We start from the raw sequence: 558236 nt of genomic DNA, 5'->3' as shown, positions 1-558236 counted from the left end.
TGGGGCTGGCAAGTCTGAAATCTGTAGGGCAGGTCAATAAGCTGGAAGCTCTGGCAAGAGGTCTGTTAGAGTCATGGTGCAGAATTGTTATAATCTGGGAAAACTCAGTTTTTGTTCATAAGAACATCCACTGGTTGGGTGAGGCCCACCTACCTTACGGAGAATGACCCCTGCCCCGTTACTCAGAGCTGGCTGTCTGTGCGCTCACATCACGGTCCGCTGTCTGTGCGGACCCCAATATCCGCACGGGAACATCAGCTACTGGACAGCTGGGCACCATTGCCTCTCCATACTGACACACACAATTAACCCTTGCGCTGGTTGTGGGATGGTGGAGTCCAGCGGAGGCAGGCCGGAGACCCCAGCCCGGAGGAAGCGCTGGCACCCTGGCTGCGGCCTCGGCCACCATCAGGGGGATCCCCAGCGAACCAGGCTGCCAACAGGGCAGTGGTTGTGCAACAAAGGGGTTCTCTGCACTGCTCTCCAGGATGATGCGCTCCTCCCAGTAGATGAGCTGATTATGTTTTAACGAGAATAATATTTGTTTCAAGGAAGGATGAATCCAGCCCTGTTTTCATGTCAGCCAGATGTGTTCGGCGGTCTGTCCCCTCCCAGGGCCAGGAGTCTGGCAAAACAGCGATGCAGCCGGGCCCCACAGGTCCCTCTGCCCACCCCGCCCCTCCCGTCACCCCCCATCACTGTCAAGCCCGTGGGTGTTTCCAGGGAAACGTGGGCCATGTGCAGCTGGTTCATTTACAGTTTGCTCATCAAAATACAGTTTTGTAAGAGCTAATTGGTGCCCGAGTAGCCTTTCAAATCCATTTTATAAGCCTCTTACCATCCCTGTTGTTTAAGCCAAGTGTTACCAGAACCTCAACTTCAAAAGACTGATGTTTGGTCTGAAACGCAGAAACTCTGGCTTTTGAGCGGGCACCAAACTTGGCCAAATGTTTTCTGCTGATTGAGGCTGAGCAGAGCCGGCGGTGGGGGAAGACTAGACTCTGGGTGTGGTTATTAACTGTTTTCTCCCCTTAACGTTTTTCAGGCTGATGACGTGCTCGGAGCAGGAGTCTGGGACCCACCGCAGGGACAGGTAGGAAGGACGCTGTCACTGGCTCCGTGTGGGGCTGCGTTGCCGTATGCTGCACGCGTCTTTTGTCCACAGACTATTTCCGTTTGCCAAAGAACGATGGGGAGTAGAGACGTCATTCTGTCTGTGTCTTTTCTCTAGAGCTTTGTCTCTGATGCATTCCCTTAGTCACTTTTAGTGAGCACCTGCTGGCTGACAAGCTCTGAGAAAGGGCCGGGCATCAGTGGCGACAGAGGCACTTGTGTGCGTCCTTCTGCAGAGACCAACCAGGGTGGGGGGGCATGTGGATGGGAATGGGGGGGCACGTGGATGGGATGGGAGCCCCTGGCCGGCTAGAGAGGCTCTGTGAAGTCAGAAGCTTAAGAAGGAAGTGTAGGGGGGTGCACAGTGAGCTGTCAGGCAGGAGGAGGGACAGGAGGGCAGGGAGGGTGTGCACAGTGTTGGCTCATCTGCGGCAGGAGCCAGACTTCGTCCAGGTTTGTTGCTGTTTCAGTCGGGTCGAGTGAGCTGTGATCTACTCCAGTAGAATTCACCTTCCACATGTGTACGATGGTGTGGCTGTCACAGTGAACAAGCAAAAAAACCCTCCTAATCCCCTACCCCAACAGTCCCTTCCCATTCGCCAGGCCCCAGCTAGACCCCCGCCGCACCCTCACAGACGCCCATGGGACCCTGAAGACCCTGCCAGGGCCAAGCTAGACTTCGGTGCACACTCACAGAACCACAAGACTTCAAAGACCCCACCAGACCCCAGCTAGACCCCCGCTGCACCCTCACAGACCCTGTGGGCCCCTGAAGACCCCACCAGACCCCAACTAGATCCCTGCTGCACCCTCACAGACCCCATGGGACCCCAAAGACCCAGCCAGGCCCCAGCTAGACCCCTGCTGCACCCTCACAGACCCCACGGGACCCTGAAGACCCCGCCAGGCCCCAGCTAGACCCCCACTTCACCCTTACAGACCCCATGGGACCCCAAAGACCCCACAAAGCCCCGCTGGGCCCTGTCACCCCTCACTGCCCCATGCAACCCCCAGGACCCCCTGCAGCCTCCACTGATTTCTGCCACTGGAGCTCAGCGTTGCTTTTTTCAGGACATCGCTGAGATGCAGGGACCCCCAGTGGTACTCTTTGTGTCCATGTGCTTCCTGGTGCCACCACAGGTCCGACAGTGCTTTGGGTACAGATGGTTCCCCCCTTTATTGCTAGCGGTGTCCCCTCATGCAGATGTGCCCCGCCGGCATGTCCATCCACCTGCTGAGGGCCATGCAGCCAAGTCCAGCTCTGAATGGTGGAGCACGGAGCTGCCGGGAGCCTTTGTGCCAGCCAGACATCTCCCCTCCTCCCTGTGTTGGGGGACTTGGGGGCCGCACTCAGAGCACAGTCAACTTTGTCCACAGTGGCTGCCGCGTGAGGCTTTCCCGCCTAGGACCCCCAAAGCTCTGCAGGCTCCATATCTGTGCTTCTTGGCCACCCTGGAGGGGGTTCTGGGGTTCCTACAGGGGTTTGATTGACATCTCTCTCATGACTAGTATGTTGAGCCTCTTTCCATGGGCTCTGCTGTTGGTTTCAGAAGGTATTTACTGCAGGTGTGGTAGAGAGATATCTGGGTGGGGAGCCGGGGGTCTGAGTCCGAGTCTCAGCTGCTGCCTTGCTAGGTGACTGTGGGGAGGTCCCCCTGCCTCTTTCCACCTCATTTCCTGCAGATCGCGGGGGGATGGTGATGCTCGCAGGGCTGCCGTGAAATGGGAGCCACAGTCACGGGTGGAAAAGCACTTGACAGTTGCATGGTCACCGTGTGGCCATGGTCCTAAGGCCCCAGGGACTGCAGCAGAGTCTTGCTGTCACTCTCCAGGCTCCATTTCTGCCACCGGGCACCCCCCATCCTCACTCACCGCCACAGTCACTGTAGAATCACTAATGACACAGCTGTGAGCATGCTAGCTGCAGAACTTTACAGTGAGCCTCCCATTCTCACATGCACGTCTGTTTCCAGGGGTGGGCGGAGGCCCATTCTTTCTGGAACATAGTTGAGCATCATGGTCATCGGATTCTGGGCCCCCCCAACCCCACCCACCCTTCCCATACACCGGCTGGGTCACTGCAGGCAAGCCCGCGTTTCCACTGCCCAGGCCAAGAGCTTTGGAGCCACCCTGGATGCCCCCTCTGTGTCACACCCAAAATCCACGCTCCAGCAGGTCCTGTGGTGCAGTTCTTAGGATAGATCCAAAACCTTGTCACCGCCTCCATCACGCGCACTCAGGCAGAGGCCCCTCCTCTGTCACCTGGACTACTGCCATGGCTTGTTAATGGATCTGTCTAGTACCCTCGCCCTGGCCTGCAGTCTGTTGTCCAGAGAGCGAGCAGCCAGAGAGGTCCTGTGTCCCTCATGCCCCCGCCCCTAGCCTCACCCCTCTCTCTTGCTGCCCTTCTGCCCAGCTCCCCCTACCCCCACCCACCCCCACTAGCTCTGTGCAGAGACGTCCTCCTCAGACACCTACTGGCCCCGCTACCCCCTACCTGCTTTGTTTTCATCCTGACACACATCCCCAGCTGACAGGTTGTGTACATTCTTGGAGGTTATGGTCTGTCCTGCGCTCAGGTATCAGCCCCACTATGCACGGGGTTTGCTGGTCTGGCTCCTGCTAGTCCAGGCACCCAATTCTTGACACATGTTGGAGGGGGGGCATAAATACTTGTCGAGCAAACACACTGGGAACGACCTTATGAACTGACTAGGACTTGGTCACAGCCAAGATCCATAGAACTCCAAGGATGAAGTTCAAGGTCAGGAAGAAAATGACTTTTCTGAAATCACCGAGGACTCAGGTGGTGGACCCTGGAGGCCACATTCATCCAGTCATGGCAGGGTTTACATGGGCTGTTCGTGAACAGAGGGTGTTGGAAGAAATTAAGACTGTGCATGTGAATGTCCTGGGGTGTATCAGCGGGCTTCTCAGGAAGGCAAAGACCTGGGAGCCAAATGTCAGAGCCTGCAGTCCCCTCTCTGGGGTAGACAGTTTCTCTGGAGTGAGATCCCAGCTCCAGCTGAGGGTGAGGAGTGTAAGCTGGGCCCAGCCCCCCACAGGGAGCAGGAGAAAGGTGTGCAGGTCTGGGGGTGTGAGTGGAGGCAATGGCCCTTATGCACATTGTGCTCTGGGTTCCCCAAGCAGAACAAACCCCCTGCCCACCTCTGGCTGGGGGAAGATGGTCCTGGCTGATCCCAGGCGGGGAGAAGAAGGGACTTAGTGGTCTTGTTGTCCACCCGACCCCACACTCCACATGTGGGGAGTCCTGAGCCCCCCACTTCCTATGCTACTGGAAGGTTCTCTGTCTGAACCAGTGTTTTCCCAGCAGGCCGCCCCTCTGTATGCACTGAAGTTGCAGGCTTGCTGGCATTGCTCTCGGTCCCGTGTCCCCCTGCCTTCTCTCACCTGTACTGTCACCCTTTATCTGATGGCACCTACCCCCCCACCTCTGTCATTACTGATAGCTTTGCATCTTCTGTTCCTTTGTTCTTGCTTTGGTTTTGCTAAGAGAAAAAATGACATACATTCACTTAGCCAAATTTAACCAGAAACTGTAAGATCTTCTCCAAAACTTCCAATTATATAAAAGAAAATCTCAGTTGCTGTTATTATAGCTTTAACACCGCCCAAAAATCGCTCTCTCTTTCATGAAGAAAGAAGAAGCCACAGGAAAGCAAAAGTATCTAATTGGAATTTGCTAATAGTGTATTGTTTTCACTATGCTTTATTTTCATGGATTCCCTGATTTTTTTAAGCAAATGGGATTGATTTCCCATGGCCAGTTGCTACATAAATTTCTTTTTAAGATGAATTTAGATATTTCAGAAATGAGTTGATTGTAAGGAAACATGCTCAGGGAAGAATGAGGGGGCATCATGGAGATTTGGAAAAGGTTGTGAGAGTGGCACATGAATGCTTGGTGTTTGGGAAACCCTCAGACAGTGGGAAATAGCCTGACCTGTTGCTGAGAAGACCTGGATTCCAAATGTGTCTTCACCTGTCATGGTGGTGGGCCCACCTGCCACCTGTTGGGGTGTTAGGATCATTTTGTGAACTCATAATGATATTAGTATGAAGTGCTTACCTGGGGGCATGTAGAGGTGTGTGGAGCATGTTTTGGAGATCATGGTCCGAGGAGCTCAGTGACAAGATGTGCCACCCCAGCCCCCACCCAGCCAGCTCCCACCTGGCACGCCCAACAGCCTCCAAGGCAGGAGACCTGCTATTATTTCTGTCAGGCTCACAATGTCTGCTTCAAACACACATACCTAATAGTAATACCAGTATCCTTAACCCCTGTCACTGGGCACAGTATCTCCATCCTCTCTAATTAGTATTGTCCTCAAATGTCAGCCCATGAAAAATGTCCATAGTCTGTGGTTAAATAAAGAAGCAGCAGAGAGTTTACAAATTGCTATAAGATCCACAGCTGTCCTACCTTGGGGAGGAATGCCTTTATCCTGAGATAATGTCCTTTTTGTGATTTGATGAAATGAAAATGTTAGTAGAGGGTAATGGATTTTTAGGATTTTTATTTAAAATGTGGAAATAAAAAATTATCAACTTGACATGAGACCAAAAAACACATCTGAAAATTTTACTGGCTTGGGGACATTCTGGCCAGTCTGGAGTGACTGGAACGGGTTTACCTCCCATGCAACACCCAGGATGAAATGGACAGAGCATAGTTTTCACACATTGCAAGGCAGATGGTGTAGGGAGGGGAAAATGCAAGGGTCCCATGACTGCACCAGTCCACTCAGGAGGAAAATGCAGTAGAGGTAGCAGTCTCACGAGGTGGAGAGACTGGAGTGCAGGAAGCCACATCGGCAAAAATTGAGGGCAGAGTACCAGGGAGGTGCAGAGCGGCCCCGCAGGGTTGTGCCGAGTGCTGAGTGTGCATGTACATGTGAGGGAACTTCCCAGAGGAGCAGCAGAACAGTCCGGGGGCTTGCACAGGGCTGGGCTAGTTTGTGTTTACAGCAGGCAGAGGGGGAAGACCTTGTAACCCACTGGCATTGAGTGGAATCTCAAGAGTACTCTCTGAATAATGGTAGTAAACTAGCTTTCACCTAAGTCTTCTCTGGATCCACCCTAACAAAACTTAAAAGCAAGCCTCAGGAGAATCTAATTCCAAATAACTGAACTTTACAGCAGAGTAAACTCCAACACTGTTTAAAGGAGCACAATGAGAGCCAAGAAGCAACAATGGACGGTCACAATGTCTGGCACTCACTCAAAAATAACCATGCATGGAAAAAGCAGAAAATTAAGACCCATAATCAGGGAGAAAACGCATCAACAGAAGGAGACCCAGAAGAGGCAGAGACGATGGAATTAACAGACAAGGATATTAAAACGGCCATTGGAAATGTGCTCCACATGTTCAGGAAGGAAGAGGAATATATAATCAGAGAAATTTGAAAAAATATTTAAAAAGTCACAAACAGAACGTTAAGAGATGAAATTTTAATATTCAAAGTGAAAGTTATACTGGATGGGATTGGGATTCACAGCAGATAAACACCATGGAATTAACCATCAGTGAGTTTGGCGCTATAAAAATGACCCAAATCAAACCGGAGAGAAAATAAGACTGGAAAACAAAATAGCAGAAGCCCGGTGACCTGTGGGGTGACAGCCAGTTGTCCAGCCCACGTGTAACAGGGGTTCTGAAAAGAGGAGAGAGAAAGAGGCAGGGACAGAAAATGTTTTGAAAAAATTATGACCAAAAGTGTTCTGAATTTGCCGAAAACCATAAACCCACAGATGCAATGAGCGAAATAAACCCCCTGTAGAATAAACACTGAAAACGCCACATGAAGGCACGCTGTAAATAGATTGCAACCAGACAAGAGAAGCAACCAGATAAAAACGGTGCTGTGGCCTGAGAAGGGCTGTAAAGGACGGCAGACCTCCTGCCAGGAACTGTGCCATCCGGAGAGCGTTAGGGAGGCATCTGTAAAGTGCTAAATGCACATTAACAATGATTTCATGACCCAGTATAAATGTGCTTCAAAATGGGAGACAAAATGAAAACTGTCGAGACTAACAAAACTGACCAAATTCCTTGTCAGCAAATCTGCCCTGTAGGAAATGTGAGAGGCAGTCAGTCCCTCCAGCAGCAGCCAAATGACCCTACACAGAAATTCAGATCCATGCAAAGCAGGGAAGGGTGCCACACATGGTAATTGCTCAGGTAAGTGCAAGACGTGCTTTTCTCATTTTTGTGTCTCTTGAAATGAGAATTCGCTGTTCAAAGCAAAAAATAGAACCAATGCATTTTGGGGGTTTATATTATACATGGAGGTAAGATCTCTGATGATAGTGGCGTAACATGAGACAGGTAGACATGATGAGTCACACATGTACACTGTAGCCTCTACAACACTCAGTGAAAATAAAACATTAAGGGGTAGCTAATAAGCCCAAGGTGGGGATAAAGGAGAATCATTAAAGGAAATCCCTCAATTAACCCGAAAGTAGCCATGACAATGGGAGAAGGAAAATTAGGAACAGACAGCCAAGCCCAAACCAGATAACAGGGGGATGGATTTAAACCCGCCCATACTAAGAAGTCCATTAGTGTAGACCGTGTAACCCTCAGAGCTGAGATAGGCCACAAGATGAGACAAAGTGGGGAGATGCCCGGAAGCGCTGCCTGCGAGACCTGCAGCCCCAACAGAAAGGCACACATACGTTGAAAATAGGTGGTTGGAACAGACATACCACCTAACGCTAATCAGTATGAGGCTGGAGGGGCTGTATTAGCACCAAAGTAGACTCCATGTTGAGGACTTTTTCCAGGAGTAAAGATTCAATTTTTATGACAAAGGGGTTAGTTCATCTTCAAGATACAAATGTTAAATGTGGATGTCCTTAACAACAGCTTCAACTACGTGATAGCGCAAACGCGATAGGCCTGAGGGCGGGACAGAGGTATGCACGCTTGCAGCTGGAGGCTTCAAGAGCCTGTCGGGGCTCAGCCAGAGTTGCAGAGCCAGGGCAGGTGTGGCGGCCTAGAAATATTGGCTCGTGAGGTGATGGGGCCAAAGAAGCGAGTCTGGAGACACTAATGTGGGCATGGGTGTGGCTCCTCTTTCCATGGGGAAGGTTCAGCCCCACTTTTAGGGTCCTCTGACTGAGGCAGGTGGGTCTCCCCAGGATGCTCTGCCTTACTAAAGCCAGCTGATGAGGGATCCACTCACGTCTGCAAATACCCTTCAGAGCAGCAGTTAGCTGAGTGTCAGGTTGCCTGACGGGCTGCAGCCCAGCAAAGCCGACCCAGCAGCTATAGAACAAGTGGACAGGACATCAGTGATGACACGGAAGACTCAAAACATGTCATCAATCGACTGTACCTGGTTGGCATCCACAGAACATTCCAGCCCACAGCAGAACATACATGGAACATTCATCCAGATGGACCACATTCGAGACCATAAAATAGTTCCCAATAAATTTAAGATTAAAACCATACAAAGTATGTTTTCTGACTACAGAGGGGTTAATTTCAAAGATGTCAGGAGATTTCTCCAAGACCAGGTCACTAGTAAGAAATGAGGCTAGGATTTGAACATGGGCTTCCTGCCTATTAAAGCGGCACCCACTTCCAGGACCCCCCACTGCCTACCCAACCCCGGGGAGCAAGCAGGTCCACGCCCCAGGGGCAGGGACATGTCTGGTGCTTTGTACCAGTTGCATCTTGTAAAATGCTTCAAGTTGCTGGTGACCATGTGTTTTTAATGCCAGGCTGCGGAGACATTTGTCAGACTGAGCCCGGGTATGGGATCTGCAGGACTGCCCGTGCTCCAGCGCCGGGTGTGCTTGTCTTTGGAGACACACCTGTGTGACCCGGCATTGCTGCGGGCATTTCTTGGTGGAGGACAAGAGATGCAGTGGGGATAGTGTGATGAATTGGACCTAAAGCAACAAGGGAGCCAGCTGGGGACCCTATGTCCTTCCATCGAGGTTGACAGGTGCCCCCTAGATGCCACCAGAGAACATGGGGTGGTGGAAGCTGCAGCCCCCGAGCCCGGAGGGAAGCTCCACATGTCACCCTCTCTCCCAAGGACTAACAGGTCCTGCTCCACGGTATCTTGACCTCGGAGCTCAACAGCTGAGGGATGCAATAGGGTGGGGTGTCCTTCACCATGACCACTGAGCCTGTGTCCCTCGGCGGCTCCCGAGCTGCCTGTGGTGGGTAGTTCTGGGACCTGTCAGTGCAAATGCAGCACGATCATCTATCAAAACTCAAATGACCCGTACATCATCTTGCTTACTCATCTGCTTTTGGAGCGAGTTTGGGTAAAATGTAGCTTTGAAAAAAGACAATTAAATCCAAACCAGATGTTACATGAAACACACATGTGACCCGTAGACGACCAAGTGACGGCTGCTCGAGCTCTGCCCTGAGAGCCTTGGCAGGATGGGGCATGGCTCGCCTGTGTGGGGACTGGAGGTACGGCTCCAGCTCCAGGGCCACGGGGGCTTTTCCAAGGCTGGAGAAACCACCAGCATGGGGGAGGCTTCCATGCACTTCTCTGGTGACTGACAGGTGATAATGCTTTATTGGAGCAGAAACATTTCCGGAGGAATTTATCCCTTCACTCATCTGGACGGAAGGGGGAGCACCGGGGGGGGGAGCAGGGGGAGGGGGTGAGGTCGGACTTGTTTGCCAAACTACACATACCATGTGCCCCACTTCCAGGACTAAAATGAAGCTCTGAATTAATCACCACAAATTAAAAAGCTATTTACCAAGGGACGGAGGGCTCAGTGTTTAGTAACTTGTGGGATTTCCTGCGTCCCTCCTGTTCTCTCCTCTCTCCCAGCCCCGCTCCCCCTGGCAGGCCCGCGTATTTTTCTTGCCACGTGAGTCTGTTGGAATAGGAATGTTGGTTCTGTTGGGAGCAGTGTGTTCTATGGTTACTCCGAGCAGGGACAGGGTGTCCGTTCTCCATCCGGGTGCAGGGCGCTCCCAGGGCTGCTGCTGGGACGCGCCAGAGAAGCCCACTCGCAGCTCTTCCGGGCCCTTCCTTCCTCCCCGAGGAAGGCTGTCACACGCGGTTCTCTCTGTGTGAGCTGCCGCCTAGTGCGCTTCTGACGGAAGTGGCCCTGACTTCTGAAAGCTCCCCAACTTGCAGCAGGCCCATGTAGATGCGACGGTTTATCCGCTCTCCTGCGAGCTTTGTGACCTTCCAATTCTCATGCCAGTGGCCAAACCATTGAGACCACCTGCTGCCTGCCCCTGTGCCGCCGATGCAGACCTGGAGGTTGGAGAAGTGGCCCCTCCTGCCCACGGAGGACAGAGGGGCTTGGGAGTGGTGGCTAGGAGGATGAGTGGGAATGTTCAGGGGTGTGCTGGTAGAAGGGACTCCAGGGGGCTGTGGGATGGGGGCAGCACATTACAGGATGTGGGCTGGGCATCTTGAAAGCACCCCGAGGGTTAGTACCCTGTGGACACCTGCCCAGACGCCTGGCGGCCCCTTCCCGAGGACACCGATGTGCAGCAGGAGTACCACCGTCCTGCCCTGAGGAGGACCCTCAGTCTGCCGCCGACACGTGGGACATGGGGTGAGCCTCCGTCAGCGTCCTGCCCATCGTCAGGGGACCCAGGACTAAAGATTCTAAGAGTGGGTAAGAAAATAAAATCCAGTTTATGCTATTTTTTAAAAATCAGCCCATTTTAAACATAAAAACATAGGTGGATTGAAAGAGGACTGAAAAAGCGATGCCATGAAAATACATCATATGAAGTGGACGTCGGACCTTAGCAGGCAGGAAGAGGGCGTCTTTTAGGGGAGGTGTCCTTCTGCAGGAGGATGTGACCGCTGTCCATCTGTGCGCTCCGCACAGGAAACCTGAAGTGGAGGTCCAGCTGCAGAGTGAGGGGCTGGGAGCCCGTGAGGAAGTGCCATCCAGCACGCCGCCCTCCAAGCTGACCTGATGGGCGTTCCAGGGACAGTCCTCCCCAAAGCAGCAGAATAAGCATCCACTACTGCACAGGGAATGCCCAGCAACACGGGCCATATTCTGGGCCATCAGACAAATCTCAACAAATCTAAAAGAAGTGACATTCTGTGGCACATGTCGTGTGGCCACAGCGGTCCGAGTAGAAATGAGGAGCACACCCCGCAGACTCCGCAGGCGCTGGAGTGACGTGATGGGAGGCGAGACCAACCTGGTCCCCTTGCCAGATGCGGATCAGCAAAGGCCAGAGCACAGGCCGGGTCGTGGGCCAGGGTGGGTAGGATCCAACAGGCGTGACGCACGGTGATGGGCTCACGTAGAATGGACGGTGTCTGAGCGGAGCCCTCACTGACTTGCAGGAGCAGGACAGACAGATGCGGGGGGAGGGGGTCTCATGCCAGTGGCGGTCCTCGCTGCTCGCCAGAGGGGGCGCCGCACCGTGGGGGGGGGGGAACAGCATCCTGCACGTGGCTCTGGCGAGGGGAAGCCGCTCCCGCCCATGTGGGCGCCTCTGCAGCCTGTCCCAGGCCTGGCACCGGGTCTCCCCGGGGCAGGGGGCGTGCCGCGGTCTGCCTGCCGCTGGAAAACCCTGCGGAAAGTGGGAGGAACCAGCTATTTAACGTAGTCTTTCTGCCATGTCCCCAAAGGCGCAGCCAAGGAGAAAGCTATTTTAGCAAGAGACTGGAAAGAAAAATGCCATTTTTCTTGGCCGCGTGGTCTGTTTCCTGTGCTTCTGGCCTGGGGTCTGTTTTCTCTCCCCTCGCTGCGGAGCGGCGGTGTTGCCTGTGCCTGCGGGTGGAGAGCCCCGCCTCAGGCTGCGGTCGCCTCGGAAGCTCGTGGCGGAGCTGCCCTGCTGTGTGGGGACTGCAGGGACCACATTCACGAGCTGTTCCATTTCTAGTGTGCTGGAAGGTGCCGGACTCACTTGAGACCTCAGAGGCACAGCTCCCGTACTCTGGTCATTAAGCACGAGCTGCCGATGGGTTTATTCAGGGGACACTGCCTCTCACTGGCCCGTGGCTCCTGCCTGCTTCAGGCTGGGCTTGTGCTGATACACATGTGCACACTCACGCACACACACAGATGTATGCAGGCACAGCACACACATGCACATATGCACACACAGATGCATGCATATGTAGGCACACACGTACATGCATGCACATACAGATGCATGCACACTCACGCACACACACAGATGCACACACATGTGTAAGTACAGATCCATGCACACAGAGAAATGTGCACACACGCATGTGTGCACATATGTGCATACATAGATATATGTGTAAACTCACATACAAATGTACACTCACAATCACACAAATACCATCTTGCACACACATATATACACACGTCCCAGCTTGGGTGGAACAATGGAAATATCCTAAACTTTAAGGAATCAGACCTCACCCCGCCAACAGTGGATGTCATTCTTTACCGTTACTGTATACTCATTTTTAAACTCTATGTGCCAGGGGCACCAGAAAGGGGTGCAGGGCTGGCCCAGTGACCTTCCTTCTGGGACGAGCTCCTGACCCCAGGTCTCCACACGCGAGGGTGTCTTTCTCTGGTGGGACCCTGAATTTATCAGAGGATCTAGATCAGGTCCTATGGACGGATATCCAAAGTGGTCTTTTCCCCCCTTTCCTTACAAATCAGCTAGTAATGGGAGACCATCCACTTAGCCAGAAGCCTCTGGAAGCGCAGCGCTCCTCCCCAGCTGGTCAGGGGCAGCGACACTGGAGGACCCGGCTCGGCTCCCCGCTGCAGGCTCCCGCTCCATGATGTGCTTAGGGGAAGGTAAGCCAGACTTGGAGCATATGCTGGAGGGTTGTTTTTGGCTTGGGCTCCTCACGAAACATTTAGCTGTGGGGCTTGCCGGTCGCCTTTTCTCCCAGAGACCAGCTGGGGTGAAAAGTCAGAAGACAGCTCTGAAAAATAAGTGCCAGCCACCGTTCGCCCCAGAAGGTGGCAGGGGTCCCACCTCTCCTCACAGAAGGCAGCTCAGCCCGAGTGGCACATGCTGCTCTGGGATGTGCCAGCCAGGGCCCTGAGAGCTGCCTGTGCCTGAGCCTCTTTGTGTTGGAAAAATGTATGCAAAGTAAAATAAACACAGCCCTCCCTGGGAGGGCTCTGCTCCCAGGGCTCTGGTCGGGCTGGGGGATGCGGCCGGCCAAAGGACTCAGGAAGCAGCCCGTGATTGAGTCGGGATGAGTCCCAGAGCAGCTGCCACAAGACAGACTCTGTGTCAGGGCGCTAGACTCTGGAGGTCCATTGTGACACCCAAGGGCAGGACGGAGGACGGGGTGTGAGTGTCCTGGTCAGGGGCAGGAGCCCGTGGGAGTCTGGCCTGCAGGTCCCCGCATGAGATCTCCAGAGGTCTGGCCCTCCTGACTAGTGAGCCCTGACAGATGAGGGGGTGTAGACGCCCACATGGGCTCCTGCTGAGATCCCCTTGGGTCACCGGGGTCCCCAGAAGCCCAGCAGTGCCCTCCATGCTCGTGGCCTTGGGAGGCGCTGAGCCTGCCAGGATACACCGCTGTGGTTTTGTGTCCAACCCAAGAACGCACACATTCTATTAATAGCCACATTCTCTTTGATAAAAAAAAAAAATGCAGATTGTCCTGAACGCAGGAAGGAAAATCTGCCTGTGTCCTCAACACTGCACCACCGTGATTAGAACGATGCTGGGTTATGCCCCTTACAATAATACAGGGCAGCCTGCCTCACGCTGTTGGACGGTGCTCTGTGTGGTAATGTGTTACCCATCGAGGACCCAACAACACTGTCCCTCTAGAGTTTATTTAGGGGTTTTTGGACTTGGAGAAGTCTCTGTAAATTGAATCTCAGAAATGCTGAGAGAATCCCAAATGTGGTTTATAGAAACAGTCTGAAGTAGTCAAACTTAATGCCAGATTGCCTGCATTTTCTTACATCTGTGGAATCAAAACCAGACATAATGCTTTATTAAAATGCAGTGCCTAATGCTATGCTGTTCCCATGGCTAATATAATAGGCCCCAACTTTTCCAGCTTCTCTGCATGTTTATCTTGGAGGGTCTCAAATCCTGTGATAGATCCTTCCTTCTCCTCCTCCTCCTCCTCCTCCTGTGCAACTTCCCGGACTTTCCTCCCCAGCAGGGTCTCAGGAGGGGCCTGGGAGACTGGCGGGTCAGGGGGCGCTGGGACGCCCACCTCGCTGACCCCCCCTGCAGGGGTTACGGCATCCAGCCCACGTGCCAGCTTCTCTCACACGAGGCTCTGGCTCCTAGGCTCACCATTCCTCCTTCCGTGACCCCGTCCCACTTGGGAATCTGGTCTGGCCCTGAGCTGATTCATGCTCCCTGTTTCCAAGCAAACCCTGCTGGTAACATTGCCAGGAGCACCATCCCTTCCTGACAGGGGGGCTCCCGCTCATCCTCCCGGTGTCCAGGGCCTGTTTCACCCCCTCTGTGACACCTACCCCCCCTGAGTTCCCATGTCACTTTGTGCGTCCGTCAGTGCAGCATCTGCCGAGTCATGGGCTGGGCGGGGGGGGGAGCATCTGTCATCTGTCTGGTGTAGCCTGGGATGTCTTAGCTGTCATCCTGAGTGCCAGCTCCCGGCAAGACCTGGACTGCTGTGTTGAGAAGGATTCTGAGGCTCAGTGTGACTCACTCAGCAGGATGGCACATTCTTATTTAATGATGTCCTAGCGTGCAAGGGAGACCGAAGTGGAAGTTCCTGGATCAAACATAGTCTAGACCCAGCGATGCTCAAAGGTGCTAGAGCATGGGAATCCACCGGAGAGCTCATTATGCATGGATCCACGAGCCCCCCCTCTCCCTGAACCCCTGCTTCAGGAGTTCTGGGTGGGGCCCCAGAATTTTCATGTCTCCCAAGCTCCCAGAGGTGGTCAGCGTTGCTGGTCTCCAGGATGGCAGCCTCTGCACCCCCTGGGAGCTTGCTGGAAATGCAGACCCTCACCCTGCTCAGACCTGCAGGAGACTCTGTTTTATTTTTTATTTTTTTATTTTTTTTTATTTTTTTTTTTAATTTTTTATTTATTTATGATAGTCACAGGGAGAGAGAGGCAGAGACACAGGCAGAGGGAGAAGCAGGCTCCATGCACCGGGAGCCCGACGTGGGATTCGATCCCGGGTCTCCAGGATCACGCCCTGGGCCAAAGGCAGGCGCCAAACCGCTGTGCCACCCAGGGATCCCGAGACTCTGTTTTAAAAAGACCGCCAGGGGGTTCCTGTGAGTCTCAAACGTTCAGAAGCACTGGTTTCAATGCCGAGCTCCCTGGCTCAGAGGTCATATTGTCCACCTGGTGACCTGGGGTCACCAGCAGCCTCTGCACAGGGGCGTCACCTCACACATGCTTGGAGAATGAACTCTCGGGAAGCCAAGTGTTACCCCAATTTTCCCATTTGAAAAGGAAGGCCCTCCTTCCACCAACCTCGCATGTACAGTGTCCCTACAGACGGGAAATGCTCTGCTGTAAGCAGGGGAAGGACCCAGTTATGCAGCTGCCTCGTTAGAGGCAGCTGGAGGCTCAAGGACATGGAGCTGCAGCAAATACTAGCAGACCCTCGCCAGGCCTTCCAGAGCCCAGTGCTGCCACTGTCGTTTCTGAGGACAACACGAATCTGAACTCACTTCTCAAAGCAGCACCAGAGAGATGCACTGGGAAGACAGACTTTGTCGTGCCTGGGTGTAGAGGCCTCCAGGGTCATGTGGTTTGTTTCTGCTGGGCTCCAGCCAGGGGAGGGACATGTGGCTGTGTGGCCTGCATGGCTCTGGGAACCCCTCTCTGGAAGGTATTGGGTATGCTTATCTCTTCCATGTGCATTTATTGTGCTCCTGCTGTATGCAGGGCACTGGGCTGGGTTCAAGGGACATGCTCTTGCAGAAGGGATAATTGTGCCCTGTGTCACTTGTCACTGTGCAAAAAACCTCAGAAACATGAACCAACCAGGAAGGAACTTTCAAGAGCCTCCCATGTGGTTTCCACGCCCCAGCCATGCCCTGTGGCCACCCCTACTTTTGTCTAGTCCCCTCCCTCTCATCCTCTGTGCTGTGAAAGAAGTGTTCCTGTGTGGGGCTGTGAGTGGGTGCAAATCCCTATAAATAGCGAATCTGGACATCGGGCCAGATGTTTTCTGGGCACATATTTTCTGTGTGTTCTTAAATGTTTTTAATATTGTAGACTCACTTTAGGCCAACTTCAGATCCAGCTGACATTTTATAGAGAAGAAAAGAGGAGCCCGTGGGCACCTGCCTGGCTCGTGGCCAAGTCACGGCCCCTGCACATCAGGCACCCTGCCAGGCATCACCCTCTTAGTCACACAGCAGGAGAGATGACATGTCAGTAACATTGATAGAGGCTCCTGCTCGCTGGAGGAGGAGAGGCAGGAAGAGCGGGTAGCAGAGGCTGAGTGAGAAAGGATGAAACAGGATGAGACCACACAAAACCACACAGTGCACTTCAGAGATGGGTTGTTGGGCTGAGGGCAATAGGGAGCCACGGAAGACTCTAGGCTGGGAGCAACCCAAGCAAGACTGTGTGTTAGGCACATCCATCTCTGATTTGATGGGGCGAGCGGCAGGCCGAGGCGAGGACCTGGGAGATGGATGCTGTGGGCTCCAGTGAGGAAGATGTGTGTACAGATGCACAAACGGGATTATTGCTCATGGTTGCAACGTCATACTTTCCCATTGATTTATGCAGAATGTTAGCTTCCTGTTGTCTCTGTAACAGAGGACCACACACTTGATGGCATTAAACAACAGAAATTTATCCTCTCATAGTTTAGAGGCCAGAAGCCAAAAATCAAGGTATTGGCAGGACTGTTCTGCCTCCAGAGGCTCCAGGGGAGGCTCCTTCCTGCCTCTCCCAGCTCCTGGGGCTCCCAGCATCTCCCTCCCATGACTGCCTCCATCCAAGGACACTTGTGATCACATGTAGGGCTGCCCCTCAATCAAGGTAATCTCTGTGAGTCGCTCAGCAGACATTTGTTGTGGCGGCAGCACCTGCAGGGACATGGTTGGGGAGGTTGTTCAGCTGCGCTCATGCTGCCGGGGGCCTGTGGCTGTGTGTTGCCTCTCCATCAGTGCGAAGTGCCTCCCACGGTCTCTGACCTCACCGGGACCTGCCGCTGGGAAGCACGTCAGTGCCCATGACCTCAGGTCCCCCCCAGCAGCCCGGTGAGGCAGCCGCACTTCTGCCTGGACAGAGGCGGAACAGGCCCATGGAGGGCACACAGGTTGACCCCGTTGCCCGCCCACACTGTGTGCCCTGGTGAGTGGACTGGGGGCTGAGTGGGGGCAGGGCTCGGAGGCCGGGCGGCAGGGAGATGGGGCCCCCTGAGGAGGCCATCGCAGAGAAGCCAGGCCACCCCTTGGGGAGGAGAGGCTAGCAGAGAAGGTCACCACTGAGGCCTTCGGACCTTAGGCACAAATGGAGGTGCTGCTTCCAAGCTCAGAGGGCATGTCTGACAGCATGTTTCCAGCTCTGCTTCCTTCTCAAGAGCACCCTGACCTCATGGCAGTAGCATGGCCTCTGAAAGGTTCTGGTCCAAGCCCCGGGGGCCTGAGTGCTTTCTCAGAGGTCCCCCGGCCATGCCCCAGGACCTCAACTCATGGGCCTGCCTTGGGTCCTTGCCCTCAGCCCATCCCTGAGACCAGGTGATAGACGTCCTGACGGGCTGGTCCCTGGGCTATTCTTGGAGCTGGTCCTCACCCGCCACCGCACGAGGCCCAGGAGGCCTAGGACAGCCTGTGTTCTAAACGGGTGTGCTAGCAGGGTGTGTTATCACTGAAATAGGCACAGCCCCAACCCTGTCCCTCACTCCCTCCTCTTCCCTTTCCCGCCCTTCCCTACCTCCCTTCCTCTCCCCTGCACTCCCCTGCCTGGCCCTCCCTGCTGTGAGCACTGCCTGGCACCCTCCCTGCCTTGCGTGGGGGGCACTCTGGCAGGGCACCCTCTTGCTTGTGAAATCAATTAATTTGGCATCAGCGCTTCTGTGGTTGTCCAGCTCATCCTTCATAACATCAGGGCCTGCGGGCCAAGTACAGCCCAACATGTTGCTGGCACTCTCCAGCCAAGTATGAGAGCCTCTGAGGAGGCCAAGTGGTGTGGGTCCAGGACACGGTTTGGGGGTGCCTCTCGATGCTGAGGGTGAGTGGTCAGTCTGCCATGGGTGGTACTTTGGCCTCAGGATGTGGAGACATGCTCCTTGGAGGGAACTGTGTCCACTGCCGTTGGAAAGTACATCCTGTGATGGGAGTGGTAAAGAGGTTTCCTGCCAGGTACTGAAAGGGTCATTTGCCTTGCTCTGAGCCTTTCTCTCTACCTAACTGAATGGACCTGAGAGTTCCCATCCTGATCTCCCTAAAGGCTCCCATCCTGATTACCCTGAGGACTCCTCCCCATCCTGATCTCCCTGAGGGCTCCCATCCTGATCACCCATGATGGCTCCTTCCTATCCTGATCACCCTCAGGGATCTTTCCCATCCTGATTATCCTGAGGGCTTCTTCCCATCCTGATCACCCTGAGGGCTCCTTCCCATCCTGATCACCCTGAGGGCTCCTTCCTATCCTGATCACCCTGAGGGATCTTTCCCATCCTGATTATCCTGAGGGCTTCTTCCCATCCTGATCACCCTGAGGGCTCCTATCCTGATCTCCCTGAGGGCTCCTTCCCATCTTGATCACCCATGATGGCTCCTTCCCATCCTGATCACCCATGAAGGTTCCTTCCCATCCTGATCTCCCTGAGGGCTCCCGTCATGATCACCCTGAGCTCTCCCAAAAGTCAGCATTCCTTTCCTTGCTGGTCTCCACACAGTCCCTGGAGGCAGGAGCCACTGTCATCTCAATCCTCAAAGAGATTAAATGATTTTCTCAACCACACAGGGATACTGCCCCTGAGCTCGTGTCCACAGTAGCCTCAGTACAGCTGGATTCCCAGGGCCTTGGCCTCCCTGTTGAGGTGACCAGCTGCTGATAGAAAGGGGAGGTCAGATAGCTTCAGGTGCTGGAGGTGGGTGAAGCTATGGGTGAGGTGCCATGTCCTGGGGAGGTGCATGGCCCGACTGCCTAAAGGAAGGAGGGGGACAGAGCACCCATGGACTGGCAAGGCGGCCAGCGTGGGTGGGATGGAGAAGGGAGGTGACATTTGGCAGACATCGTAAGATGTTCTGTCCTCCTGGCTCATGACATTTTGTGTCCCTTCCTCTACCATCTGGGAACTGTTGTTATCAGAAGGCGTAAAGTGGCCGCAGGTGAGGGCGTAAGGTCAGCCTGGTGCTGAAACTGAAGGAAATGCTGGGTCAGGACGGAGCTTAGGCTGTGGGCCTCCCCGCAATGTCACTTGCCGGCGACCCTTCCTGCCTGCCGTGGAAGGAGGCCAGGCCTGAGAGCCAGCTTGTGTCTGGGACGGGTGGGCAGATTCAGGACACTGCACTTGGCTGACAGGAGCTGGTGCTGTGCGCACGCAGGAGCAAACCACAGCAGGGCACTGGGATGGGAGGAAAGGATGTGGTGGGTGTCAAGGTGAAGCCAAGCCACTGAGTCCACTCATTCATTTGTTCACTCCTCGGACACCGAGACATGGTAATAGAATTCCTGCTGAGAAATCAGAAAGGAGGAGGCCACGTGCGCCGCAGATAGGAGGTGGCAGTTCACGCCGTGGACCCCGTGCTGCTCACTGGTGTGGGGTTCTTTTGCTCAGAGGGGGCCCACATGGCGGATATTTCATCCCCCTGAAATTCTGGTGTTGGAACCTAGCCCTCAAGTGGTGGCGCCTGGAGGCGGGTGAGACCTGGGCCTGGGGGAGTGGGTAGCTGGACGTGGTCCTGACAGCAGAGCCCTCATGGTGCCACTAGTGTCCCCATGAGAACAGGAAGGGAGCCCTCTCTGCCTTGTGAGGACGCAGCTAGAAGGCAGCCACCTGCAGGCCATGAAGAGAGCTCGCACCAGAGCCTGGTTCTGTTCTGTGACATGCTCCTCAGCTCCTGGTCCCTGAGGGGCTGTGATGAGCCCCAGTAAAATGGCCTAGAGGCACCTGTCACCCCAAATCCCATGGGACAGATTCTGACCCCTGGTTCTCCCCACTGACTTTCCCTTCCTGCAGCTCGACACCTTTCTCTGCAAGTGGGCCCGCCCCTGACATTTTCCCCATTTTCTAAAAGCTGCTGAGCCACAGGAGAAGAAGCGGGAGCACTCCAGAGCTCCGGCCCCACCTCCCCGCAGGGGCACGCGCCTGCAGGCCGCCACTGGGTGTCTCCTAGGGCTGTGGTCAAACACAGCACGGACGGTGCGATACCCCAGGCTTGGCAGAGGTCTGTTCCTTTGCAGGTGGTGGGCGGCAGGGCCCCGGATGAAGCCACCTGCGCTGACCCACATCCCCCCTCATTCCTCCCAGGCCTGGCGGCCTTGAGCCCAGGTGCTCAGCCGGGGTCTGGAAGCGATTAGCACGCACAGGAGAGAGAGACACCACGTGGCTCCTCCATTTGGCATGGGGCAGGGAGGAAGCCGGGGATCTCACACCCTCCTCTCCTCCTTCCTCTTACTGTTGTGATTCACTTTGGCTAAGATTTAGGCGGTTCCTTATTTTCCGATCCAGTGGTTCGTCAACATTTCGGTGGACTTGCATAAACCCACCTTTCCCATGCCTGGCTGGTGCCAGCCTAAAGGGAAATGTCAGCTGTCGTTCTGTCCTGTAAGAGGCAGTAGAGCGACGAGAGCGGGGTCAGGTTCCGTGACATAGAGGAAGCCAAACCCGCCAAGGGAAGGGCGTCCCAAGTCCTGAGTGGCAGTTCGAGGACACTCATAGAAGGCCTTGCCGCTCCCCCGGGGAATCGCTCTAACTTCGGCCCCACAGGAGCTGATTCAGGGGAGGACACGTCTGGGCTCCAAGGCCTGGCGGTCTCCGTGCACACTGTCTGATCTCAGACAGCTGGGCGGCGTAAGCACGTGGCTTGGCAGCAGGTGACGTGCACAGAGCATGCTTTTGTAGGAGTGTGAATTGTGCAGTGTGTGTACAAACAAAACCTCCCCACCTTAAAACAGCGCAAGGAAGCCAAGGGGGCGGAAGACCCTGCTTCGTGGTCCGCTCAGCACTTGGCCCCAGGCTGTGCCGCTGCAGGTAGTGGGTTTGGGGGCCATGGGCGGTGGTGGTGAACGCCCACATTTGGCTCCCACTGATGGTTTGACCGGAGGCTGGCGATGTATGAGGATTTCTAGGGAAGTGAGAGGACTCTGAGAGGCTGCTGGGTGGGTTTGGAGGCTGCTGCGGTCTGCACACTGGTGCCGACCGACCTCGCCAAAGGGGTGAGCCCAGCAGACAGCGGCACTTGGAATCCTGCTAAGAAGAGTAGCAGGAGTGACTGGCGGAGACCTTGGGCTGTCAGAGAGGCGCCAACAGGAATGGCGGTGCAACAGCCAGAGGAGGCCCTGTGGCTCTTCCGTGGGTCTCTGGACTCTGAGTTATCTGGACAGAAATCTCTTCCAGAGGAATTCATGTTCTGCGTACAAGGGTCTGCGGGTTTGGGAAGACAGGACCGACATGACCTGAGAAGCAGCCCCATGGCACTTGACCTGAGGAACTGGGGCCGTCCTGCCTGGAGGAGGCAGGACAAGGTGCCCAGACCTCTCCCCAGGTCTCAGGCTAAATCAGCAATGTTCTATTTTTGCTTGAGGCTGGTGCTCTGACTTACCCATCTGCCCTGCTGCGCCAGGAAGCCAGCATTATGCTGGAAACTGAGGCCCCCAGAGACACAGGGGCCATGTGAAGGTGTGCTTAAGGCGGTGTGTTTGTCTGGAGGGCACCCAGCCTTGCTGGCCGCTGACAGGGGGTGGCCCGGGTTGGATCTGTTGCCGGTGACCAGCAGGAGTGGGCGGGGGTCCAGAAGAGAAATAGACAGGGACAGCCTCTTTGCACCAAGTCACCCACTGGACCAGATTTCTAGTCTTTGTATTCCCAAGGGCGTGTGGGCCAGAGTTTGGGGATGACATGACCCGACTTGATTTTGGAGAAAACCCAAGCCTCTTGCGTCAGCTCTGCCCTGCTGCATAACAAACATCCTGAAAGCACAGCAGCTGAATGCAGTGAGCAAATCCCATCTCCCCCATGTCAGTTTGGCTGTGCAGGCCCGGGAGGTGCTCCTGGAGAGGGCAGGGCCGTCCCTGACAGGCACCAGCTCTGACACACATCTCTGGGGCCTTGCCCTGGCTGTGAAGCCATTGCTGCAGGCCACACTTCCTCCATCACCAGAACTTCCTGCTGTGATGGAAGCACTCTGCAGGCGCATTTGTGTCATCGCCCTCGGTCACACATGGCTGTGGCCACTCAAGGTGTGTCTCCTGCAACCAAAGAACTGAATGTTCAGTTTTATTTGATTCCAATTCATTTTGGATTAAGTAGCCATCCGTGGCTAGCAGTGACCGCCAGGGACAGTGCAGGACAGAGAGTGGTGACTGAGGCACATGTGGCGGCAGCAGAGGGGGTAAGGTATGGCTAGAACCGGCACTACCTGGAGGGCAAGGCCAGCTGGCCAGCTTGCTGATGGGTTAGTGAGAGCAGGACGGGAGGTGAGGTGCCCAGGCCTTGGGACGGTGGTGTCCAGGGCTGAATTCTGGCCTTCTTCCTTAGTGGCTCCATCTCAGCCTGCTGACAGCAGGGGTGATCACGTGCCGGCCCTCAGGCGGGTCATGAAGTGCAGACGCAATGGTCACAAGTCCACAGGGCTCAGATTCAGGGGCGGTAGCTCAGCAGTCCCAGCAAGCAGGAGGAATGAGTGTCCCCATCTCTCCTGGTGCTCCTCCCATGTACCCAGGGGCATCTCTCGTGTCCCCTTGGTGACCAGGGTTGGCCCAGCTCTGCCAGGACCCCACTAGGTACATTTGGGGGCTTACTAGGGTCCATGGTGGGCCATGGCCTGACACCCCAGCTCTGGTCTACACTCACCCTCACAATGCCTCACAGATTCCCACTCTGGTTTCCCCAGGGGAGACTTCAAAGGGCACTTGGTAAGCCTTGCTGGTTCTCTCTGAGGTGACTGTGGATGAGTTCCAAGGACACCTGTCTGCAGCTTCACCTGCCAGTCTCGTAGGCCAGGCCAGCGGGGTAGGGGGCGCCCTGCCCCTCATAGCCAGGCCCTTGGCCAAGGCCCTGGTCGCATGCCCCTGTGGGTCCACGGCTTAGAGAGGCCCTTCTCCCAGCCCCCTGTCAACCCCAGGGCACAGCAGCACCGGGGGCCCACGGCTCCTTGGCCAGTTAGCCACAGAAGAGCACCAGCCTCCAGAGGAGCCTCGCGGGATCAGGCCCGGCCTGCTGGGAAGCTCTGTTTGTGAGCGTGTCCCCAAGGCTTCCTCTGGCCTCCTGGCATCCGACAGCCCAGGGACGAAAGGGCCATGTGAGAGCAAACGGCGGACTTTGCCAGAGAAAGATGAGAACTTTTAGTTATAAAAAGAGTGTTTTCAGAGGAAAAATGAAGCCAACACCGGGCAAGCATCTGATAGAGCAGAGAGGAATCTGCCCGGCCCCCGGGTGCCCTTGTCTTTGTGGTGGGAGCGCGCCAGCAGGGAGGCATTCCGCCCAGAGCCGCAGGCCTCAGGGGTGCTGAGAGCAGGTGGGTGGGAGAGGCCATCCCCGCCTCTGTGCCAAGGGTTGTCTGGATGAAGGCTCCGTGCGCACCCGCCTCTCCCTGCGGACATTCCTTGGTGAGCGTCCCATCTTCCCCAGGAACCAGCCGGCCCAGACCACCCGCACTTTCCCAGTGGAGCAGGATCTGATTTCAGGGTTCCTGCTTTCCACAAATGCTTTTGTTTGGGGGAGTCTGGGAAGGGGGCGGTGCAGGCGGGAGGGACGAAACATGCCTGCAGGGTGTCCCCGACAGTCCTCCCGTACTCCTTACATTGCTTCACCCAGGCAGGGACTCCATGGCGTGGGTCCCCATGCTCACTCTCCCCGCCCAGTAAGCTTTCCGACTGCTCATCTCTGGAGGCGAAGCAGAAGAGATATGAGCTATGGTCCTGGCTGGACCTTCGGTTTCCAGTCCTAGGTACCCGAGAGCTTTATCCCCGGGCTGAGTCCAAGTTGGCACACGATGAGGCTAGTAGCACCCGCCTCCAATCTCCTGGTCATTCCTACAATGCTCTTCCCTGGGTGTTTCCAAGTCCCATCCTGGGCAGCAGGGAACAGTCCAGCAGGTGAGGGGAGATACCCCCCCCCATGGGGAGGATGACAGATGGATGAAAGGGGTGCATGCATACAGTCAGTGGGGGAGGAATAATCAGGGTGTGCTGGCAGCAGTGGCACCACCAAATCCTGGTAGTCTTCCTGGAGGAGGTGGCATCTGGGAAACAGACTCAGCAGCAGCCAGCAGGCAAAGCAGGAAGGAGAGACAGGCTCAGCTCTCAATGGCAGCCCAAGAAGAGGGACATGCTTTTATGTCCAGGAACTGCCTCCAGAAGAAGCCTTCCCTTGGAGGCTGGGGGAGGTGAGAAATCACTGCTCTGACTCCCACACACCAGAGGGTAACTGAGGACTTGCAGGAAGGATGAGACCTGACCTCCATCACCCAGAACCCCAAGCCTGCATGGGTAAGAGGGCATGTCCCACATACCCACAGCTATTCTGGGAGCCGCTGCTTCCTTCACGAGCCCGGTGAGGGCAGCCTAGACAGGCAACCATTAGAGCCACTGGAAGAGGAAGCAGCAGACACGTTCCCGTGTCTTCTGGGAACAACCACAGCCCCTGACCACCCACCAGTGCACATGTGTTCCTGCGCCATCCCCAGCTGCCCTAGAGGAGACCCATCGAGGCAGGGCTGCGGATGTGCACCAGGCAAGGGAACTGGGCACGTCTGTGCTGCAGGATCCCCACCCCCCCAGACCCCAGGCCCTGCCTTGTCACTGCTGAGCACTCTGTGCCTCAGTTTACCCATCTAGGGTTGTGTGTGTAAAAATATAAAACCCTTTACAGAAAAGGGTTAAAAACCAATCCTGGTTTTTGGGTGGCACACAAACAGGCCTTGGGCCAGATCTGGCTGTGGGCACTTTGCAACCCCTGGTGCAGACAATTGGGGCAAAATCAGCGCCTGCCTCAGAGGGTCCCCCAAAGATGCCTGGAGCCGTGCTCAGCACCTGGCTGGACCACAAGCTGCCTATTTTACCGACAAAGACACTAGGGCTTGCCAAGGCAGGAATTTCCCGACAGTTCCTGGCTACCGGTTGGGGGGTGCTCTATCTGCATCCCGTCCTGTTCCCCTGCATCCACACTGTTGACTCACACAGTGGTCAGGCACCACTGCTTTGCACCCTGTTGGCCTCACTCCATCTGCCAGCCCGCTCACCCTACTGCCCCTGGGCCTCAGTATCCAGGAGGAGACCACGTCCCTACCCAGACCCCCACCCCCACCCCCACCGGGAGTGGGGCCTCAGGCCTGAGGACCTATGATGTATGTTTATGACTGTGTCATTCAGTCCTGAGTGTGAAGCTCACATCACAGCTCGTATGGCCTTCAGGTGATGGCTACCCCGGAGGGTCAGGACCCATTGCCTGCGTTCAACTGGAGGAAGCCAGGCCATGAGTGGCCCAGCTTGGGGATCAGGGTGCTTTGCACAAGGCTCTAAGCCATCCTGCCCCTCAAGGTAGCACAGAGGCCCCTCTGGGTGAGTGGCCTCCACCTGTTCTGGGAGTCTGTGCAGTCAGCAGAGCATGCCAGGTGATGTGGGGGCTGCACCTGGCACAGGTGGCTTCAGGTCCACTTCATCACCCTCACCCCTGATGGAGCCAGTACGGCAGGCAGGTGTTTGCTCTGCCAATGAGGGCTGCACATCTAACCCAGGTTCCTTTCCCCTTAGAACCTGAGGTTTGAGGTGTAGGGTAGGCTTGGTGCTTCTGCAGAGGAACTTAGGAAAACATGACCAAGCTTGCACCCCTAGGGCAGGGCACAGCGTGTGTGTGTGTGTGTGTGTGTGTGTGTGTGTGTGTATGTGTGTGTGCCATTCCTCACTGTCTTTCCATGCAGGACACTCTTAGGTCACCAAACATCTCCAGAGTGTCTGTATGGGCCAGGGTCTAGGGGCATGGAGATGAGCGAGGGGCAGTGGTGTGGGGTTCCCAGGGTTCTGGGTGGGCAGAGGCCTGTGCCTGGAGGGCCTTAGCATCCCTGCGGGGCTCTGGGGGAGAGTCCTTCCTGCTTCTTGCATCTCCTGGGGGCTCCAGGTGTCCCCTGGCTCTGGCCATGTCCCTCCACCTCTGCCTCCTTCTTTGTGTGTCTCTGGGTCTTCACGTGGCCTTCTTGAGGGCACATCAGTCACCAGACACACTAACACTAAGCCACCCTCATGACCTCATCTTAACTTAATCATATCTGCAAAGACACTGTTTCCAAAAGAGGCCCCATTCACAAGTACTGGGGCTTAGGGCTTCCACATATATTTTGGAGGGGCCTAATTCAACCCATAACACGGATGACTTTTGAAATAAGAACGTTTTAGAGAAGTGCATCGGGAGTGCCAGGGAGTGGTTAAAAGTGACCAGAGCTTTGGCTCCGAGATGCCTGGAAACCTGAACAAAGTGGGGTTGTGTGCGCCTCCTGCGTGCCGGGGGTCACCCCACAGAGCCCTCTGCTGACCCAGACGCATGGGCTGCTGCCGTCTTCCTGGAAAACTGGCCAGGGTGGGGAGAGGAGAAAGGGGAGGTTTGGCCTCAAGCTTCTAAAGGGTTTTCTCTAACAGACCAGAGCAGGAGATGGTTACAAAAAAGGCTGAAAGCGGTGCTGGCCAGAACACAGGGCTACCTTTCGGGGAGGGGGGATGGTCAGGCGCATGGAGCAGGCCAAGCCGGGGCGGCCGGGCAGCCCCCGCGTCACTACGGACGCTCCTGCCCTTGCCCCCGCTCGGTGCACTTGGCCTCTGGAAGGCTGGAGGTCGGAGGGGCGTTGGCTGCATTTTTCCCTGAGAAGCTGCAGCTCTGCGCTATCATTCCAGAGACCTGGATCCAACCCCACGTGGAAAATGGAGTAGTTTGCTATGCAGCGAAGCAGGAGTTCCAAGCCGGGCACTGGCAGCCCATCTCCCGGCGTCTAGGAAGTTGGCGAGCGGCACGCCACAGGCGTCCAGTAGAAAGCTCAGCGCGCCAGCTCCGCGTCTATAATGTGAAAAGCAGTGGAGCTCCGGCAGGGGTGCCACGGAGGGGAGCGGAGACCCACATGTGTTCCTGGAACGTCCCAGGCCTTCTGTCAGGCGGCGTCCTTGCTGGCAGCACGCGACCCTCCCGGCACCCCGACTTCACCCCAGACATTACTGGAAGCTTCTCGCCACAAGAATCCAAGGGAGCTCATTATTTTAGAAAAATAAATGGTGAACGAGGGAGAATAATATCCGAATACATAACCTCAAACCACGATGGGGAGGTTTCCCGATAGAAAGTCCTGACCCCTGATGGCTTTCCTGCTCACTTGGGGAGATTTTGGCACACACCCCCAACCAGGACAGGGGTGCTGGGAGCTTTAAGGAAGGGCAGGGCAGGACAGCTCCGCACCCAGAAATGCACTTCCCGCCAGACTTTCGCACTTTGGCCGGGTATTAGACGGGCACGGTTTTCCAGGCTTTGGTGCAAATGCGAATGCCATTGACAGCCTCGCCTCAGCCTCGCCGTCGGTCTTCCCCTCAACATCCCATGTGGGGCCAGGCTCCTCTGCGGCGAGGCTGAAGGTGGCACGGAGGGTCCTGGACTCAGGCACGGATTCTCCAGGAGAGCGGCCCGAGCAGAGGGGACGCCCGGAGCTGGCCTGCAGGCCACGCAGGCGACAGCCCGGCCGCCTCCCTGCGATGAGGTGTCCGAGAAGCTCAGTCTCTGGAGACGTTCTCTTAGCCATCGTGAAGAAGAGTGATGTGTGTCAGGACACACACAGGCCAGAAAAATGATGAATTTAACATGGATCTGGAAAGAAGCCCCGAAAACCAAGGAAAGTCAGCGGGAAGGCCAAGCCTCGAGAATATTCGGAGAAGGAACAGAGGACTGTGGCCGCGGAGGGTCCCAGACGGCCGGAGGGCTGCCAGGGATGCGCGCACGGCAGGCCAGGGCGCGGTTGTTCCGCTGGCCGCGGGGCAGGTGCAGTGCAGGCTGGCAGGGTGCTTCCTCCCCTGCGGGCCCCAAGTCTCAGGAGGTCCCGGGCGGGGCACCGAGCGTGGACACGAGCCATCCCCCGCGGGGTGTGGGGTCTGTAGACTGGAGCATGGTCTTCCCTGTGTTTGAACCCTGACGGAGGGCTTCTGCTGACCTGACTCTCGTGGGGTCCCGCCCTCTGCAGTCCTGAGGCGGGGACCGGTGGGATTGCACGTCCCTCCATGTCCTGTGCCTGGCCAAGCAGACGTGGGACTCAGAGGAAGCAGCGCAGGGGCGCCAACCTCCCCTGAACTTTTCATTTATTTAATCTCACCTCCAAATTCTGCGGGTGTGAGCCTTAAGTACGAGGACACTCAGTCCCTCCGTAAGCACAGCTCAACTTTGAGACTAAAATCACGTGAAGACATGGTCACACAGCCCACAAGACCTTCATATTCTTGCACTGCTGTCGCATAGGACCGTGTGTAGCCAAACAACCGTTTCTCCTGGTTGGGGCTCCACCCCAGGAGCCTGTTGCATGTGTTTGAGCTGTGGCAGGACACCCCCCAAATACCTCCTGGAGCTGAGGTTCCTGCTGGTACCTCGAGGCATCTGTCTGGAGGGTCAGGAGCTGTGGGCCCCACCTGCTTTAGGGCACCCGCCACGTTTCTCCATGGGAAAGCAGAGGTTGTAGTAGGTCCTGCTGCCGCCTTAACCAAGGACCTCAGACTGGGCCACTTAAAACTGCAGAAATCTCCTCTCCTGCCATCCTGGAGGTCACAAGTCTGAATCCCCGTGTCGCAGGGCCTCACTCGCTCTGGAGGCTGCCCCTTCCAGCTCCCAGGGGCCCGGGCATCCCTGGCTGTGTCTGCATCCTCTGCCTTAGCATCACGGGGCCTCCCACTGTCTGAAATCTCCCTCTGCCTCCTTGAGGAGGACACAGTGAGGGCCCCATCCGGATCATTCTGGATAACCCCCTCGTCTCATGAGGATCACTCACTCCATCACGCTCGTGGACACTCTTTCCACATAGGGCCCCATCCACAGGTTCCAGGCCTTAGGGCCTGGCCATCGGTTAGTCAACCACGGCAACTAGAAGGATTTAGTGAAATGCCTTAGGAGCCTGTAAGTGTCCTTCCTTAAATTTTATTAAATTTCATGGTCACTGGGCAGCCCAGGTGGCTCAGCGTTTGACGTGATCCTGGAGACCTGGGATCAAGTTCCATGTCGGGCTCCCTGCATGGAGCCTGCTTCTCCCTCTGCCTGTGTCTCTGCGTGTGTGTGTGTGTGTGTGTGTGTGTGTGTGTGTGTGATGAATAAATAAATAAATAAATAAATAAATAAATAAATAAATAAATTCTAAAAAAAAAATTTCATGGTCACTAAATGATGATTTTTTCCAATTCTCTCGGTTTTTTCCTTCACGTATCAGTGAGTGTCCTGCTGTGAGGAAGGGATTCTTTCTCCTCCGTTTATGCATCTGTATCAGTATAGAGTCTTGGGTTTTCATTTCATTTTGTGGGTTATATTCCATTACTATTACTATGTATTTTGATGCTGAAATTGTCCAGACTCAGCCAGCGGGACCCCTTCTGACTGATTTGCGTCTCTTTGACACGAACGTCATTCTTTGAGAAATTCTTTACTTTCTGTTAAAAATTTTTAAAAAGTTATTCCCAGCTTATCTTGTGCTTCCTCTGCCACAGCCCTGCCACTCAGTATTTTTTCCAAAAACCCTCTTTTTACTGGTAAATGGTCTTCGGAAACCCAGATCTGGGTGCTGGGTGTGCTTGTTGCCACTGGAGCGCTGTTTCGAGTGCTTCTCTGTGGCTTGCGTAAGAACAGGTACGAGAGGACACACCTGCATCTATACGCCCTCCCCTGAGTGGCTTGAACATGCGCAGGAGGCCATGAGTTCACACCTAGACTGCCAGTTCCAAACCCAGACCTCCAGGTCCATCCTTGTTCCCTCCTTTCTTCCATAGGGAGAAACTTGGTGTCCGCTATCCTCACTGTACAGACTTACTTGCTTGATCCTGGAATAAACAGAAAGTAGTTTCAGGATTGCTAAGCCTGCAGCTGAGAAAACCAAATGTATTACCTGGAGTTTATTGTTTCTTACACTTCTTTTTGTCTTTAAGCAAAATGAGTTTTCCCCTCCCCAAACGTTACTCCTTTGAAATAGTTAGGTTCTTTTGTCTCTGTGGTCCTTGAGAGCCACCTCCACATCTTTCCTCTTTTGAGTGTGTAAACTGTGGACACAGCTCCCCGGATGACATACAAACACACTCCAAGAAGCACCTGCACCTCTTCCAGCTTGTTGTCACCTGCTTCCTACAGACAAACTGTCTCGTGAGTTTCTGTTTTTTTCTTCCTGTGCTTCAGTTTGCAAAATTAATCGTATTTTCCTCCCTTATTTTCCCCTTCCTTTTACCCAGAAGATGACATACTATGGGTAGTCTTCTGCATTTTTTTTCACATGAGAGCACATCCCGGAAGTCACTCCATATGGGTTCACAGAGGGCGGCCTCATTCTTTCTTGCAGCAGTGTGGAGCTCCGTGTGGATGCGCCAAGCTCGTTCAAGCACAGCTCTGCCTGTGGGCACTTAGGTTAGGGTTTTGCCATGAATGACCACATGCACATGGGCTTTCACACTATCCTAGGTGTGGCTGCAGAGCACATCCCAGCAGCGAGATTGCTGAGGCATGGTGAATGCATGCGCAGCTCCTTAGACTGTACGTGGTTCCCTCCCTAGGGATCCTGTAGGTTTGCGCTCCTACCAGCGAGCTTGGGAGTGCCCATTTCCCACAGCCTTGACAACAGGTGTCAGCAAGGATGCTTTTAAATTGCTGGAGTCCTAGACGTGAGCCTTGACTCTGCAGGGTGGTGTGATCTGTACTTCTGTTGTGAATGATGTGAACAACTTCATGTGTATAGTGGCCGTTTTTATGTGTATAGTGGCCATTTTTATGTGTTTTTGGTAAATTTTATCTTCATGTCTTCGCTCATTTTTCTTCTGGGTCTCTGGTCTGCCTCCCACCTCATTTTTTAATAGTTCCCTCTACAGAAGGATATTATCCCTGTATTTTTGATACATTATATATATTTTTTTCCCAATTTGTCATTCACCCTTTGAATCTCCTTAGAGCACATTTTTTTAGAGCACATTTTTTAAACCATGAAAATGTTGCTCTTTTAAAAGTATTATTATTTTTGCTGTGTGCTTCACTGATAGATATTTTTTATATTTTTTTAAAGATTTATTTACTTATTTATTTATGATAGACATAGAGAGAGAGAAAGAGAGAGGCAGAGACACAGGAGGAGGGAGAAGCAGGCTCCATTCAGGGAGCCCGACGTGGGACTCGATCCCGGGACCCCAGGATAGTGCCCTGGGCCAAAGGCAGGCGCTAAACTGCTGAACCACCCAGGGATCCCCCTGATAGATATTTTTTAGAGCACTTTCAGTTTCCCAGAAAACTTGCAGATGGGCAGCCCGGGTGGCTCAGTGGTTTAGCGCTGCCTTTGACCCAGGGCATGACCCTGGAGACCTGGGATCGAGTCCCACATCGGGCTCCCTGCATGGAGCCTGCTTCTCCCTCTGCCTGTGTCTCTGCCTCTCTCTCTCTCTCTCTCTCTCTATCTCTCATGAATAAATAAATAAAATCTAAAAAAAAAACTTGCAGAGAAGGTACCAAGATACATAATACCATAAATATATATAATATAAATATATTATATATAATATAAATATATTATATATATAAATATATTCCTTAGCCTCTCCCCTACAGGCACAGCCTCCCCATTATCAACATCCCAGCCAGAGTGGCACTTTTGTTACAACCATGAACCCGTGCTGACACATGCTAATCCCCCAAAGTCCATAGTTAACCTTTAGATTCATGCTAGGCGTTGTACATTCTGTGGGTTTGGACAGATGTGTCATGACATGTGTCCACCTTTATAGCATCACACAGCATATTTTCACTGCCTTGAAGGTCCTCTGTCCTCTGTCTGTTCATCCTTCTCCAACCCCTGACAACTGCTGATCTTTCTACTATGCCTCACCTGTGGACAGTGGAATGTCAGGGGTGGGATCCTACCGCACACAGCCTTTCACACTGGCTTCTCGCACTTGGTGATGCGCATTTCAGTTTCCTCCACGTCTTTCCGTGGTGTGAGAGCTCATTTCTTTTTAGCACCGAGTAATACCAACCATTGTCTGGATGGCCCACAGTTTATGTATTCATCACCTACCAAAGGACACTTTGGTTTCTTCTGAGTTCTGACTCTTAGGAATAAATTTGCTATAAACATCCATAGGCAGGTTTTTGTGGGGACGTAAGTTTTCAGTGCCTTTGGATGAAGTAACCAAGGAGTGTCGTTTCTGGATCTCATGGTAAGAGCATGTTTAGTTTTGTGAGAAGCCGCCCAGCGTCTTCCAAAGTAGCCACGTCATTTTGCATTAATGAGAGCTCCCGCTGCTCCACATCCTTGCCAGCATGCGGTGGGGTCAGTGTTGTGGATTTTGGCCATTCGGATAGGTGTGTAGTGGTGTTCCCTGACTACACGTTATGTGGGTCATCTTTACAGATGTTCCTTTGCCTTCTCTTTATCTTTAGTGCGGTGTCTGGTAGGGCCTTCGGCTCATTTTTAAAATAGGTTTGTTTTCTAATTGTTGAGTTTTGAGGGTACTTTGTGTATTTTGGATAATAGTCCTTTACTAGATTTTTCTTTGGCAAATATTCTGTTCCAGTCCATGGCTTGTCTTCTCATCCTCTTGACAGTGTCTTTCACAGAACAGACGTTTCTCATTTCTGGGATATCTTGCTGATCCGCAGTCTCTTTCCTGGATCGTGCTTTTGGTGCCACGTCTGAGAAGTCATCACTGCACCCAAAGTGGTCTGGGTTTTCCCCATGTCATCTTAGAAGAGTTTTTAGCTTTGCATTCTGCATTTAGGTGCGTGATCTATTTTGAGTTAATTGTTGGGAAGGGTGTGAAGCCTGTGTCTAGATGCATTTTTTGGTGTGGGGATGCCCAGTTGTTCAACGCCATTTGTTGAAAAGACTGGTTCTTCTGTGTCATACTCCTTGGCTCTTCTGTCATTGATAAGTCAACTTTATTTATGGGGGTCTGTTTCTGGGCTCTCTGTTTTGTCTCTGTTGACCTGTTTATCTCTTCTTGTACCAAGACTACATTGTTTTGAGTACTGTAACTCTAAACTGAGTAGTGAGCTGAGTAGTGTTGTAGAAGCCCTCGACTTTTTTCTTCTGCTTCAATATTGAGTTGGCTATTCTGAGGCTTTTGCCTCTCCATATAAACTTCAGAATCAGTTTGCCAATATCCACAAAATAACTGGCTGGGATATTGATTGGGATTCCCTGAGTCTATAGATTGTTTTGGAAAGAACTTATATCCTGACAATACTGAGTCTTCCGATCCATGAATGTGGAATATCTATTTAGTTCTTTAATTTTGTTCATCAGAGTTTTATAGCTTTTCTCATGAGGGTCCTCTGCATATTTTGTTAGAATTATACCTAAGTATTTCATTTTGGGGTGCTAATGTAAATGTTATTTTTATTTCCTTTTTTAAGGATTTATTTTCGAGAGAGAGAGAGAGAGAGCAGGAGGGGCAAGGGGAGAGGGAGAGAGAGTCCCAAGCAGACTTTGCACTGAATGCAGAGCCTAACATGGCTCTCAGTCCCACAACCTTGAGATTATGACGTGAGTTGAAACCAAGAGTCGGTCACCTAACCAACTGCACCACACAGGCATCCCTATATTTTTTTTTAATTTCAAATTCCACTTGTTCATTGCGGATATATAGGAAAGCAATTGACTTTTGTATGTTAACCTTGTATCCTGCAAGGATGCATTAATCACTTGGTTCCAGGAGTTTTCTTGTCGATTCTTTCAGACTTTCTACATAGTCATATCATCTGCAAACAGTTTTATTTCTTTCTTCCCAATCTGTATACCTCTTATTTCCTTTTCTTGTCTTACTGAATTAACTAGAACTTCCAGTTTGACTTCAAAGGAGTGCTAAGAGAGAACATCCTTACTGTGTACTTGATCTTAGTGGGAAGGCTTCTAGTGTGATGTTAGCTTGTAGCTTTTGGCAGATAGTCTTTATCAAATCCGGGAAAAAAACCATTATTTTCTTACTTTACTGAGAGTTTTATCACGAATTGGTGTTAGATTTTGGTCAACTATGTTTTCTGCATCTATTGATATGGTCATGTATTTTCCTTTGTTAGCATATTGATATGATTGATTACTTTAATTGATTCCTCACATTGAGTCGCCCTTACATATCTAGGTGGAGTAAATCCCACTTGGTCAAGGTGTATGTTTTTTTTTTATACAATGTTGGATTCAATTTGTTAATGCTTTGTTTCAACATTTTTGCTTTTGCATCTGTGTTCATGAGAGATACCAGTAATGTCTTTATCTGGCTTTGGTATCAGGGTAATGCTGCCACATAGAATGAGTTAGGAAGTATTCCCTCTGCTTCCATCCCCTGAAAAAGATTATAGATTGACTTTTCCCTTAAATGTTCAGTAGAATTCACCAATGAAACCCATCTGGGCCTGGTGCTTTCTGTTTTTAAAGGTTATTAATTACTGATTCAATTTTTTTTATTTATTTTTTTTTTGATAGTCACAGAGAGAGAGAGAGGCAGAGACACAGGCAGAGGCAGAAGCAGGCTCCATGCACCGGGAGCCTGACGTGGGACTCGATCCCGGGTCTCCAGGATCGCGCCCTGGGCCAAAGGCAGGCGCCAAACCGCTGTGCCACCCAGGGATCCCTGATTCAATTTTTTAATAGATAAGACCTATTCTGATGTTTGTTTCTTCTTGTGTTGGGTTTTGGCAGATTGCATATTTCAAGGAATCTGTTCGTTTTATCTACATCATGAAATTTGTAGTCATAGAGTTGTTTGTAGGTTTCCTTTTTTTATGCTTTTAATTCTGTGTGACCTGTAGTGATTTGTTTCTGATATTAATTTGTGTCCTCTCTTTTCTTAGCCCAAGGCTTACTGATTTTATTGTTCTTTTCAAAGAACTAGCTTTTGTTTTGTGGTTTTCTCTATTGATGTCCAGTTTTCAGTTTCACTGATTTCTGCTCTAATTAGTTTTCTTTTCCTTCTGCTTACTTAGTATTTCATTTGCTCTCATTTTTCTAGTTTCTTAAGATGTAAACATAAATGACTGGTTTTACCTTTCTTTTTTCCTAATATGTGCATTCAATGCTATAATCTTCCACCAATTTTTGCTGCATTCCACAGATTTTTGATGTTGTATTTTTATTTTCATTTCACTCAAAATATTTTTAAATTTCTCTTGAGACTTCTCCTTTGACCCATTTGTTACTTGCAAGTGGGTTATTTAATGTCCACACATTTAGGGATTTTCAAGTTATCTTTCTGTTAATGATTTTTTGTTTAGTTCCATTGTGGTTTGTATTCTTCAAAAAAATAAGTATTTCAAATGTGACTAATATGCCATGTAGCTCTAGGATTCTACAATATGCCTCTGGTGTGTATTGGGTTTTGTTTGTGTGTCTATTTTCCCCAGCGATTCATTTAGCTGAACAGATGCAGGCATAGTTCAGGTGTCCGACAGGGATTTGGGCAGAGTTTATACAAAGCATCTTGGTCTCTCTCCCTGCTTTTGTCTTTCCCTGGATTTCTCCCACTACATTCCATCTCTAAGATCTCTGTAAACGTTTCCCTTGCTTTTTACCCTAGGGAGATTGTACATCTTCTATTGCAATGTTAGCTGTCAGTGTGGTGGTAACTGGGTCCTGCCATGAGGCACAGCCCCATAAAATGGAACCGACCCCGTATCATCCCCTTCCTCCATGGCAGACTCTGTACCAGCCTCTGCCACATTCAGTCCTCCCTGTTCCTTCAAGCACTGTGTTCCGTACTTTGGTGTTGGCAGTTACTTGTGGGAGGGTGAATCTTACAGGGGCTCGTTCTCCATTACCATAAGCAGGATTTCAGTTGTCTCACTTTGAACACTGGTTGGTGCTGGTCTAATATATTTGTTTAGCCTTCATAGGTTGTTTGATATTTTTGCCCAGAGGATCTGAGATTTTTTTTCTTTATCTTTAATTCTGATAGTTTCACTCAGGTGTGTCAGAGTCCATCATTCCAAGTGAGGTCTTCCAGGTACCCAGTTGATCCAGGCATGTAGATTCAGATCTCTGTTTCTGGAAGGTTTTATCACATTTTCAGAGATCCTGGTTATACATGTTGGCTGTCCCGGCCTGCCTTTTCTCTCAACCTTTTTTTCTCTGATACTTTTTGCTCTTTGACTTTATCTCATTTCATTCCCTTCGTTGATTTTCCCCCTCTCCTTCAATGGTATCATTACATTTTCATTCAAATCTGCTCTTGTTTGGGCACCTTTAATTTAGTCTTCGTTTTATTCATGATTTTGTCTTTTTCCTTTATTTACTTCTGGAATTCTCAGTAGTTACTTCACTTCTTCCCATGTGTGTGTGTGTCCATTTGTGTCTTTAGTTTTTAATTTACAGCTCAAAGTGATTATCATAATCTCAAATGCTTGTTTGAGAATATTTAATTTAGTTTGGAATGTAATGTTACTGTTTTCTTCTGTTTTATTTTGTTTGGAGGGGGTGCTGGATTTTAATCATTTAAAATGTTTTGATCCTCTTGCTGACAGCTTTTAAATTTTTTCTTTTTGTTTGAAACAAAAGTTCATTTTTCTATCTACAGTTCTTTTTAAATTTTTGGTATTCTTGGGACGCCTGGATGGCTCAGTGGTTGAGCATCTGCCTTTGGCTCAGGGTGTGATCCTGGAGTCCAGGGATCAAGTTCCACATCAGGCCCCTGCATAGAGCCTGCTCCTCCCTCTGTGTCTCTGCCTCTCTCTATGTCTCTCATGAATAAATAAATTTTTAAAAATCTTTAAATTTTTGGTATTCTTTGTCACGTGGGTACACTGACAGCATGGACTTTGGGTGGATTTGCCCTTGTTGAGCTGTGTGGTTTTTAGAGGGTGTTTAGAAAGATTCAGATTTAGGTGGCCACTCTTATCTTGCCAGCCAGGAAGTTTCAACCCTTGCCCCACATCTTTTTAATAGGGAAATATTCATATCTTGAAATGAGTAAACTTGGGGGAAGTACTGAGGTTATTTTCAAATAAAAAGAGTAAAGAACTTGGAAGGAAATACAAGGGAATGTGTGTCCACTCAAAACTAGCCTGCTCCATAAAGAGGCTGTGTTCCCTCTGAAGAGATTACGTGATGGCCTCCTGACAAGGGCGTGCGGGGCTCCTCCATGGCTCACAGCAAAGATTTCTGTTAAGAGGACGCTCTCCGAGAAGGTTCCATTCGCTTTTTGCTTCACCTTTTTGGAAGCTACAGTCTCCATATGAGAGGAATCAGGACTGCTCCTGGTTCAAATCCATAGCCCCTGCCCCCATGACTATGGATTTCTCTGCCTCTCCTTTCACTTCTGTTGACTTTTTGTTGAATAAATACAAAGTTAGGATTCTAATACTTTTCTGCTGGATTAGCCATTTTATCACGAGGAGACTTCCCTATGTGCCTCTGGTAAGGCTTCCTTCTTTGAAGCTTCATGTGTGCAATGTTAGTTCAGCCAGCTTTCCTTGCTTACCATTTGGATGCTTTTCCATTCCACATGTTTCTCTTTCGAGCTTTCTGCCTTATAATTAAGGTATGTCTGCTGTGATCAGTGTATAGATGGATTTTGGTGTTTATAGGTTTACCTAGTCTTTAACAATCTCAGTTACTAAATTGGGCTAGTCTCTTTGCATTTAGCGAGTTACTGAGATATTTGGATTTCTGTCTACTGTATTTTTTTTCTATCTGACTCATCTGTTTTATATACTCTTTTCTCTCATGTTTTATATACTCTTTTCTCTCATGTTTCTCCCTTTTCCTTTTGTAGATCAATAAAATTTTAATTATTCCACTATTTCCCTCTTTTAGCTTTTACTAGTCCTCTAGTGGCTACTCCAGATATTAAAACAGCCACCTTTATTTATTACAGTCCAATACAAATAATCACTGCCTCCACTCCCTGTTAATGCTAGAAATGTGGAATAACTTAACTCTTTAAACCCTCTGCTTCTTGTTCGTGACCATACATTTTAATTCAACACATAGTTTAAATGTCACAATTCATCCTAAACATTGCTTTGTGCATCCAGGCTTTGGGAAATGTTCATTTGTATTTATCCATATATTTGCCTTTTCTATTGCTTCCTGTTCCTCCCTGAAATTCTGTGTTTTCCTCTGGGGTCATTTTCTTTTTGTCTGAAGAATTCTCTTTAGGATTTCTTTTGAGACAGCTTTTCTAGAAACAAAGGCTCTCAGTTCTTACTTTCCTGAGCATGTCTTCATGACACCTTCATTTCTAGAGGGTAATTTAAGGAGGAACAGAATGCTGGGCTGATGGATACAGTTTTAGCATTTCAAAGATGTTATCTTATTGTCTCTGAACTTCCATCATCTCCATAGAGAAGTTGGCTGCCAGTCTCATTACTGTTCCTTTGAAGATGATGAGTCTTTTTCTGGCTACTTCTAGGATTTTGTCTTTGTGATGTGCCTTAAGTGTGACTTTCTTAGTATTTTCATGCTTCTGATGTTGCAGGTTGAGGGGAGTTTGTTTATTTTATTATCTTTCTAAGCATTGCTTTCCTGTCATTCTTTTTTTAAGATTTTATTTATTTATTCATGAACAACACAGAGAGTGGCAGAGTCATAGGCAGAGGAAGAAGCAGGCTCCTCACAGGGAGCCTGATGTGGGACTCGATCCTGGATGCTCGGATCACACCCTGAGCCAAAGGCAGACATTAAACCACTGAGCCACCCAGGTGTCCCACTTCCTTGTCATTCTTTCTCTTCTTCCAAGACTCTCATTACTACGTGTTTACCCCTTTTAGCCACATCCTGTTTCTCTCCAGCATTTTTTGCATTAATATTTTTCTCTTGCTTCCATTTGGTTGTATTCTATTAATCTGTTTTCCAGTTTACCAATTCTGTCATCTGCTCTAACTTGTGTTCTTCCTTTGTGGATACTGCATTTTTCTTCAGTTCTAGAATGCCTTCTGCTGAGCTCCTCTTGTCTTTCCTTCCATTTTCTTAAATGTACTCAGCATGGCAATGTTTAAAGTCTTTGCCTTCTAAATCTGTTATCTGGATCACTTCTGGGCCTGTTTCTAAGATCTGTGTTTTCTCTTGGTTTTTGGACATGTGGTCCTGTCTTTTGTCATGACAAGTAGTTTTTTATGGAATGCTAAGCATTGTGAGTAAAGCACATCATAGAGGCTTTTGTTGATGCTGTTCTCTCTGAGTGGTCTTCTCTTCCCTCTACCCTGCTAGGATGACTTCAGTCCATCAGTACTCTGCTAAGTTATGTGGGACTGCAGCCCTGACAGCTCTGTCTGCCTCTGGTCCCTTAGGGTTTCCAACAGAGAGCCTGGTGTGTTCTTTCGACCCCTCCCTTTGGTAGATCCTGGAGTCTATACTTTGCTGTGACTGCTACTCCAGAGCTCCCCACATATCCCATTTCCACATAATTCCAAAATTCACCCCATGACCCAAGGGACAAACCAGCCAGTTCTTCTGACCTCCCACATCTCCACTAAGTGTTCCACTGATTCTCTGCCCTTAGCAGTAGCCATCTAGGTGCAGCACCACGGGGCTCTCAGCCTCTGGCCAATGCCTACAAGTGGCAGGTGCCCCCAGAAACAAAGTGGGTGTAGGAATTAGCTTGTCTCATTTGTCCTCCCTCTGCAAACCCCTCCTCCTGATGTCTTCCAGCAGGCAGTCCCGCATCCTGGAGAGGTCTCTCTGGTTGTTCTTAGCTGGAAGGGTGGCCTCACACTAGTTCTCATTCCCACCTGCAACCTGCTGTTGGGATTCTGAAGTGGGTAGCTCTATGGGCTCTGATGTGTGCATCCTTCAATGAGGCTAGGAAATACTATGGGCCAGAAGCTATGTGGGCTACATATCACTCCCCACTGTGCTGGAAAACCTTGAGCATTGCTTCTAAGCGGAAAAACTAATAGGTCTTATCTCTGCTGAGGTGCCTTGGAGACTCCATGAGGAGTGAGTGTAGTGAATCCCAGACTTCTCACAGCCAGAGAGAAATCCCAGCCACTCCTTTGTCCCACCCAGTGCACTGGAGGCAAGTGACAATCCGATGAGAATTCAATGATGGGGTGCATTAGGGGCCTAGGTGAATGGGGTGTTCTCATTCAGTGCTCATGAGCTCTGGAGCTCCTTGACTCATGTAATTAATCTCATTAAATTCTCGTAACAGCTGTGAAGCAATTACTGATACATCCCATTTCACAGATGGGGCAGATGGGACAGATGGAGCATGCAGGCTGCATTGCTTGCCCAGACTCAAATTGGAGTCTGGGTCTATTGGCTCTAGGGACCGAGTTCTGAACCGCTGCATGTACAGCTCTCGGGATGGCTGTGGGCCATGAACACCCTTGAACTCTCTGGGACCTGGCCTCCCAGACCAGCCCCCCATCTTCTCCACCTCCAGCGCTTGGCTGGATTGGCTCCTGCTCACTGCTTCCTCCCTTGAGCCCACAGATTTCCACACACTTTGGCCAAGATGCCTCACCGGTCCAGCCCAGCCACCACCCTGCCAATACCCAGCCTGCCAGGTACCAGTCCCTGAGTGGTCTGGGAGAAACATCAGTCAGAACACCAGTGTAGACACTGGGCTGGGATTGCCTTTGATCCACACTGCTTGGTGAGTATTTGCTCCATGCCATGGGCATGCTCAGATGCAGCAAGACATGCCCGGAGCCATGTTACACGTCATCGGTAAAGCAGAACTTGGGGTGAGGCCGGCCAGGGCTGGCTTGGCCACAGGATGCCATGTCTTCCTAGCATTGGTTTTCTTGTCCCTGAACCCACAAAACCAGCTTCCCACAGTTGCAAGGGCCTAAGGACAATGACACAGAGGAAATGTTTTGTCACTTGTAAAATGCTCTTGGTGGCATCACTGTGCTCTGGCTGCTTGGGCCTCCTCTCCAGTCCAGCAGTCTCCCCAGTCACATGCACATTATTCCCTGAGTGCTTCAGGACCAGGTACAGGGCTTCTACAAAGAGACAGGAGGTGGCCACATGCAGAGGGAAGGGAAGACTTTGCACACGTCCTCCAGACTGTGGTACTTTCAGCTCCAGCTGGGAGCCCCTGGCCAGCTGTGTGTCCAGCGCTGTGTGTCATCTGAGGCCAGCTTGAGCCCAAGCATTCACGTCCCATGGTGACCACACACTGTGGCTGAGAGCAGCACATACCTACTCCCTCCCAGTCTGGAGCTGGAGTCTGAAATCAAGTTGCCACAAGGCTTGTTCCTCCTGGTGGCTCTGAGGAAAGGCCTGACTCAGTGTTCACTGGTTTATTTTTTCTTAAAGATTTTTTATTTAGTTATTCATGATAGACACAGAGAGAGAGAGAGAGAGAGAGAGAGGCAGAGACACAGGCAGAGGGAGAAGCAGGCTCCAGGCAGGGAACCTGATGTGGGACTCGATCCCAGGACTCCAGGATCACACCCTGGGCCGAAGGCAGGCACTTAAACCGCTGAGCCACCCAGGCTGCCCTACATGTTCACTGGTTCAGATGCATCACTCCAACCTCGGCAGCTTGTCCTAGGGCTGCTTGAGTGTCTTCTCTTTCTCTTCCTTATAAGGATGGGGAGTGTAGGGCCCACCGGAATCCAGGACGACCCCATCTCAGTGTCCTTTACTTAACCTCAAAGACCATTTTTCCAGATAAGGTCACACTTACAGGCTCTGGGCATGTGCATGTCTTTGGGGGCCTCCACTCAAACCAATATTTCTCACTTTCAAGCTTTTTTGGCTGAGTAAGGAATGCCTTTCTTTATCTTGAGCCTAAAGGCACACACTCACCACCAAGGATGGAGCACAGCTTCATACGCTACTACTCCCGTCTTCTGTGACATGTGGCAGTGTTTCCTATTCTATTTCTTTTCCCCTTTTTCCATCTCATTGCAGACTTACTAAGTTGATCTCCACGACCTAGTCGTGGCCTCCAGCCTGGATCAAAGCCTCCTTTCGGGAGCGGCCAGGCCCTCTGTGTAGCCCCTGAGAAGTCGGTTCCACACCAAGGCAGCAGTATTGATTGGTGAGGGGGGGTTGAAGCCAGTTGTGTAAAACCTCACTCATGCAGGTGAGAACCTTCCACATAAAGGTGTTCACAGCAGCAATGTTTTTAGGAGGGAAGGATGGGGTGACCCGTGTGCACTAATGGAGGAGGTCTCACCAACTATCATGCAGTCCCTACCCCCATGGCCAGAAGTGGGTTGGGTGAAGAGCTTTAGAGAAGGGGTGCCCATGGTCTGGCGCTGTGGCCACAGGGCCCAGAGCAGCACCTGGTGAGTGGGAGACAGCTGATGGTGTTCACCGATACATCAGTGAGTCTGGCAAGCCCACCCCCTTCCCGCTGCCCCCTGCCCATCCGCCACGCTGGGCCAGCCTGGTGGGTGCCTCCTGGCCACGCCTCCAGGAATGCAGGGCATGCAGTCCTCAGCTGGGGCTCCCACAGACCCGCACCCTGGGGCCCCCACAGCCCCGCACCCTGGGGCCAGCACACATGGATGGCAGGATGATGGATGGTGGCAGTTCGGATGCTTTTATTGCTTTCCTTGTTTGCTGGATGCCATGTAATGTGGGTCATTTTCTTTCAAATGGAAAGTGTTTATTTTTCTATGTTTGAAACTGAACAAAATGGCATGAAGAAGCTGTGTCCCACACCCCGCGGGCCCCAACGGGGAAGCTGAGCAGAACTCCCCCATCCCCCCGCCGGGCACACCGGCCATATGGTGCACCGATGCCCAGCACCCCCGCCCTGCCATCCCTCCCCCGCGATGCGGGCCATCCTCTCCTGGTCCCGCGGCATCGAGGCCCGATGCTAGCAGGCCACACAGACCGAGCCGGGACCCTGAAGCCCCTGTGAAGAGTCATTTCTTCCTGCTGGGACGCGGCCACCCGCAAGGCTGTGTGTCAGACCTCATTTCTGTGGTACCTGCCGGATTGGAGTCTTCCCGCCCAGGTCACACCCACTTCAAACCCTGGGTCGCCACTGCAATGACACTAACGTGTCTGCACCCTGTGTCCAGGGCCTGGACACAGTACCTCCCACACACAAATCTGTGTAGCCCTGGTCTTGTCCTGGTGAGGACAATGAGGGACAATGAGTGAGGGAATGGCAGCCCCACTGTAGCAGGGAGGTGGGGTTGTGGCTCAGAGAGGTAAATGGTCTGAATGAGGCCACATAGCAAAGGGCGTGCCGAGCAGGACCTGGAACCCAGCTTTGCGGCCAGGCCCCCTTGGCACCTCGTCCGGCAGTCCTGAGCAAAGAGGTGGGCGCCCAATGCCACCAGCTAAGCCCCTGCCATTGGCCCACACCTGCATCCTCCTTTTTGTCCCTTCCCCCCTAATCCCCAGGGTGGAGAAGGGGAACCCCAAGGTGCTGGGTACCCCAAGGCTGTGTCCTGGCAGGTGTCACACCTGACAAGGCCACAGTTCTTACAATCCTTCCCACTTGCCCACAAGAGTGCCTCCCCAGGTCAGCCCTCCGTGGGGCCATCCTCACTCACTCAGCGCTGATCTGTGGTCTGACCTTGGGGCCCAGGCAGGGTCTTGAGCTGTTGTCCAAAATGCAGAGATTGGAGAGGGGTCATCATTACAGACACAAAAATGGGTCATGCTTCCCATATGCTATGGAGCAGAGGAGAGCGTGGCATTCCAGCTCCTACCAGGAGCTGACAGGGCAGGTTGGGACAGGGGAGTCCTGGGTGGAAGGTCCCAGGGCTGCCAGCCCACTCGAGACCAGCGCAGTGGAAAAAACCATCAGTCAGGGATGCACAGTTGACATTCTGAGAAAGTGTATCCAGTTACAGCACCAGCACTCGGTCTGCGACTGTGCCTAGCGTGGAAAAAAGAGGGCATTTCAGAAAAATGTGCAGTGTTTTGTGGAAAAATCATGATGATGAGAGCTGGGTGGGAGGAGGACAGAGAAGAGCACATGTGTGCATGGTGTGTGCGTGGGTACATGTGTGTGCATTCGCATGAGTGTATATGTGGGCATGCATATGTGCATTGAGTGTGATCTTGTGTGTGCCTGAATGCACAGATGCATGCGTGTGCACATGTGGATGGGTGTGCGTTGTGTATGTGGTGGTGTGCATGTGTGCATTGAGTGTACTTTTGTATGTGCATGGGTACCTGAGTGCATGGATGCATGAATGTGTGTGCATGTGTGAGGGTATTCACGTATATGTGTGTGTGCATGCGTGTGACCTTGTGTGTGGGTTCATGTGCACGTGGTGTGGGCATGACTGTGTGTGCACAGGTGTTTGTGTGTGCCCTGGGCTCTTGGTCCTTGACCCCTGTTCCGTGAAGCCTTCCACATGTCTCCTGCTCCTCTTGGCCACTTGCAGGAGCTGAGCTGGAACAGGTGTGTGCCCACTTTGGAACAGGAGGACACCTTGTCCTTGGTGGCAGGATGGACACCTAGCCTCTGCTGCACATCTGGGGCATCCCCACCTGTCCTTACCTGTCCCCTCCTGGTGCCCCAGGTGCCCCAGACTCTCCTGGCTCTGACCCTGCCCTGATCCCCACCCTCACCCGTGCTCCCTGCAGCTTCCTTGGTCTCCTCCTTCAAGTGGTCTTCAAGTTTCCTTAAATATTTTAAAAATCCCTCTGGATGGCACCCTGGTAAGACTTCGCTACTGGCTCCCGACGCCGCCCGAATCCTGGTGGAATGCCCATGTTACTCGATGCAGATTTCCCCAAGGTTTGAACTGGAGGCACATTCTTTACTCTTATCCTAAAATCTTGTTCCGTGTACAGCACTTGAAGGGAGGGTGGAGATAAAGAGCTGCTTTGGAAAGAAGAGGATGAGGTCAGGGACACGCGGGAGATTCTCCGGTGGGGGGGTGCGAGGTGGCTGCCATCTGGGGAGCAGACGAGGGCACGGGGCAGAGTGTGGCACCGGCTCCCCGCCCGGAGCACGCTTTCTCTCCAGCGCCTGGCGGGCTGCCATGTGCCCGCCCGTACGACGCTCCGTCCCCCCAGGGCGCGGACCCAAGGAACCACAGCCAGAGGCTTCCCCCAGGTGTGCGGTGAGGGTTCCAAACATCTTCCACCTCGCCGGAGCCCTGACTGTCTGGACAAGTGCTGAGGGCTGACTGGTGCCCCCCCCCCCCGTGAGACACATTCTGTTCCTAACCCCCGTGAGACACATTCTATTCCTAACCCCCACACCTGTGAAGGGACCTCTTTTGGAAATAGGGTCTTTGCAGGTGTGATCAAGGTAAGATGGGGTCATTAGGGTGGGAGCATTTCTGGGGAGAGTTCTCAGAAGCTCAGGGACACCAGGAGTGGTTCTTCCTGGGAACTCCCGATGGCAACCAGCCCCGCCGACCCCTTGGTTGTGAACTTCCAGCCTTCAGACGGGGGAATAGGTCTCTGGGTGCCGGCCACCTGGTCTGGTCCCTTTGGGGCACACCAGCCCCACTCCTCTGACGGCCCCTGGGGAGAGGATGTGGTCACTGAGACAGCTGGCCCCTCCACCCGGGCCCATGTGCCCACCGCGCCCTCCACAGAGGGACACTCCGCAGCTTGTGGCATAGACCCACCCACCTGCTTCTTTGCCTCTCCCTCCTCTGGCTCTTCTGTCATATCCGCACTTATTTCCACCCCCACTCAGTCCACCTTCGAGTCTAGGGGCGTGGATTCCAAAGCAAAGGCCATCGGGAGAATGATTACACTGCAGGGTTGCAGAGTTGAAATTCCATCCCTGGGAGGGAGTTCTCACCAGCTCCAGAACACCCTGCACCCCCTCCCCTTGGGAGCCCGCACACTTTGTGGTACGGTTCACGTGACAGTGAAGGTCCCTTTGAGGGTGATTCTGAAAGCTGCTTGCCCAAATGGGGTCTATAAAGCGGGAGTCTCCTTTGTGCCTGGGGCTGGGGCAATGCCGAGCACATGGCAGGGGATTTGCAGAAGGGGATCCGTGGTGCTCAGAGCTGTCTGGCACTAGGTTGTCTCCACACCACGTCTGTGCAGCCTTGCTCACCTGGCCCAGGTGGGGCACACAGAGCACAGCATCCCTCTCTCTTTCTTGCCCTGAGTCCATAGGAGCATCTCTGAGGGACCCTAACCCCTTCCTTACTCGATACCCACATGGCTTGAGAGTGTGTTGTGTTCTGGGGCTGCTGTAACAAGGGACCACTAGCTGGAGGCTTATAGCCACAGAAATGCCCTCTCTCAACATTCTGGAGGCAGAAGTCCAACATCAAGGTGTCGGCAGGGCTGGTTTCTTCAGGGTCTCAACTGTGGCCGCATTGTCCCATGGCCCGGTGCAGAGCATGCATGTAAGCCATCTGGGACCCCAGCCACGTGTCTTTGGGCCTCATCTTCCCATCTGGAAATGGGGGTCCCAGCACCTGTAACCTGAGATTTCAGCAGGACCCTGAGAAAGGGGCTCAGCCACCACTGGATTCTTGTTCTGCTGTGAGTTGGTTCACTTGGTAGCATATTTGGGAGGATGACCCTGAACTTTCTAAACTTGCAACTTCTGTTTTCTGTAACACATTCTCCTTCTCAAATATCTGGAAAACACAGAAAAGTAGATAAAGAGCAAGAAAGACACCCAAGGACAGCCGTTATTCATACTTGTTGACTTCCAGCATTTTTCCCTATGAAATGTTTCAGGAGTGGGGACTGACCCGGAAAACAGTCTTCACACTGCCCGCGAAAGGCATGCTGGGTCAGACACCACAAACGGGCTTTGTTTTTCACAACAACATGAAGGTGTGGCAGCAGGTCCTGGTGTGCTGGGGCCACGGGTCCACGGGTCCACATTCACATCTGAGGATAGGCTGGCACAGGCCCCACAACAGTGCCCGTCCTCGACCCAGCTGGAGCTGCACTGTCGGCGGCATGTGTGTGCAGCTATGTGGGTGTGCATGCATGTGTGCCTCTGTATGCATGTGTATGGCTGTGTGCATGGTGTGTAGTTTTGTGTGCACATGTGTGATGTGTGTGCATTGTGTGACCATGTGTGACCGTGTGCGGTCATGATGCAAAGCTATGGTCTCTTCTCCTGGCCTCACCAATGTGCTGCTCCTTGGAATAGTGGTGTCTGCATGTTTCCTCTGGCTCCTCTGTGGCACTGAAGGGGCCCAGTGGCCATCCACGTGCCATACACCCCCGACCTGCTGTCCCTGGAAGGTCCCTGGGAGGGAGGGATCACGGGCAGTTGGCCCTTCCCTGGGAACACACTGGACAGCTCTGGGCTGTGTTGGTTTAGTCTGGGATTGCAGCAACAGGCCCCCTGTGCTGGGGCCCCTCCCATCTCCCGTCCTGTTCTGCCCCTACTTGGGAGACTCCTCATGTCTGTGCCTCCGAGGTTCAGTGATGACAGAACTGAGGTTTGGGTTGCAGCCCTTCTTCCTGTCTCCTCCCTGGGACTAAGGAGGAGAGGTCAGCAGAGCTGTCCCCATACCTGCAGCTGAGACCTGGAGGCGGCCGGGCCCATCACAAGGTGCATTGGCTCCTTGCAGAGAAACCACTGTGGTGGCACGTGCTGAACCTGAGAACACTCTCCTTGGCCACTGGGTCAGGCACGTGTGGCAAAATTCCCCTGAATACAACGGATGTGTCCTTGGGAAAAGGTCACCATGCTTTTTCTTCTGGAGCCCCCAACCAGGTGTCATTTGGAGGTGCTTCTCCGGGCTCTGAGGATGTCACACCCTTGTGCCAACATCCTTCTTAGGTGGGTCACAGCCAGGAGCAGGTGCATGTGGCTCATGGTCTGGCAGCAGAGCAGGCCAGTGTGACCCCTCCCAGCCAAGGGCAGGCCGGCTGGGGTCCAGCTGCCCTGAACCTCTGCTAACCCCCGGAGTTTGCTCAGCCTCCCGCCACCCTGCCCCTGCTCACCATCCCAGGGTGGGGGGAAGCTTCCAGGCCTGGGGGACTAGAGTCCGCACAGCTAGTAAATACCATACTGGCTGCCTACACTGCCACACGACCAGTGCACCATGGTGGGGACACCCTGAGTGCCTAGTTCTGGAGGTTTCCATGAGAGGGAAGGTGTGCACACAGGTGCCCACACAGCAGGGAGACTCCCTGGTGATTTGAAAGTGTTTGGTGAAGTTTATAGAGAACTCTCCCAGCAGGGCATGAAAGGGGAGCCCAGGCCTGAGCCTGTGACTGGCCCGCCTCCTCCCCAGGGGAAGGCAGGCTTAGGAAGTGGCCCCTGGTCTGATGTCCAGGATGCTCAGGAGGCAAGACCACCTCGGAGGAATGATTCTGCACCGTCGGTGGTGGGGCCATCCCTGATGGGACACGGGGACATGGGAAGCCAGCCAGGGCCTGTGTGCTCGTCCGTGTGGCAAGGAGTGCACTGCTGTGGTCCATACCCTGCCCTCCTGTGGCCTCCCTAGTCCCAGGACCATGAGAACCCTTGGAAGTTTTGACACTCGACTTAGAGGGTTTGGCCCATTTGTGAGTGGGTTTTCCACTTGTGGTTTTTGTGAGGACTTCTGCTATTTCAGTGCTTTTCTGAAAGATGAACTGATCTTCTTTGTGACTGAGTGAGCTCACTGGTGCTGGCGGGGGGGTGGGTACACTTCTGAACCCATGTGGCCACTGAAGACTCACGAGGCAGCACCATGGGCTCCTGACTTCACTGCTTGGTGCTCAGATCAGCTTCCCCCCACGAGCACCAAGATGCTGAGAACAGGCAACTTTGCACATTCACATGGGCTTGGGTTCGGCATCCATGGAAGCCAAGAGCTGGCCTGACTTGGGCATGGAGGCTCCTGCTCTGAGGGTCAAGGCAGGGCACAGCTCAGGCCAGGGCCCAGGGTGCCAGAGGGACCAGCAGGGTCAGCCTGTGGGGACTGGGCTTCTTGTGTGGGGTCAAGTGGCCTCCAAAGCCCGAGTCTACCTGTCTGGGAAAGGTTGCTCAAAAATGCCCCGTGCACACGGGGTGTTAGTGGGAGTGTCTCAGAGCCTCGCTGTCACTGATGATTCTGTTGTGTGTCCTGAAGCCTGGACAGTCCCTGCATGGTCTGTGGAGCACATGTCAGCTCGTGGGACTCAAGGGCAGGGTATGAAACAGGAATCGGTCAGTAGCCGGGGTTGTGCTTTCCTGCTGGGCTGCCCTGCGCTGCCCTCCCTGCTCCCCGGCATGCCCACGTGTGTGTGCATGGACGATGTGTGTGCTCAGGGCTCTGTAGGACGGATGCCTCAGCCAGGATCGCAAGCCCCCTGGCACCCCCCTGATGCGCGAGCACCTGTGTGACACTCTGGGCGCCGTCCTGCAGCTCTCGGTGGCTGCTGGCCCCAGCCCATTCCTGTCCGTGTGTCTCTTCCAGCCTGTTGCCTCTGGGGCTGAGCCCCCACATCTTCTTTCCTTTCTCATAGCTCGTGTCTTTGGGTTCATCTCCTGTCAGGATTGGGCCTGGTTCCACCCAGGAGCCACCTCCTCTGCACACACCTGAGCTCGGCCTGCCCTCGGGGTCCCTGGCCCTCCCAGGGCTAAAGTCTTTCCTGCCCTGACCAGACCACGGATCTGGGTTCGAAGTCAGCCCATGGGACACACAACCCTGTCCCCAGCACCCCTTCCCCTTCTGCTGTCCTCAGGTGAGGGCTCACTAGAGGGAGATGGACCTCTGCCGCTGAACCAGAGCTTCAGATGATCTTGGTTTCTGAGGGGAGACACCAAACCACTACTCCTCGTTAGGACATACTAGGGCGCAGGCCACGGAGCAAACCGCCGTCTCTTGCCTATTTTCCCTCAATCAATAGACTTCCCTTTTCAGACTTTCAGTTTTCCAATCAGTGAGCAGAAAGTCCAGAGGGCTCCCACATACCACTTTGGTCCCCTCCGCCCTCTGTCCCCATAGTGACATCTGGTGTCAGAGCCATTGCTGAGCGGATGGTGACAGGCTGCTGTTGGTGGTTCAGACAGGTGTGTAAGGACGCGCGTCACCATGGAGGTGTCATTCCGTAGGGGGCCCCGTGCCCCGCCCTCCCTCCCACCCCCAGCCCACCCCTCCTGGCAGCCCCTGATCCCTCTCCCACCTGCAGAAGGTCCACACTGGCTCCTCCGCACTTAGTGATACGCATTTTCCTATTTTCCGTTTCCTGCTTGCTTCTCATGACTTGAAGGCTGGTTTCTCCTTAATGTAAATACTATTCTGTGGTTTATCTGGATGGACCACGGTTTATGTGTCCATTCACCTGCTGGGGACGCGTCTTGGCTGCTTCGGGGTTTTGGCAATTGTGAATAAGCCCATCTCTCTGGTTTTCCTCTGTCTGGTTCTCTGTGGCCCACCCCGGGCTGGGGGCTCCCCAGAGGGGTTTGGACACATCCGTGTCCGCATGCCCAGAGGCACCTGCTCAGAGGGAGACCTGGCAGCGGCTCCATCAATATCTGCTGGACTGGATGGTGGGGGATGGAAGAGAGGGCAGTCTGACTCGAGGAGGGACGGAGGAGAGGCCCCGATGCCCTGGCATGGGGATGTGGAACCATGGCAGTTGCAGTCACGGAGGACGGCTGGAGGATGGGGTCCCAAAGGGAGGGGCAGACCCCAAAGAGACTCCCTTTCAGGCGGCTACTGAAGCCTCTCTCAGCTCAGTGCCAGCCCCCTGATTTCCTGGGGCTGGGGGCTGGGGTTTACAAATCCCCACTTCATTCCGACTCTAAAATGTACAGATCTGAGAGTGGCCAGGGCCCAAGGCTGCAAAGTGAAGTTGGTATTGTCCTATCTCCACTGAAGACAGCCTAGCTGTCCCTGCTCTCTAGTAGTGGAGGCCAGAGCCAGGGGCATGAACATGACCGTGGGCAGAGCCCCCAGAGCCCACTGTCCTTATTGAGAAAAGCAAGCAGCTGTGTTTTGGAGCAGAAGCGCCAAGTGACGTGCGTGCTCGCTGGTCTGCAGACCTGGCCACCGCTCTGTGCCGCTGCCATGCCCTCTGGGGCGTCAGCAGACAGGTCCACCTCATCTGGGAAGTCAGCTCTTCTCTGATCTTCCTTGATTCAGGGTCAGAAGATGGAAGAGTGACAGGCTTCATCCTGCAGGTCGGCTGGGTCAATTGGCTGTGGCCGCTCAGAAGCTGCGTCCACACTCATGGTGGACCAGACACGTCTGCCCTGGCGCTGGTGGGGACGGTGGTCACGCACGAGGCTCCGCAGGCTGCTCCATGCTCGCAGAGCTCCTTCTACATGTCCTTCGGATCTTTGTTTGTTTTACGGTCCAGAGCTATAAGTGGGTTGAGCAGGCCAGGAGAAAATTGAGAAATGGTTACGTTTTGTCCTCTTCTGTGGTTAGAGAAAGCAAGGAAGATTATTCACGATGATGACTCGTGCACAAGGCGTCCAGGGAACCACAGGATGCCTTTATCTGCCCCTCTGCCTTCAGATAAGGCTCGGGATGTGATGTCTGACTGCGGCCGGGGCTGCTGCTGCATTTCCCTGCGTTCTCCGTGGCCCCTGCAGGCTCGGAGCGCTGCCACCGTCGTGTCATCTCTGCTTCTGGTTGCCCAGAGTGTGGGTGTTAGGGCCCTGGTGTGGAGCAGGGGGGTTGGTGGGCTGAACTGGGAGGGGCACTTGCTGTGGAGTACTGCCATTTGCCCCCTCCTGAGCCATCTGCTCCCCATGCCGGGTGGACGTGGAGCCGGGGGACGCTGCTGTCCTTAGAGGCCTGCGGGACTGTTCCCAGCACCCCCTCCCCACCCTGTCTTCCCCAGCTGTGCCAGTTGGCAGGGAAGGGGGGGCGGGGGGTGAGGGGATGTGCTGGAGCGAGCTGTCCCCCACCATCACCACTCCTGATGTGTGGAAATGACCCACTGGAGGGACAGTGGGACAGATTCGAGGACTTCCTCCAGTGTTTGTGCCTTGACGTGGGGGGAAATGGGTTTGGGTGGGAATGAGAGGCGGGAAGGGGAAGGGAGGTCATAGCAGGCGGCCCCAGTGCTGCGGGTGGCTGCCGGGTTTTCCAGTGTGAGTCAGCTGTCCACTAGGCCTCGACATCTGTTCTGCACCAACCGTGTGCCTGGACCAAAAGGGGAAGACAGTGGTCCACACAGCACAGACCCCAGAGTCCAAGGGGATGTAGCTGCTCTTCCAAAACATGCAGAAAAAAGCTGCATTTCTTCTGAAATTGGGACGGACGTGCACTTGAAAAACCAGGCAGCACAGAGGGGCCTGGGTGACTCCAGTGAACCCCCGCTAATGGAATCTGGCTTTGGGCACACTTGGAGATATGGTGCATCACCTGCCTGCAGCCCTGAGGCCTCCTTGTGCAGGTGTCAGGTCACTGGAGAGGGGCGCTGCTGGCATGGAGAGACCCTCACGAGCCCAGTCTTGGACCCTTCCCCATTTGCACCAGGAACCCTCTGGCGGTGGCACAGGAGTAAAACACGCCAGCGGCCTTCACCTGGCTCATTGGGGGGCTGGCGCCAGCTCTGTCCTCTCATAGACACCGCCTGCATCAGCGTTCCTGTGGCCTTGGAGCTGCTGCTCACATACACATCTGTCCATGGCTCACATGAGTCCTCCTCATGCACGTGTCATGCATCCACTCACAGGCACGTCTGCACACCATGTCAGCTCACACGCTCAACCGGGGACCTGCATCACAGGGCAGGGGCGCAGGTTAAAGCATTTCCATTGCTTCCAGAGAAGTGTGTTTGTTAGGGACCTGGGAGGCTCAGGGAAGGGACCCCAGACATCGCATGTCCCCCCCTTGTGGCTGCCTGTCTGCTGTTAAGGGGGAATTCAGGACTTCTCAAAGCTCAGGTGAGAACCAGGGACCAGAAGATGGACATGCCGTTAGGATGGTGGCTTCTCTCATGCGTGTGCCAGGCAAGTATGTGCCTGAGTCCCCCAGACAGGGAGAGGGGGTACCAAGGCACCCACATTCTCCCAGTCTCATGGCTGATGTCCCTCCCCATCCTGCCATGGCAACTCTTGGGATCTCGGCCATGCGGACCTGGAATGAGGCCAGTCCTGAGGTGGACGGGAAGTGACAGGAGCAGGGCCTGTCTGCCCACCAGCTGGCAGGCTGGGGAAGGGGCCCGAGTCCTGGGGGGCTACAGGCTGCACCCTCCTCACTGCAGGAGACTGACCCACCCAGACATGGCAGGACAAGAGGCTGGAGAAGAGGTGGAGTGTTCTAGAAATGCCTGGGTTGTGGGAGGACCTATTGGCCTATGTGCAGCCACCCTGGGGATTTTACTCAAGGAAGGCAATCCCTGGGACTCGCACACTTTGGATGGAGCAGTGTGGGCCTCCTGAAGCTGGGCTGGACATGGAGCCCGGGGGCCTCTCCCCAGAACCCCCAGTGTGCATGCAGACTCAGAACCAATCCGTCCCAAGGACCTGCTTCCAGGAATGCCTCACAGAGCAGGGCACCTCTGCACCACAGGGCCTAGAGCAGCCTGCTGGGGTCCTGGGGCTCTGCTCTCCATCCCTTCCCGCAAGGACGTGGTGCGCCCAGAGACCCGTGGTGGTATTCTGTGAGCATGCCCACGTTCCCCGTGAACATAGACCATTCACATCGCAGGCCAAGAGGGGATATCAGCCTCCCTCTTCATGCCCCCGCCCGGCTGTGGACAAGACAGGAGGCCAGGCCTGCTCCCCAGCACCTGATGGCCCACACTTCCCACTTCCTGACTACAGGGCTGCTGCAGCAAAGCCGGACGAGGTGTGTAGATGCCCTGAGGACAGGGCCACCCTTTCCAGCTTCTGGCCAGGCCTTCCCTTGGTGTCCCTGTGCCCTTGGAGGACAGGACCATCTCCTAGAAGGACCCCACAAGAGATTCGGGGGGATGTTTCCAGAGGTGTCTGAATGTGGGAGGGGCCAGCTTGGGTCAGGCTCAGGCCAAACCCCAGGAATGCCTGGTCTACTTCCAAGGGGCCCTGGAAGTGGTAGTGACAGTGGGCAGTGAGCCTGTGCCTGGAGCTGTGTGCTTTGGGGTGGGGGTCCCAGAATGCCACCCCCTGCACAGCCCCACTCTACAGCTGGGGCAGTGAAGCCATTTGGGGCCTGGCTGAGTACCTCAGAGCACCAGCAGGGGCCTCCTTGCTGGGAGCCTTCCGGGCACTCGGCAGGGCTTTGTGCAAACAGGACAAAGGCTCCTTCCCCAGGGCACAGCACCCTCACAAAGATGCTGGCTGGTGGCAGGGAAACCAGCTCCTGCCATCCGCTGGAAACGACTATTGTGATTATAAACCCTGCACCACCCCACATAGCCTCCTCGCCCACCTGCACCATGGCCCTGCCCACACAGCGGAAGATGTGATAGCGCCATTTACTGGTTCCCTGCAGCTGCCATAGCCACAGACCAGGGTACTAGGAAACAGCACAATCTATTGTTTCCTAGGCCTAGAGGCCAGAGTCTGAGACCCAGGTGGGGACGCCCCCCGTGGAGGCTCCTGGGAGGGCCCTTCCTGCCTCATCCAGCTCATCCTCTTCTCTGTGTGCATCTAGCCAACTCCCCTCTTCTGCTAAGGACCTGTCATTGGATTTAGGGCCAGGCTTGTCTGAATCACACCTGCAAAGACCCCATCTCCAAACAAAGCCACATCCATAGGTTCTCAGGGTCAGGACCTGAACAACTCTTTTGCGGGGACACAGTTCAGCCCATAATGGGCCCCAAATGTCAGCAGGGCTGAGGCTGAGAAGGCTTGCCCTCCATTGAGAAACCTCGTCTGTGCCCGTCTCTCTTATGAGGGCTGCCCATGCATGTGACCAGGAGCCGGCCCACGGCACCCACCTGAGTCCACCGGTCCCCACCGGTAGCTCAGACCCATCACGGAAGATCATGTCATCCTCGAACAGTGGCCCCAAGGGAGGGTGCCTGGAGAGGATTGGGTTGAGTGTCATCTTTTGTGTGTGACCTATTGCAGCAGTAGGTAGCATCTGGCTTGGAAGGAGGTGGACAAGGGTCCGGAGGTCCTTCTGTTCTCTTCCCACAATGCCTAGCCCTGTCATGGGTGTGCAACTCCCAGCAAGAATGGCTGATTCTCCGTGGGAAGCCAGGGCTCCACTTCTATCCATCTGTGCCTGCCCCATGCGATGCCACTGCTGAGTAAGTGTGCCAGGCACATGTCCAGGTCCATGGCAGGGAGAGCCCAGAGAACATGAGCCCTGGTGGAAGAGAGGCCAGGCTGACACAGCTCCTCTTTGTCATGTGTTCTCTGTGTAGGACTTGCCCAGCTTACTCCCTGCCTGGGCCTCTGTGAGCTGCTGTCTCCCTGGGTTGGAGCCAGGCTGGGTGAGAGACTTACCACCCATTCATGAGTGTGGTGAGAGCAGGGAAGGCCTGTGACCTTCACAAAGAGGAAGGAAGGACAATGTATTAGTCAGTACAGGCTGTGTAACAAAGCACCGCACACCGGAACTTAAGCCAGAGATAGTTGTTTTCCCCCAATCCCAGAAGCTGGAAGTCTGAGATCAAGGTGTGGGCAGAGCTGATTGCTCCTCAGGTCTGTCTCTGTGCCTTGCAGATGGCCACCTTCTCCCTAGGCCCTCACATGGTCGTTCTTCCGTGTGTGTCTGTGTCCTGATCTCTCTTAAAGGGACACTCCCAAAAAAAAAAAAAAAAGGGACACTCCCTGTTATATTAGATCAGGGGCCACCCTAATAACTTCATTTTAACTTTATTACCTCTTTAAAGAACTTATCTTCAAATATGGTCATTCTGAGGTACTGGAAATTAGCACTTCAACATACACATTTTGGGGGGACATGGCTCAGCTCATAACAGGTGGATCTCAAGCTCCTGCATGACCAGTGGCTGCTTTCCCAGGCCAAGGTCCCCAACAGTGGAGTGAGAGTCAGACTTCACCAAAACGGTCAGCCTGGCTTCCCCAACCAGGATGCCAGGCATCGCCTGAAAGCAGGAGGAGACTCCAACACACAAGTTTTGGCAGTTCATCTTTAAAAACCCAGGGTGTTTACACATTCCTGTAATGAAGGAAAAAACCCAACAAGCAAAAACCCAGAGCAATTATTCACTCTTGCTTTCTTAAGCTGCAGAAGGAGCTGGTTGGGAAATCATGAGTCAAGTGAAATCCTTTATGGAATGAACAAAAACAAAAGGAACAAAAGCCATTTGACTTGCTCACTGAGCAACCCCCCAACCCCCTGCAGGGAGACGCTGACTGGGGCTGGGAATGTTTACCATCCTTGCCGCCCCCAGCTCCCTGCCCTGTCCCGGCCCTGGCTGTCTGCATTCCCCTGTATCCTCTATCCAGATGCTTAAGTCACTGCTTATAATGGCACAAAATGTCAGGAGGTGGCTCTCGGAGTCTGGAAAAACAGTGAGTGTCCTTGGCCGGCAGCTGACTCATTGGCTCCACACGGAAGCTCCATCCCAGGGCGCCCACCTGGGGCAGTTTGTGTTGTGCCATAGAGGCTGTGCTGAGCAAGTCTGTTCACAGCCTGCAAATGTTCATCTATGATCCTATCCTGCTGAGCTGTCCTGTGCCCACACAGAGTCTGAGCCCTGTCTGCAAGTGGCTTCTGACTCCATTTGAGATGCAAGACATATATAACCCTTTCTGGAAGTTTCCTTCAGTCCTTCCAGGAAGAATGAGTGCCCTTCTGTTGTGTTCAGGTTTGGCACAGGTCCCTGACTCTGCAGCTATTTGCTGATGGACCACCCAGGGACTTCATTTCTCAAGGAGATAGAGACACATCTCATCCAACCTCTGTTCAGGAAGAGCATAGATAGGGAACAGAGTATGAGTATGTGTTCCAAGTGCAGGTGTAGAAAGTAGTGAAGAATAGCTGCCTTGTATATGTTTTGGGTTAGAGGGTAGGTAAGTGGATGGATGGGTGGATGGATGGATGGGTGAATGGGTGGATGAGTAGATGGATGGGTAGATGAGTGGATGGATACATGGTTATGGATGAGTGTGTAGATGAATGAATGTATGAGTGGGTTGATAAATGAATGGATAGATGGATGGTTGGCTGGATGGATGGGTGATGGATCATGTATGGGTGGGTAGATTGGTGGGTGGATGGATTGATGGATGGATGGGTGGATGAGAGGATGGATACATGGTTATGGATGGGTACATAGATGGATGAATAGATGAGTGGGTTGATGAATGAGTGGGTAGATGGATGGTTGGGTGGATGAACATAAAACAGTTACCTGACTGTGACAACAAGACCATATTATGTGTCCAGTGGTATGGGTCAGAAAGTCCATAATCTGGGAAAGCAGAGAAATTGGCCATTCCCAGAAGACCTGAAATTTACTGCCAGTGACAAGTAACACATCACTGCTAATAGGAAGACCATGAGCCAATCACATGACTTACCATAAGACTAGACTTTGCCCTCCATTCACACGCATTTGGTCTCTGAATGATGTCACTGGTCTTATTGAGGTTCTCACTGCATGAGGGAGCAAAGGAAGAGGGATGGGTTCTGAGGGAACTGCCACCCTTTCTGATGAGGATGTCCTTATGGGATCAGCAGAGGCTTACTGTGGCCCAGGGAGCTCAGGGCAGACACAAACATGGACTCTGGAATGTAACAATGAGTAAGTAGTGAGAAGACTGTGACTGGTCTCTAGCTGTGGAAGCAGGGCCATTTCTCATGGCCCAGAGAGTGGGTGAGAGGATGTGTCAGTGCCTGGCCTTTCCTACCCTGGATTGTGTCCTCCCACGGCCCTGCTACTGTCCTTCTGTGGGTCCTGGAGATGTGTCCTAAGGCTGGAAGGTCAGCTGCCCGGGAGGAATCAAAGGCCTCCAACAGTTCCCAGATGAGTCACCATATGGCAGTCACCTTCCTCATCCTCCACAAGCCCAAATAAGTCATCTCCAGAGAGAGGAATTCTGGACCTAAGTCTCCCTTCCCCCCATGAGTCAAGCCTCCTGGCCTATTTTTGGACCATTTCTCCAGATTGTCATGGCAGACAAGGCTTGTTTACCCTGGATCAAAACTGCTCTGGGAACCACACATCCAAGCGTGGACCAAAAAAGAGAGTGAGGAAGGACAGAAGCCATGTGCCCTGGTGACAATGGCAACCTGACCTGACCACAGAGACTAGGGCTGGAGCAGCCACATGTCACCTGGACATCCTCCAGCAGCCAGAATGGTTGCTTTGGCTCACCCAATGAAAGTAGTTAGGAAGTGCCTGTCCAGGCACTGTGCAAACATCACTGGACATGGAAGGGTCAGTGGGTGCTCCCAGAGCATCCACCCTGCAGCCATCAACCCTGGCCCTGTGACCCACAAGGGCCCCATCCATTTCTTCTCCACCTCTTGTGATGAACTGAGAGCAACCCTTTTCCCATTCATAACCCTGGTTCTCATGCCAGAAAAGGTGCAGCATGGTCCCAGTTCTCTCACTCATTCCCTCATACATTTCTTCATTCACTGCACATTTGTGCACCTGCTATGTTGGGTGTGGGTGCCTTTCTTAGGATTTACCTTGGGAGACAAGCAGAGACAGGAGTAATAAGTATCATAGTGGAGGAGGCATGAGGGGCTGGGGAGCAGGTAGTCACAGCGAGATCAGGGAGGACAGCACTGGTGAAGGTGAGCAGACAGGACATGAGAGTCTGCCAAAGGGTTCATCAAAACACAAATGGCTGGGCTTCAGCCCCCAGGCTTCTAAGTCACATTTCTGATGAGTTCCTAGTGCTGGTGCTATGGGTCCAGAGTCTAACTTTGAGAAGCTCTGTGGTAGAGAGAGAAAGCAGCGTGCCCAAAGGATAGAGGTGACAGCGTGAGTGAGTGAGTGAGTGAGTGAGTGAGTGAGTGAGTGAGTGAATGAGTGAGTGAATGAGGGTGTGGGTGAGTAAGTGAGTAAATGGATGTGTGAATGAGTGAGTGAGTATACGAGCAAATAAATGAATGAGTGAGTAAGCAAATTAGTGAATGAGTGAGTGGATGAATGAGTGAGCAAATGAATGAATGTATAAGTGAAGGAGTGAATCAGTGAATGAGTGAATGAGTGAGAATGAATGAATATGTGAATGAAGGAATGAATGAGTGAGTGAGAGAATGAATGAATGAGTGAATGAGTGAGTGTGCTAGGATTGGTTTTCCCATGGGGTAGCTGGGACTGTGTGGATCAGTCTCCTCCTCGTATTTGGTGGACAAGATTATGCACAGGGGCCTCATAAGGCGCTGGTGACCATGTGAACCACACAGTTGGAAGGTCAGCCTGGACTGGGTGTCTTATCCCCACAACTAAGGCCGGCACCCCCCAGGCAAGAGTGGGGGTGTGCACGCGTCTGTGATGTCCCCAAGGGGACACGCAGAGCCTCCTCTCTTGTTCTCCATTAGCTGAATTTCAAGCCTGCACGTTGGGCAAACAGCATCCCTGCTTGCACTTGTTGACCTGCAGGACCAGCTTCAGGGAAAATTGTCACCAAGAACGGGAAGGCTGTGCTACTTCCCAGAGAAATCAGTGGCTCCTCAAACCAAGATAGAAATGATGAAGATGGAGGGGTGCTGAGGAAGCCCAAGGTTAGGGACCCCTCTCCTGGCCCAGGCAAGTCAATTCAAAGCAACTGTGTGTGCCCTGGGAGCAGCTGGTCCACCGCTGTCCACCTTCGTGAACTGTGACCACTGCAGTGTTTGAGGTGCCTTCACCAGACATGTTCCACAAGTTCCTAATGGAACCACTCAACAAGATTGGGGAGCAAGCCATATTTCCAATGATAAAATCTGTATTGGCCTAAAATTAAAGCTCATTTGGAAACCACAAGGCAGGACAATGTAACAGAACTTTTTTTTTAATGTCCACGTTAAGGACACTACCCACTTGTCTCCCCAGAACAACAAAGTTACCAAGTGGGTAGTTGGCTGTGGTCAGTGTCAGACCCCAGAGACTCATGGGCCAGTGGGATCACAGAGGGGAAATATCACTGGCCACATTTCAAGGACAGAGAAAGTGCTTGCCTTGGAGAGTGAACTTTGCTGAGACATGGAGAGGCATTGAGAAGACACTGTGGAAATTATCAAGAAAAAATTTCATGGATGAATTGGTCCAGATAAAGGCAAACATGAGTGGGTCAAGGGCCTCTGTATCTGATAACAGCCTTGAGCAGACATTCTTGGATCTTGTGTAATCCCCAGGACAGTTCCAGTTTCTCTCTCTCAGTCACAATCCTCTTAAAATTCTCTCCAATTAATTTTATTTACATAAAATTTATAAAGCTGAATGTATGCTAGAATATGTAGGCAGGCTGATTGTGAACCGACATGATGTAGAGGGTATGGCTGGAATGTCTGGGTGAATTCAGTGCAGCAGAATGCAGGAGCTGGGAACTTTCGTGATCCTTAATCTCAGCCCCTGCATGTTATGCACAAGGAAACAGGTGCCCAGAGACACAGCTACCTGTGACGGGAAGACAGCTGGGCTGAGACTGTCCCCTTCTCTCTGCAGTATGGTACCTTGAGTTGGTTTCCTTCTCCTGCTCCCATGATCTTGCCAGGGCCCCATCCATACCCAGTCCTATTGTACTCTGTCTGTCTGTCTGTCTGTCCGTCTGTCTCTCTATATTAGGTCTTCAACACATTACAAATTAAAGTTTGTGTGCAGAGTGGGGTTGAAGTTCACTTTCTTTTATCTGGATGTCCAGTTGTCCCAGTACCATTTGTTTAAAAGACTCTTTTCTCCATTGGGTTGCCATGACATCTTTTGGAAAAATAAATTAATTATGTGTGTATGTTTTATATCTGGATTCCTTATTCTGGTTTATTCTTCATTCTGATAGAACTGCTTCCTACCCATAATCCAACACAATGATTTGTTGATTATTATGGATTTATAGCGAGACTTAAAATCAGTGTAGCAGGATGCCTGGGAGGCTTAGTGGGTGAAGCATCTGCCTTTGGCCCAGGTCATGATCTTGGGGTCCTAGGATTAAGCTATACTTCGGGTTCCTTGCTCAGTGGAGAGTCTGTACCCTCTCCCCCTGACCTTCCTCCCTCTTGTGTTCTCTCTCTCAAATAAATAAATACATACATACATATCATACATATATACATACATACATAAATACATAAAATATTAAATAAAGTCAGTGAAGCTCCTCTGAGTTGTTCTTTTTAAAGACCTGTTGGCTATTCTAGATCTTTGGCATTTCCATGTAACTGTGAGGAACAGCTTATCAATTCTACCCCCCCAAAAAAGTCATCCAGGATTTTGATCTGCCTTGAATCTATAGATAAATTTGGGGGAGACTGACATGATGGCAATGGCGTTGAGTGTTGGAATTCATGAACATGGTATATCTCTCCATTTATTTAGGTTATCTTTAGTTTTTTTCAATACTATTTTGTAGTTTCAACGCGGAATTCTGCATGGGCTCCTTGAGAAATAATCACCTAAGATATGGGCCTTGTTTTCAGGTTGTTAGGGACTGGCAAGGGAGAGAAGCCCCAAACTGAAATATCAGCCCCATGCAATCCGAGGCCTGTTGTCATTCACAGTGGAGTTGTGTGTTGTTCTTACCAACAAGTAGGCTGTACATGTTGCTTCATTCATTCTTCAAATACTTATCAAGCAGCAAGTTGCATCCAAACACTGAGAATATGGCGTTAAACTGGTCCCATGGGGAAGGAAAGGCAGTAACGATGATAATTCAATACCATCTGACACACACTGTGCGCACAGCATTGTCCGCGTGCCTCCCTCGTGTTCTCTCCATTAACATCTGCCATGCCATTTCTGTAGCAGATAAGGTTTTAAGTGATTGAATAACTTGGACAGAGTGCCCAGCCAATCCGAAAAGGAACCCCAAACCTTGCTGTTATCCCCAGGCCTAGGCTGAGCATGGCTTTTTGGAAAGTGAGCATTGTGTGGGACACTAGAGAAGGTGCCAGAGCCCCTTCCTTGAGTCCAGAATCGCAGACAGATGGCCCAGGGGCTTCCAACTCCGTGTGCACTCTCTGATCACCGTTCTCGGATGACGCAGGGACTCTGGCGCCCTCTGTGGAGCATAAGGCAACTCATGGGATAACAAGATGTGCAGTCGCCCCAACCAGAGGTTATTTCAAGAGAACCTAGTACAGACCAATACAAATAGGCCTCAATCATTTTGTGGGGAGACAAACAAGAGACAAAGATTGTGTGTGTGCGTGTGTATTCACTATGTTTTACCTGTAGGGAAACATAATCAGGTCTAATTACTGGGTCACTGAGGAAGGGGTTCAAGACCGAGACTTGGATAATGTTTAATTATTTTGTTCGAGGAAGGTTTTGTGGCAGCGGAGGGATAGCCTCTGCATGACAGCACAGCTCAGCAGGGCCGAACGCCTCACCTCGCTGCCTGGGGGCTCCATCCTTCACCACGATCATCTTTCACAGTTGGGGCCCCAGAGCCATTGGCTGGAGGACGTCCAGCCCAGAAGGGGTCCGAGTTCACTCAAGGTTCTGGGCTTGAAACTTTGGTCATGTGGGAAGGCAGACTTCCTTAGGGGTAGAGCTAGCTTTGGGGGATGCTAAGCACTGTAGCATTTGGCATGAGTCCTCTGCTTGTTTTAGAAGCTTGGAGATGGATGAGTTTGGGTTAACAGTGATGGTGGTGAGGCAGCTGCCACCAGAGAGCTTGCTTGGAAAAGGTGCCCCCACCTCCTGGAGCTCAGAGCCTCACCGAGGGAGAGGGACCCGGAAACAACGTTCCTCTCTAGTCCTGGATACCGGTATTGTTCTCACAACTATTTCACGCCCAGGAGTCAAGCCTCAGAATTACATGGCAGGTGCTGTGGCGCTGGACTTGAGGCCCCCACCCCACCCTGCCCCGACGTCCAACAGTGGGGTGAGAGCCCCTGCCCACCGTGTCCAGGTTCCAGGAACACTCAGCTATGGGATGATTGAGCAGCTTCTTCTCTGCCCGACTTAACCCTTCAAAGGACTGGAGAATGGCGCATCTGTTTCTTCTTCTTTAAGCAAAACTTACAAAAAATAAGTTAAATGAAAGTCATGCCCACAAAGCAAAAGAAAGTCTGTCTGGGTTCCGGCCTCATGGCTGCCCACTGGCTGCTACAGGGACACTGTGCCTCCCCGTGAGGCACACAGGGACCCCACCGGCATCTGAGTCTCCCCCCAACCTCCCTGCCCTGCACCAGGCCCTCTCCCACCAGGAAGCCAGCCAGGACGTGTAAACAGCCAGATTTCTCAGAGACTCCACAAAACAAAACCACCATTGTTTCTGTCCAAGCTGCTTTCAGGAAAAACAACAGGTTTTTCCACTTTGGAGTCTTTATAGATGTAGATATACTGCATGCTTTCTCCTCTAAGGCCTGAAAGTTGTGGTCTTTTGTTCATCTGGTGAGGAAATACTCTTGGAACTTGGAACCACAGGACTCTTGGAGCCGGTGGGGGGGGGGGGGGTGCCAAACTGCCCTCAGGACAGAGCATCTGGGGACCCTCCTGCCTCCGAACGGCCACTCCCCAACCCCCGGGATGACCGCAGGCTTCTTGTTCCCTGTGATCCTCAGGATCCACGTACCCCCTAGGATCCCTGTGACCCCCATGCTCCCAAGGAACCCCATGCCCCCCTGAATCCTCATGACCCCCAGGATCCTCATGACCCCCAGGGTGACAGCCACACCCTTAGCACACACTCTTGTGTCCTCCAGCAGCTTCCATTCCATCTCCTATCCCTGGCTCCTCCCAGCTTGCTGGTTTGCACCTCCTCTAACCCAAGTCTCCAGGGACACCAAGCACACTCTTCCTGCCGAAGTGCCCCAAGGCACCAGATGCCTTACCCCCGGGGGTGGGCTTCAGGGCCCTGCTGAGGGATATGGGAGGAGGACCCTGTGACGAGAAGGCCATGCAGACAGAGGCAAATTGGAGAGCCGTGCCCATAAGCAGGGGCTGCCTGTGGCCTCCAGAAGCTGGAAGAGGCTCTCTGTTGGGACTCAGCTGAAGATGGGGTCTCGAGCCAGCATATGGGGGTGTCCTGCCTGCCTGCAGGGGCTTCCTGGCCCTGTGAGTGGGGAGAGCAGAGGCTAGAGCTCGCTGCAGGGGAGCCAGTTCTGAGGCACTGTGGATGGGCCGTGGTAACTGAGGGCATGGGAATGAAGGCAGCCTCACTCCAGCCCACAGGAGCAGGAGCCCAGAGAAGCCGATGCTGCACAGGCTTCTTTCCTTCTTGAGAAAAGCCCTGGACCCTAGCCTGACCCACCATCGCCCTCTCCTTTCCTCACCCTGGCAGGTGTGGCCCCAATTCCCATCTTGGGGTATGGCTAAGCCAGGGAATGCTCCTCCCGCACAACATGGCCTTCCTCACAGCCTCCACGGTCTAGAGGCTCCAGGGCTGACCCCCTTACCTCCTGTGTGAGTTGCAGTCATTTGGGAGGACGTGTCCACCCATGGTCAACCCAAGTCTCCACCTCTTGGAGCCATGAACCTGCCCTGTAGGTGGAAGTGTGGGCATGGAGTCATACCCCCGTCCTGGCCTCAAAACTCATTTCCACAGGATGGAAAGCACAAAGAAGGCCTGAAGCTGCCCCTTCCCAGCCCTCCCTGATTCCTACTGCTGGGAAGCCCCTTGCTGTGCACAGGAGCAGGGGCTGCCAGAGGACTGTGCCATGCCCTGGGCTGCTGGGGGCAGTGGGGCCTGGACCAAGAGGAGCATAGAACGCCCTGGATCTGCCGGATGGCTACCCTTTCTTGGGGCTCCCTGTGGGCTGGAAGGGGGAACCTTCCAAGAGGCAGTTGGTGAGCTGTCTGCTCCGTGAGCTGGGGAAAGCCCTCACACCGGGAGGACCGCAGAGCAGAGGCCGGAGGCAGGCTCCTCCCGAACCAGCTTCCTGCATGGCCAGGCCTGGTCTGCAGACCCAGGGGCTCATCGACCCCCACCCCCCACCCCCGGCGGGCTGGGCCACCTCAGCACCATGCCGACATTTCCAGCCGCACACCACCGCCCACCTTCACATTCTTTTGGATCGTATAGGCTATTTCTGCCCCAAACCACACTGGGCTTTATTTAAGGAGTGGGGATCGTGAGATTGTGGGAATCCAGTAAGAAGGCCGTTACCACCCCGGTGGTAACCCAATGGAAATCTGTGCTGGAAGTAAAACAGCCTGAAATAACACGGGAACTGGGCCTTCTCCAAAGGCTTTTGGAGAAAACGTTACCCAAAGTGGGAAGGGCAGCTGGTCATCAAGAAAGCCGAGCCCTGGGACATCAGGGAGTCAGTCCCACAGGCTCAGGGCTGCGAGGGCAGGTGCCCCTAGCTCGAGCAGCTGGACTTTCACGGGGGCGGGGGGAGCAGGCTGAGCTAGCCTGTACAGTGCATCATGGGAGGAAGACAACAGGGCTGTGCTCTGGAAGGTCCCTTATGGGCCCCCCCTCCTGCCCCGGGGGCTTCTCATTTGGGGCCCTGGATCCCTGAAGACCAAGAACATGCTAGTGACCTCACTGCCCAGCTGAGGTCCCATGAGCGATTGCAATGGCAGGAGGAAGCTACTGGGGGTTTTGAATACTCATAGCAGATCAAAGAATCTCATAAACAAAGGCCTAAGTGCTTACCCGGAAACTCTCGGGGGTTTATCTTAGGAAATTATTCAAAGTGCAATAAAACGGAGGCTTCTGGTGAAAGAGATCTGCGCATGCAGTGGCATGACCGGCACAGAGCCCCCGCAGCCAGGCTCCGATGCATGTAACTGGGCTGGATTTCTCCGTCCAGGAGCATGCGTTTCCTTAGAGACAGCTGGAGACCACCATCCATGAAAATATACCTTTGGCCCCTAGGAGAACCCGGTCTTCCAACAATCAGGACCGTGTAAGGGCCCCATGTCTCCAAAGGACCCTGCCTGAGCTCCTGTGAGTGGGGGGCTGGCTGCCCTGTTCTACCCCTGAGGTCATGGAGACTTGGGGTTCTTGGCTGTCAGCCGTCCCCACTGCCCGAGGCCTCACTGGCTTGTTCAGCAGCAGCGTGCTGTGCACCTGTCACTGGCCAGGCTCTGCGAGACAGCTGCGGTGTCGTGGGGGTCCCATGGAGGAGTAGGAACAGCTGCTCCCGTGTCTTCCCAGAGGGGCCGTCCTTGGCCTGCGTCCGACTCGCTGAGAGCTGTCTGAGCCCAGGGACCTTGAGGCCACTGCCTGGTGGATGGCAGGGCAGAGGGAGAAGGTGGCCTGCTGGGCAGGCAGGCACACACCTGTTGGGGCAGAGGTCCCGCCCTCCTGGGGAGTTGGCCATCATGCTGTCTGCAGCTGGGAGTCCTTCGGAGCTCCCGGAGGGAAGTGGACAGCTTGAGAATTACCTCCCAGGGGACCCTGGCATCCGTCGTACGGCCTGGACCCCATCAGCGGGTGCAGCAGATGGATACAAATGCTGCACAGGGAGGCTGAATGGGGGGTCCCCGAGAACAGGTCCCAGGGCTGGGGCTGTAGGGAAGCCTCTTCTGCAGAGAATCTGGCGGATCTCAGACAGGCAGTCTTTCTGGCCTCTGACAGGACCCCAGTGCCCTTCCTGTCCAGGGAGCCTGAACACATAACTCACAGCATGAGATCGGGACGGGAGGTGGGGGCAGCTTGGGGAGAGTTCTGGACTCCAGTTGAATGGGAAGCCAGGCCATGTACAGCAACTTCCTCAGAAGCCCATCCTCAAGGCTTCCCCCCAGGTGCATTTGGTCAGTGGCGGAGGGGCCCCCAGATTCCCTGTCTCCCTTGATGAAGGAGCTCCCAGTCGTGTTCCTGAGGCAGGAAGAGCCTGGGGCAGGGCCCCAGGGTACAGGGTTGAACGCACGTGGGGACCTGACCTGCCGACACTCTTTCTGTCCCCAGGGAGCCGCAGGCCCCTGCAGTCGTCCTTCAGAGTGACCCCAGGGTCGCTGCTATGAGCCCCCAGAGCCCAGGCCCCAGTCCTGTCACATTGGGAGGTCTCGCCTCTCACCCTGAGGGAACTGCTTGCCATCCCTCTGCTTCCGGGGAGAGCTCGCTCCTCCTCCCCCAGGCAGGCACCAGCAGAGGGAAGGGTCGCTCCATTGTGCCCCTGCCCCAGCCCCCCATGCAAGCCCTGTCTTTCCCACCCACACCCACTTCCTCCATCCTGCGTCCTTCCCCGGCCCCTGCACAACAGAGGCCACCCAGCCTGGTCCCGCCCTTCTGGCCGCCTGGCCCTGAGGCCCTGCACGGCCCCTCCTCCCTGGGCCCTCGGCCTGGGTCTCCAGGTTCCCATCTTCTTTCTAGAACTTGGCCCAGGCCCTCATCAGTCCTGCACCCACACGGCACACAGCACTGCCTCCTGGTGCTGCTGAGCTGCGTTTCTGGCGGGATTGTGGGAGGTGGGCACACGGCCTCCCTGTCCTTCCTTCCTTCTTTGCTCATCAGACCGACCTCTTGCCTTCCTGCAAGGCTTCCATCCCACACTGGCCAGCCAGAGGCCCAGGGGTGAAGGGAGAGGAGGGGTGGGGAGAGTCCTGCGCACCCCCTCTTTTCCTGCATGGGACACCAAGGCGTTGTCTTGCCTTCCAGTGGGGCGTGAGGAGCTGGCCCCCGTGGGCCATCCCCGGCCGGGTCTGGAAGCACCCCATTCCTCTCGTGCAGCTGACTCACCATCGCTGTCCTCCAACAACCCCCACGTGTGACTTCACCGCCTTGGCTCTAAGATCCAATATCCTCCCAAGGAAGAGGATCCAAGTAGTCAGGGAGCCTGCCAGGCGCCCCTGGGACCTCTGTGACCCTGTGCACTGGGGAATCACGCCCGCTAGCCACCCGCCAGCCGAGCCCTGGCCTCAGCTCCAGGGCAGTCAGAGCACTGCCCAAGCCCAGCTCCTCTGAGCGTCAGTCTTCCCGAGTGTGCAGGGGGACCCTGAGACCCCCCAGCCCAAGTCACGGACCACCATGAGGACAGCCCACAGGGGTTGTGCATGGGTCTGTGCCCTTTGGGGTGGGCAGGGAGGTGACCTCAACCGCCCCCTCCAGCAAGGAGATGCACGGCTCCCCCACCTACCACCACTTAACTGCCTTGTCCAACCCCTGTGGCCACATGGAACAGGTGGAAGACCAGCCGGTGTCCCCATGAGAAACAACTCCACCAACTACAGCCATGGTACGCGGTTGGGTCCTTCGCCAGGGTTAGCGTCCAACCTTTAGTGTCCATTTCCATAGCTACTTAGGTCACTCCTCTCCTCTCCATCCACACAGGGAGACTGCTGAGCATTCGTAACACAGTCAGGTCCCCGGACATAGACCCTCCTGGGATCTCCCCCCATCCTGGTTGGTTTATTTCTACTTTGTACACATTCAAGCTCAGTCTTTGTAAACATGAAGTTCTCTGGGCAACAGGTACTTGGGGTCATGTGTGCAGCACCCAGTTTCCCTACGTCTCCTGAGACAGCCTCCTGCATGTCTCTGGAGTCAACTGCTGTCCCCCCACTGGCCCCCCCACCGGCCCTGGGCAATCACCAGCCTGGTGTCCATCCCTGCAGATCTGCTTTGCCACATGTTGCAAGAATGGAATCATACAATACATGGCATCTGGGTTCTGGCTTCTTCCACTTAGCAAAGCACGTTTCTGATGCATCCATGTTGGGAGTCAAGAGCTTGAGCCTATGACGGGGACACCATCCTATTGCGCGGATGCACACACTCGTCTCCGTGGACCTGAGAAGGGCATCTTGGTGGCCTCTGGTTTGGGGCCATTTCACATAAAGCTGCTATGAACTTTCACATACAAGTGTTTGTGTGAATATAAGTTTTCTGCTTATCAGGTTCAATATCTAAAAGTGCAAGTGCCTGCTTGTGGGATATGTCTGTGTGTGGCTTCATAAGGCACTGCCAGACTGCCTTCTGGGGTGGCCGTTGTGTTATACCCTCCTGCCAGCAGCGAGTGAGCAAGCGAGCAAGCGAGGGCTCCTGTTGCTACACGGTGTCACCAGCCCCAGGTGCTGCTGCTTTCTTGGGTTCCAGCCTCTCTGATAGGTGAATAGTGGTATCTTCATGTTTTAACCGCCACTCCCTACTGGGTGGCGTCGAGCATCTTTTCAGGCACCACCCCTAGCTCTCTGGTCAAGTGTCTACTTAGATCCATTGGAACTTTTTCACTGGCCTGTTTATTTTCCTGTTGTTGAGATTTAAGTGTTCTTTACATATTCTGGAAACAAAGCCCTTATCGGAAATGGGATCTTGGGCTGTGGCTTGTCTTTTCAATATGCCTTTCACAGAGAAAATCTTTAAACTTTAATAAAACGCAATGTATTGTTTTTTCTTCTTTCATAGATCATGCTTTCAGTGTCCACGTTTGCATTATCCGTGTTGTGTGTGACCACGTGGAGCTGCCTCTGCACCCCTGCAAAGCTCTGCTGACTGGATGCCATGGGGCCGGGGTGTGGACTGTCCTCACCTCCCCATCCCGCCCTGCTGGTCCCTGTGCCTGTCCTCTGCCGACACGCATCATCCCCAACCCCACGGACACATTACTGGGCAGCTCTTCCCTTAGGAGTTAGGTGAGCACCTCATTTCTGTGTGAAGCCACGTCTGTGGGACCCTGTGCATGCCCTTTACCCCCGTTACCTCTTATGGTGTTTTCCTTACAATGCTAGGTGCTTATTAATACATTCAGGGGATATCTATTACCTGCAGACTCAGGTAGGTGCAGCGGCTGTGTGCGAGCCCCGCGCCGTCCACGGTAACACCCCAGTGACTTGGCACCACTCATCTGCCTGGCCAGAAAGTGCACGATGTGGAATGAAGGGGTGAGCTGGGGGGCCTCTCACTTTCTAAAAAACACACAGGTTTTGCTGACCTGGTTTCTCTAATCAAAAGCTTCTCAGCAGCCTGTCGTTTTTGAAACAGCTGGCACAGAGCCCCAAAACAAGCTCTGCTGCCCTTGTGCCACCATGGGGGAAACAGTAGCCTTGCCAGCATCTGCCACCTCCACCCGGGGCCAGATGGCAGATGCTGGAGCACGAGGCCAAGGGGGACCGCAGGCAAGTCCCGCCACGCTGTCTGGCCAACTGCAGCACTGGGTGGAGGGGGACAGAGGGTGCCTCACTCTGGGCTTCAGCAGAGTCTGGGGGCTGTGGCCCTTGGAGGTGTCAGTTAAGTGAGGGCAGGGGGACAATGCGTTGTCCCAAAGACTCCGCAGCGCGGAGCAAGGGTCCCACGGGCACCATTCAGTCCCGCGCTGCGCCCCAGCAGCGGGGCTTCGCAGGCACAGTTCCAAGAAGCCCCGCCCACATGGCACCACCCACTTCCAGTACCTGGTCCCCTCCTTGCGGCTGCCATACCAGCTTCACAGCGCCTCAGACCCTCCAGGCTAATGAGAGGAAGCCAGGGGAGGAAGTGGCAGTGCCGAATAATTTAGACCAAATTGCCCACTGGGCTCCGAGTTGGCTCGGCCCAGGGGAGGGGACACCAAGCAGGGGGATCACAGGTCTGGAAGCGCCTTGCTCATCCAGGATGGCCCATCCTGCAGCTTCCAGGGGTTCTGAGTCCGCGCCCCACACAGAGGGGGAGGAGGCCCTGGGTCCTCCCAGGGACGGGGTGTGGGGGTGACCACGTGCTGGACTTGGGGTAGTCTGGCGGGGACAGAACGGTGATGCAGGTCCCGAGGACTCCTGGGGGTCTCGGGGGCGGCGTGTGCGCTGCTCCAGGAAAGGGAAGCCCACAGCCGGCCTCCTCCCTGGTGTGGACGCCACGCCTCGCCCCGAGGACGCTTGGTCTGGGTTTTCCGAGTCTGCGTCCTGGGTCCCCGACCTTGGCGCGCTGCCGCCCACACTCTGGCTCTAGCTGCTGCTGCTTTGTTGCCACGGCGCCCGACTGACGCCCCGCTCACCCCCCTGTGGGTCCGTGTGACTGTGCCGTGGTGGCTTCGTGACTCCAGTCTTCTGCCGAGACTTTGCGAAAGCCTGCTGTTTCGTTAGATAACCTTTGGGGCTCCCAGTACATTTAGTGGACAACCCGAGGGAGGAGGGGGAGGCGACTGTGCCGCCATCTGTCGGGTCCTCCCCCACCCCGGGTGGGTTGGCCACATGTCCCGGGGCTCCAGGGGTCCTGGGTTTTACTGGATTCCCATCTGGGATTTTGAGGAGTCTGCCCCCACCGACCTAAAGCCCACGAGGCCTCTGCTGGGGCACCAGATGGGGGCAATGGTCACGCAGAGGCAGCCACGCCCCCAGCCTCCCTGGATTTCCCCTGTGACTCGCTTTTTCTTCCCGACTGTCACCCTGTCATCCTTACATCTGCCTTTCCTCTGTGTTTACATAACCCCGAGAAGAGAACCGCCTGGTTCTCCCATCACCGCTGGGCTGTCTGTTCACAGTCCCTGTGTCCGTCTCACGTCACCCTGTCTGCCCCTCACCCCATCTCCCTGCAGCATGCGGTGTTGATGTCCTTTCTCTGACATCTGTTCCTCGGCATCCTACCGTAGGGAGGGGCCACCTGCCGGCCCCCGGGGGTAACCTGTGTGTCTCCTACCAGGATGGACACTAGGGTCACTGCATCCTGTGCACCGTGCTGCTGCCAACGCAGGTGCTGGGGCTCATCCTCCACCCTCCCTGCCCCAGCACTCAGGGAGACTGTCTTCTAGAACCCAAGACTGAGACTCTGGGAAGGCCCAGACACCGCTGTAACTAAAAAGCATACATCAGGACACTTCCCCGCCGTTTTTCCAGCATGAGAACCATCGGCCAGAGTTGGCATCCGTCACTGGTCCTTTTCCTGCTCTGGAGGCAAAGTGAACACACAGAGTGGAAATCCCATATCTTGACAGCGCTATTGGGTTAAGTTCTGCTGTGTGCACCCAGCCAGCCGCCGTGGAGAAAGCAGCCGTCAGGATGAAGCTGCCTGGGGCCCTCACCATCAGCCCCACCACCGACTGCATGCAGGAGGGACATACACCCCTGCCCCCTCCAGCCCCACCCCCCCCAAGCCCAGGAGGCTCAGCGGACATCGCCTCCCCCCGTACACTGACACCTATGTCCACAGACTCCAGCTGGGTCGGTGCCCTTGAGGGCGTGAGGACACACAAACCATGGCTGGCCCCAGAGCCCCTGACCTGGGGCAGTTCCGGGGCCAGGTCTCATTTCCAGCAAGCTCCCAGGGGACCAGTGCTGTTGGTGCTGGGACCCATTTGGGGAATCACAGCTCTAAACACAGCTCTTAGTGCGAGTGGCCAAGGGCAGTGCCCTGCTGGCGGAGGCCCTGATCCTCCTGAGATGAGAGCTGACCCTCCACCCACCACGATGGACCCCCCAGGAAAGGAAGAGCCAGCACACAGTCTCCCACCCTCAGGGGCCTCCACCCCTGGGGTCTCCTCACACTTGGGGCACCCCCCTTTAGGGTCCCCATTTTTAGGGTCCTGACTGAAGTGTTTCTCAAAGCTCAACCCTACACCACTGAGGAGGTTGAGCAAGTACAGATCCCTGGGCCAGCCCCTAGGGCACTTGCCTCACCAGGTCAAGCAGGGACTGGGAATTTGTACATTAAGGAAGCCCCTTCCCCACAGGGTTCTGGTGAGCAACCCTGCCTCCTGAGCTCACCCCATGTCCAGCCTGGGCTCTGCCCCCACCCCTGGGACTCCCCCTCATCTGGAGTCCCATGACACTGGCCCCCAATAAGCTTGGGGAGATTCTCAGCTTTTGGTAATTTGGGGGCCTCCTCCTCACCCACAACAGTGAACGAAGCAGCCCCGCACCTGGGTCCCAGGTCTATCCTTGCCCTAGTGGGACCCTGGGAGAGCAGGCTGGAGCCCCCTGCACGGTGGGCTGCTGGGGAGTGCCTGCCGACCGCAAGATGCCCCTCAACGTGCACATGTGCATTGTGCACACAGGTGTTCACACATAGGTGCATGTCACATGCACGCATGTGTGTGCTGATCTTCGAGGATCTCCCATGCACGGGCACCAGGAAGGGTCAGCAGCACTGCCTCTGAGGCCACACTCCATTGCTTGACATGCTGGGGGAGAGGCGTCAGGAGGAGCTGGTGCCAGACCCTGAAGTCCCCTGTCTCCGTGTCTGGGGCCCCCGTCCCTGCACCTGTCTGGGAGGCGCTTCCTTGGCTGGCTGTCCCTCCCTTGGCACTGCTGCCCGGGTGCCTTTGGACCGGTCAGGCATCAGGCAGAGATGGTTCTATGTGGCCTGTGATGTGCCATGGCCTTGCGACCACTTCTCTCTCGGCCTTGTCTGTGCTGTGACGTGACATAAGGATGCCTGGGTCTGGGGTCGCTCTAGAGATCACAGGACGTAACACCCCATGTCTGGCATGAGAAGTGCTTCCTGGATGCTGGCTGGAGCCGTCAGGGTGCATCCGACTCCCAGCCTGCCCCTGACAGCCAGGAAGCGCAGTGCTCGGGGGCAGCCACCCTGCTTCCCAAACTCCCTGACCCTTACTCTATGTCTGGTGCTTCATGCCCAGCTGACACACGGGACGAGGTCTTGGTTCCACCAAGGCACATCTCGACATGCCTCCCCCCCAAGGCCCTGCAGGAGAGCTCCACTCCTTCATGGGGAGCCCCAGAGCCAGGCAGTTCCCCAGGGGTCCCCTGAGAGGGCAGTACCTGCCCCTCAGCACCCGCACAGCAGAAGAGGGCAGGCACCTGCTCAGTGTCCTCACTCCTGTCGCCGCTGGCTGGGGTGGCCCACCAGGGCCTCTAGACAGAGCAGACGTCCAGGCTTGACTGTGGCCTTCCAGTCGTGTCCGAAAGCCCAGGGCGGCAGAAAGAGTGCCCGGCTGTGTCCCCTCCCCTCACCTCCTCGTCTCATTTTAGCCTCGCATGCTCTTCAGCCCAAAACTCTGTCCTCAGGCCTAGGGCACACCATAGCCGGAGTCCCCGTGCTGCCTTCTGTGGACTCTCCCTGTTGCTCTTGACACATACCTCACCTCGTCACTACAAACAGAACTGCGGCCTGTGTGCAAGACTTCCCACAGCCCCTGGGGGACACTGAGGCCCAGTGGGGCAAGGCCCAACCTGGGGCTCTCGCCCCGACATCCTGACATCCTCCCACTCTGCCCTCGGCTGCAGCCCCTTCCCCAGCACAGATGGGGACACACAGCCAGCCCACAATGCTGCCCTCGGGCTCTGGGTGAGCGCCAGCCTCCCGTGCCTGCAGAGTGAGTGGGAAGTGGGACCGGCCCAGGGTCCAGGCATGGGGCCTGTTTGTCACTGTGACTGCTCCCTGGCCTCTGTTGGCCATTACATTTTGTCCTGCAGTAGGGGAAATGGAATGTAGATGACCCGATGTGTCCCAGCTGCACCTAGACACCCAGTACCCAAAGCAGTCACACTGGTTTGAAAGAAAGTGTGCACGGCTGTGTGCCTCTGCTCAGTACACGTCTGGCTTTTGCCTCCTGCTTCTTGTCGCTCCTTTCCGGGAAGGAGAGGCGGCTGCTGGGTGGGCCGTGTCGTATTGGGAGGCCCCATGCGGAGGCTGACTTCAGAGCCCTCTGGCTTTGAGACGGGGGCTGATGCCTGAGCCCTCTCTCATTCCTTGGCTCATCTATTCTGGTTTTCGGCCCCGGGACGTAGTTTGGGCGTGGTCCCTGTCCAGGGCTGGAAGCCTGGAATCCTTGCTGTCCTTACTCACTGTGTGGTTTGGGGCGACTTGCTTTGCCTCTCTGAGCCCCAGATGAGGGGTTCTCAGGAGTCAGTGAGACAGGCCTGGAACGTCCTGCCCAAGGCCTGGCTCCCAGCAGAACTCAGCAGTGCAAGCCACCGTCATCTTGGTTGTTGTTAGTAACAGCTGACCCCATGGTAGCACTGCTGTTACAGGTTTGATGGAGCACACGGGGGCTCAGGGACAGGTGTGGCTGTCACAGGTGCGGGCAAGGGGCTTCGGTGCCTTCAGGGGTCATGGAGTATGAGCCCCAGGAAGGCAGTGCAGCCAGGACCAGCACAGGCACAGGTGCACGGCCAGATGCTCCAGTGCCTGGGGAGTGTGTGCATGCAGGGCAGGCTCCTGGCTAGCCCAGGGGAGGTTTGCACTGTGGGGAAGGGAAGCCCAAGGGAGGGGGCGAAGCAGGGGCTGTGTCAGGCTCTTTAAGCCACACAGACTTGCGATCCTGGGTGAGTAAGTGAATGAATGAAGGAAGTTGCTAGTGGAAGCCATTAGGTGCGATCGGCCTGAGCGTGTGTTAGGGAAAGAACTACCTTCAGAGAAAGACCAGGGTGGCTCTGACCCTGATAGCGCCTTCTCCACACATACTCACCCAACAGGGGCCGTTATGCACAACACTTGTTTTTTAGGAAAAGACAAACACCCCAAGAGGAAAATGGACAAAAAGGTTGAATATACATTTCACAGAGAAAAGATCCAAACCAATAGTAAACGTAGGAAAAGGTGCTCCCGTTATTAGATCTCAGGAAATGTGATGAAAACCCCCTTGAGACACACCATCCACTCACCAGGAGGCCTGGGGTGATCGGCCGTCCCCAGCATCCAGGGGACACAGAGAAGTGGAAGAGATGTGCATGCCCAGAGGGTGTGAACTGGGAAGCCACACGCCTTCCCTGCCCACTCTATCCGTGGGGGGAAACACCTCCGTTAGCCCAAGCTGGACACCACCTATACGCTCATCAATAAATGCACAGACAAACTGTGTTCACACCATAGAACTTGCATGCAGACGTGGGCAAATCTTGCACATGGAAAGATGCTCCACATCCCTCAGAGTCAAGGAGACACACATGAAAAGCACCGTGAGACCCCCGATCATGCCCATCAGGACAGCGCTGTTAGGAACACTCCAGAGTATGGGCGAGTGTGTAGAGAAGCTCATCCTCGCATCTGCTGCCGGGGTGCGAAGAGGGGCAGCCGCGTGGGAATGGTCAGCGATTACACTTCTGGTGCACCCCCAATGGAAGTGAAAGCAGGGTCTCATGTTTGCTCACCCACGTCCACAGCCTCTTAATTCACAACAGCCAACAGATGGGAACACCTGCATCCATCGATGGCTGAGCAGGTCCGCAGAGCATGCTACGCACTGGGGGGAAGAGGACTCAGCCCTAGAAGGGGAGAGGGCTTCCAGCCCGGGGGACAGCGCAGGTGCGCCCCAAGGTCATCAGGCATGCAGAGGTCAGAGCGCCACAGCCGGGCAGATCCCATGGGATTCCACGTATGCGAGGTCGCTGGATTCGTCAGATCTGTAAGCACAGGGAGCAGACAGTGGAAGCAGGGCCGGGGAGGAGTGTGCAAGCTTCTGCTTTACAAGCTGAAAAGTCGGGCTGTGGGGACCGTCAGGGGCATAGCTGCACAGTGTCAGGAATACACTCAGTGCCACCAAGTCTACTCCTAAATATGGTTAGGATGGTAAATTTTATATATGTATATTTTACCACAATTATAAATAAGAATATTGGGGTGCCGGGGGCTCAGTCAGTTAGATTTGGCTCAGGTTTTGGCTCAGGTCATGATGTCAGGGTCATGGGCTCGAACCCCATGTGAGGCTCCACACTCATCGGAGAGTCTGCTTGAGGATTGTCTCTCCTCCCTCCTCCCACCCCCAGCTTGCACTCACTTGCAATCTCTCTCTCTCTCTAAAAGAAATAAATAAAAATATGATGACTCTCACAGTGGAATGACAGGAGCCACGCTGATTCCACTAAGAACAGGGTGAGCACCCCACCCTGCATCGGTGGTGGCCTGGCTCCAGGGGGCTCTGCTTACAAGGAGCGCTCCGCGTGTGGAAACACAACATGCTGCGTGCTGCACGCTCACTTGTCTGTGCGTCTGCTACACGCGGGAACATCTCAACCACACGGAAGGGCTCTCATAGATTACAGGCTGCAGCTTCAAGGAAGACTCACCACATTGCCTTTGGTCTCTGGCCTCCACGGACTGAGAGCACGGCTTCTTGGGGCCGATGGGGCCCTCAGTCCTGCACTGTGGGAAGCTGGCTTACCGAGCACCACCAGGCCCCGGGGAAACAGTGGGCTGTTTATAGACACATCCATGCATGCACGCACGCCCTGCAATGAAGTTAAAAGGAAGGGGGTCTGAGAGCCGCTCGCCCTCCCTCAAGGTCTGGGGCCTGGAGCCACTGAGCCCAGATGTCCCCGCCCCCCAACCTTGGTGGCCAGGAGACTATGAATTAGATGGCCGATGAGTTGGGAGTCCATGCCATATTTGGGCTCTGAAAGCGGCTATATTTTTTGTTTTACTGACAGTCGAGTGACTGCAGATAAAGTAGAAGAGGGTGCAGGGAATCAGGAGCACCTGGGAGGACAGACATGCAGGCTTCATGAGGACACAGCTGAGGCCTAAAGACCAAGCCCAGAGAGTCAGAGGAGAGGACCTCTGGGGCCTCTTCAGGTCAGAGTTGGTTCGCAAGACAGGTGCCAGGAGGACACAGGAGAGGCTGCACCCCAAGAGCACCCTTGGAGCCATGGCGTCCCCAGCCACACAGGCACAGCCGGAGCTGGAGGGCTCCCAGACCGACCCAGCAGTACTTCTGGAGACCCCACAGCTCCATTCCCCCTAGTGGCCACCCTGGGAGGAGGCTGGCACAGCTCCTGTGTTGGCGTCCTCAGTGGATGCCCGGAGGCTCTAAAAGGCGGGCAAAAGACAACTCCCTGGGAGTCTACCCAGAGGCTGGATGGAACATGGGCTCCCAACTCTGAGTTCTGTGCAGGTTCAGAGTACATGTTTGTCAGGGTGTTGCTTCCCCCACCCTCCTCCAAGGCCTTCTGGAACTGTGGACAAGGACCAAGTGTCCTCTTGGCATCCAGCTTCTTGCCACTTTTGCTGTCCGGCAAGAGGATGAGCAAGCTCAGAGGACCAACCAAGAGGGTGGGGGACCCCAGGAGGTGCCCAGAGCACAGCTGCTAGCCAGGAGTTCCAGTGTTGACTCAGAATCCCGGAGCAGGGCAAGCGGGCTGGCCAAGCCTCAGAGACCCACATGGACAAGGGTCCACTTGCAGAAGCCTGCAGAAGAGCCCCTCCCTGGGCAGGGAGCCCTGCACAGGACAGTGGGTGAATGCCCATGGTGAGGGGGGCAAACAGGGACACCCCTCCTCCCAGGGACGCTGTGCATTGACCACAAGAGTACATTAGATTTCTGCCCAAGGACTTGGGTGAGAGAAAGAAGGAAAGTATGAAGAAGGCAGTGCCAGAGAAGCCTGATCAGGCTGTGCCTGCAGGCGACTTCTTATGTCTTGTGTCCACAAGTGTCTGCATGTGACGGTGGCAGCGTGAAGGGAAACACAAACACTGCTGGGTTGCAGATATGGAGTTGGGCAGGCACAGGGAGGGTGACCCTGGGGAGCGCCATCCAGTAGGGCCCTGTCCCTCTGCTCCGGGGCCTGAAGTGTGGTGGTTCTGAGGCTGGCAGGCCCTGGTGCTGCTGCGTAGGCTTTTCCATCCTAACACCCGCTTAACCTCCACAGGGTCTGCTGGTGGCTAAGAGTCAACTGCGTGGACAGTGTCCAGCGGAAGTAGCGTCTGTGACTGGGGATCACAAAGGTAAGGAGTGTCCTCTTCTCTCTGCAGTTTGATTTGGTGCCACATCCTGCCTTATTTTACAGACATTCATTATTAAGGGTTATACTATGGATGGTTATTGTTGCACCAGTGCTGGCGCCTGGTCAGCATCGAGCTGATGCTGGTATGTGGGCAGGTTTCATGTAGATGCTGGTGTGTGGTCAGTGTAGAGCTGATGCAGGTTCATGGGTTAGTTTTGTGTAGATGCTGGTGTGTGGTCAGTGTGGAGCTTATGGGGATTCATGGGTTAATTTTGTGTAGATGCTGGTGTGTGGTCAGTGTGGAGCTGATGGGGGTTCACACTGTAGGGTGGTCATGGACAAAGAGATGTGAGGCAGACATTTGAGGGGTTCTCAATGGCATGGAGGGCGTCCGTCTTCAGCTGGGTCCGCGGCGAGTGTCAGGAGTGGCGTGGAGCAGTGCTGGCTCTGTCCGCAGGAGGGCGGAAGGCGGCCCCAGGCGAGCACTGTGGACCACAGACGCCGGCTGGACATCATGACTCTTGGGTCTGCGTTTTCACCCTGAACTCCAGCTGAGCCATGGGGGTCATGTCAAAAGCTGGAGCTGAGCACCAGGTGGCAGCCACCTGCTGCTCAGTTGAGAAGCCCCCATGGTCGCCTCTGGGCCTGGACAGGAGGCCGTGCCTGTATTGCCTGCTGTACCCTGGCCCCTGGCCTCTGCTTTTCAATTTTCCTTGGGAAGGGAATAACCCTCTGATGTCCACCAGCTGACAAGCCTTTGGGGACATCTGGAGCTAGTGTGCATGGCGGGAGCATGTGTAAGACGTGGGGGGTGTTGCTGGGTCTGAGCGGAGCGCACAGCCAGCCCTCGTCCGGATGTCAGCTTCCGACCCAAGATCCTCATCTGCAAGCCGGTCTAAGTGGCCGCATGTGGTGCGTTAGGTAAAGCACCACGAGAAAGCACTCGACCGTACATATTTAAGGCTGTCCTGCCCACCGTGGGGGCTGGGGATCTCTGCTGTGAGCAGCAGCCGCATCCCGGGGTCCCCAGGGTACAACCCTATCCCCAGGAAGCGGCTGCCCAGGCTCCCTTCTGATAAGGTTCATGAGGGGGCACATGGGGTCCGGGGCTCCCCTACTTCCTGGCAGGCACACAGGATCCAAAGCATCTTGACCTTGAGCGTAAAGGGCATGAGCAGGGCACATGGGATCCCATTGGGAATGACCCAACAGTCACTTCAGGAGACTTGCCCACCCACCTTCTCATTTCTGGGGATTCAAGACATTGCTGCACAAATAGTCTGCTAGCCTTGGACATTTGTCAGAGCAACGCTGAGTGGTACGCAAGCAGCTGGCCATGTGATGGGCCTTGGCGGGTGGTGGCTGGGACACCTCTCTGGAGCCCTGGAAACCATCCCGACCCTGGCAGGGTTCGAGTCACACCAGGCGCCTCTGTCAGACCCGCTGACTGGCACACTTACAGTGCATTTCCCCTAAAAGGAAGCCTTGAGCAGATGCTGAGCTCTAGTTACGCACCACGCACGGGAGGGTTTGGGATGGTGCATGAGGCTGCTGCCCTTTCCTTTGAAATGTACCGAAAACTAAGATGGATCGATGGGCAGACAGGGGTGGCAAGGCACACAGATCTGTAGCAGGCGACGTGAGCTGTGGGGGTGAATCTGTGGCTCCGTCACACCATCCTTCCAGTGTTCCAGACTCGGAGGCCAAACGATGCCTTCGGGGTGTGGTTGTCACCTGCCCCCGAGCTTTGCTTGGGCTGCCCCGTGTTACCACCACCCAGGGCCAGGGGCGAGGGCCAGGCACCTGTCTCTGGACCAACCCGTGGTCTGCGCGGAGGCCGGGAACCTGCTCCTGCACGTGGATGGGGGCTGAGCGTGGGGTGGGGCTGCAGCCACGAGAACGGCAGGGCCACAGGTGTCTGTGCCAAAAACACCTGACCCGACAGATGCAGGGCCTCCTGGTGACTCACGGTCAGGCCACGCATCCCGTGTCATTTGCCTGGCCCACTGGAGACGCACAGTCTGAGAGGCCTGCATTTCCTTCTATCTCTGAACTATCTCCGCACGTCAACACCGGGTCGTCCTGGTCGGTGGGCCGGGGATGTGAGTCTCCTGCAATGACCATGCCTTGGTCCTTGGGGGTTTCACTCGTCCTGTCCCTACTGAGGTGGATGAACTCCTCCATGACATAGGTCCCCAGCTGGTCATCTGAGAAGCCCCATCCTTCCCCACAGAAGCCTTTACAGGTTAGGACTGAGGATCCATGATGCCTTCCCATGTGGCACAGAGGACTGGCTCCTTGAGTCCTGGGACCATGGTCCTAGTTGCCAAAATCTGAGGTTATGGGTGGTCTCAACCCCCAGGTGCTTTCTGCACCTGCCTATTCGTGGCGACCTCCCCCAGGAGCCAGCCCTCCACACTCCTGCTGGGCACACGGGGGCTCCAGACAACTATCCCCTCACACCTGGCTTGGGACCCTGCTGGCACTTTGGAGCAGATACAGGAGAGGATGCAGCGTCTGCACTGAGGATATGGTGTCTCTTGCCCGATGCCCAGGTGAGCCGCTCTGATCTCAGGAAGGAATGAAGAAATGCCCTCATGTCCCCGGTGCCACGCCCAACAGGGCCCCTTATGCCCCCAAAGCCACCTTCCATGCTCCCAATGTGGCCCACAGCACAGGCTGCTAAAAGGTCCATGGCCTGCCCTCTTTTTACCCAGCCTGTTATGGAATGTTTGCCGCATTCAGGTGGATGCACGCAAAGCCAGGAGAGCTGGGTGCCCACCCCCAAGCCAAGACACAGACACCAACCACCCCATTGCAGCTCCTTGGGATTCACCTGCCCCCAGCTTTACCTGGAGGTAACCAGACTCCTAATGCTTTTCTTTGGTTTTACCGACAGTGTCCCCACCCCTCCGCACAGTCTGCCTTACTTGTTGTGAGTTCTGTTACCACGGTGTCATCCGGAGGGCGGGGGGGTCTCATTCTGGCCTCGCTCTATTGCATTGGAGAACATTTCTAAGGTGAGTCTGGGGAGCTGTCGGTAGCATGTTCACTACTGTCTACTGTCCCGTTGGGTGAATCACCAGGCTTGTTTACCCCATCCTCCCACCTGTGGACACGGGAGCTTCCAGTGTTTCACTGCGGCCCGCAGACATGCTAGGCGCACCCCGAGCCCCTGACGTGCAATGGTGTGTCCGGGTGTAAGCGTGCTGCAGATGCCGCATGCAGAGGACGTGCGTGCACAACCATGCCAGCCATGCCCCATGCTTCCAAAGGGGCTGCACCACTGTCCACAGCCACCAGTGGGCAGCTCCGGCTCCAGGTGCCACCAGGGCACCACCTCCTCTTCTTCAACAAAATGGTGGCAAATCTCACTTTTCATTTAGTCTACCTTTTTGCTGCAATTATAAATACACGTCATTTAGGAGAGGAAAGAGTTCTGTAAGGCTTGGATGAGAAACACTGTCCTCCCCAACCCCGACACCATTTCCCATCCCCTCGTAATTACACTCAGTTCATGGCGCTGATTCTTGTGGCCTTTGCCTCTGTGTGTGATGCCCTGTGGACTGCTACCCCTTGAAGTTCCTACCTGGACACTATGTTTGACCTCCTGCACCCCCCGTGAGGCCCATAGCAGTGCTGACGTCATGATGTTCACGCAGCCAAGATTCGTGGCTGAGCTTGGTCACATCTTTCCTTGTCTTACACCTTGTGTTGTGAGTATCTTGGGTTTGTGCTGGTTGGTTGGGGTGGGCTGGCTGGCCTTCCTCCATGCTGATCACTTGCTCAAACCCAACTCCCTCCCTGTCGAGGGAGTCCCGTACCAACACTGTCACACCCGCAGATCATTTCCCATCTCATCCCCGTGAGAAAATCTCTTCTGGAGGTTTTGCTGCACCAGCCTTGACAAGACATCCTCCGTACCTGGTGCCCGAGTGACGCTCTGGGAGCCTTGTCTTCCCATGTTCCCAGAAAGTGTCCCCACCTTGCTCTCCCATCAGATCCCCTGCTTCTGAGATCCATCATTCACTTTGCACTATCCCATTGTTTTCCTGGAACCTCCCAGAGACAAGTGGCCTGTCTCCAACATGGTTATTCCACACCGTCACTCAGGCCCCTTGGTGACAGGACCTGCTTCTGACTCATTACATGCATCTTTACTCACTATACTTCTCTTGCCTAGAACATTATCTCCTCCCCCTACACACGTCCAAATCTTTGTCTTTCAGGCTAAATTCAACTGCCACCTCCTTCAGGAAGCCTTCCCAACTCCTCAGTCCTGAGCAGTTGCTTTTTTCTTATAATCCTTATACTTATTATCTGCATCATTCCTTTGGCGCACATGCTCGTATTTATTCACTAGTTCAGCATATGTTTCTTGATTACCTCTTATATGTGCAGTAGTCACCATCCATGGAACCTTAGCATACACAGGCCACAAAGACTGGTGCCATCAGGGACCGGTATTACTTAATCATTTTACCAGTGAAGAAACCGAGGCAGAAAGAAGAGCCTGGCTTATGAGAGTGGTGGACCTGGGGCCGAGCTGCAGGTGTGACACTCTGGAGAGAGGCGTGTGCGGGCCAGCACGTGCCTGGCTCTCTCTTGGTCTGTGCACCTCAGGATCCTGATAGCAGATGCTAGAAGTGCACGAGCCAGCAGACTCCACGGCAGGGTCTGCAGACCCAGTATGCAACCTTCCAAACCACACGCCGGTCTCCAGTTTTTGTGTGGTGGGGGAGGGGACCCCTCGTAACATTGCCTACCAGGAAATAGTTTTCTCTGGCCAAGAAAACACTCTGTCATTGAAGGCGATGGGCATTCCTGAGTGTCCGGAGCCTGGGGCGTCTCGGAACACGGGGTGGGGGCAGCTCCCATATGGGGACTGCATGTTCCCAAGGCACAACCGCCACACGCTCCCCTGGAGCTCCGACGGCAGCAGTGGACATGGGGTGGCCATGAGTGGGGTGACTCCATCCCAGAGAGACGGGGCATTTCCCGCAGACAGGGGGCCGTGGCCGCGGGCTCCTTCACGCCAGCAGGAACTCATATGCGCTCTGAGCCATGGCTGAGGCATCCGCTTGGCTTCGTATTTCCTCCGCAGCTGATGGATTTTCAGATGAAAGGCAAAATTTCCTGTGCTCTTGATCTCACAGTTGTCTCTTGGCTACTTCCCACTTCCTCTTGAACTGTGCCCATGAGGGCGGATAAAGATACATTTTTTTTTTTTTTTTTTACAGAAAAGGGGAGGATGTTGGAAGATCTCCCTGCACAGCAGGGAACACCCCTTCCCCAATGGACCTGTATCCCTGGACTGCACTCAGTGTCACACAGTGAGCTAGTGGGGTTTGGTTCAAAGAGCCCTGAACAGCTGCATATTCAAGAGGGACTCTATTCCTAAGGGATTCTTCAAGATTCTAGGGCTCTCTATCCTTTCATATATGATTTCACTATAGTGAGCGTTGAGAATATAAACAATCCCAGCTCCCAGTGGGACACATAAGTCATTGTTGATACAGGTTCCTGTCTGGTCACAGCCCCAGGCTCTGCTGGGTCTGAGCTCATGCAGCCCTGCAGCCTCAGGGGCCTCAGCACCCCATGGGTTTTCAGCCCCCGTCTGGGGAGTGAGTGAATGAAAGAATGAAGTAGTAGCTGGTCAGGTGGGGTGCTGAGGTGTGAACCGGCGTCCCCGTGATCATCCCAGAGCGAGAGGTGGCCTCCCTGGGCCTCTGCTCTCTGGTCGATGCAAGGGCGCTGCCAGAACTGCCACACAGGGCCGCGGTGGGAAGTCAGAGTCACATGTGTGGCGGCACCTTGCAGAAAAGCACTATGTGGCAGGCAGGCAACAGTGATGGACCAGACACGGGATGGCAACCGAGGGAAGGCAGAGATGAGATGCCAGACATGGGGATTGGTGTGGGGGAAGCGGCACCCCGTGGACCTCAGGTGCACCTCACTGAGAGGCCAGACCCGCTACTGAGGTTGCTTCTGCTGCACAGCTCCTGCTGTGTGCCCACACTGTGTCAGGGAAGTAGTGTCCAGGGCTCTCTGGTCACTACCCTACGCTATTTTTTCCATATATAAGCACCTCCAGCCTATTATAAAATATTTTCTTCTAGCTAAATTTGATTTTCATCCAAACTTACTTGATTTAATTCTCTGGTCCTGGATGGATCCTTTAACCGAAACTGGTCTACTAGACACAGTCCTTCTGAAGAGCAATCATGACCGTTCCAGCCCAGGGATGGCAATCGATGGCAGGAACCCTACAGCTGCCAGAAACATTCTGTTCTCCTGCATTGACTCACACCTGTGGATGGGTAGATGGGTAGGTGGGTTGATTGATAGATTGATCAATCAACTGATAGATCAACTAGTAGATTTGTGGGTGGGCCAATGAGTGGATATATTAAGATAGATGATAGATAGATGATAGATAGATGATAGATAGATGGTAGATAGATAGATAGATAGATAGATAGATAGATAGATAGATAGACAGTTGGATGATTGAATGTGTGGATGAATAGGTGGGTGGATGGATGGATGGATGGATGGATGGATGGATGGATAGGTATTTGAGTCAATGGATGGAACCCCATGCTGCCTCCCTGCTTTCCCTGTGGTTTAGGGATGTAAACTTGGCCTTTTGTGCCATCTTGCAAACCCACTCATTCAATGCCCATCAAAAGCCTTTGCCCAACAATCTGCTGGATCTGTGACCTTCAGAACTCCCAGTGTAGCCAAGGACTCAGGCAAGACACACAAACTTGCGACATTGGGTGGCATGCTCTTTGAAGGAAGAAGTTGCCCATTCACAAAGCCTTTCCTGGTGACATGACTCCCTTCCCAGAGCATCCTGAGGTCCAGGGGCTGAAAACAAACACCTGCTTTTTCTCAAAGGACCCTTAAACCTGGGCCTTAGCCATCTCCACTGACCAGTCCTTAACACATAATTGTCTGTTCAGTGAGAGAGCAGGGCGGAGGTAACTTAGTACACCAAAGGTCACTTAGGCAGTTCTCTCAACACTCAAAGGCCATCACAGAGAAGACTGGCAACTATGTTTTTAGGATAAACAGCTGGTCCTTGTAATCACTGAAGAAGGATTTCCCATTGAGTACAGCCCAGGTTGGTGGGGTCATCCCGGGGCACAGTGACCATGAGAGCCCCTCAGTCCCCAGGATCAGCAGGGCCGAGGCCCATGGAGGATGTCAGTGGCTTTAGATGTCCCTCTGTTAAAGAGTTGGCTGTGACAACTCTGTTGCTCGTGGGTTAGGTTTAGAGTTGCAGTCTGAGAGCGTTGGCCTGCAATGCAGCCTCTCTGCTGTGCGCACTGACACTGTGCCCCATGCACACATGAGAGATACACATGGGGAGGGGCCCAGACGAGGCCCCCGGGGTCAACCTTGTCCACCACTATGCTTTGTGGCACTGAGAGCGCTCATGCCATGAGAGTCATTTCTCCAAGACAGAAGACAGATGTGACATGACTGTCTGTGCTCCCTGCATGCCGGACCTGGCAGCAGATATGGATTCTGCTGTCGATGCACAGATTCCATCTGGCATGGGTCCTGCAACCTGCATCCAGGCAGCCTGGGCTCGCTAAGCCTCACCTCAGGCTCTGCTCTGCAAAGGATATTGCCTCTCGAGGGCAGGAAGTGGCCCCGCCTGGCGGTGCCTTCACAACCTCCCTTCTTCAAGCCGGAGGACCCTGATGTGTTGCAATAGCCCTAAGGCTCCAGAGCAGGACATCTGCTGGCTGCTCCCAGGGCCCAGGGGCGCGGGTCTGCTCCAGCTGCATGGGGGTGGGGGCACAGTGCCACTCTGATGCGGCTCCACATGCCGCTGTTTAGGCATGGGGAAATTTGGTGCCGATTAGGTCAGAAGTGAAAACACCGCTGTGGGATCAGCATATCTCGCAAGCTCCAGTTCTCTGGAGACAGCCGCCTGTCTGTCTCCCACCCACCAGCAGCCCCCCGGCCCTGGACACCCTTTCATGGGCGAGGACCAGACTCCACAGGAGCCCTGCAGCCTGCACTCAGTGTGCGTGCAGGCCCGCTGGCCCAGGAGGGGCCGGCATGAGGTAGAGCTTGAGCAGGTGCCCCGGCCAGGGTGGCTCCCCTCGTCTTAAGGACAGCCTGGAGCACACAGCATGTTTGCAAGAGGCTGCAGTGATTAGCAGGCGCCTGACAGGGCAATGGCCCCAGAGTGACAGGCCCACCCGCCATCCACTTTTCCTGCAGCTTCTCCTGAGCATGGGTTCGCAAGCATGCGTTGTCATGAGGCTTCCCCTTGCGCCTCCATGCATGGCCCGGGGGTCACAGGTCTGCCCTGGGCCCTGTGTACCTCCCCCAGCACACAGCAAGCTGGCACAGAAGCTGTCTCCCCTGATTCTATCTACACCTCTCCTTCATCCTGGCACCCAGAAAGAGGGTCCTGCTCAGAGCAGGTGGACAGAGAGGGAGAAGGATGAGCATGGGGCAGTAGGGGCACATGGGGCCTGCCACCCCAGAAAGCAGGTCCTTCTCTGTCTTTTCAGATTTGTAAAAGATCCAGATCCTTTAAAACCATACCCATAAACAGGACTTTACTGTCCTCTGACCTACCACCCACACGGCCACAGCGCCCAGGGGTGGGGACTGCAGCACTCTGCCTGGAACCTCAGGCTCCCCACACAGCCCCACCTCACTGCCCCTAAATTGAGGGAGGGACTCTGGCCCAGTCCCCAAGTGGCAGCCACCCGAGGGTGGCCTTCCTCCAGGGGTGGACTCTCCAAGCGCCCTACTCAATTACAACGCCTATGGATGTCCCCGCCCAGCTCTCAGAGCCAGGTGTCACCATGCCCTCCCCCACCCCATTCCAAGGGGAGCCCTCTGCTGCCCAAGACCACCTGGGGAGCTCCGTGTAGAGCTCCATTTGACCTGTGTTGTTTGGGGAAAAAGAACTGGACTGTCTTCACTCTGTGGCTGGAGGACTTCCCTCGGCCCATGGCCGCTTTGATTTCAACAAAGTTGATGACTTTCCTACAGAGACTGTGGGTAGCAGATGTCCGTGGATGGACCCACGTTCAGAGCAAGGTCCCCATACACACCAGCAGCCTCACTGGCTTTGGCCTCATTCTGGATACAAGGCCTTCCCTTCGGCTGAGCCAGAACCCACACAGAGCAGAGGATGCGTGTTCTTCGGTAAATCTCGACAGTGCTCGATGGCGCTGCTGGGTCTTGCACACACAGTGCTTTGGCAGTTGACCGGTTATATGTGTCCCTGGCAGGGAGGGTCGGCATCCCTTGGAACGCCTAACATGCGAGTCTTCAGTGGCTTTCCTTGTAAAGTCCCAGCCCTATGGGGGCCTCCACAGTGACCCCAGGAGTACTCATTGAGGTGGGGGACACGGGCCTTGCCTGTGTACTGGCCAGTTGTTCTTTTGGAAGGCGTCTGCATGCAGCATGTGGAGGGTCTGCAGTCAGAAATCCCCAGGCACCATAGAAGGAACCTTTTGGGGGGTTGGGCATCCCTGGCAAGGATGGCTTGGTCTCTGCACACCCTCTCAATGGTCGGTGGGAACTGGGTCTGAGCCCCGCCTCCCTGACCTCCACAGGTCCCACCCAGGGCTCAGAATCCCTGGCGGCGGATTAGTGTCAGGGCAGCAGTCCTAGCTCAGCAACTACTCCCAGGCACTTATTCTCACAGGAGCACTTTGATGATGGTACAATTGTACCCATTTTAAAGAGAGAGAAACTGAGGTTCAGACAAGCTCATGGCTCCATATGGGTGTGGCCAAGCCTAGCTCAAACATGGCCTCTCCCTGTGGAGCCCACGGAGAACAAATGCCTCTGGAGATCTTGACGTGGAGGAGACCCCGGACATCACCGACACCAGGGCATGCATCGGAAGTGGTGGGGCAGAGGTCTGGCCCCGTGCCGTCTGATCCACCTCCTTGCCACTGCCTGGGGAGGCCCCAGACCCGCACACAACAGTTAAATCTGCGCCCAGACGTATTAATGGTAAAAATATTTCATCTCTGAATCTGGCTGACAGAGTCTTTCAAGATAAAGTTCATTCCTTTTCTGTTTTTCTAAGAGCAAATGTATTTAAATGTGCTGCTTCGTGTGTCCTAAAAAATCTATTTCGGCGGTTGCTTCCCTTGGCTGAGTAAGTGTGGCCCACCCTGCCGACTTCCCAGCATCCCGGCTGCCGGCTTTCTTCCATTATGAGGAAAGCGCATCCCGCCACCTCCCTCTGCTCACAGCTGCTCGTGCTCCTGGGCTCTGCGGTTGGAAAGGCGTCATCATTCTTCTGCAGGGGGGACTTTGGAACAGGACTGTGCATACAGAAGGTGCTCACAGCTGCTCGTGCTCCTGGGCTCTGCGGTTGGGAAGGCGTCATCACCCTTCTGCAGGGGAGAAGCTGGGTCAGGGCTGTGCATACAGGGTCAGGGCTGTGCATACAGAGGTGCTCACAGCTGCTTGTGCTCCTGGGCTCTGCGGTTGGAAAGGCATCATCATTCTTCTGCAGGGGGGACTTTGGAACAGGACTGTGCATACAGAAGGTGCTCACAGATGTTTTGGCCAAGGGCGAACAGACCTGCGGAGGAGAGGAGCTGGGCACGCTTCTCTTTCCGGGCTCAGGATTTCTGTGTGGATGGTGAGGCCTGCCTTGCCTCACGGGCCCTCCATCTGCCCACTGCCCAGAGACCCCAGGCCTCTGCCTCCCAGCCCGGCTCCGTGGGGTCTGAGTCCCCTCGGATCCCTCCACCTGGAACTGGCTGCAGCAGGGCTGCCACCAAGGCGAGGCTCAGCGGCCATGGCAGAGCAGGTGTAAGAGGGTTCAGAGCCCCGTCCCCGAGCGCCCCGTCCCTAGCAAGCATGGACCGCCAGCCTCCACAGTGTCCTCGCTCCAACTGGAGGGAAATGGAGAGTCTCCTCATTCCCTTGGTCTCTGTCAAGCCAGCATTTTCACCCCCCTGAGCCTGGGGCCCCATATTAAAGCCTGAAATTCTGTCAGAGTAGTGGCCACTGGCCGCTTGTGGCTACTGACATGTAAGTGAATTACAGTGAAATAATGTTAAAATTTTGGGGGCGTCTGGGTGGCACAGTTGGTTGAGTGTCCAACTCTTGGTTTTGGCTCCAGTCGTGATCTCAGGGTTCTGGGATCAAGCCCCATGTGGGGCTCTGTCATCCCTGGGGAACCTGCTTCTGCCTCTGCCCCACCCCCTGCTCTTTCTCTAAATCAATCAATCAATTTAAAAATTTCTCTCCCTCAGAGTGCTTGGCTGGCTCTGCTGGTACAGCCCACAGCTCTTGAGCTCAGGGTCATGAGGCCGAACCCCATTGGGTGACATAGAGTTTACTTAATATAAAATTATAAAAAATGTTTAAAAGTTCACATCCCCAGTCACACTGACCACCTTCCACAAGCTTCATCACTCAAGTTCCACCAACTGAACAGACGGTTGAGGTCTTGGAGATGGGTGCTCTCCTGCTCTGCAGCTCTGTGAATGCCGTCTGTGTGGTGAGGGGCCCCGTACCCTGGTCTCTGCAGGCCCTGCTGCCCTCCTCCCCCAAGCCTCACAGCCATGGACACTGTACACCTGCTTCCCAATGCAGCTCTGAAGAAACTCTCAGCACCCCACAGTTGGAAAGGATGTCCGGGCTCCGGGCTCAGCACCCTCCTCCCGGGGGATGCCTCCAGCAAGCCCACAGCCCCCGTCCACCTTGGGCTGACCTCCCTCCCTCATGCTCGGGCCGGAGCGCACAAGCTGCCCCCCAGGCAGACATGGGCTCCCTGGCCCTGGCAGCTCTCTCCACATCCCGTACCTGCTCACGGGAGCCACATCCTCCTCCTGGGGGTGTCACACAGGTCAAACATGAGGTGTCATCCACTCTTGTCAGAGGTTGCTGACAACATCTGCAAGCTGCGCTACTCTTGGTGGCGAGATGCCTTTGTATGAGGTGCTGGCCAGCAGGGTGCCATCTAGGGTGGTGGGCTGTGCCCGCAGCTCCAGAGTTGTAACTTGGCTAGGGTGAGCTCAAGAAAGGGTCCACATGAGACTTTGAGGACCGGCACCCCACTCAGATGGTGTGGAGAGGGCCCTAGGAACAGGACACACTGGGTCTATGGCCCTACTTATCTGCAGGTCATAGCCCCATAGCCCCAGCCGCACCCCAGGGAGCAGGGGCAGCTGAGCCCACACACTCCATGCAGCAGCCTGGAGCCATTTGGGAATAGAAATTGAAGGAGAAACAGACGCCGTGTGAGCACCGGGTAGGTTGTCCAGATGCCCCCTGAGCAGCGGGATGGGCGTGAGACTTGTGTGTCCACACCCAGCCAGCTGCCCTTGTGTATGTCGCATTCTCAGCCGCTAGGGACTGAAGCCGCAGAACAGGACAAGCAAGCATCAGCCCTGCCATCCTCCTTCACCTTGGTTTTATCCCCCCAAACCACATCTGACCCTGATGTCACAAAACCAGATTTGGGCTTTGGGCTGATTCTCTAGGGGATTTGTTTTGCCTCCTCTGGCTGAAGTGGAAGTTGTAACACATGTTGTCCCTGAAGGAAGGGACCCTGGTGCTGCCCATGCCTGGAGACCGATGGACTTGTGTCTCCTACAAGGGTCTGGGCGCTGGTTCTGGCTCCTCCAGCTGCCATTCTGAATTCTGGGCTAATACAGAACATTCCATGTTCTGTCCCAGAGACACCACACAGCTGCTGCATTGTGCAGGAGCCTCCTGGGCGCCAGGGCAGCGTGGGCCAGGCCAGGAGCAGATGGGTCTCTGACACCCACCTGAGTGGCGCCCTGGAGGGTCTAACGCCCTGGCCTGGCTGTGGGCAGGACAAGTCCAGGTGCTGCTGCATGTCCAGTGTGTGTGCACAGCACACCCATGCACACAAACATGCACAAGCATGAAACATACGTGTGCATACCACACACACATGGCCATGCACACAAGCACTCACACACACCTCACTGCACAAAGATACTCCATACCCTTTAGCCGCCATGCCCCATTGCACCTCCACTCTGGCCCCAACCCCTTCTTTCCCACTTGGGGACTCTGTGGGCTCCAGCCTGTATGGAAATGCAGTATAACAGGTGCACTTTGGTGACTGGCTGCCTTCCATTTGCATGTGTTCAAGATTCTTCTATGCTGTGGCGTGTGTTAGCACCACGTGCAAGCTACACAATAGTCCCTTGTATGGATGCACTGTGACAAGGTTACCCATTTCATGTATCGATGGGTGTCTGGGGTGCTTCCACTTCTTGGCTGTTGTGATTAATGCCGCTGGGAATATGCATGTGCAAGTGTTTCTGTGGACCTGGGTCTTCGTCTCTCTTCAGCACACACTCAGGAAAAATAACATCATGAGGAGCCGCCAGGTTGTCCTCCAAGGTGGAGGTGTCCCTTTACACCCGCCCACAGGACAAGGGTTCCGACTGCCCTGCTTCTCACCTACACTTGTTCTCTGTCTCTTTGATTCTAGCCATGCTGGTGGGTGTGAGGTGGGTCTCACTGTGGGTTCCATTTGCGTTTCCCCATGACTAGTGATATTGCACATCTTTTCACGTGCTGATTGGCCATCTGCATATCTTCTTTGGGAAGATATCTATTCAGATCATTTTGCCATCTTTGCCAAGATTTTCCATTGGTTTTTTTGCATATTTTATCATTGAGTTGTAAAAGTTCTTTCTATATTCTGAATCCAAGTCCCTTCTCAGGTAGATGTTCTGTGGGATGCCTTTTTACAGACTTGGTGACATCATTTGTAGCAAGAAATTTTCAATTTGATCAAGTCCTATTTTTCTACTTTTCCTCTTGCCATTGGTACTTTTGATGTCAGAGCCAAGAAATCACCGCTTAGCCCAAGGTCATGAAGATTTCTTTCTGCTTTCCCCCAGGAGTCTCACACTTTCATCTCTTATATTTTGGCCATTGGTGCTTCTGTTAATTTCTCTGTGTGGTAAGAGGTAGGGATCCAGCTTCATTCTCCCATATGTGGACAAACTGTTGGCCCAGTACCTTTGACTGGAGAGACCGTTCTCTCCCCACTGAGTCACCTGGCCGCCTTGTCAAGACTCACTTGACTATAAATGTGAGCATTTGCCTCTGGACTCTCCACTCTACTCCACTTACCCACATAGCTCTCATCCCAGCACCACACCATCGCGGCCACCGTGATCTTTGGTTAGGCTTGAAACTGGGATGTGTGAGTCTCCCAATGTTATCCTTCTTTTCCAAGATTGTTTTGGCCATTCTGTATCCCTTATATTTCCACATGAGATTTGGGATCAACTTGGCAATTTTTGGTAAAAAAAAAAAAAAAAAAACCCACTGGATAGGGATTGCATTTAATCAGAAATGGAACTTTACAGTTGTATGATACTTTGGGAGATTTAGGGGAGGCCCGGGGAGTCTTTCTCCAATAATGAGTTAAAACTGAAAGGTTGGTGCCCAGCCCCATGGGGTGGGTGTGCTATGCCATCTCAGAAAGAGAAACCCAAGGCCCACAGGTGCACCACTGGGGGCAGCTGTCCATGGCCACAGACCCAGCAGGCTGTGGCCATTGCCGCTCCACCATCTCAGCCACATGGGTGCCTGACTCCTGGCTGGGCCCTGCAAGGCGGTGCTCACCCCAACACCAGGATCCATAAGAGTATATTTATTCCTGTGACCAAGGGAGTGACCAAGTGGCATGGAAGACAGCCAGCAGGCTCTCAGGCTTTCCTGTAGCCACAGAAAGCAGAGATGAACACCCTGGGGACCCCCAACCTGAAACACCTCATCTCTCTTTCCCGCCAGAATTTCCAGGCAGTTTTGTCTTGTTTGGTTGTAATGCTGCCATCCTGATCAGAACAGGCAGGGGTGGGTCCAGCAAGCCTTGTGAGGGGGCCAGGCCAGACACTTTGCCCCCAGTCCTCTTTGGTGGCCCTTCCATTCTCTGCCCCTGGCTTTGCTCATCCAAGAAACAGGCATAAGTCTAGTTGAGGGGCTGTTGTCCATGATGGAGAGACACAGATCACCCCCGACAGCAGGCCAGAGCACGGTCACCTCCACCAGTGAGCACAGAACACACATTTTAATGGAACACTTCATTCCCTGTCAGGCTGGGAGTCAGCTGAAAGCTGGAGCCTCTCCACAGAAAACGTATTAGCAGATAAAATTCCAATCCCTCACACATCCAAGCCCCGAACTCAGAGCTTCTGGCCTGAGCCTTCCTCTCCAGTAACGCTTAATCCAAATAAATACACCTTGGATGGCGGGGTTTGGATGGAGTCGTGGGTTAGTGGGTCGGAGAATTTAGGGGAGCGGTCTTGCTTACGGTCTGAGAGGATCAAATCAATCCCAGGGCTGAAGCCCTTTACTCACAGGCTGACCTGGCCTCTTCCCAATCAGGCAGGACGCATCCACAGAATGTCACCTCTTTTGGTCAGCAGAAGCAGAGAATTGAGGAGCCATCCATGTGCGCTCCTCCAACCTGACAAACTTCCACTCCTATGTCAGAGCCCCAGCCAGTCATCACCTTTTCTATGCAGACTTCTTCCTTCTCCCCAAGGCGGAGCACCCACAGCCCCTGGCATGTGTCTCCTTTTCTCATGTGCAAAGTGTGGCTTTAGAGGGTCCATGTGTCCACCTCACCCCCAGTCCCGCTTCCCCTTTGCACACCACAGGCAGAGGGTAAGGCCCTCAGGAGAGACTGGCTGGTGAAGTGCTGGAGATTTGCATCCCCTCAGAGCAGAGGGAGGAACACATGTGTGATCTGCAGAGAGTGCCCTGGGGTCTGCCCTGCACACCCCCTGCCCTGCTGCAGACACCACTGTCCTGTGGTTTCAGGCCTCACCCACGTCCCCTCGTGCCAGCCCTGCATGTACTGGCCCTGCCTGGCCCCTGCCCTGCTCAGGCTTATGTTTTTCCCACTGATTCCCCGCTGCACATCTTTCCAACCTCAGGAAGTCCGTGTGAATGTTTTCCCAACTTGTCCTCACTGACCATTACCCCAGTCCCCAGGAACTCACAGGAACTTTCCAGAAATCTCCCTTTATCTCCCAGAGCCCATCTGGTTCCGTTTAAGGATTCACCATATTTCCTCCTGTTTTCTGAGCCGCTGAGCCTGGCCTGTCTCCGAGCTGAGCTGCCTCTTTCCGGGGCAGTGAGGAGCCCAGATTTCATGAGCTGCCGTGGGGGGCTCCCCGTGCCTGCACAGGCAGTGGGGCCACCTCGGGGCTGGCAGGCAGGGCTCTTCCTCCCCCGCCTAATCCAGTGACCGTCCCAGCCCCAGGCCGGACGCACAGGCCCTTCATCACAAGGATTGACCACAGATTCCAGCATCAAAGGCGTGTCCCCATAGGACGAGAGGGACCTTCCCTCCCCCACCCCAGAGGCTCAACTGCGGCCCCTACGGGTCTGGATGGCCGGCTGGCAGCAGCCTCCATCTGACCAGGCCCCCTCTGCCTCCCAGAGCTGCTGGGCCAAGCCAGGGGGACGCTCCACAGAGTTACAGCTGCCCCCCTCAAGGATTAGGACGCTGCAGCCACCCCCTCTGCTTGATGCTCTTCAGTCAGCCGGGTGAGCAGGGAGGAGCCTCGCCGGCCAGCACCCTTCTCACTGGCTTTGGGACCAGAAATCGCATCATGAGATCCAGTGACCTTCCTCCCAAGCCCTTTAGGAAGTTGAGATGCCATGGTTGTGCTGACAGCTGGCAGGAGCATCCGGGAAGCAGGCCTGCTCTGTGTTCCGTTCTCATAAAGGAGATGCCTGGGCCCATCCCTCAGCTACCTGGATGCGCTGTCCCCAGCATATAGTGGACAGGGCAGGACCAGCATCTCAGAGTTAGTTGTTGTGCCACAGGGAGTGTCTCACGTGACCATCTTTGGAAAAGGAAAAGAAGCGTCCACGTAGAAGCATGCAGAGGCCACCTCTGGAGGGACCCGTGCCTGAGGGGGAGCCCTGCCGAGGCCCACCTCTACACTGGTCAGGGCGTGGAGCAGACCAGCACCCACCCGGTCATCTCACGGAGGCTGGGAGGGACCTGCAGGGACCGAGCAAAGCCCAGGGATATGCCGATCTTTGCAGGGAGTCCAGGTTTATGGGGGAAATCAGACCATTTGGTGTGTGGGTGCTGAACCAGCCCAGCGATCTGGTGTCTCCAAAGGACCTGGGGACAGAGTCATGTTATTTGCTGCCATGCTTCTGTGGGGTGGCTGGGAGCCTTGGCCTCTGGGGTTCTTTGAGGGGCGCACAGCTGTGTCCTGCCTTGGGTGCTGGGATGCTGGATTTGGGGTTCCAGCTGCTGGGAGGCACACGGGTAGAGGATCTGGGGCATCCAGATAGGGCAAGCACGTGATCCCGTACCAGGTCGTCCTGAACCTTCACAGGGCAGTGGGCAGGGGTGCCTGGGGCAGGTGGCTCAGGAAAGCTGGACTTGCCGTCCCCACCCAGCTGAGGTGTGTGGGCAGGCCCAATCCACCAGTAAGTAATCCAGACTGGGAACCCGTGTCCTGTTGGCCTCAACTCAAATGGGGGCCATGGAGACAGTAGGACTGGCCCCCAGTGTTCTCTAAATAGGGTACACATGGGATCCCATGGTGCTGAAGAAGGTTAGGGAGTCCCCTCGGGCAGAGCCGTGTCTGGGGAGGAGGGTGGCTTTCTGAGGCCTCCTGAGGGAGGTAACCCACCTGGAGGGGGGCAAATGCCCACCCACCAGCCAGTCCCAGCTACACCCTGCCCCTGGCCTTGGCCAACACCCTCCTCCAGCTCCGACAAGAGGTGGCAGGGTAACCCTGCCCAGACACGGTGGGCTTGGTCCCCCTCCTTGTCGCAGTGCCCCATCCCGTCTCCCCCTGGCACTATTTCAGCCCCTCCCTGATGAGCACTGGCCCTCATCAGCATCAGCATCTGGTTCTGTCTGGATGCCCCCTGCCTGGCATGGACCTTCCTACCAACCATTAACAGGGTGCGGGACCCTTCCCGCCTTGTGGCTGGGAGACCTGAGGTTCTGCAGCTTGGAATTTGTGCCGTGGGTCAAGGGTCAGAGGTGAAAGGCCGCTCTGAGACTGTCCCTCTCAAGGCTTTTGCTTGATAGACAAAGAAACATATAAAGTTCTTTAGAGACACAGGGTTCCGTCGTCGCTAATCTTTACCGCTGCACAGCCCTAACTGCATGGAAGAAAAGGAACATGCTAGAAGATGTCCCAGGCAGTATTGTCAACAGAGTCGGACAGGAGCCCGGGCACAGGCTGGCGGTCAGTGGGCCCCATCCAGGGCGGGTCCGGTCGGCCTGAGGTGCACAGCCCGGCGGGAGACGTCGAGGTGTCCTCTGTCAGAAGGCCAGGGGTGCGTCACGCGTGCTTACTGAGGGAGCTCGCGGAACCGCGTCACACCCCCCTTGGGATGTGAGAGTGTGAATGCCATTTTCAAAATGCCTCTGCTGCGTGGCATCGCCCTCACGGTGGAAAGCACGCACTTCTCAATACTTGGTGTTAATAGTGATGCCGTCCATGTTCATCATTTTAAAATGCGGATCCTGAGGGTCTGCACGGAGACACCGTGGTCTTGAATTCCGTGTTGGCTCGACGGCCGTGTGCATACCTGTCCGTGTTAGTGAGGGGACCTCCCCAGCCCCGGGCTGGCAGGCAGCCCCCTGATGGGACGAAGGGGATGGGGGGCAGGGGGCTGCTAGTCACACCTCTGGTAGTTTTAGAAAAACAACATAATAATAAAATAGCTAGCCAGCTGGTCGACCAGCTAGCCAACAAACACGGGCCTGGAGGTGTTGCCAGGTGACCTTGGGTGTCCCCAGAGGGCGCTGGACTGACTCATCTCTGATGTCCAGGTGGCTGTGCCTGCCTCAAGTCAACAGAGGGCTCGATCAGGCCCCGGGGCTTTGCAAATGGGCAGAGTGTATGCAGGGTCAGGTGAGCAGTTGGAGGAAATGTTGGCCGGGAGGGTCCTCCTCACTCTGTCCTGGACTGACCAGGCTGCGGAGCGGGCCCAGCCTCCCGGCTGTGGGGAGAGGGGACACGTCCCGATCTTCCAACCTCACACATATCTGACAAGCCTGATCGTGAGCAAGAAGAGGTCAGGGCAAGAGGTGGGCTGCCCCATGCAGCCCTGGGGGCAAAACTGGCCCCGTGGGAAGTCACAGGGACCAGGCTTGTGTCTGGCAAGCCCCCGATCTGTAGAGCAGGGTGGACCTTCCCACAGGGGCTGGTGCTGCAGTCTGCAGGCAGGATTTCTTCACCTGGGGGAAATCTCCATGTTTGTTCCTACGGCCTTCACCTGACTGGGCGAGGCCCACCCTCACTGTGCTGTGACATCTCTCAGGGTCAGCTGATGCTAGAGGTTACCCAAGCACCAGATACATCACGGCAGCACCCAGATGAGTGGGGGCGATAGCCTGGTCAGGCTGACACACAACCCTGACCACTGCACCCTGTGAGGCAGGATGGGGCAGCAGGCGGGCCAGCCACAACATCACAAGATGACAGGCCACAGGAGCCGCAGGCCCTCTGCCCCTCCCCAGGCCCTAGCCTCTCCCTCCTAGCGTCAGGTGCCATGTCCTCACATATGAGGCCTCAGAACTTCAGAGCTGGGTCCCCCCCACCCACATTGCCCCCAGAAAACCAAGGCCCCTCAAAGAAGAGACTTGCCCTGGCTGCCACAGCCGGTATCGGGCAGACCTGGGCCGCATCTGCGGCACCCATGCACATGTCGCAAGAGGTGCACGTGAGGCCAGCCTCGGGGAGCCATGCTCATCTGCTGACCTCTGCCTGGCCCTCTCTCACATGCTCTGGGCACATGGACCCTTGAGCCCTTGGCGGGAGCCGCCCTCAACTGCCCTTGCTAACAGGGAATACCAAGTCATGGCTTTCTCGATAGCAAGCAGTACTTCGTGGCTCTGGCCCCAGACGGCAGGGGCAGCCGCAGCCAGTCCACTTAACCCTGAGGGGCACGTTTACAGGGAGGGTTTGTGCGGGGTGGACTGAGGCCACCACTCCCAGGGACCCGGCCGCCGCCTCGCTGCTGTCCCAGCTCCGTGGCATGGAGGTGAGCTAAGCGTCTGCGGCCCCCAACCTGGGAGAGCGTATAACCGACATGGTGCAAGTACATACAGGCCCAGGAGCATGAGGCCCAGAACCAGGTGACCCCAGGCAGTGCCCAGGAGAGGGAGCTCAGCTCCCAGGACCAGTGTCCCTGTGAGGATGAGACAACAGGACAGGCCATCTGGCTGCAGCCCTACAGCTGTTAGGGCCATTGGGGCCAGGCAGGGCTTTGGTGTGCCCTGTCTGCGGAGTGGGGACAGCCACCCCTTAGCCACTTTCTTGGCTTTCACGCTGCACAAGCAGGTGCCAGGCTAAGTGACCACCTGCCACCTCTAACTCCAGGCAGCCACCCTCAGGCTCTCTGCGGGGCTCAGTGGGGATAGCCCCCGAGTTCTTCTATACTCTTAAGTCCCAGGTCTTCTGAGTCCTCTGTAAACTGTGAAGTGCCAAGCAACTGGGGGTTGAGGACAACTCCTTCTCCGCCACCGCAGTGAGCACTGCTGCCTGCACCTACCACCTGCCACCACACTAATCAGGCCAGTGTCTCAGCCTTGCAGCAGGTCAGTAGGGCCCTGTCACGACCTGAAATGGCGACTGCTTAGCCAGTGAACCTGAAAAGCCTGTGACCACTCCCTCACTACCTACTCTGCATTGCGTTTGGAGAACTTCCCGTGTTGTGCAGCAGCATGAGGCATTGGGTCAGCCACGGGAGCCTTTGTGGGCAGGAGGCTGCTGCCATCACAGCAGCCTTAAGAACACAGGAAAGAGGGGCACCCGGGTGGCTCAGTGGTTGAGCATCGCCTTTGGCCCAGGAAGTGATCCTGGAGTCCTGGGATGGAGTCCCGCATCAGGCTCCCTGCATGGAGCCTGTTTCTCCCTCTGCCTGTGTCTCTGCTTCCCTCTTTCTCTGTGTCTCTCATGAACAAATAAATAAAATCTTAAAAGAAAAAAAAAAAGAACATGGGAATGTGGTATCTACAGTGCCCAGGAAAGATCAGGAAAGCAGAGGTCTCCCCACCCCTGCCCATGGGGGTGACGGTCATGCACGAGGATGGGCGCAGTCTGTCCCAGGCACACGCCAGAGCCCCTTTCACACACCCCACCCCGACCACCTGCAAAGGCTCCTATTATTTCCATCCTATCGGTGAGGACAGTGAGCACAGAGAGGGCAGCAAATTGTCCCGGGTCACACAGCCAGCATGATGGAGCCCCGATGGGTCCCATGATCTTGGCACTGGGGCCCGTGTCCCTCGATCTTCGCCACCTGAGTGGTCACCTGACAAAACACCCTGAAACTTCACTGCTGACGACAGCAGGAGTCCTTCCCATGCTCACCATCTGCCCGGGGCAGGGCCTGCGGGGAGCAGCCCTCCTCTGCACCACAGAGCAGCTGGACAGGGCTTATAGGTCCTCCTGCAGACGGCAGGCACGTGGTGCTGGGTACTGGGGCCTCTGTAGAGTCCTTCCTGGGGGAGCTAGGACCCCAGGAGGCAGGTTTCTCAAGGCCTGGGCCTAGGTGCCTACTTGGGGCACTTCTGCTGCTCTGTTTGGTAAAGTCCAGAAGTCCCATGGAAGGGGACAGAGGCCCCCCATGCCCTTCTGTGGGGGAGTACAAGAACGGGAGCTGCGTCCATCTGGCCACAGACCTGCCCAGAGATCTGCGGGTGGCAGGTGGCCGAGGGAGGGCCTGGACCTTTGGTCCTATGGCAGCCTCATGCATCAGCCTTGTCACCTGTAAGACGGTGGAGGGGGGGCCTGGACCTGTTGCCCCGTAGACAACTCGGGGTCCCAGCTAAGCATATTGCCATGTGCAAGAGTCAGAAAGGGTGGAGAGTGTCGCCGTGACAGTGAATCTGGCTGCCACGGCCCCGCCCTGACCGCCTGCCAGGGGCTGCTGCCCACAGGTCCACCCGAGGCGGCCCACGCGCTCTGACAGAAGCCCGGGCCCTTTACCTGCTGTGTCCGGCCTCAGGCACAGTGAACTGCAGGCTCCCGCCCACACCGCAGGGAGGGGGTCCCGGAGCTCCCCAGGTGCGTGACACGGAGCCCGCTGCAAGAGACGCCACCCCCACCACCACCGAAGCCTGCCGGGGGGTGGCCACCTGCTGTGGGTGGAATCATGCAAAACCTGTTGACAAGGCTTCCCGGGGTTCATTTGGGGCAAGACCCCCAGCACCGTGTCCACTACAGGATCTCGCTGAATAGTGGCCAGAGAGGGGACACGGGCCTGGCGTTTTGTTCACTGGGGATATTTTCAGGGCTTATCTCCACCCCAGGACCAGCTGGTGGCCTCTGAGGGTCCCGGGAGGGGACGAGGCCAGGGGCCACAGAGGCACCCGTGGGGGTCATCCTCGGCTCGGACCCCAGCCCCCTGCCCAGGTGCGCTGGGCCCCTGCTGCACACCTGATGCTGCCCCTCTGCCCTGCAGGCTGGGGCCCGAAGGCAATTGCCCAGGACAAGCGTCCACTCCAGGTCCTGTTAAGTCACTTGCCACAGTGTAAACAGGAAATGGCATTAGCAGAAGGTGTGGTGCCACAGGAACCAGCCACAGGACAGCCACGGCCTCCCCGGGGCAGCTCTCGAGGCCCGGGCAGCACTGCCCACGGCCACTCAGCACCTGGCTGCCCGACCGCCGCCTGCTGCAGCCTTGTGTGTCTGTCCTGGACTCTGGGCGTTGGTGGAGGCCGGGCTGGACAGCCCCGCTGCACAGACACGAGACCGAGTGTCAGAGCCTCCCACCCGGAGCCGCCATCTACAGGCGAGTAAGAGTCCACACCGCGCGCTGGCCCTGCAAGTTCCACCTGCAGCCTCACCGCTCCCTGCTCACACTCCGACCACCGGCCACACAGGGTGCCCACGCTTCAGTTCACCAGAACTTGATAAAATTGTGGCACCGCACCGGCCATATCCCAAGCAGCCACCCATAACTGGTGCAGATCTAGAACATTCCATCCTCACAGAAAGCACTGTGTCTCGACCACGGGAGAGGCCCCCCCGCAGCTCCATGTCCTGGGGCTCCCTGGCTCAGTCCCATCCATGACCGCAGTCCTTACTAGTGGGTGTCAGGCACCACCACCACCCCTGCCCCGGGTGAGGCTGAGGCCCAGCTCACACCTCTAGGCATCCAGAGCACTGGGCTCAGACCGGGGCCATCCTGCAAGGCCACGCAGGTCAGTGCCCACCTGGAGGTGGCTGTTGGGACCACAGTGGGAGACTCAGGGCTTCTCTCAGAACATCTATTCTCCATTTGTGCCCAAACGGCAGCAAACACACTTCCCCAGTCGGACGGCAAGGCCCAGGCGCCCTGGGGTCCAGGAGGGGATGTGGCCCAATGCCAGCCACCAGGGGCACTAAGAGAGCCTGGCCAGGGGGGGCCTGGGGGTCCCTGGCCCCAGAGACAGGAGGGGCCTGCAGGGCTGCTGGTCCTGACCCAGCTGAGGCCCTAGGCCTTCCCCAAGGCCACCGCACAAATCCACAGGAAACCAGGCCACCTGGTTCCACGGGCTCCACACACACACGCTTTCCAGATGCAAACCTACCCTCACCTCTGTCCCATGCAGCCCACAGACAGAAAGGCAGAACTCTCGGCCCTCCTACACCGCGACCTCCTCTCCCCTTGGGCCTCGGTCCCTTGGCTGTGGGTCACTCAGCAGCAGTGCCTGCAGTCATGGAAGCTGTGAGCCCTCGTGTGTCGTGCAGTGGCTTTTGCTCCTGCCATCACATCCCCCTCCCACACAGAGCATCTGGGGTCACAGGGATTAAGATGAGTAACCTGTGTCTGACTGTGGCACCTACGCTAAGGGCAAGGGGTGATGACAGGGCCCAGCTGCTGCCTGGGGGTCCTGGCCTCAGGGTGCAGGTGAGCCTTCTCACACTCGAGGCTCACACTCCCATGAGGCTCTCCCAGGGCCAGCGGGGAGGCCATCCCTCGTGCCCTCCTCCCACCAGAGGGCTAATGGCTCTGGGAATACACAACACCCCTGCTTCCCTCCCTGGGGCTGATGGCACCCCCAGACGAGCCCACCGTCTCCACCCCACACGCACACCCCTGTCTGGCCAGGCTGTGACCCGTGCACCCTGGTGACCCTGGCAGGAGCAGAGGGCAGGAATGCTGATGCTGGGTGGTGACTCAGCACATGGGGTGCCTTTGTCCCATCACCTCCTGACCCTGAGGCTTCTCAGCAGCTGAGCGGAGGTGGGCCCTGGGTCTGGGTCGGCTTCTCCGCGTGGTCGGTGAGCGCATCCCTGCGTCCCTGAGCACACAGCTCGGAGCCAGTGCTGGCACGGTGCGGCTGGGACCATGTGCCATGTGCCACAGGGACAGGGTCTTTCTGCCGTGACCACCCTCCTCCTGACACACTGGACTCGTGGCTGCTCCTGAGAGGACTCAGAAGGGAACACGTTGCAGAGGGTCTGGGGTTGGGTTTCCTTTGGTAAAGTCCTCGTAACGTAAAATGAACCATCTTAGTGATTCTTCCGTGTCCAGAACAGGGGTGTTGGGTACATTCATGTCACTGTGCAACCACCGCATCGCCCATGGGCAGGGCCTCCTCATCTCTCCAAACTGGAGCTGGGTCCCCATGAAGCTCTAATCCCCACCCGCGGCTCCTCTCCCCGTCCCCACGCCCTCTGGTTTGATGCCACGGCCCCACAAGGACAACAGCGTTGGTGTCCTACCCTCCTGGCATCCTCCCGCTGGCTCTCCGGGGCCCACGCTTCATCCTGCCAGAGGGCCTGAGCAGTGGTGGGGGGGGACAGTGGGCGGCCCCGTCTCAGGTGACCTGGACCCTCAGAGAGGCTTTGTCCAGGGAACCCAGCATTCCAAGTAGACAGTTAAAGGTTCCCAGGGTTCGTTGGATGGAGACGGGATTGCTCTGATCCAGGTTCCCTCCTCGGCTGCCGATGGGGGAGCCTGACGGACCTACCCCTTCTCACACCAGGCCTGGGCTGTGCAGAGGTTTGACCCGCAAACAAACGGGGATTCAATTCCAGGAGAGAGAGCGGTAGGGTGTGGGGGTGCCCAGAAGTGCGGGAGCTGACACCGACCTGGAGACGTGTCCCCGCAGGGACCAGGCTCCCACCGGGCTGGGCTGCTTGGCCTGGGACAGCCCATCTGGGATGTGGGGGTAGAACTGGCCGTGGTTCTTGGTCACTTGAGTGGCATCATTGAGGGGCGAGATGGGGCCAGGCCTTTGTGGGAGAGAAGTGTTCACATCTGACGTCCTGGGGCCAGCTGGGGCCACACCATGTGCTGCCACCGATACGGGATGGCCAGTGTGGGAGGGGGCCACGCGGGCACAGCGAGATGCGTCCTGCGAGACTGGGGTCCCAGTCGTGGCACCAAGTCCGCTCCTCCTGTCCTCCCGTCTGTCCTCATGCTGCTCCCGCCCGCCTTATTTATGCCTTCTGAAGACCCTCAGGAGGACCCAGCACCACTGTCGGATGTGGGTTTGGGGTTTCCTTGTGGAAACAGCTGGCACACACAGCAGCAAGAGCACGGCGTGGAATAGCCGTTCAGAAGGCCAGGCGTGTGCATCGTGCTCAGCATCGAGTGTCCCTGACAATTCGTCACAGCCCCTAACCCCACCTGCCCACACAAGGGACTCCCTGTGGGGGTGTTACACAGCGACAGACACACTCTGCCACAGCAGCACCTGCACATGGTGTGACTTCACGGTCCCCATGTTGAGAGGACGTCAAGGAATCTGCAGTGTGACAAGCCACCAGGAACGTCCAGGGCAGGGAGGGGCGCCGAAAGGCAGTCCAGGCATCCTGTGGGCTCAGCACCTTCTGCTTCTCGCTTGGAACAACCAGCCGAGTGGACGCCGGAGGAGGTGTGCCCCTTTCTGTATGCATGCTATGGTCTGATTTTAAAGATTATCTAAAATGTTTTTTAAAAGAAAAAAATTCTCATCCCACCATCGACCTTGACCTTGGCTAAGCCACATAACCTCTCTGAACATCCACTTCCTGACCTGTGAAGAAGTGGGAATAATGGCAATGCCTTCTTCACAGCACCTGAGAAAACATCACAGGCACCCCCCCGTCCAGGCACCCCCTGTCCAGGCGCCCCCCGTCCAGGGCCTGGCCAGGCCAGCTAACATGAACAGATTTCAGTTGCCACTGAAACAAGCCTCTCCAGCCCCAGCATGAGAGCAGCAGTCAACTTGTTCTGCTTATCAGTCTGAGCAGATGGCACCTAGGGGCCAGCACAGCATCTCCAAGGTATCCTGAACCCTAGCGGGTCCTCCCTGATGCTCTTGTTTTTGCAATCCCTGGCTTTACCTCATGGTGCAAGATAACTGCTCAGCTCCTGCCATCACAGCTCCTCTCCACTTCCCCTAATCCAGATGCAGGCAGAGGAGGACAGCACTTGGTGTCACACACATCGCTTGCACACACTAACCAGAACCAGGCACATGCCATATCAGGTTGCTGGGGAAACCAGAAGATGGAGTCTTCCTCTGGGACAAGGCCTGTGGAAAGTTCTAGAAGGAGAGCATGGGCAGTCGTCACACCACACTCTCTCAGTGACAGCTGCAGTTACTCCTACGACAACCACCGGGTGGTGGGCACCAGAGAAGGCAAACAAGCTCTGGGGAGCCGGGCCCAGTGGGGGAGCTGGCCCGAGGCCGGGGAGGGATCCCTTCCAGCCACAGCGAGCACCGGTGTGTATTGGCTGGAACTCAGACACACGGAGGAGAGGCAAGGCTTCTAGGAGACAACTTCCCAGACGAGGTGATGGGTGCGGAGGATAAGCAGCTCCGCCGAAGGGGCTGCGGCAGCAAAGGAAGGAAGAGAGCGGGGCACAGGGGCCTCCTCACACTGCGCGCTTCCCGCTGCTGCCTGTAGCGGGGTGGGGGGTCTTCCCAGGAAGCTCAGAGACTTCCCACCTCTAGACTTCCTGTGTTTTGTTAAAATCCAAGTGTCTGGGCCCTTCTGCTGCCCGTGCCCCCAAGCCGACCCGAAACACTGGCAATGGGGCCTGGGGTCTGCTGCCTGTGCTGGGGAGCCACTGAAGACACAAGAGCTGGGCAGTGGCACGGTCACCATTGTCTGTGACCCGGCTAGGGTGGGACTGTGGCGCCCAGGCTCCCAAGGCCCAGACTGTCTGCTAGGCTCTGCTCCCTCAGCTTTGCAGAGTGTGTGGATGCACTGCTAATAGGGCAGGCCTGGTGGACGTGGGTCCCCGTGTGGACCCGGCCAGCGGATGAGAAGGCAGGATGCCTGTGATGTGATTATATCCCCCCACTGATCCCTTGTCCAGACCCAGTGGGGTCATCCTCGGGTGCCCCAGTGTGGCAGGGCTGGGCGTGTGCGGGGTGGAGGCAGGTTAGAGAAGCAGATGGGCACTCAGAGAGGGGACGCCAGGGCCTGTGCCCCTGGTCCTCAGAAGCAAGCGCTCACTGTCCCAGGATGGGGCACCCAACTGCACCTGCATCCCAGGAGCCCCTCGGTCCCAGACAAGGCAAAAGGTCGGTCACTTGGGCTGGGAGTTGGCTCTCGTTGAAAACAGCGCTCTCAGCTGTTTCATGGGCTGCAGTGGGAGAGAGCGCCCAAGGCCGGGGAGAGTTCAGAGCTTACCCAGCGTGCTTCCAAAGCGATTGTGAGCCAAACACCAGGAAGGAATGACCCAGAGGTCCGTGGACCAATGCTAAACAAAATGCAGCACATTCGTACAGTGGAATTCTATTCCATGCAAGGAAGAAAGCGTGACACAGGCCACAGCGCAGATGAGCCTCATAAATGTCACACTGTGCAACAGAAGCCAGCACAAAGGACCACGCTGTAGGGTCCCATTCCTGTGAAGTGTGGGGGAGGCAAACTCGCAGAGCCAGAAACCAGGTCAGTGGTCACCAGGGGCCAGGGGTGGACCGGGGGCCGAATGATGGAGGAGTTCTGGAATTCCATGGCATTGATGTTTGCCGTGAACTGTGCGCTTGGAAAGGGGGAGTTTGACAGTCTGCAAATGATGTCTCCATAATAAGCAAACCAAAACCAAATTAAAAGAGTTAAAACTGCATGATTGCTCATTTCTGGCAGGTCATGGGGCTATTTCCCCAGCGAGCACACCCCAGGGACCACCTGGGGCAACGACAGATGCAGACCTCCTGGCATCCTCCCTGGGCCCCTCCTGGAAGGCCCAGGGCCACCAGCACGACCCGGCCCCGCTCAGCAGGGAGGTCCCGGATACCACCTGCCTTCCTGAGATGTCCTCACGCTGCCAGCAGGCAATCAAGGTTTTGAAAATCATACAAACTGAAATAGCAATGATAAGAAGCCCTAAACTGCTCACAGCATTTCACTTGGTAGCAGAGAAGCCTCCTTTTTGTAGGTTGGACATTTCCTCCTGTGGAGTATGACTCTGGTTACCTTTAAAGTCACAGAAGAGTGAGGTCCAAGTGAAGGAATACACCCCATGGCTTTGGTGTGTGCCAGGCATCCAGCCCAGGCCTTCCAGGCCAGGTGATGCAGGAGCTCACAACCTCCTTTCCCCTCTTTGTTTTGGCAAAATAACTAGGAATTCTGCTAGAAGGAGAGAATTCAAAGAATTTAGGAATTTCTAGCCTGCATCAGCCTCTCACTTTCCTGGGTAGATGGCCTGGCACCCTGTGGCAGAGACCCAAGCACAGAAGCAGGTCCTGAGGAGCAGGTCCTCAGAGGGATCAGCTGCAGCTCCAGGTCCCGGGAGACGAGGGGCGGAGGTTGGTCTGTCCCTGTGTCCATCCTCCTGATGCCCTCAGAGGCCAGCTGCACCCAGGTCTGTGTGGCCAGGTCTTCAAGGGGTCGGTTTCAGCATCACCCTCATAACTGGGGGCATGGTACCCCATCCCAGGCCAAGGGAATAAGACCTCAGGTGCTTCTTGCAGGGGGGTTCCCTGAGGGCCACAGAAGGGACTCTGGCCCCGGTTTGTCTCCAAGGGCCTCATTCCTTGGAGACCACATCAGTTCTCATTTCTGCCCTTCAGTCAGCAAGTGTCCAGCTCCTGCTCCATGCCCGGCACTTTGCATGCTGACCAGAGAGGCTTGGGCCCTGGTTACTTGGGGCCTGGCTGCTCGGGATGCTGAGCCACCTCACCCCAGTCCCAGGCCTCTCCCCCAGTAAGCACCCTCCTGACTGGCAGCAGTTTCCAGGTGGCAGAGTGGTGGTGGGTTGTTGGAAGGCAGGCTGCCCGCGTTCCCTTCCCCTCACCCAGGGACACCGTCTCCAGGCAGCCCTCCATGGGCTTTGCTTCGGGAGAGCCCGTCCTGCTGCAAGAAAACCCAGATTCTGCTCTGCAAGTGCTGACATCTCTGAGAAGACTCCTGACTGGTGACTTCGTCCCAGGAGGGGCTGATATTTGGATGATTTGTGGTCATTTTCCTTTTAAAGGGACCATGACTGCTTCTAAACTGACAAGGACATTCCAAGAGCCGGGAGATGGGCTGGATGCCGACGGACGGGCCTCACTGCTGGCCCCCATGGCATCCCGGATGTGGAGACACATGTGCAAGATCAAAAGGAGACTGGCCCCGAGGGACACAGTGAGATTCTCCATATTCTGAGATCTCTGAGAAGTCCCCCTGCCCCCACGCAGGCAGGTGGGCAGTGAAGAAACACCCACGTGACAGCTGTCGATGCGAGGACCCTGGATTGGCAGGCCCCCCTGAGGAGCAGGCCAGAGACAAGCGCTCATCAGACCCTCAGAGATGCCGGCAGGGTCTTCCCATTGTGGCGCCCAGGGATGTGGGAGCTGAGTCACTGGGAGGGTTCCAGTGAGGCCTCCACGAGCCTCCCACGAAACCATCCCATCAGTCATCAGAGCCCTTGGAGTTTTCCTGAGAAGAGTATAGAGAACCAGATGGTATCTTGGCAGCCACCTAGTTGCAGGGGTAGCAGCCATCTAATCATGCATCCTGGGAGTGGCTGCACATGGGTTGGGGGCTGAGGGTCTTCCTCTTAGGAGCCCCTGTGGCCAGGCCATCACATCACCATCACCACCGTCATCACTATCACCAGATCATCACCATCACCACCATCACTATCACCACCATCATCACCATTACCATCATCACCATCACCACCCCTATCACCATCATCACCACCATCACCATCACCCCTCTGTGGAGACACCCAAAAGTCCTGGAACCTCAGGTCACAGGCTTTGGGGCAGTCCCCTCTTTGTTCACAGGAAGACAGAGGCCCAGAGTGGCAGCACCTTGTCCCCTGGAGCTGTGCCTAGCTCTGGCCCCTTGGCCATGGGCCCTCCCCCCAGCATAGGCCTTTGGAGTTCCAGGGTCTCTTTCAGCAGACAACTGTCCTCATGGTCTTGGGAGCAGGCACAGGGGATGGGACTCTTGCCACCCCCTCCTTGGTGTTTGACTGTCATCCACAAAGCCACTGAAAGAGTATTTCGGAAACAAACAAAACTGCATTTTCTGACAGATGAAGGATGGAAAATGAGTCATAGGGAACAGCATTCCAAATGCGCTGTCCCAGGAGGTATTATGGGGTCGGGTTTCAGAGTAGTGTCCAAGAATGCTGCGGCTCATTGCAGGAGGGTGACGCCGTCCGTGCAGGGGGCTGGCCGGAGTGCCTGGGGCCCAGAAACACCCGTGGGAACTCTTGACACAGCTGTTGGCGCACACTCTGCCCAGCCCGAAGGCTCTCATGGCTTCACAGGCACCTCCTTGCTGGGCACAGCCTTGCAGTCCTCATGAGCCTCGCCTGGGGCTGGCCTTGGGTTCCGCTCTGGGTCTGAATCTGGGTTGTCTTGCAGAGTCCATTTAGTAGGACAACACCCTTCTGTGTGCCTATGGCAGGCGGCCACCAGGTGCATGCTGTGGGGGTGGCAGCAGGAAGGCCTCCCTGCTAAACCCCGGGACACATGCATTGAGAAGGGGCAGACTGGAGGAAGGGATGGTGGGACCCTCTCCAATACCAAATGCCCAGGACCATGATGCCACAGCTTCAAAGTTCTCCTATGGAGGATCTACACAAACCACCTTCGATGTGGGTACTGCTACCCCATTCCACAGATGAGAAGACTAAGGGTTCAGGTTGTACCTACAGTCTGGGTGCCCAAGATCCACGGGTCCTGCCTCCCCACCCACAGCCCTTCCCGTGCCCTCAGAGCCCCTCAGCTACACTCCCAACAGGTGATGCCCACCCAGGCGAGCTACTGTCACCCCATCTGCCGTCGCAATTTGGCTGTGATTCTCAGGATCCTCACTGGAAGGAGCCTGGATGAGCTTATATCACGCCCCCAGCCACACTCTGGCCCTAAGCAGAACGGGCATCCTCATGTCCACCATCTACCCAGGAGCCCTCGCTGCCCCGTCCTGGGGACCAGTGGGTACAGCCAGCTCAGAGAGGGCTTTTGATTTGCTGGTCATGGAAGAGGGGTCCCCAGGTGATTCGGGGTGATGGTCAAGAACTTGGGGCACTTCCTTCCAGTCTGATGGACACAGGGTTAGAGACGTGCCAGGAAAGGGGACGCTTCTGCACGACCCTCTCGGCCACACTGCCCACCTTCGGAAGGAAGGAGCTTCTGCTCCCCCAATGCTGCAACCCGGGAGGCTCCGTGTCCTGCCGCCAGTGCTGGGGGCAGGGGCCTAGTGGGAGGGCGTGACACTTGGACACTGAGGGTCGGTGTGAGCTTGGAGGTGGTTTCAGTGCATGTGTGAAGGGGAAGCAGCCAGGACGTTTGAGCCACTTTGCTCTGTGTCACAAATGTCATCCCCTCTTCCTGGGACACTGGGGACATGAGACACGGTCAAGTACTGATCAGAGGCAGGGCTGGCTCCCCTGGACGTCCCACGGCACCCTGGCCTCACCCTCAGCACACACCCGGCGGCCATGCTCTGCCGCACACACGTCGTGGGCCATGTCCCAGCCGAGTTGTGACAGGCCTTCGAGATGTCATGGGCTGCCTGAAGAGCCCATTCTCACCCAGACGCTGAGCCTTTCAATGTGTCACATTTTGCTGTTGTGAAGGACGCTGTGGCCAGTCCCATGAGCTTGGGATCCTCTGTTCACCATCCGCTTCTCCAGGTGGGATTCAGATCAAGGTGTTTTAAAAGCTGCAGGTCTGCTGACCCAGCTCCAAAAGTCGTGTTACAACAACACGACTCCGCCTGGCCGCGGAGAGGCCTGAGCCCCGACCCTGCTAGTGCCTTTGGGGACTCACTGCAAGAAAGGAGGGTCAGAGGCCAACAGCCCAGTGGAAGCTGGACCCCGGGTGAGGCCAATGGCACAGGTTGGGCTGGCAGAGCGTGAAAGGTCACTCACATGGGACCCACTGGGAACAGTGAGGGCGTCAGCCACCTTACTTTGGACCCTCCGTACCAGGCCTCAAAATCAGTTCTGGGGGTATGACAGTAGGAAAACAGTGAGAGGGATCAACCGCCCGCTGGGGAGATGCCACCTCACCAGGGGACCAGCAATGCCACACAAGGGTGTGCATAGCCCACGAAGCTGGGAGCCATGAGCCAGACCTGCAGGGGGCCTGGGTGGAACCATGCCCTTGAATGCACGTCCAGATGGAGGCTCAGCAGGTGCCTTTGCACGGTGTGATAAAGGTAAGCATCTTGAGATGAGACAACACTGGATCAACATGGGCCCTAACTCCAATGGCAGGTGTCCTAAGAGGCAGGCAGAGGGAGCTTGAGACATAAACATGGTGGAGGCAAAGGTGAAGCTATGGGGCCACAAACCCAGCTAGGAGAGGTGGGAAGGAACCTCCCCTGGAGCCTCTGCAGCGAGCACGGCCCGGGACACCTGGATCTCAGACGTTGGCCTCTAGAACCTGGAGCAGATGAGCTTCCATGGCTCCGAGCTGCGACGTTCATGGTGCTTTCTAGCGGCAGCCTCAGGACACTCGCGGGGGTCAGCTCACTCAGCCGGCAGGAATGGCCGAGTCCAGTCCTGGGTTCTCCTTGCTGCAGAGCGACCTGGGGGCATGTCAGCCCCAAAAGGTCCTTGGTCCAGGATACTGTGGTAGGAGGGCCTGGAGCCCATAAGCCTTGGAGGCAGCCCCCCCACTGCTTGGCAACAGCCGGAATCCACACACACCTTGGGGGCTTGAGGACTTTACTGCCCTTCAGCTGCCCCTCCAACAGCCACTGCTGCTGGTCCCTCACCGGTGCCGCGGGGTGAGTCCCTTGGGTCAGGACATCAGTTCCCAACTCTCGATGACATGCATGCTTCTTGGTTTTGCTCACCCCTCTCATGAGTATCCTTCTTGGGCTGGCTGGCAGCAGGGTGTCGTTCCCATGGCAGTGGTGAAGGCCAGGGTTTTCTGAGCTGGGTCAGGCCAGCTGTAGCATCCACACACAGGGTGCTGTGTGGGAGCCGCTTCAGCAAATACCTGGCCCCACGGTCCTAGGAAACAGAAATCAGCCTTGGGCTTGCTCACGCATCACCCGTGTGGCCTTACGACCCCTAATGGGTCGCCTGTACCACTTGGGTGGTGTCTCACTCCTCAGTCAAAGGAAGCAGCCAAGAGCCCAGCCGTGTAGCCACTGGTGGTGGTGTCTCTGAGCCACCAGCACTCCTGCTTTTCTTTGTCCTGTGGTGCAGATTTTTCAGTTATGCAGTGTCCTCTCCCACCTCCGGAGTCAGAGGTGGGGTCTTTCCTTGCATCTCCTCCAGCTTTTGGAGTTGCCTTTGGTCCTTAGAGTTCTGTGGCCTATGGCCTGTCTCCCACGGCCTCCTTGCGAGGACACCATCATTGGCTCAGGGCCACCTGAGGTCCAGTGTGATGTCATCTTAACTGAAATCCATCTGTGAAGATTCATAAATGACACCATGCTCGCAGGTTCTGGGTGGACGTGAATCGTAGGGGGGACTTCACAGGTGTGTCAAGGGAGGATAACCCACCCCGAGGCCAAGGCCTGAGCTCCCCGGGCAAATCAGAGGCCCAGGCAAGACCAGGACCCAGGACTCTGGCCCCCAGCCTGTGACCTCGCCGGCCGACCAGGCGCTGTAGCTCCCAGCTCACCCAGCTCACTCAGTGACCAGGTGCAGGATACACACGTGCTTCCGCTAGCTTCTGTGCTTGCTTGCGTGAGGGCGCGGCCTGCAATAGGAGTGGAGCTTGCAGGCCAGCCTCCCCGGGCCTCCCCGTCGGTCTGCGGCTTCACTCAGCACCGTCCTGGCAAAGTCATCAGCTCGGGCTGTGCCGCCTCTGCTAACGATGATGCCTGATGTCGGCCGGTCACTTTACAAAGTATTCTCCCAGACCTGTCTGCTCAGCCCTCAGCCCCTCCCCGTGTCCCCTCCTGCCTCCCTGGCCTCACCCCAGGCCCTGCTCCTGAGGACAATCATCACGGCCCCCTCAGGGCTGGGGTGGGGCATGCAGGTGCATTCTCTTAGGCAAACCCGAAAGGACTGAGCACTAGCAGAGCCACACAACCCAGCATGCTTCTACCTGCTGGAAATGGGCACCTGGGAGCCATTTCTGGAAGCACCACAACTTTAAATGTTGCATGTGATGTGGTTGTGTTTTCAGATCAGTGCCAGGGATGGTCGGTCTACCCGCCAACCTCACATGGCACGGTCCCTGCCTCCACACGCAGGAAAGGAGGGCAAGCGATGGATTGGGTTCGCTGCTGTGTAACAGCCACCCCAAAACTTAGCCCCATGATCGCCCATGTTACAGTATCCTTTGGTCCTATAGCAGGTCAAAAGCACGGGGAGGAAGGACAGGTTCTTCAGCTGGTGTTGGTGACGGTCACTCCGTGATGGGCAGGGGGCAGATGGGCTGCTCTGGAGGGTCCATGCACACTGGACTGGCCTGTCGCCTGGGGCCTGCAGCATGGGGGCTCGGCTGTCAGACCACCTCCATGTGTCAGCCAGCGGGGAGGGCTTCCTTTGGGGTCCTAGGGATTACAATCTGGAGACTCAGAGTGGACGGAAGGGAAAGTGTGTTCCAAGTTGCAGCAGGGAGAGCAGGCTGTAAACCGATGAGGTTCCATACTTGCTTCCAAGGAGTGAGGGTGGCTGCTGACAGCCTTCAACCATCCTCTAGTCGGTTGGCTGTTCAGGTGACACATGGCTGTAGCTCTGTTTCACCCCGGGGAAGGGCCTGCTTCCCCAGCACCCTCCGGACCCTCTCTGAGCAATGCCTTCCTCACCTGTCACCCATCACTTGTCACTCGGGCATCTTCTCTCACAGCAGGTGGCTCAGACTCCCCTAGTGAGCCTCCCCAGGGGCCTACAGATGACCGGGTGCTGGTACCTCCTTCCCACACCCCACAGGTCAGACACAGAGACCAGGAGGAGGGGAGAGGGAGGGGAGACCCTCCAGAGGGACCAGGGCCTGGGGGAGGGGGAAAGAGGAGCAGGGAAAGGAGGAAAGGGGGAGAAGAATGGGGGGGACCCTCCAAAGGGACCAGGGCCTGGGTTGGGTAGGGGCTGGTGTCCAGGCTGGGGAACACAGCTGCAGGGCTGCTGGCTGCCACCCGAGGTCCTCTCCCCCGTGGCCTGACCGCCCAGTACCTTCCTTCCTCCTAGAGGTTGCAAACTTTTCCTGTAAAAGGCCAAGAAGTGATAAATCTTTAAGGCTTTGCAGAATACATATGGCCTCCGTCACTTTTTTTTCTTTTCTTTTTTTTTTACAATCCTTTAAAACTGTAAAAACCATTTCTAGCTCACAGGCCGTATGAACAACAGCCTTTGGGCTCATCCCCCTCCGAGTCTGCCGGCCAGCTTGTGGAGCAATTGCAGAGGGCTCACACCCTTCACCTCCCGCCCGGCAGTGACCGGCTCCCCTCGCTTGCTGCCGTCACAAAGGCGCTGAAGCTGCCCTCCTGGCACCTGCTCCAAGCCCCGGGCAGAGACCCCACCATTGACCCGGGGCCGGGTGGCCAGAGGCCATGTCACAGATGGTTAAAATGAGCCCTTTCCTGCCTCAAACTCAACCAGGGGAGGTGACAAAGGACCTAAGACTTTCCTTCCCTTGGAGTGAGAGCACCGCCCCCAGCCCCACATGAAGTCCATGGGCCGAGGGAGAGGGGATGTGATGGGGCATGTGGTGCCTTGCTCTGCACCCCAGTGTGGATGTGCTCTCTGGCCCAATAGCCCATCCAGGTAGCTGCTTCTCCCAGCAGATGTCCGGGGTGGGGGGCTATGCCAGGCCGTGGGGTGACAGAGGTTACATACCCACTGTGGTGTCGTGTGCAGCAGTGCGAGCCTACAGGCAGCCCCAGGCAGCCAGGGAGTGGCCCAGGAAGGCTTCCTGGAGGAAGGAGTTGAGTAGTCAATAAATGGGTGATAGGGACCCAGTTCACTGCTCCTTCTAGGCAGGCATAGAGACTGCAGCTAACCTCTGTGAGCATTTCATTTCTAGAGCGTGTCTGCAGAACATTCTAGGCATCTTCTGACCAACACAGGGCTCCTGAGGCCAAGGAAGGACTGTGACTCACCTGGGACACATGGAAAGTCATGGCAGAGCTGGGGCTGGATTCCAGGTTCCGGGCAAGGGGCTGCTGGCAACTCACCAAGGGCCCACCCTGCTCAGAACCTGGGGGCCAGTTCCAGGGACCTCGTCAGGGGGTTGGGGAGACTTGGATGTGCCTCTTGCCATCCTGGTCTCGCCTGGGGGGCACTGTCTCCAGCAGTGGGACCTGGGGAGTAATGCCCTAAGAAACCAAGTTGGCCAGAAAAGCACATTTCCTTCCTCTGGGCTTCCTGCCGCCTCACAGGAGGAAGAGCAGGAGACCCAATGCTCATGAGGTTACATGTCCATGAAGGGGATCTTATTTTTCCTGACAGACCTGGAAGGGGCAGCCCAGGGCGTGGGTGGGCTGCTTTCCCAGTGTGTTCTCGTGGGGATGAAGGGCTGCCGAGTGACAGCCAGTGGGAAGCTGGGCAAGGGACTTGGGGACCAAGGTCATGGCAGTGCCAGGGGCAAGGGGCTGCTGAGGGCAGGAGTGGAATCGGGGTGGCTCAGTGTTGACATGTGGGCCTGGAGACATTGGGGATGGCCGGCTGGAGAGACAAGATGGGAGAGGATGGAGCCAGGGAGGACACGGGGAGGGACGGCTTCAGGCCGCAGCAAGGGGTGGTCCTGATGCTGCCGGAACTGACCTCAGAGAGCCCCCATGCTGAGGCAAGACCTGGCCCAGGAGAGAGGAAGAAATGGGGGGAGGAGACCACAGGAGGTGGGGAGGATGGGCTCCCAACCAGGGCCCCTCCCTGCACAACGCTCCCCGTAGGAGGAAATGCTGGTGTGGCCAGCCCTGCCCTGGCTCCAGGCATGCACAGTTACAGGGTGACACACACTCTGGCCGGAGACCCTGGTGGGAACCAGCCCCACTTACCTGGATGGGCAGTAGGACGGGCAAGGCTGGGGCCTGAGCCCCTGGCCTCCAGTGAGCCCAGCAGGCCGCTGTCCGGAGTCCCCCTGTCCAGTGGCAGGTCAGGAGGTGCGGGAGGCGGCCGGGGCATGGGCATGCTTGCCGTGTGACACACCGCGCTGGGGCCTCCAGCTGGGTGCACTCAGGCCTGACACGGGAGGCCTGCTCCTCCCGGGGAGAGCCTCTCAGTTCCTCGGCTTCCAAAATGGGCTTTACGAGCCGGGGAGGGGCTGACCCATGAGACCGGAGAGCGGCATTTCTACCAGACAAGGGACATGCATGAGCCTCATTCTCTGGCTGGCCAAGTCATTCCCCTTGGGGCTGCACGCATCCCCGGGCTGAACAAGTGTGCGCATGGCTGGCGGGCAGGCAGCCAGGACCTCATGGCTGGGGGCAGGTGGCAGAGAAGCGCAGGCCAAGCTGGGAGGGTCCGCTGGCCCTTGATAGGACTCGCAGCATCCGCGTGATGGCGTGTGCTGCTGACTCGGTTAAGGAAGGAAGTGTGGACTGTGTGTAGACACCATCAGCACACGTGTGCATGTGTATGCGTGTGCACTCGGGGCCATGTGCACGCCCGCTGCGCTGCTGGGACAGAGGGAGGACGTGTGAGTGAGGAGGGACCTCAGTGCCCCTGTGGCAGACGCATGGCACCACCACCCAGTGGGCACAGTGAGGGAGCTGGAGGGCCAGGTGGGAGTCTCCACACCCCGCTTGCGACTTCTCAGGAAGCCAAAAAAGGTGCAGAAAGTAAATGCTTATTTAGGAGCCGGGGTTCAGGGAGTGTGTCGGGCATACGGGCCAAGGTAGGCCCTCTGCAGAAACGAAGTCCGTGAGCCGCCCAGCCTGGGGGTGGGATCCGCGTGAGGAGGGGCGCATTGCTATGGGGGGCTCAGACTGTGTGGGGGCTCTGCCTCTCACTGCTGTGTGCCTTCAGGCGGGGCCCTCACCGTCTCTGGGCCTCTGTGATCACAGTGCATGAGGAATGTGGGGACAGCTCTCCCCAGGCCATGATGGATCTGGGATACAACCAGAAAGTTCCCCCAAAGCTTCCGAGCTCTGGAGAGGAGCTCCTTGAGGCTGATGTGTGTAGATGTGTGCCCCTGTCCCAGTGGTGAGGCCAGGCTGGCCCTGCAGCTTCCCCCCAGACCATCTCCCCTTGCACCCACACCTCAGCCCCAGGACCCAGACAGCTTGATCCCCTACATACTGCCCCTCTGTCGCCCTGTCTCCATCACCCAGCTTCTGGGATTTCCCGGGGCAGTCTAGACTTTGATGTGTGGCCCCGACAACCCCAAGGGGACAGCTGTGTCTGTCAGAGCCGTTGCCAGCTGGCCCAGAGACCCTGCAAGGTTCTGGAAGAGGCTGAGAAGACCACTCATCTTCCGCATCACCCATCCTGCAGGTGACAAGCCTGAGATGGGCTGCGAGCTGACGTGGAGACCACGGTGCTCACGGTGACGGAGGCTACAGAGCTCACAGTGGCCAAGGCCGTGCTGGACCGTGGGCCCTTGGGGCAGCCAGATGGCTGGCCTGAGTCCACACCCACAGGACGGAACTCCCTGGGGTGCCAGGACTGTTGCATGTGTGTGCACTCTAGCACGCAGCCACCAGCCACAGGACGCGTGGAGCCCTTGAAGGGTGCCTGGGTGAGAGAAGAATGAAATTTGCAGTTTTATCTAATTTAATCAGTTACATTTGAATCGCCACAGGTTAGCTAGTGGCCACCATATTAGATGGTGCTGGCGCACCGGCTGAACACGTGCACTCCGGGGACACATACGTGGGCTCGGATCCCAGCTCTGCCCTTTGTGGCCACGTGGCCTTGAGCAGCTCACTTCCCCAGTCTGAGCTCACTCCTCCAGTCTCAAATGGAGGAATAGCTGCTCCACAATAAGGAAGCAGGCCTATTGGTTTAAAAAAAATGAATATATTTAAATAAATATAATTTTTAAAAAGGACATACAATCAGATGACCCCTGCAAGAGCGGGTATGCAGGAAGTGCTCTGCAGACTCTAGCTGCCCTCTCTCCCTGTGCCCACAGTCTTCACCAGCTCTCGATCGGTGTCCATCAGCTCTGGCTGTGTAACAAGTAAGACAGGAGTCTCCATGACACACGGCAATAACCGTTTCTTCTCACTCACTCATCCCTGGGTCGGCCGTGATGCATCTGACCTGGACTGTGCTCGGTGGAGTGCGGCTCTGGGCTGCCCACGTCCTTGCTGGTCTGTGGGCCTCTAGGGCTTGCTCCTGTCCCAGATGAGGTCAGGAGCTGCCCAAGGAGCCCAGACATGCAGCTTCTCCTTAGAGCCCTAGGCTTGGGGCTCACGCGTCATCCCGCCCACCCACATTTTACTGGCAAGGACAAGCATCCAGTCCTACCCCAGAGGCCAGGGAGGACGGAATGCATATTCGCTGAAAAATCTGACCTTCCCATCTGGTGTATGCTGATGAGATCAGGTCACAGGCTCCACTTTTTCATCCAAAGGATGGTGCCAATTTAGGGGGATGAAGAGTGAGGAGCCCCGAGTTGAGGTCCTCAGTGACTGCGTAGCAGTGACCAGGGCACACGGCTCCCCTGGGGACCCCAGGCCCACCTTGTAATGAGGGGCTGCTGGCACACGGTCCCAGGACCCCTCCATGTCAACATTTCGCAGCTCAAGCTCGGTCACTGCAGTCCGCTATTACCTCCCTTGGCCCCTTGGGGACCCCCCGCATGGCCTACTTCATGCAAATTCACCAAGAACCTCAGGATTACAACGCACATAGGGTCATTTTCCAAGAGGCTCAGTGGAACATTGGCTGGACTTCCTCGCATGCTGATGAAGCTCCCAGGGCCTGAGAGGAAGGCGGATTCTGCGAGAGAGGTTTCTGGCGGGAGCTACCAGTGCCTTCGCCCCCGCCCACCCCTGCCGGGGTGTCACTCACCCTCCCCCCCCACCCCCAGCAGTGCCCCTCCTGACCTTGCCTCTGTTCACCTGACCTGTCCTGCTCTTCCCTGACCACTGCAGCCTTGCTGTGCCTCCCGGTCGAGCGACACCCTATGGCCTGGCCAGGCCACCCCGGAAGGACGGGATGCAGATGGCCTCCTCCCTTCCTAGGGCTCTGGGGCACCAGGGTGTGTGAGAGGTGGGGTTCTGGAAGGAGCCATGGTGTGAGCACTCCACTCAGATTTCTGGCTAACGTGCTGAACTTAGCAGCCGAGAACATTAAAAAGGGATTTTTATTCCATTTGTACTCTTCCCTTGCTGGTGCCCAGCTCATGTCTCCGGGGACAGAGATTCTTGGCTCCAACCCAGGCGCGCGTCTCCAGATGATGTCCCCACCCTGGGCCCCGCCCCGAGGCACCGGGCAGGGAGCGAGGGTCTGCTACCCGGTCTGCTGGCTTCCAGATCACAGGCTTCCGGCACTGGCAGGGCGCTCTGGGAAACCGCGCCAGCATGCCAGGACCTCCCCAGCCTGACCCGACCTGGGCCCTCCACAGTATCACCTCCCAGCCAAGGCGAACCCCCAAGGCAGGGACCAGGGACTGCATTTCCAAGAAGAAGTGAGGGCTGCCTCGCCCACCCTGTCTGGCCCTGGGGCTCTGCACACCCTGTTCCTCCTGCTTCTTGACTCCTGGTCTCCGTTCACATCTCCTCCACCCCAGGGGCCCTCGGCAGAAGCCCAGGGCACAGCCACTGCCCCTGGGCTCTGGGGACCTGTGGAATTGTTCCAGTCCCCCTGAAGAGGCTGGGAGGGAGCAGCAGGCCCTCTCATGCTTCCCAGAGATAGGCCAGCATCACCGCTGACCCCAGGGGCCTGAACGGACCTGCCACACTCCCCACCGCTGGGGGCAGCCTGGCTCAGTGGATTGTAGATCTGGATTCAGTGCCCCAGAGGGCAGCAGGTGTCAGCATTTCTGCTCCCCCAGGAGGGAGGACAGCCCCCACACTGGTGGAAGTGTCCTGGGGCTGCCTAACAGAACAGCACAGGCTGAGGCTTAGACTATGGGCATCTCTTCCCTCCTAGTGTGGAGGCCGGGGTCTGAGATCCAGGTGGGGCAGGGCCACACTCCCTCGGGGGCTCCACAGGAGGGTCCTTCCCACCTCTTCCAGCTCCAGGGGGCTCCGGACGTCCCTAGACCTGGCCACATCCCTCCAGTCTCTGCCCCGTCTTCATGTGGCCTCTCCTCTGTGTCTGTGTCCTAACCTCCTCCACTTACTGGGTCACTGGTCACAGGATCAGGGCCCACCCTACCCTCATGTGACCTCATCGTAACCCGGTCACATCTGCAGAGACCCTATTTCCAGGTATAGGCACCATCCCAGGTACCAGGAGGTAGGATGGTGACACATCCATCAAGGGCACCCACACACACACTGACCTGCCAAGACTCACTATTTGCCTTACACTTGGGCCAGGCCATGGCCCCCCGGGACAGTGGGTGAGGGGCAAACCCTGTCCTGAAAGACCAGTCAGATGAGGGAGGGACAGCCCCGAGCCGAACACAGGAGCTGGTGTGCTGACCTGAGCCCGGAACCCTCTCTGGCACCTGAGCCCCTCCCAGGCAAACAGGACCCAGGGGCCTCCTGATGGTACCGTTTGGGACTCAGGACCTGGGGTGGATGTAGGGGAGCCTTATATGCTCTCCTGCCTGACCTGAGACCCCAGGTATCCAGGCAAGGACCTCTTCCTTTCTGCAGACCCCAGATCTGTGGGAAAGGTCACAGGGGACACCACAGGGCCCTCAGCATCCCAGATGGGCACGTGCACATGTATGTACCCATGGGCCTTTCTCGGGGGCCAGGGCTAGCCCCGAGGAGGCCGGGGTGTGAGCCTGCCAGTTCCTCCCTCCCAGCTGTGGGCCCCTGGCAGATGGTCAACCCAAGCCCGGTTTCCATCACTTCACTTGGAAAGACCTGAAGGCACCCAGATGCTGCAGGGCCAGCATGGCCCCAGCCAGAAGGCAGAAGAAGCTTCCAGCAATCTGGAAAAAGAAGCGGGGCAGCCACTGGCCGCCTGCTTGCCAACATCTCAATTCCAGATACACAGCCTGTCATCTGAGCACGCCCCCACTGGACAGAGGGAAACTGAGTCTGAGAGTGAAAGGTCCTGCATCTCACCCTAGGCGCTTCAAACACGGCGGCACGTGCCACATGCCACACATGCTATTTGCATGCACTCCTCTGCACGCCCCACGCTTGGGGGGGACCCCATCCCAGAAGCCAGCAGGGCCCCTGTCGGCAGGCAGCCTCTCCCTAGCAAACCCCATATTCCAGATGGTTCCTTCCCCTCACCCCCACCATAGGTGCTGACGGTGTAAACACAGAGCTGCTTTAGTTACTGCAGGAAAAATACTTTCCACATTTGAGGAGAAGACAGCCAGCCGCGGCCCCTCTGACTGCCTCCTCAGCTATCACTGCCTGCTCCCGCCCTCCGGGCCCAAGGGCGGCTTCCTCACCAGCCTCCCCCGACCCCCTCGCCGGGCAGCCCGGGTCCACACGAACCTCGGCCAAGCCACTCACAGCTGCGCTGGGCAGCTCACCTGGCCGCTCTGAGCCTGTTTCCCTTCGTGGAATGGCCACTCGGGAGCCTGTGGATGTGTGAGCGCTCACGCCAAACGGGCTGCAGTTAAGTGAAGATATTGAGACAGTCGTGTAGGACGGGTGGGTGCAATGTCCTCACACGGTCCTCACGGAAGACGCAGGAAGGTCAGTGTCGGAGGGAAGGACTCACGAGGATTGAGGCCGGGGTCGGGGTGACACAGAGCCACCAGCCAAGGATGCAGCGCCTCTGAACGCTGGACGAGGCAAAGCAGTGGCTTCTCCCCTGGACCCTCCAGAAGGAAGCAGCCCCCACCCTGCGCCCGCACCTTGGCGTCGGGCGAACCCGTGACACTGACTCTGGCCTCCTGACCCACAGACCGGCACGAGAATCCATGCGTGTTGCCTTATCCGCCTATGTGATGTATTACGGCTCCGCCAGAAACCCAGGCACCCCTGCCACGGCTGTGTGACCTCGGACACAAGGTGTCCCCACCCTGCTGGGGCCTGGTCTCCTAGTCGTCCAGGGGTGGCAGCAGGTAGGCCCTCATGGTGGGGACTCCGCGAGCCATCACCCCAGTCACCCAAAAAGCAGAGGGTGACGGGGACTGTCGCATAGCTTCTCCTTGACCTCACACCCAGGCCCTCTGGCGGGGCTGCACAGCAGAGCGCCGCAGCAACGGGGAGGCCCAAGGCCAGGTCCTCCCTCCATCCCTCCCCCCGCTGGCCCTGGCGCCCTTAGCATGGGACGGGGCTGCCCCAGCAGCCCCTGGCTCCATGGAGCTGGCGGTCTTCCCCAGACTCCTCTCTGCCCCTCAGGCTCTGTTGGCTTCCTCCCTGGGGCCTGGGGGTTTGTTGTCAAAAAACCTTACATCAAAGAACAAGGCCTCAGGAAGGCTCTGACCCTTCGGGCGCGTGCTTGCAGACGGCGACTGATGTTCTGGTTTCTCCCCTCCGTGCGGTCAGGGACACATGCTGGTGCCGGTCACCGTTTACAGAACCAGCAGCTGTCTCTGGGCTGGACGCGGCCCCTGGCGGAGTCCACCCCCATGCAGCACCGGGCTGGCGGGGGGCGCAGCGGCTGGGGTGTACCCGGGCGCCGGGGCCTGCCTCGTTCCGCCTGTGTGCATGGGGGAGGCGGTGCATGCCTGACGTCCAACTCTGACGTCCAACTCTGCCATCCACAAGTTTCAGACCCGAGTCATCCAAGGGACGATGGACAAGATGTGGCCGACCCATACAAGGAAACACTCCTGAGCCGTCAAAGGAGCGAAGCGCTGATGCTCGCTACGGCACAGATGAGCCTGAAAAACCCGATACAAAGTGCGAGACACCCGCCACCAAGTGATTCCGTGCACATGAAACATGTAGAACACGCAGGTCTGTGGTCGCCAGCCGCTGAGCCGGGAGGCGCAGAGATTAGGATCCACAGCTAAAAGGTTTGGGGTTTGCTTTCATGGTGATGAGAGAGTCCTGGAACCAGGCAAAGGTGACGGTCACCTGGCCTACAAGTGAACCTAACGCCAATGGGTCGCACAGCTCCCTTACGCTCAGCGGCAGGAGGGAAGTTTATCCGCGTGTATTTTCTGATAATAATAAAGTTCATGCAAACACAGAGAAAGAGCGAATGAAATTTCTCTCTAGCAGCATCTACAGCATCTATCCTCACCATCACCCAGAGCGCGCTGCAGAAGCAGAGACGCGTCCTCGGCATCACCGGAGGGCCAGGCACGGCTCTGCCCCATGCACCCACGGGGCTCTTCGGGCACCCAGCCTCCATCTCATCATGTGGACAACAGGGGCTGCGTCAGGGCGCCGTTGGAAGGGTTGTGTGATTGGCACATTGGTAGTAAGCGGCCCTGAGTGTAACCCACGGTGGGAACAAGCCCTTCACCTCCCCGGCTGGCAGTAGCCATGGCCTTGAGGGTCTTTGCCCCTCCTTCCTCCCTCCCCGGGCAGCCCGCGGTCACAGGAAGACGTCCCAGCCCCGAGGACTGTGCGACCCCACAGTGTGGAGTACCCAGTGCAGAGTGCTGTGCCCTCCAGCTCCTGCCCACAGTGGGTTCCTGCAGGGGCGAGGGGCTGGCCTGGCCTGGGAAGTTGGAGTCATGCTGAGGTTTAGGCCTCAGGATCCTTGGGCTGCCCAGGCAAGGGTATGGCAAGGAGCAGGCCAGAGGGAAGCCAGGCTTCGGGCCAGACCCCCTGAGCCCATGCCCTGCAGGGGGGAGTTCTGCTAAGCAGGCTACGGGGCCAGAGAGCTTTAGGAGCGGACAATGATGGCCAGGAAATGCCAGGGCACCACCTCAGCAGTCAGGTCGATGGTGTATGTGCTCAAGGTCCCAAATCCGACAGCAGAAGGGTTTTCCCAGGGCTCAGTCTTCTCATTCGGGATGCTACTCTCCCACTAGCTCCACAAGCAGCACAGGGATCCTGACCTCTTAAAACCCAAGCTGACTGGGTTCTCCTCTGGTCAGAAACCGCAGATGGCTTCTTCCCACCTCACTCAGGATACAGCCCAACATCGTTCCTCCTGTGACTGTGACCGAGGAGGCCCATGACTAAGAAGTCAGCGAGTCGGCCTCAGCCACACTGCCCTCCCCCTCAGCTCCCAGCAGCCTCCTGCTCATTTCTCAAGCCACCAGTAGGTTCCTGCCTCAGGGCCTTTGCATGGCTGTGTCCTCCACAGGACACACTCTCCTTTCACTCAGGCCTCAACAACACAGTCTCTGGCCTTCTCGGAGAGGCCTTCCCTACCCACCCAGTCTCTCCTGTGGCACTTCCCACCTGTAGGAGGCTGAACTACACCCTCTGAAAATTCATGTCCACCCAGAACCCATGGGCATCACCTTATTTGGAAATGGGGTTTTTGCAGTAGAATTACTTAAGGATTCAAAGGAAGTTGTATCAGATTAGAGTGGGCCTGACACTCAACTGTTGGTATTTTTATAAGAGGAGAGGATGCAGAGATACCCAGGAGAGACAGCCATAGAGAGACACCTGGGCCCCCAAGCCTGCCCCCACTCCAATTTCAGACTCGGGGCCTTTGCAACTGCAAGAGAATATATTTCTGCTGTCTTGAGCCATAAGGCTTGTCGTTTGTTGGGATAGCCTCAGAGAACTAACAGGCCACCGCGCCGAGGACGGGGGTGTGAGGGCGGGACATGGTCCCCCAGACGGTGGCTGTGTTCTCAGGATGGCTAACAGGTGGCCATAGCTTAGCTTTAAGGTGTCCCATGATGCTCTGGTATGCGGAGGCAAGGCAAGACCGCGATCCTGTGGATCTGTCGACATGACCCTGTCAATCGCCTCACATGTTTGCTGTTTTGGGGGTGAGAATAGGTTAAGATCCACAGGACAATGCAAGTCCACAGGACAGTGTAGTTCACTGTGGTCACCACGAGTCCCCAGAGCTTCTCCATCTTGTCTCCAGTAGTTTAGAACCTGTGCCCAACGCCTCCCCACATCTCCCTCCCCGGTCCTGGATGACCACTGTTTTTCTGTTTCTATGAGTTTGACGTTTTTAGATTTCACATATAAGTGGGATCGTGCGGTATCTGTCCTGTGTCTAGGTCGTTGCATGCAGCATAATGCCTTCCAGGTTCATCGAGGTGTGATGACAGCAAATGGCAGGGTTTCCTTCCTTTTTAGGGCTGAGTAATAGCGTCTTGTGTAAATACTGCGTCGTCTTTACCTGTCCTCCCATCGGTGGGCACTCAGGTTGGCCCCTGTCCCGGCAGCGACAGTACACAGTGCTACAAGGAGCATAGGGTGCAGACACTCCCTCACCATCCTGCGTTCATTCCTGCTGGATGTGTGACTGGAAGTGGGATTGCTGGATCATGTGGCAGTTCTGTGTTCCACGTGCGACTGTTCCCATGTGTTTTCCTATATTGCGCATGTGGAATGTCCTGTTCCCCCCACCGAGTCTCCATGCCCTCACCGACGCCTATTACCCCACGTCTCTTTGATAAAAGCTGTTCTCGCAGGTGTGAGGAGATAGCTGACCGTGGTTTTGATTCGCACTTTCCTGATGATGTGTGATGCACCTTTCCATACACCCGTTGATCATGTGTATGTCATTGGGAAAACGTCTGTTGGGTACTTTGCTCACATCTTAATCGGATTGTTCTTGGGTTTTTTTGAAGGGTTTTTTTGTTTTGTTTTGTTTGGGGGTTTTTTTGCTATTGAGTTGTCTGAGTTCATTATCGTTTTTCTATATTAACCACTTATCGGATGGATAGCTTGCAAATTTCCCCTCTTTTGCAGGTTGTCTGTTCACTTTGTTGATTCTCTCCTTTGCTGTGCAGAAGCTTCTTCATTGGATGTGGTACCAAAAGCCTATTTTTGCTTTTGTTGCCTCTGCTTTTCAAGTCAGATCCAAGAAAGTCACTGCCAAGACCAGTGTCAAGGAGCTTTTCCCCTCTGTTTCTTTCTAGCATTTTTATGATCTCATATCTTACATTTAAGTCTCTTATCCATTTTGAGTTGATTTTTGTGGATGGCATCAGATAAGGGCCCAATTTTATGTGTGTGTATATGGTGTGTGGCTGGTCCACTTCCCCGACACCATTTATTGAAGAGACTGTCTTTCCTCCAGGGTGTATCCCTGGATCCTTTGTGGATGATTAGTTGACAGTATGTGCCTGGCTTTGTTTCTGGGCTCTCTGCTCTGCTCCCTTGATCTACGTGTCTGTTTGTATGCCAGAACCACAGTGTTTTGATTACTAAAACTTTGTAATATAGTTTGAAATCAGGAAATAGGATGCCTCCCGCTTTTTTCTTCTTTCTCAGGATTGCTGTGGATTTGGAGTCTTTTGTGGTTCCATTTGAATTTTAGGATTTTTTTCCATTTCTGTGAAAAATGCTATTGGAAACTTTCTAGGGATTACATTGAAACTGTAGATTGTTTTGAGCGATAAACACATTTTAACATATTTTTTTCACATTTTAACATATTAAAATAGGCATTTTAATCCTTCCAATCCATGTGCACAAGATGTCTTCCCACTTATTTTTGTGTCTTCTTAAATTTCTTTTATCAGTGTTTTTATAGCTTTCAGTGTACAGATCTTTCACCTCCTTGTATAATTATACTCCTCACTATTTTAAATGGAATTTTTTCCCTAATATCTTTTTCAGATAGTTTATTGTCAGTGTATAGAAACACAATTGGAATTTGTATGTTGAATTTATATCCTCCAACCTTACTGAATTTATCTATTAGTTCTAAGAATTTTTTGGTGCAGTCTTTACAATTTTCCATCTATAAGATCATGTCATATGCACACAGAGGTGATTTGACATCTTCCTTTCCAATATTAATGATTTTTATTTATTTTTCTTGCCTAATTGCTCAGGCCAGGATTTCCAGTGCTCTGCTGCTTACACGTGGTAAGAGTAGGCTCCACTGTCTTGTTCCTGATCTTAGAGTTGATGTCACTCAACTGTAATGCTTGCTGTGGCCTTGTCATACATGGTCTTTACCACACTGAGGCACAATCCTTTACTAAGTTTGTTGAGTATTTTTATCATGAAAGAATGCTGAATTTTGTCAAGTGCTTTTTCTGTATTTATTGAGACAATCATGTCATTCCTATACTCCATTCAGTTAGTGTGGTGTATCACATTGGTCAATTTGCACAGAACTGTCCTTGCATCCCAGAGATAGATCCGACTTGTTCACATGACGTACGATCCTTCCAATGTGCTGTTGGATTCCATGTGCTAGTATTCATCTGGGGATTTCTGCATCTGTCTTCATCAGGGATGTTGGTCTCTAGTTTTCTTTTTTTTTTTTTTTTATTTATTTATGATAGTCACAGAGAGAGAGAGAGAGGCAGAGACACAGGCAGAGGGAGAAGCAGGCTCCATGCACCGGGAGCCCGACGTGGGATTCGATCCCGGGTCTCCAGGATCGCGCCCTGGGCCAAAGGCAGGCGCCAAACCGCTGCGCCACCCAGGGATCCCCGGTCTCTAGTTTTCTTATGGCATCTTTGTCCGAATTGGATACGAGGCTGATGGAACGCTGGCTTTGTGAAACCATTTTGGGAGTGTTCCTCCTCTTCAATTTTTTGTAAAAGTTAGAAAGGATTGGCATCAAATTTTACCTCAAATGTTTGGTGGACTCCACCAGTGGAGCTGTGTGTCTGGTGCTGGGCTCTTCTGTGTTGCACGTTTTTTGATTGCTGTTTCATCTTCACACTTGTTACTGTTCTGTTCACATTCTCTGTGTCTTCATGAGTCAGTCCCAGTAAGTTGTATATTTCAAGGAATGTATTCACTTCTCCCAGTTGTCCGCTTTGCAGGCATATAATTGTCCATCCTCTGTATGCCTGTGGAATCAGCTCATTTCTGCTTTTACTTATTTGAGTCTCCTCTCTTTTTTCTTAGTCTAGCTAAAGGAGCTTACTTATCTTCTCAACAACATGGCTGTAAGTTTACTTGGGCTCCCCTAATTTTTTTATCATTTCATTTCTTTCTTCTCTGATCTTCATCGTCCCCGTCCTTTTGAGCTCTTCTGAGCACTTCTAGGACAGTGCTTAGCACACGGTAAGCACTCCATAAATGCTCAGGGATTCAATTGTTGAACGAATGGAGGGATGACTGAGAAGCCAAGGTAGCCCCCCGTGATGCCCCCACACCAGAGACCTCTCTTTATGGATAGAAACAAGGCCCTGGGGTAGGGGCACGTGGAAATCTGGAGCCCTGTATCAGGGCAGCAGGCCCTTCTGGCATTCAAATTCTCATCCACCACTCCCCTATTAGGACATAAAGGGAGACAAGAGAGCACTACTTCACATCCTGGCTTCCCTGGCAGCTCTCTGAGGTCCCCATGAATCCAGGATGAGAGTCTGAAATGGCGAGGCTGGAATGAACACAGACGGGGGCAGAGGCAGTCTTCACAGTGGTTACTAGTGCGTCTCTGAGAGCAGATGGAGCCAGATCAAGTCCTTGCTTTGTTCCTTACGAGACACACAGCCTTGAGTGAGCTGCACAAGCCCTCCACAGCCAGCATCCCTTGTAGAATGGGATGAGGAGTCTCCTTGAGAGCAACGTTCCCAGGATTAAATATAAGGACATGCGTGAAGGGCTTGAAGCTGTGCCAGGCTCGTTGGTGTGGATGGAATAGCAGCTGCTATTAGCAGCACTAATTCATCTAAACCCCTGCGAATCTCATTTCTATTTCTAGCCTCTCACCGAAACGAGGTTCCACAAGCTTCCTCTTCTGTGTCCTAGAACCACCTCTGCCGGCTTCAAAGGGGCTCCATAGGACTACTGCTCCCGCGTCTGATGGGCAGCTGAGAGCAGAGCGAGGTGCCGCCAGGGGAGAGCTGGAGATGAGACAAGCCTGGGGACCCGAGCAAGGGCACCTGGGGGCTGGAAAGACTTTGCCATCCAAGTTCCAGCCCGGCTTATCTCCCCAGTCCCTTATCTCCCCCCGTGATATGTGGGGAATGTGGACACACAGCCCCATTTCCCACAGATCTCAGGTGTGCAAGGCCAGGGGGGGCGGGGTGCTGGCCAGAGCTGGATGCCGACTCCACCTGCATCCATCAGGTGAACTGCTAGCTGCTCGGCCCCACGGAACCTGTCTCTCAGTTGTGCAACTGGAGCATCTCAACACCTCCATGGCATCCACAGTGTGGACACTGAACAGACCCGTGGTCTGTGGCTCTCAAGAGCTGGGCCATCTGGTTTCCCCCTCCAGCTCCAGCAGCACAATCCTGAGTAACCCCCTGACCTCAGGGGCCTCCGTTTCCCCTGCTGCACCGCACAGACACTAAGATGTGCAAAGTCTTTACATCCCTTCTCACTCCAACCTCTGCAGTGCTCATCACTCCCTGTGTGCAGCCACTCTCCTGGGTATGAAGCAACTTCACATCCACTTACCCGGTTGGCTCTGTGCCAGCCTGAGACTGAGCCTATCAGGAAAAAAACAGTGTTAGTGCCTCGGGCTCCTGTATGCTCAGGGGGGCTGTCACTGAGCTCAAGAGTGCAGCCTGGCCTACCTGCACCCAGCATGCATCCAGTCTGGGCCCACCCGCACTCACCTGCTCTCAGCCTGCACCCACTTGCTCCCTGCCTGCTCCCAGACCGCACCCATCTCCTCCTAGACTGTACCCACCTGCTCCCAACCAACTCCCAGACTACACCCAGCTTGCTCCAAGCCTGTGCCCAGCCTCCACCCACCTGTACGCACCTGCTCCCAGTCTGTGCCCAGCCTGCAAGGTGGGCCAGCTGCAAAACCCTCTTGACAGAAGGGAAATCCTTAGGTTGCCACAGCTGGCAGTCCAAGCAGTGGGACAGGGAAGGCCTGCAGAGGACCAGGACAGGCCTGCCCTCCAGAAGTGTGGAGTCCTGCAGAGGAGCGAGACCCCAGGGCAACAATCTGCAGCATGATGATTGCTCTGCATGACCATGAGCAGATGCAGTAGCGACAGGTAGGAGGGAATGCCAGAGGAGGTGTTCAGGCTAGACCTGCAAGGCAGGCAGGAATTCCCGAGAGACGACAAGAACAAGGCTCTGTACTGTAGGCACCCCCTCACCAGCTGCTGCCTGCTGCCCTTACCCTGTGCCAGGTGGGCCCTTCACAAAGGCTGGCCAAACGAGGGCTCAGGAAGAGCATTTAGCCTTGTGAGGTCTCTGGTTATCATTCCGGGCATGGTCGTGTGTCCCACACCTCTCCCAGGGAGACAGCACCCTGCAAGCTGGGACCAGTGGTCTTCACGAGTTCTTTTAAGCGTCAACCAAACAACCTGGAGGCCCTCCCTGCTCTATTTATAGATCTGTGAGTTTTCATGAAAATCAGATTCATATGCTTAATTCCCTCACATACACGGCTCATGTCTGGGTTCCCCAAGTGGGGGCTTCTGCCTAAGGCTCGGGAGCCTTCCGTGCCCTGAGGACCTGTGCCCCACCCTGCCCCTCTGCAGGGGATCCAACGTGGGAGCCATGGAGCAGAGGGTGGAGTGGCATGCTTGCGGTCAGACCCCTCAGCTCTGGGTGACCTTGGGCATTTATGCTCTCTGAGCCTCGATGGGCTTCCAAGGAAAGGGAATGAGCAGAGTCCCCATTTGTAGAGCAGTGTCAGGACTCAACCAACCACGAAAGAGCTGCTCTTGATTATGTGTACGTGTATGTTGGTGTGTGCATGTGCATGTGTGCTTCTGTGTGTACCTGTGTGTGTGCTGGTGTGCGTGTGTGTGCTGGTGTGTATCTTTGTGTGTGCGTGTCTGCTGGTGTGTGTGGATATGTGCATGTGCATATGTGCCAGTGTGTACCTATGTGGATGTATAATTATCCTCATCATCCCCATCATCACTATTTTCCACCAGCTAGCAATGGGTTCAGATCAGAGTTTGGGGACAGCCAAGTCAAGGAGTGGCCAGGTGAATGAAGAAAGCGGCTTGGAGGAAGGGAGTTGCCCCCATCTCCATAGCCCTGTGTCACTGACCCCGCCTGTGTGTGGTGACAGCCAGGCAGGCTCCCCATCCCTGCGGGCAGCCCAAGACCACTCCAGGCAGGAGCCACAACCAGCTCCATGAGATGGGGAGAGGAACACCAGGCCAGGGGCCCACGGTCTTGCTAATAGCTATACAAGCTTGGGCGAGTACCAGACAGCCTTCTGGAAGCTCAGTTTGTTCCACTGTGAAATGGGGGTGGAGTTGTGCTTGTTCACACATGGTGGGCACCCAGCCTTCCCTGTAGAGCCCCTAGAGGCCTCGGGCTGGGCTGCTCCTGGGGGCTTGAGCGCTCCCCATGCTATCCTCTCCCAGCAGGTGGAGGTGAGGGGTGGGGAAAGCTGGGTGTGTCCCCAGGGAGGGCCCTGTGCTCTTCAAGAGTGTGAGACAGATGGGACTGGGGGGGTGGTCATCTTGGAGGCTGTGATGACCAGAGGTCCTAAGGAGCTTTCAAAGCCAGCAGAAGCAGGACCCACCACCAGTGCAGCTGGGCAGGTGCAAACACAGCCCCTCGCCCACCCGCAGGGGACATTCCCTAAGTCCCAGAGGTGGGAGGTCTCCATTCAGGGTCTCAGCCCACCATGTATTCAGGAGCTCCATCCTGTCCCAGGGTCTGGGGGCAGCAGCAGGGAAGTGGAGGGTGGCCAGAGGTGTGCACAGGATGGCTCTGGGCTCCGAGGCAGCAGCTGGGAAGGTAGGGAAGCAGGCATATTTGGTTTGAGTTAGCTACAACTCAGCCCAAAAGCACGCCAAGTCTATTTTGAGGCTGTGCGGAGTTATTTTATTTCCCATCCACATTTATGGGAGATCATGATTCAATTAATCCTTTTGTTGCCCGTGCAATGAAAAAAATGTGCAATGTGCTTTAAATGTTTCCCAAACTGTGTTAGTCATTAAGTGAGCAACTCAGGCCTAGTGGTGTAGACAGGGAGGCAGGAGGAAGCCGGTGGTGAAGACCGAGAGTCTGTAGCCTTCATCACCCCCGGGAGCAGCAGGCTGCCTGGAGGGGAGGAGAGCACAAGTACACACTCGGGCACCTTGGGCAGGCTCCTTGCCTGCCGGGCTCCACACAGCACCCTGCCTGCCCCGCCAGGCCTGACATCAGCCCAGGAAGAACAGAAGTGGTGTTGTGAGAAGGCCCAGCTAAGTCAACAGGCCCTGGCTGAGGGCTCACACCTCTGACCCCTGGGACCCTGCCAGCTGGAAGGTCCATGCACCAGAGCAAGGCTGGCCTTCCCATTGGCCTCCCAGGGCCTCCTCAGGCGATGCACCATGAATGGAGCACCGTGCAAATATCAAATCATTTATATATAGAAAACCACACCCCGAATGTCTCCCAAGTGAACCCACCCATCCATGTGACAATCACCAAGATCCAGACATTCCAGTGCCCCCGAACCCTGCCAACCAGGACACTCCCCAGAGTTACCCACTAGTACCCACCATCTACCCTCCATCACCAGGGGTCAGGCTCATGGTTTTGAATTTTATGTACGTGAGATCATTCAGAAGGTAGTATTTTGTGTCTGGCTTTCCTTTAACCAACACTGTGTGTCTGAGACTCAGCCACATCTCAGGGTGTATCGTAACCCATTGTGTGAAGGGACCACATTTTATCATCCATCCTGCCGTTGGCAGGGATTGGGGTAGTTTCCTGTCTTGGGCTCTTGTGACTTAACTGCCGTGAACGTTCTTGAACGTGTCTGTGGTGCTCACGGGCATGCCCACATTGGCAAGATGGTCCGGGAAGCAGAACTATGGGTCGCTGGGCAGGCTTACACTCAGCCTACCCACATGCCACCAGCACACACTCAAAGCATTTGCATCAAGCTGCACCTCCACCCACCAAGCCCATGTACTCCGGTGGCTCTGTCCCCAGCCAGCTCTTGTACCATCTGTCCTCATGCTTTGTTCTGTTGCTTTTTCTCTTTGTCATTCTGATTTATGTGTGACAACACAGTGTGTTGTCATCAACACCCCACTGTTATCTAAGGATGTTCAGGGTTCTTGCATCTTGTAGGCCATTGAGATTTCCTCTTGTGAAGTGTCTACTCGCCATTGCTTCGTCCCTTCAGATGCTGTTGTCTTTTTCTTACCAATTTTAGACATATTTAAAGATATTCCCTGAATACCAGCTCTTTGTTGGAAAAAGCATTCAAATATGTTGTCTGACTGTGTGGTTTTTGTTGTTTCTTCTTTTCTTTCCCAACATTTGTTTATAAAAATGTTCACACCTAAAGAAAGCTTCAAAGAATTTCACATGAGCGCCCATAGACCTCCAGCCACTCCTACAATTCACACTGAGCACACTGACTTGGTTATACCCTCTCTGCATCTATAAATGCATCAACCCATCTTATTTTTTTGATGCATTTTGAAATAAAATACAGAGATCGGTGTGCATTGCCTAAGACACCTCAAATGTGCGTCATTCCCTAGAGCCAATGTTTGTTTATGGCTCTTTATATTCCCTCTTCAGGCAGACTTCACACACAATGCAATGCACAGATCTTAGGGATGCCATTTAATGAGACCCAATGAACAGAAGCTGAAACCTGTCATGGTACGGAGCTCCAGGCAGTGTCCTCATGCCCGTCCCAGGGCATCCATAGGGACAGCATACTACAGGGTACCCCTTACACAAAGATCTAACAAGCAAAGCTCCTCTCCAGTGGAAAAGATCAGAGAAGTGAATCAGAGTGATTTTCATTTACCTGTTGGTGACAGATGTGGGCACCTTCCTCCGTGAAGATAGATTCCAACTCTGCTCATTTTTAAAAAATTTTGTTCTAGTTCTTTTTGTAGCCAGGACACCTGTCCCGCATCAGATACACGTTTCGCAAATATTTTCTCTCAGCCTGCAGCCTGCCTGTTCATTTTCTTAATGATAGCTTTTGTTTTTATTTCATTGGAATCTAACTTAAAAGTATTTTTCATATATTGTATTGCTTTTTATGTCCTAGGAAACTTTTGTCCATCCCCCAAGCTGTGAAGATGCTCCTGAGTTTTGTTCTAAAGGCATGACAATCTTAGCCTTTCCCTTCAGGCTTGCAATCTGTATTGGATTGGTTTGGGATGTAGACATCCAGTTGTGCAGCACCACTCTTTGTTTTTTTTTTTTTGTTTTTGTTTTTGTTTTTGTTTTTTGTTTGTTTGTTTGTTTTTTGTTTTTTTACTACCTCTCTTTATTAGTCTTGGTGAACCTAGAAAATTTTCTTTATTTTTTTAATTAATTTTTATTGGTGTTCAATTTACCAACATACAGAAAAACACCCAGTGCTCATCCCGTCAAGTGTCCACCTCAGTGCCCGTCACCCATTCCCCTCCAACACCCGCCCTCCTCCCCTTCCACCACCCCTAGTTCGTTTCCCCGAGTTAGGAGTCTTTATGTTCTGTCTCCCTTCCTGATATTTCCCAACATTTCTTTTCCCTTCCTTTATATTCCCTTTCACTATTATTCATATTCCCCAAATGAATGAGAACATACACTGTGGGTATTTGCTTCAACGTGGATGGAACTGGAGGGTATTATGCTGAGTGAAATAAGTCAATCGGAGAAGGACAAACAGTGTATGTTCGCACCACTCTTTGGAAATGAAATAACCACATCAGCATGGGTCTGTCTCTAAAGTGTGGTTCTGTTCTGTCCACCTACATAGCGATGGCTGCACCGGGACCCTGCCCCCTGGTTTCTGAAGCTTTAGGATGAGAAGTCTTGAATTTACCTAGGATTGCTTCTTGAACTGTGCTCTTATTTTTTTATTTTATTTTATTTATTTATTTTTAAAGATTTTATTTATTTGTTCATGAGAGACATAGAAAAATGCAGAGACACGGAGGGGGAAGCAGGCTCCCTGCAGGGAGCCCGATGTGGGACTCGATCCTGGACCCCAGGATCACTCCCTGAACCAAAGGCAGACACTCAACCACTGAGTCACCCAGGTGCCCTGTGCTCTTTCTTTAATGTTGCTTTGGATATTCTTGGTTCTTTGCATTCTCAAATCTGTTTTAAAATAAGTTTGTCAATCTCTAACAACAATAACAATTAACTCCCAGTTAATTGTTTACCAATGGATTACCAATGGAATTACCAATGGAATTGTGTAAATTTAAGGATTCATGTAGGATACGGAACTCTGGGCAGAGCTGTGCTCCAGTCCTCACAACAATCCACCCACATGTCCACCAGTTCTGATGCCCCCTCTTCCTTCTTTCCAGAAGATCTGAATTTCCATCCATTTTTTTTCCATCTCAAGAACTTTATTTGCATTTCTCCTAACACAGCTTAGCTGCTGATGAATTCCTTCATGAAATGTCTTTACTTCACCTTCATTCTCAAAGATTATTTTTGCTGCATGTAAAATTTGGGGTTAACAGTTTTCTATTGCCATTGTAGCACTTTAAAGATGATCTACTGTCTTCCAGATTTTAATGTGTTTAATGAGAAATTCAGTGGTCATTTGGATCATTATTCTCTAGATTTTGAGTGCCATTTACTTTTGGTTGCCTCCGAGATTTTGTCTGTATTTTTGGTTTTCAGAAGTTTGACTCTGAAGTCCCTAAGTGTTCTTTCCCTTGTATTTCTTCTGCTTGGGGTCTAGTGAGTTTCTTAAATGTATAAACCTATGTCTTTGACCAAAGTGGTGAAATTTTCAGCTGTTGTTGGTCTGAATAGTTTCTTTGCCCCATTCTCACCTCTCTCTCCTCCATGACACCAATCATACACATAATAGACCTTTCAATATTCTCTTGTAGATCCCTGGGTTCTGTTAATTTTATTTTCAATATTTACCTCTCTGCTTCCAGATTAAATAGTTTCTATTGGTTTATGTTTAAGTTCACTGACTTTCTCTCTGTCATCTCCATTCTTCTATGAATTCACGATGAAAATCTCGTGAATTTTTAAATCTCAGACATTGTATTTTTTTAGTCCTAGAATTTGCATTTGCTTCCTCTTCAAAATTTTTAGTTCTCGGTTGAGATTTTCTGTCCTTTCACTTATTGCAAACATGATGTTTAATATTCTTGAGCATAGCAAAAATAACTCTGTGGAATTCCTTGCCTTCTGATTCCAACACCTGGACCACATCAGGACATCAGGGTTGGCTTCTGTTGGTTGTCTTCTCTCTTGAGAAAGTGTCATGTGTTTCATGTGTCAAGTAATTTTGGATTGTATCCTGGACATTGTGAGTGACCTGTTTTAGAAATGCTACACTCTGTTTTATTTGTTCCTTCACGTTTCCACATAAATCTTAGAATCAGCTTGTTGACTTCAAAAAGACTGCTAGGGTTTTGATTGGAATTGCATTCAATCCATAGATCAGTTTAGGAAGAATTGACATCTTCACGCAAGTGAGTCTTCCAACCCATGGATGTGGTATATCCCAACATTTATTTGGTCCCTATTTAAGTTCTCTCCGTGGTTAAGTTCTCACAGTTTTTCTGTGTAAAGTTTTCTTGCGCATCTTTCATGAGTTTATTCCTAGATACTTGATGTTTTGTGATGTTTCAAATGGCATTGATTCTTAAATTTCATGTTCCAACTGTTTTTGGAGACATTGAAATAGCACTGTTTGGGGATCTCTGACTCAGGCCCCCACCCTTCTGAGTGTTAGCTGAGTAATCTTGGGCCGATCTCCAGACTTCCATTTTCTTATCTGCACAGTGGAAGCCATGCTTATGTGCTGGATATTTGCTGAGTTTTTAACCCTCTGCATCCAGTGTCCCTTCTTTTTTGGTTTATGTTGCTCTGCTTATCTTCTGGAGGTCAGGATGGTGTTTACCTCACCCATAATTCCAGGGGTAGGCCTACAGTTCAGCCCATGCAATCAAGCATCAGTCCCCTTGGCCACCATGATTGGCATGTGACTCACTTACAGACAGTGACTCTGTGCTCTAAGGCTGTTGGAGAGGAATCAGATACCATTTGCCACTAAACCAGAATGAGGAGGGCTTGATGCGAGGGTTGTGGTGCCTATCTCACTACCACCAGCAAGAGACTGCCACTGCGCTTTCCAATTTCATGAGCAAATATTCCCTTTCTAGCTTTGGTCCATTTGGGCTAGGTTTTGTGTTGCTTGCCACTAGAGGGTCCTGGCCATGAGCAGTCAACTCTAAGGAACTGGCTTAACTGCAGACTGAGCTTAATTGTGAATGTCCTCCACTATCCTTGTAATTCCAGACAAATAAGATCTGTGATTGGGGCAAGTGAGAAGTGAAGGTCCCATTTAACTTTCACAGCAGAGGATGTGTGCCACCATACAAACCCTCACAAGGAAAGCAGAATTGGGCTGCTGGGTTCAGATCCCATGTCCTCCATATTCATATAGTCATCATAGGCAGCTGATTTCTCCTCACTGTTAATGGACTGCTGCGGTATCAGTGAGATGGGAATAATTCTGCCTCCCTCAGAATTCTAGTAGGTAGTAGAATTCGACAATATATATAGCCTGGCAGCTTGGCACATGGTTTGCACTCAAGACAACCCAACTCATTCTTATCACTACCACCTCAACCAGTATATGAATGTCCTGTGGCTACTGTAACAAATAACCAGTTATCACAACTGGAGATCCTAGCTTGATTAAATCTGCAAAGACCCTTTTCCAAAGAAGGTCACAAGTTCCAGGTAGATATGTCTTGGTGTAGAAAGGTACACTTCACCATCATCATCATCACTACCACCACCATCATCATCACCATCATAATCACCACCATAATCACCATCATCACCATCACCATCATCACCGCCATCAACTTCTTTCACTTGAGGACAAGATCCACATCTTCCTTGTATGCTCTTGGCACCTACCATAGGGCCTGACTTACGGTGAGAACTCAGCAAATACCTATGGAGTAACTGAAAGAATTTAGCATATTAAGCTCCAGCTATATACCATGTTCTTCATTTGAATACTTGTGGCATTGTATAGTGAGTTAGATGTTGGGACCTATGTTATGTCACATCACTCCTCAGGACAGTCAGCATTTTGAATCCATGTTATAAGTGAGGAAATCAAGGCACAGGAGAAGCTAGGCCCAAGGTCCCAGAAGTAGTGGTGGAGCTGGGATTTGAACACAGTCCAAGTGGCCTGGAGGCCTGTACTTTATCTCCACCAGGAAGCCCATGCAGAATGGCTTCTGCCCCTCCTCCCCTCATGCTTAGGGCACCGGAGCACCTACCAGATAGCAAACATAGAAGGGGTTTGAGAACTTCAGAAGGAAGCATACATCCCAGCCGTTCTGATAAAACAGAACCGGCATTTAGGAATCAAAGCAGGCGACCTGTGGCCACAGAAGAGATCACTGTGTGAGCGCTCCTTGTGCTGGAATCAATCCTGAGTGTGTGCTGACCACCCACTATGCGCCAGGCACCGCCATCTCCCAGGGGTGCCTTCATGAGCCAGACTTACACTTGGTCACCAGCCAGTCCCTGGCTCTGGTCTCTGGGGCCTGGGGCTCAGGGCTCCATCCAGAATGCTGAACAATCCGATGAAGAAACCAGCTTTCCAAAATACTCACTTATTAAAGGACAAAAGCAGCCCTCTCCCAGAGTGGCCCCCACACTGGCGGACTTGGGGAACGTGGTGAGCACAAGTCCCCGGTGCCCGCACATGAAAGCACCCCTATCCAGCTCAATTCCGGACGAGCATCCTCCCTCCAAATTATGAGAGAGGAAATGCAATATTATTTTAGGACTTGCCTCCGCATAATAGCTGAGGAGGGCAGAGAGAACAATCCGGCACTTATATCAAACACAAACAAGCCTGCTCTGCTCTCCTTGCCTCTGCCCCAGGAAGGGGATTTGGCATCATGGTTCTGTGCCTTTCTGGACAGAGTCAGTCACAGCCTGATTGGAACCGAGGAGAGAAGCGTGAGGAAGAGCCCAAAACCCGTCAAAGGCAGCTGCACAGGGCTCTTCTGAAGACAGGACATGGCCCTGCCACCACCTCAGACAGGAGGCAGGGCAGCTCTGTTGTTTCTCTGGGCTGGCCTACTGATGCCCTCTGGTCGCCCCTTCTCTGAGGACAGAGCTCAGTCATCGGCTACAGGCAGCCAGGGATGTGTGGCCTGGAGAGTGTGACTATGGGCGACCATGGCCTTTGCACTCCTAGCATCTGAGGGCTAGTCATCTCCATGTTCTTCCTTGGTGGGAGCAGTGGTGGGAGGGGCCTGGCTTTAGGAAGGGCATGAACCACTGACCTCCAGCCCCAATCTAGGAGTGAGCCCTTCCCCCGAGGAAGGTCCAGCACAGACATCTCTCCTGGGGCAGGGCTACCTCCTGCTGGGTGCCCACAGACAGGTCACCTGGCCTTCTGAGCCCTGGTGGCACTCCCACCAAGAGGACCCCATCCTGGCTGGCTCCAGTCTGGCAGCAAGGATCCAGAAGCTCACACAGCCTGTGACATGCATCCCACACACATCACCTGACCTAGAGGGTCCCTATTCAGCTGAATCACGTCAAAGCCCACTTACCAGACCATCCCCAGTCCCTACCCATCAAGTGATCATGGCCTTGCCTGACATGCAAGTGAAAAGCAAATGACGTGCCAATACACCCCTCTGGCCCGAGGCCTGCTGTTTCTTCCCTGGGCTCCTCTGCATTCCTCAGCAGGTAGGCAGAACTGTGTCTGTCCTGGTCGTTCTCAGGTCGGCATGGTGCTGGCACAGGGGCTCCAGTGGGGGCTGCCCGGCAGGACGAGGATGGCAGAGGCGGCTCAGGCCATGCAGGAAGAGCACGGGAATTGAAATTGGACACAGCAGGGTTTGCTGCCAGCCCATGCCCATCCCTGTGTGACCTTGGACAATGCCTTGGCATCTCTGGGCCCTGCCCCTCGTCTGGTGGTGGAGTGCTAATGTCACAGTTCACGTAGATGTCACAGAGCACGTTCACGTAGCTCTCCCCAAGCCTGTGGATGTTCTCCCATGGGAAGATGCTGTCCCACCGCCCCATCTCAGATGAGAGCAAGCTCTCATGGACCTGGGCAGACAGGTGTCATGGGAGGCCTGGGGAGCTCAGCCCCAGCTGCTGGAGGCTTGGACACAGTCACAGCAACCTGCTCCCACCCACTGTGCCTGCAGAAACCACACCGCCCGCTCCGTCCTGTCCTGCGACCCCACCTCCCATATCCCCAGGAGCCAGCTGGTCCTGGCAGCAGAGGCTCTCAGCACCTGGGCTAAAGCCACTTCTTGTAACTGCATTGCTTCCCTGTTTCAAAAATAATGCCTGTTCTTTAGGCAAAGGGTAGAAACTACAGCAAAACCCAAACAGGGAAATTTCAAAATCACCCTTGATTTAAGGGCCCAGAGACCCTGGGGCCGACTCTCCTGCAGGCATGCTGCCCCCAGGAGTGTGCACTGATTTTTGTTACCTCCATCATAGAACAGAAGTCCCTCATCACTGGCGTTTTACCCTTAACACATTCGGAGCGATCCCCTAGGACAGTGGCAGCGTGGCTTCCACAGGGCTCTCGGCTCCAGCATATCTAGCTAAGCTGCTCCTATTGCGCATGTTCATGCAGACTGCTTCTGCCTTTGATCCCACCAAGCGCAGCAGGGATGCCGCCTCACCCCCCAGCGGGATGCCGCTGAATCTGATTGTTCCTCAGGATGAATTCACAAAATGAAAGAATGTTCCAGAAAATAGCAGGGCGTGCGTTCTCCATGTCCCACGTCCTGGCCCACCCGGAGCATCCTTGATGATTTGCTGAGGAAGGCGGTATCACATCACGTCCTCTGACATCTCATCACAATGGGTGCGGGGCTCTGGGTACACTGCTGCTGCTGTGCACCTGCTTCTCACCCCTGGGCACCTCAGTGTCCCAGGCCAGCCCGAACAAAGGAGCACAGATTGGGCCTCTCAGGAAAAATAGAAACCTATGCTCTCCCAGTCTAGAGGCCAGAAGCCCAAAATTAATGTGTCACCAAAGGCTCTGGGGAGGGTCCTTCTTCCTCCCCCAGCCTCCAGGTCACCTCATTTAACCTGATCACACCTGCAAAGACCCTATTTCCAAGTAAGGCCACATCCACAGGTGCAGGGATTAAGCTTAACTATGTCTTACAGGGGACACAACTGGACCCATGACATAGCACTTGTCTCCCGGTGAATGGAAAGAGAAGGCTTTTCAGAGACGACAGATCTGGGAGCCGCTCCATGCCAGGCTCTGTGGGATCTGGGAGGGGCTCAGAGAGGAAACACAAGACCCCAGCTCTCGGATGATCACAGGTTGAGGATCCCAGGGACCAACCCTCCAGTCTGCAAGGATGGGATGACCTCTACCCCCTCGAGTATGTCCCAGTACCAGGAACAGTGGCCCCCAGATGTCTGCAGAGCGACAGGCTCTGTGCCTGGCTCTCCCCTGCCTGTCCCACATGCCCTCAGCCCTCCTTGAGAGGCGGGAACAGTCACTCTGAGGTCACCCTGAGGAGGAAACCAGGTCCAGGAAGTTCAAAGTATGCCCTCCAGGTCACCAAGGCTGGATTGCTGGTTCCACTGGACTCCCTAGAAACCCATGTCCTCCTGTACACTGCTTATTCCTTTTTCTCTGGAGATAGAGTGGCTCACCCAGGGTCACACAGTGAAGAAGCCTCAGAGCCAAGACTCAGAGGTGCCACAGATCCAGCCCCTCCCCTGACCTCAGCCCCTGGGAGTGCACTTCCCTCCAAATCCAATGACCTGCAACCGCAGCTGGAGACACTTCCACTCTGCAGGCTGCAAGCTGGCCTGTCTGTGTGGCCTCCCGGGTGCAGGCCAACCCAGCCGAGAAGCTGCATGCTTGTCCTCTGGCTGCTGGGCCACTCCAATCACATTCGTCTGTGCACACCCAAATATCTAGTCCCCGCGAAAGAAAGGAAGAAAGAAAGAAAGAAAGAAAGAAGGAAGGAAGGAAGGAAGGAAGGAAGGAAGGAAGGAAGGAAGGAAGGAAGGAAAGAAAGAAACACCATCACTTGGGGCTGGAGCCAGGTCAGCAGAATGCCCCTGGTATCCTGCCCTGGGATGCCCTGTGACAGAGGAACACTCTGCATGTTGTCAGGCACTCAGACACTCTGCTCATGCCAGCCAACAGGCCCCTTCAGCAGGGCCAGCTGCCTGTCAGCCACAGGAAGACAGGCCGGGACAAGACAAATATCCCTTGAGGGAAGACACACCATGTTCCCCGCTCTCACCCCCAACACTAGCATGGAGAGCAAAGCTAGTAGGGGCTTCTGCCCCTGCCCCTGCTGCCTATAGAAAGTTCCAGAGCATCTGCTCCAGAGTGAACTAGAAGCTGCTTATGTCCATTTGAAGACATCACTGGCCCCTTCCTACCTTTTAAGAAAACTACGTTCTTTGCTCTGTGTAGAATAACAAAAACAATAATGAGGAAGAGGAAGGAGAATTCCTGGAGCTCTAGTTGTATGTGGGCACTGGGCAACATTATATCTCATTCAACCCTAATGTGCCCCAGGTAGAGGGTCTAGGATTAGAGACGCTAATTTGTCCTAGAATCCACGTGCAGCCACAACATGTACAATCAGCTTCACACATGGGGCTTGGCTGTTCAAAGGGCTTGGCACACATCCAGTAGTATGCCCCCCCATAATAACCTTGTGAGAGAGGCTAGGCAGGACTGACCATCTCCGCATGACAGATAGGGAAGCAAGCCTAAGCTCCAAGGGGTGGGGTGATTGGTTCAGTCTCCAGAACACAAATCCACATGTTCTCATTTTTGTGTTGGAAAGCTATGCCATGGCTGACATGCGTTCATTGTCACCCTTGGAGCAGGTTTGGCTTGAGGGATTTGATGCTCCTGGTTCCTGCTCTTCTAGGTTGTTTAACTATGAGTGAACCCAGCCAGCCACCCAGTTCCCACAGTGGAGTTGGGCTGCTTACTCTAAGTGAAGTCGATGCATTTGTTATGCTTAATTTGGGGTTCTTGGAGGTGTCAGGATACATATAATGGGGTGTCAGGAGTCTTCTGGGTGTGCATGCACATACACAGAGAAGTAACCTTGAATAGATGTGTCTCTGCACATGTCAAATGCCGATTTGTTGCTAGACGTCTGGGTGAAGGCATGACCAAGATAGGCTTTGTTGAAACACAGAAAATGCAAATGTCTGAAGGAGGGAGGACTCCTGTAAAACCACTGGATGCTATAAAAAAAAAAAAAAAAAAAAAAGGCTGTTAGTTAGAAAACCTTAACCCTAGAAGAACCCTGTAGGCATTATCCAGCTCAATCCCATGATTTCATGGATAGGGAAGCCAGACCCCAGGAGGGGAGGCAGTGGAGCCAATGTCACTCAGAACATGGGTGCCCAGTCTGTTCCTGCTGTTGAGCTCTCTGCCCTCATGCACACTCCCATACCTGCCACCCAGTCAGAACTTAGCACCCCTGTGAGGTTTTGATGTAAGCAAGGCAGGTGAGAAATAGGAGTATTCTTTGAAGGAGAAAATTTGGGAGTACTAAAAACATTATCACCATCATCACCACCAACACCACCATCACCACCATCATCACCATCACCACCACCATCACCATTACCATCATCACCATCATTACCATCATCATCACTACCATTATCACCAACATCATCACTACCATCACCGTCATCCCCATCACCACCACCATCACCATCATCATCATCACTACCATCATCATCACCACCATCACCATCATCAGCACCATAATCACTACTATCATCATCACCACCACCACCATCACCACCATCAGCACCATCACCACCACCAGCACCATCATCACCATCATCATCACTACCATCACCATCATCATCATCATCATCACCATCCACTATCATCACCACCACCATCACAACCATCATCACCACCATAACTCTTGACCACCATCATTGCCATCAAAACTCTCATCACATAATGCGTTAGCAGTCCACTGGCTCTGTGTCACTCTCTTAACCACTTTACACACATTATGTTATTGGACCATCTTGACAACCATATGAGTTAGTTTCTATATATTCCTCCAGTTTGCACGGGAATGAACCAGAGCTCAAACAAGAAATGTGGTTTGCGGGATCCCTGGGTAGCTCAGCGGTTTAGCATGGGCCTTCAGCGCAGGGCGTGGTCCTGGAGTCCCAGGATCGAGTCCTATCAGGTTCCTTGCATGGAGCCTGCTTCTCCCTCTGCCTGTGTCCCTGCCTCTTTGTGTGTGTGTATGTCTCTCATGAATAAATGAATAAAATCTTTAAAAAAAAAAAAAAAGAAATGTGGTTTGCCCAAAGTTGTACAGCTGGCAAATGCAGGGTGGTCTCCCCCACTGCCCACAGTCGCACATTGCTAGAGACGCAGCGGCTCACTGATGTACAGCATGTGGGGTGTCTCCCTGTGACAGTGGGAATATGTCCCAAAGATTGGGGGCAAGTAAAGTGAAACAAAGATGTGTAGAGAGTGAACAGAGCAAGACGGGGCGGACAGTGGTCAAACCCTTCAGCAGGACAAGATGGCAGTACTTCCCCTGGCAGGGATGGGTGGGGAGCCACACAGAGGGCCTCTTGGCTTCTTGGCATCGACGCAAGATGTGAAGCCCCCTCAGAAGAGATGGTCCAACCCTAGTTTGTTCCAAGCTGTCTCTGCCTCCCTGGACCTCAATTTCTTTATCTGCAGAATGAAAAGTCTGGACCAGGGAAGCCCGGGTGGCCCAGCGGTTTAGCGCCGCCTTTGGCCCAGGGCATGATCCTGGGGACCCGGGGTTGAGTCCCGCTTTGGGCTCCCTGCATGGAGCCTACTTCTCCCTCTACCTGTGTCTCTGCCCCTCTGTGTGTGTGCGTGTGTGTGTGTGTGTGTGTGTGTGTCTAATGAATAAATAAATAAAATCTTTTTTTAAAAAAAAAGTATGGACCAGGCTTCCTCCAAGAGTCTCCCACATGTCCCCCAAGGTGGCCCTAATATCCTCAGGTGCTGAGAACTGTCTGTGTCATGTGGTTACACCATTATGAAGCACAAATGTTCCCTGGAGGGAGCAGGCTTAAAAGAAGGGGTCTCAAGTGTCCAAGAGGAGATGTACATGTGGTGAAAGGACAGATTTAAGCCACCAGGGGTGTGTGGAGCACCACACAAGGTCAGGCATCATCTGAGGAGTGGGGCATGTAAAGATGAGTAAGACCCAGCATCCCAAGGTCCCAAGGCAGAGGAGACAGCCATGCAGACAGGAGGCAGGTGTAGGGTACAGCAGGAAGTGTGCGTGCGGTGACCATGGGGTCTACAAGAGGAGGTGGCTTCTGAGTGCGTCTTGGAGGATGAATAGGAGTTTGTTAGACTGGCAAAGTGGGCAGGGGGAAGAAACAAGTGCAGGGCAAGTGAGGGGCGCTTAGAGTGATACAGAGCAGCTCAGTGAGGCCCAAGTCGAGGTGGGGAAGGCAGAGACAGGGAAGAGGAGACACAGGCCCTGGAGCAGGAAGGTAGATTGGGGCTTGTGTGGAAAGGCCTTGAGCCTCCAGCTGGGTGTGCCAGTCATCCCGTGGGCACTGGGAGGCCATGAGGGGCTGATGAGCAGGGCATGACATGACAAAGTCCATGTTCTAGAAGGACCGCCCTGTGGTGCTCATGGACGGTTCTGCAACAGGAAGGATGCAGTTCTGTTACTGACAGTCACCCACTAGTGCAATTCCCACACAACTAGAACTGTGATCACATGTGATTGCGCCGGGGTCCGGGACTACTGGTCCTGAGCAGCTGCATCCATGGCCCGGAGGCAAGCTGCTCCTTGTGGGCCTGGCAACGGCGCGGCGCCCTACATGACGCAGAAGTATTTTGTTTGCTCGAACACCTGGCAGCAAGACACCCAGACAACGCAGGGCCCAAGAGAACTGGCTGCCCTCGCCCAGACCTCGTGGACACAAGAGCACCAGCTCTGTGGGCGTAGGCAGCAATGGGAAGCTCAGCATTCCCACGTCAGTGGGTCCAGTGCCCTGGCCAGGTGGTGACCTCAGCCCAGGTGTGACCAGGCCCCAGGTGCCCGCTCCCATCTGCAGAAAGACTGGGAGCACGATGAGGACTGGTAGGTGGGAGGGCCAAGCTCGCTGGTTGAGTGGTACTGTCTGCCCTGCGTGCTGGAATGGAGCGATCTGAGCAGCAGTTCCGTCATTCAATATTTCGTCTGACGCGGCTCCTGGAGGGGATGGGGCGTAATGGGGCACGTGCAGTCTCCTCTAGTGGGTATGGAGGTTTTGTAGAATGAAACAAGCCTCCAAGAGATTGTCCTGCCCCACATGGAAGCATGTGTCCCTCAGGCAGCCCCAGCACCTCGGTGACCGTGGGCTGGTCGAGTGGTCAACGCTGGGGTCAGTGCAGGAGAGAAAATGCTCTCCTCTGGCTACGGTGACAGGGGTTTCTGGGGGCAGTCCCAGCCAGGAGACGCCGCTGGTGCAGGTCCTACAGAAGAGGGGCCCAGAGGCTGGAGGTGGGCAGAACTTGCCAGTTTTGGGACTCTTCTGATCACATATAAGTGACGGCCCCTGTGGAGGTGTGGGGGCATGTGAAGGAGAAAACAAGTGCCCCAGGAAAGTTACTGAGAATGGTATCAACAGGTAGCACCCATTGGATTCCCAGTTCGTGGTGCAGCCGTCAGTAGCCTGCAGACCTCCAGGGCCAGGACTGGGAGACTGAGCCAAGGGGTGGGAAGTCCCCTCGCCAAGGTCTGCAGGGCTGTGAACCCAGAGCTCTGTGATACTACATCTCAGACCAGACCCCGGGGCCCATACAGCCTGGCGGGTCCCCAGGTACCTTCACCTGGGGCCATGCCACCAGAGAGACAGTGGTGACACAGCCCCACCCTCTCCATTGTCAACAGGTTGCCCTCCCGCCATCCCCAAGCTCCTGTTCATTCGTCCACTCAACAAACAGTTTACTGTGTCCAACCCTAGTGCAGGCACCGAGGTGTGAACACACACTCACATGGGCATATGCACATGCACACTCACATGTGCACGCTGACACACACGTGTGTGTGTGCACGTAATCACAGACATGCGTTCACTCTCATGCGTACTCTCACACGCATGTGGACACAGGTATATGCCCACATTGGCATGCACACATGCAACTACACACACACACTCTCACTGATAAAAACACGGGCACACACATCTTCTAATGCACACACAGAGCTGAGGTCAGCCCACCTACCTGTTGCCGTGCCCTCCTGTCCTGGTGTTGGTGTCTTCCTGGAGGAGGTATTCTTTCAGGCACCGCCCAGGGGAGGCAGCATCACCCTGTGGTGCCTGGTGGGGTGTGGGGTGGACACCAAGGACAGCCCGTGCTCGGGCCCAGGGCTGCCCGAATGTCTACCTATGTCCACAGCGGGACTGGGCTCAGCAGGCTGGTTCCAGACCCAAACCCACCAGCTCTGTAGTCAGACAGGGCCCCCACTCGCCTCTGCAGGCTGGACACCCCGAGGCCATCGGCCTATCCCTGTCCCTTCAGAGACTCACAGACATCTGACCACCAGCCTTTGTCCACCATGAAGCTGTCAGCGGGGCCAGAGCAGCAGGTGGCAGAGCCGGGGGCGCGATGTTCCTTTAATGTCACTAAATGGAAGAAGAGCTGGCCTGAGTTTGGGGCCAGAGCGGGATGGATAAGCCATTTGGAGAGAAAGTGATCCCAGGGAAACTTGCCACATTTTTTCTTGAAGAATGTTGGAAGTTTTGGTGGCCAGGTATGGAAAAAGAAACCCTCTGTACACTGAAGTCATTCACGACGAGTGGAGCGGAGGCGTTTACACAGGCCCAGGTGGTGAGGGCACGCCGCTCGCAGAGCCGCCCCTGCTACAAGGGCCGGTTGTGTCCGCACGCCTCAGCCAGTCACCCCGAGCAACACGAAAACACACATCAATGCGCCTTTTACAGCGGGGCCTTCCTCACAGGCTCCGAATACACGACCAAACTGAACAAAATGTAAATTTGTAGTTATAGGAAAAAAAACAAGGACAGTGGCGTTTGGAGCAGGACAGCTGGCTCCTTTCCTGCAGCCGGGCCCGGTGTCAGGGGGCGTCCAGGATGCGGAGTGCAAGGAGGCTGGACCCCGAGGCCCCAGGCCAGAGCTGAAGGCTGCTGTCCTGCCCGGGGCCTGCCCGGGGCACTACCACTCCTCCGGCCGTGCTTGGGTATCTCCACCGGGGCCCTCGCTCTGCAGCCACCCCATGAAAGGGCCCATTCATGCACCAGGCTGCTGGCTCGGGTTCCCGCGGCCTCTGTTTTCCTTTCATTAGAAGGATTCCCATATTGAAGGCCCGCAGCAGGCTGTGTCCAGGATGCTCTGCCGAATGCCGCGAGGCGCACAGCTGCCCAGCTGCCCGTGGGTCCCAGCATTTTCACGGACGAGTCTGGCTTACCAGGCCCGAGGGGGAGACTGAGGCCCAGGTCACATGGCTGGCAGATAGCAGAGTTGGGCATTGGATCTGGGCCACCAGTCGCCTGCCGGCCCTGCCGGGAGGGGCTCAGGAAACACTGGCGTTCTGAGCCAGAGTGGAGGGCAGGGAGGGCTTCCTGGAGGCAGAGGAGCTGATCCCGGGAAGTGACAGAGGTGGGCGGTGGGCTCTGGGAAGTCCTGCGTGCCCAGACCCTTTCCCAGCCTGTGGGCCCCGTGACCCTGCCCGGCCCCTACGTGTCAAAGTGTGTCAGTGTTGGTGGCATGTGTCTGTGCCTGGGACCCTCCTCAGGAAGGGCGCCCCTCCACGCTCCCTTTTTGCTCACAAATGGGGCCATTTAAAGACAGGAAGACAGGGGCAGAAAGCATCGGCTGGGGTCTGAGTCATGCGCCACCGTCAGTCTGGAATGTCTCCTTGGAAGGGCTCGCTGGGCTCTGGCCCCACCCGCCGCCACTCACCCGGCCTTGCTCCCTCCCTCCCGCCTCCTCCCTCCTCCCTCCCTCCCTTCCCATCTGCCACCCCCATCGCCATGACCAGAGACCCCCGAAAATGCCAGGGTCTTCCATGTGGCCACACAGGAGCCGAGCTGCAATGGACGCTGTGCCTTTGGTAGGTAAAGATTTTCATTTCCACGTGTGTGTTCCTTTCTGTGCTCTAGAGCCTGTAGGTTTTTCCTGATGCCCTAGACCCCGGGGCCAGGTGCCAGAGGGCATGGGGGGCATCAGGGCTTGGCAGCGTCTGCTGGAGGACAAACACTGGGTAAGCTCACTTGCTCCTCCTCCTTGGATGCTGTTCTTGGATCTAGCTTTCCCCGAGACCCCCAGCCACCATCAGGGGGAGCGGGGCCTGCTTCATCGTGCCTCGGGGGGCTGGCACTGCCCTCCTAGACTCTCGATTCTCCCTGAGGGGGATGATGTCACTACTGCCAACTCCTGGGCAGGCGGGCAGAGACTGAGAGAGGTTGCTGACTTACCCAAGGGCACACAGCTAGTAGGGAGTGGGGGGCAAGGCCAGGCCTCCGAGTCGTTGGGCTGCTTGGTGATTTCTGGCAATGTTGGTTGTGTTCCTACTTTCCAGTCATCGGGGCTAGGCGCACAGATAACTGGAAAGCCTCAGGTCCCATGTGCGTCCCTCTTTGCTGGTAGCTACGCTCACGTGTGACAATGTGACAAGGCATGAAAGCCTCCACATCCACACGTTTTACCCAGCAGCAAAGACACGGGGGGGGGGGGGAGCAGTGGGGGGGGCCCTCTGTAATGCTGAAGTGTGCCCCCACACACACCTCGGCCAGGGGCCCCACGGCCCCTCATAGCCCTGCCCTTGACCTGGGCTTGGCAAGGCGTCAGCAGGCATAGGGGCAGCTGCTCAAGGGCCCGGATAGGCTGTGCCAGTAACTCCTGCCTCTCCAGCCTCTGTCTCCCTGGCTGGCAAATGGAGCTAAGGAGCCTGAGGGAGCCCATGGGTCACAGGTCACCTTGCCACGGAAGCTCCAGGAGGGCATAAACATCCAGCATGCCAGGTCACGGCCCCCGGCCTGCTCCCAGGTTAGAGTCCGGTCTCCCAGGGACGAGGGCCTTGGCCTCGGGAATCCCACCAGGTCTGCGGTGGACCCTGCATACAGGGCAGGGGCCGGACATGGCTTTCAAGGTGTGAGGCCTCCCGCACGGATGGATGTCCAAGGCCAAGGCGCTGTCATTGTCAAGCTGGAGCGGCCATGTGACACTATGCCCCTGGAATTTGCCGAACGCTTCTCACTCCTCCCACCCCTGCTCTGGCTTTGAGTACGTGGTTTCATTTTGACATCAGGCAGAAGGCAAGGGGATGACTCAGGAGCACTGACCGGCTTTCCTGGCACGCGCGGGGGCCCAGGGAGCCTCTTCCCCTTGAGAGTGGCCAGTGGCGGGTGTCAGGCCCCTGGTGGCAAAGGAGGTATGGCCGGGGAAGGTGAGCTGGGCTTGAGCTCTGTGACTTCGGGCTAGTTGAGTCAGCACCTCTGCTGTGCCGACTCCTGGCGGAGAGCGAGATTCAGCACGGATGGGCATTTCCAGCCCTGTTACTTCTCAGAATAAGGGAGCAGGGACTCCCCTGGGCAAGACCTTGCCAGCCCATGCCACCCCCGCACCCCCTCCCGCTGGGCAGCTCCTCCTGGGAGGGATGGACGAAGCTTCCCTCAGCCTTTGGGAACTGGGAAGAGGGGAAGGGGCTGCCTGCACCAGGCCGGGAAGTGCTTGGGGTCCACCTCCAGGAGACTGTACCCCTGCAGTATCACTGACATTTGGGGCCACACAGATAATTCTTTGTTCTGAGGCCATGCTGTGCATCATAGGAGGTCCAGCAGCCTCTCTGGTCTCTGCCTGGCAGATGCCATCACAGCTCCATAGTTGTGACAGTCAAAAATGTCTGCAGACATTGCCAAATGTCCCCATGGGGGGCATCATCGCCCCCAGGTGAAAATTGCTGGGTTATGTGAAGCAGGTGGACCTGGAGGTTTGGAGCAGGAGCTCAGGGGCTGGCCTGGTCGCTGGCTGGAGGGCTAAGGCCCCTAGCTCTGTTGGATAGGGGCCCTGGGGCAGAAGAGGCACGTTCGAACCCTCCCTGTGCAGTGGGAAGTGTAGAAGCCCACCTCCTGGGGCCGTCAGGGCCATAGCTCAGCTCAGCACCTGGCCCAAGGGGGAGAGCCTGGCCGCTCTTCAGAATGCTGCGTGGGTGTGGCAGTAAGCCCAGCGTTTGCCGACCCTCACACCCAGAGGGGCGCTCAGGTGCACCATGGGCTGCCCACGCACACATGCACACACACACACACACACACACACACACACACATTCTGAAACCATGGACTTTCTTAGAAACAAGAAGAGGCCCAGTGGGAAGGCTCGGGAAGCAAATACCATCTGGAAACTTCGTCCGAGGCAGGGGACCCCCATGCCAGAAACATTAGGAAACCAACTTGATTGAAATACCGATTAACTGGAGGCGGGGGGTTCTTAGCCCCTTCCTGTGCTGATTTTCATGGAGAAGGAGATCCCAGGACCCGGAGGCCCAGAATGATGCCCCGGAAATGTGAGCTGAGGCTTGGGCTTTCTGAGTGCCCAGCAGGACTGGGCAGCGGGGGCCTCTGAGTCCCTTACCCCTGGTTCAGTTCAACTTGTCCAGTCCACCGGCAGAGATGTCCTTCCTCCACTGGAGCGAAGAGCCACAGGAAAATAGACCTTGATATGCGGTGTGTTTTAGCTTATCATAAATCGAATGTGGAGGGCTCAGAGCCCCAGCACATTGCCCTGGGAGCGGGGGGCTGGGGGCCAGGCCACTGGCTCCTCTCCAAGCAGCATGCAGGACTCGGGCCAAAGGCCCCGTGTGTCACCTATACCTTGCTTTACATGATAAAGGTGCTCCTGGGGGGGGGGGTGAAATTTGAACTTGAGTAAGTTAAAGCTCCCCTAGCAGGCTCTCAGGGAGACACTGTTCACAGGACGGATTCTGCAGGGATGCCGGTCCACAGAGTGAAGAAACCACCCACCCCCCGTCACCCCCCACACCTGGTGCATCTACTCCGCCGGGTTTTCTGAAGTTGAGGAGGGAAGACGGTTGTCCTCAGTGGGTGCCTCCCTGACCTGAAGGGGGCCCACGCTGGCACACCAGGGGCCAGCCAGTGTCCCATGCCCTGAGCTGTGTGGCCTTGGGAAGGTCCCTTGACTTCTCTGAAGCTTGATGTCCTCATCTGTGAAGAAAGCCATGCCACGTGTGACATTTATGGGCCGACCCGCTCTAGGGCCTGCGTGGCTCCCACTCCCCACTGTCTGTGTTCCAGAATGCAGCAGGCCACTCTGTGGCAGGCCTGAGGCTGGGCAGGGGCACCCACAGCAAAAGTGCTAAAGATTTAAGGAACTCCAGCTCCCACCTTTGAGACGTGGGCATCTCCTCCTGGAGTGCCTTCCAGGTGCTAAACTGCAGGACCTCAGAAGTTCTCCCAGCAGGTGCCAGGTGGCGGTTGTGGCATGACCCCCACCCCCATCCTCCCTACTGAAGGGTGGGGGAGGCGGGCGGGGATGCTTCAGACGCTGGTACCTCAGAAGGGCTGGGGAGGGAGGGAGGGAGGCCGGGAGGGGGTGGGGATGGAGGAGCTTTGGGAAACCACAGGGATACACACGGATACACTTAGGCCCCCGGCTCTGAAACCCCTGCTGAGTCCAGCCTGCGCGCATCGGGCCCGAGAGCGCAGCGCTGCCAGCGGAGTGGGCTGCCAAGGGGGCATGAGCGCTAATTCGGCGGCTCCATGCCTTCCCCGCCAGGGACCTCATCGCTAGAGCCCATCCCGGGAAACAAACACCTAGGAAGAGCGGGGCTGAAAGCACCGGGGCCGGGGGCTGAGGCTGGTACGAAGCCGCCGTGCCTGGGGCCGTGCCGAGGGCCTCGGGAGCACCCCGCCGCCGCCGGGAGCCTGTTGGCGAGGATTGGCCCCGCGCGCGGCCGACCTGGGAAGCGGGTGGAGGCTGCTCCCCCCTCCCCACCCCGCCCGCAGGGGCAGAGCGCGGCGCAGCGGCGGCGGGGCGGCTCGGTGCCCGGCGGGCGGGCGGCCCGTCTGCGCGGCCCGGGCGGCCTGCGGTCGGGATGAGGACTGCCCTCCGCGCGCAGAGCGCCGGGGCCGCCGCGGCCGTGCCGGGAGCTCGATCGCGTCCGCCAGCGCGGCGACCGGAGCGGGGCCCTCGGAGCGGGAGGTGAGTGTGGCCGCGGCCGGGCGCGCGCGGACAGGGCTCAGCGGCCGGGCACCTGGCTGCTGCCCGCGCCCCGCCACGTCCCGGCGCCCTCGGAGCGCCCCCGGCGGGGCCCGCGCCCCCCGCCCCCGCCCCCGACCCCGCGCCCGCCCGGGACGCGCCGCGCCGCCAACGCCGGGGCGCGCCGGGGGCTCGGCGGGGGCCGCGGCGCCTCGAGACCGGCCTCCGCCCTGCGCGGCGCGGCGGGGGCCCCGGGAGGCTCCGCGGGGCTCTCTGCAAAGTGCAGCCCGAGGTCTCGCAGCTGCGTGCCGCCGGGGCCTCCGGGACGCCGGGCCTGGGGAGCGGGGCCGGGGCGGGGGCGCGCGGCCGCGGGCCGGCTCATTCATTGCGGCCGGAGCCTCTGGGCCCCGAGGCCGGCCGGCCGCCTCCTCCGGGCTGCCCCCCGGGCGCGCCTCCCGAGCGCTCCCCCGGGCGAGGGCCGGCGGGGCGGCCGCGGGGCAGCGCGCGGGTCGGGGCGGGTCTCTCGGGAGGCCACGCGGCGCCCACCCCCGCCCGCGCCCGCGCCCCTGCCCCGGCCGGCTGGGCGCGCCTAGGGAGTGAGCCGGAGGGACCCGTGGGGACGCGGCGCCGCGCGGCGGCCGCCGGAAGGGAAGGCCCGCCCGGCCCCGGCCCCGGCTCCGGCCCGGCTCGAGGGGACTTCCCGCGGTCACCCAGACCCTGCCCCTGCGCCCGGGCACGGAGGCGGCGGTCCGAGGGACAGACTGGGCTTCGGTTGGACTGGGTCCTGCGCCCTGGCGGCGGCGGAGGCCGTTAACCCCTTCCAGGCCGGCCTTCAGCAGCCCTGCCCGCGTAGGGACTGTGCCACGTGTAACTGTGTGGGAGCCTCACTCCAAGACATAGGTGCCACCCGTCTAGTGAAGACACTGAGGCTCAGAGAGGTTAGGGGACTGGGCCAGCGCTGCACAGCCAGCGAGCAGCAGGGCCTGCTGGCCTCTCCCCACCCTGACACAGAGACTGCTGCCCAAGACCGCCTGTCGGTGTATGGAGGTGCCCAACAAACGCGCATGGAGCCCTCCCGGTGCCTCTCACTGCCCTAGGAGCCCACAACCCAGCCAAGCCCCCTGTCCTCTGATAGCAAGCAAGATAAATGGGTAGAATGGCAGGATAGTGTCACCCCGGGGCAGTGGGCTGCTGGGAAGCCGGGCAGTCACCCTGTTAGGAAGGGCCACCTCTGAGGTGTCCCCACAAGAGGGCATGCCCTCGGGTGCCATGTGCCCAGCCTGGCAGGTTCCAGAACCACCCGCAGAGCGTGCCGAGAGCCTCACCTGGGAGTGGGAAGAGGGGAGGCTGGACCCCTTAGGGGAGCCCACAGCTCCCCTGTGGCACATTAGCCCCAGGAAGCGTGGGTGAGGGTGTGCAGCCCCCCTGCCTGGGCTCCAGGCCGCTGTTGCGGGGGGCCGTGTGGAAGCCAGCGAGTGCCAGGACTTCAGGGTCAAAGACAGCTTGGAGGTTCTTCAACTCCTTCATCAGTGCGAGGTCTCCAGGTTACTGATGCTGCTTGAATACCCCCAGCAATGGGGACCTCACTCCCTATCACAGCAGCCCACCCCACGGTCTCACCCCTGCAGTATGCCAAAGGTTCCCGGAAGGTTCTGTCGCACGTTGAGGGGGAAGCCTCCTACCTGTGGTTTCTGTTGACTGGTCCTGTCATCCTGAGCAGCACACAGCACGTCACGTTAACTCTTACACTCGGTTGCCTTTGGAGAATGTTAATAGAGAGATTATGTCCCCTTTAGGCCTCATCGTGTCAGGCCCTGCGCCTTTTCTGACTTGACATTCCATGTCAGGCACCATCCTGCCTCCCTTCCCAGGAGAAAGTCAGTGGGTCTCTTCCCTGGCTGCACATTTGTGGAGAACACCAGGGTGGCCTGGAAGCAGGACCTGCTCCCACCTCCTTGCCTCTGGAACCTCTCCACCCCTGATGGTGCCAAGGATGCATGTGCTGCTTGACATCAGTTCACGCTGCGAATTCCTCCAGAGCCCAGAGACTTCCCAGCCAAGCCCCACCCCCACCGTCCTCCGGGACTTGACTGTTGCTCAGATTCAGTAACCCATCTGCTTCCTGATCCAAAATGAGGGGCTCAGACTTTGGGGCAGGTGATGTCGTGCTTAGGGGTGCAGGCTCCAGAAGCAGCTGCCCAGGGGTTGTGTGGGCAAGTCACCCACGTCTCCGAGCTTGATTTCTCCATTGGGAGAATGGGGGGACCTCACAAGTACCAGGGGTGGGCTGAGGTACAGGGCACCCATATAGCAAGGGCCTACCTACTGCAGTTATGAGCACGGCAGATGCTGGCTCCTGTGGTTCCTACACACGCAGCTGGGGACACCCCACGGGGCCTTCGGAAAGGGCTCTGCAGGTGCGAAGGGCCAGGAAGGTACACGGTGCTGGCAGCACTAGTCCAGCAGAGAAGGCCTCATAGGGCATGGTGGTGAAGCCCAGGGCCTGCCGAAAGCTGCCTTCTTGACTTCTCCATGGCCCGCCTCCACCTGGGTTCATTCTAGATGCGTGTAGGAGGATCAAACCTGGGCAGGGTATGACCAGCCCACCATTCCACCCCCTGCCTTCTAGGCTGACTGCCATCCCACTCTGCTCTCCTCCAGTGACAGCCATGGAGTCCATTCTTAGGGTGCTGCTTCCCCTGCCCACCTCCTGCCCTGGACACCCAACATCCTGTCCCCCACCTCCAGCAGCTGACCACCTTCTTGCCATAGCGGTGGTCCTCTGCCCCATCAGAACTGCCCTATCTGCTCAACCCTCAGCCCTTCTAGCACCCCACCTTTCCCTTGTGCATGGACATCCTCACCTCTCAGCCACACAGCACTGTTAGAGCCCCGTCCCCACCAAGCCAGACATAGTGGCCCTCAGCGCACACAGCTGGGGGACTGTCACTCCTTCCCTGATAGCATAGGTTCAGGATGCACTGGAGACTAGCCTCAGCCTGGGGGAGGATTCGGGATGGAGAGGGGTGAGCACTGAGATGGACAGCCTGGCCGGCACCCGGGGCCCTGCCCTCGGCCTCTCCCTTGCTAGCATCGCCTCACCATTTGCCCTGGCAGCCGTGCCTGGAGTGGAAGACACTGTCCTCAGGGACTGATCTTGTACTTTGGTCCCACAGTGAGGTCCACTAGGGAGCCACCATTTCCCTGGGCCTATACGTTGAGCAGCTGTTCGCTGCACAAAGGCACCCAGCCCATGCCCTGCTCAGCAGGCCTCAGCACACCAAGGGGCTGTATCCATCCTAGGAGCTGCCCAGAGGCCCCAGACCCAACCGGTGGCCCCACGTTAGACAAATGTTCTATGAGCCAGGGCCACGGTTCTGCTCCTGAGGACGTCACACCCCCTCATGAGTGCACATTGGAAACTGCCCCTCTAGAGGCCAGACCTGGAGACATCTGTCCTCTGTGACCTGAGATTCCTTCCCCGTCATCAGGTGCTCTCAGGCCTCCGGGACCCTCGGTGTCATTCTGGGTGGACACGGTCCCTGGGCCCAGGCGCATCAGGCCAGTCTGGGGAGGGTAGGAAGCAGGCTGGCAGGCCTGGCAGGGACGCACCCAGGGATGCTGGGGGCCGCAGTGAGCTCAGCCAGCTCCTGCCCGCGGATGTTCATCAAAGCCTGCGGCTCCGCCCCCCGCGCTGCCCTGTGGTTTCTGGTCCCGCTTCCCAACCACCAGAAAGTGAGCTCAGCAGCTACACTGGCAGGAGTTTGGGGGCTGTGACCCCAGCGTCAAACTATAGGTTTTCTGCTCATTACTCCTCCGACTCCTGTCGGGTTTAAGATGGTCTCTGAGAATTACATCCTGGTTTAAACAGAGCTGGCTTTCGGAAGGAGAGCCCCAAATATGAGTTCCTGGCATGCCTGTGAGCGGAGCCTGAAGGTGGAGGTGGGAAGGCAAGCCTTGTGCAGGGGCTCTGGGGTCCCCGTGCCCTTCCTGGGGTGCTGGGCCCTGGCCCCCTGCCCACCCGTTCTCCTCACACCCAGCGCTCCATGTAAGGCCCCCTCCCACCCCCGCCTGCCCCCAAGGGCTGGCAGCAGAGCTGTCCTTCCATCCCCCAGGGTGGCTGTCACTCCCAGTGAGGGTGGACAAGGGCCTCGGGGACAAGCAATGTGGGCTTGGGGGCGCCCCAGAGCCCTCGGTCAGGTCCCACTCTCTGGCTGCAAGGCCCGTGTCTTCCAGGCACACCCGGACCCCGAAGACCACAGCCAGCAAGGGCTGGAGGCCGCATGCATGCATGCGTGCGAGTGCGTGGACAGGTGGGCACCCACGCCAGCAGCCCCCTCCTCGTTCCTTGCCCCCTCCTGACCGGCAGGCTGGAGCCAGGGCAGGACGGGGACATTCCATCCCTGGCCGCCTGCTCACAGCCTCTGTCCCGACTCAGGGCTGCTCACAGGGCCTGTGTCCCAGCCAAACAGGCCAAACAAAATCCACATTCATGAACGGCCATTGAGGCTTTCTGGCGGCCTGGGCACAGATGCCGCCTGCAGATGTGACCGTTGCCTTTCCCACATTCCTTCGGGGCTGCTGGGCCAGGGTGGCCGTGTGTAAACAGGGCCTGCCCCTCCCGGCCCTGCGTGCGGCTGGCTGGGCGCTGCCCTCTGGGGACACTGTGGAGCAGGGCTTCCCTGGGATCCTGGCAGGAGCAGGGGTGGTCAGTGCAGAGATGCCATGACCCGGGCTGGATGGAGTGCGGGAGCCAGGACTGGGTCCCGGTACTGGAGGAAGTGCCCCCTTGGCAGGGGCCATGGTACCAGCTGCTGACAGGCATCCCGGGTTCTAGACTAGCCCACTGGGCAGGGCCTTCTCGGGTGTGAACGTAGCTCGCAGAGCATAAGCTGGTGGTTTGGACCATGTGCACGAGTTCATGCAAGCACCCCCGCCATCTCCTCCTGGAACACGTTCATCCCCCCAAAAAGAAACCCTGCACCCTCTGGCGGTCACCCCCCCCCCCCACAAGCTCCCCCAGCCCTGGAAACCACGAATCTCCCTCCTGCCTCTGTGGATTTGCCTATTCAGGACATTTCACATGAATGAAATCACACAGTATTTTTCTTTTTGTGGCCGCCTTACTTCGCTCATCATAGCGCTGTCACGGGGTGTCCACGTCGTCGTAGGCTGCCCTGGGGCCTTGTTCCTCTTTACAGCCGAGTAATATTCCACGGGGTGGGTGGGCTACACTTTGCGCATCCATCATCTGCTGTCAGACTTCCGTCTGTTGTGATGAGAATTGCTGTGAGATCTGTGAGGACATCCTGGTGGGACACGTGTTTGTTTCTCTAGGACGGAGTCTGGGCGTGGGTCGTTGGGCTCCACTTCCCGCCCGCACCAGCTTGTGAGGCTGTGAGGGCCTCTCCTCCCCCCGTCTGTGCACATGGAAGTCGGGACAGAGAGGCAAAGGCACTGGCTCAGGGTCACATGTCAGGGCAGTGGGGCCCTGGATTCAACCTCTGCCAGAGCGCCAGAGCCATGAGCACACAGATGGGGAAGTCAAGGCAGAGAAAGTGGCAGTCACAGCCTCAGAGACCTTCCTGCGGGAGGCTCTGCCCTCTGGCCCCTTCCCCCTCTTGAGGCTTCTCCTGGGCACTTAGCACCCACAACCCCACTGTCCTCACAATGCCCCTCAATCCAAGGGCCTAGACCCTCAGGGAAGGACCCTACCCCACCACCAGAAATGTCCATGGCTTGCTCTCCCAGCCTCCCCCACAGGGACCTCTGGCCCGTTCCCAGGATGACAGCACAGTGCACAAAAGGCAGAACCACATGGGTCTGGGACACTGATCCCAGGACCCTCGAACATCACTCCCTGAAGTCAGGTGGTCAGTGGCTCCGGCCTGCTCCAGAGTGGGCCCAAGGGGCCCTGAGCCTGTCCCATGGATAGTTCCACAGCTCCAGAATGCACGATCGGAATGGCATATCCACAGCTCCTACCCCAGAGAGGTGAAGTCACTTCCCGACGTGCACCCAGCTTGGAGGCCCGGGTCAGACCTCCAAACCTGACACAGGGCAAGAGCACACACACCTTCCCCAACTCCTGCGGGCTGTGGGCATGGGGACACCTGCCCTGGGTAGTCCCAGCTTGGCTCTTGCTGATAGGGGTCTCACATGTACACAACCACATCAGAGAGACAGGTGCTGGGGCTCAGTGGCCCCCCAGGGCAGGCTGACTGTTCGTTAGCCATACATAAACTCTGCTCAGAGTTGGAGAGGACAATGTCCTCCCCAGGACAGCCACAGAGCTGGGCAGTCACCTGCAGAAGCCCCTGTGGGACCTGGCCACACACCTCTACCACGGCAGGAGCTCGTGGTCTGGCTGGGTGGGGAGGGTGTCTAACTGGACCGGGGGAGCCTAGGATGAGATGCAGTAGGGGAGGAGCTGAGTGTTCTGACCCCAGAAAGAGGAAAGCAGGATGAGGGGAGGCCGGGAGGTAGCACAGGTGTGGCCTGTCCAACCCCGGGATAGTCGCCACTCCCCCACTCGGTCGTCCAGAGCTGGTCTGCACACCAGTGGGAAGCTGGGCACTTGGGCAGGTGGCAGAGTGAGCACTGTCTGTCTCCCTCACCCGGGAAGGTAGGCGGCTGTAGCCACGTTACAGGGGAGGAAACAAGTACAGAGACGGGAAGGGACTGACCACAGCCTAGGAGCAGGCCAGGCAATGGGCAGGTCCTCCAGCCCCCATCCCCGCCAGCAAGAATCCATCTAAAGGGCCGGCACTGTGCGGGGCTGACCAGGACCAAGAAAGCCAGTGACCAAAGCCTCCTCCTGTCCCACCGTCCACCCTGCAGCATGTGGCCATCAGGGCAAGGCAGTGTGTGAGCATGTGTGAGCATGCCCGCATGCACACGGGGCGGCACCTGTCCCCAGGAGCATTGCTCCCCTTGTTCACCTCCCACTGCACATGCTCCTCATGCTATCTAGAAAACTCCTAACCATCCTGCAGAACCCACCTCCAGTACTGTGCTGCCTCTCCTCTGGAAAGGCTTCCCTCCCAAGGCACCACGGTCCCTTCCCCTCCTGGTGCCTTTTAAAATCCTCCGTGTGTGTGTAGGTCCTGCGTGCCCGGTTCCTGGAGGGCCCGCCCTCTTTGAGCTCTTGGAGCCTGGCCAGGCGCAGGCATGGAGCAGCCTCGGAGCATAGATGCGGAATGGATTTGGGCCCTCGTGGGTGGAACGGGCTCTCTGCAATCTCAGTAAACATCTGGCCACAGGACCTGGCAGGAAGCTGACCTCGAGGGTACCACTCGGCTGGCAGCTGTGCCCCATTTATAAATACATGCTAAACTCGGAGCAGCCCACATGCATTCCTGCTCCCCGCCCTGGAGCACCCTCCCAGCGGAAGAGAGACAGCCGGCGGCCCTCTGCGCCTGGCCACGGCGGTCACTCCTGGTGAGTGGGAGCGTGCCCGGTCCAGGGTCAGCTCAGGGCCTGCGGAATCCGATTGTTATCTGAGTGCGCTCGCCGACCTGCCCAGCGCCGAGCCTGCATTTAGCGCTGGGAAAGGCTCCCCGAACCGGCAGCGTGCTTTTCTTGGATGTCTAGGCTGTATTTATGCCGGGCTGGTGCCTAGGGGAGTAATTAAAGTCTCCAAGCTCCCGGAGGGGCCTGCGCACCGTTGGGCAGTGGCACCTGGGTCTCCTGTGTCCCTCGGAGCCTGTTGGGTAAAAGGGCACAGCTGGACCCTACCAGGCAGCTCTTAGCTGAGCCCCACAGCAACCCAGGGACCCGGTCACAAGGAGGGGCTGGGGGCACAGGTCAGCGGGCAGGTGTGGGGCTCTGTCACAATATGTCCCCACCTGTCCTGCCTCCCAAGATGGAGACGAGGGCCTGTGTGGCTACGAGAAGCCTGGAAATGAGCCTGGTCCATGGCATTGTTCCAACAGGAGGCGAAGTGGTTGCCGTCTCCCCAGCCTATGGTGTCTTGAGCGTGTGCCCTCAGCAAGAGCGGCAGGGGCCCCAAGTGGAGGCAGCCCACCGTCTACACCAGTGCCAGCAAGAGAAATGGGATGCAGGTCACGGGGTCATTTCAGACTTCTCATGGCCACATGTGGAAAAGAGAGGGGAGCTGTGAATTTCATGATAACAGTTTCCTTAACCAACATAACCATGCACTTTCAACCCCACACATGGTCTGCACCCGTGAGAATGATCCAGGAGATGCTTCAAACCTTTTGGACTCGGTGTTGAGGCCAGGGTAGATTCACAGGCGTGGGGGCATCATGGCCTGGCAGCGGCCAGGACACCCCGCGTCTGCCCTGTGCTACTTACCCCTGGTCACATGAGTGTGTTCCCCGCTGGCCAGTCAGGCCCGCTCATTTCTTGACCCTGGAGGCCAGGATATGTGCCGTGTCCAGGGAGTGACTGAACGAGAAACTCGGTGCGCAGGGATCGTCAGCACCAACACATCCCTGCAGTCTCTGTCCTCATGGTCCCCACAGGCACCTGGCCCATCCCAGGGTGCCCAAACCTCCCGACCTATCCTGAACTCCCTCGATGCTCCCCTGGACAACCATTGTACCACACCTTGACCCCTCGGACAGCGCTGCAGCCCTCGCACCTAGGCTTCACAGCCATACCTTAGCATGGGCAGCCCCAGCGGGCTTGGGGAGCCCCCAGGCATGAGCTGACCCTGGCACCCCTCTACCTGGTAGCACACTCCATAGGCAGGGCCTCAGCAAATGGTAGCAAGGGAATTTCTCCTATGATCAGGGATAGCCAGCCTGGACAGTGGAGGTCGGTGCATTTACACATGCAGGCGTGCGTTAGTGTCCATGACGTGTGTGTAAATGCAGTGTCGTATCCATGCATGTATCACACTACACGTTACATGTGCTGCTGTGTGTGGGACTCGCTATCAACTATGTGACTGTGTGCACATGTGTGCACAGGCCGTGTAAACGGCCTTTTTGGCCTACCATGTGCCACACCTGGGTGCCAGGCGCCATGCTGGGACTGTGTCCAGGTCACTGGCGTGGCACCCATAGGACCCACCTGTGGAGACGATGCTGCGATCCGCTGCCTGGAGGCTCTGAGATGCACACGCAGCACCCAGCGTGGGTTTAAGCCCTGATGTGCAAATCTAAAGTCCCTCCTCACCTGCGTTTGGTCGGGACACAGCCCAGGGTGGCTGAAGTCTGCGCCCATGGCCCCGCGTCCTCCACGCCAGGACCTAGTTCTTATCAGTCCTGCCAAGTGGCCCTGATGGGTCAAGAGTACCTGCTGTGTTCAGATGGCCCTGCACCCCCCTCTAGACACCGGTCTCTGAGGTCACGACCCTGGGCTCTCCGTGGTGAGCTCCGCCACCCCTCCCCTGGCTGGTCAGGCCACAGCAGGCACAGGCTGCTCCTGGGGCGCTCTCAGGGGGATGGAGTCAGGCCTGCATGGGGCAGCTGCCCACAGGAATGCCTACCACCCTGCAGCACTCCCAGCTCCTACCTTTTCCTCGTTGCCCCACTGGTAGCTCGGCCTTCCGCTGTGTTTTACACGTCCTTATGCTTGGGGTGGCTTGCGAGTGAGAGACACAGTTCACACAGCATGCAAGGGATCTACTGGCTATAAAGCCCTGGAATAATAGATGGGCTTCAGGCACTGCTGGATCCAGGTTCCCAGACAGTGCCTCAGGAGACAGCCTCTCTGCATCTCGTGGCTCTGCCTTCCTCTGCGTTAGTGCCTCTCTCGGGAGACCTTCCTCAGGCCCCCAGGGCTCCAGCCTCTGTCCCACCCCAGCAAGAGGTGCCAGGGAACCTCTCATTGGTGGATCCATGCCCATTGCTCATCCGGTGAGCATGGCCCACGCAGGGCGTGGGACAGATCTGGGTCTTATGGGCTCACCCTTCTTTCCCCCTCCCTCATTCTTTGTCCCATTGTCATGTGGGTCTGCTATGGGGGAAGTTACGGTAAAGAAGGAGAGGTATTGACCTGGGAAAATCCAGGGCTTTCAGGGACTGAGAGGGCAGGACTGTGCATCTTCTTTGTCAGTGATCTTTGCCCAAGTGAATATCAATCCAGTCATCTAGATGGCTGTTACGTAAGTATATGTGAGACAGAGCAGCAGTGGCAGGGAGGAGAGAGATGATAGAGGCTCCTCCACAGAGTTTCTTTCGGTTGTTTGAACCAATGTTTCAGTTGGGAAACTAGTCCAGGATAACCTCAGGCTTCTCCTGGCCTGCTGTCTCTGGGCCCCTTCCTGTCCCCTGTCCTGTCCCTGGCTGCCTTCCCTGGGCCTGCTTACCATGCTGGGACAAGGACCCTCGGGTGCAGGTCAGTGCCACACATGGAAGCAGGTACCACACCAGTCAGCCTGGCAGTGCAAGGCCTCGTCAGCATGCTGGACAAAGCCGGGTCAGAGAAGACAAAACAAAAGCCTCAGAAAGCACTTTCTACAGGCAGCTAACGAAAATGCCAGAAGAAGCCATCCCCCTGCTTACCCAGGTGGGGCCTCTGATCCCAGCACCCCCAGCCGTGCAATCAGAAGGACCCTCTGTGACGTCTGGCCTTTCACAGTGACCGGCATGGTGATGGGTCCGGGTCCTCCCACCCCTCATATCCGCACTGGCTCTGGGCTCAGGACACAGATGCCAAGTCAGGCATGGGGGTCAGGCAGGCGAACAGCGCCCCAGGATGGAGACAGAACTTTCTCAGAGGAACTTGGATCTGGACCTCTTGCTCAGCCAGAGCGTCCAGGGTGGGCCTGTGACCAGACAGCCACATGGGACCCAGGACCCTTCCCCACTGCAAAGCAGTCATGTTCGTGGGTCATGACACCCGGGAACAAAGCAGGTGATGATGACACCGAAGCCGCAGCCGTGTGGCGGCACATACCCTGCTGATAGCCTGACCCACCCCGTCTCGTTTCCTGCCCAGCCGCCCCATGTTTACAGATGAGAATGCAGTGGAGAGCCCTTGAGAACCACAGCTCCCGATTGCCGGTTAACAAACAACCCCAGACCCAGGGCCGTCAGACAGTTCATCACCTTTTGTGACTCCACAGGCTGGTGGCGGTGCTGCTGCTGCCTTTGCCCTGGCCACTCGGGGACTGTGTCCAGTTGGCATGTGGCCCTAGGGTTCGAGCAGAGGCCAGCGGGTGTTCTGAGAGCACCTCGGCCAAGCAGCCATCTCCCCAGGCACCCCTCCGAGGAAGAGGGCCAGGCTGAGCCCATGGGCCAGCAGGAGCTCCTGGACCCCAGGACAGGGAACCCAGAAGGCAAGGGCCCCACTCCAGAAGCCCCATTGGCCCAAGAGTGACACAAACACCATGGGCCCTGACCCCCTGGGCTGTGTGACTGCAGGCAAGCCTCTGCACCTCTCTGCACCTCAATTTCCCACCGAGAAGGGGATTACATCATCACGACAGCCTTTTGAATTAGCATGAGAATCAGCCAGGGCAGTGCAAGTGGAGGGTCAGGGCAAGGTGCTCGTCATCCACACCTGCCGGCACAGCCATCAACGGGCAGCATGAGCCATGTTGGGTGCATCCAGTCCTGATGCTTCCCTAGCCCACAGAGTGACCTTTGAACCCCCACATCCTTGTGACCCCACTTTGCTGAAACAGCTGAGGGAAATCTGCTGCGTGAACTCATGCCGGCATTCCAGCTCCCTCCTGGACCTGGCAGCTCAAAGCCTCTGCTGCAAAATGAGCCACCAGGGATGGCAGTGCTATTGTCCAGGAGGGGGAACCGAGGCCCCTGTTGGCAGGCTCAGACCTTTAGGGTGACTTCTGCTGCTCACAGGGGGATTTCCAGCTGGGCAGGGCTGAGGGCTGGGGGCCAGGCCAGAAAAGAATAGGCGGTCCCTACAGGCTCCTTGGAGGGACCAGCCTCCCTAGATCAACAGCTCTGTGGGAATGGCAGCAGCGACAGGCCTCGGGCTGGCCCGTGGGTCGGCTGGTGGCTACAGCATAGGGTCTCCCCTCAAACTGAGGGGAGCTGGGGGGCCAGGCCTCTCAGTGTTCTAGGCCGGTCACTCTGCTGGTTCAGTAAGCTCTGTTCTCGGGGTAGAACGGGAGAGTCTTCCAGGGCCCCAGCATGGTAAGCAGGCCCAGGGAAGGCAGCCAGGGACAGGACAGGGGACAGGAAGGGGCCCAGAGACAGCAGGCCAGTGTCTCCTAGGGGATGGAGGAGCATCTACTCCAGGGGAAGGACAGACCAAGTTGTGTGTCAAGTGTGGCTCCCCAATCCCTAGCTTCAGCTCTGGCCTGCATGGGGCCCTCCAGAGGCTCAAGCAGAGAGGGGATCCAGACTCCAGATGGCGGCGTAAGGTCTCTCCTCCCATAGGACCCCACGCTGACTGGGAGTGAGCACAGGGCAGGGGACAGCTTGTCTCTTCTTCTAGCCATGGGACAGAAGCTGTTGGTGATAGTGCTGTGGACACCCATGCCACCCAACTCCACTCACATCAGGTCCTCTTTCCAGGTGGTGAAGGTTACATGGTGGGGCAATTGCCTACTCCAAGATTTTGCTTCTTCAGCCATACAGTGAGCCAATGGCTAAAGTATAGCCCTCAAGACCCCAAGACCTGAATTCCAGTCCTGATGATGGATAGATGGATGATGAATAGATGGATGGATGGATGGATGGATGGATGGATGGATGGATGGATGGATAGGTGGGTGGATGGATGAGTGGATGGATGGTTAGATGGGTGGGTAGATGGATGGATGATGAATAGATGGACGGATGATAAATAGATGGATAGGTGGGTGCATGGATGGGCGGATGGATGGATAGGTGGGTGGATGGATGAGTGGATGACTTTGCTCTCCAGGCAGTGTGCCAGGCAGAGACACAACTGTGCACCTGTCTGACTAGGCCCTGTCCCCCAGGAGCTTCCAATCTAACACAGGAAGCCAGTTAATCCAGGTGAACAGCTGTGTGGAGGACTCTGAGTCATGAACAGGCACTGCACATGTTGCTGGATAATGAAATCTCAGCAGTGTGATGAGGGAGGATGACAAGGAATCCATCTAGGGACACTGCAGTGGGGAGAGGCTGCTACATGACCATGTCAAGTTTGAAGGGCCACGTGGACAGACATTGTGCATCCCAGAAGAGCCTCAGTTTCCCCTGGCCAATGCCTGTGCTCCAGGCCTCCACGGTTACCCACTTCCTCTGTGGCCTCACAAAGGCTGGCTCTGCCAGGAACTGGGGGTACAGAGAGGGACCAGGCCTCATGCATGCTCTGGGTACCTTCCCTCCTATTCCTGGGACCTCTCTGTCCGAATATACCCCCATATGTCTCCCTCACCCAGTTCATCCCATGGTAGAGAAGCCAGCTGGGGAGGGTGGCTGGGGACGAAGCCCGGGTCACGCGGCTAGTCAGGCTTTCCTGGGTCTGCTGATTCTCCCATGTGACCAGCCTGCACAGAACAGAACGACCCCATAAAAAACTCTGCTCACCCTCGGAAGATAAAACTGTAAATGCCAACACCCAGCCACACATACCAGAGGTCAAATATGTGGGAGATATGTATAGATCAGGACACTTTCAACTTTTACAAGGTCCAGACCCTTGGAGGGGGAGGAGGGCGGGTGGAATGCAGGGGTCTAGGAGAGAAGCGCAGAGCCCAGGACCCCATGTGCCCAGGCTGGGACTGGGGCGCAAGTGGGTGCACCAGTCCCGTGGGGTCTGCCCAGACTGTTCCCTGCCGCCTGACACCCCATGTGGCTTAGCAGTCACCCCGGGTTTTTCTCTGACACCAGAGGGTTGATAGCCGTGCAAACCGCTCCAACTGGGTTTGGTAGCCCTGCCCTTATTCTTGCTGCATTTTTAAAAGCAACTCCCAGATGCCAGATCGTTTTGCCTGTAAAGACTTCCAGAAAAGCAGTGGGCCCTCCAGGGACAAACCAGTGGTCAGCAGTTGGGTGTTTCCAAGAGCATATTAACGAGTTACCCTTGCAAATGAGTCGTTGGCCTTTTTCATTTAAACTAGAATGAATCTGAGGCCCTCCCTGTGGCCATATCCCCTTTCAGCCCCTGTTCCGTTGGGTCCTCTTGGCAGGAGAGGAAGGGGAAGGTCAGGAAACCCGGTCGTAACAGAGCCGCTGGAAGCGACAGTCCCTGGAGCGTGGATGTCGGTGTCAGGTCTCATGGGAAGATCCGAAGCCTTAGAGAACTTTGGATGCCTCTGGTGCAGGGTGGTTGCTTCGAGGTGTGTGCGGCAGGTACAGGGGGCGCGCCAGTGCATAAAGGGCCTGTCCCTCTGAGGGGCAGGGTGGCAGAGACGGGGGCAGGGGGGCAGCAGGAAGGAGGCACCCACCACTGGGACAAGTGGCCACGTGAGGAGAAAGGTAAAAAGGCAAGTCACAGGGTGGGCCAGGCCCCTCAGGACAGCCAACTGCCCATGGACAATAAGACCAATGCCCAGCAGAGTGGCCTATGAGGCCCCGGATGACGCTGTATTGGTCAGGACATTTTTCAAGCCAGAAGAGAAGAGAACTCAACTCAAAATAGATTAAGCAAAAAGGAGACCGCTTGGCTCACAGAACTGGGCTACACAGACATGCTTCAGGCATGGCTGGATCCAGATGTAACAATAGTGGCATCAGAGTCCAGTCTAATGGGAAGAGGAGGGTCACCCTGCTGGAACTGCATGGATAGAGAGGAGAGGAGGGCGCGCCCCAAAGCAAAGCCAAGGTACCATTGCCAGAAACAGGAAGATGGGTGCTGGGCCCGCAAGAAACAGGTATCCACACAGAAGACCATCTGCAGCTGCAAGGATGGCCCAGGGGTAGAAATGGGGCCAAGCAGGAAGATGCAAGCCCTGAAGCTTAGGGTGCAGCCCTGTGCAGGATGGGGACTACAAGCTGGCAGCGTCGGGTCGGATCCACCCAGTATGTGTGTCTGCTTTGGCCACAAGCTGTTTTTAAAATCACAGAAGTCCACACGAATCCCCAGGCCTCTGTTGGAAACCCAAAGAAGGCGTCCCCGCTGGGGCCACGATGCCACCAGGACACGTGGGTGGGGCTGAGCAGCTCGGCGCCCCAGAGGGAGGCAGGAACGGGCCACCACACTCCCCGCGGCCACCCCCAGCTCCTGCCTCCCTTGTTTCCACCCAGCCGCTGGGGGCCTGCCGGGGTCTGTGGCTGAGGTGCCCGGCACGGCTGGTAGAAATAAGACTTTGCTGCACGTACGTGGGAGCAGAGCAGGGGCTTCGGGGAGTCCCGGGGGTTCTGTGTGTTCAGGGGCCCCCCGGAAATGCAGGCAAGGTCGGAGTCTCGGGCGTCCAGGCCAGCTCCCCCCTCTGCCCCGTGCTCTTGGCCCAGAAGCGGCAAAGCCCCTGCGGCTCAGCAACGCGAGCTGGCTTCTGCGGCCCCCGACGCCCGCCCCCCAAACACACACACTGGAGCGTCTTGGCAGCTGGCGGGCGCTAACGTGGCTCCGTTGCTTTGGGGGACTTTGAAGGGAACTAATTAAAACCAGCTGAGATGTGAAGAGATGGAAGGTGGCAGGAGCCAGGGACAACTTTCCACAGGGCCCGGAGCGAGCCGCCCCGCCGCCGCCGAGAGCCGCCGTGTCCGGCCGGGCCTGCGATGGGCCAGGGCCGGGCGGCTGCCCCTCTGCGCCCAGGGCGGGGGGCCGAGGAGGGCGGTGTGGCAGGAGCGTGCGCGTGCCCAGGGCTCAGGGTGGCCGCCACGGGGGCAGGTGGGCGGTGACTCGCCATGACCCCTGGAGTGGCTGCCCCCACACTGAGCTCAGCCCCTCCCAGAGGCCCCCAGCAGAGGGGATCCCTCCCGCCCACCACAGCCCAGCGGCCTCTCGGGGTCTGTGGAAGACACACTCTTCCCTGCTCTGTGCTAGAAAGCCAGACACTGACCTTTGAGTGAGAACTTACAGACCCTCCTGCCCTCGGCCTGTTAGCAACTCCGACTGCGCCGTGTGCACTGCTGCATTGATACAGGGTGGGCGTCTGCAGGCACCCACCACTCTCCCTCCCTCCATGAGGCTTCGGGGGCCAGGCTGTCAGTGCCATTTCGGGGTGCCAGGGTGCTTTGCTTTTATGTCCTACAGTCTCCTCCTTACATAAAAATCAGCGTAGATGTTTTATTTGAGGGGAAAGGACCACCAAGGTGTGCATACAGCGTGGGAGGTGGTGACATGTCCCAGTGAGCCCCCACTGACACCCAGGGCCGGTGCACCCTGACAGCGGCTGGTGCACTCCTGTCCCTGTGACCCCTACAGGACCACAACCGAGCCAGGAGCCCAGTGCTGGTTGCAGGCCGTGACTTGGCAGGTGGGAGTGGCATGGAGACCACAGAGGCTTAGCTGGCCCAGAGGTACCTGGGGCCTCGTGTCCACAGCGTGTGCTCACACCTGGTCCATGGGGCAGCCACATCTGGGAAACCCTGGGGAGCCAGGAGCAGGGTGACACAGCTGTGCATGGGGTCCCTGCCCAGAGAGAGGCCTGTATGGCCTCTGCTCCACATGAGCCTGGGAAGAGGTGTGCCCCGTCCCCAGCACTGCTGCTGCCCAGTGTTGCTGGTTTTGCACGATTCCATGTCCGAGTCGACTACCGTCTCACTGAGAGTCCACCAGGTGTCCAGGCCAGAGTAGATCCCCAACTGCGCCGTCTCTGAGACTCCCTGATGCTCACTGTCATGCTCCCCATTGTTTGCGGGGGGACATTGAGGTGTTGACAGAGGCATCATGACCCACACGGCTGGATTCCATATTTACACCAAAAATTCCACATTTGGAGAGAGTTCCCAGCCACCCCAGCCCCATCAGCAACCCCAAAGTTCAGGCAGTGGTGCCCTGGGCCCTGCAGACGCCCCTGGCTCCAAGCCGCAGAGCCCACTGTTTTGCATGTTGGGACCTTAGCAGTAGAACAGGGGAACCCCACGTGTGTACACACAGCCTGAGTGTGTGCAAATGAACACGCACACAGGCACACCCACACACAACCTGGGCGTGCACACACACAGGTTCACACACACATACACACAGAGCCTGGGCATGCACGTGGCCCCACACACTGGGCACGAATACACACATAGGCTCACACACATACACACACACACATACTGAGCATGCACACACACTCCCACACACAGGCTCACACACACACACAGTCTGGCCATACACACGGACTCGCACACAGGCTCGCACACATACACACACACAGCCTGGATGTGCACACACACTCCCACACACAGGCTCACACACACAGCCTGCATGTACACACGGACTCACACACAGGCTCACACACACACAGCGCCCTGGCTCCTGCCTTCCTCAGAGCGGCCCTGAGGCAGGAACCTTGTATTAGGCACCACCTGCTGGACGGCTAAGGGGACGGGAGGCCAAGGACCTGGTGAGACCCTGGCCCCTGGGAACTGGCCCAGCCCAAGCGCCACCCTACTGGCCAGAGTCCCAGGGCTGGGCAGGCGTGGGTGATACTTCTTCTCATGGGGAAATAGGGTCCCAGAGACATTTTATAACATCACTTTCTAAATATCTAAATTCCTACCTTACGTCTAGGTCAGTCCATGCATCCTGAGGCAGTGATTGATGGATCATTATAAAAATAATAGTAATGTGATAATAACTTTCACTGAGGCATATCACGAGCCAAATGCTTGACAAACACTGTCTGATGTGACCCAACAGATCCCATGAGCAAGGGCAGTTGTCAGACCCATTTACAGCTGGGTAAATGAGGCTCAGAGAGGCTAAGTCAGCTACCTGAGGTCACACAGCAAGGAAATGGTGGTGCCTGCACTTTGACCACAGCTCTCTGCTCCTTCAGGCCCACTCTCCCGGTGGGGGACTGACTGGCCTGTGGCCCCCAGTCCTGAGACGGCCAGGACCCCTCTCTCTGGGTCCATTGCCTTACCCGGTTCACACAGCAGTGGGGGGAGGGCAGAGTGTGGCTTTCTTGTGTATGGAGTGGGGTTCACTCCGCTGCCCTGGAAGAGGAGGGATCCTGGGGACATGATGGGGGGGCGGGGAGCAGATGTGGCCTCTGCTTCCTCTCCATCTCCTGCAGCAAGCACAGGCCCTGGCACCCTCACCCCGCAGCAGCAGGAGGTGCAGGCTAAGCTCCAGGGCAGGGTCACCCAGGCTGGGGCTGAAACACCTGGAGGGTCACCTTCCTGTAGCAAGGTGTGTGCTGCCCCATCCTTCCCTACCTGACGTGCTCCTCACTCATGAGCCTCTAATAATCTGGGCCTCTCCAGTGGTCCCTCCTAGTGGAGTGAGAAGCCCCCAGTGGCCTGGGAGAGCAGGACCTCATTGTGGCAGGTCCCCATGCCCACAGGACCCCGGGCACCCCACCTCATTCGGGGAGGGATCCAGACTGGGTGACTGGAGCCACTGTACCTCTCGGGCTCCTATGTGGGCCTCACCCTTGCAGATCCTCACTCTTGCCTCATCTCCTCAAAGGCCAGAGGGCGGGGATGCCGGTGTCAGGCACCCCACACACTACCAAAGAAAATCACAGTCACGGTGCCTGTTTCGGCCCCTGGCAGATGTCCTGCTTTCTTCCCACTTTGTCTCCAGCTGATGACAGCGAAATGCCCAGAGCGCCGGCAGGGACGGCCCTTCTGCGGGGTCTCAGCCCGCGCCCCCTCTGATGCCAGCAGAGCCAGGGCTTGTCTGGGATCAATACCAACTTCATTCCACTGTGCCCCAGCGGCCCCGTTCCCAGCAGCCCTTCTGCAGAGGCACCTGGGACTGGGCTGGGCCTGCGAGGGGCCATGGCAGGGGTTGCGCAGCCAGAGCCCCCAGAGCATGGCTGGACTTGGAGGTACCTGCCCATAGACGTCCCCCCTGGCTGCCCTAGCCTTAGGTCATTGTGCTGGGAAAAGAAATCCCCTATCTCACCATGACTCAGTTTCCTTGCCTGCAAAACAAGGGGACCCCAGAGAGCCCCCCATGAAATGGGGGTCACAGCTGTGTTCATCCCTTGGTGACACTGGCAGATGGGGTAAGGGGGTCCTGAGACTGGGGTGGCCAGTTACATGAGCAGAGACCAGCCCGTGGCTATCTGGGCACAGAGCTCCAGGTGGACAGAAGGGCTGAGGACTCCGGGGGGTAGGCTGCTGCTGTCTGGTCTGCATCTGTGAGGCTGGCTCTGGTGGCTGGTGGCCTACAGGATGGGGGGTGAGCAGGTGCAGGAGCAGGGAAGCCAGCAGGTGGAGGGGATGGAGGGGAGGGGACAGATGTGAGCCCAAGGATTTGGGCCATAGCAGGCTGGGGAAGAGTGGGCCATTTATGCAGAAGTGAGGGGTGCCACCCTCGTTGGCACCAGGGGAAGGTCCTTCCTGCCTCTTCCAGGTCCTGGGGGCTCCGGGGTCCCTCGGCTGCTGCCACGTTGTTCCATCCCTATGTCCTGTTCCTGCGCCCTGACCCAGGTCACACGCACTCACAACTCCCACTGTCCCCGTCTGCCACAGCACCCCAGCAAGGACAACTCTGGGGGTGGGAGAGCCAGCCAGCCTGACCCAGACCCTTGTATGTGAGCCACTGCAAGGAGAAGACCCGCAAGCGGAGGCTTCCAGAGCCAGAAGCAGCTGGGCTGGGAAGCTTTAGGGGAAGCATTCCAGGCAGAGGACTGGCCAGTGCAAGTGCCCTGAGGTATGTGTGGCCTTGGGCTTTCTAGAAGGCACAGGGGCAGGACCCTGAGGTGCAGGGGCTGTGGACCAGGGCAGAACTTGGTGGAAGGCAGCCTTGTCAGCACCTAGAAAGATCCCTCTGGCTGCTTTGGGGAGGATAGGAAGCCTGACACGGTGTCACTGTCATCCAGGAGGGAGATGCTGGGGGCCTGCAGCCTCTCAGCTGTCCCTCCACCTCACTTGCAGGATGCAGATGGAGCCCCCACCTGAGGGCTCTGTTCCTGCCACATGGCTGAACAGGCCACAGCATGGTCCTCGAACCCCCTCCTCCCTTTCAGTGTCCTGGGGACCCAGTGAGACCCCTTCTGCCCCAGGGAGGGACTCAGTCCTCACCAGGCGGGGCAGCAGATGGTGGGGCAGGGGAGGAGCAGGGTCCACGTGCTGGTTGTTGGCAGTCGGGGTGAGGGCGAGAGGCCACAGGCTTTAGCCCGCCGCCCTTGCAACCACAGCCCAGGGAGGAGCCAGCCCACCCCTCCCCTCCCCAGGGAACCGGCCTGGCTCCTGCCTGAGGCCCCCACCACTCGGCCCACCTCCTATCTGTGCAGCCCCTGTGGCCCAAGCCCTGAGTGCACCCTCTGGGTCTGCTGCCCACAGCTGTGTGATGTGGGTGTGGGCTTCCCGACTCCTGCGGGGGACACACCAGCTCCTTTTTGAGGAAGGATTTCCCGCTCCATGGGGCTTCCGGAAATCCTAAGAACTTTCCAGGGCACAGCCTGTCTTTTGTTAGCTGTGAGGTGAAGAGACCTGTGTTCTGAGGGCCTGACTACCCTACCTGGGGCCCCCAGGGGTGTCAGCCGGGTGGGGTGACATCTGTGTCCCCATCCGCAGTCACGTCCCAGTGCTGGACAGAGGCTCGTGGTTGAGATTCCCGGAGCGAGTGAGGGAGGAACCACGGGGCCGGCGGGTGAGGGCGTCTGTGGGTGGGCACAGCCTGGATTGGGCACCGCCCGACCGCAGAGAGGGCACGGGAGACCCGCCCAGGCCCACCCCGGCTCCCGCGGCTTCAGCCCGCCCAGTAGTTAGTTTGAGCGAGTTTGTAGTCGAAGGTTGAAAATGAGCAGATAGCGCCCTAACGGCTGGGTTTCTGGCCTTTCCTGGGGCTCCAGAGGGCCTGCGGCTGGGCCAGATCACGGGGTGCACAGCCGAGGGACTTGGGAAGCCGCGGGCCCGGGGCCAGTGCAGCCGTGACCCTGCGTGTGCAGCGGGTGCCAGCGGGGTGGCCCCAGGGCCCTCCTGGAAGAAGCACGTGATCTCAGCCCTGTCCAGGCCCCGGGGACCCTGAAGCACGTGCAGGACAGAGCAGCTCGGGCCCCAGGATGAATGGCCGAGCGGGCAGGGCCGGGGCCGAACCAGCATGCCTGGGGGTGCAGGGGGAGGCCGTGGGCAGGACCAGGTGGGCCCCCGGGCCTCTTCCGCCCCTGGCGCCACCCCCACCCAGGGCACCACTGTCCAGTGGCTTTGGCGGGGCAGGCGGCTTCTGGCCTCTGCCCCTGGCAGGCGGAGCAGAGCACATAAAGAGCTGGTAAATTAAAGCCCAGACAGGGCGGCTTTCAGGAGGCTGCGGCCACGAGACCTGGTGGCCCTCCTGTGCCGCAGAGGACATGTCTGCTGACTTTCTATGAAAGGAAAGCTCATCGGGCTGTGCGGAGGCCCCGCGCTGGCCGGGGAGGGGAGGCACCCCTGAGTACCCGTCCCCGGGGCCTAAGCTCACTGCACAGCATGCTGGGCCTCGGTGTCCCCTCTGCACAAGCTGGGGGGTGCTGTGACGGCCGGGGACCAGGAGAGCCAGAGGCGAGGTCGTGGCAGGCATGGGCTCTGTGGCCTTGGCCTCTGTTCCAGCCTCTGTGAAAGGGGGAACAGTGGCAGTGCCAACACAGCTGGGGGCAGAGGGTCGCAGGAGCCGCAGAAGACCCCACTGCTCGGGTCCACACGGAGTGCTTGCAGGATCACAGGCCCTCGAGCGGCTCTGGGGACGGTGGGGAGGGAGCCCAGTCCTGGGGGCCCCCACTCTGCCTTGTGTGCTAGGAGGGCAGGTGATGGGCACCGTCGGGGGAAGCATTGAGAGGCCAGGGTGGCTGGGGGAGGCGAGCTGCTCCCAGGGTCCTTGAAACCCCCCTGGAGGTTGTGGCTGGAGAAATTCTGGGCCCCTTGGTGTCAGGAGTCGGGGGCTCCCTGGGGGGCAGGCAGAGCTGCAGGGCCCTCAGGCTGGCCCCTGGGGTTTATCACCCCCTCGGGAGGGGGAGAGCCCGCATGTCCCCAGGAGGGCAGAAGGCTCTTGTGTCAAGGCCCAGCAGTCGCCGCCCACAGGAGCCTCTGGGTCTGTGGCCCCCAGAGCTCCCGTTACCCACAGGCTTTCCTCGGAGAAACACTGAGTGTTGCCCTTACACGTGAGCATCTGCTGCATATCAGGCAAGAGTATGGGCAAAGGGTGGACACAGCCTGGCCCAGTGGACGGCTGGCAGGGGACAGCACGAGGGAAGTCGTGGGGCCTCAGAAGTCCAGGGAGGCTGTGGGGCTATGAGAGCCGGGACTGGAAAAGCGTCCAGGTGGCAGCTTCAGGAAGAGGATGGTGACAGGGGCAAAGGCCCTGTGGCAGGTGGGAGGATCCAGAGCGAGGCCCATGGAGCAGGGCACCCCCAGGGCTCATCAGGGCCAGAGGCTCACCCAGCACACAGCTCAACACCCCCAGTGGGAGAGTCACCAGCCCACAGGAAAGGCACCTTTGGGAATACCACTCAGAGGGCAGTGGTCAGCTAGATGAGACGGGCCCGAGGACAGCGTGGCCAGGCCACCCGACTGGGGCTGCCCAGAGCCTGGCCAAGACCTCGTGGGGAGGACAGCGGGGCAGCTGGTCCTGGACCCCAGGCAGCCTCCCCAAGAACAGAAGCAAGAAGGTGGCTGCCCTGAGCTGTGACAAGGAGGCTCCCACCCCAGGTGTGGCCTTGAAAGGGTCACTTTTCCTGTCAGGGCCCATGTCTCTCATCTGAGCAACGGGGAGAATGGAGGAACCAGACCCTCCTGGGATCCCCCAGGCCTCCTGGCCTCCTCCCAGGGACCCACCTGGCCTCCTCCCCAAGACCTCCTGGCCTCCCCCCAGGAACCCTCCTGGCCTCCACCCAGGGACCCTCCCAGCCTCCCCCCAGGGACCCTTCTGGCTTCCCCCCCAGGACCCTTCTGGCCTCCCCAAGACCCTCCCAACCTCCTCCCGGGGACCCTCCTGGCCTCTTCCCCAGGGACCCTCCTGACCTCCACCCAGGGACCCTCCCAGCCTTCCCCCAGGGACCCTCCTGGCCTCCCCCCAGGAACCCTCCTGGCCTCCCCCCAGGAACCCTCCTGGCCTCTTCCCCAGGGACCCTCCTGGCCTCTTCCCCAGGGACCCTCCTGGCCTCTTCCCCAGGGACCCTCCTGGCCTCTTCCCCAGGGACCCTCCTGGCCTCCACCCAGGGACCCTCCCAGCCTTCCCCCAGGGACCCTCCTGGCCTCCCCCCAGGAACCCTCCTGGCCTCCCCCCAGGAACCCTCCTGGCCTCCACCCAGGGACCCTCCCAGCCTTCCCCCAGGGACCCTCCTGGCCTCCACCCAGGGACCCTCCCAGCCTTCCCCCAGGGACCCTCCTGGCCTCCACCCAGGGACCCTCCCAGCCTTCCCCCAGGGACCCTCCCAGCCTTCCCCCAGGGACCCTCCCAGCCTTCCCCCAGGGACCCTCCTGGCCTCTTCCCCAGGGACCCTCCTGGCCTCTTCCCCAGGGACCCTCCTGGCCTCTTCCCCAGGGACCCTCCTGGCCTCCACGCCAGCCTTCCCCCAGGGACCCTCCTGGCCTCCCCCCTAGGACCCTCTTCCAGCAGGAATTCCAACTATTCAGCACCATCTGCGAACACAGACCCAGCTTGTCCCAGCGGGCAGCAAGAGGCCACAAGATGGTGGACAGAGCTCGAAAGTGTCATAAGCCCCGGCCCCCCACATGGCCCCCATGACCTTGAGCCCACCCCCTATACTCTGAGCCTCAGTTTCAGCTCCTGTAAACTGGGGTTCAGTGCCTATTTCCCACAGCTACGGCCGAGGGGCCCAGGGTGCGACGGGCAACTCACTGGGTAGGTTGCCTGCAAATGCCTCCCCTAGCCCACAGTCTGCACCCACTTAGGTCCCGCATCCCCCCAACGGGTCCCAGCTGTGGAGGCGAGTTACCCTGACTCAGCAGGACCTGAGCACTCAGGGCCCCTCCCCAACCCAGCTGCCCACCAGCGTGCTGCTAATCCTTTCCTCTTTGGAAAGTGAAATTATAATCACTTTTAATTGAAAAAGGAGGTTGATAGGATCCTGAACCTGACAGGAGTAATTAACGCAGCCACCGGGCCTCCAGGGAAGCTCATTCATCACGTCACTCAGGAGACAGCTCATTAAACCCCGCTGTCCCCACGTCCCCAGCACCGAGGGGAGAAGGACTCCTGTGGAGGCCTCGCTCAGCACCGGATCCCTCTGTCCACAAACGTCTAAGGTCTCCCGGCCTTCCCTGGGGGTGTCAGGGTGCTGGTGGGAATCCCGCAGCCATCTGCCAGCTCACGACCCTCCCTCAGCCTCAGCTTCCTCGTCTGTGAACCTGGCCCTCGAGGGCAGCCCCACTGGCTGGAAGCAGAGAGGACGGACCCCCGGCCCGGGGTAGCAGGAGCCAGGCCCAGGCCAGCCAGCTCCCCCGCACCGGGGCCTACCCATTCCAGGGTCAGCGCCCAGCTCCGGGGTCTCTCTCTAACCGGGACCTGACTTCCGTGACCACAGGGCTTCTCCCTATGCCACAGTCAGGGTCACACAGAGCAGGTGATAGCCTGCAAGTTTCCCGAGGCCCAGAGGGTCTGGGTGACCCCCAAACTGTCCTTCCAGATCCTCTGCCCACCACTGGCCACAAACTCTGGGGACCGCTTGTGCCCTAAAGCCCCCAGGAAAGTGAGAGCTAACAATGGACTTTTATCACCAGCAGTTGCGGGCTGAGTTGTCTGCAAGAAGGGACGATGACCATCTATCTTTCCCCCATAATCAGAGCCTTGGGAAACTTTGAACACCCTGTACCCTAGAGGCCTTCCCGGGGGGCCAAGGCCAGCTGGGGGGGCAGTGAGCTTCCTACCCCACCCCATGCTGGGGCCCTGATGTGGGTCGTGGGGAAGGACAGCTACCAAGTCTCCAGGAGGGGATGTCCACTCCCACAGAGTGCAGGGGGACTTCAGGTCTGCAACCGTGGTGGGGACTGAGGGCTCCAGGTACCTCCCAGCTTCCTTCTCTGCCTTCTGGCTGCTGTTCCCTGCCTGGCTGGCAGGGACGGGGTCCATCAGGCTGGCAGCCCCCACATGGGGGGCAGGCCTAGCTGGTGCCAGTCCTTCTCCAGACCAGCGGCTCAGCACCCAGTGTGTCTTCCCTCCTCTGGGGGGCCAGGAGCAGGGACCCCACCCCAGCCCCCACTCCTGCCAACAGCAGCTTCCAGCTTCACTGGAATGTTACCCCTGCCAGGAGCCCAGGCCTGGCCGCTGTGTGGCCTCGAGCAAGCCAGCACCCTCTCTGAGCAGCAGCTCCCCGTCTATGAGGGGAGCACAGTAAACCAGGTGCCCCCACAGGTCCTCATTCTAGAATCATAGAATCACAAGGCCAAGCCACTCACTAGGCTTTAGTTTTCTTTTTCTTCTTTTTTTTTTTTTTTTAGGCTTTAGTTTTCGACTGTTAGTGCATCCTAACCACATCCTGACCCGCTGCCCTGGGGGAGCTGCCTTTCAGCTTTGGGGCAGCAGGCACTTGTTCCATACACCCCTGGCATGGCTGGTGGCTTCCTGGGGCCACTGAATCCCAGTGTGACTCCAGCGTGCCCAACCCCAGCAGGGAGGGCCCCAAAAGGTTGCCACCACCCCCACGGTCCCTTGTCCCTCTCAGCCGGTCAAGGAATAGGTCAGGGGCCAGCCAGAGTATGCCAGGTCGATCTAGGTACAGTGTTAACATGTAGGATATAGGATGCGCTCCCCAAACCAAGTGTTGGCTTTGCCACCAGACATTCCTGCCCTCGGGTGCCAGGGCAGAGGTGGAGAGCCCAGAGCACCGTCAGTGCCTCCTGCCTGCTGGCGCCTCCCAGAGGAACGGGGTCCAGGGCCTGAGAGCGTGAGGCACCCCCCACAGCCTTGTGGAGGGCCCATGGGAACCCGGGTGCATGCATATGTAGAGGTGTACACGTATGTGGGGTGGGGGTGTGCTGAGAGGGGGATCTGACCCATCTCACAGACAGCCTGAGGACTGCAAGGGCTAGGCAGACCCAGGCCCTCTGCAGCCTCTGCTGGACCCTGAGAGTGGGGCCTAGACCTCATGCTGCCTGCAGTGGAGGTTGGGCAGTATAGCAGTATGCCTCGGAGGGCCAGAGAGTGACCTCGGGCAGTGGCCGTGCTAACTCCATGGTCAGGGAGGACTTCCTGGAGGAGGTGGCGTTGGAGCTACACCAGGAGAAGAGGGAAAGGAGACACATCCTGGGAAGGAAATGACCAGTGCGGGAGGCGGGAGCTGGCCTGGTGTGCAGTGATGCGGAGGGTGGCAGAGCGCGAGCAGGTGCCAGGGAGGGGGTGGGGTGAGAGCAGAGGGCAGCAGGGCAGCAAGAGCAGGGCAGTGTGGTGTATGTACAGATCTCTCAGCCATGTGGCACCTGAACCAGGAGCTTAGACACGAAGGCACAGGATTCCCTATAGCCCCTGGCGCCTGGGTCCCCAGCAGGCTGCCCTCTAGAAGACTTTCAATTCCCCAGCCTCCCTCTGTGGCCCTTCCCTGCCCCACCTGTAGGGGATGGTGTGGTCACTCCCATCCTGCAGGTGAGGGCTCAGAGGTCCCTAGAGAGACAGCCAGGCTCCTGCCATCTGGGACTGCTGGTGCCTGGGGTTCTAGAGGGCACCCGTCAGCGCGGGCATTCATCAGGGACCACCCCAGCCAGCACAACCCCATCACAGGCTGGTCAGACCCTGCCAGTCCCTGCCTGGGACCCCAGGGCTCCCACTTCTCCGGGGGCCAGGTGTGCTGCCCTGCCCAGAGGAGGGGGCGTGCAGTCTGGGAGGGGCCAGGGCTCGTCTGACCAGCGGACACCTAAAGTCGGGGAGCTGAACAGCTGCTGCCAGGAGTATTCTTGGCGGAACAAAAGGCCAGGACCGGGGGCCTATCTGTGCCACAGGGTGGGTGACAGCTCTGTCCCACAGCAAGGGTCCCTGCCCCCTGCAAGGGTCCCCCCACCCGCCCCCTCCCTGTCATTTTCGAAGACCTCATCTTCTCCCCACGTGCTGCTCTTATCTCCCTCCTGTTAAAGGATCTCAAATATGCACCCCAATAAGGCGGACAAACACGCTTCCCGGCCCCTTGCAACGCCTGCGTCCACTTTCCCCAAAGTAATTAAGATAAATGCAGCCGATAATTTGCACTGTATTCTTAAGCGTACCCTCGGGCCGTATCATAGATATAATTCCACCTGCACGGGTTTATCTGAGTGCTCGGGTAACAGATAGTTTTTAAGCGAAGCGGCGGCGTTTGAAGGAAAAGGAAAGGAGAGTATTTGTGGAAGGAATGTCACCGGGAGCCACGCCGTAGCACCTGGAGCCCCAGCTGGTGACGGGCAGCCCCGGCATGGCTCAGACCACTGCGCTCGGTCCCCCAGCACTCGGGGCGCGCCCGGCTGCTCAGCCGCCCGGGACAGGGGCTGGGACAGGCGTGGGCACTGGTGGTGTGGCCTCTGCAGGCAGGGTCTGGGCCTGGGGGCGGGTGGGGTGGCCCTGCTGCTCGTGGAGGACCTGGAGCCACAGGCCACACCCCACAGAGCAGGCAGCAGGGTCCCTGCCTGCCTGTCCACTGCTCTGTACCCCGGGGAGTGGCCACAAGCCAGGAGCGGGGCGCACTCAGGCAGGCGGGCAGCAGGGCCAGGGGCTGGGGCAGAGACAGAGCAGGGACCGGCAGGCAGGTGCCTCCCTGCCTGTGGTGTGGGGGTGATGGGGGTGGATGAGGGGAGCCCCAGTCTCCGACGATGTGCTTGAGAGGCTCTGCACCGCCTGTCAGGCCCCGTGCCCTCACTGGACCTGCTCCCACCTTTTGCCGCATCACGGAAGCTGCTGCTACATGTTCTGTCCTGGCCCCCAGCACCCCCGCACCTGCCTGTGCCTCCCTCAGCTGCCCCACCGGGTGAGAGGCCTATTTCCCGTCTGTCATCTGTGAGGGGAGGATACAGGATAGCACAGGCCTCTCAGGGCGGCCTGGAGACCACGTGGGGAAAGGTGCACAAAGCACCAGGACAGGGTCTCGGGGGCTGAGGGCGCCGTGCAGAGGGCTGGCACAGGAACCTGTGTTGGCGGCCTTGTATGCATGTCCCGACCCGCCTGACCCCACCCCCCAGCTCATCCTACCACTGGCTGACGGTTCTGGAACTCCAGGTGAGGGCGGGCTGGGGTGCACAGAGTACCCAGGAAGGGGCTCACCCCTGGGCACAGCTACCTGGGCACAGTCTACCCCTTGTCCCTCCCAAAGTACCCCCCCTCTGAGGCCACCACACTGCACCTGACAGCCAGAACGAGGGGACAGGAGGCCAGATAGCTCTGACAGCTGAGGAGATCGCCAGTAACTGCGGGCTAACCAGTATCTCACAGGTGGATACACTTGCAACCAGGAGGGCTTCTGGGAAGAGGTGGACAGGAGAGGACCACGGAGTGCAGACCTTCTCAGGTGCCTCCTGTGTACTGGTCTGCATGGAAGATGGGATGTCCACCACCCCCTGACGTCAGGACTCTGACGGTCCGTAGTTTACAGGCAAGGGATGGTGGGCTGGCCCCACTGACCCCATCATGCATAATCTCCCTCGAAGTGGATGGGAAAGAAAGGAAGAAGGCATCCTGGAGGGCGGATGGGGGTCTCAGGAGGAATGGCCAGAGGAGGAAGGGACAGGAGAGCTCTCAGTGGACAGAGGAGCCAGGATAAAATAGGGCAAATAGAATGAGGAGGGGGAGGAGGAGCAGGAGCAGAGGCCAGATACCCTGCAAGGGCTTGAGGGGTCATGGGGGGGGTCCCGGGAGGGTAAGGATCCAGGCCTATGGCAGGACCACCTCTCACCAGGAGCCACTGCCCCACACCCTGGCCAGAGCCAGCTGGCACGACCATGGTCTTGAGTTACCCAGGCAAGGGGCCGGGTAGTGTTTCTGAGGGAAAAGGAGGTGCCCGCACTCCTGGGGGTTCCCTGGGGCAGACTGCATGTGAGAGATCGGATCTCCTGACTTCAAAGGGGCCCAAGCCCGCTGAAACCCACACCAATGCACACCGAGGGGCCTTGCCAAGAGCCCAGGGCAGGGGCAGGAAACCGAGACCCTGGGCATGCACACTGCCCCGCCCAGCCCACAGCCTAAGCCCCATGGGTGCCGTGGGCATAGAGCACCCTTGGCTCCTACAGGCAGAATGTCTGGCCCCTGTCCTGGGGCCAAGTAAAGAGGGTGCTGGGTGGCTCAGCTCTGCCCATAGGCTCAGCGCCCCCAGAGGGGAAGGGGTCGCTGGGACGGGGCCCACAGTGCAGAGCACGGTCTCCAGCGGGCCTGCTTCTCATCACCACGCTCCACCATGTGCTGTGACGGACAAACCGTGCCACCTTCTGTAGTTGTCTGACTGCCCAACAGACTCCAAGAGGCAGACACAGGAACCACCTCACATGGCATCTGGCACAAATATAAATATGTCTGAACAAATGTGTGGCCGCACGGAAAGGTGTCATGATGGCTCTGCATTGGGCCAGCCTGACAGCTCTGGGGCCAGGCACACTTCCTGCTCGGGTGCAGGACTCAGATCAGAGCCTGGGATCACAGGAGGAATTTGAGGCGTGTAGGCAGGCAGATGAGCTGCCATTGCTGTGTGACAAATGGCAGTGGGAAGCAACAACCATCTGCTCTCTCAGTTTCCAAGGTTGGAAATCCAGAAGAGGCACAGCGGGGCGGGCTGGCGCAAGGCCTCCCTGGAGGTCATGCTGGCAGGTTGGGGCAGCCGACTTATCTGGAGGCCCGAGTGGGGCTGGGGAGCCACGTCCCCCATGGCTGCTCACACAGCTGCAGGCAGGAGGCCTCACACGCTCAGTGTCCTGCAATGTGGCTGCCAGTGGATCCCCAGTGGGCAGCTGACTGCAAGCAGGATGGAAGCCCTGGGGCCTCATATGACCTGATTTCTAAAGCTGGACACCCTCGATTGCCCCCTATTCTGAACATTAGCGAGCACTGAGTCCAGACAACGTTGAATGGGAGGGAAAAGCAGAGAATTTGTGGCTGTATTTTGTAGCCTCCACGGGGCTGCTTTGCCAGGCTCTCTCCAGATCTCCCCACCTTTTGACCGCCATCTCTTCTTCAATGTTATCACCTGCAGGCTCTTTGTCACCCTGCTGTTTGTGAGGGCTGTGGGGGGCGGGGGCGCCACAGGCATTGTCCGTTCATCCTGCGGAATATCCCGTAGCTGCGTGTGGGTGGAGAGAGTAGCAGGCAGACGCATACACAGCAGGCTCCTTGGGGAGTCCCGTGCAATTGTGTCCAAAATATGTTGTCAAGGGTAAATAGGAAGGAAGGGGACGCTGAGTGTGGCAGACCATCATTGGTTGAAGAAAGGGGGGAAATGTGAACATTACTCATATTTGTTGGTATTTACATCAGGACGCTCTGGAAGGGAACACACGCACCTGCCCCCAGTGCTGACTCAGCAGGACACGAGGCAGAGGGCACCCGGGGCCCGGGCCCGGCATGAGGCTTCTCTCTGCAGACCTTTGAGCATCATCTCAGGGTTGGAAACCACATAGATGTATCCTCTCTGCACACATTTCCTAACAGAAGGAGATATAAAGTAATCATCAGAGCTGGGGAAATGCAGGCAGCTGACCCCAGCCCTGCAGGGACCCCCAGGCTCAGCCTCTCAAGCTCACCCATCTCCCCACGGCCTCCCTGGCAGCCCGGCTGGCTCTGCACACATGGGCGGGGTTGGGGGGGACCCTACTCGGAGCCACTCCCTCCAGCCAGCTCCTCTGGGGCTCTCCACCCCAGCCACACACCACATGGATTCTGACACACTTTTCGTTCTCTCAGCAGCCAAGAAATCCTCATTCCTCAGGAAACTGACCTGCGCAGCCTCCCAGCTGAGGGCCTGACTCCCCAGGTATGTAGCTGAGGACAGCTGGACGCTGTCAGGCCTGCACCTGGCCAGCTCCCTCCATCTCCCCACCCTACCTCCCCGAGAGACCTTCCCCCAAATTCTGCTGTCGGGAGTGGCCACGGGGCTCCAAACCACAGCCCTGAGCCCGGGAGGGGGTGTGGGCAGCAGGGCATCAGCAGCCAGGCCCCTCCTTCTACAACATCTCCACGGCATCTACCTGTGCCAGCGATGGAACAGTTAGGGTTTTAATCAGGAAAATATGTCGGTTCCCAAACGCTTTCTGTTAGATGTCTCAGGAGGAGGCATTGGCTTATCTCACCCCCTGCCATGACCCTCTGAAAAGGTTCTGGTATTACCAGGTCACAGAGGGAGAGACCAAGGCTAAGGGAGGCTGGATGGCATGCCATCATGGGGCGGGGGATCTGAGCAGGGGCTGCTGACCCTGTCGGCCCCTCACCACCCACTCACCCTGCCCTGTGGACACAGCTTGGGGCCTGGGTCTGCAGGGCCTTCATGCTATCGCTCCTCCAACCTCACCTGCCACCCTCTGGAAGCCACACCAGTGTCCCAGGGGCTGGCGGGCTCAGGGCTGTGAGGAAGGCCCCATGAGGTCAGAGGCGCTTACTCACCCATCCACACACCTGATCCCATGGGCCTCAAGGCCTTTCGCCCTGGAAGCCCTGGGCCTGGGGCTGGTGCTGGATCAGCCTGAGTCCTGCCCCCTTGGGCTGTCTGGGAGCTCAGGAGGGGAGGTCCCACAGCCCAGAGCCCTTCTCCACTCCTAATGGAGGCAGACACCAGCCCCTGGGGGTTCTGGACAGCCACCCTGAAAATGGGGACACGCTCTGGCTGTGAGGTGTCCCTGCCGTCGACGGCAGTTGGTGGGGGTACCTCAAGAGATGCCCTGGCCGGGGTCAGAATGTGCAGAGACGGTGCCACACACTTGCCCATTGAGTTCACTGGCTGCTCACTGTGGGCCCCACTTCACATCCTCCAGGGGCCACACTGTCACAAGTGGCCCCATTTCACATCCTACAGGGGCCGATCTAGCTCCATTGGTCGCTTCCCAGGACGCAGGACCCTTCCTAAGTGTCCCCAAGCTGCCCTGTACCTGCCTATGCCCACAGTCCCAACTCCTGGGTGCCCTCTCCATCCTGGTACCCTAAGGCTGGCCATCTGCACCAGCAGAGCCAATGCCACCTCCTCCAGGAAGCTTCCTTTGATCCCACAAGATGGCCAAGCACCCCAGCCACAGTTGGTGAGCTCAGGCCTCACAAAGGCAGCAGGAGGGAGTCTGCTCAGCAGTAGCATGAGTCACTGCTGCTCACATCTAGTGACCACATGGAGCCATGTGGCCAAGCCTGCTGGCAGAGGAACAGGCTGGGACAGGCTGGGATGGCCCTTCTACCCCCCAGCGCCCCAGAGGGAGTCTTCGGAGCAGAGCTTGGGGACACTGGTGCCCAGAGTGAGGACCATGCCCTGTGGCTGCGGAGCCCCCAAGAGCAAGTGGGGCTGTGGGACCAGAAGCTTCTGCTCCCCCTTAAACCCCACAAAGGATGCCCAGGTAACCCAGCTCCTGGGTGGTACCACAGCCTGGGTGGGGTGGGGGGCGGCCAACAGACCCAGACTCTCACTGGGCCCTAGGAAGCCTAGAAGAAGCACTTGGAAGTCCATCAACCATTGAACCTTAAGAGAGGACCCCGTGGGGGCATCACCATGAGCCATCCCTGCAAGGCTGAGGGTGTGGAAGCTGACCTTTCCCAGCCATGAGTGCCACTGTGTGTGAAATCCCAGACCCTGGCAGGGCCAAGGTGCCGACTCCCTGCCCCCGGGGGCCCGGGATCCACGTACACAGAACTAAGCAACCACTCGAGCAGCACCCCTTCTTTGAGGGGCCTGTCCTGCATCTGGGGCACAGTGACCAATGTCATCTGCAGTGGCACCAGCCGGGGGACTCCACCAAGACCCCCACGTTCCAGAGTCCAGGAAGCTGAGGGCCTTGCCCCCAGGTCACACAGCTGGGAAAGTCCAGGAGGGGGTCGGCATCACAAAGGCCTTGCCCCCTCCCCTAGACAGCGCTGCTTTAGAGCGCAGGAGGCTCTGCAAGGGGTCCTGGCCCGGAACACATGTCTGGACCATGTGCGGCATGGCCCAGCCTGGAAACGGGGCTGTGTGGGCATCCCTGGGACCTGGTGCCCTCCACCAGCCAGGAGGCCCCTGGCTCCGTTCCCCACCCAGAAACCAGGTTGGCAGGAACAGCTCTGGCCTCCCAGGCCAGCAAGAGAACAGAAGTAAATGACAGCAGGTACTCAGAAGGAGCACAGTGCTCCTCTTACTATCATGTATTCGTTTGACAAACTTCACCCAGAAGCCTTTGCCCCAAAGTCTCCCCATTCCCAGAGGGAGAAGAGAGTCGAGGACAGCCCCCCAGCCGGCTGGAGGAAGGGGCAATGGGGTGTGGGAGGCTCCTAGGATATGGGAGTGGCACCCTCTGCCAACAGCACTAGAAGCACACCTGCCCAGGAGACCGCAGGGTGCTCGTGCCCCAAATGCCCCGACACCCCTCCCCAGGGGGCACTCCCCAGCAGGCCTCCAAATGCAGGGAGGAAGCAGACCCTGGTGCCCCTAGAGACACAGATGCAGGCCCCACCCTGGGATACTGACCAGTGGGTCCCCAGAGCGTGGGGCTTGAGGCCACCCTGGGCAGGGCCAGCCACAAGGGCCAGATATGAGCCTGAGGCCAGATGCAGGCGTGTGCAGCCTCACCTCCTTTGTTCCCACAGCTCTGCCCCCCAAGTGAGGCCTCTCCTCCCCGTCCCTGGGTTTACTCCTGATCCTACCCAGGTTTATCCCACTCGGATGGCCCCCGGGTGCCCATCATCCCCACCGCAGGGCCTCCACAGATCTAGGAGCTTGTGTGCCATGCGGCGTCCTCCCACCTAGCAGGGCTGCTTTGAAGGTGGCCGGGGTCTTCCCGGATCCTCTCCCCGACAAAGGGAACCTCCTCAGTCTCTCAAGAACCCTCTCCCTCACCTGTGAAGATGCCACTGGAGCCAAGCCCCCCCACCCCCAGGCAGGGGCCTCCGAGCAACCTCCAGGGAGCCACAGAGCCCCCAGGCTCCCCCCTCACCCTGTGCTTTCCTTGCAGGCTCCATTCAGGACCATGACAGCAGGCTTCTCCAGGGGCCCCCTTGGACCACCACGTCCTCCCAGCGCCCAGACGGAGGGGCCATGCCTGGGGAGCAGCCCCGCCGAGCACCGCCCCCAACCATGACCCGAGACCTGCAGCCCTGCCAAGCAGCTGGTGGCACAGGGGGCTCCTCCCAGCCCCCTGGTGAGGACGGTGCCCCGGCCAGCAGGCCCACCAAGGCCACAGGCAGTGGAGCCCAGGCTGTGGAGCCTCCAGAAACCCAGCCGTGGCAGGCTGGGGACGTGGAGCCCAAAGCCCCACTCCTGAGAACCCAGTCCCTGAGCAGCCTCCCAGGGAAGGGAGGCGGCCCCCGGGCCCCCCCGGGGAGGGGCCATGCACAGGCCCTACCACAGCAGGCCAGCAGGGCAGACGGCAGCCCCCAGCAGCTCTACACTCTGAGCATCTCCAGTTCAAGGGCCAGACCCACGCTGGACAAGACTCCCGAGGGCCCACGGGTCGAGGACCCTGGGCCCCCAGAGGCCAAGGCCCCACCGACCCCGGAAGAGCTCAGTTTCCAAAGGTGCTTCCAGGAGACCCCCCCCAGCTTTACCTCCACCGACTATACCTCACTGAATGCCACCTCCGGGCTCCCGCCGCTCAGGGCCCCCCCGGGCAGCAGCGCCAGGCCCTGCAGGCCAGCCACCTACTCTAGATTCCAGGCCAGCAGGGCAGATGCCTGGCCTCCCACTGTTGAGAACAGCTTCCCAGGTGCTAGATTCGGGGTCCCTGCTGCCAAGCCAGAGCCTTTTCCTGAAGGGGGCAGCCCCAGGGTGGCCTCCTTCCAGTACCCCTTCCCGGCCCTGCACGGGGCCGGCCCAAAACCCTTCCCTGAGGACGCAGAGAGGGCGCTGGGGTTTGCTTTCCGCCAGCCTAGGGGAGCATGGCCAGAGGAGGCAGGGGGCACGGGCACGGTCTACCCCCTGCCTGCCCCGCCTGCTCCCCAGCCCTCACCCTGCTACCCTGGCCGGCCTACCCTAGACCCCCCTGGTGACCTCGGTTGTGCTCCCGCACATCCTGGTGCTGCTCACCCGGCCCCCAGCCCCTTCTCGGAGAGCACAGCCACCTTTCCGGACAGTTTGCACAAGAGCCTGACCAAAGCACTCCCTGAGAGACCGCCTTCGGCCCATGACGACACGCTGGGGAGCCCCAGGGGGCCCCCAAACTCTCTGCCACAAAGGCACTTTCCCGGGCAGGCCTATGGAAGCCCTGGAGCCAGCGGAGTGGGTACCAGCCCGGGGTCTCTGGACACGGAGCTGGCCACTCCAGGGCCCCTGGCCACCCGACTGCCCCAGCTGTGGGACCCTGCTGCAGCCCCTTACCCCACACCCCCCCTGGGCCCCCCAGCCACCACCAGGAGTGCGTTATTTGAAGGCCAGCCCAGCCTGGACCCACATCTTGGCCTCCCCCGGAGTCCCCCGCTGCCCTGGCCCCAGGTGCTCCCAGCCACCGGGCCCGGCCCCCACCGAATGGAGGTGCTAAGCCGGCTGCCTTTCCCCCCAGGGGCCCCAGAGTGGCAGGGGGGTGGCCAGGGAGCCCTGGGCACTGCCGGCAAGACTCCCGGGCCGGGGGAGAAGCTGGCAGTCCTGAGAAACAGCCCCGGTCAGCACGGCGGCAGCTCCCCAGGACTGTTTGCCTACAATGGGCTGAAGGACCCCGGAGCCCAGCCCCTATTCTATGGGGTGCCCCAGCCCCAGGTGTCACCCCGGGCGACCCCTGGCCTGCCCCCTCCCAGAGTGGTGGGTGCCTCTCCCTGTGAGTCCCCACTGCCCTCACCTGCCACCAACACGGCCAGCAGCAGCTCCTGCTCATCTCTGTCCCCGCTATCCAGCAGCCCAGCCAACCCCAGCTCAGAGGAGAGCCAGCTCCCTGGCCCCCTTGGGCCCTCCACCTTCTTCCACCCTGCCACTCGCCCCCAGGAGACCAGCAGCCCCTACCCATCCCCTGAGCCCCCACACGCCATCCCCATGCACTATCCACCAGAGCCTGTCAGAGCCTTTCCGTTCCCCGCAGAGGGGCTGGGGGCCGAGGGCGCCTTCAAATGCCTAGAGCAGGCCCCATTCCCAGGCTCAGGCCCCAAGGTGGACAGCGGGGGGCTGGAGGACTTCCCCCAGGAGCCGCCCCCCTACCCCACCCACCACTTCCCCCTCAGCAGTGCCAGCCTGGACCAGCTGGACGTGCTGCTCACCTGCAGGCAGTGCGACCAGAACTACAGCAGCCTGGCCGCCTTCCTGGGGCATCGGCAGTTCTGCAGCGCGCTCCTGGCCAAGACCAAGGACAGCCACCCACAGCCCCCGGGGCTCCCCGGGCCCCCCACCACCCCCAAAGCGCCAGCCAGCGGGAACCCAAGCCCACTCAGCCACACCAAGACAGTCCCCTTCCTGCTAGGTGGGGACCTCCGGGCCGAAGGCAAAGATGACCCCCTGAGGACGAGTTTCCTCCCTGGCCTGGCTGCCGCCCCCTTCCCCCTCCCGGCCACCGAGCTGGACCCGGAGGATGATGCCAAGCTGGACAGCCTCATCACCGAGGCGCTCAATGGCTTGGGGTACCAGTCAGACAACCCTGAGATTGATAGCAGCTTCATCGACGTCTTTGCTGATGAGGAGCCCTCTGGCCCCAGAGGTCCAGGTGCCGGGCAGCCCCCCAAGACCAGGGTGGGGACCATGCCAGAGAACAGAGCCCAGCCCCCACTCCCTGGCGAGGCCGCCCCGCCAGAGCCCCAGGGCCCCCGCCCAGGGAACGGGGGCTGCCTGGCCCGCAGCAGGCCCAAAACCCGCTCCCTGGGCCCAGCCCCCGCGCAGGTGGATGGAGTTGCCCTGGCCAGCCAGCAGAGGAGAGGGAAGCGGTTGACGTTGTACCAGAAAGAGCTGGACACACCCAGCACCACCAGGAGCCAGAGAGGCCCCAAAGCCCCATGCCTGAGGCCGAGGAGGAAAGGCCACGGGGCTGAGCCCACCCCGCCCCGTCCCCGGGACCTCAGAACCCAGGCCCCCAAGAGCCACGCAGATCACGCCCGACAGGCCCTCCCGGTGGAGACCAGGAGCTCTCGGCGCCTCCGCCTCTCCCCGGGGAAGGACTCCAGGAGGAGGAAGCTGCGTGGCAGCACCTGGAGCAAGGAGCTCATCCACAAAATCGTGCAGCAGAAGAACAAGCGCCACAAACGACAGGTGCGGTGCGGCCAGGGTGGACGCCTCTCCCTGGTACCCCCCAGGCCCCCGCCTGGCAGTGCAGAGGACCAGAGCCTCGGAGAGCACCCTTGTGCCTCAGAGTCTGAGGAGGAGGATGGCTCACGACCGCAGGGCTCCCGCAGCAGAGGCCGGCCCCGCCAGGGCTACGGGCGGTGGCGCCGAGGCGCCAAGCAGAAGGAGGTGGATATGACCCTGGGTCCCCAGGAAGATGGAGGGCAGCAGAGGCCCAGGGAGGTTGTGAGGCAGGAGGCCACAACGGTTAGGGGCTCCCCGGACCCAGAGGAGAACCGTCCAGCACTGGACTCCTCCCAAGAGACCCAGAACCTCAAAACTGCTGAGGAGCTCCCTCCAGATGCCACAGAACCTCCCAGAGGGGCTCCAGGCCCGTCTCCAGCCACCCATGGTGAGAGCCCCCGCCCCCCAGCCCCGGAGCAGCCAGCACTGGCCAGAGACGACCACCAGGTGTCCTGTGGGGGCTCGCCAGCTCCGGGGGTGGACAGTCTGCCGGGTGCCTCTGCGTGCACGGAGCCAGCCATCTCCCCCCACGGAGAGGACCCCCCTGCCTACCGGGCAGGAGAACTGCTGGTGCCTGTCCCTCCCACTGCTGACCCCACCTACCTTGAATCTGCTGTCCTGTTTCTGAAGAGCCCTGATCTCTGTTGTGGCCCTGCTCTCTTTAACGGAGACTCTCTGGAGGATCCAATGGCCAAAAAGGGGCCCCAGCCCTACAGCAGCCCCCACAACAAATTGTTCCTTGGACCCAAAGACGTGCCTGGCTGTTTCCAAGAAGACCTGTACTCCAAGCCCTTAGCTCTGGACACTCCGCCCACCAGCAGCATGCATCCTCTCAAAGATGGTGTGGGCGCCGATTCCCTTGAGCCAAAACCACCCAGGAATCCACCCTACACGATCCACGCAAGCCCCAGCAAAGCCGAATCACCCCTGACTCTGGAGTCCACGCCACTCTTCTCGGGGCTGACCATGGAAAGATTTGACCCACCAATCTACAGCAGCCTACCTGGAAGTGAAGGCACCCACTCATCGTTGGTGTGTGCCAACCCTCCCCCAAGGAAACCCCAGTTAGAGCCGCCATACTCCCCGTTTCTGCCCGACAAGGGTTGGTCCCTGCTGGAGGAGTCCCCAGTGCTGGCCAGCCACATGGGTCATCTTCCTGACCTCTTGGGGGAAAAGGCATTCAGTAGGAGGTGCCCTGGGGAAGGGGCAGGGGCCACCAGCCCTCCCTCTCTGCCTGGCAAGGTCGGCGAATGTGGCATCGCTTTTACAGGCAACCTGTCTGAAGACGAGTTAGAAATCAAAAGGCTGGTCGCTGAGTTAGAGAGTCAGCTGCAGAGTAAAGGTGTGCACGACACCCCAGAACTGCTGTGCGCAGCTGGGCACGCAGGCAGGACGCACACAGGCACTGACGCCCCTCTGCCCACGCATCAGGCTGCCTCGCCTCCCAGGGACTCATTCCCTGAGGCCGACCTCACTGGCCTTGGGGAGTCAACTCCACACCCAGAAGGGGCAGAAGCAGCAGCGGCCACCACGGCAAGGGCTTCGAGGAGCACCCAGGAGGAGTGGCCCTCACCCCACCCAGGGGAGACATCCCCCTCCCCCCATGCGTGTGCAGATGGGGCATCTGGGGCCCTTGTAAATCTCAGTGGGGCTGACCGCAGCTTCCAAGCAGAGTCGAGAGCCAGAGTCTCCGAGACAGGCCCCCCCAAGGCTGAAGGGGACTGCAGGGTCCACCCAGAAGTCTCTCTGCCCAGCTCTAGAGAGCTCTTTAAGTCTCCACTGGACATGAGGAGCTTAGCAAAGTGCAGCCCCAACCGAGAGCCTTTACTTCCAAAAAATAACAGAGCCTCCAAGATGCGGCAAAGCACGGTCCTGCTCCTTCCCGGCACGCGGACAGGTGGGCCCCTCCAAGAGCCCCGTGAGCTGGAAGCGTTCGGCAGCCCACTTGCCCAGCTGGCACCCGACTTGGCACTTCGAGGTGCCGGGGTTCTGCCTCCAGCTGCCACCCCCTCTTGTGGTACCAGTCATAACGATGTCCCCCAAGGATACCCTGTAAGCAGAGCAGGCCAGCCAGAAAGAGCTGGCCTCCCCCACTCTGGGGTGGGAGACATAGGCCTCAAGGGTAATGAGGAGTCTGTACCAGTGGGGGCCTCCCCAGGTCCTGCCTGTGTGCCCCACACCAGTCCTAGCAGGAAGCCCCAGGACCCAGCCACAAGCCCCCTGCGTCAGCTCCAGCTCCTGGTGGCCAGAGCAGCTGGAAGGGAAGAGGGTGCTGACACCCAGAGCCCTCGACACAATGAGTCTTCAGACCTGGAAGGGGACAGCGTGGAAGGTGGGGATCTAGCCTACAGCCCCACCCAGGATGTCCCTACAGCAGCCCAAGGTCAGTTGGAGCCTGAGGCTGATGGACACCTGGACTCTGTCGGCCAGGCTGAGATGCCCAAGGGCCAGGGCAGAGTCACGGTCAGTGTCAAGGCTGAAGCAGCACTGGCCAAGCTGGCCGGGGATGCAGACCAGCTAGGAGGGCAGCTCCAGGCAAACGGAGTGGTCTTGGGCCTTCAAAAAGAGACATGGGCCACCCCAAGCCCTGCCTCCTCTGATGCAGAATCCTTGGTACCGGCCTTGGTGGTAGCCCATGTCCAAAATGGGCCTGAAGCCCAGACTGCAGAGGGGGCAGCCAGCCCAGGCCTTGAGAAGCAGCTGCTGCTGGCCGGAGAGAGCCCTGCACCCCCCATCAGAGGCCCGACCATTGGGACCCGCTCACCCACTTTTGCAGCCTCTCCCATCCCCTGCGGCCCAGAGCACCTGCCCCAGGAAGACCCTTCAGGTGAGCTGAGAGGGCTGCTCCCACCACCTTCACCCTGCAGGGACCCCAGCAGCCTGCAGCTCCCACCAGCCCCCTCTCCTGCCTGGCAGCCTCCAGAAAGGGCTAATTGCACCCCAGCCACCACAGAGGCCAGGGCTATGCGACCTCTGGCAGCTCCCCCATCTCCAAAGATAAGCCCCGGTGGCTTCAAGGGAAGCCTGGCTCACCACCCTCTCCTGGGGGACCACAGGCCCCTGGAAGACCCTCCTTCAGGCCAGACTGGCTTCATCAGTATCTTCACTCCTGCCCATGGGGAGGACTGCCCTCAAGGCAGCACATCAGGACCTCTAGAGGGTTCCAGAAAAGAGAAGCCAAGGAGATCACCTGCATCTACCACCCACTCTCCCCCACTGAGGGCCAGCTCCCCGAGAGTGACCATGGGAGCCACTACCCTGCCCGACATGTCTGCCACCGATGACATGGGGGCAGCCAGAGGCCCCAATGTCGATCCTCCAGACCGCCGCTGCAGGGGAGCTCCACCCAATGCCAGCCCCAATAGGCTGCCCATGGGCTTTGCCTCCTCAGACCTTTCAGGCAGCAGAAAAGGCCAGGGTGTCATCGCTGTGCCCACCGACCCTTCCACATGGAGGACCCCAGGGCCAGGTTCCTATACCTGCCCAGAAGGCATGGTGGGGGCTGGCCACTCTGGTGCCATGAAGGCCACTGGAGCTGCCAGCAGGGCCCCAGCTGCCACCTGTCCATCCACGGAGCTCCGCGGGGGCAGAGCCACATCTCCTGGGAGCACAGCCAGTGTCTCCAGACCCAGCTCCCCTCAGAGCCTCAGAACTGCTCACCACGCCCCCCAAAGGGACCCCGTCAGTCCCCAGGGCACACCACAGAAGCCCATGTCCCCAGGAAATGCCCCCCAGAAGGACCAAGCCCCCAGCAGGCGGCTCGTGACTTGTGATGTGTGTGCAGCCTCCTTCCGCTCGGGGCCGGGCCTGAGCCGCCACAAAGCCCGGAAGCACGGGCCACACCAGGGTGCTACCACCCAGCCCAGCCCACCGGACCCTCGGGCTCCCCGGCCCCGGGCCAGCCACACCCCTGGGAAGAAACGCCGCAGGGCACCTGGGAAGGAGAAGCTGAGGCAGGAGCCGAGTGGCCCCAGACGAGCTCTCAGGACGCCTCCTGATCAGGCCACAGAGGCTCCTGAGGATGCATTGGGTCCTCAGAAGGCCCAAGGACTTGGTGTGGGGGACACACAAGGCTGTTACCCCAGGGGGGATCTACACCCCCCAGGCCCAGGCGAGCCAGGAGTGGACAGGAGGCCTGTGGAGCCCGGGAAGCAGGGCCGGTTGGTGAGGGACAAGCGCGGTCCCAAACAGGCAGAGAAAGGAGGGGGCCAGAGGCGGGGCAGGGCGCCCACGGACGTCCCCAGCAAGTCGGAGGGGAAATCGCAGGAAAAGGTGAGAAAGCCGAGACCAAGAAGGTTCCAGCAGGCAAGTGGTCCTCCAGTCTGTCTGGGTGAGATTTCTGACAGAAACCACTGGGATCCGTCCACTGCAATGGCCAGTCCCCCAGGGCCTCTGGGCAGCCACCTCTCTACGGGAGCTGAGCTAGACGCTGACGCCGCCAGACCCAGGGTGATGGAGAACACAGGGGGCACAGATGCAGAGGAGACGCCAGCACAGAGGTCACCCCGGGATTGGATGGCTTGTCCTGAGGGGATGGAGTGGGTGCCTCCTGGGGATGGGCCCAGGGGACAGAACACAGCCTCGGCCAGGGGGTGCTGCGGACCCAGGGAGACCAGCATGTCAGACATCTGTGAAGAGCCGTTGAGGACAGCCAGGGCTGAGCCCACAGGGGCCTGCAGAGCAGGAGAGAGCGGGTCAGGGCAAGGAGCCCAGGAGGGGCACGGGCCCCCCTTGCACCCCCCAGGCCCTTATGAGACCTGCACTTCTGGTGGCACCAGTAGCAGCTGCCCCCAGGGCCCATTACAAGACCCAGAGGCACAGGCCGGGGTCCAGGAGCAGGAGGGCACTGGTCCTGATGCCCCCAGCCCGAGTCTTGGAAACCCTCTGAGCATGTTTGATGATGAAGCCTCCTTTTCGCAGCTCTTCCCTCTGGGCGACCGCCTGACTCGGAAGAAGAACCCCCGTGTGTACGGAAAGCGCTGTAAAAAGCCAAAGGCACCACCACCACTGGAGCTCCATGGCAAGGTGGAGGGCAGCATGGTGCTGGCCTCTGCCCGCTTGCCCACAGACCTCAGCGACTCGGGCTCGCTCTGCCTCTCTCTCAAGGACCCGTGGGGTGATGAGGCCACAGGTCTGCCAGAGTCCTTTCTCCTGGAGGGCTTCCTGAGCAGCAAAGTGCCCGGCATTGACCCCTGGGCCCCCAGCCCAAGCCTGTGGGCCCTGGAGCCCAACCCAGAGACAGACTGTACAGAGGACCACCGGTCAGAGAACATTCCTGAGCTGCACATGGTCCCGGCATCATGGCGAGACCTGGAGCTACAGGCCCCTGCTGAAGAGATGGCCTCCTCTCTAGGAGACGTGAGCCCAGAGCCCCCTGACCTGGAGCAGGAGCGATATGACAGCGGGCTGCCCAGGAATGCCGTGGATCTTGAGATACTCAGTGCCAAACTGGAGATGAAAGACCTGTGCTTCTTGGGACCCTGTGACAATCCTGTGGGTGTCCCCAGCACAAGCTTATTAGACTTTGGGGCCGCGGTGACCTCCCGGGGGCCACAGAGCAAAAGGGCACAGGATGTGCCTAGGGCAAGAGAGGAGCCAGGCCGGGACCGGCACACCAAGGCCAGGAGGGCATCGTACAAGTGCAAGGTGTGCTTCCAGCGCTTCCGCGGCCTGGGTGAGCTGGACCTCCACAAGCTGGCCCACAGCCCCTCGCCCCCGCCCACCTGCTACATGTGCGTGGAGCGCAGATTCGGCTCCCGAGAGCTGCTGCGGGAGCACCTGCAGGAGAAGCACGTGCAGAGCAAGGCGGGTCGCTGGGCTTGCGGCATGTGCCTGAGGGAGGTCACCGACGTCTGGATGTACAATGAGCATCTTCGGGAGCATGCCCTGCAGTTTGCCCGCAAGGGGCAGGCACGAAGGTCCCTGGGGCACTGGGAGGGGGACAGGACCGTCACACACTTCCTGGGCAGCATCATGGGACATGCGTCCAGACCCAGTGGGGACAAACGCTCAACTGGCAAGTCAAACGGGGGCCCCGTAGAGGCATTGGGGCAACAGACAGGAGCTGGGAAGGAGTTCCAGAGGGAGAGGGTGAAGCCCAAGTCCCCTGCCAACACCTCAAACCCAGACGCTACCCTGACGCCAGGCGGGGCTTTGGCCGCCAGCAGCCCGATGGCCTGCGGGAACCCCACTCTTCCCAGCAGCTCCACCAAGATGCCCCCCAGCCTGTCCCCGGAGCCCTGCCCTGGCAGCGAGCAGCTCCTCCAATCTATCCCCATGCACGAGGGCTGCAAAGACCCCTCCCGTGATTGCCACCACTGTGGGAAGCGGTTCCCCAAGCCCTTCAAACTGCAGCGCCACCTGGCGGTGCACAGCCCTCAGCGCGTCTACCTGTGCCCCCAGTGCCCACGGGTCTACTCTGAGCACGGCGAGCTGCGAGCACACCTGGGGGAGGCGCACGGGGTGAGGGAGGAGCTGGAGCTGCCACACACCCCGCTGTATGCCTGCGAGCTCTGTGCCAACGTCACGCACATCAGCAGGCGGTCCTTCGTCTGCAGCTCCTGCAACTACACCTTCGCCAAGAAAGAGCAGTTTGACCGGCACATGGACAAGCATCTGAGGAAGGGGCAGCAGCCCTTCACGTTCCGTGGCGTTCGCAGGCCTGGCGCACCCGGGCAGAAGGCCCCGACCCGCGAGGGCACACTGCCCAGCAAACGGCGCAGGGTGGCCACACCCAGCAGCCCCCCCAGGCCTGGCGCCAATGGGCCTTTGTCCTGGGGCAGCAGCCCCACCCAGAGCGAGGGGTCACTCCCGGGCCTGCTGCAGCCCTGCCCGGAGGCGGCTCCTGGCGCCACCAAAGGGCAGCCCAGGACCCCGGAGAAGCCTGTGGATCCTGTGGGCCACCTGGTCACAGGTGGCGATGTGCCCTCTGACCTCCAGGAGCTCCTGCCCCCGGCTCTGTCTCCTTTCCCCGCAGCCTCCGCTGATGGCCAAGGTGGCCGCAAGCCGGATGGAGCCCTGGGGAGGTCTGAGAGTGAAGCTTCTCCAGGCAGCCCCGGGCCTCTTCTGCAACAGGCTCTCCCACTGGGGGGTGCTGTGCCCCGGCCAGGGGCCAGAGGCCAAGATGTAGAAGAAAAGAGGGCTACAGGCCCATTCTCAGGGAAACGCAGGACCCCAAGTGCCCCTGGCAGGTGCGCCCCTGACCGCTGCCTGGAAGTCTCCTCCTTGCTCCAGAAGGAGAAGCAGGTGTCCACATGCCACATGGTGCCTGAGGGAGGTCCAGGGGCCCCCTCCCACAAGGGCAGTGCCATCAAGCATTGGGGCTGCCGGAGTTCATCAAAGGATGGGTCAGTTCTGTCCACACCCAGCAAAGCTCCTAGGTTCCCGCTGCAACCCAAGAAGGCTGTGGCCAGTCCGACACCCAGAGAGCTAGTCCACGGCACTGAGGACAGGCCAAAGCCCATCACCCTCAAAGCCAAGCCGAGCCCCAGCTCCCAGTGTGGTGGAGGCCCACGGCACAGCACCAAGATAGGTGGCAGCCAGGCCCAGCCAGCCAGTGGGCAGCTCCAGAGTGAGACAGCCACCACCCCAGCCAAGCCCAACTGCCCAAGCCAGAGCTCCACCCCAGACAAGCACCCCCCTCGAGCCAAGGGCTCTCCCAAGGGGCCAAAGGAAGCTGGTGACCAGGAGCCCCGAGGAAACCTGGGCACGAGGGAGAATGAAGAAGTCAGTGAGAAGAAGAGGAAGGGCCGGGCCCCAGGGTCAAACAGGATCGAGAGTGTGGGGGGCTTGGGGAGAGCCCACCTGGTCCCTGACAAGCCTCACCGGGCCCCCCGAAAGCAGGCAATGCCTAGCCGTGTGCTCCCCACCAAGGCCAGGCCCGGTAGCCAGAATGGCACAATGCCACCCCAGCCCTCGGGGCCCGGACACGCCCACGGGGACTGCAGACGTGGCAAGGAGGGGCAGGGCAAGGTCTGCCCCCAGGGGAGACCCCTGCAGAGGCCCTCCAAGAGGGACAGGGCTGTCCACAGTGCTGAACCTGCCCATTCGCGTGCCTGCAGGACTGCCGCGTCCCAGAGTGACCTGCTCAGCCAGCTCTTTGGGCAGAAACTGACCAGCTTCAAGATCCCTTTAAGGAAGGACCCTCCTGAGTAATTTGTAGATGCAAGTGAGTGCCTGGGAGCAGGGCTTGGAACGACCCGGTGAGAGGGGGCTCCTGTCCATGCTGATGGGCCTCCGTCCTCTGAGAGTATTGGGTGGCAGCCACATGGTAACCCGCTTGACTTCTGCAAGTGCCAGGTGGCTGGGATTAGGGCTGAGACTGTGACACTTCAAGTAGGGCGCAGGGTGGACAACAGTCTCTCTCTAGATGGAAGCTGAGGGTGAGTCCCTTCAACTCCACGCAGCTCTTTCCTCGAGGCCAAGAACTGGAAGAGGGAGCCACCCATCCCATGTGCCCCATCGCCCCGGCGCAATACGCCACGGACGCTCCACCTGAGGGTTTGCACGGGGTCACCCTCCCCCCTCCCCGAGTCACCTAGCAGGGAAGCAAGCCCAGGCCGCCAGTCACCGCTTCCAGTCAGGTGCTGGCTGGTGGCCCTGAGTGTTGTTGCTGCTGTTGCTGGAATCCCATTGACACCGCATGTGGGGGCAGGGCTATACCCTGGAAGAGTTGATTGTGAGCCCCCCCTCCCCCCCGTGGCCCCAAAGCGCACCAGGCCTGGCGGTGGCCACTGTCTGTGCTGCTGATGGAAACGCTCATGCACCTCGACCCCTGGGGATGTAGAGAAAGCTGCTCGCCAGCCAGCTCCCTCCGGCTCTCCCTCCCCAGCCTCCTGCCTCTGCCGAAGCCCTTTCTAGAGCCTTCTTCCCACAAGGAGCTCTCCGCTGCAAGTATCAGCAATTTTACTCTGAATTTCTGGTGCTATTTCATGTTGTAATGTGAATTCAGGCTTCCTTGGTGTGTTTTACCTGGGGGATTGGGCGGGGAGACCGGCTGGGGAGGCGCCGCACCACGGGCCCACCAACGCGGGCGGCCCAACAAGTCTTTCACTGGCTCCCCGGCTGCTGGCAGGCTCCAGTCCCATGGTCTGGTCGCGGTCTCGATCCACCACGGTCGGAGCTGCCAAGTGGGACACTGCGGCCGGGGCGTGGCGCTGCCGCCCAGTCAGGGAGGCATCTCGTGCACTGACATGACCCAGGGGTCGGCGCGCATGTCCTGTTTATGGAATCGTGTCTTCAAAGGGGGCAGGAGGGTAGGAAAGGCTTCCTTCTGTTCTTAGGTATCTCTGAGGTTCGTGGTTTGTGTCGTTCTGTTGTTGTTTTATTTTCTTTTTTACTTTGGGTGCAATGTGTGTGTCAAAAGTTTTTATTTTGATATTTTGAAAGAGACCAAATTGGGCCCAAATTGCCTTTCTAGAAGGTGCTGTGTGCCACTCAGAATGCCTTTAGTGCTGATGAATAAAACACGGGGACTCTGAGGTTGTACTGTGCAAATCATAGTGAACTCAACCTGTCAAATATATCCTCACTATTTTCACAGAAAGTCTCCAGCTGTGGCGTCTGTCCTCCCACCAGCCTGTCCTGCCAACCCCACGTGAGCCCAGGGCCTAGTCGTAAAGTGCCAGCCTCAGCTGTCACCAGGGCCGCATGGTCCTGCAGTCACCACCACCCCCGCCAGCTGGGGACCCCGGGGATGTCAGGAAATCGTAAGCATGGCTCAGTCTAGGGGACCAGGGAAGGCAGCAAGGGCAGTATGAAAGGTCAAGACAGGAGACACCACCCCACTGCAGGCTCAGACCCTGAGGTCCCCATGTCCTGAAGATAACCCCCAAAGACTCCAGTGTCCAGGACAAGTGCCTGCAGAGCAAGCAGGGCTGTCCAGAGTCAAGCACCAATCCCCTGCCATGCCCCTGGCAGCCCAGGGCACAAGGAGACACTCAGAGGAGGATTGTGTGCGGGGAAGGGGGGTCCACAGGTGAAGCCGTAAGTGGGGTATCCACACTTCTGCCCCAGCCCACAGGGCCCCCACCCACTCCTGTGCCCCTTCCTCAGCCAGGAACACCCCTCCCAGGTGCTCCCGCCCCTCCCTTCCATGCACCCCCAGCCCTGGGAGCCCAGGTCATCCCTCTGGCATTTGCACCTACTGTGTGCTGGGAAATGAGGCAAATGCCATCTCTGCCCTTGGGGGCTTCCAGACAGATTCTGGGGGGTGGGGGTGTAGGGTTTGGTTTTCTTGGGAGTTCTCTGTAGCAGGGCCTCAGATGCGGGCACAATAGGGCACAGGACTGGAGTCTGGGGTTGGGGTGGAGTGAGCCTGGGCTGTGTTTGACAACAGCCATCTGGTGACTTGGGAATGCAGACCCCTGGGGCCCGGCAGGGTCCTCCTGCATGCCCCTCAGCTCGCAGACCTGGGGCAGCCGGGGACCTGCGGCAGCCCAGTCCCAGGGAACAGCCCAGATCGCCATCAGATGTGGCCGGCGCCCGCCTGGCCAGCAGGTGGCAGCATTGGCCCGGTGCGGTCACTAAGGCGGCTCAGCCGCTGTCGCCTCAGGCAGGGTGCCACCAGCAACCACACGCCAACCCCAGGTGTGCGGGCACCCCAGCCTCATCGCCAGGCTCAGAGACCCAGGCTGACTGCACAGCTTCCCCCACACCCACCTCACCCCAACTCCCTGCGAGGCAGGTGATGTGGTGCATCAGGGGTGCCTTCCAGGGGGCCTATGCACACCTCCCAGAGCGCCCCATCTGATCCTTCTGGACAAAGACAGGGGAGGGTTGGGTCAGGAGCAGCCGGGAACAGACCCCAGACAGGGACGTGGCTCCCTGAGGCTCCCAGGAGGTAGCCGCTTCTGCCCTGGGGCTCTAGAAAGCCAGCATCTGCGGGCTCACCCCTTCCCAGCAGGGTCCCTCCAGGGGCTGCCTCAGGCAGGCAGGGTGGGAAGGAGGAGACCATGTGTTAGCTGCAAGGTCACATAAATGACTGTACTGTTCAGTTGCATCTATAGCAGGCCCAAAGCTGACCCTAGGGTCCCCTTGGCCCCACCAGCCCAGAGGCAGGTTGGAGAGATGGTTCCTGGGACCAGGTGAGGGCATGCAGGTGCAGGGACTGGATGGGTGAGCACCTGGACTCGCCAGAGCCAGAAGGGGGTTGGGGCAGCTGCCTGTGGACTGGCCACCAGAGGGAGGGAAGCTGCTGGTAGAAGCAGGCTGTGGCCTCCTCCCCAGTCCCGTACAAGGGGAGGCTTCCCACACAACAACAGGCTTCCCACGGCACCCCTGGAGAACACGGCGGGCTTCCTAAACTTCGGGGCCACAGAGAATCCTGTCTCCCAGGAGAGTGTGTGGACAGCCACACTCACATGGTGGGAAGACACGGGTCTGAAAGGACCCCACAGAGACAGAGAAGCAAAGAGCCTCCAGTGAAAGATGGAACCTTGCAGTCTGGGGCACTCCCCAGGGCTGGAGCTCCTGGAAACACCCCCACAAGGGGATGGGATTGGGGGACCCCTGGGTATTGCCCCGTCCCCTGTGACTGTGCTGTGTGGGGGCCCCAGGGATCCAGCCCTGAGGCCATGTCCCTGCACCTCATTTCTCCCCATCCAGTGGGTGGGCAGCAGGCAGCTCATGTCCTGGGGAGCGGGAGGCCTGGCCCCTGGGCCCAGGGTCCCACCACCATAGGAGTGACAGGCTGAGCAGCTCCCTACCTGGGCACCTGAGGCCACAGCCCCCTTCCCACCTGGAGCTCCCTGGCATGGAGGGGGCAGGCAGGGCCTTCCCGAGGCCCAGGGTTTGCTGGACCCAGGCCTTGGTTTGCTGCTGAGAGACACCCAGCTCATCCCTGGGCCCTTGTGTAGTGCCACAGTGAGTACCAAGGGGCAGCAGGGCCGGGAGGCAGAGGGTGGACCTAAACCATCCCCTCTAGACCTCAGCGCTCTCAGCCAGCAGTGGGCACAAGAATCACCAACAGCTCTTCCAGCCCTTACATCCAGGGGCTCCCTCTGAGGACTAAGAGCCAGGGCCTGTTGGACCCTCCAGCCACAGCCATCCCAGTGTCACCTTCCCCTCCCTCAGGCCTCTGCCCAAGGTGTGGGCTCCAGAACCCCCTGTGGATCACAGTAGCCTCCCACAGTGCCCCCTCCCCCTCCCTGCTTTATTTATAGCCCATTTCCCCCTGCCAGGAGCCCCAGGGCGCCCTCCTCCTGCTGCCCTGAGCCACGCAGCACACCGTGTACGTGTTGTTCAGGGTCATCCCATGTTGCCTGGACTCTGCAGTAGGGAGAAGGGAGGAAGGGCGTAGGGCAGGAGGGGAGGCAGGAAGCAGTGCGGAGAGAAGGAGAAGGAAAGGCAGGAGGCCAGTGGGGACTTGAGCGTTTCCTATCTGGTGATGTCACATGACCCCAACTCTCAGGGATTGGGAAATATCCAGATAATATTTCCTGTCTGCGCCTAACACGGCCTTGCCTGGCGGCGTGAATGGCCACACGTGGGCAGCTGCATGAAAGGGGGCCTCTCACAAACCCCTGAGCCCCAACCGCAGCCCAGAGCCCTCGTGTCCCAGGATATCTGAGACGCTGGACTCACAGAGGACCACAGGCCCCAGGGCAGGAAAGGCCAGTCCGGTGGGGTCCCGGCCCCACTCTCCCTGTCCCTCAGACATCCTGGAGGTCAGACAGGGTCCCCAGCTGTGGGCAGACGCCTGAGCCACCCACCACCCTGCCAAGGAGGCGACGGAGGCGGCAGCACCCCCCCACACCCGCCTGCCGAGGGTGGCCCGGTTGACACCTCACTGTCACCAAAGCTGTCTGGGCTCCTCCCCTGCCCCTCCCGCAGGCGGCCTCCTGATTCCTAACTTAATTTATTTTGACATCCTCGCTGCCGTTTGACCTCCTTACAGAGTCACGTGGCGCTTAAAACTCATTATCCCCCCATTGCAACAGGAAGTTAATTAAACCCTTCACAGAGCCAGTGTTGATGAATGTCAGGACAGGCCAGCCGGCTGCCGGCTGCTCCAGGGCCTGCGGCGACCGGGGTGAGGCGGGGCGGAGCACTGCCAGCAGCGCAGGGTCCCCTCTCCACCAAGGCGCCCACCACCGCCGGCGTCGTTCTGGAACAGAGTGTGCACGATCCCTGGCCCTATGGAGGCCCAGGTTCTGCCACTCACCTGTTGTGGCCTTGGGCAAGAGACTTATTTCACTTCTTTGAGCCTCAATTTACTCTTCCAGCAAATGGGAATTCTAACAGTCCCTTCTTCAGAAGGCCATTATGCGCAGGCAACGCATTGACCTGTTAGTGCTCGTCCTATGTGTGCCAGGCGCCAAGGACACCCACACCCCGCCACTGGTATAAGGTGATGGAGCTCCAGGTGCCCCAGAAGAGACGCCAGGCCCCACAAGCTGGAGCAGAGACAAGAGCTTGATCTTGTCTGGAGCAGTTGTCGGCTTCCCAGAGGAAGGGCTTCCTGGCAGCAGGAACAGCTTGTGCAAGGGCCCCTGGCCACCGAACCCCTGGACCCATAGGTGAGGAAGTTCAGAGGAGGAGGTAGAGATGGGCAGAGCTGAGCCCAAGACCATTATAAATGGCTTCTGGGAAGATCCCACTGGCTTCAGTCTGCAGCGAGGACAGCACTGACCTCGTGGGGTCCAGCGGAGTGGGCAGCAGTGGTGGTGCTAGGAGTGGGGTGATGAGGACAGGGGCTTGGAGCAGGGTGGGGTGGTGGCACTGTATCAGGGTGCATCTCACAGCTATAAGGAGGTGAAACCCTGCTCACGGGGAGGGCAGTGTCTCAGAAAGAAGGCCCCTCATCCATCCTGGCCCCCATAAATGCTCCGCGGTCTGCTCCGGCCCCAGGCTCCCCCCAGCCTCTGCACCTGCTCTTCCCTTAGCGAGGATGCCCTTGGCACCACTCTTCCGTGAGCATCCTCTTCCTCCTTCAAGGGCCAACTTAGGCTTCTAGAACATGCTGTGGTTCCTTTGTCACAGCCTGAAAACCAGTGCAGGGCCTGGCTAGTAGGAGCCCCTTCCCCACCCCAGCAACTGCCCAACCTGGGGCAGCCCTCCCAGGGTCTGGGGCAGCACAGAGCACACCCTCAGGCAGCCAGCCCACAGGCCAGAGGACAGAGGTGGATGAGGACAAGAGCCCAGAACTGCAGAGGCATCCAGGCCAGAGGAACCCTGAGGGCCCCAGAGAGGGTCATACCCTCCAAAGCGACAGAACCGGGATTTGGACCCACTTTTTCCTGGTCCTAGGTCAGGCTTCAGCATGTGGGCTCTAGAGTTCAGCAGCCTGGGGTCACATCCCAGCGTCACCCTGCCTGAGCCTCCGCGTCTTCATCACCCCCATTGCAGCCCACTGGGTCCCAGTTCCAGCTCAGCCACTTTCTGCCGGTCCTAACCACCAGAGCACAGCAAAAGGACATCGTGAGAAGATATGAACCGGCCCGAAGGATGGGCTCACAAAGGTGGGGCACATGGGGATGATGACCATCCTGAGAGCCGGTGCCCCAGTCAAAGCCATGCCAGGAGAGGCCTGGGCCCAGACACCCTGGGCGCCTCCCCAGGTGGCCTCCGGGAAGCTTTGCAACCCCAGCCAGGAGGCAGCTGCCAAAAGCTCAGATCCAGTGAGCAGGGAACAGCCAGGGTGTGGTTGGGCAACCCAGCTCCACATCAGGCACTGCCAACCGTGCACACGGCCTGCACGCAATACTATGTTCTTCACCAGTGGCTTTGGGATGTGAACCCTAGCACTCCTTGCAGACATGCAGGAGCCAGAGGGAATGGGCTCACAGTGGGCTTAACCTGCACACTCTAAGCAACTCCACACCCTGCATCTCCTCTCCCACCTGATCAGGGGCCCCTTCAAAGCTGCACTCAGATGTCACCTTCTCCAGGCAGCCTACCTTGAATTCCTCAGGCAGAGGTGGTGGCTCCTACTCTGGGCTCACATAGCCTGTCCTTTCAGCAGTGTTTCCTGCCCCTTGTTCCTGAGTATCAACAGACCTCCCCCGATGTGTGGCAGCCTGTGCCAGCAAGGTCCTATGGCATTGCCACTAGTCCTAAACAGGCTGCAGTTTCTTCTTCTGGGCCATGGGGTAATAATATCCCCCCACGGGGTGGACAGAAGGGGCAAAGTACAGAGGAAACTGCTCCAGAAACAGCTCTGTCCTGGGTCAGGACCTTTTGGCGCCTCAGGGAGGTGTGACCCGTGCAGGCATGTGGGGTCCTGCGCTTGGTTTAACGCTCTAATTTGGCTGCCCTGAAATTCTTAGTTTTTAAGCAAGAAGCCCCATGTTTTCCTTCTGTACTAAGACCCCAAAATAGTAGTGGGTCCTAGTCAGCAGTTTCTGCTTCTGCGGCACTGGGAGAGGTGGATGTGTCCTTGGGAATCAAGTAGCCAAAATGACACCCATCTTTCCCTGTGGCCTAGACAGGCACCACTGAGAAAGCATGGCTGTCTCTCTTTTGCGCACCCTCTGCATCCTACTCAGCGCAGATCCCCAGCCTTTGCAGCAGCGCCAGCCTGAGTGCCACATACTGTGCATAGAGCCTCACGCCCAGCCCTGGTGCCAGCCCATAGCCCCTCCTCTGGGACTCCTTCCATCTCTCAGGTCCTCGTTCTGTAGTAAGGCCCTACTTTGGGAATGACAGCAAGGCTGTCTTCCTTACAAAAGTCTTCTGCTTAGCCCCTAGGCCTGGCTCACCCCCTATTTCTTCTGAATATGAGGCAGAGGGAGCAGGTACCAAATGTAAGTCAAGAATATGAAAATAAAAGAACACTATTCAACCTGGGGGCACAGTGCCTAATGCAGTGTGACGTGAGCTTCAATAGAAAATGGGGGCCTCTGGGAGACCGTGAATATGTCCCCAAAGACAGGAGGGTCAGTGTCCACTTCCAGGGCTGGAACAGACGATACTGAGCCTGTTTCAGGCTGGGAGGGGACGCAGGTGTTGGCTCAGCCCCGTGGCGGGGCCTCCTCCTCGGGCTCCAGCAGGGACTCCCTGGGAAGTCACAGCCTGCTGAGGACAGTGCGGGGCTGGGTGGGGGAGGAGTGTTGCAGGGGCAGCAGGGAAAGGCTTCTGGCTTCTGCAGGCTAACCGACTTCCAGCCAGACCAGAGCCCAAGGGAGGAAGGCCCGAGGTCCCCATTCTCCATGTGGGTATCGCACCCGGGGATGCTGCTTCCACCTGTCTCGGACAGATCCCCACTCGGCCACAGACAACTGCACACCTGAAATCTGGCCCAAGGCACTGTGGGGAGTCGAGGCCTCGGGCTTCCTGACCCGGCCCCACCGCGCTCGTCCTGCATCTGGACAGGGCTGTCTGGAGCGCAGGGGTCCTGGGCGGGGCCGACGGCCTGGGGCGGAGCCACGGAGGTCAGGGGCGGGGCGCAGGGGTGAGCAGAGCCAGGCGGGGTCAGACTTCGGGGCGGAGCCAGCGCCGAGGGGCGGAGCCAGGGCGGCCCGAAGCGCGGCCGGACGCGGTGCCGCGGGCGGCGGGACAGAGTAGGTGGTTGAATCAGAGCTGGGCCTGAAGACAAAGCTGCGGGACCCAAGGAGGAGCCGAGGAAGCCCGAGGTCTAGCCAGGGCCGGGGGAGGGGCCCAGAGGGGCGGGGCCAGCGCCGAGCGGCCCGGGGGGCGGGGCCAGCGCGGGGGCGGGGCCAGCGCGGGGGCGGGGCCGTACTGTAGGGAACCAGGATCCTCCGGGGACGGGGCCAGCGCGGGGGCGGGGCCAGCGCGGGGGCGGGGCCAGCGCGGGGGCGGGGCCAGCGCGGGGGCGGGGCCGTACTGTAGGGAACCAGGATCCTCCGGGGACGGGGCCAGCGCGGGGGCGGGGCCAGCGCGGGGGCGGGGCCAGCGCGGGGGGCGGGCCGGAGGCGCGGCGCCGGGGACGCGCAGGCCCCGCCCCCTCCGCGCCGGCCCGCCCGCCCGCCCGCCCGCCGGGAGCGCCCCGGCCGAGGCAGCCCGGTTCTCCGCGCGCTGCCCGCAGGTTCCATTGAGAAAAGCCGAGCGGGTGCGGCGGCGGCGTCTGCGCGGGAGCCGAGGAGCCGGCAGCAGCCCGCCGCCCCCGGCGGTCGGCGCGCCCGCAGCGCAGGGCCTGGCCTCCGGCCTCCGCAGCGGCTCCGGGCCGGGCGCGGCGGGCTGGGGCGCGGGCCGGGGCGGCCGCGGAGCCCGGGGGCCGGGGGCATGAGCCGCCCCGCGGCCCCGCCGCGCCCCCGCCGCCCGCCGCCGCCCGCCAGGGGCTAGAGGCGGCCGCCGGGAGGGCGCGCGGCGCCGGAGACATGTCCAGGAGGAAACAGAGCAACCCCCGGCAGATCAAGCGTGAGTCAAACTTTGCCCGCCGGCCGCGACCCCCGGTGCCCCCGCCGGCCCGCCCCCGCACGCTCACCCGCTGGGCTCCCGGCGCCCGCGACCTTCACCCCGCGCCGCGCGCCCCCCGCGCCTTGCGCCGAGCGCGCGGTCGTCCAACCTCCGCCGGCCCGGCCCCGCGGCTCGGCGCTCGCAACGGGGGTCCGGCCCGCAGGGGGGCCCGCCCGGGGCGGGGGGGCCGGAGCGGGGCGGCTGGGGGTGCGGCCACCTCGCGTCCTGCCCCTCCCCCGCATCCCCGAGATGGTGCGGCGATAAGGCGGCCCCGATCTGGGCTCAGATAAAGTTTAAAATATTCCATTCTGCAAGTCCCATCCTGATAAGATCGCTCTGTCGGGACGGGCTGAAATTGTGATCTTATCTCGCAGCGCGGTTGACTCTCCCAGGCTTTGTATCTAGAGGGAGAAACAGAGACCGGGAGGGAGCGGGGGCACCCGGGCCGCGTGGAAATGCGTGCCCAAGTGGCGGAGCCGGCCGGTGCCCACCGCCTCTCCGGCTGGCCCCAGAACCCGCGTGGCTGGGGTGGGGGGGGCGGCCCCCGCAGCCGGTGCGCTCGGCTCCGACCCCGCGCCCGGCCGCCCGGGTCTCACTCGAGACTTGCCTGCCTAGGGACAGCCCCTGGAGGTCCGACCTTCCTCCCTGCCCCGGCCAAGGCCGCACGTGCTGCAGGCAGGTAGCCCCCACCCCCCTAATCCCAGGGGCTTCTCCAAACCAGGAAAAGGGGGCTTCTGGGGACCCAGCCCCAGGTCATGATGGCCTCTGTGCTTTTCCCAAGTTTCTCGCCTATTCCGGCCTGCGGGTCACTCCCCAGGGGACTGCGCAGCAGCGGAGTTCAAGCTGCCAGCGCCCCATGATAAAAGCGCGGCTCACTTTGGGCCACTCGGCTGCGCGACGAGCGAGAGAGCCAGCACACAGGAAGCGCCGCTCCCCACCCCACACCAGTAACTTCGCGCCTCTGGGCCACGGCCCAAGGTCGAGGTTTCCTCCTACGGGGGTCGCATCTCCCAGGCCCGCTGGGAAGTGAGAGGGTGCCTCCAGCCCTCTGACCAGCCCCAGGCACCGGGCACTGCCTCATCTGTCCACACCAATCAAGGCCACCGGGATACCATGTGCGCGCACCTGGGGGGAGTGTCTACCCCCAGGTCCTAGCTCGGGGATGCAGCATGAATCTGAATTTCCGTAACCCACTCCCCCAATGTGCATGCAGGACCTGTTTTCCGAAAGTCGCCTTCTATCAAGTCAACTTAAGTATTCGAACCACCCACAGGTCCCAATCCGCGCCGGGTCTCTGGTTTCTCTTTCCCCTCCTCCCCTGTGCGCCTCTGCTCGGTCTGTTCTCTGTGCGTGTGTATGTGTTTCAGCGTGATGAGAGATACAGATAGCGCGGGCAGGGAGATCTCAGGCTGGGAACCGATCGACAGCGCCGATAAGGCCTCGAGCAGGGCGAGCGCCGGCCGGGCCGGGTCGGTGGAGCGCTGCGCCTTGGGGACATGGACCGCATGGGGCCCGCGGGCCAGCCCTCGCTGCTGACCCTCTGCGCGGCCAGGATCCAGCCAGGGGCAGGGACGCGGCAGGCGGGCCGGGCACCCTCCCTGCGCCCCCCCCCCCCCCGGCGCCTCCTCCCTCTGGCAGATCTCGGCGCGTTAAGATGCGAGCGCTGATTGTCACCAAGCGGCGGCGGCACCCGCCCGCCCGCCCTCTGCCCGCGGCGGTGCGTGCGGCCCTGGCAGCTGCGCGCCCGCCGCGCCGGCCTCACCTGCGACCAGGCCGCGCGGGTGTGGAAGGGAGGGGGCCGGGCGTTTGGGGCCACCGCCCCCCGCGCCCTCACCGAAGCCAGGGCGCAGCTGCCCGCGCCTCCGTGCGCCTTTTGTTCCGCGCGGAGATAGATGTGCCGTGCGATAAGGCGCGCAACCGATGGCGGAGGCGATAGGCGCTTCCATTTATTAACTTCAAACGTGGGAGCGGGGGAGGGCGAGGCAGGAGCGCGGCCTTGGCCGGCCAGATGGCCGAGACGATAGGCCCGGCGGGCTGGCGGGGAGCGCGGGGCAGAGCCCTGCCCGGGGACCCCCGGCCCGCCGAGCTTGCCTCCCTCCCGGGTCGATGGGAGCTCAGATAAGCGCGGGGCCGGTCGGCCGGATGGCGATCGCCAGGAGCGATAAGAGGCCTTATCGGTGGCCACCAGGCCCGGCCGGGTTCGAGGCAACAACAGCACGGGGGAGTCTGGGCGGGGAGAGTGGGGCTCGGACCTGGGCCAGGGCGGGGTGGGGGGGGCGGGTCTGCGCCGGGTCGTCTCCACGAGTTTTCTTCCCAAACACACTTAATTGCCAAGAAGTTGATCCTCCCCTGCGGGTGGTACAGTCCGTCAAAATGAAAGGAAAGTGGCTCTGCTGGCCCCGAGCTCATGGCCAGGGGAGGGGACACCCTCCGGATTCCTAGTTGATGGTGTGAGATAGCCAGAGGTGGGGCTTGTCACCTCCAGGAGGGAGCGTGTTTCCCCTTGAATGGCGTTGGGGGTGGTGTGTGTTCTGGCAAGTGGGAGGTGTCCCTGCTTGGAGTTCAGCTGAAAAAAAATCAAGGTGGTTTCCGTTTCCCAGGCTGGGGGGGGGGGGGGCGGTTGCAGGGGGGAGCCAGGGTGCTGATGGTCTTTCCAAGCAGGTCCCCCAGATCAGGGTGGGAGACCTGCCTCGGTTCGCTCAGCGGGTCTTTATTGAACACTTGCTGTATGCATGCCCTGGGTCCCAGCCCTGGCTTAGGTGGAAGACCCTAAGTAGAAGTCCAGTTGGGGGCATGTCCCATGTACCTCCAGTGAGCTCAGTAGTAGGCCTGCCATGGAGGTGCCTCCAGGGTCAATGGGCTGGCCTCAAGCTCCCCCTCTGAAAAATAGGATGATGATTCCCAGCTGTTGTCAGGGGTGTGAAGGGCTCAGAGGCACCGGACGCTAGGGAAGAGACAGATGCCTGTGTGAGGAGGTGAGGAGGGTGGTCCAGGCCTCAGGTTCCCCCTCTGAAACATGCTGACAGGAGTCAGCCATCAGGTCAAACTAGTGATGCCGTGGGGCCCACTTGGCAGGGGTCCTTCAGGGACATGGGCCTGGATGCCAAGTGGAAACCCAGGCCCGCCAGGTAGGAGGGGGCTTCTCTGCATGCCCCACCCATCCCCCTCCAGCAGCCACCCCATCTCCTGGGAAGGCGTTGTTCACACATTCTCAGAGTTTGATTAAACGAATTATTGGTGGGCACAGGATGACTAATTCACTCCATGCTTCAGACTCAGCCTGCACTGTCAAGCCGCTCAGCACCTGCCTGTGGGGCTGGCGGTACCTTCTGGTGGTGAGGCCAGTTCCAGAGAGCGGGTGAGGCCCAGGAGGGAGAAGGGGTGGTCCGTCCTTGAGTTTTTGGGAACTCTGCACAGAGCCAAGCACATTCTCCTCCCAAGTACAGAAGCCCCCGGGCCACTTGGCAGTGCCTGCATCTCACCAGGATGGCAGAGGAGTGAGGAAAGAGGGAAATTGGCCACCTGGCCGGTCCTGATGCAGAGCCACCATGGGCAATTAATTCACTTGCCTTCCACGGCCTCAGTTTACCCTCTGTGAAAGATAGGTGTGACCACCTGCCATCCAGGGGTCAGCAGGGACATGAGTCCTCCGCTGACCTTGGCCCCCTCTTCAGAGTCGTGGGAGCATGGGGACCCTCCTCTAGTGAGCCAAGGGGACAAAGGGCTGAGAGTCTAGGAGGACCTTGCTCACAGGGCTGCAGCCTGCCCCCGGGCCTACGTGGGCAAGGTGGACACCAGAGCCCAGATGCGCCCCCTGAGGCTGGCTTCCACCCTGGCTCTAGATAGTCCTTGGTTTTCATGCACTCCTGGGCCTCAGGAAAGATGAGCAGTTCACTGATGCACCGGACAGTAATAATATTAACAATAGCTAACATAGACATTACTCTGGGCCTTCACATATCAATTTAAAATAGGTCCTGTTCTTATCACCTTTACATCTGGGGAAACTGAGCACAGGTTGCTTCGGTTTCTCCCCCAGAGAAGTGGGAAAGCAGAGTAGGACCACAGGTAGCCCATCCCCGAGCTCCGAAGCAGCCTGCCTGTGGGCATCATCTACCTTCCTCTTGTCCATCTGCCCCCAGGCTTCTCTGGCTTCAGTCTCCACATCTGTGAAATGGGTCTCTGGGAGCGGAGCCACTCTGGGGTCCAGTGCAGCCCTGGCCAGGTTTCCCAAGGGCCTCCTTCCTGAGAGGCTGCTGCACAGGGGTGCTCCTTGGGGAGCCTCCTGCCAGCCCTGCCCAGGGGCCTGAGCCCTGACCGAGCCCTGCCTGCCCAGCCAGCCCCTCCCTGGAGGTCACTGGGAGCCCAGCATGGCACCAGCCCCGCCAGGGATTTAAATGGGTCACTTGGGGAAGAAAGGAGGAGGGAATGTGATGCCATTAATTGTACCCCTTATCTCCTGTTTCTATGCCAACCAGACGTTCCCGGGGCTGGACGGCCCGTGAATAATACTCTCCGCGGCCTATCTGCCATCGACGGGCCTCCTCCTGGGGGCAGCTGCTGCCCGCTGATTGGTATCGCCAAACCTGGGGACCCTGGCTGGGCTCCTGCCCTCCTGGCCAACCGCACCCCTAGAGCTGCTGCAGGGTCCCTGTTCCCATTGCACAGAAGGGGAACCTGAGGCCACAGCCCATGTTTATTCCACTGCTTCCCAAGCCGCAGGAGGCCTGGGATGGAAGGGGGTTCCAGAAGTGGGCGCAGCAACACCTGCAGAGGGAGTTGGCCTCCATGTGTATTTCCTGGAACCCTCAGCTGTGGCAGGAGGAGGCAGATGGCCTGTGGGTGAGGGCTCGGCTGCTGTCCATCTATTCTTGGTGTGTTCCTATGAGAAAAGGAGCATGGGGCTAGGGGGTTAGGGGGCTAAGGGGCCAGGGAGAGACAGCTCCCATCAGGCAGGAGCCCCTCACCAGCGCCTGTGTTCCAGCTGAGAGGGGAGGATTTCTCACTGGCTTGTTTTAGTTCCTCTCACCCCAGGGCCTTTGCACAGGCAGCTTAGATCTCTGCTATCTGGGAGTGGGGACTAGGTCTGTCCTAGTCCACAAAGTGGGCTTTCCAGAACTCTGTCACATAAATAACCTAATGGACATGCAGTGTGAAATGGACGTGGGACTATGGGCAAAGTCCACCCTAGTGAGCCTTGGTTTACCCATCTGCAAAATAGGGATGGTGGCACTGCTGGCCCTTGAGCACAATCATGAGAATCAAGGGAAATTCACATCCCACCTCCCCTCCCCTCAACTTCTCAGCTGAGTGACCTTGGCGAGCATCTCTGTCCTTCCCAGTCCTGGTTTTCTCATCAGTAGAATGGGTATGACACGGCACCTGCTCCCGTGGCTGTGCCGAGTGCCCAGGCAGGGCTGGGATGCTGTGGTACTCAATAAACAGCAGTATTTGGAGCACACCCAGGGGCCCAGCTCGGGTCCAGAGCCTGGGCTGTTTGTTGCTGGAGGACATGTTGCTTCCACCCACCCCTGCTGACCGGGGGGCCAGTGGGCGGGCTGGGGACAGAGACTCTTCCCCCTGGGACCCCAGAGCTTCCATCCCCCCATGTCCCCACATAGGGAGCAGAGGCTGAGGCTGCCCTCATATCCAGAGTGTGAGGCTACCTCAGTGGGGGCCACTGCTTGGCCTTGGCCCTCGCCCCGCTACGACCCTGTGGACAAATGACTTCTCTCATCCCAGTTCTCACTTCGGAAACAAGAGCTTAATAACAGCACCTCCTTCCCAGGGTCTTTATATGAGGTCTGTGAGATCCCGAATGCGAACTATAAAGTGCTGTCCCAAGGTCATGTCCTTGGATGTGGCAGCCCTGGGAGCTGCTGGTTGCATTACTAAGATTTTGCCAGAAGCCCGGAGGGCTGGACACTTCACACAGAGTCCGGTCTCTGGCCTTCCCCCTCCTCCTGCCTTCGGGTGTTAGTTTTTGAAGGGCCTTGTGGGCGGGTGCCCTGACTGTACCACACCCCAGGTCCGACCAGGCCGGACACACACCCCCATTGGTCCTCTCCCTGCCCAAGGATCTTACCTGCCCTTAGCTCATCGGCATTACTGGCTCACCCATCTTCCAGGTAAGACATCCAAGGCCTAGGGGCTTGTGACGTGCTCGAGGCCACAGGGGAGCTGGGTCTGTGGACCCCAGTGGTGGGCAGGGCCTCTCAGCCCCCCAGGCCACCTGTCCCAGGGCCTCACCAGCCCCCTCCACCCCTCCTCCTTCTCCCTCTTCCAAGGCCCCATGTTTGGGAGAAGGCAGTGTCCCCGCTGGGTCAGGAATGTGACAGCTGACCTTGGGCCAGAGCTGGGTTAGGCAGATAAGCTAGCCCCTCCCCTCCACCCCCTGTCCCTCCTGTCTGCCTCCCCTGGACTAGAGGCTGTGGACTCCCAGGGCCTGGCTTTCCCCAGCTGCAAAAGAGGGCACAGGGTGCCGGTGTACTGCTTCCAGGAGCCCAAGCACAGTCAGAGCTCAGAGCAGCCCTGCTTTCCCTTGGCCCAGGAGCTCCAGAAACCCAGCCACCCACAGCTGATAGCTTCCCACTGCTAAGCGTTTTGCAGGCATCCACCCCTACCCCTCAACCCCCACCCTGGTGATTCTCCAGGAGGCCCTCAAAGGCTGAGCTTCTCAACCTGTTACTCACAGAGAAACGGAGGACCAAAGAGGATGGGTGACTCCACCAGGGTCACACAGCACATGAACAGAATATTAATAGGTTTGAGGAGGTGGTCAGCAGAAGGCCTGCCACAGTTTCCAGGCTGGGGGTCCTGTGTCCAAGGCCCCCCAGAACTGGCAGGCACGCTGATTCCTGGGCAGGACAGGATGGCCACAGTGTGGACTCTGCACGTGGGTGCCTCTAGGAGCTTCCCCGTGGGTGGCCACAGCCAAGGACGGGCCAGAATCCTGGGGTTCAGGGTAAAATATCACCTGCCTCCCCAAGACTCAGGCTTCACCTTTGCAAGACGGGGATGTTGTGGGGATGCCCAGCTGGGCTCTGAGGGTGCCTACGCCTCCTGTAAGTCGCTGAGCTTCAGTTTCCCCCACAAGTGGAACATTGGTGCTGATGGTGCAGAGTAGGGAGGAGGATAAGACCTGGTGTAGGAGGTGCAGCCTGGCCCCGGGGTTGGGGTGCCATCGGGGTTGCCTGGCAGGATTAAAGTGGACAGACGGTCATTTCTCTGCTCCTCAGTCCTTGGGCCTCCTTCCTGCCACTTTTCCCTGGTGTCTGACTCAAGCTGTCCAGCTGTCCCGGTCTGCCCTGCTTGCCCCTATCACAGCATCCTGCCTCAGTTTCCCTTTTCTCTTTCAAGCTCCACCCTGCGAATTAGACCCAGGGATCAGGAGGGGAGGAGGGCCAGGACCAGGGGGTCACAGCTCCATCCTGCAATGGGCCTTCCGCTGGGAACAGGGCCTCACAGGCTGTGGCAGTTCAGTCCAGGGCTCTGCTGGATCCTCAGCTCCATGGTGGGCTTTGGGGACCACTTGGGCTTCAGGTGCTTGGACGCTTGAGACCAAAGAGAAGGTGTCTGCTCAGGGCCTCAGGCGGCCACGGGACTTCATATGGCTCCGCCAATCCTGACCCAGCTTGTCTGGGGCCCTGGCTCACCCAGCTATCAACCCCAGCTATCAATCTTGGGCTTGCCAGGCACTGTCATCCGTAAGCACCACCTGAACACTTACTATGTGCCTGCTGTGTACCCGGGACCTGCAGACACTTGCTCCGGCCACTTTGAGGGATGCTCAGTGATTAGTCCAGTGCATGGGGGCGGAGACTGAAGCTTGGTTGGTTTAAAGGTCAGATGCAGGTCTATAGCCCTGGCTCCCCACTCTGGGGAGGGGAGGAGGATGGCCACAGGGCTGGTTTCCAGGGGTAGAGCTCTCCTGGCTCCCTGCTGGCCTGGTAACATCCATGCTCAAGTCCAGGAAACCGAGGCCTTCCTGTGGTTCCAGGCAGTGTCCAGCTGTGGTCAACAGGCTATTTCTCACTGGCTATATGACCTTGGGCGAGTCCGTTCCCTGCTCCGGGCTCCGGTGTCTGCTGCCCTGCCCTCCAGCTGGAAGAGAGAGACCAGAGCCCCAGCAGATGAGGTCCATACTGGGACAGTGCCTGGAGCCCTCAGAGTCTGAGGGGGGACTCACATCGGTGGGCAGCCTGTGGGGGAGACTCTTGCTCCGCACTGAGACACTTGGCCACAAAATCCTCAGGGGGCTGGAATGCGTGGATTGGGGCCCCTTTCTTTGAATGAACAGAAATGTTCTTTATAGGCCGTGGGTGCCCTCCCCCGGGGTGTCCCATGCAGGCAGCCCCAAGGTGGTGGGAAGCCCTTTAACCTTTGAGGGGTGCATTGAGTGTACCCCAGGCTGCCAAGGGGCTATGAAGCCAGCCTCAGGTCAGGGCCTGCAGGGCAGAGCCCACCAGGATGTCCCCACCCTACTCTCTTTGTTACTGACATTTCCTGCTCCTGGGCTTAGGGCCTGGAAGAGGCCTCAGGACAGAGCCACAGGTAGGAGTCATGGTGTTCTCATCCCATCCCCACCTGTCGTTCCCTCATACCACACTCTTCAATTCATGGGCCTGGCACAGCTTGGGAGGGCCTGGGACCCCTGGGACCCTGAGCTGACTTCCTGCCTCAGTTTCCCCTCCTGTGCAACACGCCCATGTCCAGCTCTGCCAAATCCAAATATGTTCCCGGGAAAGAGGGATTCTCGATGTTCACTGTGGTAGTCTTGCTGGTCAGGGGGCACCCAGGCCCTCAAGGGCCCCACCCAGGCCAGCTGTCCCCCTCCCTCGGCTTTGCCAGCTGAAGCCCAGTCCTCCCGGAACTGTCTGCCGGCCGGGCCTCTGGCGGGCGCAGGTTTCAGCTCCTGTGATAACTCGGAAAGTTGAACTGGCCCCATTACTGCGCTGAGATGGTTGGCGAGATACGGCCTTGATAATGGGGGAGATACGGTGTCTCCGTGGCCAATAGCCCAGCCTCTCCACCCATTAACATTCCCTACCAGCGATCCGTTCCTGCGGCCTATCTCCTCCGTTTCCACTCCTCCCGCAGATAAGAATGGAAATTCTGACTTCATAGCTCACTGATTAAAGTGTCTGGATTTCTTGATAATACACAGATAAATTATGTTTTTGAAAAAGAAGGTAGGGAGGAGGGTGGGGATGGTGGGGGCCCTGGAGGGGAGCCCTTGGCCGTCTCTGCCAGCCTGTCCTGGCCCCCGGGGCCAGCCATGAACCTCTGCGTGCCCTGCCTGCACCTCCCAGGCCTCCGCACCGAGGCAGCAACTGGGGGCCCAAGGAGGGGACAGCTCGGGCCTCCCCTAGAAATGCAGCACCAGGAGGAGGATGCGTGTTGGGGGGAACAGTGCCTCTGGCCTAAGGGGTGAGGCTCTGGGTGGAAGGGAGGATTCAAGGCACCGCGCTACAGCTGGGCGTGCGTACCAGCCGCCCGGCCTCTGACCCTGGGCCGTCTGCCGCACTTCCAGCCCTCAGATTGGCCCCAGCTGTCCAGAAGATGCGGCACCCCAAGGCCAGGGTCCCCACTGTCTGCTGGCACCTAGAGCAGTACCTGGGCACACAGTACGTGCCTGGAAATGTTGAGCAGTGGGGTGGGCTCCCGCTCCCTGCCTTCCCCGGCCCGCCAGCCTGGCTGCCACTTGTGACGGTCGACGCCCAGATGGGACTACGGTGCCATCTCCGCGTCTGTCTGGATAAAGCCGCCTCCTTCAGCTGATCCGAGATCCTGCGGTGATGGTGGTGCGATTAGCAGCGATTAGGGCCATGCGTGTGGCTAATCCTCCTGCTGAGGGACAGGTACAGTGGCCTGTGGGCGCCAGGCTCCCACAGGGCTACGCCCACCCCCAGCAGTGCCAGAGGGGACACCGGGGCCTCAGGGGTCATCACACCCCCTGGGCAGTGCCTGGGGCCCCTCGGAGGGACTGCCTGGGGCTCCCAGCAGGCACAGCACCCATGGCCATTGTTCCCCCTTTCTGTGTTAAATTTTTTAAATGACTCTCAAGAAAGGAGATTTCTCTGTGATCCCCGGAGACAGGAGGCCTGAGTGGGCAGTCAGCAACATTTCTGAGATGTTCTAGGACTGCACAGTCCTAACAATCCTACTGGTGGCCATTGTTAGCTGGTAGCTCCCCTCCCTGAGCACTTTCTGTATGCCAGGCTTGGGCTTAACCTGTGTGACCCTGTAGAGTCTCAGCAGCGCTAGAAAGACCACCTCTGACTTCATTTCTTCTCAGAAGAGGACTCGAGGCTCAGAGAGGTTGAGCAACTCATCCAAGGTCACACAGCACAGAAGGGAGCAGTAAGAGTGACCTAAAGGCCTAGTCAAGGTCTAGGTCTCCATCAGAGCTGGTGGTTCTGGGGTGTTTGTAGCCATTGCCCCTCCCCTCCCCTAAGAGGTCTGCTCCCTCCATTTAGGGGAGAAAGGCCCAAGCACAGAGAGGGTGAGTAAGTACCTGGGAGCACACAGCCCTGTCTAGGATCAGGAGATGATGGGGTGCCTCTACTTCTGCTTCTCTCTGGGGGTCATTTCATCTGTCCCCAGAAAATAGGTCCCTTTGGTGATAAAACTGGTTTCTTTCTGTCTTTTGGGTTTTGTTTTGTTTCAATATTCTAAAGGAAGTCAGCTATTTCCAGTAAAATGGGTGCATGTGTGGGGGAGGAGGACAAGCATAGTATGGGGTGACCAGGGTTCAAAGCCTGCCCCTTGGGGTGGGTAGCCTGGGTTAGAGACTTAATGTCTCCGGACCCCAGCTCCTTCACCTGTGCTCTGGGCACAATCATAATTCTGACCAGAGACAAAGGCAGGAGAAAAGGGGGAAAGCGTCCTGGGCTTGTGTGTTTTAGGGACTGTGTTCTCCAGGGACTTGGCAGGGGTTGGGGTCTCCAGGGCTGGGACTGCCTCCCCAAGCCCTCCCTGCCGGCTGCACTCCCTCTGTGAACCCCACCGGCAGCCTTCTTCCTGGCCTGATTTTGGAAATAGCTCTAGGGTACAGAGGTGTGGGGCCCGTGTCACACAGTGCTGTGGGTGGTTCTGGAACACGTGTCCTGTGGCCTTGGTAGCCAGAGGAATACAGAGGGAATGTGGGGGTCCAGCCTGCCCCTGCACCTCTGGCTCACAGCCATATTCCTGTTTTGCAGCTCAGTTTCTACATCTGTAAAATGGGGCTGAAGATGCCCAGTCCTGCCCTAGAGGCCTGGAGCTGTGGCGGGGGGGGGTCTCTCTGTCCTGCCCCACTGGTCCCAAGAGGGCTCACAGGGCTTCCCAGAGAGAGGGGCCCAGCCTCCCAGTCTCTCAGCCACTAGCCCCCAGGCACACCCCTCCCTTGCCCATCACCTCTCTGGGCCTCCCTGCCCTCATCATTCCCCCTAGGGCCCTCCGTGAAGCCATGAGGGCAGAAGCACCATGCTGCTGCCTTCCCCGCTGTGACCACAGCCCTTGGGACCCCCACCCTTCCGGTTGGGAGCTCTGGGCCAGGGCTGTGGGTGTGCTGGACACAGCAGCAGGGATGTGAGCAAGGGAGGCCCCCACCCCAGTTCTCCGGCTTGGGGGCTGGGGGTGGGATGTGTTCCACCCTACCCACCCACCCCCCAACAAGAAAGAAAGAAAAGGGAACTCTGATAAAAGGCGATAGGCCTGTGTGGTGGAGGAACCCTATCGCCTTATCTATCTGCCTGCTCTCTCTGAGCCGGTCTGTTGTTCCCCTTATCTCACCCCACCAAAATGCCAGGAACAAAAGCCCGTGCACACTCACACTCACACTCGCGAGCCCACCACCCTGCAGTTCCCGGAGCCCCAAGAAAATGATGCCACTAGATCTGCTGGGGGAGAGGAGGGGGGGGAGGTGCTGGTCCTCTTAAAATCCTCGTGATCCTCATCATTATTTTTCAAAGGAAACTAAAAAATAGCCCTCCCTGAGAAGAGGCAGCTGTAAATGAGAAGTTGCCCTGATGGGCCTTCCCTGGAGGGAAGGAGCCCAGTCTTGGGATGAGGGGCGAGGTCCCAGCTGCGCCGCCACCACGTCCTGGCTCTGTGACCTTGGGTCAGTATCTTTCCCCCTCTGAGTCATTCACAATGGGCGGGGTTGGGGGGAGTTTGAGGATTTAACCGAGCTTTAGAGGAAAAGGAAGAGCCTGTACTATAACCAAAGTCCTCCCCGTGCGCAGGTGGCCATTTTGTGTCCCAGACCTGGGTCCGGGGCAGGTCATCCAGAGCTTGGTACTCCCAGAATCTGCTGCCTCAGAGGCCAGAGCCCGGCTCCCCAGCGCCCAGCCCAGCCCCCTCCAGCACCCCTCGACCAGCTACCCCAGAGCCCAGCGCGCAGCTCAGCCCTCTCCAGAGCCCCTAGCCCCGGCCCCCCAGAGCCCAGCGTACCCCCAGCCCCCACCAGCGCCCCTCGTCCGGCCCCCCCTCAGTGCCCAGCTCAGACCTCTCCAGAACCCCTAGCCTGGCCCCCCCAGAGCCCAGAGCACCCCCCAGCCCACATGCCCCCCAGCGCCCAGCCCGGCTCCCCCAGTCCACACTCCCCCGCCCCTGGCGCCCAGCCCAGCACCCCTCGACCAGCTCCCCCGGAGCCCAGCCCCACAACTCTCCCCAGGCCCCGCCCCCGCGGCCTGGGAATGTCCTAATCGCTATGCCTGCAGCCAATGGAAATAGACATGCAAATGAGTGGGAGTGAGGCCTGCGGATTGGCTGAGCTCCATGTGTGAGGCGGGGCGTCTCTGGAGGGGGCGGGGCTCCCCTAGGAGCAGCCCTTAATTTATGGAGGCGGGCGGGGGGGGGGGGGTGGCAGTGTCTTGCCCAGACCTTGATCTCCTGATGGAAATCCCCCCCCAGCTCTGGAAGGGCCAGCCTTTCCGTGGCCTTGCTGCTGAGGCCATCTGTTTGCCCAGGCGCATGGGGATGGACAGTTGGGCCTTTGGATGACCTCCTGCTGACCCTCAGCCCAGACCCCACAGCCTGAATTGGGGGGCCAGGACTTGGTCGTTCCAAGATCAGCCCTGCCAACTCTGACTCCCAGATGAGAACACTGAGTTCAAAAATGGGGCGGGGCAGCTCAAGGCCAGCCAGCTCCCCCTCCCCCAGTCTGAGGCACCTCCAGACTGTGCATGTTGACCACCATCTCTGCCCACCCCCACCCCACCCCCACTGTGATCTTTATCCAGGACCTCACACTACCAGGCTCACTGTGGCTCCAGGCTGGGATGGCCCCCATCCATTTGCCAAACCTACCTTCCTCCCAGTGCAATGGGTGGATCTGCTCTGGCTGCCTCCCAAGGCAGGGTCTGCACTCTCCGACAAGCACCAGCTGCTCCCTGGGCCTCAGTTTCCCCGACCACACAATGAGGATGGAAACAGGAATATCTCAGGGGGTTCCTTAGTCTATCCGTGGCTGTGGTGTATTCTAGAAACCTGGGGTCTTTCGGATTTTCCATTTTCAGAAATTTACATGACCAGAGACCATGTCTGCAGGAAGTGCTCAAGAAACTTTGGGGGATTCTCATGTGTTCAAGGTCACTTTGCACCCCACAGATTGATCAGTGAGATGGGGTATAGGTAGGCCCAACTGCCCCAGGGCCTGGCTAGAGGCTCCCCCAGTTCCACAGCACCTGCCAGGCTCTGTGACCTGAAAACCAGCCACAGGCGTGGGCGTTTCACAAAAATGCAGAAGTGGAAAATAGTAGAGGGGCAAGGAGGGGACATGTTGGCTGAGATCTAAGGGGAGGAAACAGGGTGGGGGCTATTGGACCAGAACCAGACTGCTGCTGTGTGACCTCAGCTAAGTGCCTTCACCCCCGGCACGATGGGGTGATCTGTGTCCCAGGGCACAGAGCAAGAGGGGCCCAGCACTCAGGAGTGGAAGGACAGCACCTGGGGAGGGGTCCCTCCAGCACCTGCCTCAGAGTCTCTCCATGAGGGCCCCCATTCTAGAGCAGCTCTGTCTCTCCCAGGACAGTGCAGAGCATACAGTTAGGTGCTCAATAAATATTCCCTTAGTTGATTTCAAAATCTCCCCACCCCAGCCTCTGTGCCAGGATAGCAAAGCAAACCCCTGGGAAAGAGGAAAGTGGAGAAAAGTCAGTGCCTTCCAGCCAGCACTGCCATGGGCAGAGCTGTAGAGGCCAGGGAGTCCAGGTCCTCACCACCGCCAGGGAGGACCCCCGCCTTGCAGCAGGGCTGAGGCTCACTTCCTGGGGGTGCTGTGTGCCTGGAATAGGGACCGTGGGCTGACTTCTGGGTGCCTGTGCTCTGTCCTTGCTGTCACAGAGCCCCTGGCTGCTGGAGAATAGAGAAGGAGCACCCGAAATGAACTTTAAGGACAGGGACCCCCTGTAGCTGGGGTCTAGGGTAACGAAAGCCTGGCAGCCTCTGGAGCTGACTGGTGTTGTGTGTAGGAAAGAGCCATCCCAGCAGAGAGAACAGCAAAGGCAAAGGCTCTGAGAAGCGATGAGCTAGCACGGTGGGGAGAAGTAAGAGCCCCTGCCACGCTGACCAGCTCAAGCAGGGCTCGGCTCCCATCCCAGCGCTGCCCCAGGACAGGCCCTCCCTTTCTGTGTGTCCTTGGCAGCCACATCACGGGCAGGCCCAGGATGTGAGGTAGGACCCAGGAACTTCGAGGCTCCTCCTCTCCCTCCTCCTCCTCATGGACCAGACTTTTCCTCTCCACTTACTCTGTCCCAGCCAGCTGGGCTTGAGGAATCCAGATGCAAGCAGGGTTCTTGACCCACCCAGGCTCATCCTCAGGCCAGCAGCCAGATTTGGCTCAAACGCTATAATGTCCAGGCCCTGAGATGACCACCATCACCATGGCTCTCATTCCGCCTAAAGGGGTCAAGGCCATGGGCTGTGGAGCCACACAGCGGGCTGCAAATCCCAGCCCCACTGCTCAGCGGGTCCCCTGGGACAGGTCACTAGGACCCCCAAGCCTCAGCCCCCTTCATGAGAGACCAACAGGGCCAGGCCCTGACTAGCAGCAGAGGCTTGCCCAGGACCATCCATAGCATAAGCCAGTGCTTTAGCCTCCCTCCTAGCCTTGATACAGCCCCTGGCGTCCCCCAGCCCACCAGCAGTGCAGGGCCAGGCCCCTGCAAGCCCTGGCCTCAGTCTCCATGGCCAGCAAGTGTCCTGAGGCAGAGAGCTGGTGGGGAAGGCCATGTCACTGTGGAGGGCTGTGCACACGGATAGGGATGTGTGTCTCTGCATCCCCTAGGACAGGACCAGGCACTTAGGGAGTGCCTGCTGTGTACTCCTGGGCACTGGGCTAAAGACCTTTTTTTTGGTTTTCGGGTTTTTTCGCTGTGGTCAAAGATCCCAACAGAAACTGTCCCCAACGAGCACTAAATCCCCCATGCTGTCTGTCTCTCCTTCCTTCCTTGGCCCCTGGCAGCCTCTGTTCTACTCTTTCCAGAAACGTGAGGCTGATTTTCAACCCTTAGTTTTCATTTGAGGCAAGGGGCCTGCCTGGTAGGGTTTGAGCCCAGGTGGACCAGATCCTGTGGCTGTCCTGGCCCCCGTGGGTGCCTCGGTTTCCCTATCTGTGCAGTGGGAACAGGGTAGAGTCGCTGCTTGGGACCTGTCCACACCGCAGAAAGGGCTAGCCCAGAGGACCCCACTTCTGCCTCCCTGCATGGCATCCTGAGGGGCTGGAGACACAGCTCGGGATAATGGTCACCAGTCTGGACACTGGTCTGCCCGGCCTAGGTGTGCATCCCGCCCCTGACCCCCGGGGCATCGGGCCGGCCTGGAAGAGGGGCTGCGGTGCCCCGGCGGGAACGCAGTCCTGGACGTGGGGCAGCAGGGCCCAGAGTCCGCTCCACCGTGCAGCAGCTGAGGAGGTGCCTAGGAGGCCCCGTCCCAACCCCCACCCCCGCATCCCCCGCCCCCCCATGGCAGGGTCCCGTCACCCTGGAGCCCTGGCCCCTTCCGGGAAGCCATCTGCCAACATCCAGCTGACGCGTGGGCCGCGCCGACGGCTCCATTAGCCCGGCCCGCTCACATCCATCAGCCTTATCCGGCCATCTGCAGAATCAGTGCGCAGCCCGCGGCGCCCTCGCGGGCGCTACTTCCCTGTCTCCGCCCCAGGGCGGCCGCGCCCGCCTCCTCCCCGGCCTCCCGGGCGCGCCGTGGTCTCTGCCCGGCCACGTGGTCCGCGCCCCGCCCAGGAGTGTCCGCGATCGGCTGGGGCTGCGGCAATCTCGGGTAATCTATCAGCGGCTATCGGGCCCATCGGAGGGCCGGGAGCGGCCGGGCCCAGAGATGGCGCCAACCCCTAGCGGTGATAAAGTCTCCGAGTTCAGCGGTGATGAATGCCGAGTGAGTGCAGGCCGCGGATAGGATGTGGACTTGGCAGCCCGCAGCTCCGGCTGAAACCAATCTCTCCCTATCAGGCAGGCCGGGCTTTCCCAGGCCCGCTCCCCTTCTCTCTGCGTCGCCTGGCCCAGCCCCTGTCCCTGGGGAGGGGGCGGGGGCTGGCCCACTGGCCCTGGCCAGAGAGAGGATCCATCCTGAGCCTGAGCCTGGCCGAGGACTGCCTGGGGGCGGTGGCTGGCCTGGGTCTCCCAAAGCCCAGCGCTCACCTTGCTTCCCACAGGGGAAGGATCCCAAGCAAGGCCATGGAGGTGGCACCCAGCTGGGGGCTGCCTGGAGGTGGTGGCTGGCCTTGCTTCCCTGGATGTGAGAATAAAACCCTGGGGAATGAGATCCCCCTGCCTCTTCCCCACCCATCCTTAGCCACCACGCAGGACCCCCTGGCACTCTCAGTTCTGGAGCTTGGTCCTGGCAGTTCCCTCTGCCCCGGGGCATTAATGATCGCAGCATAAGCAGCACCTCCCCTGAGAAGCCCTGTTCTGCATCTTGCACCTGTCCTTGCACATCATGGTATCTGGGATGGGTGTCCCGCCCTGGTGGGCCCCATGTGCTCACCGCTGACCCAACACAGCACAGAGGAGCCCTGGTGGAAGAAATCCCAGTGTGCCTTTGGGGGAGCAGTGGTGGGAGGCATCTTTACCTCCCACAAAGCCCTCTCCCTCCCTCCCACCAGCACCTCTGCAAGGTTGGTGGGTCAGTCCCTGTGTGTCACATGTGTAAACCAAGGCCTGGGTGGGTCCCCTAGGCTGGCAGCCCGAGGGGCCTCCATTGCGCCCTGCCCTGCAATGGCCGCAGACCACTGATGGGGCAGGTGGGGTCTGCGGTGGCTGTTCTCTGCCTGTTTCCTCTGCTCAGTGGAGCCTGTTTCCCTACAGGCTGGTGCTGCTGAGAGTCCTGGTGGAGCTTTGTAAACTGTCGAGGGCTGTGCACACGAGTCCATAGCTCCTGCCAGGAGAGGGCCCCAGGTGCTGCCCCTGCATTATGCCCCTCCCCCACAGCAGAGAGGCGGATGGCTGTGCCCAAGTGGCAGGGAGGGGTGCGCTGGCCTGGGTCATGCAGTGCATAGCTGGTAGAGCCTGGGTCCTCCTCAGGGAACAGACGTCAGAGGGAGGCCAGGCAGTGGTCACGCAGCAACCCGGCAGGGAGTTGAGAATGAGGAAGGCAGGGAGGGCTCTGTGAGCCATAGTGTTGCAGAGCCAGGAAAGGAAACTGAGTCCCAGTGAGGGGAGCCACGAGAGATCTGGGTCCTGACCCCCTCCCCCAGCAGAGGAGGATGGGTGAGGCCCAGGCAGGAAACACCACGTGTAGGGGAGGGCTCAGGACGAGGAGCAGACAGGCCACTTGTCCGCTGCCCAACTGGGAGACCTTGGGCACGTCCCCATCTGTGTGGCTGTGTCCCCAGAAGCAGGCCTGTTTCTCCTGCCCAGCTGCCCGTAGGCCTTCCTGCCCTGAGAGGCCTCCAGGGGCAATGTCTGCAGGGAGTGCCGGGCTCACCCTGGGCCCCCGTGGGGCGTGGCCATGGGGCTGGGGCAGTTGAGCCCCCCCGGGTTCCGCCTGTCGGTTACGGGGCTGGCCACAGGAGGAAGTGGTGGTGGCTGGGGCTGGGATATGGATGAGGACCCCCCCGGGTGTCAGCACCCTATCTCCCTTTGTCTCATGTCCCCAGCCTGGAGTCCCCACACCTACCCAGGCCCTAGAGACCCCAGGGAGGGCCATCCTGGCTTGTGTGCTGCTCCTGGGGACCGGTGGCAGGCTTCTGCCCCTCCCCCCAAGCCTATAGGCAGCAGTGCTCCCCGGGCACCTACTGTGTGCCACGCGCCACCCAGAGTGGGGTGAAGCAAACACTCTGTGGACACGGTGGGGGCAGTGGCGTCGGCAGAGCCAGGCAGGGGTGGAAGCTCAGGCCAGGATAAGATGGGTGCTGGTGTGGGCTGCAGTGGGCCACGGCCCGGTAAGAGTTTGGCTTTCACTCCAGGAGAGACCTGGAGCTGGGGAGGTGAATGAGCAAAGGTGGGCAGGTGGAGGCGTGGCTTGGCAAATGTGAGTCAGGAGGTGGGTGTGGTGTTAGAATCCATGCTGACGGCCCCAGGAAGGGGTTGGGGAAGCTGACTGGTGCGTGCGGGGAGGGGTGGCCGCAGGGTGAGGGGTGCCCGAGGCCCCAGGACGTGGTCTTCCCAGCGCTCTTGGTTACAACACCCCAGGCCACACGAAGACACAGAGACATGGGACAAGACAGCCACATGAGCGCTTGTTGGCCTTCCCCTGCCTGCCGTCTGCCCAGGAAGGTTCTTTTGTGTCCTGGGCACCTTGCAGTGAGTTCTGGTCATTGCCAGCCCTCCTGTAAGGGAGGGTCAGAGAGGCTGTGGGCAGGAGCCCTGGGAGGGTGTGAGGACTGAGGTCATGGATGGTGGCAGGGGGCAGGTGCTGTGAAGGGCCCCCAGTTCTACCTGGCTCCTGGAAAGTGGGGGGCGGTGGGCGACGCCCCCACTGCTGGCAGGCCCTGGCTGCATGGGACCCCACCCGTCTTTCATCAGCGCTCCTTTGCAAGCTGAACCACCCTGCAAAGGATTCATCTCTCTGTATGTGAAGGATGTCTCAATAAAAGACTTCCAATCCACTCAACGCTGAAGTAGGTCATAGCACTCTTGCTCCTGGGTTCCCGGAGAGTGTGGGGCCGCGGCACCATTGGGAGCACCGTAAGTTCTTTCTTGATGCTGAGGGCATTTCCTCGCCCTCCAACGGCCCAGCTTGTGGGGACAGCAGCCTGCCGGCTGCCCGTGGCCCGGCTCACCTTGGACAGCACCAGCCCCCCACTCACTCCCCAGCGTGACCTGAGGGCTTGCTGGCCCAGTGGCTACGTGTTGGGGTCTGGCGCACAGACCAGGAGCAAGGCAAATGATCGTTTATGCACAGCCTCGATCAGGATGGCCTGACCTGCCCCTGCCCCCGCTCCCCCCCCCCCCCCCCCCCCCCCCCCGCAAGGTGGGGTTGGCTAGGGCGAGGCCTGAGAAGCAGAGGGTCTGGGACTCAGATGTCTGGAAGAGGAGTAGTGAGCTTCCCGTTGCAGGGCACATGTGAGCACCATCAAACTGACCCTTAGTGGGAAAGTAGAGAGCCCAGCTGCCCAGCCCTGACCGCTGCAGGCGGCCCACTCAGAGTTGGGAGCAGAACTGGTGTGGAAGGGTAACCCCCAGCACACGCGGAGGTGCAGACGCCTGGTCCCCACTCTGAGCCAAGGTGCCTGCTCGAATAAGCCAAGATTATCTCGCCAACATCCTCTTGTGGTTGCCCTGAGCTGTCAGCGGGGACTGACCCTGGGTTGAAGAAGCCGCTGGCGGGCCACTGTCAACCTCACGGCCCTGGGGCAGGCAGGGGTGGCTTCACCACCTACCCGTCCCCCCACCCTGGCCAGGAAGAGCCAAGCTCCAAGCAGGGTCTGTGCTGGGCCTCCCCAGAGCTCCAGCTCCCTCTCCTGGGTGCCTGCACCTCTCCCGGGCGGACCCTACCCCTTTGGGAACCTGCCTCTGATCTAAACCTTAGAGAAGCTTCTTAAGTTCTCCGTGAAATGGACTCCTCCCCCCTCCCCGGCCTCTGTAGCTTTCACTGGGGGCCTAGACCTGCCCCTTGTCCGCCCCTGCCACCTGTGCCCACCCATTGCCCACCATGCCCCTGCCACCCACCAGCAGCACAAGCCCGACCTCATGGGACCCAAGCTGTCTGGGGCTGCTCTGCGCTGGGCTCTGGGGCTTGGGTGTGGAGACACCTTTGCCTTCAGCGGCACCTCATATACCAGCTCCCACTGCTCCTCCTGGGCTGGCCTCACCCCCAGCCCTGCTCCAAATACCCTGCTTCCACCTTGCTTCTCTCTCTCCACCTCGGCCTGGGAATCAGCTCAGCTGCTTGTCAGGATTGTGTGTGAAGCACAAGTCCCTGGGCCCCAAGGGCCAAGGGTGCCAGGCCAGCACAGCTGCTGCCCCTGTGGTCTGTGCCTCAGTGTCCCTGTCCATCAGACACCAGCTGCATTAGAGACCCTCCTTCCTGGGAGGGAACTTAGGAGTGTCCCATCCAGCTCACCAGGCCCAGGGAAGGGAGCACTTCACCAGAGGTCACCGTGTCTCCTGCCAGCAGGTCGGGCTTTCAACCCAACCCTGTGTGCTTAGGGGTCCTGGGCCCCTGAGATGGCCAGCCATGGCCCCCAGCCACCCAGAGCTCCAGGAGCAAGGCCCTCTCAGGGGAGCAGGGTGTCCCCACCATGGCCTGAGCTGCACCCCCACCCCCAGTGGGAAAGGCTGAATCTGTTGCAATTTTCCCTGTGTTATCTGGGCCTTATCTGGCCACCATGTGCCACCCAGAGGCCAGGGTCTCTCTCCTGGCAGCACTGCGCCCCCAACCGCCCACCGACTGCCCAGGGCCAGTGAGACAGGAGGCCAAGGCCTGCCAGCACTGCCCCCTTCCAGCCCCCACCCCCAGAGGGCAGGTGTGCCCCCCCCCCCCCCCCCCCCGCCGCCGGAGAGTTGAAACAGTAACAGCAGTTGTAATAATAACCTGTCTGTGCTCAGTACCAGGGCACCACCGTGCTGAACCCTGACCCCAGCCCTGCTTTCCATGTGGAAACCAGGCCCAGGGAGGTGTGGCCTGCACAGGGCCACCTGCCTCCATGTCCTGCTCTACCTTCTGCCTGGAATGCTTTTCCCTGGCCCAGTTCCAGGCCACTCCCTATCCCCTTCTAGATCTCTATCACTTGTTGCCTCCTCCAGGAAGCCTTCCCTGACTGGCACCTACACCTCTCCTTCATGGCAGTGGCCGCACTTGCATTTTTAAATTTGCTTTCTTGGAGAGTATGTTCTGGTTACCCTGGGGTCTCCAAGACCTGGGACAGAGTCCGGCCCTCGGTGGACCCAGGAAAGGTTGGCTGGGTTAATGAATGAGGGAGTCAAGGAGGGGTGAATGAGAAAGCAGTGGTTGAGGATGAGGCCCAGGGTGAGGGCCCCAGGCACTCCAGCAAGAGGGGCAGGGCTCCATGGCCCATCAGCGTCCACCCACCCCCAGGCCAAGGGGCCTGCCTTCAAAAGCCAGCCCTGATGCAGGAGGGCCTCTGGGGCAGTTGTGTGCCCCTCTGTCTTCTCTGTAAATGGGATATAAGAAGCACCTCCCCAGAGGGGCATAAACAACCAGTGCTAGGGGGGCACAGGTCAGAGCTGCAGGTAGACTCAAGTCTGTGGTCAGGCCCCAAGTTGGGTGGGAGGCTCCAGGGGATTGCTGTGGTCATGGAGTGCACGTACAGTCACCTCCACTGGATATGGGTATAGTGTGTGGATCAGCCAGGACCAGCAGGAGGCCCGGGGCCTCTGGACTCCCCGCCCAGTGCTCGGAGACACCCTCACCAACTCCCTGCCTGACAGGTTCACCCAGGGCCCAGCATCTGAGGGGATTTTACTCCCTCCACAGAGACCAACTCCGGCTTCCTTAGAGGCGGTCATTCAAAGGGCCCCCCCACCAGCTGCCTCGCCATCAAAGCCAGGAGGGGCCATTAGCTGTGCAGCTCGGGGACTCGGAAGGGAGCGGGGATCATCCCACTGCACAGAGCCTGTCTCCGTAATTCAGTCTTAAAGCATGAAGAACGGGAGTTGATGAAATTCTGCTATCAGCGCCCAGCCAATATGCAAACTATCTCGCCCCCAATCAAATAGCTATTATGTTTTCATTTCCATTTCCACGTCCGGCTTAATGAGCAGGAGACGGATCGGCGCGGGGCGTCTGCTCGCCATGATAACTGAGGGGCTCCGGGCAGCAGGGGCAGCGCTGCAACTGCCATCATTACCGCCGATGCCCCCAGACAGGGTCCAGCCTTGGGCACTGGCCTCTCTGCCCTGCTGGGCCATGTGGTCGGTGTCACCCTCGATCCAGGTACCCAGAGGGAGAAGGGAGGCATGGGGCCACCCCTGTGCAGCAGAGGGCTTTGACTGAGCCAGTGTCTGCAAGGGGGCCGTCCGTGTTTGCAGAGGGTCCTGGCCTGCCTATCCCCACCACTGCTTCCTCAAGGGCACTGTGGACAAGTAACCTCGCTTGCTGGACCTCAGTTTACTCGTTTGCAAAGTGGGCGTGACCTCTGGGCAGTGTTGAGGGGCCTCAGAGGAGATCCGCCCATGGGGACTGGCTCAGGGCCCTGCCTGCCATCCACACACACTTTCCCCACCACCCCTACACTCTGGACCACCAGGCAGGGGTGATTAAGGGAGAACACTGTAAATGCTGAGCACAGGGCTGGTGTGTGACAGTGGTGCTTTGTAAGAGCACGTGCCACCCCAGGCCCCGACCCCATCCCCCAGGCCCTGCTGCACAGCAGGCAGTGACAGCTAATGATGTTTAGTGCTCACTATGTGCCAGGCCCTGAGCTCAGACGCTTCACCCTGTGAGGTAGGAGCTATTGTGGTTTCCGAGCACCGAGAGGTAGAGTGCCTAGCCTGAGGTCACACAGCAAGGACACTTGCCGTGTGTGGATTGGCCTAGCTCTTGAGGTCTTTGGTCAGAGAGTGCCCCCAGGGGCCAGGCAGGGGTCATTCCTGGCATAGGGCAGCCAGGGAAGCAGCAGTGTCCCCTGATGTGTGACCAGTGGAGGGACCTTCCTCCCTGAGCCGTGGGTGGAGTGGGACCCCAGGGTGTCCCGGGGGCGAGGTGGCATGCTCTCGGGTGCTGAGGCAGGCATAGCGCAGCCTTTGCCATGGCACATCCCGCTCGTGGGCTTGGAGCGATTTGCTGCTTGGCGGCTGTCTCTGGCATTATCAGAGCGGCTTTAATTGTGCTGGAACTGAATTAGCGGCATTAGAATAAATTGCAGCAGCCCGGCAGCCTCTTTCTTCACGCTCGTCGTCACGCCTTTGTGCGGAGCGGGGGCCTTTGTTCTCTCATAAACGGACCCGCCACAAGCTTGGGGCCTCCCTGGGTGGCGGAGGCCCACCTGAGCGAGGCTCCGGGAGTCGGGGCTGTGTCCCCAGGGTCAGGCCCAGGTGGGGAGGGGGTGGTGGGCTTTGCCCCGGCATCTGCCCCCGTGCCCTGGTCCCCACCGGCCCTGAGAGCAGGGGGCTTCATACTGGTCCAGCAGAGCAGGCGGCCAGGTCCTACGGCCATCAGCAGGAGGGACCGCAGCTCAGGCCCATCCACTTGCAGCTCTACACGGGCCACAGGAGGTACGGGAAGGTCTTGGAGGGTCCGGCCGGAGGGCTGACCCCAGAGGCCAGGGTGGCTGCAAGCCTGCTGGCCACTGTGACCAGCTCAGGGCCAACCCCAGCTGGAGGCCAGCCTCCACCGCAGCCTCTGCTTCCCTGCCCAGATCACGCCAAAGGAGGTCACAGCAGGTCAGGCCTCCCACCTGCCCCAGGGGCACAAGGTGGACCGGTCTGGGGTGTGCCCAGTCCTCCTCAGAGCCTCCTCGGTCCATGTGAGTGCGTTGACAAGAAAGCAGGAGACTTGACCTGGGGCTGGTGCTGGGCAGTCTCAGCCCGGCCACTGGGTGGAGAGCACCTGCCCATCTCCTGTAATTACGGCTCTGGAGTGTCCTGGGGGGTGGGACTCAGGTTGGGAGCTAGAATCCAGACGGCTGCAGCTGGGAAACACCCTGCCTGGGACTCTCTATGGCTCCCCAGTGCCTCTGGGACTAGGACCTGCTCCTCCCCCAGCCTCTCTCCAGCCTCAAAGCCTAGCTCAGTCCATCCCCAGGGCCTCGGCCCAGAGCCCTCTTCCCACTGTCTGCCCCTCTGAGCCCCTGTGCTCTCCTCCTTCATTTACTCCCATTCCTCACTCAACAGCACTTCCTGTTTGAGGCCTGTCTCTGGTTCTTGATGGTCTTCCCAGGGGGCCTGGGAGTACCCTCCAGAGTCCAGGTGTCCCGGGTACCCCTGCCCCCGGATGTCAGCGGGAGGTAGGAAGGGCGTCCACCCCGCTGTGGACACTTGGTTTTCCTTGCTGAGGCCGGTCACGTCTGCCTGGGACCAGGGATTTGAGCTGAAAGGCAAACAAAACGAGCTTGCCCACCTCCCTGCTCCATGGAAATTGCTAGACGGGGAGAGTCAGGCTGGAGCCTCATTTCTCACAATATTGCTCATTCCATCAGAGTCTCCCTGGACCACTGCCACGAGCCAGCTCCCGTGGCCCGTGGTGGATGCTGGCTGGCAGCAGCAGGCTTCACCCCTGGGTAAATGCAGCAAAGGAAGGGAGTGAGACAGGGCTCCAGGAAGAAGACTAGGGGTTTGGTGAGAAGCCTCTGAAGCTGGACGAATTCTGGTCTCTCTCGGTGTTTTCTGGGGAGGAGGCACAGGCCTTCACCAGATCCCTACACGGGTCATGATGCACAAGAGGTCACAGAGGCATGAGTCCTGTCGGATCTCCATCGACCACTGCTTGCTTGCCTCCAGGGACGTGGAGCTCAGCCTCTGAGAGGTGGCCCTTCTGTTCCATGTGTCTCGGGTGCCATCAAGAGCAAGCCCTGTTCCGTCCCTCGGGCACTCCTGACGAGTGGTTTGCAGGTGTTGTCATGGCTTCCAAATGTTTCTTCTTGCTCTTTCCTCAGAGCTGGGGGGCCTGGCTGCTATGGGGTTGGCATCCAGGCCCCAGAAGACCCTGCCCCAGGGCCACACCCAGATGACAGCATCATCTCCCAGACGACTGGGGGGCAGAGTAGGGGCAGGACAGGTGGCTAGAGGAGCAATTTGGGAAGGTAGCTAGGGCAGGAGGCAGCTCTGGGCCACAGGCCCAGGCTGAGAGTGTGGGATGAGGAAGGGTACCTGCTCACCACTGTTCCCTCTGCCCGCCCCCTGGACACACGGCTCTGACCTCAGGGATGGAGGCTGCTGTCCTGACCAGCAGTTGGGGGTGCCCTGGCGGGGCTGGCCTCTCAGCTAGCTGTAAGGCAGGCTCTGCGAGCACCCCCTGTAGGAGCCCCCCAGGGAAGGTGGGGGCTGGGATGAGGTGGCCAGGCCTGTGCCCCATCAGCCATTTCTTCCTCCTGTCAATTTTTCTGAGCACTTTCTGTGTGCTGGACATGGGGCCTACCCTCTGGAAACTCCCAGACCTCAGCACCTAAGTGCGGGGCTTCTCAGAGGACCTGTTCTGGGCCCGGGCTGGGGGGCTTACCCTCATGTCTCAGGGGCTATGGATGTGCTTTGGGGCTCTGTGCACCCCAGAAATGTGTACCTATGGGTCAGGCAAGGGCTGTGGTTCATGCAGCCCTCAGAAGCCCCCAAACCAGCGGAGGCACCATTGCTGGTCTCACAGCTTAGAACAGAGTAGAGGGGATAGCGTGCCATCCCCTGGTTCTAGTGAGACCCCAGGAGGGGCCAGGACTACCACCCTGGCAGGAGGGGGTCAGTGGGCCAGCAGAGATACAGAGCTGGTGGGGGCAGGCAGCTGGGGTGACCCCAGGCGCTGGAACCGTGGCAAATATTGGGGTTGATACACAGGTGGGGTGTGAAGACAACCTGGGGGTGCCCCCTCACAGCCTCTGGCCCTGTGGGGTGGGAAAGCCTGTGTGCCCATCTGTGCCCAGGACGGGGTCAGGAGCCCAGGTGCCATTGCCCCTCAGAGCCTCATGGATGCCCTCCGGGCTGTGTCTGCAGGTTCCCTTGGAGACGTGGAGGCTTCAGAAGAGGCCCAGGCCATGGACACCAGCCTCCCAGAGCAAGAGGCAGGAGCACCAGAGCCCGAGGCCGTGGAAGAGCCCGAGCCCCTCAGCCCTTCCAGTCCAGGTGAGTCAGTCAGTGGTGGGTACATGGCAGGCCAAGCCTGATAGCCTGCGCTGCCCCAAGCCTTCCCATGTCCTCACCTGTGCCTTCACGGGAGCTGGGTCCTTCTGGGGACGCTGTTTCCTCCTCTGTGAGGTGTGCGTGAAGCCTGCTGATGTCTGGCGCTGGCTGCTGGGCAGCGGGTGGCCAGGGGCCTGACCCTTGGGGGCCTGAGGGGCCAGGGGCAAGAGATGTGTACACCCACACCACAAGGGGCTCTGGTACAGATGGGGAGATACAGGCCCCGATGGAGAAGGTCTAGCCATGGCCACAGAGTGACCTCAAGAAAGCCACACCCCCCAAAAAAAATTTTAAAAAAAAAAGGGGGGATCCCTGGGTGGCACAGTGGTTTAGCGCCTGCCTTTGGCCCAGGGCATGATCCTGGAGACCCGGGATCGAATCCCACATCGGGCTCCCAGTGCATGGAGCCTGCTTCTCCCTCTGCCTGTGTCTCTGCCTCTCTCTCTCTCTCTCTCTCTATCATAAATAAATAAATTTTTAAAAATTAAAAAAAAAAAAAAGAAAGCCACACCCTCTGCTAGCCTCCATTTACCCACTGTGGGAGCGGGCAGTGGGCTTCAGCACACATGGTCTCAGAGCATAGCAGGTTCTCCTGCTGTTTTACAGACGAGGGAATGAGGCCCAGAGAGGTTAAGTGACTTGCCAATGGTCACACAGCCTGTAAAGCAACAGTGCAGCAATCCGGCCCCAGGTCTGGGTTTAGGTTGATTTCCCTCCATATCATGTCTGCTTCCCCCGCCCCCACCCCTGGCACCAAAACCTTTCCTTGGGCCTCCTTGGTGGCAGTTTCAGGGGTGGGGGGTGGTGCTGGGGAGACACTGGGGGTGAATCAACCTGACACCAGGAAGCCTGCTCTGGACAGGTCCCCAGCGGACCTCAAAGGGAGGGCAGCTTCTCTAGCCAACTGTATCCCAGACGCCCCTGGGAGGAAAGAGCTCCCAAGGTGAAGGTGGTGTGGGAGTGGTCAGCACCCTCACCCCTGTTTCCCTGAGGAGTAAGTTTGGCATGGGGGATCCAGTCTGCCTGCTGAGCCCAACTTCTCTCCCTGCCTGCCTGCTGTTGACCATGGCCGGGGTATCTTACCCCCACTCAGGGCTGGGATGCTCTTTGCTCACGGAGGCTGAGTGACCCCCAGGCCGTAGTGTGGCCGGGAGATGTAGCCCTGAAGTGAGCTGTCTCGGAAGGCCATGGTGGGTGGCATGACCAGGAGTGCGGGAGAGAGGGGGTAGAGGCTGGTGACACTGAGCAGAGACTGGAAAGATGCCCAGAGAAGGTGTACCAGGTGGCAGCCGACCCCTGCCAGTCCCCTCGGGACCTTTGCTCTGGCGAGTGGGTGGCAGAGCTCTGCTGGTGGGGCTGGGGTGCAGAGATCTCAGGCAGTCTGTGCTCACTCCGGGCACCCCACCCCCAGCATTTCCCTGTCTCGAAGCATCTGCCCCCCCACCCCAGGATGGCCACAGGCCAGGCGCCCAAAAAACCCCATCCTCTGAGATCTGCTGGCCCCTGTGCCCCTTTCCACAGTGGCAGGCTCATTAGGAGTGGGGACTGAGGCTCCCATCCCCCAGTGCTCCCAGGGACAGTGGCCGGGGTGTCCTTGTCATTCATGACTATGCCCTCTGCCACCTGCCTCATCATCCAGGCTGGTGGTGCAGCCCGTGTGCCCCCAGCTTTTCCCCAGGACCCGAGCCTCACTGTCTGTGTCCATGTCTGGGTGGCTGCAGGAGTGCACAAGGGGCCCCTTATCACCACTGCCATCATTGCTGCTGTGAGGTGCTGTGCACTAACGGGGGCGCCCTGATCTGCCAAAGGGCAAGTGGCTCTTACTGGTGGACTTTGACCCGGTGGCTTTCCAGGGGAGCCAGGCCCCTTATCTGATCAGCTAGCCAGGGCTGTGCAGGATGGGGGCGGGGCCCGGGAAGGAGCTGGAAAAAACAGCCGGGGTTGCACCTGGCACAGGCCGTGGTGATAACGCAGCGAGCGATGGGGGAGATAAGGCGGCGGGAGCAATATCTGCCTCTCGGGCGGGCCCTGCGCGGCTCCCGCGCGATGGCTGGAGCTCAAATACCAGCCACGTTGATTTATAGCCAAAAATAATAGGACTTTTATACTGTGTGATTGATTTATTTGATGTTAATCACAGCCCTTATCTCGGGTATTAATAATCTGCCGGGCGTGTGACGTCACCAAGGGGGGGCTTTTATGGGAGCTCATCGATTGGGGGCTGCGGGAGTTATCTGGCTCAGCAGGGAAGGCAAATATGCCCTTTGGGCTGGAATTGGGTGCAGGGCCTGGCTTGAGGGGCCCCCAGCTGCCGATGGAGGAGACCAGGGAGCCAGAACCTGCACGTGTGCCCGCTGGCCTGGGTGTGCCTTTGAGGCCACCCTGCCCTCTAATTATTAACTGCAGCCGGAATAGCAACCACAGCTGCAATTAATGAGGGGATGAGGGGTTCTAAAGGCTGAGGACAAAATTGAGGGGTCTCTCCCCCCTTTAGAGCTAACCTGGGTACGGGGTGACCTTGGGCATGCACCCACCCACTTGGGCCTCTGTGTCTCTCCTGGCCACAGGGTGAGGTGGGCAGGTTGGGAGAGTCGGCGCCCAGGGATGGCAGGGCCTGACGGTCTTCTCTGTCTGCAGACGCTAACCCCCCACCCCCACCATCGCCACCGCCCCCCACGCCCCCAGGAGGCCCTGAGGAGATGGAGGGGCAGGAGGAGCCAGAGACCACGCTGGAAGAGGAGTCCGGTGTCTCCTGGAGTGGGCCAGGTAAACCACACCTGTGGTCAGGGGTCGGGGTCTGGCAGCCCCAAGACCCAGTCTTCTGGGAGTCCTGATGGCATGGGTGGGACGGGCCTCCTTCGCCTTCTGGCTGAGGAGGTTACTGGCGACCCTCTGGGCCAGGACCTGTACTCATTCCAAAGTCCAGCCAGCCTGTGGGGCCAGTGACACCGCTGGGGGCCATACCAGTACGCCGAGCTACACCCCATGCCCACATGTCCTGAGGGTTCTGGAGAGGCATTCCCATCAGATTGGAAAAGAGGGCAGGGAAAAGCACGAATGGAACTGGGGACAGCCAACGCCAGGGAGGTGGTGTGCCTGGAGAGCCATCCCAGGGTGCGGAGGGGAGTTTGGCAGTGCAGGGTGCAGGCCTTGGCTCCACCTGCCCAAGGCTGCAGCGCAGGGAGCGTCTTGAGGGTGGTTTTGTGCCACCGTTGTCACCCTGACCACCAATTTGCAGCCAAAATTCTGACTGTGGCAGTTGTGGGAGACATGTCCTCCCTCCTCCCATTGTGAGGAGGGGGATCCTGGGCGTGCCATGTGTTTCCATTCTGCATAACTCTGGGGAATGTGGGGCTGCATGTTCCATCTTTGGGCACCCGTATGGCTGGTCCTCAAGGGCTTGGGGCAGGGTCTTTGGGGAGTGGAGGCCGTGTACTCGGGCCAGGCGTGTGCAGACGCAGGAAGCATTCATTGAGTACCTGCTGTGTACCAGACACACAGCGTGAGCAGGTGGTCCTCAGGGAGTATGCAGGCAGGTATAATAAGAGTGAGGCTCAGGGACAGTGGGGAAGAGCCCACGGTAGGGCCTTGCCTTGCTGTAGGGTCAGGGGACCCTCATTCCTCCTTTCAGGCCATGGGAGGGACAGGTTGGCCTGGCAGTCACAACCAGCATAGTGACCCCCACCTCATGCAGAAAGCACGTCTGCTCTCAGCCTCTCTCACCTGGATGGGCCTGGTGTTGCCCAGGAGCAGAGCATCCTGAGTAAGACAATCCTGGGGGGATCCCCTCTTCTGCCCCCAGCAAGGAAGCAACACTGCTGCCCCTCAAAAGAGATGTGGCTCCGTGTCCCTCGGCCCCTACACCCCCCATCTTGGGGTCCCACTGATAGCAGAGGAGGGGCCCGTGCCCTGGCAGAGAACATGGCAGCAGTGTGTCCTGTCTCCACCGAGGAGCAGCTGGCCAGGGGCAGGACATGGGACTGTGTGTCCTTAAGGCCCTCAGTGCCTAGTCAGGCACCACTAAACCTGACACCTGTGGGTGCTGGGGTCCACCCTGGGGCCTTTCTGCACAAAGGGCAGTGCTATGAGGCTGGGCAGGGACCCTGTGGTCAGGCTGCCTCAGTTTCCCCAGCTGCAGATGAGGCAATAGCAAGGGCCCCACAGAAGCTAGGTCAGCCCTGCCCCGGGTCCAGTGGCCTGTCACATTCCAGTCTTTATCAGGAAACTTTGTGCTGAGATGGGGGGGAGGTAGGTACCATCTACTGGCCTGAGAAACCCTGACTGGCCGCTGGGCAGGTGACAGGCTGAGGCCGCAGCCGTGGAGGAGAGTGGCCGTGGGGAGGAGAGCACAGGAGACCCCACACCAGCCTGAGGTGGGCATGGGGGTAACCTCTCCCAGTTTATGGAGGACACTTGAGCACAATGTGACCAAGGGGCTTATCCGTGCTCACCCAGCTGGGAAGCAGCAGAGTAAGGGACAGACCCAGCACCCGGCTCCAGAGCAGGGCCCCCCTCACCCTATGGGGTTAGAATCATCACCCCCGTTTTTATAGATGGAGCCACAGAGGCCTCTAGAGACTGGAAGCTGACCCCAGGGCAAGGTTGGCCAAGGGTGGCTATGGTTGAGGGCTGGGGTGCATCCTCTGGGGCCAGGGGGCTCCCTATCATCCTCCGCAGATAGAAATTTCTGTGCAGTGGGCAGCGATGGGCCGATAAGCTGCCGCTGGCCAACCGCCGTGGTGCCTGCCCCCTATCAGACCCCAGACAGGCCACACTTATCGTCCGCCAGGGAAGCCAGAGAGGCCCGGCGGGTCCTTATCTCAGGGGGCCGCCCGTGCCAGCGATGGGACAGTGGGGCTTTGCCAGGGCCTGGCCAGGCCGCTGTCCCCAAAGACAATGCCCACCCCAGTGACCTGCTATGGGCACGGGGAGGGCAATCGCGGCCTCTGCCCACAGTCCTGGCCTGCCCGCCCCCCTTCTCTGAGCCTGAACCGCTCCGCCCATCCTGGGAGAGCACCTCTACTCCCTGTGTCTCAGGGTCTGTGTCTTGTCCCTGGCTTGCAGCCACTGCTCTGTCCCCACCACCCATCCTGGGGACCTGGCTTATGAAGGCAGCCTGGGGGACATCAGCCAGCTTGAGCCCCAGTGCACCTTGCATTGTCTGGCTTTAGAGCAGTGACTGGGCCCCTAGCATCTCCCATTTGGCCTGCATGAGGCAGGACTCGGTCACCTCCCAGAGTCTAGGGCTCAGCACACATCTGGCACAATGTGTACTGCTTACCTACACCTCTCCTCTATGGCTGTCATCTGCTGGCCAGGGTCAGGGTTCACGGGGCTTTCGGGGACCCCGTCCTTTCCCCCTCTGTGGGACCCATCACCCAGGGAGCCCCAGGAGCAGGTGACTGCAGCCCAGCAGAGTGACTGGGCCTCAGGGCCTCTCTGCCCCAGCACAGCAGGTCCAGTGGGGCCCGCCCTGCCTGAGGTCAAGGCCCAGAGCAGATGGCCACGAGCGCCCCCAGGAGGCACCCCCAGGGCACCAGGCAGGACACACCACAAACAAAGGGGCGGTCCTAGATGTGCAAGGGCGTCACAAACACTGGAGTGTGGATGGATCTGGGACTCAAGAGGGAATTCACTGTCTCCTTGATCTGTTCCTGCCCCCACCTGATACCTGGTGATCCCAGAGCCCCAAAAACAGTCTAGGGAGGTGCTCAGGGATGTGTCTTCATTTTAAAAAGTTGTGAGCTGTATTGGCAGCTGGTGACTTAGTTCTCAGGAGTTGCTGGTCACCTGGGAACCCCTGGCTGTGCTGAGAGGCAGGGTGTGCCCTGGACCAGGTCCAGCTTTGCTGAGCAACTGTGGGCTGGTTGCTGACATCTCAGGGCCTCTAAGAAGAGCAGTAGCTTCAGGGCAGCCTGTGAAGAGGTCATCCCCACAGCACACAGAGGGCAAGCCCCAGCATCCTCCTCCTGCCCGGGTAGCCTGGGTTCCTCTGGGAGCTGAGGTATAGGCAGGAGCCCCAGGAAGGAGGCACTCAGGACAAAAGGCACTGCACCCCTCAGCCAGCGCAACCACATGGCCCCAAGGTAGGGGAAGGCCTCTGTTCGCAGCGTGGTCTCGTCCCCCTGGACACTGTCCCCTGCCCTGGACACAGGAGTCCCCCACTGCACCTGGAGCCAGCTCTCCTGCCACTCAGGAGCCTGGGGCCAGGCTAGGCTGGAGACCCAGCTCAGCACTACTGTGTAGTCTCAGGGGTGTCCCCTCTGTCTTCTGAGCAGTGGACAGTAGCTGCCACCACAGTGGGTGAGGGCCTACACCCACTGCTAGATGGATGCCCTCTGCAGTGAAACGGGTTGGTGTGCTAGGATGTCGTCCATACCGTGAGCTCAGACCAGCCAGTCAGTGAACTCGGAAGTATGCGAGGAGGGAGGCAATCCCGGTGGGAGAGAGGCACCCCCTGCACAGCCCTATAGGGCAAGGAGAACCTATGGTACAAGTGGAGAGCCTGTATAGGGCCTCAGGGGTGCGAGGGAGGCCCCGGGCCTGAGCGAGGTGCAGGGAGGGCAGGGAAGGGGTTACAGCCCAAGGTGGCAAAGGTACCCCCAAGGGCTCGGGGAGGGGGTGCTGGGCTGGGGGCTTTGAAGAGAAAAGGAATTGGAGGCAGGAAGGGGACAAGCTCAGTATTTTTATCTTTGAAATGACCTTGTGCGCTGGAGGGGCTGGCTGTTTAAAATTCTGATATGCAAATGCCTGAGAGCTGTAATCTGTAATCCCCAAAGCATGTCTGGAGGGCAGCTGGCCAGGAGCTCTCTGCCTGTGAGGGGTCGGCCCCCCTGCCACCATCCCATTCCCTGCCCCCCGTCTCCCCACCCAACATCTAGAATAGAAAGAGCAGGAAGGCAAGCAGGCAGGCAGCCCCTGTTGGACTGAGAGCCTCCAGGATCCCATCCTGAATGAGAGTCCCAGGCCCATCACCTATCTCCTGGTCCCCATCTGAGCCTCTGTCCAGTGGCAGTTAGTATGCCCTTGGCCTGCCTGGCCAGGTCCCAGGGAACTAGATGAAGGGAACAGCTGTGTGTTGTGGGGTGGGGCGTTCCAGGGGCGTCCTGGAGCCTCCTCTGCAACCAGCCTCGTGGGGTACCCCCCGGCCTGAGCAGACCCTCAGCCAGCAGAGGGAGGGGGACATTCCCTGGCTGCCTGGGGCGGGGTGGCCTCCTCTGGCCTCCCTCCCTCCCTCCGTCCCTGCCTGCTGTGCCTGGCACAGGGCAGCCAAGAACCGCTCTCCATCTGCCCCCCTGGGAGGCAAGGTCCAGATGCCCTGGATGGGGAGCAGCATCACCAGCTGCTGAGTGCAGGGCTGTCCGCTACAGGTGCCATGCCAGGCAGGGAGCCGACAGTGAACCTGTAAGACCCACAGGGGCTCCCCACCAGCTCTGGGGAAGGAAGAAGGCAGGCGGTGGTGAGGGGCACACACGGTGGCCAGCTTTGTGATCAGAGCCCCAGGAGTGGGGTTTCATTCACCCACAAGTGCCTTGGAGTCTGGAACTCTTTCCTGATGACCACTGTTTATGAAACAAAATCTGATTGGCCAGCATCAGGTGTTACTTCTTTTGTCCTCATCTCAGGCCCTGGAGGCAGAGATGGGGAGGCTGGCCATGTCCTCAGAGCCCTGCAGGTCAGCAGAAGCTTCCCCACGCTGAGGCCTAAAGGACCAACAGGAGTGGTGTGCTGGTGTCCAGGCAGTGAGCTGACATGTGCAAAGGCCCTGAGGTTTGAGCAGCGTGGGTGTGGCTGGCACATTAGACAGGATGGGTGCAGATGGGTCAAGGTTTGGGCTCGGTGCCATGGAGCATAGGGAGATGCCATTGCTGTCTTGCCTATAAAATGAGGGACTGGAAGGTTTTAAATGAGCTGTTTGGTTTGCTGCCTTGCCGGGGGCACAGTGCTGTGAGGGGCCAGAGGAGGCAGCTGCTTCCTGCTGGAGCTCTGGAGTCTGTCCCCACCAACCCCTGGGGTCCTGGGGAGCCTGCTGGAATCTCCACCCCTGGAGTGTAAGCAAGGGCGTTGGGCTGGCTATCTGGGCCGTGCTCGGCTGACTAATCTCACTACTGGAGTTTCTAGGCAAACCTCAAGGTTTGTTATCGGGCAGCGGGCGGTCGGGCTGCCGAGGCAGGACAGGCTGTCCTGATGGACAGCCCGGGAGATGGACCGATAGGGCCTGGCCGCACATCCCCTCCCACCAGCTCGGCATGTGTGGGTGGGAAAAATCATTTCAGCTATTTGGCGTTATCGTGGGGCCTGGCACTGCAGCCCGATAGGCCTATTTGTCTTAGATTAACGAGTGGGGGAGGGGTGAGGGAGAGGGCAACGGCGGATGGCAAGGGTCAGCCTGGGGTCAGCTCCATGACCAGACTCAGGGGCTGGGTCAGGAGCCAGCTCTGGGTGTCCCAGGGAAGGGCGTCCACACCATGGGGCCCCTGGGGGACGTGTGCCAGAGACCCACGCAGCAGGCCCTCCCCATATTCTGAGCCTCCCCTCTTCACAGCTGAGCAGACCGACTCCAAAAGATGGGGGGCAGTCCTGAGGGGGAGTGTTGTGCACCCCTGGGTCGGGCATGCCGCAGTTGCTGGTGACAGTGGGGGTGGTTCCCCCTTAGGGGTGTGTCGTGGGGGTGACACAGGCCATGGAACCAAAAGAGCACAGTACCTATGGCCCAACAGTAGGCAAGAGGAGGCCATTTATTCACTCCACAAACACTTGTACGTGTGTTAAACACCTGCCTGGAGCCAGCAGTCAGGTGACTGGGGAGACGGACTGCCTGGAATGGGGGCAGTGATGTCACGCGAGGGGGAGCCATGCCCCACCAAGCCCACCCTGCACCCAGACCAAGAGGCGAGAGCCACTGCTCTGGGGCTGGTGCACCAGGCAGAGGGCATGGTCAAGGCAAGAGCCCCAAGGCCAGAGCATACCCCACTAGGTCCAGGGTGAGTGCAGGGGTGAGGAGGGAGGAGGCAAGCTCAGAGCAAGGGGGCTGCATCACAGAGGTGGTTGTCTTGGAAACGGAGTTCAGCTGTCACAGGTTCCGCCAGCACAGGCCCAGGGTGGCTGACTGATCGATGGCCACCTTGGCTGCCCACCGCCCCTGGCCCTAAGCCAGAGCTTTAGTCCCTGGGCCAGGGGAGGGGCCTGAACCCTCCGCCTGTCCACCTCTCTGAGCAAAGCTCTGTGGACAGGGCCCCCAGACCAGGGCTGACGGAGGGGCCATGCATGAGCCGGGGGCCTGTAATCTGTGGCTGGCCGGGCCCACACACATGCCCGGTGGGCACTGGGGGCCGGGCGCCAGGCTACACACAGCATCCCGGGAAGGCCAGGTGCAGAGGGGGGTCTGCAGCAAGACCTTCTTGTCTCCCTCTGGTGGGGGCCCTTGAGGCATGGAGCTGGCCCCAGTTGCCCCCGGGGCTGGGGTGCTGACCCCTTGACCTGGGGCAGCTCCTCACTACGATTAGTGGCTCCTTACCACGGAGGTGCCACCCACCTGGCATCCAGATGGGCCCTTGGCTAGTTCTGTCTTCCACCCCCAGCAAAGACGCCCGGGTCCCAGGTCCCCTAGGGGACCTATGAGGGGGCAGATGGCCAGTGAGCAGCTCTTCAGCAAGACTCAGACCACCATCCTGCCAGAACTCATCCCCATTTGCTCACTTGCTTGTGCTTTGGTTCATTGAGCACCTACTACTAGACTACCTACTGTCACCTACTATCTAGCCCCTGGACTAGACAATGGGGTCACAGCATGAATAAAACAGCCTGGCCACTGCCCTCCCGGAGCCACAGCCCATGGCAGAGAGACAAGGACTAGACACTAACGCCAGGAATGTTGACCAAGGAGAGCAGAGGGAAGGGGGTGGCACCCACGGGGATGTGCGCAGACCACACACGGCGACCGCACACAACGGGGGAGCCACCCTATGGGGTTCAGCCCAGCAAATGCCCTGCATTGGGTCTGCGGGGTGGAGGGAGGGCTGGAGGCTGGGGCTGACCACTGTCAGGGCTGGACTGGATGGGTTCAAGGGTGGACTTGCGACCCCTATGAGATGCTGCACTCTGTTCTACAGATGTGGACACTGAGGCTGCCCCAGTGCTACTGCTGGACGCTAGCACTGGAGGTGCTAGACCCCCATGGGGGGACTGAGCTGCCTCCTGGGGAGTGGCCCTCTCCTAGCCCCATCACACACAGTCCTCAGGGACTCTCCCAGCCCCTCCCCTGGTGTAGACACTGCCTGATGGAGGGCAGACGGGCAGCACAGTGGCCGACAGGGAGCATGGTCAGGGCCCGAGTCCTCCGCCATCCGCAGCGCGTGGAGGCCCAGCCTGGCCGCCTGCCCTGTACTGCCCGCTGACCTCACCGGCCTTCCGGGAGTGGCTATCTGTGGCCAGGGTGGCCTATCTCGGCCGCAGGCGCTAATCGAGCCCGGCTTCCTCCTCCGCCCTCCCACCCGGCTTCCTGCCCCAGCCAGACCGCCCCCTGGCCCCAGGCTGTGTCTGTGTTGCCGCCTGGGCCCTGCCAGCGCCTCCCAGATGTCAGGGCGCTGCCAGTCTGGGTCTGCCTGGCTGCACCTGGGGGGCCCCTTCCAGAACTTTCCTTCCCTGTCCTCCTCCTAGACCCAAACCCAGACTCTCCCCAGCCAGGCCATGTGGCTGAGCTGCATCAACTCAGTGTGCTCAGCCTGTGGCCTCCACAGTGAGTGGGCCACAGACACGGGCCTGGGAGACACCCAGGGGACAACAGGGTGGCATCTGACACAGGCCCTTCCTGCCACAGCCTTGCTGTCACCTACACACCAACCAGCAGGGCTCCCACCCTGAGACCAGCACTGGTCCTACCACTTGGACTCCTCTTGTTGGTGTCACTATTGGCGACACTAACAGTGGTACTGTCCCTATCGTGTTAGCCCTGGCCAGTGGGGTCCCCACCATGAGCCTCCACCTGTCCCCCCTCACTGGGCTCCTAGGCCTACTGTGCCCGTCCGTGGGCTTGGGCTGCTTCTCGGGGACAGGGACAGGGTATCTGGGCTGCCTGGAGGCATGAGGAGGGCTGGGGCTGGGCTGGGGTTGGCGGGCAGCAGAAGGGCCACACGGGCAGGGTGCAGCAGCCCCTGGGCACGGTGTGGGCCCTCCCTGTGGCCATGCAGCCTCTGCTGGGGTGGGCCAGCATCTCCATCAGGCTGTCCCCCCTGCCCCGGGACGGAGACCAAGGCAGTGCCGCCCTGGTGCCAGCCACCGGCTGTCACAGGATCCACCCCAGCCCAAGAAGTGGGTGTCAGTCGTGCCCATCTGACACATAGGGAAACTGAGGCTGGGGGACATGCAGCGGCCCTCTCAGAGCCAGGATGGGAGCCGGGCCCTGCCTGCAGCCCTCCTGCCCACCCCTCGGGCTTTGACACGCCGTTCTCCGAGACCCCCTCCCCTACTGCCAGCCAGGGCTCGCTCTGTATTTATTTATTTATTATTCCTCTATCTTTGTACGTAACTTCTGATTTCCTCACCGTGTTTTTCCATTACGGCGGCGGTGGACGCGGCCGATAAGATCGGTCCCCGGAGATGGGACAAAGGGGCCGCCATTGGCTCGAGGGCTGGTCATATCCTGCCCGAAAGGGCCGGGCTGGGCCCGAGATGTGGCGTGATGCTATCACTGGGGCTTTTGTGTGTTGTCGTGGGGAGGGGGCCCCTCGTCCGCCCACCCCCCTGCCCCAGACCCGCCTTCACCCCCACAGACAGAAGGCAGATGCCCCTCCTCGCCGCCCGCCCCCAGAGGACCAGGCCGTGGCCAGGCAGGTGCTTGTAGGTCAGGGCCTGCACGGGGCGGGCTGCTGGGCCCTCGGCTTCCCTGAGCCTGGGTCGTACCCCTGCCACCAGCGCTCACAGACACCCGAGTGCTCTGGCTGGAGCTCCAGCTTCTAGGAGTTTATCCCAGAAGAGTCCCCTCCCCATGGACAGGCCGAGGGTGGCGAGGAGCACCCTCATGGCCATCTTGATGATAGGAAGCCATTATTTATTTTTTGCTGACCTACGAAATCTCTGTGAGAAGAGGGAGAAATGATTCTAAAAGAAGCAAATTCCCCACGAATCCCTAGACGTTTGCCCTTGTGCGCACCTCCCCGCACACGCTCGCATGGGTTGGCCATGTGCAGCCCTGAAGGCTGCAGGCAGTAACAGCGGGTTTGGGGCTGACGTCAGGTGGCCGCGCTACCGCTGCCTTGGTCCCACTCTCCCAGCCTTTACTGGTTCTGCTGAATTCCCCTTGCCCCGCCCCACGCCTGGGGCAGCCGCAGCCCCTCCCCTGATGGCCTGGGCACCTTGCCGGGTCTTCGAGGGCACGTGCTGCCGCCCTGGCACATGAGCAACAGGCAGGGGTGGAGGTGGGAGTGAGCCCCGCACTGCTGAAGCAGAGACACCCTCGGGGTGTCAGCCATGGGCTCAGCGAGAAGGTGCAGAGCCCCGATTTGGGGCCCTCTGGGGTGAAGAGGTGAGGTGGAAAGGAGCTGTATGTGCTTCATGTGGAGGGCAGGGCTTTCTGTGTCCAGGCCTCTCGCCCCCCTTTCCCAGGCCCCAGCCCAGCCCTGTGCCCTGTCTCCCCATCCACGGACCTGAGGGACAGAGCACTGGATAGGGCTGGACCCCTTGAACTCAGCCACCCACCTTTCCATGTGGCCAGGTCCTCTCTGACCCTCGGTCTCGCCTGTGAAGGGGGAGAACCACCCCCACTATGGCATGGTGGGAGGGGGAGGGGGCCCTGAAAGCAGGTGTCTGAAGCTTCCACACAGTGCGGGCCTCTCCCTGGGACCCAGCTTCTCTCCCATGTGCAGGGGCGTCCTTCGTTGGGTGGGACCAGTGAGAGATGCAGGACTTGTAAAGGATCTGCAGGTGCTCCGGGATTATTGCCTTTTCTGGGAGGATCTCCATAACCCCAAGGGGTTCACTGGGCCATAGGCAGGGGCTCTGTCCCATTCTCCATGACAGCGGCTAACCTCAGTGCTTGCTGTTACTCAGGCCCCACCCCTGGCCCCTGGCAGTGGCAGCAGGAGGAGGGCTGTCCCTTCACCCTTGCACCCATCTGCTTCTGCCCAGACCTCTCCCTGCCCACCCACCTACCCGTCCACCTACACAGGAGAGTCTGGGCCTGGACCCCTGGCCACGTCCCAGCCCAGGCAGGGAGCAGGGTGGGCTGGCCAGGCTGGAGGCCAGGAGCTGGTGAGCTGGAGGCCAGTTGGGAAGGAAGGGCCCTCAGTGGCGTTGGCCCTGGGGGCCAGGACACCGATAGGAGCCAGAGGAGCTGTTTGCACAGGAGGCATTTCTTTGCCTTATCACACATCCTGCTTCCAGCCTGCTGCCAGGACAGAACAGGGCTGGGAGGGCCGGGGACCCCCACCCTGGTTCCCAGGCCTCAGGGTCTTCCAAGGCCAGAGTAGCCAGGCCTGGGGGCTGATGGGACTCCTTCTACCCACTTCCTTGCTGGGAAGACTGAGGCCAGGAGACCCAGGGCAGTTGGCTCTTCATGAAGGCCGGAGGGACTGTGAGTTCTCAAACAGTATGGTGCCAGGAAGGTGACATCTCAGGACTCTTCAGAAACCTTGGGGTGATGCAGGGCAGCAGCCAAGGCCCAGCATGCAGACCACCCCGTCTCCTGCCCATTGAGCTGCTCCTGGCTTTGGGGGGGCGGGGTGGGGGGAAAGGCATAGTATCTGGGAGCACAGCCCTCCCCCAGAAACCCTGGGTTGGAGGTCCAGATGGGGCGACCAGAGCTTGAGGCAGCCTTGCCATAACGTCCCCCAGACCCCCCTCTGAGCTGCCTGCAGGGCCCCTTCCGAGGCTCGCCCTGTCCAAGCCCTGCAGACCCCCTTCCCTTAGGGCTGTCACCCCATGGAGCAGGATCCCCACAGGCCCCACCCTGCACTGCCCGAGGATCCCTGGAGGCCCCAGCTCCACCATTAGCTGGGGCCAGGGTTCAGCCCGATAAAGATGGGCTGTTGTTCTGTGTCAAAAAATCAATACTTTCCAGCGATGTTCCAGCGATAGGAAGAGAAGTTCCCAGGCACCAGCTGGTGGGTGGGGCGGGGGCAGAGCTGGGGGCTGCAGCGCCCCGGGCTGCCCTCCCTGCCCATCCTGCCCCCTGGTCGGGGCTGTAGACCCACAGAGGGGACCTCAGTGCCCAGCCTCCCGCCCTTGCTACCCCGGGGCCAGGCAGGGTGTTGTGGGGAGGTTCTGGGCCATGGCCCTTCTCCCAGACCTATGGCTCATCGGCTGCTCTGGGGTGTCTGGCACTGGCTCTGCTTCATGCCACCACCCTCCAGCCCAGCTGCCACTGGGTCCCAGGCTCTGCAAGGGCGTCCCAGACACAGCCGTCCATAACCCCGGCCTGAAGGTCCAACGGCCCACGGGAGAGGCTGAGTGAATGGAACAGAGCGTCCCCCCCCCCACCCCGCCCCAGCCTTAGGTCAGAGGGTGGGACTCGGGGGCGCAGCAGAGCAGGATGCCAATGACATCGCCCCCACTGCCAAACCAGGGGACGGGCATACAGAGGTCCCAGCCAGGGAGGGTGTCGATAGCCATGTCCTGTGGTGGCACTGTGCCCGGCACCCGCTGGCCCATAGCAGAGCTGACCTCTGTGTGCCCCGGCCAGCGCCCCCCACAGCTGGTGCCCAGGAATGTCGCCTGCCTGCCAGCTCCACCCCCAGGCTCAGGCCCGCCCCACGTGATACAGCCAGAGACACGCTGGGCTGGGCTGGGCTGGGCTGGGCGAGCCTCACTGGGCGGCAGAAGGAGGGTTAGGACACGTGGCACCACGCCCAGTGGGCGGGCACATGGGATATAGGGCCACATCCAGTGGAAAGTACCCCCAGGCAGGTGCAGTGGGCCAGGCAGGCCGCTGGGGGCTCCTGGCAGACAGTCCCCTGCCCCAGGAAGGAGCTCCTGATGAGGCCTCAGGGTCTGAGGGCTGGGACCCACCGGCTCCAGCCTTGCCCCGCTGCTTAGGAAGGAAGGTTCTGGGCTTGAAACCCTTTGAAAACCTCAGGCCTGGATGAGAAAGAAAGCCTCCTCCAGGGAGGCCTCAGGCTCTGCACACCCCACCCAGCCTGGACGCTTGGGGTGCCTGGGGACCAGGTGAGGCTAGACACCTACAACCAGGCCTAGAGGCCAGTGGGGGGCCTCTGAGGGCAGAGGGCACCAGGGGCCAGGGCCAAGAAGCCAGGAGGCCCTGCGCAGCGGGTCAGGATGCTCCCCGGGAATGATCTCTCTGACTCCCCATCCAGGACATGGGCACTGGCCTTGGTCTGGGTCATATCCCCAGTGTCCAGCACTCCGTACGGAAGCTAACACAAAGATGGCTCAGGACTGGCCCTGTGGCAGCACCCAGAATAGGTGCAGGGGGTGGGCCGTTGTCCCCGGGAAAGGCGTTCACTCTCTGAGCAGCCACAGCCCTGCGGGAATGTGAGCCTGGCTCTGCCACGCGTGAGCCCAGAAGTCCCAGATCATAGGGGAAACCTGATTTTTGAATGATGACAGCCAGGGTCCTTGTTTGTATATGTGTTCTCAGGTCACAGGTCCTGGCCCTCCCACCAGGGTCTGGCGCTCCCAGGCATGCTCTGTGGGGCAGCCTGGGTGGACAGCCTCACCCTGGGCCCCTGGGAGCCACTAAAACTCTGAGACTTTAGGTGACTTGAGCTGGTGATCCGGTGTGCATCTGTGGCCCCTACCTGGTCTGATCTGGCCGGCAACGGCGCACGTCAGATGCCCTGGGGCCTGGGCATCAGGATCCTCTCCCATCTGCCCCACTCCATCTCGTTGCTCCTACCTGTGAAATGGGGACAGGGCTGTGCTCCTGGTCTGGGGCGCCCCACCACTTGGTGTGCCAGGTTCACTGTGAGTGAGGACATGCTGCCTGAGTTGGGGTCACTGGGCTCTGTGGCCTCAGACAATCCCTCAACTTTTCCAAGCCTTGCTTTTCTCAGCTGGCAGAGAGCAAGGGAGATGGACCCCAGCACTTTATCCCCGTTGTTCAGGTGTGGGAGCCTGGGGCCTGAGGTGGGGTGGGGTCTTCCCAAAGGTACTATGCCCCCTATCCCCATGACAGGGAGGGCTGGAATCAGGCTCCGCCCCTTTCTTCCTGTGGCATTCAGGTGTGGCTTGATCCAGGGGACATGCTGGCTGGCTGGTGCCCGTAGCTCTGAGTCTCCTGATCCTGGGGGCCCAGACTGTGGCCTATATGCACTCCCTGTGCCCTGCATGGTGGGGTAGCACTAAAGACAGCCCCAAGCCTGTCAGCACCCTGGGGCAGGGGGTTCCCATTGCCCCAGGTCTAAAGAGGCCAGCCCAGGGGAGAGGCAGCAGCAGGACAGGCTCCTATGCAGCAGCTGGCAGCCCACCATGCACAGAAACATTGCTGATCCCCCTGAACATGCTCCACACCTTCCTTGTGCCCCCAGACAGGGGCCTCCTGCTCAGCCTGCCCCTAGCCCCCTCCTCTGGCCTCATTACCGCATCTGTAATTAGGAAGCAAAATAGCGGCCAATGGGGTAGGCCCAGCAGGTCAGGATGTTCCCAGGAACTGATGGGAACTTGCCCCCTCCAACCAGATCAGGGAAGGACTGCACACGCTGTGGCACCATCACCCCCATCCCGACTAGCAGGCTCCGTGGCCACAAGCCTGGGGCTCCTGAGCTTCAGCTGGTGCCCACCTACCTGGCTGGGCTCTCAGCTCATCTCAAGATGACCATCCAGGAGGCGGCCCTCCATGCCTGCCCATGGCCCCTGATTGGGGCATGCACGTGACCAGGCTCTGCCCGCACCCCTCATGTGCAGGTCCAGGTCTCCCCATGTGCTGAGCCAGGGGTACCCAGGTGGGCTGGTGGTGGCTCAGAGGCGGGAGTGGGGGCCGTGTGGTGCTGTACCTGAGCCCATAGGAAGCCCCCTCACCACCCAGAGCGGGCTCTGGTGTCGTCTGTTTTAAGAGTAGGTCACCCCATGGCCCAAAAGGCTGAGAGCCCTGACTGCTGGGGGGGCGTGCTCGCTGCAGCGCTCACAGAGCACTCGCTGTCCGGCCTGTCCTGGGCTCATCTCACAGCGGCAGAAACCAGGGCTGGGAGGAAGTGACCGTCCAGCAGGGAGATGGCCATGGTGGGACACAGACCCGGGTTCTAGAGCTCTTGGGGCTGGCAGAGGCTTCACCACGCCCACCTCAAAGTAGCGCCGTTCCAGTAGGATGGTCAGCCCCTGGACAGTGGCCACGTGGGGCAGGAGGAGGAGCTCCCCGGCCTCTCCCTGTCCTCCTAGGACCCCACCTGCCACCGAGCTCATGGCTGTCTCAGGAGGGTTATGCTGAGGGCCGGGAAAAGGACTTTCAGCCAGGAACCTGGGCAGGTCACCCCACGTGCAGGCCCCAAGGCTGGTGCTCCAGGTCACCAGGGTCCAGGGAGCAGCATCTGCAGCGGGAGGGGCTGAGCGAGTGAGGAAGGGGTCTTCCCGGCTCCTTGTCCTGGGACAGCGTGTGCTGGCTGACCCCGGACCGCCCTGCATCTGCCCTGTGACCTTGGAGAGCTGTTCACCCTCTCTGGGCCTGGTTTCCATGCTGGCACAGGACGTTTGGAACCACACATGGCTTCCTAGCCTGCCCTGCTCTGGGCCACACCCACAGAGAGTTCTGGAACCCCACAGGGTAGGGCCAGCTCGCTCCTGGGGCTTTCTTCCTTTCCTTCTCCCTCTTTTTCTCTCCCTTTTTGGTGACTTTTATCAAAGGCAAACAGCGTGATCCCTGAGATAGGGCCACTCCTGACAAGGCTGGGGCCAGCTGGCCCATGGGAGCCAAGGGTGGGGCCAGGCGATGGGCCGGTTAGATCAGTGAGTGCTGGCGGTGACCCGAGTCCAGTGTGAGGGCTGGGGCTGCAGGGCAGCTGGACTCTGTGCTCTGCTCTGGGGGCCACTGGCCATTAGCACGAGCGCAGCCGGCAGGGTACAGAGGCAGCCCCCGAGCTCAGACACTCCCACAGACCACTGGGCTCCCCCTGTCGAGCCACAAGCTAGCCTGGCAGCCGGGGGTGGAGGCTGAGGCCTAGCAGGCTCTGGAGCCTGGTGGTCTGGGTCGGAGCGCGTCTGACAGGGGGAGCCCGTCAGAGCTCTGACAGGGGGAGCCCGTCCATCAGCAAGGTCTGGTCAGGGCTGGGCAGGATTCTGCAGACCAGAGCATCCTCACTGGCTCACCCTGCACGTTGTGGAGGCTGGCGCCCAAGGGCTCTGCAGGCTGTGAGGTGGGGCGGGGCGGGGGCTGGGGCTCAGTGGCCACCCCGGGCTGCGCCACACCACCTGGGACAGCCCAGGGAGGAAGAGCAGTGCTGGCCTCAGATTGACATGCTCGCTTTACCCAGAGCTACCAGCCCAGCAGGTAAACTGAGGCCGGTGGGCACAGGGCAGAGGCAGGACCTGGCCCTGGCCTGCTGATTCCAGACCCTCGTTCTCTCTCATGACACCGGCTCTGTCAGGACCCCAGAGGTGGGCCTGGAGCCGGCCTGGGGTGGCCGGCAACGCTCAGCCCGGCCTCCTTTGTCCTCTCAGGACGCCGTCTGAGAGCTTTGGGACCCAAACAGACGTTAAATCGTATAAATATGCAAGGGCTGGATCTGTCATCTGCTTCCTCACAGATGCTTGGGGGGCGAAATTGAATCCCCGTGCAGCGTGTTTGTTCTGGAAATAACGTGCGTGGGGTTGTTTGCCGGCATATATTAGTCTTCGTCCTGATGCTGCATCTGTAGTGATAGCCTGACCCCTGTGGGGCCCCTGTGGGGCAACCCCCTCCCCAAGGAGGCCCCTGCAGAGGGGAACTGAGGACAGGGACAGGGCAGGTAGGGGCCCGTCGGCTGCGCTCCTGCCTCCCGCCCAGCAGTGTCCCCGCCTCCCCCCTGCAGCTGTGTCCCCACCTCCCCCCCAGCAGTGTCCCCACATCCCTCCCAGCCATGTCCCCAATTCCCCCCCCAGCCGTGTCCCCACCTCCCCCCCAGCAGTGCCCCCACGTCCCTCCCACCCAGCTGTGTCCCCACTTCCCCCCAGCCGTGTGCCCACCTCCCCCCAGCAGTGTCCCCATCTTCTCCCCCCAAGCAGTGTCCCCATCTTCTCCCCCCAAGCAGTGACCCCGCCTCCCCCCACAGCAGAGTCCCTGTCTTCTCCACCCCCAGCGATGTCTCCCAGTCACCACCTGCATCAGCACAGGGAAGGGGGTCAGGACCTGACCATGAGTGTGGCTGGGGCTCTGGTCCCCAACTCCCCTCCCTGTTGCAGGTCTTGAGCCAGCAGTGTAGCCGCACTACGCCTCAATTTCCCCCTCTGCACCTGGGGGAGAGCTTGAGTGTGACGGGGAGGACTCCTGCAGACGGTACCAGGCGCAAGGCTAAGGCTCAATAAAGGGGGGCCAGGGATCGGGTTGGGATCACGCGTTCTCAGGGCAGATGGTGTCACCCCATGTCTGACTGAGCGGGCGGAGGCCATGGGAGGACATGGGGGGATTGGGAGGCTGTGGAGAGCCAAGGGGGAATCTGGGGTCATGGAGGACATGGGGGGACCTGGAGGGACAAGGGGGTTGTGGAGGCTGTGGGAGGACATGGGGGGATGGGAAGATGTGGAGGGCCAAGGGGGGACCTGAGGGGATGAAGGGGTCGTGGAGGCCGTGGGAGGATGTGGGGGGATGTGGGAGGACCTGGGGGGACGAGGGGGTTATGGAGGCCATAGGAGGATGTGGAGGGATGTGTGAGGATCTGGGGGGATGAGGGGGTCATGGAGGCCGTGGCGGGACGTGGGGGGACGTGGGAGGACCTAGAGGGATGAGGGGGGCTGTGGAGGCTATGGGAGGACATGAGGGGATGTGGAGGCTGTGGGAGGACATGGAGGGCCATGGGAGGATGTGGAAGGATGTGGGAGGACCTGGGGGATGAGGGGGTCATGGAGGCCGTGGGGGGACATGGGATGTGGAGGCTGTGGGAGGATGTGGAGGCTGTCAGAGGATGTGGGGGGATATGGAGGCTGTCGGAGGATGTGGGGGGATGTGGAGGCCGTGGGAGGACATGGAAGACATGGGGGGATGTGGAGGTAGGATATGGAGGCCATGGGGGGACAGGGGGGCCCGTGGGAGGGCGTGAGAGGATGTGGGGGAACAAGAAGGACATGGAGGGCCGAGGGGGGGACGTGAAAGGATGTGGGGGGATGTGGAGGATGTGGGGGGATGAGGGGGGCTGTGGAGGACGTGGGGGGACGTGGGGGGCTCGGGAGGACCTGCCTGGTGCAGGAAGAGAACCTAGGGATGGAAGGAGGCTGCCTGGGAGGAGGACACCGCCACCGGGAAGCCCACCCCAACCGGCCCACCATCGCAGCTGCCGCCGCCCAGGTTTCCTGGGAGACGTGGGGCAGAGAGGCTCTGCCTCCCTCATCCCCCTGCCAGGTGCCCCCCTGGGGTTTTGTGAGTGAGCGAGCACTGAGCCAGAGTCCAGAGACGCAGCCTGCCGTGTGGCTCGGGAGCTATGGCCGCCACGGTCCTCTGGCTCTTCTCGAGGCTGTTTAAAAATAACCATGTCTCCCTGCCTGTCGGTCCCCCCACCCCCAGCCCCTGCCAGCTCCCACCCCCAGCCCCGTGTCCCCCACCCCTAAGCCCCTTGCCCTCACTCATCTACACTTTTATTCCTTCTTGCCCTTGAGCTGAATTCACCTCATGAGGTTCCCCGCCTGCCAGGATTGGGTGGCCCCAACCACCCCCACTTTTCTGATGCAATTTTGCTTCTGGTTGAGAGAGGGTCTCTGGTAGGTGCTAACTGGGCTCTAATACAGCTTGACCCTATTTGTGCTATGCAAGGGATTGGACAGGAACTGTTTGCTGGGAATAAGTTGTCTGAGTAGATGGATGTGGAGTGTCGCCAGGGCCACCACGTACAGTTGCACAGGTTGTGCACTATAACAAGGGCTCTTGGTGAGCTGGGGCTGAGATCCAGCCATGTTCCCTTCACCCAGCCTGGTATCTGCCATAGCCCTGCATGTCCCCACAGGGGGTGCCCTTCCTAATACACAGCACCTGGGTACCGGCCTCCCCGAAGCAGGAAGTGGGTTTTCACAGGGACCATTACTCTATTCCCAGCCCAAGTTCCTGGGCTCCCTGGCCTCCTCACCTGTCCCAGGCCTTAACCAGCCCCCAGCAAGCCCTGAGTGGTGGGTTCTGCCCTGAGGCCTGCAGAATGGCAGTCTTTATCGGGAGCCAGCCCTCCCTCTGGCAGTGCATGATACCCAGAAGATGGAGTGGCTGCCGTGGGAAACGCCAGCCACGCTGTTATCTGGGAGGCTCGGCCCGCCGGCCCTGGGGCTCCGATTAGGCAGCGTGGCTGTTTGCCTGTGGGTGCCCGCGTGGGCGGGGCGGGGCGGCACCCTGGCTCGCTCCTTCCCTGCATCACTAGGAGGGCCAGGCCCTGAGACAGAAAGCTCAGGACAGCACAGCCTGGGAAGCCTGGGGCTGCCCACATCCCCCTCAGCTCTTGGGGACCCCCCGGGCCAGCCCCCCACATGCTGAGGGATGGTGGGCCTCCAGCCTCAGTGGAAGGTGCCCTCTCCTGATGGGGCCTCCCTGTCCCATGAGTCCTTCCACATGTTCTGGACGCTGGCAGGGAGCTCGGTGGAAATGGAGGGGCTCCGGGTCACCATCCGTGTGGTGTCTGTGGTCCCAGCAGGAGAGATGCAGCCCAGAGAGGCGCGCGGGCTTCCCTGTTCTGATGCCCACGTGCAGGCAGACCCCCGGGTTCTTAGAGGCTTCTGGTCGCCTGCAGAGGGGCAGGCCACAGCATGAGGACACTGGACGATGCCCCCCTGACCTACCGCCATGAGCTGGGAGCCGGGAGTGTGGTGCCCAGCCAGGCTCAGTCCATCGTGGGCTCCCACGCATCAGTTGGCTTGACGGCCGGCCGGGTGGACAGACCATGCATCCCCAGCCAGCTTGCCTTTAGATAGCTTTATGCTCCTCCCTCCATCCCTCACACATGCCAGTCCCCTGAGGGCCAGCCGGGCAGGGAACCAGGGACCCACGTACACCCAGGGCCCTGGGTCAGTGCTACAGCGGGGTGGCCTGGGTTCAGATCCTGACCTCCTGCTGCGTGGCCTCTCGGGACCTCAGTGTCCTCATCTGGATCGGGGATGTGAAGAGAGGACCAACTTCGTGGGACCATTTGAGCGGGGGTGGGTGACCTTGTGGCAGCTAGACATACTCCCATCCCTGAGGATGGGCCCTGCAGGGCCAGGGAGGGGGTGGCCCATGGGCAGAGCCCTGGGCTGGGGCCCCAGTGTCCTGGCAGGCTGGCAAGGGACGTGGCCCCTCATGGGCAAGCTGCAAAGTGACAGAGCCTGCCTCTGCCCCCCTCTCTGGGGGGCTGATAAAGGGGCGCCGGTCTCCTCGGCCTCGTCCTGGTCCCCTGCCATCTTATCTGCCCCAGGGAAGACAAGGACCCAGTTAGAACGTTTTAGCTGGGCCTCCTGGCGTATTTACACGTTATCTCTGCCATTAGGCCGGCAGTTATCTGATAATCGGGCCCATTAAGGCCACAGCCTGCCCGATCGGGGCTCCAGGAAGTGGGGCCGCCGCCACAGCCTCGCTTGGGGACCAGGCCAGGCCACGTGAGGCCTCCATGGGCCCAGGCAGCCCAGATGGCACCCAATGCACGAGGTTGCCGGGCCTTCGTAGGCAGAGGGTGTGGGATCTGGAAAGGGTCCCCCAATTGAGGGCATGACCACCCTGGTCCCCTTGTCCCATGAGGATGCAGAGGCTCAGGCAGGGCAGGTAATGTGCCAGGTGTGAAGCTCCCAGGGCAGCCCTGACAAATTCGTAGGATCCTGGGGCCTTAAACTCTGAGAAATCTGGGCCAGACATCCCCGATGGAGGTGTGCCAGGACTGTGTGCCCTCTGGCAGCTCTGGGGGATGGTCCTTCCTGGCTCTCAGGGCTCCGGGGGCTCCTGAGCAGCTTCCTCCTTGCCCATCACGTAGTCCCTGCCTGTCTGCATGCAGCCTTCCCCCCATGTCTCTTCTGTGTGTTGTTTATAAGGACATGTGTCTTGGGATTTAGGGTCCCACCAGGTAATCCGGCATGGTCTCCTCTCGAGCTCCTAATGTAATTGCATCTGCAAAACCCTTTTTCCAAATAAGGGCTCGTTCACAATTTCAAGGTGGTTGTATCTTTGGGGTGCTCACATTCATGTGGGTCACATGGTGAGACTGGGCTAAACCAGGAGCCTGACTGCAGACCCTCTTGGACCCCAAGTCCCACCCTAGGGAGATTGACTGCCTCCGGGGCTCACACAGAGGCCCATCTGTCTGTTTTAATGTAACTACACTTTGGGGTGGCCCTGCAACAGGCACCATGGGAGCCGCCGCCTGGGCCACAGGTGCCGTCAGAGCCCAGAGAGTCTGCTGCCCCCACGTGGCACAGGCAGCTGCAGCCCCCCCACCCCACCCCGAGCCTCTTACACCCCTAGGAGAGGCCGGGCAGAGAGGCAGCACGACACAGGACCCCAACCTTTCCAGAAAGTGAGAGGAGGTCCTGGGATGGGCAGCCACACTGGGGTCCCTGCTGGTCCCCGACCCTGCTGATTCACAGGGAGAGAACGGAGCCTATGTCAGGGCCACCCAGGTGCGAATTCTGGCTTTGCCGAGGGCCTTGGGGTGGAGCATGGCTCTTTGACTTGGTTTCCCCTCTGTGAGCTCTGTGCTGAGCATAGTGAACAAGCCCTGTGCAGCCTGAGGAGGCAGGGAGTGCTGGGGTCCCCACCTTAGAGATGTGGAAATCAAGGTCCAGCATTTCCACGGCCACCTCACAGGCTTGCTCTATGGATCTGGGGGCTCCAGCCGATGGGGAGGGGCAGGAGGCAAGCCTCATCAACGCCGCCATCCACCATGTGCCTTCCATGACATAAGCTGCAGGGATGAGCTGGCTCTATGCGCACGTTCCGGGCGGCCTCGTGGCTGCCACCCTGTGCTACATGAGACATGTGTCCTAACAGGGCAGTATGGTCCACCTGCTCAGTCCAGCTTCAGGCACCCCATCCTGCCACCTGCTGTCCCTCCCCAACAGGGGCTTGCTGCAGGCGCTGGCTGGGCTCCCAGCATCCAGGCACTGGCCGCTGTCCCCATACCACAGGCCCAGGCCACAGGGCACCCACCACCACCCGGGCAGCTGCTCCTGGCGGGCCGGGGACTGCACAGCTGGACCACACCTGGGAAGGTGGCAGGGTGGGATGGTCCCCTCAGCTGGGCATGATTCACACCCCTGATACTTCTCCCCACAGACGAGCTGGAGCTGGTGCTGCAGGATGGGCAGAGGTGCGTGCGAGCTCGACACAGCCTCTCCGAGGGCCTGTCCTGGGGCCCCTTCCGTGGGAACATCCAGAGCAGAGCCTCGTCCCCTGGGCAGGCGGAACCGGTAAGGAGCCCTGACCCCAGCAGCCCACCCACCAGCTGCAGGACAGCAGCCAGGGCAGAGTCTGGCCCAGGGCACAGAGCCCTGCCGCCCCTGAAGCCAAGCCCCAGTTATACTCCAGCCCAGAAGTGCCTGCCCCTCCGAGTGCGTCAGGAGATGGGCGCCTAAGGCCTTGGGACGAGGGCAGTAGGAAGCAGTTGACTGGGAGTACAAGGAAGGCTTCCTGGAGGAGGTGGCACGAAGAGGGCTTCCTGGAGGAAGATTCTTTAAGTGGGCCCTTAACAGAGGAGTAGAAGTTGGCAAGACAGAGAAAGAAGCAGGTGTTTGAAGTAAGGAGGCAGCAAGGGGCCACGTGGTGGCTGGATGTGGCCTTTGTGGGCAGGGCAAGTGATGAGGTTTTCCAGGAGCTGCAGCAGAGGCTGAGGTCCGCAGAGGCTGAAGTCCATTCTGTCCCTGTGGGTCTTTCTGACGACGGTGGGGGGCGGGGGGATGTTACCTCCCCCTGTAACTACGAAGCCCGCCTGGGCAGTGACCTCCCGCTAGGCCCTGCCATCACCAAGCAGTCACTCGTGTCAGGGTTATTCCTAGGCTGCCTCTGGACAGCAGGGTGGCTCTGCATCCTCTCACAGGGGCGCAAAGGCTCCTTTTAACATACATTTCAAAAAAAAAAAAAAAAAGAAACATACGTTTCAGTGAAGAAAGGGCACCGATGCACCGGAAATGGGTCAGCACGTCAGGCAACCGAGTGGGCAGTACACGGTGAGACAAGAACCAGGAGGCCCCTCCCAGCCCTGACGCCGGCCACTCGAAAGGCTAGGAGGCACCCTAGGTGGGTCCCCTAAGTCCAGGCTCAGGCACCCAGACATGCAGGCATAGCCATGGCCCAGGCCCTCCCTGAATCCCGATGTGGCATCCAGGTGCACCCTGTGGTGCTGGCCTCTGGTCAGCAGGCAGTGGCAGGACTGCAGAGAGGGGTCTCCCCACATCTAGAGGCCAGATGCTGCCCTGACAGTGACATCCAGCTCCAGCCTGGCGCTCCGAGCCCCATGTCTCAGCCACAGAAACCAGGGCCCGGGAACCCGGCCTACAGCAGCATCCCAGGGCTGGTGGGCAGTTGCAGGCGCTCAGTCTGCCATTCACAGTGCCCACCGCATCAGAATCTGGGCTGGAGCCTGGGCCTCCGGAGATGGGGCAGTCTCCCAGGGTCTAAACGTGCAACCCAGCTGTGCACCCCCACCCCGGGCCATCCACACAGCCCATCACAGCCAAGTGCCCAGGCTCAGAGGGGTACATGCCGGCCTCAGCTGCTCAGCAAGAGGCTGGCCCAGGACCAAGGGCCCCCACCCCCATGACCAGGTCATCCCTGTGGCACAGGGTCCGGATCCCAACACTTCCCTCATGGCTGTTTCCTTCCCCGGCAGGCTCCTGAGCTACTTGAGCTTCTGCTTCCTGAGCCCATGGGGCCTCAAGGGGACACAGGGAGCCCCTGAAGGGTCCCTGGGGCCCAAGCCTGCAGACCCTCCAACGTCCCTGCAGAGGAGAGGGTAGGCGGGCAAAACTGCAGCTTAACTGCAAAGTGGGGCAGCTGGTGGCATGCCCACCTCCCAGGGCAGCTGGGCAGGTAAATGAGGTGGTGCCTGCAAGGTGGTTGCCACAGGGCAGGGCTTGCTCAGCTTGCTCTTGTCCTGTGGCCCAAGCAGAAAGAAAATAGCAGAAATCAACTGCAAGACATGATTTGGCTCCAAGGAGGGGACGGAGACTATGGTGTTCAGAGCAGTTCCTTGAGGCAATGAGCTCCCCATCACTGGAGGGATGCAAGCAGCAATTGACTTTTCAGAGGGTGGGCTGTTGAGGGGCAGTTCAGGGCTGGGAGGAGGAGTGGCTGGCTGGGCTGGAGCTCCCTGGCTCTGAATTCTCATAAGCAGTGACAAGATAAAAGTGTGCAGCTGTGTGTGGCCACACCCCTCTCGTCAGCTCCCTCCTGTGGGTCAGTCATCCCCTTCCAGGACAGACAGGTGTCACTCACTGCACACACTAAGGAGCGCCCATTCTTATGCATGGGCCCAGGTCTTCCCTGCCTGCACCCTGTGAGGCATGCTCCCCATTTTACAGATGAGGAAACTGAGTCTCCGGCAGGTTAAGTGACTTGGTATACTCACCAGGATCAAATAGCCAAGTAGAATTGCAACCCGTCTGCCCAAGCCAAGACCCCTGCAGGCTCTGTAAGGACAGGGCGGAGCTGGCCCCAGGGTCTGTGCCCAGCCCTTCTCTCTGAGGGTTTCGTCCTCCTTGGGCCCAGGGCGCAGGTCAGCCTGGGGAGACTTGGCACGAGGTTGGAGACGCTCTCCAGGCAGAGAGATAATGTCCACAGGGAGAGAGGGACCAGCGCCAGGGAAGCCAGTGGCCTTTGAGGCTCTTGCCGAGGAGCTGAGGGAGGAAGGAGCCTCGCCTGCTCTTCCCTGCAGTTTTATCTCCTACAGAATTAAATCCTTGATTAACCCTTATCTCCCCAGCAGGCGCTATCTGCGCCTTGGCGCCGAGTGTCCAGACACACCGTACACGATGATTGATTTCTTAAAGATAGCGCGCTTTTCCGATACTTCATTTATTGTCTAAATATTTTTGCTAACATTTCAGCGAGCCCCTTATCGAGCTCAGCTGATGGGTCCCAGTTCTCTCCCCCATGCACCTCCCACCCCAGATGGTCCTATCAGCTGCCAGACGGTTTCTTAGCTGTTTGGAAGGGAGAAGGGGCCCTGATGGAGTATGGCAACCCTTCCCTGCTGGTTTCCTTAGGCCAAGAGCTACTTGCAGGGGATGGGGGTGGCTCCTCCCATGAGACTTTGGGGATGGGAACCCCAGGAAGTATGCAGAGCAAGTGCACATAGCCTGGCAGGAGTCAAGAGTGGTTCCTGCACCAACTTTCAGTGTGACCTTGGGCTGGTCCCTCCCTGATCCAGCTGTGGCTTCTACTTCCCAGGGTTTGGAAACCCAGCCAACTCTAAAATTTGCAATCAGATACAAAAAAAATGTTCAGGATGGTTGGGTGGATAGATGACTGGGTGGGTGGGTAGGTGGACAATGGATGAATGGATGGATGGATAGCTGATAGATGGATGAGTGGGTGGGTGGATAGATGGATGGGTGGGTAGGTAGGTGGATGGATGAATGGATAGATAAATCAATGGCAGATGGGCAGGTGGGTAGATGGACAGATGGAGTGGATGAATGGATGGGTGTGTGGATGGATGAATGGACAGACGGATAAATGGATGGCAGATGGCCAAGTGGACGGATGGATGGATGAGTAGATGGATGAATGGATGGGTAGGTGGATGGATGAGTGGATAGACAGATGGATGGATAAATGGATGGCAGATGGGCGGGTGGACGAATGAATGAGTAGATGAGCTCATGAAGAGTGAGTGAATTCTCATGCCCAGCGTGGTCCCCAGTGGTTTGGCCCATCTATCTCTCCAGTCATCCCCCCAGGACTTACCCACTGTAACTAGAGGCCACCATGACATCAGTGAGACCAGGAAGGCAACAGGTCGGCTGGGGAGAAGCCCCTTCCAGAGCAGTTGGAATGAGACCAGCTGGGCCCCACCTTGCCTTGCATCTTCATGCAGGCATCAGCATAGAGGGACCTTAGGTGAGTCTCCTGCATCCTTTAGCTAGAGATAGGGCGGGGCTGGGGCCCTTGGGGCCCATGGGCTCTAAGCAGCCCTCGTGCAAGAAGCCCTGAGGCTGGCAAGGGGGTCATTGCCTGACAGAGCCCAGCCTCCCATCAGGGCCACCCAGCTCTGCCTCTCTGCTCTTGTAAGGACATTTGTCACTGGATTTAGGACACACCTGGATAATCTAAGAGGATGTTCTTTGGGTTGTCTTTAATCACATCTGCCAAGACCTTTTTCCAAATAAGGCCATGTCCACAGGTGGACATATATTTGGGGATCATACAGCCAGCTCCAGAAAGCTAGCAAGCTGCAGAACCAGGGTCCAGCCCGTGTTGGCCCCTGACCCTCCATGGGGCAGCCCCTGAGGGGATGGTCAGGTTGGGGCTCTGCTGGAGCACCAGATAGTGAGGAGGTAGTGCCCTGAGGTGGACATCCTCTGGGACAAGCCCCAGAAAGGAGGCCTGCCACTGGCCTTCTGGGGTCCCTGACTCCCTTCCTCCCCACGCCTCAGCCTCTCCACCGGCAGTTGTAGGAGCAGGGTCTGGGAAATGCTGTGGGTGCAAAGGGCTGACTCATACCAGCCTCCTGGAGGTCTAGGAGGAGCAACCACCTGGTCTCAGAGACCCTGGTACCCCTCCCACCACACTGGAAAGACCGGAACTCTAAGGAGTGGGAGAGGCCTCTCCTCCTGGGACCAGGAGAGCCATCTGCACCAGACCCACCCTTAGAGCTGGCTCCCTCCCTGGGCCCAAGGGCCACCCAAAGAAGAGGGCTGGGGGCCATATGGGAGCTGTCCAAGCAGCTCACTCCCACCATACCTCATGTTGTTCTCAGCTTGTCTCTCTAGCTCGTTCTGCCTCCAGCCTTCCATCGGTGGTTTCTAAACTGCCTCCCCACTCCAGCATCCACACTGGGAGACCAGGGTGGCATGTTCTGTTTATGGCACCCACATGCCAGGCACACGCCAGGCTCTGACTGTTCAACAAATGAGCAGACAGATGGGTGGAGGCAGAAAGGGAAGGACAGGTGCATGGAGGTAGATGGTAGATGAATGGGTGGGTGGGTGGGTGGATAGGTAGGTAGTGGAGGGGTGAATAGATGGTGGATGGAAGGAGGGAAGGGTGGATGGGTGGTTAGGTAGGTAGATGGGTAGATGAGTTAGATGGATGTGTGAATGGGCAGGTGGATGGAGGGGTAAATGGATGATGGAGGGAGGGAGGGAAGAGTAGATGGTTAGGTGAGTGGATGGATGTGTGAATTGGGTAGGTGGGTGGAAGGGTAAATGGATGGTAGATGGAGGAGTGGGTGGGTGGATAGGTAGGTGGTGGAGGAGTGGGTGGGTAGATAGATGGGTAGGTGAATGAAGGGGCTAATGGATGGTAGGTGGATGGAGGGAAGGAAGGAAGGAAGGATGGATGGATGGATGGATGGATGGATGGATGGTAGATGGAGGGAGGGAAGGTGGATGGATGTAAGGAAGCTGAGATCATGCAGACCCAGGTTCTAGTCCTGTGTGCACACAGCCACTTCCTGTGACCTGGGCATCACTTAGCTCTGTGAGCCTCGGTTCTCATCTGTGAAATACTTTCTTCTCAGGGTCTGGGGGAGACAAGGAGCCAAGGACAGAAAGGCGGTTGCCTCTGGGAGGGTGAGCAGGACAGGGACAGGACATCTCAGGATAAGCTGAAGGAGGGAGGTGGGTGGGGGCCCCCATCAGAGCCCAGACTGGGCCTGCCCCAGCCCTGACCTCCCGTGAACCTCCCCACAGTGGCCCCGGGGGAGGCCTGGGCAGCCCCCACTGCCCTTCTGGAGGAGTGGGTGGGTAGATAGATGGGTAGGTGAATGAAGGGGCTAATGGATGGTAGGTGGATGGAGGGAAGGAAGGAAGGAAGGAAGGAAGGAAGGAAGGAAGGAAGGAAGGAAGGAAGGAAGGAAGGAAGGAAGGATGGATGGATGGATGGATGGATGGATGGATGGATGGATGGATGGATGGATGGATGGATGGATGGATGGATGGATGGATGGATGGATGGATGGATGGATGGATGGATGGATGGATGGATGGATGGATGGATGGATGGATGGATGGATGGATGGATGGATGGATGGATGGATGGATGGATGGATGGATGGATGGATGGATGGATGGATGGATGGATGGATGGATGGATGGATGGATGGATGGATGGATGGATGGATGGATGGATGGATGGATGGATGGATGGATGGATGGATGGATGGATGGATGGATGGATGGATGGATGGATGGATGGATGGATGGATGGATGGATGGATGGATGGATGGATGGATGGATGGATGGATGGATGGATGGATGGATGGATGGATGGATGGATGGATGGATGGATGGATGGATGGATGGATGGATGGATGGATGGATGGATGGATGGATGGATGGATGGATGGATGGATGGATGGATGGATGGATGGATGGATGGATGGATGGATGGATGGATGGATGGATGGATGGATGGATGGATGGATGGATGGATGGATGGATGGATGGATGGATGGATGGATGGATGGATGGATGGATGGATGGATGGATGGATGGATGGATGGATGGATGGATGGATGGATGGATGGATGGATGGATGGATGGATGGATGGATGGATGGATGGATGGATGGATGGATGGATGGATGGATGGATGGATGGATGGATGGATGGATGGATGGATGGATGGATGGATGGATGGATGGATGGATGGATGGATGGATGGATGGATGGATGGATGGATGGATGGATGGATGGATGGATGGATGGATGGATGGATGGATGGATGGATGGATGGATGGATGGATGGATGGATGGATGGATGGATGGATGGATGGATGGATGGATGGATGGATGGATGGATGGATGGATGGATGGATGGATGGATGGATGGATGGATGGATGGATGGATGGATGGATGGATGGATGGATGGATGGATGGATGGATGGATGGATGGATGGATGGATGGATTGGATGGTAGATGGAGGAGTGGGTGGGTAGATAGATGGGTAGGTGAATGAAGGGGCTAATGGATGGTAGGTGGATGGAGGGAAGGAAGGAAGGAAGGATGGATGGATGGATGGATGGATGGATTGGATGGTAGATGGAGGAGTGGGTGGGTAGATAGATGGGTAGGTGAATGAAGGGGCTAATGGATGGTAGGTGGATGGAGGGAAGGAAGGAAGGAAGGAAGGAAGGAAGGAAGGAAGGAAGGATGGATGGATGGATGGATGGATGGATGGATGGATGGATGGATGGATGGATGGATGGATGGATGGATGGATGGATGGATGCGATGTGCTGGTTGTGTGCCAGGTGGGCACCACTGGAACGGAGGGCTTCACACAGATGGGTACTTCCCAGTGCCCTAGGAGGGGCTGAGCTGCAGAGAGAGAGAGACTGAGCCCCCCAGCCCTACCCCGAGAGCAGGTGGCAGGACGATGGCAGGTCTGGAACAAGCATGTGGGTTGGCTCACAGCTCCAAGCAGGAGGGGCATCACCCGTTTGCAGAGAGGGCCAGCATGGGTGCAGGCTGGTCTGCTCCCAGGGCCAGGGCTCTCCCTTCTGACCACTAGTCTCCACTTGCCCCTCCTATGGCCAAGCCACATAGCGGCTCCACTGGCCACGATGTGCCAACCTCGTTGGGAGCTGTCCCCAGGAGTGCTGGGCTTGTAGGCCTGATCTTGCTGGGTCCTTGGGTCAGCTGCAGGGTGGGGACAAGCAGCCAGAGTGCAGAGAGGGGCCGCCTCGGGTTGCAGGGTGCAGGAGTGCTGGGCTTGTAGGCCTGATCTTGCTGGGTCCTTGGGTCAGCTGCAGGGTGGGGACAAGCAGCCAGAGTGCAGAGAGGGGCCGCCTCGGGTTGCAGGGTGGTACTTGGCTCAAGGTCACAGCGAGGGAGGCCAAGCCCAGACTGGACCCCAGTGCCCAGCTCTGGAGCCCATGTCATCCCTGAACAGTAGGCAAAGGCCCTGGCCTTGGACCTGGCGAGGAGGTACCCAGAATCTGTCAGAGGACACGTCACACACCATCATTTGACTGGCTGTACCACCAGGGTGGTGTCCCGGCCGGCTGCTGTGTGTACCCCTGGTCTAGGTGGCAGCATTTCCAGGTGACAGCAGGTGATACTGGTTCTCCAGATCAAGGTCCTGATGCACCATTTCTGAATAAAAGGTGCTTATTTGCATAAAACAGAAGTACCCAAAGTGGATACGTACTGTGCCTTTGCACACGGTACCTGGTGGCTGAGCTTGGGCACCCCTGGTCAGAGCAGCCTGGGGCCATGGGCCTGGGTGTGGCAGCCATCACCCCAACTTCCTAGTGCAAAGCAAGGTCAGGGTTTTACCCCGCTGCCAGCCCTTCACAGCCCTGTGCCGCTCTCTCCACATCTGACCAGGGCTGGGCCACTGAGTGGGGCCGCAGGCAGCCTTGCCCTCCCCAGCACCAGGCTGTTTCCTCCCCTGCTGGGGTGGCCCTGGGTGTCAGAAATCAGACCCCCCCCCCCCACTCTGCAGGCCCACAGCAGCAGCCTCATGGGCAGAGCCCAGAGCACTCTTGCCCTGTGGGTACTATGAGGGCCCAGCTTGCAGGGAACAGGGGAGGTGGCTGGGTAAGGTGGTACTCACCCCACGTGCCCACTTCCCCCTCCCCCAGCCCACTTCCCCTCCTCGAGGCGGGGGAAGGGCTAACCCCAGTGACGGCAGCCTCAGGGAGCCCCGGGGAGGTGACCAGGTGCTGAGCTGCCTTGGCCTGGGGAACTCAGAGGATGTTCTGGTGTCTGCTGTGTGCTGGCCTTGGGCTAGAGGGGACAGAGGTGGGCCTGCCATGCCCTGCAGCAGGCAGGGACCCACCACACACACACACCTTGGGGAGGACACAGAAGCCCCTCTCTGGGGAGACACCGTCTCCCCAAGGCCAATCTCAGCCTCTGTTCACGGAGCTCGCTTTGGGGGCCTATGCAGGACAACCTGTGTGCGGGGTGGCCTATGCACCCCGTGGACCACCAGAGGAAGGAGGCAGGGAGAGAATCCCTGCTCTGCAGCCCCCTGGCTGTGTGACCCTGAGTGAGTAGTTTGACCTCTCTTGGAAGAGCACCCAGTGCCCCGTGCAAGGAAGATCAGCTCCTGCTGCCGCTGCCTGCTCCGCGGTGCTGAAGGGGGAGCAGCGGGCTGCAGCCCGGCCGCCCTGCTGGGGCCTCTCAGGCTCTTCCCTCTGCACCACGCGGGACCCCTGGCCAGGCTCTTCCTGTGATGTGTCCCTGACAAGCCCCCTTGCTTCCCCACCCCCAGGGCCCGGCCCTGACCCTGCTGCTGGGGGATGAGCCCTGCTGGCTGAGGACGCTGCCCCAGGCCCTGACCGAGGCTGAAGCCAACGCGGAGATCTACAGGAAGGGTTGGTATCATGGCGCTTCCCTCGCGGCCTTCCGGCAGGTGGGGGTCACTTAGCTGTCCCTGCGCTGGCCCTTAAAGGGAAAGCAGCCTGCTTGGGCTGAGCAGTCGGCACACTAGGGCCAGGAGGCAGCCGACGCCAAAGTCCTGATGAAAGGAGCGGCCCTGGGGTTTCAGGGCCAGGATGCTGCTGCTCCACTGCTCCCAGCGCCTCTTGGAGATCACCAGGGTCCAGAGGGAATCCCAGGATTTGGAGACCACCAGGGTCAGCAGACAGTCCCAGACCAGGTGGGCTGAGGTGCCGACTAGACCACAGCCCATTCCGGGGAAGAGCAGGAGGGCCACGTTCAGACCTAGCCACATGGGGCCTGGGCCACATCCCCTGGCCTTCTTGGACATTTGTTTCTTTAAGAGACTGAGAGCTCATCCAGACCCAGGGGCTTCTGCGCCTACCTCCCTGCACCGTCTAGAAGGAGCATCCCCCCTGCCTACACGCAGCCAGTTCAGAGGGCTCAGGAGCTTCCATTTCCAGAGCCAAGGTCCTGCCTGCCTGGGAGGTTTGACCCTGAAGTGAAGTGTGACACAGTCTTCCCAGTGTATGTCAGGGCAGTGGGGACCCCCGACCACCCCATCACAGACAGGAAGGCTCAGGCCCAAGGAGATGATGTAAGCACAAAATTGTGACAATTTCTCCAACCAGGCCAGGTCTGTCCGCCCCAGCGCAGCCATCAGGAAGGTGTATGCCCACCACCCATAGGAGATGGCCTCATTCTCCTGTGGGGGCCTGCGCTCTGCCGGAATGTTCAGGGTGGGGGGCACAGCCACATTGCCTCCCTGCAAGCAGCATGTTCAGCTGAGTAATCCCAGCAGAGGCATAGCTTTGTCTGAGGGCAGCTCTCATTTCAGGAGGAGCCAGAGGCCTTCAGGGGTAGGGCAGGGGACACGAGGTCATGGCATCCTCTCACTCCAGCCCATGCCCACCTGGGGCCTCCCCAGCATGATGGACTTACAGCACAGGTGCTGAGCCCAGCATCTAGGAACCTGGCCTGCGCTTTGTCCTCTGTACCTGCTCCCCCCGCCCTCCTCCCATCGAGGTGGTGCTCAAAGGACCCGGACAGCAGCCAGAAGGGACTGAAGGCCCCAGTGTTGGCAGTGAGTGGCCAGACATGTGTCTGTCTGCCCAGCCAGGACATGGGCCATTAGTGCTGCCTGGCCCATCCTCCCGCCCCGGTCAGCAGGGCTCCAGCCACAGTGTGCCAGGCAGGACAAGGTCCTCACGGAGCTGACGGGGTGAGGCTGGCCTGGGAGGTAGAGGGCAGGGCCGTGTTCCTGGCAGCCTGGAGGTGGACGCAAAGGTGGGCAGGCGGGTGCCTGGTGGCTGGCGGAGGCTGCCCCCTGCCGGCTACTGTGGGAACAGCCGCTCCTAGGGGAGCTGTGAAAACACCTGCTTAGCAGCTGCCTGCCCTGACCCTGCCCCTGGGCCCTGCTGTGCCTGGCCCTCAAGCCACCCCTCTCCTGGACAAAAGGGCCGGCACTGCCGTCTTTAGGGCCCTCCTACTAGGCAGGAGCAAGCAGACCTGAGAAGCCACCGGTCGGGTGAAGCAGGGTGGCTTATTATAGAGACAGGCCTGACACACCCCCTGACCAGGACCCTGGCTCTATCCCCCACGTCGGACCTCAAAACCCTGGCCTCCAGGAGGGGGCAGTACAGTGGGGCTCAGGACAGCAGGGGGTGGGCAGCACCTTAGAAGGGCAGTGGTGAGCCCCCAACGGCCAAGGCCCTCCCGTCACCCAGGATTCCGCCCCTGCAGATGAAGCCCTCTGGTGCAGAGTCACCAAGCCGGTGCCGGCAGGCGGGCTGCTGAGCGTGCTCCTCATGGTGGCCGAGCCCCGTGGCACCCCCAGCCACCCTGTGAAGAAGGAGCCAGCAGAGCCCGAGTGCCCGACCCCCGCACACGCCGACATCCAGCTCCTGCCCCAGCAGGCCGGCATGGCATCCATCCTGGCCACAGCAGTCATCAACAGTGAGTACGCTATCGTGCCACCTGGGCACGTGACAGTGACAGGACCACCCCCAGGACCTCAGGGTACACAAAGATAGGTGACCACTGGGGTCTGAGCAGGGTGGAGGGGTGTGCTGCAACAGCTGAGCATGGGGGGACGGGGCAGGTGCCAGGCTACCCCAGCAGGGTCCCCACCAGCTGGACAGGCAGCCAGGCCCAGCTGGGGAGCAGAGCAGGCTTCTTAGCTGCAGCAGCATGGACATGCCCAGGGTGGGATGCTGAGCAGCAGCCTGGTTCCCGCCCCACAGATGCTGTGGCCACATCCATACCTGCCCCTACCTCAGGACAGAACTGCCCCATGAGAATAGCTGGGGTGGAAGGACTGCCACTAGCTCCCTGCCACAATGCACATTAAGGGTTTATTCTGCACTTCTGCACCCTCCACATCCACACTCAACCCAGTGGTCCAGGACCCAAAGTCACCATGGTGGGGGTGCCAGCCTGCCCCCACGGCACCACCACCCTGAGCAGCACAAGGCAGCCTCACTAGGAGGGGGCGGTAGCCTCCAGCATGGCACATCTCCCCAGGCGCTTCCAGGCAAGGATTGCTTCTCAGAAAAACAGAACACAACAAGGGTTTAGATCCAAGTGCTTTAATATCACCCTGGCTGCTAGGTGACAACTATAAAGCTGCAAACTTGGGGAAAGTGGGCTTTTGGGGAAGTCAGACAGGAAGATGGCTTGAAGCACGTGGAAGCAGCTGAGGCCCAGGCCCAATGGGGCACCGGAGCCCACAGGGACCAGCCCTGTCCCCTTAGTATCCCCACTGTGAGCATCCTGACCCCCAGATGCCTATGGGACACTGAAGGGGAGGCTTGGAGGCGGCCAGGGGACAGGCAGCAGCAGCTGAGGGCAGTGGGGTGCCTTCATCCTGGCCACGGACAGACCAAGGGCAGCAGCATGACCACTGGGCAAACCTGACAGAGCTAAGTGAGGAGGAGGGAAGAAGTGTGCAGAGGGGACATAGCTTGCATTCCTGGAACTCAGGTGTGAGGTTGTGGGTTGGCAGAAATGACTCAGGGACACCAGAGTTCACAGGGATCAGCTGCAGCTGTGAGATTCACCCACACACACACACCCTAGCGGGAACATGGGTCCCCAGGAGGACTGGGTGCAGGCCCGAGGGGGTTCCTGAGCAAGCAGGACCCCACTCAGACACTGGGGTGGCAGGGGAGAAGGGAGATGGGAAGGGGCTCTCAGGGGCCAGGACAGCCGCCTCATCAGAACAGACACGTGTGCATCTAAAGCCCATAGTGGCACAACAGGCTCAGTCGGGTCCCCAGGGCTGAGGCGTGGGCCCCTGTCTTCTCGGTCCAGGCTGCTCCAAGGACGTCAAGGGAGTCCCAGGCAACAGGAGGGCTTTCTCCCTTTGGTCTGAGGCTTTGGTGTCCACGCCTCACTGGGAAGCAGCAAGAATGCTGCTGTCATGGGCTACACACCTTGTTCACGATCCACCCCCCACCCCTCCACCCCACCCCCACCCAAGCATGGGCCTGTCTGCCTCTGGGCCTAGAGAAGCCTTAATACAGAGTCCATCATACCTCGTTTCATTTTTGAAACGCGACCACTCTGGGCCTCTGTTTTCTCACCCATGAGATGGGGGCAGTGGTAGCACCAGGTTACCTGGCACAACCAGAACGTGGCCCAAGGTCAGCCCTGGGGCTGTGGGACCCTAACAGTCCTCACTAAACCTCAGGGCTATGGCCAGGGCCTGGATGGGCCTGAGGCCCTCACCCTTCTCCCTACCCATGGCCCAAGGTACTGTTCCCAGCCCTGGCCCCCAGGTACAGAAACAAGCCCACCAGTGGCCTTTCATCTCCTGTTCCCAGCTCAGGGCCTCAGTGAACAGGACAGAGCTAGCTTGAAGCCCCCAAATAAAAGCAAACTTTAAAGGGAGGAAGGGAACCCCCTCTACCTTAACTGTGGACCCAGAATAAACATCAGAAAGGCCAGGGTGAGAAGCACATGCTAACATGCAGTCAAGCCTGGAACAGGCCATGGAGACAAACAGCATTCCTTTAAGTTCTGCCCTAGACACTGAGGACCATCCCTTAGAGAAACCAGGGAAACCTCCACCAGCCGCAGTGCGAGCTAAGTCACAGTCACCTGTCTTCGATAGACGGGGTGAATTAAGCAATTCTGACATATCGGTAACAGACGTGAAACCACTGGGGGAGGAGGGGGGGGGGAGACAGCAAGGGCTCTTCCTCCTCTGCAGCCCCCAGCCCCATCCCCACCCTGGAGGCCACCCAGAGCAGGCTTCGAGACTCAGGCACAGGGGTTCCCTGTGCACCTGCCACTCATACCTGCTCAGGGAAACACACACGTTTCCTCTTCCACGGGGACCCAGGTCCATGCCATCCGTCACGCTCCCTCACAGCACACGTTCACCCACATGTACCTACCTGCGCACACCTACACATGTGCCCCTGCCCCCCTGCCGACTCGTATACACACCACAGGAGCCAGCCCCTCCCCATCCCCCCCCCCCCACCAACCCCCCTCCAGCGTCTGTGAGCATGACCACACCTCTTCCGCCGGGATCCCATGAGGCGACAGCATCTCTTTTTGGGGCTCACTGTTGGGAGGTGGTGTAGGGCCCAGCCTGGGGGGTTATGCCAAGACCCCATCCACGCAGTCCTGTGGCATCCTGGAGAGCTACACAGAGAGAAGCCAGGTTTCCGAGGAAACCAGTGAGAGTAAAGAGCTGTGACCAGGAGGGGAGGCCCCGATCACAAACCTCAGTCCTCAGCATGGCAGGGGCAGGTAGGGCCAAGTCCTCCATTTTCAGAGGCAGCCGCCTCCCTGCCGCCTGGGTGCGCCCCTCAGCCTGTGCCCCCCTCACCCCTGCAGAAGATGTCTTCCCCTGCAAAGACTGTGGCATCTGGTACCGGAGTGAGAGAAACCTACAAGCCCACCTCCTCTACTACTGCGCCAGCCGCCAGAGCACCGGCTCCCCAGCGACCACCGCCACAGACGAGAAGCCCAAGGAGACCTACCCCAACGAGCGGGTCTGCCCCTTTCCGCAGTGCCGCAAAAGCTGCCCCAGCGCCAGCTCCCTGGAGATCCACATGCGCAGCCACAGTGGTGAGGCCCCATGCCCCCTCCCCAGGATGCCCACTGGTGCCCACTCAAGCAGCGCATGATGCTGCATCTGCCCGGGGTGCCCACCCTGCCACAGATGCCCGTGTGGTCTTCCCGTCGCACCTCACGGTGCGTCAGAATGGTCAGCTCAGGACCAGGCCCTGGCCATAGTCCCAGGAGTCAAGGAGGCAGGGTTTAAACAGCCCCCCCACCCCCACCCGTCACAGGTCGTTGGCCAGCTGGGCTCCAGGAGCCCACCCCTCACTCAGCCCTGTGTTCCAGGAGAACGCCCCTTCGTATGTCTCATCTGCCTGTCGGCCTTTACCACCAAGGCCAACTGTGAACGGCACCTCAAGGTGCACACAGACACCCTGAGCGGTAGGTGAGGGCTGGGAAGGGGCTGGTGGAGGGGGCACCCCACCCCAGGGCCCTGATACCACAGCCTGCCTGCAGGTGTCTGCCACAGCTGTGGCTTCATCTCCACCACAAGGGACATCCTCTACAGCCACCTGGTGACCAACCACATGGTCTGCCAGCCCGGCTCCAAGGCGGAGATCTACTCACCCGGGGCTGGGCACCCCACTGCCAAGCTCCCCCCAGGTGAGGCCCTGGGCTTCCCCTGAGGACCGGGAAGGGATGGGGTTTGTCCAAAGGGCAACCAGGGGTAGATTTGAGTGTTGGCCTTCCACCACCTCTGCCCAGGCCAGCTCTCCGCCCTTCCCCCCACCCCTGCTCAGGTCTGGCCCAAGTAGGTCCTGCTCCCTCCCCCATCCTTAAGGGTGGCTCCTGGGCTCTCCCCGCAGACAGCCTGGCCAGCTTCCAGCAGCACACGGCCCTGCACGGCCCCCTGGCTTCTGCCGACCTGGGCCTAGCGCCCACCCCGTCGCCCGGACTGGACAGAAAGGCGCTGACCGAGGCCACCAACGGAGAGGCCAGGGCCACCCCCCAGAACGGGGGCAGCAGCGAGCCCTCGGCAGCACCGCGGGCCATCAAGACGGAGGCGGAGGCGTCGGCGTCCACGGAGGAGGCGGATGCGGAGCCACGACCCCCGGCCGCGGCGCGCACACCCTCGCCGCCCAGCCCCGGCCCCGGCCCCGGCCCCGCCCGGGTGAAGGCTGAGCTGTCCAGCCCCACGCCCGGCTCCAGCCCGGGCCCCGGCGCACTCTTCCTGCCGCAATTCCCCGCCGCGCCGCCGGCCTCCGAGATCCTGGCCAAGATGTCCGAGCTGGTGCACAGCCGGCTGCAGGCGGGCCCCGGGGCGCAGGCGGGGACGCAGGCCGGGCTCTTCGCGGGGGCCCCCAAGGGCGCCACCTGCTTCGAGTGCGACATCACCTTCAACAACGTCAACAACTTCTACGTGCACAAGCGCCTCTACTGCTCGGGCCGCCGGCCCCCCGACGACGTGCCCCCGCGCAGGGCCAAGGTGCCGCCCGGCCCCGCCCGTGCGCCCCCGCCCCCCGAGGCCGACGGGGGGCGCGCATCGCCGGGATGCGGGGCGCGCGAGGACGAGGCGGCGGGCGCGGCCACCCCCGAGGCCGAGGCGGAGGCGGAGGCCGAGGGGGGCGGCGGCCGGGGTCGGGAGGGCAGCCCGGGCAGCCCGAGCCCGGGCAGCGGGGCGGACGAGGACGACGACCCCCGCCGGACGCTGTGCGAGGCCTGCAACATCCGCTTCAGCCGCCACGAGACCTACACGGTGCACAAGCGCTACTACTGCGCCTCGCGCCACGACCCGCCGCCGCGCCGGCCCGCGCCCGCCGGGACCCCGGGCGCCCCCGGCACCGCCGCGCCCGCGCCCGCGCCCGCGCCCCCGCCCGCGCCGCCCGCCGCGCCGCCCGTGCGCACGCGCAGACGCCGCAAGCTGTACGAGCTGCACGCGGCCGGCCCGGCCCCGCCCCCGGCCTCGGCCCCGCCCCCCGCCGGCGGCCCCGCCCCCGCGCCCGCCTCGCCGTCGCCGTCGCCGCGGCCCGGGAGCGGGGGCGGGGCCGGGGGCCCGGACGCCGCCGACGGCCCCATCGACCTGAGCAAGAAGCCGCGGCGCCAGGCGCCCGTGGCCGCCGCCGGGCTGCCCGCGCTGGCCGACTACCACGAGTGCACGGCCTGCCGCGTCAGCTTCCACAGCCTCGAGGCCTACCTGGCGCACAAGAAGTTCTCGTGCCCCGCCGCCCCGCGCCACCTGCGCGCCGCCCCCGAGGATGCGCCGGCCGGCGCCGCGCTCTGCCCCTACTGCCCGCCCAACGGGCTGGTGCGCGGCGACCTCGTGGAGCACTTCCGCCGCGCGCACGGGCTGCTGCTCGGCCCGCCCCCCGCCGGCCCCGGCCCCGGCCCCGGCCCCGGCCCCGGCCCCGGCCCCGGCGCCCGGACGCCCTCGCCCGCCGCCCCCAGCGACGGCCTCAACGGCCGCGAGCCCCGGGAGCCCGCCCCCGGCGCGTCGGACGGCGGCAGCCCCCGGCCCGGACCCCCGCCCGCCCCGAGCCCCGAGCCCGTGCCGCCGCCCCCCTCCCACTCGGACAAGGGCGTGCAGACCCCCGCCAAGGGGCCGCCCGCGCCCGCGCCCGCGCCCGCGGCCCCCGGCAGCCACCGCTACTGCCGCCTGTGCAACATCAGGTTCAGCAGCCTGTCCACCTTCATCGCCCACAAGAAGTATTACTGCTCCTCCCACGCGGCCGAGCACGTCAAGTGAGCGGGGCCCGCGCCGCGGCGGACCGGACCGAGGCACCCGACAAGTGGAGCGGAGCGCGGGGCCGCCCCTCCCGCCGGGGGTTCGGGGGCGAGACCCGGGCCGAACCCCAGGCCAGCCTGAGCCGCGGGGCCAGGGGCGCTAGAGCTGGGCCGAGCCCCAGGTCAGCCCGAGGCTGCTGCACAGCGTGGTAAGCGCTGCCCCCCCCCCCCCCCGGCTGCCCTCCAGGATGCTACCAGCTCGACTTTGACCACCACATACCAAAGGGAAGGACTCCATACTGGCCAGCCGGCAGAGGACGACCCAGCCTCGTGCTTGCCAAAGCTAGTGGGGCCAGAGGGGACACCGTGGGCAGGGCAGGGGACACCAGGGCTCCCCGCAACCAGAGAAAGCAAGTCCTCAACTGGAGCTAGCATGACACCTGTGCTGGCTACAGCGCGTGTGAGGGATGGGGGCACCCCACCCCAGTTGGCCAAGCTGGCGCCGTGGGGGGGTGCGGACCAGGGCTGGCCCTGAGCGGTGCTGGGCAGCACCCAAGCAGAGTCCGGCCATGGTCTTGCCCCTGTGCAACTGGGTACTGTGGGCACCCTCAGCCTGGTGTCCCCACTAGAAAACACCCATCAGTCCCTTTCCAACTTTGAAGGAGCAGAGCATTTCTTCCAGTTTTATCCAGCAGCCTCTGGTGGATGACGTGAACTCTTCAACCTTCCTCTGTTTTGAAATAACGGAGGTGCTTCCTGCCATCCCCACCCCCCCAGGCCCACTTTCCTGCCCAGTCCCTGTGGAGCTTCAGAGCTTCGCAGCTGTTTGGACAGGATCAGTCACTGGCATCACGCACAGGACCCTGCCCACTGACAGACGTCCCGCGCTGGCCCTGAGGACCAGGGCCCAGTAGCCAGGGCCCCCACACCCTCCTAGGGTCTGCTCTAGGGAAGTCAGTAAGGGAGGGTCCTGGGGGAGCTAAGCCGTCTCCTTCGAGGATTCCCAGGGCTCTGCCAGGGTTGGGGGTTAGGGGCTGGGGCAGAGGAAGCCCACGGACCCTGGGCCTGGCTCTGCATTTGCATTGTTCCGCATGAATTTGCATGGACGGTTCAAGAGGCTCAGCTTCTGAGTCAGACCACCAGATGGAAGCAGACATGACCGATGTCCACACGTACTGTTATTAAAAAAAAAAATCTAATACAGAATCGATTTCACTGTGTATAAATTGTAAAATAAAAAAATTTTAAAAGGTGCTGGGAAACATCAGGGACACAGCTCCCAAGGAACAACAGATGCTGAAAAGGGGAAATTCAAAAGATGGGGTGGCTTGAGGAAGAAGGTAGGTGCAGAGTGAATGGGAGGGCCTCACCTGGAGAGGGCCTCGGGGTCGTGCCTGTAGGTGAGAGGATGGGGCTCCATCATTCGGAAGCCTCTTCTCCGGGTTCAGGAGGCAGACCCTGTGACTCCCATTGCAGGACTGGACAGGGGCAAGACTGACCTCTGTCCCCAGGGAGCTCTTGGGCCCTGCAGCCCATGCCCCCACCCGGGTCTCAGGAGCCCCCCCTCCCACCAAAGAGGCTGGGCTTGGAGCCATGAGGCAGCACCACAGCCTCCTGGAGGTCTCTGCACAGGGGTCCTGGGCCACATCACCCCCTGATGCTCCCCCAGCAGAGGACTGGGCACACCCACTCCCCTCACCCAGCTCAGTGCCCCCAGTCCCACACCCTCCCTGCCCCAGACTCCAGGTTTCCCACCCCTGCAGACACCACCAGTGACCATGCCTCCTGCTTGAGTCCCCCTCCACCTCCCTTGCCCCCACGCTGTCCCAGCTGCTGCCCAGGGCTTCAGAGAGTCCTCTCCAGGAAATGGGAGGCTTCCTGCCCCCAGACCTGCTGCTTCTCTAACTAGGAGGTTGTGAGGCTCTCTGTACCCATCCCAGCCCTTCCCTGCACACTGTCCCCGGGAGGACGCATGGATTGCGGTGCCCCTGAATCCCTCTCTAGCCCAGCCTCCTCTGAGCCCCAGACCTACCAGTCCCTCCAGAGCCCCACTACCTCCCCTCCTGCTGCCCAAACACAGCCATTGCCAGCAACCTTTGCTCCTTAAGCCAGTGATGTCACCACTCTCACCCACTCACACCTCCCTTTCAAAAGCAGCTCTAGATTTCCCCAGGCGCGCCTTCCTCTGTCCACCACCTGCATCTGGCTCCCGCATCTGCAACTTGGCCTTGATCCTCCCTCAGCTTGCAAACATATCCATGAGTCTGATAGGTTTCTACCTCCCGGGACAGCTGCCGCTTCTTCTGTGCTCCCAGCTGCATCCCGCCCAGTGGATGGGCCACTGCCCCAGCAGCTGCTGCTCTTCCCACTGTGGGGAATCCCATGGCCTCCCACCCGGCTTCAGGCTCTCAGGAGTTCCTGCCATAGAGAGGTGGTGTCCAAGCCCTGCTCACCCACTGCGCCCCTCCACATCACCTTCAACACCAGGGTCTGCTCCCCAGGAAGGGCTGCACTTCACATCACGTGACTCAGCTTAGGGACCTTCCCTGCTCCTCCGTCCTGACGGTAATAGTCAAGCTCGTTGCCCCGCCCCTCACCCCTTCCCCACTGTCCTTGCCTGCCCTGACTGGTGGCTCCTGGGCACCTGGCATCTGGCCCGGCACCAGGAGGGGCATTTGGATCACTAATGTGATGAGGGGCTGAGAGGCAATCAAGTGAGCACGTCCTTCCCCCACATCCGGAAGCCAGCCCCGCCTGTGCATACCCAGGACACCTTCCTGATCCCGATCCTGTTCTTCCACTGGCCTCCTGCCTTTGGCTGCCCCTCCTGCTGCACTGACTGCATCCCCTAGAGCCAGCTTTGACCAGACATGTCCTGCCACAGCTGCCTGGCACGCACAGCACAGAGTCCACATTCACAGTCACCACCTGACCCCATCTCTTCCTAGAGTCAGACGTGCAGCCCCGGGGCAGACACCGCCATCCACTGCCCACGCTGCCTGCTCACCTGCTCACCCCGTGGGCGGGCAACAGCCCGGCTCAATGGCTCTAGCAATTGCTGCAGGTGGACATTCCCGACACCAGGGGTCAGCAGCGACTCATTTCTACAGGCCAGCGGGCAGGGTGGCAGGAGCCTCCTGCCCTATCATGCACTCCAAGTATCCTGCCCCGTGTTCTCCCGCCATGGGGTGGGAGGCAGTGTGGTCCCAGCTGGGATGGACACAGGGGAACACAGGGGGGAGGCAGCAGCGGCCAGCACAGGAGGGTCCAAGCTGGGCTTGGGTCTTGGTCAAAGGAGCACTGGAAAGGGAAGGCCAGGCAGTCATAAATGCTTCCACAGAGTCCCTAGAGGCCAACCTCTGATGGAACGGGCGGCAGGACGAGAGTGTGGGGACAGGACTTGCCATCACATGAGTGGCCCCTGGAGCACACGCAGCCCCAGTCTTGGCACACCAGACCCTCCGCCAGCCAACCCCCCGTCTGCCACCAGGGTCTCTTCTGAACCCAGGACCCGGCCTTGCGCAGCAGGCCTGCCCCTCACATGTTCTCATTGGGTTTCCCTATACCTCCCTTCCTGTCCTGCCAGAAACAGCCTCCTCCCTCATCTGACAGCCACCCTTCCTTACTGCCTAGGGAGAGCATCCCTGATTCAGGAGAATACAGGTTCCAGCCCTTCCTGCTGGACTGCAGAAGCCAGTGCCTGGCATTGTGCACTTCATCACCTCCCAGCAGATTCCTTTCCTGCAAATTTGAGAAATGCCCACACAGCAGTTGCTCCGAGCTTGTTAGCATCGTTCTTTTTTTTTTTTTTTTAATAGAAGAGGAGGGAACACTTCCCTTTAAAAAAATTTTTATTTACTTATTTATTCATGAGAGACACACAGAGAGAGGCAGACATAGGCAGAGGGAGAGGGAGAAGCAGGCTCCATGTAGGGAGCCTGATGCGGGACTGGATCCCAGGACTCCAGGAACACGCTCTGGGCTAAAGGCAGGCGCTAAACCACTGAGCCACCCAGATGTCCCAAGTTAGCACCTTTCTAATCAGCATAACAGGAGCCTATATCAGGAGATAGGGAGGGGAGGGAAGGGGAGGGGGAGAAGGAGGGTAGGAGAAGAGGGGGAGGTGGGAGGAAGCAGAGGGGGGAGGAGAGGGAAGGGAAGGGGGCCCAGGTGTCAGCTCTTGGAAAGGGAGAGGTGGTGGGAGGGGGGATGACAAGCCCGCAAAGCCTGTGCTTGAACCCTGCCCCCTTCCAGCGCCCCATCCCACTACCACTCTGCTGTTCATCCATCCTGCAGCTGAGCCTTCAGAAGTCCAGCCTCTTCCGGGGAACAGAAGGGCTAGGGGGCAGCAGCTCCACCCACAAAGCTGGAAGGACGCCCTCCCTCAGCACCTGGCTACCACACCCCCATCCCCAAAACACAACCTCTGAAAAAAACCGGAGTCCTCCCATAGCCCTAAGCGTTGCTCATGGGAGCCCTGTAAGGTGCCAGCCTGTGTTCCCAGCCTGTTAACACCCCGTGGGTAAGACCCCCCTGCACGTATCCGACTCTGTCAGGCACCTACACGAGCTCCGCTAGTGGCAACCCCACCCAAGAGGAACCTGGGGAGAGAGGCACTCCCACGGAGAGGACAAGAAGCCCCTTCTGACAGCTTTGTTTGCGGGCAGCACCGGGACTCATTGGAGGTAGACAGGGGCAAGCTCTCTCGGGAAGGCGTGGCTCCCACAAACCCAAGAGTGGCCATGGCCCATGGTCCGTCACTGCCAGCCTTGGGTCTGTCACACTCACCCCCTGACCACACAGGGCATGGTGGGTCCCACCCCTCTACGTGGGGGCACAGAACTATTGGCCTGACAAGCCAGTGCCTGTACCACCTCACTTGCCCAGGGAGGCCTGCCAGTTCCTCACTAAGCGTGGAACATCCACAGAACGTAGATGGGGCCCAGTTTACCAGTGCACCAGAGCGCTGGCTGTGTGCTCTCAGGTCTGCAGGGGCCAGCCCCAGTGACCCCGCTGTCCCCACGCTGGAGGCCACAGACCCTGGTCCCAATGAGGCTGACCAGCACAGTCTGGAGAGGGAAGTGGCCATGTAGAGTCTGGCCATCAGGGATGGCTGCTGCACAGCTTCCCAAGGTCAGAGGTCCAATCAGTGGGGATAATAGAGAACTAGAAACAAACTCCAAACCGTATGCATATCCAGACCCAAAATATTTTACAAGCACCTGGCTGGCTGTGTGCTGCGTCTCACGCCACAGAAGTACAATAATGCACTGTATTTCCAAAGACCCCAAATGCATAACCATGTACAACCCCAGAACCTGAGGACCACAGTTTTTAAAGACACGGGTGACCTGACCGCCCCCACCCCGGGGCGGGGGGCCGCCCAGGTCCCAGGTCACTGTGTCAATCAGAATCAAAGCAGAGAGAGGCTGTATGATTAGGGAGAGCCACGCATGTCCCAGGCACCTCAAGACACAGGGCAAACCCCTTCCCCTGATTACGAGGACCTGTATGGTCAAACCTGCCCCATCTCCTCTGAGTGACTAAGGCAGGGACTCAAAGCCAATGGAAGACACGGGATGAAGCCAGCCCCTCCGTCAGATCTATGGTGGTCCCATAGATCTATCACTTCTTTGACCATAGCAACCAGGCTGCCCCAATTTCACCACAGTGCACAGGCCGCCCCAATTTCGCCCCACCAACAGCAAATCCAAAGAATTCTCAGCAGTCCCTGGTCCAACACTTAGAATTGCATCGTTAAATGCTCTCTGGTCAGACCCATGGCAAGAAAGGCATCTGACATCCCAACCTGTCCACAGATGCTCAGAACCCACCATGGCTACCACCCAGCCTGAGCACAGGCCATGCACAGAGTGTGCTCCATGGAGAGGACGCGCTCCTCAGCCCATCAGCAAGCCCGCGAGGCACCCACAGCCAGCCACCATCCCCACACTGCGCACCCCTCCAGTGGCCTGCTCTCAGCCAGCAGAAAATGCAGCATGGCAGGTAAAAGGAAGAAAAAGCCAGCCTGGCCCCCAGTCCACATGCAGGTGGTGGGGGTCTGCCCATACCCCATCCTCTGCCCATGCCCTGTCCTCTGCCTACACAAGCCACACGGTTTCTGAGCTGGTCAGCAGGGACACGGCACATATACACCCTGCCTGTGACTACGAAGGGCACAGCCAGCTGGATTACCTCCTTGAAGGAGCACTGTAACCAGAGCTCCCTGTAGCTGTGGCTGGGTCTGCACACACCTCTGTGGGTTTTCCTGGGCTTCCTGAATGTCCCCTTCCACTCCCCCAGGGGCCCTTGCAGTGACATCGCTTGCAGGCAGGTTTCCAACACTTAACAATGAGAAAGTGGAAAGATCTCGGAGGTCCTGCAGCCTCCCCAGGCTCTCTGCAGCTGACATGAGAGCCATTTATCATGTTGAGGCACGAGCCAAGCCAGACCAGCCACTTCATTAGGTCCTGTGAAAACAGAGGCAACTTTTGGCTCCAGAGACATCACATCTCTATGCTCCAGGGTGTGATGGGGCTGGCTCTGTGAGTCAGCACGGGCAATCTCAGCAGCGATGCTAAAATGGAAGTGCCTTTTAGGGGTGCAGAGTTGCCTACATAGCTAGGGATTCAAGTGCAGGCTGCCAGGCTGTGAAAAACTGCAAGGAGCAGGGTGCAATGGGTCGAACACTGTCTGCAGAGCTATCCGCATCCTACTCCCCAGAACCCACAAGTATGTTGCCTACACAGAAAACTGGAATCAAGGTTGCTAGTCAGGTGGGAGGTCAATCCCAGAGGGACAAGCATGTGCAGTAAGCAAGGCCCAGCAAGGCCCAGGCAGACTGGCCAGTGAGGCAGAGCAGTGAGCCCCTGCTGACCCAGGCTTAGCTGGGATAGGAAGAAACCAGCCACACTTGCCACCAGCCATGGGCCACCATAACATATCTGAGCCTGAATGCTCCCAGATTCAACAGTCCCTCCCACCCCAAGGGCTCCCTGAGTTTGCAGCCAGACTGAAATCCTGCAGTGGACAGATGTGTCCTAGGCCCCTGCAGAGCGCAGTGGTGTGAGCTCGCCTTCCAGATGTCTGCAGCCCCAGGCAAAGGGAGCAGGGCTACCACCCAATCCCGGTCCACTTCCGCTGCTAAGGACAAGGGCATCTCCCCTTCAGAGGTGGAGAGACATGGCCCCAGACGCTCTGCGCTTGGATCTGGAGCTCTGAGGGCCCGCAACCCACAGCCAAAGCAATTCCGCACTGCGGAGCAGACGGACGATCCAGCTGCCCAACAGAGACCACAGCGGGAAGGAAAAAGAAAACACACCCCTGCCATGTCTTTACACCAGAGCGTGCTCCAGGGACCCCGAGGGAGACCCAGAGCCCCCTTGGAGGGTCTGCGGGATCCCATCCTGACCCATTTCTGCACAAACCTAGTAGGCCTAACAAATGGACCTCTGCACAGATCGAGGCTGCCACCCAGACCGTGGAGGTGGCCGCCTCTCTCTGTCCAGTGCTCATGGTAAAACAACAAAACCCGGTTTGGGTTAAGGAGGTCTTTGATGAAGCAGTAAAAATGATGAATGATGTTAAATCTCAATGTTGAGCACACTGTATTTACTATTTGTGTGATGACCTGCAAAGTTCAGGAAAAGCCCCCGGGAGACTTGGCTGAGCATCGAGTCCCTGACATCCCTGGGGACTTGACAGAGGGACAGAAGACAGAGCCGACTCGGGGGCTGAGGGGGCAGCAAGATATTTTCGAAACCTGACCACCCACCTGTTGCTTTGAGGGAAACAGTTGGTGGTATTTGCCGCACGTTGAGATTGGAGCTTTCAGATGAAGATGAGAATTTGGAGATGCAGCCACCCATCACTGAACAGCTTCTCAATATTTAAAGACTTTCCTGATGAGGCAGGTAGAGATACCAAAGTTTTCCTTTTCTTACGTTGTGAGATGAAGGTGCTCCTCTTGGGATGTGCTGGGTGACGCAGAGCCCTCGTCTTCCCCACAACAGATGCAGGGTGTCCGAACAATGTGGGGGTGGGAGACGTACCACAAGGAGGGAATGGACCAGCCAGTCTAGGGTGATGCCGAAGACCATGGCTGGCTTGTCCTCGGATGAGGACCTGGATGAGTCCAGAAGACAAAACTGTCAGGTCTTTAAAGAAGGGAAGGAAACCGTCAGTGTCCACCCGGGATTCTAGACTCACAGAACGTCCTTCCAGAACGGGAGCCCGATGGTCATTCTGTGATATGTGAGAGCAGAAGGTGGACCCGTGAAGTTCTCCCAGTGGCAGGGACATGAGACCAGTAGGGACCGGGCTCCACAGGATGAAAGGAAGCAGACGAAAATAAAACCTTACACTTCCTAAAGGTCAAATGCTGAAATCACAAGTGACGGTGACATCTCAGGGTGCGTAGCATACACAGAGGTGAAGCTACACTTCTCCTGTGTGAAGTGCCCCAATTCTGGGAGCCAGTGAGCCCACCTCAGGACCCCGCAGTGAACATGGGGGACAGTGCTGTCCGCAGAGGCTGCCTTTCCTTCCCGTCCCTGGGGCTGCGAGCGAACATCAGTGCCCTTCCCAGGTGACTCCACCGTCGTCGTAGGCAGGCGCCTGGGGCTCGAGGAGGTGATGAGGCACACATAGGACTATGCGGCACGTGGTCCTCTGGACGCTGCAGCCCTCACCCCAGAAGAAAACACATGTCCTTCCCACCCAAAGGAAGATGAGGGTAACAGTGCCCGGGGGCAGTTCTGGGGAAGGGCCTGACCAGTAGCGGACCAGCTGCCCTCCAGAAGCAAAGGATCAGCACATTCAACACTCAGCTGGTCACTCCATGAAAGAGAAAACCAGAGTGTTGGCATGACTGCCCGAGTCACCAAATTGGGGGATCCCCAAGGTGCTGGCAGGCAGTTGAGAAAAGCACTGGATGCAGGAGGGAACATCTGGCTGGAAGGGGCGTGTGGGCAAAGGGCCTTGGGGTCTGGAGCCTCAGGAAGATTCTAGAAGGCTCCAACTCCATACCCTGCACAGCCCAGTAACCAGGCATCTGCCGGAGCCACACCCCTCTGCGGATGCCGTGGGGAGAGGACACAAGGCCAGGAGTCAGCCTGGACCACAGGGCTGTGCCTCACCTGCCTCCAAGCCCCTCCCTGTGTAGCCTCCTTCCCTGATGCGTATCCTGGGCCAAAACAAGAGACGTACTGTCTCCCAGTTTGAAGCCAGAGTCCAGCATCACAGGGCAAGCAGGGCCACCTCCTCTGGGAAGCCTCCAGGGCCAGGTCTGCTCCAGGTCTCCCCTCCCGATGCTGCCCATGGCTGTCATGTCCTGTGGCACATAGGCCTGTCCCTCTGCTCTCTGCCTCTGTGTCTTCAGGTGGTATCCCCTCTGGTCCCTCCAAGTCTCCCCTGTAGACACACTCACTGGACCTCAGCTCCATCCTTACTTACATCCAAATGAGGACACATCTGAGGTTCCAGGTGCCCATGAATTTGGGGAGCCACCGCTCACCCTGCTACTCCCTGAGACCGTGAGGGGGACAGAGGCTTCCCTGCTCCCCAAGGAGCTTCTGAACCTGCAGGAGTCCTTTGTCAGTGGACGGCCTCCAGCCTGTCCTGACCCCATGGCATATCCAGGTTGTGAGCAGGACAGCCCTCAGACACCTGCTGGAAGGTGGACAGTGCTCACCAGGCCACACAGGTGCTGACAATCCCTCACTCTCAATACTTGTGGACACAGCCACGTTATAACGGGAGGAACTTGGGAGGAGTTCCCTTGGCTTTCGACCACACTAGTGGTTTCCAGACTCTGCTCCCATGAGGTCCCTTGGGTGCTCTGGAAAGGGACAAGGAGGCAGCCCACCATCAGGGACAGGAAGAGCCCCAGTGATCCCATTGCCCACAATGGGCTGCACATGGCTTCACAGTTAATGCAGAGGAGAACCAGGCAGGACACTCGCTAGCCAACGTCAGGTGCACTGCCTTCTGTGAGGCCGTTCACAATCTGGACCTCCACCTATTGTCCCGGCAGCACTTCAGAATGGGTCCCATCGGCGCCAAGTCGCCACCAGCGAATGGCCGCAGCTGTCGTCCCTGTGAGTGTATTTGCGTGTCCTGGTGTCATAGTCAGCCATCTCTGTGCAACCTTGGCTATGCGTGAACTCTCTGCACTCCTGACAGCCATCATCCAGGGCTCTACCGCAGCCCTGTCGCCCACAGGAAAATGAACTCTGCCCCCACCGTGGGGCACAGAGGGTGGCTTCCCTCTTCCTCCAGCCTGTACCTAAGTGAGTTCTGAGTCTACTGCCAGCCAGCACCACTGCGAGGGAGGAGAGGGGAATGAGGGAGAGAAGAGGAGAGGGAGTGAGGGGAGGAGGGAGAGAAGGAATGGGAGAAGGGAGAGGTGGAAGGGGAGGAGGGAGAGGGAGGAAAGAGGGGGAGAGAAGAAGAGGGAGGAGGGATGGGAAGGAGGAGGGAGGAGGAAGCAGGGAAGAGTGAAGGGGAGAGGGAGGAGGGAGGTCTCACAGAAGAACATGGGGTCCCTCCCACCCCCACTACTAGAGGTAACAGGGTAAGGGGCACAGAAACATGGTGCCCCATGATCCTGCATGGGGCTGCAGGATCATCCTAGGGCCCTGGGGGCAGCCATCCACCCTCCAGAGCCAGGGGCTCACTTCCCTCAGCTCCCAAGGGACGGCTGAGCACCCAAGCCCTGGCTGGCTGTGCCCTGGACCCTCCGGTATCTCGGGGATCCATCATACTGACCCTCAGTTTCTCAGAATGATCCCCAGAGGCTGAGGCAACAGGTCTTTCTAGCAGCTTTACTGAGATGCCACTTACCCACCGTATCATCCACCCACTTAAGTGGACAACTGAGTGGCCATCGCCTGTGCCCTCAGCCATGGCCCCCACCAGTCCTCTCCCCTGCCCTGGGCCACCTGCCTTCTGACCCTGTGGACCTGCCTGTCGCAGGCACCTTGCACACGCAGGTTCCACAGCCCACCGCCCCTGTATCTGGCTCCCCACACCGTAGAGAGGGTCAGAGTTTCACTGGTGTGGGGCTGGACACTGCTGGACCACGTCTCGCTCATTCAGTAGGTAACAGATGCTTGGGCCTTTCACACGGTTTTGCGGTTATGAATGAGGTTGTCACATATGTCCATATGCAGGTGTTCCTGTGGACATGGCTCTGGCTTCGCCATGGGGGGACTTGCGGCCGTGGGGCTGCTGGGTCAGGTGGGGACGCAAGGGTTCACCCTTCACAGGACCCGCAGATGGTCCTAGGTGGCGGCTGCCCCAGTCCACATCGCCAGCAGCCGTGTGCGAGGGTCCCCACCCCATGCTTGTGGGTGGTGGGGTCTAGCTGCAGTTTTGAGATGTGTTTCCCTGATGGCTCAGCCACCTCTTTGCCACCCATGTAGCTTTGGAGAAATGTCTGTGCTGACCCTTTAACCATCCCTACAACTATTACATTCATTTTGGAGGTGAGAAGACAGGAGCTAAAGATCATCTGAGTCTAGAAATTATAGGAATGACCTCTGGCCACAGATTCCACTGGCTCCTTCCCACCCTGGCACCTGACTTGGACCGTTCACCTCCTGGACCCCTGGTGCCCTCACCAGTCCAACAGGTAATGAAGACGTGACCCTGTCCAGGTCTGTAAGCACCAGGCAAATGGGGCACCCAAAGCCAGCAGGTACAGATTGCTCCGTGGCAGAAACAACGCCTTTTCCCATGGGGACGGGAGCCGCGCTGGGGGCACACCTGACCTGAGCGGTCCCATCTGGGGGGGCCTGACTGCCCATTGTCCCTATGATCCAGCCGCACTGGCAGCCAGGCCCCCAGCTCCTCTGGCACCTGGTTCATCTGAATAGATCAGCACTGGCTCTTGGAGTTGGACGCTGGAAAGGACAAGCCCCTACAGCGGATCTTCAGACTTTAGAAATTCACAGGCCAGGGACTCCTGGGTGGCTCAGCATTTGAGCCTCTGCCTTTGGCTCAGGGTGTGATTCTGGGGTCCTGGGATCAAGTCCTACATCAGGCTCCCTGCATGGAGCCTGCTTCTCCCTCTGCCTATGTCTCTGCCTCTCTCTCTCTCTCAAATAAATAAAATCTTTAAAAAAAAAAAAATTCAGAGACCAGAGAACTGTCAGCAACTACTCTGGGGTTACATGGGCCTGACCTGTTCCTGTTTTTCCAGATACTGACTCTTTTTTTTTTTTTAAATTTATTTATGATAGTCACAGAGAGAGAGAGAGGCAGAGACACAGGCAGAGGGAGAAGCAGGCTCCATGCACCGGGAGCCCAATGTGGGATTCGATCCCGGGTCTCCAGGATCGTGCCGTGGGCCAAAGGCAGGCGCCAAACCGCTGCACCACCCAGGGATCCCCCGATACTGACTCTTTAAACTACAGGTTAATCGCCTTGGTATTTCCTAATAATGTATTTTAAATCACAAATGTTAGGAAGACATACTCCAAACAAAGGACAGTTTTTTAATAAGAAACTAATTCAATTTCATGAAATCCTCAACCTTTCTTTTTCTCATTTCGTGACAGATTGATATAAATGTTCACACAGAAAAAAAAATGTTCACACAGAAGCACAGGTCCACAGACCAGGTTTTGGGAACATCTGCTCCCATCCAAATGCTTTCAGCCTGCTTTGTTTCACAGAAGAGGAGACAGAGGGTCCTAGTGGTTAAAGGCACAGGCAGGAGCTCCTGTGCTGCTCTAATGCATCGCAAGTGGGCAGTCAAATCTTTCTGCTTAAGAAACCACGAAAACTCCCATGACGGAGAAGAGGCTTGGGTTTCAAAATACGCTAAAAATACCAAAACAGAATAAAGTCAGTTTCTCCGTCTAAAAATAGGTCCCATGTTAGAGTCAACTGCATAAAAGGAGTCATCATGCTGTCTCATTCTAACTGTAGCATCTAAAATGCTTCGGCTCTGATTCTAAAGTGCTCACTCGAAACAACAGAGGCAAGTGGCTCTGTGTCCACCCCACGTTAGATGGTCAGTAATGTAGTGTCTGGGGAACACTCATTTAAATAGCAGCTCACACTTCTGGGGTGGTCTGAGGTCTGGGGAGGGGTGAGCTGGTCCATCTTGGGTGTCGCGGGGCTGTGGAGACAAGATCAGGGCTGGGCACTCTGCGCTGCACTCCTGGGGCCGTCTCGGTCCTGTCCTGAGCCTGCAGTCCCCTCCGGGGCCCTGATCAGAACCCCACCATCAGGGAAGACACAGGACTCTTGTGTATTAAGCCCCTACCACGCTCTTCCCTCTCCCCAGAGACACCTGTCCATGTGCTACCTTCCTGAGAACCCCCCACCCCAGCTCACTCCCTCAAAGCCAGCTCTGCACCCCTCTGCACCCCCTCCTCAAAGGCTCAAAGGAAGGGACCTTCCTCCGTGTCTCCTGTCATGAAGTATCTCCCGCCCCCAGCACCATGCGAGCCTCAGGGGTGACGACTGTTCTATCCCCTCCCACCTGGGGCTGGTGCCCACTGAACTCCATGCTGCCACCAACGGGCGGACAGGGCCAGCTCCAACAGACCCCAGCAGGGCACAGGTCACCCAGGGACACACCCCAGCCTCCTCTTGTAACATCTACTCTCTTCAATGCATGATTCAGCGGCATTCAGCAAATCAGCAGTGACAAGCGACACCACCTTGAATTCCATCATGCCCCCAAAGAAACCCTGTTCCCACTGGCATCACTGTCTTGTCCCCACGCCCTACCCCCAGTCACAGGTCATCCACTTCCCGGCCACACAGCTTTCCCGCTCTGGACGCTCCGTGCACGTGAAATCAAGCGCCCAGGGCCCCCGCGTCTGGTTCCCTCGCTGCCACACTCCCATGTCCATCCGGCTGCAGAGCGCCAGAGCTTTGTTCCATTTTAAGACTGAGCGCTATTCCATCGTGTGGACAAGCCACATTTTGCTGGAGCCCATGCGTGGACAGGCATCTGTCCTGTTTTAAATGTGCTCGTAGGCAGTTGGCAGGGACAGCTCTGAGTCATGAGATCAGTCATGCCTAGGTGTCACCCACCCGAACCCTGGCTCTCCTGGCTCCCTGTCCTCTTCTCTAGGGACAGTGTACACAGCCAGGCTGTCTCTCCAGGAAGCAGTGAACTCGTGCAGGGCTTCTGTTGTGTGACACCCAGCTGGTCCAGCTCCTCTGTGACTCAGGACACCTGATCACAAGACCCAGCCTGCAAGCCCTCACTGCCCCCAAAAAGCCCCCCATGCCTTTCTACCTGCTGTCCCCTCTATCCAGGCACCCTTCCATATCTTCTCCACACCAAACTCCCACCCATTCCTCTGAAGCCTTGTTTGGGGGCCAAGGTGGTTGGTATGTCCACATCCTAACCCCCAGCACCCATGACTGTAACTCAATCTGCAAAGAGGATCTTTCCAGAGATGATCAGGTCAAGAGGAGGTCATGCTGGAGTAGAGGTGTCCTCAGAAAAGGACAAACACATTGCACTCCGTGGGACAACAGAGGCAGGGCCAGCGGCCTTGAGCCAAGGATGCTGAGGACAGCCCTCCCCACGGGCACCAGGAGAGGAAAGCCGCAGCCTCCCTGACAGCAGCCTGCCCACACCTGGCTCGCGGCCTTGCAGCCGCCACCACAACCCAAGAGAGGAGAAAACATGGTCCTGTGGCATCTCACTGCCTGACTGTGTGGCCCTTTCTTACGGCAGCTGCAGGAAACACTCGGGGGGCCCATCACCTCGTACCAGGAGTGACTGCTGTTTATGTGCAGATTTTACCTCCTGCAACAGACATAGGATCCTCGAAGACAAAACCTGCATTTCCAATCATTACACGGGCAACTGGCACAGTACACAGCTGCAGGGCGGTGGGGGAGGCTCACTCCACAGATCTAGCACCACACACAAGGACCGACGCTAGGAGGCTCACGGTCCCAAAAGTTATGGTTCTCCTACACCTTTCCTCAAAGCCACACTTTTTCAGCAATACTAGTGAAGAGACACTTTTGCCCTCAAAGCTGCTATAGAACGCTGGCCAAACAGGCACATGGAGGCCGCGGCCTTCGCCATCCGAGAAAGCCACATGCACAGACATTGTGCCAGCCACAGTTCGCAAGAGTCAGGAGCTTGAACGCTTCCAGCTAAAGGATAATTTACGTGGAAGGAAAGGTTGTGCAGGGTGGAGGACCCATCCCTGTGTCTGGGGGACCCAGGGAGGAAGGTCTGCTCCCCGGGCAGAGTCTGGAGCCCATCTGGATGGACACATGCCATGTGGAGCCAGAGCCACCGGGATGGGAAGCCCATCCAGAAAGGGGCAGACCTCCACTGCACTCAGAGCGCTCTCTCCCACTGATCCTCCCTGGGGTGGATGGGCTGGGAGGGCTTCTTGGGCCCATCTGAAGAGGTGACAGGCAGTTCTGCTCAATGAGAAGCTATCTCCAGGGGTCTCTGCTCAGGATGGTCTGGACACTCGCCCGCTGAGGGACAAAGTTCTCCATCCCTTGCTGGCGGCCTCAGCACAGATACAATGTTGACAACCCTCCAGCAAGGAGATGAACCAGGGTCCAAGTGGGTCACCGGGGGCCCCTGGCTAGACCAGACAGTGTCCCTGTGGGAGTTTCCTGTGGCCTCGCCCCCGCCCCACCCCATCCAGGTCAGGCCTCGGCCTGACTGACACGGTACCCAGTATCCCTCTCCTGCCACCAGACAAGCTCCACTAGGACAGGTGTGTGTGTTTCCCCTCATGGCAGGGTTCACATGTGGGAGTCAGTGAGTGAGTGAAGGACTCCCACTCTCTGCTGGGCCTCTCCCCTCTGCTCTGTCTCCAGCTCCTTCTCCTGTGCCTGTCACCTCCGTCTGTCCGTCTGTCCGTCTGTCCATCCATAGAACCTTTCCATCTTCCCAAACTCCATCCCATGAAACACTGACTCCCCAGCCCCAGATCCCCCATCTATTCCTGGCTCCGTGGGTCTGACTCCCCAGGGAACCCATGTACATGGGATCCTGCAGGGTCTGTCCCCTGTGACGGGTTGACCTCATAAAGCATGGTTCCCCCCAGGCCCACCCATGGCATGCTGTGGCAGGCATCATGGTGTCCTTCCTTCTCAAGGCTGTGTGTGGATGGGCACGCGTTGCTTTTGGGTTCATCCAAACATGGATGCTAGGGTTGCTTCCACTATGACTGTTGTAATACTGCTGTGAACAAGGGGTGCAAAGAGTTCTCCAGGACACTGCTTCCAAGCCTCATGGGCATGCACGCAGCCGCGGAACTGCCAGGTCATGTGGTAATTCTGGTTTTCCGTATTTATGTTTTTTAGGAAATGCCACACTGTTTTCCATGGCAGGGCAAGGAATTCTCAGTTTCTCCACACCCTCACCACACTGGTGTTTTGGACAGTGGCTGTGCTAACGGCTGTGATGCCCCAACGATGGGCAACATGGAACATCTTGTGTGCTCACTGGCCACTTGGACATCATCTTCAGAGAACCCTTTACTCAAGGCTTTTGCCCATATCTGTGTCGGATGTCCAGTTTTGCTGTTGGGTTTTGTCTTTATTCTGGGTGTTGATCTCCAATTAGCCCCCCATGGTTTTCTCCCTTTCTGCGGACCACATCCTGGACAGCTCCCCCTGGACCTGAGCAGACACACCTGCTGGGCCCACCAGGCATCTGAGCATAGGCAGACCAAGGGGCTCGCTCGGACAAGCAGGCCTCCTGGACATGAGGTGGCTACCAAAGTGTGCCATCAGGCCCCACCTCAAGGCCCCCAGCCCTACCAACACACGCACCATGGTTGACAAAGCACTTCCACCAAAATCTGCTCCTCTGACCTCACAAGGAGGCCAGGCCTTCATTCCCATCCCTGTTTTATGCCTAAGCTCCCCATTTTTTGGAGCTCATAGCCGCCAGGCTGCTACCAAGTGCTCTGCCTGCAGCATCTTGTTCCAGGGCACATTGGTGAGGCTCTGCTTATAGCCCTATTTACAGGAAAACCAGCAAAACTCAGGTGGCTCAGGTAACTTGTCACCTGGCTCATTAGTGGAGAGCCAGGACAGGGGGTGATTCAGATGTCGGCCCCAGCCTAAGCTAACCACGGCACTGCAGGGAGAGAAAGCAAGGCACAGACACACCCAGAGCCACATGAGCACCCACTAAGGGGCCGCTGTTCTTATTCCTCCTCCTGCTAACCTTGTGGCATCGCACATAGACCATGGGGCAGCCCCGATCAGATGCTGGTCTTGATGTTCACACATGCTGTGGTCAGTGTAGTAGTGGCCCCTAAAACAGAGCCTCATCCCCAGAACCTACAAATGTGATCTTATTTGGAAAAGGGGTCTCTGCAGATGTGACTACATCAGAGGTCTTGAGACGAGGCAATTATCCTGGACTCTGGGAGGGCTCAACTCCATTCCATGTCATAGGAGGGAGGGCAAAGGAGACTCCACACATATCGCATCAAGTCGGCAGGAAGGACGAGCAGCTCACAGGGCCAGTTTGGACTCTGGCTATGTTAACACTTAGAATTGGAGCTGCCCTGCTGTGGACGGGGCTGTAGCTGAGCCCCCGTCCCCTCCCTGCCCTGGCCTCAGAGTCCAGCTTCAGGGACACTTCAGGGCCAGGCAGCTGAGAGGCAGGCAGGGGTGGCTGCCCTTTATGGGCTCCAGCAGGACCAGGAACTCTGTCTACCATCCAGGGTTACAGAATCCACAGCAGATGCCTCCCCATTGCTGCGGACACACAACGCTGCCAGCAAGCCGAGGGGGACCCCTGGGAAGTATCCTGGACTCAGTGAGGCTTTGCTGTGACGGATGCCATCCATGAGCATCAGGATAGCCAGGCCTGGACCACGACCTGTGTACAACCTGGGCCAGTCCCTTCCTCGCCTGGGACCCCAGTTTCCCAGCTGTGAGACGAGAGCTCTGTTCTTCTTAGCCAGCGGGCAGGGACGAGGGCCCTGGGCTGCTGGCCGTGAGTCCTACTGGCGTGGTGGCCGCAGATGCAGCTGGGCTGTGTTCAAGAGACACCTGATGAGTATTTTGAGCCCAGGGCAGCTCTCCTTATGCCTCACGGACATTCTTGTTCAGCAACCATGTGGGGAGGTACTCACAGTTGACCTTTCAAAGATTCAGAATCTGAAGAGTGGAGAAGGCCAGGAAAGCTAGGATGTACGGAGGACCCAGGAGGTTGGAGAGTTCAGAGCTGCAGGCCCTGCTGGGGAAGTTGATTTGGCCATGTTGCTCTATGACCTTCTACTTCTGCCATCAGCAAAGCAGCAGCTTCCCTGCCTCCAGGTCACTGGGAGGGACACACAAGCTCATTGGCTGGACTGGGTTCATGCTGGGAGACACTAACCCCCTGATGAGGAGGTAGTGCTGTGCACACAGAGCTGAGGTCAGAAGGACCCACCAAGCTGACTTCTGCAGGGCTCGGAGCCGCAGGTGACCACACCTGGTACGGGAGGGGCTGCCACAGCAGGACTTCATGCATAATGGCCCTCTGCTCTTCCTCTTTCAGACTGAAACTCATATAAGATTGCCTATCACAAAGTGAATGGTGCCGTGCAACCGCCACCTCTAGTGAGTCCAGAACATTCTCAGCTCCCCACAAGGAGACCCTGTGCCCATTAACCCTCACTCCCGTTCCCTTTCCACAACTGCCAGCCTGCTTGGCATCTCTGGGTGTCTTTTCTGGACATTTCCTATAGATGGCATCATGTGCCACGTGGCCCTTTGTGATGGCTTCTGTGACAGTTTCTGTGGCCAGCATGTCATTCGCCCCGTGTGATCACATGTGTCCGTGCTTCGTTCCTCTTTTCAGCTCTGCAGCATTCCGCCGTGTGGCAGAGCTCGCTGCGCGTTCTGCATTCTACTGTCTGCGGACGGATGCTGGGGCTAAGTCCCATTCTGACGCCTACGGACAGTGCACATGAACACCTGGGCACAAGCACCTCTTTGTGATACTGGCTTTCGGGTCTCTGGGGGGCCAGCCAGGAGGGGAGTGGTGGGGTCACGTGGCAGTTCTGTTTCACTTTCCCAGGAAGTCTGTACTCACTTGTACTGCACGTTTCACTCAAGCAAACAAGCACACCGCTCGCAGGAAAGGAGATGAGGAAGTCACAGGGTCACTCCTGGGGCGGCCCCAGGCATGACACTCAGCACCTCGTCCTCCTGCTTTGCAACCAATGGTAAATGCTGTACACTCTGGGTGACTTTCCATTTTGTCACTACAAAAATATTTTTTTTTAAAATTCAAGGGACACCAGGGTGGAGCATCTGCCTTCAGCTCAGGTCATGATTCCGGGGTCCTGGGATCCAACCCACATCGGGCTCTCTGCTCCGTGGGGCATCTGCTTCTCCACTTCCCTCTGCCCTTCCTGTCACTCATGCTTGCTGTGCTCTCTCTCTCTCTCTCTCTCTCTCTCTCTCTCTCTCTCTCTCTCAAATGCATAGATAAAATCTTAAAAACAACAAGAACAAAAAGAACTTAAGACTGGAAACCACTTGTATTTGTCACTGCTCCGTGTAGGCCGGTCTCAGGGGAAGCCGCGTTTCCTTCCCCGTGCACTCGGAGCCCTGAACGCAGCCTGGGTTGCAGCCACTTTGCCCCCACAGGACAAAGGTCAGCTTGTGGAAAAGACAAGGCGGCTGTTCCCGATGTCACAGACCTTGAGGGTTCTGTGGGCCACACTTTGAGAACTGCTAGATTAAACACTTCCTGGCCCCCACCCCTGACCCCCAGGTCATAGGATGAGCCCTGTTCTGCCAAAAAAGGAACTGGAGGCTGAGTGATGTTAATGCGGTATGTGCAGAGCCTGAGCCTCATGTCTCACATGCCCGGGGGATCCTGGATTCCTGCCCTTCCAGTCTCTGCGGCAGGAATCTGGGAAGACTGCCCACCTTGCATAGGGCCAGGCAAGGGGCATCTCTGCAGCCCCCAGTCACACGAGTCCAGTCCTTCATCCTGATCCCCCACACCTCTATTAGGGCCTCCTTTCCAGGTCACCTCTTTAGGGCTGGGGTCCCCCACGTAGGAAGTAGCCTCCACTGGCCCAGGTCACTGAGCCAGGTCCCGATGCCCCCTCCCCACCAATGTGAGTCCTGGACTGCCTTCTCTCATCCTCAGACCGCCAAGAGGGCCATCCAAGTAGAAAATGAGGGATGGGGCTCAGATGGGTGCTCTGGCCACACAGCCACTCCTGCCCCTAGAGTGACTCAAACCCCACTTCCCCCACTTCTCCCCAGCCTCTGTCCCCCCAGGCTCTACTTTGGGGAGCCACCACTGGGAGGGATCAAAAGAGGGCTGGGGGTTCACGTCACCACAGGCACCAGTCCCTCTTGGGCTAAGAGTGGCACATCAACCCCAGGCTCCAGAGTCCCTGAGCAGCATGTGCTGCTCAACCACAGGACAGGTTGAAGTCTGGCCAAGTCCTCAGGCCCTCCTCCACAGACGACTAAGGCAACTTCCCACCCCCCAGACAATTCCTGTGGACTCACCAAATCTCTCTGTGTAAGCCAGATGGAGTCAGAGGCCTCATGGAGGCAACCTTACTCTTCTGATAAAGCGCAGGTAACTCCATGCCCAGGCTGGGTGGAGTACACCTGCCTAGAACCAACCCCTCCTCCTAGCGCTCCATCACTCATCCCTGCCCAGCTGCTCCCGCAGCCCACTGGTGTGGTCTGGACCAAGTCAGCACCTCACTTGCAGGGAGGAGGAAGAAAAGGTCACCTCCGTTCATAACAGCAGACAGTGGGTACAGGGCGACCGGAGCCTTCAGAAAATGCACTGCCTCCAATGAGCAGCGGCACGCACCAGGGCACACTGGGTAGCAGAGTATTCTGAAGCTATTTGGGCTCGGCAGGAGACAGTCAATGTGTTCCCCCGTGGGAGGTGGGGAGGGTGCTGTGGGCAGGTGCAGATGGCCTGACAATATTCCAGAACCCAGCGGGGAAGCCTGTGTCCTGCCTACTCCCAGCCTGCCCCTGCGGTGCTTACCTGGCTCCTAGGACAGCATGGGGTGATCCACAGGTGAGCAGATTTAGGAGCAAATCAGGTGCTATTTACATGTGTTTGCATGTCATTAATCAGTCTCCTGGAGGAAGGTTCTGCGCCGTGTTCTCCTCTGTGATTTAATTCGTGGAATCTCAGGCCCTCCAGGACCAGCTCTGTTCACAACACAGGGCAGTGCAAAGTCCCCAAGGCCTTGCTGAGGGCAGGGCCCCACCTCGAGGGCTCTGACCCAGGCCACTGACCCGACCCCACCTGGAGCAGTGAGCCTGTCTCCACCCCTCACCAGAGCCCCCAAGGAAAGGGGCCTCCCCGTGCTCACCCAACCACACAGACCACCCAGGGTGAGACCCAGACCCAGGGTTAGGGGACATCCATGCCACCAGCACTAGAGACAAGGATTCAAAGGCACGAGCAAACTGGTCACTACCCCCGGGCAGTTTCAGTCTCCAACGAGAGAACCTCCACAAAAGCCCACAACCGAGCACAGGTGAAAAGTCCCGGGGCCTCAGAAGGGCTGGGAAGAGATGCCACATTAGGCTGGGAGCTGCCCTAGAGGAGGCCTTCCTAGAGGAGGTTCCTGGCAAAGGCGGCATAGGCACCACCCTGCGGAGCAACCCCCCCCTCCAAGGGCTGCTTGTGAAGTTCCCCAAAGCAGAGGACGGTCACCCCCCACCACCACACAGTGCCTGCTCCCCTGGACCTCCTGCGAAAAGCGCTGAGCATCTGCACGAGGGACATGGAATTGCAGACTGGCGTCTTACCTCCACTAGGGCCCCACTGTGCTCCTCTGGGACTTCAGTCCACTCTAAACGCCAACGGCTCCGCACATCCCAGGACCACCACTGTCCTGAAAACGCCCAAGACGCGGGGGCAGGCAGACAATGGAGCTTGAGAGGAAAGGGCTGCGGTGCCTGCTGGGGGCCTGGGCTACTGAGTGGACACAGGCCCACCTGCCAGCCCCACTGACCAGGGGGAGGGGTGAGAGAAAGGGCCACATGGGTCCCCCCACACTGACCCCCAGAATGCCGCCTGCCTCCAACAGAGGCTGCGGTGCAGATGGGGTAGAGGCTGGTTGCAAAGGTGAGACAGGCCAAGAACGTCTTCAGCTAGATGATGCCAGACACAGAACCAGAAGAACCTTGATTCCACTCAGGCCATTACAATAGGGAAGGCTCCGTGGGGCTGAAGACCTCCCGTCCTGGCAGGTGGTTTTGCCTGGGGCTCATGTGGGGAGGAGCAGACAGGTAATGTGGGGGGAGAGTACAGGTGACAGGGGGTGACGTACAGGTGACAGGGGTGGTGTACAGGTAATGGGGTAGTGTACAGGTGATAGGGTGGTATGTTGGTGACAGATGGATGGTATACAGGTGACAGGGGTGATGTACAGGTGATGGGGGTGGTGTACAGGTGACAGGTGAGTGGTGTATAGTCGATGAGGGTGGTGTACAGGTGATGGGGTGGTATGCAGGTGACATATGGGTGGTGTACAGGTGACAGGTGGGTGGTGTACAGGTAATAGGGTAGTGTAAAGGTAATGGGATGGTATATTGGTGACAGATGGGTGGTGTACAGGTGATGGGGTGATGTACAGGTGACAGGTGGGTGGTATACAGGTGACAAGGGTGGTGCACAGATGACAGGGGTGTTGTACAGGTGAGGGGGTTAGTCTACAGCTGGGCTTGTCTTGCAGTCAGGGGAATCTGGGTCAGCTAACCAGGAAATGGTCTCCTCGTCTAGGGAGGGAAGCTGGAGGGTCTAGCCTGGCCTGGTGCCAGGTGACCCAGGGGTTCACCTGTGGGCCTCACAGAGCCACAAGGAAGAGCAGACTGGAGTGTCCTGTAAGTCACCAGGGGAAGAAGTTCTCTGCAGTAAACTAGCCCCTGGGGTACTTTGGAAAACGAGAGGTTGGTGAAGGCTTGACCGTCCCTGTTTTCTGGATGCTCTGGCACAGGCGAAGCTCCCCATCATCCTAGGAAGGCACAGAGGGGGCCCAGCTTGGGAAGCCCACTCCTGCCCAAGCCCTACACTGTTCCAGAGACCACACAGCCCCTCGCACACCCTCTGTTCTTAGAGCGGGGCGGGGAGGGTGCGGGAAGGAGGCCAATGCAGCCTCTGCTAGGGTCATGTGGTCATGTGGTCTGCCTGCATGCCCCGGGCCCTGTCCCCTCCCCACACAGGCCACACCCACCAGAGAGCAGGAGCACCATGCCCCAGGCCTCCCCTGGCTTCACCCCCTGCCCTGTGACTCCGCATCACGGACACTCTGGGTGCAGATTCTGGGCCTGTTCCCAACACACGCTCACCCTCTGAGGGGGGAGCTGACTGCTGCGCTCACCCTCCTCTGGCGGTCGTCACCGGGACAGTGCGCATCCGAGCTGCAGCAGAATGAATTTCATGCAGAAATCAGAACTCCATACACATCTGCGGATTTCGCAGCCAGCTGTGACCACTGGTCACGCCTTCACACACCAAAGCTTTTCCACTGTTTTAGCCACTTGGGGTGGGGAACTGACCCCGGGCATCGCACACAGTCCAGTTGCACACAGTCCAGTTGCTCGAATGGGGCCTTGCCTATTAGTGGGTGCTGGCACAGCTTCAGGGGTGGGGGGCCCAGCTGCCAGCCCACCCCATCACCCCCTCCCTGCATGCTTCTTTTTTTTTTTTTTCCCCTGCGTGCTTCTTAACGCAAAGTTGGTTGTCCCAGTTTTCTGCTTCATGGAAGCTATGGCTTATCACAGCTGCCACCAAGCAGCTCCTCATCCATCTGTCACAGACACCCAGGACTCGAAGCCCCGGCTACACTCTGCGTTTCCGACACAGTCCCCAGGAGACCCCTGGCGATTGCTGTCCTGGTCCACGCATGAGAACCAGCAAACAGAAGCCGGGATGAGTGAGGGCCTCCACTTGAGAGAAGTAGCAACAGGAACGAGGAGGGGCTGGTGCGCATGAGCTCCAGAGACCCCTGAGAGCTGTGTGCAAAATAAAGGCAGGAGCAGGGGACTCACTCCTGGGCATCACTTTTCGTTGGCAGAGGGGTGGTAGGCGGGCTGCATGAATTATTTCTTATGTCCTGGGTAAGGGACAGACACAGCCTCCCTATCAGTAAGATGTTCCCATGGAAAAAACTGACTCAGGACTGGCCTCAGAGCATTTAGGATGTTCCTCAGCCTTGACAAGCTGGAGGAGGTGCTAACATCCAGATGCCTTTGCCCTCTGAGTTGGGTCCAAGGTCACAGGCATGGGTGCCTGTTGTCTGGCAAGGCCTCACCATCCCATCCCCTCTTCCCCTTCTGACCTCTGGGTTTAGTCCAGCTAGAGACACATCTCCTCACAATCAACTCCACGGAAAAGCTGCTTTTAATGGACACCACAGAGGCCAGGAGGAAAGCAATCTAGAAAGGAGTGGGGATAGGGTCGGGGGTGCAGCGGCTCACCCACAGGAGGCCAGGGGCTGCCTGCCTGGAGGCATCCAGGCCTCATGCACACATCAGGGACAATGGGAGTCCCACTCAGGCTGTTGCTGGGGTGAGAGCAGCAGGCTGGGCCTAGTACCCAGAGCCTCCCATCATCAAGTACCACCAGAGGGAGGTGGTCCTGCCTCCTCCATGGCTTCCTGCTCACCCCGGTCTCCCCAGCTCCTGCTTAGTACATTGGCAGTGACAGTAGCATGGCAGTGGAGCAGGGAAGGGGCCACCCTGCTGACCCCTCCAGGGGAAATGTTTTTCAAGCTGGGGCACCAGGGCATCAGGGTGACCTGGGTTCAGGGCTCCCCTGCCCTATGATGTATCGCTGGGTGTCAGCAGTGGAAGCTGGGTATCCTTTCAACGTGGCCCCAGGTAGTGTCAATCTGCATTGGAATACGCCTTCCCCAGGCAGGCTCCACACACAGCTGAGGATAATGTTGACAAGGACTTGAAGCTTGGTGCTTTAATGCTCTCAGGGCTTTCCCCTGGAAAAGATGCTTAACACAGTGATGATGGGTAGGAGGTCGTAAGGTCACACCTTGAAGCCTTTGACACTCTGTGCGCCTGACTCTGCCTCTCTCTGTCTCTCTGTCTCTCTGTCTCTGTCTCTAGCTCTGTCTCTCTCTGTGTCTCTGTCTCTGCCTCTATCTCTCTCTCTCCATCTCTGTATCTCTGGCTCTCTCTGTATCTCCATCTTTGTCTCTCTTTCTCTGTCTCTTCATCTCTGTCTCTATCTCCGTCTGTTTTTTCTCTGTCTCCATCTCTGTCTCTGTCTCTGTCTCTATCTCTATATCTCTGAGTGTCACTCTCTCCTCTCATCCATCCGTGGCTCAGTCACAGGTGTCTCCTTCCCTCCATGTGTGCACCTGTCTCAGGCTCCCCACGTGTGGGGCTCCCACTTTCAGAGCCCCGTGGCTGCCCCTGCTTCCCTGAGGTCAAAGCCCCCGGCCATTCACTCTGCTTCCAGCCCAGCGCACAAGGCCTGTGTCTGTCTCCAGGCCTGGCGCTGCCCCCGCCCCCGGGCTTCCAGGCACATCCCTGGCCGCCTCCTGGCCAGCCTCAGACCTGTATTCAACTGTCACCTCCACGAGGCCTCTCTACCTCTCCCTAAGCCCTGTCCCGCATCCTCTGGTCCCCCAACCCCTCAAAGGCCATGCGTGAGCCTGCACCAGTGGCCCTCAGTCCCAACACCCAGAACCAGGTAGGGACGAGCACCTGCATCCCCTCTCTACCCTGCTCTGCCAAGCCACATCTCTGGGCCTCTCTGCCCACCAGCCCCTCCTCTCCTGCCCTCCAGCTCCCCTCCAGCCACCCCAACCTATCTCCACCCGAGACCTCACCCACCTGCTTCTTGGAAGATGTGGGGCCTCCACTGGCCCCCACAGCTGCCTCTCTGGGGTTCCTGCCTCCTACGAGGCCTCGCCACGCTGGCCCCAAGTGGGGCAAGTCGGGCAGCACAGTCTGGAACAAGATTCTCCCAATGAGCCTGTAGAGGACTGTGGCTACCAAGCTCATGGCCCCACTTGGCCTATCAGGTTCCCCATGTGGTCCTTTCATGAAAGGACTCAAGGGCCGTGAAGTTTCAGGGGGCCGGGTGGCTGTGTTGAGGGCGTGGGATGTCCTGCCACTAGGGGACCCCATCCCTGGAGGCCCCCAGGCTCAGCCATGACTGCTGCAGGGCCAGGGACCCCAGGGCCCTTTCAAAGACTTTTGGCCTCTGTGAGAACCCCAGAGGTTTTTTAATTACCCACTTCCGAAAGTCATCAACTGAGGCAGCCAGTGACATCACATGACCCTAATGGCCAGGCTCATGGCTTAGACCCATGTCCCCACACAGCCATAGCCATGGGGTCACCCAGCATGGGCAGGAGATGGCAGCCACTGGAGCCCAGAGAGCCACAGCCCACAAGAACCAGGACGGGCCAGTATTTGGATGTCAGAAGGCCTCAATTGCGTCTCAATTCTGTGTGGCCCTGGACAAGCCGCCTAGCCCATGGGCCAGCCTCCCCAAGACCATGCAGCTAGGAAGGGGCAGAGATGGCTTTGAATCCAGTCAGCAGGCTTCAGAGTCCACATGCCTAACCCTGGGCTACACTGCCTCTTGGGGCTAAGATCAGAGCACGCAGGAAACCCCAGAGAACGTCCAATCCAAATTTCCACTTCCAGGCTGGAAAATATAAGATTGCCTTGGCATCTCAAAGCAAGTTAGCAGCGGAGTTGAGAGACGAGCCCTTCTGACCCCTGCTACCTGGGCCAGGTCTTCTTCTCCCCTGCGTGCTTCTCACCCCAGCTCCCCTCTCTGGAGAGGGGGACTTCTAACCCCAGCTCCCCTCTCTGGAGAGGGGGACTAGAACCACAGCTCAGCTGAGGCTTTTTCTGAGGATCCCAGCCAGGAAGTCCTGGCTGCATTGCTTTGTGTTGAGGGAGATTCATGCAGGGCAGGGCAGGGCCAGGGAGCACCCATTTCTCCACGGTGAATGCCAGGATGGAGCAGGAGAAGACGTTGATGCCCAGGTACTGCAAGTAGGTGATGCCCAGGCAGCCGGCATGCCCATAGGCCCACTGCCCAGGCAAGCTGTCAGAGACATTGGACAGCCCCGTGGCCACCAACACAGTGAGGTCAGCCAGGGCCAGGCTGACCAGGTAGCAGTTGGTGGGGGTGTGCATTGGCCAGGATCCCCATCACGCACACCAGGAGCACCAGGGAAGCTGAGACCATCTTGTACTTGGCCAGGCCCAGGACAGCCTCTCTGCATGCCAGTGACATGTTGCGTCCAGCTTGCTCCTGCTGTCCATGCTGGCTGACCAGCTGCTGGAGGGGGCAGGAAGAAGGAGCTCCAGGAGGGGCTCACGGTGGTGGGGTCAGGGCTTTTGCACCTGCAGAGCCCTACAAGCCAAGCCCCCAGGGACTCGCAGGGACCAGGTGCTTGCCCAGCCAGGGGACAGAATGGCTCCTCTGAGGAACATCAGTTAGCCACTCTGCAAGCTGTTTCCCAGAGTGTCAATATAGGTGACAACCATACCTCACACAGAAGATGGAGGGCGGGAGTAATCCGGGGAAGTGCATGTCAGGCCCTCAGCCTCGCACACCCAGAGTGCTCAGAAGTCAGCTCCCCTGTGCTGGGAGGAAGCCGCACATCATCTCAGTCTCAACAAGCTCATCTGTGAGATGGGGAGACTAGACATCCCTGCTTTGCAGGGACTTAGTGAGTTTCTTAAGAAACACAAGACCCAGAAAGCTGTGGTCCTGGTGCCTGGTTACTATTACAGCTCCAACCTCTCTGAGCCTCAGCATCCCTGTCTGTCAGCAGAGATGACAACAGCAGCTCCCTCCTTGGGTGCTGCAGGGAGTGAGCTAGAGCAACACACCTAGGGGTCACGGAATGCCCCGTCTGGGTCTCCCAGGAGCAGAGCCAGAAGCCAGTTACTGGCTCTTGCCCAGGCCATGGCCATGGCAGACCCTTTCTGGAAACGGCCCAGGATCATCCCTCCTCTCCACTGGCAGCCCACCCTGCCTCCCCACCAGCCAGGCCCACCCACTCTAGGACCTGAAACAGGGGCAGGTGAGAAGCAGGTGAGGTTGAGGCAGACCACACCCAGAGACGGTGGCCAGGCCAGGTTCCTGGCCCACAGCCACCTGGTCTGAGAGGTTAGAAGCCCCCACTGCAGCCCCCATGGGGCAGAGGCCAGGGCACAGAATTAGGGCAGGGCTGGGAGAGAAGTGGTGGGCCCTAAGATGGTGCCCACACACCTGCACACACACAATACAGGCAGCACACACCTGTACATGCAGCCATACACACAGGCTTCACACACCTGTAAGTGCACCTGCGCACACAGGAGGCACACACCTGCCTACATACACAACATACAGACACGTTTCCAGGCATTCACACAAAGAGGCAGCCCGTGGCTCCCCCCACATACACCAAGACGCAGATATGCAGACATACAAGCACACATACACATACAAACATTCATGAACCAAACTCCCCTCCACAGCAGACCCAGCACAGGTGGCCGCACACACAGACACACAGACCTTGACACACACACACGCCACACACACTTCTTCATGGACACAAGCTTGAAGCATTCCCCCCCCCACTCTATACCTAAAACACACAGACCCAAATGCACACGTGTGTGTAAATCACAACATATGCTCACTCACATCCCCATCACACAGGTGTGCATACCTTAACTACAGCTACACCATGCACTCTCTTGCAGAAATACCTAGAATACACCCCCCACACCTGGACTCATAGACACCTGCATACCCAGACCCACATGAGGCCCCCAGGCTCCTTGCTATCCTGAAAATGAGCCTCCCTTTATGTTTAGTCAAAATGACAATCAGCCCCGGATCCCAGCACAGCAACTGTGGGTACCCCCCAAGGGCCTCACTTGCCTCCTGCTGTGGAGGACAGCAGCCCCAGGACTGAACCCACAGTCCTCACAGCAGCCCCCCTGCAGCTTGGGGCTTGCCCCATCCCTGCCTCCTCAGCATCTCAGAGGACCCCATCCTCCCAGCTCCATCACCCAGCCCCACCTGCGTGCTAGCCTTTCTGCATAAAACATTCAGGCAGGTGCGAGGCCACCAGTGCTGGCTCCCAGCCCAGCCCCCAGGAGAAACTTGGAAGTTCAGAGAACTTACTCTATGAGGAGCCTTATCGCCTTCCTCCTCCTCCAGAGACTGGCAGAGGGGGAATAAGCCCCAACACCTCAGCTTTTCCGCGGATGGAGGCTGTTCATCCAGCAGGCTGCAGTGCTGTGCGCAAACGCACGGTGTACACTCATGCACACGGCCCTGCCAATTTCTCTCTGCTCCCCCGCACCCCTCGCCCGCCCCCTGCAGGATTGACTGCCAACCCTGAGGCTGCTGCTGCGGCTTCCCCAGCAGGAGACCCCTTCTGCCACCCTTGCCTCCCCTCCTAGGCCAGGGGAAGGGGCTCCCCGGGAGTTCATCAGGCTGAGGAGGACCCCGTTAGCCAGATGAGCCATTGGCAGTCTAACAGGAGAAGGCAGAAATCCAGGGAGGAGGTGGGGAGGGCATGGACAGGCCCTCTTGCCCTGAGAGGCCAGGCTGGGAGTCACTGGGAAGCGCCCCAGTGTCTACAATCTGCAGGCGAATCTGGCAAGGAGTCCACCCACCGAGGACCCTTCGCAGTGTTGTGGGGAGGAAGGAATGATGCCCTCCCTATGCACCAGTGTGAGTCAGCGGGGACACAGGCCTGGCGGGGGTAGCACTGGCTCAGGCCAAGAGGAAGGACTACAGCCTGAGTCTGAGGGCTCTGAGAAGCAGCGGTGCCCCCAGACCCTTGCTGCCGTGTGCCCCACAAAGGGTCATGGTTGGCACACCTTCTCTTGGCTAGCCTTTAGGTAGAGACCATGAAAGAGCCCCTGAAATGGCCTGGGAAGCAGAAGTCCCAGACTGTTTCCCCCACAAGGCCAGGGCCTGGCTCTTCCAAGGCATTTCAAATGCAGATTTCAGGAGCACCTGGCTGGCTCTGTTGGTAGAGCATGCAACTCTTGATCTCAGGGGTCCAGGATCAATGAGTTCGAGGAGTCACAGGCAAGCACCTCAGAACCAAGAAAGGACCCAGTTAGTGTATGAATTCCTGACCATGAATTGAATGACCAGCAACAGTGCCCTTGCATATGTGTTTTAACACCTTCTCTCCCATAAAGTCTGATGACCCCTAGTGATTTTCTCTCTTTAAATTTTTCACTTTGAAGTATAATAAACATACAGAAAGGTACACCAAACATAAGTTAATGGTTGAATGAATAAGGTGAGCCTGGTCTCCTAGTCCCTGCCCACCCTCTGCAGATGGTCACCATTTCCCTGGCCTTTAGCATAGCCCAAATGCTAGCCTTTATCTTGCCTGCCAGGGAGCTTTCTGTAGCCAGAACCACACATCATGATTTGTGTCCTGCTTATTCTCAGCCTCACTTTGAGAGATTCATCATTGCTGAGTGTGACTGTCACTTATCCGTGCCCATAGCTGTGTGATACTCTGCTGTAGGACCCACTGCGATGTGTCCATGTACAATGGACTGTTGATGGACTTCTGGGTGGTTCCCAGTATGGGGGAATCACAGGCCACACAGTGAGAACTTCCTTGCACGCAAGCTCAGGCTGAGTGGCATTTTCACCAGCTTTTTCCCAAAACTGCAATTTCTGGCACCTGGCTGAGCTCAAGACTACAGAGATCAGGGGAGAGTGCTGATGGGTGCAGAAGACACCTGTACTCAGGCTCAGTCCCTCGTGCCCCTGAGAGTGGCACCCTAGTTCTGCACCCCTGGGAAGGCTGTGATCCTGCGAGCCACCATCATACGGCAGGGTCCCTGCTCCCAGGTGCAGGGCATGTATCTGTGTCCCACCATCCCTGCGGCAATGGCCCCACGGACCCCACGTCTTGGGGCCCACTTCCAGGGGGCACCCCCACCCGTGAATTCAGCCCATGGACAGCTCCGGGCGCTGTCCTCCCTCGCTAGTGCTGAAGCCACCTACTGCCTTATCTGCAGCCTTCCAGGAGCCTCAGGCATGGTGACCTCGGGAGAGAACCGAATCAGGTGACACAGAAGAGCCTAAAAGCCCATCACCACCAAGGCCCGTGGAAGTGAAAACAGGTACAGAGAGGGAAGTGGCTCGCCTGATTGTGCAGTTAACAACAGCAAATGCGATCAGCGGTGGCGACAAGTATGATTCTGGAAACAATCACTACCCCACATGCTGTGCTGTGTGTGCACCACACCTTGGCCCATCCTGAAGGGCAGGATGCCCTCAACAGAGAAGAAGCAGCAGAGCTCGGGCGAGAACCTACCTCAGCCTCACTTGGGGCTCCTCCCCATTCCACCCCCCTTGGCCTTAGTCTTGGGGTATCAGAAAGAGATGGCACCACTGCCTAGAACCTGGGCACAGAGTGGGTTCTCCCAGCCACTAGCTCATCAGTAGACAGACCACACTTCACAGATGAGTCTCCACTGTCTGTGCTCCAGGGGCCCTGCAGCCAACAGCCTCTCAAGAAAACCCCAGTGGATCTCCTGGGGTTATGTAGCAGTCACACAGCTTTTGTTTATAATAAGACCCCTTACTGACAACTTAAATGTCCATTCAGAGTGATAAGAGCAGTAAGATGCTCTGTCCCCACAACAGAACATCTGGCTGTGAAAACCGATGTACTGACTGTCATGGAAAGGAATTCACAACAGAGTGAGAGGAAAGGCATCCATAAGGAATAGGTGAGAATGTGTTCATCTCTACTTGCAACCACCGTCAGGAGCATGCCAGGTGCCAGGTGCGAGGCATGGCCCACGGTATTTTATGTGGCTATCTCAACCATCCCTGCATGCTGGCAACTGTTAACACCACTGTTTTTCAGAAGAGAAAGCAGAGTCTCAGGAAGGCAAGGAATGCCTCACAGGGAGACTGGCAGGCTGGGGTTGACAGGGTGGCAAAGCCCCACCCTCTGTGCAGTCAGGGGGCCTCGCTTCTCCACGTGGCCATGCCAGCAGAGAAGCTGGATGTCCTACAGCAGCCCAGGGCCCCAAGGGCACACAGTGACTTTCCCCGCCCCTGCCAGCTCAAGCCATCATGGGCCAGCACAGATCAAGGGCCTGGTCCAGAGCATGAGTCCCGGTAGCCAGGGCTCCCCGGGTCCATCTTGGAGACTGCCTACCACAGTCCCCTTGTCTCCAGAAAGGGCTTCACTGACAGCTGGGATGGGTAAGCCACTGATTGCATTGCAGTGTGGAACGAGGATGCTGTGCCCACTCTGTCACTGTGGGAAGAAGTCCTGGCCCCAGGTAAAGGTTGCAAATTGGGAACTAAACTGACATTCATTCATGCAATCATTCGTTCATTGATTCACTCATTCATCCACACCAGAGAGGAGAGAGCAGGCAGCCACTGCTCAGCTGGGGCTGAGGGTCATCCCTGGATGTATCCAGGAACGAAAAGGGAGAGGCCAGGTGGGGTCAGTGATGGGCAGCCTTTGGGAGTCTGAGACAAGGCCTAGAGGGGACAGGGGTCCCCCACGAATCAGGAGGGCCCTTCCTGCAAGCCACATCTGTAGCTGTCTCCCAGGAGTAAATTTCAAATACAGAAAAAAGCTGAAAAGAAATGTGTACTTCCATTAATTTACTCATGAAGCTGGAGAAAGAACCTCTGGTCAAAGATGAAAGAAAATGTGTGTGCATGTGCATGCCCCTGGCCAGGTGGGAATGGACAGCACGGGAACATCCAGGAGCTGAGGCCTGCCCTGCCTTCCTGGCATCATCAAGGGGCCACCTAGAGAATGAGAAGGGCTGAGGCATCCAAGCGGCTAGAGCAGCATCCGCCAGCCCCCACCCTGTCCCACATCTCGCTCCGAGGAGCAGAAAACACCTGGGTTAGCGTGCCCTCTGGTGGCTGCTTGAGAAAATAGCAGAGGTTCATGCGCAGGCATTGCCACCTTAAAGAAATGAGAACGTCTGTGACCCCCAACTTTGGCCCCTCCACCTGCTAAAATCACCTGTAAAAGCCCAACGTACTGATACAACTGCATATACGCATTTGGAGGGCAGCCAATACAGGCAGCTTGTGAGGCTGTGACCTCTAAACAAAGAGAAACAACAAAGTGAGCCCCACATCCCCCTAGGGGTGGGGGAGAGCAGTGGGGCATGGACAGCAGTAAGCGTGGCCTTGTTGAGCTGAGGAGACAGTGTCTAAACCGTCTGGAACTTTAGAGGAAAGCCTACAGGGAAGGAACCCAGAATCCTCAGGTGGTGGCAAAGTGCTGTGCTGCTCACCTAACTGGGGAAACTGTGAGAACTAGCAAAGAAGGGACCCTGGGGAGACAAACAGGTGACAGAGCAGCATGGCAGCAGGAGAAGCAGATTGCAGATCAAGCCTGAGGACGCGGAGCTGGGGCAGATGGCGCTGACCATCCTCTAAGAGCACAGGCACTCCACTCAGAGGAGTATGGAGGAAGCCTAGAAACTAGATTTAACTGGGCCCAGCAATGGGTTGACACCACCTGCCTATGCGAATAAAGTCTCACCCCCTTTGGGAGAAGATAAGGCCATCCCAGCGCCCCACAAAAAAAGTATCCACAATGTCCAATGTCAAATAAAAAGTACAAGGCATGCTATAAATGGGACCAGATCACTGAAAACCAAGAGGAAAAGCAACGGACCTCACAGGTGACTCAGATGTGGGAGCTTCAGATGAGGCTTTAAAATCACCAACATGTCCCTGTTGTCATGTCATGTCCCTGCTCCAGAGTCTACCGTGGCTCCCCATCACTCCTTGATGGAGCTGTCAATGCCCTTCTTGGAAGCAGCTTCCCGGGGTGGAAAGTAAACAGCTTTGTCTGCATCTGTATCTTTACAAATATAATATATCTACACTTGACATTCATATATTACAATGTTTAACATGTTATACAATATTGCAACCCACTATAAACATTTGAACCACTTCCATTCTTTCCCCTTTGTTCTTCTGGTTATTACTGAGAGTGATTATCCTTGTCCATGTCTCCTCGTGGCCACAGGCAAGACAGTCCCAGGCCAGTGGTTCTTGCCCTCCACAGGGCACTGGATCCCCAGGCCTGTGACAAGGCAGATGGCCGGCTCCACTGCCAGAGCTCCCGACCCCAGAACAGCTCAGGGCAGAGCCTCACAGTCCCATGGTGTTGCTCTGCCGCTTGGGGACTCCACTTCTAGGATGCCTGTCTTGGGTTGCCTTATGGGTCACAAAGCACTTCTTTCATATGCCTGGTATTTTCCAAAGGGGAATCACTCTCTGTAATAAAGTGGCTGTGGACCAGTGTAGACTGCCACCCTTGTTAAACTTAGACCCCATGCCCCACGATCCCTGTGCAAACTCCTGTCATGACTTGGTGTGTGATGGCAGCTCTCTCATGCTCTAAGTGGTGTTCACGCAGGCCCATTGGCTTTGACCAACCCAGTGGCCCTGGTCACATGGCACCACGCCTGTCAGTACTCTGAACATTTGGGGAGCCTGCCAGCTAGCGTCAGAGCGGTCACAGCCAGAGTCACCTCAGCTGGAGACACAGAACGCCTGGGGTGGGTGGTCTGGCTTCCAGGGTGAGGTCCCAGTCTGCCCTTCACAGCTTCTATTTCCTCTACTGTGAAATGGAGATCTCAGTGGGGGCCACCTCCCAAGGATGTCACGGCTGCATCCAGCATGAGGCCTGCCCTGAATGGAGAGCTCTGTGACCCAATGACCGGGTATGCCTGTCACCTCGTGGCCTCCTCCCTCCCTCCAGAGAAGGAGGCAGCATGAGTGAATAGCCCCACTCTACAAAGCAGAGAAACTGAGGCACATGGGCTTACACCAGGGGCCTGCAGCTCAAAGCACAGCAATCCAGGCCCGTGATATTTAGACCCAGAGAGACTGGGTTCTGATCCCATCCCAGGCATTTTCTGTCTTTCTGAATGCTGTCCCCCCAACACACACACGCTCCAGTTGCTGCAGATACTGTGATAGGAGCTCAGTGATTTACTAGGAGCTTGTGGCTAAGCTGTGGAGACAGGCAAGCCTCTGGGAGAAGGTCCATCCCTGGTGAAGCCTGAAGAATAATCGAAGTTCAGTGGGGAAGTGTGGGAGCAGCATCCCAGGCAGCAGGAATGGCATGTGCAATGCCATTGCAGGGGAGGGGGCACGAGAGCTGGGGAGGGGGGAGGCAGGGCAGCCTGGGGGTAGTCCAGAGAGCAGGTGCAACATGTCCAAGCGTTCAAGGGTTCAGAGTTTATGTGGGGGCAGAGGCTGGAGCGGTAAGATTATAGTCAGTGGCTCTCGGTGTCTGAGAGAGGATGGGAAGCAGGGGACAGCGACAAGCAAGGAGGCAGGCGAGGGCTGGAGCCGTGGCTGAATCCTGGCAGGTGGTGATGGTAGATGGAGAAAGGGGAGGTAGCTGGGATTCCTTTAGGAGGTGGACGGTGGACAGAGTCGGGGCCCTCCCCCTCTCCTGCAGAGCCCTCTGCCTACCTCCCCAGCCCTCGAGCCTTCCCTCCTCCCACTGCCTCTCAGCTCTCACCCTGCATCGCCCCCCACCCCGCCCTCTGCCTCAACTTCTTATCTTTCCTTTTTTTAAATAATAGCTTTGTTGGGGTATAATTCATATGCCATAAAATTCACCCTTTTCAAACACCCAATTTAGTGGTTTTTCGTACGTGCCCATCACAGCTAATTCCAGAACGTTTCCGTTACTCCAAAAAGAAACTTTGTTCCCAGGAGCGGTCACTCCCTGTTCCACATCCTGCAGCCCCTGGCGACCACTCAGTCGACTCTCTGACATTATGAATTTGCCTCTTCTGGATGTTTCATGTAAATGGAATGTATTCGTCGGCTCAGGCTGCCAAAACAAAATACCACAGACTGGGCAGCTTAACAGAAATGTATTTGTCACAGTTCTGGAGGCTGGAAGTCCAGGAACAGGATGCTGGTGTAGTCAGGTTCTGGTGAAAGCCGTCTTCCAGGGGAGCAGGCGCCACCTTCTCGTGTCCTCCCACGGTATGCGGAGGAGGAAGGGAGAGAGAACTCTGTGCGCTCTCTTCTTATGATGACTTCATTCCTTCATATGACTGAATAATATCCTATTGTATGGGTAGACCATATGTTATTTATCTCTCATCCGTTGATGAATAAGTAGGCTGCTCCCTCTGGGGCTTCTGTGACTAGAGCTGCCACCAGCACACGTTTGTGCACAGGTGTCTGCGTGCATGTTTCATTTCTCTTGGGCTGCCTACCAAAAAGTGGCAGCACTGGATCCTATGGGAGCTCTGTGCATGCCCCCATTTCCTCCCATGCTCATGTGTTCAGACATCTATGAGTGTATGCAACCTCACAGGGTGCCAGACACTGCCATTTGGCCCAGTGCTGGCAGGCTGCCCCAAGGAGGACATGTTCTTGTATGTACCGCAGGCTTCCTGGAGGAGCAAGATGGGCTGCTCTGCTCAGCGGCTTCCAAAACCCTGCATCACACCCAGAACCCACTTCGTAATTTGCAGGGTCCAGTCCAAAATGAACACGTGGGCCCCTTGTTCCCAAACCATTGAGAATTTTAAGGCCGGGACAGGGGAGCATTCAACCCGGCCCACAACTTTACTCTCTAAAATGGAAAGTGGAGCATGCCACTCTTGATCTTGGGGTTGTGAGTTCAAGCCCCACACTGGGTGCGGAGAGAGCTTAAAAATAAAATCTTGAACTAAAGAAGTGCTGTTTGATGCCCTGCAGGTGGCTCCATCCTGAGGGGCAGTGCAGCAGGGAAGCTGCCCAAACACTCCAAATGCCACATGACATCCTTGTGCTCACAGGAGCTGATCACGTCTAGCAAGATGAGCAGCTGTTTATTCCCAGGGAAATAGTGAAAATTTGCAAACTCTGGCATTGAATCTCAGTATCCACAAAATGATCAATTTTTGTGTTGGCCTGATTATTTCTAAGAAAGCGGGAATGGTTAAAGACCGTAAGCTTTGACATTCAAAATGATTTTTAGGACGCCTGGGTGGCTCAGTGGCTGAGCGTCTGCCTTTGGCTCAGGTCATTAATCCCCGTTTCCTGGGCTCTAGCTCCACATCAGACCCCCACAGGGAGCCTGCTTCTCCCTCTGCCTGTGTCTCTGCCCCCCCCCCCGGGTCTCTCATGAATAAGTAAATAAAATCTAATGCATTTGCATTTTATTGCATTGAAATTTATTGAATTTATTGAATTTATTGCATTGAAAATATGCATTTTCAATGCATTGCATTGGCCGAGTCCGACGGAAATAGCTGACAATGTCCAGGCTTTGAGGTTAAACTCAGGATGGGAAGAGGAGTAACTGCCTGGTGCACACGTCCTCTGGGGCTGGGCGTCTCTGGCGGGGGGGAGGACGAACGCACTCGCCAAGGCCCGCAGCGCGGGCACCCGGCGGGAACCCACCGCGCGAGGCGGCGCGAGGCGTCACGTGACCCTCTCGGTAGGCGTGGCCAGGGCGCCGGCGGCGGGCGGGCTCGGAGACACGCCCCAGGGCGGGGTCTCCGGCGGCGCCTGCGCTGTGGCGGGCTCGGGCGGGCGCGCGCCGCGGGGGCGGGGCCGCGCGGGGGCGGCCGCGCGGAGGCCGGAAGGAAGCGGGCGGAGGGCGGGGCGAGCGAGGGAAGCCCGCCGGCCAGCAGGACGACTGTCGCGGCCTGATGACGTCGCACAATGGCCGGCCCCCGCGGGTAGTGGAGCCCGTTTGTTCCGCCCGCGTCGCGCCTCTCGCCGGAGCCTGTGAGGAGCGGAAGGGCCGAGGGACGTCTTCCCCGCGCCGCCCCGACGCCAGCGGAGCCGTGGCCCCCTCCCCGCCCTCGCGCTGAGGTAAGTGGCGGCGGCGGCGACGGCGGCGGCGGGGAGGCCGGGCCGGCGGGGAGGAGGCCGAGGCGGCCGGGCGGGGAGCGTGGCGGCGGCGCGGAGCCGAGGCCCGGGAGCCCCGGCGCCGCCGCCTCCGGGGAGCGCTCCGGGCTGCCTCCCCGGCCGAGCGTGGCTCTCCGGTCCTGGGAAGGGGTCGCGGAAAGAGGCGCGATCCCGGTTTCGGTCCGCGGCTCGCCGGCCCGGAGGGCCCTGGAAGCTACTCGGAGCCCGCACTCCCCGCGGCTGCCTCTGCGCCCCGTGGCGGAGTCGATTCCCCCGAAGCTGTCATTTCTCTTCCGGGACATTCGCGTGGCACATGTTTGCCGCCCACGGCGGGGGCGGGGGCGGGGGGTAGGGACGCGGGTCCGCCCTCCGGGAGAGACCAGCCTGGACCCGGGATGGGTTCTGCAGGAACTTTGAGCTCTCTGGAGCTCCCGGAACTTGCTCCCTGAGCTCCAGCGTGCACAGGTTGGCTATCTTGGCCGTGCCCCAGCGCGCGCGCCGCTCTAGGCTAAACTTCCTTGCTCCTCTAGTTAGGAGCCCGAAGGATGCGGAGTTCTTTGGATAAACTGACTGTAGCTCTACTGCTGCGACAGCCTAAGACTTGATCTCCAGCCTTGCTTCTGCTAAAAGTTGTTTTCTCGGATACTTTATGACAGCATATGTGCCGTGTAGAAAGGCTGATCGTTTTAAGAGAGCTCTGTTCAGCAAGCTCTTTTGCAAGAGTAGGTCATTCCTCCAATCCGTTTGGGGAAAATGGAAGAAGGGAGTGGTTGGCGTCTGTAGTGCTGTCTCGGGGCAGAGCTCTTTGGGGGCTCCCCTCCGTCCTGTTGCTGTGGAGTGGAGTCTTCGCCCAAGAATTTTACAGCCTGACCACATGTGTGGAGCCTAACCAGCTCTGTGTCCCAAAGGCTGGACCTCCTCTCTGGCTTTGGGTGGGGAATGTCCAGATGTTGTAAGAAAGCTTTGTGGAATCATTCCAGAGAGCCAGCAGGTAAGCTGTGACCTTGCTCCTGTTTAAGAAGGTTTCTTACTTTTTCACAGCTACAGATCATCTCATGGTAAGTGCTTCTCTCCTGAGGAGATTTTGGTGGTCACTCTTAGTCACTTTGGGAGTAGTGTCTTCTGTCACCCACTTTGACGTCCTTCCTTTAAGAGGTTGTAAATCCGAGAAGGTAGGAATCACAATTTTTACACAGATGTACCAGATTTTAGGCATTCAGAAAGGAATTGTTCTATTAAAAGTTGTTATCCTGAATGGTTATGTTTGTGTTTCATTAGTGTTCCTTTGCCAAAACTGCCTTAGAACTTCTGTTTTCGTAATAAATACGTAAGTCATGTGAGAGAATTCAGTCTTGTTCAATAGTCATACCCTGTGTTTAGCCAAAAAAACAGCTAACCTGACTTGGTAGCTCAAGTCTTGGTCATGTACCAGACCAGGCCCTGACTGGTTTCCTGCGATTTCTCAGGGACGTACCTTAGGAGGAGGAATAATCTGCTGCTGCCAGAAGGCCAGGAAAGAACTTTGCAGGTTTCTAAAGGTCACTCAAAAAGAGAAGTTCCCAAAATGCTCTGCACTTTAGCGTTGCCCCTGGAATCCGTGTGCAGCCTTCCATAGTGGCTGCGGAGAGACAGGCAGCACCCACTGCATGTGTGAATTCTGGTGTAGTCTTCTAAGAACAGGGCACTTATTTCCAATTTCTTCCTGGTATGCAACAGGTAGTTTTCCAAGTAACATGATTTTTGTCACCTATTCCACAAGCGTTTATCAGGTATCATCAGCCAAATGCATCCTGCAGTGGAAACACAGTGATGAATGTTTGTCATTTATTGCTCTGGGCAAGTTCACCATCTTGTGGGTCAGAGCACTGAAGAGATAGTTGTAAACTTCACCAGGAATCCTCTTACAAGATGATTGTGTGAGAAGAGCAACTGTGTAAAAACTGTGAGTCCAGAGTTGGTGAAGATGTGATGAGCAGACCTTCCATGTCATTGTCTGCCATTTGATAGGCTGTGCTCCTGACCTGAAGTGTGCACTCAGGTGGTTGCCAGACTGAATTCATCACAGAACAGGACATAGATGCCCAGAGAGACTATGAACCTGCCCAGCCCAGGGCTTGGCACGCAAACCGTCTTCTGACCCCCAGTGACACTTCTCTTCTGTGCAGCAGGCTGTGACTCGAGTTGTTTTTAGTAGGTAGATTCTTTGGCACATATATCTCTGCAAGGTGTTTGCCTGTGTGCAGCCTCATACTATAAAATCTCAAGGGGTTCCATAGGTAAAGGAAAGATACGATTCCTGAGGAAATCGTCAGGGCCTCTAGGGGTGATTATATGTCCCAGTGTGCCTAGGACAGCTCTTTTCATGCCTTTTTTTTCTTTTTTTAAGAATTTTATTTATTCATGAGAGACAGAGAAACGCAGAGACACAGGCAGAGGGAGAAGCAGGCTCCATGAAGGGAGCCCAACGCGGGACCCGACCCCGGGTCTCCAGGATCAAGCCCTGGACTGAAGGCGGCACTAAACCACTAAGCCACCCAGGGATCCCTCATGCCTATTGCAATTGTTAAACATGCCCCCTTTTCACACTTGACCCAGTTCAGACAGTAAATTAGATGGAACATTGCCACTAAGGGCCAGCTGTGTGCTGAGCTTGGGGAACATGGAGGTGAGTCTGAACCCTTCTACTTACGTACTTCATGGAGGGGAGGGGTCTGCCAACAGACTTTGCAGACAAATAGTTGTGGACAACGTGATAAGTGTGTATATGTACTAGAATAACACATAATATACTTAGGGCAAGACTTCTCAATCTGGGGATGCTGGGTAATGGGGTTTTGAACTCCCTGAAGTGGAAAATAAATTGCCCATATTCAAGTTTTTCTAGGAAGAGGAGCCATCCCATCTCCCTCCCTCATCAGATTCTCAAAACAGTCCATGCCCCCCTCAAGACACAGCACCACTACCCTAGAACACTAGGCTGCCCTCCTGGAAGCAGGTGCACTCAGGACCTTTAGCCCTGCTACCTTCTGGTCAGCTCTGAAAACTGTCTTTGAAAGTCAGGAAGTTAGTTATCTTTGTGTCCTTGGAATGTGGAAGTGATTTCCAAAATTTAAACTGTGGGGCAGGACATGTACTCAGTAAGTACTTCTTAAAATTACTTATCCTGCCATAGTACACCAGCCTCTCAGGATTGTGATTTCAGTCAGCATTTCCTGTGGCGTCATTATAAAGGTGTGCACCTTTGGGGTTTCTTTTCTTGGATTTGTGTATAGTTTATGTGCCCGAGATTCAAATTTAAATAAATAAATTCAAATTAAAATAAATGATTGATGTGACAAATTGGATCTCCATATGTTCATCACTTTTAACTAATAGACTATATGAATCATATGTTAAGTTTCCCACATATATGAGAAGGTTTGTTTCTAGAGGGGATTAGATAGAGGTGTAGATGGATCAGCACAGAACTTAAAAATGGAGAAAAAGAAAACAGGCAGAATCTTCTGGTTCAGTAGAAGTCCCAGTATGTGTGGGTTCTGTTCCAAAAAAGAGTTTATAAAATCAGTTTGGAACTCAGGTCCCATTTTCTTGTAGAAACAATGGCAAAAAGCAGGGCTGGCTCCTCTGCAGGTAGCACCAGCCCGTTTCACGCATAGTGTGGAGCTCTGTAGTAGATAACACGCCCTAGAGGCAGCTCTGACTCGCGGTCCCAGGATATCCGCTCAGTGGCCATGTGGCCTAGGTCTCCTTATCTGTGACAGGTGCCCAACACAGAGGGGTCATCTCTTAGAAGATGGTGGTGGCTGTCAGCTTCATTGCAGACATCGTTGCAATGATAGAGTCTTGCATTGAGTAGAGAACTATTTGTTAAGTGAAACCATGAATGAATTACTCCTAAGTGCGCCCAGAGACTTGAAATGCATCTGAGAGGGGTGATAGAAGTCTGGTTCTTAGAAATTGAGGATTGCCTTTACTCATCTTTTCACTAATTCAGCTTGAATTTAAATGCGTGGAACCTGTGCCAGTCATGTTATCAGATTTATCTCATCTAATGGTTTCAACAATCTTGTCAAGTAGATACTGTTGTCCCTATATTTCAGATGAAGAGACTGCAGTGTGGCAAGTTTATACAGTTGATCTGAGATCCTGAAGCTAGGCAGCAAAGGGGCTGAAGTCCAACTCTCATGCAGAGCCCCCACTGTTGCACTGTGTGTCTCATAAAGATGGAGCACACCAAGGACCCCTGGTGGCTCAGCGGGTTGAGCAACTGCCTTTGGCTCAGGACGTGATCCCGTGATCCCTGAATCGAGTCCCACATTGGGCTCCCCGCCTGGAGCCTGCTTCTTCCTCTGCCTATGTCTCTGCCTCTCTCTCTCTCTCTCTCTGTCTCTCATGAATAAATAAATAAAATATTTTTTAAAAAAAGATGGAGCACACCAGGGGTAAATCGACCACTGTTTGCATTAGTTGAGGTACTCTCTGTCTTCCATTTCTTACTCTAGGATTTGATTTTTAAGTTCCCAAAATATAAAAGTAGTTTGGTTGGATCTAATCATAACAATGAAACCAAAGTGCAAACCAGTTTGCATCTGAACCCCAGAAAAACCTGGGTTGTTACCAGGTTGGGAGAATTTGTGGCTCTGAGCTGGAATAGTATGTTGCCAGGCCAGTAGCAGACTTGGGGGTATTTTCTGCAGCTTATCAGTTGCATGATTTTTAAACCAGTTTGAGAAATGTATAATTTTAGATAATAGTTGATTGGTTTGTTTTCAGGATCATACATTTTGTCCCTGGACTATAAATGTGAGCATCAGAATTTGTCTGGGGTGCCTGAGTGGCTCATTGGTTGAGCATCCAACTCTTGATTTTAGCCTAAATCATGATCTCAAGTGCGTGAGATTGAGCCCCACATTGGGCTCCACACTAGATGTGGAACCTGCTTAAGATTTTTTCTCTCTCACCCTCTCCTCTTTAAAGAAAAAAAGAATTTGTTAGGTTTCTTTCTTTTTTTTTTTTTTTAATTTTTATTTATTTATGATAGTCACAGAGAGAGAGAGAGGCAGAGACACAAGCAGGCTCCATGCACCAGGAGCCCGATGTGGGATTTGATCCTGGGTCTCCAGGATCGCGCCCTGGGCCAAAGGCAGGCGCCAAACCGCTGCGCCACCCAGGGATCCCAATTTGTTAGGTTTCAAGTAGGATGTCTTAAGATTCCATGTGACTGCTTGCCCACAGGATATAGGTCTAGATTCAGTGGCTGGGGAGATGCTGTCCTGTGAAGAAGGCTTCTTATATATAATGTAATAAAAATTATCTAGAGATGGGCATAGGACTCATACACAAAAATCTTAACTAACCAGTAAGGAAGGGGAAAGGACCCTGAGTGGCTGCTGTGCTCCACCCTCCATGTCTGGTCCTGTCTGGGACAGCTGAGAGTGAAAAGCCCTTAGTTTTTGGGCACCGCGTTCATCTTTACTGTAGGTGGTAATCATGCTCTGCATGGGGACAGCCTCTGCCCTGTGGGGAGTAGGGCTCTACTGCATTTTCAGCAGTCTACCCTTTGAGGACTTTTTTTTTTTTTAAGATTTATTTATTTGTTTGAGAGAGCACAAGCACGCATGAGTGTGGGGAGGGCAAAGGGAGAGAGAGCATCTCAAGCAGACTCTGCACTGAGCATGGAGCCCAACACAGGGCTTGAGATCATGACCTGAGCCGAAACCAATAGTTGGACACTTAACTGACTGCGCCCCCCAGGTTCCCCTTGAGGACTGACTTTGAAAACTCTCCCTGGGTAGTCCTTCCTCTGGATAGTGCAGTTAGGAAGACTGAAAAGTGAATCCTTTTCAAAACTGTCCTGCAAGTGAATTGATTGGTTTGCAAATGTCTATTATTGCTCACCATTTAGTTGATTTGTAAAGTGGGGAAGTTTAAGTAATTTGTCCTAATGGGTACTCAATTATAATAATTTCCATTAACTGCCCCCCAAAAAGTGTTTTTAACTACAGGTTAAGATACCACCTCTGGGCATATGTGTCTTTAAACACAGGTTTTCCTTTCAAAAGTATGAACTTGAGGGATCCCTGGGTGGCGCAGCGGTTTGGCGCCTGCCTTTGGCCCAGGGCGCGATCCTGGAGACCCGGGATCAAATCCCACGTCGGGCTCCCGGTGCATGGAGCCTGCTTCTCCCTCTGCCTGTGTCTCTGCTCCTCTCTCTCTCTCTCTCTGTGACTATCATAAATAAATAAAAATTAAAAAAAAACCAAAAGTATGAACTTGAAAGATACATGTTTAGCTTTTGGTTATATAAGTACATAAAATAATTTTATATGTTTAAAGTATGTCATTATATGTGTTTACAGATCTCGCTGAAATACCAAGCTGCATAATTATGATATACGTTATTTTAAATTAAAAATTTTAAGAATAAACCCTTAGCTTTTCACTGTTGCTGTTATTTCAAACTAATTCAGCAGTGCCGCAGGTTGCCGTGGTGAATGGTAATCGTTGGCTTATAGACTGCTTGGTGTTGGTTTCGTGCACAAACATTCCGGTCCCACTGTATGCAATCTACATTTAAAACAAGTGGAACAATGTCCTGTCTTTGGGCATGGAGGTTGGAAAATGAAAAAATGTCCACTTCATAATTAAGTTTAAATTAGTAAAAATAGAAAAAAAATCTTATAAAATGATAGTCTTTTTACACACGAAACTACTCAAATACATAAAAATTTTTGCCAGAGTTCTTTTCTATGACCTAACTATATATATTACAGTGGTGGTTTTCCACTTTTCTGTGAGATAATCGCAGCATGTACAAATGAATTCTGCATTCTGAGCTTCTGTTGGTGGCCCCAACATACAGGTCTGTGATAAGGCGCAAGGTCTGCATTTTTAAAGACCATCCGGAGTGATTCTGGTGGGCAATCAGAGCCATCCTTGGACAAGTGCATTCAGGAACAGGAGATAGCCCATGACCTGGGGACAAGGCAGGTCAGGGTTTCTGCTCTAGACTCTTGAGGATGGCTCCAGAAAGATAGCAGGGTGCCTTCAATTCTGTTGCTTCATTCTATAATGCAACTTTTCTTGGATTTTAAGAGTAATTTAAGAATCCAAAAAGCTGTCCCTTGCAATGCGTATCTTATTGTTCACTTTCTGTTTACCTACCAGGTTGTGCTTATGACAAGTACTCCAGGTCTCTGCCAGATTGATGCATGTGTGAGGCACTTAACACACAGCTTAGGGAGTACAGTGCAGCCTTGTGGAGGTCTTGTGGGTGGGTCCAGCCTGCCGGCCTCCCTGGTGGAACAGTCAGTGGCAGGAGACGGTGGAGTGGGGTCTGGGCACAGGAGCTGTGCAGGTCCTGGACCCGTCTGCAGGTCAGGAAGGAGCATGAGTCCAAAAATACCAGACCAGGATTTGTTTTCTGTTTTGCTAACTGCTGTGCATCTGTGTTGTCTTCATTTTGCAGAACTGTGGGTACCGATGGATGTGGCCGAGAGCCCTGAACGGGACCCTCGCTCTCCAGAGGACGAAGAAGAGGAGCAGCAGGGGCTCTCGGATGATGACATTCTGAGGGAGAGTGGGTCTGACCAGGATTTGGACGGAGCTGGGGAGAGAGCTTCTGATTTGGAGGATGAAGACAATGCAGCCCCAGGACTGAGCCAGGAGGAGGAGGAGAGTCACTCTGACGAGGAGGACCAGGACCAGGAGTCCGAGGCTCAGGATCTGAGCAGGGAACACACGAGCCCTCCACATGTTGAAGAGGGGGACGGTGGGGAAGAGGAGCACACAAGCGACCTGAGAGACGAGGCCTCATCGGTCACCAGGGACCTGGATGAGCATGAGTTAGACTACGATGAGGAGGTCCCCGAGGAGCCGGCCCCCGCTGGGCAGGAGGACGAGGCCGAGAAGGCTGGTGCTGAGGATGACGAGGAGAAGGGAGAAGGAGCTCCTGGGGAAGAGGGGGCTACAGGCGCTCACAGTGTGGAAGACAAGGAGCCCCTGGAGACCGCCAAGGAGAAAAACAAGGAGGATGATGACGGGGAGCTCGATGATGGGGAGCTCGACGTGAGTGCCTGGGCTGGTGGGGCAAAGAGTAGGGCACATGAGGTCTGGGAAGTCAGGACTATTCTGGGAGTGCTAAAAACCAAGGGAATAGGCTAGATTCAGACAACTGGGGTCTGCCACTTGGTGGCTGACAGAAGGTCCATGGACCCTCTGCTGGTGGAGTATATTAAAATGCCTAATCCCGATTTTGTTTTCTTGAGCTCTAGGTTTGTGCAACTTAGATCATTTCTCCCTTTCTTTTTGCTATCTTTAAATAATACTTGAGATCATATTCAACTAAAACCATTGTAGATTTTCAGTTCCTGTCGGGTTTGTGAGACCCATGAACTCCAGAAGCTTCCTTTGAGTCTTGATTGTTCTTCCAGGCTTTTTTATCTTTGTACCTGAACCCATTCTCTGGCGAGGGTCCCAGCTGGACCAAGCATCTTTGGAGGTGTCCCTGAAAAGAGCTTTTGGAATGCATCATAGGGGTTGTGCCTCCAAACATCTCAGCCTTTGATTAAGCCATCATAATTTGTTATGATTTATTTAAGTAATCTGACTTTCAGGTTACAGAGAAGGTAACAGTAACATATTTTTTTGGACATGGATTGGTTGGGTTTTATGATGCAAAAATTTAAGTTTTTTTTATTTTAGTTCCAGCATAGTATTAGTTTCAGGTGTATAGTATAGTGATTTAGCACTTCCATACATCACCAGTTGCTCCTTGAGACACGTACACTCCTTCATCTTCATCCCCATCACCTGTTTCCCCCATCTCCCCACCCACCTCCCCTCTGGTGACTATCAGGGTGGTCTCTATAGTTCCGAGTCTGTTTCCAGGTTTGCCTCTTTTTTTTTACCGACTTTGTTTCTTAAATTCTACATATGAGTGAGATCATATGGTATTTATCTTTTAATGACTGATTTATTTTGCCTAGCATTATACTCTCTAGTTTCATCCATGTTGTTGCAAATGGCAAGATTTTACAGATGAGTAATTACTCATCTTTTTTTTTTTTTTACAGATGAGTAATATTGCATTGTGTTTCTATACCATATCTTTGTTATCTGTTTATCTGTTGACGGACACTTGGGCTGTTTCCAAATTTTTTTTTTTCTTTAGATGTCGCCCCAGCCCCCCCCCCCCCCCCGTTTCCAAATTTTGACTACTGTAAATAATGCAGTATACATAGGGGTGCATGTATTCCTTTGAATTAGTATTTTTGTATTTTTTGGGTTAATGCCCAGTAGTGCAATTGGTGGACTGTAGGGTAGCTCTATTTTTAACTTTTTGAGGAACCTCTGTACTATTTTCCACAGTGACGGACCGTACCAGTTTGCATTCCCACCACCATTGTAAGGGGGTTTCCCTTTCTCCACATCTTGACAACACCTGCTGTTTCTTGCATTGTTGATTTTAGCCATTCTGACAGGTGTGAGGTGGTTTCTCATTCTGGTTTTGATTTGTATTTCCCTGATGATGAGTGGTGATGAGCATCTTTTCATTTGTCTGTTGGCCATTTGTTTGTCTTCTTTGTTTTTTGTTTTTTTGTTTTTTTTAAGATTTTATTTACTTATTTATGACAGACACAGAGAGAGAGAGAGAGAGAGAGAGAGAGGGGCAGAGACACAGGCAGAAGGAGAAGCAGACTTCACGCAGGGAGCCTGACGTGGGACTCGATCCTGGGTCTCCAGGATCACACCCCAGGCCGAAAGCAGCTCTAAATCACTGGGCCACCGGGTCTGCCCTGTTTGTCTTCTTTGGAGAAATGTCTGTTCATGTCTTCCGCTCATTTTTTAATTGAATTATTTGTTTTTTTGGTGTTGAATTTTACAAGTTCTTTACGTATTTTAGATACTAACCCTTTACTGGATATGTCATTTGCAAATATTGTTTCCCATTCTCTGGGCTGCCTTCAAGTTTTGTTGACTGTTTCCTTTGCTGTGCAAAAGCTTTTCATTTTGATGAAGTCCCGATAGTTCATTTTTGCTTCTGTTTCCCTTCCGTCTGGAGACATATCTAGAAAAATATTGCCATAGCTGCTGGCTTTAAAGATGGAAGAATGAGTCAAAAACCAAGGAATGCGGGCAGCCTCCAGAAGCTGCAAAAGGCAAGGAGATGAATTTGTATATGGTACAAGAAAGTGGTCCAGTTTCATTCTGCATGTGGCTGTCTGGTTTTCTCAACACATTTGTTGAGACTTTTCCTCATTGCATATTCTTACTTCTTTGGTAATCATGATCTTTTTTAAAAAAGATTTATTTATGTATTTGAGAGAGAGAACACATGTGCATGCATGGTAGGGGAGAGAGAGAGAAACAGTCCTAAGCAGACTCCTTACTGAGCTCAGAGCCTGACACGGGGCTCGATCTCAGAACCCTAAGATCGTGACTCGAGCTGAAACCAAGAGTTGGACATTAAACTGACTATGCCACCCAGGCGCTTCTTTTGTGATCGTTCTCTTTAAAAAGTTGAGTTTTGAGGGATGAAACCCTGAAGTCCTGCTGAGTAATGCTTATACTCAAATGAGTTGAGAGAGGGACAGAGCCCGTTGAAATAATCTAGGGCTTTTTGATTACCCCAGGGAAGGAGATGCTGCTTATCCAGGAGCCCTGGCAGTGAAAGGTGTGTGGAATAGGTCTCAAATGTTTTGGGTTGGAGGAGGGAAAAGGATGCTATTAAGTACTTAACCATAGATTCATGCTAAGCACCACACATACTTCCTTATTTGGTTGCTGGTGTGTATGTGCTCAATGCGTTTTAAACTGTGGTTGTGGGCCGTGGTTGTGCCTGGTTTTTGTTTTTGTTTTGTTTTAAATTTTGTGCCTGGTTTTATAGGGTTTTAAACATTGCATATTTAACCCTGATTCACAAGAACAGAACTTTGTTGTTGGGGGTGGTAACTTAGAATTTTGGGTCTTTTATATGCTCACAACTGAGCATTAGCTCAGTTAGCTAAAATATCTTTACTAGATATTTTATTTAGAAGGGCGTTGTCAGGACATTACTATGCAGGTGTCCTTAGGCTTTCTAGCTATACTTACCTTCCAGTTTTGGAAGATGTATCTCTACTACGGAGTTGCCAAAGGGAAGAGATGCTATGAAACTCAAGTTATCAATTTGGGTGAAATTTTAGGCAGAAAATGAAGTTGTTGGTTGAGATTGCCTATGAGTATGATGTTTCAGTGTCAGAGAGAAAAGCTGTGGCTTTGTTCTGTCCCAAGAAAACAAGGAGAGGGCTCCTAATTACCAGGATCCTGTGGCCCAGGGTTCCTTGGGCCTGTGAGATAAATGGTGGCAGTGGGTGGAAGGAAGGTTTACCCGGAGAGCCATCCACACAGAGAGGTCAGTACAAGTGCTGGGTGTAGGTGACCAGTGCCAGCCCTGAGCACATTGGGATGTGCATCAGCATGTATGGGAGCTGCTGCTGCTGGCTTTCTCCTGTTCACCATCCCCAGCCAGCCCTTCACAGCTCCCTGAATGATCCCGGCTGCACTGTTGCCCCATGTCCCTGCCAAGCACACATTCCCGGGTCTTTCCTTCCCAAGGTGCCCTGTTAGCATTCCTGCACTGCATGCTCCCTGCCACAGGCCTGTGTCTCTGATGGAGCGGGAACCACAGGTATGCACTTGGATCCCGGAGCAGCCTGCTTTCACCAGTCCTTTGGCTTGGCCCCCTTTAGTAAATCCCAAAGTGGCCTTTGGCCTCAAAGAAAATATATGTCCCAGAGGGCTCTTTCCCCTACTGCTTTCAACTCCGCGCATACCATAAGTGAACTTCCTGGATGTTGTATGAGGAGGAAATGTGCAGTTTGGCTTACACCTTAAAAATATGCATTCACTGCTGTCCCTGGAACTCCCTGTACCCAGCAGGGTCCCTGTTCCAAGGCGCCCCTGCACACCTGCTGCCTGCCTCCTCCCTGTAGCCTTCTGGCCCTGAAGTGCCGGAACAGCTGAGTGGAAGTGTCTAAAAAAGCCAAGTGCTTTTCTCTTTTGTCATGATACACTGTCTTGCCTTTTTCCCCCTTTTAGATTTTGGGTCACTGGGACAGGTGACCTGACATGAGGCGAAGTCACCCCCAGCCTCCCCTGTGGTAGGGATGGGATTTTGTACACAGGATGGGCCAACTGTTCACGGCCCCATGGCTTATTTGTGGGTGGGGGCCCAGGGTCCTGACATCCACATCCTAGGGAGCCATAGTTAATCTGTAGTCTCTCACCTGCTCTGGAAGCCATGCTTCACACCAGATGCACCTTTGGCTTTGTTTCTGCCTGTGTATCTCTCAGAAAAACGGGTGGAGCCAACTGAAATCAACTTCTGCTGGGGGCGGTCTTCCTTTCTCCTGTGCCCACTAAGTCTTGCCAGAGCCATTCCTTCCATCCAGGTTTGCAGGGTCTCACATAATGTTTGTGGGTCTTTGATTTTTCCCTTCCCAACTGAGTCCATCTTCCCCCTCCTCCTGTCTCTGGTGTGTGCATCCTTCCCTTTGCTCATGTGTTGGGTCTAGTTTTCTGTCTTCCCTGTCACTGGTCAACAGAATTTGGTGCTGTCCCTTTAGGAAAGGGTAGACCGTGTGTCTTGTTTCAAAGCTGCTTTCTTTACTGACTCTCACACTGGCAGGATAGAGTCTCGGGGACAGCAGGACAACAGCCACATCCTGAGTGGATGGTCCACGCCATTTCCTGGTCAGAAGTGATAGCTCCACGTAAAAAATACTTGGAAACATTTTCTTTGTGGGCAGTATTCTATATTCTGTTCACATTTATCTGTTACTTTTATGTCTGGATACATGATATCTTGTACAAAAGGTCTCCCTCCAGCACACCCCTTCTGGTGGCTTAGGGTGTTCACTCTGCAGGGCCCTGCTCCTTTTAGGCGGTGCGCTCTTCTCCATGTCCCATCACATAGATGCTTAGTGGCCTTGCTGAAGCCTAGGAGGCGGCTGCCTGTAACTGCATTTGAGCAAAGAGTCTGGGCCAGATCCACCACCTGAAGGACTGCCACCTTGTATGTCCTGTAGCCTGGTTGGTCAGCACAGCCACCTGAGGGAGCCAGGGGAGTCAAGGAACTCTGATGGTAGATAGCATTCCTCACTCATCTGGTGCTAGACCTGTCCCCAGGTGATGCAAGGCTGTCCCATATTTTACCCCTGTGGGGCTAGTCACATGTCTCCCCACAGAAAGGACTGTGTCCTTTACAGGATGCTGTTTCCGACCCCTGCTGTGTCACCTTTCTAAAACCAAAGTGTGTCTGAATTTCCAAAACACATCTGGGCCCAAGAATTTTGGGTAAGGGATTATAGACCTGTACTGTTAACCCATTTTACAGATGCAGAACCCCAGGTTTGCGGAGATTGTGGTTGGCCCTGGTGACAGTGCTGGGGTGGCATCTAGACCTCTTGCTCTGGTGCATGTATCCCATCTGCTCCCCACATGGCAGCTTCACATGGTAATTGCTGGTTCACCCTTAATGCAGGATCTGCTGTGCTGGAAACAACGTCTTATATAAATAATATGCAGGAATTTTTTTGTTTTTTATTTTTTTTTAATTTTTATTTTTATTATTATTTTTTTGTTCTGTTTTTTAAGAGGAAAATAACCTGCACACCAGAAAGTAAAGCCATACTACCATTGCTTAGACAGTCGTATCTTGGCACATTGCCTCCAAGGTATTTTTCCATTAAAATCACAACAACTTGTTGAGCACTCCTGCTTGGCATTGTTTTGGGTTTTTTTTTTTTCTTTAAGATTTTATTTATTTATTCATGAGAGAGAGAGGCAGAGACACAGGCAGAGGGAGAAGCAGGCTCCATGCAGGGAGCCCAACGTGGGACTTGATCCCAGGACTCCAGGATCAGGTCCTGGGCCAAAGGCAGCACTAAACTGCTGAGCCACCCGGGCTACCCTCCTGCTGGTTTTATGTGATGCACTGCACGGACACCCTGAGCACAACCACCTGTTCTACTTCAGAACTCCTGAAGGACTCCTGGTTCAGAGGCTTTTGTCCATGGTCACACTGTCAGGATTCAAGCCCAGGCCTTCCCTGCAGTTATATTTTGTAAAGCCATTAAAGTCCAGTGTGCCCTGTGTGTGTTTCCCTGAGAATGTGCTGATTGGGGCATGCCAGCAGCCTGGTTTCCCTTAGACCCTATAAGCCCCAGAGAGCCTTGCTGGTGAGTTCCAGACTTGGGCTGGGTTAGCCTGCCCTGGGTGAAGGTCGCTGAGAGCTTCAGGGGTGCTGTCCCATGCCTACACCCACCAGTTTGCTTCTGGCCAGACCACTGGGTCCTCTCCTCGTCCTCCGCTCTCTCTTGTCTCCGCTTGCAGCCACGTGATCAGGTGATCTGAAAGAATCTGCGTGCATTACACACTCAACGTGACAGCCTACAAACAACTGAGCAGTGTGAACTTGACTTTAGAGAGCCCCTTTCTTGATTTGTGTTTGCATGAAACTGCAAATTTAAGAACTCTTTTTAATTTTCCATCACTGGGGGATCCCTGGGTGGCGCAGCGGTTTGGCGCCTGCCTTTGGCCCAGGGCGCGATCCTGGAGATCCGGGATCGAGTCCCACGTCGGGCTCCCGGTGCATGGAGCCTGCTTCTCCCTCTGCCTGTGTCTGCCTCTCTCTCTCTCTCTCTGTGCGACTATCATAAATAAATAAATAAATTTTAAAAAATAATAATTTTCCATCACTCAAAAAGCCAGTGTACTAAATGGTTAGTTGAAAATGCAGGACATTATACTGCTGAGTGAGTTATTGTTCTTGTTTGTTTTTTAATTAAAGGAAAGACCATAAACCCAGCATACCACTAGGGACAGCCCTCTGTCTCCATCCTGGCAAGTGTGGCTACCTGGCAGTGGCCAGTGGGCAGATGCCCTTCAGTGTTCTCTGGGTGGACACTGTAAAACACACTGTATTATCTTGTGTTTCTAGGTATTTACTGAGCATTTTCAGCCATTGCACAGAACTCCTTTATATGGCTCACATGACTTCACTAATCTTAAGATGGGTGGGTGGTTCTCCTTTCTGCTCTGGCAAGTATTAAAAGTAACAGCTTTGCAGAAATACCTCTCTAAATTTGATCTGCACACTTCCTCTGGGTCCTGACTATTGAAAGGCCACTGTCCTGCTCTCCTCATCTCAGCTCCTGTGCCTTCATTTCCAAGTGAACCAAGGGATTTGAATGGGTTGTAACCTTTCAGAAGAGTTTTATTTTCCTAATGAGAATGAAGAATCTGCTCTCCATTTGAGCTTCTGTAAACATCGTATAGAGATATTAGTGTGGTAATCATCACTGTGAGAACAGTCATAAAAAGAAGATGCTAAGAACCAGAGGAGATGTAAGGAACTCATCCTGCGGTCAGGAAGAAGGGGGGTGCTGGTGCACAAAGGGGACAGACTGCCAGAGAATGAATACGTTCTGGGGACCTAAAAAGTCCTTGAATAAATTATTTCATCTTTTTCAAAGAAATCATTCTGTTGCTTCTTAAGGGTTATAACTTTCAGGCATTTGTTCTTTTCATTATATGGAATGCTTTTTAAAAAAAGATTGATGTATTTTTTTTTAATTTTTATTTATTTATAATAGTCACATAGAGAGAGAGAGAGAGAGGCAGAGACACAGGCAGAGGGAGAAGCAGGCTGCATGCACCGGGAGCCCGATGTGGGATTCGATCCCGGGTCTCCAGGATCGCGCCCTGGGCCAAAGGCAGGCGCCAAACCGCTGCACCACCCAGGGATCCCTGATGTATTTATTAGAGAGCATGCGCACAGATGTGCACAGTAGGGAGAGGCAGAGGGAGGGAGAAAGAGAGTCTGGTTTTCACAACCTCAGATTCCTCAGCCAACAAGCACAATGGGACTATGTCAGAGCTCACCTCCAAGACCAAGTGTTCATGACAGAGGAACACTGAGTAATAATACCCTGTGAACTAGGCAAGGCAGGTACAGAGCGGGGTTTCACTGTATTTCCCTTCATTAGCAATGCTGGGCAGAAAATGGTTGCACTTCAGGATTTTAATATTTTGTATGTTTATTTTTTTTTTAATTTTTATTTATTTATGATAGTCACAGAGAGAGAAAGAGAGAGGCAGAGACATAGGCAGAGGGAGAAGCAGGCTCCATGCACCGGGAGCCCGATGTGGGATTCGATCCCAGGTCTCCAGGATCGCGCCCTGGGCCAAAGGCAGGCGCCAAACCGCTGCGCCACCCGGGGATCCCTATTTTGTATGTTTAAACAATATTTATAGAACAAAATGTATATATTTTTAAAAGATTTATCATTGAGAGAATACACAAGAGAGTAAGTACAGGGGCGCAGAGGGAGAGGGAGTCCCAAGCAGACTCCCTACTGACGCAGAGCCCAATGTGTGGCCTCAATCCCACAACCTGAGATCATGACCTGAGCTGAAACCAAGAGTTGGGCACTTTACTGCACTGCTCAGGTGCCCCCTAAAATGCTCGTAATACGTAAATATTTTCAGAGCAGAAATGATATAAATACTTAAGTTTTAAAAATAAGTCATTATAAACCCAGGGTTTGACTTTAGGATTTTTTCATTCAGCAAATGCTGCCCATTTGCTACAAGCTATGCTTGGACCGGTGACAACAGTCCTGCCTGGTGGAGCTCCCATACGGTCGGGCAGCACCCTGGTAGCCTTGGCCAGTGCTGTGGGGACCTGTCTTGAAGGGAGCTGGCAGGGGGCGGGGTCCCTGAGGAAGGAGACTCACCTGCCATCTGAAAATGAGATGAGCTGCATGTTCACGAAGGCAGAAAATGAAGAAGACAGGCTGGGGTCAGTAAGGTGTCTGCATACCACAGAGGGCATGTGGGCAGTCAAGAGAAAGTAGAGTACCAGTTTGGAAGTGGCTCCCAGACCAGCTAGGACTGGGAAGTACTTTGGATGAGGATGATGCTGCAGGAGAGTTGGAGATGTTTCAGCGATCCCCACACCCTGCCTTTTGTGACCCCTTGGGTTGACTCTGGTAACACTGCAATAGGCTTGGACAGTGAAGAGCTCCATCTTTGACCTTCCCACTGAGATGTCAGCAGGGCAGTTGCACACTTCCTTGGGCTGCAGGTGACCCCTGGGGGTGGGGTCTCTGCAAGTCAAGGGTGATTGAGGCCCTGTGGTAATGGGCACTGGATAGGGCACAGAGCAGCAGTCTAGGTCACAGCTGCTCTTTGGAATCCCTGAGGATGAGGCCCACCCAGACTCTGGTGTTTTCAAAGGCCTTGCATTGTGTTAACACTTAACAGAGAAGGTGGTGAGCTCTGGACTGAGGAAAGAAGGGCCTGGGTCTGAGTCCGACCTCCCTCCTCCCCACCCCTAGACTTTTAAATTAGAGGATATTTGTGTTTAAAGAACATAAAATATTTTGGGGCGCCAATCAGGTAAGCATCCAACTCTTGGTTTCAGCTCAGGTCATGATCTCAGGGTTGTGGGATCGAGCCTCGTATCAAGCTCTGTGCTTAGTAAGGAGTCTGCTTGGGACTCTCTCTCCTTCTGCCCCTTCCCCCTGCACTCTTGTGCATATGTGCACGATCTCTCTCATGTGCTCTCTCAAATGAAGATAAATCTTTTTTAAAAAATATATATTTTGTTCTATAAATATTGTTTAGAGTATCAGGGCACCTGGGTAGCTTGGTTAAGGCTCTGCCTTCAGCTCAGGTCATGATCTCAGGGTCCTGGGATCAAGCCCCACATTGGGCTCACTGCTCAGTGGAGAGTCTGCTTCTCCCTCTCCCTCTACTTTACCCACGTCCCCTGCTCATGCTCACTCTCTAAGATAAAGAAAATCTTGGGATCCCTGGGTGGCGCAGAGGTTTGGCGCCTGCCTTTGGCCCGGGGCGCGATCCTGGAGACCCGGGATCGAATCCCACTTCGGGCTCCCGGTGCATGGAGCCTGCTTCTCCCTCTGCCTATGTCTCTGCTTCTCTTTCTCTCACTGTGTGCCTATCATAAATAAATAAAATTTTAAAAAAAATTAAAAAAAAATAAGATAAAATCTTAAAATAAACATACAAAGTATTAAAAAACCTGAAGTGTAACCATTTTCTGCCCAACATTGCTAATGAAGGGAAATACAGTGAAACCCCGCTCTGTACCTGCCTTACCTGGTTCACAGGGTGTTTTTACTCGGTGTTATGTGTTGTGAATCCTTGGTCTTGGAGGTGAACTCTGACATAGCCCCATTGTGTTGGCTGAGGAACCTGAGTTTCAGAAAATTGTACAGGAGTTGCTGAGCAGCTGAGACACCAGTCTTGTGGAAATATCCTTTCTGGTCTAGTGAAGCTGTGCCTGTTGGCACAGCTCTCATCTCTTCTTTCTTAAGATGATTCCCTCTTAAGTCATGTTGTCCTCTGTTTCAGGATGATGATCTGGAGGAGGGTGAAGTAAAGGATCCCAGTGACAGGAAGGTGAGGCCACGTCCCACCTGCCGATTCTTCATGAAAGGTAATTGTCTGAGGGGCCTCATGTGGCCTTGGCTTTTCCCGGGACTGTGGTGGTGGTTCAGCCCCGAAGCTACGCAGGCTGTTCTTGGGGGCCAGACTGTGACCTAAATGGTGGTGGTGGTATCGATCCTCCGCTGGTCCTTGCCTCACGGGACTGACTTGGAGGAGTCAGCCTAGCCAGTGTCACGCTAGTGGTTCTAGGCCTGCCTGTTTGTAGGAGAGCCAGAGCTTGAATGTAGGCAGTATAGTTGCCTCTGCATGAGGCCAGCTACCCCAGGCACCAGTGCAGACAGTTTCCCATCTCTGTAAGGAAAGTTGCCACTTTTTTGCTAAATATATTAAAGTAACATCCTTCATTTGGAATGGATTTCTAGAGTGGAGGGAGGGGCTCTGAGTGCAGCAAGGCCCACCCCTGCTAGAAGGTGAGTGGTGTGCACCCAGTGGCAGACGCACACAGCAGGGCCAACTTGGAAATGGCAGCAGGAACCCTGGTCTGTGAGGGTTTCTCTGCTGCATGCTTGTAGTTTGGGCACGTTCCTTGTAGTCCCACATTTTCCTTGGACAGGTAGGAAGATGTTTGTCTTTGTCCTAATCTCACTCTGGCCCTGGGTGCCCTTGCTCGCTGGCTCAGCCTGCACGTACGGTCTGAATTTCACAAGAGCTTCCTGTACTTCTTTTCCAGATGTTGTGACAGCATTATCCACTCCTCTTCCACCAATATCACATTCCATACCATTCAGAGGCCAGGTTAAAGGTACAGAGTATACGATATTCACTCTCTGCTCCGGAGGCCAGACTTCTTTCTCCTGGATCCAGAATTCTGATGTGAAGCCAGAAGGAAGGGGGAGGCTCTGAGGGGCAGAGAGAGGTCATGAACCTCAGTTCTTAGAGGCACTTGATGAGGCTCACAAGAGCTTTGCGGATGGCACGGGGAGGTGGGGAGAGTAGGCACGGTGGAGTCCCATATTCCTGAGAGGGCAGGCTCTGCCCTTGAGTGGCCCCTGAAGGACCCTGCCCCTATACCCAGGAAGACACGGTACAGAGGGTGGACAGGACCGAGGATCCAGTGCACTCAGGACCCAGGTCAGCTCCCTCCTCAGGCCGCATGCTCCTGGCCTGTGCTATTGACACACAGACTGTTGTTTCTGCCAAGTGGAAACTCCTTGGAGTTAGACATGCATGTGGTAAACTCCACTGTGCAGTCATGTGCAGTCTGCCCTCAGGAGAGCAGCTGGCAGTTCTGTCTTGGGCAGTGTGGTCACCCTGAGAATGCACATAAGTGTGTGGTATGTTTTAGAAAGTCAGTAACAGTTCTTTAAAACTTTTAGTATTTGAAGGATGCCTGGTGGCCCAGTCAATTGAGCATCTGACTCTTGATCTCGGCTCAGGTCTTGATCTCAGGGTCATAAGGTCATGAGTTCAAGCCTCACATTGGGCTCTGTGCTGGTCATGGAGCCTACTTTAAAAAAAAAAAAAGGTTTTGATATTTGAAATAATAAGTATTTCAGAAAATTTAACTTAACAGAAGGCCTCTTTTCCATGATTACATGGGAATAAATGATGTCAGTCCATGTCTGAAATTTCTTGATTAAAGAAGAGGAGACCAATATATACACGTATACATAGATGGATGTGTGCAGTGTTGTCGAACTGTGTGATTCAGAATCCTGGGCAGCCTGTCAGGACTAGCCAGGGCTCCCACAACAGGAGGCAGTACCGTGCATCTGTGCCACAAAGGTTCCTGTCTGCGTGTGCGGGCTCACAGCCCTGGAGTTATTTCCAGAATTTATTAACAGAAGCACACAGACAAGTGAATTTGTTGCTGGGACTGCAGATCAGCATCCTCGGGAGATGCCTGTGGGCAGGGACTGGGTGCCATCTCCATGGATGTCCCTAGGGCCACATCACAGTGGGAGGGAGGTCCCTCCAGAGTCCAATGAAATGCTCAGCTTGGGTTTCAGAGATAAAAGCCAAAGAGGAGGTCTTCCTGCATAGAAATCTGAAGCTAGTGGTAATCAGCCTTCTTTGAAACTTGATTGGGCATAATCAATAACTTGTTTCACACTTTGCTTTTAAGTATATATTTACCTTTTCCACCGCTACTGTTTATTCTACAGAGTATTGTAATACTCTGTACAAAAAGAAGTGGTTGATTCTTAGGGTGTTCTAGAACATATCTCTTGCTGCTTTTCTTAGTCATGAGTTTTTGGGTGAAAATGTTTTTGCTTACCTGCAGTTTATAAGCTTGGTATTAAATTGAGATGAATCTGTGTAAGTTCCCTTCATTAACAAGAAAAGTTACTTTAAAAATAAAATGGAGTTTGTTGTATTTAACAAGGATGTGGAGAAATGGAACCTTCACATCCTGCTGGTGGGAGCGCAAGAGGGTGCAGCTGCTGTAGAACAGTGTGTGGTGCCTCCAAGAACCCAAGAGGGTAGAACTCTCCTGTGACCCAGTCACTTCTGCTTCTGGTTCTCTATCTACGAGAAATGAAAACCTACATCCCCACAAAAACTTGTACATAAATGTTCATAAAAGCAGTATTTAAGATAGCCAACAAATACAAACAGCTCAAATGTCCATCAGGTCATAGATGATTACACAAACAAATACAAACAGCTCAAATGTCCATCAGGTCATAGATGATTACACAGAGTGCAGTCTGTCCATACAGTGGGATGTTACACAGCCATGAAGCAAATGAAGTGCTGATCCCACAGCATGAATGAACCTTGAGGACATTCTGCTCAGTAAAGCCAGACACGGAGGGCCCCTCTCTTGTGCATTTCTATCTAAGCGAACTATCCAGAATGGGTCCATAGAGGCAGGAACTGGGTTAGTCATTGTCTAGGCCATGGGGCCTATGGAGGGTGGGAGGGAGCAGGTGGTGGGGGTAATGGCCAAGCAGTATAGGGCTTCCTTCTAGGGCGATGGTTGTTTGTACACCTTCGTGCATGCATGCTAAAACCCACTAGATTGTATACTTAAGATTGGGGTATTTTATGATACGTGAATTACATCTTAATTTGAAAATTCTTCCTAAGAAAGTTTTTTAGATATATTCCTATTAAAAGATTTCTGCAGGTTAATCATTAATTGCCCAAATGGATACATTGATATTTGTGACCATTGATAATGAAATGTACTTAGAAATCTAAATGGAAATATTTTTAAACACCAGTATTTTATTTATGGTATATTTCTACCTCTAGTGTATTTATGTTGAATCAAGATATAAAGTTCTATCTACAAAAGCATAAACATTTTCTTTAAACTGTGTTTACTTTGGGTTTCTGATTGAGCCAGCTGTCAGTAGTGCCCACCCACTCTGTGGGCCGGACTTCCTTGTCCCTCCTCCTTTCTGTCCTCCCCCTCCCTCCCCCCCTCTCTTTCTCTCTCTCTCTCTCTCTGACACACACACACACACACACACACACACACACACACACACACACGGAGTTTAGTAAAATAAAATTTACATTAACCATCTTCCAAACCTTAACCATTTTCAAGTATGCAGTTCATGGCATTGAGTAATATTCATTTTGTTGCCATCACCACCATCCATCTCTAGAACTCAGTTCCCTCTTGTAAAACTGAAACTGTGTAGCCATTAAACAGTCACTTCCCATTCCTCCCTCCCAAAGGCCCTGGCACAACCATCATTCTATTTCCCATGAATTTGACTATCTTAGATACCCAGTGTGAGTGGAATAATACGATTCTTATTTTTTTGTGACTGCCTTATTTCACTCATCATTGTGCCCTCGAAGTTCATCTGTGTTTTAGCAGGTGTCAGAATTCTCTTTCTTTCCTAGGTTAGTATTGTATTGTGTATACACCACTTTTTGCTTATCCATCCATCCAACAACAGACACTTGTTTCCATCCCTTTGCTACTGTGTTTAATGCTGCTATGAACATAGGTGTGCAAATGTGTCAAGACACTACTTTCAAATTTTGGGGGTGTGTACTCCAAACTGGAATTACTGAATCATACAATGATTCTATTTGTAATTTGAGGAGCTTCCATACTGTTGTCGTGGCAGTGGCACCATGTTATATAGCCGCCTGCAGTGCACAAGAACCGAGGGCCTCCTCGCTTAGTATTTTCTGATCTTTTGATAGTAAAAATTCTATGAGGAGTGTCATCACATTGTAGTTTCAATTCACGTTCTCATAATTACTGATGGTGAGCATCTTCTCACGTGCCCATTGACCATTTGAACAGTTTTATCTTTATTGGAGAAATGTTCATTGCCTGTTTTTGAATGCCTGCATTCTTTTGTTTTTTAAAGATTTTATTTATTTTTTCATGAGAGACACAAAGAGAGGCAGAGACATAGGCAGAGGGAGAAGCAGACCCCCTGTGGGGAGCCAGTGCCAGGGACTCATCCCAGGACACCAGAGTCATGACTTGAGCCAGGGGTGGATGCTTAACCACTGAGTCACCCTGGCATCCCTCTCTTTTATGTTTAAAGCAGCAGATCTTCAGATGTGGTTTGCAGACTCTTAGGGTTTCTTAAGATTGTTTCAAGGGACCCTGAGGTCAAAACTACTTTTGTGGTACTGAGCCTGCTAGTAGTCAGGTATTGACCCCATGCACTCAGACTTAAATAATGGCAATTTCATTTAATGATGCCTGTAAGAAAGCAGTAAGAATAGTGAGATTTTTAGATTTGAGTACAGGCCTTTAGAAAGCAAAACAAAACAATTCTATTAAGGAATAATATCCATGCCCTAAAATTTGTATTTTAAGCATAGTTCAGTGATTTGTATTAAATTTACCAAGTTCTGTAGCCGTCCCCACAATCCAGTTGTAGAACATGTCCATTGCTCTGGGAAAAACCATTAGTACTGGTCTTTTCCATATTCAGTATGACAAGATGCAAAGGCTCCTAGAGCCCCTCTGTCAGTCTCTTTGCTTCATGAGAAGGGTGCGTGGGGCTCAAGCATGAGCAAAGACTGCCAAGGTGACACAGAACACAGTCTCCTCAGAAACAAACAGAGTGAACCTGCCGCCTCCAGGAGAACAGTGGCCAGTATGTGTTGCTAATGATGAGCTTTGGGCTCTCATGTCAAAGAATTTTGGAGGGCCTGAATCTCCACCTGCAGTGTGTAATGACTTTTCCAAATGACCGTTGCATGGTGTCACAGAATCACACCTGGATAGAAGATCCCCTTGTGGTTCGAGATGGGCCAATGGGCATCAGTGAAGCAGTCGGAAATGTTTAGTGCAAGGATGACAGGCCCTGCCTGGCAGCTAATGGCTGAGAACCCTTTGTTTGGCAAGGTCCAGGGGGCCTCAGGGACATGAGTGAGTCTCTGAGGAGGCTGCTCAGTATCCTCCCTTGCCCAACTGTGTCTCGGTGTGACACTGGGTTTTCTTCACCTACTTCGAGCTCTGTGAGCCATCACGGCAGCCTGAATACAGAAGCAGATGAAAACGTCTTCTGTGTTAATGTCCATTTTTAAGAGGTTTGCAAAAAGGAAAATAATGCTACTTGTATCACTAAGTATTTTTTTAAATTATTTTGCATGAAACATGTTAATATATTATTATTGTAAGTTACACGTGGCATATATTATGTCTTCAAGTATTTTCAGTCTTAATTTCCATACATAGCAGGTACCAATTAGGTAGAACCCATCTGTGACTCCTTGGAGTCCTAAGACCCAAACATAAAAGAACTGCTGGTTTTAAGTCTACATTATTTACAAAGAAGCAAGCCAGATGTTATTTTAATTATTTCAGCTACCACAGGGTATTCCTTAGAGAAGGTAATATATTTCAGATTCCATTAGAGGTGACTCATCTATGAAATGGGAAAGGAAAGTACACCTGAGTTCTTTATGTTCATTATAAAAACTTGCACATGATGGTTTGTGGGACTTTATGCCCATTAATATACACATAGATCCTACATTTGTCATTAATATTTTTGTCCTTAATACTTAATTATTAGATTTTACATGTTCTGTCTTCCTTTCAATGGTAATTTCTTAAAGCCATGAAGCACTTTAAACTTATTTCTACAACCCCTGTATTTTCTATTGTGAGTTATTCAGACTAATAAGAAATGGGACTAAGGAATATTTAAAATAAGACCACCTTGTCTTACTTAGTTAGAAATAACACAGTAGGAGGACACATTGTGGATACAGCAAGTGCAGCCTTTAAATGATGCCAGCGCTGCGCTATCCTTATAACCAGTCAGACTAACCATCAGAAATTTTAAAATCTGATCATGTTTCTGGACCCACCACACGTATGTGCTCATGAGCATGCCCACAGACATGCTGCTTTCTTCTGATGTTTCGTGCTGCAAGAGAAATAGATTGGGTCCTTGGATCAGTCAGGTGTGTGATTGTGACCAGCAGATTACTGCCATAAAGGATGTGGCTTTGGTGTCTTGTCTCTGCATTTAGTTTCTCTGATTTCAGCTGAAGGACCTGTGTAGGTTTTCTGTATATGTCGTGTCTGTCTCACTGATTGCGGGTGTGTTGGTAATTTAGCAAGGAGGTTCCTTTTTTGTAGATCTGTTATTGAGTGAAAAAAACAGGAGTCAACACAATGTGGTGTAATACAAGCAGGGAAAATGTGGAGGTAGATACGCTGATTCATCCATCCATCCATCCATCCATCCATCCCCAGTAAATTGATAACTGTCTCTGGTAAAGGACACTGGAAGCATGGAGACATCACTGCATGAGTATTTGGATATTTCTTTGTATGTTAGTTTTATTTCACACATATAATATCTCATATATATAAAATAACAGTGTTTGCACAAGCAAAAATAATGACAAAAAAAGAATAATTATTGTGCCCACCATTCAGTTAAGAAATAGAACATTATTGCCTTCAAAGCTGTGTGTATACCAACATGAAGAAACTTGTCCCCTGTTGCGCCGCGGTGACCACACTTTGATTTCTCCTTGTTCCCTGCTGGCTAACATCCAGGCCCCTACACAGAATCCTCACATCATTATAAGCCTGTTTATTCATCTGGACAGAGGCATAGTCCACATAAATTTTGTATTTGTGAAGTTTCATTTAGAAATAGACCATACAGTTTTAAAATAAGATTTTTGCTTCCATTTTCCTAAACAAAGTGGTTTTTTAAATTATGAAAGTAATAATAGTGACAGAGAGGATAGTAAAAGATAAAACTCTCTACCATCCCAACAGTTCAGGGTGTTTTCTTCCAGGCTTTTTTCTACACGGATAAAAATTCATTTTTCAAAAAGCTAGTAGATGATTGTCTCAGTGTGTGGTGTGGTCAAATCTTAATCTCGGGGTTGTGAGTCCAAGTCCCACATCAGGTGTAGAGATTACTTAAAAATAAAGAGGCTGGGGCGCCTGGGTGGCTTATTGGTTGAGCATCTGCCTTCAGCTCAGGGCATGATCCCAGGGTCCAGGATCAAGTCCCACATCGGGCTCCTTGCAGGGACCCTGCTTCTCCCTTGGCCTCTCTCTCTCTCTCACATTCTGTGTCTCTCATGAATAAGTAAATAATAAATAAATAAAATCTTTCAAAATACATAGATAGGCAGGCAGGCTGGCTACTGGGAATGTGTAGCTCCTGCTGCTCCCTTCTTGTCAGGCATCTGTCCCAATGGTAGGTACTTCTAGACTTCCCCTCCTTCTGCCTGGAGCAACTGTTTCCTTGTGTTTGGTGGCCAGGAATCAAGACATGTCCAGCAAGGATCTTTCCACACCCAGAGCAGAAGGTCAGGCTCCCATCACCTGCCAGTCTGGGAGGGGAACAGGCTGCTGCTCTCACCTCTCACATTCCTGACTGATTTATTCTGTTCCTCTTCTCTCCCCCTGCCTGTGGGAGTAATAAAAGATCTTTTTTGGTCACTGGGCTCATGGGTGATGTTTTTGGTTTCGTTTTGAAAATACTTTACATGGGCAGCCCCGATGGCTCAGCAGTTTAGCGCCGCCTTCAGCCCAGGGCCTGATCCTGGAGACCCAGGATCGTCCCACATCGGGCTCCCTGCATGAAGCCTGCTTCTCCCTCTGCCTGTCTCTCTGCCCCTCTCTCCCTCTCTCTCTCTCTCTCTCTAATAAGTAAAATCTTTAAAAAAAAAAAAAAAGAAAATACTTTACATATAAGGGTGCCTGGGTGGCATCTGACTCATGGTTTCATCTCATGTCATGATCTCAGGGTCGTGAGATTGAGTCCCACGCCAGGCTCCTTGCTCAGTGTGGAGTCCACTTGGGTTTCTTTCTTCATCCTCTTCCCTCTCTACTCTTCTGCCTGTACATGCTCACTCTCTTTCTAAAATAAATCTCGAAAAAATATTTCACATACAAAAATGAACAAAGATTAACAAATACCCATTTATCTACCACCCAGGTAGATAATTTAAAAAGTTATGGAAACCTGGGGCTTATGTTATTCACGCTTTCTTGTATTTGCAGATTTTCTGCAGTAAACCTCTGCAAGTTAAGTCTTTTACCTCCACAGCAGTGAGGATACCTGTGGAGTTCTGTGACAGACAGTGAAGGGCTCGACAGTGCTTGGAATCCTTTATTCAGGTGCAAGACTGCATACAGGGGCTAATTCTTTAAAGTTCTGTAAGACTCTGGGATTTGAACCCCCTATTAGTATATTTCCCAACCTCTGACTTGTGTAGTCTCTCTTAATGTTAAAAGTTCATTGTCATTTTTACTTTTCCAGAGAATTGATTTTAAGCATACTTTATTTTGCATTTAATTCAGATCAGTATGTTATTAGGTTGGTTTTAATACAAATTTAACTATTCATGGCGCCTAAAAGGTAAATTTAGCTTTTTCCTAAATACCAAATGATTCTTTTTCTTTATGTTATACAAGGAAAAATATGTGTTGTTGATAGAAATGATCAAGTGAAATATTACATTTAGAAGGGAATATATATATTTTGAAGATTTTATTTATTCATGAGACACAGAGAGAGAAGCAGAAACATAGAGGGAGAAGCAGGCTCCCTGCAGAGAGGTCCCGATGTGAGACTTGATCCCAGGACCCCAGGATTGTGACCCAAGCCAAAGGCAGACGCTCAACCACTGAGCCACCCAGGCAACCTGGGAATATGTATTTTAAAAGATGGCTTAAAATTTAACTACATGTTAACCTGTTGAAAATGTTTTAAAAACTATTTAGATATTGTATGCTATATTTATTTTTGAGCTGATGTAGATATTGTTCAAAAAATTAAATTTTTATTTTTACTTATTTATTTTTAAATTTTTTTTAAATAATCTCTGTGCCTAACATGAGGCTTGAATTCATGACCCATGAGATCAAGAGTCACATACTCTACAAACTGAACCAGCAGAGCCCCCCTAAAATTAAATTTTTAAAAAGTAATTTAATGATTAAATTAAAACTTGGACTTCTCACCTTCTGCTCTGAAAAAGTCAAGTCGTTTCCTTGAATAATCTTGGTGTTCTATTACAGAGTAATTCTAAAAGGTGACCTTTTTTTTTTTTAATTTTATTTATTTATTTGACAGAGAGTATGAGCAGAGGGTAATGGTGGAGGGAGAGGGAGAAGCAGCCTCCTCACTCGCCAGGACCTGACTCGGGGCTCGATCCCAGGACCCTGAGATCATGACCTGAGCCTGAGGCAGATGCTTCACCGACAGAGCCACCCAGGTGCCCCAAAAAAGAGGACTTTTTTTTATTGCTTTTTTGTAAAGTATGAACACCCAATGTATTATAGTCATCTGTGTCTTGTCTCTTTCACACATTTTTTAAGCACAGAAATACCCTGAAATGGTTTGTGAGACTTTTGGTGGGAGAAATGCAAATTTGCAGGGCTGGTAGAGACATCTTGAGACAGACACAGAATTCTCTCAGCCATTGCTGTTCCAGATGCAGTGTTTTGAATCAAGATAAGGATCTTACACACACACCTCTGAGCCCTTGTGGGGTTGCAGGGTCACCTGAGCAAGAGAGTGCCTCGCAGAGCAGGGGGCCACCTGTGACTGTCTGGGAAGCTCTGGGACATCTCTATTTGTAGGGCCAGATGAACTCTTCCCAGAGTGACTTAGGGATACGGGGTGCCATGTTTCCTTGACCACATGACCCCTACCCCTTTCAGGAGCCCTTAGGAAATCCCGCTCACAGGAAGTTCCTCAGTCCAGGCTCTGGCCTGAGACCTTCCAGGCCTGCCTGCCAGGAGGACCTGGTGCGTGTGTGGAGGTGGGGATCCCGGGTATGGGGGGCGGTGGTTGCTGTGCTGGCTCAGCCTTGAGGAGCGAGCCTGGATAGCTCTGACTCTGCTGCCACTGCTGGAGCCTGTCCTCAGGTTCACACCACTTATGAGGTGGTGAGGGCTGTGTTAGGAGCTGGGGGGCACACGCGGGACCCCTCCCAGGCCTGGCACTGCCCCCAAGCTGCCGCTGCAGGCAAAGCGGACAGGAAGCTGACCTCCTGCACTCTGGTTCTCTTCTACTTTTTCTGACCTGGCTTTTGTCTCCATAGGGAACTGCACATGGGGAATGAACTGTAGGTTTATACACCCTGGAGTCAACGACAAGGGCAACTATTCCTTAATCACCAAAGCCGAACCTTTCCCACCTAATGGTGCCCCGCCTCTTGGACCTCACCCACTGATGCCTGCCAACCCATGGGTGCGTGAACATCTCTTTTCTTTAGTTGCTAGCAAATGGGACATCTAAGCTCTCTGAAGCTTCGGCTTACAGCACATTAATACACCCCGTGTAAAAGGCACTTCTGTGACATCACACAGTCACTGAGTTACCTTCCAGATGCTTCCAAATCTCCATGTGGAGGTAATCTTAGATTTGGGCAGGGCTGTGGGTTAGGGACCAAATCAAGGTTTGGAGAGCACGTGGTGTACAGCTGAAAGATACTCTAGCTGGGGTTTTTGTTCCCGTTTCTTTATAGATTTTAAAGTTTTGCTGGCTTTCTCAACTTTTCCCTTCTCGTTTTTTAATAGGGTGGGCCAGTAGTTGATGAAATTTTGCCTCCACCCCCTCCAGAGCCCCCAACAGAGAGTGCCTGGGAACGAGGACTCCGGCATGCAAAGGAGGTAACCAGACGGCCTGAGAAGAAAATGCTAGCAGCAGTCCTTGAGCAAAAGTAGCATTTCTTTGATTCAGAGACAACGATTGAAAACCCAGTGAAGTCTCTGAAGTGAGGGATATATTTCTGTGATTTCTCTGAAGAGTTAAGAGTGGAAACTGATGTCTATCGATGTCTCCACGGTGCACCAGCTCACGAAACAGGCCCACTGCCTTCCTGTGGCCCGGGCGGCAGCAGATTCACTCCAGCTGCTGCTGCTCTGCTGCAGCCCCTGGCTGCCCAGAGCCACTCCTCATAGATGTAGCACAGGGAGACCCCTGCCAGTGGAGGAGCCGCCCTCTCCCTCCCCACTTGCTCTGGTCATACCATGGCCCCAGCTGTTGGGCCTGCTTTCTGAGCCCCTACTTCTCTCCAATGAGGTTTTCCTACCTCACTCAGCACATAGCCCACCACCTCTCCTTTCTTCTGAGACCGGAACCTCTGCATGTGGCTTTTCTGCCACGAGCAGATTCACCATTCTCTCTGTGTTGGGCCACCTCACAGTGACTCTCTGGCACTCCCCAGCTCAGTGTTAGGACTATTTCTAGGAGATGGCCAGCTCTGTCACCCCTTTCTGGAATGGAAGCAAGCTCCGAGGCACTGCTGAGCCAGCCTGTCCTGACTGCCAGGTGTAGAGATGGAGTGCTCCAGACCTGGAGCATAGGCGCATCTCCCCTACCATGCGCTCAAGTGGGCCACTTCTGCCACTCTGGCCCGGGCTCTGTGGGTCAGATCAGGATGGGCTTCCCTTTGCTTTTCCTAACAGTAACTGGCACTGACTTCTTCCTCCTTACGACGGTAGGTTTTAAAAAAAGCAACCATTCGAAAAGAACAGGAGCCTGATTTTGAAGAAAAAAGGTTTACGGTGACCATCGGTGAAGATGAACGGGAGTTTGATAAAGAAAATGAAGTTTTCCGAGATTGGAATTACCGGATCACCAGAGATGTCCGGGACACAGTGTAAGGAACAGTTCGGCCTCTTCCTTCCCTTTTGAGAGAGTATGAAGTTGTCCCCAGCCATGTGAGCCCTAGGCTCTGGAGAGCATCAGCACACAGGTTCCCTCAGGCATTGGGTGCCACGTGTGTCCCTGTCCTGGGCTGAGAATGGCATCTCCAAGATCCCTTCAGATACAGCATGAACTTTTCTGGGTTTTTTGCTCTGTGAAGGAGGTGTCTCAGCTCTGTCGGGGCTGCTGCCTGGGGAGGGCTCACCTTCCTATGGGTTTCTCTGAGTTCTGAGAGTTTCTCTGCCTCAGAGAAACTGAGCCCCATGGAGCTCACATGGAGCCCCGTGTGTCGGCCTCTGCCCACCCACCTCCAGGCACCCAGGAGCCAGGGAAACCGTGACATTGCCACCAGAGTCCAGGAACTGGGCAGGTGTGACCCTTCCCATTGTAAAAGTTGTCTTTGTTGATTCTTCTCCTAGATGTCTCATTACTGGTCTTCTAGAGACTCGTGACAGAGGTACATATGGTTGAAATACCTAAGTCCAAATTTAGAAATTGTGTAATGTTAAGTAAAGTTCTCATCTGCCTGTGCTTATCCCATGGGGGGAAGGCCGGCTTTGTGGTGCTCCTCTCTGAGGGGCAGAATCGGGCGGGTTTCTCCTGAGCAGCAGCAGCAGCGTGGGCCCAGGTGACAGGGATGGCATGGCATTCGGTGTGTCGTCAGAGCCGGCTTCAGCAGCATCTCAGGCTTTTAGCGACACTTCGCGCATTCACGTTTACTGCCAGGAAACCTGCTGGGGTCTGGCTGAGGATGGTGCGGAGAAGGACTTATCCGGTGCTTACATGTCAGGCTGTCTCAGGGCCCTTCTGTCACACTTCCATCCTTTATGCAAACAGGAAGGTCCACACCTATCATGGCAGGAGACATCTCAGAGGCTGAAGGGTAAAGATTTAAAGATGTAGTTTCCACTTCGTTGTTTTCTAATTCTGGATGTGGAGGTGTGTTAGACCCCGGACAGGAGCATGGGAGTCAGGACTTTGGCTGCCAGGTCATATGCTCCCTTCACACCCTGAGGCCTCACATTTTCCTTTTGTAAAAATCCAGGTGGTGATCTTGCGTTGCTGGAGGTAGGGGGGTGAGAGTCCGGAGAGTGCGCGCATGTGCATGGGGCACTGTGACTAGCACAGAGCAGAGAGTGCTCCCTGAGTATGGTCATTCTGAGCATGGAAAGAAGGGGTTTAGAACCTCAGCATTTCCCCTTGACACTTCGTTTCCCGGCCCTGGCTGCCACGGAGATCCGCGGCTATCCTCCAGGCCTGCTGGGTGCAGAAGTCCTGCAGTCAGCATGGGGAGGGGCCAGGAACCAGAGATCCCTTATCCATCCCCACCTCACAGGGAGCAGCTGGCAGAATGGGATACATCTAGCACAGAGGGTGCGAGGCAGCTGAGATGCCAGGCAGAATTATAATTTAACAACGGTTAAGGGCCATCGACTTAAAACTCAGTGACCAGCCTTGTTCTCTTTTCTTGGGACCCTACAGGGACCCTGTAACAAGTTTTGTGCCTGGGTGCTCCTCAGCTGGCTGCACAGTAGGTCTGTGACCGAGGTCCCTGTGTGTGCCAGGTGAGGGCAGGTGGGAATGGGCCTGAGGGTTGAGCTCCAGGTGTGGCTGGGGGGCCGAGGGGGTGGGCTTGTCAGAAACACCCCCATAAGAGTGTCGAGGTCAGGTGGAGCCCAGCTGGATGCTAATAAGCCTTCTGGGTGATTCTGTTGCCCACCCGCTGAGGTCTGAGAACCGTGCACACCCATTCTGAGTGGCCTGGGTTCCCTGGCCTGACGCTGAGGGTAAGAGTAGAAAACTCTGAAGCGCTGTCATGTGGTGGTCTGATCTGGCTCTGATAACGTAGAGCTGGGTGCTTTGTTATAGAACCTCCAGGGAAAGGAGCTCAGGAGCTCGTGAGGAAGTGCTCCAAGGTTACTGAAGAGACAGGAAAATGGCTGTTTTCTTTATGCTGTTATCTGGAATTAAACAATTTGTCCAGCAGGATCATTTGGTAAAAATAGTGCTTTTCTATACCCCAATTCATAACTTTAAAAATTCCTTTCCACTACCTGAGGTACTTTATTCAGATGTCAACCAACTCATGGGACCTCAGGCACATAAGACATTAAGAAATGTCACCTTGGAGCATCCAGCTGGCTCAGTTGGGGGAGCACGGGACTCTTGATTTTGGGGGTCGTGTGTGCAAGCCCCATGGTGGATGTGGAGCCTAAGAAAGAAGGGAGGGAGGAAGGAGACATTTCTGTGCTGGCTGCTGGGGTGGGATGTGAATCAGAGATGCTGCACTGAGCCCCCAGGAATGTGGGAGCTGGCAGACAAAAGGACCCCTGGGTATCGTTGGTGAGGAATGAGGTCCTTGGCAGGAGCTCTGTAAGCAGCACTGCTTCTCAGTAACCTGGGGCCTAGGGTGGAGCCCTTACCCATATCCATCATTCGAGCATGTGGGTGCCGCCCCATACTGCTGTTCTCATCACACGGCTGTGCTGTCTGTGCTTCCGTGAACCTGGGCCCTGCCCACTGTACCCTCCCGGTCTGAGCAGTCCCACGGGAGAACGGCCGCATATACATTGCTTACCCAGTTCCCCAAACACGATTGTACCTATACAGCCTTCCTTTGAGAAAACACACGGCCTCACCCCACTTGGAAAGGTGCTCCCCAGGTCCTTGGGGGCCTCATTCTCTCTTACGTTCTGGCAGAAGGCTACACTGCTGTAGGCCTCTGCAGTTCCTGACTGTTTCTTCAATACTGTCTGAGTAGTGTGGGGCTTAGGGGCTTAGGAAGATGTCTGGCAGCTTGGAATGAAAGAGAGCTGTGTCGGGCAGCCCCGGTGGTGCAGCGGTTTAGTGCCGCCTGCGGCCTGGGGTGTGATCCTGGAGACCCGGGATCGAGTCCCACATCAGGCTCCCACAGCAGGCATGGAGCCTGCTTCTCCCTCCGCCTATGTCTCTGCCTCTCTCTTCACTCTTTCTGAATGAATGAATAAATAAATCTAAAAAAAAAAAAAAGAAAGAAAGCTGTGTCATTCAGCAGAGCCAGCCAGACTTGATTAAGTCTGTCAGGGTCCTGGACGAGCTGCGGGAGAGGCCTCCGAGAAAGCCGTCCGCTGGAGGCCATCAGTTGACCCAGACACTCATCCTGGCAGAGACCTCTGTGACTACCCAGAGCAGCATGTCTGCAGGTTGTTAAGTGTCTTGGTTTCCCTCACCAGCTTACTCAAAGGGAAGAGTTGGTCTGGAGCCAAGACATCTCTGGAAAAATGCCCAGGGGTTGCTGGGTCTATATTTTCTCTTTTCTCCATTGGGGTCCAAAGCACCCCCGGGTAGGTCCTCTGGGTCCGTGGGTAAGTTGGGTCTCCTTACCTTCTTCGCAGTGGTTAGCAATGGTCCCTTCCCTGTGGATTACAAGCCTACCTTGGCCCTCCTTTATCCTACAATCTGGGGTCTGTCTCTGGACTTCTGTCACATTCCTGTGAGCCATTTGTTTCTTCCCAAGAAAGACCTCCTACAGTGTCCTGTTGTCTCAGGGCATGTCTTTCTTGGCTGGTCTCACACCTGGGTACCAGCTCGTCCAGCTACATACAAAGGTGCACTGGTGCTCGTACTGGGATTGCCCAACATTTATAAATTAATGGAGAGATAACTGACTTCTTGCCATGTGTAGTCCTCCTGGCCAAACACCGGGAACATCGTCTCATTTATTCACACGTGTTCTTGCATCTTTCCAGTGGTTTTTTTTGTTGTTGTTGTTGTTTTAATTTTACTTAGTTAACATATCGTACGGTATTGGCTTCAGGAGTAGAATTCCGAGATTCATCACTTCCATACAACACCCAGTGCTCACCCTAACAGGTGCCCTCCTTCGTGCCCATCCCCCACCCACCTCCCTCCATCAACCCCCAGGTTGTTCTTTATTAAGAGTCTCTTATGGCTTGTTTCCCTCTCTCCTTTTCTTCTTTTTCCCCTTCCCCTATGTTCATTTATTTTGTTAAATTCCACATTTGAGTGACATCTTATGGTATTGGTCTTTCTCTGACTGACCTATTTCACTCAGCATAATATCCTTTAGTTCCATCCATGTATTTGCAAATGGCAAGATTTCATTCTGATGGCTGAGTAGTAGTCCATTGTGTATATATGCCACATCTTCTTCATCCATTCATCTGTCACTGGACATCTGGGCTCTTTCCACAGTTTGACTATTGTGGAGATTGCTGCTATAAACATTGGGGTGCAGGTGCCCCTTAGGATCACTACATCTATATCTTTGGGGTAAATTCCTAGCAGTACAATTACTGGGCCGTAAAGTAGCTCTTATTTTTTAACTTTTTGAGGAACCTCCATACTGTTTTCCAGAGTGGCTACACCATCTTGCATTCTCACCAGCAGTATAAGAGGATTCCCATTTCTCTGCATCCTTACCAACCTCTCAAAAACACCAGTTTTCTGACTTGTTAATTTTAGCCATTCTGACTGGTGTGAGGTGGTATCGCATTGTGGTTTTGTGATGTAGAGCATTTTTTCATATGCTTGTTGGCTGTGTGTATGTCTTCTTTGGAGAAATGTCTGTTCATGTCTTCTGCCCATTTCTTGATTGGATTTTTTTGTTTATTGAGTATTGAGTTTGTAAGTTCTTTAAAGATTTTGGAAACTAGTCCTCTATCTGATGAGACATTTGCAAATTATTTCCCATTCTGTAGATTGTCTTTTGGTTTTATCAATTATTGGTTGTGCAGAAGCTTTTTATCTTGATGCAGTCCCATTTCTGCCTGTTTCCCTTGCCTTTGGAGACGTGTTTACCAAGAAGTTGCTGCCTGTGTTCTCCTCTAGGATTTTGATGGACTCCTGTCTCACATTTAGGTCTTTCATCCATTTTGAGTTTATTTTTGTGTATGGTGTAAGGAAATGGTCCAGTTTTCATTCTTCTGCATGTGGCTGTCCAATTTTCCCAGCACCATTTGTTGAAGAGACGATCTTTTTTCCACTAGATGTTCTTTCCCGCTTTATCAAAGATGAATTGACCACAGATTTGAAGGTCTGTTTCTGGGGTCTCTATTCTGTTCCATTGGCTATGTGTCTGTCTTTGTGCCAGTACTGTGCTGTCTTGATAATACAGCTTTGTAATACAGCTTGAAATAAAAAATTGTGATGCTTCCAGGTTTGGTTTTCTTTTTTATTTTTTAGATTTTATTTATTTATTAATGAGAGACAGAGAGAGGCAAAGACATAGGCAGAGGCAGAAGCAGGCTCCTTGCAGGGAGCCCGATGTGGGACTCGGTCCCAGGACCCCAGGATCGTGACCTGAGCCAAAGGCAAACACTCAACCACTGAGCCACCCAGGTCCCCCTAGCTTTGGTTTTCTTTTTCAACATTCCTTTGGCTATTTGGGGTCTTTTCTGCTTCCATACAATTTTTGAATTATTTGTCCCAGCTCTGTAAAAAAGGCTGGTGGTATTTTGATAGGGATTGCACTGAATGTATAGATTGCTTGGCATAGTAAAGACATTTTAACAGTGTGTGTTTTTCTAATCCATGAGCATGGAATGTTTTTCCATTTCTTTATATCTTCTCAAGAGCATCATAAAGTTTTTCTCAAATAGGTTCTGCTCATTTCCAGTTAAATGTACTTTGTTCCTCAGTAATTTTTTTTCTTGTTTGCTGTTGTAAATGTGGATTTCTCTGCTCTCTCTCCCAAGTGGTGATTATTTGGTTTCCATCTACTTCACTGGGTTCTTCTGGCTGCTTGGATTGGCTTTACTGTGTCTGTTTCCAGGCATTAGACCCTTTCCTCCTTGCCCAGTCTCCTGCCTCCTGGTCGTGACCACCAGGCCCCTGTCCCACTGGTGGGTGGTAATGAAGGTCGTGGCCTCCTCCCCTTGGCCCAGCCTTACACAAGTGCCCCTCTGTTACCATTAGATAGGAGGTTGGTTTAGTTCCAAAGCATGTACATGTGTGTAGTTGCATTACAGAAGTGCTACCGCTAGCCCCTTCAGTACTTTCACAAGGAGCTGGTCCTCTTGTCCCAGATGCTGCCCCCATCTATGGGTGCAGTTCTCTGATTTTTCGTTTTAGGTCTCATGTGTGATATAGTCAGGAATCTCTTCATACGGATTCCTTGCGCTCTTGGAATAAATCCCACTGGTCATGGTGTATACTTTCTTAACATGCTCTCAAATTCTGTTTGCTAACACTTTATGTACTGTTTTTGCATTAATATTCCTAACTGATAAGATTTACTTTTTCCTCTCTCTGTTTTCAGACTAGAGCCTTACGCAGACCCATATTATGACTATGAAATCGAGCGTTTCTGGCGTGGTGGGCAGTACGAGAACTTCCGGGTGCAGTATACAGAGACAGAGCCGTACCATAATTACCGGGTAAGTGGGATGTGGGTGTGTACATTCAACTCACTGGGCGATTCCTTAAAATTAACCCCTTTTTAACTTATGGAACTTTATATGGTCTTAATAGTGTTGGTACAGTGTATCAATTTCAAGCCCAAATTGACTGTAGAGAAACAGTTCGGATCCACAGATTAAATTGGTGGTGATGTGAGCAGAGACTTCCTTTATCTGTGTTCCTCCTATGTTTTTTTTTTTTTTTAATTAGGTTTACCAGTGGGGTTATTAATATAAGTTTGCATAGGCATGTGTGTTCCACTCTCCAGAACAAACTGAATGTATCTATTACTCTTTCAGTCATACCATTTATAATTGTGCTATACTCATCCATTTTCATAACCTGGGCCTTTCCCCAGCTGTATGTTTGTTGTTCTCCTGGAGAACTATTCTGTATTGGTATTTCCCGATGAATAGATGTGTTTCAGCCTTTGAATCCCTAGTGTTTTCAGGATGATGAGGAAAAGCTGCCACTAAGAAGAGGTCAAATGGGGCACAGTGGGATAGTTTTTGTCCTATTATGTGATGGAGTTTTGAGTTTTAGGGATCAGAGGGAGGTGACTACCCTGGGAGCCCATAGATGGTGGGATCCTGTTTGACCATCCTGGCCCATTTCCTCAATAGAACAGGTCCCCCAGTGGGGCCTGGCCACAGGGATATGGGTGCTGCATGCCCACTAGGGCAGCCTGGAAGGTCAGATCTGGGTCCTTGTTGGAGCCCCTTTTTGCCACCTTTCTCCCCAACCATGTCCAAGATGGAAGGGCAGGGGCATGCTTCATTTTCCTGCAGGCCACCTAAAGCCTGAGACCTGTCTTCATGCTGTGATTGGGGCTTTATCCTGCTTTAACCTTGAATATAAGAACAGATGAATGAATGAGTGCAGAGCGTTAGTTCAGAAAGGTGTCCACGAGTCATGTGTAGGAAAGCAAGAGCAGCCACTTCAGGGTGCCCCGTCTCTACCAGACTCCACCCAGTAGAGTGCTTTTTGTCCAAGCCCTCGGGAGGCCTTGTTGGGTCATCTCTACTCCACGCAGGAAGGGCTGAGGTAGGAGGCAGGTGGCACTGAACTGTTAGGTTGGTTCCTGAGCTGGTGTCTGGCGCACTGATGGACACTGTTTTAAGGAGAAGCTTAGAAACAGAGTGAGCACTTGAGGTCCTTGCCTGTGGCCTTGGCACCAGGCACCACCCATCATGTACGTTTGGTTTCAGGAGCGGGAGCGCGAGCGGGAGCGAGAGAATCGGCAGCGGGAACGTGAGCGCGAGCGGGAGCGGGACCGAGAACGGGAACGCAGGCAGCGGGAGCGGGAGCGAGAGCGAGAGCGGGAGCGAGACAAAGAGCGACAGCGGAGGAAAGAGGAGTGGGAGAGAGAGCGAGCCAAACGGGATGACAAGGACCGGCAGCATAGAGACCGCGACCGGGAGAAGGAGCGGGAGAAGGAAAAAGAGAAGCCGAAGCCCCGTTCCCCGCAGCCACCAAGGTAGGCCATCCACCTGCTGGGCTCTGGGCTCCAGGCCCAGAGAGGAGGGGCTCACTAGCCTAACACAGGTCCTGTCTGCTTCCTACAGCCCCATACCCACAATCCTGCCATCACTGCTGGGAAACGATGTGGTTTCCTTCGTAGGTGCCAACTATCCTGTAAACATACATTATGGTGGGAATGCTGTGTCATCATCCTAAGTCATTAAAGTTCTGAATTCCCACTCCATGTGCTTTGGCAGAGGGGCACCACCGTGTGGCGCTCTGGCAGCTAGAATACAAGATCTTGAGTCTCCTGGTAGAGGACAGGCCTCCAGTTAGCTCTGTCTCTGGATGCTGGTTCTCGTTTTGTACTGTGCCATGAGGGTTGCCTGTGTGACCGCTGGGGTAGATACTGAAGACAGGCAGTACAACAGCGACCCAAGAGGCCGGGCAGGTTCTAGGGTTTCAGACATCCCTTTTGGTCTAAAATACATACAGGGTATGCCTGGATGGCTCAGTCAATTGAGCGTCTGACTCGTCATTTCATCTCAGGTCATGATCTCAGGGTCATTGATCAAGCCCTGCATAAGGCTGCACACTCAGCATGGAGTCTGCTTGAGAGTCTCTCTCTCCCTCTTCCCTTCCCACCACTTCCTCACTCTTTTCCTTTCTTCTCTAAGATAAATAAATAAAAATTTTAAAAGGAAATAAATAATCTATTTTAAAGTAAATAAATAGGGATGCTTGTGTGACTCAGCGGTTTATCGCCTGCCTTCAGCCCAAGGCATGATCCTGGAGTTCCGGGATCGAATCCCACATCGGGCTCCGTGCATAGAGCCTGCTTCTCCCTCTGCCTGTGTCTCTGTGCCTCTCTCTCGCTCTGTCTCGAATGAATGAATGAATGAATGAATGAATGAATGAATAAAATCTTTTAAAAAAATTAAAAATGGAATTGCTAGGTCATGCAATAACTCTCTTTAACCTTTTGATAAATTTCTAGAATCTTCCTAGGTAGCTGCATCATTCCCACCAGAAATGTGAGAGAGTTCCAGTTTCCTCCAGATTATTTATTATTGTCCGTCTTTTTTTATCACAGCTGTCCTAGTGGGTATGAAATGGTAGGTTGGGCAGCCGGGGTGGCTCAGCTCAGCAGTTTAGCGCCACCGTCAGCCCAGGGTTTGATCCTGGAGACCCGGGATCGAGTCCCACGTCGGGCTCCCTGCATGGAGCCTGCTTCTCCCTCTGCCTGTGTCTCTGCCTCTCTCTCTCTCTCTCATGTCTCTCATGAATAAATAAAGTCTTTAAAAAAAAAAAAAAGAAATGGTAGATTATTGTAGCTTTAGTTTCATTTTCCTGAGCCTCTTTTCGTGTGTTTCTTGGTATATATGTTCATTAGAGAAACATCTATTCAGATTCTTTGCCTTTCTTTTATTATTCATTCGCTTTATAACTGAGTTGTAAAAGTTCTTAATGTATTCTAGGTACAAACCTTTTGTCAGATACCTGACTTGCTCACCCTGTACTTTGCATTATTGGTTCTGCTTTTTGATGATGTCCATTTTTTTCTTTCTTTCTTTCTTTCTTTCTTTCTTTCTTTCTTTCTTTCTTTCTTTCTCTCTCTCTCTCTCTCTCTCTCTTTCTTTCTCTCTTTTTCTTTCTTTCTTTCTTTATTTCTTTCTTTGGAGGGAAAGCCTCTTATTTTGTATTTTTTCCATCTTTACCAGACGCAGTCAATGTGTAACATTGTACAAACCTAAAGTATACAGTGTGGTGATTGGATATGGTTCCATGTTGCAGAATAATCTCCATAATAAGTAAACACCAGCATCACCCCACATAACTACCTTCTCTTTGTATCTCTCTGTGAGCATCACCTCACATAACCACCTTCTCTTTGTACCATCTATTCTCTCAGCAGCATTCAAGTACACAGGACAGAGTTACTCACACTGCAGCCCCCAGGCATACACTAGATCCCCAGAACTTACTCATCTTGTTGCTGGAAACGTGTGCTGTTTGACCAGCATCTCCCCATTGCCAGCAGCACCAACAAGTGGCAACCACTGTTCTACTCTCTGTGTTTGCATATAGTGCTCTTAGATTCTGCATGTAAGTGAGATCGGACAATAAGAATAGAGAGTCGTTTTTTGTCTGACTTACTTCAGTTAATGTAATTTCTCAGGGTCCATCCAGGTCCTCACAGATGGCAGGATGTCTTACTTCCTATTATGGCTGAATAATAAATACTCCATCATATGACTCTCCCACATTTTCTTTATCCATTCATCCATCCATGGACACAGGTGGTTTTCATGGTGTTCCTGTTGATAGGAATGCTGAGGTGAATGTGAGTACAGACCTCTCTTTTTGTTTTTATTTTCCTTGCATATTTACCTGGAAGTGGTTTCTGGGTCATGCAGTAGTTCTATTTTTAATGTTTGGAGGACCCTCCATGCTGTTCTCCACAGTGACTATACCAGTTTGCATTCCCACCATTGGTGCATGAGGGTTCCTTTTCCCCACCCTCACTGACACTTGTTGACAGTTGTGCTTTTGATGACAAGCATTTGGAGAAGTGGGACATGATACCTCATGGTGGGCTTGATCTACATTCCCCTGATAATTAATCTTGGTGAGCATCTTTTCACATACCTGTTGGCCATCTGGATGTCCTCTTTTGGAAAAGATCAGATTAAGAAACTGTGTTTTTAAGTCAGGTTGTTTTTGACTGAGTTGTATGAGTTTCTTATATATTTCATATGTTAGCCACTTATCAGGTAGATGGTTTGCAAATACTTATTCTTTTATTCTTTTTTTTTTTTAAGATTTTATTTATTCATGAGAGAGACAGGGAGAGAGAGAAGCAGGCTTCATGCAGGGAGCCCGATGTGGGACTTGATCCCAGGTCTCCAGGATAATGCCCTGGGCCGAAGGCAGGCGCCTAACTGCTGAGCCACCCAGTTGTCCCTTATTCTTGTAGGTTATCTCTCTTTCTTTCTTTTTCTTTCTTTCTTTCTTTCTTTCTTTCTTTCTTTCTTTCTTTCTTTCTTTCTCTTTCTTTCTTTCTTCCTTCCTTCCTTCCTTCCTTCCTTCCTTCCTTCCTTCCTCCCTTTCCTGTGCAGAAGCTTTTTAGTTGGATGTGGTCCTACTTATCTATTTTGTCAATTTCCAAACATATTTTTTAATTTAGTTTCAGAGATAGAGCTCAATGATTCCACTTACTTATTTTTGATTTTGTGTCCTGTGCTGTGTTCTGATCAGACTGTCCTTACTGAGACCCGTGTCACAGAGCTTTGTTCCTGTGTTTTCTTCTAGGAATTTCATGGTTTTGGGTCTCCAATCATTTTGAGTCTTTAATCCACTTGGAGTTATTTTTGTGCACAGTGTGACATGGGGGTCTAGTTTCATTCTTTCACATGTGGCTGTCCAGTGTTCCCAATACCATTTATTGAAGAGACTGTCTTCTCCTCATTATATCTTTTGCCCCCTTTGTTGTAAATGACCACATATATGTGTATTTATTTCAGGGCTCTCAGCCCTGTTCCATTGATCTGTGTCTGTTGGTTTTTGTTTTTAAGTAATCTCTACACCTAACATGGGGCTTGAACTCATGACCCCGAGATCAAGAATCCTGTGCTCTATTGACTGAGCCAGCCAGGTGCCCTGATCTATGTTTGCTTTTATGCCATTACTATACAGTGTTGATTAATAAAACTTTGTGATATACTTTGAAATCAGGAAGGATGGTGCCTCCAGCTTTGTTCTTGCTCAAGATTACTGTTTGGGATCTTTTGTGGTTCCACATATATTTTATGATTTTTTTTTTCCAGTGGAAAATTGGAATTTTGATAGAGATTTCACTGAATCTGTAGATAGCTTTGGGTACTATGGACATTTTTATAGTATTTCTTTCAATCTGTGAACATAGGTTGTATTTCCATTTATCTCTGGTCTTCAGCTTCTTTCATTAATTTCATATAATTTTCAGCGTCTTTCACCTTCTTGGCTAAATTTAGTTGTAAGTTGTTTTGTTTTATTTTAAGATTTTTATTTATTCGAGAGCAAGAGAGCAAGAAACTAAGAGCATGTGCTCGCTTCGGCAGCACATATACTAAAAAAAGAAACTAAGAGCATGATTAGGGATGGGGGAGGGGCAGAGGGAGAGGGACAAGCAGGCTCACCACTGAGTCAGATGCGGGATCATGCCCTGAGCTGAAGGCAGACACTTCACCCACTGAGCCACCCAAACACCCAGTATTTTATTATTTTTGATGGAGTTGTTAATGGGATTGTTTTCTTTGTTGTTTGCAGGTTGTTAGGGTATAACAATGCAACAGATTTTTTTTTTTTATGTTGACTTTGTATCCTCTGTACTGAATCCATGTACTAGTTACAGTTCTTTGGTGAATGTAGCCAGGCTTCCTGTATGATCAGACCAGCTCCTCTCTCATCTGCAGCTGTGTTTCTGACAGTAGACAGCAGGATACTTAGTCTGTGTGAGCACCAGTTTTGACTGTTCTCATCCTCCAGATTGCAGTAAATTGTCCACACTAAATTTGCTGTATTTTTTTTATACTTTCCTAACATTAGGCAAACTAATGTTTTTAAAGAATATTCAAAAAAATAAAATAAAGAATATTCAGAGTAAATGAAATGTTCTAGATGTACTGAAACGGTTCATTCTTTAAAAGACTGTTTTGATGAATCTGTTACAGCAGTCATGCTTTACTATCTTGAAATTTATAACTTTATTTGAATGGCAGGGCTTGATTTTGACCTTCCTGTTGTGTTAGTCCATTGAAGCCCCCTGTTGATAGAAACACTTTTCCCAGAGATGCACGCTGTTTCCAGTGTGGACTCCGTTCTGGGGCTGTGCCCCACTCTGGGAGCACTGTTGGAGCAGGAGGCCCAGATGTCTGCTCACATCACCCACTTTGCTTTTCATCCAGCCTGTTCCCTGGCATCCACTGCCCCTACTGGTCCTCAGTGTCCACAGGACTTTGTTCAGATCTTGCTGCTCAGAGAGGCCTTCCCGCTCACCCTGCTTCATAGTTCCTCATAGCTCTTATCACTCCCTCACGTCACATTACTGTTCACTCATGTGTTATCACCTGATGCCTTCTAAGGTGCAGTCCCCTGCAGGGCACCACAGCGTCAGGGCTCCTCAGAACCTGGCACAGTGCTGGAGCCTTGATGGTGCTGTAAATGAGTTTTGGATTTGGTAGCGGCCTGCTACCTGTTTTTACCCTGTCATAGTAAATGTAGGATTGATCAAATTGCAGGCTGAGTTCTGCAAACAGAATTTAGTCTGCTTCCCAGATTCATAAAACAGCTGTTTTCATGATATCCAAATCTCTGGTTTTAGAGGGAGAGACACAAGAAAGATGGGCAGATGATATCTAGTATGTTACTGTGCCCTGTAACTCTGTGGATTCCCGAACCACATCAGCCAGTCCACTCCGGTGGTTTGATGTTATGAGCATACTTACTCATATTTACTCTGGCTGCAGACCGCCTTCCCCTACTCCTATTCATATGTCCTGCTTGTTGCCAGGAAGCCAACTAGCTCCAAGTCAAGTGTCTGTATTTCCAGCTCAGGGACATTTTTATACACATAAGTGTGCTTTTAGAGAAAGCCTGTTGGAAGGAGGCCAGCTGCACAGGTGGTCTGTGCTTGTTGCTAACTCATGGGATAGACGCCCAACTGGCACTCACTTCTGTTCCCAGTGCTTCCTGACCCCTCCAGAGAAACGTCCATGTGAATCCAAAAAGACTGCTCTAAAGGCAGGGACACTTATTGACTTGGTCACCAAGCACCAGATCCCTGTGAAGAACAGCCTCCACACCCTACATTTGCACAACCATGGACCTTCAGGTGAGGGATGGGGTCAGTGAGAACACAGCTGAGCCAGCAGGGCGGGTTCAGGAGGCTTGACTAAGGGGACTCTTCCTAAAATGAGGTGCAGCTTTCTCACCTAACCGGGCAAGCCTGCTCTCCACTGGTGTCTGCCTGGTTTGCTTCCTTCTGGTAAGCTTATGTCCCCCCCTTTCTCTTCTTCCCCAGACCTTCAATCATGCTCCCATGGGCCTCCCCCAACAGCACCTCTGCTGTTGGCAGAGGTGAGCTCACCCTGTCACTTGGTTTGGATTCAGCCTGTCTCATTGTTGCCAGGGAGTCTTGAACCCCATCTTTGATCATCCTGGCTGGAACCCTGCCAGCCTTGCTGCCAGTGTGAAGGGCTAGGGTTTCACCAGAGCAGAATTTCCAGCAGTCCTCCTATTTCCTTTTTCTTTGACCAGCCAAAGCTGGTGTGACCACTTCAGGAGGTGGTTGAATTTCCCTGCAAGAGTTTACTTATTTAGCCTATGACAGGTTGGGAATTTTACATCAGCAGATGGATAGAAAGAACCTTTCTTGCCTAAAATAGGAGACAGATATGACTGCGTTCATAGAGTTGAGTTGAGTGGGAAGCTTTTGTCTTAGCTAGTGCATAAGGGACTCTGTGGTGGGGTCAGATGTGCTCCTGCAGATTCGGGGGAATAAATAGGAGTGGGTGGTGATAAACACCCAAAACACCCAGTGTGTTTTGTCTGCAACCAGCAAGAGTTCTTTAAACCCAGACCACCCATTACCCAGAAGAGGGTGGGACAGACACATGGCACAGTAGGGTGAGGCGCAGGTGGGGACTGATGCCATGTGCCAGCTGAGGGCTGGGCTCCCTGTTTCTTACTCTGTGCCTGTCAGCCTTCTTTCCTGTGGCTCTCCCCCTTGCCTGAGCTGGTCCATTCTAACATGGATATTTGGTGAGCTGCCTTCTGAGGAAAATCTCCCTCTGGGAGTTCTTACCAGCTTTCCTCTAGAGCTCATAGGCTGGATACAGTGTCGCTGTGTGAAGAGATGTGTCTCTCCTTTTAGGTTTACCTTCTGTAACTAGGCCTTTGGAGATCCTTTGCCCACTCCTGTATCTGAACTATTTTTAGATGTGAGCACAACCTGGTAACCAATTCTGTAGACTGCATCTGTCTATGTAAATAGAGGGAAATCCCTTTTGTGAAACCTCCTTCTGATCTTTGTAGCCAAGTCAGTGGGTGTGCTTCACTGGGTGGAGCTCAGATAGGTAATTAGGATGTTCTTTGGCATACGGAAATTAATTTCATTCTAGATAAAAATTGTAATTGGGATCTTCGTGGAGGGATTGTCCAGACTGCCTATTGTCTTGAAAGCTGTTCGCTCAACATTCAGATGTCCGTGTGACGTTGGTGCCTGTTGATGCTGAAATGGCAGGCTCCTTATTTCCCAGGAGCTTTCTCCATCATCACGAGGGAGCACTTTTCCACCCGCTGCTTCACACTCTCTGAAGCTTACGGTCTCCTTGTTGTCTCAGGGTGCCAGAGGCCTGTGTGCAGCCAATCACCATCCAGTGTGAGGCACACCAGAGGCCTCCAGGTGGGCTCGGGGTGGGCAGGCATCCATAGCCGCCTTCAGAGGAGTCCATGAGCCCCTGATAAAGGCCCCCTGCTCTGGACTCACCCTCAGAAGCTGAGAATAGCCAAGGCAAGGGAGGTTGCTTTGCAGCTGAATGAGCTCAGGCTCACCATCATTTCCACGGCTACGTGGCCTTCTGCCACCCTAAAGAGAATGGTGACACTCATTCTGGTCTGCAGTCTTCTTTGCAAAAACTGCACATTAGGTTTTCCTGTGCTTTTGGTGACTCTCCCTTCCCATTCTCTGAGCGCACCTGCTCCCCCTCTGGCCCTGCCCATTGCTGGCGCCAAACTAACCAGTGTTCTATCCTCGTCTTGGAGCAGTCGTTTTCCACCACCTCCCATATTGTATGTGGTGCCTTTGGCTGGGTCCATGAATTTGAACAAGTTGTGGTTGATCACACACTAGACCAGTGTGGTGGCATCACACAGCTTTGCTGCTCCCCCAGTTATGTTCAATGACCACACCTGGACAGCTGTCAGGAGCCTCATAGGACGTGTTTGGCCCCACAGAAGCAGGTGGGCATTGTCCTGAGGCCATGTGATGGCAGATGGCCCCAACCTCCCACTCTGCTCCCAACTTCATGACATTTTGTGCTTCCTGATGAGCTGGACATTCAGAGAGTGTTCAGAGTTGGTTCCCTGGCACTTAGGCTTTAAAACAGTAACTGATCTAGTGTTAGAGCAGATGTAATAAACCTTAGTCCACTGTTCAGACCTCTCATCTGTCCCAGGCACAGCTGCACTGCTTACCATTGAGAAAGTCACTGTTGCCTGGGCATTTTTGAGGAAAAGTGTATCCTGCTTTAGCTTCTTGACTTTTTAAGCTACTGAGTGATCCAGAAGTTGCCCAACAGATAAAGACAGGCAGCTAATAGCATTCTCTTGTGTATTCAGATCTAAGCATGGACATCTGGTGTCGACAGGAGTGGGAGACAGGTGGACACAGATGAGGTTGTGAGGTAGAAGAACTTGCTGCTTAGCCTCCTGGAGCATCAGTCCGCCCCCAGATGCAGCCTTGTTTCTTGTGGGGGCGGCAAGGGCAAGAGCTTTAAGGAGCCTTGGACAATGTCAGGGGCCTTGCAGCCATCAAGAAATGTAAGTGGATGCCACTTGCCCACCACTGGAAACAGTATAGATTGTTTTTCTTTCTCTTTACCTGGAAATTAAAGTGCAAGTGGGTGGGAACTTGTGCATCCCCTCTGCTGGCAGTCACATTTCTCAGGTTGTTTCCAATTAAATTCAAAGATGTTTTCAAAATTGGAGTATGGAAGTGATGTGTCTGTCGCTGAGTGCCCCCTCCCAAGGGAAAGCCTGTCCATCCTCCCTCCCCTGGGAGAAGCAGCCAGCCCTTGGTGTCTGGAGGTATAAGTCCTCGGGGCCATCCCGTGAGGACCGGGATTTGGCCCCTGGGATTGTCAGAGTTTCAGGTGCTGCTGTGTGTCTCATGGATTTGGCATGCTTTGGCCTGTGTTATAGGACCTCTGGGGTGCCAAGCTGAGAAATGAGAACAGGAGATGTAAGTTCTTCATATCTTATCTGCGTGTTCAGTCCCTAAGGGGGCAGACAGCCTGGTGGAGGCTGCAGGAGGGGTTGTAGCTAGCTGGAGTGGATCATAAAAACTAACAATAGCCTGAGACAGGGAATATGCAGGACTTCCAGGCAAGGTGGGCATTCTGGAAGGAAGGATGTTTTCCAGGCTCGGAGTATCTTCCCTGGCAGGTGCACCCCTCGGGCGTGGTGCTGGGCAGAAGGGATGCAGCCAGCAGGTTCTTTGGGGGGCTGGGAAGGAAGGGCCCACCCAGAAGTCCAGGGCAGGGGCATGGTGGTCCCCAGCCATGTGGGCCTCATGCGTGGTTTCCACCCAGTGTCAGGGGAGGTGATCACCATGCAGGCTTCCATGGAAGGCCCCCAGAGGCTCCCAGAACAAAGTAGTGGCAAAGATCTCCCATGGAAGTTGCTGTAACGTGAGTGTGACGTGAGTGTGAACAAGTTCGGTCATTCCTAATTCCCTTTTCCTCTACCTTCATTAGATGCCCTTTTGATTTTAGAACACTTTATGGTTTTTTATCTTGTTTTATCTTTGACCCCAAACTTGGCAGCTACTCTGCACGGAGTTTCCAGACACCTCAGGGTGGCCGCCCTACGTTACCGGCCTCTGTCTGCTGGTCTAAGATGCAAGGTGTGTCCTTAGTTGACTTGGAGCCACTTTGTTGTGTTTTGTTCTGACGCTTGTGTTCAGCAGCCTGCGTGCTGACCTTTGCTCCCTGGAGTTTCTCCCGAGGCCTTGAGCAAAAGGTCAGTGCCTGGAAGATAAGACTGTGCTGTAGCTGTGCTAGGGAAGGCCACTTCCTTGGGTAGAGGGACAGGAGGCCTGTTTCCCCTCTTTGGTCAAAAGAGTTTATGCAAATTCCAGGGCCCTCCTGCCAGCTCCTGACCAGGCCCTCCCAGGCCGACTATCTGGTTCTGGCTCATCCTCCCGTGTGTCTTCATATGGCTGACCCGCCCACAGGGGCCACAGCTAGCAGCACTGTTTGGGTGCATCGTTTGTTGGTTTGTCGGCCTGGGGCTCTCCTCTGGAGTGTCCACATTCTCCAAAAGGGGCTTCAGCCTCCAGGGCCCTATGTTCCTCTGAAAGCAGAGGTGGAGCCATTGAGGAGAGTGGGTTGGGCTCTAGCCTAACACCAGCCCTACTGCCCCCAGGTTATAGGCTCTGGGGCAGGGGTGCGACCTCCCAGGGTTTCAGAGCACAGCTGTGCTGGCCCTGCTCCCTTACCGCCTGGCACAAAACAGCTTCTCTCCCATCCCTGCCGCTGTTGGGCTGAGAAGCAGCCGAGGGTGGGCAGCAGGGGCAGTACACCACTTACGAGCTGCTCTCTGAGTGAGGGAGCTCCTTCTGTGTCGAGGTCCCATGAGGGATGACAATGTGTGGCTAACACCAGGCTTTAATAAAATTCCTGAGTGTATCCTGGTCAGCATAGCAGAAGATCTCTGCAAAAGTGGGGGAAAAAAAATTTTTTTTTTGAAAAAGATTTTTAAATGACATTTGGGGTTCTTCTGTAATGAATATGAAATGTGATGGTGTAGGAAAGTTTGGAAAACTTTGTGAAGAACAAAGAAAACAGTGAAAAAGGAAAGAGCGTGGATGTGCAGCTCCTGTCATCCCAGGCCCCATGTTTCCCCCACCTTGGGAGTCTGGAGGCACTCATTCTGCCTCCACCGGCGCTCCCCAGTGTCCTCGGCACGTTTCCCAGCAGGGTTTCCCATGAGCTCTTTATCATTCAGTCATTTTTCTCCAGAAACATCTGCCATTAAAATTGAAGGTTCTAGTGTTTTGGGTTTTTTTTTTTTTTTTTTTGAGATTTTATGTATTTATTCATGAGAGACCCACAGAGAGAGACAGAGACACAGGCAGAGGGAGAAGCAGGCTCCCTGCAGGGACCCCCATGTGGGACTGAATCCTAGACCGGGATCACACCCTGAGCCGAAGGCAGACACTCAACCGCTGAGCCACCCAGGTGTGTCCTGAGGGTTCCAGTTTTGTGTCCAAGTCTGAAACTGTTTCTCCTTGGTCAGGGTCACCAAATCTGTGCCCCAGCTCAGCAGTATTTGAATCTGGTGGTTTGCAGAAGGGTCCCCTCACTCAGCGTGCTCCTGAACTACTTCGTTCTTGTGCCACCCACATGGTTTTCTGTATCCAGTTCCCAAGCTTAAATACATTTTAAGAGGAAACTACATCATTTCCATATAACAAGCCAGATCATTTGTCTTGGTGAGTCACGGTAGAAATTAAATTTGAAAAAAAAAAAATGGGGCAGCCCCATGGCCCAGTGGTTTAGCCACTGCCTTCAGCCGGGGTGTGATCCTGGAGACCTGGGATCGAGTTCCACATCGGGCTCCCTGCATGGAGCCTGCTTCTCCCTCTGCCTATGTCTCTGCTTCTCTCTCTCTCTCTTTCTCTCTCTCTCTCTCTGTCTGTCATTAATAAATAAATAAAATCTTTAGGGGATCCCTGGGTGGCTCAGAGGTTTGGCGCCTGTCTTTGGCCCAGGGCACGATCCTGGAGTCCCAGGATCGAGTCCTGCGTTGGGCTCCCGACATGGAGCCTGGTTCTCCCTCCTCCTGTGTCTCTGCCTCTCTCTCTTCTGTGTCTCTCATGAAAAAATAAATAAAACCTTAAAATAATAAAATAAAATCTTTAAAAAATTTAAAATTAAAAACAAAAAATGGTTGCCTCTCTAAGGATTAATTAAAATCAGGGACTCCATTTGCCACACTTTGGGGAGTCTGTTCCATGGGATCATGGGGTCACTCCCAGGCCCTGGTAGCAGCCCTTCAGAGGGACAGTGGCGCTGGCTGGTGGCGTGGGGCATGGTGGCAGGGTTCAGGGCACTCATGACCCCTCCAGCCCTGTGCTGGCACTGGTGAAAGGGCAGCTCAGAGTGAAGCCCAGACTGTCACCCCTCCTTCCCTGCAGAGGAAATGTGCTGACTCTGAGCAGCCTGCTTTGGCCCCTCCTCTTGGCCCCGGTGGATTTTTCTGTGCTGTGATGGGGATGACATTTTGGCCTTTCTCCCCCTGTAGTACAGTCATGGCTGCATCAGGAGTCTGTCCATCTACTCTGTGGCCCTGTTAGAGGAACTGCAGACCAGTGGAGCTAGGCACTTCTGATGACCAATGAAAACCTGGTGGCTGAGCTCTTCTCCTGTTGCATTTTTAGGACGAGAGCAATGCAGAATCTAGGAAGGTGACAGCTCCAGGATGGCCTGGGACAGGCTGGAGTTGACAAACAGGTTTCACCTCCTCCTGGGATTATTTTTCCAGGAGGACACGCTTAGGAGCTTGAGTGGCAGTCATTCTTAGGGTTTAGGGCCAACGTAACAGGGATTTTATACTTCAAGTTACTGTGTCCTTAGGATACTTTTAAATGTTGGTTACTTCTGATGTGGGATTCTTCACAAGAAACAGACTTGGAACTCGCTAGTTCTGCAAATGTCAACAAGTGACAGTTTTTATGTATTATGATGGAATATAAGATGGCCACAGTGAAGCCTCATGGCAGCCAAGATGCTGGTGGTAGGGAATCCACAGCAACTAAAAATCTACCCTGGAAAGGCAGGGCCTCTTAGGAAGAAAATGATTTTCCTTTGCTACACCCATGAAAGAAGACATGAGTAAATAACCATTCCCACCGAAAGCCTAGTGGGCAGAGTGGGCAGGTTTTGCCACAGCTGCTTATGCTCCCTCCACACACACACAGGGGAGCAAGCACAGGACACAGCAAGAAGTTTGAGAATTCTGACTGTATTGTGAGTCCCCCTGCAGGGATGATCCTGGAAGGGGAATAACAGGTAGATCATGAGAGAGCAGCCCCCACAGAGTGAGACCCCCTGCAGGGCAGGGACAGCCCCTCAGAGAGGAGCTGGCCAGTCAGTGTTGTGGGAACTGTCCCCTCATGCTTTATGGGACATAGCACTCACTGAAACCACAAATCCCTGGCACACCAAAGAGTGGAGTTTTACAAAAAGGAAGGAAACTCTGGATCACCTAGAAGAAAAACCCAAGCGAATATGGCTGGGTGCAGAAGGACCTATGAGCCAGCAAGAGAGGGAAACAGTTGGCTCTGCCACTACCACCAGTGAAAAACATGTGGCTGGGAACAGACACAGGACAGTACAGCATTCCTCCATACGTAAAAAGCTTCCTAGAAATGTGGCCACGACTGATAGGGAGTGCCAGAGCTCAGGGCAGCCCGCCAGCCACAGCCACCACCAGAGGCCGTGAAGCCTCTTCTGTGTGTGCCATTGCCATGGTTGGGGCTTGACTTGGTGGCTTCCCTGGTGACACAAGAACCCAGGATTGTCAACAGTGAGTCAGAGTGGGCACCCTGAGGCTGCCGAGTGAGCACAGGTGGGTTTTTCTTTGGGGAGAATACTGAACAGCTTACCAAGAGCCTGCAGAAAGGGTTCGTTTCCTTGGACCTGCTGATTCCACTTCTTAAGGGTTTGCCCTTAGAAAACACTGTCCCTAAAGAGGTCTATGTAAAGGTGATTTTAATGTTGTGGTTTCCTTTAAAGTTAGAAATGGGGGATCCCTGGGTGGCGCAGCGGTTTGGCGCCTGCCTTTGGCCCGGGGCGCGATCCTGGAGACCCGGGATCGAATCCCACGTCGGGCTCCCGGTGCATGGAGCCTGCTTCTCCCTCTGCCTGTGTCTCTGCCTCTCTCTCTCTCTCTGTGACTATAATAAATAAATTTAAAAAAATTAAAAAAAAATAAAATAAAGTTAGAAATGGCTAATAGTGTAGAAATGTTGAGATGCTGTAGCATAGGGGGTAGATTATCACATGGTCTAGGAAGAGCAGATCTGTAGGGGCGGACGCCACAGAAGAGGTGCAGCCGCTGGACAGGTTGCAATTGTGTCTCCAGTGGGTGTGTGTGTGACTGTTGATCGAGACAAAGAGAATACAGGTGCAAAGGAAATGCAGTGGTGCTAAATGTTGGCTGTGTCTGCAGAACGAGATAATGGGATTTTTATTTCCTTGTTTTTATTTTCTCTGTTTTCTAAAACTTTTAAATGAACTTTTTAACTGTTTGATTTTTAAAAATACATATAGGGCAGTCCTGGTGGCCCAGCGGTTTAGTGCTGCCTTTGGTCCGGAGTGTGATCCTGGAGACCTGGGATCAAGTCCCACGTCAGGCTCCCTGCATGGAGCCTGCTTCTCCCTCTGCCTGTGTCTCTGCCTCTCTCTTTCTCTGTGTCTGTCGTGAATAAATAAATAAAATCTTTAAAAAATAAAATAAAAAATACATATCATGGGACCAGCAGATACCTCTTTATTAAACTACTGCTAGTTGTCTAGGATCCTACACTTTGGCTCCTTTTTATTTTTTTTTTTTTTTTTTTTTTTTTTTTTTTTTTTTTGGCTCCTTTTTAAGTGTGAGGTTTTAGTTTGTGAGTTGCATCTATGGGCACTGGGCGCCCTAACTGGTGCTGGGTCTCCTCCCAAGGGCTGCTGAGCTCCCTGCTCCCACGGTCTCCATCCTAAGGTCCTGGAAAAGTGGATGTGCTCTCCCTTTCAGGACTAAGCTGTCTGGCTGCCTCCCTACCCCTTTAAGGAGGGCTCCTGGGTTCTGCTGGTGGTCTGCTGGCCACCATAGAGTGTGCCTTTCCCATGTCAGCCTTGGCTCACTTCCAGGTGATCATTCTGCCCACCTGTAGTTACCACTGATGCAGCCCCATAGGGATTTGGGGGAAGTTGTTCCTCAAGCCTGGTAAGTCCCTCCCACTGGTCTACTAGCCCTCATTCCTGATGCTTGCATTAATGCCTGTCATGTAGAAGCACCTCTGACAGTCTCTGGGCCACCATCTCCTCACTCTCTGGGGCTTTGATCACAGTATTTTCTGGGTGAATTAAACCAGTCTCTTCAAACTTCAGAGAATAAAGGAACTGTTGAAGGCTTGGGTTTAATGATTCACCAGATTTCTCATGCACACAAAAACAAAAGTACTCTTAGTTTTCAATTTTTATTTAAATTCTAGTTAGTTAATATACAGTGCAATACTGGTTTCAGGAGTAGAATTCAGTGATTCATCACTTCTGTAGAACACCCAGTGCTCACCCTAACAGGTGCCCTCCTTTGTGCCCATCCCCCATCTATCCAATCCCCCACGTACCTCTCCTCCATCAAACCTCAGTTTGTTCTAAGAGTCTCTTATGGTTTGCTTCCCTCTCTCCCTCCCCCCGCCTTATGTTCATCTGTTTTATTTCTTAAATTCCACATGAGGGGTGCCTGGGTGGCTCCATCAGTTAAGCATCTGCCTTTGGCTCAGATCATCGTCCCAGGGTCCTGGGATCAAGCCCTGCATCAGGCTCCCTGCTGAGCAGGGGAGTCTGTACCTCCCTCTCTCTCTGCCTCTCCCCTGGCTTGTGCACGCATACTCTCCCTCTCTAATATAAATAAATACTTTTTTTTTTAATTCTAGATGGGTGACATCATACGGTATTTGTCTCTCTCTGACTTATTTCGCTCAGCATAATATCCTTTAGTTCTATCCACATAGTTGCAAATGGCAAGAGTTCATTCTTTCTGATGGCTGAGTAATATTCCATTGTATATATAGACCACATCTTTATCCATTCATCTGTCACAGGACATCTGGGCTATTGTGGACACTGCTGCTATAAACATTGGGATGCAGGTGCCCCTTAGGATCACTACATCTACATCTTTGGGGTAAATCCCTAGCAGTGCAATTACTGGGCTGTAAGGTAGCTCTATTTTTAACTTTCTGAGGAACCTTCATATTGGTGTCCACAGTGGCTGCACCAGCTTACATTCCTACCAGCAGTGTAAGAGGGTTCTTCTTTGTCTGCATCCTCACCAACATCTGTTGCTTTCTGACTTGTTAATTTTAGCCATTCTGACTGGTGTGAAGTGATATATCATCGTGTTTTTTTTTTTTAATTTTAAATTTTTATTTATTTATGATAGTCACAGAGAGAGAGAGAGAGAGGCAGAGACATAGGCAGAGGGAGAAGCAGGCTCCATGCACCGGGAGCCCGATGTGGGATTCGATCCCGGGTCTCCAGGATCACGCCCTGGGCCAAAGGCAGGCGCTAAACCACTGCACCACCCAGGGAACCCATCATCGTGGTTTTGATTTGTGTTTCCCTGATGCCGAGTAATATGGAGCATTTTTTCATATGCTTGTTGTCCATGTGTATGTTATCTTTGGAGAAATGTCTGTTCTTGTCTTCTGCCCATTTCTTGATTAGATTTTTTTTGTTTATTCGGTGCTGAGTTTGATAAGTTCTTCATAGACTTTGGATATTAGCCGTCTATCTGATAAGACATTTGCAAATATCATCTCCCATTCTGTAGGTTGTCTTTTGGTTTTGTCGATTATTGGTTGTGCAGAAGCTTTTTATCTTGATGAAGTCCTAGTAGTTCATTTTTGCCTTTGTTTCCCTTGCCTTCGGAGATGTGTCTAGCAAGAAGTTGCTGCCTGTGTTCTCCTGGGATTTTTTTTTTCCCACTAGGATTTTGATGGACTCCTGCTTCACATTTAGGTCTTTCATCCATTTTGAGTTTATTTTTGTGTATGGTGTAAGGAAATGGTCCGTTTCATTCTCCTACATGTGGCTGTCCAATTTTCCCAAAACCATTTGTTGAAGAGACTTTTTTTTTTCCCCATTGGATGTTCTTTCCGACTTTGTCGAAGATGAGTTGACCATAGAGCTGTTGGCAATAAAAACTTCATTACCCTTAAACTAAGTATTTGTTGTGCACTTACTGTGTGTCAGCTCTGGAAAGAGCCTGTTGGACAAGGCCACCCCATCCTTCCCAGAGTTTGCAGTATGGTGGGGAATTCAGTAAGTCATCACACCCATAAAAGTAAGTACCGGCATGTTCAGTTACCCTGAAGGAGAGAGACGGATGTCCCTCCAGGAAGGATGCGTGTGCATGGAGACCATGTGTGGAGTGAGTTCTGCTGCCTCTGTAGATGACCCTTTACTTGTCAGGCTTCCCCTGAAGAAAGCGCTTATGCCACGATCCTGCCTCTCGGTTTCCTTCACCAAACAGCACTGCTGTCATAGAAGGCGGCCCCAAAGTTGCTAATAACCTTTGTGATTTTAGCCGTCAAACTGAGCCACCAAAGAAGGAGGCCGCCGCTGCAGGGCCACAGGTGAAGCGAGCAGATGAGTGGAAGGACCCTTGGCGCCGGTCCAAGTCTCCCAAGAAGAAACTAGGGGTGTCCGTCTCTCCTAGCCGGGCACGAAGGCGTCGGAAAACATCAGCCTCTTCGGCTTCTGCCTCCAATTCCTCCAGGTAAGGAGGCCAGCTAGTCATAATGGCTGGTTCATAAACGCCACCGGAGGGATGCACTGCACCATCCTGGTGAGAGCAGTCAGGATTCAAGGGGCATCTGTTTGTCCAGCAGAGATTTATTAACTGAGGTATTAGATCATCATCAGCAAACAGAACTGATGCTTAGAACCTCAGTAAGGCTTCACACCCCCAAAATAAACCGTTGAGATCAGCCAGCATGTTGGCAATCTAGGATGGAGCACAGACCTGGCAAGGGAGCATCAAGGGAATAAGCTCTCCTATTCACTCTGGGAGAGACCGCATGAGGCAAAAGGCCAGAAGCATGGCATAAGCCTTATCATAGAGTCAGCCCTGTTCTTGATCTTGTCAGTTCAGGCTGCAGAGCATACACCAGGTCTGAACAAACAGGCAGGGAGATGGTGGGTGGCGGGAGGCTGATAGGGGCCCACTGTGCTGGGCAGGGACTGGGGAGGTCAGTGTCGATCCAGGGCTTTCATTACGTACACAGATGGGCAGGTAGAGAAATACACGTGTCTATACTGGTGGGCTCACCTGTCCTGGCTCTGTCCACCCAGGGCCTGCCTGGGAGCTGTCCCCCAGCAGTAATGAGTATAGCCATACCCACATCTTGGTTTCTAAACATTATTTCCACCAGAAGGGAGATTGGACTGCAGCCTGCCCACAAGAGGTGTCCAAAGGGCAGGTGGGGGTAGGCGGGTGGCTACAAGGCCGGTACCAGGGGAACATTGGTGGTGGGGAGTAGGCGTTGGCAGGGGGTGGGGTGATGGTGGCTTAGCAAGTGTGTAGCCCTGTCCTCTGGGTCTGCACCTGAGGATAAGCAGGTCGGCACCAGTGGGCAGGCTAGAGGTAGAAGAAGGCTGGCCCCTCTCCCACTTTTGTTCTTGGAAACTCTAGGTCATCATCACGGTCATCATCTTACTCTGGCTCGGGGTCGTCCCGCTCCCGCTCCCGCTCCTCCTCCTACAGCTCCTACTCCAGCCGGTCTTCCAGACACAGCTCATTCTCAGGCAGCCGGTCCAGGTACGCTCAGGGTTGACAGGTGCGGTGAGTGTGGGTGCCTCTGTGCAGCCCAGGTCGCCTACAGTTGGCTGCAGAACAGCATGTTTCTGCCTGACAGTGTCCTTCTAGGTACTCAGCTGTTCTCAGAACAGTCTAAGCTGTGCATTTTCATGGTCACTTCTAAGGAAGAATATATGGTGAGTTACCAGATATCAGACTGCAGGAACTGGGGGCTCGGGGTGCCCAGAGCACATGTCAGGGGGCGGCTCAGAAGCATTTACACAGGCCTGTCTGTGGGTGTGCCAAAATCAGGAATAAGGCCACTGTCCGGCCACATCCTGTGTACCTGCGCTGTCCCCTGGGCCACTAGCACATGTGGTAACTCACATTCTAATACAGTTAAAATTTTAAAATGTGCATGAGCCCTACCTTGGAGTGTTCAGATAGTAGACATTTCCCTCTTCACAGAAAGTTCTATTAGATGTTTCTAGAAAGATCAAATAATATGTGTACTTTCCCCACTGAGAATAGACAGACTCTGAAGTTTTAGAGAATTCTTTATCATTCATGTAGAACAAAGTCGTTCAATCACATAACAGGACTGTTCAGGGCCTCTGTTCCTGCTATTCCCCTGCACCCACATGTCCCACCTGCAGGAGGTGCTGAGACAGGGAGACCCCTGGCTCCCTTTCCTTTCCCTTCACCCCATTTGGGGTTGAGTTAGCAGAGCAGAGGTCCAAGGCCAGAGGAAGGTGGAGAGTGGAGGATGGCCCATGTGGGGGCCTCCTCCACTGTACCCCAAAACCATGTAGTGCACTTCTGCTCCACGCTGCACCCCTGCAGCTGCATTGTCTCCATACACACAGAGGGGGCAGTGCAGCTCCCCTGGAAGACCAGGACGAGGATTGGACCAGAGACTTCATGGTTGCAGTCCTTAAGCAGGACTGCACCCGCACACAGACATGCACACTTCTTCGGGAAGCGTGTCACCAGATGAATGTTCTTGGAATAAATCGATCCATCCCACGGTGGTGCCCCTTCCTGGCAGATTTTCTTCCTTGAGGACAGTTGTAGAGACGATTAGAACAGCATTAAGAGGTCATTGGAGCTTCTGAATCTGATGGTCAAGGTAACATTCTTAGTGGGGGGGTGTAAAACAATTGGAGTCAATTATGTGGGACCTCCTGTAATTGTTGAATCTTGTACACACCAATAGCAGTGAGAAGGAAATGCGACCCTTTTTCTCAGGGGTTCTAGAGGGTCAGCCATGGGTGCTGGAGTCTCACAACCTTGTGGCCAGGAATACAAATGAAGGCTACGAGGCATGGGGCAGTCAGGGAATGCTGCCTGTAGGAGGTAAGGTGGAAGATGGAAAGGCTCTCCATCAGAACATCGGTGGCCATAGGATCTGTGTGGCTTCGTTTAGGAAACAAGGCCAATAAGCTGTGGGGAAGAAGCCTGAGGCCACACTGAGAAATTTAGAAATTTTGGAAATGATAATGGTGCCAGGGGGACAGGGCGCTGTCTCTACTACAGGTGCCCAGACGGCACTGAGAGATGGGCGGGGACCTGGCTGCCCTTCTTGGGAGGCATCTTGGTCACCCAGTTCTGAAGAAACCACACTCAGGACCAGCCCTGTGTTCCAGAGCATTTCCCTCATAAGTTTTAAGACAGTCTCACACCACGACAGAGTCTTCTCAGCCATTTTCTCAGAGTCAGCTGAGACAGGCTCTTGGCCACTTGACCTGCCCTCTCAGGTCGCCTCTATACCCCTGCTGCCCCCTGCCCAGGACGTGCTCAAAATCTCTGCTCCCAGCAGACCTCTCCCCAGCCCACACCCCACCAGCTCCTGGGTGGGCCTGCGTGGCCGGTGATGGTGGTCTGACAGTGTGGTGGCCACACATGGGCATCAGCCACGAAGACAGCACGGAGGAGGGCACTTAGCTGAGGTGTCCCTTCCTGTCTCCTGTAGCAGGCAGCCCCACCCTGATGAAGCGCACATTTCCTCCATGCCCTACCTTATTTCTTTGGTCTGTTGCTTGGCTGAAAATGTTGAGTTGTACACGACAGTTAAACCAACAACCCAGGAGCCTTTTGGAGGCTTGCCTCCTGTGGGATGTTATGCTGGATCCTGTGATAGGTCATCAGCCTGACCGGGGTGGCCTCCATAGTTTCCTGGTCCGCATCCCTGCCTTGGAACTCTGTCTGTGCTGCTGATACCTGAAACCAGAGCCCATCACCATTTACTTGAGCACAAACACTTCCCGGGCCTGGCGGGTCCCAGATCACCACCCCCCACCTTCCTGCCACCTGGGCCTTGGTGCTGTGCTCCCTCACTTGGCCTCTGTCCTACTTGTGCCACTGTGTACTTGCTCGGCTTCACAGCAACGCAGAGCATGTGGCCTTGTGCAGGGTCCATCCGCCTGGTTACTCTTTCCCCTCAGCATCTTAGGAAGGGACCAAGAACTGCCTGGAAGCCATTTTACGTATATGAGGCAGCTAAATAGAGGTTTGCAGTACTGTGGGCTGTGTCCCTGGTGTGCTTGGGTGTGGACCCATGTACCATGGCATCCCCCTTTCATGCTCCCGTTTCCTCCCTAGGTCCCGCTCCTTCTCCTCATCCCCTTCCCCGTCTCCAACGCCTTCCCCACACAGACCTGTGAGAACAAAGGGGGAGCCTGTTCCGCCTCCCGGGAAAGCAGGGTAAGTGCCCCATGGGGCAGGCTCTCCTGTTCTGTCTCTCTCCTGTTGCATCTGTAAAGAAACCCCAGGAAGACCCCTTGGAAGATGGACAGAGGGGTCAGGGGACCAGGATCCAGGGGCCGCCTCTCACTTCATGCCATTTGGACATTGGGTCCACATGCACGTTGGTATGCCTGCACCTGGTGCCCCATGGTGATGGCCATGCTCCTTGGGGTTAGACCACTTCACCTGCCAGGAGCAAGCACCACAGTTCTTCTCCAGCAGGCAGGAGGGAGATGGTTCCTGGTGTGCTTCTAGGACTCTGTCTGGGATGTGTGGAAAGGGATGGCTCCCCTAGACTGGTCTCGTTCACATTTACTGCTCCTGGAATGGGTCACGTTGATCCTTGTCAACAGATGTGTCATGTATTAGAAACATCTGGAACTTCCCAGACAGACGTCACAACACCTGACATGCCGTATCTTGGGTTGCAGCCGTACCTTGCCCACACTACCCCAGAATGACAGTGGGCTTCCTTCCAGAGCACTGCAGAGCACAGAAAGGCAACCAGAAGTGGAGTTGACCCTTCTGCTTGCATGGCGAGGGCAGGGCACATGTGAGCAGACGGGCCCTGCTCTGTCACTTGTCCTTGCATTTATTGCTCACTTAGCAGCTGATAGCTGGGCACTCAGTGGGTGGCCAGTGCTAAAATGCTCCACATGGCAGATTTTCATCCTGAATGGAGTCTGCCAACAGGCCTCGTGAGCACATAGGGAATCCTGAGTCACTCACTCTTTAAAAGTGAACAGTATTGTGGTGTAACTCATGTCAGGGGTCCATGTTCATCTAAATTGTGCCATTTCGTGGGCTTAGCAAACATGTGAGGCCACTCCACATCTAGACTGCACAGGAGGCAAGCTTGTGCATGCGTCTCCATCTGCACAGATCTTAACTCACCCGACACTGTGCTGTGTAGCTTGCTTTTGCCCAAGACTTTGTTTCACGATAATTCCACCTGAACCATGAGTGTTCAGTGCTGCTGGAATGATCAGCAGGGTATCCTCCTCCCATTGACAACACAGAAAAGCTTTTGGGGCCATTCTGTATAATGCAGTGTGGGTCCCCAACATGAACAGCTCTGGTGCCCTGGGAGGTCCATCCTTCCCCACAGGGCCGGGTTGAAGCAGCCAGGGTCAGGAAAGCAGGTGGTTCTCAAGGGCTCTTCACATGGACCTGTCCTCCATCTGTGGGGCCAGGTGTGACCTCTCTCTATTTCCCGTCACAGAGAGAAGTCAGTGAAGAAGCCAGTCCCGCCTCCAGCCCCAGCACAGGTTCCCAAAACCACTGCTCCAGCCCCTGAGCCTGCCAAGCCAGGAGACCCTCGGGAAGCCAGGAGGAGGGAGCGACAAGCTAGGAGCCCCCCCAGGAGGTGAGAGAACAGGCATTGGGGTGGGGTGGGGGGGGACTGGCGTTTGGTCCTTGTCCCCTTATGGCTATCCAGTCATATCACGTACCTGAGCCTTAGCTTCCTCCTGAGCACATCGGGTAGCACCAGTACCTAAGGACAGTAGATGTGGTTGTGCAGAACACTGGCCCCCCTTGACGCCAGGGAGAGGGTTGGCATCTTTCTCTTGAGGAAAAATAGCCCTTACAAGCAAGCAGAGCCCTGTGTACTTGGGAGTTGGGTTCTGGGGGCACCGCAACAGCGGCACTGGCAGGGCTCCTCTGTGTTGCAGGCGGACCGTCAGTGGCAGCGGCAGCGGCAGCAGCTACAGCGGCTCTAGTTCCAGATCCAGGTCATTGTCAACACCTCCTCGGCCTTGGCCCCCCCAAACCCTGACCACCTCCCCCCTCTGCCCAGGCACCCGCCATGGGCATGGTGGGGACTGGCTCACACAGGCAGCCACAAGCATGCACAGGTGCCCCACAGGCCTCATGCTGGGGAGCCTGGCAGATGGCCATAGCAAAACGTGAGAAAAGAATAAGTAGGAAAGAATTCTGCTTTTGAGCTGTTTGAAAAGAAATCGGAAAAAAAAAAAAAAAAAAAAAAAAAGAAATCGGTGTCAGATCCATCCTTAGATTCCTGTATTCATCATTCTTGTTGATTTCTCAGCAGTAGGTGGTTTATACATTTGCCCAGATCTTCCTAAAAGAGGTTTAAAGACCCAGCCTTTACACAAAACTGGCCCTTCCTTTCTCCCCTGATCCTTTGAGTGTTTTCTGAGAGTGACAGGACTCAGTGGCCTACTGTGTGGCATGTCCTCACAGCGAGAGCTGGCTGCCGGCTCTGTGCTTTCCAGAGTCACGTGCTGGGCCTGGGCAGCCTCTGCACTGGTATCTGGTGCAATTGCAGGGCAAAACCCTCCCCATTCTCAGGCCTCATTACCTGGGCACCTAGCTCTGTTGTCACCAGCCTGATGCATCATATACACCCTGCCCAGCACACAGGGCAGCTGCTCATTTGTGCAAGGGCCCTCAACTCTGCGACAGGGGCATCCCCTCATCCTTGGGCACCTTTAAACCACCCAGAGGACCCTGTGAAATCTCCAGTTTGGTGGTACATGTTCCTCAGAACTGGAGACGGGAAGGTGGACGTGGACACCCACTCCAGCTCCTGTGAACACTGGCCCACCACCATCTCCCAGTCAGGGCCATGTGGGTGCAGATGTGCTTGTGTGTGTCCAGGTCCCTGAGCGTGAGCAGCGTCTCCTCGGTGTCCAGCGCCACGTCGAGTAGTAGCTCGGTGCACAGCGTGGACTCAGACGACATGTACGCAGACCTGGCCAGCCCCGTGTCCTCAGCAAGTTCGCGGTCCCCCACCCCAGCCCAGACCAAGAAGGAGAAAGGTACAGGGAGCTCCTCATGTCCTGGGCATTGTGGCTGCAGAGGCGGGCAGGCCCTTCGTGGAAAGAGGGTGTGCACACAGCCTCACTTGATTAAACAGAAAGCACAGGGACCTCCCAGCTCTGTCCCACGGACTCATTGCCTACTGATGGCACGTCCCTCCACCAGTGGCCCACAGGAAACCACTGTGCCAGGATGGCAACTATGACTTAGCATTTGTTGTTGGCAGGAAAGTCGAAGAAAGAAGATGGGGTTAAAGAGGACAAACGGAAAAGGGACCCGTCTGCACAGCTCCCCAAGTCCTCAAAGCCTTCCACTGGCAGCAAAGCCCAGCAGCCCACAGCCCCCCAGCAGGCGCCTCCAGGGCAACCCCAGCAGGGCACATTTGTCGCCCATAAGGAGATCAAGCTGACACTGTTGAACAAGGTGAGGCCGTGGCCACTGCTGTTGCCACTTCTAGCAGCCCAGCTCCTTGGGCCACCCTGGTCTCTGGGGCCAGTTTACTCCTGGGATTGAGGCTGGTCAGCAACCTGCTTGTGGTGCTGCCCCAATATAGGATCCATGGGTGTCAGGTGACCAAGCCCAATAGCATGTCCTACGAGATGAGAACATCCCAGGGTGGTGGGTGCTCTCCTAGGGTGCCTTTCATGTGACCTGGCTTATGTGAGCTGACGTCCCCTGGGGTCTCAAATGGGGCTGATGGCCTCAGGGAACAGTGTCTCTGCAGGCACTTTTGCTGCAGAGAATGAAGGCCCAAAAGCCCGGGACTTGCTTCCCATGGGGCTCCAAGAACACCCAGAGGAGGACAGGGAGGGGGACAGAGACTGTCACCACCTTGGCCAACAGCTCAGCCCGCCATCCTCACTGTGCTCCCACCTCGGTTCCAGGCGGCTGATAAAGGGAGCAGGAAGCGCTATGAACCATCAGACAAAGACAGGCAAAGCCCTCCTCCGGCCAAGCGAGCTAACTTGTCCCCAGACCGAGGTGAGTCTCCAGCGGTCACAGGACCAGGAGGGTGGAGGGGCTGGGACCCCACAGGCTCTGGAGAGCTCTGGGCCCTGGGGCACTTCCACTTGTGTAGTTACTGGGGTAAGGTATTAGAATTATTGATGTGAGAATAATAGTAACAAAGTTACTGTATTTTAACACAAGTAACTTTTTTATAAAAAATAACATTTCAAATGAACAAAAGTTAAGACTGTCATTGTTTTTTTAATATTTCCACTGTCTGGCTGCCAGGAGGTGGTTCATCTTCCTCTCTGTGATAGCACAGGGTGCGTGGACTTGGGGGGCGTGCAGAGGGCAGGCAAGGGGCTCAGCGTGGCTACACCAAAAGTCCAACTCCAGTCATTTGCCAGGTGGTGTCAATCGCTAGCACACAGCCATCATTCCTCCCTAAAAGGGGGCAGAGAGGCCTGACAGGAGCAGGAGGGGGCACCCCTGGCCCGTGCCAGCAAGCCTGGGTCCCTGATATGCCCACCTAGGCACTAACACCCCCATCACCCTCACACGGGCCCCCATGCTCACTGGACAGCAGTGTGAACTACCCTGACTTCCTGGTGTCACTTCTTTGTCCCGCCTATTTGTTCTCAGTTCAAAGGCATGAACGATGAGTGTCTTAGTGTTTGATAAGTGGCAGCTTGGTGGCCTGCCCTCACCTCGGCCTCTGTGGGCTCTTGGGCTTTTCACTCTCTGACGTGACCAGCACTACCCTGTCCCTTGTTTCTGACTGGCTCTGCCTTCTGCCTCTTCCTGTGAGAGCAAGCAGGTGGTACTGAACCACCGTGACACCGGGTTGGTGTCTTGGGCACCCGGCCAGGCCGCCCCAACCCTGTCCGTGCACACCAGCCCGCTGTGGGCGGGGCCCGTGGTCTTACCTCATCCTGTGTCATCCAGGTTCTCGGGACCGGAAGTCAGGTGGGAGACTTGGCTCCCCAAAACCAGAGCGGCAGAGAGGCCAGAATTCTAAGGTGCCTGTGGCCCCACCGGACCGGTGAGTGCACCACCGCCCCGCCCCCCCTCCCCCCACTGCCTTCCCCTGGGCAGACCACATGAGTGCCATTGCCTCAGGGTGGGCCAGCCATAGCTTCCCTGCCCTGGAGCAGGTCCCAGAATGAGGGGCCTGAGGCATGATGCTTTCTAGAGCTCTCAGCTTCTACTGCCTTCCCAGTCAGCCTTGGAAGCAGGAGCAGGGCAGACTTCTTTCTCACAGGAGGTCAGCTGTGAGGCCCGCCCTTGCCATCCCGCTGCTCGAGGGCATGGTCCAGATGGGTATAGCCCCCCACACGCCCCAGCCCTTAGGGCTCCTCCTGAGTCAGCAGCATGGGGTTTCTCCCCACCGCAGGGGGAGGCCACAGAGAAGTACCAGAAGCAGGAGGGGTGGGTCAGCGAGGCCCCCTTCACTCTTCACTCTCCACCACTGAGGTGGGAGGAAAGCACACCTCCCTGCGGCCAGGCCAGACCACCAAGCACCAGGGCCCTGGGTCCTCACCCAACGGGAGGCTCCAACAGACCCTCTGATGGCCCCCCTCCCCCCACCGCAGGAAGCGCCAGTTGTCACCCCAGTCCAAGAGCTCCAGTAAGGTCACAAGTGTGCCTGGCAAAGCCCCTGATGCCGGCACCACCGGCACCGTCTCCACCGGCACCAAATCAGGGAAGGCCAGCACGCTGTCTCGGCGGGAGGAGCTCCTGAAGCAGCTCAAAGCCGTGGAGGACGCCATTGCGCGCAAGCGGGCCAAGATCCCCGGGAAGGTGTAGGGGCCCCGTGGGCTCGGCCCCTGCCACAGTGAGAGACTCTTGTGTTTTTATAACTAGCGTGAGCACAGCCGTCTTGGATTTTGAAGTTAATGTCTCATTTTGGCTGTGATTCTTTTTAAAAATTAAAAAAGAAAAAAAAAGTTTCTCAGCTGGAAAAGAAGCCACATGTGATGAAGATGATGCTGAATCCTGGTCTTCTCCTGACCAGACCAGACTGAAGCAGCCCCATCCCAGAGCAGAAGTCCCGCCAGACAGACAGGCAGGCAGGCAGGCCGGCGGCAGGAGCCAGGACACGGCACCTGTTTTATGTAAATGATGGGTCCCAGGCGTCCAGTTCCACCTGCCCGTGCTCTTTCCTCCCCTCTGCCAGCCAGCCTGCCCCGAGTCCTGTCCTCCGCACGTGCTCCTTCCCAGCCGGGAGTGCCACATGCTCCTGAGCAACCTCCTCCCCACCCCTGCCCTACCCCAGGGTCAAAAAAAATAGATATATATTCTTGACTGAAGTCCGATTGGGAAATATTTCCTGTCTTTTATTTTAAGCATCAGATTGTTTTAGTTGATTTAAAAAGGAAAAAAAAATACAGAAAAGACCAAAAAAAAAAAAAAAAGGCTGAGGGTGTTGTTGGGCGTCTGTCTAATGTGGAGGGTCTTTTTTTGAGGGGTCTCCTAAAATAAAGTATTTTGATAAACAGCCGTCTTGTGCTGGTGGTGATGATTCCGTGGGCCTGGGCCCCCACCTCCACCACGATGCCCATGTGGCCCCTGGGAGGCCCCAGTGAGATACCCTTGGTGCTTCTAGCACAGGGGCTCTCCCCCCAAACCTGCCGCCCCCCCAAAGCTGTTGGGCACTCATGCTGTAGGGTCCACCATGGGGAGGGCCATGCGGGCTGCCCTGCTGCTGCAGCCCCTGCTTGGGGGATGGAGCTCGCAGAGTAGCAGCAAGGCCTCCGAGCACCCCACACTGTCTGCAGTCAGCAGACCCAGGGCCTTTCTGCCTTCAGATTGCTTTAAAACAGTCTGTAAGTGCTGGCATGCAAACCCCCCGGAGCCCATGCTGCTGCTCTCAGGCTGGGGGCTTCTCCCCTGCCTGTGTGACCTGCTGAGCTCCATCTGGCTCACGGGTGCACTTGGGCCTCTGCCCCCAGGCTGGGGGGCCAGTGTGCTGCCGGGCTTCCTGGGTAGACAGTGCTCCGTGTCACGTTCACGTCATGCCTCCATCATAGTAGTTGATCACGTGTTTCAGCAGTTTCTCCTGGCTTATCTGGTTTGCCATTGTGTCAGCCAGGTATAAAGGGAACTCCCATGCTCCCAAGTGGGTGGCCTTTGAGGACACCAAGCCAGAAGCCAGGATGTGTGGGGGGCAAATCTGTCCTTAGGTGCTCTGTGCCCAGCTGGGCAGTGATGGCCTCTCTAAAGTGGGGAGCCCACCACAGAGCTGCCTGTGCTCGGCTCTCCTTGACCCGCTGACCTGGCACTGGCCTCTGATACAGAGGCTGGAGCCACAGCCCTGGTCCCCTCAACCTCAGCCTGCTTGAGGCTAGCAGCTTTGCACTTGCCATCTGGACTCAGGGCTCCTCTGGGCCAGACTCAGGAGGTGCCTGTCCAGGAAGGGGCAAGGGCCACAGTCAGAACCAGCCCTGCCCCCACCCAGTCTGCTGAAAAGAACATTCTGGGCCAGGCATCTGGATTAAGGAAGGTCTCTGTGAGGTAATGGATCCTCGGGAACTCAATGGCTGAGATCTTGGCTGCAGGTTAACATGCAAATAGTGGGGATAATTGAGGGCCTGTCCATCCGCTAGACGGCCCTCTATTCCTGTGCCCAGGTACAGTTGCCACAGCCAGGGCAGCCCTGCCACGTGACACATGCCGACCCACCCTACCCCCACCTGCTTGCCATTGCCCCCACCCCAGAGCCTTTGCACTCCCGGTTCCTGGTTTCCTGTTCCTGGAACTCTTGACAGTCTTGGCCAGGCCTGTGTTCCCCTTGGGCCCCCAGAGCAGCATATGCCTGGGCCCTCCCACACTCCTTCCCTGACCACCCTGCCCGTGTTGATGCCCCCCAGCCTGTCCTCCCCAGGCAAAACCTCGGTGGCCACCACAGCTTCCATCCTCCTCTCTTTTGAGTGGATTAAAAAAAAGTTATATTTTTTAAATTTGTAATTTTTGTCAACTCAAATGCGAGATACAATCTCCATTATGAGTGAACGCATCAGGCTAATGCGGTGGCTCATTTGGCGAAAGTTACTTTTCTGTGGGTTTCTCTGGTCATTCATGGTAGTACCTGCACTGCCTCCCACTGCGCCTGAGCCTCCTCCGGCCCCCACAGCTCCCATGTGGCCAGCTGCCCGCCCCCCTCAGGGGCTCCCCCCAGAGGCTGCCCCAGCTTCCCCAGAGGCTCCCCAGCAGCCCCCCAGCTCCCCCCCAGCAGTTCCCTCCCAGCTCCCCCAGCAACCCCCCAGAAGTTTCCCCCAGGAGCTCCCCCCAGCAGCCCCCGCCAGATCCCCCCCGCCAAGTAGCAGTGGTCACTGGCCCTCTAGGGCCAGCCTGCAGCCTCACGCAGCAGGAGGGGCTGGGGCTTCGCCCGAAGGAGGCCTGTGGTGGTGAGAGGGGCATGGTTAGGGGGCGGGGCCCTGGGGACACCGCCTCAGGGACTCCCTCCAGCCTTCCTCTGAGGGCGCCTTTCCAGTCTTGCCCAACCCGGGACTTCTGTGCTTGCCTCAGCCACCCGCAGGAATGAGGTGCCACCAGGGCCCCCGCCCTGCATCCTTCCGGCCTCTGCGCTGGCCAGCCAGAACCCCGACCCCCGGGCCCTGCCCCTGGTCCCCTGACTCGCCCAGGGCCTGGCTCGCGCCCATGGTGCCATGAAGCAGAGTGGTGGCGCAGCCTGGTCCCAGAGTCCCTCTGCCAAGCGTGGCACCCACCCGCTGGGCTGTTCTGAAAAACCCCAGAAAATTCAGAAACCCACCCCCACCACCATGGGGAGCTGGTGTGGGCAGGGGCAAGGCTGGGGCCGCACTTGCCCTGTGTGTCCAGCCGGGCCCCCGCGGGAGGGGAACACCCCTGGCAGCCGTGGCAGGAGTGACCATTTTACAGCCTTTTCATTTCATAAATGATGCCTGTGTGTGTGTGTGTGTGTGTGTGTGTGTGTGTGTGGCCAGACACCCCGGCCTCCCGCCTGAAGGAAGGCCAGACCACACTGCACAGCTGGTGTCCCTCCCTCAGCCTCCAGACCAGGGCCCCATCTTCCTCCCTGGGCAGCCCGCTCATCCCCCTTCCCTTCGTTCCACTGTGTTCAGGGAACACTGGGCGCCAAGCCCTGCTCCGTGCTGCAACAGTGGAGTCTCCACCATACCACCACCCCAGCCCTCTGAGGGCTCACGCTGCCTCGGGGTGGACACAGGAGGGACTGAAGCTCCCCCAGGACCCAGCACCCCTGCAGGGAGGCAGCTGTCAGGCCCCAGAAGGGTCCTCTCAAGAGCTAGCCTGAGCCAGCATGCCCCACAATGCACCAGCATCCGCCCTGCATGGGGGTCCTGGGCCCAAACATGTACCCCCCAAAATACATTCAAGTCCTAGACCTGGTGCCTCTGACGAGTGAAGGGTCTTGGCAGATGTCATGAGGTAAAGAGCTTGAAATGAGATCACTTTGAATGAGGTGAGTGTCCTGAGAAGACACAGACCCATAGGAGAGGCCACGTGAAGATGAGGCAGTGTGGCCACAAGGGACTGAAAATTGCCAGCAGTCCCCAGAAGCTAGGAGAGGTGGGAACAGGAGGATCCCTCAGAGACCCCAGAAGGAATTGACCCTGCCAACTATTTGATTGGAGACTCTGGCCTCCAGAACAATGAACACATCTGCGTCCTAAGCCCTCGGTGGGTGGTGCTTTGTTAGAGCAGCCCTACCAAACTCACACATGGGGTGGTGAGCTCCCCATTGCAAGAGGTATGCAAGCAGAGGGCTGATGACCATGGACAGGGGCATCATAGGAAGGAGCAGCCCTGGGCACTCAAGCAGCTATCCACCCATCTTCCGGGAAGGAGCATTCTCCCCTAGCCCTGCCCTCCCCCCGGGAGAGGGGCACAGGACAGCCTGCCTGCAGGTGCAGACTCCTGTAAGGACCAGGAGGGCGGGTCCCTGCCCAGAGGCGCACCGGGAGAGCCCCGCTCCAGGATATCTTCATGTCCCTGGATGGTGCCTCTCCTGGCCAGTCCCCTGCCCTCAGACCCTCCTCAGCTGGGGGATACTTTAGACTCTGATAGGAGAGACCTGGACACAGGGTCTTAGGGGTGGCCGGGGGACCCAGGGAGTGGCACCCAAAGCTTCACAGGCTCGCCTCCAACTGTCCCTTTAAGGATAACCAAGGCGCCTGGCCCCGGCCCCCCATGGCCCCCACAGCTCCGAGAAGGGGCTCCTCAAATCCAGCTTCTCCTTCTCGAGATGCAGCCACTTGAAAGTTTCCAAGGTATTCTGGCCCCATCTGGCTTCTAGGAGAGGTTTTGTTGAGTAAATCTGTAGAAACCCAACCCAGATCTGAAGACGCTTGCTGGTCCTCTGCCTCCAGAGCCTCTCTGGACTCTCCCCCACCCGTGCAGCAGGAGGCAGACACAGGTGCCCCTCCTGGACCATCTTAGATAAAAACCGGGACCAACCTCATGTCCACACCTGGGGAGCCGGCCCTCGAGTCCACGCAGGGTGGGGATGGGAGCTGCCCCAGCTGCCCCAGCTCACAGCTCCACGCAGCAGAAACCTCCCAGCTCAAACAAGCTGCCAGTGTCCACGCTCCATTTGCAGGTGCTCAGCCTAGGCAAGGGTCCCTCTGGGCGGGGGAGGGCCAGGAAGAGTGGGGGTGGGCACGGTGGCCCTGAGTGGGGAGGAGGGGACAGTGGGGACCCACGGGGAGGGAAGGAGGAAGCGCAGCCGTGCACTTCCCGAGGAGGAAGCTGTCCCGGATTTTCCCCAGGTGTGGCTGGAGGTATAAAGGGCGCCAGGAGCCAGCAGCCTCCAGGTCCACAGCCTCCAGGTGCACCTGCCTCTGCCAGCCCAGCGCCGCTGCTGCGATGGTGAGCCGCTGCCTCTCCCCCTGCCCCCTCACCCCACCCCAGGTGGCCCTCCTGCCCCTCAGCAGAGGATGTTGGCACAGGGCCCAAGAAGCCCCAAATCTGGGAAGGAGTCCCAGGAGCCCTGGGGCTTTGGGGAGTGTGGGCTGAGGACCCAGTCTCCCTCTGGGCCTCAGTATCCCCAACTTTAGAGGAAGGGGCACAACCCATCTTTGCACAGTAACCAGGGCAAGCTGGGAGGGCAGGGGCTGCCCCCTTCCCCGTGTGCCCCCTGACCTGACCACCCAATGCCTGTCCACCAGCTCCTCCCCCGCCTCTTGCTTCTGTTCTGGCTGCCTGCCAGCCTGGCCCGCCATGGCCCCCAGCTCTGGAGGGGCCTCCACACCCATGGGACCCCACGCTGCTACTCGGCCGAGGAGCTTCCCCGGGGTCAAGCCCCGCCACATCTGCTGGCTCGAGCTGCCAAGTGGGAGCAGGCTTTGCCCGTGGCCCTGGTGTCCAGCCTGGAGGCAGGGGGCCGAGGCAGGCAGCAGGACGGTCCCCCCGCTGGGGCGCAGTGCCCAGTGCTGCAGCCTGAGGAGGTCCTGGAAGCTGACATTCACCAGCGCTCCATCTCCCCCTGGAGATACCGGTGAGGGCTGCGGGACCCCGTGCGTGGTACTGGGGCACCTGCTCCACAGCATTGGGCCAGTTCATCCCCTAAGCCCCACGTCTTCACCTGCTAGACGAAGGGTCACCCACAGGCGGGGAGGGGGGTCCCATCACATGAGCTCCTCCTCGCTGCTGGTATCTGCAGGATGTCAGCATGGCTCTGTTCCCAGGGTCCCTGGGGCAGGTGGGCTGGGCCGGGGGTTGGGCAGGGGCCGTTCTGGGAGGGCAGGGGGGGGCCCGATGAGCCTCACCCCTGCTGCCGGCCCCACTGCCTGACTTCCTTGGCTCACGTGGGCCAGACAGGGCTGCAGACAGGGGCCTCACGCGGTCTGTCCCCACAGTGTGGACACGGACGAGAGCCGCTACCCGCAGAAGCTGGCCTTCGCCGAGTGTCTGTGCAGGGGCTGTATCAGCGCCAGGACGGGCCGGGAGACGGCTGCCCTCAACTCGGTGCCGCTGCTGCAGAGCCTGCTGGTGCTCCGCCGCCGGCCCTGCTCCAGGGACACCACGGGGCTGCCCACGCCAGGGGCCTTCTCCTTCCACGCCGAGTTCATCCGCGTACCCATCGGTTGCACCTGTGTTCTGCCCAGGTCCACGTAGTGACTCTGGCCCCACGCTGCATTCACCTGTGTTGGGGGGCGTGGTTGCCCCCCAGACTGGACGTTGGGGGTCTTGCCAAAGAGGGCCCCTCCTATTTATGTGTATTTATTGTTTATTTATTTGCTCCCTGGGTTCCTGGGCAGGTACTGAGGCTCCTGGCCTCAGGTGTGAGGAATAATGCTGGAGGGCAGGGTCCACCTGCCCGCAAGTGACCTGTGCTGCTCAGACCCATCTGCAGTCTCCGTTTACCCTTCTGGCAAACAGCTGGGCCAGAAGGAATCTTTTTATTCTTCTAGAACTTGCAAAACAACAGAAAAGATGTTCCAATGTCCCCCCTACATCTGTGGTCCCCTGGGCTCCCCTCACACCCTCACTGGCCTCAGGCTGGTCCCGGCTCCCTGCCCCTGGGGAACAAGTACCCCTGTACTTCTAAAACAACTATTTATTTTAGAATGTGTGTGAATGTGTTGTTAAATTGACAAACGCCTCCAGAGCACAGCGTCGGACAGCAGAGGGCAGTGACTGAAGGCCCCCTCCTCCCCTCACCCCTGCCTGGTCCTTGATTGCCAGCTGGTCCTGCATGGGCAGCCACTGGCCCCAGATCCCGGGGTCCTTTCAAAAATGTCTGTGCGTGCACCCCCAGGGCAGCCAGGGTGGGAGGCATGCCCGCTGGCCCCGGTGCCTGGGGAGGGGCTGGGCTCACAGTCTGGCTGCGATGCTGGCAGGCCCTCCTTCACCAAGGGCACCCACCCCTGCCCCATGGGCAGTCTCTGAGGTAAAGCCCCGGGGGGGGGGGGTCGGCTCTGGAGTGACACGCCTGTGCAGCCCACCATCCCCTCCAAGCATCTGAATTTCCCGCAGCCCCACCACAGACCCAGGCAGATGTGAAGGCCAGGCCACCTGGGGCTTCTGCTGCCACCAGTGACCTGGCACATCAGGGGCAGCCCCTGGGCCAGGCATCCCAGTCTGCAGAGCGTCATGGATCGGACCCCAAGTGGGCACGTGTGTGTGGCCTCAGCAGCCACACAGTGGGCCTGGGCAGCTCCAGCTGGGCTCCAACCCCCTTCACAGATTGTTTCCCCAGCCCACCTAAAGGCAGCTTTCAGCACCTCCCTGCCTGACCAGCCGTGTTCACCCCTGATTAAGGCTTACTGTGTGCAAGCAAACACCCAGGAAGTGGGGACGAGTGACCTTTGTCTGGGGTCTGAAGGATGCTTTGGTCAGCATGTTACTGAGCTTCCACCATGTGGCTGGGCCGAGAGTAGAGCCCCGCAGGTGACAGATACCACAGAACCACCGGAAGGAAGGCTGGGGACGGAGAGGAGAGGGCAAGGGGGTCCAGAGGCCACCAGGATGGGGACCAGTCTTCTAGGCAGAGGCAGCAGCCCAAGCAGGGCCCAGACTGGGCAGGGCCATCCCTGTAGCTGCAGTGGCTGGTGTGGCATGGGTGGCATCTGTCCTGGGCTGCGGGAGCCTGGCGGCTTTGGCCAAGGCCTGTTGGGCCGGGCAGTGGGGGGGAGGGGGGGGCAGCAGAGGGGCAGCAGGGGGGCAGACAGGCTGAGAAGTGCTGAAGGAGGAGATGCCTGGCTTGGGAGTGGGATGCACACAGGGACTCAGGGAGTCTGCTCTCTTTGGTTTATTTTGCGGGCTCCATGAGGAACAGGTAGAGATGCTACTCATACAACCTCATCAATCACCGGGACTGGGTTTTCCTGGGGGCCACCGGAAACTCCCACAGCACCTGCCGCCTCCTCCTCTTCACTGGGCTTCTTCCGGGCCTCGGCTGGCGGCCGCGGTGGAGGGTTGCTGGGCGGCTGCTTGATGGTGCCACCCACCTGCGGACGCTCCTTGGGCTGGGGCTCAATGGGGATCCACTGCTCTCCGTGGTAAGCCGCCTGCACGATTTGAAGGAGCTGGGTCAGAGCTGGGCAGACAGTGCTCCAACTCAGCCCCCAGGAACAGGGTGGGACCCATGTCTGAGCCCACTATGTCTGGAGTGACAGCCAGGACCTCAGAGTTCAGCTGCTTCACTTTCCAGCAGGGACCCCACATGGGGGCGGGCAACCTGGAGCCCACTCCAGGTGCTCAGGCCTCCCCACAGGGTCTAGGGCATGAGGCCAGGCCTGGGAATCCATCACACACAGTCTGGCTGGCCAGGCACCTGCAGCGGGGGAGTGGGGGGGAGAGGGGACGGGGACAGCCAGGAGGGCGGGGGAATGTGTGCTCTTTTATTTGTATCCCATGGTCCTTGACACATAGAAAAAGTGTGACATCATGTCACTCATGAAGCAGAAGAATGAAATGAACATCTGCAGTCCCGCCTTCTCACCTGAAAACTAGGACACCTGCCCTGAAAAAAGGACCATGAAGCAGACCCGAGAGTGCACAGAGACATGGCACAAACCAGAACGCTAACAGATCCGCTCGCATTCTCTGCCCAGGGGAGGATCTCACACCAAGCTCACAGGCCCCTAACGGAGGCAGAGAAAGTATTCGGGGTCTGACCTTCCTTCACTCACGGAATATTCACAACTAAAACGTACATGAGGTTCCCACAAGTCAGTAATGAAAAGACAAAGGCCCCCTGGACAAACGGGTAGGGTGCAGCAGAGGGCAGCCAGTGGGAACCAGCAGCCCTGCCAGCCTAGGTGGGGAGCACGCGGCAGCCAGGTGGGGTGCCCCTGATGCACGGAGGGTGCAGGGGCTGGATATGGGCATGCACTCCCTGCACCCTGTGACCAGCCGCAGGAAGCAGCCAAACGCACAGACCAGCAACAGGGTGGGCTCCCACTGAGGGAGCACCGAGGGGCCGGCGGGCAGGTCACTAAGGTGCAGGACGGCTTAGAGCACAGACAACACACCACCCGTTCCCTCACAATATGTGCAAAGGATGAATGTGCAGCGCAGGAGGACGGCAAGCATGGGGCACAAGGCCCATGCCCCACAGAGCTTCTACCCAGGCCGTCCTCCCCAGTATCCGCCAGCCCTCCTATAAAGATTGGGTTAGGGGTGTCCTTCCAATGGGGTCTTTGCTATGTCCCAACTCCAGGCAAACCCAACGGGGCAGCCTTGGGAAACCTCCAGGTGGCATCTGTGCTGTTTACAAGCTCCCTAGGAAGTGCGCCTGACAGCACCCAAGTCAGCAAGGATAGCTTAGATGAGACAAATATGATGAGTGGGTCCCAATCCAGTTGGGCCTTGGCTAGCTGGGTGACCCTAGGCCAGCCAGGTCACCCCCCTGACTTTGTATCTCTTGGTCTGTAGAGTGGGGACCTCAGCACTCCCTTGCAGGGATGAGGCACCAATAAGGGAGCTGCCACACTTTACACACGTGGGGATAGTGGCTACAGCATCACTGGCCCTGATATGGCGTGAGCAAGGACACCGGCTGCTGGCCTTGGCTCTGCCCGCAGCGCTGGCCACAGAGGATACCACTTACCAGCAGATAGATGCTGCTCGCGATGGCCAGGCAGGCTGTCCCCAGGATGGTGGCCAGCAGGAATCCAGCAGGTACTGAGAGCCTGGGGAGGGGTGGCAGGGCAGTCAGGGGATCTGCAGGATCAAAGGCTGCAGGATCTTGGGACAAGGCAGACTAGTGTGCAGTCCCCAGGACCCTGGCTGGAGGAGATGCCCAGACCCGCCAAAGGTTAGGCTTCTAAGCTTGGGCCCTTTAGGCTGTTCTTGGGGTGCTGGCACCTGGGCCCCACCCACCACGCCAGGGGGAAGCCCAAATAGCCACAGAGGCCTGTGAGTGTTGTGGCCTCCCTGCCAGTGACCAGCAGACCCACACACAAGGCAGTGAGCAGAGCCGCCCGGGAGAGCCCGGTCTATTCCTGATTTAAGCTTCTAGGGTTGCAGTGAGCCATCAGGGAGCAGCAGGTGACAGAGCAGGTCTCAGGACCCCAGGATCTGGGCTTCTGTTTGGAAGCATATCTGGGCGGGGACGGGCCTGACTTGATCCAGATGATGGGGAGGGTTTATACCAGGGCCATCTTGGTCTCTGGGGAACAGGGGACTCACCCAAGGTGCAGGAAGGCCCGGATGTAATAGTTCCTGGAGAGAGGCCCGAACACCTTCACCACTTTGGTCATGTACTTCTGTCCACTAGGCAGAGGGGAGGGAAGACACTGTATCCCACACAGCACCCTCCTCCCTAGAGCACCTTGGCTTCTTCCCTCCTTAGGACTGAGTGGGGGGCCACGGTGGCTGGGCAGGCCCTGGAAGGAGGGTGCTCCCGTGGGGTGGCCCGGAGCAGGGCTGGGGGCTCACCATCTCTCCATGGTGGATCCCTTCCTCCTCTTCCCGCGCGGATACTCCAGCAGGCACACAAACACGCCTGCTCCGCTGCAGGTGCTGTTAAGGAGTTGCCACACAGCCCGGGGGTCTCAGTGAGCCCCCTTTGCGGATGAGAAGAGAGAGGGTTAGGTTGCTTCCCGGAGGTCACTCAGCAGAGTCTGCCACTGTGCTGCCCGCATGAGCCCTACATCCCCCCCACGCCTGCCTCAGCGGGCCTGTCACAGCTGGGCCAGAGGGGCTGAGCCTGTTCCGATGGATCCCAGGCCAACCCTGGGGGACGGCCGATAGAGGGGCATGGAGGGGATCCCAGGAATCCCCAAGGCCTCAGGGCTGCTGACACCTCTCCCCAGGCCAGTCTTCATGGGCCTGCTGCAGACCCACGCCAGGCCTCGGGCAGGTTGCTGCCCTGCTCGGTCCCACCGTGCGACCGAGCCCCATCCTGCCCTCCCCAGCGCTGTGGAGTGTCTCAAGGGCCCACAGATGGGGGCAGCACTCTGCAAACTGTTTAGTGCTGTGCCCTCAGGGACAGCAGCAGCCCCACCCTGCGCCCAGAAGCCCTGCCCCCGACCCTAGCCTGGGCTCTGCGGTGGCAGGATACATGGAGTAGGCGCCAAAGTACCACTTGGTGAACTGGCCGGCGGTGGCCACGATGCCTCCCATGATGAGGACTGTGGGCAGAGGAGAAGCAGGTTAGCAGGAGGAATGTGCCCCCATCGCAGGTGCAGGGCTGGGGGCTGTAGGGTGCTCTGGCCACTCTCCGTGGGCTCCCCTCCCTTGGCCAGGCCATCATCCACCACATGGGACATGTTATCTGTGCAGGGGACACAGGAGGAGAAACCCCTAGAAAGCGACACGCAAGTTGGGGAAGGGGTGAAAAGAGCAGTGCGTGGGGGGAGCCAGGTCTGGGTCCCAGCAGCAGCTGGGGGACACCCAGCCTTAGAGCCCCAGGAGGGCCACTGGGGCTGGTCTTCACCGCAGCCGTCCACTCTGCAGGGCTCTGCGACCCCTGGCCGTTTCGAGTGCTTGCTTTCTGCATCTCAAGATGACACTGTCCCCTTGTATGTGCTCCTGTGGATGGGCGAGGCTCCCGGCTGCACAGCGCTCCTATGTCCCACTGGTCACCTTGCCCCCAGCTGACAGACACCGATATCCCCACGCCCTTCCCGGGGCTGCTGTGGGCCACTCCAGCCCACGTGGTCCTGCCTCCTGCTGGCTGCTGGAGGTGGCATACCTCTGCATCTTTTCTCCCCAGAAATTATCTTTTTTTTTTTTAATTTATTGCGGTAAAATATACATAACATAAAATGTTCTGTTTTAGCCGTGTTAAAGTCCACCGCTCGGGGGGTCTAAGTCCACGCCCTGCTGTGCGAGCATCCCCAGAACTAACAGCGATTACTCCAGGTACAGTCAGGACATGTTGATCTTTCTCTGTGTCTCTCATGAATAAAATCTTAAAAAAAAAATCTAAAGCTTCTCTTCCTGGATCATGTGTGGACTTGACCTCACCATGATTAATTATTTACCATCGGTGCTCATTTTCAAAGCCCCTCCACCTCCCCGCAGCCTGTCCTGTTTGCGAGACTCAGGCAGAGGGAGAAGCGGGCTCCATGCAGGGAGCCCGACGTGAGACTTGATCCCAGGTCTCCAGGATCACGCCCTGGGCTGAAGGCAGCACCAAACCGCTGAGCCACCAGGGCTGCCCGTCTCTAAGATTTTTTTTAAAGCTTTTTAAATTAATTTATTCATAAGAGACAGAGAGAGAGATAGACAAACAGAGAGAGGCAGAGATACAGGCAGAGGGAGAAGCAGGCTCCATGCAGGGAGCCCGATGTGCGACTCGATCCCCGGTCTCCAGGATCACGCCCTGGGCCAAAGGCGACACCAAACCACTAAGCCACTCGGGCTGCCCTCTCTCTAAGATTTTATTTATTTGAGAGAGAGAATGAGCAGGGGAAGGAGCAGATGGAGAAGCAGGCTCTCCGATGAGCAGGGAGCCTGATGTGGGACTCCATCCCAGGACCCCGGCATCACGACCTGAGCCGAAGGCAGATACCTCACCAACGGAGCCCTCCAGGTACCCTTCAACTGCTCTTTAATGACCCCATCTCTGTCTCTGGGCTGTGTGCTGTGAGGTTCCCTGAGCCCCACCTTCCATTCCACAAATCCTCTCATCGTTATAGAGCATTCAATTCATTAACCTTTGATGACTTTTTTCTTTGACGTTCTGTGTTAGTTCACATCTTGCGCTGTCCTGTTTTTGCTATAAAACTCTCTGCTCCTCCCCCCCTCCCCGAGCAGTTTGGGACACTCGTAGGCATCAAGGCATGCTCACATTCTCAGGTCTTGAAGAGGCTGGGCAGCTCTGGCTCTGTGGCGGTGTGAGAGGGCCCTCCCCGGGGGGTGGGGGGGGTGGGGGCACGAGCTGGCAGCTGGTGGAGTCTGGTTTCCTGCGGCAGCTTGCAGACAATGTTCATGTTTGCCTCTGCTGGGGGTGCTTCGGGGTTTCTCCAGCCTGGGCCCAGCTCACAGGCCTCTCTCGGTCTGGCACAGGGTAGGAGACGGTTGGCCCTTCCCCACATGCAGCACAGGCCTGAGTTTCCACAAGGGTTTGTCTTGTTCGTGACTTCAAGTCCAGGCCTGGCTGCAGGTGGCAAGTGTCCTGGGGGGCGGGGGGGACTGCTTCCTACTGTTTCCCATGCAGGAGGCCCTCCCCGGTGTGGGCCAGCCACGCAGGCCAAACTCCCCTGTTTCCACACTAGGCCCCCACATCCCACCAGGTAAGAGCTCGAGGCCCTAGGCGTCCCTTCCTTTGACCCAGACACATCTCCTTGAAGTCTCACTCTGCTTTTCCTGCCAGCAGATTTCCTATCCCTGGTGCTGAGCTCTGCTACATATTAACTTATTTTGTTGGCCGGTCAGGGTCCGGGTGGGCTGGAAGAGGGAAGGGCGGCATTCTGCATCCAGCCAACACCCTTGTGTTTCGGCGCCTGATTTCCTGTCCTGAGCAGCAGTTCTGCTGCCTGGGGTCAGCAGGGGGGTGGGGGTGGGGGGCGGAAGAAAACCCCACTAACTCACCAGGAAGGCAGGACTGTCTGCCACCCACCAAACGCTGACAGAGCCCTACTAGGACACAGCAGGAACACGATGAGGCCCCGGCTCCTGGGGGACTCCTGGTCTCATCAGGCGGAACAGAAATCAACATTGAAACTAGAACGGGGGAATGTGGTGCAATGTCCGGGGCTATGCTCTGCCTGATGCTCTAGAAAGACTCCTCCAAGCAGGAGGCTATTTGAGCCGAGAAATCAATGGAGAAGCCAGCCAGCCACAGATGCTTCAGATAGATGTCTCCTCAGCAAAGGCCCTGTGGTCTGCTCAGGGGAACAGGGACAGAAACGAACCCTGTGGACGAGGCCCAGAGAAGGCAGGGGGCCGGAGGATCGGGGGCAGGAGAGGCCAAAATCGGTTGGGCTTTGGTTATGCGTCCTGCAAAGCCATGGGAAGGCTTTCAGTAGCAGGTGACACAATCTGGTCATATGGGGTTTCCCATAATAGGAAAACCTGTGGAGCATGACTGTGGCTAGGCTCTCATCAGGCCTGAGCCATCCCCTGGAGGCTGCAGTTTACACCCAGAAGAAAAGTCAGCAAGGGAGGAACCAGAGCAGGGCCCTGGGGGACCTTCTGACAAACTGTCTTATTTGATGACGGAGAAGGCTGAGCCCAGACCCCAAACGCACCGTACGCACAGCGGCTGTGAGGGCAGCCTGGGTGCCACAGCACCGCAAGCAGGAGCCCAGGCCAGGACGGCCAGCCTGCACACAGTGGGCCTTCTATGAATAGGGCCTGGAGTGGACAGCCTGGGGACAGAGGGGAGCACCACGTGACCCACCCACTGAGCTCTCCGCCACTCGAGATGCCCAGGGCAGGGGGTGACCTGCCTGGATACACAACACACTGCTAGATCCTGTACTCTAAATGTGATCCCGCAGCGCAGGGCCGGGGAGACTTCATCTACCTGTACGCCTTCCCTCCCCAAGTTCCCTCCCCAAGTTCCCTCCCCAGGTGGAGGGAGGCCTGGGGGAGGGGGGTCCCAAGGGAATGGTGCTGGGCTGAGAGCCCCCCTCCTCAGCACATTCATAGGCCCTTTTTGGGAGTGGGAGGTCCCTGGTCAGGAGGCAGAGCCTCCGGCCCCTCTTGGACTCAGCTCTACCGCACTCAGTGGGGAGAAGTTCCTGCTTGTGAGTACAGAGCTCGGGTGCAGACCCCATGCTCCCTAAGCAGAGCTCCTGAGCACAGGTGGCAGCGTGCTGGGGCTCTGCTATCCTTCCCCAGGAGCAGTCGCTCGGGGAGCTGAGCTGACCAGGGCGCTCTAGGGGTCTCCAGCCACCTTCCAACCCCGGGTGCCATTCTGTGGGACAGGGGGGCCTGGGCCCCAGGCGGAGAGCCCCTGCCACCCAGCCCCCCGCTCCAGGGCAGCAGGGCCACCAGGGCGCCCCCTTGCCGGGTTTACCCAACCCTGGGGGCAGTGACTCCCCGGAAGCCACCAAGGAGGAAACGCCTCTTCTCCCGACTGCAACTTCCTCTCTCGGGGTGGCGGTCCGGGCGGCGGGGCGGGGGCGGGAGCCGCCGAGGGGACGGCGGGGGCGGGGGCGGGGGCGGGGGCAGGGTCTCCGAAGCCCCTCCGCGGGCCGAGCCCTCCGGACGCCCGGCTGCCCGGCAGGCTGCAGCCCACGCCGACCCCGCCGGCCCCCCGCCCCGGCGGCAGGTCCCGCTTCCCGGCCCCGGCCCCGGCCCCGGCCCGGCCCGGCCCCAGCGCGCACTCACTCAGGCCGGACGCCAGCGCCTGCTCGTTGGCCCACATGGCCCACTCGATCTGCCCCATGGCGGCGACGACCACAGCGCGGCGGGCTCCCTGCGACACTGCCGCCCGCGGCCCCGCGGCCCGCCCCGCCCCACCCCCAGCGCCCCCGCCCCGCCCCGCCCCGCCCCGCCCCCAGCGCCCCCGCCCCGCCCCGCCCCCAGCGCGGGGCCCCGCGGCCCGCCCCGCCCCGCCCCGCCCGCCGGGCCGGTGAGGCTCCCCGGAGAGCTGGGACCCAGCCCTGGGGGCCTGTCCACGCTGGGCCTCCCTCCCCTCCCCGGCGGAGTCCCCTGCAGGCCCAGCGCCCCGACCCCCGCCCCAGCTCACTTCCTCCTCCCGCCCCCCCCCCACCCGGGCACCGGCGGCGGCGGCCACCAAGTTTCCCTGGCTGTGTGCCAGGCACCTGACCCGCCAGCTTCGCTCCCCAAGCATCACCTGGGCTGCCCAAGATCAGAGCCGTTGCCGGCGGGCTGGGCTACAGGGCGAGCACGCTGTGACCTGGAGGCACCTCAGAACGTGTGGGTTCTGCTCAGAGCTTGCAGCCTACAGGGGGGAACAGGGGCTTCTCCCAAAGGAGGCATGGGCAGGCTGGTCCCAGGTTTAAAGGCCCAGAACCTTCACTGCGGCCACGCAATGGATGTCCCACAGTGAACCAAGGCATCCTTGGACACCCGTCCTCATTGCGGGGACACTGGCAGGCCAAGCCTCCACTGCCCCATCTGGCCCTGGACTGGAGGAGGTGTGGCCCAGGTTACACTGCAGCAACCCTCTGCTCACCAGACCAACTCCGGAGGACAGGATGTGCCAAACTTCTGGGAAAATCCAGAATGTAGGAGTGCATCCCTTTGTCCTCCCCCCAACCCCGCACTGAGGGTCATAGCTGTCAGGTGCTTCAGCAGCAGTAGCCAGGGCCCCAGCCCCTGACCCTGGTGGAGGAGGGACAGACAGTTACCCCTGTGTCCACCTCCTCCTGGATGCCTGGCCTGCCCTGCCGGTTCAGAAATAGAGAGGGGTGGCACTCCTGAGGTTTCACAGTCCAGAAACTTCTGGGCTATGAGGAATCACATCTAAAACCTGCACTCCTGCCAACAAACCCAATTCCCACCTTCTTTGGTGGATAGGGACCTAAGCCAGACCCAAACCACATCCTCACACCCATCAGAGCTTTAGTGACTGTGTCAGCCACCAAATGTGGGTCACAGCCAGTTGACAACTTTTCCAGGTGCTCTGCCCAGACCCTCCCAGCCTCTCAGCACAGGGACCCCAGAGCACTGGTACAGGAACCAGGAAAATCACACCTGCCCCATCAGTGACGTTGGCTTTATTCCCGGCAGCCCACAGGGCTCCCGTGTAATGCACCCACCTCCCACTGGACACACACCAGTGTTCTCTTTATAAACAAACGTTGGCCTGAGTCTGACAGAGGAGCCACAGGGGGCTATCTCAGGCTTGAAGCTTTTGTGGAGGGTCCCGAGGTCTGCAGAGGTGACCTGTCCTCCAGCTCTGAGGATGGATGCTAACTCCCAGTCATCTCCCGCAGAGTTGCTGTTTGGGGCAGTGGGCAGGACCTTAGAGGGTGAGTCCAGAGAGCCCTTCGAAGGGGGGCCTGGCAGCTCCACACGGTCCAGCTCAGAGCCCAGTGTCATGTCCCTGGCCCTCACATCAGCTCTCCTCTTTGCAAAGCACCAGGTGCAAGCTGCGGCGAGGTGAGGCACTTGGTGGGTGGCATACCCCTGATGCCTGGGTGGTGCCAATGGTCACTCCAGTGACCCAGCTTGGCCACAGCACATGGCCTGGCCTGGAGCCCAGTGGCTATCCCTCAAGCCCCAACAAGCATGGACCAGCCAGCGCCACACCCAGCTCCCCAGTCCCAGCGAAGTGCCCTTCTCCCGGCAGCAGCGGGGGCTCCCCTGGAGGAAGGTGGTCAAGCAGCTGGCTTCGGCAGACCATCCGGGCCCAGGAGGTGAGCATGAGGGTCATCCAGGATTTGAGGCCCAGGTCCTACCTGTCGGGTCAGAGTAATGGGAGAGGCAGGTAAGTGCAGCTCAGAAGCTCACAACCCGTGGTGACACCCCAACACCCTGACCCACAATGGGCACCCTGTCACTTGGCCTCCATCACCCAGACCTGGGGTAGACATCCCAGATGGAAGGCAGACTGCCTGGGCACTCAGATGGTGGGAATGAGAATCAGATCTCAGTGAAATGCTGGCTCAGGCATTCAAGCAAGGGTTCTGACCTGCTCCAGTGGGGTGAGTCCTGAGGGTTCCCAGGATCCCCAGTACCATATGTCCCTCTAAGTCTCCCCCTCTACACGGGGAACAGCACCCCACAACACTGGGGGTCCTTAAACATCCACATGGAGGGTAAGTGAACGAATGGGACAAGCCATACTGTAACATTCTAAAAACCAGAAAAGTAGTGTCAACTGCTTCTTCTGCTCGTACTCTCAGCAAGTTGGCTCCCCAGCTGAGAGGTCGGCTAAAGGGAGCCCTTTACCTGCGAGCAGGCTGGGTCTGAGCCCACAAAGCTGGACGCACCCCCCGTGGCCAGGCTGCAGGGCCAGGGCGAGCTGGCTGCCAGGCCTCACCTGGGTGGCAATGATGTACTTGATGCTGCCCGGGATAGGATCCACATCGAGCGCAGCTTTAAGCTCGTCTGAGAGTGGGGTGGGTCTCACAGGCAGCCCCTTCAGAAACCTGGGGAAAGTCAGGCAGGAAGGTGCCAAGGCCACAGATGAGAGGTATGCAGACACCAGATGTGAGAGAGGAAGCAGACTGGCGGCTGCCGGGGCAGGGAGGCTATGGTTGGGGGGTCGGGAGGCAGGTGTCTTTTGGGGAAATGCATAATCCCCGGAACCAGATGGCAGTGCTGCTTGCACAACAGGGCGGGTAAAGCCACTGGTTGTGCGCCTGAAGTTGTTGAAATGGTAAATGGTTGGCGGTATGTATTTATCTCACACACAAAGCCAGGCTCGAGGATGAGTGAGCAAGAGCCTGGCTGGGGACACCAGAAGGGGAAGGGCTCACCCATGGCTCCCACTTGGCCTGGGGGGAGCAAAACTTAAGAAGGAAACACCTCACGGGCGCCTGAGCAACCAAATCTTGGTTTCGGCTCAGGTCATGATCCTGGGGTCTTGGGACAGAGCCCCACGTCAGGCTTCGAGCTCCGCGGAGAGTCTGCTTCTCCCTCTCCCTCTGCCCTCCCCCCACACATGAGCACATGTGTATGCACTCTCGCTCTCCCAAATAAATAAAGTCTTAAAAAAAAAAAAAGACAACAAACACCTCAATCCAAGTGCAAGTCCAGGGACATGTTCCCTGGAACACAAAAAGCCACAAACCACCCATGAGGTGACAGGAGCAATGGATTCAGAGTCGCCCACAAGGACACCAGATGCCTCGGGGGCGTCCTTGGTCATGAGGCCTGTCCACATGGTGAGGAAGTCAGTCTCTCACCCCACCCACTAGAAGCCGGTATTGCCCCAACTATGGTGACACACACCGCACCCACATCCTCCCTTGCACCCCTAGCTGGAAAGTGTCCCTGAACTGAAACCACTCAAAGGGACAAGTCCAAAGGCCCAGGCGTTACTATGAGGCCACAGGCACTGCTCCCAGCATGTACCTGCACATATGGCCACAGGGCTGTGACACGTGGTGGTCACAGAGAGGCACACATGGTGACACACCGTGGCCCCTGTAGAGACTAGAACCTGCCATGGGACGCCCCCCCCCCCCCCCCCCTCAGCACCGCGGCCTCAGCTGCCATAGTCCTGGATCTCAGCAGGAAACCTGCTCCTCCCTCCACCCCTCCCAAATGTGGGCAACCCCCAACTCACTTGTCTCCGTTTGACTCAGGAGGGAAGCAGTGCTGAACAGCAGCCACAAACTCAGGCACAGTGTCCTCCAGGGTAAAGACCACGGCATTGGGGCCTGCGTCAAACGTGTATGCCACCTGGAACCCACGTGGTCAGTGTGAGTCTCTGGAGTGGGTGGCTTGGCGCCACCTCTCATCTGCCACAGAGACCCAGAGACCCGGGACTGTGCACAGCTGGGGTGCAGCACGGCACCCTTGCCCACTGACTTGGGACCGTGTCTTCAGACACAGGCTATGCTCCCTCAGCAGGCCGCATGGTAAAGCATATGCCGAGAAGTCTTGTCATGGGCAGGCTTGTGCTGGACCCAGCCTGGCTTCACTGCAGCTCTAAGGGACACCCCGCAAGCTCAGGGAGCCGGCAAGAGCAGCATCAGCTTCCACCCGCCCCCACCGCCTTGCCTTGGTCTGCCGGTGATGGGTGTTGAAGCGGTGCACCAGGTGGACGATGCGCCTGGAGGTGTCACTCAGGTAGGAGATGGGCGGGAAGGTGTCTAGGCAGGTGGCATGGAACTGGTTGCTGTCCTTCATGGTTAGCTGGCCAAAACCCTGGAAGTCCCGCTCTTGGATACAGCGAGTCATCTCTGCCATGCGCGCTGGCACCACCGACTCAGCCCGGAACTACAAGGCATATTTTGGTGAGGTGCTGGCTGCTACCATGTTCAGAGCCCAAGATGTGCAGGGCGGCCGGCAGCCCCACCAGGGAGCTGAGCAGAGCAGACCAGCTTGGCTTTAAAGAACATGCCCCAGGCAGCCGCTCACCCGTCCTAGCACCAGCCTTACCCTGAGCAAGGGGCTGGTCTCCACACTAGTCTGCATGCCTGCCGTGCTGCCCATCAGCTTCTTCTCTGCGCTCACCTGCACGAAGAGAAATGGCCTGGACCCCGCCCTGTAGGCCCAGCCTGAAACGTGCATCCCGTCCCATCTCTCCCCTGGGCTGTGGACAGGGCAGCCCTAGGAACAGCAGCCTCTTCACTGCAGGGTGGGGAGCCACTCAATGCTGGGCCAGGCATGTCTATCACGCAGGGAGCCCCCAGACCAGGAAGAGCTGCCCCTCCCAGCCTCACTCACCACAAGTATGAGGACTCGGAGTTCAGGCCAGTGTGACTCGGGGGCCACCTGCCGGGCGATGCTGTCCTTCCCATCGGCCCGCTCCCCCATCTGCCACTCTACGAAGCCACCATACAGGCTCCGGCAGGCGCTGCCTGAGCCCCGGCGAGCCACTTCCGAGAGGTCACTGTCAACCCCGTAGACCTGGGCCAGGGTATACGCTGCAGGCACAAGGGGAAGGGCGCAGGGGCTCAGATGGGTGAGAAGAGGATGAAGACTTTGAAAAGCCATGTGGAGCAGAGATCAGGGCAGAGAGGCCTGATGAGTGTGCATAAGCGTGGCAGCTGGCCAAGAGGGGTGTGAGGGAGCAGCGCTGGCTAGGGCCAACGTCTGATGCAGGATACGGAGCTGGGGACCCAACACTGGGGGTCCCCCTGTACTTGTCAGTCATCAAGGGTAGCTTAAGCATGGGCACACAAGGTGGCTGAGCAAGGATGCATTACCGCTGGGGTTTCTACCAAGGCACAGACTGTAAGCCCACTGCCTACCCAGGTCAGGAGGGCCTACTGGACACTGAGCCAGCCAGAGGAAGCAGAGCAGGGCTTCGGAGGGAGGTAGACAGGTGTCAATGGGCCTGTCGGAGCACCTGGAGCCAGCTGCACCTGAAGCTAGCTACGTCTCAGGATTCTGGTACATAAGCCAAGAAATTGGCCCTCTTAGGCTCAAGGAAGTTCGAGATGACTTTCTGTCACATACAACCTAGAGGACCCTACACACAGTGCTCTGGGGACATTTTAATGTTCAGACGTGTGGCTGTAGGTTCCCTGAAGATGGTGAGTATGTGAAGTGCCGCCGGTCAAAGCACAGCACCCAGGGGGGCCCTCACCCACCTAGGCAGGCATACCCTGCCGCCGAAGAGGCCAGGCCTGCAGCCGTGGGGAAGTTGTTCACAGATGCGATATGAACCTTGTAGGTGAGGCTGAGGGGCAGGGGGTCCTCATCACCGGTGCTCCTCCGCTTCCGGGCCAGGCGGCGTACTGCAGGAACATGGGAGACGGCCACTGGGCAGAGTGGCCCTGACCTGCTCCTGGCATTTCACCCACTGAAACCCAGCCTCTGCCCCAGGCTTTATGCAGACCTTCCTCTGCGGAAAAGCCCTGGACCCCAGCCCCAGCCCCACGCCCAGCTCCGGCTGTGCTCACAGGCAGCCCCTGACCCAAGGGGCAGGGGTGGGGCGGGAGGTTAGAGTGGCCGAGAGGCAGCAGCACTTCTGTGCACTCAGACCCAACCCAGAGTGAAGGAGGGACAGCGGAGTCAGGAGCCTTGTGGCCAGCCTCAGCGGTGCTCACATCCCTCAGGGCCCCACTTACTCTCCCTGAGGCAGGCCTGGAGGCGGGGCTGCCCCACATCCTCCTCCCGGCCATTCAGCCAAATCCGGTCCTCAGTGAAGTCCTTGCTAATGGCTGCTGTGGTGGTGGTTTTCAACTGGGAGAAGAAACACAGGCTACCTCAGGGTCAGGTCCCCGTCCCCCAGGGAGGCCTTCATATGACAGCTTTTCCTGGCCTCCCACTCAGGGGCAGGGAAGTCCTGCCCGGATGACAGGGCCGTGGAGGCAGAGGCTGGGCAGTGAGGAAGTCTCCAACCCACATGGCCGGCTCAGTGCCAGGCCTGGTCACTAGCACTTTCACCGCCCACAATGGAGTCATGGGCGTGGGGACAGGATGAAAGGCCTCCACCCTCCAAAGAAGCCTGAGGAGCTTAGGAGTGCATGCGACATGGGGGCGGGACCCTCCGGCTGGGAAGTCACCACTACCAATCACCACACAGAAGTTCAACCATGTTTGGTAAGTATTTACTTTGGCATTTAGTACAGATCCACACTAACCTGGTCCTGGTGCAAAGTGACACTCAGAGAGGAGTTGATGGGCAGAACCAGGTCCTCATCTCGCTTCCCCCCTGGAACAGATAACCCAAGGCCAGGCCAGTCCATTTCCCAGCCCTGGCAACCAGCACGCTGCTGCCCTCACTCCTGCCCACCAGTGCTCCCCAGTCACCCTCACTCCTTCTCACCACTCCCCCATCCGCCTGGAGCCTGCTCCCTTACAGCATCACATAAGTCCTCTTCCTGCTGTGCCCTCATCTTCAGGAAGTCCTCTTGGATTGCTCCCTACTTCACTAGGCTCCCAATCCCAGAGCAGAGTTGGAGGCCAGTCCATTCCCCTGTTTCACTGATTCTGTTTTTTCCTGTTTCATTTCATTCAGCAAATTACCTTGGAGTGCTTTCCAGCCCTGAGCACCCTGATGGCAAGGTTCTTGCCTCCCAAACAGGAGGAGCCCTGGTTACTGAAAACACCTCCAAGCTCTCTGCTCTGACTCCCTGGAGACACTCAAGACCCCCTGACTCCTGGCATACCAGCAACAAAGGAAATCTTCCTGGAGGTCGGACATCGCAGAGCTCTCCATGAAGCACGCACAACGTGCAGCACATGTGTGGGGTCTTGGGATGATAGATTGTTACAGGTGATAATGAGGACTACTGCCTGGCAGGGGACCCAAGACAGTCCAGACACAGACCTGCACAAATATGCCCAACTGATTCTTTCTTTAAAAAAAAAAAAAAAAAAAAGATTTTATTTATTCATTCATGAGAGACAGAGAGAGAGAGGCAGAGACACAGGCAGAGGGAGAAGCAGGTTCCATGCAGGGAGCCTGACGTGGGACTCGATCCCGGGTCTCCAGGATCACGTCCTGGGCCGAAGGCAGGTGCTAAACTGCTGAGCCACCCAGGGGTCCCCGCAACTGATTCTTGACAAAAGTGTGGAAGCATTTCAGAAGAAAGGATGGTCTTCTCAGAAAATACTGCCAGAATAACTGGACATCCCTAGGCCAAAACACAGACCTCAACCTGGGGCTCATCCCTTATACAGAACACAATTTAAAATGGAGATTTAAATTTTAAACGTAAAACTACAGGGATCCCTGGGTGGCTCAGCAGTTTAGTGCCTGCCATTGGCTCAGGGTATGATCCTGGAGACCTGGGATCGAGTCCCACGTCGGGCTCCCTGCATGGAGCCTGCTTCTCCCTCTGCCTATGTCTCTGCCTCTCTCTCTCTCTCTCTGTGTGTGTCTCTCATGAATGAATGAATGAATTAATTAATTAATTAATAATTCAATAATTCTTTAAGAAAAAAAAACGTAAAACTATAAAACCTTTAGAAAAATACATGGGAGAAAATCTTCAGGTTGTAGGGCCAGGCAACTGAGTCTTTGACTTGACACCAAAAGCCATGACCTATAAATGAAAAAACTAACACACTGGACTTCACCTTAATTTTAAACCCTGTTAGGAGTTCCATCGGCAGAGCGTCTGCCTCAGGTTATGATCTCAGGTTCTGGGGATGGAGCCCCATGGCTGATGGGGTCAGCTCCCCACTCAGCAGGGGATCTGCTTCTCCTCTGCAGGCTGCCTCTGCTCACGCATGCTCTCTGTCTCTCTCAAATAAATAAATAAAATCTTAAAAAAACAAACAAACAAACAAAATGACCTGCCAGGAGGATGAAAAAACAAGCTATTGAGTGGTAGAAAATCTCTGCAAACCACTCATCCAACACATGATCAGAATCTAGAACACAGAGCGAAGTCTCAAAACTCCATGGTAAAAAAGTACATGACCCAATGAGAACACAGACCTAAGACCCAAAGAGGCATTTCACCAAAGAGGACACACAGAGAGCGTGTGACCAGGTGTTCAGTATCCTGTCCAGTAGAAGACTGCAAAGTAAACCCACCATCAGATGACACCCCACCGATCAGAACGGCTAAAATAAAACCTAGTGACAACATCACAGGCCAAGGAGCTGGTCACACAAGCACTGCTGGTGGGAATGTAGTGTGGGAGGTTTAACTTTCTTTAAAAAACTAAGATACAACTACCCTAGGAACCCTAGGAGCCAGCAGCGGCATGCCCAGACATTTGTCCCCCAAGGAGACAACTTGCATTCACATATGCACCCACAACAAAATTTTGCAGCGGCTTTATTCACAGTAGGCTGGACCCAGGAAGAAGGCAGCTGCTAAGCAAAGTGTGGGACGCCCCCACCAGGGCACAGGACTCAGCACTAAAAGAGCCAGTGATGACACAAGCAACCGCCTGGACTATGCACCACAGTCACAGTGACCAGAGGCATTCTCAAAGGCAACACGGGCAGTGATGCCAGTGACAGCCTCTTCAGATGAGAACATGATAGAAATGGACAGCAGGCCCAGGGGGACGGTGCTGAGAGCCTGTGGTGGACTGTGGGAGCCCAGCCCCAGGGGGGCCATCCTGGTGGGCCCTGCCCCCCACCCCCATCCCGCATGAACACTGTCCACCCGCCCTCATCCCACCCCCGGGGAGGTGGACCTCCCACCTCCCGTGTGGACGCTGCCCCCCCACCCCGGCCCGCCCCCCCAGAGGGGGACACCCCGCGTGGACGCTGCCCCCCCACCCCGTCCCGCCCCCCCAGAGGGGTCGCCCCGCGTGGACGCTGCCCCCCCACCCCGGCCCGGCCCGCGGGTGGACGTCCGCACGGATCGTGCCTGGCACCCGGGCCGCGCACTCACAGTACTTGATGACCGCGATGTTGACCGGCGCCGTGCAGGTCACGGCCACCAGCGGCTTCTCGGAGGCCATAGCCAGGAGACAGCTAACGCCGCAGGCAGCCGACCGCCGGCCGGCTCGCGCCTCTTTCGCCCGCGATTGGCTCTCAGGGACAGTCTGTCCGCACGCCGCCCAATTGGCGGTGGGCCCGGCCTCCGCTCCACAGCTCAGCCAATGGGAGGGATCGGACGATGGACTGCCGACTCTGGGCCCGCCCCCGTGGGCCGGAGGCCGCGCGCCCGCTCTGCGCAAGCGCGGGAACAAGCCCTGACGCCGAGTCTACGCAGGCGCCGGCTCTGCGCAGGCGCGGGGGTCTGCGCAGGCGCGTGGCGTCCGACTTCCTTGGAGGAAGCTTGGGCTGCCGCGGAGCGGAGGGTTTCCGCAGGCGGAGGCGGTAGGGACCCGACCCCGAGGGTCCGCCCTGCGGTGCTGGGCTCCAGGCGGCCAGGAGCTCAGACCCCCTCAGCAGCTCCGGACCACAGACAGGGTGACCGCGCCAAGGTGCCGCCGGGGTCCTCCGTCCCCGCGGTGCGCACGGTCCTCCCCTCCCCCGTCCCCGCGGTGCGCACGGTCTGCACCTCTGCCCTGACCTGTGCTGGGCAGCACCTCTGGGTTGGGGGGATGCTAAGGGATGAATTGCTTCATAGATAGACTCTATCAAGCCTCATTCCTCCTCTCGGCTTTTTTAAAGATATATTTACTTATTTTGGTGGAAGAGGGGGAGGCAGAGAGAGAATCTCCAGCTGACTCCCGCTGAGTGTGGAGCCCAACTGGGGGATCCATCCCAGCACCCTGAGATCATGACCTGAGCAGAAATCAAGAGTTGGATGCTTTTAAATTTTTTACTTATTTATTTATTCATGAGACACAGAGAGAAAAGCAGAGACAGAGGCAGAGGAGAGGCAGGCCCCATGCGGGGAGCCCAGTGTGGACTGGATCTCCGTCTGGGCATCATGCCCACAGCTGAAAGCAGACGCCCAACCTCGGAGCCACCCAGGTCTCCCAAGAGTTGGACACTTAACCAACTAAGCCACCAGGTGCCCTCATCACTCCCTTTTTTTTTAAGCTCAGTTAACCAGGGATCCTCTTTTGAGTTGCCGTATCTATATGCACATTAAGTTTTTTATTATAAAATATTTGTAACAAAAGTTAGCATTTTCATCATTTTCAGGGGTGTGGTTCTGTGGCATTAAGTACATTCTCATTTTGCAGCCATCACCAGGATGTAGCCACAGAACCTTTATCTGACACTGAAACTCCCTCGCCATTAAACCATGACTCCCAGTTTCCCCTTCCTGTTGTAAACATTTTTACCTTTAAAATGGCTCTGATTTCAGTGGAGTTGTGACATTCAGAATGAGTTCTACCACCACCCAGTTATCTTCCAGGAAGTGTTAGGAGTTAGCCGAGCTTTATGTATCTTTCTATCACCAGTTTATACTTGATAAATGGCAAGACCTTTTTTCCCCGTGTAGGTGCCTCTTGGAGATCACCCTAATTCAGAACAAAAGTGCTCCCTGGTTCTGGTGTCTCTGCCTTAGTTTTTTACAACTCGCCTCCTGTTGGAGCACAGTTATGTGGTGACCAATTTTTTAGTAGGATAAGCTGCTTTTTGTGTAGGAGAAATTTCAGGAATGGGAATCACCTGGCCAAGTAACATGTGTCAGGTAGTTTTTTGTTTGTTTTTGTTTTTTAAATTTTTAAAATCTTTTTCTCTTTTAAAGATTTTTTTACTTATTTATTCATAGGCACAGAGAGAGAGAGAGAAGAGGCAGAGACACAGGCAGAGGGAGAAGCAGGCTCCATGCAGGGAACCTGACCTGGGACTTGATCCCAGGTCTCCAGGATCACACCCCAGGCTGCAGGCGGCGCTAAACCGCTGAGCCACTGGGGCTGCCCATGTCAGGTAGTTTTGATAGCTGTTGGCAAGTTCCTGGAAGGATGTTGAATCAGTTGTTGAAGCCTGGCCACCAAAGTGTAGAAGTATGCACACCTTCAGCGCACAGCTCATCAGTCTGATGGTGAAAAATAGTATCTCGTTGTTTACATTTGCATTTCTGATGGCTATTGTTTCAGATTTTTCTTGCAGTTGTGTTTCTGTTTTGTGCAAAGCCACTAAAACATGTTCTGAAAGACTGATGATAGATTGCTGTGGGCTGCAGTCACGGTATATTCTCTGAAGACAGGTCACCTGTGAGCCTCGGTTTCTGCTGCAGTTGTGGTGCAAAGGACAGCACGGACATCTATTAAGACAACAGAGTTGGGATGCCTGGGTGGCTCAGTGGTTGAGGGTCTACCTCTGGCTCAGGGTGTGATTTCCGAGATCCAGGATCAAGTTCTGTGTCAGGCTCCCTGCAAGGACCCTGCTTCTCCCTTTGCCTATGTCTACCTCTCTCTGTGTGTCTCTCATGAATAAATAAACAAATAAAATCTTAAAAAAAAAAAAAAAGCAACAGAGTGAACCGCCTCCCCAAGTTCCTATGTTGGACCACACCCAGTGTGATGGTGTCAGGAGGAGGTGGGCGGGAGCCTCATGATGGGATTAGAGCCCTGAGGGCAGAGCCCCAAGAGGGCGCACCTATGCCCCATCTGCCCTTGTGAGGACACAGTAAGGGGACACCGTCTGTGAATCAGGAAGTGGGTCCTCTGCAGACACAGGACCTGCCAAGACCCTGGGCTTGGACTTGTAGCCCCTTGGGGCTGCAAGAGATCAGTGGTGGTTTATGAACCTCCTCCTGCCCCTGTCTGTGGTATCTTTTGTTACAGAAGCCTGAACAGACCAAGACCATATTGTATATACATGATTTTAAACTCAGTTACCAAGCCTTTTCCATACTCACCACCTCCAGGTTTTGGTTCATCAAAGGCACCCCTTCCTTCTTCCTTCCCTCCCTCCCTTCTTTTTAGATTTATTTATTATATTTTTAAATTATTTATTTGTTTATTATATTTTAGAGAGACAGTGAGTACAAGCAGGAGAGGCAGAGGGAGAAAGGATCTTAGGCAGACTCCACACAGAGCATGGAGCCAGAAATGGAGTGCTATCCCATGACCCTGAGATCAGGACCTGAGCTGAAAGCAGGAGTCAGACCCTTAACCAATGTGCACCCCCCAGGCACCCCCAAAGGCGGCCACTATTCAAATTTTTTCCTCCATATTTCTAAATTACCTGCTCATATTCTTTCTTTCTTGATTTTTTTCATGTCTTGTTTTTTTTTTTTTTAAAACATGTATTAAGCATCATGATCAGACTGTTAATATTTAGCAACCAACAGCATGGGTGCAAAAAAAAAAAAAAAAACTACATTAAAACCCTTTGTTGGAATGCTTTACACTCTCCACAGAACAGAAGCTAAAATAACCTGCTATACAATTAGTCACAAAACAGTTCTTGAGTTTTTTGCCCATACACATGAGTATTGTCTAAAACATGTCTTCTTTGAAGCAGCAGCTAGGCTGTGCTACCACTGCTTGGCTGAGTTCACAAATCTGTTGTAACCTGTAGCTTCCCTGTCACTTCTCTAGCTCTCCTGCTAAGCTTTGTTTCCTGGAAGTAATTAAAACCTGCTACTGCTATAGCTGCTGCTGCTGCTGAAACCACCATGGCCACCTTGGTTTTGTGGTTTGGCAAAGTATTGGCCTCCAACACCATCGGGGCCAGAGCTTCTGCCTCCAAAATTTCCTCCTTTCATGGATCCAAAATCTGAGGATTGATTGTTCTAATTGCTAAAATCATTATAGCTTCCGCAACCTCCAAAGTTGCTTCCGTCATTGCCAAATCCTTTATAACCATCCCCACTGCCACCGTATCCACCACCACCTTGACTGCCACCAAAGCCACCTTGACCACTGAAGTTCCCTCCACCACCAAAGTTGTCATTGTCACCAAAACCACCTCCACAACCACCATCAAAGTTTCCAGAACGACTTCAGCCTCTTTGGCTGGATGAAGCACTAACCATCTCTTGTTTAGATAGGGCTTTCCTTACTTCACAGTTGTGGCCATTCACGGTATGGTGTTTTTGAATGACAGTCTTATCTACAGAGTCATGGTCATCAAATGTTCAAAACCTCTCTTTTTGCCACTGCCTCAATCAGTCATGATCTCAGTCACTTCAGTTTTTCCCATACTGTTCAAAATAATCTCTTAGATGATGTTCTTCGGTGTCTTCTTTAATGCCACCAACAAAAATCTTTTTCACAGTTCAGTGGCACCAGGTCTTTGAGAATCTTCTCTTGAGACAGCCCTCTTTGGTTCCACAACTCTTAAAAAAAAAAAAAAAAAAAAAGATTGTATTTATTTACTCATGAGAAACAGAGAGGCAGAGACACACGCAGAGGGAGAAGCAGGCTCCATGCAGGGAGCCCGATGTGGGACTCAATCCCGGGACTCCAGGATCAGGCCCTGGGCTGAAGGCAGGCGCTAAACCGCTGAGCCACCCGGGCTGCCGGTTCCACACCTCTTTGATCCACCTTGTGTGGCCTCGCACTCATGGCTGCATCCACCTCCTCCACGGTGGCATACGTGACAAACCCAAAGCCTCTGGAGTGTTTGGTGTTTGGATCTCTCATTACCACACAGTCCGTAAGCGTCCCCCATTGCTCAAAATGGCTCCTCAGACTCTCATCGGTTGTTTCAAAGCTCAAACCTCTGGTGAAGAGCTTCCGCAGCTGCTCAGGCTCTTTGGGAAACTCTTAGACATGATGGCGGTGGTGGTGGCGCTTAGACTTCAGCGATGCTTACTCGGCAGAGTCCATGGGCAGAGAGCGGGCGATGTCCGTGTTCTTTCAGTTCTGGAGAGCATCTGTTGCTGACCGCTGAGTAGAAATAAGGGGTTCTCTTCCGTCCCAACCACATTCCTGCCTCCCCCAGCCCCCCTAGGTACTGCTCTGTTGTTACCGTGACTATGTAAATCGTGCTCTGTTCCCTGTGTGACCACGTGCTTGGGGGCAAAGCCTCCCGTGTTTAATAGGAACGTTAAATGAACCCGCCCCCTAAGAGAGGGCTGTAGGTAGATCCCCCACTAGCACCTTCACTGTAGGTCTCACCCACACGTATGAAGTAACTCCTCATAGGGCCTCTCCAGTGAATAATTATATATTTTTTCCTACTCTGAGTGGTAGGGTTAACGCCTGTTAGGTCACAGAGGGGATGATAAATCAGAAGTCACATTATTCTGATTTTCTACTTGTTCCTTTAAAGTATTTTGAAGATGGTGGAAAATAGGGAGTAAAGCTTGAAATTTCAAAGCTGAGTACCAAGAATGAAGAGCAAAGTGTACTCCTGTAAGCCTAAAGTAACTCCCATGATCCTCAGATTTTCTCTTTTTGTTTTATAGCATTAAAAAAATTGTTCTAAAATACACATCGCCTTGGGGCACATGGTGGGGAGGCTCAGCCAGTTGAGTGTCTTGAGTTTCGGTTTCAGCTCAGGTCGTGATCTCAGGGTCCTGGGACTGAACCCCAAGTGGGGCTCTGTCCTCTGTGCCAAGTCTGCCTGAGATTCTCTCTCCCTGTCCCTGCCCCTCCTGCCATATGTGTTCTCTCTCTCTCTCTCTCTCTCTCTCTCTCTCTCTCTCTCTCTCTCCCCCTTCAAACTAAATAGATAAATCTTTTTTAAAAATAATATGTATGTAGCCTAAAGTTTGCCACCTTAACCATTTTTTTTTTAATCAGCTCAGGGACATTAAGAACAATTCACACTGTAATGCAAACAGTATCACCCATCCCCAGACTTTTCCATCTTCCACAGCTGGAGCTCTGTCCCCATTAGGCTAACTCCCCATCCTGTCCCAAACCTCCAGCACCCCCATCTTCCTCTATGGATCTGACTCTCTTAGGGGCCTCATATAAATGGGATTTTACAGCGTTTGTCCTGTTGTGAGTGTCCACCAGGGCCATCCATGCTAGCAGGTGTCACGACAACTCTCCTAGCGCTGAGTGATCCTCCACCGTGTGGATGGACTGCATTCTGTTTATCCACTCATCTACTGACGGACGTTTAGTTTGCTTCCACCTTTTGGCCACTGTGAGTGATGCTGCTGTGAATACAGGTGTACCAATACCTGTTCAGGTCCCTGCTTTTAGTTCCTCTGGGCGTGTATTCACCCTGCTGCCTTTCCCTCCTGCTTGGGGACCAGAGAGGGACCAGAGCTCAGTGCTCCTGGGTCTCCCACCCCCTGATCCTGAGAACCTCCAGCTGTCCGCCCATCTCTGCCCACTATGCCCCAGCCCGCGCATTGGAGACTGAGTCGTTACATGAATTACCTTATTTATGCTTGCGATAGACTATTGTCTTAAACAACAGTTTAAGCAACTGCTAGGCAGCTCAGTGAGGCATGCTTGATATTCTCTACCTGCCCAGGCTCACCAAGCATTCCCATCTAGAAAGTGGGCAGAAAAAAAAAAGGAAAAAAAAAGTGGGCAGAGCTGGCACCTGGGGGGTCATGTCAGTGTTCCACAATGTAATGTTCCATTACATTAACATGTAATGTTAAAATAACATTACATGGTTTTGAAAGGGAGCTCTTAGGGGCTGAGTTGTCCTCTGAAAATTCACCTGTTGATGTCCTGACTTCCAGGACCTCAAGATGTGATTCTGTTTAGGGATAAGGTCTTTAAAGAGGTGATAAAGTGAGGTCAGGAGGGTGGACCCTGATCCCAGTGACTGGGGGAGCTAAGGAAATCAGACACACATGCATGGAAGGCCCCGTGAGGACATAAGGACAAGATGCAGGCCACGTAGAGAGGCCTCAGCACAGACCAGCCTGCCAACACCTCCATCTGGGACCTGCAGCTCCCAGGACTGGGAAGGAGTGATCTGAGCTCTAAGCCCCACCTGTGGGGTTAGTGATGGCGGCCCTAGTGTAGGGCAGTTAGGATACATTGTAGTCCCCAGGTACTCGGGAAGAGGGCATTCTGCAGGTGATTCAGGTAACACTTTACTGTAGACGGTGATGGGGGCCTGCATGCAGCTTTCACCACCTCCCACTCGGCCCTACATGCACTTGCTCTTAGGAGGTACCTACCAGCCTCTTGCTGCTGGTCTTTCCCTGAAAGGTTTATGGTTCCAGCAGGAATGGTTTATGGTCTCATTGTAAAGCAGAAGGACCAAAGCTGTGAGTCATGGAACGTGGAGGGTCGAGTATTTGTCAGGCACCTGCTGGGTGCCGGGTGCTGTGCTGGGCAGGCTACCTGCTACCTGTGTGGTTCTCAAGACCAGCTGTTAGTGGCAACAAGAAATCTTCCCAAATCTGCCTTTGGACTTGCTGGGTCCCAGCCATTCGCTTTGAGCTCCTCCTTCCCTGCCTTTCTGTCCTGCTTCTCAGAGCCCAGTCAGCTTGGTGAGATCCCGAGCATCCTGCTGTCCTTTTGCTACTTTCCAGCCACCTGTCCTTTCTGCTCACGGCCCCTTCTCTTCCCCTGGGCAGAGGTGAGGAGAGCCCTGCTTCTCACACTCGGGTCCCAGAACTACTGGGGAAGTGTTTTGAAGCCCTGGGGCGGCTTCCCTTCCTGCCCCAGCTGCCCTCTGACTATCTGCCGCCCTTGAAAGAATAGCCTCTGCCATCCTGATCACCCTGTTTCTGATTTCCAAGAGAAAAGAAAGCCCAGAATGTCCCAGCGAGCATGGCAACATGGTTCAGTAGCTGAGATCACGACTCTGAAGCCAGAGTGCATGGGTTTACATCCCAGCCACCATTGCCAACGGCAAGCTCTCTGGTGGAGGAGAAAGGCCTGGAAGGGCCCTGCGATGCCTGTCAGTGTCATCCTGCATCGAGTGCTGGTTATGATCGGCCCCAGAAGCGCCCAGGTAAGTGCTGCCACCTTCCAGAAGAAACTGTGTTTGTGTGGTTAAATCTATGAGTGACACAGCTTCTTCTCTGGTGCCCGCTCTCCAGAGTGAGCTCAAATGCACCATCGCCTACTGCATTCATGTGACTCAGCAGCCTTGCCAGCTAGGGCCACCAGCATTGCTGCTCCACACTCACCCCAGCGTCTCCCTGCCATGGCTGCTAACGGTGAAGAGTGAGTGTTGCCTCCATCACCCCCATTGGCTGCCCACCCGCTTGGTCACACCCACACGTGCCGTCCTCCACCACCCCCAACCTGGGGCAGCACAGTGGGCTGTTCGCCTGCCCCCCCCCACCCCCAGCCTGATACCGGTTGTCATGTCTGTGCTAAAGGTACAGGCCCTGACTGTCCCCAGAAATGGACTAAAGAAAAATAATAATAAAGGCTGGTCTAGACTAAGCCTCTGCCTTGTTCCCGTCTGTTCCTTCATTCCCTTAATTTTAAGTTGGCTTCACATCCAATGTGGGGCTTGACTTCATCACCCCAAGTTTAACAGTTGGATGCTCTACTGACTGAGCCAGCCAGGTGCCCCTTCCTTCATTCCCTTGATGTTTGCTGAGCACCTGTCGCCATCAGACATAGGCCATGCCCGTGGGTTACAGGACTGCTCCCCTGCAGTGGGGTTCAGGGTAGAAGGTGGCCTCCTACATGATTCCAAGGATCCTGGTCTTGAACTTGATTCTGCCGGGGAGCTGGAGGAGGCTGGAGCGACACTGGGTGTAGGGCGATAGGTGCAAATGGAAGAAGGGATTGGGGCCCAGGAAGAGCCTCCCACTAGTCGGGCCAAAACCACAGGACTTGAGCTGAGGCAGTGGCAGGAGAACAGAGGAAGAGCCTGGTGAGAAAATGCGCAACCCGGGCAGCGGCGGCTCCTGTGAAACGAGAGTCTCTCACTGCCCGCGTATGAAGGGTCATGTGGCCTTGGATTCATTTCCAAAGTTGGTGGGTAAAAGCAGAAAACACACTTAGAGTTACCCCCAAAGAACCCCTTCACATCACCCACAAGGCCAAGTGGTCCCCTCCTGCCATGGCGGGTGCAAGCTTCTCTGCCAGCACCTGGCGGAATGGTGTCTGTGAGCCCCCAGAGGCTCCTGCTCCCGCACTGGGGCCACACGTGGGTAAGGTACATGGTTCCCCAGCTATGTCTCCAGAAGGCTTTCACGCTCTAGACTCAGCAGCCAAGCACACTCTCCCCATATGGGGGGCATCGCCATTTACCCATATCAGGAATTAAAGGTGATGCTGTTTTAAAGGTTATCAACCACATTCATTTAAAATCATCAATCATAGGGCAGTCCAGGTGGCTCAGCAGTTTAATGCCATCTTCGGCCCAGAGCATGATCCTGGAGACCCAGAATCGAGTCCCATGTCAGGCTCCCTGCTGGAGCCTGCTTCTCCCTCAGCCTGTGTCTCTGCCTCTCTCTGTGTGTGTCTCTCATGAATAGATAAATAAAATCTTTTTAAAAATCATCAATCATAAACCCATTGTGTGCAAAGGTATTTGTGTGAAAGGTAACTATTTTCCAAAACGAAGTTTTAGGAGAGTGGCATTGTTTTGCATTTTTGCAAATCTGGGTGTCTGGTTTCCTGGGTCCAGCAGCCTGTCTGCTTCTGCTGTATGTGGCTCAGGAAAAGCCCGTCTCCACAGACGTGTAGATGGAAGCACGCTCCCAGCCTTCAGGTACCTGTGGCCCGTCTCTGGTGGTACACTGCATCTCAGCCTGTGGCATCTGACCTGTCGGTGAACAGATCCCGGGCTCTGTTTCACGGAAATCCGTCTTGTACACGGGGTCTCCAGCCCAGGCAGGATTTTGTAGCATCAGCATCAGTCATTAGGAAAATGTAAGTTCGCTGATTTATCCAGAACCTCCATATGTTGACGTTTCATTTTATAATTTTAAAAAATCATTTTCTCATCAGAAAAGTCTTTAAGGGGCAGCCCAGGTGGCTCAGCGGTTTGGCGCCACCTTCAGCCCAGGGCCTGATCCTGGAGACCCAAGATTGAGTCCCACGTTGGGCTCCCTGCCTGGAGCCTGCTTCTCCCTCTGCTTGTGTCTCTGCCCCCACCCCCCTGTGTCTCTCATGAATAAATAAATAAAATCGTTAAAAAAAAAAAAAAGAAAAAAAGAAAAGTCTTTAAGCATGGAAAGCTGCCAAAAGATAGCTTCCAGAATTGTCATTTTCGCTTAAAATCATAGATATCACGAGTAGGAAGTACTGTTTATTCTCCATAATGCAGCAGGTTCCCTTGGTTCTTTGCTGAGAATATGCCTGCAGGGGACCGGGCCCACATCTCCGTGCTCTGTGCCCTTTCGCACCTCAGCGGCAGTAGAGGGATTCTGCACACTTCCCATGTCCTCACTCAGGACACTCCAGGGACCAGGACACAACGTTGAGATTTAATACAACTCAGGACATTCTCAGGCTACACCTGCTTCTCCGTGAGTACATGGTGGTGGTGGTGCAGTGCCAGGGCCCTGGGGCAGTGTGCAGGGATGCCAGAAGGGAAACCCCTTCTGCTTCTGCACTGTCAATGTGTGCGCCTGGCAGTGAGAGGTCTCCCCTTCTGTGGAGGGAGGCTGCGACCTCTTATGGGCCCTGCTGGCAGAGCCGGAGTGGGTCCCATGGAAGGAGGAGAGAGACGGCCACCACCAAGTAATGAGCTGCAGGGACAGTGGGCTGCACCTCATCTGATGCTCACGTGGGACTGGCAGCCGAATGGGGCCTCTGACTGTCCCCGATCCCAGCCTCTTTTTGGCCAATTTAGGACACTTGCATCCCAAGGTGACCGGACAGATTTCAGGCTCCTGTGGCTCCAGGACCACCTTCCTTACCGACTCTCGTTTCTGAGGTCAGTGTATCACTTGTGTCCTGAGCCCAGACCTGCTCCCAGAGGAAGAAAAGGAGGGCTGATATCTTAAGCTAGATAAGCAAGTGATTCTGCGTCTTCCTTAAGGACTGGTGACCCCGATGACCAGTGGATCTTTACAGGGGAGCAGAAGAGTAGCCCCTAAGGGCAGAGGTGTGGGGAGACAGGGGGACAGAAGCCCTCAGGTCAGCCTGGGGCTAGGGGGCATGACAGTGAGGGAGGTCACAGGGGAAGGCAGCCCCAGAGATGTATGCCCCCAGTCATGGGGACGGACCCCAAGTCCCTGCCCCCCGACCTTCCCACCCTGGCACCGTGGTGTACTGGAGCCCTGCCCAGAACCTGGAGGGCCTTAGGACACTCCCTACAGTGCAGTGGGCTGGGCAGGCAGCCAGGAGGGGAATCATGGGCGGGAAGAGCATGCGGATCCTCAGAGGAGGCAAAGGTGGAGGGTTTCTGTGAAGTTAGCTGTTCCGTATTATCCAAGGCATCCTAATTGTCTTTTTTTTTTTTCTTAACTATTGTAGGTATTTGGTGCTCTCTTGAATTCTAAATAGAGTTTAGCATGATTCCTTTTTTACAGAAGTGGAAGCCAAGGCCTTATTGTGGGTTTGACTCCACTGGAACCAAAGCACCTCACCTGGGGACCAGACCAGGAGCCCCAATTGCCAGCGAGTGGCGCAGACACCCCCCCTCAGGGGTGGGAAGCCACTGTGGATGCCCTAGCCTGTTCCCGCCGTCCTGGAGCCCCCCTGAGCCTTGGCAGGACTGTCCCTGGAATGTCATGCCATCTGCAAGTGACAGAGGCCTGGAAACTTCTGTTCCATTGAACTCTGCCAGGGAGCTATACTTAGCCACCGAGTGCAGGCCAGGAGTGGGCTCTCTGAATATAGATAGTAACAAGTGGGCTATTTTCAAACTCCCAGAGAACCCCCTGGAATATTCCGAGCCAAAATGATATTTATGGAATCTTCCAGGCTTTTGGAAGGGAAGGCATAACCTTAGTGTGTTGGCAGCATCAGCAGTGAGGTTTCTTTGAACGGGGGGCGCGGCAAGGGACGGGACCACCAAGAGACCGGGTGGGTGTCCCTCTTGTACCTGTTTCCAGGACCTGACCTCGTGGGGGCTGGGCGCTAGCATCTGAGTCAGAGAACAGTGGTCCTCCTGGCTGAGTGTTTGGTGCTGACCCTACCTGTGGCCTTCATGCCATCACCCGGGGGCACCTCTCATTCCAAGGGTCCCTAGCCTTGGAAATCTTGTTATGCTTTCCCTCTTGTCCAGAATCCTTGCTGATCTCTTAGGCCTTTGCTTCAGCTACACGTCACCAGGCTGTTCCTAGCTCCGGAACCTCTGGTCCCTTCCTTGCTTGCTCCTGCCTTGGAATGGGGTGACCACAAGGCCTTCTTTAGAGTGAAGAGGGGAAACGTGATCAGTAAAATTTGGATAGGAAAAAGAAGGCCTATAGGTGGAGGGACCCAAGTAGCAGCCACTGGAGAAAAGATCCAGTCATGCCTGCTTCACTCAGGACAGAAATGCATGAAGCTTTGACCTCCTTCCTGATTCCTGTTCTGTAGGTGCTGGGAGAAGGTTTCAGAGAGCCAACTTGTAAATGGCTGTCCCCAGTGAATTCTGATGACAAGGCAACATAACCAGGAAAGGCGAGGGTGGTAGGGGGCAAGACTGCGCAGCCAGGGCACCGTGGCCTCCCACTGGTCTGACTACAGCCCACATGCTGCTCGTGGACCATCTCCCCCATTCATCCTCCGCCGGTTCCTGGGCAGGTGCTCGGGCCTCTCTTCACCCCCTGTGCCAAGCCAGCCTCCACCACCCTGCCCTCTGCCAGTCCAGATATAAATATAAGAGCATTTTCCATGGGCCGGCCCAGAAGGGCAAGCATTAGACTTTATTTTAGGGCCGCGAAATTCCCTCCTTCATACCCAACAGGTGCATCGCCTCATTTAGACATCGGGGCCCAGAAATAGAACACAATCTACAATATAGCTTCCTTCAGGCATCTGGATACTATTTGAAAAAAAAAAAAAAAAAAAAGCTCTCCTGTGAGATGGCCGGACATAGGCCTGATTGCTGGCTTGATCTGCTCTGCAGAGGAACCCAGCACCCGGGAGACTGCTGGGAGGGAGGATCATCTGGTAAGGGCAGGGCCCCTGCTTGGGAAGATGGACAGGAGGAGGCAACGGGCACAGGAGGGGCTTCCAGTAAATCCATCACTTAAAATCAGCTGCCCGCCCATCATTTGTGGGATGACTGAGAGGTCAGGGGTCAAGCACAGGAACCGCCCCCCCCAGGCATCTCTAGGCAAACACTGTATTCACATCAGCTGTTGGGGGTGGACAGTGTTGAAATTCCGACCCCCAGGACCTCAGGATGTGGCCTGATTGGAACAAGGGTCTTTGCAGATGGTCAAGTTGAGGTTGTCAGGGTGGGGTGCCTACCCAGGATGACTGGCATCCTCACCAGAAAGGGACATTTGGACACAGAGACAGACACACATAGGAAGAAGTCAAGTGAGGTGGAGGCAGAGATGGGCGATGGGTCTGTCAGCCAAGGAATGTCAAGGACAAAGGCAAAGCAGTAGGAGCTGGGGCTAGACCCCGGACGGAACCAGCCCCTCAGGCACCTCGGGCTCGTGCTTCTGGCCTCCAGACTGTGGCAGAGCAGGTTTCCGTGGTTCCAGCTTCCCGGCACATGGGACTTTGTTACAACAGCCTCAAGGCTGCTGGACACTGCTATATCAGCGCAGCTTCCCGCTCACACCGTCTGTCCCTGGAGGGATAGCTGATCCCTGTGGAGGGAAGGCTGCAGTGCAGGCCTGGGAACGTGAGCGTGGCTCTCCCAGAGCATCTTCGTTCCACCTGCTGACACAGTCTGGTGCGTGCTGGAGCTGCGGCCCTTCTGGGTGGCCAGTGTCATCAAGGTCACCATTGGTCCAGAGAAGCCCATGATCGCGGTCAAGTTTCCTCTCGGATGTCCCCAAGGTCCCTACAATGGCCGTCATCAAACCAGCCAGCAGAGCCCTGTAGCCGTGAGAAGCCTCTGGCGGGATCCGCAGGTGCTGTGTGGCCTGGCACGGGCCTATGAATGCCCCTCAGCAGGCCTGCATGGCCGGGGCTGAGACAGGGCCTCTGCCACTCACCCTGTGGCCTCATTCAGGGCCAGGACCAAGGTGCCTGACTGTCCCTCAGTCTGGGCCAGAAGTGGAGCTGCTGGCAGCAAGCCAACTCTCCTGCAGAGAGGAGCAGGTGTCCCCTCTGGGTGTCGAGAATTCAATCAGTCCCCGTTAGACTCAGGCTGCCCTCCAGGGGTCAGCTGGAGCCGGGAGACACGCTGGCAAGACAAGGACCAGCTCAGCAGGTGACTGGGCGGTCAGGTGGTGGGAAGAGGCCGCCTCTTGGGGGCAGGATGCTGGGGAGGGGTCTCCTGTTGGCATCTGAGTCGGTGTGGGACGCATGTGTTGGGCAGTGTCAAGGTCTGCCCATCTCTCAGCTGGGGGACACCTGTGGTCTCAGGAGAGGGCAGGCAGAGGAGAGGCGAAAGCGCCACGGGCATCTGTGGATGCAGCTCCCGGCGATGCAGCAGTCTCACAGAGACCTGTGCAGACCCAGGACAAGACGGTCCTCTGTGCCGCCCGCCGATACAGACACATGCAGCCCACAGCACCTTCCTCGGGCCTGCCCAGCTCTGCTCTCGCACCCTCACCCCAGCGTGTCCACACCCTGTGGCTGGTCTCTCTCACTGCTAATGCTGTTCCCACTTCCAGTCTCTTCCTTCCTTCTGCCTCTGCTCACCTGCTCGTCTGTCGCCGCCTGCCTCCCACCAGCCCTGCTCTCCATCCTTACACCTCATGGCTCCTCGCCCTTGCCATTGCCTCCCCTACTCTGTGGCCAGAGGCCCAGGTATCTGCTGCCTGTGGAGGATGACTCCCACCCCGCTCAGCCTCCTCTGTAGAGCCAGAGGCCTGGGCAAGACTCAGAGCTTCGGAGGACATAACAGGCAGGGGTGAGGTTTCCTCACAGCTCTGTGGTTGTGGCAGGGCCCTAGCTCCGTCCCAGCATGCCCACATCCACCAGCCACTGCCCTCTAGGACAGCCTAGTGATGTGGGGATGGGGGGTGTCTGTGTGCATCCCTGATGTGACTCGGGAGGCCTGGAGTCCAGACCAGAAGCAGGTGGAGGTGGGCCATGAGGTAGCTCCACCCACGAAGGCCAGCAGAAGAGCAGGAGTTGTCCATGCTGGCCAGCACCCCCACCAGTCTTTAACTCTTGGGAGAACAGAACCAGAAACCCGAGTAAGTCAGAAGCAGAACGGCGATTCCCGATTCCACCATAGTCCTCTGATACTCACTCTCACAGCCCACTGGGCCTCTCTGGTTCTGGACGGAAGTGAGCAGCAGCAGTGACAGAGAAGGAACCCCGTGGAGCAGCCGTGGGGCTGAGCTGCCCAGGCTCCCAGGAGTGGGGTTGGCCAGTAGCTCCCGGGGGGCAGTCCTGTCCCTCTGACCTGCACTGAGCCTGCCCTTGTCAGGGGCCAGGGCAGCAGCCAGATTCCTGGTGACGCACCAAGAGCGACATGCGGGAGAAGGTCTTGGCACAGCGCTTGCACTGGTACTTCCTGGTGTCAGAGTGTGTTTGCAGGTGGGCCCGGAGATTGGAGCGGTCGGCGAAGGCCCTGCTGCAGTGAGAGCAGGTGTACGGCTTCTCACCTGGGGGAGGAAGAGGAGAGCCGGGTGAGTGTCCATCTGGTTAGTCACCAGACCTGGCCCCAGGTTCATGGGTCCCTGTTTATAAATTAGTAAGCCCTGGGGTGCCTGGGTGGCTCTGGTAACGGTCTCAGGGTTGTGAGAGGAAGCCCTGTGTCCGGCGTCGTGCTCAGCAAGGAGTCTGCTTGTCTGTTTCCCTCTCTCTCTGCTCCTCCCCTGGCTCAAGCTAAATAAATAAATATAAATAAATAAATAAATAAATAAATAAACAAATAAAATATTTAACATAAATAAAAAATAAATGAATAAGCCCCTCTGGCTCCTCCAAATGCCCATTCCATTGCATTTATTTTCCTTTAGCCCCTTTCCTCCCCAGGAGATACCTGATGGGGCCTCAGCACCTGCTCCAGGAGGAAACCCTAGGACCAGCAGGTCCATTTGCATGGTCAGGGTCAGAGCCCCTTGGGAACAAGGTGGAAGGTCACCCCCCACAGGACTGCAGCATCTAAAGCCTTTTCTCAGAGGAAGATCTAGCATAGGTTTTTGGTGGGTCTCTCACGGTTGTTAGATCTTCCTGTTTCTGCCAGAGCCCTCCTGGGCCCTTTGCCCAGATCTGCCCCTAACAAGCCCTGGGAGCCTTTCAGCAGGTGTTCATGCCCATGGAAGGACAGTGGTGGCAGCAGCCAGGCTCCAAAGTTGGCTGTGAAGGCGGGCTGGAGGGGATGAGCCCCAGCCCTCACAGGAGAAGCAGCTCTGCTTCTTTTAGGAATGGCTTAAGATCCCTGTGGTCTGTGGGGCATCTCCAATCAGGGTGACCCGGGATTTGGACAAAGTCATTCTGTTGGGAGCTGGGCCCCCAGGATGACCCTAACAAGTGCAAGGGGGCCTCTGGGGGCTCATCTGCTCTCACTGCCCACGTAAGAGGCACTAGCCTGCAGTCCCCACAGGCCCCCAAATGTCTCATCCCTGCCACTCAACACTCCATGACCGAGAACACTGAGCTCCTGATGGTGTGAGGTGGGGTGCTCACTGACACCCTTGGGGAAGAGCCTCAGAAAACCCAATGGAATGTCAGCCCAGGGAAGGGCTCCTGAGAAACCCTCCTTTCAGCTTCCACCTGGATGTGGCTCAGAAGAGTCCTTGTTCCAGAGCCGGGACTCAGAGCCAGGGAGGATCCAGGCACAGGAGGCTGTGTTGCAGCCAAGGGCCTTGGCCTCCAATCTGGTTCCTGGGCTTCTGTCTGTGGCTGCCTGTCCCTCTCCTGCTGAGCCTGGGCTGTGGTGCAGTTCAAACCCCTGCCCTGGGTCAAGCAGTGGGCAGCTATATCTGGTATACAGACCAAGTGCTTAGGCTCCTGGGCCTCCTTCAGGTGTGAGGGCTCATCCCCCACCTTCCTCTGCTCATCTGTGTCTGTCTGTCCATCCGCCAGCAGCTGCCCTTCTGTCCCTTCCTGTGCTCTGGTACCCTCTCACCAGGGATGACTTTGCTCTGGGCCCCAGTCCCCTGCCAGCATCTGCACTCTTCAGTTGGTCTGTGGGACCCCTAAGGTTCCCACCCGCAGGCACGTCTGAGATTTGGACAAAGTCCTTCTGTTGGGAGCTGGGTCCCCAGGACAACCCTAGCAAGTATAAGAAGGCCACTGGGGGCTCATCTGCTCTCATTGCCCGTGTGCAGTGGCATCCAGTCCAGCACCCTGTAGAACCCTGAGAGGCACCAGCCTTCCTCCCTCCCTTGTTCCTGCTGCTCCAGAGTTCCAGAAGGCTGGGGAAGGTGACACAGCAGACCCACCAAAGCCCGCTGCATCCTGTCCTCTGCCGGGTGTTGTGGGCTGCAGTATGCCTCTCAGAAATGATATGTCTATGTCATAACCCCATTATCAGAGAACAGGGCATCTGCAGATGTGGTCAGGTTAACACAGGGTCATCGTGCTGGAGGTGTCCCCTGGTCCAGTAGGACTGGTGTCCTTACAGCAGAGGGAAAGGTGGACGCGCACACAGGCAGAGGCCACATAGACAGTGGCAGGGGTGAAGGGATACAGCCATAGTGGAGGGACCCACTGGGTCCCCAGGAGCAGGGAGCGGTGGGAAGAACCCTCCCCCTGGAGCCCCCTTGTGACCCACCTGTGTGGGTCCGGATGTGGCCCTGGAGCAACCAGGGCCGGGAGAAGGCTTTGCCGCAGATGGCGCAGGGGCAGGGCAGCGTGTGTGTGCGGATGTGCATCTTGAGGGCGCCCAGGCTGCTGTACTCCTTGTCGCAGTACTTGCAGGTGAAGCATCGGGGCGCCCGCAGATGGCACTGCAGCTCCCGGTGCCTGGCCAGCCCGGCCAGCGTGTGGTAGGGCTTGCGGCAGTGCAAGCACTGGAAGCCGCCTGGGCCACGGGGCGCCCGTTCAGCCCCCCGCACTCTGTCTGGAGCTGGGTCCCCGGCGGGGCCCAGGGTTGGGGGCCACCGAGCAGGCAGGACCAGCAGCGGCGGCAGGTTGAGGTGGTTCAGGCTGTCTTTGAGGGGTGCGCTGGGGGCCCGGCTGGCACAAACATGTACCCGGCCGACTTCCAGGGGGTCTGGCCCAGGGGCCTCCCGAGCTTCTTCATGACATGGAAGGGGCAGGGAGATGCGGGCGATGACAGAGGTACGGTCCCAGGGCTGGGGAGGGTCACCAGGTGTGGAAGAGGCCACCTTCTCCGGGAGGAGGAGGGGCACCACCAGCTCCCTGCACGCAGAGCAGGCACCATCAATGTCTAGAAGGGAGGGCGGAGAGAGAATGTGCGGGTGAATGTGAGCCCCAACACACTGTCCTCAACCTTGCCCTTCTGGGCCCGATCACAAGCCTGTCTTCTAGGTTGTCAGCAGTTCTGCCCGAAGGGGGGGTGCTGACAGGTGGAATGTCTGCTTCGGAAGTGACCCCAGGCTCTAGAGGAGAGGCCCCAGTGCTCTAAAAACAAAGGGGGAGAAGTGCCTTATGGGATCCCAGAATAGCCCTCATGGGGCCTCAGGAGGCTCCCCTCTGGCAGGGAAGGCCTCTCTGACCCCCATCCCACCTCGGAGCAGTGGCACTAAGCTCCTACAGCGCTAATTCAGAACAAACACCTGGCAGCAGGCCACCATGTGTAAGACACCTAATCACCCCTGATCGCCATTCACCATGGTGATGTAGGTACACACAACCTCCTGCCAATGCACCCGGGGGAACGCTGTCCTCAGTGGTGCCACCATGGCCTCCAGGGCCAGAGTGTCCCCCAGCTGTCTCTCCCATACATGTAGGCCAGCAGGCCGGTGCTTGACTGCATGAGAGTGGCAGGAGCTCCCAGAGTAAACAGGCTGGCAGGTAGTGGTTACATTCTGTATTACCCCCAAGCCCAAATCTCCAAACAGCAACCAACCCATTTCTTACTCCAGATGTGTTGACATCAACCTCTGGCCCCATTTCTACCTCCATGCCAACCAAGGATTTGGGTAGAGAAAGACAACTCTCAGATTGGGAGAAAATATTTGCAAATCACATTTCTGATAAGTAACTAGCATCCACAATATACAAAGAACTCTTGCAACTCAACAATAAAAAAACAGATAATACAATTTTAAAATGGGTAAAGGATCTGAATAAACATTTCTCCAAACAAGATGTGCAAATGGCAGGGTGCCTGGCTGGCTTGGTTTGTAGATCATGTGACTCTTAATCACAGGGGTGTGAGTTCAAGCTCCATGTTGGATATAACGATTACTTAAAGATAGAGAGAGACACACAAAGGGCTAACAACCACAGGAGAAGATGCTTGCCACCATTAGCAAAAAAGGAAATGCAAATTAAAGCCACAACGAGATACTACATCATGCCCACTAGGATGGCTAGAATTAAAAATAGCCAATTACAAATGTTGTTGAGGATGTACAGAAATGGGGACCTTTAGGGAAGATTCCCACCCTCCATTCTGTCCTGACCTCACCCCTTACTCCCCTAATTATAAAATAGCACATCAAGTTTGTGTCCTCCCAGAAAGAGGGAGTGGGCAGTGGCAAGCTAAGAGGCAAAGGCTAAGGAAGTTCTGGAGAGACAGCTGGATGCCTGGAGAGCATAGGACCCCGCAGAAGCCCCACTAGGGGGCCTTTCCACTGGGAAAAAAAAGTCACCCTTCTTAAGTCTCTGGGATGCAGCCACCACCCTGGCCCCAGGATTGCCTGAGCCAACCCCAGGGTGAGGGCAGGGGAGTGAGACAGCCTCGCTGGTGGCACCGCCCAGGCTTCTGCTAGTTCTTTAAATGCCTCCCCTCCCTCTGGATCTGCTTGATCTTGTTATTGGTCCTGGGATTCAAATTCCTGGGAGAAGAGGCTTTTCCATCTCCTCTGGTTTCAGATGCTCACTGGGGAGGCCTGAAAAAGCACTTATTCAAAATGAGAGTGAGGGGTCCCAGACCCAGCACCTTGGTCTCCCCTGAGACAACATCATGGCAAAAAGAGGCTCACAGTGGTCACCTAGCTGTCCTAGCTGTCCTCACACAGAGGGAGTGACAGCTGAGGGAGAGGGGGCTGAGTGCCACAGGGCTGCTCTCTGACACTTGTCATTGGCTGTCTCCCCTCCCCATCTGTATGTTCAAAGGGTGAAGCGGGGTGCACTGTACGACACACCTAATCAATAGGTTTGAACTGTGAACAACTATGTCCCAAACAAAACTTTCCTTTACCTGAGCCCCGCACTCTGATGGTTTCTATTGTATTTCATTTTATGAAATTGCTGGTGGTAACTCATTAAATTGATCTCAAAATGCAGAGTTCAGGAGCACAGTCCTAGGAAGCACCCCCTGATGGCAGTGCGCCTTAGGATGAATCAGTGAGGCGCCCTCCACTCCTGGGCCACCCCAGTGTCCCTCCTCCCCTCTCCCCTGAGCCACCCAGCAGTTCCATGGGGCACTTTACCGCAAGACGCTACTGAGCTGTGGGGAATGGCTCTGGTCCTGGAACCTTTCCGTGTCCCTGCACCCAGCAGGGAATGGGAACACATGGACAGTCCTGGGTCCTGGACCTGGGTCTCCCCACCGAGCCACCCTGGGGGCTGGGGGAAGGCCTGTGGCCCCTGAGCTCAGCCTGCCCTGGGGAACCCCCGCTGGGGTGAGGGGAGGTCCAGGGCAAAATGATCACAGGATGGGTGAGGAAGCTCTGAAGGGTGTGGAGAACGCTACAGGAGCTGGGCCTTGGGACCCAGAGGCGTGGGTCACCCTCTGGTCCCCTCTGGATGCTCTGGGGGAGCACCTGGACACCGGCCCCAAGCCCCCTCCATCTCTGCGCCCCCACCCAGTCCCTGGAAGGAAGATGGCTCCGGGGCTCCCTCAGCTGGAATGGGCTCCCCAGGGCGCACGGGGACAGCCCGAAACTTATCTAAGCGGGGAGAGAACCCGCGCCTGCTCAGCCCCTACGTGGACGAGGCACCCTCGGGCCACCCAGCCACCGGCTGTCGCCCCCGCTCCGGGGCAAGGTAACTGGTTTCCTCGCACCTGGGGCGGGAGCCCGAGGGGCCCGGCAGCCCCTACCTCTCTGCGTCTCCAGCCGCCGGTACTTGGGGACCTTGTGGCTGGAGTGCGTTTTCACCAGGAAGGAGCGCGGCATGGCCCCCCGGCGGGTGCGGGTCCCCCTGCGCGTCCGCCAGGCGCCCGCGGGCTGGGCGGCCGGCAGGTGGCCCGGGGGCCGGCTCATTAGCATAGCGCGCCTCCGGGGCCAACCAGCGCGAGGCGTGGGCGGGGCGGGGCCGAGGGGCGGTGCTTCGGGGCCACGCCCAGGACAGGTGCGCGGGCCGCGGGGGAGGGAGCGCGTGGCCAGCGAGGCCTCCCCACGGGACCGGTCTGGCGCGCGCCGCGAGTCACACCGACCCCTGGGGCCTGGCGCACCCACTCGTCGTGGACGAAAGGGCGGAGGTCAGGGCTGGGTGCCAGCCGAGCCGGGCTCCCGTCCACGCGGCGGTGGAGGCGTGCTGAAACCCGCCACGGTAGGATTGATGAACACGAGCCCTGAACCCACAGCTGACCCGGCTGACCCGCCCCAGCGGTGACGGTGTCAGCCGGCCCGGAGCGGGGGAGGCGGGGCTGGGGAGGGTTCCTTCCCCCTGGGGGCCTCCAGGAGGCTCATTAGGTTGGGAGGAAGGACACAAGCTGGAATTTTGAGGTTCCCAGGAGTTCTGAGCAGCAGTTATGGGAAGCTGAATCAAAGAGGGGGAAGCCACGCACTCTGCAACAGCCTACTCTGGACCCTGGGCAGCCGTGTCCCCCCTTCAGGGCCACGAAGAGCTGGACGAGCCACATCGGAGTGTCTGGTCCCTTTTGATATGGCCATTTCAGGGCTTCCGGGGTCCGTCGGGGCATGCTCTGGGCGGTGGACACAGCACCAAACCTGACCCCGACAGCCGTGGGGCCGTTCCCTGGCGGTGCAGCTGCCCTGCCTTCCTGGGCGTGCCTTTGAGGCCGGTGCCACGTGCCTGCCTGGGGCTCTCTGCCAGCCTTGGGCTTGGGTGGCGACGAGGTAGACTCGGTGGCGGTGAGCCTGTGGAAGCCCTCTGGAGAAGCAGTGGGTGGGGACGGTCATGTCAACTCAGGGTCTTATGTTCCTGCAGTGTTACAGACGGGGAAGCGGAGGCTCTGAGCAGTTAGGAAGTGGGGGATTGGGAGCCAGGCGTGTGCTCCCCTGTCTGTTGCTTGGTGGGAGCGTGGAAGGCCAGGTGGTGCGTGAACAGAAGGCACCGTGTGCTGTGCGTGTGGATTTCAGAGGACACTTTTGCTTGTTCACCTGTTCTGTGGCCTCGCAAGCTTTCTATTTATACCCTCTTCTTTCTATCCCCTCCCAGAAGTAGATGAGGCTTGCAGGCACCTAGGCCAGCCTGCCCCTGCATTGTCCCTCCCCACCCAGTCACCCACTGTGTGGCCACCAGCCGAGAGGACGTCCCTCATCCCCAGAGAGATGCTCACACCATTTAGAGAAGCTTGAGTGTTCTGATCTCGTCCTGGAAATGCCCCTGGGATCCTGAAGGTCCTTGGAGCAGCTCTGGGCTAAGGGCAGCATATTCCTTTCCTGGGGCTGCCATAACAACTGCATAACATGCAGTGAGTCTGCATGCCCTCCGTGGGGTCATGCAGACTCACTGGTTGTGACCACAGGGCTGTGTCCATGTAGGACCCACGGAGGAGAATGCTGGCATCTGCTTGTCCACACCTGTACAGTGCTGGAGAGGGGGTGTGGCTGTCCCCATCCATTCTCACTCTGTGTCCTTCTATCCTCATTATGGACACTTTACCTGGCAATTAAGCCTCACAGCTGCCCACTTCCCACCAGTTCCCTCCTGGAACTGTCCCTCTTTCAACCAGAGCAGGACTTGCAGGAACCAGAATCTGTGCTTTCCAGAAAAAGTCACAGCAGTCTTCCTTTGACACCTAAGACCCTGGGGGTGACAGCTGGCCGAGAGCCAGGCTGTGGGCCCCACCTCTGTGCTTCTAGCAGCAGCCTGAGTAGCGTTTCCAATCAGGATAGGCCAGATTGTTACAGTTCTACCTAGATATTTTCTCTTTTTATGTGTATGTCTTCTAGTCTTTCTGTATGCCTTACAAAGAATAAGATGGGGAGTGCTTGACTCTGTGTACGTAGGTCCATATACATCTGCATCCCCACTGTGTGCTCACTTTTAACTGTTTCATGACCCAGTTTGGAGGACCCTGTTCCCCGTCAGACTGCACCCCAAGAGAAGTCCAGCCCTCACCCCTGCACAGTGGGCTTTGCAGTGGTTGCTGGATGAGATGGAGAAGCGTCAAGATCCCCCAAACAGCGCAGCTGCTGGCAAGCACATCCCTGGGGGTGGAGGGGAGTGAGCCTCTGTGCTCAAAGTGTGGACATATCCATGAAGCACAGGCCCCAGGGACTGAGACTCTTGGAACAGTGCTCAGAGATGGACTTCACAGCTGGGGCTCGGCAGTCCCAGGACCCCAGACAGATGGCCCCTCACACCTGCTTCAGCGCCTGGGGGTGTTCATTGAGGTGTGGGCATGGCTGGGATACCTTGACTTGGGGCACCCTCATAGCCATCCAAGGTCATGGATTTGTGGAAACTGGGACCAGATGCTTCAGCTCCCACATCTGGTCAGATTGATGGTCATGTGTGCTTGGTCAGCCCCAGAGGCCTCTTACAGCTGATGCTGGTTCTTCAGCTGGGGTCCAGGGGAACACTGTCCTGCCCCACACAGCTTATAAGACATGCAAGAGAGTCCTAAACACCTGGGGGCATGCCAGGGAACATGGTGTTGGGTGCTGAGGGAGGTGGTCCTAGGGACTAGGGTGCAAGGAGAGAAAGCAGTGGGAGGCCAAGCAGGGGTGCATGTACATTAGGCTGTGTCCTGCTGCGTGTGCTTGTGATGCATGTGTGTGCACATGTGTGTGCAGCTGCAGGAGCTGTTCCCATGTGACACAGGTGTCAGGCATCAGCAAGGAGGCCCAGGACCTCAATGAGAGGAGTTGGTCGGGTCCACAACGGGGGTTACTCGCTGACCCCACTGCCTCTTCCTTGCACGCTGGAGCTGACTCCTCATTCCCAGCAGGTTGTTGGAGACAGGAAGGGCCACCTGCCGGGCAGCTCTCAGTCACTGGGAGGGGCTGGAGTCCCCTTCTCGCAGACCTGCCCCCACCCAGGCCTCCACACCTCTGCATGTGCTGTGCTTCTCACACCAAACTTCAGGGGTGCCAGCAAGCGCAGCCTCTCCTTGGAAGCACAAACCTCCGCTGCAGCTTCCATCAAAGGTGCCAAACTCAGCCGCCAGATACCCGCCAGGTATGAACCTTCTGGGTCCCAGGTTCAGACTTTCTGGAAGCCACTGACTGCAGGGCACAGCCTGAAGGAGTCAGCAGCCAGGGCTTTTGTGTCCAAAGTGCCTTGTGTCCTCTGCGGGGCCGGGTGGCTGGCTGCTGTGCTCTGCAGCCAGCTGGGGTCCCTGGGGCCAGGTCAGGGCAGTAGGCCAAACTCTGAAAGGTGCTTAGGACCCCCATACCAGGTGGTGGCTACAACACCTTCCAGAAATCCAGGAGGCCACCGGGGACAGCTGTGAGCAGAGGGACAGGCCCAGGAGCTCCTGCCCCTTGCAGTCGAGTGGAACCATCATCCTGCCCAGAAGAAAGGCGGCTGCCCAGCTTCTCCCATCTCGGACCCCACTGAAGACAGCCTATTGGTGCCCTGTTGCCGAATAGCACCCGGAGCTCAGACCCTCGGCTCCTGCGAGACACAAGAGCAAGAAGTGCAACCAGTTCTCAGGGACCTGGGGCTGGCAGGTCCTCTGCAATCTGCACGTCCTGCTTTCCTGCAGGTTGCCTTCCAGGGCCCTTCCTAACATAGGTTGTAGGGCCCCCAGATCCAGAGATGCTTTTAGGCCGCAGGGTGCATGTGGACTCCCCACCCATGCTGTGGTGCACTCTGGGCAGGGGCACCCCAGAGCATAGGGCTGTCTGGCTTTGTGGCCGTGGGGAAGATAAGCTCCAGTGGTCATCAGCCCTTGTGTGTATCAGGCTGGGAGGGAACCCTGACTTCCAGGAAGTCCCGGCCTAAAGCACATGGGTATGTGTGGGGATGTGTGTGCATGTGCACATGAGTATGAATGTAGGTGCACACATGCACATGGCAGGAAACCCTGGAGGCAGCCATGCTGATGTATAGAGTGGCCTGGCAGGAGGGGCCTCCTCATTCTCATTGGACACACGGGATTCACATGAAGACCCATGGAGGCTGCTTGTGCTGTGGCTTTCAGCTGGAGTGTCCCCACCCCGACACCGTGGGATTCAGAGATCCAGCTCACCTACACACCACGTGCCATGTCGGGGTCCACTGATGCCCTCCCCTGGGGAGACTGTCCTGGGCACCGAGTCACTGGGCCGGGGGTGTGTTCTGTGTGGCCCCATCGGCCTGGGCCTAGGTGGTAGGGATGAGAGGCCACGTGTGGACACTATCCTGTGGCTCTTGCCCTGTGGCTATGCGAGGGGCCAGAGCTCCACAGTATCCTCACCACACCTGCTCCCTGGAACTGGCGTCCTCAACCAGATGGGGCTGGATGCTCCTACTGAAGGACCTGAGGGGTGGCCAGCTGTCACCACCCTTCTGAGGGGCTGCTGGTGGGGACCTGTTTGCCTGGCCCTGCTGTGGTCTCGAGCTCTGGAGACCCACCTGCTTAGAGGAAGCACACAGCACACAGCCCTGCCTGGGGAAGCAGCTCTGGTGGCCCAGAGCACCACGTCTGCATCGACATCCCACATTTAAGTGACTCCTTCTGCCCTCTAGCCCTCGAGTGAGGCTGGGTGCCAAGGGCACATGCTGGGACAGTGGGAGGATGCCCAAGGAAGCTGCAGAGTGGCAAGAGCTAGCTGCGGGGCTTCGCCCTGGGGGCACCCACACTCCCTGCAGGCCACCACGGCCACATCTGGGCCCCAGAACAAGCCTGAGTCCAGCCTGCTAGCTTCCGGGGGACCCCATCTCATGATGAGGGGATGAAAACCACACCACCTGGCAAACCTTTGCCAAGATTTGTCACCAGGGATCAGATGTGGTTTGCGAGAGGATGTGTTCTTGGGGAGCCTCGGGCCAAGGAAAGCCTAGGGAGGCGGGCAGCACCATCCCCCACCATGTGGCCGAGCCAAGCTGCCTGCAGACAGAAAAACACCTGCAGGAGGTCATGGCTGTGCCTCACTCCCCACTGCTGTTCACCCTTCCAGATGAACCTAGCGGTCACGGCTGCTATAGACGCTTCGAAATGTTTTATTGGAGTTTTTTTTAAAAGAGCAATTAATTTATGCCGTGAACTGAAAGAGTAAGACGGCGTCTTCCAGCCTCACCCATCCCCCCCAGGGTGGCCTACCGACACGGTTCGTGGTCCGCAGGGAACAGACAGCAGGGCTGGGGCTGGGACCCCGGCGGGAGGAGGCCTGCACTTCTGGGGGGGCCGTGGAGCAGAGGAGCAGCCGCTGCACGCGGCCAAGGGCCCTGGGGGTTCTTCCTGGCGGTGAGGAAGGGGAACCTGACAAAGCAGCCCCAGGGGACTCAGCAGAGCAGTGGTCCCAAGCAAAGCCCTGGGGTGCACTCTGGCTCTGGCGTCTGCACCTCTCTTTCCCTCTCCCATGCTGACCCCACGACTGTTTTTGTTTTTTTTAAAAAATATAATTTTGTAAATGTTCCATAAAAATACTATTGTTCCTAGTCAAACACGGGTATTGCAATGTGAAGAGTAACTGCTCGGTCTTTGCTCTATAAAATGTGAAAAGATCATCACACTGGATAATATAGAAAAATGCCAGAATTTCTAGGTATCACAAAAGCCAGTACCGAGTGCGCAACATGGAAGCGCTGCCAGATACCGGCCAGGACTCCCCTCGCACTTCCTGCTTGGCAGCCAGGCCTGCGGGACGTGGCGGGGGCGGCACGGGTCTCTCTGCAGACATGGAGGACAGCATGGCTTTGAGACAGACAGACAGATGGCCGACTGCTCTCAGGCCCCCTGAGCCGGCCCCACGAGGGCAGCCCACTCAGCCCAAAGCACCGAGGGAACCAGCAACGCTCGGCCAGGAGCACTGATGGCCACCCTCCAACAATGAGACCCCTGACAGGCTCGGGGACAGGCTGTCCCGCAATGACAGAGGCTCCACTTGTCCCACAGGTGGGTTCCCACGCAAGCACTGGGCATCAGAGGGCCTGCATGGCCGTGTCCCTCAGGGTGGCTCCGTCCCCCGAGGTGGGAGGGCTCAGGTCCAAGGGCTGGGCGGTGCCTTCAGTTCTCAGAGAGAGACAGGGCTAGGGCAGCCTGGAAAGCAGCCTCCTCATCGATGCTGTAGTCCTGGAAGATAGGCAGTGAAGATGAGGGGATGTACTGGCTGTCTCCCAGGGCCCCCAGATGGAACAGCACATTCAGTGCCACGGGGTCGCTGCCTTGACAGCCCTAGGGGACAGGCTGCCCACACATGTGATCCACATCTGGCTTGTCCATGTTCTTCACCCCCCCAAGGGCACAACGGGGCTCCCGCGCAGCATGCTATATTGCAGACACCTGCCTGGGGACTGAGCACCCAGTGGGCGGATGGGAGGAGTGAACTCCTTCACCTTGGACTACGTGCACCGGAGTTGAGATGAACTGAGAAGACAGGTATGTCCACGGCCCCTGGTAATGAGGACCGGGGCGATGGGGCCAGGTGTGGGAGGGTCTGTAGGCTGGGGGGGTGGGGCATGGTTTCTGGGCCACGGCATGCAGAAGGAGACAGGGCCCCTGCAGCTCCTCTCCAAGCCCCAGGTAGGAAGCTGTTGCCTCTGCAGGCCCGCTCTGTCTCCAGACCACTGTGGGCCCAGTACAGGGGTGACCAAGCAGAGCAAAGGGGGGCCCTAGTGGGACTGCTCTGCGTAGCCCTAATGCCCCTGGGCCCTTGGGTGGCCGGGCAGAGTGGGCACGGCCAGAGTGTGTGTTGGCGGGGCGGCCAGGGTGGGACACCCACCACGAAAGTGTCGTAGGAGAACTTGTGCCGGTGCAGGAGGTGCTGCAGAAAGTTGGCGCTCTTATAGCTGGGGTCCCCCCAGGGCATCGCGGAGCAGATGGGGCACACCTGAAAGAGAAGGCACGGCTGAAGCAGCGCTGGGGTTGGGGCCTGCCAGCGTTCCCATCCCCCGGCCCCTGACGCCAGTGGCCACTCACCACGCGGTTGGGGTCACTGCGATGGTTGTCCACACAGTGCTTCAGCAGCTCCTGCTGGTCCAGGTTACGGGCGCCACAGTAGGGGCAGGTGAAGGTGGACCTGTTGGGGACGGCGCTGGGGCGGTGGTGGGAGATGAGTGGGGACCGCCCGCCTGTGGTATGGCCCACCCTGGCCTCCCCGCCCACCCTGGCTCCCCCCTAGACCCTGTGGCCTATCCCTTCCCCCCACCTGGCTGGGCCCTGGCCTTTCTGGGGATGCCTGCCCACCCTGTTGGGCCCTCCCTGGGGTCCCCTTCCTGCAAGGCAGTGAGGCTCTCTGCTGAGGAGACACAACAGCCTCTTTCACCTCATCTAGGACAGCAACATGGGCCAGGAGCTGCCCCTCCAAGGGACAAGGGCCCCGAGCACTCATAGCCAGCCTACCTGGGGATGGGCTGGGATGTGGGAACCACAGGGACAAACTTGGGACAGTTGGCCATTTGCTCCTGGACCTTCATGCAGGAGGAGACATGCACCCTCATCTTGGCCAGCGTCACCTAGGAAGAGGCGGGGGAGGCTCAGAGGATTTGGGGACCAGCAACAGGGCCAGGACCCCAAAGGTCATGGCCCAGCAGTGCTGTGTAAGCAGATGGGGACTTCACTCAGGGGCCTAGTGACCCTCGAGAGAGGTGGGGCTGGGTATGGTCCCCAGGTGTCCAGGGTAATGGGAGAAGGGCCTCCTGAGGGCAGCCTGGCTCCCAGCTCCGCTCATGCCTGCCCCACTGGCCTGTGAGTGTGGATAAGCCCAAACATATTGTGGCAGAGCAGGGCCACTGTGTGTGGGAGGCCAAGGAAGGGACTGGCTTGCTCCCTCCCGGGAGAAAGCCTGCCTGCCAAGGAAGGAAGCCAAGTGCCTCACTGCAGAATACGGGGTTGCCCCAGTCTGTCCAGACCCTGACCTTCAGGACAGAGCAACTAGGGGTCACCTCATATCGTGATGTCTGTATTAAGCTGAGAGACAGTAGTCAGAAGGCAAAGTCAAGATCAATTCCTGGGGCTGGGCCAGGGTGAGGGGCTCCAGTCAGGGTGCAGAGACAGGCCAGGATGGGTGGTGGTGGTCAGCACCAGAGAGGTCCCCCCCATTCTGCCTGGGGCCCTACCCACTGTTGGCAGGGCTAAGGGTGCCGTGGGGAGGATGGGGGAAGGTGCCCTGATGTGAGTGGTGCTGCGGGGGAGGGGCAGAGCACAGGCCCCTCTCTGCCGGACAGGACAGCAGGACAGTGGGATAGGACAACAGGACAATGGGACAGGAGAGTAAGACAGCGGGACAGGACAGTGGGAAAAGGCCCCCAGCTGCAGTCTCCCTGGCCCCAGGAGGGCCTGTGGGGTGGGGTACCTTCTTGTTGCAGCCCCTACAGGGCGCCTTGTACGACGAAAGCTGCTTCTCCACATGAGCGGCCTTGTCCACCTTCTTGGGGTCGAAAGGCAGGCGGCAGAGCGGGCAAAGGGGGGACGGCACCTGTAGGCACGGCTGGAGGCACTCCCCGCAGAACCTGCAGGGACAGGGATACGGGTCTAAGGGCCGCTGGCTGCTTTGAGCCTCGCAGGGCGGCTCCCCTCTGCTGGCCATGGCAACTTTCTGGAGACCGTCATTTCTGTTCTTAAATCCCACTGACTGGACAGCCGCCCCCTGGCTAAAAGATGATCCCGGTGCCCTCCCAGCTGAGGGTTTCTGGGGCTTGCTGCCATATCCAGGACGCCGGGGGAGTGGTGGCCATTGCTGTCCAGGTCCTGTTCTGGCCCTGCGGCTCCAGGCCCAACAAAAGCTCCAGCCACGGTGGGCAATCTGAGACAGCCTACCCGTCTCACAGCCATGTGGTGATGCCACCACCTCAGATGCTCTGGGGACACAAGGGCAGCCCAGGGGGCTCTGGAGAATAAGATCAATAACAGTGTCGGGAGAGAAAAGCACAGGGTTCAAGGAGCCCAAGGCTGTCCAGGTGGAGTGTCACCAGCCTTGTGACCGTGCCAGAGCCAAGGCGTGGTGACAGAAGGGGCCTTACTTGGGCTCTTGACTGCTTAGCAGTGACACTAATGGCCCCAGGCACACACTCAGGCACCTGAGGATCCCTGCAGCCTTGAGCTCTTGGTGCTGTCCCTGGAGATGCCACATCATGAGGACAGCCAGCAGATACGGATACGCTTGGGCCGCAGCAGCAAGCCCTCCTCCCCGCAAGCCCCCCAGTGCCGCAGAGGCACGAGTGGCATTCAGGCAGGACAGCCAGTCCACGGGGATGCCAGGCTGGAGAGCACCCAATGGGCAGCAAAAAGGAGCTTGGTCCCAGGACCCCCCTGGCCCAGCTTCTTAGGAAGTGGATGTTTAACTATGATCCTGATCTGGAATGTGCAGAAGCTGAAACGGAGTCCCAGAGCCCCAGACAAGAGAGCATGCAGCCCATACCCAAGACAAACTGAGCCCCTTCCGAGACTGCATGTGATCAGGGTGCTGCAACTGTATAATCATCTGCATGCACCAAGCAGGTGGGGATGTGGGGGCCACGGCATGTGAGGGTGTTCCCACACATAGGGCCGCTCAGCAAGCTAAGTGGCTGGCATTCTCTCTGCCACCAGAGAAGTTCTCTCAGAGCTTCACCTCCTTCCTGGGAGAAAGCAGCTGGAGGTGATCCAGAGTCCCTCCTGCTGCCCAAGCCTGGGCCCTCCTCCTCCATGTTGGCTTCCGGTAAAGCCCCACCTGGCTCGTCACCATGTGCACGAACATTTGCCAGGAGATGGCCTGGCTTGGCCTGAGGCCCATCAGTGGATGTAGCTTTCCCAGCAGCTTCTTTCCCCCAGGGCAAGGAGCATGGCCCGCCTGTCACTTACCTCACCTGGTGAGAACTCACCGGGCACCCTGGCACGTGTGTAAAGGAGGCACCCGCATACCCACCCCACAGCACTCTGGCAAGTGTTCCAGGGCTGCCTCTCTTGCCATTGCAAGGGTCTGATTAGCCTAACGGGGATCCCTGGGTGGCGCAGCGGTTTGGCGCCTGCCTTTGGCCCAGGGCGCGATCCTGGAGACCCGGGATCGAATCCCACATCAGGCTCCCGGTGCATGGAGCCTGCTTCTCCCTCCGCCTGTGTCTCTGCCTCTCTCTCTCTCTCTCTCTGTGACTATCATAAATAAATAAAAATTAAAAAAAAAAAAAAGATTAGCCTAACGGCTGATGGAGGCCTCTCACTTCGCCTGTCACTGAAGGAGAGCTCTGCGACTGTCACAGTGGGTGCTCATGACAGCGCCACCACAAGAGCCACGGGGTGGAAACAAGCCACGTTGCCCATGGCTAATGGACACACAGAAGTAGCCCATCCCCGGGGTTGAGTGAGCCACTGATGGATGCTGCCATGAGGGTGAGTCTTGGGAACGCCATGCTCAGGACCTGTGTTGTGTGACTGCGGACGTGGAAACCCAGACAAACCCATCGACGGACAGAAGGTGCATCAGTGGCTGCTGGGGTGGGGACTACGGGTTTGCCTGCCCACAGAGATGGTGGCTCAACACTGGAGACTCCAGGAACCACTGATGTGTGTATTTCCAACGAGGGAATTGTATTTCAACAAAGCTGTAAGACACACATGCAGAAGGAGAGGCCACAGGAGCACTCAGGGGATGAGTCCTCGGCACCTCGTCAGCAGAAGGCAGGGTCCAGGGCAGGCCCGAGGACCACATCTCTGACAACAGGTTGGGGTGAAGGGCACCCCTCTGCCAGCAGAAGGAACCCTGCCTGAACCCGGATTCGCCTGCCCACCCCCCAGCTCTGCGGACCTCTGGAAGCACCATCAGCTGGCAGCCTGGTCTCCACACGGTGACCGTGGTGCTCTGAGCAGCGCTTGCCTCTTCCAAGGAGGTTCTGCTGACGTGGGCCCAAGCTGGGGCCGAATAACTCCCCCACTGACAGAGCCAGCAGAGGGGTCTGCTCCTCCACACCAAGCCCACAGTCACAGGTGAAGCCGCTGGACAGCCACCACACAGGCTGTAGTGGCACCAGCACCGCATCTCAAGTCCTGCGCTGGCCTCTTGCACACAGCAGTGTGCCTGACGGCCTGCTGGTGCGGGGCCTCAGGGACCCAGAGTTGTCCTACGTGGCAGCGCCCAACATCCACTGCCTTTCCAGGATGATCTGAACAGTTCACATCCTGGTCCACCCACATACAGATCTAGGTGACCTGCCCGTGGGCTCAGGCCTTCCCGTGCCGAACAGAGGCCTGAGCTCCTAGTCGGCTGAGCAGGGACTAACAGAATTCCTGGGGCCTCAGAGAGGCGCACTCCTTGGTCTGGGTACAGATGGGCAGAGGGCTGTCAAGGTTCGGTGGTCCCCAGGGTCTCCAGGGTCACTGCTGCAGGAGTGCTGCGTGGGGCGGGGAGTGGCAAAGAGGCCAGTGCAGCCTGACTGCCTGAGCGCACACCCTGGCTTTGCCGCGACACTTGAGAACTTGGCCTCTTGTACAACCGAAACGACAACAGCACCTACCTCACAAGGCTATACGTGCAGAGTACGTGGAAACCATCTGTCCTCATTGCTCCCCACATTCACCCCTAAGTGTGAGCATGCCTGTTGTTCTGTGATCTCTGCTCAGTTAACTGCATGTGGGGATGCTGACATGGAAGGACCAATGGGACAGCCCTCATAAGAGAGGACAAAAGGAGAGCAGAGCCCAGAGGGAGCCCAAAGCAGAGCTTGCCTCAAACACAGGCCCTCAGGGGAGGTGACTTACTGTGCAGGATGTCCCTGAGTATGAGGAATAACTGGCTCCCTTGGGGGCGCCTGGGGAGCTCTTCCACGAGCCCCATGGACGGCGTCCTCACCCAAAACCCCCCACGGTGACCTGTCCTCTTCTGTTTGATATTGCTCACACGTGGCTGCTCTCACTACCAGAAACTCTGTTTTGTGGAGGCCACGTGTTTACAGCGAGGCCATGCAGGACGTGTGGCTGGACCGCCACCAGATAGGTGTGAGCCTGTAAGTCTTCTGTGCTGGTACCTTCATGACACCAGACAAGAAAACGAGAAGAGGAAATGACAGGGACAGAAGAGCCCAGAAAACAAGGCCGCCGAGGGAGCTAGAGGGAAAGTCTTCTAAGGAGGAAGCTGTGGAAGAGGTTTTCGAAGGACCAGTCTCAGAAACAGAAAAGACAGGAGATTCTGCCAAAAAAAAACACGAGTGTGGGAAGGACTTAGAGGACATGATGCGTTCACAACATTTTACGCAGCGCTGTGTCCTAAAGACCATGTCTTAAGAAAAGACTTACCTGGAAAAAAGAGAAAACACAGATACACGCAAACCAGGAGACTGCAAATGCTGTGACCCAAGGTTGGGTGTCTGTGCCAAGGGGACACCACCCGAAAACTGAGAAAGACTCCCTAAAATGGGGCCCAGGATAAACCCCACAGTTCTCTCAGTGATGGATTGGAAATGCAGAACACACCTGAAAGCACCCACTACGATGTGCTTACAAGAAGGGAGTCCTGTTTGGAGGCTGCCCCAGACAAGGTGTCACACCCGCACGACAAAGTGAGGCACAGTGAGTGCCCTTTGTGATCACTTGGCAGTGCCGTCCTGGTGTCCGGATGCCTGTGCTGCCTAACCCAGCAGGGAAGACGAGGGAAGGGAAGGCTTTCTGGACGCTGACACCATCCCCAGGCGATGAGCAGCTCCCCTTTCTATCAGGAGCTTCCTCGGTCAGCTGCCCCTGTTTGCAAAATGTTCTAGGGGCAGCTCCCTGCTGGGTGCACCCCGCCCAACCCCTGGGAGTGGAAGCCCCACCTCATCAGGCCAGACCCTCCTGAGATCTCTTCCTGCCCTGCTGATTTCACTCAAGAGCTGTGTTACTCCGCCAGGAGAGAGTGGAAGAGGAGACACTAGGATCTCGGCTCCCTTCCAACCAGGCTGGCAGCTCCCGGAAGACCCGAGTGCAGCTCTGGGCTGAGAGGAGAGCCACCTCCTTGGGTTTCTGTTGCTGAAACACCGGGCAGGGCCCCACCGGAGGGCACGGTGCAGCTGACACCCCAGCAGGGTGCCTGGTATCCGGTCCTCAGGGCCAGCCCGTCTCGTCTGGCTGCTCAATAATGGATGCGACCCAAGACCTTCATCAGAAAGGGCACCAGACTCCAAACAAGTCCCTCTCCTAACTTAGGGAACTCCTTGTCCCCTAAACGACAAGCAGACAGCGAGAGCGGGAGGCCGCTGACAGCCGGAGCCACGGGCATTGACTGACACGTGCCCCCCGCCCAGGCTCCAGGCCGAGCCCAAGGCGACGCGCGCAGAGGTCGCCCGCTGCCCTCCGAACAGGAGGTGGCGGGTCGGCCCACCCCGGGGGCCCCGGGACGCGTGCGGGGCTGGCTCGGGGCAGGCGGCAGGAGGCCGCGCCAAGGCGGAGGGACGCGCCCTGCCCAGTCCTCCGCGCGCCCGGCCCGGGGCTGCACCGGCGGCCGCCGACCCCCGCCGCGGCGGCGTCCCGGCCCCGCGGCCTCCCCGCGCCGGCGCACTCACGTGTGGCCGCAGCTGCCGATGGCCACAGGCCGGTGGTACACCTCCAGGCAGATCGGGCAGCTGTACTGCGCCTCCAGGCCGCTGTCGCCGCCCGCCGGCCCGCCCGCCGGCTGCCGCTGCTGAGCCGAAGCCACCAGGCTGCGGAACATCGCCATCCCCGGGCCGGGCCTGCCTCCGCCGCCGCCGCCGCCGCCGCCGCCCCTGTTCCGGCCCGGCCGGGCCAGGTCCGCGCGTCACGGCCGCGACGGCGCCGCACTGACGTCATCAGGGAGCGCCCCGCCCCCTCGTCAGGCCGCGGCGCCGCGCCGCTGACGTCATTAGCCCCCCGCCGTCTAGGCCCGGCGCGGGCTGCGTCTGGCTGACGTGATCCGGGCGCGCCTCCCCGCCGCCGCTGCTGGCTTCGCGGCGACCCAGCGCAAGCATGTGTCAGGTTGGCGAGGACTACGGGGACCCGGTGCCAGAGGGACCGCCGCCACCGCGGCCTGGGTGAGAGCTGGGCGTCCGCACCCGCCCCTGCCCTTCCCGGCGCTCTGGGCCGGCGGCACAGCTCATCCCGGGGCCCGGCCCGCGCTCCTCCGTCCGTCCCGGGCGCCGCGCCGCGGGAAGCCGGGAGACGGCCGAGGCCGGGGTCGCGGAGCGCCGGGGTGGGGGGGTGCACCCTGCCCCGCAGCACCGGGGCGCACACCCCAAGAACGGGCTGCCCTTGGCGCCCCCGCCCGCCGCTCCCGTCCGCCCTCGGCGGGCCGTCCCTCCCGCCGCGCCAGCCGTGCGGAGCCTGCGCCGAGGCCCCCGGTGCTCTCTGAGCTGGTTTAGCGCACGAGCCCCCGCCCCTCCCGCCACCCTGGTGGTTTGGGTGAGACGGAGCCCAGCTGCCCGCAGGAGCCCCGGTCCACCCCGGTCCTCCAGACAGTGTAGTGCCACCTCCCCGAAGCCCGCGGGGAGGGAGCGCTGCAACCTGTGTGTCCCCCGCCCCCCTTGTCTCCAAAGCCGCGAGCTCAGATGTGTGAAGTGCAAGGATGGCCTACCGGTTGTGGTGATCCGAGCCGGAGACGCCTTCTGCAGGTGAGGCCTGGCGGTGGGTGGGAGGCCGAGCCCTCTGGCGCAGCAGCCAGGATTGCCCTGTTTATGTGCCTTTGTCTCTTGTGTTCAGAAGCATTTACCTCTGACCTCACTCAGTGATTCTGATGCGTGGGTTCCCCGTAATCCTCCTATGGTCCCCTGTGGGCCAAGCGGCAGGAGGGTATCTGATGGCACTTATGGAGAATGTTGGTAGTGAGGGTGGGGTGAGGGACAGGCAGCACCAGCATTCGGGGCAGCTGGAACACATCTAGGGGCAGATTAGAGCATCCTGGGATCTGGGCCAGGTGCTCTGGTGATGTTCGCTTTTTTTTTTTTTTTAATTAATTAATTCATTCAAGACACAGAGAGAGGCAGAGACAGGCAGAGGGAGAAGCAGGCTCCATGCCGGGAGCCCAATGTGGGACTCGATCCCGGGACTCCAGGATCACGCCCTTGGCCTAAGGCAGATGTTCAACGGCTGAGCCACCCATCCAGGCATCCCTAAGACTTTATGTATTTAATTGAGAGAGCAAGCAGGGGGAGGAGCAGAGGGAAAGGAGGAAAGACTCTGAAGGAGATTCCTCACTGAGTGCAGAGGCCATTGCAGGGCCCTGTCCCACAACCCTGAGATCATGACCTGAGCCAAAACCAAGAGTCAGACACGGAACTGACTGAGCTCCCCAGGCACCCCTGATGTGTCTTAGTAGGGAAAAGATAGTAGACTTAGGGCCATAGCCCCAGGTGTGGGGCAGCTCTCAGGGCACATTCTTCTCTTGGTTCAGGGAGCTTTCAAATGTAGGTGCCTGGGCCTCACTCTGGCACATTCTGTCTGGTCTGTTTGGCCGGAGTGATTCTAAGCTGTGGCCAAGCCTGCGAACCAGGTAAAAGGTTACCAGGAATGCAGATTCCTAGGGTCCACCCTAGAAGTTCTGATTCAGTGGGTTTGAGGAAGAAGCCAGGACTCTGTATTTGCATGAGCTTCTCAGGCATCTCTGGAGATGGTATCAGCTCAGTTGGTCAGTGTGGCGCTCTGGGACACAGGATACCCCCTGCTGCCTGTTCAGTGTTTCCCTCCTCACCCCAAGAGGTGGTACCTCTCCCTGTGGGAGTTTGGGAAGGGGCCTTCAACTCTGCTTAGGGGAGGGTCAGGCTGGCCTTGCCCTGCACTTTCTTGTCCGTCCATTCTTCCCACTGCACCTTCCTGAGTGTTTGGAGGTGCATCTGGGCTCTGGGCCCCTCGGGCATCAGTTCACACTGGTAAGGATTGCTGGGGACCAAGGTGGGGCTCCCTGTGGAGCATGGGACTGGTCCTGGGGTGGACAAAGTTGGCAGGAACCCCACAGCCCCGGTTTCCCTTGCCAGTTTCTGGGCAGAGCCTCTGTCAAGATGCTGCTTTTAAAGATGGAAGTTGGTAAAAGAAGGAAAATATAACCCAGCAGCGTGTCAGGCTTTGTCCCCATCAGGTGTGGAGGTGGCGGCCTGGGCTATGCAGCCACAGCTTTCGGTTGTCTGTTGCAGGGACTGTTTCAGGGCCTTTTATGTCCACAAGTTCAGAGCCGTGCTTGGGAAGAATCGGTTGATCTTTCCGGGAGAGAAGGTAGTGTATGGGATGACTCTTCTGCAGAGTCCCCCCTGGGCCCTGGCTGTCAGCACCTGCCTCCCTTCTCAGGGATGCTCATGTGGGGGATGCAGTCTCTCCAGTAACCTTCCTTCTCTCTTAGGTGCTCCTGGCGTGGTCTGGGGGGCCTTCATCAAGCTCCATGGTCTGGCAGGTCCTTGAGGTACATCTCCACAGCATCTGGGGCCCTGGCTACCACCCAGCTAAGCTCCAGGGTTGGGGGCCCAGCACTGAAGGGCTCTTGCCTGCAGCTAACGAGAGCAGCCCACCCCTAGCCAGGATGCCTGGAGGGTTCTCAGATGTGTATACAAGAGATATACAAAACAGAAGCTGTGTCTGTACTACTCAGCTGTGCCCAGTTTAGTAGTGTTCGCCGACTGTGTAGAATCATAGTCCCTGGGAAAGTGTGGCGGCACGGTGGAACCTTGCTTGAGATGTTGCTGAGTTCACGGGCCTCCGCCCTGGTCCTGGGTCCAGGACAAGACTGGACCGTGAAATACAAGCAGGTGCCTTGAGGAACCCAAAAGGGGCCTGCCTGGCTGGAGTTGGGCAGCTTCCCTGAAGTTTAAGGGGAGACCCAAAAGAGCAGTGGGCTTGGCAGGTGAAGTGAAGTCAGATGGGGAGGGGGAGGGAAGAGGGTGCTCACCGGAGAGCTGTGCTCCAGGCAGTGGGCAGCCCACTCAAAGATGGCTAGAGCTTCTCCTGAGGGCCCTGGCTGCCTCGGAGGCCTTGACCCAGGGCCGGGACATACACAGACCCTCTGCACTTACAGTGAGGGGCATGGATTTAAAAGGGTGGTCTGTACCAGGGGCTCTAGGGTGGTGCTTCTGTGGTTGCTGTCCTGCTCTCATTTCGTGGCCTCCTTTTTTTTTTTTTTTTTAAATTTAATTTTATTATTTTATTTTATTTTATTTATTTTTATTTTATTTTTATTTTTATTTTATTTTATTTTTATTTATTTTTATTTTTATTTTTATTTTTATTTTTATTTTTATTTTTATTTTTATTTTTATTTTTAATTTCGTGGCCTCCTAAACCTAGCCTGGTGCACGTGTCTACTCGGCCTTTTGTCTGGCACCTGGAGCCCCTCGTTCTTTTAGTGGCAATGCCTTGATTATAGTCTGTTTTCCTCTTGCACCCTTAGGGGTCAGAGGTACTCAGGCAGGCCACGCCTCTCAGGACATTGCTAGGAGAGGTGGGAGGACAAACTGCTGTGGAGCAGGTCTCACTGGGGCAGTGAGGATGCCCCGGCAGGCCACTTGGACCAAGTTGGGCTGTGTGGCCTCCCCATGGGCCTTGATCGGCACCCTGTTTGAATGGTCTGTCTGCACTAGGTGAGGAGTCACCACCCCTTCCTGGAGGACATTAGTTCAGATGGAAAACAGTTTGTGCTGGGAAAGGCATTGGCTTCTGACTGTGGGGCTGAGGTCCTGGTCCTTTTCTCTCCAGGGCCTGAGTCGAGATTCTGCCAAAAGACTGCGTTTTGTGCCAGGGGTCGTGTACGTTGATGGTACGTGTAGCCATCCCTGGTCCATTCCCAGCTGCTCAGGACGAGCCCTACAGTGAGACAGCTGGCTCTGTGACCTTAAAGAGGTCCTGGTGGGGGTGTGTTTTGGAGACATCTCATGGGACTGGCGGCAGAGGCACCGTTGTCTTGTTTTAGCCTTAATATCACAGTCAGTCAGGAGTGTTTGTGTAGCCTCCATGGATCAGGAGGCATGGGTGGAAAGGGTCAGGTGCCAGATGCTGGCCTGCTCCGCCCCTTGTTCCCTGAGATAGGCTCCCAGATGGGTCTTGGCCACTGTGGCCGTCATGCCTCTCCCCGCTCCTCCCCTGTGCCCTACAGAGAACCCACTTCCCACTCTGCAAACACTTCCCTCTAGAACAGGTTAGCATCCTATAGTTTCCACAGAAAAGCTTGGTAGTGCCTCACACAGCATTGGCCTTGTCTCATCTCAGCTCTTCTGTAGCCATGACTCTTTTGTGCCTTAATTTTTCAGAGGGAGCAGCTTGTGGCCAGAGCTGGGAGAATAGAGCAAAAACCCTGGCTGAAGTAAAGCTGATCCTCCGGAGCTTTGGCTTCCCGTGGCACATTGTTGCCTTGGAAGAGGTGGGCGGGCCTGTCTCGGGGCGGGCCACTGGGGCGTACTCTGAGGGGCCTGTGCCGATTTGCTGTGTCTTGCTGTGTCGGCCGTGGGCCTCCCCCTTGGCCTGTTTGCTCTCGGCACTAAGTGGGCCAGGCCTTATGCACTCTCCCTGCCCTGGAAGGTGTTCACCCTGCCGCCGTCTGTGCTGCGCTGCTCTGCCCAGGAGCCAGTGGGGACTGAGGGGACCTACAAGGTAGCTGTGGATAGTTTCCTCCAGCAGCAGCATACGGTGGGGGGCAGCCCCAGCCCCACACAGCAGGAGGAGCAGCTGAGCCAGCCCTGCACCCAGGACCCCGAGGACCCGGCTGGGCCACCCCCAGCTGCCCACATAGAGGCTCTCTCCCGACTCTTTGACTCTGTGAAGACGTTGACAGCCAAAGAGGAGCTTCTGCAGACCCTGCGGTGAGCCCCTGTCCTCATGCCGGGGGCTTGGCCCTGCTTCATCTGGCCCCCTGAGACCCTGTGCCCTGCTCTACAGGGGCCACCTGCTCCTCCACGTGGCCCGGACCCACGGCTACTCCAAGGTGATGACAGGAGACAGCTGTACTCGCTTGGCCATCAAGCTCATGACCAGCTTGGCGCTGGGGAGAGGGGCCTTCCTCGCCTGGGACACGGTACATGGGTCCAAGATTTTCAGGGGCCCCTCTGGCCCCCATCACCTGAAGGTGGTGTCGTGAGTCCAATCCCAGAGTCTCCCTTGTGGGAGCCTGTGACCCCCTCAGCTGCCAGGGAAGGAGGGGCTGTGAGCCGTCTGCAGGGTGAGCTTTGGGATGTACCCCCACCGCAGGGCTTCTCTGACGAGCGGCACGGTGACGTGGTGGTGGTGCGGCCCATGCGTGAGCACACACTGAAGGAGGTCGCCTTCTACAACCGCCTCTTCGCAGTCCCTTCCATCTTCACACCGGCCATTGACACAAAGGTGAGTGAGTGGTAGCACCTGGGCGGGTGGCCCCCTTCTAGCATGGGGTCATGCCGGCACACCTCAGTGGCCCAAACTGTGTCCACAGCAGTTTTGTGGCCTGAGCGCTGACAGCAGGGTGCCCTGCCTTCTGGGAGCATGCGAATGGCGCTCCCCCTGCTACCATAGAAAGGTAGCTTGGTACCCTGGACGAAAAGGGGGCTCGCAGGGAGGTTGTCACAGCAGCTGTGGTCAGCGACGGGGACGGTTCAGAAGTGGCTGCTGTGGCTCCCTTTAGCCCTGACCCAGCACCTTTGGGGCTGATGGTGTGAAGCCTTGGCCTCCCCTCCTGATGGCTCCTTGGCCAGGCCTCGGAGTGCCGCCATTGCAGCCCTCATCTGACTATCTCTAGGCCCCTGAAAAGGCCAGCATCCACCGGTTGATGGAGGGCTTCCTGCTCCGGCTGCAGGCTCAGTTCCCCTCCACAGTCAGCACTGTGTACAGGTATGTGCAAGTGTGGGAGGGGCTGGAGCGGTGTGCTGTGCCTGCCCCCTGCTGCGCATGCTCTGGGGAGAATGAAGCTCCATCCTGACGGGTCTCCCACACCCACAGGACCAGTGAGAAGCTGGTCAAGGCTCCCAGGGACGGCTGTGCTGCTGGCCCCCGCTGCCTGCTCTGTATGTGCTCGCTGGATGTCGACACTGCTGGTCTGTGTGGACGGGGAGGGGCTATGACCAGTGGGAGCTGGGGGCGCAGCTGCAGGAGGACCCTCAGCCTATCTCTGCTTGCAGACAGTGCCACCGCTTTTGGGGCTCAGACCCAGGATTTCTCCCAGACACAGCCCCCCACCCCACTGGCTGAGGCTGGGGCAGCCCCCATGCCCTGCTGTTCTGCAGAAGTGGGCAGGGCCCAGAAGTGCTGCCAGAGTACCCTGCTGTGCAGAAGGTGAGTCCATTCCTATCCTGCCGCATAGCCAGCCCCCTGCTGCTGGCCAGGGTAGGTGGGACTCCCTAGGGCCCCAAGCAGGTGCTCAGGTGCAGCTCTGCTCCCACAGGGAGGACTCCCAGGTCATCGAGCAGCTGTGCTATGGCTGCCGTGTGAATATGAAGGATGTGGTGAGTCCTTTCCCCACCTGGGGTACTGACAGGGGAGGCCCACTCCCAGGGGCTTGGTGCCACGTGGCCCCTCGCCCACGGTGGTTCTCTGTTACAGCCATCTTTGGATTCTTTGCCACCTTACATCTTGGCTGAGGCCCAGTTCCGCAGCCAAAGGTATGAGCTAGCCCCCATGCTTGGGGAGTGCGGGTGGGTCCTGCTGGGCGTCTGCACGTGCAGGGCAGGTTCCCAGTGTGTGGCTTCCCCCCAGGCCCTCGCAGGATATCCAGGAATATCTGGTTGAGAACAGTGACGAGGAGGTACACACCACTGGGAGCTGAGCCTGGGGCCACCCCCAAGCAGGAGGGCAAGGATGGGCAAGCAGCATGTGATTGTATAAATAAAAACATTTTTAATTAGAAAATCCTACAGTACGCGTGGCGAAGGGAAGGCTGGCCCCCCTGACCCAGGGTGCCGGCTGTGCTAGGCCCAGCAGGGATGATGGAAGGGACCGGGGTCCTGTGCCGGGCCGAGGAGGGGCCCCCGCTTCCTTCTGGCAGCAGCATCAGGGCCTGATGGCCTGGGACGGGGTGTCTGCACCCAGCGCTGGGCTGGGCAGCTCCTTCATGCACATGCGCAGGAGCCCGGCTCCTACTCCTTCTCACGGGTCCACTTGATCATCGTCTCAGGCGAGCGGTACAGGAAGATAAGCTTGGCATAAAGCTCCTCTTCCAGCTCCAGCTCCCGCGTCTCCCGAACCAGGAAGATGTCCTGGCAGAGCTTGAGGATGCGGTCGACACAGGGCAGCTCCTCAAACATGATGGAGTGTGAGATCTCACTGAAGAAGCCGCGTACAAACTTGCCAATAACCAGCACAATGGACACGTAGAGCCCCATGATCCTGCCGGGCAGGGGCGGGGTGAGTCAGGGATGCTGCTGGAGCTGCGCCCCACCTGCTCACAGCTGCAGCTCACTTACCCGTAGCCAGCCAGGAAGCCAAGGCTGGGCGGGCTGACCTTGTCACTGAAGATGACCATGGGCAGCAGGTTGCACTCAGCCTGGCAATCCTGTAGCTCGATGACCCACCACTCAAGGAAGCCAGCGGCCCCTGAGCCCACGCGCTCCCTCCGCAGCTGGATGCGCACGCCTAGGTAGTCGGCCTCCTCGTCTGGGGCAGAGCCAGAGTTGGTGAGGCCACCACCCTCTCCCTGGGCTAAGGGCCACCGCCCCCCCAACCCCAACACACTCACTGGGCTGCAGCTGCTTCACTGGGTTGGCTTCAGGCCCATTGGGGGCACGGATGTACTTGGGAAAGAGGTGGGGGATGACCCTGAAGGGACAAGGCCCACTGTTTAGGCCCAGCCTTCCTCTCAGCCCCTCCCTCCCCCAGGGCCCTAACTCACACGGACTGGTCCGAGGTGCCCTCAAGCAGGCTGGCCAGCTGCCGCCGCTCAGTACTATTTGGGGCCCAGTCCAGGGTGTGCTTCTCATTGGTGTACTCCACGGTGCCGCCCTTGGCCAGGTCCCTACAGGCCAGGGCATAGCATGAGCCACTGAGGGCAATGTGCCACCCAGGTCCTACCCAAGCCAGGACGCACCTCTGGAAGTTCCAGGTGAAGCGCAGGGTGATGTCAGCCGTGCCATTGTACAGCTCCCGCTTCATCTGGGCCCGGCTGGGTGGGCTGATGCGCCATAGTGCCCCTGAACTGCCCTCGATCTGTGCCGTGACGATGTCCTCGGGGCTGTACTGGCTGATGAACTGCATGGCCAACTGGACCCAGGATGGCAGTTGAGCGAGGTGCACCTAAGCGCCCCCATCTCCCCAGCAGCTGCAGGGTGGGGCCCACTCACCGGGTTAGGGTCAAACTGTCTGGACAGCTCCTCATAGGCCTGCTGTGTGAACGGCACAATGGACGGCTGCTGGGCACTCATGGTGAAGAGGGGCTGTGGGGGATAGCAGGATGTATGACCATGATGGGACAAGGGACCTCTCAAACCCCTGGTGGCCAGTGCCCAGGTAGGACTCCAGGAAGGTGAGTGGGGTGGAGTCTGCAGCCAGCAGCCCCTCTTACCCTGCTGGAGCAAACTGGTGACTCACCTCATAGCCACCCAGCTTAAGGGTGACAGTAACATCGATGGGCTGGTTGACGACACCAACCACAGAGCGTACCAGGGACATGAAAAGCAACGGGAACCAGATGATAGCCACGAGAAACAGGATGATGAGACCGCCCATGCCGTACTTGACAATCTTCTTCTTCTTCTGCCCCTTGGGCTGGGGATATTTCTGGGGGGCAGGACAGGGGTAAAGGGCTCAGTGCTGCCTGCTTCCCCCCGCTCTGTTGCTCCTGGGGCTCACCAGGGTCCCAGGAAGCCAAACCTCAGTGCATCAGAGTTCAGTGCAGAACTATGGCACTTGAGATGGCATGGAGTAGAACCAAGAAATAAACCCACATGCTGAGTGGCGCCAGAATAATCTGTTCAACAACAGTGTAGAACAATGGGATGTCCACATGCCAAAAAAAAAGCAGCAGGACCCATATTATCTAAGACCTCAGTACAACTCTTAGGGCAAAGCTTCCTTATTGTGGATTTGACGAAGACTCTCAGATCTAACTGGAAGGCATGAGCAACGAAAGAAAAAACCCTGTACGTTATAAAAAATGAGACTTCTATGCTTCAAAAGATAGGATGCTCAAAGCAAAGAGATGGGGCACCTGGATGGCACATATAGTTAATTCTGACTTGGTTTCATTTCATGCCATGGTCTCAGGATCGTGGGATTGAGCCTGTATCAGGCTCCATGCTCAGCAAGGAGTCTGCTACTCTCTCCCTCTATCTACCCCTGCTCCCTGCTTGTGTTCTATGTTTCTATATTTTTTTTATTTTTATTTTTTTAAAGATTTTATTTATTCAAGAGACACAGGGGGGGCGGGGGAATGCAGAGACACAGGCAGAGGGAGAAGCAGGCTCCACGCAGGGAGCCCGACATGGGACTCGATCCCAGGTCTCCAGGATCACGCCCTGGGCCAAAGGCAGGCGCCAAACCGCTGAGCCATCCAGGGATCCCCTATGTTTCTCTCTCTAAATAAATGTCTTAAAAAATAACAACAAATAGCCCAGAGAATTGGGAGAAGCTACCTGAAAATCCTATTTGGTAAGCATATAGAGTCCGGAATGCAGAAAGAATTCTTGACAACAATAAGAGGACAAGCAACCCAACGACAAAAGGAGCAAAGAAAAGGCCGACAAGCACAGGGAAAAGTGTCACCATCGTTCACCACTGGAGAAACCCCATGGAGTGACCACCACAGAGTCCCAAGTGCTGGTGGTAACTGCGGGGGTGAGGGGGGGGGCAGTCACTGGTGACAGCAGAGGCCAAACCAGGAGCTGCCCCCTGACCCTTCCACCCTGCTGTGGGTGTGCACAGCAGTGGGTGTTGGAATAAACAGGATGAACCAACCTGCCATCCCTTGCTATTTGGAATAGCTGGATAAACAAAAGGTGAGGACAATCACAGGAAGGAATGCTACTCAAGCCATGAAACCCCAAATTCTGACATAGACCACACAGACAAGCCTTGAAACTACAGAAGCCAGACCTGGGCCACGTGATGTATGACTGAGTGTACAGGAACTGTCCAGAACAGGCAAAGTTATGCAGAGCTGGTGGGGCTGCTGAAGGCGATGAAGGCAGTGGCAACGGGGGTCTTTGAGGAGCATGAGCGTGCTTTAGACCTGCCTGGTGACAGCTGCCAGCTCTGTGACTCCAAGTCTCCACAATGTACATATGGACTGGGAGGGGGGATCCCACTGAAGCCGCCCCCACAGCAGAAAACTCAGCTGACATCGGTACCCCGATGTCCCAGTCCTCATGCCCATGACCCAAGTGGCCAGGCCTCCTGGGCCTGCCCTGCCAGCTGCCTGTCGTCTCCCGAGCTGACCCACATACTCAGGGGACTGCCAGCGCTGCATGGCTCTCATGTAGCCCATTTGCTCCACTCCCTGAGCCCAGGCACCTTCTCAGTCTCACGGCTGCACTTGATGATGAAGATGTTGGCGTAGATGTCCTCCACACACATCCAGCTGGACAGAGACAGCGTGGTGTCTGTCCATACCCAGTCCATCACGGCCCGCAGCTCCACCAGGAATGGCACAAGCCGGAACCTGCCCGAGGTGGAGCACCCGTCAGGAGGGCCTGGGAGAGGCAGCTTGGCTCCTTGAGCCCCATGTGAGCCCACACTCACCCCTGGAAGAGGAAGAGGTTCAGGTGATTGTACTTCTTGGTGAGGAAGTTGCCAAGGATACGGGTCGGATAGCCACAGCGGATCTGGTAGGCAGACAGGGAGAAGTAGATGCACTTCACGAAATACCACAGCTGAGCCACTGCATTCTGGTTGAACATCCTGTAGGGGACAGGAAGGTTGGGTCAGGGCACCCTGCCCAAGGCTGGAACCCCAAGGCCCCTGGGGACCCAGCCCCAGCGTGGCCAGAAACCCACCTCTCGGTGACAGCGGGCAGAATAAAGAACATCCAGAGATGGATGGCCAGCACCAGGACAACCTGGAAGGCCAGCTTGCCCAGCACGGTCTTGCGGAGGTAGAGGGCACGGTCAATGACCATGGTGCTGAACTGGATGAGCAGCATGACCAGGAAGGCCTCCGGCACCTGGTCATCCGACAGCGAGGATGTGATGTCTGTGGCTGCCGAGTGTTTCTGTGCCGGGAGAGCAGAGGTCAGGAGGCAGCAGGAGATAGGCAGCAGGGTGACCACCAGGCTCTGTGCTCACCCCAAAGGCCCAGAAGCCGAAGATGATGATGATGAAGTCGACCACATCAGCCAGAAACATGAGCGCGTAGACATCGGTGGCTGCACGGTACTTGGTGTGCAAGATGTCATCGAAGAAGCGCCGCAGGGGCCGGTACATACTCTGGGCCCTGTGGGTGAGGGCAGGGTGCAGGGGGCTCAGGGCCTGCCACAGCTCCTCCCACTTGCCCTCGCCCAGGAGCAGCTGCCAGTCACTCACACGGCCAGGCAGAAGGTCTGCAGTCGGAGCCCCATGGCTGTCATTCTTTCCCGGGGGCGACTCCACTTCTCTCTGCGGGAGGCCACCACCACACCTTCTGCAGGGATTAGCTGCTGCTGACCAGAGCCCAGGGGGTGCTGGACCAGTTCAGACTCCTGACTACCCCAAGACACCCCCAAGGGCTGGCATCGCCCCATTTCACAGACCAGCAGGCTGAGCATGGCGACCTCCCTGGGTCACTGGCAGTGAGCCAGCTGGGGCCATGTCACCTGGACACACAGGGTATGCCTGGGAACACAGCTGGGGCATCAGCTCTGCAAGGGACCCAGGGGGGCAAGGGGTGGCTATGGATGGACAGGGCTGTCATACCAGTGGCTGTGGGTTGTACAGGCTCTGTGCTCTCCCTCCGCCTCTTTCTGAAACGCAGGCTGATACGCTTTATGTCTCGGGGCTTGAGCTCCACAGGAGGCTCTGGGGGCCCATCCCCTGCTTCTGCCTGGATGTGGTCCTGGGTGAGGGCCCCGGCCACCACTGGCTCGCCCTGGGGCCCTGTGCCTTCCTCAGTCTGGGGTTCCAGTGGTGCCTGTTCCTCCTCAGTCCCTTTCTTCTCACTTCCACGGTCATGCTCCTTGGAGAGCGGGTCCTCCTCATGATCCCAGAGACCATAGCACTGCAGAAGGAGGGAGGGAGCTGAAGAGGCTGGTATGGTACACCGGGCAGTGCTCAGGCCAGGCTCACCCTGGAACCCACGACCTCCAGCCTTGCCTCTTGGAGCCAGGCAGCCAGTGGGTGAGGTGTGAACTGGGAGTTTCCTGCCTGCTGGCTGCCGACCCAGGGGACTCACCAGCAGCTGGGAGCGGTGGAAGAAGAGGGCCATGAGCTGTACCAGGTCATACTTTATGTAGCTGTCTGTCTTCTCCACACCCAGGATGCGCGGTGGGAAGTACGGCTTGTTCTCGTAGCGCCGGAGCACTGCGTGTGTGTTCCAGGGGAAGAAGCCAAACTGGAACAGGTACTTGGTGACCACAGACACCTGTGGGGGAAGAAACTCAGCATAGGGGGGGCCAGGCCCCGATCCCTCCCGCTCCAGCCGTGGCCTACCTCGGTGAAGATAATGGCCGTCATCCAGAAGCGCTTGCTGGGCCTGGGGATGGACAGCATGGCCCACAGGAAGACGAGCACAGGCAGCACCAGGGATGTGGCTGAGGCAGTGACCATGTGGTTGAGGATGATGATGAAATAGCAGAGCAGTTCTGAGTGGGCAGCCACACACTGGTATGCGGCCTGCAGCAGCCGCAGTGCCCGGCCCTGCCCTGCTTCAAACAGCTCGGCCTCCTCCAGCTCCTGGATGCGGAGGTGCCTGCGGGGAGCCATGGCCAGGCCCCTTTCACCACCAGGCCTGGCTCCAAGATGGTGCCACCCCTTCCTGCTGGGGGTGGCCTGAGGCTGGTGCCTGTGGCCCACCCACCACCTGGCCCTCACCCCTGACCTGCTGAGGAGCAGCTCGCTGGCTGTGCGCATCCGGGTAGGAGTGCCAGCAGGAAGCTCCCGAGAGCCGTGTAGGGAAGCCCCAGGCTCAGTGGCCATCTCCTCGCTGCTGCTGCTGCGGGTATGGTAGCCGGTGCTCAGGGGGCTGCCAGTGTCCTCTGTCGCAGTGCTCAGCGGCTCCTCAGCCCCCAGCCCACTAGGGGAGGCAAGGCTGGTCACAGAAGCGGCCTGTGCTCTGCTCTCCAGGCTCTTGGGCTGGAGGGGCGTCAAGATACCTGGCGGAGCAGGCCATGTACCTCCCGGCTGCCTCCTGAGCCCTGCCAGCCCACACCTACCTTGATGCTGTACTTGGTGCATCTCGGACCCCCAAGGGGACTGCGGGGGCAGCCTCGGCTTCACCAGTGTAGAGCTGGTCCAGCAAGCTCCGGTGCACCTCTCTGCCCTGAAGGGCACCAAGGGGGCTCAGGGCAGCAGGTTCCCAATTGGGGGGGGGGGGTCCCTGGGGACATGGGGGGTGGGTTGCACACTCACCTCAACCAGCGCCTGTGTGTACAGGTAGCGCTCGGCGCGTAGCACGTCACTCATGGCGCGGTGGTGCCGTGTGAAGGTGTGCAGCCAGTCTGTCAGCCCATCTACCAGCGCTTGGCCCAGCACCCACAGAAACTGCACAGTGCTCAGCACTCGCTGCATCACGTGGCTGCGGCCTGCAGGGCAGGCAGGAGGCGGGATGCTGTAGAGGCTGCCAGTGGGAGGCCCCCCCACGCCCCTAACCTCCAGGCTCGGGCACACGCACCAGCCACCACCTCATCTGGGACATCCGCTGGCTCTGCCTCCTGTCCCGGGCCGCCTCCTGGGCACAGGGGTGCTGGTCAGCCCTGCGCCCTGCACCCCGTGTGCCCCACCCCACCCCCACCCCACATGCAGCCAGACTCACCCGTGGGCAACTGCCCTGTCCGGTCCTGCCTGGCCTGCTCCTCCCGCTGCTGCCTCAGCACTGTCTGCGCATTGGTCACCCATGCCTGGTATGCCATCTGTGGACCAGGTCCTTGGATTAATGCCCTGCCTCCCTGGACAGCAGTTCCTTTTTTTTTTTTTTTTTTTTTTTTTAATTTTTTGTTAACTTTTATTTATTTATGATAGTCACAGAGAGAGAGAGAGAGGCAGAGACATAGGCAGAGGAAGAAGCAGGCTCCATGCCCTGGGAGCCCGACGTGGGATTCGATCCCGGGTCTCCAGGATCGCGCCCTGGGCCAAAGGCAGGCGCTAAACCGCTGCGCCACCCAGGGATCCCTGGACAGCAGTTCCTATTCAGCCCACCTGTGAGCTCCAAGGAGGTGCCTGGGATCAGGCCACCACTGGGGACCTTCTGCTGGTTCCCTGTTCCAGAGCAGGAAACAGGTCCCATGGGACCATGGCGGGAAGGCAGGACACACAGCCAGCCTGCGCACGGTTGTCACTGAGAACTGAGGACCCAGAGACAGCCAGGAGGCTCCCAGCCCCTTTTTGCAGCAAACATGCATGACCCTTCCCCTAGGCCACGCTGCTGGCAGCCACTCAGACCTGGATGGTCAGCATGTTGACCTTGGGAGGGACTGGACAGAGGGGCATGTAGCTGCCCATGACCTGCACCTCCTACAGCCCATCTGACTGGAGACTCTGTGGGTTTGAATGGACCTGGACGGGCTGGCCAGAGGATCTCTCCTCCCCACAGTTGGTTGTGTAGGCCCAGGTGCCCATGGACAGTGGAAGGCAGGCAAGGGACCCTCCCACCTCACCTGAAAGGCACTCTGTGCTGACGGCCTGGGGTCCTCGGGCAGGGCCTCCTCCTCCTCCTCACTATCCGACTCAAATAGGAAGTAGTCCCCAGAGTGGATGACTGCAGGCAGGGTGGGGCTGAGGGCCATCCTCCCCCAGGGGCCCCCACAACCCAGAGGCAGAGGCCCACGTGCCCCCCTCCCCCCTAGGGATAGCCACAGGGGCTGGAGGCAGAGAGCAGCCTGTGCAGGCTGGGGTCAGCCGGTAGGAGAGACCAGAGCAGTGACATGAGACCAGGCAGGACAAGAGGCACACAAGGGCCAGGCTGGGGATCAGCGCTAGACAGACTTCTGAGAGTCCAAACGGGAGGAGAGCACAGAGCCTGCTGTGGGGACCTGGTTAAGTTGAGGCTCAGCCCCTTATTACTGCAGGGCTGGGGTGAGAGCCCATCAAGCAGGGAGCACAGCCAGAGATGGGGAAAGGCCAGAGAGCACAGCCAGAGGTAGACACATGGCGGGATCCATTGCTCAGAAGGCAGACAGAAGTCAAGAAAGGAGAGGCCTGGGCACAGCAGCCCCGAGAGGGTGGTCATAGCAGGCCAGGCTGGGGTGGTACCTGTGGCGTGGTCCAGCCAGGGCCGCCACCACTGTCTCCGTGGCGGGGAGGAGCCCCCTGGACTGCCAGGCCCTGTGGAGGGGCAGGGGGGACATGAGCCAGCAGAGAGGTATGGAGAGGGTGAGGGCAGCCCCCGATGGGGACCACCTGTGTGCTGATGGAGGGGCCTCCTGGTGCTGTGGGGAGGAGAGGACAGGCCACAAGTGCAGACAGACAGTGGCAGGCTGGCCACATGGCCTGCAGGGACACAGTGACCACAAGGCACAGGACAGGTAGGTGGAAGGCCTGTGGAACAGCACGTGGCACGGACAGGAGCAGAGTCCAGCGGGCACGGACACACCAGGTCACCAGAGACCTTCCAGCCCCGCCTGCTCACCTGGCTCCTGGGTGGGGTCTGGGGTGTCCTGGGGTCGGCTGCGGCCTGCTCGGCTCTGCCTGTGCTTCTCCTGCTTGGCACGGATGCGCTCCATCCTGGGGGGTGGGGGTGAGGGGGTGGCTCTGAGCACCGAGTAATCAGGAGAGCTCGGGGTGCCCCCCGCCCCAGATGGCACCTACTGCCTTTTCAGCTGAGCCAGGGACTTCTCCTCGGCCTTACGGTGGAGATCGATGCTTTTGAAGTTGGCAGCATTGTACAGCGCGAAGCCCCTGTAGGGAGGCAGTGTCACCCTGGGGACACTTAGCTCCAGCTCCATGGCTCCCCACACCTCTGGACTCAGTCTCAAATCAATACCTGCCCTTGCCATGTGCTGGGCTCAGGAGGAGAAGACCCCTCCTGCCACCTCTGGTCTCATGGAGGGTGAAACCATGCAAATGCAGGGGTGTCCGCAGTTGGCAGCCAGTCCCCAGGGAATAGGAGCCCAAGGAGGGCGAGAGAGGGAGGCTGTCCAGCGGCCATGCACCCATAGGCCGGAGTCGGGGCAAAAGTGAGCTGAACTGCCAGCCAGCAGCAGAGCTTCAGGGCCCGATGAGGTCCCCTGAGTGACATGCAGTGATGGAACAGTGACATGTGACCCAGGGGGTGTGAGGCCCAGGGCTGACCTGGAGGCCTGCAAGGCGGTGGCCTGGAGCTCGGCGCTGACATGCAGGAAGTAGCGGCTGAGGAAGACGCGCCGCTGCAGCAGTAGGAACAGGAAGCAGATGCTGTCCCAGAGCACACCGGCCTCTTCCACGGGCAGCAGGCAATCCCGGTCCCTGCTCAGCATCTCCTTGGCTGCAGGATGGATGCCGGCACAGGTCAGGTTCAGGGGACAGGGCCCCAGAAGCAGTGAGTTCCCCGAGCCCAGCCCATAGCTCACCCCCGGCCCACTCACGGTCATAGTAGCCTTTGACGGTGCACACGAGGCTGAAAAGCTGGATAACCCAGCAGAAGTTGCTCTGCATTTGCTCCACAAAAACGCAGGACAGGAGCTGGGGCAGGAAGAAGATCAGCCTGGGCCCAGCGGGGTGGGCAGTGGGGGGCAGGGGGTGAGGCAGGGGTGCCAGGCTCACCGAGAGCATGTTCTTAGAGATGATGACGGTGACGTTGTAGAGAATGAGGCAGTCCCATAGCACGAGGCGGGTGCGTGTGTGCTTCTGCAATAGGCTGGTGCCGAAGAGCAGCAGATAGAAACAGGCCAACAGGTAGCCCAGCCCGAAGACGCTGACGCGGGTGGCTCCCGTGACAAACACCACTACCAGCACCAGCCAGAAGAGGTAGCGGAAGACAGCCACCTTCAGCATGTCGAGGTAGGACCTGCCAGACGGGGCATTACTGCAAGGGCCGGGTCACCCCACTCCCTCCGGGTGGCACCCATGGATCGAGCCCCTGCTGCCAGGGCAGCGTCCAGCCCTTATCCTGGCCACTGGCCTGTCCCCGTCTTGCCTGTCTGGCACACAGAGGAGCCGCTGATGCAGCCCTGGTGAGCCCCAGCCCTGAGCACGCTCTGCAGGCCAGCCACGCCCAGACCTACCTGCAGTAGATGAAGTTGGGCACGGCGTTGGGCTCACCCAATGGCAGCTCCAGGCGGTCAGTGTTGACGCCGGCCATGTGCTGCCATTCCTCCGTGCGCTCAGCCGAGAACACCTGCCACTGCTGGGAGGCGCAGAGCAGGAGCAGGAAGTCACCTGCAGACACAGAGGAGACCACTGGCCACACAGGGCACAACGCACAGCAAGGCAAGGTGGGAAGAGAAGCACTACTGTGTGTGGGGGCTAGCCATGTGAGTTATGTGAGGTCTACACGTGAGCAGACACTGGGGGACATGCCTGTCTTTGGGGATGTTTTACATGGACATCTGTGTGTACATGTCTCACCACACCATGTACACATCATTAGGCATACCTGCCCCCACCCCCACCCCACCCCTGCATGCATACCTGTGTCCATGCAAGGGTCCCTACAGGTGTCTACCCCTGTGCACACACTAGCAGGCAGAGGCAGGTCTGTATGGCTGTCTCAGGGGAGGCCCCTGGAGGACTGGGCACCATCATAGGACAAAGCCTCTCTGGGGAACCACAGGGTGTGCTAGCCAGCGAGGCCTAGACAACGTGCCCCTACCCGTGCGAACCCTCCATGCCCTCTGGTGAGGTTGGAAGGGGGTGCATGGGGCGCCCAGCCACAGACACTCACTGATGAGGTTGGTGGAATTGGGGGTTCTGAAGAAGTCGGGCAGGTACAGCCACTTGATGAGTGCTGAGTTCATGGGGATGGCCTGGCTCCAGCGCCACGGGTAGTCTGTGGGTGCAGAGTATGCATTAGGACTGCAGCTGTGCTGTCCCCACTTGCAGGCCTGCAGCCTCTAGGTCTATACGCCTCATTCTTGCATGAACGTGAGCGTTCACAGGGCCTCTGAAACACCGCATCTCTTGCTTGGACTCTTGGGAGCACTCAGGGCTGAGATTCTAGCACCTTCCTCAGGCATCAACGGGCCCAGGCCCCAGGGGAGGAATGGGTGGGCAGGCCTGCCGGGGGTGGACACAGCACAGAGGGCCCCAAATGAGGCTCCATTACGTGCCTACCAAAACAGCCAAGACAAGATACAGAGAAAGACAAGACAGTGGTGAGAACGCAGAAAAATCAGGTCCTACATCCATCGCCAGTAGGAATGTAAAATGGGACCATGCGCGTGAATCCTCAAAAAAGTGAGAACTACAGCCACACACAACCCCATTCCCGGATGCTCCCAACAATGTCCCTCCAGAAAGCCCCACACCTCCCAGGGCCCAGAGAGGACACTCGTCAACAGGGAAAGAGCACCAAGTGCCAAGGGACACGGCAGCCCCTGGGCACCCTGGGGACAACTGTAGTTCCGTGACGTCAGGGACAGACGACTGTGGCTGCCCGGGCCAAGGGGGCCGCAGGCTCCAAAGGGCCTGCACAACACCAAGCTGGGAAGCTCCACACGCTCATCAGAACCTGGAGAATGAATGTGTCCTGGATACTGGGGACCCAGGATGGGCCCAGACTGCAGGTTGACCTGGACGGCCCGCATGTGACAGACTTTCTCACTGTGGGGAGGGGCAGAGCCAACACAAGCAACCTCGAAAAATGGTCCTGCCTGAAGATAGGCACCCAGGGCAGCAAGCAACCCAGGCCCAGATCTTGCTTCTACCCTCTAGCATGCAGGGAAAGGGAGGATGCCCGGGCAGCACAAAGGGGGAGGCTGTAGTGAGGGTGTGCTCAGGGGCAGGGAGCGTGTGCCCAGACAGCAGCGGGCCTGGAGTGGAACATGAAGCAGAAGCACCCAGGGTCCACACAGATACAAATAAGCATGTGGACACATCAGCGGGGCAGAGGGCAGTGCTTCTGGTCAGATGGTGCCCACCAGGACACCTAAGAGAACCCAGAAACCACCAGCAGGAAACCAAGGGAATGATCCCCACACACAGGACCCTCCGGAGGTTGGAATCAGCCTGAGGGGTCCAGGAGGAACAGCATAGCCTCAGGGAGACCCCTCAGCTATCCCTGTACCCAGTGACAGAGAGCAGCCCTGCATAGGCAGAGCCGGACACTTCACGCCTGCGGCCTTCTCGCCTGAAGAGTGTCATCCCCTGGTCTAACACCAGACTACACTCCTCAAGGTCACAGCCCATGGCTCCTTGGTCGCAGCCAAGTTGCAAGGTTCTAAAAGGCCCACAGTGGAGCTGACCCAATGCGGAGGAGCAAGCCGGCAGCAAGGCCCCGGCAAGAGGCTGCATCACAGGCCAACATCAGGGGAGCTGGGCAGAGGGCATCTGGGAAGATTCTACTTTTGCAATTCTGTGAGTCTACATGAAAAGTTAAAAACAAGCAAGCCACGCAGGCATGAAGCATGGATGCAAGGACATAGTCTCGAACATGTCTGGCTCAAGATCTGGGCTCAACATTCAGGAAAAGGCAGAGCCAGAAATGGTCCTATCGGCAGTTGCTATGTAGGGCAGGGATCGGACCTGGGGTGCGAACACTCCCCTCTGACTCACCCACGGCCTCACAGGTGAAGCCTCGGTGGGCCAGACTCTCAGACATGCGGATGGAATAACACCGCGGCGGTGGAACACGCCGAGGGGGAGGGGCCCACCCATCTGACAACAGACCCGCCAACTAAGTTCACCACCGACACAGAACGTCCATCTGTCTGAGGAGTCCTGCCAGAGGCCCGCTCAGGAGTCAGTGGAGGCAGACACCACACACATGGATGGCACGCTGAGCACAACTCCTCTATGGGGGCACGGCTGGGGACACCGGAGGGCCAGACGCACCCCTGCACTCCCCAGTTGTGGGCCACGCCAAGTATTCTGTACAGCCATGTGCTGCACCTGCTGAAGTAGCAATAGCCTTGGCAGACCCACATCCAGAGCTTTCTACAAACCCACAAGCCCAAGCCAGAGGGGACAAGAGCAGAGCACAGCCAGGGGCAGAGAGCCCCCGGGGGCACCCCCAGAGGACAAGGCCAGGTCTCAGAATCGTGCAGGATGAACTGCGGCATGTGGCCCCAGCCCTAGGCACCCACCCTTGGGGGTGCTGGCCTTGGAGCCTCTCACATGGCCCCTGACAAGGGCATGGCTGCTCCTGGCACTCTACCTCAACTTTTCTGATTGTTTCAAGATTTTCGAAATAGAGTATCTTCTACAAAAATGAACGAATGCAAAGGAATGAGAGGGGAGCCAGCACCCATCCCCCTCCCACCGGTCAGGGATGCTGCAGCTACAGGGCCTATGGAGAGGAGCCCAGGACACACTCGGGTCAGGCTGGGGCTACAGAATCCTCATGTGCTTGCCCACGGCCACAGCCCGGCACGCCCCGCTCCGTCGGTGCCTGCCGCCGCTCACCGATGCACAGGGCCGGGGGGATGCCCAGGCACAGCAGGTACTGGTACAGCAAGAACAGGGACAGGAAGAGACAGTAGTTGGGCCAGAGGCGGGCGATGGCTGCACGGCGCCGCCGTGTGAGGATGGCCACCAGCCAGCAGCCGTGCAGGATGACCATGAAGTTCATGCGCTGCCCAATCACGTTCACGGCCATCAGGAAGCATATCTGGAGGCAGCAGAGGACGGGGAAGCACAGTGAGCTGCTGGCATGGACCTCTGGGCCCTGCTTCTGGGCAAGCTGGCTCAGAAAGCCACAAGCATGCGGGCAGGTTCAGAGCAGAGTGGGGGCAGCAGCCCAGGCTCACCCCAGCCCTCACTGTCCTCTCAGAGGCACGGACAGGCGGGATGGGGGTCCACCACATAGGAGAGCCATAGCTCAGAGGAGTCCCGAGTGCAGGGGAGACTCCAACCCCGTCTCTAGCCAGGGTCCCAGCCGCCCCCATTCCTGTCTCTCCCAGGGCCTGCCAACTAAGCCCAGGAGGTGCCTAGTGTCCCCCGACTGCCCTGGTTCCCCCCTTGCCCTTAGTGCCCTAGTACAGGGCCTTTGCTGCACATTGTGGATGTGCAGCCAAGGCCCCGCAGAAGGTGACATGGACCCCCAGTCCTGCCCAGGGAAGGGGCGACGGCTGACGCAGAGCCTCACCTCTAGCCCAAATTTGTAGAAAAAGAAGTTGACAAAGTACTTGAGGCAGCTGAGCAGGTCCTGGTCTAGCCGCTGGCGAGTGCCGTCGGCACAGACGGCCTGGGCAGGCAGTGGGGCCAGCTGGTGCTGCCGACGGTGGTGCTCCTGACGCCGGTAGACGATGGCCTCGAACACCAGCAGCAACAGGACCTGCAGGTGGTTCTGAGGGGGCAGGCATTGTCATGCTCTGCCAGCCTCACCCACCCCGGCCCTGCAACCCCATGGCCCTCACTCACCTGGATGTAGCCTAGGTTTGGGAAGCCCTTCCGCACCCCAAACCAGTTGGCAGGGTCAACGGGCCCACGGTATAGCAAGGACTGCTTAATTTCCATCTTCTGCAGGTTGGTGCTGTTGGGGAGGGGCTGGGGAAGGGGAGAGTCAGCACCTGTTCCCACAGGGCAGGGCGAGGGGGGCAGACACCAATCCGGGGAACCGGGGAGCTAGACATTGACCCCAGGGACCAGGGGGCCGGACACCAACCTGAGGGACTGCCCACCCCCCACCAGGGACACGTGTGGCCATCAGCCTTGGACCCAACCTTAATGGGGAGGGGACGAGGTGGCCACAGGCAGGGACTTAGGGGGCGAAGACAGGGGGGTCTCCCTGCGTCTGTCCCCAGAGCCATCACCATGGACCCAAGGTGTGGCAGGCAGGGCGAGGCCCCACATGGCCGTACCTCAGTGCAGTTGCTGGAGTACTCATGCGGGCTTACAACCTTGAGCTGGTACAGCATCTTGCACACGATGATGATGCAGGTCCACACAGTGGACAGGCAGGAGGCCATGGGCCGGAAGCGGGGGTAGGGCAGCGCGAAGGCCCACAGCACGACCAGCAGCAGGTTCATCACGGACACCTGGGGGTTGTGGGCAGGCTGGGGCAGGCGCAATAGCACCTCCCAGGGACCCCGCCACCCCAGTACCCGCCTCCGAGCAGCCCTGCAGCACACGAGGGAGGTCTATCCTGTCCTCACCTCCTTCAGGGCCACCCACACAGTGTACAGGGCCACCAGCTTGAGGACGTGCAACTCTAGGAGGCGCCGCAGCAGCACCTGCACACGAGTGAGGACGTCCGAGAAGCCAGAAGCCAGGTCCAGCAGCCGTTCCGCCACCAGGCCCCACTTGTTGGCTGTGGCCAAGGGGGGGTTTGTGAGGAAGAGGAGACCAGGACCCCCAGGGCCTGGGGTTCACAGAGGTCGGGGCAGAGGGACCCCACACCTGCCCATCTGACTCACCGTCTGTGACCTGCATGGCCTGGTGGGGGCAGGCGGTGCTCAGCCCGTCCTCCTCCTCTTGCAGCAGCGGGGTCCCGCTGACCACATCCTGCCTATGGTGGGCCCCAACGCATCACTTTCTACCCCAGCTCCTGGGGTGGGCTCCATGGCCCCCTCCCATTCTAGCCAACTCCAGGTCGGGTGTAGCCCAGCTACCGCTCTGTCCCCAAACCCCAGGAGGCTGAGCCCATGGTGTCTGATGGGGGCAGCTGAGGCCTCTGCTCTGCCCTGGTCCTTCCATCCAAACCTACTGGTCTCCGTCCCTCCCTTCTCTGCCAGGGTGCCCTGCACTGGGGCAGAGAAGGGGCACTGTGCAGGCACCCCGGCACCCTGTAGGCCTAGACTGAGTGAAGGGGCCAGCTGCAGTGGGGGGACACACCTGTGGGCCCACCGTGGGGGGCAGGCACCAGGCGGGGGCACGTGCTCCAGGTCCGTGAGCTGCATGAACGGCCGGTGGAAATAGTGCAGCTGCAGGATGCAGGCCAGCAGGAAGAAGCCCGGGATCAGGATGCTGGAGAAAAGCTCCGACACGCTGAACTGCTCCAGGCCCAGGTCCCCCAGCCTGGCATGGGGGGCAGCCGTCAGACCAGCAGGCCATGGTGTGCACCCCATACCACCCCCACACCTGCCTGCCCACCCGTGACTCACTGTTCGTCAGTGAGGCCCGTCAGGTTGCGCCAGTACATGGGGAAGTCCTGGAACTGGAAAGTGTAGACGGCGATGAGCACCAGCATGGTATAGGCCACCACCAGCCACCAGAACACCTTGAGCAGCTTCCTCCACAGGCTGTAGTAGACCTGCCGGGACAGCACACATGAGGCCCAGCCCAGGGCAGCACCAGCAGCCCCCCATCATCCCCCAGCTCCGTCACCCCCCAGCGCTGGTACCTGGAAGAGGGTGAGGCAGAGCAGGAAAAGGAGCATGTACACGATCTTGTAGACAACGAGGCGGCCGGCGAAGCTGACCACAATGAACATGCCGGCACACACGTAGATCCAGTACTTGGCGTACAGGCCTGTGACCAGCTCCCCCAGGCTCTGCAGCAGCGTCCGTGCCCGTGTTGGCTCTGTGGGTCAAGTCAGAGAGGCAGCGGAGACATGGCTTTGGGGCCAAGCAGGAGGCGTTGTCCCCTGCCTGCCCCGGCCCTTACCTGTGTCAGCCACAGTGACCTCTGTCAGGGCAGCAGGTACCTTCCCCTTCTTCAGCAGCTTCTCCTTGACGAACTGGCGCAGCAGCAGCCAGAAGGTCAGGGTGTAGAGCAACTGGGATAGGGTAGGGGTGGCATCACCAGGAGCTGGGCATCCCAGCCCTCCAAGACACGGGCCCAGTGGGCGGCCCCTGGCACCAGCCTCTGCAGAGGGCCGGGGCAACCCTGCCACACACATATAGGTGCACACACACAGCTCACGTGGTGAGATGCAGTCCTGCCATCCCCCCAACATGACAGGCAGTGGCAACGATGGCCAGATACAGTGACACTCTGGTGGACACCAGCTTCCACAGAGACACAAAGATCCACGGAGACACAGGGCCAGCCTGAGACACTAGTGGGACCCAGGTCAGGGACTCAGGGACAGTGCCCCTGGTGACACAAGGTTATCATTCACTCAACACACACACATGCAGCCACTGCTCTGGACTGGCTGGATGGTGCCCCATGGTGACAGCCAGTCATGGCCCTGCCCTCCTAGAGATCCCATTCCACTCAGGAGCTGGATAGTGAACATGTGGCACCATCATGCCCTGGCACACACACACCAGCACCCTGGGGGAGGGGAGGACACTCACCATGGCGCCAAGGTCCAGGCAAGGGTAGCGGGTATGCTCCAGCCCCAGCTGACGCAGGCTGACGGGGCCCAGGGTGGTAGGCAGCTCGGGACGCAGGTCCATGGCCCACACATAGCGCAGGCCACACAGAGCCAGCCCGTAGAGCAGGATGAAGGGTGAGCAGAGCATGGCCATCTGATGGCGGCTGCGCACCGTCCAGATGAGGCAGGCCCAGAGCAGCAGCACGAAGGTCAGCCAACTATGGTAGGTGATGCTCCATACCTGGACAGCGAGGGCTGGTGGGCAGGGCTGCACGGCACACCTGGCCCTACACCTGGCCCTGCACCCACCCTGCTCCCCCCACCTGCCCAGGGACACAGAGCAAACACGCCTCCTGGGACCTCCTGGGACTGGAATGCTGTGGCACAGGATGCATGCTCACATAGGCACCCACCCACTACATATATGCAAACACACACACACACACATACACACACACACTGTGCAGCAGTGAACCAGCCACTGCCTCACTCAGTCCAGCAAGACACAGCTCCCTTTCTGGCAATAAGCCACCAGGCTCTGCGAAACATGGGCCACCATCTGCCTCCCAGAATGTCCTGTGGGAGCTCGTAGGAAGGGCCCCCACTGAAGGGGCCTGCCCAGGCTGGCTGCTCCTTACCATCATGGCAATGAGGGCACACACGTAGCTCTGGTCCATAATGAGATGACCCAGACTGTGGAGGGGAGATGTCTCTTGAGGCTCAGCCAGCCTGGGGTGCACTGGAGGGTGGGGGACAGAGGTTACCAGGGAGCCAGACCCTAGTTGGGGTCATCAACAGTCCGGAGCTCTTCACCCACACCAAACTTTGCCCTAAAATTGGGATAGTGACCAGTGCGGTGGGTGAAGGGCATGCCAGCAGACAGCTCGCACTGGGCACTAAAGGCAGAAAATATTGTTCACCCTGGCAGGTCCTGGTACCACTCAACACCTTGGTTTCCAAGACCGTGAGGGGATAGGTGGAACAAGATGGCCCTAAACCCTTCCAGGCTCTGTGCACAGGCCAGTCCCCAGGGAGCCAGCGACATCATCTCCTGCTTCATGCAAAATGGAAATTGAGCCTTAAGGGAAAGATGAAAATGCCAAGAAAAATGCCCTGCTCTCCCTGTGGGGCCACTGTGGACCCACATCTACCCTAAAGACAGCTGGCAGCCCTGGGCCATGGGGCCAGCCCAAGGGGGAGCTGTCCAGTCTTCTGGGAACTGGGAGGCCAAGGAAGAGGGGGTGGGAGACCCAGAGCCTCCAGCCAGGTCTCAGGTGGGCAGCTTGATCCCATGGCCAGTTCCAAGACAGCACAGCTGGAGCAGTTGGCAGGGCAAGACCACGCCGTGGCCACCAGGGGGCAGCACCAGCACGCCTGCAGAAGGTGGTGTCCCTGGGCTCCAGGGCACAGGGCACTCACCTGGACGCTGCCGGACGGGGGTGTGGCCAGTCAGGTCATGCACCGTACAGCTATCGGTCTCCCAGTCAGACCCCACGGTTGTGGGCAGCATGTGCTGCAGAGGCAAGCCAAGACCTCGTGAGCCCAGCCACTGGGCAGGGACGCTCCAGCACCACAGCTCAGTCCCCATCTCACCTGGGCAGCCCCCTCCTCCTTGGTGGCTGCAGCTCTGGCCTGGTCCTGGAGCCACTGGTCCACCTGGGTCAGCTCTACCTCCTGCTCCTCGTCATTCCTGGCCACTTCCTTCCTCTGCAGAGACCAGAGCTGAGCTCAGCTCCCACCCCAACAAGGTGCCTGGAGGCGGAAGGCCAGCAGAGGGCGCTGCCCTGGATGCCCACCTGGTCCAAGGGCTGGCGAGTGCGGAGCTTCAGGAGTGAGGTCACCGTGTAGTAGAGAAGCAGCAAGATGCCGGGGCTCACGTAGATGGGCCAGTCGTGGCTGGTACTGAAGACCAGCACGTTGGGGCTGGAGCAGTTGCCGTGGGTCACCAAGGCCTTGAGACCGAACACCCTGCCCAAAGAAGGAGAGCCACTGACCACTGGCCAGGGAGGAGCCAGGACCAGGTAGCCAGGCCCAGCGAGGGGAAGGGGCAGCGCCCATGCAGGTGAGCCTCACCTGGCCCAGATGCCAGCAGGAGGGAGCATGGTCTGGGCAAAGGGCGTCTGGTAGCAGTAGATGCAGAGGAGATGGCCGGCACCGAAGCAGCCCACTGTGACGCAGAGCGTGCTGAAGCCCAGGAGGCTGATGGGAAAGTGGCACGCCCACCAGGTGCAGATGGCCAGGAAGACTAGGAAGTAGACACTGGAGAAGGCAGAGGGGTGGGCGATGCCTGTGGACCAGGCAGAGGCAGCAGGTCACACTGGGCTGGGCCAGGTGACCACGGTCTCAGTGGCCAGTGGGGAGCTCAGCAGGCTGCTGGGACCTTTCCCACGTGGTGGTCGGTGCTGGGGTCCCTGTTCCTTGCCCGAGCATACCTGCCAATGCAAGCAGCACAATAGCCAGGGTCCTTCCCGCGGCCACCAACAGCCAGTGGGCTGTGATCTGGAACCGGGTAGCCAACCGTGACCTCCGCGTGGGGGCCTGCACGGGGGCTCCCTGGAGCCCCACAGGGGAGCCGGTGTCCACTTCCCCATCATCATCGTCCTGCCAAGGTCACGAGGAGGGGCAAAGGTCAGGTCCATGGCCCTCAGGCCGCTCAGGGAGGGAGGGCAGAGTTGCTGGCTGACGTGGACCGTGCCACTCTGTGTCCCCAGAGGTCTGCCACCAACTACCCTCAAGTTCAAGTCCCACAGGCCTAACTGGAGGCCGCCTGCCCCAACCCCAAGATATGCTCCTGCCAGGCCCCGCTACCCATGACGACAAGCCCAGCAGGCTGGCCTCACACTATTCCAGAGCTCCACCAATGCCTCCTCCCTAGACCAGGGCCCAAGGACAGGCTGGGCCCCACAGATTCCTGGACACACCCTGGAAGCCCATGGCTCTGAGAGCCCAGAATACACATTTTTAGGAAAAAGCGCAGGCATACGCGGCATCCCTGCACTTGACGGTTTATGGAACACCTTTACATCCACGGTCCTTGGCCCGGGGCTAAAGTGGCACTCTCCTCTTACACAGAAGATCGGGGTGCAGGGGGGACCCTGAGTCCACCCAGGGTCACCCTGCTCCCTCTGCTGCCTGTGGGGCACCTGGATGGGGCAATGGGCAGGCGGCCTGCCCGGCCTCACGAAGTCAGAGCCTCCCTCCTTGGCCCTAATTCAAGATTTCCCAGGACAAAGTTGTTTCTCAGGCGCCCAGCACCCCCAACCTCCGTGTTCCTGCCTGTAAAACAGGCACCATGCCCGTGTCCTTCCCAGAGGGTGGCACTTGGCGTCCAGGCTAAGAGCACAGGAGCCAGATGGCCTGCTCACATCTCAGCTGTGCAGCCCTGGGCAAGTCCCCTAACCTCTCTGTTTCCCCTCTGTCACACGGGGTAGGGACCAGACAGATCCTGCCCTCACAGAGCCTGGGGGGTGGTGAGGCCACAGAAAGGAGTCCTAGAGCAGAGTGGGCAAGGAGAGAAAGAGGGGGTAGGCCAGCCAGGGCGTGGGGGAAACATTCACTGGAAGGCACAGCAGCCAGGCCTGAGCTCACCCCCGCCCACAGCTGGCCGTGGCCCTGGGAAAGCGTCTGGGCGCCTGTGGAAAGTCAGTGTCCAAGGGAAGAGCAGAGACAGCTGCTAAGTGGGAAGACAGGTGCTGGGGGCCGCCAGCGGCATCCAGCCAGCCAGTCCCAGCTCCAGCCCCAGCTCAGCGGGTCCCTTGGGTCCCCACAGGGGCCTCGGGAGGAGCTTCTTCTGTCCTTCCCCCCACTCCATGGCCTGCTAGACCCCTCAGAGCTCGCCGTGCATGTGTGTGATGTGACCAGGATGTGTGTGCCCAACAGCGCACACCCTGTCCCACTGGCTGGCATCGTGTGTCCATGCAAGAAGTTCTGGGCTTTAAAATGCGCGCCTGTGAAGTCCCGCCCACCCGCCCTGCCTCTCGCCCTGGGGTCATCCACACCAGCCACCCCTGGTCAGCACAACAGTCGCAGGCTCTCATTTGCCACTGAGGACAGTAAGACGAAGGTCATGACCTATCCGAGTCGCAGGGCAGACCAGAGCCCAGCCTCCAGTGGCTCCAGTGCCGCCCTGTGCTGTGAGGCTGATGGGCAGCATGGAGAAGCCAGCCCTCTCCTGTCCTACCCCAGATTTCAGGATCAAGTCCAGCCCCTTCCCGGCAGAGCCATTCCGGGAAGCCCTGGCTCTGCTAACAAGGAAAGCAGAGCAGCCCTGACTCCCTGGTACCCATACGCCCGAGGGCAGGCAGCAGGGTGGTCCCAGCCCTGGCTCAACTCCCCCAGGTGCCTGGAAAAGCAACTTGAGCTCAAGGCTCCCGTCTCCCCCTCTGAAAGTGGAGTGTCAGCCTTGCCCTGTGGGATGGGGATGGGGACAGGTAGAGAGCAGGCTGGAGGGTGGACCCTGGTAGCCAGCAGGTTATCCTTGTGCCCGGGCACGGCTGACTCCCTACCACCCTGTGGCCTTGAAGATCTCCTCCGGGAGCAGGTTCTGATGGCGCACGCACGTCTTGGGGCCCCCACAGGCCCCCGAGATACAGTGCTGCTAAGGACCAGGTCTTACAGGCACACATGCTACCCTGCTCGGGGTGGCTCCGCATCCACTTCTCTCACCTCTGATGTCTAATGACCAGCACCTACTGACAGGGCTGGGGCAGAGCTCAGAAACACCCCTCCCGCCAGCACACACATGCACCGCCTGCCTGTGGCCCTCACCAGCTCCTGGGCACGCTGGCTCCGTGGGGATTCCTGTGTGAGGCGCCCGCAGAGGCCGAGGCACACAGCGCAGACCACCAGGACACCAAGGTCGGGGGCCACCAGCCGGACAGCAGTGGGGATGTCCTTCAGGTCCAGCCTGTGAACGGCAGGAAGGGGCTTTGGTTGGTCCAGGGCAGGCTCCATGAGGCGCACTTACAGAACGAGGGGACCCCGGGTGCCATTAGTGGGGAGATGGGGAGTGTGCTCACCTTGTGACCCCAATGTGCCGAGAGAGGGTCTCCCAGGGGCCACCTGTGGAGAGAGGCAGAGGGATCGGGTCAGGCCGCAAGCACCCAACAACCCTACTCCCTGCCCCCAAGAGGACCTTGGGAGCCCCATGGTCACAGAACATGGCTGGTCTCGGGGATGCTTGCAGAATGCTGCCTTTACTCCCAGGGAAACCAAGGCCCAGCCAGGGTGAGTCAGGAGGACTGGCCCACACCTGGCACAAGGACTTGCGACCAGGAGCTGAGGCCAGCCACTCATCAGGGCCCGGCCCGGGGGTTGGTGGGGGCTGACTTCTTTCCATGCCTCAGTTTCTAAACTGTAGTATGGACACAACCACCACAGAACAAAAACAGGGACCCAAGCAGGCTGAGGGAATAGTGCCAGTCAGAACCTAGGCTGTGTAGGGACTGGGTGCCCAGGGCTCCCTCATCTGGACTCCTAGGGTGCTGATGTCAATCCTGTGGGCACCAGCTCACACTGTCCGTAGCACTGTCCGTAGAATGAAGGGCACCGGGCAGCGGAGTGCACAGGGCATGGAAGGCCACCGGTGTCCCAGCCACCCCAAATGCTGGATTCTGGGGTGGGGAACTAGCGCTGTGCCATGCCCGGCCTGACCCTGGGCCCGAGCATCACCTGCATGTCACCTAGGCCATGTGGGCTGAACACACACTGTGGATGGGCCCTTGGGCCCGTATTAGGCAAAGCCTAGGTGAGGCAGGGTGGCCTTCCCTAGGGCTGCAGCACCCCCACCTCCCCTGGCTAGCTCAGGAAGGCCACTAGCTCTCCCAGGCCCGTGGAAACTCACAGCTGGGCTCCAGAAGCTGGTACAGGTGGGGCACAGTGTGCAGGCATATCTGGAAGGTCAGGTGAGCTGCCAGGAAGATGAGGCTGAAAACCAGCAGGGCCCGGAGCAGGCGACCAGTGTGGCCTGTGGGCAGAGAGGGCAGGGGTGAGGCTGGCACAGGGCCCTTGTTTCACCCATCCTGGGGGACTCCCACCCAAGTCCCACCTATGCAGGGAGAAACTGAGTCAGGAGCCAGGCCCAGGGAACCCCAAGCACAGGCAGGACCCTGTGTCTTGCCCCTGGCAGGGAGGCTATGGCTGCAGGGAGGGGTCTGCATCTCACCTCTGCTCTGAGAGGGTAGGCAGCTTGCACTCCTTGCCAGCTGAGCCCCTCACCCCCCGTCTGAGCTGTGAATCCCGGCTTCCTCCCCTAGTGCCTTCCAGCAGGAGCCCCAGAGTCTTAGTGCAGCCCACAGACCTGCCACCAAGGACTCGAGGAGCAGCACAGCCTCTCCTGATGCCTGGGGCATGGGGTCAGAGGTGTCACGCTTTCTCCTGCTCGTGTGTGAGCACCCACCGGAAAAGCTGCCCCAACTGGGATGCTGGGCCCAGACGGGGCATAGGGCACTCAGGGGCAGCCCAGGCAGGACTTGGACAGCTCACGGATACTCATTGCTATGTCCGTCCCAGCCTTCGACCCTCGGAGGCAGGGGTAAGTGAAGGGAGAGCAGGGTGGGGCCAGTGGAGCACTGGAAGGACAGATGGAAAATGAACGGAACGTCTGGCCCTCAGCCTGGGCTGGGCCAATGCTGCTCAGAGCACCAGGCCAAGAGCAGGGAGTGGCCAAGGGCCTCCCATAGGGGGAGGAGCCAGGCTACCTGTGGGGACAGAGCCTCCAGGCCAGGAGCCTACAGAGCCCCCCTCAGCTAGGCAGACTCCCCTCTGCCCTGCTCACCTACGCAGCCCCGCCCCTGCAGACTCACCAGAGGCACCCCTGCCCACCCCCTCGCACTCACTCTGCTCTGGAGCCACAGACACCTGGGGTCAGCCTCAGAGTACTACTAAGTGCCAGCCACTAGGCTCCCCATACCTGTGGGTTAGGGGGAAGCGCCAGGCTCAAGACCCCTCAGCAGGGGTTGCCCCAGCTGGCTCACATCTGACTGTCTTCCTGTCCAGCACCCCTCAGGCATCACCTGGCAAAGTGTCAGACATCACGCCTTCCCCTACCAAGCTCACTTCTCGGGAGGCCTGACTACAGGCCGCCACCAAGCTAAAGGTGCTGGAGCACTGGCTTTGTGACTTTAACTCCCTGCCAGGTGGGGGCTGGATGAATACCATTTGGGAGAGGCAGGGAGGCTCAAGGGGATCTGTGCGTGAACAGCAGAGGCAGGAGGTCCGGCCTGACTCATCCTGCTGACCCCACTCACCAAAGCTGGGTGCTCTCCCCAGCACCACACCTGAGCTTAGGTGCCATCTCAGGGAGGCAGGCCAACACCCTGGAGAGTCACATGCATGGCAGGAACAGGCGGCCCAGAGGGCAGGGCTGTGGGAGGTCGGAGCGCAAGGCTGGAGCAGGCAGGGTAGGGGGCGCTGAGCGGGGGGGGCAGGTGCTGGGTGCGCCCTGCCTGTCCTCGGGACCTCGAGGCCTGTGGACACCTTGGAAGTGTGGGTGCAGGTTCGCAGGAAGATGGGAAGTGGGCTGCCAGGCTGTGGACCTCAGGGGCAGAGGACCCGGCTGGCTCTTCCCAGAGTGCGTCTGCAGGAACCACCTGACCCAGAGTGGGAATCCTGGGTTTGAGCCCCACAAAACCGCTGGCAGTGCCCTCGGCAGGGACCCCTCCTCCCAGCCTCAGCTCATGGACTGCTACACTTCCAGCTCTGGGTCTTCCCACACTGCCCCTTCCCCATCTGCCCAGCCAGCGAGCAGCCTTCCTGGAAGGCCTGTCCCCGAAGGCCTGTCTGGGGCAGCCCAGGCATGACACCCCAGCTGGCTGTTGGCAGACCCCATCTTCTTGACAGGGTCCTGGCTCCTGGGGTGCGCATGGGGTTCCGGGAAGTGCTCTGAGAAGCCTGTAGTCCCACCAAGGCAGCTAAAGGCATGGGGTAGGCAGGACAGGGCAGGGGGCACAGCACAAGCCTGAGCCACAGGCCCTCGGAAGGGGGCTCTGCCCACAGGCCTGTGATCGGAGGATGCCTATGTCTGGAGGATGACCACAGTCACACCTGGGGGGCTCACAGCCCCCCTCCAACACACCAGGTATCCTTATGGTGCCCAGACACTACGGGGAGAGCTAACCTGCTGACAGCACGGTGAGGGGTCAGGGGGGCAGAGGGGAGGAGGGTGAGGGAGGAGGGTTGTTTTAAGGCGGGGACAGGGTCTAAAGTCTCTAAGTGTTGAGCAGGTGGCTGGCACAGACCCCTGCAGATGTGCCTGCAGCCTCTGCTGCACCCCTGCCCCGCCCTGCCCCTCCCCTGCCCTGCCCCCAGGGGCTCTGCAGATGACAGGGCTGGAGTCGCCCAGAGGGGACCCACACCTCCTCCTTGGGCTCAGGCAGCTGCATTCCCAGCTGACGCCCACATGGAGACCGGGCCAGGGGTCACCACCCTCAGGGCCCAGGCGGCATCAGACCTTCCACCAGAAGCCTCCGCAAGCATCCTACACTGAGGCTGGGCTCCAGGCACCGGCAGGCCTCCCATTTTCCCCTTTCCCACCCAGAAAAACCAGGCAGCTGCCCCCATTCCCGAAGGGCCTCTGAGGGTAGGCAGATGGACAGAGGTCAGGCAGGGAAGTCCTCCCAGGGCCCCGTAAGTTCTCCCCACCTGGCCCCTCCCACTCTGGCTAACTGGCCCCCTACTGTCCATGAAGGCTCTGGGGAGAGGTGGGAGGGGAGGGCCCTGTGCCAGGCGAGCCTGTGGCCTGAGCTGGCCTGGCGCCCCCAGCAGCTCCCAGCTCTCCCCCTACACTGCCCCCCACCCCAGAAGCCCTCACTGCCCTTTGCTCCCAGAATTCCACCTGCACTGCAAGCCCAGTGCCCCAGCAAGGAGGGAGCCCAATGGGGGCCAGAGCCAGAGGGATCAAGTGACACTGGACTGGCCAGTGCCATCAAGGATAATGTGGGGTGGGACGGGGCGTGGGTGCCTCTAGAAGCCAGGAAAGATGGGGAAACAGATCTTCCCCTGGAGACTCCAGGAGGAAGCAGCCCTGGGACGCTGGGAGTCTAGCCCACAACCGTGCTAGTCTTGTGGCCTCCAGACCAAGTGGGTGATGGGGTGAGCTGCAGATGCCCCCAAGGGCCCCAAACCAGCCAGCTGCACCCAGAACCTCGGAAAGCAGTGCCTACGGGCTGGTCCCCCTTAATGGGCCCTCCGCTGTCACGGCCAGCCTGGTCCTTGGCCCAGCTGGGCAACTGTTTCACTCATCTCTGCCAAACACTGGGGCATATGCTGCTGACAGCTGCCTTCTTCCAGGGACCCCTGTTTGAGCTTCAGAACCCCTCTTCCCCTTTGACACTGAGGGGACCTTCCCACCTATGGCAGGCAGAGCAGCCTTGGGGACAGGTTTCCTGAAAAGCTGGGAAAATGGATGCTGAAGCATAGGGTGAGTGGGCAGCAGGAGCCCAGGGGGAGGGGGTCCTTTCAGAAACTCTGGACCCCATCTGCCCCCCTAGCACCTGGCTGCAGGTCTGCACTGTTCACAGCGGGCCTGCCTGAGCCACAAGGCAGGGAGCAGGGCGTCCGTCACAGCCCTGTTCCCAACTGCATGGGCTCCTGAGATGCGCCTCTCTGCTCTCAGCCCCCCCCCTTGGTGGCTCCATGCCCTGAGCCCACATCTAGAGCCCCCAAGGTGCAGCCACTCATGGGCTGCCCCACACGTGCATCTGGCATGCATGGGAGAACGAGACAGTGCCCACCCTCCAGGAGCTCAGGATCCACGTGGAGACCTGGCGCTCCCAGCTACCCCAACTACAAGGTGAAGCCCCACAGAGCACAGGCAAACACGGAGGAGCCTCACCAGGCAGGGGGTGGGAACGGGAGAGGGAGCCCGCAGGAAGAGGGGCGTGCCCGGGAAGCCCAGGGGCGGATCCATCCGATGCCCCCATGACGCAGTCAGACAGGAAGTGCTGAAGTCAGCCCGTGTCGGCAAGGGAAAATGAAACTTGGGACCACCCATCCTTCACCCCAGCTGCTAAACTCCCCGGGGCTCCTGCGGAGTGTGCATGTGGACCAGGAGCTCCGAGGCCCCCAGCACCCTTCCAGGCAGGAGCCAGTGCCCAAGCCCTTACCTGGGAAGCCGCGCCGACAGGGGCCTGGGAACCAGGGCAGCAGCAGCAGGAAGAGCAGATAGACCAGAGAGAGCGCGTTATAGCGGAACAGGCAGGCTGCAGGGGAGGAGAGGGCAGTTAGCATGGCCACCCCCATGGGGTGGGGGGGCTGGGGCTGTGCCCAGACACTGCCTCCGGCTCACCCCCAACACCGCCCCCAAAACCACCCCGACATCACCCCAAAATACCACCCCATCACCCCAAAATACCACCCCAACATCACCCCCAAAACCACCCCAACATCACCCCCAAAACCACCCCACATCACCCCCAAACATCACCCCCAAATACCACCCTAACATCACCTCCAAATACCACCCCTGGACATTACTTCCCAACACCACCCCCAAACACCATCCCCAACACCGCCCCCAAAACCACCCGAACATCACCCCCAAATACCACCCCAGCATTACCCCCAATACCACCCCCATCACCCCCAAACACCACCCTGACATCACCCCGAAATACCATCTCAACATCACCACCAAATACCACCCCCAAACATTGCCCCCCAAATACCACCCCAATACCACCAACACTGCCCCCCAAACACCACCCCTATAATTACCCCCAAACACCACCCTCAATCTCACCTCCAACACCACCCCATCAACCCCCAAACACCACCCCCAGATATCAATCCTCAAATGTCACACCACCCCCAAATATTACCCCAGACATCACCCCCAACATTGCCCCAAAAAGACCCCCAGACATCACCCAACACTGCCCCCCAAACACCACCCCAACATCACCCCAAATAGCACACCCAAACCACCCCAGACATCACCCAACACTGCCCCCCAAACACCACCCCAACATCACACCCAAATACCACCCCCAGACATCACCCCTCAACACTGCCCCACAATACCACACCTAATATCACCCCTAAATATCACCACCAAATGTCCCCTGGTACTGTCCCCCAAATCACCTTGGCCACTGCCCCAGACGTGTCCTGCCTAGATGCTGTGCTTGTTACCACGCAAGGCTCCCTGCCTCCCTGCACGTGTGAGCAAGCCCTCTAAACATGAGACCTGTCACCTACCACTCGGGACTCACACACTGTTGTACTCTGTGTAGACAAGGCCCCTGTCACCTGTCACTCAGAGCACGTACACAGTCACATCACGTCCTTCTGCAACTCGTCCCACTGGCCAACATCACGTAATGCGACTTCTCCACGCGCACAAGCACACACGCACACACACGCACACACGCACAGGGCCTCGTCCCATCCGCCCGTGTCTCGGGCACACACCACGTGGGGTCCGCCCTGCGGAGCCCCCATGGCCAGTGACCACGTGTTCCTTTCTTACGATGTATGGTTTCAGGGGCGCCTGGGCGGCTCAGGTCGTGACCTCGGGGTCCGGGGATGGAGCCCCCTGCACTAGGCTCGGCGCTCAGCGGGGAGTCGCTTGGCTGCTGAGCAGAGCAGGGGAGGGGGACGCCCGCGACCGTTCCTGCCTGCCTCGCTCTCACCGGGGCCATGGCTTCCCCCAGCACGGCGGGCACCCCGTGGACCGGGTGCAGCAGGGAGGCTGGGGGCCTGGGGCTCATGGGGGAATCGGGGGTGGTCGGGGGGTGCCGGGGGAGATGTCCTGATGGGGGGGCCCTCTCAGCCTTTCCTGGGGTACCAGAGAGGGGGCTGGGCCAGAGAGACAGTGTGTGCTGCCCTGAGCGGCCGCCCGCCAGGGCCTCCTCTGCCCCCTGCTCCTCTGTCACCCCCAGGAGCAAGCAGGCCCAGGCTGACCCAAGAGGACAGAACAGACGGCTAAGGGCACCGGTGCCTCCCACAGATCTGTCCCCCTCCTGGACGTCCCCCTAAGCAGAGGGACCCCGCTGTCCTCACTGCTGCCCAGGACCGCCTCCCCGCCTTAGACTCCCAAGCGTGAACTGTGACCCAGCAAGGCCGCAGACGTTCAGGTGGTGGCCGTGCTGACAGAACCCAAACCAACCAACCTGGGCCAGGGATGGGGGCAGGGGGTGATGCCAAAAACAAGCCAGCGGCCGGACTGCCATCCCAGGGCTAGGAGCGAGCTAGGAGAACAGTGCCTCCAGGGAGCCCGGGGATGCCACTGCCCTGGCCTTCCAAGCACGGGGTCCCCTTGTGGGGTCACCAGGCCCGCATTGTCCCAGCGGCCACTAGATGCCCCTCGCTGGCCAGTGGGGAGATGGGAGGGGGGTAACCTTCCTCCCTCCGCAGGGCATCCCTTCTGTGCCAGGAGGAAAGCCCAGTTCTCCCAGCCCCGTGCTGTTTTTTTTTTTTTTTAAGATTTTATTTATTCATGAGAGACACACACAGAGAGAGAGAGAGAGAGAAAGAGAGGGAGGCAGAGACACAGGCAGAGGGAGAAGCAGGCTCCCTGCAGGGAGCCCGATGTGTGACTCGATCCTGGAACCTTGGGATCACGCCCAGAGCCAAAGGCAGGTGCTCAACCACTAAGCCACCCAGGCGTTCCCCCTCCCCCTTGCTGTTTAGACAGGCCTCTGCTGGACTCTTATCCTCCCACCCCGGAGGCCAGGACAATGGAGGGGCTTCTGCTCCCACAGAACCTAGGCCACTGAGACCCCTGAACCCCACCAATACCCCAGCCCACACCACAGGTCACCAGCAGGGCCAGGGGGCCGTGCCGACCTCGGCCTGTCCTCCATCCTGGCTTTGTCCTGGGGCCCGAGGCCCTCACCCAGATCAGGAGCTTGGGTGTGGCAGGGAGGCTAAGAGGAGGGGACAACAGAAGGACCTGTGTGGGCAGCATGCCCCAGGCCTCGGTGTCCGCATCTGTACATTGGGGTTCACACAACCACCTGTCCAGAGGGTGAGCCTGACTCTCAGACCAGATGGGCAGCCAGGGCGGGGACAGGAGGCTCCAGGGCCTTCCCACCAACCCTGACTGGGCCCCTCCTATCATTCCCACGAGGAGGCCCAGGCTGGCACTCCAGCTCACCCTGCAGCCTTCCCTCCCAGCCCGGGCGCCGCCCCTGACGCAAGGGTGCCTCCTCCTTCCATTACACACACTGGCCACAGCAACCGGCTCAACCAGAAATATGAAGTTTCGCAGCAATTGCGCATTTTCACTTAAAAAAAAAAAACGTTCATCTGATCTGGCCCAAGAGGCGGGAGGGAAAACCATTTACGGCAAAGATTCTCAAGCTCCTGTGTCCCAGGGCCGCGCTTCCCAGCCCCTGGGATCTGCCTCGCCCCGCCACAGCGCCAGCCCCAGAGAGGGGGGCACCCCCCTTCCTACCAGCCAGGTCCGTCCACCCATCCTCCACTCACCTACACAGGCAACCTTCTCCTGAGGCCCTGTTCACAGGCCCTGCCCCAAGGCATTCACTCTCCGAACTGCCAGGGCTGCCTGATACTCAGGGAGCACCTGGGGGCCAGGAGGGAGCAACCCCGCTGGCCAGGAGGGCATCTGCTGTGCAGCCCCAGGGAGGCTCCTGGAGGCAGAAGCACAGCTTGGAGGGCAGAACAGGATGGTGCCTTCACAATCCCTGGGCCTGGCTAATGAGCAGACCCCGAGGCTGGGATGGGGAAGCCTGACGGGAGTGCTTCGGTTTGGGAAGACGGAAAGTTCTGGGATTGGTTGCACAATACTGAAAACACATTTAATGCCACTGAACTGCATGCTTGAAAGTTATTAAGATGGGGCACCTGGGGGTCTCCGTCAGTGAAGCATCTGCCTGTGGCTCAGGTCATGATCTCAGGGTCCTGGGCTCGAGCCCCATGTTGGGCTCTGCTCCATGTGGAGCCTGCTTCTCCCTCATGCACGCTCACTCTCTCTCAAATAAGTAAAATCTTTTTATGGTCAAAATGATCAATTTTATGTTGTGTGCCTTTTTCTTGTTTTTTGTTTTCATTTTTAAGTGATCTCTACACCCAACATGGGGCCTGAACTCACAACCCTGAGATCAAGAGTCATGTGCTTGGGGTGATCAGCTGGCTCAATGGGAAGCATGTGAGACTCTTGATCTCAAGGTCATGAGTTCAGGTGCCACACTGGGTATAGAGATGACTTTAAAATAAAATTTAAAAATAAACAAATTGCATGGCCTACTGACTGAGCCAATCAGGAGTCCCATGTTCTGTATCTTTTACCAAAATAAAAGCATAAACAAACATCTCCTGCATTCAGTAAGGGATGTCAGGAACCAGAGCCCACGGAGCAGGGGCCAGAGCACGGTCTGCTGCTGCCTATGGAGCCGAACAGTCCCCGGCCTCTCCCCACACCCAGGCTGAGCAGGAAGGAAAGAATCTCTGAGAGGCTTATCTGCCCAAAGCAGGAAATTGGAGATGAAGAATCAGGAAGAGCAGGGTCAGAGGGCCAGCTGGGCAGGTGGGGGGGAGCGCCAGGTGACCCCCCCGCCCCCCACCCCTTCACTTCTCTGTTGTTCACTTGGGCTCCCAACACATGTGACTGGCCCGGTGGAAGGCATGGTCTGGGCTTGGTGGATGGGGACACAGCAAGAAGGGGAGGGAGAGGCCGTGTGTGCCCTAGGAGGTGGCGTCTCCACCTTTCGGAGGTACCCTGGGATGTCTCGGGGGGCAGGCCACCAGTGCCACTGGAGCACACCAGCTCGTGTGGAGACGGTCCATGTGAAGCGCCAGCCCGGCTGCCACCCCTCACTCCTCTTCTGCCATCAGGCTGGCACCAGGCAGATGGGTGGCACTCGGACAGCACTGGACACCGGCCCCAGGGACGTGAGTGAGGGATGGTGGCCCGCTGGCTCCCAGCTCCAGCAGGGCAGCTAGGGTAACAGAAGAAGCTCAGGTCCCATTCCCAGCCAGCCGCCCTCCCCAATGTCAGGGACCGGGGACAGGGCAGGAGGCTGGCCAGCAAGGGAGCAGAGGCAAACAGGCCGCAGGAGCGGAACCAGGCCACTGCTCACAATCCCCCTCAGTTCAGATGAGGATGGGGAGGGTCCCAGAGAGGAAAGGCCTCTGCAGGGTACAGCCGGACTCAGGTCCACAGGCAGGGCTCCGGGGGTGCTCCACCCAGCCACCGAGGCTGCCGGGCTCAGTGCGCCTCTGGCTGCAGAGGTGGCCCAGGGTATCAGAGCACGCTGCCTGGAAGAGGCGGCATGTCCTTGGGCCTTGCAGACAACTCAGACTGGGGCAAGGCCAGAGAAAGTCTTGGTGAGCCCCAGGCTAATGCAGAGAAGGAAGAAACTCAGCTGGAGGGGACCTGGCCTGCCCTGCCCAGTCAGCCCCCACCTCCCCACCCAGGCTGCCCAGGCTGGCCTGTGACCTCATGGGGGAAATATGCCTCTTCCCGAGCCAGGAACAATAGGTTGGGGGTGGGGGGGGAGCGAGCCTGGCTGGGCAGGAAAGGGCTCCCTCCTGCCTGGCCCCTCACGCGCCCCCCCCCCCCCCCCCCGCCAGCACATGCTTAACCCTTTACAGACCCTCCCACAGCAGGCCAGAGCCCACACGGCCACCTCCAGCAAGCAGTCCCTGGATCCCCCCTCACCCCCCCATCCCTCAGGTGACAGAACTGGGGGCTCAGCTGCAGCCAGGTCAGGAAGGGAAGGCGGGGACACCACAGTGCTCAGCTGGGACATTCCATGCACAGGGCAGGACCCCACGGCCCCCCCCAACGGGGGGACCCGAGGGACCCCCGCATCAGCACACGGTTCCTGGGACGGGTCCCCTGCAGCCGGCCTGGGTGTCAGGTGGGTCTCGACCTTTGCCACCACCTCCCTCCTGCAGAAGTGCAGCTGAGCCTGTTTCCCAGTCTGTAAAGCAGGATGAACAAAGCACCCGCAGCATGAAAGGTCATAGGGGTGAGGTGTGACCACTTCACATGCCAACAGGGGCTTCGATGACCCCGAGGTGGGCATCTCAGTACCACCTGCAGGGGGGCTCCAGGAAACAAACACTGCTGGCAGGACCCACAGGCCGGCGCTGCACGCCGAGCAGAAGCAGTGTGGAAAGGCAGAGGTCAGCGTGGACTTAGTGACCTCAGGGGCTCACGGGGCCTCCGGCTGCCGGGGGACAGAAGCTCTGATGTCATGCCAGGGCCCATGTCAGCACGAGAAGCTGAAAGGACAGTGTCTCTAGGAGAGGCCAGGAGGCCTGGATGAGGGCCATCACCCATGGCCTACAGGAGAGCCTACAGGAGGGACATGGGGCAGAGAGGGTTGTTCCAGGGCTAGCAGGTCTGTGGGGGCAGCTACGGGTGGGCGGGGCCACACCAGGGCCTGGGCAGAGCTGCCCATCCTTCCAGCAGGTCCCTCTCAGGGGTGCCAGGACCTCAGAGAGCGAGGCACTTCCCCTTCTTCCCGCCACCCTCTTGCAGGGGTGAGGCCCTGAGGATCAGGGTGAGGCCCTGAGGACGGGGCCTGGGCCACTCGGTCACAGCAAGATGGGCCGAGGCTGCAGGCTGGGTGGTCTGGAAGCAGGTGTACAACATAGCAGCAAACGTCTTCACCCTCCTCTGGGCTTCGGGCTCCCAACCTGTGAAACTGGGGAGCCAAGGGGCCGGAGTCTGAAATCTGGTGGCTCTGCAGGTGACTCTGTGTGCCTGTTTCCTCCACTGGTGGGGGGACCCCAACTGTGCACCCTCCGGGTCCCCTGCCAGAGAACAGCGCCCAGCTCAAGGCAGGAGAGGATGAACGCAGGCCTACCCTCAGGCACCCCAACACCACACCCACATCGCCCCCACCACCTGTGCACAGGATTCCTCTTGTGTAAACCAAAACAGAAACAGGATTCATGCATGTCAATGCACATACAATCCCGGATGGGACTTTACCCAGTGGCAGTTGGTGTTCCCCTGAGTAGAGGGTCCTTTTCTCATCATGTGTCCTGGGTGGTTAACAAGTGAACAGGCCTTAGAGATGAAAGACTGGGAGGGACACAGCACAGAAGGCGTCAGACGTGTGGCTCGGGCATTCCTGCTACACAGCGGCCACGGGCTGGTGGGGGCACGACTCATCCGAGTCCCCAAGGCACCGTGGCAGCGGCAAGAGTAGACTTACCCTCTCCTGCCCCGGGCAGGTACCTCTCAGGCCTGCCTTCTGCCACCAGCCTGGCAAAGCCCTGGGGAGGCCAGGTGGGGCCCAGGGACTGTGGGTCAGGGCCACAGGTGACCACTGCCTAGCCAGGGGCTGCAGCAGTGGGGAGCAGTCTCGATCCGAGCCCCAAGGCTCCCACCCCCGCCCACCGTGGGTCCGGGGAGCTGCTCACTCGGCCTTACTTGGCTTGCAGGAGAAACCCGTAAACACTTCCCTACTAGTTTCTGCCAGAGGGCGGGGGGTGGGGGCAGACGTGGCACAGGGGCTGGGCTGTCCCTTGCCCTATCCTAGTGCTGCCCTCGAGACAGGGCCTCCTGGTCCCTACAGCACTTGGGTGGCCACACCTGCCCTGCTTCCCTATAAACCCTGAAGCCAGGCCCTGACCCAGAAGGACCAGAGGTTTGGATCTATCCCACCTTTCTGAAAGAGGAAGATGGGGAGGTCGGCCTGGGAGGGAGCTGGCCTGACCAGAGTCCCCCTTCCCCTCTGGGGACAGGACCGTGGTCATGGAAGGCAAGTATAGGCTGGCACCCATGGAGCACGAGCCAAAGGCAGCGGGGGGAAAGGGAGCCCAAGGGGCTCCCCCACCTCACTGGCCGCCCAAGCAAGGCCCACAGGCCCTGCAGGAACCCCCGGCACCTGCACCTGCATGCTCCACTCACACATTCCCACCGCCTGCGCCTCTCCCCCATGAAACACTCCCTGCACCCCAGGGCGCCATGCCCCTGCCACCCTCCACCCAGGAAGCCAACCTCAGTGAGGGGCCCACTCTGCTGTCCCTGGGTGGCTCCAGTATGGTGCCACTCAGGCCCAGAAAAGGGGGTGCCTGCAGGCTGGCCTCAGGGATACAGAGCACCAGCTGCGACCAGTTTACAAAGCTCTAAGACCCAGGAGGCCTTCCGAGGGTCCTTCCCTGTCCCGGGATGGGAACTGGCCTGAAGTCAGCAGAGGATAGGGCGATGCACCGCGAGGGCCCCATGGGGTGGCCCAGGACACCGCGAGGGCCCCCGCAGCCGATGCCAAGGACACTGCGTTACCTACTCGGAACCCGGCCAAGAGCCCAGGGCCCTGCTGCAGCCGAGGGTTTAATTAGCACGGGCCGGGACACTGGGTTTTATGGCTCTCCCGACTTCAGAGGGCAGGGCCCCTCCCCGGGCCAGCTCCATGAAGCTATGGTGACTCCCAGGCCTGAGGGGGGACCCAGTGGCCACTGTGGGCTGGGGACAGCAACGGGGTACCCAGAGACACCCAGCACAGGCCTCCCACCCAGTCCTCATGGGTCGGGGAGCCCAGGCGCCCTTCCAGCCTCACCAGACTGCCCTTCCAAGCGGCTTCAGAGGTGAGGAGGGCAGCTGCAGAGCAACAGTGCAGGACGGCACGGGTGAGGGCAGGACCCACGGGTGTCCAGGCATCCGGAGACCTGACTGATGCCACGAGGCCCCTGCTATGCAGATCAGGCACCCTGAAGCAGGCTGGTCGGCGGTGTGGGAAGCCCAGCTGCGTGACCATCTGCAGACCCTCTGACCCCGAAGTGTCGTAAGTGGAGCCACCACACGGTCCACACGGTGGGCACCCCTGCTCTGTGGGTCACGTTGGGGCCGGGAGCACTGACAGGGCTCTGCATTCCTCATGCTTCTCCCCTGGCAGCCACTCACACCCCCACTCAAGTGCTAGGAAGTGGAGACCCCTGGCACTGCACAAAGGCCCCCACCCTGCCAGCAGAACCGCCCCTCACATCAGACTCTGGTGGCTCCCTCCCGGGACCAGGACCTGCGGAGCTTCCCTGGAAAACACGGGGACCAGGGCCTGTTGCTTGTTGTGGGCTGTGCCCCAGCAGGGTCAGCACCCGGCCACTAGCCCATATGACCTGCCAGCAGAGGCGCTCAGGCATAGAGGCTGAGGCTTCAGGCTCGGGTGGGGCCTGCATTCCACGGGGGACGGCCCTCCCAGGCAGGCCATCCTGCTGTGGCCACAGGTAAACATGCGGGGGCAGAGCCCCCAGGGAGGGATTGGATGGCCCAAGCCCCACATGGCACCCCCACCCACGTCTACATCCCCCACCTCAGGCCACCCAGAGCTTGGGGCCACAACTCACAGCAACAAAGGAACCCCCCTACCATGTTGCGGGGGGCAGTAGGGGGGGGCGGCGCCTGAAGCTGTCTGGCCTGGAGCTGCCTGGGCCAGGCCTGTCCAGGGCCCCCTTCAGCTCCTCAGGTCCCTGCTCTCCTGAGTCCCTGTCACTGAGACTTCCAGGGTCAGGCAGGACCTCCTCCAGCCACAAGGAAAGGGGTTCTCTGCAGAGCTGCACCCCAGACTGTGACAAGCAGACCCGGGCATCGGTGTGGAGACCCGGCCCTGACAGCTGTGCCTGCCTCATCCCTGGATGGCCACCTCACATCCCACAGGTCAGGTCATAGGACAGAGTCTGCTCCAGACAGGCATACCCCACCCTGCCCCCTGCAGAGCCCTGGGCAGTGTCAGGACATGCCCCCCAAAACGGGGGACACCTGGAGCTCCAGCCTGGGATACAGGTCTGCCCAGTGCCCCATGGCCAACAGGCGCCAACATCCTCCTAGGATGAGGGCCCCACGTCTGTGGAAGAGGGCAGTTGAAGGTGGGAGGTGCCAGGCTGGCTAGAAGCCACCACTCCTCTGTGAGCCTCTGTCCCCCGTCTAGACAGTGGGGGTAGCAGGTGTGACCCTGTCCTCCCAGGTGACCGAGGATCTAGGAGATGGACTGTATAGCAGTCAGCTCGGCTTGGGGCAGCAGGGGGCTTCAGGAACCAGAGTCCACTTTAAAACAGAAGAAGGACACCTGGGTGGCTCAGTGGTTGAGCGTCTGCCTTCGGCTCAGGGCATGATCCCGGGGTTCTGGGATCAAGTCCCACATCAGGCTCCCCAAAGGGAGCATGCTTCTCCCTCTGCCTATGTTTCTGCCTCTGTATGTCTCTCTCGTGAATAAATAAATAAAGTCTTTAAAAAGTAAAATAAAATGGAAAAAGAGGGCGTCTGGGCAGCTGAGTCGGTCAAGCATCTGACTTAATTTCAGCTCAGACAGTGACCTCAGGACTGCGGGATGGAGCCCTGCATTAGGGCTCAAGATCCTTACCCTCTGCCCCTCCCCTTACTCACACTCCCTCCCTTTCTCTCAAAAATTAAAATTAAGTGAATAAATAAAACCAAAGAAGAAGGTGTGAAGCCTGCCCCCTCGTGACCTAGCACATGCACCTGATGCCCTGGTCTCAGACCAGCCCTCAGGCCCTCATCCAGAGACCTCATGGGCCGAGCCGATTGGAGCAGATCGAGACAGCAATAGGCTCTGGGTAAACCAAGCTGCTGTTGCCGCCTTACCCCTAGACCAAAATTCCAGGCTAATTGATAAGACAGCTAGGTCCCCCAAGAGGCACCCCAACAGTATCTGAAATGATGGCTGTCACAAGGCCACAGCACACGGGGACTCTCCTGAGCCAAGACACAGGCCTCTCCACCTCAGCTGTGCACCTTGCCCCTGCAGGTGTGAGCGCAGGCCACCCACCCCTCACACAGCGACAGAACCCACCATATAGCACAGGGGCCACTCCCCTGCCCTGGACAACAGCCGCACCTGGAGCTGTCCCAGGACAAGATCGGCTACCTCAGGCCAGAGGGTGACCAACAAGGTGACCAGACAGCTCTGGGGTGAGCGCAAACAGCCAGGGCAGCGAGCTGGCACGAGAGTCCACACCTGCCGCAGACCCCAGATGATAAACACATGTGACCTGCCCATGTTAGGCTCAGGCCTAAGCCCAGGAGTGTTGAAGACCGGCATGAGAGCCGGAGATCTGCCTCGGTGCACAGTCTCCTGGGGGCAACGGTGGACGACTAAATAGTGCACAAAGAAGCAGGATGAGAACAAGCCTTTCCCCTGGGGGTAGATGGGACCTGGGCCTGGAGATCCTGCAGAGGATGGTCCAGTGCAAAGGCCCTGGGGTGGAAATGCTCTCAGGAAACCCAGGGGAAGGCAGTATGCCACTCTGCGTCTCCACCACAGAATGGATCCGCTATGACCCCTCTATCCAGCAGTGCCAAATTGTAGCAGAACCCACTCTATTAAAAAAAAAAAAAAAAAAAAAAAGAACCCACTCTGTTCAGCTGTGGTCCTTAAAGTGGGTTCCCAGGCCAGGCCACCAGCATCACCTGAGCATTCAGTGGCAGCTCAAGCTCTCCAGGAACAGGGATGTGCCCTAGACTCAGAATCCACTCTCCAGAAGGTTGTCTAGAGACCTAAAGGACCTGATGTGCTTTTTCCAAGTCAGAAGGAGCAGGTGACATGACCATTCATCACAACCTACTGGCTGTGTCTGCCTTTTGTATTTTGGTTTTTTAAAAAGACGTATTTATTTATTTTAGAGAGAAGGTGTGAGTGTGAATGGGGGGGGGCAGACTCCCCACTGAGCACAGAGCCCCATGCAGGGCTCGATCCCTGCAACCCCAAGATCATGACCTGAGCTGACATCAAGAGTCACACATCTAACCGAGTCACTCAGACCCCTCACACCTGTGTCTTGATGCTGCATCCAACCTGACAGTGTGACCTGGGGCCTCCTCTTCAAGAACAACAGCTTTCTGTTCCTGCCATGTGGAGCCCCCACTCCTTTGGCCTCGGGCAGCCGTCCTGAAGTCCCGGCAGTGAGGAACTGGCTGGCTCGTGTCCACCGCCCTACCTCCAGGACGAAGACATTGTCCACTCTACTGCAGCAGGCGGGGCTTTGGAGGAGCTTCTGGGCCACTGTTAAGTGGTGAATCTGGTGGCCACCCTCAGGGCCAGGGCTGCCCTTCCAAACATGGGGGTCTGCCCCAGGCAGGCCAAGTGCTCAATCTCCCCAGCCATAAGTCCAAGACTCGGGGTTGGGGTGCTGACTCAGAACCTCACCCTTGTGACTCAGCCAGCCCACAGCACCCTGAGTCTCAGCCTCTCCAGTCTGGCTTGTGCAAACGGGCAGCCGCAGAGCAGAGCCCAGTTGGCCCTGCTCTCTGGGGGCCCTTCCCGGCAAGAGGGAGGAATGCCACCCGGGCACCTCCCACTGGCAGGCCAGGCGGAGTCACTGGCCAGGTGGGGGAAGGGGACAAAGGCCCTTTGCAGGGCTGAGGGAATGTGGGGGCTGGGGGCTCTGGGTGGTGGCGGTCCTCACCTGTGTCTTTATATGGGAGCCCCTAACCCTGGTTCCGCCTTCCCACTGTCTGCCTTTTTCTCCCTCTTAGAGAAATGGGTCGTTGGGCATTGGCCCCTTTGACCCTTCCTCCCCAGCAAATATCCACCCCAGCACAGAGCCTACCCTCAGAAGGCACCCCACAAATAGCGTGCAAGCCCCTTGCAGAGACAGTGTGAGGACCAGATGACAGGTATTGCTGGGGGTGGCCTTGGCGAACCTGAGCTGCAATCTGCATTCTGGATCGGGCAGGAGGTCAGGGGACCTGTCAGAGAGCCCGGGGGTGTGATGAGAGATATGTCCTGAGCCAACCAGCACAGTGCACTGTCCCAGGACGTGCCTTTGTAACGGGCCGGGCTGGGTGTGGTGGCTTCTGCGTCAACCTGGGGAAGCTGTTTCACATTTAAATCCACTGACTGTAAGCAAAGCAGATGACCCTCCATGAGCCAACCGGATGAACCGAGCAGAGGAGGCCCCTGGGAAAGAAGGAATCTCTGGGGCTGCCCTGTGGAATGTGGACTCAGGATTGCAACATCCACCCTTGCCTGAATTCCCTGCCTGCCTCGGGAGCCCGGGCCTGTCACAGACGCCTTCCTTGCTCCCCCATGTGTGTGCGTGTGCATGTGTACAGCTTCCAGTGGAGGATGACCTACGCATCCTGGTCCCTCTGGCCCCACTGCTCTGACTGCCCCACCGGTGCCGAGCTTCTAGGCTGGCTCTGCGGCCCAGACCCAGGTGGCTGCAGGCCTGGGGGGACAGGCTGCCAGAGGCCCTGCGTGTTCTCTGGAAATTCAACAAGCTCATGATATGAGCAAGGGAAAAATCAACATGGTCTGCTCCCAACAAGCAGCCTGGCCCCACACAGGAGAGCAGCCCCGGGAGCATCGAGGCACAGGGAGGCACGGGGCTCTGTCCCCTGCTCATGTGAGGTGCCCTGAACAGCACACCCAACACTCACTTCCCTGTCCCCCACTCTGAGGTTTGGACGCAGAGCAGCGCAGAAGGCAATAAACACCTGCTTCCAAGCCTCACGCCTGCATGTGCTCTGCCATCGGAGATTTTGTCCACGATGCTAAGCTGCCTCAGCTCATTTCCCTGCGATCCCACTCCCTCCTCTAGGATTTCAGGATATCCTTCCAGAAAGAGCCACTTCTGAGCTCCGGAATCCATCCAGGGTCACTTCCAAGAGGGCATTCGGGCCTGCAGCTGTGGTCTGTCTGGGGCAGGAAAGAACAAAAGGAGGTGCGAGGCCAGGCCTCCTGCAAGACCATCTGGGCCATCCCTGAGTTCCCAAGAGAATGAAGCCAGAGGCCCTACTGGCGGCTGAGGGCGCAGAGGCCCACACAGCCCTGCCCTTCTGCTTCCTGAGGCATGAAGCCCAGGCCTCCCTGGAAAGCCCCCACCCCCCACATCTCAGGTCCCCACCAAGCGCCAAGCACCACGTGTGCCAGCAGCTCAGCCAAGGCAGGGCCGCCCTTCCAACACAAGCCCTCGGTGGAGAGAGGCCCTGCTGCTGCCCGCTCACAGAAGGGAAGTCACAGCCCAAGATCACTCCACCAGTGAGTGACACACCAGGCTGGACCCACCCCTCCCAACTGAGCTGTGGGCAGCCTGCCTCAGGACCCAGCTCCCCACTGCACTGGTGACAGGTGTGCCCTCACCCCTGGCCCAGCTCCCCCCGACCTCCTCAGTTCCACAGGCCCTCCAGACCAAGGTCTGAAGCACCATGCCATCGTGGGCAGCCCCAAGGCTTGCCCAGCACTGCAGCCCCACCAAGCCAAGGGCCACGGTCGGCACTGGCTCCTGGTGATGGAACACAGTCCCCAGAACTGATTAAGCAGTCACTTTGAGAGCAGAGAGTGCAGCTCCTCACGCCCTGGGGGAGATGGCGGGTGGGGACAGGGCTGGCCTGGCCAGCGCTATATGTTCAGTTCCTGGAAAAAGAGGGACGCGCTGCCGGCTCGCCCACTGCATCCTGTTTTTATGGAAACTAATCTAATTCCTAACAGTGCAGCAAGCAGCAGACACCCAAGGGGGTCTTGGGAGGCCATGGAGAGGGGGCCTGGGAGGCAGGAGGGCTCAGTCAGTCTGGCTGGTGGAGCCAGCTGACCTCGGCCAGCTCCACTTCCCAGGGTCAAAGCCTCGACCCCAGGGGAGGCTTGGGGACAAAGGGCCCTTCCCGGCAGTGAGGAACTGGCTGGCTCGTGTCCACCCCCCCATCTCAGCTGGACCCTGTTCCAGGATGGTTGTCCAGGGGCAGCTGTTCCCTTGAGGCTGCCACCCACAATGGGCAGGTCAGAAAGAACCAGAGTTGCCACTACCTTCGAGGACCTGGTCCTGACCTGGCAGCCTGGCGGCATCAGGCCTTGGCCAGAAGCTACCCCTGAGTCTGCACTCTGTACAGCAGGGACGCTGACCCCACCCACCTGGGAATTGGCCTGTGTGACACCAGTGTACTGCCATGGGCATGGTACTAGTATCGGCTGACTCTCATGCTATACCAGCAGGCTTTTCTCTGTTAACACAAAGCTTGCTGGAGCCTGACAGTGACGCCAGGTCTGGGAGACTCAGCTACCTGTCCAAAGCTGTGAGGCCCTGGCCCCAAGCAGGCCTACTGCCACCTGCTCGCTCCTGTTCCTAAAGGTCAGGGCTGAGCCCTGAGACCCCATAGGCTCCAAGTGGCAGGAGAGACAAGGTCTCAAGGGCATGAGGCCAGGCCCACCCCCAGGCTGCTGTGTCCCCCGGGTCCCCACTGACACACAGAAGGGCCGCATGGCTCAAGTGCACCTCCTCTAGCTGCTGCCACTGATGGCGAGAAACCACTGAGGCCCGGAGAAGCCTAGTGTGGGGGCCTGCCCTCTCTTCTCTCTGTCCTGGGCACCTGCAGGTCTGCAGAAACCTCTCCTCATGCCTCCCCCATGGTGTCCCTCCCACCGAGAGGCCCCCAAGGCCAGGGCCATTCCCATCCACAAGCACACATGATGTCCACTGGCTGGGGTCCCACCCCACCTACTCTGCCGGCCAAAAGGCACAATTCTGTCCTCGCAGCCTGGGTCTAGTGGGGCCCTGTGAGAGCCTGACAGGGACCTGCACGGGCACCATGGGGACAGCCTGGCACCCATCCCCACTGAACCATCTCCTGGTCCCCTGATGCCAGCCACACACATGCTTCTCTGACCAGGCACGAGGCCAGAGCCAGCTTCCAACGGCGGGACTTGGAACTTCATCCTCTTCAAGCTGAATCTCTGGCTGGTCCCTCAGAGGATGCATGAGAATGGGTGGCCCTGGGGCGGCGGCTGGAGGGCCACTGTCCTGCTCCTTCCATCACCAACTCCAACCTGAGAGCAGGGAGTGGTCTCTAGAGGCCAAGCTCTCTGCCCTGGAGCTTCACAGGCATCCTCCTTCTGGGGGCAGGGGCGGGGGGCGGAGGGGCCACGGGAAGCCTCCCCTGTAAGGGGATGGGAGAGGTAGCTGCCAGCACAGGCGCCCTCCAGCCACAAGCAAGGGCTCCGGGTGAGGACAGTGACATGCCTGCCCCAACCACTCCCCTCCACCCTGGGCCACCTGCATTCCGGGCTGGGAAGGACCCTCCTGCTGGCAGCCCAAACATCAGCCATGACATGCATCTGCTGCTGTCCTGCAGGAGTGCCCAGCAGCCCATGACTCAGCCCAATCCAGCAGGTTCCACTGTCCCCACCCATGGGGGCCTGCAGCTCAGCATCTTCCCCCCACCAGCCACCACCTCGGCTTTGGGACATCACCGTGCTGCCCCAGATTCCGCCCCGGTGAGAGCACAGACGTGCTTTGAGGAGCTCCCTAATTAGCTCTGTGGCATGCTATGCCGGGCGGCCGCAGGTGCAGCCCTCCCACCTCAGGACCAGCTGATTCAGATTCCTCACCAGCGCAGCCTGAGGCGGCACCCTTCTTGCCTCTCAGATCAACTTCACAAGGTCCCTTAGCCCACGCCACCTGGCGGGTCACCCCGAGGGCCACAAGGCTAAGCAGGGCAGGTGCTCTTCTTATGACTGGGACATAGAGAGGCCCCCGGATGGCAGGGCCCGCCTGCGACACACTGGGGAGGTATGTCCTACTTCTGCAGGCGCGGAGCTCGCGGCTCAGAGAGGTGGTGTAACTCGTCCCAGGGCGCCCAGCAGCTGGGTCTGAGGGACCGGCGTGCAGAAGCTTCTGCCCATGCTTTCCCCTCCCACCGTCTCCCACAAATGGCCTCGCAAACCTTCAGGTCTGGGGACTCTCGCTACCTGGCAGTCATGGAACACAGGGGCACGCACCCACACTTGAGCCTGAGTCCCAGCACGGCTGCAGCTGCGAGAGCCCCAGGGACGGCATTCAGGACACGGCAGAGGTCATGAGGTCCCAAGGCTACCCCAGCAGGCCCCCCACTCTCCAGGCACATGGAGCGGGGCCACTCCCTGCAAGGCCACTGGTAAGACCAAACCGCTACTGCCGAGGCCCTGGGGTCCAGCACCTCGTGTCTCCGCGGCCAACATCATCGCATGTGGATGTCCCTGACCCCAGCATGGTGGCCAGCGAGGAAGCTGGGGACAAGCCCTGTTGCCCGGTGGCCCGGACAGCTGCGTGCACTCATGTGACCCTGCTGCCAGCAGGTGCCACCACCGAGGACAATTTGATGAGGACACTGCCCCCAGTTGCAATAACTGCCAGACAGCCTGCCAACCCTGCATGCCCTGGAAGCCCCCCCGCCAGAGAGAGCACAGTGCTTGGGCTTCCTTCCCGGCAAACAATCACCATGCCCCCCCACCTTCTCGAGGAGACGACCCCTCTCTGTCCACAACCTCAAGTCACCCTGGGCAAAGGTGGAGCCACTGAGGCCACCCTGCTGGAACCCGCCTGCTGCTGGCCTGTACCCTGGGCAGCACCGGCCTCCCCACAGGGGCCACTTCATCTCAACACCACCGCAGGGCCTCCTCCCCACCCCAAGACACAAGATGGGCACAGTGGCTCCTGGCCCCTCAGGATGCCCAGAGCATCCATCGGGCTCTGGAAAATGGCACAGCCTGTCCAGCCCCTAGCGTGTCTGGCCTCCTCTGGAGTCCTCTCTCTGCCTTGGGACCCAGGGTCTCCTAGATTCCAAGGGATGTGTCCCCTGTGGCCCTGGCACAGGACTCAGCTCCTGACCTTGTCCCTTGCTTTTCACACAGGGGTCTGGGGATCCTGACTGAGTGGACAGCGTGCCCTCTGACAACAGAGGGCAGGGACCATGGGGCAAGAGAGCACAGGAGAAGACGGGCAGGGAGTCAAGTGAGCGGAGTACAGACCCCCTCAGAGGACAGGATGAATGGACAGGTGCTGCCTCCACGAGGAAAGGAGGGCCTCAGGCACAGGACATAGGGATACAGGGCCCAGGGCTCCCCTTCTCCCCCCCAGGGTCCAGGATCCCATGTGGAACAGCCTCCCAGCCAGACGACACACCCACATGTTGCTTCCGTGGTGGCTGGGGTCATCCTCAGGAGGCCCACCCACCCCTTGAAGCAGGACAGTCTTTGCCAAGGTGAGAGTAATAAGCAGAGTGCCCACTGCCAAAGGACTGGGGCTGCCTGGCCCTGAGGCTCCCCATGGGGCCTCCGAGCCCCTGTCCCTGGATCACCACATACACCAGCGAGTGCCCCCATGTTCCCCCATACTGCTGAGGCCCGGCTTCTGACCTTCAGAGATTAGGGCCCATCCCAGCCACCTCGCCCTGGGCTACCAAGATGTGCCCGGTGATAAGGTCCAGGACACAGTTTCTGAGGCAGGACAGGAAGTGTCACCACACAGGGCTCAGGAATCAGGGGGTGGCTGTGACCCCTGACACCTGGAGCATCAGAGGGCAGCCTCGAAAAGTGTCCATGTGACAGGCGTCCAGAGCCTCTGCGTATGCGCCTCCTACGGCCCACACGACCGTGCTGGTCCAGGAGGCAGGAAAGGAAGCGGGAACTGGGGTGGGCCTGGGCAAGGACCTGCAGGCAGCTCATCTGCCAGGCAGGTGCTCAGAGCTCGAGGACATCATGAACACAGAGGCGGAGTCGGGGACTGGAGGACCTAGTGGGGCACACCAGATGCAACGTCTGTAGGCCTTGGGGCTGCCCAGACCTGGAGTCAGTGGTGCGACTCCAGGGACCTTATCCTGAGGGGAGACAGTTGGGAGAAGGAAAACATGCTGTGCACACAGGTGTTCGTTGTGTCCCAGAACAACGGGGGACAATGGAGCAGGAGGCCCACCAGCAGATGAAAGAAACCCACTTCACCCAACAGACAGCCCAGGGGTGGCCGGGCTGACCAGAGTCCCAGCCATGGTGGCAGCCCCAGGACAACAGCAGGTGACAGCAGGCAGTCTCCGGAAGACCGTGGGTCAGAGGCCCTGGGGGGAGAGGTCTGAGCAGGAGGCCGGGGATGAACAGGAGGTGCCCCAGAAGGAGTGGAGGATCTAGTCAGAGCACAAGGCTGCCAGGCAGGACACACCAAGAAGCCTGCCAAGTGCCAGCACCCAGGCTGCAGTCACAGCACACCGGGCAGAGGAGGATGTGGTGGTGGGAAGGCGACCCCATAAACACAGCACATGACAAGCTAACGGGACTTGAAATTATGGTTGCCTACTCCTGATTAGACACTTAAGAAAAGGATCAGAGAGGGGCCCAGGTGGCTCAGTGGTTGAGCATCTGCCTTTGACTCAGGTAATGATCTCTAGGTCCTGGGATCAAGACCACATCGGGCTCCCTGCTGAGGGGTGGTGTGAGTCTGCTTCTCCCTCTCCCTCTGCCCCTTCCCCTGCTGTGCTCACTTTCTGCCAAATAAATAAACAAGATCTTTAAAAAAAAAAAAAAAAAAGATTAGGGACACCTAGGTGGCTCAGTGGTGGAGCATCTGCCTTTGGCTCAGGATGTGATCCTGGAGTTCCAGGATCGAGACCCGCATCAGGCTCCTGCATGGAGCTTGCTTCTCCCTCTGCCTATGTCTCTGCCTCTCTCTGTATCTCTCATAAATATATAAATAAAATCCTTTTTAAAAAAATAAAAGATTAGAATCAGCAAGCCAAAAGTAAGAAAACATTTGCAGTACACACAACTGATGAAAAATTTAGAATCTAGACCCAAAAAGAATGCCCATGAATAAAAAATAAAGACCTGCAACACAACGTTTCTAAGCAGGTAACTTTTAGAGGCACATCACAAGAGATATCACATGTGATGAGCATCACTTGGTGTGAGGGTGATGCAGACAGACCGAGGAGACCCAGGAGACACTTCACACCCAGACTGGCTGCCACAGGAGCGTGCAAGGTAGGTGGAGGTTGCAGGGGGCATGGGTGGGGGGGGCACTGAGCCAGAGACATGACACAGGGGTTTGTGCCCAAACGACCTGTCAGCTGGAGGGGCGGCTGCATAAGCTCAGGGACAAGGCCATGGAGCAAGGTCTGGGGCAGGTGCAGATGGAGGGCTGGCAGGTTGGGAGGGGCTGGGGAGCTGCCACCTGGGGACGTTTGCACTGGCAAAGGTGGCATGCCAGTGCAGACCGAAGGCATCTGCAATGTCCAGCAGATGGCACAGGTGCGAGCCCGCAGGGGAGCCAGCACCTCAGCATGGTGTCCTCTGCTCCTCTGGGGGACAGCATGAGAGCACCTCCTCTCTGCCATGGGACACAGACCTGCCTTGGGACAAAGCCTGGCTCTCTGGAGTGCCCCCTAGGAGCTGTGAGCCAGCCCACCGCATGTAGGAAAGGACAAGCAGAGGGTGGCTCAGCGGGCACCGAAATGGGCTGCTGTTTCCCATTAAAAGCTCCCTTTAGGGGTGCCTGGGTGGCTCCGGTGGTTAAATGTCTGACTCTTGATTTGGGCTCAAATCCTGACCTCAGGGTCTTGGGACCACTCCGAAGGGAAACTGCCTGAGATTCTCTCTTCTTCCCTCGGTCCCTCCCCCAGCTGGAGCACTTGCACACTCGCCAGCGTGCTCTCTCTCTCTCTCTCTGATACATAAATAAATCCTAAACAAAAAAATAATAAAACTGGCTTTAATGTTGTTACGGTGATGTGTCTCAACGGTGTTTCAGGCATAAAGAGAAATCAGATACACGAGTGAGGAGGACAGGAGCAGAACAGGCTGATGGGCCGGGCCCTACAGCTTGTCCCCGGGGGCGGGCTGCCTGCCTGGGGACCCCCCGACCGGGTCCTCTCCTGCTTTGCCCTGTCCCCACAGCAAGCACGGCAAGGGGGAGGGACAGACCAGCTCCCACATGGGCGCCGTGGGGCGGGCTGGCGGTCTGAAGAGCGCCCAGGCCTCCAGGCCCCCGTGTGGGGCGGCTCCTCCCTAGCGGCGGGCTCGGAGGCCACTGCAGCCACCCCTTCGCTGGCAAAGGAAACCACAGGAGGTGGCTCAGGCAGCCGGGCTCCCTTTAGCCTGAACGCGAGGAAGGAGAAGTGGCCCTGACTATATATACTCATGGAGAAAAACAGCGCGCAGATCGGGCCTGGTAAACAGCTGGCCCGTTATGGGGAACCTAAAAATACCCCCCTATAATTATGTTATTAAAACACACCAGAAACATCGACCCACCCCACTGAGCACAGTCCCCGCGAGACGCTGCAGGGAAGCAGGAGGACACCCACGTCGGCCTGAGGGTGCCCTGGCGTCACCCGGGGCCTGGCCCGGCTGGGACAGCTGCCTGGTCGCGCGGGGTGGCTCTCACGTCCCCAAGTGGGTGGTGGCTTCCCCTCAGGCTGAGGGGAGCCGTTCTGTCTCAGCCTCATCTGCTCCCGGACAAAAGGGGAAGCTTCTCGGCTTCCATTCCCAAGAGACACTCGCACTCGAGGACAGCAGCAGCGTGACCCTAGACACCCAGGAGCCACGGTAACTCAGAGACCCCTTCACTGAAAATGGCAGGGGAGACTGAGGCCCCCAGGGCGCATCTGTTTATGCTAGAACAGGAGCACACAGCCTGGGGCCTTCCTTCCAGAGCACCGGGCGACAGGTTCAGAGAATTAAGGAGGACGCGTCACCATATCTGAGCACGACATCACTGTTCCATGGAAAGTACTCATATATTACTCGTGTAATTAAAAGTAAACAGAAGGGGCAGCCCAGGTGGCTCAGCGGTTTAGCGCCACCTTCGGCCCAGGACCTGATCCTGGAGACCCTGGATCGAGTCCCACATCGGGCTCCCTGCATGGAGCCTGCTTCTCCCTCTGCCTGTGTCTCTGCCTCTTTCTTCTCTCTCTCTCTCTCTCTCTCTCTCTCTCTGTCTCATGAATAAATAAACAAAATCTTTAAAAGATAAAAAAATAAAAAGTAAACAGAAAATCAAAGCGGGAAGCCTCCACCCCAACTGTCCACCCAGCCCCTTCCTGCACGCCTCCCGCCCCCACCCGTCACCATTGAGGATTAGTGCCCCATCCAGACAGGGGCCCCCAGCCTGGCTGCCAGCTTCTGTCCTCGCCAGGTGTTCCGCTGTGCCCCCAGCCTGCCCGGCTCATGTCCAGCCTGGACTTTGCTCTACGTGACACTACGGGGGACACGGCGCTGCGGGAGGTATGTGGGGACTCCTGCATGGTAGCTTCGCTGCATGGCTTTCCTCCCACCCGTCCCTTGCACAGTGCCTCATGAACACACCCAACAAGGCACTTAGAGACCAAAGCACCGGGAGCCGTGGGATCCCAGATGACCCTCTGCAAGCAGAGGAGGCATGGCCTGTGAGAAGGGGAGAGGAATGAGCCCCAGCGCCCTTGCCCACATCCACCACCATTAGCACCAAAACAGAGCTCAGGCTCTTGGCTCCTGGCCAGGGCTCTGTCCCACGAGATCTGGATAAGAGAACACTTGAATGAATTTGGGAAACACTCCAGAATCTGGGGGGGGGGGGGGGGGGCGCATGGTGGCCGGGGTGGAGGGGGGGAACAAGCTGCAGAGACCCTCCATTCCTTAGCCCACTGGGCACACACCTCCTCCCCGCTCCCTGGGAACTGACGGCGGCTGACAGGGCAACCCTGTGTGCCCGGGACCCCAGGCCTGGGGACCCCTTCCACTCTGCTCCCCAGACACCTGGCCTGGCTGCTGACCACCAGCACTTAGGCCTGAAGTGCCGGCACATCTGGGAAAGTGCTCTGGGGCTCCTGGCCCCCCGGGACTGTGTGTGGGAGGGCTGGCCACCCCCTGCTCCCATCCAGAGCCCTAGACACCACAGAGATTAGAGACCTGGAAGCCGCCTTCAAACTTTTATTATCTCCTTTACAGGCTGGGAGAGTGGTGAGGGCCTGACAAGTTCATTCAGAGCAGGACACAAACCCCTCCAGCAAAATCAGCTACGCCTCCCAGAGACCTGTCACCCCACGTTCCCCTACAGGTAACATCATGCCAGCAGGTGTGGGCTCACCTGCTCTAGGACAAGAAACACTTCATCCCTAGCTTCATCACTTCCTACCTGCATGATCTCAGGTGAGTAAATTAAGTTCCCCACCCACTGGGTTCCTCATGGAGAAAACAAGCTAAACTCGGAGAAGTTCAAAGGTCAGGATCCGGACAGAGCTCAGGTGTAGAGCAGTGGTCCTGCCCTGCCCCGCCCACCTCCCCAGAAGGCTTCAAGCTAGGCAGGACAGGCAGCCAGCCACCCTGCTCTGCCTCTCCCCACCCCCACCCCTGCCCCGCAGGAAAAGCAGGAGGCAGACACTCGCCATGGATCTACGGCACGGCAGATGCGTGCTGCCTTATTAATTGCTTCTGGAATGCTTGAAGTCTTTACCACGAAGAAGTACACAAGTGCTTTGAGAACCAGAAGGAAGAAGATCTACGTTAAAATAAGAACCCACATGGGGCACCTGGGTGGCTCAGTCAGTTGGATTTCGGATCTTGGGGTCCTGGGATAGGGCCCTTCCGCGTGGGCTCTGTGTTCAGTGGGGTATCAGCTTGTCCCGCTGCCCCTCCCCCTGCTTGCTTACTGTCTCTCTCAAACAAATAAATAAAATCTTAAAAAGAATCTATATAAATAACATCTACATGTTTCTAAAATAGGTAACACAGAAAAGACCAACATTTTGTTGCACTGTAAGATGAAGAGGGTTTCTGAGGACCAGAGTGATCAGGAATGGCATTCTGTAAGAGGAGGCTCACAGTAGGCCCTGAAGACACTGGTGGCAGAGGAAGGGGCATCCACTGCCCTCTGGGGGGCTGGCCCCATGTCAGGACCCCAGCACAGGAGGCTGTCCCTGGGGCTGTGCTCAGAGCTGCTGGGCCCATCAAGGTGGAGGCGAGAAGGCTGGCCCCTCTTTCCCTTCATCTCTGAGCACAGGAGCAAATTTAGTGCTCGGTCAGAACAGGAGACACCGCCCAGGAAGCAGCCCTGGGGCCAGGATCTGAGACCGGGGACTCCTCCCACCCCCAGAGAAGACACTTCCTCTGCAGGACCCTTCCTGGCCAATGTGGGGCTCTCTAGGTCCTGCTCCTAGTGCGGTGACCACAGGTGGCCCGTCATCAGCTCCTCGGTGGGCCCTGCCCCTCCCTCAACAGGTACACAAGTGTACACGCACACCTGGGAGCCTATCCACCAGACTCCTCAGGCCTACTGACTCACTCCATCTTCCCAGGGGCCTCAGAGAGGCAGTGTCTACCTCCAGCTCCATGGCCACCCGGGTGTGGGTGCACCTGAAGAGCACGGCCCCGGGATGGGACAATCCCAGGCTCCATGCTGGCCTGAAGCACAGTGCCAGTCCCACACCCCCTCTCCCCTTTCCCCCAATTAGCAAATCCATCCTCCCACTGCCTTCCTGTCTGATCACAAGAGCGTCAGACGGTAATGATGAAGAGAAGGAAGTGCCCATTCTACACGGTAACACTTCTCAGTGACAGTGTAGCACAGGTGATGCCCCAGGCACAGTGGGAGTCCCACAGGGAGAAGCCATACTGCCACGGCACATGGGTTTCCCGTAGTCGGTGACAGTTACCAAGCTGTACCCACCTCCTCTCAGACCACGATGGGAATTTTCTGGCCACCCCTGCTAGGTCAAGAGTCGGGAGGTGTGGCCTATTCTCTGGGAATCACAAATTGTGCTGCCCAGACATCTCCCTAGAAGTTTCCAGCTCTGGGTCTTCTCCCCCCAGGGCTCAGGGACGATGGGGACAGGGGTGGGGTGGGGTGGGGGGATGATTATCTGAGGCCAGCATCCCTGCTGGAGAGTCTCTGCCAAGGTACAGTTGGGCTGTTCGAGGAGTGGCCTGGGGTAATTGAGGGGCACTCCGATGACTCAAGCCCTCCCCACGGCTGCTGCCTGGGCCCGCACCGGGCACCCATGACTAATATCCAAACGCCTCCTCCAGCATCCACACGCTTGCCTCCAAAACACTGCAGAGCTAGCCGTTTCTAGCCCAAGCCTATCACAGAATGAGGAGGTCCACAGAGAGCCGCAGAGCCAATGGCTCCAGCCGGGCAGCTGGGCCTGACCATCAGCGGGACAGCAGGAGGGTCCCCTGGGAGCTGCCCACGCCCAGGACGGGAGAGCCAGCCCAAGTCTCAGGTGTCACCGCCCGGCTCTCCATCAGATCCACACCAGCCTCTCCCAAAGCCGAAGAAAAATGTCAAAGCCCAAGCCCTACAACTGGGCACAGATTGAGTGTGAGGCATGACCTGGGCATCAGGTTTTTTTTAAAACAAATACAAAAACAAAAACAGACTTTATTTGGAGGGCAGTTTTAGATTTACAGGAAAACTGAAAAAGAATATAGTGAACTCATCATCAGTAGCTGAAAAGCTCCCAGGTGACTACAGGATGGCCCAGGTGGGAGCCCTGCACCAGCAGAAGCATCCAGAGAACAAGAGCGCTCCCTGTCACTCACACAGCCACAAGCCAGGAGCCCGAGGACCCAGGAGCCCTGACTCAGTAGCAAGCCAACAAACTCTGGCCCTTGGGCCCACTCTGGCTCTACCACCTGTTTTGGTACAGCCCGCAAGCTATGAACAGTTTTTACACGTTTTAACGGTCGGAAAGAATATCAGAAGAGTTCACGATGTGAAAATATTTACTATTTGGCTTGTTACAGGAAAAGTCTGCCCTCCTGCACCAGGAGACTCCACCACCTGCAGGGAGGTGAGTCCTACAGGAAGGGCCCTGGCCTCCACAGTACCCCCCCACAACGGGTTCCCTTCCCACCCGTGAGACCAGGCTGAAGCCACAGGTGCGTAGCACAGCAGTCAGAAGTAAACCTGGCCTTCCAGAAGCTTACCCGTTTACACACACACACACACACACACACACAGCCCCCTCCAGCTAGGTCTAGTCTGCTTGTCTGTACATCTGGCTTTCTAGAGGCAAGAGGAGGAAAGCCAGTCAATATGATGTCCAGTCCAGGTGACCCTGCACGCTCCCCTGAGCTGATCCCAGGCCGCCCTGTCCACACAGGGCTGACTCAAACTCTCCTCTCCAACCTCAATGGTTTCCATTGATTCCTGTCCTGAAAATTTCCCTCTTTCACCATCTTTCTCTGTTACAAATCAAAACAGAGTCTGTTTGGGAGCCAAAATGCAGGCCTCTCTGGCTCCCACACATTCCTGGTCCCCAGGGAAGCTCACTGCTACCTATAACAGGGGTTGGCAGAGGCCCACCTGGAGGGACGCAAGAGGCGCTGGGAGGGCTTTCAGGATAAAAACACCCCCACCCACCTCGGTCTGACAGATTTCCACGTCACAGACAGACTTCCACAAGGCAAAGCATTCCACGTTTCCCTGAACCAATTTAATCAGACTGCTTTCCAGCTCACACCCGTGGGGCTGGTGCAGACAACCCACGTGCAGGGGCTGAGGACCACGTGAAGCATTTCAGGAGTTCTGGGGTGCTCTCCCCGGGGCACAGAGAGGCCAGGAGGGCTGCAGAGGGGGAGGCCGCAGCAGCACCCAGCGTCCTGGGGACACTGATGAGCACCGCGGGCAGGAGACACTGAGGCCAGGGCTGAGGATCCCCGGCTTTAATACCGTATCAGAGCCTTGGGGGGTTCCTCCTCCAGCCCTGGACAGACCCTGAAGAGTCGGCCAGGGCAGGGGAAGGGCGGGGAGGAGCCTAAAGTATCTTTCCCAAAGCACAGGCCTGCCCCAGGCCGCGGGGGTGGGGCCGGGCGAGCTGAGGGCACAGACGATGTTAGTTCTGCTCCGGAGGCTCCAGATTAAACAGCTCCAGGCAGGAAGCCCGCCTTCTCCCAGATTGGTCAGGAAGTCATGATGCAAGTTTGCGCTTTTTCGGTTTTTTTTTTGTTTTGTTTTGTTTTTTGGGTTTTTTTTTGAACACGAAAGAGAAAAAGATTCGTGCCCCCTCCTCAGCCCTGCAGCCCTTCCCCGCGAGCAGGGCAGCCCCTCGGCGCCCCGACTCCCCCGCGTCCCCGCGGAGGCACCGGCTGCTGTCCGCGCGCTGACCGACCGGCCCCCGAGGGCGCCCGGCTGCCACCTCACCCCCCACCCCGCCGCCGCCCTCCAGGCCTGGCGCTGGGACGGAGCCCCGGCCTCCCCGGCCCCCCGGCCCCCCGGCCCCCCGGCCCCCCGGCCTCCCCGCCTCCCGGCCTCCCCGGCGCTCTCATGCTCCTGGAATGCGGGCCGCGCGTCCCGGGGAGTCTGCTGGGGCGTCCGGCCGCGACGTGGGGAGCGGGGCCGCAGCTCTCGCCGGGCCCGACCCCCGCCCGCGCCCACTCACCAGCCAGGAGTGCCAAGGGTAGCAGCAGCCAGTAGAGGACGGCGCCGAGCACGTGCCGCTCCATGCCCGGGGGCCCGGGGTCTCGGTGCCGCCGCGGCGCTAAGGGGACATGGCGCACAGGGCGGGTGCCGCACGTGCCGCGGCCAGGACCCCCGAGCGCGTCCTCGTCCTCCGCCTCGCGCTCCGCCGCCGCCCGGGGCCCCCCAAGCCTGCTCCGGTGCCAGCCCTGCCCCGCGGCGGAGCGCAGCGCGCGGCTCTGGGCGGCTGGCGGAGGCCGAGCAGGGCCGGACCGCGGCTGGGCGGTGCGCTCCCGCCCCTCCGCCCGCAGGCCTTTATAAGCTCGGCCCCCGCCCGCCCCGCGCGGCGTGCCCGCCCCCGCGCTGCCCCGACGGTCGGCGCGCCCGCGCCCCTCCGCGCCCCTCCGCGCCCCTCCGCGCCCCTCCGCGCCCCTCCGCGCCCCTCCGCGCCCCCGCGCGGCCCGCGCGCCCCGGAGCCCCAGAGGCCCCCCCAGCCGAGAGAGCCCCGGGCCGAGCGCGGAGGGGGGCCCGGCCGGCCCCGCGCTCCCCGGGCAGCACCCCACGCGCCACGGCGCCCCGCGTGGCCGGAGCGACTTTCGCTTTGCTGGTGTAGACGCGAGCGAGCAGCGCCCCCTGGGGACCGCGGGGTGGTCGCAGCCGCAGAACCGGGGCCACCTCCGCCCTCTCTGCCCTGAGGGCTTTGCTCTAAGGAGCAGGGACGGCGGCCAGAGCCCTGCCTGGGCTGGAAAAGCCAGGGTCTGACCAGGGTGCGCCGGGCATGTCACCCAGACCATCTCACCTGGGCCTCTGCTGCCCTGGAGGTGAGCTGGACGGGACAAACGGCAGACCCCGCAGGAGGCCGCTGGACCTGGCTTCTAGGTCCCGGACTGGGCCGCACAAGGGAATCAGCTGGCCGGTGGTTGTGGTTGGGGCCCAGAGAGCCTGTGGCCAGCACTGATCCACTCCACACCCACCTGCGGTTGCCAGCCGCCACCCAGGACAGACGTGCTGGGACACCTGAATGGCCCAGTCGGGGGAACGTGGACTCTTGGTTTCAGCTCAGGTCCGGATCTCAGGGTGGCAAGATCCAGCCCCACATGGGGATCTGTGCTGTGGAGTCAGCTGAAGACCCTCTCTCCCTCTCCCTCTCCCTCTATTGCTCCCTGATGCTCACTTGCTCGCTCTCAAATAATACATCTTTTAAAAAGCAAGAAATGCAGACTTTTAGAAGTTTGTTGCTCAATACCAACTGGTTTTCTCTCTGCCTCTTCTACCTGCTTCATCTTGCCTCAATTCCTGCTGGCATTGTGTCTGGCCCTGTGAGACTTGTAGCCTTGGGGTCCTGCCCCAAGGCCAGACCCCCAAGGAAGCTGGGGATACAAGGTCCAGTGTTTGGGAGTCCCAGGACCCCCTGCAAGTGCTGGCCAGTCCTAGCCTCTGGTGGAGATAGCTGATGCCACCCTCACGGGAAGCCAGCATCTGGCCACCTAGGGCCATCCCTCGGCAGGGGTTGTGGCCAAGGTCTCGGAGCAGCATTAACATCAACAGAGATGACCAAAAGGCTAGCCCACACGGGTACCACCGGCTGCTGGCTCTGTGGCCCCAGGAGGCATCCCTCCTCCCATGCCTCCCAGACCAGCTACGAGATGGGGCCCTAAGCAGCAGAGCTGTGAAGATTGAAGAGACCACATCAGAGTAGACTGAGAAGGAACAATTGCTGTCTGTGCCCTCAGTTACCTCCATGGGCATTCTCCACCAGGCCATGGACTGGAGACCAGAGGGCAGATGGAGAAGAAGGCCCTCCCAGAGCAACAGCAGTGGGGAACCTGTAGAATAGACACAAGCTACCGTGAGGCCTCCCCTTGCCCTTTCCTCTGCCTGGCCTGCCCTTGGGGCAACCGTGGGGGCAGGTGAGAGTGGGCATCCCCACACTCAGGACACTGATGTCCACCTTTACAGGCCTTGAAGGGACAGTCTGTAGGTTCAGTGGCCACAGTCCCAACCACCAACACCCTCCTCACCTTCTCAGAGAGGACTCATGCCCCAGCACACCACCTTCTAGTGAAATGTGCAGAGTTTCAGAAAGTAGACCCCTCCAAAGCAGAGGGGCAGGAGCAGGACCTCTGTGAGTCCTGGCTCACCACTGCCCTTCTCTGAGCTCTGCCCAAAAGAGTAAAATAAGAGGACTGAAGTCAAAAATCTCTGAGGGATCTCCACTCTGACATTAGAGGGTCTAAGGAATACTTGAAACCAGTGATTTTAAAATATGTGCATAGATAGAAGACCAGAGTGGGCCCTCATCCCCCTCTAGTGCTTCAGGGGGACCAGTTCTTTCCCATACAGGGAGCATAAGATAACCTTGTTTGTATAAAGGGTTTATTTTTTTTTTTTTTTTGTTTTTGTTTTTCTTTTTTTTTTTTTTTTTTTTTTTTTTAATTAACTTTTATTGGTGTTTAATTTACCAACATACAGAAAAACACCCAGTGCTCATCCCGTCAAGTGTCCACCTCAGTGCCCGTCACCCATTCCCCTCCAACACCCGCCCTCCTCCCCTTCCACCACCCCTAGTTCGTTTCCCCGAGTTAGGAGTCTTTATGTTCTGTCTCCCTTCCTGATATTTCCCAACATTTCTTTTCCCTTCCTTTATATTCCCTTTCACTATTATTCATATGTATAAAGGGTTTAAATGCAAATAAAAGTTTAAAAACCACTCCTTGATGCTAAGTACTTCTAAGGCTTAGGATATCAGGCTTTTTTTTTTTTTTAAGATTTTATTTATTCATGAGAGACACACAGAGAGAGGCAGACATAGGCAGAGGGAGAAGTGGGCTCCCCTGTGAGAACCCGATTCAGGACCCCGGGATCACGACCTGAGATGAAGGCAGACGCTCCAGCGCTGAGCCACCCAGGTGCCCTGGACACCAGGCTTTAGACCCTTTCCCAAGAGCAGGCTCTGAGGTGTGGGAGCAGGAGGACACAGAGAATGAGGATAAGGAGAGGGTGTCCCAGAGCAGGCAGGCCCAAAGCCCCCAGACAGCTTTGGGGACCTGGCTCACTGTGCTCCTACCCTCCTACCAGGCTCCCAAACAGTGGCTGCAAAGAGAAGGGGAAGTCTGAGAACTTGCCCAGCAGGTGTGCTCCCTAAGGAACACAAGGCATGTGTCCAAGAATAGCGAGTAGCAAGTAGCAAAAGATTGGACAAAATCTAACTATCCACCTGCAGGAGACACTAAATCATTACAGTGTGTCCTGCAGGAGAGCAACAGCTCTCTGTGTATCAGCATGAAACAATCTCTAGGATACAATATTACCCTGTGGAGAAAAGGCAGGGTATAGAGCCCAGGTCTACACTGCATCCCTGGAGTGTGAGGCAGGACAGAGACAGAGGGAGAGAGCACAGGGGCGAAGCCAAGCTCTCAGGGTGGGAAAGAAACATACTGGTCACTGAAATCGTATTTTGCGCTATTTAGGTTTTTTTGCTATATGCATATAGTATCACTGTTCACAAAATAAATTAAGCACAGTGGGGACAGATTCTCAGGAAAAGAACTTGCTGACCTGCCACCCTGCCAGGCATGGGAGCGGGAGTGTCTGAGTGTGCAGGTAAGGACACATGGGCCAGAGGGGCAGTCATGGGTCACAGAACAAGCCAGGCTTTGAGTCCAGCTTTCCTGCTGTGCCACTGCCCCACAACCTAAGAGTCCTACTAAGTTCATTGCTCTTGATCACATTAATAATTGAGTCTTGAAAGAGCAGGAGCGGTCAGTCCCCCAAGGGATCGAGGAAGGGCCAGGGTGTGCGTCATCGCAGGGGACTTGATCAGTCGGGCTTTACTTCTCCCCAAGAATAACACCGTCCTTGTTAGCTGCCCACACTCAAACATGAATTTCAAGCGGAAACAAGCCATGTGTCCACGAACAGATGAGTAGATAAAACATGGCACATCCCACCCACCCACCCCCAGAACATTATCTAGCCAGAAACAGCAGTGTAATGCTGGCCCACACCAGCGGATGACCCGGGGACACACAATGCTGAGCAAAGAGGTCAGACACAGATGACATACTGCGTGACTGCGTTTACCCAAACACCCAGGACAGACCGATTCATGGACACAGAACCTTGACAAGAAGTTCCCCAGGGAAGGAGGGAATGGGGAGTTATTAGTTAACGGGGCCAGCGTTCCTGTTTGGGATGGACAAAGTTCAGGAAATGCTGGTGGTGGTTGTGCAACCACGTGAATGTACTTAGTGCTGCCAACTTGGAAACTTGGGAGAGTGAAAATGATAAGTCTGATATTGTGGATTTCTACCCCAGAAACAGCCACCTGAAGAAACAGGCTCTTGGTTATGATGATCTCTGAGCAGCCCACCCTGAGTCTTCCTCCCACCTGGGAGGCTCCCCGGAGGCAACCACATTCTTTCCTCTGAATGTTTTTTTTCGGACTGCTGGCCAAAGATTTGATGAGCTTTGGGGAGCTATTTTATTTCCCTGAGAAGATTCCCACTCAGTTTCCCCTTTGCTGGAAGCTGAGAACAGGAACTGACCCTGTGGGGAACCAGTGCACAGCCCGCTCCGCAGAGGCTTGGATTCTCCGGGGGACTTGTCCACATGGAGCACGGAGCCTCTCCTGCCCACCTGCCCACCCAGACTGGCCTGGACCCTGCAACCCTCCTGGCGACCCTGTGGCCCTGCTGCCTGGAAGCCCAGCATTCAGCCTTGTCCTTGCTCAGGACGTGGCCAGACCAGAGTCAGTGGTGACAGTGAGTTGGGTCTGGAGCTCCCTCCTGGCCTCACGGGCCAAGGTGGAGCACATGATGCAGAAATGTGCCAACAGGTGCCCCTGGCCAGGAGCTCTTCACAGATTTCTAGCAGGAATCAGGCAGGAACTGAAACCCACACCTGCTGCTGGGGAAGGTCACCTGATGAGTAATCGGTGTTTTCCACACGAACCCAACTTGGAGAGGTTGTCAGCAGTTTCCTTACCCCCATCTCAGCAGTCAAACTGCCTGCAGCTGGATGGGATGATGGGAGGTGCTGAGATCCAGCAAGGGGCCAATGGCCAGCACCCGCACACAGTGAGCCCCACTGGTGTCCCGTGTCCTCTGTGGTCGACAGGGTCCTCAGGGCAAGAAGTGACTAGTGGCCCTGCCACACCTACACAGCCCACCCCACCTCAGCATCCACTGCCTGACCAGCTGTGCCTGCCCATGGGAAGGAGGCCTGTCCCTGGCAGCCAGGGGGACAGGGCGAAGAAGAGGGGTTGGCACAGAGCGGCAGAGACCATTGGCTGATCTCAGGGAGCATGATCCTCCCTGGGAAAAGCGATCATTTCCACCACCCAGAGGCTTTTAGGGGGAGGACAGGCTGTGAAAATTGGCCTCAGAACTTGTGAATGAAAGAGGAGGAAACCTGTCAAACGCTGGAGTGATCCCTTGTCTGGCGAGAGTGAGGAGCGCCACCTGGCCGCCACCTGGCGGTCCTCAGGGTGGGCCCCAGCCAGTGCCCTGTGCACACCGTGGACAGAAATGAAGAGTGAGAGAGATTGGGATCTGGGCCAGGGATCAGTAGCGCACCCATGGTTTCAAATAAAACCACCAAGACTAGAGGGTTTCTAACACATTAACAAGCTGACCCTGGGGAAGAGGAGTGCCTGAGTCTGCAGCGCTTACCTGGCTGGAGGCCCTTACAGCAGGGAGGCTGGGCTGGCTGCGAGCTCTAGGGGCCTCCCCAGGTGGGGGCTTCATTCCTTCAAGGGATGCACTCTGTCACCCTGAACTTGAGGCGGAGGCAGAGAAGACAAGAAGACACCAGCAGGTTGGCCCCTTCTAAATGCTCTGCTTCGGGGATCCCTGGATGGCTCAGCGGTTTAGCGCCTGCCTTTGGCCCGGGGCGCGATCCTGGAGTCCTGGGATCGAGTCCCACGTCAGGCTCCTGGCATGGCGTCTGCTTCTCCCTCTGCCTGTGTCTCTGCCTCTCTCTCTATCATGAATAAATAAATAAAATCTTAAAAAAAAAAATGCTCTGCTTTCCTCTGCTCGCTGTGGGCAATTCTGAGACCTGCCCCCAGTGACACCATGAAGGAAGCCAGGGACAGCAATCCCAGGTGCCTGGACAGGGCAGGCTCAGCAACCCACTCTCCAAACTGGGCCCAGGTGGGCACCGTGGGTCAGCGGCAGGCGGTCCTGGCCCTGGGGCATGGCCTGGTTGTCCAGCCTGTCCTTGGTTCTCCTGGGCCTCCCAACCCTGCTAACTCACCCACCTTCACATGGGGGCCCGCTGGCTCTCCTGAGAGCCGGGTGGGAGCAGAAGGAGCAGTGCCTAGCCTGTGTGCACATGCGGCTGTCCCCTTCCCTGCCTGCAGTTCTGGGTTTGGGACAGTAGGGTCAGCTCAAGGGTGGAGTGGGTGCCTTCCTGGTTTGCAGGAAACTTCACAAAGCAGGTTTAACTGATGAACCCCAGCCCCCTGCAGCCCGAGTGCTGGTCAGATTCCTGCTGGTCCTGTGCCAGCCTTTCGGTTACTGGTTTTCTCTACTATCATTAGAACAGTATTGCCCAATGGCCCCGAGCAGTGATCCCACAGATGGAAGTTACCACCGGTTTGCTTAGGTACAGGGAATGGAGGAAAGCATCCCCTTGCCTGCAGCAAGTAGACAGTGGGCAGCAGGGCCCCAGCTTTTGAGAGCAAAGTGCAGCCAAAGAAGAGCAAGCAGGGTGATGTCCTCCTCCACCCAGGGGTGCTGGCTGGGAGCAGAGAAAGGCAGACGGAAGGTCCTGAGCATTCAGGCCCAGGAGGCAGGCACAGGGGGTCTGACCACATTACTCTATTCCTCAGGGTCGTGGGTCACCCATAGGGTTTCTCAGCACCCTGTCCCAGTGCTGAGGCCACCTGCCGCATTGCTTCATTGTCTATACACCTGTGCAAAACACACAGGGCTCCCCCAAATGCTTTGCTTTCTGCCACACCTCTGCTGGGAATGCCATCTCCCCACACGGCAAACCTCTCCTCGATTCTCTGGGACACCTCGGAGGGCCTCTCCTCTGCCAGCCACTCTCGCCTGCCTTTCTGCTCCAGGTGCCCTGACCCCTGGGATTTAACTACCTGTGACCTGGGAGCTCCCCAGGCTCGCCTCTGTACCCCAAGGCCAGCACACCACCTGCACACAGAAGGGCCACAGAGCCTTCCAGAGTGGGTGGAAGGTCAGCACCTTCATCAGATGCCATTGTGCAGTGCCAACCACAGACTCGATGTGGCAACACTACAACAGAATCACACAGGCTCCCACCCCCACCCCGGTGGCACCCCTCCCATGCCCCTTCCATGCCCCTCCCTTGCCTGCTCTCCTGCCCAGAATTCTCTGATCCCTGATTCTGACCATGTCCAGAAGGGAAGTGTAGCTGACCCAGGGGAGCCGGTGGATAAACTCTTCTCCCTTCTCCCCTGGACAGTCCTAAGACATGATCTGCTCAGCCTTTGGGGGACAGTCATGTGTGGCTGAGCCGTCAGCTCTGAGCAGAGAGAGGTGTCCTCTGCCGGCTCCCTCCACCCCGCCGGGTGCCCCGTTCTCACATGCTCCTACAGTGCCCATCACACGGAGTCCTACAGGACGTGTTGCCCTGGGCTCTGTTCTCTGGCAATCTAGGTGAAGGGAGTCCCCCACCAAGAGCACATGTGTGATTCCCAATAGCGGTTGATCTGACCAGGGGACAGACCCCACCCTGGTCCCACTCCCACCTTCCAGAGACCTCGGGGTGGGGCTGTGTGGTCAGGGCTTGCCTTGCTGACTGAACCCCTCACAGGTCCAGGCAGAAAGCCTCCATGGGCCCCAGGACCTGCCCCTTCCCTAACCTGTCCCAAGCTACCCAAGGCCTCATGTGGTCACTTAGTGGTCCTGCTGGGCTGCACTCAGCCTTCCTTCCTGCCCACTCCCGCCCTCTCTCAGCAATGGGGCTGCCACAGCCCCCGCCAGGCCTGCCCGCCCCATGCCTGTCCTCCACAGCAACTAATGGTTCTGCTGTCAGCGTGTATCTGCTCTCCACTTCCCTCCCTGTCAGCCTCAGCGGGGACTTCAAACTGCTCCGTGCTAATCCAAACCCTTGCCGGTGTGCTGGCCACCCCTGCCCAGCCACACGGCCATGCTGTCCCTCCCATCAATGCCTGAAGCCTGGGGTCTGGGCCTTCCCTGCCCCATACTTGGGTACATCACATTCTGCCACCGTTACTCATGACCATGGGGTCTGGCTCCTTGTGTGCTCCTCCAGGCAGGCTCACTACAGGCATGCGCACTGACCCTGGCGACGCCCTCACCGCTCAGTGCGGCCCCTTGCCCATTGCCACACACACAGATTGGTGGACGAGCAGGCATCTGATTTGATCTTCAGCCTGCCCCTTATAAACCAAAGTTGTAGGATTTGTTTAAGATTTTATTTTTAAATAATCTCCATTTAAGCCACTTTATTTTTAAATAATTTCTGTTTAAGCCCACTGTGGGGCTTAAACTCACAACCTTGAGATCACGAGTCTCATGCTCCAGCAACTGAGCCCCCTAGGTGCCCCCAACGTCGTAGGCTTCTGCCCAAGTAACGGCCTCAATCTCTCTGCTCCCACCCCTCAGGCTTCTGCCCCCAACAAGACCTGGTCTGGCCCCCCCCACCCCCACCCCCACCCCCTGCCAGTGTAGGCTTCCAAGGCCCTAGGGCCATAGTGTTCTTTGAGGCCAAAATAACCTTGTATGCCCTCCCCTGTCAGCACACGCCCCTCACCAAGGGCAGCAGGAACCCTGGCCCAGCCCTGGCTTCCAGGGAGCTGCTCCTTGCTGGCACCTGGAGAGCTCAGGTCCCAGGGGAAATGGGCCTCCCATGCAGTCAGCCTCTGCTGCGTGAGGCTGGCCCAGGGGAAGGTAACTTTACAGGACCCGGTTATAGGCCCTGTCAGTTATTTTACCAGCCAATCCTGGGTTTATTAGGGAATAAAGAAGAACTGCAGTCTGGGACAAAGGGGCCACGGCAAAACCATAGGTGAGTGTGGGGTACGGAGGAGAGGCTTATTTTTTTTAAGGAGGAAAGGGGTATGTCAGGAATGCTGTTATGAACGAAAAGTCCAGTGGGGTAGACCAGGAGCCAGAAGTGTGGTGGTTTCCCACTGGTGGAGGGAGTGGTTGTGGGCGCGTGGGGGTGGGGAGGAGGGGTGGGGGCCGGGATGGGGGTGAATGAGGCAAGCTTCCCTTCCTCAGGCTAGAGTAGTAGAGTAGGATCCACGTGCAAGGTCAAGTCCACAGAAGGCCAGGTCCCTCTTCCTGCTAGGTCTGCAATGGGCAGGCGGTGGCAGGGCAGGAGAGCTCCCCCTGCCGACCTCCTGGCTCCCTTTTAGTGGGGTTTCCCACGACTAATTTTCACTTGACCCCAGTGGGCACTGCCACTGTCCCCCGCAGTGTCCAGCACCCAGCGGGAGGGCAGTGGATGCTGCCAAGTGGGCCTGTCTCACTGCCGGGCTGGCTCCTGTGCTCGAGGGGCCTCTCCCTCCGCAGGGCTGTGAGCTCCCCACCCCACATCTAACCCACCTGTATGGGGAGTGGCCTATGGCAGGGCTCCCGAGGTCCTCAGGTGAAGGACATTTACGGCCCTACCGAGGGAAGTCCAGGGCCAGGGCGAGGGGGGTCCGCGGCGAGCTGGGCCGGGAGGGCAGACGCCAGGGGTCGGCCCGGCCTTCCTCCTCGTCCTCGCGGAGCAGGACCCCGGGGTGCAGGCCTGTGACTGTCCACAGGTTCTGCGTGCGGCTCCGGGCATTCTGAGTGGGCTTTTATCGTCGCGAGGGCCACCTTCCCCCGAGGACAGGGCAGCAGGGCTCAGGACAGGAGGCGCGGAGCCTGCAGGATCCTCGGGCCGAGTGACCCAAGTGGCCCCGGCTGCTCTCCCGTGCCCGCGCCAGAGCGGGACCCCTCCTCCCGCCTTCAAGTCGGAGCGCCAGGCCTCGGCTCCGCCCACGCCCACCCTCGAGCCACACCCCCACCGGTGGCCCCGCCCCGCCCTCCAGGCCCCGCCCTCCAGGCCCCGCCCCCACCGCCGAAGCTCCCCACGGTCCCGCCCCGCCTCAGAGCCCCGCCCCTAACCTACCCCGGAGCCACGCCCACCGGTCACGTCATCCCGGTCACGCCCCTTCCGGCCACGCCCACCACAGACACCGCCCCCTTCTGCAGTTACGCCCCGCCCCGTGCCGCCGCGTGATTGACAGCGCAGGGCTGCGCCCGGCCTGGTCTCCCGGTGGAGCTGGGGGCATGAGGTCTTCCGTCGCGTGTCCTTGGGCGCCGTCCCTGCCCTGTGCCCGGTCGTGCGGACCCCCGCCCTGCAGCCTCCAGCTCGCCAGGACCTAGGCTCTGCCCTGCGCTTGTGGGAAAAATAAAGTATTTCCGTGAAAATTGAGCTTGCTCCAAGGTGAGATGTAAGGTGTGAAGTCCGAACTGCACTTAGTATGACTGATACCAGGACTTAGTGATGTTGTGACGTGGATGGTGGTGAGGATGTGAAACAGCTCCTTGATAAAGTTTATATCGATTGCTTGTTCAAATGATAACATTTGGGACATAATGGGTAAAATAAAAATATACTTTAAAAGGACTGTCGGGCATCCCTGGTGGCCCAGCGGTTTAGCGCCGCCTTCAGCCCGGGGGTGTGATCCTGGAGACCCCGGATCGAGTCCCAGGTCGGGCTCCCTGCATGGAGGCTGCTTCTCCCACTGCCTGTGTCTCTGCCTCTCTCTATGTGTCTCTCATGAATAAATAAAAAATAAGATAAAATAAAATAAAAGGACTGTTACCTGATTTTTCTTTCTTAACGTAGCTACAAGAAAACGTAAAACTACCCCTGTGGCTCCCACCACATTTGTGTGGGGTGATGGTGCTCTGGACACTCACATGTGGATCAAGACACAGTGTGCCCTGTCCCCACCCTGATAGACTCTGAAAGCAGGTGTGTTGTTGGCGGTGTCACTGTCATACCGGAGCTTGCTGCTACATTTGCCTTCCCAGGGCTCTGCTGAGAGCATGTTCTGTGAGGTCTCCTTGAATAGGATGAGGATGTGAGGCTCAGGAGGAGAAGAGACCTCCTAGGTTACTTAGCCCGTGGGCAGCAGCAGCTTCTCCACCCTCCCATTTGTCCCATCTTGTCTGTTGGACAGTGAGCACACTGCAGGCTGATCCTTGCTGAGACCCAAGTGTCTTCACTGAAGGTCAAGCTGCCTCTGGATTTCGCTGTGCACATCACATTACAAGCCAAGACCATGAAAAGCTCCAGGTGACAGGCTCTCTGGGGAACCCAGGAAATCACCTAAAACCTGAATTCCACCATAACTCTCCAGCTCTGGTCAGGTCTTTTGGGGAGGAGAGGCCCACAGGCAGAGGTGGGCTTGCAGAACTGGCACCCCGGTGCACCAGCTTTATGCCCTGCAAGTCTTGGCTTCTTCATCCCCAAATGGAGCATGGCTTGTAGGTTTTCTCTGAGGGTGAGAGAGAGAAGGCATTCCAGTTATGGGGAACTGGGCCAGCACGCAGCACACCTGAGTAGAGTCCATCTATTATTGTTTTGTGAAGCGGCTTTGAAAATGATCAGGGGCTGCACACTCTTGGGTGGTAGTTGTTAGTGCAAATGGGATTAGGACAGAGTGGTTAAGATGCCATCATTCCTGTGGGGCATGTGCTACGGTAGCAGACCAGGGGGTGGGATGGCTTCTAGTGACATGGCTGTAACTCAGACTCAGAACTGACTGCAACTCTAGTCATTTTTTGAGAGCGTGGTTAAAGTGACAGTGAGGCTGGTGGTGGTCTGGATTGTATTCTCTACTCGGTTCTCTCTCAGATATTCCCGTGGCCGCTCCTTCTTGCCATTCAGTGTCATCTTCTCCACGAGGCCTCCCTAAACCCTCAGATCTGTAGTGGCTCCCCCAGTCACTCCATCTCATATTCTTTATCTGAAACTACTTTTTAATAAAACTAATTTGTCGGGATCCCTGGGTGGCGCAGTAGTTTGGCGCCTGCCTTTGGCCCAGGGCGCGATCCTGGGGACCCGGGATCGAGTCCCACATCGGGCTCCCGGTGCATGGAGCCTGCTTCTCCCTCTGCCTGTGTCTCTGCTTCTCTATGTCTATCATGAATAAATAAATAAAATCTTAAAAAAAATAAATAAAAATAAAACTAATTTGTCTCTCTCCAGTAAAATGTGACCTCCTTGAGAGCAGGGGCCTCATCTGTTTTGTTCTCAACCTGGTCCAGAGCAGACCCTCAGTGGCCCTGCCTGCACTAGGCCTTGACAGCCAGGTTCCCAGTGAACAGTCAGTAAATACTGGGTGACCACATGAATGAAAGCACAGTCCCCAATCTCCTGGCTTCTCCAGGGTGAATATCCACAAAGGTTCTAGCTCCTTTGTTATTTGGTCTCTCGCTCTCCTGAAGGCATGGTAGCCAGGCTCCATCCTCTTCACATCCCCTAACATGACACTTCTGGTGGAGCTGGGGCAGAACAGGGCAGAGAAGGGCTTTCGCTTCCCTTATTCTAGGCTCTATACTTTTATTATAGTATAATAATACTATATTATTATGATAATACTATATCCAACCTCCTCGGGTTGGAAGAAATAGAAACTCTGAGAGGTACTTTAAGCCAAAGATGCAGAGGTATGGGGGTGTGTGTGTGGCTAGAGACTGCTTCATATAAACCTGGGCCATCATGACAGGCTGGGGGTCTCCTGTGAGAACAAATGAGAGACCACTAAAAACTATCTGAGTCAGCTGCTGTGTCTGGCTGACTGTCCTGGGGCCACAGGGTTCCTTGCTCACTATCTCTGTGTCCACATCCATGGTAGAAGGTTGCTGTCCTACTCCATCTCACTTCCCACAACCACAGGTGACAGAAGGGTGATTCCAACTCCAGTCTTGTGTCCCAGGAGAGGATCTGATTGGTTCAGCTGTGTATCTCCCATCCAATCAGCTGTGACTGGAAGGTGGGGGTAACAACTTGCAGAGGTGGCTGATGAACTCGATCATTGTAGGTGGGTAGACAATTTTCTAGGAAGGAGCTGCCCACAAGGCTTAAGTCACCCCAAAAAGGCCTACTCACCAGGAGTGACATTAAAACCAACAGTGGCATGGCCAGACACCGTGCAATGGTGTGGACACTGGCCAGAGCCCTGGAGTTTTCCCCAGGTTCCTGTGGTAAGGCATGCCCTCTTCCATTGGCTGGTTGTGGTGAGTGAATGAAGGCAGTACTGTTAAGTCCCCAGACTTTGCCTCATTCCATATGGGACAGGCACATTTTATTTAAGATTTTGTTTATTTGAGAGAGAGAGAGAGAGCATAGATAAGCAGGGGGGAGGGGCAGGGGGAGGCCAGGGAACCCAACATGGGGCTGGATCCCAGGACCCTGAGATCATGACCTGAGGCTGAAGGTAGATGCTTCACCCCAAGCTGCCCAGGCGCTCCTGAGACATGCATTTTAGATTCACGTTCAGATCCTACAAGATCCCTGTGAAGGGTCCTTCCAGGGTTCAGCTAACCTCAGGGCCTCCTACGGCCTGCTTCTGTCGCCAGGATAGCACCCCGGGGAGCTGGCCAGGACACAGCACTGCGTGACTATCTCCCTCCCAGGTGTCCCCTTCCTGTGTGGCCGGGAGGGCACACTCAGAGCACACAGCCATGTGGTGGCCAGGCAGGCAGGGCGTCTTCTCCGAAGTGGGCTCTGCCTCCCATCACTTCACACAGCTCTCCTGGGCGGCATGAGCCTAGCCTGCACTCTGGTTCCAGGCGGGTGGGTGGGCAGGTGGGAAGGCAGATGGAACGCTGGTGGGAACGTGCTAGCATTCTGGAGGCTCTGGGGAGGCCTCCCGCTCATCAGCTTGTCTACAGAGGGCAGGGGCTGGGTGCAGATCCCGAAATCACTTGTGGTTAGATCCAGCGGCTCTAACTCTCCAAGACCAGGTGTTTCCATTCTAACTGTCAAACAAAGCACGGGAGAGAGGACAGCTGCCTCCCCTGATGAGCAGCTGCGAGCCAGAGCTTCGTTCCCGGGGGTCTCAAGAGGCTGTGCCTACAATCTGTGCTGCCACCACAGGGCCACGATCTTGCACGTTTCCGAAGCAAGGGCTCAGCTGCCCGCTTCCTCCATCGCCAACCGCTGCTGCGGTCACCTCTACCCCCCGAGAGGCCCGCGCGGCCCCGACGGCGAGGCGCCCGTGTCCGGCGGGGGCGGAACTAGCCCGCGAGCCGCGAGACTGGTAGAAAGGGCCGCGCGGCGGCGCATGCGCGAGCGTCAGTGCGCATGCGCCCGGGCGCGTCCATCTCCTGCCCCCCCAGCCCCCGTCCTGATGGTTCCGCCCGCGGGGGGCGGGGCCAGGCGCGGCGGGAAAATCGGCGCGGAGCGCGGCACGACTTCCGTCCCTCCGGGTCGCGGTTCCAGTCCCTGCAAGCGCCATGGCACAGCCCCGCCTCACCGACTTCTTCGCGCGCCGCCGCCCCGGGCCCCATGCCTCCCGGCCGCGCACCAAGGCGGCTTGGCGCACCCCGAGCCCCACCGAGCCCGCGCTCCGCGCCCGGGTCCGCACCCCGGGCAGCAGCCGCAAGCGCCCCCGCCCGCCCGCCGAGCCTGCGCGCGACCGCCCCGCGCCCCCCGCGCGCCGGAGGCTGCGGCTGCCGGCGGACGCGGTGAGGGGGAAACTGAGGCGGGGGGGTCTCCGCAGACAGCAGGGCGCCGGCTTGCTGGGGCCGCCCTGAGAACCGAGCGCCAAGGTGCGGGGGGAGGGGCGGCTAGGTGTCCGGCCTGCCGGCCAGGGTGGGGGACGAGGCGTCAGGGCCTCGGGCTGGACTGCAGCACAACCGCGTTGGCGCCGGCAGCGCGCCTTCTGGCTAGCTGGGGAAGTAGGAGCCCTCGTTCACCTCTGGGGTCCTGCCCACCAGGTCTCCCGTCCGGCTGCGCCGGCTGTCCCTGACGCCCCGGAGGACTCCTCTGACCCTTCTGATCCGGCTGCCCTGGCCGCCCCGGCTGTCCCTGACGTCCCGGACTCTGCTGACCCTGGCTCTCCACCTGACCCGGCTGCCCTGGCTCCCCCAGCTGTCCCTGACGTCCCGGACTCTGCTGACCCTGGCTCTCCACCTGACCCGGCTGCCCTGGCTGCCCCGGCTGTCCCTGACGCCTCAGATGTCCCTGCTGCCCCAGCTGCCCTGGCTGTCCCTGGCTCCCCAGAGCAGGCCCCTCTCTCAGCAGGTCGGCTGCATCGCCTGGCTGCCCAGGAGAGCAGGGTGAGGCTGGACCCAGGGCGGGGGAGGTAGAGTGGTGTGGGTGGCCAGACTGGCCAGCTGATGGCATCTTGTGTCCACAGGCCTCCTCAAAAGTCACTCTTTCTGAGCTCAAGTCGTGTCTACAGCGGGCACGGGAGCTTGGGGCTCGGGCCCAGAAGCTGAGGGCAGGTGCCCAGCGGAAGGATGCTGGGGAATCCAGCGTCCCCAAGGACCAGGGGCACCCAGCAGGGGCGTGGTGAGTCCTGGGTGGGTGGTCGGGCTGCGGAGGGAAGGCTAGGCTGGTGGGAGCACAGGCAGGACAGGGCTGGGCGGAGACTGGGGGAGGGGACTGCCCCTTCCATGGATTCCACCGACAGGCCTTCGGATCCCTGCCCTGCCCCTTGCTAGCTCTGCGCCCTGGCTTCTGTGAGATGGTGCCAGTTCTGGCCACAGGCTGTCCTCCCTGTGGTCATCATGTGCCTCTTGGAGATAAGGAAGCCAGGGTTGGGGGGCCCCGGGACTTTCTAGGTGACCAGACAAGACCTGGCAGAGCCAGGTTTGAAGCTACACGTTCTGCCTCCATCTCAGTCATGCTCTTGACTGGCAGATGGGGCGTGTGGGGGGCTTTGGGAACTGCTCTGTGGTGTGGCATGGGAGAGGCTTCCAAGCCCTGGCTCTGGGGTCTCCCTGGCCACCCTGCCTGCCTGCCGTTGGCGTGGGAGGGGTGTGGGTCTGGTGCTTCTCTTGAGGCCTGGCTCCCTCCCTGGCAGTGGAGAGAAGGCACCTGCCTACCAGCGCTTCCATGCCCTGGTGCAGCCGGGGCTCCCAGGCCTTGTGCTGCCGTACAAGTACCAGGTGCTGGCGGAGATGTTCCGCAGCATGGACACCATCGTGGGCATGCTCTACAACCGCTCTGAGACCGTGACCTTTGCCAAAGTCAAGCAGGGTGTCCAGGACATGATGCGCAAGTGAGTGGCCCTCAGGGGGTGGGGGCCTCGCCCTGCCCGGTGCGCTCTGACCCCAGCACCTTTCCTATAGGCGCTTTGAGGAGCGCAACGTGGGCCAGATCAGAACTGTGTACCCTGCTTGTTATCGCTTCCGCCAGGAGCGCAACATCCCCACCTTCAAGGATGGCATTAAGAGATCTGATTACCAACTTACCATCGAGCCAGTGCTGGACCAGGGTGAGTGTGCTGTGGCCAGGTCCACGCAGCTCTGAGCCTGTTTCTCTGTCAGTGACTGTGGATGAGACTTGTGGTCTAGGGGCTGGGTGACTGGGTGGGCCCGGCCTGGGGGCTCAGGCTTGAACTCTTCCCACAGAGGCTGGCAGGGCGGCTCCCCAGCTCACGGCCTCACACCTCCTGCAGCGCCGGCAGGTCTTCAGCCAGAATCTGGTGGAGCGCGTGCGGGAGCATCACAGGGTGAGTGGGTGGCTCTCGTAGAAAGTGTGCCCAGCTGGCCTTGGGCTCTGTACCCTCCTCCAGTGCCCCAGCCCTTCCTGTCAGCTCTTAGTCTTAACTCGCAGGACACAGGCCTTCTGGAGAGGCTGAACTCCTCCTCTGCTGCCTCCTATAGGGTGGGTGCCCAGCTGGGTGAGGGTGAGGAGCTTGGCAGGGCAGCCTCAGGCTCCAGGAGGTTTGTGATGGGTTCAGTGGGTGCCATTGGCCCTGCGGAGCACCCAGAGCAGAGAGGGGCAGGAAGTTACCTGAAGTCATCCAGCAGGGACAGGGCCCCAGTCAATGTGCCCAGGGTCACCCAGTACCCCCTGCCCCCTTTTCACATAGGCCTTCCTGGCCTCCCTGAACCCTCCCATGGTGGTGCCTGAGGAGCGGCTGACACGCTGGCACCCACGCTTCAATGTGGACGAGGTACCTGACATCGAGCCAGCTGAGCTGCCCCGGCCACCTGCCACGGAGAAGGTGGCCACCGCACAAGAGGTGTTGGCTCGTGCCCGCAGCCTCATGTCACCCAGGGTGAGACTGTGTCCGGGATCATAGGGGCAGGGCAGCCCAGCGTCCACGTGGGCACCGACCAGCCCCATCCTTGGCCACGCACTTCGTGGGGGTGGGATGTGCCCTCCCTGCTGGCTAGCTTTGCCCTGGGGCAGCAATTATTTGCCCTGATGCACAGGGCGAGCTTGGGCTGGACAGACCAGTGTCCACAGGGACGGGGGAAGGCTTCTCTTCATAGACCACTGTCCATGTGGATGGGAGAAGGCTTCTCCTCACAGACTGGTGTCTACGCGGATGGGAGAAGGCTTCCCTTCATTTCTCTTCTTTGCCCTGCCCCAGATGGAAAAGGCCCTGAGTGACCTGGCTCTGCGTACAATCAAGCCTAGTAGCCCTGGGGCCCCCAGCCCTGTCCTGCCGGCCACCCCACCTGCGACCCTGAAGGGGGTGTCCCAGGACCTGCTAGAGAGGGTGAGTGTTTGGGGTCCTGGAAGGAGGGCCATGGGGGTGGCTTTCCACTGACTGTTCCCGGGCTCCTGCAGATCCGCTGCAAGGAGGCACAGAAGCAGCTGGCGCAGATGACCCGACACCCAGAGCAGGAGCAACGGCTGCAACGGCTACAGCGGCTGCCCGAGCTGGCCCGCGTGCTGCGCAGCATCTTTGTGTCCGAGCGTAAGCCTGCACTCACCATGGAGGTGGCCTGCAGCAGGATGGTGGGCAGCTACCCTGCAGCCATGAACCCCGGTGTGTGCAGGGGTTGGGGCTGGGCCCTCTCAGCATCCCTGAGTCCTGGGTGAGGGTGGGCGCCGTGGATTTGCCACCTGCCCCATGATGTGTTTGGAGCATCTGTGTTGTGGACTGGGTGGGCACAGTGCTCTTGGGGTCATCTCCAGCCTCTACCCTATGACCCAGCCAGTCCCCTCTGCAGCCCCATGGGACTTCAACTCCTTCCAAGCCAGGGGTGGCTCCCCCTTGGGGATGGGGGCTGGCCTGGGGCTCATTGTGGGGGGCTCAGCTTTCCAGCGAGGCTGTTCTGGGTCCCCTTCCCCATCTACTCATACAGACCAGCATGGTGGGGGCTAGAGCAAACGCTGGGCATCGGGAAGGCCTGCTGACAGGGCTGGGTACCCGTCCCCTGGGGTTAGCACCACTTAGCTATGTACACACCCCAGCCTCACATATCCCCTGTCTGCAGGAGAGATGGAGAAGCACATACGGCTCCTCTCTGAGTTGCTACCTGACTGGCTCAGCCTCCACCACATCCGCACAGACACCTACATCAAGCTGGACAAGGCTGCTGACCTGGCAGGTGTCATCATGAGGCTGGCCCGCCTTGCCCTTGCAGAGGCAGCACTGTGAGCCTTGCGGACACTGGCCTCAGGCTCCTGGTCCGCCCGCTGTGTCCATTTTACTCCCATTAGGAACACGATGCACTTTCCTCCCTTCTGCATTCCCCACTAGGCTTTCTGGCCAGTGTGGATGGTAGGCCTACCCCAGAGCAGCGTATCGTCATTAAACTGGTTTCTGTTGGGGACTTTGTCTTGGCTGTTGGGGGTGTAGAAAAGTGGGGTATGGGAGAGGTGGCCTTGTGGTCACTGGGCCAGGCAGTTGACACCCCCTAGACATCCACGTAGGAATCCAGGGTGATCCAGTGGGCTTGGTGCCCCCCTAGATCCTTGTAAGAGGCAGGCAGGCTGCGAGACCAGGGTGGTAGGCCACTGGCTCTGAGGATGGAGGGAAGGCTCTGGAAGCCAAGGACATGGTGTTCCTGGAGCCTCTGGAAGGAACTAGACCTGTCAAAACTGACCAACACTTCCAGTGCCTAGAACCCTAAGAAAAGGTGCTTCTGAGCCACCTTAGTGGGTGGGACTTGTGAGAGCAGCAACCAGAAAGCAGCTTGGGCAGTACCGAGTCTCTGCTCCTAAGGACAAGACAGCTGGCTGAGGACAGTACCACAGACAGGCCCGCCCAACCTGCCAGGTGGGATTCCTGCACGTCCTTGCCCTCAGGCCCAGATCCCACTCCTCCCTGGCACCTGGAGGAAGAGCAACCAGTGTAGCAAAATAGTTTATTCATCCTCTCTGTGTTTGTACGTGGAGCTGCAGGGGCTTGGGCACTTCCAGAACCTGCCAGAAGGGCCCTGAAGGTGGCCTAGGCACTGGAACAAGGCAACTGTACAAAACCGTTACAAAAGTGCAGGCAGATGGCCGGTGCCCCCCAGCAACCAGCCACCAAGTTGGAACTTCCATCTGCCAGGCTGGGGCCCATCACTCATACTGCAGGAGAGAGAAAAAGGGGACAGGGTCCAGCTTCTCCCTGCCCTTCAGTGATGTCAGCTCCACCAGGCTCACGCACTCCAGTACCTTGGCCTGCAGTTGGCCCAGCAGCTCACAGGCTGCACGCATGGTTCCTAGGGTCAGCAGGGGGCAAGAATGAGGCCCTGCCTAGCTGGGGCCATCCAGCCAGGGGAGGGAGTGGGTAGGTACCGAGGCTCCCAACTGCCCATGCAGGGTCTTGGCGCTCCCTGGTAAACTAGAGTGCTGGGCCCCAGTCCACTTCTGCTCCCACTCCCGTGACAGGGCACATTCTTCTACCCCTAGCAGCCGTAGTGCCAGGTCCTCTTTGCTAGGGGGAGACCCTCACCTCCAGTGGCCAACAGATCATCCACAACAACCACCTTCTCCCCCGGCTCCAGGGCATCTCTCTGGATTTCCAGCTGAGCCTGTGGACAGGAAGCAGAAACATGGTCTGCACATCTCTGGGAATGCCCCTGGTGTGCAGAACCTCGGAGGGGACAGACAGGAGGCCAGTCTGGGCCCTGGTTCTTTGGCTGTGTGAGCCAGCCTGGTCTCCCAGACACAGATCGAGCAACAACCACGGTCATTCCCAGCCCACTCACCTTGCCGTATTCCAGTGTGTACGAGGCAGACACGGTGGGGCCGGGCAGCTTCCCTTGCTTTCGGATGAGCACACAGCCTAAGCCGAGTTCCTGGGCCAGGGAGGGGCCAAACAGGAAGCCTCGGGAGTCCAGGCCTGTTGGCAAGAGCTGGGGTGTCAAGGGGCAGTGTGACCCAGCAGCATGAAGAGCCCCATGGGCCCATACTAGGGAAGGACAGGAAGCCTTTGCAAAGACAGCAGGCTCCTAGGTTTGTTGGCTCCAGCCAGAAAGGCAGTGGCATCCATCCTCTTGAGGACATCGACCCAGTACCAAGTGCAGGGACTGGGAGCCTGCACAGGAGATTGGGAGCTGGGGCCACGGAGGAGGTATATCCTGTGTGGGGGTGCAAGGAGCTGTGCGGCTGCTGGGTTGTTATCTGTCTTCTCCCCATAGTGCTGCCTCAGGTATCTGGGGAACAAGTAACTATAGAACAGACCCAGATGCCCCTTAAGCATCCTTCAAAGCTGCATCTGCCCGAAAGGAAAAGTGCAGGGCCCCCACCTAGGAGGGCCAGGGGATGGGGCTCATGCAAGGCCAAGACCTGCTGGGGTGCTCCCTGAAGCCCCATGCTGGGGGATGACCCACAGCTCAGTCTACACTGCAGAAGGGGAACACCACCATTCTTGGCCTAGTGGACTCTTGGCCAGACACACCCTGGGAGAGTCAGCCCGGTCTCCACGTGTCCAGGGCTGAGGACCTGGGACTTGGGGTGGGGGAAGGGGGTGACCTGGGCCTGGGCTGTGCCACCAAGGCTGGAGGGGAGGTCACCAGCTAAACACTGATGCAGTGCCCAGCCTGTCCCCTGAGAGCTGGCCCCAAGCAAACGCTGGGCGCCCCTCCAGTGTGCGCTCTGTTCAGGGGAGAGGGACACCCCTGCGGCGGCAGGGGGCGGGCGGGACTAGGGCGGGAGTAGGCGGGTATGCCGGGGGCACGCAGCGGCAGGGGGCGGCCTGGGGCACGGCGGAGGCGGGGGGCGGGCAGGACTCCGAGAGGGGGTCCTGGGGCACGCAGCGGCAGGGGGCGGCCGGGTCGCCGGGAGGGGGGACCCCGGGATTCAGGCGCCCGCCCACTTGCCCACGATGTAGTCGATCTTGCCGCCGTGGGTCTTCCTCAGGTGGCTAGCCAGCAGCTGGATGGAGGCGCGGAAGGAGTCGGGGTCCTTCAGGAGCGGCGAGATGTCCCTGGCAGGCGAGGTTAGGTTAGGCCGTGTGAGCCCAGGGGTCGGGCCCGGGCTCGGGCCCCGCTCACGCCCCCGCCCCTGCCCCGCCCCGCCCATCCGTCCGCGCGGCCCACGTGGCTGGCCCAGCCGCACCTGAACAGCACCCCCGGGACGGGGAAGTCCGGGAAGCTGCGGATGCGCCGCGCCACCAGCTGCAGCTCGGGGTCCGCCATCGCGAAGCCAGCGCGCGTCGGCGAACCGCTGGCCGCAAGCTGCGCCGGGCGCACGGCGGGGCGGGACGGGGCGGGCTGCTCTGCGCCTGCGCGGGGGGCGGGGCGGGGCCCGCCGCTCGCGGGGTTACCGTATTTCACCGAATCTCGGGTGCCGGGGTGGTGGAGACGCGAGGGCTTTTCTGTACCCTGAAAAGAGCGTCCCCGCCGAGGGTGGTCTAGGCGGGCCGGGCGGGGCCCCGAGGGGCAGCCGGGGAGGAGGGGTGCTAGGGCCGCCGCCACGCCCCGCCTCCCCGGGGCCTCGGGGCGGGACCCCGCGATCGCAGCCCGGCGCGCTCTCCCGACGCCAACTTCCGCGAAATGCAGCTCTTAAAAAAAAACAACACCTAAAATGCTCGTTAGTTTATTCGAATGCTTTATTCTACTTCCTCCTTCGTCATCTCCCCAGTATTACAAGGGCGCAGCTGTGGCATCGGCATCAGTGCGGAGACACGAAGATCCCCACCCCCCGCCCCGTACGGAGCGGGGGCGCGGAGGGTCGGCAGGAAACACCCGCGTCCACACCCGCTGGAGCCCAGGGGCAGAGGGTTGGCAGGGCAGCTGAGGCACCGCTTACCCCCGGGGGCCCGGGGTCCGGATCCTTAGGAAAGTGGGAAATCCAAGGTGCCCTCCGTTCCCCCGGGGCCGGGGAGGCCTTCCTTGGCTGTGGCCAAGATCGCCTCCCCAGTCACAACCCACCATCGTGGGGTGCAGGGGGCCTCTGCATAGGGCCAAGGGGCCAATGCAGGACAGGTGGGCCCTCTAGGTCCTGGGATGGAACCCAGCACATAAGAGGTCGGCAGGCCAGCAAGAGGGTTCCGAAGCTCCAGGGCCAGGTCTTGGGCACCAGTAGCCGTGCAGGTCCCGCTGGGGTGCAGACGAGGTCCATTTGGCATGGGCAGGGCAGAGGGCAGCTGGGGCTCTTCCAGCATGGGAGCCCTGGGGCCAGAGTCCTTCTCCCTGCAGGATCTGGTGGGCCCAGGGGCAGAGCCCAGGCCTGGCCTGAGCATCAGCCACTGCTAGTGGGGCCAGGAGCACTTCTTGGGGGTGGACTCCGGGGGCGTCAGGCACTTCCCTAACTTTTCACAGCCTGGGGGCGCCCAGTTCTGGCAATGACAATTAAGAGAGAACATGAAGTTATTCTAACACTTCTGGGCTTTGCAGACTCCCGCCCAGTCCCTGTCCTCCTTGGCCTCAGGGCCCAGGAGAGGAGCAGCGGCCAGGCTGCTGCCTGCCCCTTCTGTAGCACCACTTTTCAAGACAGGCTGACCCAGGAGGTTGCTCACAACCTGCTCAAGATCCTCCATAGAAAGCTCTTTGGTTGTCAGCTGGGGAGAGCTGGCTGGCTTCTGCAGTGGCTCTATGGGGTACAGCCCCTCGGCTGCACACTTACTCTATATAGCCCTGTTTCTCCTGGCACCAGAGACAGATTCATGGACATCCCTGTGCCTTGGCAGGGAGACTCAGAATCACCCTGGGGGCACTCCCCTGAGAGGGGGCCAGAGGCTGTTACTGCATTAGGGTATCAAAGGCAGGGAGAGTCCCGGGTGAAGCTGTCTCCTACTGTGGATGGCATCACATGGCACTGGTGGCTCCTGCAGGGTGGGGCCAGTCATGGGGGCAGGGCAAATTTTGGATAAGGTAACTGTTCTCAACCTTTGAGGCAGAGCAAAATGACAGGGTGTGTGCAGCAGGACAGCTGGCTGGGGCTCAAGGGCTGTGACTGACTGCAGGGCTGATCTTGTCAGAGACCAGAGTACCCCATACCAAATCCTCATCCTGGCTGGGCTGGCAGGGGTTCATGTGCGAGGAGGGTAGAGGGCAGAGGGCAGGACCTTTCCTTCCTCCAGGTATGGTGAGGACAAAGGGCTTTGCACACACGTGCACCCACCACGTTCACACCCATGTAAATCACACAGCGCTCCAGTGGCAGTGCTCACTCTGGAGTGTGGAGGCCAGTCCACACTGCTCCAGGCTGCTTGCAGGATGGAGAGGGGGGTGTCCTGCACTCCTTCCGGGTCCAGGGGTCAGTCAGCTGTGGCAGTCCCCACGGTGCCCAAGGGAGGGCGGGAAAGGACGTGGCCACCTAGAGACCCAGCCTGGGCCTGCAGTGCATTTGCTGACCTAGGAGGAACTTGGGGTTGGGGACAGCTTGCTTTCACAGGAAGATTAAAGCCAGGACTTGGAGTGGGCATCAGGGGCTCCTCCCTGGGCCAGGGGAGGAGTGCTCTCAGGCTCCAGGGATCAAGGCACCTGAGGTCCTGAACCAGGGTCCTTGCTGTGCCACTGCTGTGAGTTCAGCACCCGGACAACCCCTGCTGGCTTCTGCCCCCAATGTCTTCCATACGGAGCTTCAGGACACAAGGCTCCAAGGTGTGGTGGCCCTGGCTAATGAGGTAGCCTTGCCCGCCCTTTAATCATGCTTAGCACCAGGAAAATGCTTCCAATGCCTGACTCTATTTTCCTGGCACACCCCCTCCACGCCCCGTCCACTCCACGCTACACTTTGACTCCCCACCCCCCCACCAGCAGGCTGGATTCCACAAAGCAGCTTCAAAGGTGCTTAGCTATTCTCAAAATTACAGGGCAGGTCTGGGGAATGGGGTGCTCGGGGGCGGGGCTGTTAGGCTGGGAAGCCAGGCTAAACCATCCTAAGAGTGCTCTGTGGGTTCTGGGGTGCATGTGTCCCTGATGAGACCTTCAGGCCATCAAATGTGTGCACACCCCACATGGGTGTGGCTTATCCAGCACCCGCAGAGGAGTCAAGCCCCTCCTCCACCCCCACGCCAGGTCTGCACCAGGGCAGCAGGAGGGAAGCAGGGCTCTAGCCTGTAGCCCCAGCAGCCTCTGAAAGCGTGCTGTCTGCTGGACTCCTGCCCCACTGCCCAGGGGCCAGAACCTGCTGCAACCCTAGACTGCTCCATGTTGAAAATATGGGTGATGATCTGGGGTGTGCAGACTTCATGTAGCCCTGGGGACACCCTCCCCACATCGGCAGCCCGTGGCACGTCAACCACTTACCATGACTGCCCGGTCACACACATTGAGTTGGGGCTGTCCAGGGATCAGGGTCTTCTGGTGCTGCTGGACAACGGGGGTGACCCTTTGAAGGACATCCAGGTACTCAGTGCTGGCAAAGCTAGAAGCAAGAGTGTTAGGTCACTGAGGTAGGGAGGCCCAGGCAGGTTGGGAAGGGGCCTGGGGGATGAGGGACCCCTCCCTGATGGAGATGCCAGCCAGCAGCCCCCCACCACTCTATTCACAGTGGGGGTCCTGCCCAGGGTCAGGTGTGCAGCTGGGAACACTCCCCACGCACGGGGCTGCAGGCACAGTGGCCAGGACTCCTGCCTCGCTGTTCAGGCTCTGAGCCTTGGCCGGCACCGCCGGGGGCACTGCCAGGGTCAGGGCACCCTGGAGCAGACCCAGATCTCTACAGGCTCCTGGGGCCTTGCCAATTTCTGGGGCCTTCTGGCCCAGATTTGTGTAGCAGGAGCAGCTGGTCCTGTCTTGCTCACCCTGGTCTCTGGGCCTGTAACGGTGCCCCTCCCAGCTCTGCCCCGCTCAGCAGACCTTCCACCGTGTCCTGTAGGCTGTGCTCACAGCACACACCACCTGCAAGCTTTTCAAAGCCTGTCTCGAGGCCTGTGTGGAGGCCTGTGTGGAGTCTTCCCCCGATTCTGCAGCCAAAGGCACTGGGAAGAACAGGGCATAAGCTGTGTTCAGCAGTCTCAGGGCCGTGGTGCAAGTGCATGTGGGAACCCTCCTGAGCTGGGAACCCTCCTGAGCTGAGTCTTCTTCCCAGAACTGTGTCCCACTCTAGGTCTGGATTTCCTTGTCTGGAGCACGGGCACCAGGGCTGCCATGTGTAAGCTCTGGGTGATCCTGGGGCCAGTCAGGCAGCTGGTAGGCAGAGGGACAGCACATGGCACCTCCAGAAATGGCCCTGGCACCTGCTCCTGTGGTCCTGCTGGGTCTTGGCTATGAAGCTACTTCCAGGGGCAGGCGGAGGGCTTGGACTGCTTCCTCCCAACCTCCTCCTGGCTCAGCCTGATTCCTGACCACACTTGTACCTGCCTCTGGGTTCCAGACCACGAGGGGCTCCCAGCCTCCCGCCATGAGTGTCCTGGAGCCTCCATAACAAATGGCCACAGACTGGGGCTTAGACAAGCAGAATCTCTTCCCTCCCAGGTCTGCAGGCCAGAGTCTGAGACCCAGGCAGAAACGCCCCCTCTCTCAGAGGCTCCACTTCTGCCTCTGTTTTCCTGTGGCCTCTCCCCTGTGTCTGTGGCCTGTCTTCTGCCTCCTGTGGATACTCTCATTGAATTTGGGGCCACCCTATTCCAGGACGACCTCATCTCCACCTTCATCTTAATTACCCCCACAAACTCCCTCTTGCCAGTAAGACCATGGATGAGTTAGTGGATGCAGGTGTGGGGGACATCTGTTTCCTTCCCACAGTCCTGGGCATCTAAGCTGGACAAAGGTCCCAGGATGTGTCTTGAGTACTCTGGGTGGCCAGACTGGGAGGGTGAAGCCCCAGGGTGGGTCTTTCCAGGCTGGGGCTTCCTGCCACATACAGTGGTTCTCGTCCACTCCACACCCCCGACTCTCAAGCCCCCACAGCAGCTACCCCCGAAGGCAGCGTGGGGTGGGGGTCATGTGACTGGGTCACAGAGACCAGTGGAGTGGGAGACATGGATGGCAGGCCAGGGCAGAGGCGGACACCAGAGGACAGGCGCTGCAGACCTGTTGGGGCAGGAGGACCCATGCTTTGCTTGGTGTTTTTACGGGTCTCCAAAGCTCAAGGCATGCATGTGACTCTCTGGGAATACCAACCCCCTAGTGTGTGCCTGCAGTTAATGGGGCCTAGCCAGGGTCTTCCTGGCGCCCTGGCTCACCTGAGGGGGAACCTCTCCCCAGGGTCTCGTCCCAGGTGGAAGATTAGGGGCAGCTTCGTGTGCTCCTCCTGCGTGTGGGTGGTGACTCCTGAGACGTTCTGCCCAGGGCAGAAATCAATGCCCTGAAACAAGAGGCCGGGAGGGCAGTGAGTGCCATGTGTGCCCACACCGTGGGAGCCCAGGAAGCAGTGGCCATGAGCTCCGCAAGGCAGGCCAGTCCATCTCATGGCTGTGTGCTGCATCCCAGGATGCTTGAGTGAGCATGCGAGGGCCAAGCATGATGGAGGACGGCATCTTTCCAATGCCTCGGGCTCTGAGCTGCAGAGCCATCAGGCCTGTATTCTTGTACCACGCTGGCCTCCCTTTTTTGGGTGGGGAGAGGTGAATCTCTTTAAAATATGTTAGGAGCGCCCGGCGGGCTCTGTTGGTGGGGCATGTAACTCTTGAGCTCAGGGTTGTGAGTTTGAGCCCCACCTTGGGTGTAGAGATTGGTTACAAAAAAAAAAAAAAAAATCTTAAAAAAAGATTATTACTTAAAATAAATAAACTATTTTAGCCCATATTGGCAGCTTGACCTTAATTAACTTCCAGGGCAAAGCTGCCCCACCTGGTCAGCCTCCTGCAGCCTCCTCGGAGGCCAGGAAGAAATGGGAGGCCCAAGTGCCAGGGAACAGGCTAGGACTGAGACAGACGTGTGGCCATTGCTCCCACTACCCCCTGCCTCCCCAGGCCACCCCTGCCCTCAGGGTTCCTGGTGGGGGCAGATACTGAGCTGCATCTGAAAAGGGAAGTCACCCCATTCACCCCCTGCCCCTCCCCTCCCCTTCCACCACCACAGCAACTTCTTGCAAGATACATCCATGAAGGCCAGAGAAACAAAAGCAAAAATGAATCACTGGGACTTCATCAAGATGAGGAGCTTCCGCACAGCAAAAGAAACACTCAACAAAACTAAAAGACAACCCACAGAATGGGAGAAGATATTTGTAAATGACCCGTCAGATAAAGGGCCAGTGTCCAAGATCTCTAAAGAACTTATTCAACTCTACAGCAAAGAAACCAACAATCCAATCATGAAATGGGCAAAAAACATGAACAGAAATCTCACAGAGGAAGACATAGACATGGCCAACAAGCACATGAGACAATGCTCTGCATCACTGGCCATCAGGGAAACACAACTCAAAAGCACAATGAGATACCACCTCACACCAGCGAGAATGGTGAACATTAAGAAGACAGGAAACAACAAATGTTGGAGACGATGTGGAGAAAGGGGAACCCTCCTGCACTGTTGGTGGGAATGTGAATTGGTGCAGCCACTCTGGAAAACTGTGGAGCTTCCTCAAAGAGTTCAAAATAGAGCTGCCGTGCGACCCAGCAATTCCACTGCTGGGGATTTACCCCAAAGATACAGATGCAGTGAAACGCCGGGACACCTGCGCCCTGATGATTATAGCGGCAATGTCCACAATAGCCACACTGTGGAAGGAGCCTTGGTGCCCATCGACAGATGAATGGATAAAGAAGATGTGTTCTACCTATGTAATGGAGTATTACTCAGCCAATAGAAATGACAAATACCCACTATTTGCTTCGACGTGGAGGGACCTAAAGGGTATTATGTTGAGTGAAATAAGTCAATGGGAGAAGGACAAACATTATATGGTCTCATTCATTTGGGGAATATAAAAATTAGTGAAAGGGAATAAAGGGAAAGGAGAGAAAATGAGTGAAAATATCGGTGAGGGTGACAAAACATGAGAGACACCTAACTCTGGGAAATGAACAAGGGGTAGTGGAAGGGGAAGTGGGTGGGGGTTGGGGTGACTGGGTGATTGGAACTGAGGGGGGGCACTTGGTGAGATGAGCACTGGGTGTTATGCTATATGACAGCAAACTGAACTCCAATAAAAAAAATCTTAAAAAAAAAATGAAAAGGGAAGTCAGGGTGTGTGAGTGGTCCTGGTGCTGGGATGGCCCCCCCTCCCCCCCTGCCCAGAAACGCCGGCTACCTGGCGGATAGGATAGGATCCCCAGGGGATCCTGCTGCACTGGTAACCCCAGGGCCCTGGGCAGCTGGGCTCCAGGCTTCAGCCAACACAGGACAGGTCTAGAGAGGTGGCCGTGACCTGTGCCCATGAACCCCAAAACTGTGAGCTGGATGACACGCTTGTGCCACTCATTTCTCCACCATGAGCACCTGGAAGGCTTTCTGTAGGCACCAGTGTAGTCAACGGGCAGCCCGCTCCAACCCTGTGTGTGTCACAAGCAGCTGGTCAGCAGAGCCGTCAACATTCTGCCTTTCAAGAAAGCAGGGTGGTTGGAAACCCATGACATTCCATTTATCTGCACTGAGTTGTGATTCCTAAGTCAGTGGCTGGAAAAATACGGAGAATTGAAGATGCAGAGGGCAGTGAATAACGGAGGCCCAAGTGGGTTCCACAGCGGGTTACCCCTAACCTCCTGGGAGCAGAAGTGCTGGAGCATACGTATGGATTCAACAATGGGAGAGATCACCATCCCTGGCATGAAAACGTTGGCAGCTCGAGGTCTCGAGAGAGCATGCAAATCATCATTTGGATGCAAATCAAATAACCCTATTTAATTAAGACCCTGCTAATTAGCACAGGATTCCTCTTCCGTCCTGTGAGGGAGGCTGCGCCTGCCCCATGTGGCCCCATTCCCTCAAAGCTGGGGCCCTGTGCAGAGCTGCAGAATGGGGAGCAGGGAGCAGGGCACACCTGACCCTCCTCAGCCCTCGCCCTTGGAGCCCTGCTCTTAGGCTAACATGTGTGGGACGTGATCCGGACATGCACAACTGTACCTGGCTCCTGCTGCGCCCCACACTGCACATGGCTCTTGCCATAGCCTCGGCCAGCCCCTGCGGTGGCAAGGTCACACACCTGTAGGGACAGTGATCCCTCCCCTGCTCATCTGGCCTTGGGGTGGGGTGGGAAAGCCTGACCTAGGATGTAGGTGGGCCCCAGGGACGTGAGTACAGCTGGTACACTGCTAATAGGGCCCATGTGGGTGATCCCCAGGGATCACAGACCTCCATTCCCTGCTGAAACACACCCCCAGGCCCCTCCTTCAGGTGGTGAGCCTGCCCTAGCCGGGCAGCCCCAGGAGCTTCTGAACACAGCAGGCCCTAGCATGGGAGCCCTCTGGAAGGGCTGGGAAGAGGTAGACCTAAATCCTGCTGATGCTCAGTGCTCGAGGGGGTGGTCAGTGGCCACGGGGACGCTGTTGCCCTTACTTCTTGGGCCCTGCCCCCCTAACACATTCCCTCAGCCACCCTGACCCCTGGAGGGGGAAGGCCCATCGGCACAGTGGTGTGGGCAGCCCCTATGTGGGCCCACTCGGCCATCTTGTGTCGGGGCCATTGCCTCCCAGGGACAGACGCTCCTGATGTCTACACATGGGAGAGACAAGAATCCTGTGCTTTATCTCCCAAGACCTCAGCAGCAGTGCAGAGAAGACCAACCTGGGAGCTGCCACAGACAGCCCTGGGGGGCGGGAGTGCATCTGCTGGCCTCTGGACAAGAGGAGGGAGCACTCACTAGCCGCAGAGTGGCCCCGCCGGGGTGTGCTGAAGTGTCCTCTCCCGACCCTTCCTGGCCCTAGCACACAGTCAAGTCAGAACAGGTCACACAGGGAGCTGCTCTACCTGCAGAACTTTCCAGACTCTTCTGATACCCTATCTGAAAGAGGCTCCCCCAGCTCTTCTCAGTTTCAGCCTGGGTGGGAAGCTGGGACAGGTCTCATTTGGGCCGGGGCTGATGGGACCAGGCCCCAAGAAGTCCCAAGAGCCTGGAGAACCAGGGAGCCATGGGAGGCCTGAGCGGCTTCTGGAACCCCAGCCGCTCCTGTCCACTAGGACCCTCGAGCAGCCAACAATGGGACTGGAGATGGCCCAGGGAGCCATGCGTTGTCACGGGAGGGGCGGTGGGGAGGGAGAAGTGAGGCCATACAGCTGCCCCAGCCCCGTACTGCCAGGGTCTGGGTTTTCAGGGCCTCCTATGACCTCTCAACCTCTGAGCACCTGAAGGGCAAACTGCACGCAGCTCTGTCTGACAGGAGGTGGGCTGCCAGGTGCTCAGGTTGGCTGACGTACCTGAACAAAGGTGGGGAAGAAGAGCAGGTATGGGAGCCCTGGACGCAGGGAGAGGAGGGGACGGGTGCCCACATTCAGGGAGCCCAAGGCTAAGAAAAAAGCCAGAGGACAGGGCTCAGCCATGCTCTTTACTAACTGTGTTCTGGGAGAGCTTGGGTACTGTTACCACAGTGAGTCTGGGGACCCACAGGACACTCCTCTGGGTTCACTCCAGGTGTCAGAAAGCAGAAGAGAAGCAACAGTCCAGCTAAGCTCACCTGCTGCCAGCTCTTGCTCCTGACGGCCAGTTGGGGACATGTGCTAGGCACGGGGAGGAAGTGTACCATCCTGGGCACTGGGCTCTGACTGCGTGCTTGGGGCAGTGGCCCCTCATCCACATGAGGCACCGGGTCTGGGCATCGGTACGGGTGTGCCCACAGCCAGGCCCACTTGCCTCATCAGCTTGGGCACCAGATCCTCTAAGTCTGCAACTAACTGCACGCCGACTGGTACACCACGTCCTCGCACTCAGATGCTTTGCTAACCTAAACTTCTCTTCTTTCCAACTAATGAACTGAGATCTGGATGCTCAGAGGGGTGGGGGTGTCACCCTGAAGGCCGTGTAAGAGGCAGGGGCTGAGGCCCAGGAGGGGTAGGACAGAGCAGCAGAGAAAGCCACACGCAGCCTCCAGGACAGATGCTGGGAGGAAGATGCTGCACCTGCTGTTTGGTGGGACCAGCGAGCACCTGGCCAGGTGAGAGTAGGTGGGACTGGGACAGGAGGGGCCAGAGGAAGGAAAATTGGTTCACCTGAGTCCCCCAGGCCTCTGAGTAGGGTCAGAGCCTGTCCTGCGGGATGTCTCAGTAGGGGGAGTCCAGGGTCCTAAGGAGCTGTCCCTGTAGCTATGCCCTGTCACTCCCAGCTTCTCCCTATGGCAGGTGAGTGAGGAAGGTGGTGAGTAGGAGACTCCTGTGGCCACCAGCCCTTAGCAGGGGACTCTGGTTCTCTCCACCTGCTGCTCTGCTCTGGACAGGATGGTGGGGGGTGCAGTCCACGGCGCCCCAAGCCCCTTACCTGTCTGAACTCCTCCCAGGAATTGGTCCAGGTCCAGAAGTGGGCCTTGTACTGGCCAAGGGTGACTGCCATCAGTGTGTCTCCACGGTAATAGAATATCGGCCTGTTGGGGAGGGAGGGATGGGGTTAGGTGACACAAGAAACGTGTGGGCTCACAGTTATGTTGAAATTTTACAGAAATGACCATGCTGAGCTCACACTGGCACAAAAGTGAATGGGTCCACCAGGCTGCCAGGGGTGAGCCCCATGGTTGGTCCCCTGGGGGCGAAGCTGGTGGCAGTTGTAAAACGGCCCTGGCCTCATCTCAGGGCAGACAGCCTGCTAAGAACACCACTATCTCTGACACCCCCTCCCCACCAGGAAACAAGCTCTTGTGCCAGGTTTCAAGTCAGAAAAGACAAGCAATGCCGACAAACACCTAACAAAGCCATCTCATCCCTGCCCTACAGCCGAGGCAACTGTGTAGCTTCCAGGGCAACTGGTGCCTTTCCTGGCTACAGAACTCAACATTTCAGAATTTACATCCTTCAGAGCAGCCTATGACACTCATTTTGTTTGAACAAAACAGCAGTTGTCTCAAGCTGGGGAGCAGTGGAGTCGGGACATGAAGAATCCAGCAAATATGGACACAGGATGGGGCTGGGGTCCAGCTGTCTGGACACCGGTCACTTGGGCAGACAGGTCTGTCCTCCTTCCAACAGCCCGAGGCAGAAGGATGCTGCAGGCAGGAGGGAGGTGTTTCTACCTTGAGACCAAGACCTGGATGTGCCCAGAGGCCCTAGGTGCTGTGAATGGTCTCATAGGACCAGGGCTCATGCATCAGGATGCTCTCAAGCCACAAAGTCCCAGGGTGTCTCCTCATGTCCTCCCTCTGTCCCAAGCCAGCTGGGGGAGGAAACCTGCTTTGTCAGCCAGGTCTGGCTGTTACCTGGTGCTGGAGGGCCAAAGGTGGTACAGGGGCCAGTGCCCAGCTGGAACCTACCTGTCTGTCAGCTGGCCCCCCAGCATGACAGGTAGCAGGTCCAGGCCATCAATCACCCTGTCACTGGGCGGTGCCAGGCCTGCCAGGGACAGGCTGGTGGTGAAGAGGTCCATGATGCTGCCAAGCTGGTGGCTCACCTGAAATGACAATGGAGGTGCACTCAGGATGACTAGATGGCAGCCAGGGGTCAGGTCCCTAGGCATACGCCCTTCTGCTGCCCAGCAAGGGCACACAATCACACCCCTTCCAGTGCATGTACATACCCTTGCCCTGTCACCTTTCCATGCACCCTGCCTTTTCAGCCTCAACTTGCTCCAGGCTCTCCTGGAGCCCCTCAGGTCCTTAAAGGTCCGGCTGGCTTGTGTGCAGCTGCCACACTAACTCTTGGGACATTAGGGCTGAGTGGGGATTCCAACTGTCCCATCCCTAGTTCCCAAGCCTTCGTTTCTGTGGTGACTATGAATCGGAACCAGACAGAAGTAAGAAGATGGTGTAGGAAGAGGCCAGCGGGGTCCAGCCTAGTGGACCTGCCCTCTCTGAACCTGTCACCATTATTTTAACACTGAACCACTGTGAATTTCCCAAATCAGGTGAGAGCACAGTGGGAAAAAGAGGCCTGTGAGGCCCAGAGCATGAGGAGCTCCTTCAGCATGAGAAGGGGCAGCTAGCCAAGGCTGACAGGAGGATAGGTAAAGACTGGACAGGCAACTGATGTTCTAGGTGACCTTGGCCCAAACTGAATGCTCTAACTCCATGCAACCAGCAAGACAAATCTAAGGAAAGGAGCACTCTTGGCAAAGAACTGCCTGCTGGTCTCGACAGACGCACGTCTGCTCCCCTGCCTCTTCTGGAGCCCACTGAGTGCTTTCATCCCATCCCACCCCACAGCGCCTGTGGCCCACTCTCCCCAAGCCAGGATCTGGGGAGTGAGGGCCGGGCCAGGAAGAAGAGCTGGAGAGTCTGTTGGCAGATTTGGCCAGGCAGACATCCCCTGTGTGCATGTTGTTGATGAATCCAACCACTGCTTCCCTCACCTGGGAGGACCCCTGCCTCTGCCAGGGTATCACATGATAGTCCCCAGACACGAGGAAGTCTGTTTAGACACTGAGCACACCAGCCATGGCTGCTCGCATTGCTGGTTCTATAGTCCAGTGCGGAGGGAATGGGAAAGCCAATGTTTGATTTAAACCTTTGCAGAGAGGAGGAGGTGGCGGCCAATGGCATTATTTCATTCCCATGGCTTCTCTCCCTTGTCACTTTGAGACAAAAAGAGAGAGAGAGATAGAGAGAGAGAGAAATAAAAAGAAAGAAAAGAAAGGAGAAAGAAAGAAGAAAGAAAGAAAGAAAGAAAGAAGAAAGAAAGAAAAAGAAAGAAAGAAAGAAAGAAAGAAAGAAAGAAAGAAAGAAAGAAAGAAAGATCCAGATATTTTAGCTACCTGGAATAAATAAATGGGGAGGAGAGACTGCTGTGTGGATGGCATGGTGGGGTAGAACGGAATATCTGGTGTCCTCCTTATCAGCACAGAACAGCTGGGAGCATAGACTCTTTCTGAAACACAGAAACTCTCAATGTGCATAATGTCTTCAAGAAAATGCAATTGTCTGCTGTGGGCTCATGGCAGGAAGTCATTGCTGTTGCTACCACCACTTCCAAGACTTTACTCTGAAACAAAGTCTCCCTGCCAGGTGTGAGGGGGTGTGGAGTATCTGAAACCAGTGGACAATGACAGGGTGTTTAAATAAAGTCCTCCCATGGTCATTATAGGGCGCAGGCCTTACAACCTGTTTGCTTCAGTTTCAGCGAGTACTGTGGGACAAAGCGCAGGGAAGGCTGCACGGCTCTGTTTGATATGTTCTCCTCTCCAGGGAGCAGGGCCCAGAGGGGCGGAGGAGGATGATCCCAAAGGCTGGAGCTTTCCCTTGGGGGAGGACCCCAAGGAGACTGTCCTGGAGGGAGAAGTGGGGGAGCCAGGGGAGGAGGTGGGCTCCATGCTCCATACCTGAGGGCTGCTCCTAGCTCTACCACCTGCTAGATAGAGTTTCTGACAAGTGACTTCCTTTCCTTGGGCCACAGTTCACTAACATGTGGGACGGTGACAACAATGATGATGGTGATAGTGACAATGACAGTTGGGATGATGGTGATGATAACAATGATGATGGTGAACGTGGTGGTAATGGTGGTGAGGATGATAGTGATAGTGATGATGGTGAGGATGATGGTGACAGTGATGACAGTGCTGGTAATAACGGTGGTGGTGATGATAATGGTGAGGATGATGATGGTGATGATAGTGATAACGATGACAGGATGATAGTGATAATGACGACGATGGTGGTAATGATGGTGATGACAATGATAATGGTGGCGATGACAGGTAGTGATGGTGGTGGTGGGTAGAACATCAATGCCCCCCTGAGGTCCACATCCCAATCCCCAGACCCCATGAACGTTTCCTTACATGACAAAGAGGGAATCAAGGATGCCAAACAGCTGATCTTAAAATAAGAGGTGATCCTAGATCCTTGGCAGGGGCAGGGGGGGACAGAGTCAGAGCGACCACTCGATTGGGTGTTATCAGCCTAGATGATGGTGGGGGGGGCTGTGGGTGCCTTAGAAGGTGGGAAAGCCGGGGAAATAGATCCTCCCCTGGAGCCTCCAGGCGAAACCAGCCCTGGGATGCTGGGAGTCTAGTCCAGGACCGTGCTGGTCTTATGACCTCCAGACTAGCAGATGAGGGTATTGTGTAAGCCACTGAGTGTGACAGTCATTGCAGCAGCCACAGGGGAATGTGTCCCTCGTGGTGCTGCTGTGAGGGCTGAGCCGACACCAGCGGAAACAGTGCTCTCTGGAGCGCATCAGAGGAGAGACATCAGTTAAGAGCCAGTGAGAGGAGTGTTTGCAGACATCAGCCCTGACACCCACATTTATCAGGAGTCTGAACTGAGATGCCCAGAGAGAGAAGACCCCACATGTGGGTTCTTAGCAGGAGGTACAGAGCAAGGGGCCCTGAGGTGCAGGAGAGGCTGGCCAGTGGAGACGGCAGCACATACAGCAGGTCCAGCCAGAGGGCCATGCTGCCCAGCCCTGTGGCTTGCACCTGTGCACTGCAGGCGTGGTGGAAGCCACTCTGTCTGAGACTGTGCCTAGGGAACCAGCAGCCTGGGAGGTATTTTCTGTGGTCAACTCTGTTTTTAGAAACCCAGTGCGCTCTGTGCCCTCCAGGTGTTCATGATATCCATCAGCACACTAAGACTCTGACAAGTCCTTCAGGGGCTTAACTTAGTTTATCTCAGGACTGCCACGTTCACTGACAAGGCAGCCCTGTCACCTGAGGGCATCTGCTAACACTGTGCCTGACGTCCCCGTGCCTGCCCTATCTGCCGTTTGCCAGTCACCTCCCGGTTTGGAGGAACCGGGAGCTGCATGTCAGGGGGTGGCCGATCTGACTCACCCGGCCTGCAGGGATTCGCCCGGGCCACCATGCAATCGCAGGCTCCCTCATCCCACCTTCAAACGTGGTCTGCTTCCCGCACAGAAAGGGGCCGTTGCTACCACCTAGGGAGAGAGGGTTGTTGCCCATCAGATGTCTACCCCGAGTCCCCGGGGCGGTGCCCACACTGCTGGGCACTTGCTTTCAGGAGGTGTCCATCTGTCACAGCCTGGTCCCCCAGGGGTCATGTGGCTGGAAGGACCAGCCACAGATTTCAGACCTCAAGCTTAAGGCCAGAAGGCCTGGAGATGCTCTGGCAGTAACTGTGTCCCTAAGGCAGAGCGCCCACTCAGAAACGGAGAGCACAAGCACTGCCATAGGCCAAAGCCACAGTTGATCTCCGGGAACAGCCTGGCTTACACACTGGGGTCCTCAAGCGCCCCTGTGCGTTTGTGGTTGGGAGTCCAATTGTGTCATCCCCTGGGTCCGCTGATGGGGTGTTCCATTGGGGGTGGGGCACAGATTCTGAGAGGTCCCACCCTGTGCCAGGACATGTCAGAAGGCAGACAGCCCTAGCCAGGCTGCCTCGCTCCCAGAGCCCAGAGGAAGATCCCTATGGGACAAATGGTGACCTGTCGCTGCCAGCACCAGTGGCCTGAGGCTCCTTCAACCCCAGGCCCTCATGAAAAATTGGAGAAAATGGAACGGAGCAGCGTTTTTCTAGCAGTAACCCCTGTGGCTTGCTCCTACACGGGACCTGAACCCTGCCACCACGTGTTAGTGTGGGCAGACCCTGAGGAAGAGCAGTGAAGGTCATGTAGGACCACACACCAGCACAGGCAGCTGAACACACATGCATGTGGATCACAGAGAATAGCGAGGACAGGATGTGGCTCCTTCTGGGGGGACTCAGAGATGCTGACGAGGGTCTACCCTCTCTACCTCTATTTCTCAAGCCATGTGGTGAGTACACAGATTCTTACACACACACATGTGAACCATTCCATACTCTAGGCATGAGGATGGGACACTGAAGCCTGGCCCCGGTCTAAGAGGCTGGTGGTCACAGCGAGGGCTGGGAGGCTCTCAGGGTACCAAGTTGGGGAGGGACAGCAGAGAGAGCGGCATCCAGCATGCCACGGGCCTCTGCTGGGAGACAGACAGACAGTCCCACCCTCATTTCTGGGACCATCAGCTGTATGGGGAGAGTCTGAATGAGGACGAGGCCCTCCATGGTCGTGGAGGGCACCACCTGGCTCCCTTGGGGCCCCCGACCAGCCAGGCCCAGACTCCGTCCGACCTGCTGTTCTGTATGTCACCAACATGATTCCTTCTCAGCTTGAGACCATCTGCCCCCCAGAGAACTGGCTGCAGGAGACCCTCCCATTCTGTGTAATGGCACAGAATGCACTGTCCCTGACAGCAGGGCCCCCAGAGCCTCCCTATCCAGGCCTGTCCCCCTGGGTTTCCTGCTCCCTGTGACTTTCCTTCCAGAGCCCACAGAGTGACTCAGGGCTCTGCTGAGGCCCCAGCGTTTTCAAGGACAATGGGACAGAGACGTGCCACTGTAGGTGTGGGAGGGGCAGGGACTCCTATAGGACAGCAGGGTGCAGCCTCTGCGCTCAACAAGATGGAACAGCCTGAGAGTTGGCTAAGTAGCCTGAGCAGTCACAGCCCCAAGGAGGCCCCCTTGCTGAGCTGAGCTGGCACTCTGGGGTGGGGGGCTTTTGGAGATGGCTCCAGCCGTCCAGGGGCAGATGGTGCTCCAGGAAGCACGGGTGTTGGCAGGTGGCCCCTGCCAGTCTCCTGTGTGACTAGGCCAGGGCCACTCCCAAGTCTGTTCCCACTGGACGAGGGCCCCCGGGAAGGGAGCGGGCATCTTCCCCACTGGACAGGGCCCTACATCAGCCCCTTCACCCTCTACCTAGGGTGGCTGAGCAGCCCTGACGGAGTATTAGAGACTCAGGGCCCTGAGGGTAGCCTTATTGGTGGAGGCAAGGGTGTCTGCAACACTGGCCTTGGTTAGGAGCAGAAATGAGGGCTGCGCCATTGTCCGATGTGAAGAAAACAAATGTGTTCTCAGAGATCCTCAGGTCCTGGAGGAGGCTCAGGATTTTCCCAACGCTGTTGTCAATCTCCCGGACGGCATCCCCATACCTACAGGAGAAAGGACATTAGTGAGCTTTAGGGCTAGATGACACAGCGGGCCAGCTGAATTCAGAGGGGAGGGAAAGACCAGTTCCCCAGGTTAATCCAGGACACAGCCAACTGCACCACCACCACCCTCCTCCCGTGAACTTCGGGCTGGTGGGCAGCTTCGGAGAAGCATGGACCATCTGCCTTCTTCCGTGATGGATAATTAGAGATGTAATGACACAGAATGCACTGTCCCTGACATAGTCAAGTGGAGCTAAACCCTCCAGGTGGGGGTCTATGTCTCCACGACCAAGGACTCACCGCCCTCGTTGGCTAGTGCCCAAGAAGGGTCTGGAAGCGTAAACAGGTGCATGAGTGGCATCGATGGCCCAGTAGAGAAAGAAGGGGCGCTGAGCTGCTTGCTGCCTCTTAATGAAGTCCAGGGCTTCCTGCAGAGAAGACCCACCTACGACTGCCCTGGAGGCCAGCCTTCCCCAGCCAGGGCCTGCCCAGCCCAGACTCCCATTACCTGCAAGTACACCTGGGTGAGGTTGGCCTCCCCAGTCTTCAGGTTAATTGGAAATTCCTCGTAATATCTGAAAATAACATAGGCCCAGACAAAAATCAGAATTCTGGAGACCAAGAAAGCCTCCTTTTCCATGATTTCATAGAGCTACGGACCTTGCTCAGAAGAGGGAAATGTTGAACATATGCATAAATGGAACTGGAAGCTGGCCTTGTTCCTGAGGTCATGGGGTTGTAGAGGACAAGGTGCCACAGGAGCTCCCCCATCTGGGAGGCAGACGGGAACAATGTGAGGACAGGGGAGGCTGGAGGCAGAGAGGATGGGAGGTGGGTCTGGGGTCACCAGGGCTGGTGGCAGCTCACAGGGCACAGACGCTCTAAGCTGGCCGTGTCTGCGTGGCGGGATGAATGTGCTAGAAACCCTTGAGCCGCAATTCCGAGGAGGGAGGTCTCTCCCAGTGAGACTATTACTAAAATGCAAGGGCCTGACCCAGATTTCTGGCCAAAACTCACAACAAGAATTTCCACCAAAAATGTCAAACAGTAAAAAAGGAAGGAGAAAAGGAGAATTGAGCCAATCGAAATTCCAGACAGGCCAGGGCCCGACCTTGCAGGGCCACACTGCAGGCCCCCTGAAGGCAGGTGCTCACAGAGCCACTTCCCTCCCACAGCAGAGTGCTCTTGGTAGCGCCATCGCCCCACAGAGCGCGTGGCCCACAGACTGCGTGGCCTGGGGCAGGCCAACGGCCGGGGAGCTGGAGCAGCTTCGGGCTGAACAGTGTTGTGTGGACACCTTGTTCAGGGGAGGATCTTTGGTTCTCATCGTGGTCCTAACCTTTCCAAGGTTAAAAACCCCTGCAGGTGCGGCTCAAGCAGCAACCCTGAGCCGTGAGTCTTACAAGCCCGGGGAAGAAGAGCCAGCCTATGAAGCAGAGCGCTGGTGTGCTGGGACCTGACACAGGCAAGCAGGGGATCCAGAACCCCCTAGGCCAGCGACCCTGCTTAGGGCAGGGCCAGGGGGCGGGGCCAGGGCTCCTAAGGCAACTCTAGGGAGTGGGGCCAGGCTCTGCTGTTTTCAGGGAGGGCAGGGAAGGGACCCATTACCTGCCGACCATCTCCCAGTCCCTGTACACAGGGATGTTGGGCCTGGCCCTGTTGTCATAAGGTCCAAAGTGACAGTTGGGGGATCCAAACCACTCATCGAATCCATGCTTCAGGGGGTGGAACCGAGGCCTGTGGCCCAGATGCCTAGAAACAGGAACCCAGAACACTTTAGGGACCCCGGCTTGGGAGAACCCCAAAGTGCTGAGCACGAACAACTCATCACCTTCACAGAACATTTCAGGAAGCAAGTGTCTCCTGTAACCAACATGTGCTGAGCCCCAGGCCACTGGGACCTTTTCCTCCAGGAGGGAGCTGGGAGCCTGGCCACCCCAGCCAGCTGAGGGCACCAGGACAGAGGAGCATTCAGGAATCCCTCCAGAATGCTGGGAGGGGCTCTGGGTGGACACGTGGTGAGATACCTCACACCCATCAGAAACCACCGGAACTCCTACCGCAGCTCCATCTCCATGCTCTGGTTGCTTCCTTGTTTCATTTGTCAGGACAGTTCTGCAGGCTCAGCCTTCTCTGGGCTTGTGAGGAAGGCAATGTGCGAGAGAGGTAATGACCACCCTCTTAGGATGAGCTCTTTAAAACCCCCTTCTCCCAGTTATAATCATGCCCCAAAAGAGGGCTTGGGAAGCCCCGGGAGAGCTGACTGCCTGGGCCCGGCTTCATCACAGACTGGGACAGTGCCAGGACTTGCCAGGGCTACTCAATGACCCAGCGTGCTGGCCCTGCCTGAAGGGTGACAAATGGCTGAAAAGCTCCCCAGACAAGTACTGTGGGCATCAGGAGCCAAGCAGAGCCTCTGCTGGACCCTGCCCCGCATTCCTACCTCTCAGGACCCTCCCTCTGGGGGCACCGAAGGTCAGTCCTGCAAACAGGAGGTGCCCACCAGAGAGGCCAGCGGTCCCTGAGCGTAGACCCATCTGCTGATGAGAATGCAGGGTAGGTAGACAGATGTTTTTCACTCTGGCCATGGGCTCTTGGGGAGCAAGGCCACCCCACCAGGGAAGTGGGTTCACACATGCCTCTTATAGCGATACAAGCTTGAAAGCAGTGTCCCCAGAGCAGAGATTCCATCCTCTGCTGCCCCTGGGGAGGCTCTGTTCAGAGGGGCTCCAGTGGTTCACAAAGACCCCCAGGAACTGTAAGGCGATACGCTGCTTGGCCACTAGATCAAGGAAGGTATGACTTGGTATGGCAGGGGAGAGCTGGGCTGCATGGGGCCAGAACCCGGACGAGAGGCCAGAAGGTGCGTCTCTTGTGGCCTCAGCTCCCACGGCTGGTTCTGAAACATTCTGCATCCTGACTGCCATGCTGCTGGCGCCAACCTCAGACCTCTCTGCCAGCTGCAGGATGTCAGCTCTGCGGTGACCTCTCTCTTTGCAGAAACCTAACTGCCAACTCTGCGCTGTGTGCTTCCTCTTTGTGTCTGATGTCCTTCTAGGCCTGCTGCTACCATGCCCTGTCATTTCTCTACACCCCACTCCAGCACTGACTGGAAGGAGGTTGCCCTGGCTGTGTGCAATATTCCCGCACACCCACATCCACCAGCTCAAATGGGCCTGCTTAACAGAAATAGCTGACCCAAGTTCTGCTTATGATAAGCTGTAAATTCAAAATGTTTACCCTAAAACCACAGTGAGGCCAGCAGTATGTGCAGGTCAGCTGGAGCATGCTGCAAGCTGCAGTCCCGTGGGCCTGGGGCAGCCAGAGCAGCCTCTCACTCGGATCCAGCCTCCACCCACCCCAAAACTTGCTCAACCAAGGTGGTCTGGACCTGCAGTGCTGGGCTGGGAGGAAGAAGGTCAGGCAAGTCCACAGCCCTGTGATGGGACCCCCACCCAGAAAGCCTTTGGATACAGGGCAGAGCTGACACGCCAGGCATCACAGGACCCTTCCCTTCTGTGGGCCGCAGCCAGACATGCCCTGGCAGGCTTGTGCCGGGCCTCAGCATCTCCCCAGGCTGTGCAGGCAGCAAGCATCTCATCAGCTTTGCTCTGCGGCCACCTCCTCTCCTCCAAGCACTGCTCAGCAGGACAGCTCCTGAGGAGACTCAGGAGTGAGAAAGCATTCATTAGGCAGCTCCTGGATCACGAAAATCTTCTGGCGATTAGTCTTCTGGTTTCTGTGGTTCTCCCATTGCGGTGATGAGTGCGTCATGCAAGCGGCACAACCAAAGCCCTCAACCTTGAGAAAGTGGTGCCAGCAAGGTGTAGAGGGGCGAGGGGTAGAGGGCCCACAGTGCAGTGAAGGACAGGCAAGGAGTGTGGGACATCAGGAAAGGCTCCCTGTTGAGGGCGGGCATGCGCTCTTCCAAGAGCCCCAACACTTGGAAAAGGGAGGAAAGAATGTGTGTCCTTCACATCTGCCCTCTGGAGATGCACCCCTGGAGATCCCTCGGGCAGTAAGAGAGACCCTGTTGGACCTCTCATGACAGCATTCACAGCATACACACACTGTGAGCTTCTGTGGTCACGACAGACCACGGGGTCCTGGTGATCCTGCACCAAGGGCCTGTCCCTCACCTCCTGGCTGCTTCTTCACTTCCCCACCCAAGCACTGTGTGTGCTGACAAGCTATGCCCTCCTCCATGACGGATGTGCAATCATGGAGACTGGTGACACCATGGCAGCAGGCAGCACAGGGCGGGCGCAGAGCAGGGCTAGGTGCTGGGTGAATAGGACAGCGGGTTTGCCACAGATGTCCCAGGCTGGCGACAGGCAGTTCCACCAGCACGGCCATGGCAGCTCTTAAAGGAGCGCTTGAGACCTCTCCACGGGCCTGGAATGCAGACTCGTGTTCCCAGCACGTAGCCCCATCTGCAAGTGTGGAGCCACTATTCCCATGGGGCACATTGGGACTCACCATTTGCCCACAATCTTGCTGACATAGCCGGCCTCCTTCAGCAGCTCAGGCAGCACGTGCTCCTGGTCTGGGATGCCACCCACGATCTCCTGTGGTGTGTAGGCTGCAAGACCAATGTGGCACATGTGCCACACGCACACACGGGCTGGGGCCCTCTGCTCCCTACTCTTCTCTTCAAGGGCCACCTGAAATCCCTGGAGCAGAACTGTCCTGGGGACAGGATGGCAGCAGGGAAGGAGCAGCGAGTGCTGCTCGTCCAGGCTGTCCTTGTCACAGCAGCATCCAGGGAGGACACTGGGTTCTGTACTGAGTCCAGCACTAACCCTGCCATCCTCTCTATTCATTACAATTCACTGTTTTTGATGGAAGTCCTATGATCTGTTCTAAATGGCATGCTACAACCCAAACAGAGCCTTTGACCCCAGGTAATGACTTGGCCCTCACTGAGCTGGCCTGCAGAAGCAAGGTCACATGTGAGAATGGTGACAGACACCCCTCCCTCCCTGGCCTCCCGTGCCACAGGCACTGCCTGTGTGGACTGTGTACCATTTCTGGCGTGCCTGTTGGTGGTGTAGAAGCCATTGCGGATGGGTAGGCGTCCAGTGAGCAGAGCTGCCCGTGCTGCATGGAGGAAACAGAAACGTCCCACACTAAACTCTTGGCCAGCTCTGCAACGCTCCTACTCCTGCTGGCTTCTCCAGAGTGAGAGCCTGGCAGGCAGAGCATCTGGCACAGCAGCTCCCATGCCCAGCCCCGCCCCAGCCTTCCTTCACCTCTTTGGGGTGGGGGCACAGAAGTCGTCTCCCCAGAAGTGGTTGTCCTAGAGGAGGGGGCGTTTGCCCTGAACCACCCACAGCTATTCCTCTCTAGGAAAGGAGGCACCACAGACATGACTTCTACCTCCAAGCCCTTTATGGGCTCCATGCCCCTGGCAGCTTGTGACACACGGAGCCCAGGTGCTCCCAAGCGCTGGGGCCCCAGTGGAAAAGGGTTACGGCCCCCCATTCCTGCCCAGCAGCCTTTCTGGGTGCTCTGCTTGGAAGAAAGACAGGTGGAGGCCGAGTCCTGGTTCCCACTCCTTATGCTCACGGGCCAGCCCCAACTTACATGGCGAGCACAGAGGGTTGGCTGAGTAGAAGTTTGGAAAAAGCATCCCTTCTGCGGCCATCCGGTCCAAATTCGGGGTCTCTCTAGAAGGTTCTCCATATATCCCCAGATCGCCCCACCCCATCTGCAGAAGAGAGCACAGAGAGGTGGAACTAATGTCCTTCCATCTTGGGGGAGATGTGAGAGAAAAGCCCCACGAGTGCAAAGGTCCCAGAATACCCCAGGGCTTGGCATGGGTACGTGGAACACTTATCCAGCTTGGCCTCAGCCCTGGATGCCACTGCCTCAGGCTCCCGGAGAATTGGCAACTCAGAATATGAACCCACAGACCACATACAGAAGCAAGACCTCTTAGGTCTACTGGTAAACTGAGATTTGAAAACACGCGGTAACGCTCCCCACCGAGCTACACACAGCATTATTCCACAACTGGGCTGTTCCACTCCCTGTTCTACTCATGAGAAAAGGAAACGAGCACCATGAGCAACGTACGAACTCCATGAGCGTCCATGGTGGCATGACTGATGGCCCAGAGGAAATGCACCGAGTGCCCGTCAACTGCTCGGCAGACGCAGGTTGTGGTCTACCCACGCAGTACGGCAGAGCATCCACTCAGAACCCATGCAGGGCCTTGTATTTGGAAACACAGGTGCAGGGGCGTCTGGCTGGCTCAGTCAGTTACACGTCTGACTGTTAATCTCAGTTCAGTTCTTGATCTCAGGGTTGTGGGTTCAAGTCCTCCGTTGGGCTCCATGCTGGTGGAGCCTACTTTAAAAAAAGAAAACAAAAGGAGGGATGCCTGGGTGTCTCAGCAGTTGGGCACCTGCCTTTGGCTCAGGGCTTGATCCTGCGGTCCTGGGGTCGGATCCACATTGGGCTCCCTGCATGGAGCCTGTTTCTCCCTCTGCCTCTCTTTCTCATGAATAAATAAATAAAATCTTTTAAAAAAATAAACATAAAGAAAAAAAAAAGGAACTGCCGGTGCCATCAGCTAAATGAAGACTCGCTGGAGAAAGACAAGCTCCAAAGCCAACAACTGCTGTGCGCCTGATAACACGGAGAGGCCAGGACGCAGATGCAGGGTAGCCATGGGAGGGCAGAGTGGTTGGGAGCACCCAGAGCACACTAGGAGCCAGCGGGGCTGGAGGTGGCAGGCAGGACCCTCCTCCTGAGCCTCAGGGGGAACCAGCTCTGCTGTCACCCTGACTTCAGACATAGCTCCAGAGCTGGGGAAGAAAGACTCCTATGGATGGTGAGTGGTGATGCCTCAGGACCCACACACACATGGGAGTGCACTGGAGCACACGGGAATGCGGCTCCACTGGGGGAGCAGTGAAGCACCTACACACCAGGAAGCCCAGGAAGCCGGCGCTGTGGGGTTCCGTTTGCACAAAGGGCCACAGCAGGCAGGTCCAGAGGGTCAGGAGGTACATCGTGGGAACTGGGGGAAGCAGCTTCTTCTGGGGCTGCTGGATACAACCTGCAGGGGACTGTGTGGCTGTAGAGTGCGCAGGGCCCACGGGACACCAGGACCTGCTCATCTGAGCCAGCGAACCACCTACATAGTGGCCATGTCCCCACACTGCTGTCAGAGAAGTGCCAGCCCCTGCAGGCCCCCGCCGGCTCTTCTGACCCACTGAGTCCTGGTAAATTAGCCAGCAAGAGGTCCCTTTGGCCTTTCAGTTCTGGATTCCTTTTTTTTTTTTTCTGGATTCCTTTCAACATGGTTTATTCTGAAGTCACTGAAATGGTTTTTCTGTTTGGCAGCCACAGGAGCTAGAATGGAATAAGCCCCCGGGAGAGATGTGGCCACAGGAGAACAGCGGCTGAGCCCAGGGGCAGAACAGGGACATCAGGAGTGTGCCGAGGCCTCACACAAAGTTGCACGTTCTGGGATAGGGCTCACAGGGTGCACCGATGGACCCAGCAGCCCCCAGTGCAGGCAGTGGGCACAGGGGACTCACTTCCCTTCCTGGGCTCTGCCTTTCTTCCCTAGAACTTTGAGGCTTATTGAGCACTGCAGGGGCCACTGGCTGTGAGGGGTGATCAAAGGCCTCAGGCTCAGTGCTGATCCACAACACCATGGAAGGACAGGCACTGGCTCTGGCAGCTTAGGCTGGGGTCCCCGCAGGAGCCGCTTCTGTGCAGCCCAAATTCCCACTCCTCCCATCCCAACATTGTGAGGGTGCTATTCCCCACTTGTGCTACACTGCTAAGGGCCCCGGCGCCTAGGCTCTGGGAAGTGGGCTTCTATCCTCTGCTCAGCCCCGTTGGCTGTGGAGAAAGGCAGTCTCCACCAAGGAGACTGTTCTGAGCATCTGCGAACCTTATTCAGCACACATGTGTGGGGTCCTGTGTGGTCCTGAGCACACACCCAGGAACGGTGGGATAGTGGGTGCCAGCTGGGAAAGCCCTGTCATGCAGGCCCCTGACTTGCCCCCATGAGCCTGGCTCAGGGGGGCAACCACGCCATCAAGGGAGTCACCCTGTGTCTGGGCCTGGAGGGGGTTGGATGGGGGAGGCCTCTGCTGGGCCCTGGCCTATTTACTCAGGAAAGCCAGGGCTTCTACTTTTGCCCGAGTGTGGGTTTTTTTTTTTTTTTTTTTTTTTTTTTTTTTTTTTTTTTTTTTTTTTTATGATAGTCACGCAGAGAGAGAGAGAGAGGCAGAGACACAGGCAGAGGGAGAAGCAGGCTCCATGCCGGGAGCCTGATGTGGGATTTGATCCCGGGTCTCCAGGATCGCGCCCTGGGCCAAAGGCAGGTGCCAAACCGCTGCGCCACCCAGGGATCCCTCCCGAGTGTGTTTTGAGTGTGTTTTCATCATCTGTCTCCCTAAAGTCCTAACTGACCTGTGTCTGTGGACCAGGACAGAAGTCCTGTGGATTGGTTTGCATTTCAGCTGTCATCAACCCCATAACCACAAGGGGGAACTTCCCCGTTGGCTGTTCCGGTTTCCTGCTGCCCCACGTGGGGCGCCCGGGAGGGGGTGGGGGCCCCCCACAAAACTTCCCTTGAGAAAGACACTCCCCATGCTGGTCATGCACCACTCCCCAGGATCCCGTGGCCTGAACCAACACCTTCAACAGAAGTACTGTCACCTGTATACACCTGCATCTTCCAGGGGCCCCAACCAAAAGGCAAAAAGAAACAGTAGAAAAGTTAATGTACTCTAACCCAGTCTACCCAAAATATGATCATCTCAACACAACTTCCATGGGAAACACTCTTGACACTGGGAAGGAAGCTGGGAGCTAACTGGTTGTGCTCACTGCTGTCATGGGCGGGGGGGGGAGTGTTGGGGGGGGAGGGCAGGGATCTGAAAGGCTTTGAGAAGCCCACATAGTGACATAGGCACATGCGTCCAGGACGTGATGCAAAGCTTCCCTGGCAGCCGTGGGGACGGGATCTTCTAAGGAGGCACACCTGCTTCACAAGCAGTCCCTCTATGAGCAAGCATGTAAGATGAAAGAGAAGTATGGTCAGTGTCATCCCCACGCAGTGGAACCACGGTAGATTTCTGGATCTTTCAGGATCGCCTGAGAACCCCATACATTACAAGAAATTGTTATTTTACTGATGAAGTTACAAAGTGAGAAATCTTACATTTGAAACCTGAGTGTCTCACATGCAGCACTCCTCAGTGCTGACCAGCCAAGACTGGCCAGCAACCATGTGAGGCTTGTGGTCTGGGTGCAAAGGCTCCCATGAGGCTCTTCACTGGCCTTTTGGGGGAAACACCTCTGACACTGTGGGGGTGTCCACACCAACTGCTTCTTCATCTTCTCACAATCCAGTTCGACCCCATTCACCAGGAGCTGGCATGAGAACCCGGAGGTCAGGTTTCGGTGCCAAACACTGGCTCTCCACAGACGCCAGCCCCAAGTCCTGTGACTCTATAATTCTTCCAACGGAACCCAGTGCAGAGTTTGAACTCATGACCCTGTGATGAAGACCTGAACTGAGATCAAGAGTCAGACGCTCAAACTGACTGAGCTCCCCAGGCACCCCATCCCACCTCTGTACTTCTTCCTTTTATTTATTAAAAAGATTTTATTTATTTATTCATGAGAGATACATACAAAAGGGAGAGACACAGGCAGAGGAAGAAGCAGGCTCCCTACAGAGAACCCAATGCAGGACTCGATCCCAGGACCGCAGGATCACGCCCTGAGCCAAAGGCAGATGCCCAACTGCTGAGCCACCCAGGCATACCCGGCCTCTGTACTTCTGATGGAGCTCCACAATTTACTGTGACGGCTCCCAGAACCCAGGAATGTGCCATATTTCCTATTACCAACTTGTCAGAAAGGACGTGACTCAGGAACAGCAGACTGAACAGATGCCCAGGGTGATGTGTGGCTGGGGGAAGTATCCCCAGCACCTCTGTGAGTTGACCAACCTGGGTTTCGTGGAGGTTTCGAGACAGATACAGGACTGATTAAATCACTGGCCATTGGTGATGGACTCAAGTTCCAGCCCCTTGGCCTTCCCTGGAGGGCAGGGCCATGCTGGAAACTCTCTAACCATGCCCCAGCCTCTCTACTGACCTGCCCTGAAATACCCAAGGGGCTCAGCTACCAGCCAAGTCACACCCAAGCACTGTCATCACCATGGGTCCTTCCGAGGGTTTGAGGAGCATGTACCCAAACAGCTGAGAGGACCTGAGAGGTGTCCAGGCCTGCCCTCTGTGCTCCGCTTTACCCTGACACCTTATACTAACTTCACTCCCAGCTTCTGTGTGATAGAAGTTTTGGAATCTAGGTGAGGTTTGGTGGGGTGAGGTCTGGAGCCGACGACCAAGAAAGAATTCTTGAGATGTCCTTGGTGTAAAATGGTGGTTTTATTAAATCATGGGGGGATCCCTGGGTGGTGCAGCGGTTTGGCGCCTGCCTTTGGCCCAGGGCGCGATCCTGGAGACCCGGGATCAAATCCCACATCGGGATCCTGGTGCATGGAGCCTGCTTCTCCCTCTGCCTGTGTCTCTGCCCCCCCCCTCTCTCTGTGACTATCATAAATAAATTTTAAAAAATTTATTAAAGCATGGGGACAGGACCCGTGGGCAGGAAGAGCTGCTGCCCTGGGCCTGTGAGGGGAAGCTGATTATATACCTGGGAGTTGGGAGGAGTTTGAGGATAGTGTACTGTCTAAGGAATTTTGGAAGCAAGGTTTCCAGGACCTCGAGGGAGCTAGCTATTGTTGGGAAAAGGTCACTTATTAGTGTCTAATAAAACCTTAGTCATGAGACCCTTCAGATGTATATCAGTGGGCTATGTCCTTGGAGGATGATTGCCAACACGTATGTTGGGGGTTTAGAGATAAAGGAAATTTCTAAAGGAATTTTTATGTTAAAGTAGATTTACAGGCTCCTGGGGATTGGGCTAAGATTGCCTTCTGCCCATGGTGAACATCGAGGCAAAGTATGAACATCGAGGCGGTTGAGTCTGTAGAGGAATATCATTCTGTTTCGAGCACTTGTCAATGTGCATTGTCCTCAGCTAGTCCTCTGTTCCCCTCACCACGTGGATAAAGAGCACAGGTGACAAAGTCACAAGGAGACAAATGAACAGCTCAGTCTCCCGCCAGGCATCCTGTTGACCTGGCAGGGCCGATCCACCAGTGTGACCAGTGTGACCACACGCCTGGGGCTGCACGCTCACCCCGCAGCCAACACTCCTTCTGGTTTGATTCTTCCCAGACTCAAAAAAATCTGATCTATGGCCAGAATTAGCCAGCCTGAGCAGCCTGACCAGGCAGACAGGAACAGCCCCAGGCAAGGCACCTCCTGGAGGCTAAAAGCAGAGAAGGGTGACTTCAGGGCAAGTGGGCCAGGGTCCTGGTCACTCTGCACCCCTTCCCGGCCCGCTTACCGGGGGCAGTGCGGGAGGGGGCATGGCAAGGTGACCAAGGGTGCTGGGGAACCGGTCTGGGCCACCCCTCTGTCCTTTCAGGGTGCCAGACACAGAACAGACAGTGTCACTCCCTGGGCGTCTGACCTGACCACCGTAGTTCGCCTGAGGAAGGTGCCGGTGGCAGGGCCAGGTTCTACTGTCACCCGGCGGCCCTCCCTCGAGTCCAACCCCCCACCTACGACCCTCCCCCACTCACGGCCTTCCCCACAGGCTGACCCCACGCCCCTCACCACCCCACGGCTAGTCCCCCAGCCCGCCCCCCTCGGCCCTCCCCCCCGCCCCGCCCGCCCCGGGACCCCGACCGGCGGCCGCACTCACGTCGTCCATAAGCAGGAGCAGGATGTTGGGCGGCTGGGGGGCGCCCGCAGCCCCGAGCCCCGCGGCGCTCAGCACCAGCAGCAGCCGCCATCTGGTCGCCGCGGCAACCGGCGCCATAGCAACCGCGCGCGGAGCCCCGAAGCCCTGGCAAGCGGCGGGAACCGGCGGGCGCGCGGCGGCCTCTCCTGCGGGGCCGGGCCGGGCTGGGCGGGGCGGGGCGGGGCGGGGCGGCCACGTGACTGGCGGCGGGGTCACGTGACGCGGCCGGCCGGGCCTTCAAGATGGCGGTGTGCGTGGCGGTGATCGCCAAGGAGGTGCGTCCGCGGGCGGGCGCGGGGCTGCGGGACCCCTGCCCAGGCGCCCCTCGCTCCCGCCTCCCGCCCTGCCCTGCGGGCTCCGCCGGAACCAGCTTGGGGGCCTCGCGGCGCCGAGGTGGCCGGGGGCGGGGCGGAGGGAGGCGGCGGCGGGGGGGCGGTGTATGCGGCTGCGGGAGCGTCGGCCCCGGGCGCGCACAGGGCCCCGGGTCCCCGCTGATCCATCCCCGGCGGTCCGCCGGCTCCGAGCCTCGCTGGCCGCTCGCACAACGTCCTGGCTCCCTGCGCACTGCCGCCCGGAGGCCAGCGGTCTCCCCCCGGCAGGACGTGGCCCGCCCCGGCCCCAATCTCCGGTGGCTTCTCCTCGCCTTAGGGCAATGGCAGAGTAACTTAGGGGCCCCATCCCCTCGGAGTTACCTAGCTCCCCTGACGCCTGGGCCTTTGCGCTGGGAAGCCCCCTCCCTCTCTTCCCCGCTGCCTCCTCTTGCGCTGGCCCCTCTAGATGTCATTTCCCCCAGAAAACTGTTTCTGATTCCTAAGACAGCTGAGCACCGTCCACACGGTTTCCTTGTGCCCGAAGCGACCGTGTCCTTCTGTGTCTTGTGTAGCATGAGGCTCAGGAGGCGGTCCTTGTGGAAGTTGTTCCACTCTGGAGGATAGGCAGTGGGTTTAGGAGAATGAGAGTGTGTTCCTGTGGCTAATTGGCTCTTGGCCAGTCCTCCGTCCTGAGTGCTCTGGAGCCTCATCCTCGTGGCCTGTGCACCCAGGATGGGTTCTTGGCACTTCATTCGGCATCCTTTCTTGCAGAATTATCCTCTTTACATCCGCAGCATCCCCACGGAGAATGAACTGAAATTCCACTACATGGTGCACACGTCCCTGGATGTGGTGGACGAGAAGATTTCCGCCATGGGGAAGGCCTTGGTGGACCAGAGGGAGCTGTACCTGGGCCTGCTGTACCCCACAGAGGACTACAAGGTGTATCCTTCACACCAGGTGGGGGCCTGCCAGTGGGCGGTCTCTATCTGCGGGCTTTCATACTGGAGATTCCACCTCCAGCTTCTAGGCGTACTGTAGGATCAGGTGACCTGGAAAGACAGAACTTTCAGCTAACAGAATTATGGCAGCTTGAGACTAATTAAGACTTCACATCCTTTTTTCCTTTAATTAGGAGGATGGGGGGAGCACTGAGGAAAGCGGGGACATGAATTCCCTGGAGACATGTGGCCGTCTGCACCTGTCCCTTGTGTGGATTGCTCTCCATACTCTGTCAGCAGGGCCACTGCCTCTGAACAAGGGCAGCCGTTCTGGTTCTGTCCCAGGCCCAGCCCCACAGGCCACCATAAAAACTTGACCAGTCTTTTGAGACAAATGGCATGAAACCCATGGAGTTTGAAGACAGCTCCACGAGTAGTTATGTCACCTGCTTGGGAACCACTGTTCTTCCAGATAAAGTGGACTTTCATGGCTTGGGTGTCTTAGGCAGCGACTGCCTGATGCTTGGGCCTCTGGTTTTGCAGTTAGAACTGCTGGGCCAGGAAGCTGGGGTGCCCCAGGGTTTGGGCAGGTGGGCCCCGGAGCTTAAGTCAGAACAAGGTTTAGCTGCCTGCCCTCTGATCCTCATGTGAACAAAAGCAAGGAAGTGTACAGTCCATCTGGTGTGGCCCGTGAGGTCCTCCTGGTGTTGTGGGACAGGTCCAGCCTGGGGCTGGTGGGGGGGGGCATGCACAGATGGCCCTCCACTCACACCCCCTCCATGGTGATGCCATTTTTGTGCTGTCACAGAGTCCCTGTGTTGAAAGCACATTCCCTAACCAGCTCTGCAGGTATGGCTACGTGACCAACTCCAAGGTGAAGTTTGTCATGGTGGTAGATTCCTCCAACACGGCGCTTCGAGACAACGAGATCCGCAGTGTAAGCACAAGGGGTCTGTGGGCTCTGCCTGGGCCTGTGTGTATTCTCTTTTTCACATTGTTTTCAAATGCTGAGAAGTCAAAAATTGGGCAGCAGGTGTGTGTACCCGTGGACTGACACCACTGGCTCTTGTCTCAGATGTTCCGGAAGCTGCACAATTCCTACACAGATGTGATGTGCAACCCCTTCTACAATCCTGGGGACCGCATTCATTCTAGGTGAGCTGACTGCTGTGTATGGACCCTGCCTTGCTGAGAGCCATGGTTCTGAACGTGAGGGAGGGAAGGTCTGTTCAGGTGACAGACATCGTTTCTCTAAGGAGTGATACTGAAGCAACAGAACCTCATTTTCCTAATGAATTCTTGTGTGGATGTCCAACATATGAAACAGAGGACACACACTGTGCCCTCTCGGTTTCCCAGGTACGCCCTGTAAGCTCTAGGGCCTCCACAGTACCCAGCAAAGGCCCAGGCATGTTGCAGAACCTTTGTGAGAAAACGTCCTCCTATTGCTGTCCAGCTTTGTCTTTGACATTGATCTTGGATGGTCAGGAAATCCTTAGATGGTCAGGAAATCCCACCCACACAGTTCTTCTCTGATAGATACAGATGTGATATTAGGATCTCACAAAGATCTTTTATAACGAGTGTTCATGAGCACGTGTTCCAAATCTCCTGGGAATTCCCTATATTCCTTGATATGGGGCCCTGCAGTGACCCAAGCCAGGCCTTTCCCATGGCACCTTTCCTCTGTCATGACGCTCTGTCTCATTTCATCCTGGGCACCATATGAGAGAAGCAGGTGCTGGTATGGTGAATCCTATGTCTCCCAGGCTGTGCAGGACAGGGACAGCCACCAGCCACAGCCTCTCTACCCTTCTCTGGAGATCAGCTGGAGATCCAGCTGGGATCTTCACACAGGCCATGAGGAGGCACGAGAGTTAGATTCTCACTGCCGGGGTGGCAGGGCGCTGGCCTCATCATGAGTGTACATGATTGTGGAAAGTCCCAGTCCTGGGACGTGGATGGTGCTACGGAGCCTGGCACTGCCGGCAGTGCTGCTTCTCCGATGGCTCGGTTTCTCTCTGCAGGGCCTTCGACAGCATGGTGACATCCATGATGATCCAGGTGTGCTGAGCATGAGCTGTGCTGCTGGTGCTGGAGGAGAAGTGCTGTTGACATAACCGTATTGTTGATACAGATATTTATTATCACTTGCCTATTCTCAAGTGTCACAGACGTGCTGCCGGGGGCAAAGCCTCAGGCACAGTGCATGCAGACTAAAGGTCTTCTGAGATTGGATTTGGTCTTTTCCCTGTGTCTGCAGAGGGTCTGAATGAGGAGAGTGTAGTGTGGGACACTCCAGGATGGTGCACAGGATGGTGTCCAGGAGGCTGGACAGAGCGGGGAGCTGTTGTCCCCACAAGGCACGAAGGAGCAGGGGGTAGGTGAGAGAGCCCACAGAGCTCCAGGCCCTAAAGAGGCTACCGCTGCAGGATGGGGAGTGGGTGGGGGGAACGCAGAGGGAGGTACAGAGGGACTCTGTACTCTGGCCTCTGCCCTGGCAGGGTGGTGTGTCAGGCCTCCCTGAGGCTAGAGCCAGATCTCGATACCCCCAGCCCCTCAGCACAGCCCACACCTCCCCCTGCAGGGAGGGGCCTTCATGTTTCCAGTCTTGGTCTGGCCTCCAGAGGACCCCTCCCAGAGCCAGGGAGCTGTGACTCCGCGTGTTCATTGCCTCTTGCTTTCTGAGGATGGAGTGAGCAAGCCCCAGAGCCTTCTCCCTCCGTCACTGGTTAGTGCACAGCAGTTGTGAGGAGGCCCTCTGCTTACCTGCTTCTTCTTCAGGTCCCCGAGCAAGCTGGGATGGAGGGGTTACATGGGGGAGCTGATGGGATTAGATTTCTGCATTCTGCTTCCCCAGAGGCCTGCTCAGCTAAGTCCAGGTGACTGTCTTCTGGGATTGGGTGGCCCAGGCTCGAGTAGCTTTTGTTATTTGGCAGCATGGCCAGTGAAGTGGGAGAGGCCACCAGCAGGTCTGAGCCCCACCACGCGGTGTGCTCTGTGGTGTCCTTAGCACACTGGCGTCGAGTACTGTGCCGCAACACAGCTGCGAATCCCTTCTTTCCCTTTTCGGGCACCTCTGAGCCTTTGACAAGGGGAGGGCATCTGGGACCCCCTGCGGAACCAGGACGGTAGCTGTGTACTTTGCATCACTTTCCCTTCCCTTCCTGTCTAAGGAACCTGGGATTCGTTTTTGAAATTCATAAGTAGAAGGAGAAAATCAGTCAGGAGTGGGTATTGACACAAGTCCCAGGACCCCACCTCCCACAGCAGGGGAATTGGAAGGCCTAGAGCAGGACTGAGAAACACCTGCACACAGGCACTGGTTCTGATGCCACCTGCACACCTCTGGTTGAGCCTTTGGCAGTGAATGCTCCTGCCTGAGTAGTGGCTGTGGTAGTGCCTGCAAGTTGCTGACTTGCTTCCTTACTGACAAAGCCACAGTGTTATTAGGTACAATTGACTAGACAGGAGATGTTTCCCACTCTCCGGTAGCACAGAATGGTAGGTAGTTATGGCATGTAAGTGGATGGTGTTGAGTGGAATTTGCGGGGAAGATACTTTGAAGGGGGATTCAGTTAGCAGTTGGAGTATCCTTCCTTCATCTTTTCCTTTCTTCCTGCCTGGGTCTTGGATGTGATGGCTAGAGCTAAGGCAGCCCTCTTGAGAGCATGAAGAAAAGCTTTATCCCCCAAGGATGGGGAGCAGAAAGCCAGAAGAAACATGGGTTTTGCTGACATAGCTCTGGACTACTTACAGTCAGCATTTTGTAGAGGAAAATAAACTGCTGACTTGTTGAAGTCGTCATTTGGGTTTTTCTGTAGGTGCAGCTAGACCACCCTTAAATGTGCTCTATGTTCAGGAGTTTTGACATCCTTAGGTAGCATCCCCCCGTTTGAAGCCTGAGAAAACCAGCTCTGCTGGGAAGGAGAGCATACCACAGGTCCAGCGAGGATGTGGTGTGGGGTGTCTGCCTCAGAGGGACTGCCTGCTGGACTTCTGTCAAGGGCTAGGCGCTCAAGGTGCATGCGCTCCCATGGTGCCTCACTGGCGTGTGTGTCACTCACTGTGGGGGCAGCCATACCCCGGAGGGCCACCAGACCTGGGTTGCAAATGCAGTTTTGCTACAGCGCCTCTTGGAGTGGGAAGGTGGCTACTGGCTGAGAAGCCGGGCGGGCCTGGGGCTGGGGTCTGAGACCCGGAATGGGCCGTTCACTGTCAGGCTTGCCCCCGAGATAGAGGTGGATAAAGGGGAGGCCTGTTGTGTGCTTGTAAAATTGGTTCAAATTTAATTTATGCTTTACCATTAAGACACATTTCTCCTTTTCTTTAAAAGACTTGGAGAGCCCCGAGTGGCACAGGAGTGCGGGCCGACCTCCTGCCCCGCCTCACCCCCACCCCTGCCCCCAGGGTGCCCCGCTTCTTGCGGGACGTGTGGCTCCAACCCGGCCCAACTCTGGAGATCGCATCCTCCCTTCAATACGGCGAATAACACGGAGAGAACCTAACAGGGCCCCTGCAGGGTTGAGGGGGAGAGGGGAACGTGAGCCCCGGGGTCTGGACACCGGCCGCCCACCTGAGTCTGATGCCTGCTCCGCCCCCAGGGCGCGCCTTCCCGGCCCCGCCCTCCGAGGCCCCGACCACCGGCTCCGCCCCTGTCGTTTGAAGCCGCCGCCCTGGAGGCTGCTGAGGGGCAGTGGTTGTCCTCTGGCATGGGGCTGGCCTCGCAAGCCTCCACGGTCGGTGGAGCTGATCCCTGGCAAGTTGGTCCTTTGGGGCAGCACCTGGAGCCAAAGGCTGAGTCCGTCTAAGACACCTGTTCTCCTGGGCGCACAGGGCTAACACTGCCTCCAGGAGGCCTTCTTAGGTTTCTCTGCTGGAGGCTCACAGGCAGGTGTGCACAGGCCCCAGTGCCCATCAGCCCTTGCAGCAGTAATTACAACCCGAAGCTCCTGGGCATCAGACACTGACCTGTTCTCAACCTTCTCAAAATTCTCACTCAGACCTGAACTGTCCAGCCACAGGCATAGTCAGGCGACGGGCCGCTGCCAACCCAACATGCCCCAGGGGTTCAGCTGGGGAGGAGAGCCTCTCCCCAGTGCCACATCCAGTTGAAACCCGCTGGGCCCTGAGGCACCACCACCCTGCCCCTGCTGCCCCAAGGATGTGCCCAGTGCACCTCCACTTGGTGGGGGGTGGAGAAGAGTCTCAGGTTCCCTCCACCTGTGTGTCCCAGCTCCTCAGGGATGAATGGGTTAATGTGGAGGTGGTCAGAGCACACACCTTGATGACCCAGCCTCGGAAGATGCTCTGGTCCAGCTCCACTGCAGCCTGGGCTGAGCTCTTGGCCGCAAACTCTATGTAGGCATAGCTGGGGTGGGTGGGCAGGGCCGGTGAGGGCCACCCCAGGGCACCCAGCCTCCCCACCCTGCTTCCTGGCTGGCACTGACCCCTTGGGGGTGTCTGGGGAACTTGTCGCATAGGATGGTGACCCAGTGCACCTCCCCACAGGGGTTGAAGTAGGCTTCCAGCTCCTCAGCTGTGCTCCCGTAATCCACCTGCCACAGATATGGCCCTGATGTTGGGGGGCTCCTATGGAGGCCTGGCCCCTCACCCCTGCTGGGGGTGGGCTAGGGACAGAGACCACATTCTTCCTGTGTCAGACGCCCCTCTACATAGGTCTGTTCTGTCCAGAGAACGTGTTTCCAGAGTGATTGGTCAAGTGGAGATTCCACGTGGAAATCCCGAATCCCAGCTCATGCTGAGAAAGTCCAGTGCTGGAGGACATGGGGCCCTTGGTCTGTCTTGGGGCAGCCGTCCCCCAGCCAGGTCCCCTGCCGTCTGACTCCTCCCTCCTGAAGCTGTGTCCCTTTCTTTAATCCTCAAGACTGAGAGGGGGTGGCAGGTCCCCATTTGGTCTCCTCCCCGACTTACATTGCCCATGTAGATGGATCTGTGGTCCGATTCCACCTTCCCCGTGGGGGTCCCTGGGCAGGGGCTACCTACGGGGGAGGGGGGTGCTCAGGATAAGAGATCTCCCGACAGGCTGGTGAAGAGCAAGGGGACTCAGAGCTGTGTGCCTGGGGACTCATGGCCTTCCCACCAGGGAAGGGTCGGTCTGGCCTGCCCGCTCCTGCCTGCCTCGGGGCTCAGCAGCAGCCTGGCCAGTGTGGCCCCTGCGCCCTCTGCACCCTCCTCCTCCCCTGCCTGGCCCTTCGCCCTAGGTGTCTCCAGCCTGTGCGCCTGCTCCATGGCCCACATCTTCAGTCTGATGGCTTCCAGCTCCTGCCAGCACGACCCCACATTGAGCCTAGAGGCGGGACGGCCCCCAGGCACCTTTCAAGGGAGGGGAGAGGGAACCAGGCCTGACCCTGCCTGTGCTCAGTGTCACTGGCCCCATGGGGACCTGCTGCATGGGCAGGGAAGGCCTGTGGACTCTGGCCATCCTCCCCAACCTGCAGGGGTGGGCATACCGCAGGGACAGTGGCCACCGGCCCCTCTGAATCTGTGCCCGAGTGTCTGAGGTCCCTGGCCAGCCTCCTCTGGGCTTCAAGAAGGCGTTACCTGCTCAGGCACCTGTTGCTCAGCCAAGTCCTCCCCCTCCAACAGAGACAGGGGGAAGCTTGCATCTTCCAGGTCTTCCTCAGCTTCCCCTGGCTTCTTCTCCTTCCTGTCCCCGCCCCCTGGTGCCGGAGGGGTCTTCTCCACTCGGCTCCAGGCCCCTCAGCCCTGGGCTTCAGGGTCCGTGGAAACTCTGCAGCCAGGCCTCAGTCAAGGGTGGGAAGAGAGCATGGCTGAGGAAGGGCCACATGAGCAGATCCGGACCTGCCTTGCTCACCTCCACTCCGACACCTGCCTTCCCCTCCCTCCCCGGGGGTTTTAAGCTCCTCCACAGTCCAGCTGCTCCCACTAGAGCACTTAAAAGGCTTCCCGCTGGGCTGACTTCCAGGCCCTGGCCCTGTTTCCTCACCCAGGTAGACACCCCCAGGACACTTGAGGAGGAGAGAGGAGTGAGCTGAGGCAGATACTGCGAGCCCTCCACGTGCATGAGTGCCTCGCTCACAGTGCCCCCTGCTCAGTGTCACACCTCTAGTGGCAGCCCACGGGTAGGATGACATGGGCATAAGTGAATGAAACAAGTGTGCAGAGGCAGGAGATATGGCACCTGGGATCAGGGCAGACCTCCTGGAGGAGGTGGCGTTTGGGCTACCCTAGAGGGACTG

At 57.2% G+C, this 558236-nt stretch overlaps 16 protein-coding genes, 1 long non-coding RNA gene and 1 pseudogene across 28 annotated transcripts; 8 read left to right on the top strand and 10 right to left on the bottom strand.

Moving 5' to 3' along the window:
* Nucleotides 1-152725: 152725 nt before the first annotated feature.
* LOC121500952 (basic salivary proline-rich protein 2-like) lies at nucleotides 152726-154637 on the bottom strand. The gene is made up of 2 exons (XM_041773041.1): nucleotides 154481-154637; nucleotides 152726-153951 (listed from the first exon to the last, which is right to left on the bottom strand). Exons 1-2 carry the CDS (start codon nucleotides 154635-154637, stop codon nucleotides 152726-152728), a joined length of 1383 nt encoding a protein of 460 aa, XP_041628975.1.
* On the top strand, nucleotides 153015-199796 carry ZNF469 (zinc finger protein 469). The gene is made up of 3 exons (XM_041773040.1): nucleotides 153015-153113; nucleotides 183861-183930; nucleotides 187076-199796. The coding sequence occupies exon 3, from the start codon at nucleotides 187159-187161 to the stop codon at nucleotides 198469-198471; it is 11313 nt and encodes a 3770-aa protein (XP_041628974.1). The 5' UTR covers nucleotides 153015-153113; nucleotides 183861-183930; nucleotides 187076-187158; the 3' UTR covers nucleotides 198472-199796.
* Nucleotides 199797-206780: 6984 nt separating this feature from the next.
* On the top strand, nucleotides 206781-276511 carry ZFPM1 (zinc finger protein, FOG family member 1). 2 transcript variants are annotated; one of them, XM_041772032.1, is made up of 10 exons: nucleotides 206781-206888; nucleotides 233712-233840; nucleotides 236535-236663; nucleotides 258247-258380; nucleotides 267357-267459; nucleotides 269267-269479; nucleotides 272372-272605; nucleotides 272885-272980; nucleotides 273056-273202; nucleotides 273406-276511. In XM_041772032.1, exons 2-10 carry the CDS (start codon nucleotides 233753-233755, stop codon nucleotides 275280-275282), a joined length of 3021 nt encoding a protein of 1006 aa, XP_041627966.1. In that variant the 5' UTR covers nucleotides 206781-206888; nucleotides 233712-233752; the 3' UTR covers nucleotides 275283-276511. The 2 variants fall into 2 exon arrangements, with proteins under 2 accessions (XP_041627966.1, XP_041627965.1); XM_041772031.1 differs by lacking the exon at nucleotides 206781-206888 and adding an exon at nucleotides 207266-207633.
* Nucleotides 276512-312911: 36400 nt separating this feature from the next.
* On the top strand, nucleotides 312912-378884 carry ZC3H18 (zinc finger CCCH-type containing 18). Of its 2 annotated transcripts, XM_041771607.1 has the most exons (19): nucleotides 312912-313085; nucleotides 320590-321188; nucleotides 331545-331629; nucleotides 332311-332382; nucleotides 342108-342256; nucleotides 342586-342678; nucleotides 343513-343670; nucleotides 349977-350094; nucleotides 351325-351593; nucleotides 368699-368890; nucleotides 369806-369931; nucleotides 372512-372613; nucleotides 373878-374021; nucleotides 374329-374388; nucleotides 375278-375438; nucleotides 375666-375862; nucleotides 376324-376420; nucleotides 377333-377429; nucleotides 377980-378884. In XM_041771607.1, the coding sequence occupies exons 2-19, from the start codon at nucleotides 320604-320606 to the stop codon at nucleotides 378191-378193; spliced, it is 2919 nt and encodes a 972-aa protein (XP_041627541.1). In that variant the 5' UTR covers nucleotides 312912-313085; nucleotides 320590-320603; the 3' UTR covers nucleotides 378194-378884. The 2 variants fall into 2 exon arrangements, with proteins under 2 accessions (XP_041627541.1, XP_041627542.1); XM_041771608.1 differs by lacking the exon at nucleotides 332311-332382.
* A 177-nt stretch (nucleotides 378885-379061) lies between these two features.
* On the top strand, nucleotides 379062-384502 carry IL17C (interleukin 17C). The gene is made up of 3 exons (XM_041773039.1): nucleotides 379062-379163; nucleotides 383554-383882; nucleotides 384244-384502. The coding sequence occupies exons 1-3, from the start codon at nucleotides 379062-379064 to the stop codon at nucleotides 384500-384502; spliced, it is 690 nt and encodes a 229-aa protein (XP_041628973.1).
* Nucleotides 384503-386123: 1621 nt separating this feature from the next.
* LOC121500490 (cytochrome b-245 light chain) lies at nucleotides 386124-393763 on the bottom strand. Its single transcript, XM_041772221.1, has 6 exons — nucleotides 393620-393763; nucleotides 389397-389466; nucleotides 388772-388846; nucleotides 388523-388606; nucleotides 387942-388023; nucleotides 386124-386397 (listed from the first exon to the last, which is right to left on the bottom strand). Exons 1-6 carry the CDS (start codon nucleotides 393675-393677, stop codon nucleotides 386179-386181), a joined length of 588 nt encoding a protein of 195 aa, XP_041628155.1. The 5' UTR covers nucleotides 393678-393763; the 3' UTR covers nucleotides 386124-386178.
* A 1196-nt stretch (nucleotides 393764-394959) lies between these two features.
* On the bottom strand, nucleotides 394960-403332 carry MVD (mevalonate diphosphate decarboxylase). The gene is made up of 10 exons (XM_041772220.1): nucleotides 403183-403332; nucleotides 400465-400535; nucleotides 399949-400063; nucleotides 399469-399615; nucleotides 398600-398799; nucleotides 398312-398386; nucleotides 397931-398149; nucleotides 397494-397609; nucleotides 396243-396351; nucleotides 394960-395658 (listed from the first exon to the last, which is right to left on the bottom strand). Exons 1-10 carry the CDS (start codon nucleotides 403250-403252, stop codon nucleotides 395578-395580), a joined length of 1203 nt encoding a protein of 400 aa, XP_041628154.1. The 5' UTR covers nucleotides 403253-403332; the 3' UTR covers nucleotides 394960-395577.
* Nucleotides 403326-408293, bottom strand: LOC121500949 (annotated as a pseudogene).
* A 7508-nt stretch (nucleotides 408294-415801) lies between these two features.
* SNAI3 (snail family transcriptional repressor 3) lies at nucleotides 415802-424306 on the bottom strand. The gene is made up of 3 exons (XM_041769962.1): nucleotides 424176-424306; nucleotides 420774-421391; nucleotides 415802-418656 (listed from the first exon to the last, which is right to left on the bottom strand). Exons 1-3 carry the CDS (start codon nucleotides 424249-424251, stop codon nucleotides 418475-418477), a joined length of 876 nt encoding a protein of 291 aa, XP_041625896.1. The 5' UTR covers nucleotides 424252-424306; the 3' UTR covers nucleotides 415802-418474.
* Nucleotides 424307-429399: 5093 nt separating this feature from the next.
* Nucleotides 429400-438105, bottom strand: RNF166 (ring finger protein 166). Its single transcript, XM_041770410.1, has 6 exons — nucleotides 437861-438105; nucleotides 432709-432865; nucleotides 431757-431869; nucleotides 431334-431448; nucleotides 431137-431244; nucleotides 429400-430487 (listed from the first exon to the last, which is right to left on the bottom strand). The coding sequence occupies exons 1-6, from the start codon at nucleotides 438013-438015 to the stop codon at nucleotides 430422-430424; spliced, it is 714 nt and encodes a 237-aa protein (XP_041626344.1). The 5' UTR covers nucleotides 438016-438105; the 3' UTR covers nucleotides 429400-430421.
* Nucleotides 438106-438153: 48 nt separating this feature from the next.
* Nucleotides 438154-445100, top strand: CTU2 (cytosolic thiouridylase subunit 2). 2 transcript variants are annotated; one of them, XM_041770409.1, is made up of 15 exons: nucleotides 438154-438346; nucleotides 438848-438922; nucleotides 440438-440516; nucleotides 440641-440700; nucleotides 441987-442047; nucleotides 442538-442647; nucleotides 442905-443086; nucleotides 443163-443298; nucleotides 443472-443603; nucleotides 443995-444086; nucleotides 444195-444289; nucleotides 444374-444527; nucleotides 444637-444697; nucleotides 444795-444853; nucleotides 444948-445100. In XM_041770409.1, exons 1-15 carry the CDS (start codon nucleotides 438282-438284, stop codon nucleotides 445015-445017), a joined length of 1431 nt encoding a protein of 476 aa, XP_041626343.1. In that variant the 5' UTR covers nucleotides 438154-438281; the 3' UTR covers nucleotides 445018-445100. The 2 variants fall into 2 exon arrangements, with proteins under 2 accessions (XP_041626343.1, XP_041626342.1); XM_041770408.1 differs by having other exon boundaries at nucleotides 438158-438346; nucleotides 442806-443086.
* On the bottom strand, nucleotides 445079-500074 carry PIEZO1 (piezo type mechanosensitive ion channel component 1). 2 transcript variants are annotated; one of them, XM_041770407.1, is made up of 51 exons: nucleotides 499675-500074; nucleotides 472748-472843; nucleotides 468487-468609; nucleotides 467663-467705; nucleotides 467412-467550; nucleotides 465077-465245; nucleotides 464718-464931; nucleotides 464441-464612; nucleotides 464238-464351; nucleotides 464064-464157; nucleotides 463283-463383; nucleotides 462625-462885; nucleotides 461987-462098; nucleotides 461724-461902; nucleotides 461485-461633; nucleotides 461216-461398; nucleotides 460798-460889; nucleotides 460537-460691; nucleotides 460243-460419; nucleotides 459803-459928; nucleotides 459528-459728; nucleotides 458846-459050; nucleotides 456168-456272; nucleotides 455509-455662; nucleotides 455048-455291; nucleotides 454870-454966; nucleotides 454598-454769; nucleotides 454115-454204; nucleotides 453936-454030; nucleotides 453560-453631; nucleotides 452965-453065; nucleotides 452124-452220; nucleotides 451983-452039; nucleotides 451721-451893; nucleotides 451525-451631; nucleotides 451191-451385; nucleotides 450803-451061; nucleotides 450546-450734; nucleotides 450071-450371; nucleotides 449702-449795; nucleotides 449465-449612; nucleotides 449177-449391; nucleotides 448923-449081; nucleotides 448695-448842; nucleotides 446775-446963; nucleotides 446528-446620; nucleotides 446275-446447; nucleotides 446080-446202; nucleotides 445927-446006; nucleotides 445655-445844; nucleotides 445079-445577 (listed from the first exon to the last, which is right to left on the bottom strand). In XM_041770407.1, exons 1-51 carry the CDS (start codon nucleotides 499736-499738, stop codon nucleotides 445328-445330), a joined length of 7539 nt encoding a protein of 2512 aa, XP_041626341.1. In that variant the 5' UTR covers nucleotides 499739-500074; the 3' UTR covers nucleotides 445079-445327. The 2 variants fall into 2 exon arrangements, with proteins under 2 accessions (XP_041626341.1, XP_041626340.1); XM_041770406.1 differs by having other exon boundaries at nucleotides 445080-445577; nucleotides 449702-449798.
* LOC121499596 lies at nucleotides 494374-496360 on the top strand. The gene is made up of 3 exons (XR_005990181.1): nucleotides 494374-494539; nucleotides 495242-495442; nucleotides 495655-496360. It is a non-coding gene; the product is annotated as an uncharacterized LOC121499596 (long non-coding RNA).
* A 13705-nt stretch (nucleotides 500075-513779) lies between the features above and the next one.
* Nucleotides 513780-518431, top strand: CDT1 (chromatin licensing and DNA replication factor 1). Of its 2 annotated transcripts, none has more exons than XM_041772910.1 (10): nucleotides 513780-514378; nucleotides 514631-514972; nucleotides 515053-515207; nucleotides 515722-515919; nucleotides 515990-516135; nucleotides 516272-516372; nucleotides 516736-516888; nucleotides 517243-517371; nucleotides 517443-517644; nucleotides 518096-518431. In XM_041772910.1, the coding sequence occupies exons 1-10, from the start codon at nucleotides 514148-514150 to the stop codon at nucleotides 518257-518259; spliced, it is 1821 nt and encodes a 606-aa protein (XP_041628844.1). In that variant the 5' UTR covers nucleotides 513780-514147; the 3' UTR covers nucleotides 518260-518431. The 2 variants fall into 2 exon arrangements, with proteins under 2 accessions (XP_041628844.1, XP_041628843.1); XM_041772909.1 differs by having other exon boundaries at nucleotides 516736-516924.
* Nucleotides 518432-518954: 523 nt separating this feature from the next.
* On the bottom strand, nucleotides 518955-521310 carry APRT (adenine phosphoribosyltransferase). 2 transcript variants are annotated; one of them, XM_041772911.1, is made up of 5 exons: nucleotides 521151-521310; nucleotides 520913-521019; nucleotides 519800-519933; nucleotides 519544-519622; nucleotides 518955-519310 (listed from the first exon to the last, which is right to left on the bottom strand). In XM_041772911.1, the coding sequence occupies exons 1-5, from the start codon at nucleotides 521228-521230 to the stop codon at nucleotides 519168-519170; spliced, it is 543 nt and encodes a 180-aa protein (XP_041628845.1). In that variant the 5' UTR covers nucleotides 521231-521310; the 3' UTR covers nucleotides 518955-519167. The 2 variants fall into 2 exon arrangements, with proteins under 2 accessions (XP_041628845.1, XP_041628846.1); XM_041772912.1 differs by having other exon boundaries at nucleotides 518955-519176.
* A 315-nt stretch (nucleotides 521311-521625) lies between these two features.
* GALNS (galactosamine (N-acetyl)-6-sulfatase) lies at nucleotides 521626-549930 on the bottom strand. Its single transcript, XM_041771885.1, has 14 exons — nucleotides 549723-549930; nucleotides 543495-543618; nucleotides 542934-543008; nucleotides 542388-542490; nucleotides 539517-539660; nucleotides 538417-538483; nucleotides 538209-538336; nucleotides 537769-537908; nucleotides 535773-535876; nucleotides 532318-532454; nucleotides 531336-531438; nucleotides 526165-526286; nucleotides 524288-524405; nucleotides 521626-522372 (listed from the first exon to the last, which is right to left on the bottom strand). Exons 1-14 carry the CDS (start codon nucleotides 549837-549839, stop codon nucleotides 522286-522288), a joined length of 1569 nt encoding a protein of 522 aa, XP_041627819.1. The 5' UTR covers nucleotides 549840-549930; the 3' UTR covers nucleotides 521626-522285.
* Nucleotides 549931-549950: 20 nt separating this feature from the next.
* TRAPPC2L (trafficking protein particle complex subunit 2L) lies at nucleotides 549951-553251 on the top strand. 6 transcript variants are annotated; one of them, XM_041771882.1, is made up of 5 exons: nucleotides 549951-550036; nucleotides 550867-551032; nucleotides 551822-551950; nucleotides 552089-552168; nucleotides 553041-553251. In XM_041771882.1, the coding sequence occupies exons 2-5, from the start codon at nucleotides 550901-550903 to the stop codon at nucleotides 553084-553086; spliced, it is 387 nt and encodes a 128-aa protein (XP_041627816.1). In that variant the 5' UTR covers nucleotides 549951-550036; nucleotides 550867-550900; the 3' UTR covers nucleotides 553087-553251. The 6 variants fall into 6 exon arrangements, with proteins under 6 accessions (XP_041627816.1, XP_041627815.1, XP_041627814.1 ...); XM_041771881.1 differs by having other exon boundaries at nucleotides 549963-550036; nucleotides 550844-551016; nucleotides 551863-551950; XM_041771880.1 differs by having other exon boundaries at nucleotides 549963-550036; nucleotides 550844-551032; nucleotides 551855-551950.
* A 1664-nt stretch (nucleotides 553252-554915) lies between these two features.
* Nucleotides 554916-557824, bottom strand: PABPN1L (PABPN1 like, cytoplasmic). Its single transcript, XM_041773037.1, is given in 7 exon segments — nucleotides 554916-555797; nucleotides 556297-556384; nucleotides 556441-556571; nucleotides 556948-557015; nucleotides 557151-557298; nucleotides 557578-557767; nucleotides 557769-557824. Coding segments are annotated over 7 exon segments (1077 nt in total). The 3' UTR covers nucleotides 554916-555401.
* Nucleotides 557825-558236: the final 412 nt, after the last annotated feature.

This window comes from Vulpes lagopus, chromosome 10, assembly GCF_018345385.1.
Source record: "Vulpes lagopus strain Blue_001 chromosome 10, ASM1834538v1, whole genome shotgun sequence".
NCBI classification, from domain to species: Eukaryota; Metazoa; Chordata; class Mammalia; order Carnivora; family Canidae; genus Vulpes; species Vulpes lagopus.
Note: the sequence above shows the minus strand (reverse complement) of the source record. Positions and strands in the feature narration are given on the sequence as shown.

Bases quoted from the DNA above. Each gene is read 5' to 3' on its own strand.
- IL17C (XM_041773039.1), top strand. From the start codon at position 379,062: ATGGGGAGGGCCATGCGGGCTGCCCTGCTGCTGCAGCCCCTGCTTGGG. The intron at 379,164-383,553 runs GTCAGCAGACCC...CCTGTCCACCAG, and splicing joins AGCACCCCACACTGTCTGCA to CTCCTCCCCCGCCTCTTGCT. The intron at 383,883-384,243 runs GTGAGGGCTGCG...CTGTCCCCACAG, and splicing joins ATCTCCCCCTGGAGATACCG to TGTGGACACGGACGAGAGCC.
- RNF166 (XM_041770410.1), bottom strand. From the start codon at position 438,015: ATGGCGATGTTCCGCAGCCTGGTGGCTTCGGCTCAGCAGCGGCAGCCG. The intron at 431,245-431,333 runs GTGAGTGGCCAC...CTTCTCTTTCAG, and splicing joins GCAGTGACCCCAACCGCGTG to GTGTGCCCCATCTGCTCCGC. The intron at 430,488-431,136 runs GTGGGTGTCCCA...CCTATCTTCCAG, and splicing joins TCTCCTACGACACTTTCGTG to GACTACAGCATCGATGAGGA.
- TRAPPC2L (XM_041771879.1), top strand. From the start codon at position 550,004: ATGGCGGTGTGCGTGGCGGTGATCGCCAAGGAG. The intron at 551,033-551,821 runs GTGGGGGCCTGC...GTGCTGTCACAG, and splicing joins AGGTGTATCCTTCACACCAG to AGTCCCTGTGTTGAAAGCAC. The intron at 551,951-552,088 runs GTAAGCACAAGG...CTCTTGTCTCAG, and splicing joins GAGACAACGAGATCCGCAGT to ATGTTCCGGAAGCTGCACAA.
- ZFPM1 (XM_041772031.1), top strand. From the start codon at position 207,594: ATGTCCAGGAGGAAACAGAGCAACCCCCGGCAGATCAAGC. The intron at 272,606-272,884 runs GTGAGGCCCCAT...CCTGTGTTCCAG, and splicing joins CCACATGCGCAGCCACAGTG to GAGAACGCCCCTTCGTATGT. The intron at 272,981-273,055 runs GTAGGTGAGGGC...GCCTGCCTGCAG, and splicing joins GCACACAGACACCCTGAGCG to GTGTCTGCCACAGCTGTGGC.
- CDT1 (XM_041772909.1), top strand. From the start codon at position 514,148: ATGGCACAGCCCCGCCTCACCGACTTCTTCGCGCGCCGCCGCCCCGGG. The intron at 516,136-516,271 runs GTGAGTGTGCTG...CTCTTCCCACAG, and splicing joins CGAGCCAGTGCTGGACCAGG to AGGCTGGCAGGGCGGCTCCC. The intron at 517,372-517,442 runs GTGAGTGTTTGG...GGGCTCCTGCAG, and splicing joins CCCAGGACCTGCTAGAGAGG to ATCCGCTGCAAGGAGGCACA.
- APRT (XM_041772911.1), bottom strand. From the start codon at position 521,230: ATGGCGGACCCCGAGCTGCAGCTGGTGGCGCGGCGCATCCGCAGCTTC. The intron at 519,934-520,912 runs GCAAGTGGGCGG...TCTTGCCAACAG, and splicing joins CAAGATCGACTACATCGTGG to GCCTGGACTCCCGAGGCTTC. The intron at 519,311-519,543 runs GTGAGGGTCTCC...TGCTGACCCTAG, and splicing joins TGATCTGTTGGCCACTGGAG to GAACCATGCGTGCAGCCTGT.
- ZNF469 (XM_041773040.1), top strand. From the start codon at position 187,159: ATGCCTGGGGAGCAGCCCCGCCGAGCACCGCCCCCAACCATGACCCGA.
- MVD (XM_041772220.1), bottom strand. From the start codon at position 403,252: ATGGCCTCCGAGAAGCCGCTGGTGGCCGTGACCTGCACGGCGCCGGTC. The intron at 400,064-400,464 runs GTTAGTGTGGAT...TTCTTCTCCCAG, and splicing joins TCACTTTGCACCAGGACCAG to TTGAAAACCACCACCACAGC. The intron at 395,659-396,242 runs GTGAGGCCTGGC...CTGACCCGACAG, and splicing joins AGTACATCATTGCCACCCAG to GTAGGACCTGGGCCTCAAAT.
- PIEZO1 (XM_041770406.1), bottom strand. From the start codon at position 499,738: ATGGAGCGGCACGTGCTCGGCGCCGTCCTCTACTGGCTGCTGCTACCC. The intron at 462,886-463,282 runs GTAAGGAGCAGC...CTCGCTGTCCAG, and splicing joins GTGCCCTCATTGCCATGATG to GTATGGAGCATCACCTACCA. The intron at 453,632-453,935 runs GTGAGCAGGCGG...GCCCCTCCACAG, and splicing joins AGACCCCACCCAGGAGCCAG to GGCCTGGCAGTCCAGGGGGC.
- ZC3H18 (XM_041771607.1), top strand. From the start codon at position 320,604: ATGGATGTGGCCGAGAGCCCTGAACGGGACCCTCGCTCTCCAGAGGAC. The intron at 351,594-368,698 runs GTAGGCCATCCA...TTGTGATTTTAG, and splicing joins CGTTCCCCGCAGCCACCAAG to CCGTCAAACTGAGCCACCAA. The intron at 374,389-375,277 runs GTCATTGTCAAC...GTGTGTGTCCAG, and splicing joins GGCTCTAGTTCCAGATCCAG to GTCCCTGAGCGTGAGCAGCG.
- GALNS (XM_041771885.1), bottom strand. From the start codon at position 549,839: ATGGCGCCGGTTGCCGCGGCGACCAGATGGCGGCTGCTGCTGGTGCTG. The intron at 535,877-537,768 runs GCCAGTGTTGCA...CTCTCTCCCTAG, and splicing joins CATTTCTGCTCCTAACCAAG to GTGGTAGCAACGGCCCCTTT. The intron at 522,373-524,287 runs GTAAGTGGTTGA...TGTCATTGCCAG, and splicing joins TGTGTGACCGGGCAGTCATG to AACTGGGCGCCCCCAGGCTG.
- LOC121500490 (XM_041772221.1), bottom strand. From the start codon at position 393,677: ATGGGGCAGATCGAGTGGGCCATGTGGGCCAACGAGCAGGCGCTGGCG. The intron at 388,024-388,522 runs GTGAGTCCCCTG...ACCCCTCCCCAG, and splicing joins CGGGCCTTCCTGCACCTTGG to GCTCTCAGTACCTGCTGGAT. The intron at 386,398-387,941 runs GTAAGTGGTATC...CAAATCGTGCAG, and splicing joins CGAGCAGCATCTATCTGCTG to GCGGCTTACCACGGAGAGCA.
- CTU2 (XM_041770408.1), top strand. From the start codon at position 438,282: ATGTGTCAGGTTGGCGAGGACTACGGGGACCCGGTGCCAGAGGGACCG. The intron at 443,299-443,471 runs GTACATGGGTCC...CCCCCACCGCAG, and splicing joins CCTTCCTCGCCTGGGACACG to GGCTTCTCTGACGAGCGGCA. The intron at 444,528-444,636 runs GTGAGTCCATTC...CTGCTCCCACAG, and splicing joins AGTACCCTGCTGTGCAGAAG to GGAGGACTCCCAGGTCATCG.
- LOC121500952 (XM_041773041.1), bottom strand. From the start codon at position 154,637: ATGAAGGAGTTGAAGAACCTCCAAGCTGTCTTTGACCCTGAAGTCCTG. The intron at 153,952-154,480 runs GTGGGCTCCCCT...CTACGCGGGCAG, and splicing joins TAATGTGCCACAGGGGAGCT to GGCTGCTGAAGGCCGGCCTG.
- SNAI3 (XM_041769962.1), bottom strand. From the start codon at position 424,251: ATGCCGCGCTCCTTCCTGGTGAAAACGCACTCCAGCCACAAGGTCCCC. The intron at 421,392-424,175 runs GTAGGGGCTGCC...CCTCCCTTCTAG, and splicing joins GCGGCTGGAGACGCAGAGAG to ACATTGATGGTGCCTGCTCT. The intron at 418,657-420,773 runs GTGGGTCACAAG...TTCCTCCCCCAG, and splicing joins CCACATCCGGACCCACACAG to GTGAGAAGCCGTACACCTGC.